The following is a 573,067-nucleotide window of genomic DNA, read 5'->3' on the forward strand; positions in this document are numbered from 1 at the left end:
GTAGAAGGAACAGGAAAGGCCATTTGGCTGTAGTGCACAGTACAAAGAAAGGGACTGTATGTTAAAATGAGGAAGGGTAGGACAGAGCCAGACTTGTAAATAAAGAGCTTTGAAACGTTCAATAACTGAGTCTATGTCTTACCCTAGAAGTAATAGGAAGCCACTGGAATTTACTGAGTAGAGAGTGTCATCAGACCTGTTATGCTTTAGGAAAATCACCTTGGTGTGGTTTGTATAAAGAAGGATGAATTAGAAAGAGAAATAATAATAATATTAATAATAATAATTGCTAGCATTTAGTTAGTGCTTTGAGGCTTACAAAGCATTTTACATATGTTATTTCATTTAGTTCTCATATCAACTCTGGGAGGTAGGTTCTATTACTATTTCCATTTTACAGTTGAGGAAACTGAGGCAAAAAGGCTTAAGTGACTTACCCCAGGGTCACACAGCTAACAAATGTCTGAGGCCACATCTTCCAGACTCCAAGTCCAGTACTCTGTCCACTATGGCACCACCTGCCTGGCTACCCACCTGAATGAGTCAGAGAGGCCAATTAGGAGGACACATTGAGACCCAGCAAGATGAGGGCCTAAATAAGCTGTAAAGTAGGAACCACATTTAACAACTGATTGGATATATAGGGGGAAGGAGAGTGAGGAATTGGAGATGGCAGACATCAGCCTGGGCACCATCAACCTCCCAGTAACCGGGCTCACAGCTTCAGGGATGAAAAGAACTCTCCTTGTTGCCTCCAGCCTTCTCCCATTTCATTGTTAGACTCTAGCACACTTTCTGTTTAAAACATCTTCAGCTCCTCATTAACAACTCGCCTGACAAATCCAATTTGTTGTCAGATCTCCTTGTTTCTAGGTTCATACAACGTCATGGTCATACCCTTCTCTCCTTTCATACAGCCAACACCCTGGTTCCGTACTGGCCTCCTGTTGACCCATGCCTGGGTCTTAATTGGGCTCCCTGCCTCAAGTGTCTCACCACTAATCCCTCCTTCCACTTAGCTGCCAAAATGATTTTCCTAATGTGTAAGTCTGACCATGTTACTCCCCTTAAACTTTAGGGGTTCTCTATTGCCTCCAGGGCCAAATATAAAATCCTCCTTTAAAGATGGAGAAGTGCATAGAGTACTGGGCCTGGAGTCAGGAAGACTCATCTCCCTGAGTTCAAATCCAGTCTCAGACACTTACTAGCTGGCAAGTCACTTCACCCTGTTTGCCTCAGTTTCCTCATCAGTCAAATGAGCTGAAGAAGGAAATGGCAAACCACTCCAGTATCTTTGCCAAGAGAACCCCAAATGGAGTAATGAAGAGTTGGACACAATGGAATGACAACAAAACCTACTTCCTTCCTACCTTTCTAGCTCTATTTCTATTCCCCTTCATATAACGTAGATCCAGCTACCTACTTACTATTTCCTATACATGACATTCCATTCTCTTAATTCTTTGCCTTCTCACTGACTCCCTGTGCCTGGAATGTTCCTCATATCTACCTCCTAGCTTCCCTGGCTTCCTCTAAGATTCAGGTCAAATCCCACCTTTTGTAGGACCTGGTTACTGACAGGGGTTGGGGAACCTGAACCCTCCAGGCCACATGTGGCCTTCTAGGTCCTTGGGTGTGACCTTTTGACTGAGTCCAAGTTTTATAGAACAAATCCTTTTATGAAGGGGATTTATTCTTCGAAGTTTGGGTTCACCCAAGGCCACACCCAAGGACCTAGAAGGCCACATGTGGTCTCGCAGCCAAAGGTTCCCCACCGATAACTAGTACACCTAGTACTCCCTCTTGAGATTACCTTCCGTTTATACACTGTGTCATTGTGTATGTATATAGTTATTTTGCAAGTTGTCTTGATCTCATTATATTGTGAGTGAAGAGACAATATGAGTATGATAAGTATTTAAAATGCTCATTGACCAACTTGGTACACTCAACAGAGATAAGGAAGTTTGGAATGTGGAGTGGATTTGGAGGTAAAAGAAATAATTGACTTCTGTTTTAGACATGTTGAGTTTAAGCTGCCTGTGGACATCCAATTGGAAATATCCAATAGGCAGGTAGTGAGAGAATGGGGACTGAAACTTAGGAGGGAAAGAATAGGGCTGGATATATCAGGTAACACCCCCGCCAAATAAAATTGCAGTCTTAAGCAAGCTTAAGACTGCACCTAAGACTTTTGGGACACAATGTGTAATACATTTGGGAGTCAATCTACATGGAGATAATTAAATCCATAACAACTGATGAAGTCACTAAGCGAGAGAATGTAGAAAGAAAAGATCTCAGAACTCAGCCTCGGGAAATACCTACAGTTAGTTATGAGGTGTGATGTCGATAATGTTCCTGAAAAGAACTCTAAGAAGAAGACAGGAGAACTGAAAGTCTGGCAGGAGAGGGATAATCACAGTGAAGTCAAGAAAGCTGAGAGGTTTGAGAAAAAAGCCATTAGATTTAGCAATTAAGGGATTGTTGGTGACTGTAGTTGAGTGGTGATGATAAAGTTCAATTTCTCCAGGTTAGCAACAGCCAGCCCAGTTTGGCTTTGAGAAACCAGAGGACCTGAGATGCTCTTATGGGATGATCAAGGAGCAGTCAAAAACGGTCTCCCTGGGGACACACATACTGAGCATCCATCTATTAGCCAGGGACAGGAGCTGAGCTCAGCTGGCCGCTCCAGAGGGCTTGGTTCTCCTTAAAACCAGGAGAAGGAAGTTTCCTTTGACTGGAGACCAGTTGTATTCCCCCAATCTGCCACTGACTGAGTTCATCACTTCAGGCAAGTCCCTTCACTATTATGGACCTCTATTTCTTACCCTGTATTGGATTATATGACTTCTAAAGTAAGGTAGGGTTCTTAACCTTTTTTTGTATCATGGACCCTTTGGCAATCACTGGTAAAGCCCATGGACCGTTTCTCAGAATAATGGTTTTTTAAATGCATAAAGTAAAATACATAGGTTTAAGGGACAGCTAGGTGGCGCAGTGTAAGAGCACCACCCTGGATTCAGGAGGACCAGAGTTCAAATCTGGCCTCAGACACATAACACTTACTAGCTGTGTGACCCTGGGCAAGTCACTTAATCCCTTTGCCTAGACAAAGAACAAAACAAAACAAAACATAGGTTTACAAAGGAAACCAATGATATTGAAATACAGTTATAAAATATATTTAAAAATAAGTTCATGGACTCCAGAGTAAGAACTCTGTAGGGAAGGGGCTCTGACAGCTTTAGGCCTGTGGATCTTATGACATTGATGCAGCAGAATTAGCATCATCTTTGAACCCTTGCCTACCAAGTGAGGAGTCAGGGATCAAGCTAGATTAGCCCATCAGGCAGTGAGAAGGAAGTAGGGCCTAATCTTTATCACTGGAACCTTCTAGGGTAAAACCTTCCAAGATGTTGACAGGTCAGGGGAGGCAAGCCAAGTCCTGGAAAGAAGAACCACGCTCAGGGAGCCCCTGACTAAAATTTTTACCTGGTGCAGGTGAGTTCCTGAATGCTCCAGGGCTTGGAAAGGCTAGTAGCAGCAGCTCCCACTTCTATAGTGTAAAGCACCATGAAAGTTTTGTATAGTTTCCAAAGTGTTTTCCTTACAGGCTACCCTGTGAGGTGATGTCAGTGAACCCATTCAGACAACAAGCATTTTACTTATTAAGCGCTTATTACATGCCAGATGGGGCAACTAGGTGGCAAAATGGATAGAGCATTTAGAATTTAGAGCATTGGAATCAGGAAGACTCTTCATTAAGTTCAAATCTGGCCTCAGACACTTACTAGCTGGGTGACCCTGGGCAAGTCATTTAATCCTGTTTGTCTCAGTTTCCTCATTTGTCAAATAAGCTGGAGAAGGAAATGGCAAAATCACTCCAGTATCTTTGCCAAGAAAGTCCCAAATGGGGTCACAGAGGGTTGGACGTGACTGAAAAACAAGTGAACAAAATGTGCTAGATATTCTGCTAAGTTCTAGGGACTAAAATAAGTACAAAAAATAGCCCGTGCCCTCAAGGAGTCTCCATTGTAGTGGAGGAGACAAATTTGAAAATCCCTAGGTACATACAAGAGAGATGGACTAGATGAAGGTAATTTAAAAGGTGGAAGAAGTCAGTAGCTGTAGGGCCCAGGAAGGGCCTCCTACAGAAGGTGGGGTTTGAGCTAAGCCTCAAAGGAAGCTGGGGAAACTAAGAGGTGGTGGTGAGGGAGCAGAACATTCCAGGCATGGGGGCAGGGGGCATCTGTTCAACATCTATTAATCCTGTTTTACAGATGAAAATGCTGAGGTTCAGAGAAAATTTTGTGCCATCCCCATGGTCACACAGTTAGGGAGTGAGGGTTTAAATCAATGTCCTTCCCTCTTTCCAATGTCATCCCACCCCCAAACTCCTCAGTCAGTGGGCCATACATGGAAAGATTTGTGACTGTCTCTTTACCTCTCCCTCCCCAGGCACTGCTAAGGATTGGGGGCAGGACTGAGGGTGGGAGTGGGGAGAGAGAGAGAGCTAAAGATCAAATACAATGAGATTGTGTGTGTAAAGTACTGTAAGAATTAAATAACACTATAGAAATGTCAACCATTTCATTATTATTAGAGAGAGGGATCTATAATAATATATACATATAATATAATAATATAATATAAAAGTATGCCTTTTCTAGGAAGACACTTGACATGACAGCTTCCCAACCCTGGCTAAAAAGCTGGGGAGTAATTACACTCACTACCAGAGCTTAGCTCCTCCTTTAGTTGGGAAGCTGCCTTCCTGATCATTCTCCATTCTTCTAATGCCTGGCTGATGCTCTGAAGGCTCCAGAGGATGAAGGAGCCAGTTGCCAAGGCTGAGTCCCCAAGGAAAGGGAGCAATTTCTGGTCCTCTCTCCCACCCCTTCACTTTATTCCTGGGCCCCAGCTTTGTCCCTGGGAAGGAAAGGGATAATGCCCACAAAGCACTTAATCTCCTGGCCAGAAAGCAGTAGAGAGCAAATTAGGCCCCACTCGTTTATCCCCTGCAATAGGGAAAAGCTGGAGGAGAGCCATCTTGGGGATTTAGGAAGCAAAGTTGGGAAGGGAAAGTAGGTCACTGGAGTTTTGAAACCACCAAGCATCCAAGTGAGAAGGCTCCCCCATTTCCGTCCAAGATAAGATTCCCCAGGGGCTCTGTGGGTAGCTAGGGGAGGACCCGCACCGGAGAGAAAAGTAGTTCTGGCTAGTAATTGCAGCAACATCCTGAACTAGTTTAATAGCTGTTGTAATAGCTCTTCAAAGTTTATAAGATACTTTATATCCATTATCTCATTTGCTCTTCACAACAGCTCTCTGTAGTAGAGATATTACAAGTATATTATCACCATTTTGTAAACAAGGGAACAGGAAGGCAGGATTCAAATGTAGGGTCTCTCTTGATGCCAGAGGCCTGAATTCTCTTCACTAGATCTTGGAACAGAAAGCAGTATTCAGGGTGGGGCCTCCCCTACACAGCCCCTCTTTTCAATTCTAGCCAATTTATTCACTGTCTCCATGCCTTCAGAGCATTAGGATCCTTGCTTGGGTGGTAAAGACATCAAGTTCTGTGGAAATGAGGTGAGGTCTGGATTCAAAGACTGTCAATGAAGGAGGCTAGTACAGAACTAGTTGGATAATGATTTTAGGCAGGCTGCCACTGACCTGTCAACATGACGACATGAGGAGGTCTCCAGGGGAGTATTACAGGGGTCTGTCTCTGGTGCTGGGTGGTAACATTTTTAAAAGTGACTTGCATAAATGTAGCATGTTCATCAAATTTATAGCTGGAAGGATCCAAAAATATCTTGAACAGACTAGAGGAATGGGGTGAGGCTAACAAGATGAAATTCGGTATGGATAAATGTAAAGCATTAAATTTGGGTACAAAAAGTTAATTTTGCCAGTAAGGCAAAGTTGGCGGTTGCTTTGAAAAAGACCTGGGGCAAGCCAGCTCAGTACTCGTCAGCAGCATGGCATGGCCGCCCCACAATTTCATGCCTCCTTGGGCTGCTTTAAGAGGGGACGTTATTTCTAGGAACAGAGAACTGTCCCACTTTACTCTGCCTTTATTGACTTTATCTGGAATATTTTGTTCAGCGTTGAATGTAAGGTTGAAGGACGTTGGTAACCCTGGAGAGGATCCAGAGGTAACTAGAATGGTGAAGAGCCCTGAGTCCATGTCCTATGAGAACCAATGTAAAGAACTGGGCACATCTGGTCTGGAAAAGAGAAGGTTCAAGGCGAACATGCTGGCGGTCAGTCCTCAAGGATTCGAAGGGATTTCATATGGAGGAGGGATTAGACTTAGTCTGTTTGGCCACAGGCCAGAACTAGAAGTCACATATGGAAGTTACTAAGGGGCAGATTTAGACTAGAAAAACTTCCTGACAGTTACAGCTGTTCAAAAGTAGAATAGCTTGGTTGCCTGGAGAGGTAATGGGTTCCACTCACCTTGGAATTGTTAAGACACAGCCTGGATGACTAGGCGTGGGATATGTTCCAGGGAGGATTTCTTTCATGTATGAGTTGGACTAAGTCTCCAAAGTCAGGGGGAGAGGGGATAGCCTCCTGGGGGGCCAAGGTATGACTCCAAAGAGTCATACCTTGCAATTGAAGGGTGGGAAAATAGGTTCCACTATAGGCAGTCAGTTGTGGGACTTATCTCAATGCCTGCCTTCACCCAACATTTTCCTAACTTCTGTCTTGTTTGGGTACTGCCCTTCTCAGGGTAGTCATAACTTACACAGACACAGACACAGACACACACACACACCCACACACACACCCTGCAACATTTACCTCCTGCTGCCAGATCTTGGCAGATTTTTGGCAGCTATCCTTTGGAGGCTGGGCTCTGTAGGTCTGCATCCATCTACCTTTTCATTTTAAAAGTGGGACAAAGTAAATTGCAAAGGGTGAATGGGCATGATTGGATTGTGGTCCATGGAAAGAAGTCTTATCACATTATCTTTTCCCCAAGACCTATCCATCTTCTGAATGTCTCTAAAGCAAAAAGGCCACCATCTTCCCATACAAACTAGTCACCCAGGTTTGGAACCGTAGTGTCATCCTCATCTCCTCACTTTCACTCACTCCACCTACTGAAGCAGTTACCACATCTTGCCATTTTACCCTCTATGGCATCTTTCACATCTCTCCCCTTTTCTCTGCTCTCACAGTCACTTACTTCCTGAGTTCAGGACCTCATCTCATCTTGACTATTGCAATGGCCTCACCACTGGTCCTCCTGCCTTGTGTATTTTTCTATTTTTTGTTTTCCTAAAGTATGCCTGGCTATATCACCCAATCCTACTCCTACTGGATAAACTCCAGTAGGGCTGCCTTTTAGCTCCAGGATCAAATATTAAACTCTTTCAATCTGGCCCCTTCCTATCTTTGTAGTCTTCTTACACTTTCCTCTCTATAAACTGTAGCTAAATGGGCCCATTTTCTTTTCCTCACACATGACACTTAATGTCCCAACTTCCTGGCTATTCCCCTCTGCCTGGTATGGTCTCCTTCACCTCTGCCTCAGGTCTCAGCTCACATTTCTTTGTATAGTATTTGGCATAGTGCCTGGCACAAAGTAAACATTTAATAAAATTTTATTGATTTATTGATTGATTACCAAAAAAAAAGGAAGAAAGAAAGAAATTTACCTGCTTGGCTAGCTACGTCATTGAAGTTAACTGAATGTTACAATTACTAACAATTTTCGTTTACAAGTTCATTCCTTTCCCCCAGGACATGTACACAGTAACTTTTCAGAAATAAGAAAACATATTCATTTCACATTGCTCTCAAATGCAAAAAAAAATTAATTGTTAGTAAATAAAATTTAAAATTTGTAAAAGATATTGTTTATTTCATCTTTATCTTTAATGTCTATTGTTATGTATATTTAAAATAATAGTAATATATCATTTCTAAATATATACATATTGAGTACATGCTCAAAAATTTCATCACTGATGGGGTATGTGATCAAAAAGTTTGGAGACTGGCATGGCTAGGTGGTGCAGTGGATAGAGCTTGGGCCTTGGAGTCAGGAGAACCTGAGTTCAAATCCAGCCTCAGACACTTGACACTTACTAGCTGTGTGACCCTGGGCAAGTCACTTAACCCTGATTGCCTCACCAAAAAGCAAAAAAAAAAAGTTTGGATACCAGTGGCTTGATGACCAACTCTCAAATTGTGTGATTCTGTGAAATCCCACATCTGACCCTTACTAGCCATGTGACTCAATGGGTTCCTCTCTCTGAACCTGTTTCCTTATTTATAAAATAGGGACCTCAAGGTGAAGGGTGAAATGAAATAATGTATGGAAAGTAGTTTGCAAAGTTTAATGTGCTATATAAATGAGTTACTTAATCTGATGATCTCATTCTCTTCCTCCATCTATCTAAATTTACACATCTTTTAAAGTTCTAATTGCTATTCCTTCCTCAATCACCCCTAGCTAAAAATGACCTCTCCACTTTCTGAACTCTGATAGCATTTAATATCCATACTGCCTACTACGCATTTAGAACGCCTGCATATCTACTCTTATCTATCTCAGGCTTCTTCTTCTTCTCAGAATCGCTGCCTCACCCCCCTCCCCATCCTCTCCTCCTTTGGTCCAACCTCAGAAGATAAGGTGGCCTCTCCTCCTTTTCACAAACCTCTAGAAAAACCTGACTTCTGGTCTTGCCTTCTCACTTCTTGGCTCTTTAAAATCTGTGTTCCAACTTGTATGAACTGATGAAGATGAAATGAGCAGAACCAGGAGAACAATTTATACCATTATCACAACATTGTAAAGACAACTTTAAAAGACTTTACTCTGCTCAATGCAATGACTAATCACAAGTCTAGACAATGCATGATGAAGTATACCACCAAATGACTACAGTAATCAATTGCCAAATCTTGTTGATCACAGCTCCTCAATATCTGTCTCATTTGTCCCCTTCTTGCCACTGGCTCAGCCACCAGCCCTTATCGTCACCTCTCACGTGGACTGCTAGAGTGTCTACCTGATGTCCCTGAGTCCGATCAATTCTTTCTACAATCCAGAAAGCTGCCAAATGGATATTCCTAACATTCAGCTCCTACTATGTCACTCCTCTGCTCAAGAAGGTAAATGGCAAACTATATGTGCTCTCTGGTGATAGCCATACAAGTCAAGCAGGTGAATAGAGCATCAAGCCTGGAGTCAGGAAGACCTGAGTTCAAATCTGACCTGACACTTACTAGCCATGTGACCCTGGGCAAGTAACTTAACCTGTTTGTCTTAATCCCCTAAAGAAGGAAATGGCAAACCACTCTGGTATCTTTGCCAAGAAGACTCCATGGGCAGCATTGGAGTACTGTCCACAGGTCACAAAGAGTCCGACATGACTGAACAACTGAACAGTATCAACAATACAAGGCAAATATCTCCAAAGAGGGAAAAGGCAGAGGGAAAGATCTCATGTGTATGAAAATATTTATTGTTGCCCCTTTTGAGATGGCAAAGACCTGGAAGCAAAATATGTGCCCGTCAATTGAGGAAAGGCTGAAGAAATTGTGGCATATGGATATAATTTTATTATACTATAAGAAATTACAAATATGAAAAATTTAGAGAAACCTGATAAGACTTGTAAGAACTGATGCAGAGCAAAATAAGAACTAACATTTGAAATTGGACGTTCAAATAAGAGGTTCTGGAGACATCTCAAACTGAGTATGTCTGACCCTGAACCTGTTACATTGGCTACCAAGCTAATCGCTTTTCCAAACTTCTCAATTTCTGTCCAGGGTCCAGAGTTCATGACCTTAACATTATCCTGGAGTTCACACTCTCTCATCCCATCTATCCAGTCAGCTGCCAAATCTTTGCCTTTCTATCTTTACAACATCTCTCACATCCAAACCCTTCACTGCACAGCCACCCCCTCAGTTCAGGCCTTCCCCATCTCTTACTTACTTAGATTATTGTACCAGACTCTTAATGGTTCTCCCTGCCGTCTCTCTTCACTGCAGTCCATCTTACACTTTGCGGCCAAAGTACTTTCCTTAAGTGCAAATTTGACCTCATGCTCCCCGTTCTCAATCAGCTCCGCTGTATTCTTGTTGCTTGTGGGACCAAACATGAACTTCTATTTGACTTTTGAAGCCGTTTACAACCTGGTCTACAACTTATCTTGTTATATCTCCACTCTTCCTCCCATACACCAAAACCCAGGCAAATGGGCTGCTTGTGTTTTTCACACACACACACACACACACACACACACACACACACACACACACACACGACACAGGTGCCTTTGCATTGGCCAGCCCCATGCCATCCTAACCTCTGCCTCATAGAGTTGCAGTTCAAACACGATGCCTTTCTTGGTATTGCCCTTGCTCCCAGACTACCTTCTATTTCACTACTAGTGCTAGTGTGCTCTCCCCTCTCTCTCTCTCAGAACCAAGCTGGCCACATCCATACCCCTCAGGGGTCCCTGAGGACTTTGGGATATTCTCTTCTTTAAAGCTCAAGCCCCACTGGCTATGTGGTCCCTATGGACTAGTGCCCCAGATCCATTTAACCACCTAACATATTAGCTTTTTTTTTTTGGTGAGGAAATCGGGGTTAAGTGACTTGCCCAGGGTCACATAACTAGTAAGTGTCCACCTAGCTGCCCCAACAAATTAGCTTTTACAAGGAGATACTTATTTACTTCGTAGTTAAAGCAAGAACAAAATTACAAACATTTCTTCCAGCACCTTGGACAGGTGTATACTTTCTCCTGTACCACTGGTCTTGGAGTGGGGGCGAAAGGCAGAGAGGAATACGCTCATAACTTATTTCAATTCCTCCATAGCATTGGTCCCTCCAAGTTCACGTCCAGATGGGGTATGACTGCCAGACAAGTCCTCATCTTAGCTTCCAGGGGCCTGGATCCAGAAGGTCACTCTCTGCTCCTTGAGGCATCAATGAGAGGTTGGCTGCAAAACCAAGTCTGGATTCTGTGACTCACTTCCCTGACCTTTCAAATTCCCAAGGTTGGAGACTCTACTCCCTTCCCCTAGAATGGAAAAGAACAAATGCAGAGGCAAAGGACTGAAGCCAGAGTCACATAGCTTCAGTGGGGAGAAATCCCCGACTTCTTCCCTTCAACATGGGCTCCCCATGAAGGAGTCAGAGAGGTAGCCAAAGCTAACTAGCCTTTCTTTAGATGTCCCCAGATGCAGCTACACAGCCAGTTGGAGAAAAACAAACTCCTTATCACGTGGTTCACAGAAGGGAACCAGGGACAGAATGCTAGAGAGGCTTCCTGGTCCCCCTTCCTAGTCCCCAAGGCACTTTCCTTCTCTGTATGTCATCCTAATTCTTCTGGAAGCAAGCTTCCCAGCTGTTTCATTGGGGAAGATACATCAGTTGAGCGACCTGAAGGGATCTATGTGCAATCTAGATTCTGGTTACACTTTGTTGTATTTATTTCTATTTATTCATTTGATATTTATGCAGCATATATATTTTATATGTACATGTCTCTCCTGTTAGGATGTAAGCTCTTGGCAATTATGGATTTTCATTCTTTGTGCTTATGTCCCCAGCATCTAACAGAGTGCCTGACACATAACGTGTAGTTAACAATTGCTACTGATTGACTGATAGATGAGAGAAAGCAATACTGAAAGACTTCAGAACTCTGATCAATGCACTGACCCACCATGATTTCAGAAGGAAAATGAAGCATTCTTCCTCTGCCTCTCAGGGGACAGATCAATGAGTCAGTAAGGATTTAAGTGTTTACTCATGTACTGTGCCAATCCGTGGGGATACAGAGAAAGGCAAAAACAGGGACCCTGCCCTCAATGAGCTCATGTTTTAATCTGGGGAGACAACATGCAAACAATTATGTTTGGAGAAGATAGATCCAGTGTAAGTGGAAGGCAACCTCAGAGGGAAGGGATTGGAAACAGGAGGGAAGACATGAGGAAAGGCTTCCTATAGAAGGCTGGCTTTGAGCTAAGTCTTGAAGGAAGTCACAGGAGCCAGGAAGCAGAGGTGAAGAGGACCAGCTTTCCAGGCATGAGTGATGAATGGACAGATAGAGCGAAGGCATTGAGGTGGGAGTGGTGTCCTATGTGAAACAGCAAAGAGGTCAGTGACTAGAGAGGTCAGAGTCTGGAAAGTGTGAGAAGACGAGAGAAGGAGCCAGGCTATGGAGAAAGAGCCTCAAATGTCAGATAGGAAAAAGGTTGTCATCTGGAGGCAAGGAACGAGACCTACATCAGGCATGGCCAATGAGTTCATGTATTTTGTTTAATTATATGTACTTGCTTCAAGGGAGGGGTTGTGTGTGGAGTGAGTTAAAGTCAGGTAGCAGAGACATAAAATAAAAAGAGTATCGATAAACTTTAAAATATACAGAGGAAAAATAAAAAGGGTCAGAGAAACAAGTCAATTTTGTTTAATATAACTTTTTTTTAAAGCAGTTGGGGTTAAGTGACTTGCCCAGGGTCACACAGCTAGTAAGTGTAAAGTGTTTGGTCTGAGTTCAGATTTGAACTCAGGTCCTCCTGACTTCAGGGTCAGTGCTCTATCCACTGCACCACCTAGCTGCCCCTATTTTTTTTTTAAGCCACACAAAAGAAGTTTCCCATCTCAGGTACAATCCTTTTTGTTTGTTTGTTTTCATGTATTTGCATAAGTTTGCTGCTGGTTAAGGTCATGATAAAAAAGAAAATATTCCAGAAAAAGCTAATAACCCACTCAACCTCCAATAAGAAGCTGTAGTGGTTCCCCAGGTCTTTCTGATAAAATAAAACATCTTCGTGCCATTGAAGGCTCTTTAATTCTGGTTCCAGACTCTCTTTCTAACCTGATGACATATTATTACTCCCCTCATCCACTCTGCATTCCAGCCAAAATGGCCCACTTGCTGCTCCATGGAATCTCCTGCCTCTGTGCCTTTGCCCAAGCTGTTCCTGATGCCTGGAATGCTTTTCCGACTCTTTTACCTCTTAGATCCCCTAGCTCCCTTCAGAGTTCAGCTCAAGTGCCACTTCCTTCAAGTGCCCTTTCATGATTACCCCATTTGTTAGTCCTACCCACTCCAAATAACCATGTATTTATACAATATATGCCCTGCATTTACTTATCTCTAATCATATTATTATATGAGGCAGCTAGATGGCTCAATAGATAGAGCACTGGTCCTGAAGTCAGGAAGACCCGAGTTCAAATTCGGCCTCAGACACTTACTAGCTGTGTGACCCTGGGCAAATTACTTAATCTTTGCCTTAATCCACTGTGGAAGGAAATGGCAAATTGCTCCAGTTATCTTTGCCAAGAAAATCTCATGGGCAGTATGATCATGAGATCAAGAAGAGCCAGACATGAATGAACAACGTAAACATGTATCCCCCTAAAATGTCATCTCTTTGAGGGCAGGGACTGTTTCATCTCCGCATTTGGATCTCCGATGCCTGGCACACAGTAGGTGCTTTTAAATGCTAGTTTGATTACAGAGATTCATAGAAACAGATTTGGAAGCAATCTCACACTCTTTCTAGTTCAACTCATGCCTGAAACAAGAATCCTTTTCCTACACCATCCCAAATGATCAGTTATCTGATCTCTTGTTTAAAAACACCCAGTTTTCAAGGATGGATTTGGGGTGTGATGGGGAGTGGAACCCAATGCTTTTTGAGGCAATGGATGTCCTATTCCACTTTGGGATAACTATTATTGTTAGAATGTTTTCGTTACATTACCCCTAAATCGGCCTTTCTGCAACCTCCACATAGTACTACTATTTCTGACCTCTGGGATCAGGCAAAACAAATTTAATTTGCCCTCTTGTATATGATACCCTTTCAAATACTCCAATCCAGTTATCCTGTCCCCTGCTCTAGGCTAAATGTCCCCAGTTTCTTCATATGATCTCCAGTAACTCCTGACCCCCTCTTTTCCCTTTCTACCATCCTACCTTTTTATTGTATGAGTGATGTCACATTGTCATTTTTTTATGTCATTTTGTTGGCCATTTACTTCCCTGAATGTAAGCTACTTTAGGGCAGGGACTGTTGTGTTTCTGTCTTTGAATCTCTAGCATTCAGCTTGTGCCTTGCACATAAGTGGTACTTACTAAAGCTTTTTAAATTAAATTTAAGGGTATTTTATGTTTTCCCCTCAGGGTTCTATGGAATATGATTATGCTACTTTCATTTCCCCAGGGAGACATAAGTTTCTATTAAAAAATTTTTAAAAAGTTTTAATTTCCAAAATCCTTTGTGGGTAGGAAGGAGGGAAAAGGGCCAGTTCCTTCATAAGAACTTCAAGAACTGGCTGAAAATTTCACATTCCCCTTTATCAGTGTTGGGGGAGTGCTCCACTACACCCCCATCCTTAACTGCTCCAGACCCAGGGAAGGAGGAAAAGTGGAGCAAAAGGTAAGGACCATTTCACCACCAAATCCCAATCTGTTTCCCTGATTGCTTCCCTGCTAATGAAAGTTTCACAGGCCCTTTCAGCCTCCACCTACTTGGTTCCCCACCTTGATCATAGAACCCAGAAGGAGTATGGTACCATGGAAAGGGCACTGGATCCCAGTTAGAATTCTGGATCTGGTGCTAAATATCTGTGTGATCTTGGGTGAGTCACTTAACCTCAGTTGCCTCATCTGTTAAATACGGGGTTAGGTTTAGATAACCTCTAAGGCCCCTTCCAACTCTACATGTATGGGACTATGGCTTAGAACTGGAAGAAACCTGAGCTCATTCAGCTCACCTCCTTCATTTTACAGATAAGGAAACTGAGGCCCTGAAGCCATATGACTCACTCTCAAAGTGATACAGCTAATACTTAGCAAAGCTAGGATTTGAACCCAGTATTACTGACCCCCATTTTCCCATTTTACCACCCTCTGCCTTTTTATTGTATGAATTATATCCTATGGTCATTTTTTTATGTTAGTTTGGACTAAGAGCCATTTACTTCATTGAATAAAGTTGTTTGGGTTTTTTTCTTTTAACCAGAGAAGTTAAATGCAGATGGATAAACCAAAGCCCCAAAATCTATCTACCTTCTGGAAAATGCTGAAACGCAAGAGCAGGAAACCTTGCCTAGACCTCACCTGGTCTGGTCACTGGCTTGCCACCAAAAAATAGTGACCGCCATAGAATACCTGAAGATTTCCTACCTCCCTCTATGGACCCAGAGCTACTAGGGTGTTGGCCCTCAACCTCAGGCTCAGCTGGTTCATATCATCTGGAAGCCCATGGGGGAGAGTTAGAGGTCTCAAGCCAAGCCTTCCTGAGATTTGCCTAAATGGGTAGCAGAAAAAGGGATGTGGTCAAATTAGTCTCCATTCCCTAAGCCCTCTGCCCTCCTGGTCTTTGTGTGATGGTGAGCAGGGCCTCTCAACTCTTGAATGATGGGGCCAGTCTGGAGTCTTGCAGAACAGGGCTTCCAATAGCACCAAATTAAAATTGGGATGGGTGAATATGTGACCCAACCAGGAGCCAACATACTGAGATGAGGGTCCCTACAGGAGCCTTCTATTAGGATCGAGGGCTCTTAAGTTCCTGTAGTCAAGTACGATGGATTCAAACTGATGACTCTGCTACTTATTATTACCTGTGACACCTTGGATGAGTCACTTATTGTCTCTAGGTCTCGATTTCTTTAAAAATTCGAGGGTTGGGCTAGATGATGTTAAGGTTTGCAAAGCACCTTATGTATATTCTCTCATTTGGTTCTCACAACAACCCTGAGAGGGAGGTGTTCTTTTTACCCCCATTATACAGATGAGGAAACTGAAGCTGAGAAAGGTCAAGTGACTTGCTCAGGGTCTCACACCTAGTAAGTGTCTGAACTCAGGTCTTGTTGACTCCAGCCTAGACCCACTATGCACTATGCCACTGAGCTTAGATCATTTCCAAGGTCTGTTCCAGGTCTGGTTTCTCCCAACATTCTTGTCTCCAGACCAGAAATGATTATGACAATGGCAGGCTAGGACCCTGTGGAAGTTAGAGCCACAATAGAATATTTAATGAATGGACAGGCTTCACCTCCCTAGCTTCTCAGACCTCAGAAAAATCGGATTTACAGTAGGAGCAAGGAGGCCCCTAGGAACGTTAGCTCCAGACTGCAGGGCTATCCGGCAGAGAGCAGAGGCAAGGATACCGTGGTACTGAAGCCAGAGGACCCCCAAAGTCTAGCAGGGCTGTGTATACTTGGTTATGTTCCCCTAGTATAGAGGCTCTAGAGAATGTCCACTCTTTTCTCTAGCTCAGGAAGTCAGTTCTCTAAAAACCATCTCAGCTAATGGACTATTGATAAATAATTAGCTTCTGTTGATTGCATTGATCTGGGTGGGCCCATCCTCATTAGCAGTTTCCCTGAGCATAGGCTGTTATTCCTGCCTTCTTTCTTCCACTTTCTTACCCAACAAGAAAAAGGAAATAGTTTAGAGGGACCAGATGTAATGTCAGGAAACAGTCCCTTCCCCTCCTTTGCTCTGGGGGCACACAAAGAGCACACAGCAAGTGGCTTCCACTGAATTGTACTCACACAACAGCCCTCATCCTCCTTAACAACCCTGGACCAGTTTATTTTGGGGGATGAGGGACATAGCCTCCCCCATCCTGCTCAGCCAAGCTTTTGTACTTCCTGGCTAGGTCTGAGGAAAGATTCATGAAATGGAGCCAGGGAAGTTCCCAGGGGACTCCTGTTTGTCAGTGGAAAATGCTGAGTTCACAGTCTTGGCCCTGGGGAGCTAGCTGTGGGCTATAGACACATTCCTGTCCATCCCTAATTTATCTTCAGTTTTTGTTGTCTTCCCCCACTCAGGACAGGGCAGAGCAAGGCTGAGGTCAGAACTGGACATATCAAGGCCCCTCCTTGCCATACTCCAGCTAGGTGGAGGGCCATGTTCCCTGCTTCGCATCTTTACTATAGTACCTGGCACTTCTCTAAGGAAAATGAGGTATGGAGCAGGTCAGGATCACACAGGGAGTAAGCCAGAGCTGCCATTCAAACCCAGGGTCTTTGCCTCCTTCCTCATGCCACTTAGCCTCTCCCTTCTCCTTAAACTCCAGACCTCAAGCTCTTGCCCTCCCTGTAGGCTGTATGTCACCCTCACAGCTTCATTCAGTCAAAGCAGTTCCAGGAGTAGAGGCCTTAGGGCATTCCTTGGAATCCTGCCCACAGGTACACTGGGCATCAAGTGCCCCTGGAAGGTGGTCATAGGCTGCATACCTCAGGTATCCTGGGCTAGACACATCTTTGAGCCAGACAGCCCCAGTCCTGGGTCAGACAGATGCCCCAGACAGGGCAGGGACCAGATAAGGCTAGGGACTGGAAGGAAACGACCTTTAGTACAAATATAGATCTTTTTTAATGAAACCAGAACAGACGGAGACTGGACAGACGGAGGGGTGTTAGAGGTGTGGGGCAGTGTCCAGTTCTGGTACAAGGCTCCCAGGGCTTTGTGGAGTTCAGGGATTCCTCAATAGAGGCAGGAACTCTGGGGAGAATGGGGCTTGGGGGACAAGAGGGCTTGTAAGCCCTTGCTTTGGAAAGGTCTCTGCAGCTGCCCCCCTGCAACTGGAGCCCCAGTTGGAGTTGTCCTTGGAAAGCTGAGGGGCTAAGGAGCCCCACAGAACTTGGGGATTCCTGCTTTCCCCACTAAGTGGATACCAAGGAGAGGGACATGGGACACAGGGATTCCCCTTCCCCCATGAGTGCTAGGAGCTTTGGAAGGTGTTCCTTCACACCCTTTCCTTGGATACAGGAAGGCAGGGAGAAAATGGGCAGCTCCTTTAGACCAGGACGACCCAGGGCCAAGTGGGGAAAAGGAAGGGCTGGACCCAAGGAAAGGAATTAGGTTTTTGTAGTCCCAGCCCCACCTTGGTGCTTTGCACACAGTAGGAGTTTAATCCAAACACTGGATTGAACTAGAATAGGTCTCAGGCTTCTCTCTGGGGTGGATTGTGAGGGCTAGGCTCTCTCCTTGAAGAGCTAAGCTAAGGGCCCCAGGATACAGGCAAGGGCCAGTGCTGCAGCCAACAGTGCTGGGGCTGGGGCAGGGGCAAGGGAGGCGGGAGATGAAGCCCCTTGCAGGGTTTCCTGGTTGGTCTCCTCACTGGCCACACCCCTGACGCTACTTGGGGGGAAGGGCTGAGAGCTACACAGGTCATGTAGGTTGCCTGGGTATTGGACCTTGCGGGATTCTTCCGTCAGTGACGCCCAGATGGCAGTTGCCTCTTGTGGGCAGTTGGCCAGGACCCCACTGGCACAGGTCTGAAAGTTTTCCCATGACCTGGAAGGAGATGAGGAGGATCAAGAGTAAGCCATGCCAGAAGGGCTGGGGGCGACAGTTACTATATTACACACTTGGCAGAGGGACAAACAGAAGTTAAGAGTCAGTTGGGGATGGGCGGAGGGGGAAGGGGTGAGGGTGGGGCTGAGGCTTGGGAATGGGGCAAGCACCTGAGGACAAAGTGAAGAATGGAGGATGGAGGTAGAGATGGAGTCAGCAGTGAGGGACCCTTGTCCAGAACCTTGGCTCTCACCTGCAGATGGATTCGAGTTCAGGGGGTGTGAGGTCAGCCCCCTTGTCAGTCTGCCCACTCTGGTCCATACTGTTCCCAAGGCTGATCAGACAGTCAGCAAAGCCCTTGTAAATAGTATCACATCTGTTAGGGGTGGCAGCAGTTCCAGGACCCGGGGCCAGGACTGTGGAAAGAGAAAGAAAAGACATTAAGCTGGGCACACACCCTTAACTCCTGGGGGAGACAACCCTGTTTACCAGAGCAACAGCTCGGCCCAAGGGATGCAACTCAGCTAGAGTCTGTGGCACTGTCACTGGTGACTTGCTGAGGGAAGTATTTTCACAAACCCCTGGGTCCCCCTCTCAATGCAACAAACACTTATTAATCACTTGCTATGTACCTTGTGCTGGGAGTGCTGGGATAGGTATGAAGATAAAATTGAGCAGCCTCTTCTTTTAAGGAGCTGACAAAGAAATGGTGAACCTTAGTGCAACATGTACACACATATACACACACACACATACACACACACACACACACACACACACAAGTAAAGCTCTGTGGAGGCAAAGCAGAGATACAACAAGCTGTAACAAAATTTTAGGGGGAAATCACTTTCAGTTGCAGGGTTCATGGGAACTTCACAGAGGCATCTCAACTGGCATCCAAAGGGAAAGGATTTCTGTAGGAGATGAGGTGGGAGTGGGTGTTAGGGAACTGGGGCAGCCTCCCACGAGGAGCCCCTAAAACCTACATGGGAGGCTGTGTAGACCATTCAGGCTGTGGGACTGAGGACTGCCTGGGAGAGTAAGAGGAAGGCCATTTCTTTGCTTCTCCACCTCTCAAGGTGGCAGACTCAGTTGATTTTCCAAATCAGGGGAGAGAGGGATGGCAAAAACAGTAGCAAGTCATCCTCCTGGCTCTTCTTACATCTGTTCCTGCTCCTTATACGAAGTCTGAGTTCTTCCCTCGCTAAGGGAACGTGGTCCTGAGGTCCAGATGGAGACTTAGGGGCAACTTCTGCCTAAGGAGTCAGTCTTCATCTGTTCCAGGGACACAGTTGTCCCACCCTTAGGCACCCATGCAATGGACTGGGACAGAACAGGATACCCCCTACATGGGCTGTCTCCAAGCAGGAGGTAGCCAGTTCCCCTTCTCCCAGCCTGAGTATTGATGACTTCTGGACAAAGAATATGGCCAAGGCTGGGAATAGAGAGAAGACCACAGCTTCCACAGAGGACCACAGACCTTATTCCTGAGCCCTTGTCTGAGCTCAGCCAGACCTCTCTCCCCCCTGCACTTCCTCCCACCCTTAATTTGGCCAGGATCATCTGGCTCGCTGGTTAGAGACTTAGGCTACAACTCTGCAGATCCCTCATTCCTGCCCTCTTCCATCAGAAAGGCTGGGTGGGGAAAAGACGGAGGACATTTCTTAAAGGGGATTGTCCAGCTGCACAGCAACCACTGAAGCTCCCCGGAGCGCAAGCTGGCTATACCCTTTTTTCTGAGTCTCCTAATCTAGAATATATTCCTGACCCTGCTCAGGAATACCATTACTGAACTCTTTGAGGCCACTGGGGGCTGAGCTGGGAAGGATCATCACGACCATCTGTGGCTAGGAATGGATGGAAGCCTGGGGTGCAGTTCACCACAAAACTTGCTTCCTGCCAAGCTTGGTCCCAGAGGAGAGATGAGGCCTACCTCCCTTATTGCTTTGCAGTAGCGGAAGACTGGGGGCCCTGAACATTGCATATACCATTGAGCTCCTTAATGTGCTGATTAGTTTTGAACTCTCTCCTTTACAAGGGAGAGATAACTGGGGCAGGGGAAAAGAGGGATATTTGCAAGTGAAGGTGATGCTAAAACGAAAGGTATTAATAACTATTAAAAAAAAAACTGCACTCCCTAACCCCTGGGGCTATTTCCTCCAACTCTATCCCTGTCCAAGCAACCATTCCGCAAAAGCTTCAATCCTCCCCTCTAACTCTCTTGTCTTCAGATTGCCAGTCAGTCTGAAGGGGGGAGGGGGAGAAGGGGGGGGAGGGAGAAACGTTGGAGAAAAGGTGAGGAAGTGTGCCTTTGGGCCTGGGTAATGGTAGTCAGGGAGGGTAGAGGCTCCTTCTGAACTAGAATGGCACCTTCCTCAATTCTAGGGCCCAGGCTCTAGACTGGGGAGCAGAGGGTGATGGTCATGGGTGGTGATGGAAGGTGTTGAAAACTGGTATAAGGCCGTGGCAAAAAAGGAGACCCAGGATCCCCAGGATCTCCTTCCCTCGAACACCTTTTAAGCAGTCCCTTCTCCCTGAGACATACCCCAATGAGATCCCTGAACTTTGGCAGGGAGGGGATAGGGCAGCGACTACCTGGGGAACTGTAAAGGCAGAGTCGGTGGGATACAAGGTCATGGGACCAGAGATGTAGAGCTGGAAGAAACTTCCAAAGAGGTTGTGACTTTCCCAACATCACAAGGTGGCATATTTGGGATTTAAATTCCATTCCAGCATTCTTTTCAAAATGTGACCAGGAAATTTTCTGGGCAGGGTATACGATTGGGGGGTGGGGAGTGCCCAGATCTATCTTATCCCACAGCCTCTCCTGCCTTCCCTCCAGAGATCATCGCCCTCCAGCCCCCTAAGGTCAAGTGGGGCACCAGGGGACAAGAAAGAGGGACCCCTTCCTCAGTGCTTCGGCTTGTAGTTCCCCAGAACTTACTGAGCTGCAGTAGCAGGAACCCCGGGAAGGTGAGTGGTCTCCAACAGCAGCGGCGGCGGCGGCGGCAACAGGAGCGCATCGTCCCAGGGCACGGCAGCGCCGGGAGCCCGCTCCCACCTCAGTCCCAGTGGCTCCAAAGCCCGAGTGCGGAGCCAGCGATCTGGGGCTGGGAAGGCACCACGGTCCCTCCCCTCCCTCTCGGAGCCCCGCCCCTCCTGCTCCTCCCCGCTCCACGCCCCCTTCCACCTGTCTTCTAGCCCGTCGCACCATCCCTCTGGGTCTCTGCTTCCGCTTGTCTATTTCCCAAAGTAACAGAATTGCAGACCCAGGCAGTCTCAGCACCACCCCATGGGATGTCAATACTGCTGCTCCACCGTGCTACAGGACCCATGAGTTGTCAATTGAGAAGGATCCCCAGCCCCATAGATATCAGTACTGTCTCCCACCTCTGGCCCCTCTCAAGGATGTCAATTCTGCTCCCCTCATCCCCCAGCCCCACAGGTGTCAATGTTGCCCCCACTCGATGTCAATTTTGCTCCCCTCACCCAGTTCCATGGATTATCAATGCTGCCCCCCTCTCCTACGGATGTCAATTCTGTTCCCCTCACTCCAGCCCCACAGATGTCAATGCGGTCTGAAAACCAATTCTGCCCCCCTCTGGCAAGACATCTATGCTGGTCCATCACTCCATCTCCACAAGGATGTCGATGTCTCCCCCCACACACATACCTTCCTCTCGTTCACAGAAAACTGGGAGCCTTAAATTAAGTGTGGGGAAGCTCATCGTGGGCATGACTGATTTGCCAGAAGATCGGGTGGCTGCCCCAGCACATTGGAAAATAGGGCAAAGGTACCCTGGGTTCCACCTTCCTGATAACTGGCAAGGGACCAGATACAAGAGGCTGGCCCCAGTTGTCTTAGGAAAAGATGTCTTCTAAACATCCCCATGTAAGTGTGCTAATGTTGCACTGGTCTACGTAAGGATCCAGCTGGGGTAGGGGGTAGTGTGGAGGACAAAGTGAAAGAAGACACAGCCCAAGAGAGTGGAGGGTAGAGACAGCACTGCACTAACTCTGGCTCTGGGACAGCTCCAGGTACCTGCATACCTTAGTTAGCTCTTAAAGAAGCCAGTCCCCCATCTTGGGAGATAACAGCCTGGGTTTGGCCTGCCCTGCCTAAAGGACAGCAGGGAGAGAAATACAGAACATTCTAGCAGAAGTTTTATCTAAAAAGCATTTAATTGAATTTTTGTTCAATGTTTCTCAAAAACAGAAAGATCCAAATTGGAGGTAAAAAGGAACGTGTAAAATTCAACTCAAGTTATAATAGCTGAATCCGGAAACATGCTCCCTAGTTGATGGAGCCGGGGCGGGGGGGGGGAGGGCATGCCCAGATCCCCAACCTCCCTAGTCAGAGCTGGAAGCCACAGCCCCTTAGGCCTGAGGAGCCAACCTGAGGGAAGAGCAAGGAGACCCCTTCTGCTCCAGAGGCATCACCAGAGCTGAACCCCCAAGGTCAGTCATGGTCCTCTGACAGAGGAGGCGCGAGGAGGGGTTGGCAAAGTTCTGGCTTTGGACTTTTCTTTATCACCAAGTTCCAAAGAAACTCAGTGTTCCCTCAGTCCCCAAGGCCTGACGTCATCATAGTTGAGTACTACAACCCCTCCTCCCTCCTCTGCTGGACCACCAAGGTGCCTGTGTCCACCTAGTTGAGCCCAGGGACAGCCAGGCCTTGTAGCATGATGGTGAGACGCCGGGCAGACTTGCTGAGTGAGTTGTGGGGCTCAGCCTGTACGAACTGGAACAGCTTCTGTCGCACCTGGGCCATGACTGAGCCCATATGGTCCCTGGTGATCGGGTCACTGTGGTCCAGGTGCATCACAGCTTCCTCCAAGTAGCTATGGGTGAAGAAGAGATGCTGGATTCACAGGTTAAGGAAGGCTCCCCTTGGCAGTGCCTGGCCTCTGGGATCCCATACATTCTAGGAGCTGTACGGTCCCTTCTGCTGGAAGCCCACAGGCATGTTAACCTTTGCTACAGATTCCCTAGTTTGTTCCTGGGGCAAGGTAAGGAGTCCAGTACACTCTGTTCCTGAGGCAGTGCCCAAACAGGGACCTGCCCTCCACCCCCCATCCTACTATTTTCACTGCTATATTTCCTGCTATATTCACTGACTGACCTGAATTTGAGCTCTGTGCGGGTTCCCAGGTCAGAGGAGAGCTGCTGGATGAGGGAAAGCAGGACAGGCTGGGACAGGGGACAAGGTGGCTGGCCAAACACCTGCTGTGGGTCCACAGTCTCACACACAAAGAGCACCAGGTTCAGGTCAGCTGCTGTCAGGGCCTGAGGAGGCAGGATGGATGGCAAGAAGAGATGAGGAGAAAAGTTTTGAGAGGAGACATGAGGGAAGATATTTGAGGGCAGAACACTGGAGTAGGAAAAAAGGGTCAGGGGGTACCTGGAGATGAGGGAGAACAGGGAGGTGGTGAAAGTGGCAGGTAAAGCAGTGAATGAAGAGGCAGAAGTGGGGAGGAGAGGAACTGAGGAAACAAGAGAGAAGAAAGAGGGAGGGCAGGGGACTGTGCACACACAGGACAGGATACAGGACCAGGAAAAGTGCTGAGGCCCTGAGCTTGCGCAGGTCTTCCTGCTCCCCCTGCTGGCAGACTGCAGCACAGTCCCCAGCCAGGAAAGTACCTGTTGGAAAGCCTGGTTGAGGTGGCCCTGCTGGAGCATCTGCAGGATGTGTGCCTGCTGGGCCTGGCAGTCAAGGTGGGCAGCTGGGATGGGTGTGCCAGCAGCAGAGCGCATTGCCTGCATGATGCTGGAAGTGACAGCTGCCTGCTGCTCCTTCATGGCCAGGCTCACCTCCCCCTTGATGATGCGCTGGACCTGGGAGAGGATTGACTCCTGCATGCTGGGAGAAGAGGAGGAAGGCTGAGGATGAAGGAAGACCCGGGCCACAAACAGTGACCCACAGGACGCCAGCGCGAACCACCTTTAACACTGTCCAGTCCAAATTTCAATTGCACAAAATTAAAAAATTTTTATATAAACAAAATCAATGGAACTAAAATTTGAAGGGAAAGTTAGGAAAAAAATCTTTGCAACAAGTTTCTCTGATGAAGGTCTATTTCCAAGATGTATAAAGAACAGATTCAGATTCAAATTTATAGTAAGAACCTTTTCCCAATGATAAAAGGTAAAAAGAAATAATATAAATAAGCAGTTTTTAGAGGAAGAAATCCAAACCATCAACAGCAATATGAAAAACTGCTCCAGTAACTGAGAGATTCCATCTCACACCCACCAGACTGTCAAAGATGATTAAAAGGAAATGACAAATGCTAGAGGGACTGTGGGAAAACAGGCATATTAACGAATGCAACGTTGACAAAAAGTTACTGAGCAATGCCTTTGACCCAGAGAGGTTAGGGTTACAATCCAAAGACATCAAAGAAAAAAGAAAAGGACCCATCTGTACAAAAATATTTATAGCAGCTCTTTCGGTGTGGCAAAGAACTGGAAAAAGAGCAGATGCCCCTCAAGTGGGGAGTGGCTGAACAAGCTGTGGTTAGATGGATGTGATGGAATACTACTGGGCTGTAAGAAACGACGAAGGGGATGTTCTCAGAGAAGACTGATGCTCGTATGAACTGATTTAGAGTGGAGTAAATGGAACCAAGAGAAAAATGTATAAAGTAACAAAAGCATCACAAAGACAACTCTCACAAACTTAAGACTTCTGGTCAATGAAATGGCCCAGCACAATTCCAGAGCATCCCTGAAGAACTATGCTAAAGAGGTGACACAGAAAGAAAATACCCTTTTGGACATGCTGAATGTAGTGCATTGTTTTGTTTGACTATACAGATTTGTTATAAGCATTTTGGGTTTTTGATTTTGTTTTTAAACTGAAGGCAGGAGAAAGGTGGGAGGGAAAGAAATTAAATGCTTGTTAACTGAAAAAAAAAAAGAGTTAAAAAACATTTAGCCTAAACCTCTCATTTTACAGGTAAGGGAAAGGGGGAGAGGGAATGAGCATTTATTAAGTGATTAATTTACTATGTACCAGGCACTGGGCTAATAAGCACTTTAACATTTTGTAGTTAAGGAAACTGAGGCAGCCAGGGATTAAGTGACTTGCCCAGGGTCATACAGGTAGTAGGCAGCTGAGGCCGCATTTGAACTTAAGTCTTCTCTACTCCAGGCCTAGGGCTCCATCCAGTGGGCCACCAGCTGCCTCTGGAAATCTAAAGAAACTTAAGGCCCAGAGAGGGAACGTGGCAAGTGCCCAAAATGACCCAGCTAGACTTCTCCAGAGTTGGTAGAGGAACAAATGCAAACTTTACTTCCTACCATGCACCACAGACCCCTGGCACTGGCCCCTCCCCTGGTGTCCACTTGCAGGCCCCCTCGGGCCCCATCCAGACCTGGCCATGCCTGTAGGTCACTGAATGACGCGACGTCAGAACCCCTTTTCTCTCTGTGCAGGCTCCTATTCCCGACTTACTTGCTTACGGCAATGTGGAGCTGGTGCTGGACCTCGGCCCGAACGCTGCTGCTCACGGTGGCTGCCATCTGCTCTGTGGCACTCTGCAAGGTGCCCACCAGACCTCGAAGCTGCGCCAGCACCGGCTCTCGAGCTTCCTGCTCTCTCGCCTTCCGACTCTTCATGTGGTTCTCTAACTGCTGCAGGTCTGAGGTTGGGGAGGACAAGAAGGACGGAGAGGGAGCTTGGTTATAACCAAGATGCTGGACTGTGAGGATGCAGATTTTGAATGGGGCTCTGTGGCTGAACAAGAAAGGATCCAGGGAGCTTCCCCTCAGAGCACAGGGCCAGGCTTGGGGGGGAAAGTGAGGACTCCACTCACATTCCTGGGTACCCAGCTTGAAGCTGTCATTGATCTGCTGAAACATGGCTTGGCAGCTCTTCTCAAAAGTGGGCAGCACAATGCTCTGGAAGGCCTCTCGATAGGCAGCCTGCATGGGTCCCTGTAGCGTATCCGCTGCTGCACGGGCGATCGTGTCGGTCAGGTTCTGGGGAAAGCAATGGAGAGCAGGCAGCAGCATGTGAATTCAGGAGCAGAAACAAGGCCCTGATCCCTACCTGCAGATCCACTCGAGGTTCTGAGAAGCCCTGGGACAGGCTCCACACCTTGGACTTGACCAGCTTGGTGACGTTCTCCTTAAGGGTGCCTTCTACCGCTGTCAGCTTGGCTGCCACGGTGCCACTGAGCTGGCTTGTCACGGGCTCCAAGCTTTTGGAGACACCTGTGGAAATTGCAAAGGGACAGACAGTATGGGCTGGAGTTCTTATGTAGGGACACTGGACTAAACTGGTAGGCTGGGCAGGGCTGCCAAGTTCTTTTGCTCCTGCACCTCCCTCTGTGACACCCACAAACACCACCGTACTCACACTGTGGAATCGTCTTCTTCATCTCTTCTCTAACCGTGCGCTCTAGCCGGCCTGCCACGGCTGAGGACAAGGCCTGAGACAGCTGCTGTGACAAGTGTTCCTGCAGCTGTCCACTGCGCTGCTGCCCCTCAGCCAGGGCCCGCTCTAACCGTCTCTCTGAATTGCTGGCTAAGGACCTCAGCGGGCCCCACAGAGGCCAAGCAACTTCCACTACCATCTCTCCACCTGTCTCCAGTAGAGACTGTAGAAGGGGCCCACAGGGTCTCCTAAAACATTCTAAGCAAGCATGACCTTTGGGCCCTTAGACATTTCCCAAATAACCTGAGGCTGCATGTAGTGCAAAGATTATTGTTCCCATTTTACAAAGGAGAACTGAGGCTCACAGAGTCAAAATGACTTGCCCTGAGTGTCCCAGCTGGGAGCCAAAGCTAAGTCTCCAGAGTGCACGTCCAAGTGCCATGACCACACTGGCAGTTCCTAGGTGATGCCGCTGACACAGCCCCTGCAAGTGTGCAGACAGACCCCCCTCCCACTGGCCCCAAAGCCCAGATCCGGCCCCAAGGATACGCTCGTGTTCTTGCCGAGACTCCAGGACTCTCTCCACATGGCCCATGATAGAGCTCTGCACCGCGTCCAGCTGGTCAGTCAGCCGCTGCAGCAGCTCAGCGTGACTCTGCCGCAGCTCAGCAAGCTCCCGCTGCTGCCCTCGAACCAGGGCCAACCACTCTTCGGGAGGTTCTACTGCCTGGCATGGGGACAGGCGTATTACCCTGGGCTGAGGGCACCAGGCCCTCCACCTCAGGCATGATTGGGATGTCTCCGAATCCAGCCCCACTTGGAAGACAGCCTTCTGAGACTTCCCAGGGGAGAGAGAAGAGTCTTGGCCTGAGGGGCTGCCCAGCCAAGCAGGGAAGGAGGAAAAAGGGTCTGGTGAGAGGAAGGCCTGGGGGAACTCTAAGCTCACCTGGTGTTCTACCAGCCAGGTGCCTGGCGCCAAGTCCCTGCAACAAGAAAAGAGTCTGATGAGACTTGATCACAGGGGACCTCCAGGAGATGGGTGGCTGGGAAAAGCAGGGAAGACAAGAGGCCAGGGCAATGAGTTGGGATTTGTGATCCCCTTGGGGCCCTACCTGCTGCCCTACGGCTCCACCTACCCATCATCCTTCTTGCCCTTTCTCTTCAGCTTGGGTGAGGCCCTGGGAGACCCCTTGGTTTTCCAGTCCTTCACTGGCAGTCGTGGGGCCGTTGCTTTGGCAACGAAGCCACCTGAGGTTGAGGCCAAGCTGGCCACCTCATCATCATGGTCACTGTTGGGGTGGGAGAAGGCAGTGAACACCTACCCACTTTTACAACTCCCTGCCCACACCACCCAACAGCCCCCACAGACAAGGTGGATATAGTAACCAAGGAGAAGGGTCAGGACACTTGCCAAACTGGCAGCCTTGGGGCCCAGGATGTGGCCCTGAAGCCCTGAGTCAGGTCACCGTGGGGAGGGGATGAGGGAGGGAAGGTTCCTGGGTGGTGAACAGAGACAAGGGTGGGAGCAGGGGTGGGGTGGGGAAGTGGCACCTCTGCTCAGCACTGGCATCCTGACTGTCCTGTTGCAGCAGATGGTAGGCATGTCGGTGATAGGAAGAGCCCTTGTGTTTCTCCTGAACATCATCCCTGGGACTGTGAGGGAAGTTGAGGGTGACGGAGGAGATATTGAAAAAAGCCAGAGAGCAAAGGGTCATCCCCACACCCCCTTCACAGGCCCCGTGCCAGGGCAGAAGCCCCCCACCCCACTTCCTAGGCCTGTGGAGTTTTCCTATTTGTGCTGGTGGGAGTCTGGGGGAGAAGGGCCAAGGCTAAGAATGCAGTCTCAGAAACGAGCATAGGGAGCGCCGTAGCTAGAGAAGAACAAGGAGAGGAAGAGGGAGGCAGGGCAGAGCAGCCTGCTCCACCTTGGCCTTTACCTGTCGGCCAGGCTGTTGCGGGTTTCCCGGGTGATATCGGGGGCGGCAGGCCAGGCCTTGCTGTCAGCAGCACTGGTCTCCTGGCTCAGCGCTGTCTCCAGCAGGGAAGGTGTGCTCCGCTTCTCGCCCTCCCCAGGACTCCCATCCAGGCTGTGCTGGGGGCCATGCTCGGGGCCGGGCCGGGGCCGGGGGGATAACAGGTGTAGGGCCGAGGCAGCAGATGCCATGCTGTCAGGCTCAAGGCCCTCTGGAGCAGTGGTGCCAAACCCTCGGGGGAGAGCCTCTGAGGCAATCTCAGGGATGTCCTGGGACAGGGCTGTGGAGGCTGAGGAGATGACGTCGGGGGAGCGGGCCCGGGTCGGAGAGGCCTGTGGCACCACCAGGGGCTCTACCTCCTGCAGCTCCAGGGATAGTGATGGGTTCCCTTGTGGGACCTGCCCAGAGAGCTCCCACTTAACCGCTGCCCATCTCCCTCCTAACCCCCAGTCATTCCACTTCCCAGAAGTGCTAACCCACCTGGCTGGGCCCCTTGGTAGCTAGTTTATCAGAGAGGCCTGGGATGAGGACGCTGTGGCCGCGGGGACTAGCCTGAAGGCTGCTGCTGCTGCTGCTCAGGGTCAGGCTGCTGTCCAGCTGCAGCTTGGGGCTCAGGGTCAGCTCCTCGGGTGGCCTGGGTTAGGGGAAGAAGGCCAATCTTGTAGAGAAGTCCTCTAACCCTGAATTCTGGATCTCTTAATGGCCCTCTGTGAGACCCGGATCCTTTGTCTTACCTGGGTATGGTTGTGTCTGTGGAGGAGGTGGTATTCAAGGATGTCACAGCTGTTAAAGAACCCCCACTGCTTCCTGGGGACACTGTGATCTACAGACACATGATATGAAGATGGTGGAGCAGTTGGCTTGAGAACCCACAGGCCAAGAAAGGTTCAGAGCTCTGTGCCATTGGACAAGTTACTCATCTTTCCCGGACCCAAGTCTCTTCATCCTTACAATGAAGGTAGCCCTGGAGCAGCCCCTCCCCCTGCCAAGGGGAGTACCTGCTGCAGAGAGGCGCTCGGAGTCATGAAGGCATCAGGAGTCATGAGCTTGGGCTTGGCCTCATTAGTCAGGCTGAGAAAGTCGGAAGGGACAGGCAGGTCAGCAATGCGCCGAAGGTCAGGCTGAGAGCCTTGGCCAGAACCCTGGCCAGAGGCCAGACTCTCTGAGTTCAGCTCTGGCAGGTGCTCGCCAAAACCTGAGGGAGGAAAGAGCACCCCTGACGCCTAACCCCTTCAGAGAAAGACAGACAGAAAACGAAGCTGGACTCCTTCCCCTTTTGCTCTAGCACAAGGAGTCCGAGCCCCACCACTCACCAAAGTCTTCTCGGGCCGAGTGGGAAGGGAGTGGGGCCACCACATCAGGGCTCTGTTGGGGTTGGAAGCGTATCTGGACATCCTGCAGGGCCCTGTCAGGGAAGGAGAGCTCAGTGCTCCTCTATGGGAGTCTCTGGGCTCACAGAGACCCCAGGGGCTGGGGCTCACAGTCCCTCAGCTGAGGCTGGCCCAAAGGTTTCTGGGGGGAGGGACTTACTTGGTGTGGACACAGAAGAGCTTGATAAGTACACCAGCTGCTGACTCTACTGCCCCAGCACCATGGGAGCCCTCTGTAAAGACAGCGACATGGCCTCAGGGCCAACCTCTTTTCCTCTCTCCCATTTCTGTGGCTCCCAGAGCCAATCCTGAGCAATTGGTTTGCCTTAGTGGGGGATGGGGTAATAGGTTAAATTAGTCTCACCTGTGCTCAAGCTATCACCCTCCTCCTCAGCTGGAAGAACCTCGGTGTGCCGAAGCCGGCAGCGACTCACAACCTGAATGCCAAAGCTCAGCACAGGGTGGGTGAGCAGGAACTCAGAGATGGAACTGAAGTAGGCCCTGCCCTCCTCCTGGTTCTGCAGCAGCTCCATCACATACAGTACCTGTGCATGGTACCCAAGGGATGGCTCAGACTATGTGTCCTGGGGAACCCAGACCTTCCCCCAGATTGATCCAATTTCAGAGAGAAGGCTCTCAGATGGAAACATCAGGAAGCTGCCTCTCTAGAGTTGCCATCCAACTCCTGGGTAACCCCTAACTTCCCCACCTATCTCCTACCTTTCTCTGCACATCACTGAGGATCAGGTATTCAGCTGAAAGGTCCAGGCAGGCCTTGAGGCTGGGAGGCACACTCACTGAGCTAAATATGTCTGGACAAAAGCTAAGGGGATACAGAGGGGACAGGCATTAGTGCCAAGAGAGGTCAGGGCCCACAGCCTCCAAAACTGCCCTTTCTGCCTGCCTCTGGCCCAGTCTCTCAGCCCTACCGCCCACTCACCGGATGGTCTGCAAGCAGGTCCATGACACCGTGCACCACATCTTCAGTTCCCGGTTTTGGTCAGCTCCGGTGATAAGGAACCTCCAGAAGGGGACTCTGCTTGGGGGCGGGGTGGGGGAGTGGGCAGGGGCTCTTGGGGCCTTATCTGCCATCACCCACCACCCTTCTCCACTGGCAACATCAACCTCTCCTTTGCTCCATAGGGCTCACTCTGTGACGACCCTCCCCCAAAGCGCCCAGGGCCCTTTTACTGCCACCCCCAACATTCCTGGCCTGAATCTTTTGGAGGGCCCAAAAGTAAAGGAAGAGGGAGGGGGCAGGCTCACTCAGGGTCTTGTTTCTTGTGGTTGTCACAGAACAGGAGGCAGGAGAGAGGCCTGCCATCATGAGGTTTCCATTCATGAAGACACCTGCGATGAAAATTGCGGGAAGGCGGTCCTGGTACGCAGGCTGTCACCAGCGTAACAGAGGTCCTACTTTCCAGACCAAGGGGTCAATACCGTCTCCGTCAACCCCAGTCCCCAGCCTGATGATGCTCTCATATTCTTCCACACCCAAACAACAAGTCCACTTCCAACTCCCCAACTTGCCTTACCTTGGTTCATCTTGGCCCTCTATATAGATCTGCCAGAACTTAACAAAGCCATCGTGACTTGCAGTGGCTAAAACAGTTCCATCAGGGGAGAGAGCTCCTTCACTCAGGCACTAGGAGGAAAAAGACCCAACCATTCAGCATCCAACCCCAGAGACCAAGAGGAGAAGGGGATAATCAACAGTTATCATCAACATGGATTCAGCATCATGCTGGGCACACAGCACCAGGAGATGCCCTACAGCATAGAAGAAAAATGTGCATTTCATGGATCATTTGTTAGGAGAGCATCTGGACACACACACATAGATATGCATACCTAACCAACAACAAATTCTAAGAGGAGAATGCCTGTGGCTAGGATGAGTAATTAGGGAGGTTCTTCCAAGGTGAGGCGCCATTTTCATATTCTCCTTAATGAGGTACAGATGATGTTTTCAAAGAGAGGCCACGAGCACAGCTAAAATCCAACACTTTTATTACTAACTTAAATGACATATGGATGAAGGCATGACTCTCAAATTTACTGAAGAAAAAAACTACAGCTCACACGCTGGACGACAGAGTCAGGATCCAAACTAATTTCTGCAGTCTCAAACGATGATCTGACTTTAACAAGATTAAATTTTAAAGGGGCACAGGTAGAAGACCGCACTTGCGCTTCAGGAATCAATCACACAGATATGGAAGACATGGCAAATAGTTCTCAGGGAAACAACTGGCTCAGCAGTGAGGAGTGGAGAGATCCCAAGTCCCATAAGCAAGTGTCTTGAAGGCAATGTAAGCATGCCCTTGAACACTGCCTGGCCAGAGCACTGAATTCTGGAAGGACACTAAGGGTAACTCCATTCTGAGTACAATGTCTGGCGCATGGCAAACACTTCAGTGCTTGCTGATCGACAGAATGAGCTCCTGCACAGGTACAAGTCATACCACGCGACTCTGGAAAATCTACGATCCTAAAGCGACCTGACATTTCTGGGCCACGTTCCGACATTTGGGTTTGTTGGTCTACCGATGTCGCCTCACGGCCCCCAGTTCTCACCGTACTATGGCCTTTCACCACGATGAAGCCTTCCTTGATGTGGCTGACATCCACAGGCCAGGAGCTGTTGTTAGCTCGGAGAATGTCCAGGTCCCACACCTCAGCCTAAGAAAAGGAAGAATGAGGGGAGCCCTCAGAGAAACAGGAAGCTACAAGCCTAGAAGCCTGAGGACAGCCACAACAGTCTATAGGTTGCTTCAGAGACTCCAAGACTAGTGGATAGAGCTCTGGCATTGGAGTCAGGAGGACCTGAGTTCAAATCCAGCCTCAAACACTTGACACTAGCTGTGTGACCCTGGGCAAGTCACTTAATCCCTCACCAAAAAGCAAAGCAAAACAACAACAACAACAAAACAAAGCAGAGACTCTAAGGCTGTCAGCCTGCTATGACAGAAAAGAGAGAGACAAGAAGGGAGAGGGCCATGGAGAAGGATAGGAAAAGGGAGAGGGAGAGACAAAGAATGAGGAGAGAAGAGGAAAAGGGAGAGACAGAAATCGGGAAAGAGAAAGACATGGGGAGGGAGGGAGAGACAGAGACAGAGAGACAAGACACTGACTCCGTACATAAGTACTAGCTCTCTGGCTTTGGAGTGACAGGGTGGGACAAGAAAGACTGCAGTCATCGGTCATTGAGACAAGTCCTAAAGTCCCCAAATCCAGCAGAAAAAATAAAAGGCCTAATTCTAATCATCTGGGTTTGCTGATACCTAAACAATGGAACTAGAAATAGGCAATCAGAGGCGCTTGGCTGCTGGGAATTCCTGAGAGGTTGCTGCTTTCGTCTTGCTGACAGGGCTTCCTCCTAGTCAGCAGGCCTTCACTCTCAACCCCCCCCCCCACTGCCCACTCCCCACCCCCCGCAGGCCCATGGGCCCTTCCCAGTTCTCGCCCCTTACCCTGTCTTCGTGCAGCAGGGCCAGGGTCTGGCTGCCCTCCTCACTGCTATCCTCATTCTCCTCTGGGATATACGGACACCAGATGATCCTTCGGAAGTGGTTCAATGGTGTGCCCTCTGAACGCTTAATGTTCACCACAATCTCCTCTCTGGAACAAAGCTAAGGGCCTGGCAGACGCCTGCCTCAGGATACAGGTTCCTGACTTTCCCTGCCCTAGCTCAGAGAAGCTCTGAGCCCCTGGTTGTTCTCACCCCCTTCAACACTGAGCCCAGCAGGCAGAACCCCGGGGGGGGGGAGCTCCCCAGAGAGCTACAGCATCTTATGTAAGAATGGCAGGAGCTTCCGTTCTGCCAAGCGCCCCCAGTCTGGGCTCCCTCAGCCACCTGAGACAAGTCCCAAGCAGACTGCCACCCACCCAAGGAAGGATACTGGATCTTGTTGCTCTCCATGGCCAGGCGCCACACAAAAAGGCTGCCCGACTCGTCCAGGCAGGCCAGCTGGGGGGAGTTGAGGTGAGCAAAGGCTAAGTCGGCCACACTTCCCGTGAAGCCCTTCAGCAGTGTGCGCTCCGCCGTGCTGACACTGATCACCCGTACCATGGCTGAGCCATTGCTGGCACCTACGGACATCAGAGGGCGTAACTCCTGGCCAGGCCCCACAAGCACCCTCCAATGCTCCCCTGGCACAGGGTCCAAAGATGAATGGCACCAGCCACAGCCCGATTCTAACCTCACTCTGTCTAATCTCCAACTCTGCAGGTCCCCAGCAAACACCCCGCGTGGTCTCGTGAACAGCCCCTATGCCATCCCTCTGATCCAACAACAGGGCTCTAGTCTGCCCCCTCAACAATGTTCCTCCGCCCCTGCCATCCCAGACAATTCCTCCACTGTGTCCTAAAAGGTCAGAGCTGGGACGGGCAGACAGAGCTTGGGGTGTTTCCTGCAGCCTAGCACTTTCCTCATATTCAGGAATCTTCTTCAGGCAAGCAACAGCATTACTTTCCAGGCAGGGAAAATCAGGGCCTCAGAGGGAGCTGCCTAGGGTTTGGGCCCAAGGAAAGGGTCCAAGTGTCCTGCCTCACTGCTGCCAGATCCCAGGAGGACCTGGCCACAAGAAGGCTGGGGAAAGTTCTTGCTAAGGAATTCTCTGGTCCCAAGACGCAGCAGCTCACCTCGGATGGCATATGCCAAGAAGGAATTAGACACAGCGATCAGGTTGCCATAATAGTATTTCTGTTCCCAGTCATACTTGGCCACTGGTTGGATTTTCACCTGAGATCAAGAGTGAAAAAGGTCCTGGGTCCTGAATAGCGACCTCCACAGAGTTCATTTTCAGGTCTCAGTCACTCCTACTCCCTCTTCTCCAAAAAGAGAACAGTGCCCTTCCCAGGCTCCAATCTTTGCCTCACTCCTCCTGTCTGCCTCTCCCTGGCCCCAAGGGGCTTGCAGGTTCCCAACATGTCCAGGGGGGTCAGAGGCAGGATGGAGGGGACAGAGGCTAACCAAGTCCTGGTGAGGCCTTGGCCTTTTGACACCCAAAGAGAGACAGGGAGGGAATGTGCTAGGGGTGACCCAAGGGGGGGCCCTTCAGAGAAGATGGGAGAGCTGGTAAGGATGGAAAAGAGAGACTGGTGACACCATCCCAGCAGTTCTTACAGGAGGCAGCCCAGTGACCTCTGACTGCTCCCAGCCCTCCTCCTCAGTCCTTCTGGGCCCAAATAACCCCGTTCCATACCTTGTTGCTCCCTCGAGCCTTGCTAGAGATGTTAGAATCGCTGCTAGCCACTATTTCTACCTCCTTTGCTGAAATCCCAATGCAAGTTGAGCTGTCATCTCCAGAGAGGCAGCTGGATGGAGAAAGACAAAGGAGAGGCCCCACAGCTCTGTCTCAGGCACCAAAACTCTACCAAAACTCACAACTGTGAAGGGGGCTGAGGGCTTCTACCAAGGAAGGCCAATCCACCTCACAGCTTTCCTCCCACCTCCAGGACCAGCTTCACTCAAACTGGCCTCAAGGACCGTCCTATCGTTCCCCCTTCCTCAGTGTGCCCTATATTCATTCACCACCCTACAGGAAGGGGGAGAGGGAATCAGAGTTGATATGTATCATCTATCCCACCATCCTCATTTTATAGCTGAGGACACGGTATGTGGACTTGGACAACACAATTAATGAGAGAGCAGCAACTATAAGCTAGATCTGATGCTCTAACTTACACTTCTACAGAAGTGCTTTAAAGGGTTACAAAGTACTTTTCCCAAAACAACCTTAGCTTAGGCAGTGCAAGTATTATTAACCCTATTTCAGAGAAGAGGTAAGAAGCTCAAAGCAGAGGGGTAATAACAGCACCCACCTCCCAGGGTTATCGTGAGAAATGAATGACATAACATTGGTAAAGCACTTAGCACAGTGCTTGGCACATAGTAAGCGATATAAAAATGTTAGCTATTATTAAGTTTCTAGCAAGCCATTAGGCATTCCGTAGTTGTATGGGACAGTGTGGGGTAGAAAAGGGAGTTAATCACTTTAGCTGACATATGAAGGCTCTACTAGACAAAGGCCAGCTCCCTGCCTGTCCAGCAAGCACTGGCCCAAACAGAGACAGTCCCCTTAAAAGGAGTTCTCTGTGAAAGAAAACAAATCCTGACAAATATCACTCTAGTCATGACTATCATGGCTAACAATGTCACCATTCCAGTAGAGACCACACTTAGGTCTTTATGCAAGCCAGATTTGGGAGGGGAAAGGTGGCTTAGATTTGGGTCCAGACTATACATATATTCTAGTTTGCACTAAATCCTAACATTCCTCTTAACTTTGTTGAAATATAAATGAAAATTTTAAACCAATGTTGGTGCTATATTTTGTGGATAAGTGAATTCCCAAAAAAGCCATAGTTCTAGATACAATTTAACTCTGTAATGAGGTTATCATGTATAGTATAGCTATCTGTGTCAGTCTCATAGTCATTTACTATCAGTTTCAGGAGGGAAAGAGATTGTTTCTTATCTAAGCTCTGTACACGCTAGAGTGCCTAACCCAGTGCTCTGGACACAGTATACGTTTAAGCAACGTTTTCTATGTTGTGCTCTGCAAAGCAAAGTCCGGGGCGGGCGGGGAAGCCCACTCCTGTCCTCTCCCACCAATTGCTCATCGCCTCAGGCACTTACATGACCTGCTTCTCCTCCAGGCTGGCCAAGGGTGCTACTCTGTGACTCGGCTTCGACAGTACAGTTCCATCACCAGAAGAAAGGGGGTCTGGCACCAGAAGTCCATTTAGATCTCCATTGTAGGAGCTGGATGTCCGCTGGCTCTCCGTGCCTGAGCCTAATGCCAGAGGAAAAGGAAGATCTCATCTCTTAACTGCATCTCCATCCCTCCCCCCGATGCTTTTGTTCATGCTGCTCCCCTCCACCCTCTAGTTCAACCCCATCACCCTGAAATGCCTTCTCCACGAAGCCTTCTCTCAGCCCCAAGTGATCTTCTGTCCTCTGAATCCCCAGGCACTTCTCCTCAGTCCCACCACTCACCTTCCTGCCTGGGGTTCTCATTCAGCTTTCTATGCAGCAATCTCTCCCTAAGGATTCTGTACACTCCTTGAGGGCAGGCAGGGACGATGTCTCATACCCAGGGTTACAAATGAGAGCATATGCTGAGAGATGTATAAGGTACAGCAGAGATTATCTAATCCAACCCTCTTATTGAGATGAGAAAAATGAATCTGCTCCTATGACTAATATTGATAAACTTAACCCTTCCCAGCAATACAAGGATCTAAGACATCTCCAGAGGCCTCATGATGGAAAATGCTATCCACATCCAAAGAGCTATGGAAGTTGAATTGCTATTTTTTTCTTCTCTTCTGTTGAGTTTTGTTTCCTCTTTCTGGTGGTTCCTCCTATTGGTTCTAATTTTGACTTACAACATCATTAACGTGAAAATGTTTAATAGGAATGTATACGTATAGCCTATATCAGATTGTACACCGTCTTGGGAAGGGTGGTGGGGAGGAAGGGGGAGAAAAATTTTAAACTCAAAAGCATATGGAAGTGATTGTTGATAAATCAAAATAAACTAATAAAAAATTTTTTAAAAATGAATCTGCTCAAGGTTACATGATTTGCCCGTGGTCACACAAGTTGTAAATAGTTGAGCTGAAATCTGAACCCAGGTTGTCTGACTCCAAATCCAGCACACAATTTTTACAATACGAGCCCCCCCCCCGCCCGGGAACATCTGTCTGACACATAGTAGGCACTCAGGAAATATTTATTTATGTCAGTTTAAAGAAGATAAGGCCCCTGCCAAAAAGACTATGACAAATGGCTACCATATTGGCTCCCTTGATACTTGGTGGCGTTAATAATATTGTGGTTTTACTTCTCTTTAAGGACCACCCTGGAGCTGAGCAGCTACGGGTCTGGGGGCCTGGCTTTCTCTGCAACTAGGTTACCTGTTGCTGTTTTCTCATATCACAACTCTCCCTCTTAACATGGAAAACAAAACAAGACCAGAACTCCCCAGCTCTCACGGAAATAGCATGAAAAAGGCTACCATGACTGAGATAGTTCAGGAGAAATGAACATGAAGAAACTGGGAATAAATGGAGAGAGGGAACAGGATGAGTTTCCCTGGGGAAACACACAGGATTCAGGGAAGAACTAAGTGAGTGAGCAGCTCAGTGGCTGGCTATGGAAGTACACATACATGCATGGAAACTCTTGGGTAATTTGCCATAGCCGTTTCCTAGACACTAACCATCTCTAACAGGCTCAGAGCCAAGTCAGGGACCCAGAGCGCCCAGGAGGCTTTAGGCACCTGTTCACTTCATTTCAAGGGATAGAAAAAAAGGAAGTAAATGTCACCTATTTTCATGAACAGAGAATAATCCTAACTAGAATATTGCTTAGAGTTTAACTGTAGAATGAAAGGAAAAAAAGTTTGCTCCAAAGACAAATACAGGAGCCCTGAAGAGAAAACTCCTTGGCAGGAGAGGAGATTCAAGGTGGCTACTTCTCATTTCTTCTGCAGCAGAAAAGATAAAGGGGTCCTGTAGGATTTTGTGGGGATTCAAGACGGGTTCCTCTGAAATCTTATTTGTAAATTTCTTTCATACGGTGGGAAGAAATGTTTACAGATGGGCCTGTTGTTCTAACAACTGGCTGCCTCACACACCCAAACACAAAAGTTGGTTCCTTCAACAGAAATTCCATCTACCCACTACAGATAGTACCCAGGATAAACAACAGCCTACAGAGATGCAGGGGAGCCAAATTTGGGCTCTACAAAACCACGACAGGTACCAGTAGTACCCTGTGAAAGCCAACCTACAACAGCTAGAAAAGCAAATCAAGCAAACTGAATGAGAGCAAGAGGGCTTCTGCCTGGTATTCTGCCAATCCTTCAAGTCTTGGATCCCACAGCAGAAAGGCAAAAAAACCTAACCAGCCAAGAGGCAAAGCCAAAACCAGCTGTGTCCGCAATGCCTCCAGTGCTACTCAGGAAGAGTAGAAGATACTTGAGACCCAAGCAGAGGCAGTCCTGTGTGTCTCCAGGGCTGCCTGTCCTCCCAATAAGGCAAGCAAGAAATGCTCAACAGGGATCACTGGAGGGTCTTAAGTGAGAAATGAGTATGTTAAGTTAGCTGGTAGAGGAAGTGGGAAGCCTAGTGCCTAAGGTCCTTGCCTTCTGAATAAAAGGGATTGTTAGGTCCGAAGATGATTTCTGCCTGTGCCACTCTAATCAGCTGGTCTGCAGAACCTGGAACAGTTTGCCCTTCCTGCTTTGGTCACCTCCTGATTAGAGCTCAAGACTAATCTGTAAAGCCTACCACCTCCCTTCCTCCTCTACCTGCCTCAGTTGGCCTACATGAAACACAGGAGCGTGCTGTCTGTGGCTCCACAGGAAGAGATGGACGTTCAAAGGGGATGGGAAGAGGACGGAGAGGGGAGAAAGGAGAGGAAAAACTCCAGCTCAGTCTACTTATCCATTTTTGGCTTCCCTGAACAGGCTGTCTTTTCAAAAAGAGAGAATGGGGGTGGAGATGGAATGGAATGGTAAATACTGCCTGCTAAGGACCACTAGGCCTTATGCTGCATAACCAGCTCACATCAGATGTTCATACACAAAGCGGGTGAAGGCTATGCACAGCTAGACGCTCCAACATAAGGATGAAGCAGTGTGGGCAAGAGCTGACCCTCAAGAAGCCCAAGGATTAAATGGATACAAGACAAACCTCTGAATAGCAGTGAGAAATGAAAAGGCAGCAAAGGAACAGACACTCCCCAAGCTCCAAGGGCATCTATGACTCAGGAATTGCAAACTACTCAAGAAAGGTTAACACTTCTCCTTTCGTCCAACCCCCCAGAGTGAATGAGAGGGTCCTTTCAATCCCTAGTCTTCTGCACAAAGTAGGGGTTTAATAAATGCTTTTTCATTCCATTCCATTCCCAGAGATGACATGATTGGGATCAATTCTATAAGGACGTTGAGGAAACTGGAAGAAAAAAACTAAGAGTTAGAGTGATAAGGCACCTTAAGAGAGCATCTAATCCAGTGTACTCATTTTTTACAAGTGAGAAACCCAGAAGCCCGATTTTACAGTTTATAATATAATAAGAATTCATAAGCACAAAGTGCTTTAATGTTGACAAAGGGCTTTTAATATGTTTGTATCAAATATCATTAATCCTCACAACTTTGGGAGGTAAATGGTTTGAGAATTAGCGTCTCCATTCTGCAGATGGGGAAACTCTGAAGGATGACAAGCAGGGATCTTAAGACAAGATTCCCAAGACACTCCTTCCAGCTCTCGTGGAGGGGGAGGGGGACAGCGGGGTGTATGGAAAGAACCCTGGAATCCCTCATCAGACGGGGGGGGGGGGCTCGCTCCTGGAACCTTTCTTTGTATCCCCAGCGCTGAACACCACGCCTGCCATACAGTGGGTGCTTAATCAAGGCTTACTGACCACGGCCTGAGAAGACCCGGCTTGGCATCCTGGCTGTTTCTCTTACTAGCGATGTGACCTTGGCCTCGTCACTTCGCTGCCGGAGGCCTCAGCTTCCTCGTTCGTAAAACGAGGGGCTGGGCTACATGGTCTCCAGGGTCCGGCCCGAGGTCCCGGCCTCGCCCCGCCCGGGGCAGGGGTCCCCGCCCCTCCCCCCGCAGCCCCCTCCTCCGCGCGTGCCCACTGACCTCCGGGCGGACGGTCCAGCTTCAGGATGTCCCGCAGATGCTGCGTGGCGTCCTCGATGTCGATGCTGGTGCAGGACGAGGCCATGGGGCCGGGTTGCGGGGCCTCGGCTCCGCGAGGGCGTCACCGTCACCGTCCTCTTCCTCTTCCTCCTCCTCCTCCTTCACGTCCTCCCCGCCGGGCCGGGCCGGACCGGGCCGCGGGACTGCCGCCACTCCTCCCCCACCTCCTCCCTCCTCCGCAGCTGCGGCGGCCGCCAAGGAGGCTTCGTCCGTTCGTCCGTTCGCCCGTTCGCCCGTTCGCTCGCTCGCTCGGCGTTCCCTCCGCCCCGCTAACCCCACCAACCGCCTCCACTTCCGGTCCGCCGAGGCTGAACTCCCCCCACCGCCCTCGGAGCCCGGGCCGCCCCACGAAGGTTCCGGGCTGCGCAGGTTCCGGCTCCGAGGCTGCGCTGCCTCGCGCTGCCCGCTCGGGGTCCTGGGGAAGCTGAAGGAGGCGCTTGCTTCGCCCTCACCCTGGGCGGTACAATTTTAACCAGTTCTATTTCAGAGGAGAAGGAGCAGCCTCAGTCAAGTTAAAATGACAGACCGTGGCATCGCTGAGCTAGAAGGGTCCTTAAAGGGGCCCAAGGACACCCAGCTTGTCCAGGGGAAACAACACTGCCCTCGGGTTTGAATCCTGGCTCTACTGACATGCCTCTGTGGTCTTGGGCAAGCCACTTCTTCTCTGGACCTCAGTTTCCTCATCTGTAGGATCAGGTGGTCTCTGAATCCTAAGACTCTATGGGGCCTTTGCCATGGCTTCTGGGACAGAAAACGATTCCTCAGCTCAACCACAGCAGTCCCATCTGTCTGCAGAAGTCTCATGAAGGCCGGGGGAAAGGATAGCCCTGGACCAAAGACATCAGATCCTCCAAATCGGAATGGTGTCTTTTAGAACAGTCCAATTCAGCAAGAAAGAGGAAAATCAAATTGCTTGAGGCCCATGAATGCAGGAAAAGATGTTCCTTGAAAAGAGCAGGATGAGGGGCAGCTAGGGGACGCAGCGGATAGAGCCCGGACCCTGGAGTCAGGAGGTCCTGATTTCAAATCCAATCTCAGACACTTAACACTAGCTGTGTTGACCCTGGGCAAGTCACTTAACCCCAGTTGCCTCTCTCTCTCTGTCTCTCTCTCTCTCTCTCTCTCTCTCTCTCTCCTCTCTCTCTCTCTCACACACACACACACACACACACACACACACACACATAACACAAATATTAAAAAAAGAAAAGGAAGAGCTGGCTGGAGAACACTGGATTTGGAATCAGAAACCCTAGGTCAAGCAATAATAGTGTTGCAAGTTTATTACCTCATAGTAGGTCTCAAAAAATGCTTATTTCCTTCCCTTTATATGGCACTATAAGGTTTACAAAGGACTTTCCTTCAACTCCTATAAGAGGTAGTACAAGGTTTTTTATACCTGAGGAAACCGAGTCTCTGAAGTGAAACTTTATACTTGCCAAGGGCCACGTGGATAACAGTAGGAGCCAGATCCTTTAGACTCACAATTCCAGTCCTCTTTGCATTAGAACATGCTGTTCATCATTCTAAAGGGCAAGGAGGCTGAAGTCACCTATTGCCCCTCCCCATATGAATACTAATGAGGTTGTCTTTCCGTCCATCTACGAAGGACCAAAAGGCAGACCAGACCTCATTGGCAGTCACAGGCTTGAGTGGAAAGACTTTAATAACCATCCACCTGATCTAATCTCTTATTTTACATAACCTGAGGAACAGAGGAGGGAAATGACTAGCCTGCCCATGGTCACACAAGGGGGAGAGCTAAATTGTAGGGATTGGTCTGGAATATAGAAGGTACAACCCAATCCCAGGTTCTACTAGATACGCTTTTTTCACGTGCCCAAGAAGCTTTACATTATCCAGTCTGGCATAAGCATGGGGGGGGTGAACCCAGAATAAACTCTGGAGTCAGGAGAATACAGGGCTTGGGACTTGGTTCTTTGGGAACGGTCTGAGCTTTACTAGAGAGAAAGCATTGTGCTGGGCATTTTGAGGATGGGCATCTGTCCCCAGCAGCACTGCAGTTCTTTGCTTCCTTCCTGAAAAGTGGGGTGGTCAACTAAAGTCATTCCCAAGTCTACTAAAATGACAAAGCCCTCTGAGTAAACCTGAGAAAGGAATCCAGAAAACTCAAAAGCAAAGAAAGATAAAGGACCACAAAAAAAGGCAAAAAAGGAGGTGGCGCAGTGGATAGAGCTCTGGCCTTGGAGTCAGGAGGACCTAAGTTCAAACCCAACCTCAGACACTTGTCACTAGCTGTGTGACCCTGGGCAAGTCACTTAACCCTGATTGCCAAAAAAAAAAAAGATAAAGGATCACTGAGCTCTTTGAACCCTGCATTATTACATACTGGTTACAGTACATGCCTGACAAAGGCGGCCACCAAGCAGGGGACTCCAGTCTCCAGAGTGGCCTGCCTGGAATGTAATTTCCTAGGGATAAGGACAGGCTCCTAGGTAAGCCCAGGTTTTGAAGTTCCATTGACATCTGTCATCCCAGGCTGAGATATTCCTCTGTCTTATCAAGTAAGATACAATTTTGTTTTGTTAAAAAAAAAAACCCAAACCAGCTTTTCATTGATTATACGTTTCAGGCACAAGTTGTGGCTGTCATATATAGTTTATATAGTGATTGTATCAGGTCAGTTCAAAGTAACCAAGCATCTGATTTATCTTCTCCGTCAAATAGTATCTACAGCCCCGAGCCCTTCAGAGGCATCTTTGTATCGAAGTATACAGCACATCTGTTCAGATGAGCAACATGCAAAAAGCCCACAACTCAAGAAACATGTCATCCTAGAAAAGATGACGGTCCTCAACAAAATACAGAGGGGAAATCATGTTATAGAAATGTACAGCTTAGTTTTCTATCACAGGCAGAAAGCAATTCTGGCCCCTGCAGCAATCCTGCAGGCACCAGGCATTTCAGGGCAGGGGTTACTGGAGCCTTCCAGAAAAGGCTACCCCCACCTCCCCAGAGCTGGGAATAGATCGAAGTAAGAGGAAGAAGCAAGGCAGTTGGTGTCACTGTACAAAAGACCCGCTCAACACTGATTTCCACCAGTGCTGCAACTGCTGGTGCATTGGGAACTAACTGCGTTAAGTTGAGCTTGAAAGGTCCTTCAAGAGGCAGCATGTGGTTGTGGCAAGATAACTCACTTGGCAGTTCTAGGCTAGGCTCTGCCACTGGCTATCTGTGCAGACTAACCTTAGCTAAGCAAACCACTTTGCCTCTGAAAAATGAGAGAACTGATCAAGATAACCTGAGGGTTTAACACTGTATAAAATGAGACACTAGTTCCAGTCCTGGGGTGCACAAAGGAATTGAGGTTGGCTCTGGTACCAAAAAATGGTCCCACCACCCCTGCTTGCCCTTTCACACTCCTAGTTTAGATCTACCACTTAAACATTTAGACTGTTTACCTATTTAGACTATTGTCTGGGAGGACTTGCTATAAAGACTAGCATTTAGAGAACAGAAGCACAAAGGGGCCTTCCTTTGTATCCTCCTATGGCTATCAACCTCTACCCCATCAGACTTAAGGATAATGGATTTAGGAGTGTCTGAGTCATGCAGTGGTGCAATGGGGGTGGAGGACAATTAATTGGAAACAACCCAGCAGAGGGCTGTGTGCGCATGTTGGTGTGTAGGAATTTCAGAAGTATAAAGTTGCTTTCTACATTCTTCCGTGGCTTCAAAACAAAGCTAGGTGCCCCCAAAGTAATCAAGCTTCTGTTGCCACCAGAAGGATATTTTAGGGACAGGCACACAACATTGGATAATAGGCCCAATGACATATGATTGTGTCTCACTGGAAGGGAGGAGAGGAAGGAGACAAGAGAGCAAATTACCCCAAGTTACCTTCCCCCCCTCCCCGCAGGCTCACCCCTGAGAGATTTCCTCTCCTAAATTGCTCCTGTGCTGGTCTTCCCAATACGTAGTCTAGGTATTGCAGTATCCTGGGTACACATGGACAGGGCTGACCAGCAAGGGAACAGGATCACAAGTAGCTTAGAAAAAAGAAAAACAGATCTCAACATGGGCTTTCTCCCTTCACCCAGCTCCAAATTAGAATGGAAAAGGAATTTTTAAAGAATTCCAGAGATAAGAAACAGACAGCATCTTTGTAAGCCATGCCCTGGCAATGTCAGTTCACCTCAGAGATCCCTGGAGGAGCAAAAGGAGATTTGTTGGCCTTTCATTCAGGCAGCAAACTAGGCCAGGCTGTTACTGCAGTCCACAAAGGAGACCCTGGCTGGCAAAAACCAAAGAGCTTTGTATGGAGGTGGAACTATATTCCCAGATTCACTACAGGAAAGAAGTGAAGCAGTCCTTTCTGCCCAGTAGGATCCCCCCAGAGGCCAAAGCTGGGACACCCCTTTCTGGGAGGATCAGCCCTTTGAGCAATAAATCTCATCCCTGTTCTTTCTGACCCTTTGGTCTTTCATGAATGCTGCCTCCATGGGTATATTCTAGGGAGAGAGAATTCAGTTGCTTCAAGAACCCACTTCTACAGAAGGGGAGAGCAGCCCTGGAGGAGGCATCCCCAACCTGTCCCTTTTAATCCAGAAGAGGAGCTATCTTCCCCAAAGATTCTCTTATACACCCAATGAGATCTGGTGATCAGTTAAAGCCAAAAAGAAACCATCAGAGTCCTTCCCAAAAGGCTCTGACAATTAGGACCCACTGGGCAGCCTGGCCACACATCAGCCCTCTTGGTACTAAGATCCGTGACCTTAGGAGGACAGTGCACAAAGACAAGAGCCCAGCTTGAAGGAGATGAAACATGTTGGAAACAGCGGGCAGATGTTGGAGAGGGAACGTTTGTGGGTGCAGCTGAGTATTCCTGAAGGCACAGGATAAAGGGAGAGACTTCTACTCCAACCAGGAACCCATTCTTCCTATGCCATACCGACACCCCAAACAAGGGTACACACTTTCCTCATCCCACTCCATGAGGAGTTCCAGGCCTTGGGGATAGGTGTTTCTGTCCTCCAAGAAGACAGAAGGAATTGTCCCTCAGAAATTCTCAGGCCCCAGTGCATCAGCAAGAGGCAAAGTGGAGGGAAGCCGAGTGCTACTAAGGTTTTCTCTTTGTAAATACTGTTCAGGGGAAAATTAAATAAGAGAAAAACAAAATTAGAGGATGACCTGTTGGATTGTTTATGCCCTAAACAGTCAACTAGTTAAACTAATCAAAACAATTTAAACTGTTAAGAAAATTTTCATGGTTTTATTGTATAATGAGGCGTTGAACATCTGAACAAATCAAGGTCGGGGCTGCACACGCAGCTGCTGCTTTCTCCTTCGTTTCTTTGGGTTACTAGAGCAACTTGTCAGTACATTTAAAAAAAAAAAGACAACCTTTTGCATTACTTAGTCTTTCTAAGGCATGCGCTGGTACAACACAAACTTCTCCTGTCAGATGCAGCTAGTCTAACATCCAAACATCATGCACAAGACGCTCAAACAGTGATGCCACTGCCCACCACGGTGTCCGCCCACCGCGGCCTTGCAGGCTTGTGTATGATATTTGGAGTGTTCTCAGGGGGCTGGGGAGAGGAAGTGTGAATAATATCAGGAAGAGGAGAGAGAAGGAAACAGCGTGGGTGCCTTGGGAAGAGGAGGCTCAGCCGAAGTTGTGCAGCGCTAGCCTGAACATGTCGTTGGTGCACACCCAAGCATCGTTGATGTTCTTTAATAGAAATATCTGGTGGAATCCCATGATGGGGTCTTCATCAGCCTGTGAGAAGAGAGGAAAGACACACCTTAGAACAATGTGGTAAGCGATGCAGGAAACAGAACCACCAGCTCTGGGCTTTGAGAACAAACATCAAAACCATGCCACGCTGCCTTCAGGCAATAGAAAGGTCGGTCAGTGGAAGTAGAGTCCAAAGATGGGCAGTGCTACTTCATACCTACATACCCGTGGTCAAGACACTTCAGTTTTCAAAGCTGTAAAACAAGAGCCTAGGACCCATTAAATAAGAAATTCAAGGCTCTGCTAAAAGGGGATACCCCACAATGCCAGTGCCCTGAACCTCTAGGATACTCCTCTGAGAGTCTGGGCCATTTAACAGCTGGCCTTCTGTTTCCCTGAGAGCACATTATCCACGACCAATACTGGTCCAGCCACCCTCGGAGGCAAGGTTGTCTGTGAGAATTAGAGACAGCTCCTAGAAAGGAGAGCTTTTCATTCAGACTTAGTCCAACTGCTGGCTCCAGCTAGAATCACTTAGAAAGAACATGCAGAGACTGTAAATCCCTGCAGGATCACGGAAGGGCCAGAAATTTACCAACCACTGGCCCTGAATCCAAAGTAGCCTATTCCCTAGGGCAGCATGGACTATTATTAGATACAGGGAACCACACCCCATGGAAAAGCAACACAGCAGCATCAGATTAGAAAACAAGAGGCCAGAAGCAACATGCACTGACTGGGCAGCTTGGGGTGTTCCCTCCAGCAGGGCTTCCTTCAACTGTGTTTGGGGAAACAGGTACCAACCCAACAGAGAGGCCTCTGGGGAGAAGATGAGCATGACCAGTGTAAAAGAATAGCCAAGAAACAGGTCCTTCACAGCCCTCTGGCAGCAAAGGCTAAAGGAAAGAAACTTGGATTTTCCAAATGGTACAAAGTGTGCCCTTTGTAAGGGGCCCCCTGACCCCTTATTCCTTTCAGGTGTCCTAAGGAGCATATGATCCATGTGTATTTCAAGCAACCCTAATAAAGTTCAGACAGTGCCTCCACACGTGTCTGCAGTGAAGCAGCAGGTTGTCTGCACAGGCACATCCCCTACTCCAACTCTCAGACATCAGGTTGTCCAGAGAGTAACCAGGCAGCTCAGAGCAGGCGCCCATGGGGACAGGATGGGAAGGAATAGTCATTCCATTTCTTGTTCGGCTCGGGGATGGAAGCAGCTCTCTGACCTAAAGGAGGGTGGCTTGTCACTGCCACTTGCTATCAGAGTGAAAAGCATAAAAGTCCACTGAGGTTCACCATGCTCAATAAGCAACTTTGTTTTAAGACTAGAGTTTGATTTGAGCCCAACAAAATGAGAAACAAATCACTTGAAGAAGCTGCTCAGGGAGATCTCTTGGGAGATGACTGGGAAGAAGGCTGATGAGAAAACCCTTTCCAGTTAAGAGAAAGGACAGAGCAGGGCAAGGCCTGGCCTGGAAAAAGAAGCCAAGCAGGAACTGAAGGACAAGCCATTGAAAAATGGTCAGACAGCTAGCCAGCAAGGTCCACGTCGATACACAAGAACACAGCTAAGCCCTCATCGGACCGAGGCAAGGCTTCGTCTGTTTCTTCTTCACGTTACCTACTCAAACTGAAGCACCCGCAGGGAAGCCAAATACTGATCATCTCACACTGAGGTATCACTGTTAAGGTTTATGAAGCATTTTCCTCACATTAGTCCTATGAGGTAGGGAGTGTAATTTTATCAGTCCTACTTTACAGATGAGAAAAGACAGAAAGAAGCCAAATAACTTGCCCAAAGTCAGAGACATGAAATAGGAGACACAAACTGGACTACAGCTTTCTGACATCAGATCCAGTGCTCTATGGGCTAGGCCACCTCTGTCTCAGCCACAGAGGTGCGACCCTCTCTTTCCCCAAGCTGTGCTGATACTTCTACACAAGAGAACTCTCCCAGTTCCTACTGGAAGAGCCTGTCTGCTCATGGCTCTGCTGTCCCTCGAGGTTTTCAGAGATGCTCAAGCAAGTCAACTCTGAGATTGGCTCCTAGGCAGTGCGACCTTCTTCAAGCGTCCACAGGTGGAATTCTACTTGGACTTCTTGGACATTCCTTTTCCTTCAAGATGGCCCTGATCTCACCTAAAGAACTATTCTGAGCAGTGGGAAACACACGAGTACTCAGGGACCCCACTAGAACAGGATGGGGAATATGTGATTAGAAACAGAATTTATGACGAAGTTCTGGGGATTTTAGCAGAACACAAACTTAGTGAGTCAATGGTGTGACATGGCAGCCACCCCCCCACCCCAGTCAATCTTAGATTGGACTGAGAAACCCAATATCCAGAATGAAGGAGTTAAGAGCCCCACTGTCCTCTGCCCTGATCACACCAGAGTCTGGACACCACATTTTAGGAAGGACAGTGACAAGCTGGAGAAAGTCTAGGAGAAGGCCCAGGATGTAGAGTCATTAGAGACAGTGAACTCTAAGGATTAGTTGCAGGGAACGGGGATGTTTAGCATCGAGAAGAGAAGGCTGGGGGGTGGGGTTGGGGGTGGAGAACAACAGCTGTCTTCAAGTATCCGAGGGGTTGTTTTCATGTGGAAAAGACACCAGAATTGCTCTCCTTGATCCCCAGGGGCAAAACTAGGAGCCGAGGGCAGCTGTGGCAGACAGGTCGATTTCTGCTCTAAGTAAAAGGGAAAACTTCCTCCCCAGGAGAGCTCTCCACAATTGGAATGGGCTGTCCCTAACCGGAGGTCTTCAAATGGCAGCTGGATGCCCACTTGGAGAGGACCCTGTAAAGGGGGATTTAGTATGAATCAGACAGAAGAGCCAGCGAGGTCCCTTCCAACTCTACACATGTGATTCTGAACGACACCACTCAAACCTAGATCCCCAATGCTCAGGGGGGATGTGGGTCTGCTCTACTCAGCCAAGACACCTAGGGCAGTTGTGAAGACAGAAGAGTAGAGAGGGAGACATGCCCCACAGCAAGCTTTAGAGAAAGTCTGATGAGATCCCCCCAAATGGCAGCTGCTCATTCTATGTACCTCTGAAGCAGGAAACAATGGAGGGCAGGAGACAGAATAACCCTTCTGCCTGTTATCCACAGGCAGCAGCAAGATGTAGTAGAAAGAGCGCTGGACTGGAGTCAGGAGAGACCTGGATTCGAATCCTGCCTCCGACACTTACTTGCGATGTGACTATGGGCAAGTCACTTAACCTCTCTGAGTCTCAGTTTCTTCATCTGTAAAATGGGGATAACAACACCTATAGTACCTATCTCACAGGGTTGTTGTGAAGATCAAATAAGATACTGTGCATAAAGTGCCTTAAAGGGCTATATAGGGCAGCTCCTATTATACAAGGTGGGAATTTCCCCCCTTTGGCCCCATAACTGAACATGAACAGTCCCGTCTGCTGTCAAGGTGGCCTGCTCACCTTTAGCTGCCCCACCACCATACTGAGTATACAGCTGTCAGGGGTGGGCTGGTGGTCCTGGGCTGTGATGCTGTGTTGGATTTTCTGAAATGGAAGGCTCTGAAAGAGAAAAAGAGGTGAACGTGAACTCCCAGCCAGGAATGTGGTCACCTTGGACCCCTGAGGTGGAAGGCAGAAGGAGACAGGGCTCGTACTTACAGACAATTTCTCCACGATGGCTGCTTTGCCTTGGAACTGCTGCCCTTCCCATGTAAGGCAAGATGCATCAATCTGAAAGGAAAAAAAGGTCAGAAAAATCTCATATTAGGGCCTGAGTGGGTGAGGGTCAAGGCCCCAGGACCAATGACTGAGGAAATGCAATCTCCCCACCACAACCTCTTTAAGACTTAGTCTAGGGGCAGTAAGGTGGTGCAGTGGATAGAGCACTGGCCCTGGAGTCAGGAGGACCTCAGTTCAAATCTAGCCTCAGACACTTACTGGCTATGTGACCCTGGGCAAGTTACTTAACCCCAGTTGCCTCACCAAAAAAAAAGACTTGGTCTAATTTTTCCTCTCCAATGGAATCACAAAGAAAGGTGAGCTGTACTCCCATGCACTGGCACCTCAGTCACTGCCTGGGAAAAGAAGGGACTGCCTTAGCAAAGCTCCCCAGCCAGCCTGAGCCTTCTGTCTGCCCCAAGCCCTCGTACCCACCAGCATTCTAGCCTGAGGCATCCCACCAGGCATCCCAACTCAATTACCCAGCAAGTTCTGAACATCATCTCAGGTCTACAGTGGTAGTCTTTTTTATCTGTCCATTTCACACTTCTTACTAACCCTTTCACAGGCAGGGGTCAAACCACTGGAAGAGAAAGCTGCCTGGAGCTTTTCTGTTCTTAAGCTTTTTCTAATTTCACCCAGATAACCATGTTTGGGGAGCACTCTGTACTGAACAAGGACAGACTCTGTACAATTATAAGAGCAATGGAAGACAAAATCCCCACAAATACTAACTTAATTACATAGTCTTATAAATATTTTGGTGCTTTGCCAATTTAGTTGTGACATATTCAATAGAATTTTTAAAAATCACAGGATCGGGGCAGCTAGGTGACATAGTGGATAGAGAGAGCACCAGTCCTGGAGTCAGAAGGACCTGAGCTCAAATCTGGCCTCAGATCACACGACACTTACTAGCTGTGTGACCCTGGGCAAGTCACTTAACCCCACTGCCTAGCGCCCTCACCCCCCCCCAAATCACAGGATCACAGACTTGGAACTAGACAGGACCCAGAGGCTCTCACTTCACCCCCTCCTTTTACATCTAGATGAAGAGCCTGGGCCAGAGCGGTTAAGTGCCTGGGAGTACGTGTCAGAACCTGGATGTGGACCCAGGTCCTGTGGCCACAAATCCAGGGCTCTTTCATGAAACTGCTGGTGTGACAGTCGGCACTGCCAAGCAGCTTGAATGTCATCAAGACCATAGTTGGGCCCGAGCTCTTTCCCTCAAGACCAACAATGGGTGTGCTACCCATTCCTAAGATTACTTTCTTCACAGGACCCTAGAGGAGTAACAAGCTTACCACAGAAACAATGTTATAATTGGTGCCAGGTTCTCAGACTACCCACAGAGAAGTTCATGGTGCCCCTGAAGTACATACACTACTACTACTACTAGTATTTCGTGTAACCACGGGAAAATTCATGAAGTTTTCCCCGGCAGAGTGCATAAGGGGTCTTGTTAGTTATATAGGGTAGATGCTCAATACATGTTTGTGGAATTGGGGACACAGAGAATACCCCTCTGCACCTGAAGCATCAGGGGGACTGGTAAAGAGGGTGAATCCTCGGTGTAAATGATTTGATCTCTCTTTTTAGTTACATAAGAATAGGAACTTCCTAGGTACCCCTTTACTTTTCCATTAGAGAGACCTCTCTCTAGATTAATTGCCCTGCAGCTGTTCTAAACTGTGTAACCAAGGGCAAATGAGGTTAGGGAACAGGGCTTTCTATTTAAATTGTGCATCCATCAAAGTGCAGAAGCAACTACAATTTCAAAATGTGAGAGGCCTTTCAAAAGGGGAGGGAGGAGATTAGGAGGCTAGAAAATAGTGTGAAAATATCTAATAAAAACAACTACAAGTCATTGAATCACACATTTGGAAGAGATATTAAGTCAATCCTCTCTTTTTATGGATGGAGAAAAAGGACCTCAAGGACTTTCTCAAAGTCACAGAGCTTTACTGAATAAGTGGCAATACCAAGATCAGAACCTGTGACCTCTTATATTCCCAATCCTGCAGCCTTTGGTAAAACTGATTAAAATACAATTTTACCTGCTTCACTGAACAGTCTGGAACTTGGGGCCAATGGCTAATGCAAGTCAACCAGCCCCACCCGCAGGAAAGCAGTCTTGTCCCATCCCCAATCATCCCACTCCCCTGGCACTTACATATATTGCTCCTAATTGGGTTCTGTCATTATCAAATAACTGGTAGTAATGTTGCACAAAGCTGGATCCAATCTGCTCCCAAATCGGCTTGTCTCCCATTCTGGATTCTCACCTAGCAGCAGAAACTGCAAAAGCAGCAAGACAGAGATAACATTGGTATCAACGGCCTGGCACAAGAGTTTGAAAAGCTCTTGACAGTGTCCTGTCCCACAGTCTTCTCTTCAGACAGCTGTTCCTACACTGGGTACAGAACAGCCTCTGATCAAAAATCCCGCTCCAGATCCAATACCAGGGTGGCCTCAGGATAGACCCTTCGGAAGCTTCTGCTAATCATACATGTGACTTTTTACACGAGTGAAAATATATACTTATGGAGCATTTGTTGGGGGATAATATTTTGGACTCGGTGGGTGGGAGGGAGTAAAGGCCACATAACCTGCCTTTGATGGTCTTACAATCTAGGGGGAACCCATTTGCTAGCAGGAGTACTCTGGGTAAAGGTTTCCTAGGATATCCTCATCAGGACTAGGTGCCATCTAGCCAACCTGCAAAGGTAGCTTCTAATATTTTAGTTATAGGATTGACTATCTCATACAGCAACCAGAGCCCTCTCTATTACGCCCCCAGGACTAACAAACTACATTCAAAGCCAGCCCACCGAAGGGCTGTGATTAGAAACAACCCTATTCACCAAACTAGCAGAGGCCCTGTGGCCTAGCCCCTTCCTGCTCTGAGAAAGCCTATGGTCATTTTTCAGGGAAAGATAGGTCAGAAGACACTCTGGCCAAGGCTATCAGGTCCCAAGGTCTCTAAAGGGGAAGCTGTCTCTTCTACCCTCACTTCCACAAGGAAGAACAAAAATCTCTAGGAACATTAACCAGAATGAAGTTCCCCTTACGGAGAAGCTGATAGCCAGAGGAGGAAGGGCCTATGCCTGCCTGCTCTGTAGTCTGGCATTCTGAGGCAAGTTTCCCTGTCAAATAGGCTATAGACCCTTCCTTGTAGTTCTGACATGAGTAACTTTCTTATCCTGTCATGCCTCATAGAGATAAGAGCATTATGTCAATGTCCCAACCCACAGTGGAACCTCAATCCTAATAGGCAGGCGAAGAGACAGGGAGCCCTAAGCCCACGCTGAGCCGCCATAATTGGTACCACTGGCAGCCAGAGCCATCAGGAGGCAAACACAATCAGGAAATCACAGGTATAAACAGCTGAGGGGTTAAAAGACAGGTGGGGGTGGGTGCTCAGTGGTCTCCATTTTCCCAACTAGCAAGCACACTTCCTCCCTAAATGGGAAAGAAGATGAAGAGAGGCTTTTTCTGTGAGCATCTATGTTTGGGGAAGGAAAAGGTCTGGATGCCTCTTTTCCACATTCATTTGCACACAAGTATGATTTCTAGGAGGAAGATCTCCTTTTATATAGCTGATGGATGGAGTCCCTGAAGCTGGGGCCAGGCGGGGCTGGGCTGGGAGAGCAAAGGGTGGATCTCCTTGGTGCCTGCCTGCCTTCCAAAACTTCAGGTGGATTCATTTCAGGCCCAGCCAGGGCTCAGGGCCTGGACCAGGGTGAGCCCAGGGTATTTAGCTTAGCCCTGGTCATCCCTGGGTACCAAGCCCTAGACCCAGCAACCACTTGATGTGAACTTCGAGTTGCTTGAGAAGAGATGGGTCCTTCCAGCTCCTGGACAAAGAAGGCAGAACACTTTCCTGCTCATAGGGTGCAAGGTTTGTTATTTCTCCATAAGCCAGCAAATTCCAAAAGCAGACGCCAGCTGCAGGGAGGGGAATGCCCCAAAGACTACCTGGCTTAGGGTTCTCTTCTGGGGAAGCACTGGCTGACACAGGGCAAGTTTCCTCCAAGTACTGAATGGAACAAGTGGGTGCGACACAAGAGGCCAAGCTGATCTTCCCCATGTACTGTCGTGCTGCTTGCTACAGAGGCCACAGGGGGGAGCTGGCTCCATTCCACAGGGAGGACATGGCGCTCACAGCAGACAAACAGGGGACTCAGGCTCCAAAGACTTACAGAGAATGGACTTTAAGAGACCATCTAGTCCAACCTCCTCATTTTACAGTTGTGGAAACTAAGGCACAGTCTTAAAATCACACTAGTAACAAACAGCCGAGTCCAGATTTCAGCCTAGATCTTTCCATTCCAGATGACTTTTCCCCTGAACCAGATCCTCAAATCTCCCCCGGCCCAAGTGGCTGAGGGTTAGTTAGGAGGACAGTTTTATTTTTAGCCAACATAAAAATACTTACCATGATGGCTCTTCTAAAAATAGAGCCTACATGCTTAGATGACTGATAAACCCATGTCTAGGAAGTCTAAAACGAGCTGCCATTGAAGGAGAACTGAAGCAGGAGTGGGTAAGCTTTGTTTTAGCTAACACAAGGTGAGCCTTAGCTCACTCACTGTTGAACAAGAAGGAAAAGGCTTAAGATTTATTCAACTGAATCCTATAGGCTGCTGACTGCCAAGCCCTATCTCCCCTGATCTGACCAGCTTTCAAAAACACTGAGTAGCAACACTGAGTGCCAGGCCACCCCTGGGCAGCTACAATGGAATCCCAAGCCACTGGGCAAACACTACGGACTGAAGTACATCATATTCAAAGTGGGCATGGCTCAACCTATACAGGCAGCCAGGCCTCCCAGGCCCAAAGGATAGAGAATGGGGGTCTTTCAAACTGTAAGTGACCGAGCTGCTTTCAAATCTCTTTCTCTCTCTCTCTCTTGTCTCCCGCCAATTCTGTTAACTGAAGGAGGGATAACCCTTTCAAGTTCATAAGAATTAGTTGGGAGGGACTTTAGGATTAATCTGGTTGCACCCCCTCATTTGACAGAAAAGAAGGCTGAGGCCCCAAGGGGCAAAGCCCCACTCTCAAGGTTCCATAAGCATTAAGAAGCCCGGCTTGGGTTCCATGCTAAGCATCCTGACCCTAGCTCCATGCTATTTCTGCACATATGCTGCACTGCCTCTCCTCAACCCCTTCTATTCTGGGCCGGAGAAGCTCCTCTGCTGAGGCTCCTTTCCAGCCTGCTTCTCCCCCCATTCCAGGTGCTACAGAAATGTTATTCCCCTCCCCCTCCCAGGCTAGTCCTCAGGCATCAAACCTGAGGCTGAAAAACTCCCTGAATGCCACTGAATCAGACTAAACTATAACTGGGAAATGTTCCAACAAAATAAATAAAAAATATAATGCAACACAGATCATGTTAATTTGTGGTTTTCTAAGTCAGTATGCAGCTGCAGAGATCTACTTCTGCTGGAATTTGACACCACTGGTCTAGTCTGCCTACTGAAGGATGTCAAAAACTCACCTTCATCTCCCCTAGTTTGCTCAAATTCATTCCTTTTGAGAACTCCATACTGAGGGAGGTCCCCAGAATACTGACACTGTACCCAGGGGCACAGCTCCTCATCTCTCTAATATGCATGAAATAATAAACATAAGCATATGACTTTCTGAAGAGTGTCTATGACACCAGATTACTGGCAGCATCTCAAAAAGGAGGACTACTTTTAAAAGTACAATTACTTGGAAAAAGAGGATGGAGGAAAACCCTAAGGCAATCCTTGATTCACCTTAGAACGCACTAAGTTGTGTGCAGAGCTTCGAGGTGACAGTCTGTACTAGAGCTCAGCTAAAGCTACATTGTGGGGTGGAGCTGGGCAGCGCCACCTGCATCACACTCAAAGAGGCCTTTTTTAAACATCACCTGAATTAGAGTCACCATGGAAATGTTCAGACAGTGAGGATCCCAGAGAAGAGCTGACAGAATAACAAGATGAATTGTAAAAGTGGAGAAAAGCCTACAAATCTAATAGGTAACAAAGTCCAGGAACAAATCGTGTATGTTAATCACGGCTTGATTGTTAATAGTTATTTAAACATAAAAAATCTTATTTAATACTTTTATAGGTATTTTTTAATATGAGACACTGAAGCACAATTACATCAATATGGAATGGGAATTACAGCTTCAAACTTTTCTAAAAAGGCCATATAATTGTCTACAGCCTCAAGTAGCACATGAACAGAACAAGCCTGCCATATATTTTAAAAGGGCCTGATCTTTCCAGAAGCTTCTCTACAGTTCAGAGAGAATAAACAAAACCCATATTTATTCTGACTAAAAGATCTTCCAAAGCATCACAGAAGTTTAGCTTCTGTTAGCAAAACCTGTTTTTGTCTCTTTAGGGATAAGGCACTTGTCAACAATCACTTATGGAGAGGAGAGGTAACAGGTCCAATCAATCCAAATGTCTATGTAAGTGTGAGACAGCCAAGACTTTACTTCTTCCTAAAAGTGCAATTATTTCAAGAAAATAAATTGGACAAGGAAGATCAACTTCCAAATGAGTATGAAAGGATGGAATGGCTCTTGCTGCTAATGGCACCCAGACAGTCCTCTTCAGAGCGCTCAGAAAGGAGTCGATCTCCTCAGAGCAAAGGCACAGAGGTCCCCTTTCACAAGGGCTATCAGCTCCCTTACTTAGACTGCATGAAGTGGTGACCTTCTCTGGTTAAAGGGGGTGGGGGGGTCGGGAAGCTTTCCCTATTAATATGCTTAGTCTGTAAAGAGTCCTAGGAACAATCAAAGAATAGAGTGAGATCTCAAATCCAAACCAACCAGCCAGAGACCTATATGTTTCATAACCTTTAAAAGACATGATCTCATCACTTCTTCAAACCTTCAAAGTCACAAAGTCTAGTCAAATTACACAGCTAAAAACCATGTCCAGCCCTTGATCTGATTGTCAGCGAGAGAAGAAAAAATAGGAAGGCGCTTAATCCAATTCCATTTGCCCAAATGATAGGCAGGATCTACAAAAACCGCAGAACTCAGTAAGATTAGAGGCTATGTTTAGCAGTGCAGCTAAGAACATACAGAAGCAAAACTCAGAATTAGGAGACAGGTCTTCCAAACCCAAAGTCCAAAGAAAACAGAAAAGCCAGGTCACTGGAAACATTCAGAATCAACCATGGACCTTTACTGAAGAAAGGCCCAGTATTCTATCACTCAAAAAGAATTTTAAAACTCTATGCTTATTGACTGACCTACTGACCATTAAGTCAGAGAACAAAAATCTGCCTGTCTAGGCCAAAAGGAGCCTTACAGTATCCATCAAGCTGCCAGAAGGGGCTGATGCCTTACCGGGCCTCCTGCAGGACAGCTTGTATTTCCCCACTTCCAGAAATAGCAACGAGCAAAATGATAAACAGACGTGAAAACTGATATAAACCTCATCTAGAGTATAGACTGAATGACAATCGATCAACCAACCAATTTTTAAAAAGCCTATTTTGAGCAATATTCTTAGTCCTGTAATCCCAAGGATGGAGAAATGTGTTAATACTAAAGACATCTACAGTGACCTGAGTCATGAGCTGCATGGCGTAGTCCAGCGCTTCCTAAATATATAGGGTCACTACCCACAGTTCAAGAAGCACTGAAGAGGTCGAGAGTGAAAAAAAGTTTAAGAAGCCCTGGTGTATACCAGAGTACTGGACTGTGTTTTAGGAAGATGCAGGTCGAATTTCTCCTTAGACCCTTAACACCTAAAAACCTCTTTAAATCTCAGTTTTCCTATCTGTAACATGAGATTAGATTTGATGATTTCTAAAGTCCTAAACTAGGTGGCAAAGTGGATAGAGCACCAGGCCTGGAGACAGGAAGACCTGAGTTCAAATCCAGCCAGCGACACTTAGTGGCTGCGTGACTCTTGACAAGTCACTTATCCCTCTTTACTTCAGTTCCTCATCTGTAAAATGAGCTGGAGAAGGAAATGGTAAACCACTCCAGTTATCTTTGCCATGAAAATCTCAAATAGGGTCACAAAGAATCAGACATGAATAAAATGACTCAATAAGATGCTTTCCAATTATTCTAAATCTAAAGATCCTATAACCCCCAATTCAGGAGATTTACACCTTACAATAATTTCACTTACAGTCTTCCCCTCAGATTTCACACAACCCTTTGTACCTTTCCTAAGCATTTATGCACTATTTTATATTATAGCGATTTCATAGGATTACATGATTTATAGATGGAAGGGGCATTTGAGAGTATTCAGTCCAACACCTTCTATTACAGATGAGGAAACTGGGCCCTAAAGAACTAAAATGACCTGCCCAAGGTAACAGAAATATCAACTAACAATGAATGGACCATAACCCCCCCCCATGTCTGCTTTCTCTTAAGCTTATATTTTCCTAGCACCCAGCAAAGTACTCTACTCAATCCTCAAAACTCAGCTTAAATCCCATCTTCTGCAAGAGGCCTTTGCAGGTCCCCCTACTAACCCCTACCTCAACTTGCTGAGATGACCTCCCACTGACTGTACATATGTATGTATGTACAGTCTCCCTCTCACATTAATCTGTGAGCTCCCTGAGGGCAGGAGGCCGGTGGGCACTTAATAAGTACCCATTAAATGCTTGAAGAGGCTTAATGTTGGTTAAACTGAGCACATTCAAAGCAAAGAAATCTGATTAAGGAATTGGACAGATGCAGCCTCCAGGGAGGACAACAGAATGCAATCTCATCAGCTAAAAGAGTCTTTTTCTCTTTCAAATAGGCACATTTGTCTAGTTGGGATACCCTTGGCTCAGCTGACACAAATGTTGATATTGTAGACAGAAAAAAATGTGGATGACCCTAGGACAGCCTGAGACTGAACTGCTAGAAGGCAGAAGCCATGTTCTAATCAGTAAATCCAGCACAACACTATTCACATAGGGACCCACTCAGGGAATTATATGGCCTAGAGTCAGAAAGGCTTTGGAAGACCACCTGTCTCCACTCTCACTTCACAGAGAAGAGGAGTGATCCAGAAGGGTGCAAGAACTTGTCCATGGCCACACAGCTAATAAATAGCAGCCCTAGAATTCAAACCCAAGCATGAAGTTCAAACTGAGAGTTCTTTCCACTGCACCCTTCCAACAATCCCACAGCCCTACAGTCAAAGAAGCTGTTCTCAGGAGGATATTTTAGTGGAAGGTTGGTTTGAAGGAAAAATGCTAAATGAAGGGAATAGTGCCTTCTTAGAGGCCAGGGCGCTAGGTCCAGTTTGGGGATGACAAGCTCATTTATCCGTAGTCCTAATCTTCTCCTGAGCCTGACTCTGTAGCAGGAAAACAATCTCACTTAACCAAACGGTTTTCACAGAGAGACAGGTGACTTTGTTCTCTATGTACTAGAGCCAGTGTCACCCCCCCATCCATATGATAGTAATTAATCAAAATGTATATAGAAAAAGAGAAAATAAAATTGCATCCCAAATTACACCCTGTCTATGATACACCCTACCACGAAAACCCAGGCTCTTAGTAAACTTGGTCAGATTGATGATGACTGTTGAGATGCTGCTGTTTCTTTATCCTAACCTGTAAAAGAAGATTCAAAGAAACACTTCCTCCACCATCCCTCGGCCTACAACAGAGTACCCATGGGCAGGCATCTGAAAGATGCAAGGCCACACAGCCCAAAGCCCTAGATAATGAATCATTTGATGATAACGATCATAAGTAGACAATTCCAATCATAAAAGGAATACTGATCCTTTCCCATTATTACACCTGGGCAAGAGCAGGAGGAAAAAGTACAAGGCCTGAATTAGGACATTTTATTTTGCATCTCTACCCCACCAGTGGGTGATTTTGGTCAGCTCAAATTTCTGGTGCTTCTAGTATTTACTTCCCTAATACTATTCAGAATTGAAACTTGATAAACCTATCCATCATTAAGAAGATCCTAGAAAGATATTTGAATTTAGGGCCATAAGGGCCCTTAGAGATCATCTAGTCCAATATTTCATCTTATAAAAAAGAAGACTGAGGCCTAGAGAAGTGCCTTGCTTGAAATGAAGCATAGCCAGAATGAGAAAGAACTCCCAGATGAGATCCTAGTAGAACGCTATGGATTTGAGCCTGTCGTTGTGGTTTCCAGAATGTGAGTGTGTGTGCTTACGCTCGCACGCACAAGTGAAGAACCACACTGCTAATGGACAAAGACCTAACACAGAACACAATATTAAGAGTTGGAAGGGTCCTTGGAGGTCTAGCCCACTTTCCCAACAGAGGAATCCTCTATACCACTGCTGTCAACCTGTGGACCACATACTGACTTAGAAAACCACAAATTAACATTATCTATGTTGTGTTTTTGTTAAATATTCCCCAATTACCTGGGAGTTCTGCCAGCCCCCTGCAGGTGGAGAGTCTGACATCTCTTCCCTACACAATATCCCTTACAGGTTATCTGGCCTATCTATTTGAACGGTCAGAGACAAGATGCTCACCACCTCGTGCGGCAACTCTTTCTATTCTTGTTCTGTTATCAGATTCTTCCTGGATCAGAGAATTACTGAGATGATATCCGCAATGAGACCACTGGGCTACCCCAGTAAAAACACACGGCAGAGATCCGAAACTCAATCCCTACATCAGACCAAGAAATGAAGAATCACAGAGATCCTCCCATTTCACTTCTACTGAACTGTCCCCTTTGCCCAGGAAGTCCAGCCTGGAGCCTCGGCGCTGTTTTACTCACTGACGTTGCTGATGGGCGGGGCTGGGGGACATAATCCCAAAGCCCAGCTGTTCAAGTGCTGCTTTGAGCCCAGGTTCCACTAGGACCAGGCATGCTTCCTCCCCACAGCAGTTATCGAGCTCATTCAGGGAGCTACAGTTAATTTCACATTAGAGAAGATAGGGAACTAGAAATTACAGCAGAAGGTGTAACAAACACACAAGTATAACCTGCAACTTTGTAACAGCTGGGTTCATTACAAGACCATGGGCAGGTCCTGTCTTCACTTACCGCTCTTATCGTTTTAGACATTTTCGGGCGTGTCTGACTCTTGGGGACCCCTTTTGGGGTTTTCTTGGTAAAGACACTGAAGAGATTTGCCCTTTAGTTCTCCAGCTCATTTTATAGATATAGAAACTGAGACAAAAGGGGGAAGTGACTTCCCCAGGGTCACACAGCTAAAAGTGTCCGAGGCCTGATGTGAACTCAGGAAGATGAGACTCCCTGACTCCAGGCCCGTTGCTCTACCCACTGTACCACCCAGCAGCCATTAAAAATGTAAAAGAAGCTAGAATGAGTCCCAGTAATCGATACCCAATGTGTAATAGACAATACAGACAATAAAAAATCACTTTCAAGGGCCGCTAGGCGGCACAGTGGATAGAGCACTGGCCCTGGAGTCAGAAGAACCTGAGTTCAAATCTGACCTCAGACACACGATACTCACTAGCTGTGTGACCCTGGGCAAGTCCCTTAACCTTGATTGCCTCAACCCCCCCCAAAAAAAATTATTTTTGTTTTAGAATGAATTGTTTATAGGAAAACCTCTACCTCTGCTGTGCTGAGGCTGGTAAAGTCTGCATTCCCAGGTCACCTGATGAGTGATCACGAAGGAAGGTAGCTCAGAAGCATTCTGGGATTGGAGGGAAGCTCAGCTGGGGTTATTTTGTGATCAGTCTTCCCATACAGTGCAGTTAAGTGTAGGTGATATAAAAACAAAATCCACGGGAATAATTTTTTTAAAAAGGGACAAAGATAATTCATACCATGGACAGGTAGTCTTATATGTTGGATCCTCAAAAGCTGCCTCTACTGGCCACCAGACACATGAGAATTATTGAGGCAAGCTTACTAACAGTGAGGGCTGCCCCAAAGTGAAACCAGCTGCTTCAGGACACACCGAGCTCCCGCCACTGGAGTTTTTCCCTCAAAGGCTGGATGACCCCTTATCATAGCAGGAATTCCAGGTCAAGTATGGACTGGGCTCAATGACCTCAGGGCAAAGGTTCTAGAGCTGGAAGAGACTTTGGCAATCACCTCGTTCAACCCCTTCATTTTAAGGATTTGGAAACTGAGGCCCAAAGAGCAGGAGTGACTTGCTGTAGGTCACACATGTGGTCAGTAGCCATGTTGGGAAATGCAGCTGAGCCCTGTCATTCTATTGAAGTCCTTGCTACTAGACCAAGCTGCAGATCCTTTCAAAATAGATAAGACAGAAAATCCAGTGTCCTCTGAATTTTTCTAGGGAAAAAGAGACAACAGAAATTCCAAATTTAATCCCTAACATAAACATAGAGAGAATCCCTAACTGCCCGAAGCTAAGGTCAAGCTCCTGCTTCTACCTGGTCTGCACATATCTAGAACCAGAATTTCCAAACCAGGGATTCTTACCCTTTTTTTGGGTCATGGACCTCTACTCAGATTAATGCTAAATTTCAGTTAGAGCTGTGTGAAAATAAAGATGCAGCTTTTTTTTTAGCCCACCCAAGTTCACAGAGACCCTGAAATATATCCGTGGATATAATTTGGTCTTTGGACGTCCATGGATCCTTGTTTAAAAACCCCTGCTCTAAAATGATTTGACTATTCAGTTTTAATCTTCACTCAATCTGCTTTTTCCAACACTCATTTCTTCTCCTTTCACATTAACTTCAGAAACCACAATTACAGCAGCAGTGTGACTCAGTAGGCCACTAAGAAGCTGAGAGTTCAATTCCTAAGCGGGTGAAGCTTAGTATTTGTCTACAAAGTGGGGCTCTCCCCACTGCACTAAGTCATAGAACACTCTACTAATCACTGGAGCCAGCCAGCCTGCAATCCCTGCTCAGTAACAAACAGGTCCTTGTGGAAACACTGAAGGGATAGGTGGGTATTCAGAAAGATAGAAACAGCAAAACCCAAGATTAGCCCAGAATAGGAGGAGAAAGAGATGAAAGGACAACAGGTAAGAGCCGGACAAAAAGCTAACCTTTCTAGTAGCAATGAAAAAGGAGTGGAGAGAAAACACAGCTGCAAATTTGAAAGTGGATGCCTAAACCTAATAAACCAGAAAAGAGAGATTAAAATGTCTTGATTTTTCTAACAATCGTAGCAATTTACAATGACTGAGACCTGCTCACGAAAAGGCCATGATTACAATCCACTTATTAGTCCTCCTCAGTCCCCTCAGGCCACCTCAAGTCTCCAACTAGCAACGGGATGCCCCCCAGAACTGAACACGGTACCTGCCACATTAATAACAGGCACTTAATAAACTCTTGGTGATCAGACTGAAAACAGAATCCCAGGCCCAGTCCTACTATACCACTAGAAATCAACACTTCAGGTTTAGAATACAGAGAATTTTGAAGGCAAAAGAGACTAGAAGCATAACCCAGAGCAATCTTGCCCCTTCACAGATGAGGAGCCTTGCCAGAGGGTCACACAGTAAGTCAGTGGTAGGGCAAGCACAAGAATCCAGATCTTCTGACTTCTCATCCACTTCCCTTCCACCACTGTCAGGCTATCTTTCTGATATTCATTTTTAACCTGGATGTCATCCTGGACAGGTCAGCCCCAAGTTTCATTTTTTTTTAACTACTGGAGAACAAGAACAGAGAAGAAATAAGAACACTTCTCTCTCCTACCTAAGCTGAAAAGAATGGATCCTGTGGTCTTTTCTTAGATTGATTCCATACACACCAACTTACAGCTCCGGAGCAAAGGCAGCATTCTTCCCCTGAGAGAAAACCTGGAACTAGCATCAATCTTCAGCCCATTCCCATTCCCCAGCCAATCAGACCAGAACTGATCACCAAATACTCACTGAGCACCTTCCTCCCCGCTGATAGCTGGGAAAGTCCATTTGAGGAAGGACTTCCTGCCTTGCTCTAACATGGAAAGAGACTGGAAAGGAAGCATGGTGGTAATAGGGGGAAGGGAATAAGCATTTATTAAGCACCTACTGTATGCCAGGCACAAATATTATCTCACTGAATCCTCACAACAACCCTGGAAAGTAGGTGCTATTATTATTATTATCTCCACTTTACAGCAGAGGAAATTGAGGCAGACAAAAGTTAAGCGACTCGCCCAGGGTCACAGAGCTAATGAGTATCTGAGACAGGATTTGAACTCAGGTCTTCTTGACTCCAGGCCCAGTACTCTCTCATTGCATCACCTACCTTACCTAATGGTAAGAAACTGCCCTACAAATTTTAGCCACAAAAGATTCCTAGGGAACACTAAAGATTTGAGACTTCAATTCCTAGATGCTTGACAAGAATTTTAACTCATTCTATCCCAAAGTCTGAATAAAATCATGTGGTCATTGTCATAAAATCTAGAGGGCCCTGGAATTTGGATATCATAGAATTAAGAGCTGGAAAGGATCCCTACAGACCATCTAGTTTCGTGGTTCTTAATCGGGAGTTCGTGAACTTTTAAATATTTTGATAATTTTATTTCTTTTTTTTTTTTTTAACAATCCTGTGTGTTTTATTTGATACATTTCAAAGCACTATTGTGAGAAGCGGTCTATAGGCTTCACCAGGCTGCCAAAGGCACGCAGGACACACACAAAGTTACGAAGCCCTGATCCAACCCAACTGTCATCGTACAGATGAGCAGACAGAGCAGAAGAGACTTACCCAAGTCACAGGCCAAGAAGCAGAGAAGGGATACCAACCTGGGTTCTCTGACTCTAAATCTTGTGTGCTTTTCACTGTACCACACTCCCCTGTTTATTCCTGAACAGGTTAAGTCCAAGCAAATTGCTCTGTGGACGTCCAAACATTCCAGATGGCTAGGTAAGGTAGCAGATAAAATATGGATGGTATGGCACATGGAGTCGGGAAGATCTGAATTCAAATTCTGCCTCTGACACTGACTAGCTGTGTGATGCTGGGCAAGTCACGTCTGTGTCTCAGTTTCCCCATCTGTAAAATGAGGATAATAATAGCATCTCCCTCCCAGGACTGTTGTGAGGGTCAAATCATCTAGCATATGTAAAGTGCTCTGTAGATGTTAAAAGTGTTAACAGTGTTAGCCATGACTATTACCTCCCTGGGGCTAGAAAGACTCAATAACCAATCAATGAAAAGGCTTAGTAACAAAAAAGTATTTCATCTGGTGACACACTGAGCAGAAAGTCTACCTTTAACTGGAAAGTTAAGGGGTAAACAGGGCTCATGAGAAGGCCTTATGTCCTGTAACATATCCCAAAGGGGATGACTGGGCAAGGGTCTGAGAAAACTGCTTTCGGGGCCAAGGAATCCTGCTAATGCTTACTCCTGCCATCTTCTGATTTCAGGAGTCCTACATCCAGGGCCTCCTCAACGGCTGCTGCATGTCCCACAAGTCAGCCTCTTTGGAGAACAAGCAGAATTGGCTGATGTTGCCTCCCCAGCCCAGGGAATGAGCCTAACTTGCTCTGTTGTTTAGAGAAGGGGGAATTGAGAAGTTAGGGATGAAAGGAAGTTCCCACTGAACTTCTAAGTTTCCTTTCTCAGTCTCCTGGCCTCAAGTATTGATTAGGCCACCCAACTCCTAAGTCAAACTTAAGCAGCAACAATCAGAGCTTTTTCAGACTTTTTGACACCTCTGGATTTTAGACCATTCTTCAAGGTGGTGAGGGGGAAAAAAGAATCATCATAATCACAGTAAAACTGTACTGGTTGGGATTGATACCAAGGAAAAACAATACATAAAACAAACACTAATGGAAACTTTCTTCTAAAGAATTCACAGCACTTCACACTGTCTCCTCAGGTAACACAACATCCCTATGGCCATTCTTATTAGCAAATGCATTAAACTGAGGCAGAAAAGTGGAATGACTTAGTCATACATGGATGAGCCATGTGGAATCAGCTCTAGCCCAACCAATCCTTTCCTCTAGACTGGCCTAGCCGGTACCAACACCACAAAAGACTTTCCATTAAGTGCTTATCTTTAGGGGTGGTGTTAATTTCAATCAGATCAACTTCAATCTATGCCAGAGGAATCATTTCATTACAAGAAGTAGAAATCAGTAGATTCTGTAATGTTAAAGAAATAGAATCATACAACAAAGAAGAATAAGGCAATGACTAAAGTCAGTCACTACATCAAGAGTGATGATGAACAAGGGTGGCCAGGATGAGCTCCTCAAGGCTGATCTTGTACATAAGGAAGCTCTCCATGACCAGAGTGACAAAGCCAACCAATCAATGAAAACCAGTGACCTCCTGTGAGTGTAAGGAACTTGTGGTACAATAGAGTCAGAGCTGGAAGGGACGATGCACATAAACTCATTTTGTAAATAAGGAAACTGAGCTCCAGAAGTGACTGCCCACAGCCAGTCACACAAATAGTTAGGCAGCAGTGCCTGAATTGGAAAACAGGTCCTCTATCTTTAAATACAGTGTTCTTCCTATAACATGGAAATCCTTCAAAAAAAATTAAGTGTAGAAACTACACTGGCTTCTAAAGCTACATGAGAGGTATGAGGCTATGTAAGAGATAATGATTAAATTAAAGGAGCTAAATATCTACAAGTGCTTATTATTATTACCTCCTGGTTTTACCTGAACTAAGTTGCCTCATAGGAATCCTTCACTACCGAACTCAGGGCTAACTACTCAGAAACAGATGAACAGTCAGGGTGTCCTAGCTGCTCGTATCAGAAAGACCTTGCTGGACTTTAGAATAACTAACCGCTGAAGTTTAGTCACCAATCCATCCACCTGGTCACAGTGGAGTAAGGGATGTAAAAGATCACTTTAACAGGCAGAGAAAGAGAGTGACACGTCCATGTGTTTTCAGTTAGTTTTTGCCCCATAAACCAGATATATACCAACTGGGAACAGGATTCTACAAGACTCTGAGGTGAAACTGACAATACTTAGTATCCAAATGTATAGAATTAGTGGGGGTTAGAGTCAGAGATCCTGTTCAGTCCCATAAGCATTTATTCAGCATCCATTATGTACGAGCAAGGCAGGGCAGCTAGGTGGTGAAATGAACAGAGCACCAGCCCTAGAGTTAGGAGATCTGAGTTCAAATTTGAACTCAGACACTTACTAGCTATGTGACTGTGGAGTCACTTAATTTTATTTGCCTCGGTTTCCTCATCTGTCAAATGAGCTAGAGAAGGAAATGGCAAACCACTGCAATATCTTTTTCAAGAAAACCCCAAAAGGGGTAACAAAGATCAGGACAAGACGGAAACCACTTAGCAACAACAGTTGAACAATGAGCAAGGTAATGTGCCAGACAGGCTCCACGGATTTTACCTCAAAATGAAAAATGGCGTTACCTGCAAAATTTTAAAAATGGGATACTGGCTAAATAGTAATGTTACAAGCAGGAATAGTGAAGTCAGAGGGAAAAGCAGACTGCAGTGGAAAGATAAAAGCAGCTGAGTTCTGGGAAGCTGGATCATGAATCAGGAGATCTAGATCCTAGCTCTACCCTGCTACTAACAAACCTTGGAGAAGTCCTATCAAGCTTCAGTTTCTGACTAAAATGAAAGGGGTCTCTAAATCTCTAAAATGCCTTTCAGGTTTAATTACTATGATTTAGCTTCAAATCCTGGCTCTGAACCCTAAACTGTATGACTTCACCTCTCTAGGGTCTATAAAATTTGGGAATTGGCCTAGAAGCTGTCTGAGGCTCCTTCCAGCTTTACAGCCTACAAACTCCCATAAAACCTGGGTTCAGATCTTGGCTCTAGTTCTCCACTAAATTTTGGAATCTGAGGAACTGGGCTTGAATCTCAGCTCTGACCTGTGTGACCTTGGGTCAAGTCTCGCTCTCTGGGCCTCAGTTTCCTCACCTGTAAAATGAGGGGATTGAATTAGAAGATGGTATCTTAGAATTAGGTGGTCTCTTCTGGCTGTTAGGCTCTGTAATTTAACACTGGGCTCCTGGGGTAACACTGGGTCCGAAGCCTGCAAACACACGCACACCATCAGAGGCAGAATTAAAGGGAAGCCCCCACCCCGTACCCATGACCCCGGCCCTACCCCCACCCCGCCTGGCCCGGCGGGAGAGACGTGCGGCCAGACCGCACGAGGGGGGGGTGCCGGCCGACGGAGGGCTCGGCTTGCTCGGAAGGTAAACGGGACCCCAGGCCGGGTCTCCCAAGGGCCCCCCTCCCAGCACCCGGACCCCGGCCGCCTCCGCCCAGGCCGCGTGACTTTTTTTCTTCTCCCCATGACCCACCCCTGGCCCCCGGGACCTCGGCCCCTCCCTGGGCCAGAGCGAGTCGGGCCTTTCTTGCAGCCCCAGAGTCTGAAGCGAGCGGCCAGCCGAGCCCCTGAGCACGGGGAGGGCGGGGGCCCCGCCAGGCCCGGCCAGCCCTGGACACAGGTCTCGAACTAGCGCTGGGGCAGGCGTGCGCCTACCCCGGCTAGAGGAGGCGGGCGGTTCCCTGGGGCCCAGCCTCGCGCGGCCGGACAATGCGTTGCACTCACCCGACTGGCTGGCACGATGGCAGCGGCGGCGGCGGCGGCGGTGGCGGCAACCGAGCGCGGTCCCGGACCGACTGTCCCCCCCCCACCCACCTTCCCTCTCCCGCCCCGAGCCTGCAGCACTCTGGGAAATGCAGTGCGGGCGCCCTAGACTTGAGCCGGAGGCTGCAAGAGCAGAACTACAACTCCCAGCACGCCGCGGAGCGCGGCCCGAACGCAGTCTCCCTACCCAGGAGAGGTGGGGAGGGAACCGGAAGAGACGGGGCCTAGCCCGACCCCGGAGCATTGTGGGCTAGCGGAGGACCTTGGGAACTTTCTGCCTTTGCGCTTTCCAGGAGTCCTATCCAAACTCTTCACCTCCCAGAGAGCTGGACAATTCTACGGCCGTGGCACCCCATCGTGTCAGAAACCTTCCTGGCCCTAGCCTCTCCAGGGGAAATCCAAATTCTAGCCCTTTCATGTTAAAGCTGGAAGGGGCCCTAGAGATGATTCCATTCAGGTCCCCCCATTTTACAGATGAGGAGACTGAGCTCTTAAAGAGGTTAATTTCTTCAAGTCATCCAGACAGTAAATAGCAGTTCCAACCCATTCCGCCCCGATTCCAAATCCCATATCCTATATATCTGAAATCCACTAACAAGTTCTGTAGTCAAACCCCTCCTGGAATCAGGTTCAGTGCTAGAGAGTTGTGTTTTTGGTTTTGTTTTTGGAAAAACATTAGGAAACTAGAAAGAACATAAAGGAGGGTGGCCTACATGGAGAATGGCTTTGAGATTATGCTGTGATGAGGGATTGAAGAAGAGAAAGACTGGATGAGAAGGTGGGGGCAGATACCATTTCCTCTCCTAAAATTTTATCTTATGCAGAAGAAAGCTTAGACTTAGTCTGTATGGCTCCTAAAGGGAGAACAAGAAGCAAAAACCGGAAGTTCCAGAGGCAGACTTCCCTATAAACACACACTTTCTAACAATTAGGGCTCCTTAGAACATAATCTGCTCTCTTGGGAAACGGAGGAAGGAAAAGGGAATAAGCATTTACATAGCACCTACTACATACTAGGCACCATGCTAAGGACTCTCTTTTACAAATATTATCTCACTGGGTCCTTACACAAACCCTGGAAACTGAGGTTAAGTGACTTGCCCAAGACCACACAGCTAGTGTATAAAGCCAGATTTGAATTCAGGTCTTCCTGACACCTGGCTCTATCCACTGTGTCACCTAGCTGCCTGGCAACTGATGAGTATTACTGAGATCTCTAGGCCAGCATTTGTTAACCTGGGATCCATACAGAGATTTCAGGAAGTCCATGAACTTATGTAGGGGGAAAACACTGAATCTATTTTCACTAATCTCTAAATGAAATTCAGCATTTCTTTCAATTATGATTTTAAAAAGTTATTTAGAGAAAGGGTCCATAGACTTCACCAGACTGCCAAAGGGACCCATCACACACAAAAAAATAAAGAATCCCTGCATTAGGAGAATGAAATAATAATTTGTGCTCCTATGTGAGTTAGGGTAGTTTGCAAATTGGAAATAAGTGAAGTCAGATGGTCACCACTTCCTAAAAAGCAAATAGGGACTTTTTCACTTTTGTAAACTAGTGTAACCAAACAGATTTAAGGAGTTTCCCTACAATCCAAACTAGGGGAGAAAATGAACATACAGATACCCAAAGGCAAGGACTAACACCAACTCATGAATAATGCTAGTTCTTTGTAAAAAGAATTCCCCATCTCAGTAAGTCAGAAAGAATGCAAAGGACAGCCTTCTTACTCGAGATAATAGGTAAAGCAGAGAACTTCTCCCATTTCCCCTCTGAGAATCAGTAATTTTTAGTGCTAGAAGGTATCTCAGAGATAATTTGATCTAAATTCCTAATGTTGGGGGAAGCTAGGTGGTGCAATGGATAGAGCACCAGCCCTGAAGTCAGGAGGACCTGAGTTCAAATCCGACCTCAGACCAAACACTTGACACTTACTAGCTGTGTGACCCTGGGCAAGTCACTTAATCCCAATTGCCTTAAAAAAAAATTCCTAATGTTACATACAATAGCACACATTCATAAATCACTTCAAATTTCACAAATGTTTTCCCCACAACTCTGTGAGGTAAATACAGTAATTCAAGTGTTATTACAGGTGATATTACAAGCTCAGAGGGAAGAGAGGATTTGCTCAAGGTCACTAAAGGCAGAGCAGAAACCAGAAAAACCCCAGATCTCCCTATTCTGAGCCCAGCATGCTTTCTACTTTACCTGCCTCCTACTTTCCCTTGGTAATATCAATGTCCACACAAGCTAGGTCTTGAGGTTATAGCTATATTAAGGTAACAGCTGTGGTGTTAATCTCCTTCCCTTGGTTCAAAGGAACAAGGAGTGGTCTTATCCAGTTTTCCAGTGAAGCCTGGGTGTAGGAGAGATGGCCAATCAAATCCCATCAGGGATACGTACATAAGGAAATGACCGGGAGAAGGAAGACCTTGTTTAAACTGGATGAGAATCTCCTACTCCTTTCCATCACCCATACAATTCTTTCCTCTCCAAATATGAGGACAGGATGACATCAGAGAGCTCAGGATTCTGTGGCACTAGACAGTTGGCTACTAGTAGTCCTTGGGTCCTGACCTCAGTTTTCTTCCCTCTACCACTCAGAGAAAAGGGCTGTTGGCAAAGGCAAAGCTAACAAGAAAAGAAGTGGGCAAGGACATCCATCGGTCTGTAGAGTCCGCAGAGGCTCAATCAGTTATTCCCTGCGCACTTCTCCCCTTCAGGAAGATGGGGTGCCAAGGCTTTTCACAGTCACAGAATATCAGAATTGGAAGGTACCTTGGAACATGAATATTGGAATAAAGAATGTTAGATTTGAAAAGAACTAGAAGGCAAGGCAGTATTTTTACTGCAAAGAGCTAGATCTGGAGCAAGAGTAGATGACGTGTTGTGATTTGCTTCTGCTCATTTTCTCTGGCTCAACCTGACCCACCATGAGGAGCTACTGAGGGCAAAATAGCACCCAAAGTCATCTTTAGAGCAGAAGCATCTCAAGGGCCTAGACAAAGCCAGTAGCAAAAGGAACCATAAAACCAGTCAAAGGAGCAGAGGCAGAAGACAGGCTTGTAATAGTTAGACACCCAGTTTGAACAGAAAACACCAGCAGCTCTTCCTACTTATCCATGGGGGTAGGAATGAGAAGTTGAGAGGTGGAGCCTCACAACCCACAGCAGAACAGAATAAAATGTGTCAAACAAGAGGATCAGTTCCCTTTGTCCACCTCCTACCCTGACTCCTTTCCCTCACCTCCCCCTCTATTACTCACCACAAAAAGGTAAAGGCCAACTAGTCTTAGAATAGATGGGAAGGTCCCACTGTGAGACTGATCCAGAAGATGAAGCCAAAGCCCCACAACATGAGCGGAAGGCAGTGCTTGCCACCTTTTAAGATGCAGAAAGGACCTCCAAGGTCTGCTCTGCTCCACGTCCCGGGCACACAATTACCCAGATTCTGCTTAGAGACCTCTAATGTTCTCTCCAGCCTGGGATCCCAAAGGAAAAGACAGACCTATAATGCGGAATGGGGCACAAACGTTTTGTTGTTTAAAATGAAAAAAATATACATTCAAAAACCAAAATGCTGGAATTCAGCCCATCAAAGGGCAAGAAGATCCCAAATTATCTTGCACTCTTCTTCCACTGAGTCACTGCTTGGCTATGTGGATAAATGATCCATAAACAGGTTTCCCAACTAGAACTGAAAGAGCTAAGATGATGAAAGGGCAGCAGGGAAACAAAAAGAGCCTAAGATGAGGTTTCAGAGTAGCTGCCACAGCTCAAGAGTCCTTTACGCAGGTTTCCATTCCATCCCTCACTGCTCCACCCAGTATTCCAAGTACCAAAGGCTGGACTCATTCTACAGGACACAATTAAAGAGCTGGAAGAGGCCTTGGAGGTCATCTACCCCATCCCCCTCATTTTAGGTGAGGAAACTTGAGACCAAAAGAGGAGAACCCATTTGCCCTAGGTCACATAGGTAGCAAGGAACAGAGATAGGATTCAAAACTAGGTCCTCCACAACAAAGGTATCAAACACAAAATGGTGCAGCAGGAACCAGATTAAAATGTAATTGGGAAATACTTAACAAAATAACATTAACATGTGGTTTTCTAAGTAAGGCTATAGTCTGCAGAAATCCTTCTGTACAGTTTAGTGGCCTTGTTTCTATTTGGGTTTGACTGCCCTGCTCTACAGTACACTGCCTGGATTAGAACCCCACTTATTTCTCTCCCAATCCAGTGCTTTTCTCACTACACCTGACACCATGCCCTTCATTCTACAGAGGTCAACATTTATATTTCAAGAGTCAAAATAACTAGAGTCCAAAACAAAAGGGATTTAACCCTCACCTAACTGTGACTTTCACAGGATCTCTTTCTCTTTTTAAAATTAGAAATGAGGGAAAGCATTCTTGGTTTCCTGTAAGTTTTTGCTTACCAACAACAAAGATATGAGACTTGGGACTCACATTCAGAATGACTTACTCCTAAGGGCTACCTCAGATTTGGCAAGGATCAAAGGGGATAAAAGGATGTGATAATATTTTGGAAAGACTGAGTTTTATAGAAATGCAAGGAATTTCTGAAAGCGAAAAGGCCTTGATTTGAACATTCCCTGCAATCTTGTCTGGGAGGCATGAAATGCAAGCATTAACCCATTTAATGGAAAAGAAAAATGACCTGATCACACATTTAGTGTCAGAGCTGAATTTGTACTGGATTTGCATTTAGAAGAACTGGATTTCACTCTCAGACAGGGAAAGAACTACAGCCAAGATCAGGACCACCAACCTGCCTGTCATAAAGGGCTGGAAGAAAGTACACAACCATTTTAGACTGGCTCTGCTGCCCAGCAGTTTCTCATTGAACAGAGAGCCAAAAACTCAATTCAAAGCCCTTTCAGATCTAGGCCTACAAGTCTTCAGCCTTGGCTTCATTTGATCTTTCCAGTGGACTCCAGGCTCTTCTCTGCTATAGAAGTACAAAGAGAGATTGTTTGAACAGCCCATAAATCTGTTAAGGGCTCAGTTTAGTGTATCCTTAGAGTATACCTCCTCACAAAAGACTCTGATGAATAAGCAAAGCCAGGAGTTTTGAGGATAAGCCACATTTAGGACCACAACTAGTAAAAGAAGTCACAACCCTGACAACTGATTAGCTGGTTATGTCACCTCCTAAGAACTCATATTTCTATAGCACTTCATGGTTTACAAACCACTTTCTTCACAACTTTGTGCAAATATTGCTAAACTGAGGTTCAAAGGGGAAGTAACTTGCACATAGCCACAAACCTAGTGTTAGGGCTGAAGTTTTTAACCCAAGACTGGCTGACTTCAAGTCCAGTGCTGTTTGCTCTATGGCAAGCATCCTTTCCTTCCTAACTTTTATCAAGATGCTTTTCCCTCTCCCTGGTGGAGCTCTGGTCTCAAATCCCCCAAGATCTAATAGGAATTTGGTTCCCAAAACCACCAACCCTCCCACTAGACCTTTGGCATCTATAGGAAATATTTAGGACTCTACTTTAGGGACTTTTGTGGACAGACTCATCTCTCTTTGAAAATAAGAACCCCCAAACCCAAATAAAAACCTTACATTTTAATTTGCTTTGCCAAACAGGACACAGTGAAAACTTTAGTCTAATTGTACAGAAAATATAATTATTTGTAACCAGTAGCAAACATATCACCAGGATGGTTTTTTTTTGGTTTGTTTTAAAAAAAAAAACCCAAGTCCCTGGCAAATTGGGTCTACCTCTGAAAGGTTGCCCAGTTCCCCCTCAAAGACAAACTGCCAGACAACAGAGAGAGGACATCCTGCTCACACCACCCAGGAAAAACTTAGTAGATCTGACTCCAGTTCATCACATCCCCCTATTGGAATCACAGTCCAAAACTGGGATAGGAAAAGGAAAAGCTGAAGGGTGGAGGGACAGGGGAAGGGGCAATAAGCATTAGATGCTTCTTGGGACCTGGGTCCCAATTCTGCCTTTATCATTACACAGAAAGGGACTGACTGTCTCTGATCAACTCCAAGATCTAACTGCCCGCATATGGTTCCCTGGAGCCTGCCTCCCCACCCATAACCCCAAGGATGAGTTCCAAATTGTGATCACTTTAAATCCCATGGTCATAAAAAGAGTTCCAAACAAAAACTGCGAACAAGTCCTAATCATACCAGCTGGCATGACAAATGCACAAAACTGAGGGGGCCCCAGCTACCCCAGGCCCCTGCCTCAAGAAGGTGTTTGGGCTAAGTACAGTAATGTCAGAGTCCGAGAATAAGAGGCAACAAGTGAGGGTGCCTGGGCTCGTTCGGTGTGCAGTCAAGGATGGTGGATGCCAGGCCAGGAGTCCAACTGCAGAGGAAGGGGGAGAGGGTGGGGTACCATCCAGGAGTCCAACTGTGTCAATGGCAGGGGCTACCCCCTACCCCCACCCCAGGCAGAGCTGGCGGGCAGGTGGTAACTCAGGAGTCCAGTACAGGGGGCAGGCAGGACACAGGAACCTTCCTCACATCCCATGCTTCTTGCGGATAACAGCCATGGCCAGCAGCCGGTCCTTCTCTCGGAGCTCCTCCCGAAGCTTGGCCTCTGTGAGCCGTAGGTGGCGGATGCTGCCTTTCATCTCCTTCATCTTAACCTCCATCAGGGCCAGGATATCGCGCTGCTCATTCAGCTTCCGCAGCAGCTCTTCCTCCGTGGTGCCTGAGGACAGCGAATAGGAGTGGTCCGAGCCCGTGTCGGGGAAGCCCTCCTCGCCCACGACCACCAGCCTGGGCCCCGAGGCAGCCGCGGGCACCGCGGGGACGCCGAGCTCTGGGGCGGCGGCCCCCTCCGCCGAGGCGAACTCCACCTGCACAGTCAGGTCGATGGGCTTCACGTCATCCCCGGCCGGGGGCTGCGGGGGCGCGGCGGCGGCGGCGGGGCCGCCCTCCACGGCCGCCTGCAGGGTGAGCAGCACGGCGGCCGAGGCGGACACCAGGGACGCCTGCGACGGGGCCGGAAGTGCGGCCGGCGGCTGCTGCTGGGGCTGGGGCGGCTGCTGCTGCAGCTGCTGCTGCTGTTGCTGCTGCTGCCTCCGTCGGGCGGCTGCCCCCGCCGCCCCGGCGCCGCCGGGCCGCCGAGCCTTGCGCTCGTTGACGCCGCGCAGCGGGAAGATGGTGGGGACGCGCACCGTGTAGGTCTTGCGGCCGCCCTGGAAGTGGACGCTGCACAGGCGGTGGCCGGCCGTGGGCTGGAAGGTAGAGAAGCAGCCGCTGACGCCGGCCCGGGACACGTTCTTGAGCCACTGGCGCCGCAGCTCCGCGTCCTTGGGGAAGGTGTAGAAGTGCAGCGCCTTGTCCCGGTGCGAGTTGTTGTAGCAGCCCGGCACGCAGCACGTGAAGCCCGGCATCGCGGCGGCCCCGGCCCGCCGACGGCCCCGGCCTCGGGCCTCGGCCGCCGCCGGACCGCTCGGAACCGAAAAGCTCGGAGGGCCTCGGCCGAGACCCCGGCCTCCGGCTCCGCCTCGGGGCCCGGCCTCACGCCCGGGCCTCGGGACCCCGGGACACCCACCGACGGGCGAGGCCTCGGCGCCCTACCGGACCCCCTACGCCCCCCACCGGCCGGGCGTCGGCGTCCCGCCCCGCCCCGAGCGGAGACGGGCGAGGCTAAGCCTCGCTCTCTCGCTCTCCCAGGGACGCTCCCCGACGGCCCCCGCGCCGTCCACCCGCCCACTGGCAGCCCCCGCAACCACCAGAGCCTGTCAGTCAGGCAGTCAGTCCCGGGGCCGAGAAGAAGAAGCGCCCGGGAAGTCGGACTACGCCCCCCACAATGCACCGCGCTGCACGCTTCCGCCGTTGGCCGCACTGCTTCCGGGTCAAGGCTGGAGGTAAGGTCAGAATGATTCGGCGCTCGTCCAGGAAAAACCATGCGCGTAGTGTTCTACCGGGGCGACGCTCTAGCTCTGGCGGGCGGAACAAGACATGTTTCTGGATGAACGAACTTAGAATTCCGCGCGGACCACCATGCTCCATTCGGAGAACTGCCTTTCCCATGATGCACAGCTTCCCGCGCACCCGCCCTCCCACTGCGGGGCAGGGGACTACAACTCTCGGCGTACAGTGCGCGCGGCTGCGGCCCCGCCTCTACCCTGGGGAGCGCATCCCTTAGTCAACAAGCCCACGCCTCGAGGTGGCGGGCCAGCTCCCCGCCGGGGGCTGGGCGGGAATGATTACCCGACCCCAGCCCGCCCCCTCTTCTGTAGGGCTTACAAACCATCCTGGGCAAAGTGAGGCCCAGAGGGAAGAGGCGACTCGCAGTCATCCACCCAACGAGCAACAAGCATTTATTAAGCTCCTGCTGTGTGCCAGGCACGGCAAGTTAGGGGTGGAGCCCAGGTGTTGGACCCTCCACCGGGTTCTGCCTTGTGGTCCAGGGCCAGCGCACCGCCCCTCCCCCACCTCCCTTGTCCGCATCCTTTTCTTCTCCATTTCCTGCCCTTTCACATCCTTCTCCGCCCCACCCCCACCCCAGCTGTGGCTCCCCGAAGCCTTCGGGCTATATCCTCAGCCTCCCACTCCCCTTTACCTTTCACTTTGATAATTTCTGGAAACCTCAATTAAGAGTCTGACTGGAGTGAGAGCCTTAGGCTAGGTCCACGTGATAAGACGCAGGAATTTAGCTAAATCCCCATCCTTGCCCTAATGAAGCCTGCAGTCTAGTAAACACAAAGAGATGATTATAATACATGATGATACAAGGTAACAATTTGAGAGGGGGCAAGGGGAAATGCGGCTTGAAGTCCAAAGGTCAAAGGTTATGCCACTGGTTCTGCCTCACATAGGTATGGTCAGACACAAAAGTTTACATAAATCATAGTCCTTGCCCAAATGGAGATTAAAGTCTATTTGAACACAAAGATAACTGCAATACAAGACAAGATTCCCGAGGAGCAGGACCAGGTGCTGCTTGAGGTCCAAAAGCCGAAAGTCATAATACTGGGTTGAATATACTTTCCGTCCTCTTCTCTGCTCACCTATAGGGGACAAGTTACGTAGCCTAGTTCTTTGAGTACCGTGGGAGGTTTGATTCTGGATTTTAAAAACTGTAAGAGATCTTGGATTGATTTTAATTGGTGTAATGCAATATTGACAACCAGCTAAAATGGGCCGTGAAGAAGGAGTCAGAAGAATGGAGAAAGTTAAAGACATTCTGGATGAGTAAAAGATATTCATCCAATTCTCTGTGATCTGTGGTCTTCATTCATTTAGTTGGATTTTTTTTTAACTGTAAGGAACTGCTCCTAGCACTACCAGGCTGGGACACTTGATCCTCTTCTCCACTAAAGGATCCCCCTCTCCTTTGAATTCCAGCATGCAATCAGTACAGGTTTCATTTCGGGGGGAACCTAGCCTCTAATGAAAGATTTAGGCTCCTATTTTTATTTATTTCGTTAAATATTTCTCAGTTACATGTAAAAAAATTTAATGCTCTTTTTTTAAATTTTGAGTTCCAAATTCTCTTCTTCCATACCCTCTCCCACCCCTTGAGAAGGCAAGCAATATATCAATTATACATGTGAAGTCATGGAAAACATTTCCATATTAGACATGTTGCAAAAGAAAATACACACACACAAGAAACCCAAGAAAAATAAAGTTAAAAATATGCCTAAATCTGCACTCAGTTCATCACTTCTCTCTCTGAAGATGGATGGCATTTTTAATCATGGCTCTTTGGAACTGTCTTGGATCAATCATTGTCTTGATCAGAGGCTCTTTCCCTTTTTTTTAATTAATTAAGTTTTAGGTTTCAACATTCACTTTTTAAAAATTTTTAATTGATTTATTTTGAAATGTCAACAATCACTTCCATAAGCTTTTGAGTTTTAAATTTTTCTTCCCCTCCCTTTCCACCTCCCTCCCCAAGACAGCACAGCAATCTAATATAGGCTATACATATACATTACTATTAAACATTTTCACAAAGGTGATATTGTAAGGAAGAATTAGAACTAATAGGAGAAAGCACCAGAAAGAGGAAACAAAACACAACAGAAGAAAAAAAATAGCAAATAGTATGCTTTGATCTGCATTCAAACTCCATAGTTCTTTCTTTGGATGTGGATAGCATTTTCCATCATGAGGCCTTTGGAGATGTCTTAGATCCTTGCATTGCTAAGAAGGGCTAAGTCTATCAAAGTTAGTCATTGTACAAGGTGGCTGTTACTGTGTACAACTTTCTCCTGGTTCTGTTCATTTCACTCAGCATCAGACCATACAAGTCTTTCTAGGTTTTTCTGAAGTCAGCCTGTTCATCATTTCTTATAGCACAACAGTATTCTGTTACATTCATATACCACTACTTATTCAGCCATTCCCCAATTGATGGGCATCCTCTCAATTTCCAGTTCTTTGCCACCACAAAAAGAGCAGCGATGAATATTTTTGTACTTGTGGCTCCATTTCCCATTTGTATGATCCCTTTGAGATAAAGCCCTAGAAGTGGAATTTCTGGGTCAAAGGGTATGCACATTTTTATAGCCCTTTGGGCATAGTTCCAAATTGCTGTCCAAAATGGTTGGATGGTTTCACAACTCCACTAACAATGCATTAGTGTTTCAATTCTCCCGCATCTTCTTCAACATTTATCATTTTCATGTTTTGTTATCAACATTCACTTTTATAAGATTTTGAGTTCTTAAATTTCCCCTTTCCCTCCTCTCCTTCCTTCCCCAGACAGTATGCAATCTGATATGGGCTATACATATACAATCATATTAAATGTATTTCCACATTAGTCACGTTGTGAAAGAAGAATAAGAACAAAAAGGAAAAACCACAAGAAAGAAAAAAAAAGAGAGAAAATAGTATGCTTTGATCTACATTCAGATTTTATGGTTCCTTCTCTAGATGTGGATAGCATTTTCCATCATGAGTCTTTTGAAATTGACTTAGACTGAAGAGGCTATATCAGCTTGCACAAAGTTTTGGGGAGAGGTGAGAAGAGGGAAGGGAAGAAAACTTAAAACTCAAAATGTTATAGAAGTGAATGTTAAAAACTAAAAATAAATTAATTATTTTAAAAAAAGGTTGTCTTAAATCATTGCATTGCTGAGAAGAGTTAAGTCTATCAGAAAGTTAGTCATCAAACAATGTTACTGTTACTGTGTACAATGTTCTCCTGGTTCTGCTCATTTCATTCAGCATAAATTCATGTAAGTCTTTCCAGGTTTTTATGAAGTCAGCCTGCTCATCGTTTCTTATGGCACAATAGTATTCCATTACATTCATATACCACAGGCATTCCTCAATTGATGGGCACCCTCTCAATTTCCAATTCTTTGCCACTACAAAAAAAGCTGCTATAAATATTTTTGTACATATGGGCCCTTTTCCCATTTTTGTGATCTCTTTGGGATATAGACCTAGTAGTGGTATTGCTGGATGAAAGGGTATACACAGTTTTATAGCCCTTTGGTCATAGTTCCAAATTGCTCTCCAGAATAGTTAGATCAGTGCACAACTCCAACAATGCATTAGTGTTCCAGTTTTCCCATTACTTCAGCATTTATCATTTTCCTGTTTTGTCATGTTAGAGGCTCTCCTTTTTAAAAACTTTTTTTTCCTATTAACAAAACTTTTTTCCCTTCTTCCCAATTAAAAAAGAAAAATAAATATCTTGTAACAAATATGTATAGTCAAGCAAAACAAATTGTCACATTGACTATATTTTAAAATGTATGCCTCATTCTGCATGTTCAGTTCATCACCTTTCATTCAGGAGGTGAATAGCAATGGTTTCTCACTGATCCTCTCTAGTCAGAGTTGGTCATTGCATTGATTATAGGACTCAAGTCTTTCAAAGTTATTTGCCTTATAATGTCATAGATTGTATAAATTTTTCTGGTTCTGCTCACTCCCCTGTGGATCACTTTGCACAAGTCTTCACAAGTGTCTCTGGAATGGCTTCTTTCATAATTTTTCCAACAATGGTATGGTTAGGCTTTTCCTCATGCTGTTAATCCAGACAAAACTTGCTTAAGGTTTAGGATTTGGCTCCTATTTAGGGAGCAGAAAAAGTACTCCATTTACAATGTATATCAGATATGGGACAGGTATTTCTTTCAAAACACATAACTGGAATCAGGAAGGGAAGCTTCATAGGCCCTGATTACACATTAATTAAACCAACAATCATTTATCACTTGTTTCACATTAATTAAATCAACAATAATTTCTTGTTTAATATGTGTCAGTAATATGATTGTTATCTAAATAGTTGCAAAGTGGAGATCTAGATAGCACAGATTCTTCAAAGATACAGACACAAAACAAAATAAGATTTAAACATAGTACCTGAAATCAAAAAGCTTATAGACTGACGAGTTCTGGAATGATTCTCTGAAAATTTTTAATATGGTGAGTCACAAAGCATGCCTCATAAGTTTATCATGAAAATGGTTTTCACAGAGGCAGAAGATTGTGTAGCCATAAGAAACAGGAAGCAGAGTGTGTGCCTGGTTTGGTCTTAGCCCCTTAAGATTTAGAGAAGAATCTAATACAGTTTTAGAAGAATCTTGATGAATCCAGTAGAGTTGTTGGGACCACCTCTGTCAGCCCTTCCAGAAGAGACTCCTTCAAGTTAAGTATTTTTTCCCCAAGTGTTTGTTTAGATTCTAAACCCAAATTTAAGGCCAATTCCTACAACACAAATTGCTTTTCTCTACCCCACCCCACCCCACCCCACAATTCCTTTGCACTGTGGGAACTACACATCACATCTCATGCATGCAACTTTCTTAATTTTCCACCCTTACAAAATCTCCCTTTCCCCCAATTAGTACTTTGTACCTCCCAAATAAAAGATTCTGTGGGGACTGTAAGAAAAATGAAGAATCTCATAGATACCACCTTCAGGGTGATTTCACTGGTCCCAAAAGTTGCTGCTGCTGCAGCTACTAGAACCACAGAAACAAACAATGTTTGTTAAATGGCTCTTGGAGATCATCTGCTCCCACTGGTCAGAGAGGTGAAGGGATCTACCTGTCCAGTGTCACTCAGCTAACTAAAACCCTGGTGGTCCCCAGACTCCTTCTCTAGCACACAATAGCCTGGCCCCTGAGCCAACTTTCTCCTCTGAAGAGAATCAAATACATTGGAGGGCTAGAAACTGTTTAATCAGTTAATTAACATTCAAACATAACTCTCAGAAGCCCCCTGGACAGCTTACCTCAAGGACTTTCACTTCAGAATTTGCTGAATTCTTCTCAAAGGGGCTAGACGGTAAGTTACAGTGAAAAGCTGTTCCAAGAGGTCTTGGATTCAAACTGTGCCTCTGATACTACCTGTGTGACCTTAGAACCTCTTGGGTCTCACTTTCTTCAACTGCAAAAAGAGGAGGGTTTAACTAAATGGCATCTGAAGTTCCAGTTGAAGTCTTACTCAGATCATTCTTACCTGATTAATCCATTTAGTTGTCCTGGTTCCTGGGTTATCCTTCCCTCCATCTAAATATCCTCTTAGTTGCCAAGGCATCACCCTAATTTAAGACCTCATTACCTCTGGCCTGGACTATTGTAATTGTCTCCTAATTGCACTTTTCAGGCTGTCCCTAAAACATTCCATTCTTCCACCTGATGCCAAAATAATCTTCCTAACATACAACTCTGACCATATCACTTCCCGGTTCAAAAACCTCAAGGTCTCCCTACTACCTTGAAGATAAGATATGAACTCTTCAGCTTGGCATTTAAAGCCTTTCACAATTTGCTTCCAACTTAATGTGGAAAGCAGACAAATGCTCTCTGGCTCCTTTTCAAAAGAATTAAGAAAATATTTTAAAATGATAAATTTTATATATTTAAATTATAAACTTTATAAGTGGTTAAGAATGAAAGCTAAGGTCCCTGACAATGGATTAAGGTATGTCAATGGAAAATATCTCAGTCTAATTAAAATCCATTGCCTAGCCCCATACCCTGAAAGGAATAGGGCAATGAGGAAAATAGGTGGTCCACAGTAAATAAAGTTCTGGGCCTGGAATCAGAAAGACCTTTGTTTGAACACTGCCTCAGTCACCTACTAGATGTGTGATCCTGGGCAAGTCTCAGGCTTAGTTTCCTCATCTGTAAAATGTATAAAAATAGCAGCTACTTCACAGAGTTGCTGTAAGGATCAGCAGATATAATGTATGTAAATTGCTTTGTGTCTAACCCCAATTTAAAAATAGAGTGTTCTAAGAAAGAGACAAACAAAATTAGGGTGCATGTGCCCATGTTTTAATTTCTCTCAAGCTGGCTTGACATACATTGCATGGGAGTTACTGTTCAGAACTAGCCCCCAAAGGGAGTCCAGAACTGGCTCAATTTGGGATTTGGGAGTACAGGGTTATATACCTTTTCAACAGGGGCTGATTTCAACCCACCATCATTCCAGACCACTCCCAGCCTTGGTCTGTCTAGGCAGAAAAATCTGTCTCTACCTAAGCCTGAGTAGGATAAAATCAATTCAGGCTTGGGTCCAGTTTGACCAGGATAAGAAGATTCAATGCAATCTCATGTCAGTAATATCCTTCTAAAGAACTTTGGAACAGAAGGCTGGGGGGAGTGGAGCTCTGAGTGTCCAAGATAGAAAAAAATCATTTTTCACATTCCCTTGATTCTAATGAGAGATGTAGCCTTCTCAATGAATCACTAACTGATACGTCAACACTTCATCAAGGGTTTGGGGGTAACAATGTGGAAGTGGGGAAAGGGGGGAGAAATTGGCGCAATGACAATTTGAAGGAGGCAGTCCCCTTAGTAAATAAGTAAACAATGAATAAATTATCCATGTTAAAGTTCAGTAGTCTTATCTCATACAGCTGTCTGTGTTCAGGACATCATCTGATGATGTTTCCTGATCTGAGTATTGTTTAAGCAGTCGCCAACAGACTGTCTTCTTTAAGACTCCTTATAGAGATCTTCTTTCTTTGTTAAAATCTCCTACAAAATTGACCTTAACACAATTTTAAATTACCTTGCCAGTAACCAGGTCAAATAATGAAAGTTAACTCAACCCTTATATCTCTATTATAAAATCAAAATTGGAATCTTGGCCAGTTGTCATGTTTAAGAAACTCAAATTTAAAAAAAAAGAAACAAAAATTAGAACCCAGTTTTTATACTTTGCATTAATTCATTATTCATTCCCCCATCAGAGGGATGAGATTCTACTAAGGAATTAGTAACAGACTCCAATACATACATAATACATCGAGTGATCAGTTTAAAACAGTACATATCAAGTAATAAAACAATTCCAACTTCTGGTCATATTCAAATAAATAACCCCTAATTAAAGTGGATTCTTCTTGTAAGGCATTTACAAGATAGACCACAAGCCATTCTTTTAACATTAATTAATTGTAACAAAACTGAGACAGGTGTGACATTAACTAAGTAACAGAATAATATCCTTTTTTTTTTTTGGCAGTTGGGGTTAAGTGACTTGCCCAGGGTCACACAGCTAGTAAGTGGCAAGTGCTTGGTCTGAGGCTGGATTTGAACTCAGGTCCTCCTGACTTCAGGGCCGGTGCTCTATCCACTGTACCACCTCGCTGCCCCTAGTAACAGAATAATGTCCTGGTTTCACGAGTCCTTGACCTAATTATCCCCATACTATTATGAGGAATTAAAGGACCCTAACTTATATAGGAATATATGTTAGTAACATGTCAAAGCTAAATACTTAGTTAGTTGTTTGGGCTAAAATTCTAGGCCAAACAGCTCAATTTTATATTGCATCTTATTACAATAACCTCAGATGTTCTGGTATAAATCTATTATTTAATATTGTGCTTATAAAAATGTTTAATAGAAGTTTGCCATAAAAGAGTAAAAGAATAACTATAGTAGGGGAATGATGTTCTCTAACTTCATGTTAATTCCAGGCAAAAGTGATGCAAATGGCCAACTGCATTGAGCCAGGCTTAAAGTCTGCCAGGTAAGATATTCATATTGGGGAAATTGACTCAGGAGAATCCTACATCAGCTCATTCGGAATAGTCATTCTCCCAGCCTTTCCCATGAAAACACCCTCTGCAGTTCATAGACCCCACAGGGGTCTCAATAGCATTCCCTGATAATGAGACGTAGAGTCAGACTCCGAATAACAATCAGTTAACAGTCCCAAAAGGTCTTAAATAGCAAGTCCCAATAATCAGAGTTTCAGATATGTGATTATAATCTCACATTGATTGGGAATATCTTTACGGTGAGACGTAAGTAGTTTGCACATAGTCTTACACATAGTCTAGTTCCTGACTAAATAACAACATAAAATCAAATTTCCCATTAAGATCATGTTACTACTCTAAGAGCCTTGCATCTCTGTTTCTAGAGGTTATTTAGCCTTCTCTAATCATACTTAATCTGAAAGGATGAGATACTTCAGAAATTGAATCTTATACATATGATAAATTCAAACACTAATTTTAACTCTTGGTTAGGCCATGGAATGAATTCAGATCTAAACAGCAAGATCTTTCCCACTTATACCTCATTACCTCCCACTGAGCTGCTGACCCTGGTTCTTGTTTCTCTGAAAGCATCCATTTGGGCCAGTCCAAGGACACAACAATCTAGGAATGAAACTCAAAATTCACAGTAGGTTTAGACATAATTGTCATTATTATCGAATTATTACTGCGACAAATTAGCTTGGAAATGGAAGTTTAGTAGGCCTTCTAAAAATCACACAAAAGATTTTGCAGAACATTTCTTCATAAAAGTATTTCCCTTGCTTAAAAACAGCTTACAATTTATCCTGTTACTATAACAAATTCTAAATTAATTACAAGGAGATTTTATAAAGTCCTTTTTTTGCATAATTACCAAGTTTCCTTTCACAAAAATATTTTTGTAAATACTTGATTTAAACAATAATTCCAAATAATTAATTGCAAATTAATTCCAAAAAATTCCAATTAACAATCTTATTTTTCGTAAGTGATAGCCAAATAATTTTAGCTGAAACTTCCCTTTAAATATGGACAAAACTTGAAAGTTGATGATTTCTCAAATTATAGTACATCAAAATATTACAACACAGGGTCAGATAGAATGACCTAATAGCTTCCTAACCCACTCATTTTTTTTCTTTTTCCCTGACAGTACAATTCTTAATCTAACATCTGAAATTGCTTTTCTAACAACATAAGTGATACGATTGTTACCAATTTATACAATATAAGGAAATTTAGAAATATGACAATACCCTAAACAGTTATCAGGCATTTAGACTTGAAACAAAACCCATTAATTACCAATTAGTTGACCTTAATTTAAGCAATTACATTTAAACACTTAACATTCAGATAGCATTTGTCCTACATCAAGTGGTGTGCCAAGCATTTTATGATCATGTGATCCTCACAACATCCCTGGGAAGTGGGTTCTATTATTAATCCCCTTACAGAATAGTAAACTGAGGTAAATAGAACTTTCTTGGGGCCATACAGTCAATACATTTCTTAATGCCAAATAACAATATCTTTTTGTGCTTAATCCTGACAGGAAGAGCACTCTCAGAGGCTATTCTTATTTCTTCAGGACAGATTTTTGATTTAAGTCCAATCAAATCTGGAGTTTTAATCCCTAATGATAACATTTAAATTTTTTTTAAAAGTCCAATACTCTTGGCCTTTTAAAAAGAAATATTATCCATAAATTCATACATTCCTTAAAAAGACATGTGGACTAGGAAATACATATAAAGTTTTAAGAACAGCTTGAAATCACCTCTTATCATCAGGTTAGCTAAAGGATTTGGCCCAGGCAAAGAGACCTAAGGAATTTGAATTAATGCTGACAGGGTGTGGTACCTCCAGGCAGGAACATCCAGAGCTTCCAGAGCCAACCCGATAATTAACTGAAAAGTACAAGGAAACAGTTTAAGATTTTATATAATAATCTCAAATTACAATAACCAGTATCTTTACCGTAGCCAATATTTATGTAACGTTAGATTTAATAAGGCCTTCCTACAGATTTATATTGAAAGGTGGGTAGACATAATTCCTCCTAACCTTCTATAACTTTATATATTAGTTTTTAAATCAAGCTACAAAATTTTCATTTTTAATCTTTCTATTTAAAATAAATCAAACTTCCTCACACCCTCTCAATATGCTTAAACCATCTGAAGCTGGCAGAAAGGCACCCAGAACAAACATCCAAGGATAGCACCCCCACCCCTTAGAGCACATGGGTTTGCTGCTGATCACCCCAGCCCCATCTATCCCCAAACCATTTTTTCTACCCTTCATATTTTTGCTCAAACCTTTATTTCTCTTTCCTAATCTTTCAAACTTGTTACTCAGACTACCTCCACTTTCCTTTACATTCCAAATTAAAATTTGTACTCATCTCAATTTTGTCCTGCTTCTCTGCACTGTTAGAATCTGGAGGGAGTTAACACCTAACAATTTACAAATCAAGAGAGCTGTTTTTCTGGCACACCCTTTACAAACAGCTTTTATAACGTTCATATATATTCTAAACAAATCACTGAAATCTAAAGTGATTGCTTAAAAGACAGAAAAACTCTTAATTTTGCAGTTTTGAACACATTGCTTTGATATCAGAAATATCAGATACATTGGCAGGAGGGGTGCGAAGACAGTTCTCTAGATTTAATTTAAACATAAAGTACAAACTTAAGCTTTGGGATCTAATTAAACCTGGATTCAAACTCTCATCATTCTCTCTCTCAGCTATCTTGGGCTGGCTGGTTTAGATTCTTATCAGTCTAAAAGGCTGCTTGCTGCTGGCTGATTTCACCTTCCACTAATTTCTGGTAAAGTCTCACTTTGCTTTTTAATTCCATTACTCATTATCTAACTTTATTCTGGTATCCCAGCTTGGCCACTGTTGGGACCCCCCCCCCCGAATAAAGCAAGTCTTAATCTCCCACTGAAAGCCTAAGGTGGGAGTTCTTTCCCAATGTTCTCTCTAATTATGGACCTTAGAAGTTCCTTAGAAGTTTTTCTGGCTGCATTTTAAATCTTTGAGCAAGAACATGAAACATGACAGTCATAGAGACACAGAGACACAGACAGAATGACAGGACAGTGCATGCACCGATCTAATTTTTTTGTTGGCTTTTTAGGCTTAGTTTATTTTTAAGATAAACCAATTTAGAGTCAGAATTAGACTTTGTCAAAATTTAAAGTTATCCTTTCATTCCACATCCTTCTAAAAGCAACCAATTCAGATTACAGTACAATTTATCACATGCCAATTTACCCTGACTGACCCATAGCCTAATGACAGAGGATATCCTTTCCTTTCAGGAAACTTGTCTTAAGGTCTCTGCCCCTAGAGTCACTTGGAGAAAAATGGACTGCAACCTAGGGGGAGTTGGGTAGATAAGGAGCAGGAATTTGAGGGATAAGACTCACCCACCCTTTAGGGCTGGACTTTAGGAGAAAGTCCTTTGAGTGCCCACTTCCAGTGCTGGGGGGGAAGGCCCCCCAAATCTCAGTCCAAATATGAGTCATGGCAGCATTTAATGTTGAACCCCAACTTAATAACAGTGTGTTCTAAGAAAGAGGCAAAGAAAATTAGGGTGCATGTGCCCATGTTTTAATTTCTCTCAAGCTGGCTTGACATGCATTGCATGGGAGTTACAGTCCAGAACTGGCTCGATTTGGGATTTGGGGGTACAGAGATATATACCTTTTCAACAGGGGCTGATATCAACCCACCATCATTCCAGACCACTTCCAGCCTTGGTCTATCCAGGAAGAAGAATCTGTCTCTACCCAAGCCTGAGTAGGATAAAATCAATTGAGGCTTGGGTCCAGTTAGACCAGGATAAGAAGATTCAATGCAATCTCATTATCAGTAATGTCTTTCTGAAGAACTTTGGAGCAGAAGGCTGGGGGGTGGAGCTCTGAATTTCCAAGATAGGAAAAAATCATTTTTCACATTTGCAAACCTTAAAACTATAAATAACTGTAAGCTATTGTTATTATCAGACTAAGAGGTCTCTTGAATTCACCTTAGACCAGATGGAAAGGAGAACCTTTGAAGGGATCTGAAGGTCAAAGAAAGACATAAGGATATTAGAAAAAGAATTCTCCTAAAAGTGATTATTATTCTTGTTGATGAAGTAAACTGTTAACTGAACTTTTACTTTACCCTGAGCCCTGGGACCTGAAGTGGAGCAAAGGAGTAGGCCATGAGATTTAAGGATATTTAAAGAGTCAGAAATTTGAGAGACCATCAACATTGATGTTGAAGTCCTTTGGTATATAAGGGCAGAAGAGGGTAGGCAAGGTGCTGAACTCTTTAAGAAAGGAGGGAGAATGACCTGGGGGTCCTGTAGTTAGCAGCCACCATAATTCAGATTAGGTGGATAGTGTTACTTCTGTGAATTTAAGAGGAGAAGAGAGATTCCTGAATGATAGTGGTAAGTGGACTTCAGAAAAACCTGGAAAGACTTATAAGAACTGATGCTGAGTGAAGTGAGTAGAAGCAGGAGAACATTGTACACAGTAACAGCAACATTGTATGATGACTGACTTTGATAGACTTAGCTCTTCTTAGCAATGCAATGATCTAAGACAGCTCTAAAAGACTTATGATGGAAAATGCTATCCACATCCAGAGATAAGAACTATGGAACTTGAATGCAGATTGAAACATACTATTTGCTCTCTCTTTTTTTGGTTTTGTTTTGTTTTGTTTCTTCTTTTTTGTGGTTCCTTCCATTCATTCTAATTTTTCTTTACAACATGACTAACGTGAAAATGTTTAATAAGAATGTTTATGCAGAGCGTATATCAGATTGCACGCCTTTTTGGGGGAAGGGAGAGAGGCAGAGAAAACTTAAAACTCAAAAGCTTATGGAAGGGACAGTTAGGTGTTGCAGTGGATAAAGCTCTGGCCTTAGAGACAGGAGGACTTGAATTCAAATCCGGCCTCAGACACTTGGCACTAGCTATGTGACCCTGGGCAAGTCACTTAATCTTGATTGTCTCACCAAAAAAAGAAAAAAGAAGCTTATGGAAGTGAATGTTGAAAACTAAAAATAAATTAATTAATTTAAAAATTAAGAAAAAAAGAACCTTCATAGTTCAGGTTAAATGTTGGGATAAAACGAGGAGCTCACAAATCATTCAATGTTTAACAAAGGAGGTATACATTGTCATAACATAGCAAGAAGGTTATGGTGGTACTTAGCTTCTCTGGTTATGTCCCCTCCTCTCCATTTAGAAACACAATCTGGTCAGTAGGTCATCTCAGGATATGATGTCTCTTGTGCTCTTAGGCGCCCAACAATTCTGAGAGGCCCAGATTCCATATGACTGAAATTTTTTAATGTCCCTAGATGACCAGGAAGCCAAATTAAGAAAGCTGAGGCCAATCAGATCCCTTGGGGAGATTCATTCTGTCACATGCCACCTCTTTATGGCCAGGTCCATTCTATCATATGACACCTCTTTATGACAAGCAGCTCTTCTGGAGGGATAGCATCAAACAACAATAGAAACATGGGCCACTAATCCACACATAAATATCCATTCAAGTTGCATATTAACATAGTTTTAAAATGTAATATTAATCTAAGTTTTATTGTGTTTTCATTCATTTTGTCAAATATTTCCCATTTACATTTTAATGTAGTTAGGGATGCACTTGAGAGTATTTTGGGGCCCTGGGAAAAAGGATTGGGGGGGGAAGGGGAAAAAAAAAAGAAAACAAAACAAAGTTGTGGAAAAGAGCAAAAGCCAATAATCTTAGGCCTTTCTTTTCCTCTTCAGGAGGACCAAGTCTCAAATCTTTTACTGAATAGTCCTCCTAGCATGGGCAGTATTTTTAAAATATGTATTTTTATTTTGTCAAATATTTTCCAATTACATGTAATAACTTTTTAACATTCTTTTTTAAAAATTTTGAGTTCTAAATTCTCCCTTTCCCCTTGCCTATACCCTACCCCTTCAGAAAGCAGTCAATATGACATTAGTTATATATGTGAAGTCATACAAAAGATATTTCCATATTAGCTGGAGCATGTATTAAGGGAAAAAAGGGGAACAGGAACAAAAGCGTCTAGGGGGTCATAAGCCTCTTGCATATATCCTGTCCCAGGATCTAAGTCAATAAAGAGGCTTTCCTTAAACCACAGCCACCCATGCAGTATTCCCTGGCCCACCTGCCAAAAGCTCCCCCTCCCTGAGGACTGATACAAAATCTTTTCTGTTTTAGAGACTCCTGTGTAGGGGGCTGCCTCCTTCTTGCACAGTGGCTAAATTGGGACTCTTCCTCATCCTCATCCAGTGACTTAGAATTACCACCAATACAACTAAGGGATTCCCTTTCTTCCAGGTAAATATATGCCCACTACAGCGTAGTAGGGAGTTAATAAATATTTCTTGAATTAGACAGGATGCAAAGAAATATGGTAACCCTAATGTGAAGGGATAAAGAATGGAAAAAGCAGATCTGCTTTTGTTGCTTTTGTCTTTATATCTCAGTGTTTGGAATGGTACCTCCAACATAAATATTTGCTGATTAATTAATTAAGCAAAACAACAATATACATACTGACTACAATGAAAATAATAATGTTGTTCAATTCCAGCAATAAAATCTAGGGAAATTTATAGGAAGGAAAAAAAGTTCAGCAAGGGAATTGTTAAAGGTAAATGCATTGTTAACTAGATTTTTACTGAGTCAGTCCCTCACCTGAGAAGGACAAAACAGCAGTCCAGAGATAAAGTGCCAGTAATCAGGTAGCCATTTTATTAATTAGTTTCATCATGAGGAACAGATTTGCAAATTTGGAATTCTCCCAATCAGAATTCTGCCTTGCTGAAATGAAGACAGAGGTTATATACATAAATCACAACTGGGAAGGGAAGGGGAAGGTGGAATACTAACAATCTTTACTTAGTGGGTCACAGGACCAGAGTTCGGTGACAGGAACAGGTTCTACAGTCTTTGATTTGCTTCACTTCAGGTATGCAGACAGAAGGATGTCAGTGATTGTGAGTCTTGTCAAGGTCTGATTGATCAGTTCAAGCTGCATTATGAATCTGACTCACAAGCTAGAAAAGGCAGCTCTTAAGAAAACTAAATTATTACTATTGTGCTATTAGAAATGATGAACAGGAAGACTTCGGAAAAACCTAGAAAGACTTGTATGGTCTGATGCTGAGTGAAGTGAGCAGAACCAGGAGAACATTGTACACAGTAACAGCCACCTTGTACAATGACTAACTTTGATAGACTTAGCTCTTCTCAACAATACAAGCATCTAAGACATCTCCAAAGGCCTCATGATGGAAAATGCTATCCACATCCAAAGAAAGAACTATGGAGTTTGAATGCAGATCAAAGCATACTATTTGCTATTTTTTTTCTTCTATTGTATTAGTTTCCTCTTTCTGGTGCTTCCTCCTATTAGTTCTAATTCTTCCTTATAATATCAGTTATGTGAAAATATATTTAATAGTAATGTATATGTATAGCCAATATGAGATTGCTGTGCTGTCTTGGGGAGGGAGGTGGGGAGGAGGGGAAGAAAAAATTTAAAACTCAAAAGCTTATGGAAGTGGTTATTGAAAATTCAAAATAAATTAATTAAACACCTATATTATTAGTATATTCATTATACATATCATATAGATTAATATGAAAATTATAAATTCCTTTCTTTTTTTAAATTTTTAGGCAATTGGGGCTAATTGACTTGCCCAGGTCACACAGCTCGTAAGTGTCAAGTGTTTGGTCTGAGGCCGGATTTAACCCAGGTCCTTCTGACTTCAGGGCCGGTGTTTATAAATTCCTTTCTCAATACATATGTACAATTATTGAAATTTTAAAACTATAAATAATATAAATGTATGGTTTCATATACCAATGTCTTTATTTTTGTTTGTATAAGAGAGAGATTGATTGATATTTACTTAATCAAATTACTTAAAGTAAGTGATCCAGTGACTGATCAGTCGGTTTTAATCACAGGATTTAGACTAAGAGTGAAAAGCCTTTTTTGCTAAAGTGAGAGGATGCCAGACAGGAAGTCTGTTCCAATTGGCTGGAAGATTTCTTCACATCCATGAATCAGGTATAAAAAGCATCTATTTAACTAGAATCCAAAATCCCAGAAAATGAAGTAAGCTTGGAGTTCTAGCTGAAGCTCCTGAGAAGGAACTTTGGGGGAAGGAAGGAGGGAGGAAAGGCCTTGGCTTTGGCCTTGCCAGGTAGCCTTCCCTTTTTGTCCCTGGTGGCTGGAGAAGGACTTTGGAAGCTTCTCTCCTGGGTGCTCTTCTCTTCTCCCTCTGTATTATTTTTTTGGCGATTCCATCAACTCTCCCGGATTCAGTTACCATCTCTGTGCTGATGATGTTCAAATCCACCTGTCCTGGCCCAGACTCTGCTGACCTCCAGTCTTGTATCTCAACTGTCATTTATACATCTCAAACTGGATGTCCAGTAGACATCTTCAACTCAACAGGTCCAAAACAGAGCTCAGTATCTTTCCCCCTAAACCCTCCCCTAGTCCTTCCCTATTATTGTAGAAGGCAGCAGCATCCTCCCAGTTGTTCAGATTTGCAACCTCTGAGTTGTCCTGGACTTTTCACTATCCCTCATTCCCTACCTCCAAGCTGTGGCCAAGGCCTGTTGAGATTTCCCCTTTGTAGCATCTCTCCAATACACTTCCTGCTCTCTTCCAACACTGCCCCCACCTTGGTGCAGGCCTTCATCACCTACACACGTGAGCTATTGCAATAATCTGCTGGCGGGTCTGCCTGTCTCATGTCTCTTCCCCACTCTAATCCATCCTCCATTCAGACAACAAAGTGACTTTCCTAAAACTAAGGTCAGACCATGTTATCCCACCTACTCAATAAACTCCCTGTGGCCTTCAGGATCAAATACAAAATGCTGTATTTGGCATTCAAAGCCCTTCATAACTTAGCCCTCTCCTACTTTTCCAGTCTTCTTACACCTTACTCCCCACCACATAGTCTTCAGTTCAGGGACCCTGGCCTCCTGGCTGTTCCACAGACACAAAGATGTACCCTCTCTTTACTCCATCACACAAAATTCCTTTTTTTAACATTCAGCAAGTCTTTCATGATCCCCCCAAATGCTAATGCCTTCTCTCCCCAGCTTCCTTGTATTCAACTACTTTGTATGTATTTATATTTATTCATTTTATATTTATGCTACATATATTTATGTATGTATTTGATGTCTCCTTTATTAGACTGTAAGCTATTTGTGAGTAGAAATTGCTTCATTTTTTGTACTTGCATCCTCAGTATCTGTCACACAGTAGACTTTTAATAAATGCTTGTTGGTTAATACTATGTGCAGGTGTTAAGTTAGGCATTAGGGATAGAGAGATAACATGAGAAACAGCCCCATCCTCAAAGAGATTATGTTCTACTGTGGAGGTGGTGATACAACATGATTATTTGAGGCTAGAGAAAGCACTGTCAACTGGGGGTGGGGGTGGGAATCTGAGCTGGTATCATGGGGTTGAGGTCTATAGGCTGAACCTTGAAGAAAACCAGGGATTATAATTAGTGAAGAAGAGTTTTCCAGGCCTGGAGAAAAGCCTATGAAAAGAGAAGAGCAAGTCAGTCAGTCTGGCTGGGAGTTCATGTGAAATAAGCCTGAAAATGTTGGGTCAAGGAAAATTCTGTACTCCTTGATGTAAAAACAAGCCCAGCAGGAAACTTTTTTAAAAAAATTAATTTGTGATTATTCTAATTTGAACCATTTTTCTGCTTAGAGAAATATCCAAACTGATAGGAGTTGCCTCATGTCTTTAGACATCTCTTTAACACAAGTAATTTTGAAGTCCCAATGTAAAGGATTCAGGTACAAGGAATATTTCACAATATGGTAAAATTTAGTTAAAGGCAAGGATGTTCTGGGGCCAGCTGGAACTGTTTCTCATTGTTGAATTCAGTATGAGCATTTACACCTTGGGAAATGGGCAAACAAAAATCAGGGCTTAATTTATTGCTTTTTGATTGTCTAGAGTAGACTTAAGAAAGTGTTGAGAAAATATCAATAATGCAGATTAAACCTTTTAATATTTTATATTTTTCCAAATTACATGTAAAACCAATTTTTAACATTCTTTTAAATTTTGAACTCTGAATTCTCTCCCTCTCCACCTTCTTACCCCCCTCATCCAGAAGGCAAGCAATTAGATATAGGTGATATATGCGTAGTCATGTAAAACATATGTCCATATTAGTCATGTTGTGAAAGAAAACACAGACCAAAAAAAAAAAAACCCAACCCAAAACCCAAGAAAAATAAAGTTTAAAAAAGTATGCTTCAATCTTCATTCAGACTCTATCAGTTCTTTCTCTGGAGGTAGATAGCATTTTTCATCATAAGTCCTTCAGAATTGTCTTGGATCATTGTATTGCTGAAAATAGCTAAGTCATTCATAGTTAATCATCATACAATATTGCTGTTACTGTGTACAATGTTCTCCTGGTTCTGCATTAGTTCATACAAATATTTCTAAGTTTTTCTGAAAGCAGCCTGCTCAGTATTTTTTATAGCGCAATAGTATTCCATCACAATCATATACCACAACTAACAAGCCATTCTCTAATTGATGGGTAGCCTCTCAATTTCCAATTCTTTGCCACCACAAAGAGCTGCTATAAACATTTTGTACATAGAGATCTTTTTCCTTTTTGTTTTTTATCTCTTTGGGATACAGACCCAGTGGTGGCATTGCTGGGTCAAAGGATATGCACAGTTTTATACCCCTTTGGGCATAGTTCCAAATTGCTCTACAGAATGGTTGAATCAGTTCACGGCTCCACATACAGTGGGTTAGTGTCTCAATTTTTCCACATCCCCTCCAACATTTGTTATTTTCCTTTTCTGTCATATTAGCCAATCTGAGAGGTGTGAGGTGGTACCTAAGAGTTGTTTTAATTTGCATATCTCTAATCTCATATAACTATAGATAGCTTCGATTACTTTGTCTGAAAACTATCATATCATTTTACTATTTGTCAATTGGGGAATGACTTGTACTCTTATAAATTTGAGAAATATATTTGAGAAATGAGGCTTTTATCAGAGCAACTTGCTGAAAAGTTCTTTTACAGTTATGTTTATTGTGTATTTTCCTCCATCCAATCTTTTCTCCTGTTTATCCTTCTCTCCTTTCACCCTGTCTGTGCTCAAAAGTGGTTTGCTTTTGACTACTGCCTCCCCCAATCTGTCCTCCCTTCTATCAGCACCACTCCTACCCACCTTATCTTATCCTGTTCCTCTATTACGTTCCTGTAGGGTAAGATAGATTTCTATACCCAATTGAATGTGTGTGTTATTCCCTTTTTGAGTCAATTCCAATGAGCATAAGATTCAAACACTTCTCCCCACCTCCACCATCTTCCCCTCCACTGTAAAAGCTCTTTCACGCCTCTTTTATATGAGATAATTTACCCTATTCTACTTCTCCCTTTCCCCTTCTCCCAGTGTATTCCTCTTTTTCAACCCTTAATTTTATTTTTTTTAGCTATCATCCCATCATATTCAACTCACACCCATGCCCTCTGTCTGTGTGTACTCCTTCTACCTACCTTAATAATGACAAAGTTCTTAGGAGTTACAAGTATCATCTTCCCGTGTAGGAATAAACAGTTTAACCTTATTGAATTCCTTATGGCTTCTCTTTCTTGTTTACCTCTTTGTGCTTCTCTTGAGTCTTATATTTGAAATTCAAATTTTGTATTTCAGTTCTGGTCTTTTCATCAGAAATGCTTAAAAGTTCTCAATTTCATTAAATATCCATTTTTCCCCTGAAAAATTATACTCAGTTTTTCTGGGTAGATGATTCTTGGTTGTAATCCAAGCTCCTTTGCCCTTAGGAATATTATATTCTAAGCTCTCTAATCCTTTAATGTAGAAGCTGTTAAATCTTGTGTTATTCTGACCGTGGTTCCATGATACTTCAATTGTTTCTTTCTGGCTGCTTGCAATATTTTCTCCTTGACTTAGGAGCTCTGGAATTTGGCTATAATATTCCCAGGAGTTTTCATTTTGGGATCTCTTTTAGGAGGTGATTGGTAGATTCTTTCAACTTCTCTTACTCTCTGGTTCTAGAATTTCAGGGCAGTTTTCTGTGATAATTTCTTGAAATATGATGTCTATGCTCTTTCTGTTGATCGTGGCTTTCAGGTACTCCAGTAATTCTAAAATTATCTCTCCTTTATCTATTTTCCAGGTTAGTTGTTTTCCCACTGAGCTATTTTACATTTTCTTCTATTTTTTCATTCTTTTGATTTTGTTCGTTTCTTGATGTCTCATAGAGTCAATAGCCTCCACTTGCCCAATTCTAATTTTTGAGGAAGTATTTTCTTTAGTGAGCTCTTGTGCCTCCTTTTCCATTTGGCCAATTCTAAGTTGTTCTTTTCTTTATTGGATTTTTTTCTTGCCTCTTTGACCATTTGGCCTATTCTGTTTTTTTAAGGTGTTATTTTCTTCAGTACTTTTTATGCCTCCTTTACCGAGCTGTTGATGCTTTTTTCATGATTTTCTTGTATCATTCTAATTCCTTTTCCTAATTTTTCCTCTACCTCTGTTATTTAATTTTTAAAATCCATTTTTAACTCTTCCAGGAATTATTTTTGGGCCTAAGATCAATTCACACTTTCTTTGAGGGTTTGGATGTAGCAGTTTTGACTTTGTTGTCTTCTTCTGTGTTTGTGTTTTGATCTTTCTTGTCACTATAGTAACTGTCTATGGTCAGGTTCTTTTTTTGTTGCTTGTTCATTTTTCTGGCTGATTTCTTAACTCTTAACTTTATGTTAAAAATTGGACTCTGCTCCTGGGGTGGAGGGGGCACTGTCCCAAGCTTCAGGTTTTTTGTGTAGCTGTTTTTGGCGCTAGTTCTGGGAGTCTGTAAGTTTTTAGTTCTTCCAAGGTGGTATGATCTAGGTAGAAGTGTGTTTACTGTTTTCCTGACCTGTGCTCTGGTCTGTGAATGACCACAAGTACTCTTTTCTGCTCTAGGATCCCTTGCTTTCCTGGGGTCCCAAGCTCTGGTGTACTAATGCTCCTCTTTACTCTGGGACTGTGACCTGAGACTGTGAGCCAGGACTATGCCCCAAAACTGAGTGTAGGCAATGCAATAGAGTCCTGCACCCAGTGCCAGGAAAGGAACCTCTGTAATCTCCTTCTGAGCAGTTGTCTGACCCTTTACCATCTGTGGGCTGAGAGCTGTTAAAGCCACCAATTTACCCCTCTAAGGCCTATGCTGGACTGTGCTCCAATCTCATCTCTGTGTGACAAGCCTTTCCTATTGACCTAAGTTATTTTGGTCTGGAAAACTGTTTTGCTCCATCTTTTTGTGGGTTCTGCTGCTCCAGAAATAATTTTAAGGCATTATTTTAAAGTTGTTTGGAGGGGAATTTGGGAGAGCTCATTTGAGTCTCTGCCTTTTTCTCCACCATCTTGGCTCCACCTCTAATACAGATTAAACTTAAAACGTGCGTTATGCATCTCGTCATTACACATTTACTAGTACATTCTTGTCTAGATCCCATTTGCTTCCATCTTTTCCAGTAGTTGGTCATTCCCCCACCCCTCTACTCTTCAAACTTTTTTTATCTACTGGACTCCTCACAGCTGAACTCTTAGAAAAAGCTATCTATACTCACTGCTTCCATTGCCTCTCATATTAACTCTCTTCTCAGACCTTTGCAATTTGGCTTTAAACTATATCACTCAACTAAAACTGCTCTCTCTAAAGTTATCAATGGTTTCTTAACTGTAAGATCTGATGATTTTTTTTAGTCCTCATCCTTCCAAACTATCTGCTTAATTTTAACACTGTTGACCACTTTGAAACTCTTTTCTTTCTGGGCTTTTGTGATACTCTCTTAGTTCTCCTCCTATTCATCTAATCAATTCTCAGTCTCGTTTGCTGATTTATCATCCAAATCATGCTACCTAACTGTGGGTTTTCACCAAGGCTCTAACTTAGGCCTCCTACACTTTTCTCTTTACACACTCTCTTTACCTCATCTGATCCTATATGTTATGTGTTTAATTATTACTTCTATTCTGATGACTCTTAGATGTATCTGTTTAGCCCCAGACTCTCCCTGGAGCTTCAATCCCATTTCCCCAACTGCCTGTTGGGTAGTTTAAACTGAATATCCCCAGAAATATCTCAAACTGAACACATCCAAAATAGAACTTATTATTTTTCCCCCAACACCCACCCCTCTTCTAAAGACCCGTATTTCTGTAGAAGATCTAACACTATACTTTGTTGTTATTGTTCAATCATGTCTGACTCTTTGTGACTCCTTTGGGGTTTTCTTGCAAAGAGACTGTAGTAGTTTGCCATTTCCTTCTCCAGCTCATTTGACAGATGAGGAAACTGAGGCAAACAGGGTTAAGTGAGTTGCCTAGAGTCACACTAGTGTCAGGTCAGATTTGATCTCAGAACAATGAGTTTTCCTGACTTCAGACCTAGTATCCTATCACTGTGCCACCTAGCTGCCCTATTCTTCTAGTCTCCTGTATTTATAACCTTGGCTTTATTTTTGATTCTTCACTCTTCCTCACCCCTCATATTCATTAAGTTATCAAATCTTGTCTTTTTTTTTTTTTACCTCTATCCCATATTTCACACCTGACTTCTCTCTACTCATACATCCTACCGCCTGAGTTCAGGTCTTCCATGCCTGATGACTGTATAGTAAGTGCTTAATAAATATTTAATGACTATTGATTGATTGATTCATTCTTGAATAGTGGACTTGAGGGAGACATGTAATGACATATCTTTGCTCACTGCTAGGCTTCACTCCCCTTTTCCTAAAGGGGTATAGTTCGACTGTCTTTGGGAGAGGTTATACCTTTCCTGGCATAGCTACGCCTGAGCGGGGAGGAATGAACTCTGTACTGCCACCACCACAGTGAAAGTGGAGGACGGTCCCTGCTGGCCCCATTCTGCTCCTCTTACAGTGGCAGCATCCTCATTAGGGTGTCCAGGGTGTTCTCTGCTTTCTATCTCCTTCTACTGACCCCTATGAATCAGATTTATGGTGGTCTCTTTCTTCCATGGGCCTTGTGTCCAAAGAAAGCCTCCCTGAGGCTTCCCCTTCATGCTTGCTCCAGGAACCAGAATTGCTAATTATGTCTCTGGAAAGGGATCCCAGGACACATATATTAAAAAACACAAACACAGTTCTCTATCCCTCTAAAAATCCTCTTTGGTGTCATCATTAAATCAGCAAGTATCAAGCAAATTCAGTTCAACCTGAGAGACTCTTTGTGGTTTTGTGGAAAGACGCTAGACCTGTGTTTGGGTTCACATCCTGGTAATAACCTGGGCCAACTAATTTCCCCTCTTTGGGCCTCAGTTTCCTCATCTGTAAAATAGGCAGTTGGACTAGATCTCTAAGATACCTTCCAATTTTATTTATGTAAGGGCTTGCTATAAAAGGTCACATTTTTACAGATATTTAAAGTTAACCAAGTATTTGACATTTATCTCATTTGAAACTCATGACAATTCTCTAGGGTAAGTATTGCAAATATTATCATTCTCATTTTATAGATGAAATCACAGAAGCACAGAAAGATGCAGTCACTTGCCCACAGTTGGGTGGTATAGTGAACAGAGTTTTGGGGCAGGAGTCAGGAAGACCTGTGTTCAAATCCAGCCTCAGACTCTTATTTGTTATGTGACCCTAGGGAAAATCATTTAACTTCTGCTTGCCTCAGTTTCTTCAACTGTAAGATGAGGATAATAATGGCACCTACATCCCAGGGTTGTTGTGAGGATCAAATGAGATCATATTTGTAAAGTGCTTAGCACAGTGCCTGGCACATAATAGGTGCTTAATAAATGCCTTCCACATACATTTGGCAAGTGGTGGAGACGTGACAAAGCTCTATTTTTCGATGACAAATCCAGAACTCCTCCCACTACAACACTGTGCAAATCTTGTGCTGTCCTGGTCACTGAGGGAGATGGGAAGATAAATAAGACAGTATACTAAGGAAAGCGTACACAAATAATAATGCAAAGCAGGCTAGGACAAGTGTATGGAAGATATGGGAAATGCTAGCAGAGTTGGAAGAGATCACTTATAGGAGGAGAGGAATTGATCAACTGATTAATCAGTAAACATTTATTAAGCGCTTACCATGTGCCAGGCACTGGGCTAAGGCTGGGAATACAAAAAGAGGCAAGAGACAGTTCCTCTTCTCAAGGAGCTTGCAATCTAATGAAACAACATGCAAGAGACAGAGAGGGAGAGGAAGAGAGAGAGAGACAGAAGATACATAGGAGACAATTCCTAGAGGAAAGAGCCCTGTACAGCGCAGAGCACCCAGAAACGCGGTGAGAAGAGGCAAGGATGCAGCGTCCCAGTTTCTCTCTCCTACACCTGCCACGAACCTCTGCCGCGCCCGCCCCAGCCGCCAGTCGCCCAGGCAGGCGGGGCCGCGGCTGAGAACTACATTTCCCGTGGGGCTGTGCAGCTGCGCTCGCGATATTTGGCTCAAATTTAAGGCGGGAGCGCTGGTGCGGGCTGCCGGCTCGGAGAGCGGGCGGCCCGGGACCTCCGTCCGGCTTCGCTGGTAAGCCCGCCCCAGCCCCCTCTCGCCCCCTCCTCCTGGGCTTTCTCCTGTCTCCCGTCTCCCAGCGATGGAGCAGCGGGCCGGCGGCCTGGGTTTGACCTGGACCCGCCTCATGCCCCGCGGGCTCCCTCTCCCGAGGTCTCGTGAACCCCAGCCCCGCTTCTCCACGGGCCTCCCCGGGACTGGGGGAGCACCTCCCTAAGCCCCCCATGCCGCCGCTCCACGGTCTCCCGGGGTACCCCCACCGGGCCTCCCCACGGGCCTGCCCCCTGAGGGGGCAGCTCCCCCAAGGGGGCCCTCTCGTCCCACCCCACGGGCTCCATTCCAAGAGGACCGTTGATCCCATCCACTGACTCCCTACCGGGCCCACGCCACCTGAGCCCCAGCCTGAGGGGTGGTACCTCCTCCCCAGGGGCCCCGGGGGCCCCCTCCCACCTGGCTCCATGGATTCCCTCTCCTTGCCACCGACCGTGCCCATGACTGTCACCCACCCAGAAGAGGCCCCTGCCCACGGCCTTCCCCATCCAGCCCTGGGGAGGGGGTGCCTGCTCCTCCTCTGCCCTCCACTCCCGGGTGTCTCCCACGTTCACACTCCGCCGGCCCCATCCCATTTCCTCCCCTTTAGGGCCCTCACCTGGGGTGCGGAACCCTTCCAGACCCTTTGACACCATTCTGCCCCAGGAGCTACTCGGAGGTACTAGCCCCTCCTCATCCTCCCAGTTCCTGCCCTCCCCCTCGGCCACTTCCTTGTACCCCTCCACCCAGCCACCATTTCTTCGTTCTGTCCTTGGGGCTCATCCTGGTACTTCCATACTCCTCGTTTATTTTCCTTTAAGGCTCCATGCCCACAAGATTCTCTGTTCTTTGTCCTCAACTTCCCACTCCCAATGAAGGAGGTTGTCTGAAGACACCCTGCCCCCCCCCCCAATTTGATCCATTCCAGGTGATCCCATCCAGGTGAACAACATGGCCTTCCTCTCTGAGAATGAAGGGACCACTAGGACCTTGCTTCATCATGTGCTGGAGACACAGCCTTTAAGCTCCCCAGTCTCATCTAATACTAGGCAAAGGTTGGTCTGTCATCCAAAGCCCAGGGTCAGGCAACATCCCTTAAACAACTTGTGGGTGTTGTGGCTTTGGGACTGGCTAAGTAAAGTCAGTCAGAAAGCACAGATGGTCCTACTGAACATTGTGAGGGATACATTTAAAAACAAAACAAAAATGGAAATCTTTCTGTATAATGACTGTGGGGGACTGGGCACAATTAGCTGTACTTGAGTGTAGTTTATAATTCACTGGGGGTTTCATGTGAAATTTAGGACAGGATGGTCTAATGGTTGTTGAGTCCTGTCCAACTCTTGGTGATCCCATTTGGGTTTTCCTTGGCAAAGATACTGGAGTGGTTTGCTATTTCTTTATCCAGTTCATTTTACAGATGAGGAAACTGACGCAAACAGGGTGAAGTGACTTTGCCCAGGGTCACACAGCTAGTAAATGTCTGAGGCCAGATTTGAACTCACAAAGATGAGTCTTCCTGACTCTAGGCCCAGTACTCTGTGCACTATGGCGCCACCTCCCCACGGGCTAATGAAAGAATGTCAGATTTGGACTGGGAGAGACCTATGATGAAATGCTGCTTCTGAAGGTGGCTCTAGTGATTACATTAATTGACTACCCCACTGTGGACCAGTTTCTTTTTCTATAATGTGGGCCTTTTACCTCCTTCTATGAGGCTGTTGGAAGGACCCATGGGACAATATACTGAAAACTCTTCAAAATTTTTAAGTGCTAGATAAATGTGGGTCGCCTAGTCTTCTGACCACCCTTTTATCTTATTTTCAAGGATATCTATCACAATTTGCCTGGCAAATCCATAGGAAAAAAGTTTTAGATCTAGAGGAGACCTTAGGAATTTCCTAGTCCAACCTTATTTTGCAGAGGAAAAAATTGAAGAACAGAGGCTTGAAATGATTTGTTGAAAGTCACAAGGCAGTATTCTAAAGCTTTTTCCGGGTTTGCTCTGCAAAGTTTAAAAAAAATATGTTAAGGGCCTGAACTTTAGCTTGAAAGATAAAGCATTTATTAAATACCTACTATGTGCTAGGCAGGCATGACAATACCCTCAAGGACCTTACATTCTAATTGGCGAAGACACATAAAGGAGAGCTAGGAGGGGAGGACTATGTATCCTGTTTCCTGGGTGTCCCGAAGGTGAGCCTCATTCCTCCTGAGATAAAGTGAAAGATCACCTATGAGAGCCCAGGACAGTTCCAGGGGTGGAGATATTTTTAAGAGTGTTTCTGACGCTATTCCTTTGGACATATGTAGAACTGGCCTAATTAGAACAAGACACCTCTAGTAACAGCGCTATTTCTGGGTCTCCTTAAATTACCTGTATGCTTTTTTAGCAAGAGAAGTCTTTCCACATCCATGGGCCATCCACGCCGAAACCTACGTGACCCTCCATCCCGAACACTTCTGAGTAAGCAAACAAAGGTAAACATTGCAGATTCCCTCATCACCTATTTGAAAGACCTGGAATGACTAGGGTAGGGGAGAGGTGTACTATGAAACCTGGAGGTCCTCTGGTCTGGAAATTGAGGATACAATTCCACCTTTCCTTTGTTGTTGTTGTTGTTTCAGTCACGTTTGACTCTTGGTGACCCCATTTGGGGTTTTCTTGGCAAAAATACTGGAGTAGTTTGCCATTTCCTTCTCCAGCTCATTTTACAGATGAGGAAACTGAGGCAAACATGGTTAAGTGACCTGCCCATGGTCACCCAGCTAGCAAGTGTCTGAGGCCAGTTTGAACTTAGGTTTTCCTCCAGGCAGCCACTTAGCTGCCCAAAGATGATGAGGACTTGGCCTGGGTAAGCAGATCCTTTGAGCCTATAAAAGTATTGTACTTGTAAGAACATGGGACTTGGAGGAAGAAGACCCCGTTTCGAATTTCTTCTCTGTCACTAGCTGTGAAGCTAGTGATAGTAGGTTTGGCTTTAAAATCTTTGAAGTGAGGATAATAATCCTTGCAATATCTACTTCATAAAGTTGTCTGGAAAGATTTTATAAACCTTAATGGTACAGAATTGTAAGTTGTCATTATTGGGGTTATATGAATGTTGGTTGTAGTCCAGCTCAAAATGGTATGAAGAAGGGTTTCTAAAAATTGGACCCATGGGTGACTGATTACTGGGTGGTACTGACCTCAGGCTTGTAGGGAATAGGTCTACTTAAAATAAGTACCTTGGTACTGACATGTTTGTCTGTTCCTCATATACCCTCTGTAGACTGTACCTGCTCAGCCGAAGGACACTGGAGCTGATGGTCAGCTCTTTGTTGAGCACTATGATTTCTTAGAAGAAGGCACACCCAGGATTCTGCTGAAGAAAATCCTGCAGACCGGTGAGCCACGGTCTGGGCATCCAGGTTTAAGGCAGCACTGCTGGAGCCCTGTGTCAGGAGTGGCCACACATGGATGTGTGGCCTCAGGGTGGTTCAAGCCTAGGTGTGGGCAGTCGACTCTTCAGTGAATGATGGCTGTTCTCTCTAGAGGTAGCTTGCTGCTCTCCAGAGCAGGACAACATGGGGTCAGAGGCTGCTGAAATAGAAGAGGTGGATTCCTCTTGACCCTCGCTGCCAGGACCTCCTTTTCATGCACGGGGGTCCCAGCCCCATCTTGTGCTCCCTTCCAACAAGTGTCCTTTTTGCAGCTTCAGAAGCCTCTGTCCTGGTACCCTCGCTGATGAATTCACAGGAGCCAGAACCTGTTGAGTTACAGGAGGAAAGCAAGTGGAACAGGTGTGAGGCATTTTGAGCATTAAAAGCTTCTAAGGAAGCCACAGGACCAAGGACACATAGCTGAAAGTTGGCCTGATTTCCTTTCAGTCTGGAGTTGCAGCTTCCTGAGCTGGAGCCCTCTGTGACTGTAGCTCCAGGGCTCCTGATGCATAACAGGAAGAAGCGTTGCCTTAGAGTGTCTGAGTTTGAACAGGAAGTGGACCAAGGACTTGCTGTTGCTTCAGGTGAGGTTTCCAGGTTCCTGACCCCTTTACTGGGACTCTTGTGGGGCCTGCCCACTGCTGACTGCTCTACTGAACTTTAAGAATACTTGGAACTGCCTGAGCAGCAGGTTTGAGGTGATACGGGGAGGAGAAGTCCACAGGGATTCAATTGTGCTTCTGCCCCATTTTCTTGCACTAATAATCAGGATTTCTTCTGTGTTTTTCTTGTTTTTGGACAAAAGATCTCACTGAAAGGCAGCCAGCTTCAGCCAACAAGTCCTCTGTGACCAGGTGCCTAAGAAAATATTTATATTACCATGACAGGGGGGTGGACAGAACCCAGAGACTGGAAGAGGGACAGATTATAGAACGTAGCAGGAAGCCATCCAGTAGCTACTGGAAGAGAAATCTTTCCAAGGAAATAGGCCATGGTAGTGGAACGTGCTTTGGGGGATGGATGTCTGACTCAGCAGGGACTCACAGCAAGCCTCCCTTCTGTCAGGTCCTTCAACCTGACCTTGGCCACAGTTAGGCCCCCTGAGTCTATAGAGAGGCCTGGCTTGGCCCGAAGGCCCCCAAACCGTAAGGCGATTGATGTGGAAGCATTTGAACAAAGACTGAAGGACATCCCATTGACTCCTCTCCCAGGTAAGGCCATCTAGCCCTGGGCTGTGTGAGGAGATGGTCTAGACTTTATCACAAAAATCCCAAGTATCCTGCCCTCTTTTCTCTTTTCCTCCCACTGTCACCGACTGGGCATTCTGGCTTACATGGCATTTCAGGATCCCCACTTTTTTCCTTTTAAAGTCTATTTTGATTTTCCCGAGCCATATAATTGATGTGAGAAGGAAGTGACTGAAGAGTTGGCTGTTCTTACCTCCCTTTTGGAAATTCCTATGAACAGCAGGGAAGGAGGCGTTGTAACAGTAATGAGCTTGAAGACTGCCAATTAAGAGTTAAAGATAAAATCAGAATCAAGTTAGGCAATGTCTAGTACATTGCTTATTCAAACAGTAGGACAGTTTCAAAGTTCCCTGCCCACCATAGTAGGCAGCTGCTTTGAGACATGGAGAAGGCAGCCTTGGCCCTCCTTCACTGCCAATTGTAGCTTGATCCCTGGGTAGAGAAGGAGCCCCCTCCTATGTGCTAACATTATGGCAGAGGTCACCCAGCCTTTCCCTTAGCCTTGACTGTGCAAGGTAGCTGAGAGAGCGGGCTGCCAGCTGATGAGGAGCAGAGAAGCTAAGGGATGAAGTGTCTGGCGTGAAGAGCCTCTGAGCCCTTGGGGCTTTTCCCTAAGAGATGGCTGAGTAGGGCTGACTGGGATTTGTGGCATTAGGTCTTCAGTGTGGTTAGCCAGCCCCAAGGGTGAGCTCCTGGGTCACAGACCTTACTTCAGTTCAGGAGCTCAGCCTTCTGAGGATCATCTCCTTTCCCTTTCTTTCCTTCATGTCTAGATCGTTGCACTTATCACAGGGCCACTCCTGTGGATGGGGATAGGTCCTTCCAGGCGAGTCCTGACTCCATAGGCCTCAGGAGAAGCTTGGCAAAGGGCCAGGAACTGAAGGCCGTGACCCAGCAAGCTAATCAAAGAATGGAGAAGGGTACAGGGGTCAGGGTAGGGCAGAGGGCTGTCATAGTCAGAGTTAGCCCACGTGCTTGGTGTCATGGGTAGCAAATTGGTGCTTTCTAGACATCCTAGGATGCAGTGGTGCTGGGTGTTACCTTAGTCACTGTATGACTATGTGCTTTTCCAGTCCAGGGATCTGGTTGGGGATTAGAGGTGGGGTAGGCCCTGAGGGATCAGGGTTATAGAAAACTCATCAATCTCTTTAATTTTCTTCTTTGATACCTAGGTCCTAGGAAACAAACTAAGTCTGGTACAAAAAGTCCAAGTCAAAACACTCCCCTCTCTACCAGCTCTCTGTCTGCTGGAACAAGAAGCAGACCTTGGACAGGGACATCAAGTCAAAACAGCTGCTTCTCTGCTCGCTCTTTACCTGCTAGAAGCAGCATCTCCAGGGAAGCCAGAGCAAAGTCAGGTGTGGCTCATCAGGTAGAGGAAGAAGAGGAGAGGCTGATGGATGAGGAGGCAAGAGAGTCTGAAGAGGACACAGAAATCCTCCAAAGTACCGGTAATGTCAGGGTTCAACTGAGACCAGGGTTCCAGAAACATACAATACTCCCAATCTTATTCTGTCATAGGGAGGGAAAGGCTATTTAGGTTTTTGCTGAAAGCCTATGGGTCCTTAGACTTATAAGCTGCTTAGCCCAGTTGAATGTGGGGAGTGTTGAAGGAAAAATTCCTTGGGATTAATGGTCAGTACATCATTCAGACATTCAAACACAGGGAAAGGGATTTTCCCAGCCACCTAGGGCTTTCACTGTGGAAACCCTGAGAACCATGCTGGTTTGTTGACCAGTGTTGACCAAGCCTTGCTAAGGGTCGGGAAGAGGCAGACTTTGAGGGGATAGGTGGTTTCTACCTGGCCAGTGGATGGCATCAGTCATTCTTGATTTCTTTGTTTTCAGTTGTCTCAGAACTTAGCATGAAGACACCAGAATTTCTCCGGGCCAAGCGATATCATTCTCTTTTACAGCCTACCTCCCCAGTACCTCCTAATACTAACACTACCCTGTAAGTATCTTGTATATTGCTCTGACACTCGCTGTCTTTTTTCCTTCATTATTCATCTGAGAGGGAACAAGGCCTTGGAAAAACTGATGCTCACCATTCCTAGTCTGTGGTTCAGTCTCAGTGCTAGTGGTATTTATACCTGTTTTCCTGCAGTTGTTCAGGGCCTCTGGCCTCTTGTCCTTTTCAGGGTTTCAGAGGCATAGAATGTCCCTGAAGCCCACCCTTTGTGTTTCTTTTGTATCTTACCTTAGTTAGACCGTACTTGGTCAGGTTTCTCTTGGGGCTTAGAGATATGAACTGCCTGGCCCTGTCAAGGGGAGGACGATGAGCTCTTCAGGTATTCAGGACTTTCCTCAACACAAGCCTGGTTCTGGATGTTAAGGGATTTTGTCCCTAAATGCCTAACATGTACAAAGCTGCCGTGTAAGATATACAAATGTGAACAGGAACTGCCCCTCAAGAAGGTTAGGGAAGTCTCAGAGGACAGAGAGATTAAAGGCTTTCTGGAGGAGGCCTGGACTTTAGCAGTTGGGAGATGGGAGAGGCAGTGAGTGGGTGGCCAGTTTTGAGTGGTCCAGCTTAGCTGAAACAGGGCTGTGTGTGTGGAAATTGTAAAAAATAAAGCTGGAGATGTAGGTTGGGGCCATCTCCTAAAGGACTGCCAGCTGACGAGCAGAGACATGGTGAGCATCTAGTTCCAAGTGGCCTGGGCCCTATTCAGTACTTATGCAACTTACCTGACAGCAATATTGTGATGAAAGTGCCTTAGAAATTTGAGCAGGGGATTAGGAGCCTGGGCTGGACCCTTGTGCTCTTGCCCTGCCAGGTTGGTGGAGCCATCTTGTTTGTGCTATTCCTGATTCCTAGGTTGCCCTCCAAGCTTACCCAGGCCAAACGTGCTCCCAAGCGCCGTGCCCCAGGCCCTAGGCAACCCCGTGATCCAGACAAAGTTGGCTTGAACAATTATTGCAAAGTCTTCAGCTTCTATGCCAAAACTCCCATGGAGAAGTCAGCCTCTGAGACCCTGATGAAGTGGTGAGCTGGTGTTGGCAATGGTCAGGGCTCTAGGTCACCTTTTTTTTTTTTCCTTTTCCCCACACCTGGGAATGGAGAATTCCATGTTTGTGGGTGTCCAGCTTACAGTGTAGGATACTGGGCTCTGACTTTGTGTTTTTTGGGCTCCTAACTCTTGCCTTACCCTCCCTCATTGTAGCCTGAACCAGTATTTCAGGACACTTTGTGATGACCTAGAGACCTTTGCTCACCATGCAGGCCGAAAAACTGTGTTGTTGGCTGACTTGGAGCTGTTGATGAGGCGGTGAGTAGGCCTGAACCTGAGTCTTTTCTGCCTATCACCCAACTTCAGGAATACCAGGGCTGGGATGGGGGTGGAGGACAGAGGTGGGGGAAGGGTTAGAAGGAGCCTCCTCCAGAGAGAGTCTGATGCTGAAATTTCAGGGGAATCCCTTAAGTATGATATGACCATTCTCTTCTCTTTCTCCTTCCACTTTCCCCACTCTAGGCAGGGCCTGGTGACTGATGATATTTCCCTCTATGTGCTTGTGGAGAGATACCTGCCCTTGGAGTACCGGAGGCTGCTCATCCCTTGTGCAGCCAGTGGCAATGCTGTCTTCCCTGCTGGATAGGGATGCTGCCGCCCCAGCTTCTCTAAGTAGAGAGGAGAGCAGGAGCCTGAGGCTGAGGCCTCCATGTAAGCCCTTTCCAGGAGTGGACTCTTTACGTGCTACTGTCGGTGTCAATAAAATGTGATAAAGCCACTTTAAAAAGATGGTGGTGTGGCTGAGTTGGGGGCCTAAAGCAAAAGCCAAACTTTCCCCTCCCCCCAGCCCCCCATGGGGTTCTCATTCTTTTTCAGTCCAGGCCACAGGCATGCAGTAGTCAGGGAGAATAATTAAGCAGCACAACTGTAGAAGCTCAGAACTCGGAGCTTAGTGGTCAGCCAGTCCAGCCTCTCTGCCGGCCTCTTGTCCATGGGCAGGCCTTCTACCTGGCCTCCCTGCCTCTACCATCATTCCTCTGCCCTAAAACCTTCAGGGGCTCCCTCTTGCATACATAAGAAATCACATCCTCTTGGTCCTGGTATCTCAAGTGCTCTGCCCTCTGGCTCAAACCCCAGCAAGCAGCTGTTTGGGTTTTTGATTGGGCATCCCCCATCTCTGTGTTCTTCCAGGTGATTCTGAGTGTTAAGGAGTGTGCTCTGTCCCCATCTCTCTGGGAACCTTCCTTTGCTCCACCATCCTTCTATCTACACATGGTGTATCCCCTAATAAATTGGGGAACTGTGAGGGTGGGGACTATGATTTCTGTTGCTGTTTCCCCAGCCAGGATCTAGGGCATGGCTCACAGTAATAAGGTGTATGTTGGATTGTTGACCCGAGTCAAGATGCAGACCCAGCTCTTTTAGACTTCAAGTCCAGGTCTCCAGGTACTTTTCTTGCTGATTCCCATGTTGGAAACTTGGTTTTCCTTGCAGTCACCCTTATTTCTTTCACCTCTCCTCCCTGTGCATGCCACACTCAGTCATAGAACGCACATTCTTACAAATGATATATTTGTTTTCAAAATTAAGGTATCTTTGCTTTTGTAATGGGGTGGAGAGAGGGAAGGGAAACAAGGCTATGGTGTGGAGTGGCTTTTGTCCCTTTGCCCCTTCTTCCATGGACAAAGGTAGGATTTTTATTTTGGTTGGCTGGGAGAGGGTCTAGGAAGCTGGCTCAAGCTCCCGAGGGCCCATTCGCTTGATGGCTCCAGCTCGTAAGTGGGTTAGCAGAACATCTTGTCGCTGGCTATGTTCTGGCTCCAATTCTGCTATAGGGGTCTGGAAGGCCTGGCTCAGGTAGTTGTCCAGAGTTTGCTCATCCAGAGAGGGGTCAATGGAAGTCAGGGCGTGGCGCAGCCGTTCTGGGGTTGTCTCAGCCGCCCTAGCCCCAAATAAACAGACCTCAGCAGTGCTTGCTTCTTCCCAGCCCTCACTGGATACTGACTGCACCATCAGATGGTAAAGGGAGGGAGCATATGGCATTTCCTGCTCCTCCCCCAAGGAGGAGAGAGCAGACCCAGGGGGCATGTTCTGTAGGGCCCAAGTCAGGTCTTAGTAACACACTCAGGTGCAGGAGTTCAAGTCACAGCCTTCAAAGAGCCTGGCTGGCCCAGTGGTATTTTACATACTGGACAAGGAGTGTCTCAGTGGTGAAGGCAACAGGGAGCACTGGACTTGAAATCAGAATTCAATAGGAAACATTTGTCAAACAGCCTGGGGAAAGCACTGCAAAGATCAAATGGGCCTTGCCCTCAGGGAGCTGACACTTTTTATCACAGCTACCACAGATGCGCTTTCAATAGAGTTTCTCATGGGATCCTCACAACAGCCCTGGGAGGTAGGTGCTAGTATCCCCATTTTTACAGAGGAGGAAACTAAGGCTGAACAAGGTTTGAGGCTTGTCCAGGGTCACACAGCTAAGTGTCTTAGGCAGGATGTGAATTTGAGTGTACCTGACCAAGTCCAGAACAGTATCTCTGGTGCAACCTAGTCAAATATAAAGTTGCAGGAGAGGGTGATTGGCCAAAGGAGATATCTGGACAAGGTACCAGAGGAAAATTTAAGAAAGTGGAGAACACAGGATTTCAGTCCTGGTTCTGGCTCTAGTGCAGTGACCACAGGAAAGTCACTTCTCTGAACCTGTTTCCTCATCTATAAAATGGAGACTCTATTTGTATTACATCACAGGAATGTTATGAGAAAAAGTCTGTAAACCCTAAAATGCTATATAGATGTGAACTGTTAGCTTGCTTTTCTGGATGAAGAGAAGCATAAAGGGAGCAGAGAAGTGTTGATTTGGGAATCGACAAGGGTATACTCACCTGTTGGGCCCAAGTTCTATCTCCAGGTCCAGCAGATAGGCCTTCTTCTCATTTTCGGCCTGTTCCCACAGTTTATGAATGAAGGGCCCTGAAGCACCCAATTCATCCTGGGAGAGGTCATAGACCCTAGTTAGGGCTCAGTGTAACACTTCTGGGTCTGGCTCTCTGCCAGCCGTGATAGGTGAGGGAATGCCGTAGACTGTAAGAAATCACTCATGGCTATGGAGAGGAACCCTTCCTCACAGTTACAAGACAGAAAGGAATACTTGTGGTCACAGGCCAGGAAAGGAGTAAACACAAAGGAGATAGGATTACAACCAAGAATCACCTACCCAGCAAAACTGAGTCTAATCCTTCAGGGGAAAAAATGGTCACCCCTTATCATACCACCTTGCAAGAACTGAAAATTTACAGGTCCCTACAAGTATCTCTGAAAACAGCTATACAAACCCCTGAAGCTTGGGACAATACATTCTCCACACTGGAAGCAGACTCTTACCTTAACAAAGAGTTTAAAACTCAAGTAATTGGCTGGGATCATGAGCAAGCAGCGCAAAAAGAGACAGACCATAGAATCTTACTTTGGTGAAAAAGATCAAAATATACAACCAGAAGAAGACAACAAAGTCAAAGCTCCTATATCCAAAGCCTCCAAGAAAAATATGAATCAGTTCCAGGCCTTGGAAGAGCTCAAAGGGATTTTGAGAAGCAAGTAAGGGAAGTAGAGGAAAAACTGAGAGTGATGCAAGAAAATCAAGAAAAACAAGTCAACAGCCTGCTAAAGGAGACCCAAAAAAAAATACTGAAGAAAATAACACTTTAAAAAATAGCCTAACCCAAATGGCAAAAAAGGTCCAAAAAGCCAACGAGGAGAAGAATGCCCTAAAAAGCAAAACTGGCCAAATGGAAAAGGAAGTCCAAAAGCTTACTGAAGAAAACACTTCCTTAAAAATTAGAATAGAGCAACTGGAAGATTGTGACTTTATGAGAAATCATGACACAGTAGAACAAATCCAAAAGAATGAAAAATTAGAAAACAATGTGAAATATCTCATTGGAAAAACAACTGACCTGGAAAATAGATCCAGGAGAGAGAATTTAAAAATTATTGGACTATCTGAAAGCATGATCAAAAAAAGAGCCCAGACATCATCTTTCAAGAAATTATCAAGGAAAACTGCCCTGATATATTAGAACCAGAGGGCAAAATAGAAATTGACAGAATCCACAGATCTCCTCCTGAAAGAGATCTCCAAAGGAAAACTCCTAGGAATATTGTAGCCAAATTCCAGAGTTCCCAGGTCAAGGAGAAAATATTACAAGCTGCCAGAAGGAAACAGTTCAAGTACTGTGGAAACACAATCAGGATAACACAAGATTTAGCAGCTTCTACATTAAAGGACCGCAGGGCATGGAATATAATATTCCGGAGGGCAAAGGAGATAGGATTACAACCAAGAATCACCTACCCAGCAAAACTGAGTATAATCCTTCAGGGGAAAAAATGGTCATTCAGTGAAATAGAGGACTTTCAAGCATTCTTGATGAAAAGACCAGAGCTGAATAGAAAATTTGACTTTCAAATACAGGACTCAAGTGGAACATGAAGAGGTAAACAGGAAAGAGAAATCATAAGAGACTTATTAAGATTGAACTGTTTACATTCCTGCATGGAAAGATGATATTTATAACTCATGAGACCTTTGTCAGTATTAGGGTAGTTGGAGGAAAAAAATTATATGTATGTGTATGTAGATAGATAGATAGGGCACAGGGTGAGTTGAAGATTAAGGGGTCATATCTGGAGAATAAAATTAAGGGATGAGAGAGGATTATACTCAGAGAAGAAGAAAGGGAGAGGTAGAATGGGGTAAATCATCTCACAAAAAAAAACAGACAAGAAAAGTCTCTTACAGTGGAGGGGAAACAGGGGAAGGTGAGAGGGAATGAGTGAATCTTATTCTCATAGGATTTGGCTTAAGGAGGGAATAACATACACATTCAATTGGGTATGGAAATCTGTCTTACCCTACAGGAAAATAGGGAGAAGGGGACAAGAGAGCAGGGGATGATAGAGAGGAGGGCAGATTGGGAAAGGGGTAATCAGAAGTAAATACTTCTGAGGAGGGACAGGGTCAAAAGAAAGAATAGAATAAATGGGAGGGCAGGATAGGATTAAGGGAAATAGAGTTAGTTTTTCACAACATGTCTGCTATGGAAGTGTTTTGCATAACTGCACATATACAACCTATATTGAGTTGCTTGCCTTTTCAATGAGGGTGGGTGGGGAGGGAGGAAGAGAGAAAATTTGAAACCTAAAGTTTTAAAAACATATGCTTAAAACAAATGTTTTCGCATGCTACTGGAAAATAAGAAATACAGGAAATGGGGTACAGAAGTCTATCCTGCCCTACAGGAAAGTAGAAGGGGAAGGGGATAAGAGAAGGAGAGAGAGATAGAAGAGAGGACAGATTAGGGGAGGGGATATTCAGAATGCATGCCATCTTGGGGTGGGAGGAGGGGGGAGATGGGGTAGAAATTTGGAATTCAAAAACTTGCGGGAGTGAATGTTGAAAGCTAAAAATAAATAAATTTATATTTTAAAAAAATCACTCATTCCACATTTGTAAGAAGGAATCCTAGATAGGGAGCTCAGGATGAGAGAGACTGGAATGAAGACTGATCCCTTCCCTTTAGGCTTGGAGGAAGGCTCCTAATGAACAAAAAGTCCTTCCTCAATGCTTAACCAAGCTTCGCCTTCTCCCGCCCCAGCCCCAGCACATCCATTTTGCTATTGTAGTTCAGGTTGCAAGATCAGCCCAGACACCCAAGTGACAAGGTTTTAAACCTGGTGGCATGGGGCTGAGCTTTCTGGGGATCTCCCTTGAAGCATGGGACACGGGGCAAAGGCAAAGGGCAGGCTATTGGTGTTACCTCAACAAACAAAAGTCGGTAGTGAATGTCACGGGGGATGCCCTCTAACTGGACCTTAGCCAACTCCAACAGCTCCTGAATCTGTTCATCTGTCTTGAGAGGGAAGGCATTCTTGAGCACCATGCTGCATAGTGAGAGAAGATACCAGGCAGTGGGAGAGGAACCAACCCGATAGCTAGTTTTAATACAACAGACACTTAGTAAGCACCATAGGATGATTGTATGCAGAGACCCTGGCCTAGGTGTCGGTGTTACAAAGAGGATGAAAGTCCTGCTGGCTCAAGGAGCCTAGGGTGACCAGGTCTTTCTGTTTTTATGGTCTCTTTCTTCCCCTTCCCTCAAGTCTGGCCATAGTTTTGGATGAAGGGTGGTGGGAGCTGCATGATAATGGCACATGGAGTGGGACTGTCCACGGTGATAGTGTGGTACTGATGGGCCAGATGTATTCTTGCTGCTTTGTCATGGACTTTTTTTTTAGTTCTTCTTTTGGTAATCCTAGGGAGAACTAGACTCAGGCCTTTCCTCTCCTCATTCACTGGGGCTTTTGTGAGACGAGGCAGAATCCCCAGGGGATTCTGAGAGCAGGTGGAGCACTACCATGTGGCCTGCCTCAATGCTTTCTCTTTCTGTTGGGCCCTCGAGCTCCAGCGGAACATCAACAAATCAAGCGACATCGTCAAGGAGCTAGTGTTAGGTACTGGGGATGCAAGGGTCCTGTCTTCCGTGAATCTGTCTCACGGGGCAGCTGTCCCTAAATCCTAATCCTGAGTACCCGGGCAGGGAGGACTTGGGTGGGAGGGGGACAGGAGGCTGCCAGGACCCTGGCCTTTCCAACCTGAACTGATCTGGGGTGAGGTTTCCCTCGTTTTGGCTGTCGCTGTTGGTCAACTCCTTCAGCAGATAGGACGCGAGCTCTCTCTGGCCAAGGTACACATTTTCGTCCGCCTGGGGAGAAAATCCTGGTCTGTGGCTCCAGAGATTGGAGTCATTCGTTCTGCTGCTGGCCTACAGGAGCCTACCCAGGTTTTAATGGGAAGAACAATCCCTCAGGGGCCTACAGGGCAAAGGAGAAAGGTAGGAAGGAGAGAAAAAAGGTGATAGTGCTGGTTGCCCAGGAGTGTCCAAGCCCCTTCCTCTGTGGGTGGAGATAGAGGAGATTTCAAAGAAGGAAATTCTGTGGTGGGCATTTCAGAGCCCAGAGGACCACAGGTCAGATCTGGAAGGTGTCTTAGAAGTCACTTAGGCCAGACTGCATCTTTTATAGTTGAGGAAACTGAAGGGAAGTGATTCGGGGCATAAGACAGGCCCTCTGAGAAAGGGGCTCTGATTCTGGACCCAGTGCTATGCCCACTGTGCCAAACCACATTCTGAAGATGAGATAACAGAAACCTAGGTTGAGTCAAGCCTTTACTTCAGAGAGTGCAACTCTGATGGGCCGACCATGTTCAAATGCAAAACGTATGTTTGCCAAAAAGCATTCACATGCTGGCTCACAAGGATACACACTCTCAAGGTCTCTCTTAAGAACTTTGGAATTAATTGTTTGATATGGAGACACTGGCACAGGACCACCCAGCATGGTGTGCCCACATCAGAGAGGGTGCTGTGCTCTATGAGCAAAGCAGAATTGAAGTAGTTCAAAAGAAATACGAAAGGCATAAATTTAGAGAATCCACCCCAAATATTCCCATGGACTATTTTACCCAACCTCTGGTAGAAAATTCTGAGCCCTTACTGGTCTGATCAGCCACAGTCAGATACACTGTAACTCAACACAACATAGTTAAGTGACACCATTTTTGGTCCTCTTCGAGAACGAAGGACCTAACCTAACCTAAGGTTGAGTCAAGACACTTGCCCAGCATCATCAATGGCTTTTGTCCAAGCTCATTAATTTCAAGATTAGGATGGGAACTCAGGTCTTTCTCTTGACTCCTCTTTATATCAGTGCCTTTTCTAGTCACATTACGGTGGTTTTAGATAATCTCTAAGATTCCTTCCAGGTCTGAAATGATGATTGCATTGATCTTATGCTCTTTTCCCTCTTCTGCTTGTTCCACTTCAGGCAAAGGGATTCTCTTTTGGCAACCTTTCTTTTTCTAGGGAGTAAGGGGTTAAGCTCACCTTTCCTGTGAGGACATCATGGAACTGCTTCATGACCTCACTGGAGTGAAAGAGTTTGACATTTTCAAAAATTGTGTAGGACCAGTCCATGGCAGAGGCATCCCCAAAGCGTTTTTTCAGGTAGTCAAGGAAAAACTGGGCCAAGGTGGACGTTTTCTCTTTCTGCAAGGAAATGGAGGGGTGAAGTTGGAGGTCAAGTGGTCAGGGAGCTGGTGGGATGGCCACCAAAGCCTGTTTCATCATGTGCCTTGGGAAAGCTGCTTATCTCATTGGGCCGCTTAAGAATTCTATCCTAAGGCCATAGGACTTTTCCTCTCATCTTAGATGAATTCCTTATACCATTTTCCAAAAAAGTCTATGTTTATCCTAGCCCCACCACCCTTGCCACTACTAGCCTCACAGAGCTTGTACAGGCCAGTTCCCTTTATCTCCCCATTCCCTGAGCTAGAAGAGTGGGGGCCCTTCTCACCCTCCCTCTCCCGTTTGACTCTGCTGAAGTATTAGCACCACCCACCCACTCTTCCTCCCACTGCTTGCCCTCCTGCCAACCCCAACCTCCTGCTCTTCGGCCATCCGCTCTTTCCAGACATCTTTGATAATGTCCACCACTTCCTTTTTGCTTAGCTTTTTGTTTCGGACAAACCCTCCGGACCGAAGGAACTCTGGGATGTCTTCAGTGGAGCCCTGGAAAAGGGGATATGTTCCTACCAACCATGGAATTCTGAGCCAACGTGCTTCTATTAATTCAATTTAAGTCATTTACTAAGCATCTACTGTGTGCTGACTCAAAGAGCTTGGGCCAGTTTTGACTAAGATTTGAAAGCCCTCCCTAAAGCCACAGGGTGTAAATGGGACTTCCAGAGAGACAAGATCAGGAGTTGCCCCTCCAAGAGCTTGGAGGGCAGGGGATACATGTGCTGGCCAATCCTAGGGAAAGGTCCTACCAGGCCTTGGAAGGTCTCCCTTTCTCGAAGAAGTCCTGAACCAATCTCTTCTAGTAGCACATCGACAAGCTGGTCACTGCTTTTCCCTTGAGACAAAAACTGCCAGCGTTCTTGTCCCCCAGATATCACGTCTGTGAGAGAAAAAGGGAAGAAGCTGGGGGCTGATGAACCAGGGACCAAGCAGATGCTAAGAGAGGGCTCTGAGAATCAGAATTCTAGGAGGTCACCTACTCAAGCCACAACCAAGCATGAATTCCATCCACAGTATCCCTAATGAGCACTCTTTCAGCCTCTGCTTAAAGACTTCCAGTGATGTAAACACTCACTGCCTCCTCAGGGAGCAAGCAGACTTGACCTTTGCATCATTAGGAAATTTTTTCCACTGCTCCTAGGTCTAAGCTCTTGGGTCAAACAACCCAAGTTTAATATTTCTCCACAATAGCCCTTCAGTACTGGGGGCCAGTTATCATGTCCCATCCCCTGCCACCAAGTCTTAGCTTTTCCATGCTAAACACATTTTGGGCCCCTTATGAATCTTTGTATAGTAGTCTTCCCCCATCATGCTGGTCACCCTGTTCTGAATGGGCTCCAGCTTACCCTACAAACACGGTGCCAGATGTCACTGACCAGGGCCCTAGACTCTGAAGACCCTCCCCCTCATTTTTTATATCATGCTTTTGTTATTGTAACCCAAGACTTGATCACTGCCATGGCCAACTGATGACCCAGGAGGTTCTACTCTGGAGGGTCTTCCTCCCCAATCCACCCAACCCTACACCAGAGGGGCAAGAGCTAATGTTGCAGCTTGGTCTTTGTTTTTTAGTGGGTTTTCCCTGGGTCTTGGCTCCAGCAATGCCCCTCTCCCCACCTGACGGCTACCTTCACACTTGGACCAGTCGGGCCTGGGAGTGGAGGTCCGTTGTATCTCCTGCAGATCTCTGGAGAATTCATCCCTATCCCTTACAATTGTCATGTGAACCTGTAGCAGCGTGTCATACTCCTTTCGTATCTCTTCAAAGTCACTTCTTAAGCTCTCCACCTGGAAGACAGGTCCAGCTCAGGTCAAACACTAGAGGCCCCTAAGGAAGTACCATGTGGTGGTATTGTGGAAAAAGTGCTTTTTGAGTCAGAGGACCTCTGGTTGAGTTGCTGCTTAGCTCCTTAGAACCTCTGTGACCTTGAGTAATAATAGTAACAAATAGCAATTACATAGTGCTTTAGGATTTTCAAAATGCTTTACAAATATCTCATTTTATCTTCACAACAACACTGAGAGATAGGTACTATTATTATCCCCATTTTACAGATAAGGAAACTGAAGGAAAGGTTAAATGACTTGACCATGGTCACAAAGCTGGTGAGTGTCTGAATCTAGGTTTGAACTTGGGTCTTTCTGACTGCAGGTCCAGTGCTCTATCGACCGACCACCTAGCTACCTCTGGCCTCAATTTCATGGTCGAAAGGTAAGGTATCAGCCTAGATCATAGTTAAGGTTCATAATAATGAACTCCCCCCTCCAACACTGGGCTGTGAGGGAACAGTGTCTCTCCCTAGTCAATCTCCCCATGATGTCCAGCTCTACAGTAGGGAAAACAGTCTCACCATTTCAAATAATTCCTTGTTTTTTTTCTCCTCCATTTCAAAATCCCTCCTGGGGACAACATCACCAAAATTCGCCTTCATTGTGTTGAGTTCCTTCTGAGTTCTGGTGAGGTCTTGACGAGCCATCTTCAAAGCCAGCGTTAACTTTACAGGGTCTTCTCCCCACACATCTTGAAAGATAATCAGCCCCATTAGTGCCCCAGGCTTACTTCTCTCCTGGTTCCAGCAAAAAAAAACCATCTAAGGCTCTTTCTTTCCTCTTGATGTATCCATCTGAGGTTGCTCCAGCCACTGGGTCTTTCAATTTAACTGAATCTCTAACTTTGTGCAAGGCTTTGCGCTAGGGTGTGAGGGGCAAATACAAGGAGAGATGGTAAACTGCACCTCAAACTACCCAAGAGTAGGGGAGATAAGCTATCATAATTAACTATAATGCAAATTAGAATGTGATAGGTGCATAAGAAAGGGACAAAGATGGAAGGATTCTTTTTGATTGGTCAGTGAGGGAAACATTAGAGATCATCTCACCCAATTTCCTTAAAGAGTTTGAGGCTTAGAGACCTTAAGTGATTTGCCCAGGGTCATACAGGTAGAAAGCCACAAAGTCAGGATTGGAACCTAGGTGAAGGGGCTCCCATCTATTGATCTTTCCTTTATGCTGCACTGCCTCAGGCAGAACCTGAGATGATCACAATAGCCCTTGCTTTGCCTTCTTATCTGTCCATCTTATGGAAGATTTGCAAGTTCAGATCTGACATTCCCTACCACTCTCTTTGACGTTATCGAGATCACCCACATTCCTCAGTCCTTACTACCACAGAAGAGTTTACAGAACCACTCCCCACCCATTCCTCCTTTTGTTTCTGACTACACCCAAAAAGGAAGCTCCTGAGGAGTTTTATCTACCTGGACACTGGGCAAGAGACATGTCCTCACGCTGATATCGAAGCTCATTAAGATCAGCAACAAGGATCCTTCTGGCATCTCGTTCATTAAGGAAATGAAGATATTCCTCTGCCAAGGTTTTCCGTAGCTTGGTCACCTGGAGGACAGACTAGCTCAGCTTGGACCATACTCGGGGGCAGCCACAAATTTTCTGATCTTACCTGGACCAGATGAAAAGCTAACAGGTCATGTTCTGCCTAGGAAGTTTTTAATGTAATGATGCTCCTGCTTACCAGATGTGTACAGCTGGAAGAACCAAGACATGTATGACCTTTGTGGGGACTTGGTAGAATCGATTCAGTTAGGACTGAGGAAGAGGAAGAAGCTGTTTCTAAGACCCAGGGGAGACAGGTGTTCACAGGGACAGAGTTGGAGCTCTGAGGGAACACATATTTCTCCTCTCGACCCATGGACTGTGATGTCTGCTAGTAGGGAGGTTTCAGTATATGCTTTCAGGTAGGGCTGGACACCACCAGTTAGATGTTTCCTAAGCAACAGAGTCCTCTTTGGACCCCCCTTGTCAGCAAGGAAAGAAATGATTTGGCAGACTCCAATCAGACCCACTTGAGTTTGCAGAGAGATCTTCTCTTCGTTCTTTTTGTCAATGAGCTTTAATAAATTAATTTTCTCTTTCTTCAACATTTTGATTTCATATCTCTCCTCTGCCCTGATAGCCAGGATTTTTTCATTGCAGTCTTCAGACACATTGACTAGCATGGCTTTCAGTGGCTCCAGAGACCGAATCTTCTCCCTAAAGTGAGCTGATCAAAGCCAGAGAATATGAGGAGTCCTTCAGTCCAGGGGTGTCTTGACTGAGGGGGGGTGGGGATATGGGGTAGTTCTCCAGGTCCTCTCTGACAAGTGATCTGGGTAAAAACCATTTCAAGAAGGACTGGACTGGTTGGTGGGGACTCTAGGAAACAGGTGTTTAAAAAATTATGGGATTAAAATCTAGTTCAACCCTGAATGGGATGTCCCAGTGAAGACTTCTCAGTGTAATTAAGGTAATGAGTTCAGAAGGTAGTGTGAGAAATGAACTCTCAGAAGTGAAGGTTCCTCAAAGGGTCAAATAATTCTTGATTATTACTTTCAAAATCCTCCCCCACTCAGACCCTGTTTTTAAGCACTTAACAGAAAGAATAAGCCCTGCCCCACCCCCAATCTGAGCATTTGTCCTTGGCTTTGAATTTCGTGCCTGGAATGTAAGCCCCACCTCCCGGTTAAGGGGATAGGAAGAAACTTTCAAGCTTAGAATGTAAGCCCACCCCCAGTTAAGGGGGTAAGGGATAGTGGTGGGTGGAGACTTGTTTTCATGGTGGGCAGAGATTTGCTTTTATAAGGCGGCCCCTGTTAGGTGGCCGGTCTCTCTCTCTCTCTCTCCACGTGTATGGGAGGAACAGACAGCCATCTCCTGAGATTGTAATAAAGGTAACCTTTGCTTTCTACTTTGAGAAGTCTCTGAGTTTAATTTGGGTTGGGGTCGCTGTCCCACACAACCCCATTTTATAGATTAGGAAGCAGATCCATAGAAATCCAGATCCAGTGACTTACCTAAGGCCACACAATTAGTTGCTTCATAACTGAGACATTATTTGAACCTGAGTTGTCTGACTCAATCCAGTGCTCCTTTCATGATAACACTTAGTTTACTTGACTAGAGTCTAAACACTCTCATATCTGAAGGCTGCAGGGCTAAGACAGCAACCTGACCAGACAAATCCAGAGCAATATTCCTGAGTTAGTATCCAGGCCAGGACTGGGTATCAAAAGCTTAGGGCTACAAAAAGCCATGAAACTGGGCATACCCTTTGTCCTAGCAATAGCATAACTAGGTCTGTATCCCAAAGAGATCAAAGGAAAAGGTCCTATATGTATGTACAAAAATATATATAGCAACTTTTTTTCTCTTTTTTTATTAATTTATTTTGATTTATCAACAATCACTTCCATAAGCTTTTGAGTTTTAAATTTTTCTCCCTCTCCCTCCCCATCTCCCTCCCCAAGACAGTACACAATCTGATACAGGCTCTACATATACATTCCTATTAAACATATTTTCACATTAGTCATGTTGTAAGGAAAAATTAGGACCAATAGGAGGGACCACAAGAAAGACGAAACAAAACAAAACAGAAGAAAAAAGTAGCAAATAGTATGCTTTGATCTGCATTCTGACTCCATAGTTCTTTCTTTCAGGACAGTACCTTCTCTGCAGTTTATAGTCTTAAGCAAGTTTTTTTTTAAACCTTTTTTTCCTGGTCATGGACCTTCCCGCCCCCCCCCCCCCCCCCGTCCCGCAATAATGTTTTTAAATGCATGAAATAAAATACACAGTACTACCAAGGAAAGCAATTATATTATAATACAGTTATCAAAACAGAAAAGTAAAACAAGTCCATGGACCCCAGGTTAAGAATCCCTGTCCTCCAGAGTTTCTTAGAATACTGAGAGATTAAGTGATTTGTGTAGGGTTACAGGGGCAATATGGGTCACAGGCAGGACTTGAACCCAGATCTTCTTGGTTCTGACAACAGTGCTTTATTGACTATGCCAAATTGCCTTTCTGTGAGGCACAGAATGAAGACTAACTCCCTCCCTTAAAGGTATTGGGAAAATTAATCTGTGAACCACTCTGAAGCTAAGAGGTGCCCCGGGTAGTTACAATGACCTGGTACCCACCCGATGAACCCCACTGTAGAGGCATCAGACTGACTGTTCAGCAGATTTGTGGTGATTTGGTTGTTAGGACTCTGCTAGTACTTGCGAAGGACCTTCCAAGAATTACAGAACCACAATGTTCAGAGGAACCTGGTCAGTTTACTATCAGAGGCAGCACCCACGTGCTCTCTCTCTTACTCATTTATGCACACACTCACACATGCTGGCTGGAGGGGTGGCACCCAAGGTCTTACCTAGTGTGACTTCATATGCATTCTTTATGGAAGACAACAGGGGCTTGTACGTTTTGAAGTCCTCTATAAAGAATTCAAAGATTTCTCTGTAAGGCTGGTGAAAAAAGGAGAGAAACAAACCATGGAGGGAAAGCCAAGGGAAGAAGCCCTTCTGCCCTATTTCTATCTCTCTGAAATGCCCTTTGTGGGCACTTAGTGGGTAGAAGACATGACTTCTTCCATCTTCATTTCCATTCCCTGGGGCCATATGGGATGATGAGAGGATAACAAATGACCAGATATCCGTGACAACCACAGCCACTGTCACTGCTTTTGACAAATACAAGCAAAGATGGGCTTACTTTTGCAATTCTGCTCTCTACAGGCCCCCACAGGTGGGGTTGTGGGTCAGGGTTCAGAACCTTACCTTCTGATTCCATGACCCCCTAATTCTGCCCTTACTTCTCTTGTCTTTCTATGTGCAGCACCTTCCTTCCCCTTCTCTCTGATGGGACAGGAGCGATACCTGTCTCTCAGCCTTTGATGCCTCTGTTCAAGCTTCACCCTACACTTGAGGATACCAGAGTTTTCTTCTGGCTCTGCCACCTTGGGCAAGGGGCTTGCCCTCTCTAAGTTTCCGCTGAGGAGGTTTGAATGGGATGGTCTCTACCATCTCTTCTAATTCTAACATCCCATGAGTCCCTAACTTCCTTTTGATTCCTCCTTCACACATGGCATTTCCTTGACTCTGTAAGATGCACGGATAATATTAGTGCCATAATCATATTTTTTAAAAGTCTGTGCTGGGTCAGTATTTCTCCTATGTGAGTTTGTGATCTGTGTCTGTCTGTCTTATCCATCTTTGACTGTAAGAAGGTAAAACGCAGGGATGTTACTCTATCAATATGTAGCTTAGCAGAGGGCAGACACATACATGACTGCTCATGTGAGGATGGCCCATATAGGTTAGTAGGGAGCCGATCCCGGAAACCTTAAGGGTGAGAACTGCTAACCTCTCAGTAAGGACTCAAGAGAAACACAGAATTCTTGAATTCTACACCTCAGAGTAGCAAAGAGTCCAAGTCCTTCATTTAACAGATCAGGAGACTGAGGCCCAGAGAGAGGAAGGGGCTTTCTTGAGGTCACACCGCTAGTGTCAACCCATGGCCTAAAAGTCATCTGTCTTTATGCCAAGACTCCTTGCTGTATGTTCATCTCAGTGGGTGGGCTGCATCTGATGAGACCTCTAAACAGCTGGGCTCCAAGCATAAGTCTGAGTGATTTCCTTTGGCACTGTTTCTCATATCTCTTACCTCCACTCATATTGATACTATCCCATTTATGGTCTCTCCACTTCTTGTCTAGACTAGCACAACAGCTTCCTAATTGGACTTCTGGACTCCAGTCTGTCTCCCTCTCCGGTCCATTCTCTACACAGCTGCCAAAGTGACATTCCTCAAGCAGAGGCCTTGTCCTATCACAGCCCTGCTCCAAAGAGGTCCAGTGGTTCCCTGGTGCTTTTCAGATCCAAACTCCTCTGCTTGGCATTTAAAGTCCTTCACAGTCTGGCTTCAGCCTTTATGTCCCTTCATGTACTCTAATATCCAGCCAAAAGGGCCAACTTGGGTCCTGAACTCAGTACTCCTCCTCCTTCCACCTCCAGGCCTTTTCTCAGTCTTCCTCCCATATGGAATGCGCTCTCTTCCTCTCAGAATCCTTTCTTCAAGGGTCCTGTGCCACACCCTAGGGGACACCTCTCCTGATCCCCCAATGCTGATCTACATTCTTCTGTTAGAGTACAAGCTCTCTGAGGGCAGGGATTGCTTTCTGTTGTTTAATTTTCGTATCTCCTGCGCCTAGCAGTACTACTGGACTGCACCTTCCTGGCCAGTCGTTTATAGACTTTTTCCTGGGGTCAACATCTGCTCTGACCTGAGGGTCTGACTTCAGTCTAACTCCCTTACTGGCCTTGTGCTGCACACAGGAGGGCTTGGGCACCTGCTTCTCAGCCCCAAGAAGCTTCCTGGTGAGGAGCTCCCTCCCACAGGGACCCCCTTCCCCAGGCCTGATGGAGCAGTCGCACCTGGAGCTTGAGCTCCTCAGAGTTGTCTTTCTTCATGTCCAGAAGAAGCAACTCTTTCCTCAGGTAGTTTTCGAGCTGTTCCAGGTATCGTGGCTTTGAAACGGTGAGCGCGGGCTTGTCTCTGGCCCTGTGGGAAACAGCACTGGGAAGGAGGTTGGCTCTTCATTGCAGACAGAAGCCTAGATTAGTTTACTTTTTGGGGATGGATATTTCTCATCTGCAGGGCAGTTCTCCCACCTCCCAGCACTCCCTGGCCCCCAAGCCCTCTGGACAGTCTGTAGCCCAGATGAAGCTCAGCTCTGTTCACGTGCAGAGTATTTAGAAACAACCACTTGAATGAAGCGGCCACAGTGCTACTCCAGGCATCCGGTAGGAAGAGAATACAAAGGCTGGGATCACCTTGGAAAAATTTGTCCTGCCACATGGGCCCCGTTTTGTACAGTGACAGCCATACCTGCCCTTCTAGAGAGCTCCAGATACAGAAAGAATTCAAGAACTGCAGCAGGCTGGCCTGATTGGAAAGGAGGAGCACACACATGTGTGTGCATGTGCATATGTGAATGTGTGAATACACATACGTGTGTGAGAGTTTATGTGTGTGAGCCTCTGTGTGCTCAAGCAGGCATGTGTACACATATATATGTGTGTGCCTGTTGAGTGTGGATGCGTGTGCGTGTGTGTGCTCGCTCCCACACGCTTACCCTGTTTTGTCGGTGGTTGAGCAGGGTTTGCGGTTCTGTAAGACAGCTTGTGCGCTGGCATTCGCAGGCCATGAGGAGAGACGGCCACCCATGGAAAAATGAAGCGGCTGAGAAACAGGTTCAAGAGAGACAGCTCGCTGTTTCCTGACCTCTGACTTCCCAGTCACTGACTTGGCTTGTATCTTGTGAGTCCGTGTCTGCTGGGTGCTGCCCTCCACCCTGGACTGTCAGCTCCCGTGAGCAGGGTCGGGTTCTGCTTAAGCCCAGTGCCTAGCACAGGGCACTACTTAATAAATGCCTATTGGCCAATGGACTGTGAGGAAGTCTGGTTTCGTGGAAATACTGGTGCATTCAGAGCCCTCACTCTCACTCTGCCTAGGTTGTGACTGTGCACGTGACCCCTAACCTCTGGGAGTGGGGACTGGCTAACAGAGATGCTGCCTGCACACAGCACGGGGAGCCCCCTCACTGTGCACTGGCTGCACCATTGGAAGCCCCACAGCTTCTGCATGTCACTCTCCCATCCCTGAGATGGAGGAGGGGAAGAGTTCAGTGGGTCCAGCTAGCTTGGGCACCCCAGCCTGTCAGCTACCTTGGGAGGATGCTGATAGGAAATGCCCACTCACCGGAGTTTTGCGGTGCTGAAAGATCTTACGTTTATAGAGAGTCTTGGCGTCTGGGAGAGGGCTGGATGTGGTGCGTACTGTAGGAAGAGTAGGATGGACTCTGAATGAGAAGAATGATGAGAGCCTGTCACTGGGAAGCGGATACCCCAGGGCTTTTGTAGAGGAGAAGTACAGAAGCATCAACGGGCTCCACTCCTTTCCCTTTCTTCACCCCAGTGGAGACCAATGGAGGAAAGGAAGTGTCCAGGGCACCTCCTCTATTCTTCCCTGGAAACCCTTTGCTCCTTTTCACCGGCACTTCCTAGCCTAGAGGTCTGCCTACCACAAGTACAATAGGACAAAGCGCTCACATCAGCCTGCTTTGTCATTTGTTTCCAAGTGTTTTGGCTGCCAAATAAAAAGAGCCAAAAAAATATACCAACTGGGTACTGTGGGAAGATGTGGTGGGGGTGATGAGGGGGCCTGTGGCAGGTAGAAAGGAGAAAAGTGGATCTTTCCTGAATTTCTTAAAGCCTCAGGCAGGTGAAGGATCATGAGGTGAGAGGTCTTGGAGCGGGATGGAACTTCAGAGGTTATTCTGCAGCAGAAAGAGCTTGGAGTCCCAGGATCTGTGTTTTGGTCCTGGGTCAGTTTCTCACTAGTCCTAAAGTCATGAATTTTGGTTCTCTCTTGGCATTAGATAAGTAGTTAGAGCGTCTCAGAGCATAACGCCTGGCACACAGCAAGTGCTTGATAAGTGTTTAGTGACAGAGGAGCAGCTAGGTGGCACAGTGGATAGAGCACCAGTCCTGAAGTCAGGAGGACCTGAGTTCAAATCTGGCCTCAGACACTTAGTAGCTATGTGACCCTGGGCAAGTCACTTAACCTTCAGTTGACTAAAAAAAAAAAAAGTTTAGTGACTGATGGAAGCAGAGCAGGACAAGTACTGGAGCCAGACATGTTAAGGAGGGCAGCAGATTATACTTGTGAAAGGAAAAGGAAAACACCCTGGCCTTGGGAGTTTGGAAAATCTAGGTTTGTGCCCTGGTTCTTTTCCTAAGTAACTGTGTGATTGTGATGACCTCCATCTCCTCATCTGTAAAAAGGGGATGATAATCCTTGTTCTGTCTACCTCACAGGGTTTGTCAGGAAAATGTAAAATGTAAAGCTTTTTTAAAAAAATGAATTGTTAATATTTGCAATAGCTAGAAATTTCCCCTCTAGAATCGTGTTCTCTTGCCTCACCAAGGTTCACCGAGGCCAGTGTAGAGCAGCCCCAAGTTTCTGCCATCCTAGAAAGGTCACATGCCTGGCCCCAACCACAGACTGTCATCTGTCTTTCCTGAGGACCAGCCGCAAAAAACATGCAGCCGCCCCTCACCCAGTGCGGCCTTTTCTCTTCGGAGACATTGGCAGAATAACAGAAAGTGCTAACGATCCCTCTCTATTAAGATCCCCTCAGCTATTAGCACTGTTAATGTGAGATGATCCTTGTCCAGATGGCCGAGACCAGATCATAATAAGACCACAGGTCTAGAGGTGGAAGGGACTTGGACCCCATTCAGTGCAGCCCTCTCATTTTACAGGTAAGGAAACTGAGGTCCACACAAGACAAAGGACTTGTCTGAGGCCACAGAGGCGCTAAACGATAGGGGCACCCCACAGAAGCCAAGCCTCTGAGCTGAGTTAGCGTTCTCTTCATCCAGTCATGCTCAGCTATTTTATGGGAGAAGTCTCTTGGCTCACTTCAGTTTTGTCATGCTTACTACAAGTGAAACTGGAAGACAAAAGGAAGCTGCAGCTTAACAGAAGGAAGGCTCACAGATTCTCACTGGAGAGCTAAATCAAGCCAGAGGGCCTGGTTTAGTCACACAGCCAGGGCCAACCCAAAACACCATTTCATGGGACCTCTGATTAGCTCATATGGCAGTACTCGTGATCAACCTTTACAAAACACAACACCGAGAAGTGGAGTGGCGGCTTGGCTTAGAGGATAGAGAGTGGGCCTCAGAGACTGCAAGATCTGGATTCAAGCCTGAGCTGAGTGGGCCTGGACAACTTATTTAACCTCTTAGTGCTCTAATAATAATAGCATTTCTAGAGCGCCTACTGTGTGCCAGGCACTTTACAAATATTATCTCATTTGATCCTCACAACAGCCTTAGGAGGTAGATGCTATTATTATCCCTGTTTTTACCACTGAGAAAACTGAGGCAGAAAGAGGTTAAGTCATTAGCCCATGCTAGATCTGAACTCAGGTCATCCTCACTTCAGGCCCCATGGTCAATCTACATATACTTTTTACAAATTTCTTTTTTTTATTATTAATTTATTTTGATTTGTCAACAATAACTTATATAAGTTTTTGAGTTTTAAATTTTTCTCTCCCTCTCTCCCCAAGACAGCACACAATCTGATACAGGCTATACATATGCATTCCTATTAAACTTATTAGTCATGTTGTAAGGAAGAATTAGAACCAATAGGAGGAACCACAAGAAAGAGAAAACAAAGCAAAACAGAAGGAAAAAAAATAGCAAATAGTATGCTTCCATCTGCATTCAAACTCCATAGTTCTTTCTTTGGATGTGGATAGCATTTTCCATCATGAGACCTTTGGAGATGTCTTAGATCCTTGCATTGCTGAGAAGGGCTAAGTCTATCAATATTAGTCATCGCACAACATGGCTGTTACTGTGTACAACGTTCTCCTGGTTCTGCTCACTTCACTCAGCATCAGACCATACAGGTCTTTCCAGGTTTTTCTGAAGTCCTCCTGCCCATCATTTCTTATAGCACAATAGTATTTCCATTACATTCATACACCACAGCTTGTTCAGCCACTCCCCAATTGATGGGCATTCCCTCAATTTCCAATTCTTTGCCACCACAAAAAGAGCTGCTATAAATATTTTTGTACATGTGGGTCCTTTTCCCATTTGTATGATCTCTTTGGGATATAGACCTAGAAGTGCTATTGTTGGGTCAAAGGGTATGCACAGTCTTATAGCCTGTTGGGCATAGTTCCAAATTGTTCTCCAAAATGGTTGTATCAGTTCACAAGTCCACCAACAATGCATTAGTGTTCCAATTTTCCCACCTCTTCTACAACATTTATCATTTTCCTGATTTGTCACGTTGGCCAGTCTGATAGGTGTGTTGTACAATTACATATACTTTTAACATTTGATGACTTTGTTACAAAAGGGGCATAAGGTACTTCAACAAAAAAGCAGACATAGGGGAGGATGGCAAAAGCAATTTTGGAAAATATGGCTCAGAGAGAGCAATGAGAGAGGCCAGAGATGTGCAGACAGCCTGAAGCCTAACCTGATGAAGAACCCAGTGTGTGGACTGCTAATGGGACAGGAAGCCAAGATGGAGGAATATAGGCAGCAACCCAGCTGAACTCTTCCAACATTTCCCTTGAAACAACTTTAAAATAATTTTTTTTTTTTGCTCTTTGGTGAGGCAATTGGGGTTAAGTGACTTGCCCAGGGTCACACAGCTAGTAAGTGTTAAGTGTCTGAGGCTGGATTTGAACTCAGGTCCTTCTGACTCCAAGGCCAGAGCTCTATTCGCTGTGCCACCTAGCTGCCCCCCTAAAATAATTTCTCAAATCAGATTTTGGGGCAGCACAGCCAGCAAGGTCAGGGTGAGTCATTTTTTCAAGCCTAAGACAACCTAGGAGGTCTCAAAGAGAGATTTCTGACACTGGAGTGGGAGCTGACCCAGAGTTTGGTGGGAGCACCAAGCAGCCGCCCTTGGAGGCAGCTGTGAAGGCTGTAGAGGCAGCAGCAGCTGCTTTGGGAGCCCTCAGCCCAGATGCAGCAACTAGTCAGACAGAGATTATAGGATGCCCTTTGCTGGCACTGGGTGCAGCCAGTGCTGACAGGCAGCTGATTGGCATATTGTGCATATGCAGTTTTGGGCTGCAGTTCCAGGACAGTCACAAGTGAGTAGGGTTCCTGGCTGCAGTTCTAAGGCAGAGGGGAGCTCTACCACTTGTGGCTGCAGGAGAGCAAGGTTTCTGGTCATAGTTCCAGGGCCAAGAGGAGCATTAGCACTGTGGCTGGAGGAAAGCAGAGGCCCTTCCTGGGTAAAGACCAGAACACAGACCAGGACAGCAGTGACCACTCCTTTCCCCAGATCACATCACCTTGGAAGCACTAAAAACCTGCAGATCCCCAGAACTAGCTCTGAAAACAGTAGTTCAAAAAAGCCTAAAGCTTGGCACACAGGGCCTCCCTATATCCAGGTGATCAGAGCTCAACTTTAACATAAATTTCAAAGCCAAGAAATAAGCTGGAAAAATGAGCAAACAAAAGAACTTGACCATCAAAATCTACTACAGTGGCAGAGAAGACCAAGACATACACTCTGGAAAAAACAACATGAAAACAGCTACAAGCAAAGCCTCAAATAAAAATGCTACTTGGCCCCAGTGTCAGCAAGAATTCCTGGAAGAGTAAAAGAAAGAGATAAGAGTGGTAGAGGGAGTTAATTAAAAAAAGTGATAGAGGAAAAATGGGGAAAGGAAATGAGAGTGATGTAAGAAAATTATGAAAAGGGAATGAACAGCTTGGTAAAAGAGGCACACAAATTCATTAGACAAAGGAACTACTAAAAAAGCAGAATAGACCAAATGGAAAAGGAGGTACAAAAATTCACTGAAGAAAATAATTTCTTAAAAATTAAAATTGGAAGCTAATGACTCTATGAGACATCAAGAAATAAAACAAAATCAAAAGAATGAAAAAAATAGAAGAAAATGTGAACTATCAGAAAAATAACTGACCTGGAAAACAGACTGAGGAAAGACAATTTAAGAATTATTGGACTGCCTGAAATCCATGATTAAAAAAAGAGCCTAGACATCATATTTCAAGAAATTATACAGGAGGGAGCAGCTAGGTGGCACAGCGAATAGAGCTCTGGCCTTGGAGTCAGGAGGATCTGAGTTCAAATCCAGCTTCAGACACCTAACACTCACTACCTGTGTGACTCTGGGCAAGTCACTTAACCCCAACTGCCTCACCAAACCCCTCCCCCCCAAAAAAAACAAAAAAAGAAATTATACAGGAAAACTGCCATGACATCTTAGATTCAGAGAGTAAAGCAGAAATTGAAAAAAAAAAAACTCCACCAATTACATCCTGAAAAAGATCCTCAAGAAAAAGATCCTAGGAATTCCAGAGCTCCCAGGTCAAGGAGAAAATATTGCAAGCAGCCAAAAAAAAAAAATTCACATATCATAAAGCCGCAGTCAGGATCACATAAGACTTAGTGGCTTCCAAGTTAAAGGATAAGACGGCTTGAAATAGGATATTCTGGAAGGCAAAGGAGTTAGAATCATCACCAAGAATCACCTACCCAGTAAAACTGAGTATAATCCTTCAAAGGAAAAAATGGCTATTTAATGAAATAGAAGATCTTTATGCATTCTTGATGAAAAGACCAGAGCTGAATAGAAAATCTGACATTCAAACACAAGACTCAAGAGAAGCATAAAAAGGTAAACAGGAAAGGGTAATCATAAGGGACTCAATGAAGTTAAACTGTGTATATTCCTATATGGGAAGATGATACATGTAACTCCTAAGAACTTTGTCATTAGGGCACTTAGAAGGAACCTACATAGACAGGGCATAAGTGTGAGTCAGTTATGTTGGGATGATTAAAAAAAATGAAGGGATGAAAAGGAGAGCTGCACTGGGAGAAGGTGAGAGAGGTAGAATGGGGAAAAGTTTCTCACCTAAAAGAGGCTTGCAAGGAAGAACTTTTATAGTGGAAGAGAAAATAGGGCTTTTATAGTGTAGGGGGAAATGGTGGCAGACAATGCTCGAACCTAACTCTCATCAGAATGGTTCAAAGAGTGAATAATATATATAACCATTCAGTTGGGTATAGAAATCTATCTTACCCAATAAGGAAATAAGAGGGGAAGGGGACTAGAGATGTGGGTCAGGGGAAGAGATGATAAAAGGGAGGGCAGATTTAGAGAGGCAGTGGTCTGAAGCAAAACAGACTTTTGAGGAGGGACAAGATAAAAAAAAGAAAGAGAACAACAGACAGAAGAAAATAGGATGGAGGGAAATACATAGTTAATAATCATAATGGAATATGAATGCGATGATCTCACCCATAAAATGAAAGCAGATAGCAGAATGGATTAGAAAAAAGCAACTAACAATATACTGTTTACAAGAGGCACACCTAAAATAGAAAGACACAGAGAGTTAATACAAAAGGCTAGAGCAGAATCTATTATGCTTCAGCTGAAGGAAAAAAAAAAAGGCAGGGGTAGCATCATGATTTCAGCAAAAGCAAAAATAGACCTAATTAAAAAAGAAAATCAGGGAAAATATGTTTTACTAAAAGGTACCATAAACAATGGAATAATAGAATTTTTTTTTACAGCAAGTTGATCTGATAAAGGCCTCATTTCTCAAATATATATGGAACTGAAACAAATTTATATATAAAAAAGGAGCCATTTTCCAATTGATATGAACAGGCAGCTTTCAGAAGAAGAAATCAAAGCTGCTTATAGTAATAAAAAATGCTTTAAATCTATTGACTAGAGAAATGCAAATTAAAGCAACTCTGAGGTACCACCTTACACCTATCAAATTGGCTATTATTACAGAAAAGGAAAATGATAAATGCTGAAGAGAGATATGGAAAAACAGGGACAGTAATGCACTGTTGGTGCAGTTGTGAACTGCCCCAACCATTCTGGAAAACAATTCAGAAGTAAGTTTGAAGGACTATAAAACTGCACATCTTGTGACCCAGCAATACCACTAGGTCTATATCCCAAAGAGATTTTTTTCCCCCTTGGCAAGAGAGGTTAAGTGACTTTCCCAGGGTCACACAACTAGTAAGTGTCAAATGTTTGATCTGAGGCCAGATTTGAACTCAGGTCCTCCTGACTTCAGGGCCGGTACTCTATTCACTGCACCACCTAGCTGCCCCTTCCCAAAGAGATTTTTAAAAAAGAGAAAAGAACCCAGTTGTACAAAAATATTTATAGCAGCTCTTTTTTTCTGGTGGCAAACAATCGGATTGTAAATTGAGGGGATATTCATCAATTTCGGAACGGTCGAACAGGTTGTGATTTATGATTATGATGGAGTAACTTACTGTGCTATAAGAAATGACGAAGGGGGCGGTTTCAGAAAAACCAGGGGTCTTAAAGACCTATGTGAATTGATGCAAAGTGAAGTGAGAAGAAGTGGGAGATCATTGCGCACAGTAATAGCAGCATTGTAATGATGATCAGAAAAACTTGACTGCTCTGATTGATACAGTGATCCACGACAATTCGAAATGACTTATGATGAAAAAATGCTGTCTCCAGAGAGAAACTGATGAACTCCACGTGCAAACTGAAGTATAATTTTCTTATTTTCTTATTTTTGCCTTTTTTTGGTGATATGGCTAATACAGAAATACGTTTTGCATCATTTTACATGTATAATTAATTTATATCATTTCGTTTGCCTTGTCAGTAGGAGGGGAAGAGGTGGGAGGGAGGGAGAGAATTTGGAACCCAAAATTTACAAAGGAAAAATGTTAAAGATAAATAAATGATAATTTTAAAAAAACTGTGTGGAGCCAAATGACTCAGTGCTTCTCTTGACAGTCATCCCTCTGAGGCTGAGTTCATGAGTTCTCTCTAAGGGGCAGATGGGACAGGGGCCAAGCTTTCAGGGAACCAATAAGAGCAGATGTCCTCTAGGTGGTGCTGTTCTCCCATATTCAGTGGCCTACCAAATGCCAACAGGGTTCCAGCCCCAGGGGTGGGTAGTTAGTGTCTGCTGGCCAAGGTCTTAGGGTTGTCTCCATTGGAGCCAGATTGTGTTGAAGCAATTCCATTTTGTTCCTACATCCCTCCATCTCTCCACCAGCCCCAGTGGAAAGGGGTTCTCTTCGGTTCCATTTCAAAATGGTTTAAAGAGAGTGGGGTCCCATTCTGGACTTGACTTGCCTTAGGGTAGAGGGTACAACTGTTCCCTTCCTATTAACAGCTGGTAACTTCTTACAGCACTCAGAATATCATCGAAAGGGGGGTACCATGAGAATGGGTCATGAGACTGCTTCTCAGCATTTCACACCCTTCTAGATGGATTTGAAGTTTCAGCCAAAATACAGGGGAATTCAGCTGGTACCAGTACAAATACCTATGGCCAGGTTTTTTTCCCCAATAAGAAATCCCAAGGATCTTGGGTAACAGAGGTTACACTTCGAGATAAGACCTTAGAAATAAACTCATTCTAGGCTCTTATTTTTCAACTTGCCCAAGTTCAAAGTAGTAGTATCAGAGGCAATATCTGAACACAGGACATACTCGATTCTCTTCAACTGATCTAGTATTTCTCTTCTTTGTACAAAGTTGTTGGCATAATATTTTTCCAATTAGACGGTGAGCTCCTTAATAAAAGAACATTGTAAAAAATTTTTTGGGATAGGCAATCTGAGTTAAGTGACTTGCCCAGGGTCACACAGCTAGTAAGTGTCAAGGGTCAGAGGCCAGAATTTGAACTCAGGTTCTCCTGACTCCAGGGCCAGTGCTCTATCCACTGCACCACCTAGCTGCCCCTATGAAGGAACATTGCTATAGTGTCTACTATGTGAAAGACACTTTACAAATATCTCATTTGATTCTCACAACAACCTTGGGATCTAACTGCTATTAGTATCCCCATTTTACAGTTAAGGACAATGGAGGCAAACAGAGGGTAAGTGATTTGCCCAAGGTCACACAGCTTGTCACATTTAATATCAAGTTTTCTTAAGTCTTGGCACAGGAGAGTGGGATGAGTATTTATTAACTCAACAACCATGTATTAGGAACTTATCATGCCCAAAGCCTTTCATCATTTATAGGGCCTGTGAAAACAATGGGAAAAATCCTATGTGAAGAAGCCCTGATTCAGGTACTCATCTTCATCATCAACTTTTACCTTCCAAGACCTCTTCATTCAACAGCTACAAAAATACAACTCCCCCTTTGCCAATAGCTGATATGAAAGATAACTTCATAGGTTTTATTTTGCAAATGAGGAACAGTGGCTGGCATTTGAATGTAGGCTGACTGCAAATCCCTTCTGTCTTACTTAATTCAATGAACGTAGGTATTCGTTCACAGGACATCCTAACTGTTTTTGTATCCTTATCGTCCTTTACCTCTTGGGGCCCTAGGGGCTGGGAGCAGTATCAGTTTCACTGATCTTGTGCAGTTCATGAACTTCCAGAAAGGCATCATTGAATTTTAGAACTGGGAAGGCCCTTGGAGATCATCTAGTCCAGCCTCTTAATTTTACAGATGAGGAAGCTGAAACCCAGAGAAAGGAAGTGACCTGCCTAAGGACATACAGATGAGTGGTGAGGGAGCTGAGATTGGCACTGAGGGGGAAGTGTGATAGGATGTGAGAAGCAGTGCAAAGGACGAGAGATTTAGAGTCAGAAAACCTTGCTCTCTTAACTGCCCAGCTGTGTGACTATGGACAAGACTGTTGACCATCCTGGGCCTTAATTTATTCCTTTGTAAAATGGAGAGTGTTGACTGTTTTGAGGCCTAAGGACCCCTCCAGTTTTAAACTGTGTTATCCTAAGTGCTATAGAAGCATGAGGTTTTTTATCATTGGTGAATCCCTCTACCTCATGTAACCTGTGTGATCTGGAGCAAATCCTTCTTTTCTCCAGGTCCCAATGTCCTTATCTGTTTTTAAGCTGAGAGGTCTATCCTTGGCTCATCACTTGTGTAACTTCCCTACTGTGGGCCTCATTTTTCTCCTCTGTAAAACAAGGGGTTGGACTAAATCTCCAAGGTCTCTTCTAGCTCTAAATCTTATGAGAGACACAGAATAGTAGAATAGAAAGAAAGAATTGGAGCTGGAGGGGCAGCTAGGTGGTGCAGTGGATAGAGTGTTGGCCCTGAAGTTAGGAGGACCTGAGTCCAAATCCAGCCTCTGACCAAAAACTTGACACTTACTAGCTGTGAGACCCTGGGCGAGTCACTTAACCCCAATTGCCTAAAACCAAAAAACAAATAAACAAACAAAAGAATTGGAGCTGGAGTCAGGCAACCTTGGATCTGAATCTGCCTCTGACACTTTACCAGTCCCTCTGTGTCCCAGGGTAAATCATTTCAGTTACCAAAGTCCCAGTTTTGTCATCTTGAAATATGAGGAGGGATAATACTGGTAGGGATTATAAATACTTTACAGGACTGTTGAGAGGAAGCCCTTTGTAAACCTTAAGACACCATGGAAATAGGAATTATTTCATGACTCCAAACTAACAGAGTGGTCGCTAGGTGTCAGTAATGGATAGAGTGTGTACTTGGAGTAAGGAAAACCAAAGTTCAAATCTTGGCCTCAGCCACTTTCTGTGCAATTCTGGGCAAGTCCCTTAACCTCGCTCAGCTTCAAGTCAAGTCAACAAGCATTTTTAAAGTGCCTACTCTGTGTCTGACACTATGCTAAGCACCGGGGTAGAAAGAAAGGCAATGCCAGTCCCTGCAAGGAGGCAGCTAGGTGGCCCAGTGGATAGAGAGATGGGTCTGAAGAGTAAGGAAGACCTGAGTTCAAATCTGTCCTCACATACTGTGTGACCTTGCACAAATTATTTAATCTGAGTTTCCTCAACTGTAAAAGGGGGATTATAGTAGTACCTGGCACATGGCAGGTGTTACAGAAATGCTAGCCATTATTATTTTTTATTTTTAATGTCCATTTCTTTGCTTTATTTATTTTTAACATTTATTTTTATAAATTTTGAATTCCAAATTCTCTCCCTCCCTCCAGCCCTTCCCCTACCCACTGAGAAGGCAAGCAATATATCAATTATACATGTGAAGTCATTCAAAACCAATTTCCATGTTAGCCATGTTGCAAAAAAAAAAGCAAGGAAAGTAAGGAAAATGAAAAATAAATAAAATAAAATGCTTCAATCTGCACTTAAGAGTTCATCGGTTCTCTTTCTGGAGGTGGATAAATGCTAGCTATTATTAAGAAGCTCACAGTCTAATGGGGCAGACAACATGCCAACAACTTTGTACAAAGAAAATATACACTAGATAGACTGGAGATAGTCTCAGAGGGAAGGCACTAGAAATAAGGAAGCCCCGACAAGCTTCTTGCAGAAGGTGGAACTTTTGAAACTTGAAGGAAGCCAGGAGATGGAGATGAGGAGGGATAGAGCCCCATACATAGGGGACATCCAGTGAAAACGCCGAGAGTAGGGAGACAAAGAGCAAAAAGTCCAGTGTCAATGGACAGCAGAGTCGGAGGATGGAGAAGAGGGAGGTAAGGTGCAGCTAGACTTTAAAGGTAAGAAAAGGCCAGGTTATAAAGGGATTTAAAAACCGAACCCAGGATTTCATAGTTGTTCTGGGTTTACCGAATCATTTATTGAATCAGAGTATGCCTCAGTTTCCTCATCTACAAAACGGAAATAAATACTAGCACCTCCCTCACAGGGTTGTGAGGACCAAATCATCTACCATGTACAAAGCACTTTGGAAACCTCAAGCGCTATGTAAACGCTAGTTATTATCATTTGCAATTATTATCCTAATAAACTTGGGCACTCTCACAGCGAGTGCCAGTCTCTCCAAGGCAGGGTACGAGCTTTGCCCGCCTGCAGCTGAGCCCAGCTTTCTCTTGGGTTCACCCAGACCAGTCTGGAGCTCTCCCGGAAGGAGAAAGCAAGAAGGGGGATCAAGCTTCTGCCCAAGCCATACCTTACTGTTGCTTGGGAGAAAGTAATATCGCTTGTCGGTCGAGGGAGGGCCATAGTCCCGGGGCCAGTCCCTCTCCTAGGTTATCAACCGTTCGCCCGCAACCCACAGCGGCTCACTCCAGGAGCCTCAGCCGGTATTTGTTTACAGTCTGTCGCCGTGGAAACGGTGCCTGGAGAAGACCCCCCGAGGACAGGGGTGGCCGCGATACTGCCTGAGTGGCGCCGCACGCAGCTAGGTCAGGCTCCCTGCCCCCGACTAGGAGCAGCTCTGGCCCCTTGTATCGGAGGTCTTGGAAGTAGAGACACATGTAATCGCCTGGAGAAAGTCACGTCCGCTTGGAGGAGACTTCCCTAGGACACTCACACAGGTGACAAATAGTAATTAGAGACAAACAAGTTAACACGCTCCAAGGCAACAGCATGACTGTGGCTTCGGGGGTGTGGCGAAGGCTGAGAGGCCAAGGCCGCTTTCCTCTAGGGAATTGTAGTTTTTGCCCTCCGAAAATCTCCGCTTGACAGGGTTCCAACTGAGGAGATACGGACTACCACTCCCAGCAAGCCGTGCGCGTCCGACCTACCGAGCGAACTTGGGCCGCCCCTGAGGCCGCCGGCACTGTGGGATATGTAGTCATTCCGACGGGAAGACACGCGTGTGGACGCGGAAGTGGAACTCAGTTTCCCTGCGGCCTCCCTGGGCTCGCAGCTTATTGGCTGGGCGCGGCGGATCTGGTGCTTGTCTCCCCCCGCCTCTCTGTGACACAATAGCGGCTCCCTCCAAGATGGCGGCAGCGGCGGCGGATCCGGGAGCGGGGAGCCCCCCAGCTGGCGAGTCTTGCGGCGGGGGCGGCAGCGGCGCTGGCGGGCTCCCCTCTCCCGGGGAGCAGGAGCTGACGCGGCGCCTGCAGCGCCTCTACCCGGCTGTCAACCAGCACGAGACGCCGCTGCCCCGCTCCTGGAGCCCCAAGGACAAGTACAACTACATCGGCCTCTCCCAGAGCAATCTCCGCGTCCACTACAAAGGTGCCGGGGTCGGGGCCGTGGGGGACGAGGGGGCCGCAGGGGGCAGCGGGGCCGGGCCCTCCTTGGACAGGGCTCGTGGGATCTAGAGAGAGCTTAGAGACCGCCTAGCGCACCGCCCCCTCCACCATCCCCCATTTCACAGGTGAGGAAACTGAGGCTCAGAGAGGGAAAGAGACTGGCCCAAGGTCACACGGCTCCCAGGTGCTAGAGCTAGGATTCGAACCCGGGCCTCGTGATTGCCCAATCCGGGAGTTTTGCCACCGCACCTCGCAGCGGAATCTCCTCCCTGCTGTCCGAGCCTCCGGCTGATATTTGGGGAGGGGAGTTGGGGGTGGGGATGGGGGGTGGGGGGAGGGAGTACAGTCCCTCTCCGCGCCCACCCCCCCCAGTTCCTGTCCTTCATCTCCATCCTCATTCCTTCCTTTTCAGGCCTTTGCATGATCCGAGAAGGCGTGTGTGTGTGTGTGTGTGTGTGTGTGTGTGTGTGTGTGTGTGTGTGTGTGTGTGTGTGTGTGTGTGTGTGTGTGTGTGTGTGTGTAAAAAAGTGTGTCCTGCCTTATAGCTTTGTCCCCTTATTTCATCACAAATAGACCTAGGCCATAGGGGTTTGGGGTTAGGGTTAGAGATCATCTACTCTTAACCCTTTCCTTTTTTGGGGGGAGGGGGAAGGGAAACTGAGGCCCAAGGAGTCCGACTGATTTGAGCTAAAACCTAAGCCTTTTACCTCCACGCTTAATGCTCTTTCCATCCTTCTTTTGTCTGTGTTCTCAGAATTCAGCCTCATTCAGTTTGGGGTCCCCCCACCCCCCACCTGTTTCCCTGGGGAAGGTTGTCCAGAGGGCTTACTGAAATCTCCAGGAGGCACAGCAGGTGTCCTCTATCTTCTGCCCGCACCTTACATAATGCACTGGGCCCTCCAGGTGCCCTGCAACACAAGGCTCTTAGCTTTCTGTAGTTCAGACTCTACCAAACCATTTGCCGTTTTCTAGTTTTCCTGATGTTAACCTATTGGTGGTGACCTCCCCCACTATAAGCCAGAGGCCTGTTGGCACAGCTTCCTGCTAGACTTGCTCAGGAAGCCCCTCATTTCTGTATTTAAGTGGAAATGTTTAAGTAAATAGAAGAGGACATCGATTCTCTCCCACCCCCACTTCCCAGGTGCCCCAAAGGTGGCTGCCATAATTTCCTGAGAGGCCTGACAAACACCATCTCCTTATCTTTAGAAGTCACATACTAGGGAACATTGTTACCTAGTTTTCAGCTGTATTGTTGCCAGAGTTTCTCGGTCAGTGTTGTTTCTGTCTCTCCAAGTCCTGGAAGAGGTGAGACAAAGTAAAACCTGCAGCCATAGCATATTCTGTAGGTCATTTACATAGTTACATGCAGGGCCATACTTTCAACTGATTGAATTGTCATCGAATTCCTCCTTTCGCTGTGTGAGAATTACTTGTGGTGTGTCCTTGTTTGGGCTCCACTGCAATAAATCACCGAATAGTAAGGAGGGAGGCTGCTGTTAGCAGTTCCTTTTCCTAAAGTTTCCCTACCCCTTTCTTTCAGGTCATGGCAAAAATCACAAAGATGCTGCATCAGTTCGTGCAACTCACCCCATACCTGCTGCCTGTGGCATTTATTATTTTGAAGTGAAGATTGTCAGTAAAGGTAGAGATGGGTAAGTCACCTCTCACTGTGTCTCAAAGATGAGCTTTCCTTGTCCATCAGGGTTGGAGGTCACCCAGTTGATGTTTGTGGGCCCTAGCTAAGGAGCCAACAGGTGGTAAGGTAATAATGTACGACTGGAAGAGGAGGCCCTTGTGAACTGACCTTGGCCTACTTGATTGTGGGTTTTCCGTTTAGCACTATTGTCTCATCCAGCAAACCCAGCTGAGAGAGAGGTCTTTGCTAGGCATGATGTAAGAGGGATGGAACCATAAGGGGATTGTCTGCTGCTCATTCTTTTGGATGAGAAGTTTACAAAACTGTCTCACATTCATGGATTGGGTTTTCCCGACTGTCACGTTGGAAATAAGCGAAGTCACTCCTCCGTCCTCTTTCCCCCTGCCATTAGGGCTCTTTCCACATTGAAGGCTGTTTCTTATAGCTTATAATCTGTTGCAGATTTCAAGGGGAGGGAGAAAATATATTTTGTAGCATTCACAAAGGCAGTAAGAGAAGACAAGAGACTGAGGAAGGACAAAGTAACTGTCTTTAAGTGCTTGGAGAGATGTCATATGTGGAGAGGGAGGGAGATTAGATTCATTTTCTTTGGTGCCAGAGGGTGGATCTTGAAGCAGTGGGTGGCAATGGTGGAGGGACACATTTTTGGTTCAGTTTAACTGAAAACTCCCCAACAGTTAGACCTGTTTCAAAATGGAATGAGCTGATGAGGAGGTGGTGAGCTCCCCAGTTGTTAGAGATGTCATGGAGGGGCTTTCTGTTCTCTCTGGATGACTTCTGAGGTGCCTTCCAACCGTGACACTGCATCTTTGACTTGTCTCTAGGGAAACAATGAGGATGAGTGTTGGCCTTGCACCTCAAGGTATTTTTAAGTGGAGTGACTTGAATCCCTGTCTGACTAGCTTTAGAGGGGCCTAATTCAAGTAAGTTGGAGTGAGGCCCACGAATTCAGGGTAATCCAAAACTAAATACACAGGAACTATCAAAGTCATTATAGGGGAGAAAGTTATTTTCTTTATTTCTTCCCTGCTCCCAACCCCATCTGCACCAACTGTCTTTCTCTAATGGCTGGAGACAGAGCAGGTGTTTAGTTGTGAAAGAACATGAAAGCAAATGTATTGGCAATCCTTCCCCAGTCAGCCTTAAGTCTGTGGTGGGAAATAGGCCATCCCTTGCTAATGATCTGAGCTCTGGGGTAACTTCTGCCATGCTTCAGCTCTCTTAGGGACATTCTTCCTGGGCCAGCATGCAGAGAGAGCTCTGCTAAGTGCTTTACTGGAGGGTGACCTGATCAGCAGGGCCATAGGCTGGCCTGCCTTTGTCCTCAGTAGGCTTTGTGAGCCCAGCTGGAAAGTCAGGCTGTGTCTCAGATTACGTAGGAGCTGGCATCTTTTTGTGGAAAGAGGTCTGGGTCAGGAGACGGGTTCAAATCCCAGGCCCAGCACTTAGTTACTGTGTGACCTTGTGCAAGTGACCTCATCTTTTTGAGCCTCAGTTTCCTCATCTGTAAAGTGGTGATGATGATACTTGTAATGGCCACCACACAGGGTGGCTGTGAAGAAAGCCCTTTGTTAACTTTAAAAGACCATAGAAATGGGAGCTATTATTACACAAAATAAAGGTTTAGCAGAGCTGTGGCGATTTGAACATGAATTTGCTGTGTGGGATCATCTTATTTCAGAGAGTCTAAAGAGAGTCAGGCATCCTCTTTCAGCTTCAGATCTCAGCTCTGTGTGTGTTTGTGTGTGTGTGTGTGTGTTTATGTATGTATGTATGTATATATGTGTGTATGTATGTGTAGTGCTGGTGGTGGTGACAGTGGTGGTGAATTTGGCTCTTGGACAACCTGAGGAGTGTGACTTTGACACAAAGGACCCAGATGAGCCAAGCCTAGATTGAGACTCAGCTGACAGCTCCCCAGTGGCCAGGGCCTCATAAACAACCCAGGTAGATGTGCTCTGAAGGAGAGCTGGTATGAGGCCTGGCACCTGGCAGGCCCTTCCCCCCCTTCCCCTGGCACATGGAACAGGTGGGCCAGTCTGGCCACAATTCAGGACTGAGGCTGTCACTAAGCAGGAATACTCTGGGCAGTCATATTCACCGTTCTGTTTTGACTTGGGACACACCTGTGAATCCTCATTTTGTATGGTGCTTGTCCATTCATTATCTCATTTGATCTTAGGACCACCTCAGTGAAATAGATGGGGCTAGTGGCATTATTCACATTCTACAAATGAGGAAACTAAGTCTTAGGGAGATTAAGTGATTGACCTCAGGTCACCCAGTACCTCACTATTGGGGTTCCATGACTCCTAGGCTAGATCACACAGTCTTGTGTGGGTATTCATCATAAGCATCCCTTCTAGCCTGCTAGTCCTCTCCTAGTCCAGTCATTGGCTCATCCCTTCCCCCAAACCATATGTAGAGATGCCTAGAACTGTCAAAACCACTTTAACTCAGCAGGTATCACAGTCATCCCTCCTACAGTTTTCCTTGTCAGGAATTGGGTGAGGAGGGGCTTGCCTGGGTTGTTGTTGCTTTGTTTTTTTGATGTACCAAAGTATTTTCATGCTCTGGTTTGCATATTTTTTTTTTAATTTTTAGGCATTTGGGGTTAAATGACTTGCCCAGGGTCACACAGTGTTTTGGTCTGAGGTCGGATTTGAGCTCGGGTCCTCCTGACTTCAGGGCTGGTGCTCTATCCACTGCACAGCCTAGCTGCCCTGGTAAACTCTTGAGCTCTAGAGGATTTAGATGAAAAATGCATATGTTTAGGGGATGTAGTTTTTCTGTCAGTGCTGTATTAGAGCTGGGCATTGGTCTTAACTTGTAACTCTTTTTTTTGGTGGTAACTTCTAATTTGCAAATTTGAGAATTGTCACTTTGAACAGCATGCTTATAAATATAATGTTCAAAAAAGTATTTCTGAATTTCAGTGTTGGGGTCACAGAGGAGTGTGGTAAATGCCATAGTGCTCAGATTTGTTTCCCGGTGCCTCTTGGTGGCAATGGGAATCTGGATTAAGAACTGGATCTTTGGTCATGTGACTAAGTAATCATCAGTGATCTGTTAGGAAGTACAGCCATACATTCTGTGGTAAATGCAAAGGCCTTAATTGGAAACCTGAGCTTAGTGTACAATTTAGGGCATTCTGATGGTGGTGGCCTTTGCTACCTTTGGCCTCATTACCATGAGATGATATTTAGTGGAGTCCAAGCGGAACAGACTGTGTTTTTGGGAAAAAGGCCATCTGACAAGAAAACATCAGACTTCTTTTGAGTGGTGTCAGGAGAAAGATGGCAGAGTACTTTTAACTGAGTTGAGGTTCATCTTGTTAGAAAGCCCCAGAGGCACCAAAATGGAGTTTCCTCTGAGATGAGCTGCATCCTGGGGATGGCAGCATGCAGCCCTGCTGGAGTCCATAGTCCTCGGTGATGACACACTGAGGGTGGGGCTGGCAAACAGATACTATAATATTACTCTCAAAATAGATCGTAACCTCATCCAGGCTGTGGCCTTCTGATGCATCATGTGTGGCCATACCTAAGCATGAGCCCTCTCTGAGGACCTCCTCCTTCCTTCCCCCACCCTTGGGCTCATGAACTCATCTCTCCTCTCATTGTTGTTTCAGTGTCTCAGTTCCTGGTATAGGACCTCTGAATGGGGTTTGGCCTTCTCTGCTGATGCTGACTCTGTGCACTCTGCCTGGAGAACAGTGACTTAATTTTACCCAGGCAGCAGAGCATTGTCAGAGGGGCTGTGTAAGCAGGAAGGCAGTTAACTTTGGATTGTGTGAAGTTTTTGAGGAATGAGAGGGAGTCTGATCTGCGACTTGCTTTAGCCAGGCCTCTCTAGTTCTGCCCTGAGGCCCAATGTAGTAAGGCTCTAGTTCCTTAGTTAACATAAAGTATCCCGCCCTAGCCTTTGAGTATCTGGTAGTTGAGGTATAGCTAGAGAATAGTAAGTAAGGGAGGCCCCCTCCAGGTAAAGATATTGTAAATTGCCTTAGTTCTCAGGCATCCTTTTGTCTGAACATCCTAGGGCTAGGTCACGATGTTGTCTAGCTTCACATGACCAAGAATCTCACACGTGCCAGAAGAAAGTGAATTCAAAATTTCTAACTGTACCTAGAGATCAGCTTGGTGAATTCAGACTTCATAAAACACAAACCTAGTTAGACGTTATATAATGGTGCTTAAAGACCTTTCTATGTAGATCTCTAGCATCTTCAACTTAGTGTAGTTGCCATGATGATTTCAGTTTCTTCCTGATTCTTACTGTACTGGCTTTGCTTTTCAGTACAGTTTATGGGGTTGTTGTTAACCTGCAAACCAGTGGAAGGGTTGAGTCTTAACCACCCCTGAATAAGTCACCCCTCCCCTAGGCCAGCCATAGGATCTGTAGCACTCTCACTGACTGCCCTTTGGCCTGACCTCTGGACTCTCAGGAGGGAGTTTTCAGGGCATTTAGGGAGGTTGTTTTGGGGCACATTGGCTGTAGTGGAATTTGGGGCATCCTGAAACTACCCTTTCTGCTTCATAGATGAATTGATGGTCTGTTTTGGGAGCTTAGAGGAAGGGAGGCTGGTAAGGTTCAGAATGATGTTCAGCCTCTCTTCTGGTATTACTTTGGTCCAGTGTGGGGACCCCAGATCCTGCTTATCATGCCCCTTCTCCCTTAGGTCATAGGTACTGCTGAGTGGTGGTGGTGGTGCAAACATTGAGCTCAGCCTTGCTGTGGCCTTTCTAATCCTCACAACACAAACCAGGTGCTTTCCTCCAGGGTGCAGAATTCCAGGGAGCTGTGGCTGTATTTTCTTTACTTGGAGGCTTCCCTGGGCCTCAGTCTTGCCACAGGAGGGTTTGCCAGAGCTTATCACATGAGTCTGAGGTTGCTGCCTCTGTTTTTACTCTCCAGTGGCCTTTCCAGTTCTTTGAAATGACCCTCTTCCCAAAGCAGTGCTGTGTGTTACAGATTAATGAGAGAGGTCTTGACAGTTATAGAGTAGATAGATGTTCAGGCATGTCCTGGAAAAGGCAAGAGGTCACAGCCCCAGCTTAAGGCAGGTTCGGCTCCTTTGCAGAGTCTCCATGTGCCAGGAACATTGCACCACCACCATCCTGAAGCCATTCGGGAGGAATCCAGGGCCCTGAGATCGGAGTGTGGATACCTTGAAGAGGGTAAGGAATAGTCGTTGGGGGAGGCATAAGAAAATAAGAAAATGTAAACCTGGGTAACACTGTGTCCAAATGGGAAGAATTACTACCTCCCAGCCTTTTCTGAAACTCTGTTTATAAAGTACAGGTAAAATCCCATTGTAATAGCTTAAGGGGGCTGTCTGTGGGTTTTTTTTTTTTTTTTTGCTAGGCAATGGGGTTAAGTGACTCGCCCAGAGTCACACAGCTAGTAAGTGATATGTGTCTGAGGCTGGATTTGAACTCAGGTCCTCCTGACTTCAGGGCTGGTGCTCTATCCACTGCGCCACCTAGCTGCCCCTATGTTGTTTTGATATAATGGAATTTAGTTATCATGGATCTATGGCTAAAAATTCCATCCTTGCTCTGTAGAACCTGACATGCTTAAGAGCTGGTGCCCTACAGAGACTCTCTGGTGAATTAGCTGGTGGTAGTGATGCTGTGAGCATGCACATGTGTGCATACATATGTACATATATCTGTCCTCCTCTTTTCATTTCTCATTCTCCATTTCATTTTCCTTCTCTTCCTACCTTCTCCCTTTTCTCATCCACTATCCTTTCTCATCCTACTCTCTCCACCTTTCCTTTTTTGTTATTCCCACCTCTTGCATGGTTTTTGTGGTATTGGGGTGAGTGACTGGAGAATTGTTTTGTTTAGGTATTTGAGGTGGGAGGAGTGAGAAGAGTTAAATTTAATTCAGCCAACATTTATTAAATGCCTTCACTGTGCAAGGTACTATATATAGCATTGAACATGAAAAAAGCACAATTACTGCCCTCAATGAAGTTATGGTCTAATAGGGGAATATAATTTGTATGCGATAAGTATAATAAAGGTAAAGTGTGATAGAATCAAAAGAGACCTGGACAGGATGTTCTAGGAAAATTTCAAGAGGAAAAGAATTCTTCGTGGAGGAAGTGGAACCTGAGCTGAGCCTTTACATAAAGAGAAGGGTTTTGATGGGTAGAAATGAGGAGGAATGGCTTGTGCCAATGAGCAGATGCTGGAGATGGCATCCTGGAGCTCTAGGAACCCAGTGTGTGAGGGGCAGAAATAAAACAAAGGTGGCAAGGTAGAATGGAGGCACTTTGTCCATCCCAGATGAAGGAATTTTAACTATTTTCGAAAGGCAATTGGGAGCTACTAAAGGTTTTGAGTGGTTAAGTCTTTTTTTGTATTAGGAAAATTTTTGAAGTGAAAAGGTAATGAATTCGCATCTTGATGGGATTGAAATTCAGCTCTCTTCTCTTTTGGACAGTACAAACGCAGTTCTAGAGAAGAGAAGAACTAGAGTTCTGTACAGTGACTAGAGGAGGCACCTGTATACACTAGAGAGTATCTGTTGTATAAAATTTGTTGCAATCAGACCAAAAAAAACCTTGCTTCCTGTAGGTTTTTGCTAGCATTTGGGAATATATTTTTAGATTATGACTTTGTTACAGTATTCATTGTAATGGGAGTTCCTATTGTGGGATTTTGGTGCTGGGAGGACAGTGGAATGGTGTGTTCCTTGTTAATTATGATTAAGGGTAGCCATGAGTGTCCCTATCCCCTTTTTTCTGAAGCATGTTTTACCCCTAGAGTCACCTCTGGGCTCTGTTTGGTCATCCCTTAGTGGTGAACCTTTGCAGCATGAAGTCATTCATTCCTGGGGTGGGGGTGGGGTGTTGTAGTAGGGAAATAGATGAAACAACTTGACTCTACCTGGTAGGGTTATGAGCAAAATTTCCTGGCCCAAATTATTGACTTGTTTCACAGTTCAAAGCCAAGGGGCTGCTTCTCCTGAAGTGTTTTGTATTTTTGGTCCCAGAGACTTTCCAGGTTTCTCTCTAATCTCTTGTTGCCTTCTGCTTCTTGGGTGGGAGGAGTGGCTAGCGCTTTTGGTGTCTGATAGAGTCAGAGGGTGTTTGGATTAGGGGGTGAGTACCCACTGAGAAGGGGGTATCTAGTCAAACCTCATTTATCAGTTGAGCAAACGGGGCTCTAGAGAAAAGGTGCTTCCTTCTGATATTGTTACTGACGGTGGTGGTGAGCCGGAGTAGCAAAACTTAAAGTGGCCCAGACCACGGTTTGAGTTATTGGAAACCTGCTCTTTTGGGTTCTTGTTACATTATGCCTCTCATTCTTGAAGTTGTGAAAGTATAGATCCTTCTCATGGGACAGCAGCACGGTAATGTGAGATATGCCATGGATGAAGTTCTCTTTTACATCCTGGAATCAGACTTCTCTTGCCTGTGGAACAACTAGTCAGTCATTTATAAGGAAAATCATCAGAAGGAACAAGTTCTAACATAACTCCTTCTAGGCCTCGTGTGTTTTGTTTGTGTACAATTGCACTATTCTTGGTTTAAAGATTTTATTCATGTGCAATGGGTTTGGTTCAGACAGCAGATCAGAACTCAGCTATCTTGTTTGCTTTCGTATGGGGCCGATCACACCAGCTGCCTGGTCCCAATTGAATAATCCCATGTGAAATAGAGCCATGTTTTTATCCATTTGATCATCACTAGTATTCATTGAGTGCTTACTGTCTGGTGCCACTGTATTGACTGAGGTGCTTTTGCAGATAGCAAGTGTGTCCCTTCAGTAGCTCTCTGGTGGTGGTGGGGGGATTGATTTGCCTTTTCCCTATGTTTTCTGCCTGTTTTTGCAAGTTACCCTGTCACTGATTCATCCAGCCCCTTGTTGGTACAGGAGATTGTGATATGTGCTAGAATAGCCACTGACAAGCACAATATGACACTTGGATGCTGGGCAGGTAATTTAACCTCTTAGGGCCTCTGTTTCTTCATCTGTAAAATGGGGATAAAATTGCCTCTACCTGACAGTGTTGTGGAAAGGAGCAGATGAGATAATAATGTATGTAAAGCTCTTTGCAGACCTTAAAGCTCCATAAAATGTCAGTTATCATCATCATCACCATCCTCATCTGTGCTTATGTGCTTTAGTTGAAGGATCATTGGGCATGGAGTCAGAAGATGTGGGTTCAGATCCCTTTTCTGCTTTTTATTATCCACATGAGTTTCAGCAAGTTATTTTCCTTCTTTGGGCTGATTTCTCATCTGTGAACTGACAGTTTCCATTTAGCTTTTAAGATGAGCGTGTTTGCTATCCCAGCCTGCACAGGCTGTTTGTCATAGCATGCTGTGTCTGTTGGGCCCTTGTGGGCAGATGTGGCAGAGGACACAGTATGTGCTTTGTCTGTGGAATCTACGTGTTCCGAAGGCAGTTGGCTTTCTGGGGCCCCACTTGGCCTTTCCATGGTGCCAGGGCCTGGCATCTGTGTGCTCCTTGTTGTGGCCTTCTTTGTCATCTTCTGGGAAGCATTTCTTGGATTAGTTTGAAGTGCTCACTCCTTCTAGGTTCTGTTTTCACTGAAGGATGATGTTCATTCATGAAGAGACCCTACTTAGAGACTCTTGTACCTGCCAAGTCCGGGGTAAACCTGTCTCTCTAGCCAGGGGCACAAACACAGGAGGAGTGCATGGTGCCCCTCTCCCCAGCTCAGGCCTTCGCCATCACTGCTAGCCAAGGTCTCCACAATCAGTTTCACTTCGGGGTTGCTTTTCAGCTTTTACTGGGGAAAGTTTACTGTGGAAAGGGCTTACTAGGAGGAGTTTTAAGCACATTCATGACTTCACTGAAACCAAGGGTCTTTCTTCATTCTCATTCTTCATTTGCTACTGAACTTGTCTGGGCAGGTCATTTTTTGTCTTGTGACCAAACTAAAGAAAGAAGTGAATCATGATTGTTTCCAGTACCTTCACCAGGGCTATGGCGTGAGGGATTCTTTCCTTGAGTTCTGAAGAAGTTGTGACACATTTGTGGAATACTAGACTCTTGAGAAAAGTTTCTCTGCCAAGAATGAAAGTCCCAAGATAGAAACTTGGTGGAGCTTGAGCTCTGTCTCCTTATACAGTGTGTCTCTAGCCCCCAGCAGCTGGAGGCTGTGGTGACTAGGCAAAGTGGTGAGTTTGTGGTCTGTCCAGGAGCAGGTTCAGCCTGAGTCATTCTGGTGTGCTCCTGGCTGCCACAGACAGACACACACACACACACACACACACACACACACACACACACATCCCTTGTCTGGTAGCATTTGAGGAATAGATTTGTTAGAAGTGAGAAAACTGCTTAAACAATCCCTAGCATCCTTCCAAAGAATACAGTGTAGGCTTTTGAACTGCCAATGTATTTATTTTTAACCAACAGCCAGAGAAGCCTCTGTTTATTCTGATTCAAGAACTTTTTTCTCCCCAACTTTTCTTTTTTATGTTTACCTGTTTTGCCATAGCTTGAATTTAAACTTGAAAGCATTGATGGGGAAGAAGAAAGCAGTCAGTCAGTTTCTGAAGATTTGATGGCATCATTCCTGGGTGATTTTAAAAAAATTATTTTTATTATTATCTCTGGTTTTCACATCACCTTCATTTCCAAATGTGTCCTTCCTTCCCCCATCTTTGTTGTAAGAAAGATTAAAAAAGAGAAAGCAAAACAGTTCAGCAAAATTAATCCACACTTGCATCCTATCTGAAAGCATGTGCAATGTTCCATACCCTAGCTCTTGTCTTGGTGACAAGGGGAGGGAGGTACATTTTTTCAGCTCTTCTCTGGGTCTGTGCTTGATCATGATAATTACACAGGTTCCCCCCCCCCCCCCGTTTACACTGTTACGGTTGTTGTGCATATTGTTTTCTTTTTATTTCACTCTGCATCAATTTATTCACACCTCCCTGTGCTCCTCTGAATTCTTCCTGTTCATCCTTTGTGGTGGTTCACTAACATTCCATTACATTGGCATACCTCAAACTTGGAGAGTGAATTTTCTTTAATCATTCCCTTCTTAAGGAAATCTAGGAATTGTAGCCCCTGAAATTCTGAGATTAAATTGGAGGTGAAGAGCTCATGGTTTTACTTTAGTTCGAGTAGTGTAAACATGAAACTTTTTGTTACTGTAATTTCAGGTTTTCTGTAACATAGATCAAAGAGCGCAAAACCATTTACTCATTTTCTTGGCTTCTCAGTGTAGGGTTTGTATTGATCTTGATGGCCAGCTGACCTGCTGTCTTCACGGTGACTTCAATTCTTAGACGAAAGTCTTGGTTTAATTTAAAAAAAGTTTTTTTTGCTGTTCTATAATTGATGAACATGATGAAACATAAATATTTCCATGTCTACAGAAGTAGAAAAAAAGCAAAATGTATATAAAATTGTGACTCTATTACATAGAGTGTGCATTGAAAAAAGGAATATAATAAATTTAGCTTGTTAGTTTCTTGAAGCAACCTACTTGTCTGTCTTGGAGATATGTGAGCAATCTCTGTATAGAAATGTTTGTTGTGTGTTGGGAGTACTTCCAGCTTTTTGATGTTGTACCCAGAACTTCCTGGCTCTTCAGCAGCATGTGTTTTGTCTTATTACTTCATAACCAATATTGGGTCTCATTTTTGCCCCTTGTTCTATCAGGGCCTCTTGGTTCATGACAGTTTTGCTTGATCTTGGCATATCCCCCCAACCAGTGCCAGATGAATCTCTAGGTTCTCCTCTTGACTGTTTTAGGCATCCTAAGGACAGGCAAGCTGATAGCTCCCTCAGTAGACCATCAAGGGAGCCAGCTAAGAGTGGAACTCTCTTAGAGCTAGTCCTCTTCCTCCTCCCACCCAGCACTATTTATCCTTGACTATCATTGGATCATAGTTTTTAGAACTAAATGAACCTTAGGGATTGTGTAGTCTAGTGGTGTCCAACTCAAATAGAAATGGATCCCTGCCCAAGCACAGTGACTTAGAAAACCACAGATTAACATTATCTAGGCTGTATGGTATTTTTGTTTATTTTGTGAAACATTTCCCAATTATACTTTTATCTGGTTTGGGCTGTACCCAGGAGTTAGGTGAAGGTGAGTTCAGAAATTGTCCCTCCCATCTTACAAAAATCCCCATCCCATTTTACAAATAAGAAAAACTGAATCTTACAGGTAAGTGAAGCTTCTTTTGTTGTTGTTCAGTTGTTTCCGTGTGTCTGACTCTTTGTGATTCCTTTTGGGGGTTTTCTTGGCGAAGATACTGGAGTGTTTGTCATTTCCTTACAGATGGGGAAACTAAGGCAAATAGGGGTAAGTGACTTGCCCAGGGTCATGTAGCTAGCAAGTATCTGAGGCCAGATTTAAATTAAGAGGACGAGTCTTTCTGACTCCAGGCCTGGAACTCTATCCAATGTGCCACTCAGCTGCCCCAGGCTTCTTTAAACTGAAGTTTGGATAGTGGATCTTGCCTAAGTCAATACAGACAGTAAATGGCAGTTTTAGGACTTAAGAAGTCTTGCACTCCCTGTCCAGTGCACGTTTCCTCCCAAACATCTTCACTTTCAAAGCAGGCTGTGGGATCTTACCTGTTTTTTCCTCAAATTACTGTGTACAGTATTTACTTATCCATGTACCTGTTGAATTTAAGCTGATCCTCTAACCCCAAATCCAGTGGTGTCTCACTATGCCCATGCTTTTATTGGGTGTTCTTATTTCCTTAACTTTTTTTCTCACTGTAGCCTTTGTAAGATCCTAGAGAGCTGGGCCAGATTAACCTAAAATTCTGTAGTACCTTACTTAGGTATATGGTTCTTGCTGTTTGTAGAGGGGACATAAAACATAGTTTCTGCCCTTCTAGAGGTTTTACTGTCTAGTTAGGGGATTCATGCATGAATGACAGATAGAAAATTTAATTCTAGCATATGAATTAGTGTCTTTTTGGAGAAGACATTTCAAGGCTGCATGGACTGCTTGAGAAACAGTAACGGGAACTGATTAATGGAGAAATGAAATGATGGAGGCCTGTGTTCTGCTGCTGGTTTTGTGACCTCAGACAAGGCATTAACATGTTAGTACCTCAAGAAAAGAATAATCTGAAAACCTACTGTCCCCATGAGGATATTGTGTTATATGCCTTTCTTCAGAGCCCATTCATGAAGGCAGTATTGCAGAACTGGAAGGGACCTTAGAACACAAACTGCCTGAGATTGATGGAGTCCTCAGGTCCGGCTCTCCAATTCCTTATAGAGACAAGAAGCTAATGAGACTGATCAGGGAAAGCAGTGGTAGCTTCCTATGTGGGTGACCTGTGACGCCATACCAGCCAGTCAGCGTGCGGATCGTTCTCTTTTCCTGAGGAGTACTGGGAGGAGCACATGGTCATTAGAGAACTTGCCGGGCCTGAGAGCTTGGGGATAGAGTATAATTTTGACTTTCAACACTTGTGTTGAATATTGAGGCTGTGTGTGGTAATGGACAGAACACAAAAATCTGTTGTCAAGAGGAGCAGCCTTTAGAATCTTAGGCCTGCTTCTTACTAGCCACGTGACATTGGGGAAGTCATAACCTCTCTGGATCTTAGCTTTCTCTTCTATAAAATAAGGAGGTTGGATTAGTTCTCTCAAGTTCTTCCCAGCTTCAGACCCAGGGATCCTGTGCTGGCCCTAAAAACCACTCTGTGGCACTTGGAGCCTTAGTGCAGTTAGGTGCCGGTTTATTTACCTGACAACGAAGAGGGGTGAGATGCAGGCAGCCCAGCAGAAGGAAGTTGACACCTACACCTATGAGCCTTCCCAGTCCCCTGGTTTCAGTTACACATGGAGCAGTTCAAAACAGGAGTCCAGGTGACTTAGCAACATGAAGTTAGAAGTCACTTTAGCCTTTGTGTTTGGATCCAAGATGAATAAAAACTTTATGAAAACTCCAAATACCAGTGGTTACAGTAATAGCCCTTGTCAGTAGCTCCAGGCGACCTAAGGAAGAGGTTTGCCTAGCAGAGAGGGCTATCTGGTAGAATAATCCATGAAGCTTATTTCTCTGTTATTAGCACGAACAGACTTTGAATCTTGCGTAATATGTATGTGCTCAGCATTTCCCTGAGGAAAGTAGAAAGTTTGTAAAGGTCTGTCTTCTTTTGGAAACTCTTACAATAGAGTCCGTATTTCCTTCAGTTGAGGGCATCTTTTGGCAGATCTGTTTGGAGCACAGAGGCTTTAGCATGAGTGTGACTTTTAGTCACCCAACTTTAGCCGATATTAAACAAGTCAGAATTTTAGAGAGCTCTCTGAAGTGAAAAAGAGGACCTATATTGTTTCCTTTTTCATTAAGAATACTGAGTGGGATGGAAGAAATGGATTGAAAATGAAAGCCTCATTTTCAAGGTTCTAAGTGGGTGATGTGGAGATGCACAGAATCCCTTCTTGCCCAGCCTTCCGTTGTTGATTCTGTTGGCCTCTTGTCTGGGTAACAGGATGAGTATAAAGAGAACTTCCTTGAGGATCTTTTCCACACTAACTGCTCTCTCTTCCACCTGCTGTGGTCCTGTAGGACTTATGCTTAAGTTCCAGAAAATTAATTTTTAATATACTTCTGCTAGTATCTTTAATCATAAAATAGTAGGATTCCTGCTTTTTGATTCTGAGTCTTTGATGAAGATGGAGAATGCCTGTGTGATTTTTGTAGATTTAGGGAACTCCTGGTGAAGAACTCCCTCTACTTAGCTGCACCAATATATATATATATAGAGATTTACCTAGGGCAGGGATGGGGAACCTTCGGGCCTGAAGGTGACATGTGGCTCTGTAGGTCCTGAAGTGTGACCTTTTGAGTGAATCCAAACTTCTTGAAGTTTGACTGAAATTTGAACATCTTGAAGTTTGGATTCTGTCGAAGGGCCTCACTTGAGGACCTAGAGGGCCACATGTGGCCTCGAGGCCCGCAGGTTCCCCACTCCTGCCCTAGGGTGTTGAGATTAAGTGACTTGCTCAGTATTTTATTGCCAGTATGTGTCAAAGGCTAGATTTGAATCCAGAGCTCCTTGACTTTCCTTCATTGTGGCTTTCAGAATGCTTTGTATCAACTAATTGTTGATGGTGATTGTTACTACTCCTGTTTTTTGTTTTGAAATTTTTTGTTCTAAGGAACGGTTCCCTGGGGGGTAGGGGGTGGGGTGAAGGGATAAAATGGGAGATGAGGGGATAGAAAAACAAAAGATGTGAATGAATGAAAGTCTAAATTTTAAAAATGCTTTGGATCAAGTAGGGGAGGCAGTTATTGATGACCCCAGTAACAATCTTGGACAAATTACTTAACTTCTATGGACCTTAGTTTCTTCATCTATAAAATTAATCATTGATAAACATTTATTAAATGCCTACTATGTGTCAGGCACTCTGCTGGAGATTAAAAAAAAACTAGCAAAAGACAGTTCCTGCCCTCAAGGAGTTCACAATCACAAACAAATATGTGTAAAACAAGCTATACACAGATAAATTGAAAATAATAACATAGGGAAGGCACTAGGTTAGGAGGTGGGAAAGGCTTCCTGTAGAAGATGGAATTTTGTTGGGACTGAAGGGAACATAGGGAGGTTAGGAGTCAGTGGAAGAGGCTTGGAGGACAGCCATGTCTAGAGCCAAGAAAATGTCTGGAGCTGAGACATGGAGAAACAGCCTTGTATAAGAAGGATCCCAGAGATTGTTGTCCCTGGATCAAAGTGTATGTGTAGGGTAGGTAGTAAGGTTATGACAGGCTTTGAATGCCAAAAGGAGGCAATAGAAGTAAGGTCCCTTGTAGATCTAAATCTTGTGATTTCTGTGATCTCTGTAATCCTTATGTCTTCTCCAAAGGCTGTTGTTCCAGGTTACTGAGGGAATCCGTCACCTAGCACAGTGCTTTGTACGTAGGTGTTCAGTGAATATTTGTTGATAATGAAGAATCATGCATGGCAACTGCACTTTTTTGCATTGGAGCCTTCATCCATGTTTTTTTAAAATTTATTTAAATTTATTTAAATTTTTTTTATAAACATAAATTTATTTATTTTTAGTTTGCAACATTCACTTCCACAAATTTTTGAGTTCCAAATTTTTGCCCCATCTCACCCCTCCCCCCACCCCAAGATGGCATGCCTTCTGAATATCCCTTCTCCTAGTCTGTCCTTTCTTCTATCTCTATCCCCCTTCCCCTTCTATTTTCCTGTAGGGCAGGATAGACTTCTATACCCCATCTCCTGTATTTCTTATTTCCTAGTAGCATGTGAAAACATTTTTTTTAAACGTATGTTTTTAAAACTTTAGGTTTCAAATTTTCTCTCTTCCTCCCTCCCCACCCACCCTCATTGAAAAGGCAAACAACTCAATATAGGTTATACATGTGCATTATGCAAAACACTTCCATAGTAGACATGTTGCCTTCATCCATGTTTTGAAAAGCACCTAATTTATTTCAAACTTTTTTCTTTTGACACCATGAAGACTGAAGGGTTTCTCTTATTTGGTACATTAGTAAATTTGTATCTAGGTAGCATGACTTAACTTGGGGAGTTGTTGGGGGGTGGCTAAAGAGAGTTTCTGCTGGAGCCCTCATGAATGAATGAGATCACCAAACAATCTGTCTGTGACCATTCTGCTCAGACAAAGAAATAGGTCTATAGTCCTTTCCTTCCCAAGGAACAGCTATGGGCAGCACAGAGAAAGCTATCTGGTGGATTCTCTGGTAGAGCAGTTTATCTGCTTTTAGCGGGAACAGAGAGACTGGAGAAACATTTGTGTTACCATTTTTCTTGGAGGGGGGAAAAGGTTCATACCAAAACCTAATAGGAAATCTGCCAGCATTAGCAGCTTCCCCTTGTAACCTGGCAATTGGTTGGCAATGTTTACATCTCTTATTTGAGTGAGGCATGGCCCAGTTAGGTGTTGCAGCATCTGCATATTCTGTAGACTTTAAGAAACCAATTCTGCAGTCCAAGGACTGCTATAGAAAATAAGCATACTTGTCTTTCTACAGTAGGGAATACTCCGAATTCTGTTTATCTTTCTTTAACTTTCTGCATTTGTTAAATTCAGTGTCATGTTGTCAGAATTGCTTGTCAGACCTTGTTTGGTTTTTGACTTTTTGTTTGTTTGTTCGTTTACTTATGCTGAGTAAGGTCATAGTACTTTTTAGTCCCTGGGTCATATCCTGGCTCCGAATGAGACTCTGGCTCTTGGAGCAGCTGGGACAGCTTAGGGAGACCTCCTTCACCCCCAGATCTTGGTTCTTAGGAGGCATCCATCCTCTGAGTGCCAAACAATTCACTCACAGCACAATTTGCCTTTCAGAAGAGGAGCCACGTTCACTTTAATGTCTTGTCCAGTGTTATCATCTATCTCACCTGTAATTAACCAGCCATTCTCTAAAACAGCATGCTAATCTAGTGCCCCTTGCAGACTTCCTTTGAATTGATTGGTGAGAGAGTTGCATTGATATCTCATTTATCTGGCGTTGTTGAGCAGTGAAGTGTTCCTACAGAAGTGAATTTTACAAATAACTCAAGCTTATTCCTTTGAGTGCCAAATCTTTTTAAAATTTTAACTATTTTGAATGGAGATCTCTCTAAAATGTATTGCATACACCTCTACTTCCTTTTTAAAAAGTTTTTTGATACCTTTTACATACTAGTAATTTTCTAATAGATTTTCTCAGATCCTTCATTTGTTAACAATGAAAAACAGTTAAACAAAACCAAACCAATAATACATTTGAATCTGAGAGCATAGGTGTTGGCCTCTTTACCGAGAGGAGAAAGGTGTGTTTTATCATTTGTCCTTCTGAAATAAAATTGGTTATAGTCTTTAATCTGAGACTAGCTGCCTCTTAGTATAGTTTTCATTTATATTATTGTAGTTTTTGTGTATATCTTTCTTTAGTTTCTGCTGTCTTAAGCAATATAATGAATGTCATTTAATTTTTTCCTAATGACTTAGCATCATCATGAACAGTATTTATCATTATGTACTGTAATGCAAGGCTTCCCATGCTACCCATCCCCTCCCTCCATCCCCTTCAAATGGCCTCAGACTTAGGTTCTTTTTACATTCTTCCTTCTCAGTCTATCAGCAATCGTTTTAGACTGTGGGCAGTGAACCTGCATCTAGCAGTGTCCTCTCCTCACACCTCTAACTTGCTTCCAATCCGTTATACGCTATGAAACTAAACAACTACACTGGTTAGAATTATTTGTAAAGCAAGATTAAATAACCTGAGTGAGAATCTGAAGGTCTTACTGAGTCTGTGGCCTTTGTGATACAGGGTCAGCATGTAGGAAAATGCTCAGAGGCCTGTTTTTATTTTTGACAATGGTGTTGATATTGTCACCATTTGGATGCCTTTTTGGCTTTCTTTTTAGTGTTGACTGTGTTTTGAATGGTTGAGATTTGCTGGTGTATGACTTGGTGAATCCATTATTTCCTTGTCTGCTTGTCTAAAGGACTAATGATATATGTGTATGTATAATGTATACATACACACACAGACATATATATATATATATATATATATATATATATATACATCTATTATATATACATAGAAGTATGTATATGTGTACATGTATACTTATCCATATATACATGTGCATATATACGTGTGTGAGAGAGATATGCTCTAGGAATGCTGTATGAGGAAGTTTTAACTGTAAAATTTAGCTGGAAGTAGTTTAGTGTTCAGCCTTTGACAGAAACACAATCTCAGGGTTGAAAGGAATAGTCGACCATCTAGTCCATTCCATCCATACCTGAATCAACCAGTCAACATTCACATTTTAAGGCACTGTTCTAGATGCTGGGGATACAGATATGATATAGAACTCTCCTGGCAAGCATTTTCTCTTGCTCAGTGAGCTCCACAGGCAGCATTGTTGGGGTTCTTGTGGAGAGAGAGAAAGAAGGCTAGACTTTGGGGGCCTGGCCCTGCCACTTACTAGCTTTGTGACTTTTCACAAATCATTTAACCTTTTGCCGTCTTTTAGCTTGGATGTTTCTTGAGGGTCACGACTACAGATTTTGTCAGTTTTTCATACCTAATGTTTAGCACATAGTAGATGCTTCATGAACATTTTTAATTTTTGAAGAACCTCTTTGAACTTCATTCTTTCATCTGTAAAATGAATAGTTACACTACCTACCTCACAGGTTATTTTGAGGTTCAAATGAGATCAAGTTTGTAAAATGCTTGTTAAATCTTACTTGGAGAAGACTATGTCCAAAGCATTCATTATCCTTGGGGCAAACTGAACTTGGCTAGGTTGATCCTCAGAGGAAGGACATATGCAATCTGTCCCATACTCAGAGCCCTTTCAGCCACAGCTTGTGTTCTTATGGAAGTCTTTGTGAACCCCTGGTTGCCTCTGTGCCACAATGACTTAATAGAGAGGTACTTAATAGAGTGGGGTGATTCAGTAGGGAGATAATTCATTTACAAATGTAGTTGTGTTCTTCTGGAACTTTTCTCAAAAGAAAGTCAGAACCTTGGTGTAACAGTGAAACTTAGCTGTGTTTTCTAGGTCTTTGGAACTGTTGCTTAGTAAGCCTAAAATTCTGTGAATCAACAAGCCATGTGATAGTGTGCTAAGGTGGGTGCTACTCTGAAGGACTATTATATCTGAAAGGGAAAGGGACACAGTTGTATTATCCTCATTAAGCCTTTGCAAAAATGTCAGCAGTGTCTCCCCATCAAGCTGAATGCTGTATATAGTGAGTGGGCCCATGAGGGAGGATCACCTTGCTCTTAGAGCCTTCTGAAGGGCCCTAGAGGGTATTGGAAGGTTTATCTAAACCTCAGGCTGTTGAATGTACGGAACAGTAGGGATGCCAGAGAGCCTGTAATAACCATGTCAGAGGCTGTGAGGGTTGTGGAAAAAGCATGATCGTGTGATCGATCGATATCCAGTTAGGTTATGTCCTTATTTTTCTGTGTCAAATCTGGGTCACTTCTGCAGAGTCACTTTCCTGTGGGACTCAGTCCTCTGTATTGCGGTGCCAGTAAGTACAATACCACTTCTTATTGGCTTTCCTTTTTGTCAGCTCCCGGGAGCTACCTTTGCTGGCATTTAAAAATGAAGATTAGTTGTCGATTACTTGAAATCTGTTAGCCCTGAAAATGGAGCTTGATGTTTCCAGTTTGATAGATCGCCTTAGCTCCTTCCACTGCTTAAAGATACTTTCCATTTGAAAATTAGAATTCAGACTCCCCAAAAGCCTTGATGCTTTAACCATTTTCTCTAGTTTGTTGCTCTTTCCGTTCTCCTTCCTCTCTTCCCCCAAGAAGCTTTCAGGAGGGGGAAGGATAATTGTATGCTAACCAACATTATTTTTTTTTTAAGGTACATGGGAATAGGACTCTCAGCCCAAGGTGTCAACATGAACAGACTGCCTGGTGAGTCACTAGTCGAAAGAACGTTTGTTCTGCTCTCTAGATCTATTATGGGAAGGGAATCCTCTGAGTATCAAGTCATGATAGGATTCCTGTCTATCTATGGGCTGTAATCTAGAATGTGGTTGGAGGGAAAATGGCAAATTGGAGATGCACTCGTTGGTTTGTGATGTTATTTTGGGGACCAGCCAATGATCTGGAATTTTTGATCTTTGCGGGATTCAGTTCCAAAAATGAATTTGCGTTTGCTTTGTATTAGTGGAATTTGAACTGTTGATGGTTTCAGCCAAGTGACCTGGGCCTTTTTCCAGTGTGATACGCCTCAGTAACCAAAAATTCCCATTGGCTTTTATTAACTAGACTGGGGCTTGGTACATGGACCTTCAGTAGGTATGTTGCCAATTCCACAGTGTTTAAGATCAAAGTCTTTAAGTTACTTGAATACGTGGAACTGAATTGTTGGGGTTTTTCAGTACATGACGGCATTAACAAGTAGGCTACAGGGCACCGAGGCAACTACTGTCAACAGCATCAAATCGGGCAGGGTTTGGGTCTTTGTCCTTTCAGCAGTTTGGAAAAACCTAGGTGGTTTGTTATAAATACTGACGTACTTTTAAAGGTAGAGGCAGCTAGGTAGAGAAGGGGATAGAGTCAGGAAGACTCATCTCCCTGAATTCAAAACTGGCCTCAAAGACTTCCTAGCTGTGTGATCCTGGGCAAGTCATTTAACTCTGTTTGCCTCAGTTTCCTCATCTGTAAAATGAGCTGGAGAAGGAAATGGCAAACCACTGTCTTTTCCATGAAAACCCCAAGTGGGGTCACAAAGACTGGCAAATGACTGAGCAACAATAACCACACTTTGAAAGATGGGGGATTACCTTGATGTGGATAAAGAATACAGCTATTCCACACCTGAGATAGCTTCTGCACCAGAATAATTCATCCTTTGGTGTCCACATGTCTGGTGCTGAACTTCTCCCCATATAGTGAGCTGGGCTGTGCCTACGATGACACATACGTGGTAAGAGCTGGCTCCAATTTTGAAGGCCCAGGCCGAGCTGTAAAGAACCCAGGGTCACCTGTATAATGATGAAGCATTGAAGAAGGACTGTGATGGAAACTGTCATAAATAATAAGCAATGTTAAGCATAGCTAGAGAAAAAATACATATCTGTATATGTTTAAAGCTAGGGAAAAATAATTAGCTACAAGACTAGTCTGGCAACTGAGCAATCAGGATCCAAATGTATGTAGTGGAGCAGATGGCAGACTGATATCTTTTCTTCTAATGCAGCTCTGTAGCTTTTCCACTTGCAAAGATGAAAGTGAAAAGTCTGAGACTTTTCTGACTAAGGGAGTGTTAGACCACAATTGTTGCTTGAGTTACCTGTCCATCTTCTGATGGATGGAAGTAAGCAGGGCTTGAAGTAGACGTGGGAGGAGGAGTTAAGCAAAATAACATATGAAAAGTGAGGCATGAAAAGAAGAAGAATTCTCTTAAAATGATATAACCCTAAATTTCAAAGAATAAAGATCCTGAGTTGTTATAGTAAGTGGAAGGCATGATGTGAAAAGATCCCCCCAAAAGAGAAACCCCCAAACTGCTCTTAAACTGCTTGGCAAAAATCACCTAAAAATTGATGGTATTACTCTGTAGCATGTAGACACTCCAGTAGGAAGAACAGAAAAAGAATTTCTTAGAAGGGTGTGTGTGTGTGTACACAAGCGTCTTTCTTTGAAATAAAATCAACCTCTGACTATGTAGCCTTTTCTCTCTCCAAGGCTGGTATTCCTCGTTGCAGTGGTTGTAGACCTCCTTGGAACAAACTGCTAGAGAGCAGGCTAGGGGATTGGCTCTTCTGCTTATTGCTGTGATCTCATGCCCAGCTCTTGCTTTCTTTAAGGTGAGGGGCTTGGTTCCAGCTTCTTTCCATCTCTTTGTACTCCCATGACTTTTTCAGCCTCTTGGTCTGTCCCTGTCTCTTGCCTCTGTCTCTGTCTGTCTGTCTTTTTCCCTTACATTGGCTGGGCCATGGTAAGACAGACATAGAGTTTTCTCCATAGAACCAGAGACCTCTCTGTTTTACATCCTTTCCCATGTACTGACATTTATCCCAGGCAGCTTATTGCAATCAAAGTGAGGCTAATTAGAACTCACTAAAATTTAAGCACCTGCCCCAAGAGCAGCCTGCTGTCACGTGGAAAGAAGGCTGGCGTCAGTGTCAGGAGGCCTGCAATGGAGTCCTGCTTTGACTCTGGCTGGGCAAGTCACTTTATTGCTGTAATTTCCCTATCCTACCTCTGACTCACAGGGGCTGTGAGGAAAGAGCTTTGTAAACATTAAAATGCAATAAAGATGTGAGCTGTGCTTATGGGGATCACGAGCAATGGTAGGTGTTAGGTGATGGAGTCCAGCTAGTGGCACGTGACTCAGAGAAACACACAATCATAGATTTAGAACCACACAGGACCTCAGAGAGCATCTAGACCAGCTTTTTTGCTTTTGTTGCAATAGGACCTTTGAGCATGGAAGTTTTAAAAATCTTCAGTAACCTTCTCTGGGTACTGTCATTAGCTGTCCACTGTGCCTGAGGCTCTCTTCACTCTCCATCTCCTGGCTTTCCCAGCTTCTTCCAAGTCTCAGCTAAAGGCCCGCCTCCTGCAAGAGCCTGTCCTAGTCTTCTTTAACCTTGATGCTGTCTCCCTGAGAGTACCCTGAATTTGTCTTTTTATAATATATATTTGCCTTTCTTTTCTAAGGTATTCTTAAGGCTTAGCACAGTGTTGGGCACCTAGTAAGTGATTAATTAATGCTTGTTGAATTAAAACAGTCTGTGACCGGATTTGTTCTACAGACTCACAGCCCGGCCTGGGGGTGCCCTTCTTTGTCTTGTGGATCCTTTCAAGTGGGGTTCCTAGGCCTCTTGTTCCTGTTCCACCCAGTGAATTTCCTGGAAATGTTTGATGCCTCTTTTTCACGTCCCACTTATGCTTTCCTTGACTTCTGTACTGACTAAGCGGTGGGGATGAAGAGATTGCTTAAGGTTTGTAGAAAAAAAATAACCTCTCTACCATGATAATGGAATGGCAACTTAACTACTAAGAGAAATGAACTCTTAACGAGTAGGAGGAACTCCTGGCAGCCTGTCCTGTGGCATCGTAGCTCTCGGGGCTTCTTTGGCTATTTACATAGCGCTGCTTTAATAGTGTGCTCCTATACCTACATTGGCATTAATTGGTTGTTTCTTATAGAATAGACTTTTTCCTTGTTCCTTTTGCTGCCTCTTGGATAATTCCAATTTCCTGTTTGATTGTTTGTGTCTTGATTGTAGTAGCCAGTCTTGATCATTATAACAACCAGTAAAACAGATAATGAAACATGCCTGCCTCCTTCTTCTGGAGCTTACAGAACTTTGGGTCTGCGACTGGTTGTTTTTCCTCTTCTTTTTTCTGTTGTTTGTATAATGGGGAGCTCAGTGAGGGGAAAGGGTGTTTTTAGAAAGGCCTGTGATATAAAAACAAAAGACATCCAGAAAATTTGTTATTGTTTTATTGTAAGCTCCTCAAGGGCAGGAATGTGTAGTTTTTCATCTTTGTCGTTCCAGGCACTTGATGTGTGTGGAATTGAATAGCAAAGATAGATGAATCTTAAGTGCTTCCTCTATATTAGGTACTGTCCTAGGTGCCAGAAATGCAAATTTGAAGAAACAGTGAGTCCTTGCTCAAAATGAGCTTACAAACAAATGTGGAAAGGAAAGGGGGAAGAATAAAACATGTCTACAGAAATATCTAATATGCTGGAGAACAAAGACTAGAGTCCTTTCCCAGAAGGGCTCCATGTAGGTCGTGGCCCCTCGGTGGAGCCTGAAGGAGGAGGAAGATTCCGAATCCTACTGCTGCTATTGTAGCATTAGCAACTCATATGTTTGAAGGCCTTTGCTGTTCCAAGCACGGGGGAAGGTGGGTGCAAATGTGTGAACATAGGAAGTAGCAGGCAGGTGAAGTTCAGGACCAGCTGGCGGGCCAGTTTGGCGGCAGTGTGAAAGGCTAGTTATGTGAAGTAAGGCTGGAGAAGTGGGCTGGAGCCAGCTTTTGGAAAGTCTTCTTGTCTTTTGCCTAGCATCATAAGCCCCCATGCAGTGTTTGAACTTGAAATGAATTTTTCTTCAATAAATTAATGTGCAGTAGAACAGCCTTTTGCAAATAGGTTTCCTTTATCCTAACTTTGCAGTGTCTTCCTTTGTGATTCAGGATAAGTTGTATCATCTTGTGCCTCTGTTTCTTCATTTTTAAAGTGGGGGTGTTTATTCATCAGGGCTAGGCTGAGGCTGTTAATGTTTGTCAAATGCTTTGAAATTATCCTTTTGAAGTTGCCACATTGGAATAGTACTGGATGTAGTCTGGTGTGAAGCAAAAATATTAGGCCAGTTACTACCAGTTAAGGTTTGTAGGGAATGAAGGGTATGAGAGTGAGGAGGGAAAGGCATTTTGAAACACCTTTATGTTATATTATTATAACATATTGCATTTCCCTTGTGTCATCAGGAAATTTGACTTCCCTTTGCTTTTCCCACTGACTGTTGGCTTTCCAGGTCATGATCTAAGGGATCATTTCATTCAGATCTAGAAAGATGCTTCTAGATAATCCAGTCCCATTCCCTCATTTTACAGATAAGGAAAGTGAGGCCCCAAAAGGTTAAATTAGATGTTTAAAGTCACACAACTAGCAAGTATCAGCTGGAATTTGAGTCTGGCCCATGCCTCTAAATCAGTGGTCTTTGTGCTACACCACTCTCTACTCAGTTATTTATTTATTTTTGTAGATGAGAAGGGAAGAAGGTACTACAGGTAAAAGGTGGTTCTCATCATTTTTTATTTACTGACTCATAGCAGGTGGAAGCCAGTCGGGGGCCCCTCAAACCAACCTGAGCCACTATCACTTGAGAAAGGCCTAAAACCTGGGTCGGCCAATCGGGAGAAAGATGTTTTTTGGCCCATTCTGAGCTTATCCAACCATAATGCTTTTCGTGCTCTGGCAAAACAGACCTGCTTCTCTTTGCTCTCTGAGTGAACCCAAGCTCTCCTTCTGGGTTTTGCTGGTTGGAAACATTCTTCTGCCAAGGACCAGGCGCCTTGAATCGGACACTATCTTGAATAATGGGACTTCTCTTATCTTGTTATTTTAGGGACACTGTTATGTTATGTCCTGTTATGACATATATGTTTTGTGAATCTGTCCTATTAAGAAATTCCGTTCTCATATTGTGGTTAACACATATGGAGACTATAATTTTGGCTGATACGGGCATTCTGAGGCAGAAAGGGAGGGAGAAAGAAACCCTTCTTTGCTCTAAGGATACAAAGTCCTCTTCTACTGTCTTTTCTTTGAGCTCATTCTTATGACTCTCATGCATGGACGTATACATATGTGTAGCATTGAGAGAAATAAACCTGCACATGTAGCCTGATTTCATTTGTCTTTCTTAGAGCAAACTCTAAAGGTTGACACAGGCTTCCTTTCTCTACATAGTATCCTCCTTTCCCTAGCTCTTAAAGATTAAAAATGGAAAATAGGAATCAGATTTCATCTAGATAAGAGTTTATTCTTTGAGGATACCAAGATAAAGAATTAGCTTTCCTAATTAGTAGTCAGAGCAGCTCCCTCAGCCGCCGAGAACCACTTTACAGTGCAGCGGTCCCGCACAGGTAAGCTCGCCTGTTAGGGTGTCAGCACAGTTTCCTTTGGAGACACCGTTTCCTTGCTGCTTTGTTCTGTGGAGGACACAGTAGCCTTCCTGACCCGCCGCGAGCTGCTCAGCAGCAGGCCCGTGGTTTAGTGTCAATGGCAAGTTTACTAACAAATTACATTGATACTGAACAAGGCACTTGATCTCCTGGTCTGCAGGACACGTACCATGTTCTGTACTTTTGTGAGTTTAAATGATCATTTTGGAACATGAAATCAAAATGCTCAAGAATAACAGTGGGACTTGTAAACCCTGGCCAGGGCCTAAGCTCATTTTTGGTCAGCGTTTACCTAAAGCCCTCTTCCATCTCTCCTCGTGGCAGGGCCTGACCCTCAGTTCTCTGACAGTTGAACGCAGAGATCTTAGAGGACCTAACCAGCTGTGAAGGCTTGAGGTACAAGCAGGTGATACATTTCTGGCTGTTGGCCTGATGAAGTCTTTTTTTTGTTTTTTGTTTTTTTGTTTTTGTTTTTGCTAGGCAGTGGTGTTAGGTGACTTGCCCAGGGTCACACAGCTAGTATATGTTATGTGTCTGAGGCCGGATTTGAAGTCAGGTCCTCCTGAATCCAGGGCTGGTGCTCTATCTGCTGTGCCACCTAGCTGCCCCTGGCTTGATGAAGTTTGGAGAGTCTTGTCACCAGGTTGTTTGTGGGATGATGGCTTTTGGCTATAGATGTCTCCAAGGTGATACACTAAACTGTAAAAGAGTCTAGTCTATGTTGGTGGGAGACGGTGATGGTATCCACATGTTGATAAAATCACAGATCCTTGAGTTTCTCTCCTAACTGCCTAGTATTTAAGTTGTATTTCTCTAAATTGGTTAGATCAGTGGTTCTTAGCCTGAGTCTGTGATTTCAAAGGAAGCTGTGAACTTGAATAGGAAAATAATTAAATGTTTATTTTCACTAACCTCTAACTGAAACTGAGAATTTCCTTCTGTTATTTAAAGACATATTTCTGAGAAGGGGTCCAGAGGCTTCCCTGGACTCCTGTGACACACACAAAAGGTTTAAATAGAATCTAATCCACTGACTTTTTACTTGGTAGCTATTAAGTTTGGGTAGATGATGGTGAAGAAGACCATCTAAATCCTCAAAAGATGGTATAATAGGATTGTAAGATTTAGAGCTTGAGAGGACCTTAGAGATCATCTGACCGAATTCCCTCATTTTCAAGCGAGGAAATCCAAAGAGATGTCCAGTGATTTGCTCGGGGTCACACGGAGAGCAAGTGGTAGAGCTGGTATTTGAACCAGAGTTTTCTGACTTCTTCTGCTGTAGCTCATAGCCTTCTCCTAACCTTAATGCTTGCTGATTTCAGTCTTTGCTTTAGATTAGTTTCTGGAGTGTTTTTCTCTTGGTTGAAGAGATCCAGAATCATTTTCTCTCATAAGGCATTGAGAACTGCACACTCCCACGAGGTGGGCCATTACCACTTGGTGTTTCTGTTTCTGTGGGTTAGGCTTTTGTTCAGATACACATGTCCACCTCTGATGGGAGTATTTACTTGAAATGTTCTTTGCCTTCTGTAGCTGTAGTGGACATTGTACGGGATCAGGAGTTCTAAATTTCCAGGAATAGGCAGGAGAGCTGCCCTTCCTCAACTTTTTTCCCTTCTGAAATATCATTTGAATCTTTAGCTTTGTGTCAAACAGAAGAGTGAAAACTGTGGGTAGGAAGTCAGAAAATTAGAAATGCATGAGAGGGTATTTCCATAGCATCAGAAATGTTGTGGCACAGTGCCTTGAACACATAGTAGGCCTTTAATTAATATTTGTTGTAATTTGGTAAATATTTTAAGTTGGTATTTTAATTTAGATTTTAATTTTAAGGTTCAATTAGCAGTTTCCTGTGGAATATTTACCTCTGTAACTTTCATAATTTTGTGTTGCTTTTGTCACGTTTTTGGATCAATCTTTTTTTGATGCCAACTATTAACAGTCTTTTTTCCACAGGAATCCCTGGGTTGTTAGAATTGGAAGGGACCTAAAAGGTCATTTCACAGTTTAGTAAACGGAGGCCTAGAGAATGGAAGTGATTTGCCCAACAGTTAGTAAATGGAGCAGGTCTGGGATTCAAACACAGGTTTCCTAACTCTGAATCCAGTGCTTTGTCAGCATCCTTGTTTGGGTACATTTGCTTTTCTTTCCTCTGGGTCGACATACTTAAAATACATTTTCCAGTCCTCATATTAAGAAGGCATTGAACATATTTGCCTCAGGGGAGAGGGAAGGAATTGGAATTAAGAAAAGTGAGGTAGTGAAGAACTTTGAAAAAGAGGACCCTGCTAGTAGACAATTATTCGTGGTATAATGTCCTATGGTCAAAGAACATATGGGGAAGCTAGAACTGTGGTATCACCCAGAGGGGAGTGATACTATAAGTGTTGCAGTGGACAGACATCTGTTTCTGTGGACTCTTGTACATGGGGACCAAACCCATTAGCTCAACTGGCTTCAGCTTCTTCACAGGAACCGAGGCCTCAGGTATACTTTGTCACCTTTGGGGTAGACAGAGGAAGGTCTTTCTCCATTCCCCATCAGAAAACATGATAGGAACCAGGGATGTTCAGAGTTTGGGAAGAATAGTGGGCAGTCAGGATCCCTGAGCATTCATTGACTTTTCAGGTTTACAGGCTCCTGGGTAAGTGGATATTTCCATATCTGGTTTGACTCTGCCTGTACTTCTTTGGGTGTATTTTTAACATTTGTTCCTTGCACTTGATAAATATTTGATAGTCAAAACTGTCATGTATTGTGAAATTTGTATACTTTCTTTAGAGTGGGCATTGAGGTAAATGTGCTTTGAGAGCTCAATTCAGAGTAGGACCTTTTGTCAGTATTGGTTCAGACTTGCAGTTTCATCTGAATTCTTCCCAGCCAAGTTGTTATCTTGTTCCTTCAGTTTTCTTAGCCCTTTGTCTGGCTCTCTCAATTGCCTCCCGTCACATTCATCCTGTATTTACTTGCCTCGTTACCAGTCCTATCCTCCAACAGCATGAAGCTCCTCAGGGGTGAGAATGCCACTTTTACCTTTGTGTCCCCAGCACCCAGCCCAATGAGAGCAGTCCAATGATGATATTTGTTTAATTGAATGTGAGTAATTTATTTTGATGGCTCAAGAAGGCAGGTGATGAGGAAAGCATGAACCTGGCAGAGGGTTTGGTTTTGGCTTTTTGCCTCTGTTCAGAATTGGGGGGGGCCTATCTGAATGGACGAGTTAGTTTTTGTGCTGGGGCAGGGAAGGTAGCGAGGAGTTAGTTCATGATGGAATCAGTGGTGGCCAGCTAGTGAGTCTCTTCTTCCCAATACCTGCTTACTGTGTGTGTCTCACATTTTGGGTTAAAGAGAGGCTGGCAAATTCTGGTCACTGTCTGATCTTTTGCCTAATCAGGGTTGTCTGATTTTTTCAAAAATGCCCTCCACCTTGCACTAGTGACCATCCTGGAGCCAGCAGCAGGCTTCTGGTGGCCAATGGAGCAGCATTGACATTTGATGAATGATTCTGTCAGTCATTGATGTTGAGGAAGCATAGAATGTAGGGTGTGGTCAGGGAACTTGCTTCAAATCTAGGCTGTCACACAACTTCTTAAAGCCTTAGTGTTCTCCATTTAAAAATGGGGATAATAATATTTATATCCTGACCTCAGGGTGGTTGTGAATCAAGCATTTTGAAACGTTGAAGTGCTGTATAGATATAAACTATCATTATGTAGTAATTATATTTACTGAGGTCTTAATTTTGCAACTGAGTATAAGGGGAGTGGAGATTGTCTCACTTACCCAAACCCATTAGCACACCTACCCAGCACATGGTAGGTGTTTAATAAATGTATGTTCAGTTTCAAGATTGCAACTCTGCCAGTCTTTCTAGGTTCCCTTAGTTTTCAAGCTATCTTTACCCAAGTCTCATCTCCGGTTGAATGTCTGCATTGATGGTAGCCCCCTGTTCACCTTAAAGCCTGGATATTTAGCTCAGACTTTTATTTTTTCAGTCTGCTAGTCTGGAGATGAAACTAAACCCAAGGCCCAGAGATAGTATGAAGGCACCTGTTTGGTAATTCATGTACTTATTGCCTCCATTTCTTCTTTCAGCTCTTTGCCATCTGGTAACCAGTTACCATGATCTCTTAGTTGCCAAATCTGATGTCCTTTCCTTAACCGTCATCCTTCTTGACCTCTCCATAGCATTTGACCCCGTTGATCCATCTTTCCTCCTGGATGGTCTCTCTTCTCTGGATCTTCATGACACTTCTGTGTTTTGGTTCTCCTCTTTTTTGGACCACTTCTCAGGCTCTTTGGTTAGATCTTCATGGATATGCCCCTTCATTGTGGATGACATACCCCAAGGTTCTCTCTTGGACTCTCTATTCTCAGGAGCTCCTGTGGCTTGAATGTCATCTTTGTGCAGATGACATCTGGATCAATTTATCCACCCTCGTATCCTTTCTGGTTCCAGGATTGCTTCACTAACTGCACAGCTTCACCAACATGTTCGACATTTTGGAAGGGATGTCTGTAGGCAGCCCAAGCTCAGCATGTCTAAAACAGCTCATTTTCTTTCTCCCCGAACCTACTTCTGAGTTGTCTTGTTTTTGTTTTCTAGAGGGCACCACCATCCTTGTGGTCTCCATATGGGTTCACAACTCCTCACTTTCCTTCCCACATGTCCAGTGTTGTAGAGCCTCGTCTGTTATATCTCCACAGCATCTCTTGCATATGTTCCTGTCTCTCCATTCACATAGCCACTGCTCTAGTTCTGCCCCTTGTAACCTCCTGCCTTCACTGTTGCAATATCTTGGGCTCCCAACTTCATATCTCTTCCCCTCTGCAAACCATTCTCTACTAAGCTTCTGAAATGATATTCATAAGTGCTTTTGTACAAGCCCCACCATGGGATTTCCATGAATAGCTCTCAGTTACCTACAGAATCAAATACAGAATCCTCTCATTTAAAGCCCTACCTTTTCTAGCCTTATTCTGTATTCCTCCTGTATGACATTTCATTTCCCATTTCTGTGCCTTTTCACAGGTTGCCCTTATGACTAGTTTCCTTCAAAGCACAACTCAAATGCCCCTCTTGAGAGGAGGTATCCCCTTGTCTCCCTAGCTTCTGGTGCCTTCTCCCTCAAACTAGCTCAGATTTATTTTACGTAACTTTATTTGTATACCCGTTGTGCATATTGTCTCCTCTGTGGAATGTAAGCTCTTTGAAGGTGGGGGCTGTTCCATTTTTATGTTTATAGCCTCCTCCCCCTCCCCTGCCCCAGCTCAAACAGTGGCTGGTATACCACAGACTCTTAACAAGTGTTTGTTGATTGATTGGATGCCCTTTTACTCCAGTGTGAATTCTGGGCTATGCTTGTAGAACAACCCCTGTGTGAAGGGAGAATGTGATTAGTGATGGTTCATCCCAGTTCCTGGAGAGGCTAGACATCTAGGTCTGAATGACCCTGCCTGAGAAAGTGTGCCAGGGAAACCTCAGGCGTCAATGTGTTCACAGCTCCCCCTCCCCAAAGCATTCCCTGTTCTCCATGGGGTTATTGAGGGATCTCTGGTTGTTTAACTATCCCTTATGGTGGCTACAGATTAAGAAGGTGGAATCCATAGCCGCTTCTAAAGGGGAGAGCTGGGCTGGAACAAGTGTAGAGCCACTGGCCTTGCATTTCTTACAAATACTGATAGTCGTCTCTGCTACCTTTCTGGAAAGACAGCTAGAAAGGATCAGCTGTGGTGCTTGTCTTGGTTTCTTTGCCAGATGATGAATGATGCTTGATTCTGTTTCGAAGATAACACTTTCTGTGTTCCTGGGAAACTACCAGCCCGTGTTTTTTCTTGAGATGTTTGTTTTCTCCAGGGCTCAAACTGGTAGCACTGTATGATGACTTGATGTACCCAAGTGCTTCTGGAGAGCCAGGATGGTCCTTTAAGACATTCCGAAGCAGATTTTCTGGTATTTGTGTCACTTACAGTAACATTGCCAAGCCTAGAGGCTGATTCATCTGTTGTGGAACTGAGTGTTACATCAAAGTCGCCCCAAAAGTATATAAGCTGCTTGAGAGCAGGGACTGCTTCATTTTGGTGTTTGTATCTCATGTGCCTGACTCAGTGCTGCCTAGCATTAGCAGTACTTACCACATACTTGTGGATTGATTGACCTCGGGGATTTTCCCAGAGTTTTCTCTCCCCTTTTGGAGACTGAGTGTTTTGGCTTGAAGGAAGGAATGTTTGTGATTTTGGTGTTCTTTGACTTTTGCTCTTTACAGAGAAGATTGGGTAATGTCTGTTTTTAAAAAAAAAAACAAACAACTTACCTTCTCATTGGAAGTCAGGTTTTATTATGGACTAATACCTTGGGGGTGTGTGTGTATGTGTGTGTGTGTGTGTGTGTGTGTGTGTGTGTGTGTGTGTGTGTGTGTGTGTGTGTGTGTGTGTACTGCTGAGGTTCTGGAGAATGAGGCTATAAAATCCAAGTAGCAAATCAGAGGAGGGCTTGAGGTTCATTCATTCATTCAACCGTCTCTTGGTCTACTATTTGAACTAGGGATAATGGAGAATGCTAAAAACGTGCTTTCCACTTTCAATAAACGTACATGGCTGCTGGGAGACAGGATGAAGATGGGAAGTGGCTACACATGAGCAAAGGGTGGTAGCACTCTATAAGGCTGTACATATAAACTTGGCTGGATTTCTGATCTCAGCAGTGTGGGCAGTTTCTCTGCCAGTGCAGGCAGCAAACTACTTGTACCTTCTAGTCCTGTCCATAAGGTCTCCTTAGAGGATCTACTGTGTACAAATGAAAAGACAGCCATGATGTTAAATAGGATTGCATTGAAGAAGTGCTTTAAACTAAGCCTTGTTATAGTAAGATAGAGATTTTTAAATAGCTGGGGAAGGTCATGAACATAGCACTGAAACAAGCAGAGGACGGTTGGGAGATGGTTAAGACGTGTATCTGACTAGAGCAGAGGCATGCGGGGGGGGGGGGGAAGAGCAGGGTGGAAGATAATTTGGGACTAAAAGCTGGCTGAGGAGCTTTGAGCCATGACGTTGAGCCTTTCCTTGAACCTCTTAGGTTGGTTATTATTTAGAGACAGTGGCCTGGGCCTGCATGTGTATTTATTACACGTTGTGTCTCTAGTTGAGGTGGGGGGGGCCAGGGTGATATGGAACATTTCAGTTTATTCCAGGGGGTTCTTAACTTTTTCTGTGTCATGGCCACCTTGGGTAGTTTGGTGATACCTGTGGGCCTATTCTCAGAATGTTTTTAAATGCATAAGATGAAATAAATGCAGGGTGAACAAAAGGCTTAGGGGGGTTTTAAGCTTTAATAACTGAAGAAGTATAAAGGCTACAAACTTACAAAAAACATTGGAAGAGTTATTTAAAATTTTCAGATATTGATATATTTCATTACATTCAGCATAACCACTGTCCTGTGCTACAGGGTATAGTAGCTAATTCTTGAACTTTGTACAAACTTTCATCAGCTGTTTCTTTGTGACTAAAAGGATTGTATTTGTGATCTTGGCCTTAAGGTCGTTCAAAGAATGAGGTTTTGATGCATTCATGACAGTTTTGATGCTACCCTACGAAAAGAAGTTTAATGGAGATAGATTGGAGACCAAGGTGGCGATCTCTGATGGTCTGAGAAAGTCTCATCCAGAAAGTGTCACACATGCAATATGTAATGACAAAGTGACCCATCTTGTTAAAATTATGATAGAAAATTTATTATTCAAAATTCAAAAAACTAAATAAGTACACAAGAAATTTAAATAAACTTTCACATTATGTTTTTTGTAAACTTGTAGCCTTTGTACTTTTGAAGTTATTAAAGCTTAAAACTGTACTAACACCTTGTAGGATCACAAAATAAATAAATTATATTGAAATACAGATACTAAAATAATTTTTTAAAGAATTATTCACAGATCCCAGGATAAGAACCTTGGTTTACTTGAATGTGGGAATCTTTGTTTTTGATCAGCCTAGGTAATTCTGGCTTGATTATAAAGTCAGCAAAAAGACATCAGCTGCATTCTTGAATTTCTTGAGGTACCTAGTAGACATTAAAAGTGATTTGCCTGTGCTTACATAGCTGGTGAATTTGGGAGTCAGAATTTGAACCCAGTTTGAAGCCTCATATTCTCATCCCTATTACTTGGTGACTGTATTTGTTTATTCTTTGAAAACATGGTGGTCTTGAAAAGTCAAGACAAAGCTCATGTTAGCCTCCTTGAATGTTTACAGCTGGGGTTTTTGTCTCTTCTGTTGAAATCTCTGCCTTTACTCTGGGATCCTGCTCTTTGTTCTTGTGTATTGTTTCCATCACCTCAAAACAGAAGACAAGACCTTTCTAGAAGCAATCACTGCAGCAAAGGAGCAGTGGAGAAAGAAAACCCCTGTCACCTTGCTCTGAGGGCAGCCCCTTCATGCTTTGTGGCATCTGTGTGCCTTCTGATGCTTGGGTATCCCTGAAAAATCACAGAAATCCTTTGAGATCAAATCATTTGCTTTGTCCATGGAGAAAAAATAATCCCTTCAGGCCATGGGTGTCATAGTATCACTAAAGACGCTGCTGCTGCTGCTAATGATGATGATGATGCCAGTGTTGACAGGAGAATCTGAGCGAAGCAGTCATTTTTGAACTTGTTTTAGAAGAAAAGGTTCCTTTGGGGTGGCCCTGGTTAATAATTCACTCTGCTCATCCTAGTGAGCACTTAGTCCTGTCTTCTCAGAGAGCCAAGAGAAGGCATCCCTAAGAAGTGAAGGATCTGCACAGTGTAACTAGAAGGCAACATTTTCCACAGTTCTTGGGACATTGATGCAGGTATAATTGATAACAGCAGATAATGGATGGCAAAAATGGTACATGGAAACTTATCACTGATGGAGCAGTAACTTTGAGCTCTCAGTATGTGGAGACAGCCTAATTTAAGTATGCATGGTCATAGTATTTAGAGTTAGGGGGGACCTGAGAAATAATCTAGTTGTACCAAAACTCATAATTGTAGGGGAACTCTGAGGTCATCTAGTTCAACTCAGTCTCCTCTGTCTGACATTCCTGACAGGTGCTCACCCAGTTTCTACCTGTGGGAGAACTTACCACATGCTGAGGCAGCTCATTACACTTTGGGACAGGTATAATTATTAGGAAGTTTTAACTTACATAAAGCTGGAAACCTTTGTCATTGTAGCTTCCGCCTAAGTACTCCTAAGTTTCACCCTTTAGCAGCAAATAGAACAAGTATAACTCCTCTCTATATGACAGCCCTTCACCAAGTACTTATTCTGTCTCCCCCAAACCTAAGTCTTCTCTTGTTATCTTTATGAATGCTACTGAAGTCCGACTTTTCTCCCTCCCCTTGAATTTGTGGTAAAGAGAAGGATGAGCTTGGGGGTAGGGGAGGAGAGTAACCTAGTGGACTTCTAGATTTCCAGCCCAAACTACTGTAGTTGGAAAAGGCAAATTCATTAATCCGAGACAGTTTTTCAACTTCCCAAACAAAAGAATAAGTAGCCTACAATCCCTGTGTTGTTACTTCACACTTATTTCATCATTCCTCTTAGTTGGGCTTGAATGCTTAGACAGTAGTAAAATAAATGGAATGCTCACAACAAATTAGGCATAGTATAGTTTCTAGGCAGAGTTTGGCCACCTCATTTTACAGATGAGGAAACTGAGACCCAGACAAGGATAGTGACTTGCTTGCCAAAGGTTACCAAGGAGGAAATAGAATCAGGATTTTAAGCAGGTCGTCTGACTACAAATCCAGTACTCTCCTTTCCAGCACAGTGCCTGGTATAGTGATAGACACTTAATAACTGCTTGTTGCCTTCCCCATGCAGCCTGTCTTAGAAGACCCAGGCATTTGCCAGAGAAAGATGGCTGGAAAAAACCTGACATTTTTATCACAGAACCTTTCAGGTTTCTGGTAGAACACATCCTGTGATAAAAGCAGCTTGATAAAGGTGGTTCAGGGTGTGTGCCCCCTTTGTGCTTCACGGGGGCATGGAATACTCTTTGAGATCGTTGGGTAAAAGCAGCCTTGCTGACTGATAACTGTCGAAGGCTTCCCAAGCAGGATTTTTGGTCATCCCAGTTCGCCATGCGCTTTTTTTGTAGCGGAGGGTAGGTAGAGAGGTGTTATTGTTGGCTTCTCAGAATATCTTTAAGACTCTGCCTTGTTTGTCTAGTTATTTTTGATGATAATCTTGTTTTAATATCACTAGGATTTCTAAATATATTACTTCCCACTAAGTGAACTGTTCTTTTTATCAGAGATTTAAAAAGAAAAAGAACAGTTTAGTAAAACTAACCAACACATAAACTGTATCTGACAGTGTACACAGCATTCCACATCCATTAGCTGTCCACCTCTGCAAAGAAGAAAGAGAGATGATTTTCTCAATTTTTCTCCAGTAACCATGCTTTTAAAAAGATTTTATTGATTTTTTTTTCCTTTTAGAAAATAATTTTTCTTGGTATTTTTTGGTTTTATATCATCCTCACTTCCCAGTGATTCACCCTTGCCCCATAAATATCCTCTATTCTATCTTTTCTTAAAAAAAATTATTTTAGTAATTTTTTGGATACAGTTTGAGTTCTGTGTTGTCTCCCTCCCTCTCTCCCATCCCATTTTAGAGAAGGCCAATATTTGGTATAGTTTTATATGTGTAACCATACAATTCTTTTTTTGGAGGTGGATAGCATTTTTCTTCTTAAGTTCTTTGTAGTTGATTTGAATGTTCATGTTACTAAGAATACTTAGGCACTCTCTCCAAACAGTATTGCTGTTAGTGGATGCAGCGTTCTCTTGCTTTTGCTCATTTCAATATGCAGTATTTTCTCACAAGTCTTTCCATGTTTTTCTAAGATGAACCTGCTCATCATTTCTTATAGCACAGTAATATTCTATCACAAGCATATGCCACAACTTATTTGGCCATTCCCCAATTGATAGGCATCCCTTCAATTTCCAGTTCTTTTGCCACCAAAAACAGGACTGCTATAAGTATTTTAGAACAAAAAGATTCTTTTCTTTTTTCTCTGATCACCTTGGGAGACAGACCTAATAGTGGTATTGCTGGGTTAAAGGGTATATGTATACAGTTTTATAACTCTTTGGGCATAATTTCATATTGCTCTCTAAAATGGTTAGATCAGTTCACAATTCCACCAACAATGTATTAGCATCTTAATTTTTCCACATCCCCTCCAACATTTGTCATTTCCCCCTTCTATTATTTTAGCCAATCTGATAGGTGTGAGATGGTACTTCAGAACTGTTTTAATTTGCAAGTAGATCCAGTACATAGAGATCCACTGACTTGTCCAGAGTTACACAGAGTTTGAAGTTATACGTAATAGAGTTCGCATTAGATTGCACCTTGCCTTTTCAGATTTTGCTATTTCTCTCTGGTTATATGGGACAAGTCAGCGCATAAAGGCCAACTTTGTGCTTGGTGAGTGGTCTGTGATACTGGAGATATATGTTGCTTTGATTTCATAAGTATGGAAACTTCCTTTATTGATTATGGTCATTTTTATCTTCTAATTTTATATAATTCCTGTCCATATTCTCCTATATAAATCCTTTACAAAGTGTCCAGTGAATGCCATAAAAAAACTTCCTTGGTCTGTTAATTTTTCATTCTCGCTATATGACTGCCCTGTCTTCTTTTCTCATCATGCATGTTCTATGTGTTGTCTTTTGCCTTACTTCTCCTACTTGTATTATTCTTTTTTTATCATTCTTGAAAAATCTTTAAGAATCACATGTAATTTCTTTGTTTTTTAAAATATTCTTTTTTTATTTTGAGCTCCAAATTCTCCCTTCTAGCCTTTGCCCCACCCATTGAGAAGGCAGGCAATGATATCCATTTTACATGTGAAGTCATGTAAAACATTTTCATATTAGCCATTTTGCAAAAGAAAGAAAGAAAAGGAATGTCATTCAGTTTCAGTAAATATTTAAGAAATAAAAATTTGAACTGGATCTGAGTGTTTAAAGGAAAGGAGAGGACATTGACCTGTTGCCAGAGTTGTGAACTTTGTTGACACCATTTTCTGTATTTCCTGACAAGTTGTGCTGGATTGGCAGGATCTCCTAGTCCTAGATTGTACCAGAAGAGGTGCCATATGTATCATGTGGATGTAGGGTACAAACAGAAGTGACTTCAGTCATTTCATCTTACCCTTGAGACAGAAGTTTAAGCTGGTCCTCTTGTGAGACTTTGACCTTTCCAGATGTTTGGAATAGGAGTGTAATATTGTGGGATGTCCTCTAAGTGTGGAACTAAGAAACAGGTGGCATGGTGATTGGGTGTGGCCCAGAACTGTGAACAACATAGTAATTGACTAAAGGGTATGGAAGCAAGACTGGATGAAATTCAGGTGAGTGTACCAGTTATCCCCACCTACATGTGAGTTGTTGAGAAAGGCCCAGGTGAGCAGGATCCCTACATCCCTCTAGGTTGCTGGGGAAGCACTTGTGGTGATGAGTAAAGTGGTATAAACTGGCTGCCTGTCAGGTGAGGGGAGCAATGGATGACTTGGTGTACTCTGACATTAGAGAAGATGGAGGGTTCTTTGAGATGACCAATATCAGAGGTAGAGGTGGACTCTGGGCTCGTGAGTCAGTTACCCATTGCTGACAAGGAGATTGTTTTAATGGAGACTTGTCCCCATTTTCTGTATGTTCAGCTTCTCCTAGTGCTCACCCTAAGGACTTTGCCAGTGAATTATTGTAGAGCTACCAGTAGGAATACTGCAAACAGCTCAGGTTTGGAGATCCAGGATTCTTCTGCCACCTGAGCTTAGGACTTCAACTTTTTGGTTTTACGGCAATGGGGAAAATACCTTTGTAAGAAACTAGACCATCCACTTGGAAGTTGTAGCAGCTTTTCTTGGAACAGATTGAGTTAACGTAAGTAAAAAAGAAAAACAGATCTAATGAGGAGCAGGTTTATTTCACGTGTGGCATTCTCAACTGGATTTTGTTAGGGAAATAACCAGATACTGTCATGAGCTGTAAGCAAAAACCACATATTTGTCTGCAGGTAGCTTGCTCTGGTTGTATGCTTTGGCCTGGTATCAGGTTTGAGAAATAACCTGGTTGTATAAATCAAGCCCTGTAGGAGAGATTCGGGTGTTGAGGATGGTCAGTGTGGAATTAGTGCATTGTCCTCAGCCTCTGGTTCTGCAAACTATTGGGAGCCCACTCTGGGTGTCTTATTAGTAGGTGTCCTACCTGGGGTGAGCATCATCAGCTAGTTGTCCCTGGGACATCTGTCTAATCACATTGAGTGGGGTCCAATGGGGTGATGCTTTTTTTGGGTGGAGAGTTTTCTGAAGCCAGCTGATATTTGATTTCCACATCAACTTTGGGAAGAGGACAGGCAGATACATTAGATCAGTGTGGGACATGAGGCCTTTGACAGTTGTTTGTGCCAGGTTTTGACCCAGGCCAAGTTGCATGAGACCGCACCAGAAGCCGAAGACTATTTTTGCATCAAGATTGAGGGTAGCAGGGTTATACAACTGCCCTTCTCACCTTCCTACTCTATAGGACAGGGCTATATGAATGAAAGGCATATTATGAAAGTATGAAAGCAATTATACTTGGTGAAATTACATATTGAAGGATCAGCAGAAATAGTTTTTTATATTCCAGTTAATCTTCAGCTACTTGATACTCTCTTAAAAATGATGTATTTTACTTTCAAAAAGACAACAGAAGCTATGACAAGCATCACCATTAATCTCTTTTTACCTTATCGATGTGGCTGAGACTAAAGCAGTTTGGGAGACTCTTACTTTTCCCCAGAGAATTGAAGGCAGCAGTGTGTATAGAGAAAAGAACACAGGATTTCAAGTCAGAGAATCTGGTTTCCAGTTCCAGCTCTGTTCTTTGTTAGTTATGTGACCCTGGGCAATCCACTTCTCCTCTGGGATTCCTTGTACTCATTTGAAAAATGAGAGAATTGGACCAGATGGATCTCTAAAGTCCCTTCTTGCTCGAAGCCTTATGATCCCATGATTCTAGTACAGTTAAGTAAGAAGATCATGGCTTCTCAGCTCTTTGGGGGCTGAAAGGCATCTGCCTCTGGCAGTCCAATGAAGATTGGATTGTCTTCTTACTTCAGTTCGTGTAAGCTCTGTAGAGAATTTATAGTAAGCTATAAGAATAACTCCAGCAGCCCTCGCTTCTAAGTCCTCAAGGATCTTGTGGATGATCCCTTTCCAGGACAGAGTATAAGAACTGTGTATTAACCCCTCTTACGTGATGGAGGCATGTAGTGGCTCCTGTCTTTGTAGACTTTTCTCTTGCAGTTGGAAGGCCCTTCCATGAAGTTTGGAAAGCTTGCCTTTCCTCATCATTGGTGGTGCTTTTTTCTTTTTTTTTTTTCTTTAACGTCCTAGCTTAAACTCTCAGCTCTGCCATGCAACTCTTTTCTAGAGGCTCTGCGGGCCTTTATATAGTAGGGTTACTCTGATATTAGCCTACAGAGTGTTTCACTTAGCTAAGACATACAGGTATACAAATAGAAATCTAAAATTCTAAATTCACTTAAAAATGAAAAAACAATATACTTATATTAATATGGCCTTCATTTCATATATACTAGAGTTCAGTGATTAATATCTTTGAATTAATATCATGGAATAGGGATAACTTCTAATTATGTTATGTCACAAGATTATATCTTCATGCGACCTTTTGAGAAAAGTTTCAGAAGTAAATCAAAACAGACCATTCACTATTCCAACTCGTTTTCTTACCAACATTCTGAATATTTGGTATTACGGCCAGTCCTAAATATAGACTATAAAAGAGTAGGTTACACTTGAGTAGTTATCATTTATCTTCCTTCTGTCACACAAAGTCTAATGCATTTCTGGGCTGTAGCTGAATCATTCAAGGAATCCATTTGCTGATGAGTTTTTCAACAAGACTTTGAGTAAAATGTTATTGAGGATCTTTTGTGAGTGAAGTACTTTTCCATGAAATCCTACCAGTTAAGTGATGGAAATCACTCACTTTAGCTGGGCCCGTGGCAGGGGGGCCCCCCTTTTCTTCCTGGCTGTTCCTGCTAGCCACCTTGACACTCTCTCGTACTTTCTAGCTCTAAAATTATGTTTCTTCTGAAAGGCATAGAATTTTTTGTCCCCACAGTTTCTGGCATATAGTAAATATTTGTGTAATTGTTTTTTGGCAATGGTTGATGTTTTCATACATGTTTGCAAAGTTATATTACTGATATCATTTGTTGAATTGGAGCTGACTTATTCACTAAAACAGTATTTTTTAACTTTCTTTTGCATCCTTGACCCTTCTGGCATTCTGGTGGAGCCCATGTACCCTTTCTCAGAATGTTTTTAAATACACAAAATAAAATACGTGGAATTACAAGGGAAATCAATTATATTAAAATATAATTATCTGAATATGTATTTTTTAAGATTAATTAATTTTGAATTATCAACAATTACTTCCATAAAGCTTCTGAGTTTTAAAATTTTCTCCCCTTCCCTCCCTACCTCCCCCCCCAAGACAGCACACAATCTGATATAGGCTATACATATACATTCCTATTAAACATATTTTCACATTAGTGATGTTGTAAGGAAGAATTAGAACCAAAAGGAGGAACCACAAGAAAGAGGAAACAAAACACAACTGAAGAAAAAAAATAGCAAATAGTATGCTTCTATCTGTATTCAGACTTCATAGTTCTTTCTTCTTTGTGGATAGCATTTTCCATCGTGAGTCTTTTGGAGTTGTCTTAGATCCTTGCAATGTTGAGAAGAGCCAAGCCTATCAAAGTCAGTCATCACACAGTGTGGCTGTTACTGTGTACAATATTCTCCTAGTTCTGCTCACTGCACTCAGCATCAGATCATACAAGTCTTTTCAGGTTTTTCTGAAGTCAGCCTGTTCATCATTTCTTATAGCACAATAGCATTCCATTACATTCATATGTCACAACTTGTTCAGCCTGAATATGTATTTTTTAAACACCAAGTTCATGGACCCCCAGGTTAAGAATTCCTAAAAAATCAAAATGTACCAAATATCTATTAACATAATATAACTCCATGAGATAACGAGAAGTATTAAAACAAAGTCAAAAGCTGAAAAAATAGAAGAGCATGTGGGGTATCTCAGCAAAAACAACTGACCTTGTTGAAATTATAATTTAAGAATCATTAGACTACTTATTTCAAGAAATCTTAAAAGAAAACTGCCCAGATCTCTTAGAACAAGAGAATAATATAAAAATTGAAAGAATCTATTGGTCATCACCTAAAAGAAACTTCAAAATGAAAATTCCAAGAAATCTTAAAGCCAAAATCCAGACCTCCCAGGTCAAAGAAAGAATACTGCAAGCAGCCAGGGAGACAGAATGCAAGGACTGAGGAGGTGCTACAGTCAGGATCATATAAGAGTTAGCATCCACTCCTGTAATGGAGTGGAGAGCTTGGAATATGGTATTCCTGAAGGCAAAACTGAGTTTAACTTCCTGAGGAAAAAATACACCTTTAACAAAATAGGAGATTTCTAAGCATTCCTGGTGAAAAGACCAGAGCTGAGTAGAACATTTGACATTCAAATACAAGAATTAAGAGAAGGTTAAAAAGGTAAACATTAGCCAGCAATATTAAGGGTCTAAACAAGGTTAAATTGTTTACATTCTTATATGGAGAAGTGATATATTTATAGTCACTTAGAACTCTGGTTATCGTCAGAGGTCATAGAGTCTAATTAGATAAGGCCTGGGAGTGGTTCTTATTATGTCTTTATGATCTTAAAAGAATAGTGGAAAGAGAGGGGAAGAGGAATATAAAGGAGAGGCAGGGAAGGGAGAGGAAGAATGAGGAAAATTATCTCCACATAAATGGAATGGTTAGTAGAAGTCTGTACAACCAGAAGAAGGAATTAGGAGAGATCACACAACTCACTTAAATTGGTCATAGGAGGGGGAAAATACACATTTACACACAAAGTTGGGTACAAAAATAGATTTCACCCAGTAGGAAATTGGGAGGGGAAAGAGGAAGGGATTAAATGCAAGAACAGATTTTGGGAAGGATTAGTAAGAAACGCCTAAATGCTCTTCAAAACAGAAGAAAAAAATATAAGACAATAGAATGGAAGGAAATATACAAATAACAAATATAACTGTGAATGTGAATGGAATGAGCTCGTCCATAAAATAGAAGATAGCAGAATGGATTAGAAACCAGAACCCAATAATATGTTATTTACAAGAAACATGCTTGAAACAGAAAGATACACGTAGTTAAAATAAGGGGCTGAAACAGATTCTATTATTTTTTGGCTGAAGTAAAAAAGTCAGGGGTATCAATCATATTCTCAGACAAAAATAGACTTAATTAAAGAGATAAATAGGGAAACTACCTTTTGCTGAAAGGTACCATAGACAGTTGGATGGCACAAGGGATAGAATGCTGGGCCTGAAGTCAGGAACACTCATCTTCCTGAGTTCAAATTTGGCCTCAGATGCTTACTAGCTGTATGACCCTGGGCAAGTCACTTACCCTGTTTGTTAATCCTGTTTGCTTCAGTTTCTCATCTGTAAAATGAGCTGGAGAAGGAAATGGCAAATCACTCCAGTATCTTTTGCCAAGAAAATCTCAAAATGAGATCACAAAGAGTCAATCATGACTGAAACAATGCAACAAGAAAACATAAAAACAATAACAAACACAAAAAAGCAGAAATGTTAAATGCATCTTTTACCAACCATGGTGCAATAAAAAAATAAATTCCATACAGAGCTTTTGAAGCAAAAAAAAAAATAGTTACTTGAAAACTAAGTAACTTAATCCTGAGGAGTGAGTGGGTCAGAGGACAAATCAGAAACAATGAACAGTTTCGTTAAAGATAATGACAACAATGAGACAACATATCACAATTTTGAGGATTCAGCCAAATTAGGCTGAACATTTGACAATTAGGGGAAATTTTATATCTTTAAATGCTTTTGTTGTGGTGGGCAGGTGTGTGTTAGAGGGTCTTCTTAAAAGAATTCCTAGACTCAGATCATCTCCAAACCAGTCAGGGCATTTATTGATGATTTTGCTCTCAGCAAGTGGGCTGGGCTCCTTAGAGGAACTAGCTAGCAGCTAGAAGAGCAAGACAGAGATTTTTATAGAGTAAAAGACACAGTTACATAACAGAACACATGAATATGCATTTTAGAATATATGAATATTAAAGTAGAGGAGGGGTCCTCACCTTGTGGAACTGTGCATGTGGCTACCCGTGATTCATACAGAAAAGCCCACTTGAGGGGGTATTAATGTGTGATAATGATGTTATAATGAGCCTGTCTACGTCATAAGTTCACCTAAAGGACAGTCTTTGCCATTATTGCACAGGTTGGGGAAAGCCTCTTTTGTGGTTTAATGGTCAAGCATCCTTCTTGGCATCCTGTTGGTGCTGCTTTCTGATTGGCTGGCTATTGTGGGTCCTGTCTGAGACCAGGTAGATGATGTGGTTGAGAGCATGGGCACACCTGCTATTCTGGTGAGGAAGTGAAGCATATGAGGAAGTTGGGATGTTGGGTCTGGGGACAGTGGCTAGCTAGCACCAGTGGCTAGGATTCCATCACTTTCATCAGTAAAAGAAAGTGAAGATTGATGAATTAGGCATACAACTAAAAAAAACCTAGAGGGGCAGCTAGGTGGCACAGTGAATAGAGGACTGGTCCTGGAGTCAGGAGGACCTGAGTTCAAATCCGGCCTCAGTCACATAACACTCACTAGCTTGTGTGACTCTAGGCAAGTCACTTAACCCCAACTGCCTCACAACCCCCCCCAAAACCCAAAACCAAAACAACAACCTAGAAAACCAACAAATTTAAAAGTCCTAATTAGTCACTAAAAAGAGATTACTAAAATTGAAAGAAAAAGCCCATTGAATTAATAAATAAGGTCAGCAGCTGTTTTATTAATAAAATAAAATAGTTAAGCCATTAGCTAACTTGATTTTTTAAAAAAGGAAACCAAATTATCAGTATGAAAAATGAAAAAAGTAAATGTATTACCAATGAAGAAATAAAAATAATTGTTAGGAGCTATTTCTCCCAATGATATGGCAATAAAACTATCTAAATGAAATGGAAAAATAGTTACAAAAATAAAATTAACCAGATTAACAGAACAGGAAATAGTATGCTTAAATAACCCAGTCTTAGAAAAAGAAACTAAAGCCATAAATGAACTCCCAAACAGATTAAGAGAAAGGGGGAATATTTAACATCAGATTGCCTCTGTTTTCTAAATTAATCGAGAGGCAAGGTACTTAACTGAAAAAAAAAGGGGGGGGAAAGCAGGTGTGGAAGGCTTGAAGAGAAAAGAGGTTTGGAATAGCTTTTGTGGGATGTGAGTTAGGGAGTCATAGAGGAATTAAAGAAATGGCTTGTTTCAGTAAGGTTCCACTTAAAGTTATAACATGAATTTATAATGTACCAAGAGAAACCAGTGTCATAAAAAAAACCTGGAGAGGAAGACGGTGGTCATCAAGAGGGTCAAATGCTGCAGAGAGGTCAAGAAGGATGAGGCTTGATAAAAGGTCATTAGATTTAGTTATTAAGAGGTCATTGACAACTTTGGAGAAAGCAATTTCAGTTGAGTGGTGTGGTCTGTAGCTAAACTGCAGAGGGTTTAGAAAAAGGCTTAAGGACAGGAAATGGAGGCATTGACTTTTTCATGTAGTTTAGCTGAGAAGGGGAGGAGAGATAGAGGATGATACTTCCATGGAAGGGTAAAATCAAGTGAGGGTTTTTTAAAGATGGGGGATATATGGACTTGTTTTTGGATAGCTAGGAAGGAACCAGTTCATAGGAATAAACTGATGATGATAATGAGAGGAGAGAGAGAGAGAACACGAGTGCAAGCAGTATGTTGGAGACAGTGGGAAGGGATGGAATCAAAGATGAATGTAGAAGGTGTTGGCCTTGAAAAAGGAAAATGGCCACTTCATTATTAGAGCCTGGAGGGAAGGAGGAGATAGTATGGTGGAGGATGAAGTCTGAGGTATATGAGATGAGAAGACGACATTCTAGGTGAATGATCTCAGTTTGTTCAGGGAAGTATCAGGCAAGATTCTCAAATGAGATGATGAGGGAAGCCTGTAATGAAGGCTGAACAAAGGGAAAGGGAGCATACATTTATTAAGCATGCCAGCCATGTGCCAGGCACTATGCTAAGCACTTTATAGATATTATCCCATTTGATCCTCAGAACAACGTGCCTGTGAGGTAAACACTGTTATTCCCATGAGAGGCTTGAGGACAGATGCAGATGTTGGGAACAGCCACTAAAATGTGTAGCATAGAGAATTATTGATTGGAGAGGAGTAAAAGGATTGCCATTCTAAAGTAAGGGCCCATTCGAATTTAGATAATCTAAATTTGTAGTGAACTCAGTCAGTATGGTTTCTTGGCTTCTCAGCTCTGTTGGATAGCAGGAGAATAGGAGCCAGGGAGGCAGGTGGTGAGAGTAATTCAGGTATGAGATTTGGCAAGGCATGATTGGTGATAGGACAAGGGGCAAAGGATTCAAGAGTAGAGGCTGTTGTAGAATTAAACTGGTTCATCAGAGGGGTTGAGATGGGTAAGGTAGTAAAGTGTATAAACTACTGAGGAGCGGTGGAGGGATTAAAGGTCACAGGGAGGATGAAATACAGGGAAGGAGTCATAAGGCATAGAGAATTATGGAATGATAAAAGATTATGATCAGATAAAAGAATTTCAGAGTTCATGACTCTGGGGGGAGAATTCATGAATGATGGCAAGATTGAGGGCATGACCATCTCTGTGTAGCTCAGGGCAGGTGGAGGAGTAGGTCATGAGAGTTGAATAGATTGAGCAACTGGCAAGTTTTGGTGTTTGATAGGGTATCATTATAGATGTTGAAGTCCCCTAGTATAAGGGTAGGAGTTTTTGAAGAAATAAAAATTTTTTCAAAACCTATCTAAGAGTTTTCTAACATCCTTTGCCAAACTCCAGATTCCCATTACCCATCTGCCTGATGGTTAACCTTCAAGATGACAAGAGTTTGTAGCAGGTCCTCTCCTGTCACAGATCCTATCTGTTTGGGAAGGAGGAGTCTGGAAAGGAGTCAAAGTGACAGAGCCACTTGCTATTTGAAAATTCATGGATATTATTTAGTGCTTTTTTTTTATCCACTGCCTGCCCTAGACACTTTAGGAGAGAAAAGAAGAACTCTTTCTTGAGGAGCTTAGAGGCTCTGTGGGGAGACCAGACTAAACCTAGTTGAATAAAATTGGTAGACACTGTTGCCAGGATCCCAGGGGTGATTGCATGGTACACACCTTAAAAGTCCAATGGGAGTTCAGAGAAGTGAACGCCATTGTGGGAAGACATCTTGGAGGATTTGGATTATGGGTGAGCCGAGGCGAGAGGGCTGAACAGAGGCATAGAATTGAGACAGTAAACGTGCTAGAGTGTGAGTTTATTAGGGGACAGAATGGGGCAGTGAGGAGACAAACACGACTGAAGAGAAGCAGTAGGAAGGAGATGAGGCAGGCTGGGTACACGCTGTGGAAGGACTTTACTGTTGGGCTGAAGAAAGCGTCCCCCATTGATAAGAGATAGGCCTTGGGGAAATAGGGCGTCCTTGACTTTTAGCCACTCTTTGCAGTTGAACAAACTTTGTAAAAGTCTTTGCAATGTGTAAAGCACTAGGAATACAAATATGAAAAAGAACAGCTCCTGCCCTTCTGGAAGGTGGAGGGAGAATTGTTCATGTCTCATCACCTTCTCTGTGGCCTAGGCCCTACTGTCGAAAGCAGTGGTGCTCAGAATGTTTGTCTCCCTCTTTGCATCTTTGTTGCAGTACAGTCTAGCACTCCGAGCTGTGGTTTGTTTGCTACACACAGTTAGTGAGTTTTGTGTATCCTGAACAACAAAGTGTCATGAATTTCTTGAAAATAAAAGTGTGTCTGTTTCCACTGGACTCTAAATATAAAGTGGCTGTAATCATCTAATAGGGTTACTGTTTTGAGAATGTGTACCTTAAACACGCTCCACCTGTGCTGTGCTCATCACTGACACATACTCACATGTGTCCATAGCTGCTGTGCTCTGTAAACTCCCATTGTAATTATCCCTCATTATGAAGGGTAATAATGTCCTGTTTCTGTAGCACCTTTCATCCCATGATCTCACAACATTTTACGGGGATTTATTAAGGAAGCCTCACACTCTTTGGGTAAATGAGGAAGAGTTTAGAGAAAAAAGTTTATATTCATTTTCCCTGGTGTATATACTATCCTCATTTATCCTCAGCTACCTGATGGAATGTTTCTTTTGAAAAATACAAGCAGATGCACTCTTAGATTTTTCAAGAAAATTTTCCTTTTATTTAATGGCAGCTGAGCAGACCATACAGCAAGCTAAGTCAGAGAGTGAATTTCAGTGATGGCTTATGTAGTTGCCTCTTAGATAATAAAAAAGTATCATGGTTTAGGAAAGAGTTGACCAGTGAGCAGCATTTGGGGGTGGAGGCTATTTAGTGGGGTACCTTAGGAGGAGGTCCAGAAGAAGAAATATTCTGACTTGGAAGTACCCTTCTACTTGAAGCACCCTTCTCCTTAAAGCCCATTCATGAGATTTTAAGATGCAGAGTCCCAGGGCTTTTGTTCTAAGCTTGGAATTAGAGCTTATATTTGACCTCTGGTGTGAATAAATGAAAATGCACTTACTGCATTGGAAAGTTTTGAGCCATGTGCTGGGGGCACAAGACAGCCCTTGCTCTCAAGGAGCCCACATTCTGTTAGGGGAGACAGCACAAAGAAGACATGCTAGCTGCAAGTCATAGGGAAAGACCCAGTAATCTTGAGGTACAGAGGCAAAGAAGATGGTCATACCTTATTTTTATTGTCATATCCATCGATAAAACTGTATTTCTTGATGATGTTGAATCATCTGACAGTGTCAAGGACTTAGGTGATAGGTGAGATGTTCTGCCTTTTCTTGATCATAAGTATCTCCAGCCTCTTCAGTGGCAGTTCCCATCATTACAGAAACAAATAATTAGATGCTTTCTGGCTCAGGTGTTGGGCACTATAATCCGGAACTTAAGCAGAGAACATTTTGCCTAAGAGGGGCTTAAACATTTATGAAAATGCCTCCTCACTTTAATACGTATGTTTTGGGGAAAGCATATAACTTCTTAGTAACATATTTTTTTTTATTGCTGTAGAGTCACTTAACATATTAGTGAAATGTGTACTCATGTCTATCCCAAAGTAACCATGAATTTTTCTCTAGTACCTCTTGGCTAATCGGTAGGTAGGTTCTTTTTTTTTTTTTTAATCAACAATCACTTCCATATGCTTTTCAGTTTAAAATTTTTCTCCCTCTTCCTCCCCACCACCCTCCCCAAGACGGCACACAATCTGATATAGGCTATACATATGCATTCCTATTAAACGTATTTTCACATTAGTGATGTTGTAAGAATTAGAACCAATAGGAGGAACCACCAGAAAGAAGAAACAAAACTCAACAGACGAAAAAAAAATAGCAAATAGTATGCTTCAATCTGCATTCAAACTTCATAGTTCTTTCTTTGGATATGGATAGCATTTTCCATCACGAGGCCTTTGGAGATGTCTTAGATCCTTGAATTACTGGGAAGGGTTAAGTTTATCAACATTAGTCATCACACAACGTGGCTGTCATTGTGTACAACATTCTCTTGGTTCTGCTCACTTCACTCAGCATCAGACCATACAAGCCTTTCCAGGTTTTTCTGAAGTCAGCCTGTTCATCATTTCTTATAGCACAATAGTATTCCATTACATTCGTATACCACAACTTGTTCAGCCATTCCTTAATTGATGGGCATCCTTTCAATTTCCAATTCTTTGCTACCACAAAAGGATCTGCCTATAAATATTTTCGTACATGTAGGTCCTTTTCCCATTTATATGATCTCTTTGGGATATAGGGTAGGTTCTTTCTTAAAGGATTGTTTCCTTCAGCAGTCAGTGGTTTGCTTCTTTTCCTCTATGGAAACAGGACACTAGTGGTGATATGAATGAAACGTCTGATAAGTAAAGTTTCTGGGTAGTTAATAATTTATTAATTAGGTTAGCAAATAATAAATTGGTGGTCAGTGGTTTCTCTTAGTAGGAAGAGAAGCTTGTTTTCTGCTCAGATTTCTTGCAGTTTTCTCTGTTCAGTAATAGCCAGAACTTCAAACTTGGAAGAGACCTTGGAGGTGATTTAGTCCAACCCATACCTGAATAGGAATCTTTCCTCTATGATCCCCTGACATGTTTTCATGTAGATCTCAAGCAATAGATAGCACTACTACCTTCTAAGAAATGGATGAGTGAGTGGATAAATATTTTTAAAAATTGAATCGCTTACTATATGTGAAGCATTGAGGATGCAGCTGTGTATGTATATATGTTTGGGGCAGCTAGCTGTAACCTATTCTTTAAGTCAATCTGAAATCTGACCCATTGTAACTTCTACCTATTTCTCCCAATTCTGCTTTCTGGGACCAAGCAAAACAAGTTTAATCCCTCTACTCCATGATAGCCCTTTAAATATTTGATTATAGTTATAATCTCCAGCTTTCTTTTTTCTAAGCTAAACATTGTGTGTTTCTTAAACCATCTGATCAAATGAGAGAATGGTTTTTAATTGCCTTGCGGCCTGTGAGCTTTTATCTTTATCTGTATGTATTCTAGCTTGCTTGTGTCTTTCCAAAAATGTGGTGCCCACAACTGAATACAGTCCTTCAGATGTTGTCTGATCAAAGCAGAGGAGAGTATCATGCACTTAGTTCTCGATGCTGTGTCTCTATTAATGTGACCTAAGGTTACATCAATAGGCAAAATCCTATCAATAGTTTGCCCCAGAGGTGGGGAACCTGTGGCCTCTATCCCCTTGGGTGCAGCCTTTTGATTGAGTCCAAATTTTACAGAACAAATCCTTTTATTAAGGGAATTTGTTCTGTGAAGTTTGGATTCAGTCAGAGGGCTGCACTTGAGGTACAAAGGGCCACGTGTGGCCACCCCTGGTTTAGGCCTTGTTAGGTAGATGTAGTGAATAGTCAGGAAGATCTGGGTTCCAGGCCCATCTGTGACATATTCTCTGCGTTTCTGGGTATACCATTTAACCTTCCAGTGCCCAGTATCTCGGACTACATGGTAAAGAGAAGGGCCTGCTGAGTTTCATTGGTATGGGAAGTTCCTCACCAGGAGCTGCCATATCATACCATTGACTTAGATCAGTATTAGGAGTTTGCAATGTTCCAGTGCTTTTGGAACAGTAAGCCAAATTCTGTGAAGAATTTCAGCTGTCTTTCCTGCTATGTCAGTGTTAAGGAAAACTGAGCTTGCTTATTTCATCATCTCTCTTGCTCCTGTCAAGAATTCTCTTGTCTTCCAGTCATGGAGGACTCTGGATTATTTTTGTCTTCTTTGTTGACAGTCATAACAACTCTTGGATCTTTTGTGACAGTTGAAGACATTAAAGTGTCTAATATTTTATCATGGATGTTTTATTTTTAAAATCAATTATAGGTTCCTTTGCACAGAACAAGAGACCTGTGCTGAAGTTTTTACTTCCTTGGTGCTCAATGTCTAGCAACACACATGCTTGTAGGACTGTATTTGCTTCCTCTTACTTTCACGCTGTGGTTTTTCACACTCAAGAGATTTTTCTAGTTAACCTCCAGGCAAGTCCTGTGCCCGCAGCCTCTACAGATTCCAGTTAATTCCTCTTTGTCTCTAGCGGGTAGGTTAAAGTTTTGAATTTAGGAGCTTTTCAGGATGTTGATGAATACTTTGAAAATGGACGATGATAATGGAAAGTAGAGAAGGCAGAATTTAACACTTTTATCCTTTTTTCAGAGAGAATGATGGAGTAGAAAGATTAGAACAAAAATGGCTGATAAAGTCAAAACCCAAAATAAATAAGAAGGGTAGTAAGAGTTCACCTAGCTGCCCGTGATAAGTTTGAGTCACTGATCCATAAAAAATAAATCCCAGCCTATTGAAAACTAGAAAGGCAGGTATGATGGCGTAGCTACTGTCAATCAGGATCTTTGAAAGGTTATGAAGAATAGGGATGTGGTCCCAGAACTGGAGAAGGGAACATGTCCTATTGAAAGAAAGGGGGTAGAGTTAGAGTTTGGGTGTGAGGGAGTCTGAGAGAATGGAATACGAAAAGACCAGTGAGTATGACTTTGATTCTTGGCAAAATTCTAGAAGATATTATTAAAAGGTTGGTTTGTGAACATCTAGAAAAGAAAATAGTGATCACAGAAAAGCAAATGGGTTCACCAAGAACAGGTTATGCCAGACCAATTTTATTTCCTTTTTTTTTTTTAAAGGCAGTTGGGGTTAAGGGACTTGCCCAGGGTCACACAGCTAGTAAGTGTCAAGTGTTTTGGTCTGAGGCCTTATTTGAACTCGGGTCCTCCTGACTTCAGGGCCGGTGCTCTGTCCATTGCACCACCTAGCTGCCCCGTTTATTTCCTTTTTTTTGACAAAGTTATTTGATGGTAGTTCCAGGGAATGATGTAGATACCTGGAGTTTAGTAAAACACTTGGCAGAGTCTCTCATGATGTCCTTATGGGGAGATGCGGAATAATTAGGACACATTTAAAAATATTAACACACATACAAAATCAATTTTTAAAACACCATATGGTCTGAAAGGCATAAAACAACTTGTGACTTGTCATAACACGAAGAAATCTTCTTTGACCACAACGATGGTGGGGTTCCGATGTGAATAGGATAGATCTTTTGTAAAGTCAGAATCTACCTGACACTCAAAAGAGGCACTTCCGTGTATGTTGGGGACTAGGGTGTCTTAGTATGGCGACACTGGGTATACAGACATTAACGTTGTAAATCCTGTGCCAGATTAGGCCACCAGCAAAGCCTGTGGATGAATCTTGGTTATTGTCACTCCACGATATCTGGCTTAAAACAAACAAACAAAAAAGCCACTGTGATGCACTTGGAAGATCTCTTTGGATGGAATTATGACATCCTTCTAAGAGATGTAGCTAGGCCATCTTCACTTTCCTACCACTGAAGTGATAATCTATGGGCAAATAACTGATAGTTCCATTTGAGATTTTTTTCCTTTAGGCAAAGAACTTTATGACAGTTGCATTTGGGAAAGTATTTCTTAAGTTTATTTTGTATAACCACTGTTGTATTTGCCTTTTCTGAGTTTTTGCCCTGCTCTTATTTTTCTCAGGAGAAATGGTTGGAAGGTATCATACTCCATTTTCTTCTTTCCTTCAGAGTAATTGATGCATAAATCCTACATGATTCTGACTAGAATTCTGTGGTATGTGATCTGTGTGTAACCACATGTAGTTTTTTATTTCATTGATCTTTATTCTCTGGACCTTGCCAGTCACATTGGTGGTAGGGGTGTGTGTGTGTGTCTGTTTATTATGTCTAGTGTTTCTTTGTGGTGATGACCTTTGGATTCTTTCAAGTTACATTTTGTTCTCTGATTTTAGTGCTGTGAAATTTTCTTTTATCATTTCTTGAAAAATGGTATCTTAAGAGATTTGCTTTTTCATTCATCCCCTTTTGAAAATCCAGCAATTCTTAGATTCTCTCTCTGGTTTTCTAGGTGAGTTTTTTCCCTAATATGTATCTCATTTATTCTTCCAATTTTTCGTGTCTTTTGACTGCTGTAATGTTTCTTATTTCGTTAAATTTTTGGCTTGTTTCATGTATTCTTTTAAAAATAGATTTTTTAAATATCTTTTGTTTTTATGCTATTTAATTTCTCCTGTTTTCCCCTTCTCCCCTTCCCAGAAAGCCATATCCTAAAACAACAAAAATTTAAAAAGGAAAAAGGAAAAAAAAAACCTAAAACCAAGTTAGCACATTAAAAAAAAATTGGTATGTTACCCAAAATGGGCATGCCCAGACATGCTCAGGTTGCATCTGTTACGTGCACTGTATATATACTCCCAACTTCAGAAAAAGAACAGGGAGAGGCTCACATCTCTTTTTGGGGGCCAAGATTGGCCATTACAATTTTACAGCTTTCAGTTTTGATTGTTGGATTTTTTGGTGGTTCTTTTCCATTTCCATTGTTGGAGTCATTGTGTATATTGTTTTCTTGCCTCTGCTTACTTTTTGGTGACATCAGCTCATTAACCGTGCTTCTTGGTACTCATCATATTTCATTTTCTAAAACACAGCAATATTCCATTATATTCATATTCCAGAATTTGTCCATCTGATCCCCAGTTGATGGACATCTACTTTGTTTTCGGTTCTTGGCAACCACAAAAAGTGCTGCTGCAAACATTTTGAAGTGGTATGGAACTTTTCTTTCTGTCAGTTACCTCCTTGGAATATATACTTAGTAATAGAATTTCTGGGTCATAGGGCAGGGGCATTTAGTCACTTAATTTGCATAATTCTTTTTGCTTTCCAGAACAAATTCATTAATGTTCTTGTTTTTCCATAACCCTTGCAAACACTGGCTAGTCTTCTCATTTGTCAGTCAGTTGGGTGTGAGGTATAACCTCAGGTTGCTTTGATTTGTATTTCTCTTGTTATTAGTTATTTGGAGGATTCTTTCTATTAGTTGCTAATAATTTGTAATTCTTTTGAGGCTTGTTTTTTCCTATGCTTTGATTACTTATTGGAGAATGGCTTTTTTGGTCTTCTGTATTTCTCTTAGTTGTCTTTTAGGTAGCAGACAGTTCTAGAAAGGCTAGCAATAGCAGTATGACAGCCGAAACCTATGAAAGGCATGAAACTAGGCAAAAAGAAGACAAAACTATCCTTATTTGTCAATGACATGGTTTACTTAGAAAATCTTAGGGAATCAGCCAAGAAACTTACTGAGACAATAGCTGCAATATAGTAGCAGTTTACGAAATCAACCCACAAAAATCAACATTTACATAAAATAGTAACAAAGTTCTATAGGAAACAATAGAAAGAGAATTCCTATTCAGAATAACTACAAAATTCCTAAAATATCTGGGAATCAGCCTACCAAAGTACATTCGATTATTGTATAGATACAGTTACAAAAAGCTAAGTAACGACTTCAGTAGCAGGAGCAGAGTAGTCAGTGCTCATGGCTGGTCTATGCCAATATAATAAAAATAATAATAGTGATAACATTAATTTACACATTTAGCGCTATCCCCATGAGACTACCAAAGGGCTACCAACCTCTTCACCTCTTTTCCCCATTGTTTAGATTTTAGTATCCTCTGATAATAGCATTGCTTCTTTTTCTCTCCCAGCTTGTTGACCTTAGTCATAGCTCTTAAGTACCCATTATCTTCCGAGAAGGCACTAACCATTCCATTGTGGCCCCTTCCCCCAAGCCGGTGCTAATTGTCACTTCTCATGCTTTCTTTTTCCTCTCATTTCTCTTAGCCCTGCCACTGATAGCAGCACCAAAAGGCCTGGTGTTAGGCCACATCTTTGAAAGCTCCAGTCTTCTATGTCTTCCATTCTCCTTTCCCTTCCTTTTTTATGTTCTCCAACCAAGTGCACAGGGACATCAGAGAGTACTCGTGAGGCCGTTTAGACCCACCTTTTATCCAGGGCAGGCCAGGGACTCATCCTTGAGCAACACCAAGCTTTAAAAAGCACTTTCTTTGCAACAAGCCTTTGAGATCAGTGGTACAAACATTTTCTGCTGATTTTACAGGACTGGAAGTTTAGGGAGATTAGGGAGAAGAAAATGTCTCCTATCTGGTCACCCAGCTAGTTGAGTATCAAGTTAGAAATTTGATCCCAGGTTTCTAGACTCGAGGTCCAGCTTCCTTTTTCCTATGTGATGCTGCCTTTTTATGATAGCCCACATTTTGTCTTTCCGACTTATTGGTCCTTCTTTTGTCTAGACTGTCACACTGCTCTCTGACCTTTTGTTAAGCTTCCATCCTGTGTAATTTTTGGTCTAGCCTCTGGAGACTAAGCACGAAAAGCATTGACTGGTTTCCCTTCTTCCTCACCCATCCCTTACCTAGATGATGGCAATTTCCAGCCACCCTATGATCCTGTTGTCTCCCATGTTTGAATAGGATTCAGAAGGAAGGAGAGGAGGTGGTGCAGTGGATGGAGCATTGGCCCTGAAGTCTGGAGGACCTGAGTTCAAATTTGGCCTCTGACCAAACACTTGACACGTAGTAGCTGTGTGACCCAGGGGAAGTCGCTTCACCCCAATTGCCTTAAAAAAATAAAAAAGAACAAGGAAGAAGGAGAGCTGGAACAGTAGTCTCTGCCCAAAGCAGTGAATGCTGTTCATGACATTCAAGGAAAGAAAGTGTTACAGCAATCTACATGTTACACCAATCAAATAAGCCCTCTAGGAACTGTTTTAAAACCAGAAAGGAGAAACAAAGGTCCCACATGTACCAAAATATTCAGAGCATCACTTTTGGTGGGAGCGAAAAACCAGAAACAAAATGAGTGACCCTATTCAGTCAGTTATGAGTAATTGTAAAGTGCCTACTATCTAGCCAAGTACTGTGCTAGGCACCGGGGGCACAGAGACAAAAGTGGAGCAGCTCCCGACCTCAGGGAGCTTATGATATAGAGAGGGAAGGCTACACGAACAGGTGGAGGTGCATATAAAATGCATTAGCAACTGGGGGATCAAGATAGGTTTCGTGGGGCCATGAGGTGGCGCAGTGGATAGAGCACCAGCCCTGAAGTCAGGAGGACCTGAGTTCAAATCCGGCCTCAGACCAAACACTTGACACTTAATAGCTGTGTGACCCTGGGCAAGTCACTTAACCACAATTGCCTAAAAAAAACAAAACAAAGCAAGATAGGTTTCATGTAGAAAGTAGCTCTTGATCCGAGTTTTCGTGAAGCTAAAGATTTCAGAGGTGAAGATGAACAAAGAATGTTTTCCAGTTCTTGGGTGAGTTATTATAAAGACATGCATACATATGGGAAATATAGTACTGTGTGTGAGTTAACAATAAGGGCAGTGTGACTGGACTGTTGAGTGTCTGATGTTTAGAAAGGTTGGTAGGGGCTGGGTCATGAAGGGCTTTAACTGTGAGGTAGAGGAGTTTGTATTTGATCCTGTCTTATAGTAGTAGTGAACCACTGAGTTTACTGAGTAGCAAAGTGACATTAATACCTATTTTCTTGAAGTATAACAGCTATATGAGGGATGTATTGAAGTCAGGGAGAGACTTGAGGCAGGGAGGCCATTTTGGAAGTGATTACAATAGTCTAGACAAAAGATATTAAGGATTTTAATTAGGGTGATTCTCTGTAAATGAAGAGAAAGAGATTGATTTTGGGGGTAGTAAGATTTGGCCAAGTAATCAGATATATTGTGGGGAAGTAGATTGAGAAGTTGAAGATGACACTACGGTTGGGAACCTGGGTAACTTGAAAGATGATGGTGCCTTTGACAGAAGTGAGGACATTTAAAAGCTGAGTGGATTTTGGTGAAAAACTGAGTTATTGTAGTCCTGTTGAGTTAGAGGTATTTCTGGGTCCTCTAGTTTAAACTATCTAGTGTATAGTAGGTGGTTTGTGACTCGGGCTCAGGGCAGAAGCAAGGTCTGATTAGATAGCTTTTCTTAGAGTTAGAACTCCAGAGCCAGAAGAGGCCCCAGAGATCATTTAGGCCAGTCTCTTAAGTTTTTCAAATGAGGAAACTGAGAGAGGTTAAACAGCTTGTCCTAACTCAGATGAGAGTGGCAGAGCTAAAATTCCTACTGATGTCCTATGTTCATGTCCAGGTTCAGATTCAAAGGTTAGGGGTCTTCCTACTGTACCATGGTATTGGTCATGTTGGGAGATGATGAGGTGGGTCACTGAGAGTGTCGAGAGGAAAAAGAGGCCCCGAGAGAGCAAGAAGGAGAGAGGATGGTTAATAACAATGATCATTGATAACTCATGTTTAGAGCACTTTAACATTTGCAGAGTGCCTTACATGTGTTGCTGCTTCTGGCCTTCTCAGCAGCCCTGTGAGTTAAGTGCTGTTGTTAGAGGCCAAGGCTTGGCCAGGGTCACCCTACTAGGGGGTATGTGAGGAGAGACTTGAACCCAGATTGGCTTGATTTTATCGACTATACCACACTGCCCATTAGTGTCAAATGCTGCAGGGAGGCCAGCGAATGAACAGTGGAGTGAAAATGCATTTATTAAGTGCCTTGGCTGTCCTTGACCTCACCGAGCCTGCACTGCAGTCAAGGAGTACAACCAAGAGTAGTCAAAGATGGGTTCCTGGGTTTTGAAAGTTAGAGAATGGTCAGTAGAATCCTAAGTAGAGTAGGTTCCAGAACCGAAAAGTTGATAGGGCTTAGTGCAGGAAGGAGGGGGTGTGTGTGTGTGTTGTGGGTGTGTGTGTGGCACATGCTCTTGTACATGTGCGTGTATGTGCACTGTGGAAAAGCCTGGTGAAAAGGCATCTGGGAAAGCAAGTGAAGGATGGAAGTCCTTCAGGACATGGTGTGTTTCTGGTGCACAGAGATGAGTAAGAGGTGAGAGGAGGTCAGGGAGTAAAGACAAGGATGAGTATTGGGGAAAAAATCAAAAAGCTCAGTGCTATCTTTGGAGACAAGTCTTAGTGGAGTGATGAACTCAGAAGCCAGATTGCAAAGAGTTCAGAAATGAGAGAAAAAGAAGGCAATGAAGGGGATAGCATAGTCAAGAGAGAGGTTTTTTTTAAGTATGGGAGACTTGGGAGTGTCTTTTGGAGGCTGGAAGGAACCTATAGATATAGACTGCGGGGCAACTGCTGTAGAATAGTGATAGCAAACTGGGAGCCTAGAACGACTAGAATTAGGGAGGGGGGAGGGGAAAGATATTACAACAATATAAATAAAAAGGTAGGTAGGTATAAGCATTTATTAAGTACCTATTATGTGCCAGGCACTCTTAAGTGCTTTATAATTGTTTTCTTATGTTATCCTTACAACATCCCTGGAAGTGCTGTCATTATTCCTATTTGACAGATGAGGAAACTGAGGCAGAGTTGAGTGACTTGCACAGGGTTACACAGCTACTAAGTATCTGAGGCTGGATTTGAACTCAGGTCTTCCTGACTCCAGACCCAGTGCTCCATCCACTATGCCACTTAGCTGCCTCTTAAAAAAAATCATCTCAAAGAATTCTAAGTGATTGAAAAACCAGTGAAGGTTCCATAAAGTAGTTTATGAAGCTTTCTTTCCTCTTCTCTGCAAGGGAAGGGGCCCACTGTGAGAAAAAATTGTGTATATTATCACATGTGGCCGCTGTATTGGACTTTTTAGTTGATTGTTTTTCTCTGTCACAAGGGGATGGTTTATTCTGGAGGGAGCTGAAATGATTGATATAAAGACAAAAGGCTTCAATAAAATGTCTTTTAAAAAAGAAAGGGGTGGCCTTCTGGAATAGAACAAGAGAATTTGTTGTATTTTCATTGTGACTTTTTTCTGCAAGAGCCTGCTGTCAGCCCTGCACTTTTCAGTGCTGGGGGAGATGTAAGACTTGACAAAACATCGGTTTTTTCTCCTTGCCTTCGCTGAGCTCAGAGTTGATGAGGGGGACAAGACACAGGCATGTGTTATGCCTGCACATCGCTTGTATCCATCTACCCTTTTCTGCTCCCATGATCACCACCTTAGTTCATTACCTCACCACCTTTTGCCTACAACAGCTTTTTAATATAGCAACAACAATAATGATAGCACCTACTCACAGTACTGAGCACAAATGTGTGTCCACACAGCCCAGACTCCACAGCTCCACTTTGGACTGGCAAACTGTATGTACAAATAAGATCTCATGTGAGCCTGACAACAACCCATTTTACAGTTGAGGCAGACAGAGGTTCAGTGCAGCTAATGAATGTCAGCAGTCCTTTTTGAACTCAGGTCTTTTGACTCCAGGCCCAGTGCCCTATCCACTGAACCACCTAGCTGTTTTTAATTGATCTCCCGGCTTCCAGTATGTTCCTTCTCTAATCCATCATCAACGACATTTCCAAAGAGTTCTCTGGATTCCACTCCTGACTTTCTGTCATATCTCAGCAGTCTTCTTATTCTGGAAGTTCAGTCTGCCTGAGCCTTCTTCATCCGGGAACAGTAACTATGCCCTTGGCCTTCTCAAACTGGAAATATACTCTACCTTGCAGCCCCTTTCTCTAATTGGTTACTTCCTCCTAGAACTTCCATTTGAAGGAAAGTGCCCAGGCCAGGCATGTCTTCCTCTCCTTCTGGGCTCTGCCCCTGACTCCCTGGACTTTCTCCACCTTTGGGGGAAAAGGAGACCTCCCTGTCTCCCCATCCTCCCTTTTTGGCTTCCTTTTTTGTGATGTCTTCCCCCATTAGAAAGTAAGCTCTTTGAGGAGAGGAACTGTCTCTTTGTGTTATATTCCTACACATTTTATCCTATGCTTGATTATAGTAAGCACTTAAATGCTTGATTCTGTGACCCCCAAACCTAGCTCTCTTTCTGTTAAAGCATTTGAGTTGTACTGTACAGGATAATTAGCAGAGTGAGAAGGGCATGCATTCTTAGCATAGAACAGGCATAGGATAGGATGTGAACAAAAAGTCCAGCTTGGGGCAAGTGCTGGGAAGGTTTGGAGGCTGGTTGTGAAGGGAGCCAGGATACCATATTAGAAATGGCTTTGAATGCCAAAGGCATTGAAGCTTTTGTCAGTGGGAAGCTACTTGAAGGCCTTTGAGTGATCTAAAAGCCCTTTTAAGGATTATTCTGGCAGGTTGTATGTTTAAGCAGCAAATTTTCTGTCCCAGGAGAGTGGGTATTATATGCAGCAAAGAAAGTCCCTAATAGTATTTACTTTTTTTTTAAATTTTCTCAACTTAATCAGTCCTCCCCAAAAGAAGATTCCAAAATGACTGGATCGGGTGACCTCTCAGGTACCTCTCATCTATCACTTTTAAGATCCTGTTCATTTACTGACTGATGAGCAGCTAAATGTGTTTCTAGAAAGAGGACATTAGAAGAGGCAGGAAAAGAAGATATGGTCTCTCTAGCTTCTTTTGGGGGGGGGGAGGGAGGGTCAGGCAATTGGGGTTAAGTGACTTGCCCAGGGTCACACAGCTAGTGCGTGTTATGTGTCTGAGGCGGATTTGAAATCAGGTCCTCCTGACTTAAGGACCGGTGCTCTATCCATTGTGCCAACTAGCTGCCCCCCCTAATCTGGCTTCTTAAGGAGGGGAACTCCAAATGATCCCTTTCCTAGGGACCTGCCTAAGTTGCTCAGGAATCAGCAGCCCCACCTGTTCCTGTATGTAGCTGGGAGGAGTTCCCAAACTGACTAAGTAGTTAGGCCTGACTTGCCTGGTGTGTGTTCCTTGCTTGGGTCATCATTAAGTATTTGGGTGGGTTGGTGGGAAGAAGAGGGGAGGGCCTTATCTGGGAATGTAAATGTCATTAGGGGCCTGGTGCCTTAGTGGCCATTGTCCTCACCTTGCTGCAGCATTTGGGAGTGAAGTCTCAGAGGAGTTTCCAGTAAAGTTGTTTTTTATAATGAATTCCCCTTCTTTCCATTGTATATGGGGTACTAGATTAGGTAACTTAAGGTCAAACCTGAGAGCTTGTGCCTTTGGGATGTGAAGAGAAAAGGAAGCAGTACTTGCCTTGCCCTTAAGGACATTTCAATAGGTTTCACTGCAGATGGATGCTTTTAACCTCTACTGGGCCCTTAACTTTGTGATTCTGACACATTTTCATGTTATATACCTTCCTTTTCTCCTCTAGCCTCCAACTCTACCCTGCCTGTCCTCCTTTCTCAACCAGATGAAGTTGCCTCCTACTGTATTTAGAAAATTGAAGCCATCTGATATGTTCACTCTTTATCTACCTCTCAGAACCTTCTTGTGTTTCTTCCCATTTTCCTTCCCTCTGGTCTCAGAGTATTGCTCCGTCCACCACCCCTTTTTCTCTGTTTTTCCACTCACATTTATATAATGCTGTAGGACAAGTATAATGCTTTATAAGCTTCATGTCTCTTGACTCACCCATGATCCCACAGCCAGTGTCATAACTAGAATTCAAACCAGATCTGTTGACTCCAGATCCAGTGCTCTGTCTACTTTATGACATTGCCTCTAAAGACTTATAAAGCATTTGAAACAGGTCAGTGGATGAAGGGTAAATCCAAAGGTGCAGTTCTTAAATAAAAGTTTGCAGTGTTTTAGATGACTGAATAATAAACCTGTTAGCTTTAGTCTGACTCCACTCAAACAGATGGCATGGGAACAGAGACCTAAGACTTAGCACAAAGCTTTGCAGATAATTGATGCTTGATAAATGTTGTCAAATTGAATTTTCATAACATACTTTATTATTTTTTTCCCCATTTAGTAAGCGAGTATGTGTGTTGTCACTAGAAGTGAATGTGACTTGTTAGTGAGTGTGCATGCTGAGATATCCTAGTAATGAGCTTGTTTTTATAAATGGAAAATTAGCCTGTCACATATTTGATCAATAGCATTCATAATCTTGATGCTTGGCCACCTAATAAACATATCATCCTTGAAATGGGAATTAAAATGCTTGCCTTCAAAGTGCTGTTTGGGTGAGATGAAAAGTTGATGTCAATTTGATATTCATCAGAATGCTAATAATAACTTTGAGCTTATATATAGCACTTTTATTCCAAAACACTGAACCTTTCTTAGTGATGCCTCATTTATCCTCAGTACTGCCCTGTAAGGGAAGGAGGAGGCAAGAATTATTCTTTCTGTTTTATAGATGGCAGCATCGGAGGTCCAGAGCAAGAGGAGGTGAGTTGTTCTTGCTCACTGGCGTATTTATGGCATAACTGGAGCTAAAAGCAGGCTTCCTTCTTGTCCATCCCTGGATAGTGCTTTTCCCCCAATGTTTTATAGCTCTTATTATTTCTCCTAAAATGACTTTGAATGAATGAATGAAAAATTATTTATTAAGTACTTACTGTATGCCAAGGCATCATGTTAAGTACTAGGGATACAAAGACAAAAGTGAGATTCTTCTTCATCTTAAGGAGTTTATTCTAGTAGGAAAAAAGTATTTATTTAAATGAATTTAGCTATTGAAAAATCTAAAACCTTAAAACTAGAGTTCTAAGAAAGTACGAAATTATGTAAAGCCCTATCAGGTAGAGAACTTTTGAAATGAGATTCTGAACCTCAATGACCCCTACAATCCTTCTATGGGAACGGGAGGGAAACACCTTGCCCCTAAAACAATTTAATCTACATTGGTGGGATCATCCCTCAATCCACTGGCAAACCAGAATGACTTTTGTTTTTTTATTTTTTTTTAAGGCAGTTGGGGTTAAGTGACTTGCCCAGGGTCACACAGCTAGTAAGTGTCAAGTGTTTGGTCTGAGGCTGGATTTGAACTCAGGTACTCCTGACTTCAGAGCCAGTGCTCTATCCACTGTACCACCTAGCTGCCCTGACTTTTGTTTCTTTAGAGATGAATTTCAGCAAGCCAAGCTCTCAATGTATTTATCTAGTCTTAAGCTTACTGAAGATGGGCTGAGGTCTTTAACGTCTTCCCCTCACAAGGGGCAGTTGATGTGAAAAGCTGAATTTCTGAAACATCTCATGATGAAATGGAAGAAGCAGTGGACTAAGATTCATTCTTGTCCTAGTTCAGTTAAAGAAGGCCTTTTTTTCTCCTTCAGAATTGATTCGTGTCCTAGTTCAGGCACTAGATGGTTTTATTTAATTGAATTTTGTATTTTTTTAATCAGTAAAACCTTGCCTTTTGTTCTCACTTCTACAGCCCCACTTAGGAGGAAAAACCAAAAAAAAACCTTGTTATAAATATGTATAGTTAAGTAAAACAAATTTCTATGTTGGCCACGACTCAAAAAAAAAAGTATGTGTCCTTCATTTCTTTAACAGGAGTAAGCATGATTCATCTTGAGTCCTCTGGAATTGTGGTTGGTCATTACACTGATCAGAGTTCCTAGCCTTACCTAGTTGTTTGCCTTTACAATATTGTCATCACGTAAATTGTCCTCCACTCTGTATCAGTTCATATGTGTCTTTCTAGGGTTCTTTGAAACATTCCCCTCACAGTTTCTTACAACACAATAGTATTTCATCACATTCATATATTATAACTTATTCAGCCATGCCCCAATTGATGTACATCCTTTCAATTTCCCATTCGTTGCTTCTGCAAAAAGAGCTATTATAAATATTTTTGTACATCCTTAGAGTTTGTTTTATTTAATGCTAATCTTTCCTTTAATTTACCATCTCTTTTATTTGCCCTTAGAATATAGTCAGTTTGTTTTTGCTTGGTCTCTTATGATTGCTTGCTTATGTTTATGTGAGTCAGTTGTTTTTGCCATGAGATGTACATTGGCTTCTATTTTTCAGTCTTTTGTATTCTTGTCTCATGAAGTCATTAACTTCTGTTTAATCCATTTTAATCTTGAGGAAGTTTGTTGATTAGACAAGGTTTTATATTTAATATCTCTTGAGCAAGGCTGTTAATTTTCTTTCTTCCATAGCTCTCATTTATTTTTAGTTCTTTCCTCTAGAGCTCTCTTTTATTTATAAGATTTTAAACTCTTTAAAAAAAAAACAAACTCCTACCTCATCTCTCCTAGGAACTTCTAGTTCCTTTTGTTCCCAAGCTGTTTTTTTTTGTCTCTTTGTTTGTTTGTTTGTTTTGTTTTTTGAGGCTTTGCTTGTAGATGTTTTGGAGTCATTTTTTTCTTCTGAGTTTGTGTCTTCAGCATTCTTGCCTCCATAAAATCTTTCATTATGGGATTCTTTTTTTGTGTACTCATTCTTCCAGCCTTTTTCCTGACTAAATGCTTTATGTTAGGGCCAGGTTTTTCCCATTTCTCAAGGGGAAGATCTGGTTGTTCCTGATGCTTGGGGGTATAGAGTGTTGTTTTTTTCTAGGCTCTCAGGAACATCTCAGACTGAACACCTGCAAGCTTTCAGTGTTCCAAAAGTGGTCTCAGCAAGGGCAAGTCTGATTTCTACTTTCCTTTTTTAATGATTCTCTTGCATCACTACATTTGTTTTCCCAATTTTTCTTTTACTTCTCTTATTTGATTTTTAAAATTATTTTGGAGCTCTTCCAGGAACTCTTTTTTTGGGGCCTGACACCAATTCACATTTTTCTTTGAGGCTTTGCATGTTGCCATGCTTGTAGCTGTTCTCTCTGAGCTTGTGTTTTTAATCTTCCCTTCACCATAGTAACTTTTGTAACTGTGATCAGATTTTTTTTTTTGCTAATCTTCCCAGCCTGTGTCTTGAACTTTAACTTTATGTTAAAGTTGGGCTGTGTTCCTGGGGTGGAGGGGACACTGTTCTAAGCGTCCAAGTTTTTTATGCTGCTGTTTTCAGAGCTGATTCTGGGAACCTGTAAGTTTTCAGTTTTTTCAAGGTGGTATGATGATCCAAGAGAGGTGTGGTCACTGCTCTCCTGGCCTGTGCTTTGACCTGTGACATGGAAAACACCATTAACTACCAACCCATGAGCCTACTTTCCTACTTATACAAAATCTTTTTGAGAGTCATCTCATAATGTATCAAAGGCATCCTCAATGAAGGAAATAGTAGGGAACAAACAAGCTTTTTCAACAGTGCTTTATTATCATTTCACAGTTAACTGAAAGATATAAGATCCCCATTGTTTATTGACTACAAAAAACCAATTTGATTCAGTAGAACAAATGGTCACCTTATAGATTCTTATACAACAAGGTGTCTCCCAACCATACAGCAATATCATCCAGCATTTATTGGAAGATGTAACAACAGAAATAACCCTGTTTGGTGACTCTCCAATAGAAAATAAAGTAGGTGATAAAACAGGGAGATGTTTTCTTGCCAAAGGCAAGACTTTGGCTGGGTTTAGGAAGGATTTCTCTATGGATGTTAGGGCCTCCATATGATTCTGCTGAGGAAAATTAAACATTGATTTGGTATTTTATATTTGATTTCACTCTGTAGTTGATTTTATTTCTAACTCTATTCTGTATTTAATATAACAACTTAAGCCCTTTTTTCTGTCTGTGAGTGAAGAAGCTCAATAATTCAAAAGTTCAGTCTTCTCTAAAGTTATATGCAAAAGTTTAGTTTTCCTATTGATCACTTTTAAAAAGAAAAACTCTGAGCTAAGTTGAGGGGTTCAGTGCTGTCATAAATATTTAAAGTCAAAGGGAATTGTTCTCTCAGCACCACCTACAAATCAGTTTTTGCTAAGGAAATTTGTTATCACTCATATTCAGCTCTGGAAAAACTCCATGACATCTGTATGCTATCATTGAAGGTCTGAAAGCTGACCTGGTACATTTCCACAAGATATACAGGCCATCTTTGCCCATCCTTGCCCAATTAAAAATGTCTTATCTCCTTTTTGGGAGCCAGGGAGTCTGTTCTCCCTGGTCCATTCTCAGTGGCCTCAGGATGCAGATGGGTCCCATAAATCAATGGGCATTGGTTCCATGTGAGTGCTAGCCCACTTTTCTTAATGTAACCAATCATATCCCTACCTCCATGATACTGTCTACTCTATAGCCAATTGTATCATTTTCCTCACCTACACTTTCTTTTTTTGTTCAATGTGTGTAAAAAGGAGCTGTCCCTCCATTGGGGTCTTTGGCCTGAGGCAGCAAGTTGGCCCACTTTATTAACAGGTTTGCCAGAAAATGTGCCTCAGTTTTTACCTTTGTTGAATTTCATTCACAACACTGTTTATGAATGACATTGTATTGATTCATCAAGACTTGGAATTGTTGAGATTTGGAGTTTGTTTTGCCATTTACGTAGGAAAGAAATACGAAATAGAGGAAGAATGCTTGTTTCACAGATTGAAACATGCATCTGAATGGACACTGTATTGAACTTGTCCAACAGTGTACAGTGCGTATACGTAGAACAGACAATACAGATGAACAGTGAGCGAGGCCCAGAGTTGAAAAAGAGGAGTGTGGATTGGATTGCTTTCTGGAAACTACAAAGCTTCTTTACTGACCCCTAAGCTTCCTATGAAAGTAAATGTCCATCTTTCCAAAACTAACATTTTACCAGGTTGCTATATTACAACAAAATGCTGAACACTGTTTCCTCTGAAGAACTAATAATCACACAAAGAGACAGGCTCATAATAGGTGGCGACATATAACCAGCAAGGGACTCCAAAGAGCAGGAGTGAAGAACATCATCAAGGAATCGTGTGGTAGGAAAAGAAGGTGGGCTGGTCACGTAGCAAGAGTGAGGGATGACAGGTAGAGAGTTAAGAGACCTCAGCCTCCAGTATGTTGGGGGAACTCCTGTGGCAGACTTTTGTGAGGACATGCACAGGAGTTGTGGAGAGTTGCACAAGGTGCAGAAATAGATGGGTTGTCATATTTTATTGGAGGGAACTCCTGGAGAGATGAGATCACAGATCTGGCTCAGTATAAGTATTGTTTTGAGTCTTTTGCTCTTTGTCTGCAATCACATTAACTATTGAAGCTTTCTAACCATTTCTTTCTAAGAATATGATGAGTTCTAGTGTATTTGTGAGGGCTGAGATTGGACATTTGTAAGGGCAGTACACAATGGTAGCTGTCTTATTAGTCAATCAGGATCCCTTCCAAGCCGTTCCAGCAGTACGTCACTATCAGCAATACTTTGCAGTATTTAATGAAATTCTGATACTCTATCCCTAAAAGCTCAAGAGTTAGCAGAATAAACATTCTCTTGGCAGTGAACCATTTAGGTTGGCTTCTAACTTGGAAAATCAATAATAAGTTATAATCAAGGGCTAGAAAGGAGTTGTTTTAAGGAAAAAACATCTCCAGTACTTGTCACTGCTGGTTCTTTATCATATCGATGTCTTTTGTTGATAATCATATTTATTCATTCAGCAATATTTATTAAGCTGCTATTTGTGCAAGGCATTATGGGAGATACAAAGAAGAAGACACAGTTCTGCCTTACTGAAATTAGTTCATTTGCTCATTCTTTGGCAAACATTTAAAAAGTTCCTGCTTCATTCAGACAGACCGAACTGGGTGCTCCAGAAGGTAAACTATCCAAATTAAGATGCGAAGGGATAAGACCACCTACACAGATGACTGTAATAGACAGTGCTTACATACTTAGGTTCCTGAGTGACTAGGTCACTGGTATCTGTGTAGCTTGTGGCCCTTCTACAACTGCCCATCTTGTTTAGCTTGTCCATATCTTTTGCTGTTTGCTGTGAGGATCTGCCACTCCTGCTGAAAGTTGTCATCCCTTTCCCTGGACATTACAAGAATACCAGGAGAGCACTAGCTCTCTGCTTCTCATTTATTACCTTACCATGGGACCCACTTTCCTTTCATGTGATTATTTCTCTAATGACATCTTTTACTTTTGTTTTTGTTGAAGTTTCTCATTGGTTATGTATTGCAGCCTACTCACACCCACCTTGTCTCACTCATTGCCCTGTGTGAATTTCATTTTTACTTTGTAGGAGACTTGTGTTGCACATCTTGCTAGACACACAACAACACAATGGTAGTGTATATTGGTAATAAAAACATGTGCCTTTGTTTCCAGGAGAAGCTTGGGGTCACTAAAAGCTTTGTCAGGCATTGTGATAAGTGCTAGGGTTACAAATATGAAAAAAGGACAATCCCTCCTCAACGACCATACAATCTAATTGGGGAAGATAGCACACAAAAAGAATCAGAAAGTGGGGTGGGGTGGGGTAGGATTGTGGGACCTGGTGGAAAAGTCAAAGAGTGGTTAAGCCAGGAGAACAATGAAGAGATGGCTGAGCTGAGCTCCCTCCTTAAATGGAGTTTTTGGGAGTTCTAGGCTCCACTGTCTAATCACAGGGATAGAGGACTCTGATAAGATGGAGTCCCAAGGCTGATGGGATCTTGCAGGACAATGAGATTTTCCCAGTAAAGAGCTTCCTGGGGCTTGACAGAGAAATCAGGGAGGTTCCAGAGTACAACCAGATGAGTCATGTTAAAAAAGTGACTATGAAGTCCATACCTTTTGACTCAGAAACCCCACTGTTAGGTAGATATACTCCAAGACAGAAAGAATGGTCTAATTTATAACAAAATATTCATAGCATAATCTCAATTGGGCCCTCATTGTAGCAAGACAATCCTTTTATGCTTCCCTAATTAATACTCTATCCCACTCACCACAGTAGCTTTTCCAAATCTTTTCATCTCTTTGAAAACTTTCCATGGCTCGCCTTCTCCCTACCCTTTCAGGTGGGAACCAAGAAAGTTGAAGCCATTCCCTGAGAGCCTCCTCTTCTCCCCTCTTCCTCATCTTCCAGATACCTTCCTCTACTATCTTCTTCCCTCCAATCTCACACAAAGGGGAAACCCTTCTTGACAAAGAGAAACTTTCTGACTGCACATGTGGTCCCATTCCATCCTGTCTTCTGCATCAGATTGTTCTTTCTACCACTGTCACTCTTATAGTCATCTTTAGTCGCTCCCTGTCTACTCTCCCTGTCTACTCTCTGTTTTCTTGCTGCCTACAAACACTCCCATGGCTCCCCTGTCCTCAGTAAACCCTCACTTGATCCCTCGATCCTCACTGTCTGTGGTCCCATCTCTCTCCTCCCTTTTGTGACTAAACTCCTTGAGAAGGCCGTCTATGATTGGTGCCTCTCTGTCCTTTCACTGTCTTCTTAAGTCTCCGAAGACTTCATCATTCAAATAAATTGCCCTCTCCAAAGTTACCAATGATTTCTTAATGAATCTAATAGCCCTTTCTCAATCCTCATGCTTCTTGACTTCTCTTCAGCCTCTGACACTGTAAGTCAGTCACTTTTCCTTGTGCTCTCTTCTGTAGGTTTTTATGACTACTCTTTCCTGGATCTCCTTCTACCTGAGCATTCCTCAAGCTCTTTTGATGCATTTTGATCAAGATCTTGCCCACTAACTGTGGGTGTCCCCCAGAGCTCTGTCTAGAGTCCTCTTGTCTCTATGTGGTATTTCCCTTGATGATCTCATCAGCCCCAAAGATTCAGTTATCTTTATGCTGATGATTCACAGATCTACTTGTCCAGCCCTAACCTCTCTCCTGTCTTCCAGTCTTACATCTCCAACTGCCTATTAGACATCTTGAACTGGATGTCTTATAGATTTCTAAAATTCAACATGCCTAAAACTGAATTCATTATCTTTACTCCTTCTCTTTCTCCCTAAAATCCCCCATCCCCCACCAATTTTCCTCTTATTGTCAAGGTTACTACCATCCTTCAAGTCTTCCAGGCTCACAACCTAAGTGTCATCCTAGATTATTCATTCTCTTTCACCCCATTCTGTAGCTATGGCCTGTCAGTTCTGCCTTCACAACATTTCTCCTATGTGCCTTCTTCTCTCCTTGGCCACTGCCACTCTCCACTGCCGACTTGGTCCAGGTCTTCATTACTGGACTCCTAGACCATTGGAAAACATAATCAGCCTTGTTTCACAGAAAGATTAATTTAGCAACTTTGTGGAAAAGAGGATTGAAGATAAGGGATACTAGAAGCAGGGAGACCACTTAGGAAGCTACAGTAGTTTAGGTGAAAGGTGTGAGTGGAGAAAAGGGGATGGAGGCAAAAAAATGTTGTGGATATAGACCCGACAAGATGGCAAGAAACTGGATGTGTGGGATGCGAGAGTGAGGAGTCATGATGAGCTTAGAGTTTATGAACTTTGGTGACTGGGAAGATGGTGGCACCCTCGAGAGAAACAGGTTAGGTAAGAGGAAGAGGTGGGTTGAAGAAAAGATAAATGAGTTCTATTTTGGACATATTGAGTTTAAAATGCTTATAGGACACTCAGGAAGATAGCTTTTGGTGATATGTAGAGTTTTGGGGACAGATTAGTGTCCTCTTCATAGGTTTGGAAGTCATCTCTATGAGGATGACAGCTAAACCTAAGAGAACTGATGAGATCACTAAGAGAGAGAAGAGGACGCAGGACAGAGGTCTAGGGGGTGGCCTCATTAATTGGGCAGGAAATAGATGGATCCAACGAAAGAGTGGTCACACAGGTAGAGAGGAGAACCAAGAAATTGGTGGTGTGGAAGCCACTAGTATGAGAAGGCCACAGGTATCTGAAAGACAGAATTACAAATCCCTAAATTAGGCATCATTTCCTAATATGTGAGCCCATATTAGAGCTGACGTTCTGGCAACAACCCAACCATTTGGAGTCCTGGTCCTCTCAGTTTCCCCCTTTTGGCTATGATTCCTTCCCCAAACATGAAGATGCGCTGGGGAGAACCCCACTGAATTACTGGCATTGATAACACTTATCTCTCATGATAGGCAGCACCAAGAACCATAACACCATAAACTTATCGGCTTTTTGTAAATTGCTTTCTGGGGAAATTCAGACCCTGGGAATACTGACAAATTGCCCAAGGGACATGCATTTGCTTTTGGAATGTGAGTTTTGAGGTTTTTCAGCTTGGCATCTCTGCCAGGGCTGCCAGAAGCTAATCTTAGCAGAGACAATCTTAAAACAACTATTCCTAGGAAGAGCCCTTCTGACTGTATGGGGAAGGCCTGCTCTGGGTTCATACTGAACATGTCTTTTAGAACTATCATTCAGATATGTATTCCTGTAATCCTAAGTGGCTACAACCTTTTCCATGTCTCAGACAGGTAAGAGGAAACCCAGGAAAGAAAAGCTAGGGAGAAGAGAAAATACAAAGAAAAGTGATTAATTAACAGTGTTAGAGGCTGGTGAGAGGGCAAGAAGGATGAGGATTGAGAAAGAGCCATTAGATTTGTTGATTTAGAGATCATTGCTAGCTTTAGTAGGGGCAGTTTCATTTGAATGATGAGGTCAGAAGCCAGACTTCAGAGACTTAAGAAGAGAGTAAGAGGGGGTACCAGTTATCATCGGCCTTCTCAAGGAGTTTAGCCCCCCAAAAAGAGAGAGATAGAACCATAGGTAGTGAGGACGGAGGATCGAGTGAATGAAGGAATGAATAAATGAAGCTTTTGTTAAGCACTTACTGTATGCAAGGCACCTCTTACTCTCAAGGAGCTCATAGTCTAATGAGAGAGACAACACATAGGTTTCAGCTACAAATCAGATGGAAAGGTCCCATATTCCTTAGAGTGCACCAGCAAAGCAAATGTTAACCTCACCTTGATAGTGTAATTTCCACTGGTAAAATCATATCAGTTCCTGATGTTGAACCATTGACAATATCAAGGACTTTGATGGCAAAAACTTTCTCTTCTGAGTCTTCAGTAGCAATGACTGTACTATCTGTAGGAGCAGTGGCCTGGATGCATTGGTATTCCAAATGCTCTTGGGTTCAGGGTACCACCTTGTCTCCATTAGGGTCTGAGGGGAGACAGTGGTGGTGGTTTGACTTGTCTGGCACATATTGCCTCCTCTCTCTCCCTAAGGATTTCTTTCTCCCTCAGCTAGGCTAGTTTTACCTGCCTGGTGGAGTGGCAGTTGGAGAAAGCCAATCCCTTCTCAACAGGAACTTTGTGTGTGTGTGTGTGTGTGTGTGTGTGTGTGTGTGTGAGAGAGAGAGAGAGAGAGAGAGAGAGAGAGAGAGAGAGAGAGAGAGAGAGAGAGAGAGTGTGTGTGTGTGTGTGTGTGACAGAGAGAGACAGAGACAGAGAATGTGCATGTCAGGAAGTTTCTGAGTTGACTCAAGTGAATCACTCTAGACTTCATTTCTAGGGCATAACTATAAATTATGACACCTGCGATTAGTGAGATGATGAACTATTTCCCTTGGTTACTTTTGATCCTCAGTCCATGTGACTTCATTGTTGTGGAGCAAGGAAGAAAGCTGGTATTGCCAGAAAATTCCAAGCCAAGTGGGCGGTGCCCTTCTCATCTCCCTGCCTTGGGATTTGCCTTGTTTTCTACTGTCATTAAGGACCAGGAGCTAGTAAACATGGTGTCAGATTCACTTATTGGATGCTTTTCTGGTGTGACCTTACACTGTTTCTGATTGGTCCCCTTTGAAGAGGGGACAGGTTTGTCCCCCTTAAAAGATAAAGGCTCATTCGACAGTGCGCCCTCTAGATCCTTTTTTCTTATGTTGTGACTTTCCTGGGCAGCTTGGCTCTCTCACCACACTCAGCCATATAACACAATGATAACAAGGACAACTCACTGCTGGAATGCTTTCTACTTTCCAAAGCAAAAAAAACCTGTGAGTTAGGTAGGTTAGAAGTAATATTTTCCTCCATTTTAGAGGTGAGGAAATGGAAACATCTTGAAGAGCCTTGGCCAGGAACAGAGGCAGCAAGTACCAACATAGCTGGAAATTGAGCTTAGCTCAATGAGCACCCACTTTGTTTTCTGTTACAGAAAGAAATGCTGCCACCAGTACTGTTGTATATACAGGACCTTCCCCTGTCTTTTCTGAGTCCAAGTGTGTGTACTTTTGTGACTCCAAGTATCATTTCACATTTTTTTTTATTCTAGTCCTGTGTATTTTACACTACAGCATGCTGTCCCTGCTCCCTTACCTCTTCATGTAATTTTTACAGGGATTTTAGCTTAGAGCCAGTTGCCTTTAGAGTCAATTGTTTTCTCATCTCCCTATTTTCATTTGCAATATTCCATTTCAGTAGATAGGTATATTAATTACTTCTGTTAAAAGTGGTCCTTGGAGCCCCTGTTGTGGGCCTTGAGACAAGCTGATGACTGAGTTTATTGCAGTTTTGGCTCTATGTGAATGGAAAGGCTGATCCCATAAAGGTACAAACCTGGTCTCGGATTACAGGGAGCCATTTGGTCCCTAGGATTTGAAGATGGGAGGAAGACACGAAAGTAGCATATTAGGATCTCCAGTGGGAATAATTTAAGATTTGAATAAAATTATGGGCCTCTTCATTACTGGCTAAACAGTGATAGTCTAGGATCCAAAGTGATCCAGGGAAGACTCTCAGAGGTAGTAGCCTCTCTGAACACCAAATCGCTGTAGATTATACCCATTGTAAATTCCAGCCTTCCCCATTGTAAGTTTCCCTATCTCATTATAGTGTGATATAGAAAAAATTTAGGAGACTTACTTTCTGGATAATTAATAATTTTATTAATTATGGCTAGTGCATAATTAATAAGAGGATGGTCATTTGGCCATCTCTCATGAACCAAAGATGAATCATGGCAGCCTATTGATGCTTGCCTTTGGAAGAGTGGATGTTCCCACCAGATGGCCATCAACTCTGATTGATTAACAGTTAATGAGAAGAATGAAAATATAATGAGAGGTGGACCTGGGCAGGGGCGGGGAAATATGCCTTTGATTTGTGTCACTCTTACTCCCAAATTATCCTCAGTCCCAGGGGAATCTAGACAAAAGATCCTCCCCCCCCCCAAGCCTGAGTATAACACAATGGGCCAGAATTCACTTACACTAAAATCTCTTTACCTTTTGATCAGATCTAAACTTTCCTTGTTGGTTGGGATCTGAAATTGATTGAGGAGAATGTTAATCCAGTCTCATTATCAGCAATGTCCTTCAGATGCTGGCTGAATAACCTACAAGGGGCTGATTTCTGAATGAGGAAATAGGAAGGGAAATACCTTAGTCCTAATTTAATAATTGGTTATTAATAGAAGAGAGAAATAATCGTTTTTCTCAGAATTATCCTCCCTGCATGGGGAGGTTTTTTGGTGGGACCCCCTCCCACCACTGAATTGAAATTTCTTCTTTTCTTTTCCCTTTTCATTCTCTCCCTTTGCTACCTCATCTGTTCTCCTATATACCCTTTTCCTGAGAGACTACAGGATTTATTTTACCTTCATTATTTACCATCACTTCGGTAGGATACATTACACATTCCCTTCTTTCTTCTCCTCTACCCTTTTATTTGCCCTGGCATTCTGCAGGTTAGTTACAAAAAACAGACAAAAACACTGATTCACTTTATAGGGGTGATGCCATGAGGTTTAGTCCATGGTGTTATGGAGCTATTTCTCCTCTCTTTTCAATTCTTCCATTTAAGTTTCTCTTTTCAGAAGGAAACTTTTTAATGGTGCCTCTGTTGTTATTTTGTTATTGTTGTTGTTTTTAAACCTTGTGTCTCTTAATTTTGGGGGGAGTGTCTCTGCTTTGCCTCACAGTGGCAAATTCATTTTTCATCAGCCTGTGCCCCAGCTAACTTCTGGGAGGGTAGAATTGGCCTCAGTTAAATGCCGGTGCCCTTTTCCTCAGACCTGGTGGAGCTCTGCACCTTTCCCAGTTCCCTCTGTTCCTGAGTTTGCTGGCTGAGCATTTCGGCTACTGCATGGCTTCTAGCCATGCTCCCACCCCCAGCAGAGCAAGCTTGCCACTTTTCCTCCAGCTCAGCCTTGAGGAGCAGGATGGGCAGGGTGGGCAGAGTTGAGTTCTGTTGGGAGTCAGGTGTGAGTGATGGACAGAGATGAGTCCAAGAGGATTAGCCTTCTCTGCTGTTAGTCTTTTGAAGGGCTGTGTTATTAGTGTCTTAGTGTCTTAGACCATGGAAACAGCTGCAATTACTCTACCTCTCATACATAATTCTTATTTTGGAGAAATTTAAGAGAAAATGTCCAGGCCTCTATCTTGTTGGTTGCATGACCAGCAAACTCCACTTCCATTATTTATTGAAACCTTCTGTGTGGGAATTCAAAAAAGTATGACAATTCCTGCCTTCTAGAAACTCAGAATCTAAATGTGGAGGCAGTGGTTAAACACTTGGAAAGTTAACAGTAGAGTTAAATTACACATATATCACAAGGAAGTACATGATTAATGGGGGCAGTTAGGGAGTGCAGAGTCGGGAGACCTGAATTCAAATATGATCTCAAACACTTACCAGCTGTGTGACGTTGGGCAAGTCACTTCATGTTTGCCTCAGTTTCCTCGGCTGTAAAATGGCAACAGTAATAGCACCTACCTTGCAGGATTATTGTGAGGATCAATTGAGATAATATTTGTAAAACACTTAGCACAGTGCCTGGCACATAGTAGGCACTATGTAAATTCTTATTCTCTTTCCTTTCTAGTTACCAGGTGAATATTATAGACAGATATGAATCTAGTTAATATAGAGATAACATTTGTTATTCTCGAGATCTTTAAAAATCACGATATGGAACCAGTTTGGTGGTGTAGTGGGTAGAGTGCTGAACCTAGAGGCTTTCAGAGTTGGTTATCTTTACATTGTGTTGTTGTATAAATTGTTCTCCTGGCCAGTCTCACTTTACTCTGTATCAGTTTAAATAATTCTTCCCAAGTTTTTCTGAGATCTTCATTTGTTTTTTTTTTCTTAGGATCATTTCCATTACATTTCCCAGTTGATGGGCACCCCCTTAGCTTCCAATTCTTTGCCACTATAAAAAGAGCTGCTATAAATATTTTTGTACATATGGGTCCTTTTCCTCTTTCTTCTCTTTAGGGGCTTAGTAAGTGGTATCTGTGAGTCAAAGGACATGGACAGTTTAATGATTCAGGGTCACTGTTCCTAATTGCTTTCCAGAATGGCTAGAGCTAGACCAACACCCAGTTGCACCAACAGTGACTTGCCATCACAGTTTTCTGACTATTGTCAATTTCCTTTTTTTTGCCGTCTTTGCCAATCTGATGAGTATGAGGTGGGATTTCAGTTTCTTTATTTTATTAGTGTTTTGGAATATTCGTTTATGTGTTGATTGATAGTATATATTTCTTCCTTTCATAATAGTCTGTTCATATCTTTGGACCATTCTTCTGTTGGAAAATGACTTTTTTTTAAAAAATTACATGTAAACAAAAATGTTTAACATTTATTTTTAGTAATTTTGAGATCCAAATTCTCTCCCTTCCTTTCCTTTCCCCTCCTTGAGAAGGCAAGCAGTTTGATATAGATTGTAAATGTGTAGTCATGCAAAACATTTCCATATTAGCCATGTTGCAAAAGAAAACAAGAATAATAAGGAAAGTTTAAAAGTATGCTTCACTCTGCATTCAGACTCTATCAGTTCTTTCTCTGGAGGTGGATAGCATTTTCTGTCATAAGTTCTTCAAAATTGTCTTGGATCATTGTGTTGCTGAGAATAGTGAAGTCTTTCTCAGTTGATCATTGTATAATATTGCTCTTACTGTGTACAGTGTTCTCCTGGTTCTGCTCACTTCACTCAGCATCAGACCATACAAGTCTTTCCAGGTTTTTCTGAAGTCTGCCTGTTCCTCATTTCTTATGGAACAATAGTATTCCATTACAGTTATATACCACAACTTGTTCAGCCATTCCCCTCAGTTTCCAATTCTTTGTCACCACAAAAAGAGCTGCTATGAATATTTTTGTACATAAAGGTCCTTTTCCTTTTTCTTGGATTTCTTTGAGATACAAACCTAGTAGTAGTATTGCTGGGTCAAAGGATATGCACCGTTTTATAGCCCTTTGGACATAGTTCCAATTTTTTCCCCCGGAAGTGGCATTGTTATGAATTTGAGTCCATTTCTCATATAACTTGACTATAACTTTATCAGAAACTCTTCCTGCAAAAAAATTTTTTCCTCAGTAAACTGTTTCCCTTCTAATTTTAACTCCATTGATTTTGTTTGTGTAAGAACTTTTAAATCTTATGTAATAAATTTTTTGGTCTCCTGTGTCCCTTGTTTGATCATGAACTTCCCCTATCCATAATTGAGATGATATTTTCATCCTTCATCATTTTGCAAATTTTTATATCTAAGTCATTCATCCATTTGAAACTTATCTTTGTATATTATGTGAGATGTTGGTCTTTTCTAACTTCTGAAATACTGCTTTCCATTTTCCCAGCAGTTTTTATTAAAAAGTGAATCCTTCCCCTGAAGTTGAGTGTTTGGGTTTTATCAAACACTTTGCTTCTCTATGTTGTGTAAACCTTTCTGTTCCATCAATCATCCTCTATTTTTTAACTAGGACCAATAATTTGGATGATATATAATTTGAGACCTGCCATTTCCTGTCTTCCTTCCCACTTGTTTTTTCATTATTTCTCTTGAGATTCATTAATTTCATAGTTGTTTTTCTAGCTCTATTATAGGGGTTTTAAAACTGAGTTCCATAAAATTGTTTTTAAAATATATTTTGATAACTGCATTTCAGTATAGTTTTCTTGTGTAGTTCTTTGTATTTTTTTAACATATCATTTAGAGGAGGGGTCTGTATAGGCTTCACCAGGTTATTGAAGGGATCCATGACCAAAAAAAGGTTAAAAGATATCTATTCTAGATCTTTAATCCCATGATAGCTGACCTGTCTACTAGGTGCCACTCTGCTTGAGTGTTGTTCTCCCTGCTGTGTGGGCCCCCACCCCCTCTCCACACATACACATATTTTGTCAGAGTCTCTGGTTCATGTGAAGTAACCTTCCTAAAAGGCTATAGGTGATGCAATGAATTGAATGCTGAGCCTGAAGTCAAGAAGACCTGAGTTCAAATATGCCTATAGACACTTATTAGCTGTATGGCCCTAGGCAAGTCACTTAACTTCTGTTTGCTTCAGTTTTCTTATTGGGAACATGGCGGGTAATAAAAATAGCACCTCTTTCCCAGGGTGATTATGAGGATCAAATAAAATAATAATTGCAAGTCTGGCACATTGTAAGCACTACATAAATGTTAGTAGTGGTAGTTGTTGTTTTTATTATTATTATTTTCCCTCTCTAGCAGAAAGCATTCAGCCTTTGAGTGACTAGACCACACCCTACCCAGGCAGTACTTGGTTTTGGGATTTAATTTAGGGAATGAAATGGAATATTATTAGAACTATGAAATCTCTGGTCTGCACATAGCTCTCAAGCCCTACTCCATGGGTAGACTCCTCTTTCTCAAGTTATGATTCTCTTCTAATCCATTGACCTTGGAAGCTTAACACATTTTGATACATATGATCACATACTTGGAATCAGAAACTCTTCCATGCTGCTGAACTGTGAAAGTTTCATCGGCTGGCTGGTAGTCTGGAGTGCCTCTGCAGCAGCAGCTACATCCCTGTACAGACTTCATTTTCTACATTGGTATAAAGTGAGGGTGAGACTAGATAAGCCCTTCCAGATCTAGACCCTGCAGTCTTATCATTATAAAGGTATATTTCAGATTATTATCCTCAAGGTAACTAATTGGTGGACTTCTGTGTCCTAATCTGAAAAATGAGGAAGGGCAGCTGGATTGATCCCTTATAAATCTTATAAACCTTATAAATCTTTGACTCTGTGATTGCTATCAGACCACTTGTTTTGGAAACCCCAGGTAAAGCCAGTGAATCACAGACTATCAGAGCTTTAAAAGGGATCTCAGAGATAATGTACTTCAACTTTCTCATCTCTAAAGTTAGGAAGCTCAGCCATGGTGAGGGGGAAGTGACTTGCCCAAGGTCACAGAGCCCCTTAATGGCAGAGATGAAATGAGAACCAATTTCTTTGTCTCCAGTTCCTCGTCTTTTTCCTAGACCTCACAGCTGATTCTGCTCTTTTAACCTACAGTGAGGTGAGCCCCAAACATGTTGTGAGTATTTGGTCTTTGGCCTCCTTTCCTGCTGTTAGACTGGCATCAATTCCCCCTGGTTTTCAGGAATCTGGCAGGCAGGAATGCTCTTCTCTCTTTGTTTTTGCAGCAAAAAAAATTTACGCTCTTTCCTTGACCTCAAATGTTTTCTTATGTTCATTAGTGTAGACCATGTCCTCACTAACTTGTTTGATATGCAGGTATCCCTTCTATATCACAGGGGTTAGGGACGTGGTGCCGTCCCCATCCCCATCTGGAAAATCCATACAAAATTTTTGGGCCCTCCCTTTGTACCAGATAAGAAGTCTGAATTATTATGGTATTAAAAGATAAAATATGTTGATGTTATATAATACTGTACATATATTTTATGCATTTCTGAGTTTCTAAACTTTTTCTGTGTCATCTGCTGGCCTTTGCATGTTGTCTCTGGCTTCCGCAAAACTCCCCCAAAATTCCCATTTAATTTCTTATGTCGACCTGCGATGGGGAAAGTTGTAATGTGGAAGGGGATAACTGTCCCTGTCTGTTGCTGACTTCTCACTATCAGTGGGTCTCTTGCACACCAGGGTGGTGCTCCGGCATGGCTAGCACAGGGAATCACAGGTTCAAAGTCAGGCCTGAGCCTTCCTTTTTTGGTTTACATTTTATTGATAACCTTTTGTTTTTACATCTCAGTTATTTCCCATTACTCTCGTCCACTCACCATTTTATCCTTCCTCTTAATAACCTCCAACAAAACAAAACAAAGCAAGGCAAAACTGGTTGACAGACAGGCATCATCTCCCAATCTGCGTTGTTGTTGTTAAATCCCTTTCCTCTCTGTGAGGAGGGGGAAGGTATGTACTTTATCCTCCTCTGACAGAACTAAGAGCGGTCCTTATAATCAGTCAGAGCTTGGCGGCATTTTAGTGTTCTCATTCACGTCACCGTTGCTAGTTTATATATCCATTCACATCAAAGGTAACAAAACTCCTGAGTGCAGCCTAAAGCAGAATAAAATGTAATTGGGAAATGTGTAACAAAATAAATAAGAATACACTTAAACATAAATAATGTTACTTTGTGGTTTCCAAAATCCATATATGACCAACAGGATTATTTCTATTTAAGTTTGACACCACTGATTTATGTGATTGTGGCTAGTGTCTAGATTGTTCTCTTGATCCCACTTCAGTGTGCATCAGGTCATATAGTTTCCTGTATCTGTCAGTCAGCCGACCGGCATTTGTGAGGCTCTGTGGTAGTGCCCAGGACGGGAAGACAAAATGAAGCAATCTCTGTCCTCTCAGAGGAAACGTGTATGTAAATAAGTACTAATGAATGAATGAATGAAGGGAGAAAGCATTTATTAAGTGGCTGCCATGTGCCACGCACTGGTATACAGTTAACAAAAGCAAAGAGAGGCCCTGCCTTCAAGGAACTTATCTTTATGGGGGGACACAACACACCCTAAGAGGTTTGACGGCCAGAGAGGGCAGCTAGTCCAGACCTTGACAGGGTGGTGAGTGAGGCCAGAGGAGGCTGGCTTGATGTGCTCCTTCTAGAGTCAGTGGCAGAAGGGATTTGATTGTGGTTCCGAGTATAACAGGAGTGAAATACAATTGCTGTCCTAGTGACGACTACTTTGGTATGACCTAGCCTGGTTGTTAAGGCAGACCTTGGCTGGGGAACACAAGACATCTTGCTCAGCTGGCATATTGGACTCTGAGGCTTTTATTTTTCTTGAGCACACAGTGGCTACAGCTCTAATCACTTTCATCTTAGGTCAGTCATATCATAGAATATTACTGCTAGGAGAGGCCTTTGGCCAAGGAATACCAGAACAAAAGGCAAAGACATTTGCCCATGATGACACAGCTTGTTAGTGGCAGCATTGGGACTGGAGTCAAGTCTACTGGTTTCCTTCCAGCCCAGGGCTGTTTTTACTAAACACTAAGTGCCCTTTGAGTCCTGGTGTAGTAAGGACCTGCTCCCTTACATATTTCCTAAGGAAAGACTTCCTTACACCAAACACTAACGTTTCTCTGTCTTATAAACAGCCTTTAACCTGAGCAGCAGTCCAATCAAGCCCTGCTTGTTATATGCAGCTTCCTTGCAAGCTCACATGGCCTGCTGACACCTCAACAGAACCTGCAGACCTTGTTTCTTAAGAGCCCAGGAAAGACAAAGGAACCAAGCTAGTGGGCCACTAATGTTGGAGGGCAGAAGTGAAGTGGCCTGAGAACACTTTATGACTCAGACTCATGGCTGACATCATACCATTCAGAAAATCTCCCTGAGTAGGTAGTGGAAAAACACAAGCTCCCAGTCCACCTGGCTGAGGAAAGAGTCTTGGTGGGGCGTGTATGTGGAAAGAGTCAGCCTTAGGGAAATGAGAACTGAAAGCAGTCTGTGGGCCATTCATCTCAGGAAGCAGATTGTACTAGGGCAGACTCTTAATCAATTAGCAGTAACCCTCTGGATTCCTGAAGTCCCTATTTCCCTTATGTGTGTCAGTCTGTAATCTCATGGTCCACATCAAGTCCCCAAATTGGAGGATCTGAAGGTGGAGTGCTGTAGCTGGGTAAGGACGTTGGTGCAGATGAACATTGTCCATGGCTAGGAATCAAAGAATCACTCTAGACTTTGGAAAATATTCCTCCTACCCTCTAGCTCCTTCTCCATATTCCTCCTTTTAACTACAAACCTCATACACTACAAAGGGCTGGCTTCTCATTAGGAGACCAAGGTATTTAAAAACTCTGTAATGCTCTTTTCCTCTTAAGGACAGTGAATTAGCTTAGAGAGGATACATGCTCACATTCTATTTACAAGCAAAAGCTGTTTAGGGTTGAAAGCCAGCAGTGCTGTGAGGATGATCAGAAGGGTTTTCCCAGATGCAGTCTTTGAAGTGGGTTTGAAGTTGCACTTCTGCATCCGCATGGGTTGTTCTGAATGTTGGCAGTCAGTCGACAAACATTTATGAAAGAGTCTACTGTGTGCCAGATCTTAATATGTGCTTGAGGGCGCAGAAGAACAGGAGCCTGATGAAGTCCTTGCTGCCAGTGCCCTCTTTCCTGTTTTCACTTCTGTCTGGAAGTCACCCCCACCCCCTTCCCCCATCCCCAGCCCCACCCATGAGGGAGGGAGCTCAGAGCACCAGTTCCACCACAACTCTGGATCATGGCTGAGTCCCTCTAGACTCACTTTCTCAGCCTCTCTCTCCACCCTTACCTGCGGCAGGACATTGCCACTCACTTGCTTGGATGATCAGGGAGTCACCAGTTAAAATCCTTCTGATAAGATGGAGGACCACTAGGCTCCCTTACCATCCATCCTGCTGTTAAGCCCTTTGGACCTCGGGAATTTCCATCTGACCTGCCAATGTACCCTAAGGACTTCTTGACCTTTCCACCTGTCATGCAGCCAAAGCCGCGTATGTATTGGATTCCCCAATGAGAATGTGAACTCCTTGAGAGCAGGAAATGCCTCACTTTTCTTTTTGCCATTCATTCATTGGTATACCTATACACACACACACACACAGTAAATGCAAGACAATTTCTTTTGGTGAGGAGATGCTAGCAGCTTTGGAGGGATCAGGAAAGGTCTCAAGAGGTGGCACTTGAGCTGAGTGTTGTTTTTTTTTTTTTGTGAGGCAGTCGGGGTTAGCTTACTTGCCTAAGGTCACACAGCTAGTATCATGTGTCTGAGGCTGGATTTGAGCTCAGGTCCTTCTGACTTCAGGTCCGGTGCTCTGTCCACTGTGCCTCCTAGCCGCCCCTTGAGCTGAGTTTTGATGAAGGCTGGTGGGGAATACCTAGGAAATATCTAACCTTACATAAGCTGGTGGCTTGGATTATAATATTCGAGAAGCTCACTATCTCTGTCATGGACTGACAGACAACATATTTCCATACTGCAACTATGGACCTCAAAACAACCTGGAGAACTCAATCAGTAAGCTGTACTGGGACTGAACTACTGTTACCCACAATTGCCTAGACTTAATATTAAACCATAAAAATACATAAGATTGGGTTTTCAGTCTCTATTTGCCATTTTTGGTGGGTATACTACTCAGCTCTATACTGTTTTGTTTTTGAAGAATTTTGTCCCAGAATGATTTCATTTGAAATGTTGACTAGTAGTTTTCCTTATAGTTAGGGGATCCTTTACACCATCTAGTCCATAGGTCCCAACCAATATTTCACAGCCACAGGATTTGAGTTGTGTAGGTCCACAGTGAGATCCCAGCGCCCACACAGGCGTACCATCACATTGCCAAACCATTCTAATTGTGAGGGGCTCTTCCCTCGTGTCCAGTCAAAGGTGTCCTCTTTGTAACTTATTTACATTTACAGTTGCTTCTGCCCTTGGGTCCAAGTAGAACAAGCCTTTTTTTCACATGACAGCCCTTTAAATACTTGAAGACGGACATAATTTCCCCACTGAGTCTTCTCCAGTCTAAACATACCTGGTTCTTTTAACTTATTTTGGAGGCTCTTTGGCCTCAAAGTTACCAGCACTCTCTCCAGTTTATCAGTGAGCTTAAACTGTAGTAGCCAGACCTGAACACTGTATTCCAGATGTAGGCTAACCAAGGCCAAGGACGAAGGGACTGTTGCCTTCTCAGTCCTCGAATTGAGTACAAGGCCATTTTTACTTCATTGTGTTGCCCAGGCATTCTGCACTGGGGTCATTAAAAGGGACACAATCTTAGCTGTATCTGTTAATGCAACCTGTGCTCCCATCTGCTGTTTTGGCTGCCATATCACATTGAGCTTGCAGTCCACTAAAATCCCTAGATCTTTTTCAGATGAATTGCTGCCTACCCATGCTTCCCCAGCCAGCCTCATATTAATGTCTTTATACCAGTGTAATGTGTGATGATTCCAGGGAGAAGCAAGGAATCACTCAGCTTCAGTTGCCCTTGTGGGAGTAGCCCCTCAGCTCGTCAGCATTTCTTTTTCTGTTATCCCTGGGACTTGAGCCTCATCCTGTTTCCCCTAACCCTGGACTTATAGCTTCATGAACTCCTTCCCCCAGTCCTGGTTCCTCCCTACTTCAGTACGTGTGCCTGGCAAAGACTTGTTTACAAACCAGAACAGCCTGTCCCAGAGATGTTTCCCAGGGCTGGGTAATTCCTTACTGAGAACTCAGACCCCATAGCTTTACATTGAGGCAATGTTTGTACTTTTGGCTCTTGGGTCACTGCATGCGTGCTTTGGGATGTGGATTGTGGGATTGACTGTGGAATTTCCCCGGCTGTTTCTTAGAGGAAGCTGCCTCCCTTTCTTCCAGGCAGTCAGGCACCCTTCCCAAATGAAATGAGCTAGAACAAAGGTTGTGGGGAGGTGTGGGGGAGTAGGGACTTCATTTGGAGAGCTTTGTTTCTCTCCTGCAGTGTAAAGGGAGAGTTTAGGGAAGACCAGACCCTAGACTTGGCCCCTACAGGCTCCAGGACCTCTAACAGCCAGGGGCCACCTTTTCCCACCAGCTAAGCCTTGATAAGAGCTCCCCTGACAAGAGATTAGCTTTATTCAGGGCTCCTGTTTATCCTTCTGCTATCCAGTCTTTTTTTTTTTCTCCTCGTACAGGTCTAGACCAGAACTAGTCAGGTAGCCTTTTAATAGCCTTTGGTAAAACCCTGACCTCTTTTCTTCTGTCCTGACTGGGCTAGGGGTGTGCATCATGAGGATACCAGTCACCTGTTAGTCACCATTTCGTTAAGTGCAGAGAAAAAATCGTTGGCCTCCAACTCACAGTCAGGAAGGGTAGTACAACCCTGTCTGGGCAGACAGGTTACAGCCTCTTCATGTGCTGAAAAAAATTGACTCATGGATCTTACTCATTTATCACTAGGCTTATATTTATAAACTTAACATTCAACAAATAGCAGCAAAGAAACCAAATATGGAGTTAATCACCAAATAAAACCCTCAAATTTAAACTATTACTGTTTTGAATTTTTAAAGTAAGTGGGAAAAAAATGAAACTGAATGGTCTGTAATGATAGTGTCTAAGCTTGCCTCCAGAGAACATGAAAAAAATGCACTTCCTTGCCTTCTTGGAAGAGATGGAGGACTATGGGTATGGAACATTGCATATACATCAGACCCAGTGATGTGTTGTTTAGTTTTGCTGAAACACTTCCCCTCCTTTTTTATTCTGTTACAAAGCATAGCTCTAGTGGAAGAGGTTAGGAAATGGATGTGATATAAAAACAAATTTTATCAATAAAAATTTTTTTAAAAAGAAAAATGAAATATAGAAAAAACCTCTTGACACCCTGTCTTCTGGGTGTTCTCATGATGTTTGTATGGGTACAGCTCTGTCTCTAGGAAAGGCAGCATGGTATCATGTATGTAGTGCTGTACTTGGGAGTCAGGAAGACCTGGGTTCAGATCCTGCTTCTGACTTTAGCTGTGTGAACATGGTTTCACTTAACCTGTCTGAGCCTCAGTTACTTTATCTTTAAAATGGGGTTTGTGGTAGCTGTTTTACAGAGTTAGGTTGAGGCTGAAGTGATTATGTATTTAAAACACTTACACTACTTCAATGTCAGCTGTTCTTCTTGTACCTTTTAAGATAACAAATTGTACATCTCTCCCCTGTAGTAGAAGGAAAACTTGAGAGCTGAGAATCTTATGAGGTGCCTTACACATAGTAGGCACCCATATGCTTGTTGAAATAATGTACATTTTCACAGCATTAGAGCAGTAACAGTATTTTTCTCCATGTTCCCTTACAAATCTTTCTGTGTACTTATAAAGATCTGTTGCTTTTGTTGCTATATTTTTAAAAAATAGGATTGTAGTCAGCGTATATGCTTGGATCGTTTAGTTGACCTTGCTTTGAATCATCTTGCATTGGACTTTAAATATTTCTTTGTATTCTTCATAGTTGTCATTTTTTTAATCATCTTTAGCACACCTGAGGTTGCTGAACCCTGCCCTTGTCTTTTAGCCCCTTAAAAACAGGTGTGGGGACTTTCCTGCTTTTCTCTGTATTGTCGGTGCTTAACGATGTTCAGCCCATAGTATCCACTTAAGTGTTTTTGTCCTTCACGTATTCATGCCTAAAACAGAGCATATGCCCCCCTCAGCCCAGCCCCTTTCCTAGTCTTCCTTGCTGCCATCTTTCCATTTGCAGGTTTACTGATTTGGCTCCCTATCTTGCTGCGTTTCTACCACTATGATGTCTCTCATTTGTTCCCTTTTCACCATTCTGTGCAGTTACCACTGGAGTTAAGGCCCTCATCACTTCTCATCTGGACCATTGCAGTAGCTGAATAATTGGCCTTCCTGCCTCCATTCTCTTCCCCCCTCCAGTCCATTCTGTACACAGCTGCCAAAGTGACCATATTATTTCTCAACCAATAAACTCCAGTGGCTCCTTGTTGCCTTGAGGATGAAATATAAATTCAGTTTAGCACCCTTCAAATTGGGCTCCACTCTGCCTTTCTAGCCTCGTTATACAATCTTCTCCTTCCTGCTTCGGATAGTCTGGTAGTCAGATTGGCTTCTGTTGTTCCTCACACATAATGTTGCTTCTCTTGTCTCTGTGCTTCTGACGCCCTTCCCACGACTGGAATGCACTCTCTGCCTCCCTCTGCCTTGTAGAATCCCTTTCTGCCTTCCAGACTCTTCTACATGAAGACTTTTTTGATTCTATCAACACTGCCAGTGCCTTCTTCCTCTAAAATGATTTAGATTTATTTTGTGTTTATTCTCTATGTATGTATGTATTTGTGGTCACTTGATAGGAAGTTTCTTAAGAACAGAGATTGTCCTGTGTTTCTGTCTTTATCTCTCCAATGCTAGGATTTAGGTATGTAATACATTCTTTTTGGTTGATTATTAGGATCACTGTATTTAGGGCTATAAAGAGCCTAGAAGTCATCTAGTCCAACTCCTTAGTTTTAGCCCTGAAAAGCACGGTGGGACAGGTTTGAGCAGGGAGGAGAAGAGTAAAGAGTAAAGGATCAGCTCTGCTAGGACAAGGCAAAGGAAAGAACATTGAAGTGACAGGACATCAGTTTCTCCTTTATAAAAGAAAAGGTCCAGAGGTCATTGGCTTGTGTGCCAAGACTGGCCCCAGACTTAAACTCAGGAATCTTGGGGTGGCAATCTCTTTGCTGAAATTTTGACTTTTTGTGTCCTCTGAAGGAAATTGAGTTCTAGCTTTTTCTTCCCCTCCTAGTTTACAAATTCACCTCCAAGTTTGATCTGTCTTGTCTGCCTCTTGTTTTCAACCTTCCTGAAAACTGATCTGAATGCTTGCATTCTTAAAGAGGTAACTATAACTAATCCTACTCCTTTTTATATTTATCAGCTAGATTAACAGAGTAAGATGTGGAAGAAATGAGTTCTTTCTTATCCTGGGTGACTTTTTCTCTTTATAGCCTTTCATAACTGACTGTCTTCATTAGCTCATAGATCTGGAACTGGCCAGGACCGTAGAGGACATCTAATTCAGTACTCTACTTAGAGGCTCAGCGACTTTGCCCAGGCCACACAGACAGGAAGTAGGAAAGCTGGAATTGGAACCCAAGTTCTTCAGCTCTGACTAGTCCGTGGTGGTTGGCATGTTGTGTCCTCCATCAGACTGTGAGCCCAAGATCGGAGACTGACTGTCTTTGGCTTTTCTTTTTTATCCTCAGTGCTTGGCACATAGTGGGCTCTTAAATTCCATCTCGCCCCCCCCACCCCCCACCCCCTTTCCTTTGTAACAAAAAACCGTAGCTAAGCAGAACAAACCAGCCCCCTGGCCACAGCTAGCCCTGCAGGCCTCATTCCACACCTGGAGTTCAACATGCCAGCCAAGAGCAGGAAAGTGTATTTCACTTTCAATCAGCTGGAGTCAAGATGCCTTCAGGATTGTTTTCCCTTACATTTTGAGATCATTGTGTAAATTGTTTTCTCGGTTTGGCTTATTTCACTCTGTACCAGTACAAACAAGTGGGAAGTGACTTTTCAGAGGCCACATAGGGAATACTAGATGATCTTTAAGTTCTCTTCCACTTCCAGCATTTTACATAACTAAAACTTCTGTTTTCATAAACCCAGACTAAGGAAGAGCCTGGGTCTGGGTGAAGGCCATTTGACCATAAACAGATGGTGAAGATTCTCTGTAAAATTAAAAAAAAAAGTAGCTACATTTTGTATTTCATTTCACATGGAATTAATTATAGAAACTGTTAATTTGCCTTACTTGGCATCTAGTATCTTATTCCCTGGAGTGTTCTTCCCCTAGTTAGCATTACTTGAATTCTAGTCAGGGGGCTTATGTACTTCTTCCTTCCTTGGTCTGGACCCTAATACAAATAAATGACATGAGATGTGGAAGCAGGAATTTGATCCTTCCAGAAAACACTGCTTTGGAGGAAGTAGAAGCTTTTCTATATGGAGAGCTTGTGTACAACATCATTGATTTAGAATTGGATGGAACCTCAGAGATTTGATTTAACACTTTTACACTTTGATTTTACAGATGAGAGAACTGTGACTGAGCTAGACTAAGTGACTTGTGCAGGGTTACCTAGTTAGTGTGTAACAAAGTCGGAATTTGAACCCATGCCCTCTAATCCCTAATATAGTACTGAGGTATCAACCAAAAACATTGCTTTGTCACATAGTACTCACTGCCTCGTTGACTCAGAACACTTAGAGTGGTTTTCTTTGCCCATAGAACAACACCGTGGCGTTGGAGGTCCTTCATCCAATTGTTATAACCTTATGTCCTTTGTCTCCCCAAGAAACTCAACTCTAGGAAAACTAGTCTCTTCAAGTTTCCATTTCTGTGCTCTCTTCCCTGCCTCTCATCATTGCCCCGTCTTTGCTAATTTATTGTTTTTTGTTGTTGTTCAGTCGTTTTAGTGGTGCCTAACTCTTCATGACCTCATTTGGGATTTTCTTGGGAAAGATACTGGAAGATTTTGTCATTTCCTTTTATAGCTCATTTTACAGATGAGGAAACTGAGGCAAACAGGGTTAATTAAGTGACTTGCTCAGAATAAGTGTCTGAGGCCAGATTTGAACTTGGGAAGATAGTCTTCCTGACTCCAGGCCTAGCGTTCTCTCCACTGCACCACCTAGCTGCCCTCTTTGCTTATTTATTTTCTACTTATTCTTCAAGACCCTGCTCGTTCTACCTCTTATCTAGTCAATTTAATCTGCATTAATTTCTTTGCACAACCTTTATATGTGTCTTTCATTTGGCACTTAACATATACAGCCTTTTTTTTTTTTTTTGAGATAGCTCCCAACTAGATAGGGAGCAGAGACTGTAATTTCTCTCTCTGCCTAGAACCTCGCATTGTGCCTGACATGCACTCAACAGATACCTCTTGCCGGTGGAGCTGTGCTGCCGTGAGCAGAGCCTATGGCTTATCTCTAGCTGATGATGGTGTTGTAGGAGTGCCAGCGAAGTGGTAGTTTAGTAGAAAGGACACAGGATTGAGCGTCAGAAGAGCATAGCTAGAATCCCACCATAATCACTCAGTGGCAATGTCACCTTGGGGATATTGGGAAAGTCGAGTAACTTCTGTGAACCTCAGGTTCCTTATCTTTAAAATGAAGTAATACTAAATGATCTATAGAGCTCATTCTGTCTCTAAATCTTATAGTCCTGTTTCTGGCTCAGTACTGACAAACCAAAACCTTTGCCTGGCATTCAAGGCCTGGAATAGACTGGCTCTGGCATTTGTTTTGTTGTGGTGGTGGTGGTTTTTTGTTTTGTTGTATTTTTTTTTAATCCGGTCATCTCTTCTACTATAGTCTGATTGATCTAGTCATTTTCCCCTTTTCTTATTTCTATACCTATTTCTTTGCTCATATGATTTTCTTTATGTATAATTTACTTCTTTTCTCCTCCTTATTCTTCAAGATTGAGCTCCAGTACCATGTCTGTTAAGTCTTCCCCAGTTATTCCAGCTCACATTGGTCTCCCCTTCTCTGAGTTCCAGTATCACTCACTTTGTCATTTAATCACATCCTGCCATGTGTTGTTGCTTAACTATTTGTGTGTGTGTGTGTGTGTGTGTGTGTGTGTGTGTGTGTGTGTGATGTTGTCAGTTGGGCAGAACTTTTTGGAGGACATAAACTAGGCTTCATTTGTATCTCCCTGATTCCACTCCCAGTGTGTAGCATAGCACTCTACCTAGTAGGTGTTCTTTAAAATCCTTTTGAGGTAATGAAGTGAACCACAGAGCCCTGTGATGAGGTACGCAGAGTGGTAAGTTTGGAAAGAGAAGGAAGCCCAAGCCCCTTTTGTGATTTATTTCTCTGTAGCTTTCCTCCGATGCATCTTGGACCCCACTTCTCCTTCCTTGTTCTCTTTATTCAGTTGATATTATTTTCTGCTCCCACAGGTTGGGACAAGCATTCCTATGGTTATCATGGTGACGATGGACATTCATTCTGTTCTTCTGGAACTGGGCAACCTTATGGCCCCACCTTTACTACTGGAGATGTGATTGGCTGCTGCGTCAACCTCATCAACAACACTTGCTTCTATACAAAGAATGGACACAGCTTAGGTAAGTGAATGAGGGACTTAGGTAAGTGAATTGGGTAAGGGCAGCTGTTCCTGGCCTCAGACTTGGACTAACTGAGACGTCACACCCCACCTGAATGGTGGCAAAGTACAGAGCTTCTTGCTGGGATAGCATGGGAATAATGTGTTAGGCACAACATCTCTTCTCCCTTTTAGTTGTGTGTTTGTAATTTTCATTTTTCCAAATTTTGAGTTCCAAATTCTCTTCCTCCCTCCAGCTCCTCCCTCACCTGTTGAGAGAAAGAGAGCAGGCGATATAATACATCCGTTTTCTATGTGAAGTCATGTAAAGCACAATTCCATATTAGACATATTGTACCCCCACCCCATCCCCACCCCCCACCCCCAAAGAAAGGTAAGAAAAAGAAATTGAAAAAAGTGTGCTTATTCTACACTCAGAGTTCATCATTTCTCTCTCTGGAGGCGGATAGCATTTTTCATCATGAGACCTTTGAAAGTATCATGGATCATTGTATTGATCAGAGTAACTAAGTCTTTCACAGTTGATTATTGTACAGTATTGCTGTTACTATGTACAGTGTTCTCCTGGTTCTGCTCATTTCACTTTACATCAGTTCATATAAATCTTTCCAGGTTTTTCTGACACCATCCTGCTCTTTATTTCTTATAGCACAGTAGTATTCCATCACAATTATATGCCACAACTTGTTTAGCCATTCTCCAGTTGATGGGCATTCCCTCAATTTCTAATTCTTTGTCACCACAAAAAGTGCTGCTATAAATATTTTTGTGCATATAGGTCCTTTTCCTTTTTTTGTTCTTTTCACGTCTTTGGGTTACAGATCTATCAGTGGTATTTCTGGGTCAAAGGGTGTGCACACTTTTATAGGCGTTTGAGTATCATTCCAAGTTGTTTTACAGAATGGCTGAACCAGTTCACAACTCCACAAACAGTGCATCAGTGTCCCTATTTTTCCATAGCCCCTTCAGCATTCATCATTTTCTTTTTCTATCACATTAGCCAATCTGATAAGTATGAGGGTGATACCTTAGAGTTGTTTTAATTTGCATTTCTCTAATCAGTAGTGATTTAGAGCATTTTTTCATACAACTATTAATAGCTTTGATTTCTTCTTCTGGAAACTGCTTGTTCATATCCTTTGACCTTTTATCAATTGGGGAATGGCTCTTATTTTTATAAATTTGCCTCATTTCCTTATATATTTGAGAAATTAGGCTTTTATCAGATAAACTTTGGGTACCACATCTTTAACATAGCTCTAAAGGTTCACATTGATTAAACTGGTCCCTTGGAACATTTTGGTGATGGAACAGCCACTTCACCTCGTAGGGATGACTTTTCTGCCCTGGTGGGAGACCACAAAGCCCATTACAAGGGTTGATTCCTGCCTTTCAGGAGCAGAAGTTCAGAACCTTTGAAAAAATATGCTGAGCTCTGTGGGGACAAGAGCAGTTTGTATTACTACATGTATCTATCATCTTGTGTTCAACCCTCCTCCCTGCTGGGTGTCTGGGATGTTGGAATTTGGAGGTAAAGGGAACATGGCATTGAGAGAATGCCTTTGGGGAAGAGCTACCTATCTATTCAGACCTAGACTAGAAGGAGATACCTCTTTGGTTTTAGAGGTATGAGAAAATGGTGATGGGGTTGAGATGATGGGGAGGAGAGAACTTGGGCTCACACTCTTCTTTAAACTGCCTCCTGGAGCAATAGACAAGGGCAGTGTTTCTCATGAAATGGGTTCCAAGTGGCAGCTTCAGTGTAGCACAGCCAAGGGTAGTGAATAACTCCTGGCTACTTAGAGTTTCAGATATATTGTTTTCCATTTTATGAGTTTCTGGGGAAAGAGGGAAGATGCTAGCGTCTAACTAGAAAAGTATCTGAATCCTTAAGAACTTAGTAGACTTTTTATTCTAGGGAGGACTATCATCTGAAAGGAAATCAAGTGGGTTGCCAGGTATGGGAAGAAATGAACTCAACATGGCAGAGCCCTTCAGTGGCATTGACCTTGTCGTGTCACACTGCCCTATTAGGAAGAACCTTGCCTCTAAGGCTGCCTTGTAAAGACTGAAAGCTGTAGTTGTAAACCTACAGTGGTCGAGAGGGTGGTGCTTTTTGATTTAGGACGTGGAGCATGAAGAGGCATTCATTGCTCTGGAGTCTAAGCGCTGAACAAAGGGGGCTGCTCAGTAGGACTGGTACAGAAACCCACTGTTGTTGCCTCTGCACACAGCTGGGGAGTATCTCGGCTGTCATCTGTAGCGTAGAAGTGGGGCTGTTGAGCTGGGAATTCCAGCATGTAAGCACCTTTCAGATGCCTGTGGCATCAGAACCTTCTCAATAATGCTTCCCCAAAGGATGCCTGCTACATTCCTCACATCACAGAGTTCACATGGGCTGTTTTTACCAGGAACGCAGGTACAGACATTCTCTCCTAAGGAGATCTTTATAATCTAGTATCCTGGGAGCATTTGAGAGACAAAAAGTTTGAATTCTCAAGGTAATGTTTGAATTTGGAGTAAGATCCTGTCTGTAGGTATTAGGGCCTCCAAAGGCCTAAATTTTGAGTGCCAGAGGTGGTCTGACTCCTGGGGCTTTAGCAGAAATCTCATTGTAGGACATACCACTGGAAGGCCCCTTGATAGCATCTGGTCTAACACCTTCGTTATATTGAGAAGGAAAATGAGCTTGAGGGAATGTTAAATAACTTGTCCAAAGTCATGCAAGTAGCAGAGCCAGAATTCAAATCTAGTCCTTGGTTTTAGATCCAATACTCTTCCTACCCAGTATCAGAGATACTGGGCTTTTAGAAATGTCCCAGATAGAGGGTATCCATTATGACCTGTAAGAAACAGGGACGATATTTACCCTGAGACCAGGGCCCTACCCCATGAGAAATCTCATAGGGCCCTGCCCTCTTATCTTCTTTACTCCATCTCCAGGACTTCTTTAGAAGCTTGCTTGAGGCTTTCCTGGGAAACAGTTAACGCATTTCCCTTTGTTATTGTAAAAGAGAAATACCACTCCTGAATTCTACTACTTCAGAAGTTTTCTTTTAGGTTCGGTCTCAGCAGAATCCACTAGAGCCCTTTATCTCTCCTGATTAAATTCTTTTGTGCATTTTGGACACATGTAAGGGAAGTACTAGACAGTTACCAAGAAATTTGGGTAGTAACATTCTATGCCTTAGCAGGTAATCTTCCTTCCTCTTGTATCCTTCATATCACTGACTGGAAGCTTAGTCTGACATGATCATATATTTAGAATCGGAAAAGTCCTTAAAAGTCACCTAGTCCAATCTCGCAAAGAAGATGAGTGACTTATTTGCCCAAGGGAGTAGGTAGCAAAGCAAGGAGCTAAGCCTAGGTCTTCTGACTCCAGATTGACAGTATTTTCCACTGCACTCTTATCCTAAGACAGAGAAAACCTTGATGGACCCTTATCTGTGCTGCCCAGTACCCTTACCAGAGGGTGTCTGCCTTGGAAATATCAAAAAATGTTAGCTTTCTTCATTAAGCCAGGCAATCCCTGGGGCTGCCAGTCTCTTCTGCTTTCGAGGGGAAGCATCACATGAGGATTATTGAAAGGCAAACCTGGAATTGGGAAGAAGCTATTATCCTCCCCCTGTTACCTCCATGGTTGCTCTTCTTCCCAAGGTCCAAGTCCATAGCAGTTCACAGATTTTTGAGAACAAAGGCCTGGACTCTTTCTCCCTGGGTTCTGAGCCCTGCCACTGTAGTCATCTGGGCTTCGTCATCTTTTCATCTCTACTGAGAAGAAAGTCTTCCATGTCCCCTGCTTGGTCCTGGCAGACACAAAATGTCTTACTAGAAGGTGATTGAAGTCATCAGAACGTTTAAGTGTCCCCTCCTCTATCTGGTTAATGGGAGGGTTGACCACATACACATATCATTCACATACGCCAGACATGTTTCCACATGAAAATCCCCCTTTCTCTCAGGCTATAGTACCTTCTCCATCTCCAATATACCCTTAAATGACATGTGTAGTTGGACTGGCCCCACTGTAGGCCAGTTTCCTGGGCAGTGTAGGAAGACTTTTAGGCATAGGGTTTTAACTGTGGCTCAAGAACACACAGTATGGGGCCTCTAGTTAGGCAAAACATATTTTAGAAGTAGAAATAGAAATTGTTTTCTGTGAATAAACCTTGAAAATTCTTGTGCATGTGATTAGTGTGTTGTCATTCTCCTCATCCCTCCACCAATGAGCCCTTCCTTGTCTTTCTGTGTCCTTTATACACACACAGCTGGTTCTGAGCGGAGCCCTAGGTGGACATTAACAGGAGCAGCTCCCAACTTTGGGAAGCAGGAGGAATTAGAGAGAAACCTTTGCTTTGTATGTTTTCAGCTTTTCTCCTGAAATATTTAAACATGAGACCAGATATTCTATTGGAATTAAGACACAAGTACTTGTGCATGTATGTACTCCCTAGGAGAACTTCTCGGTGACTCTTCAGGTCACCAAACCATAGTTGTTGCTGTAACAATGTAGTACCTTGCATCTAGTCTGTCCCTTTTCTGATTAAATGATCTATCCAGCTGGGAGTAGTGTACAGTTTTATAGAACATTAGCACTGCAGTGGTCGTGAGGAAAGGGAGGCCCTTGTGGGCAGTCATGAAGCCGGAAGTGGGAGAAGGAATAGTTGGGGCAGAGACTCTCCAAGGGAAAGCAATCCAAGAGGCATAGAAGTCCAGATTTCTTAGAGTACGGTCAGAAATTCTTTCAGTGAGGAAAAAAGAGGGAGGTATCAAAAGAAACCAATGTTTTTTAAGTGGTGACCTTTTGATGCGCTTCTTGAGAAAAGACCAAAGGAGAGACACATACCCAAAGACCATTGTGAATTTGTGAGAATAGGCCTGGGAAGCCAGAGCCCAGAATAACTTAGGGAAGTTAACAGCGTAAATGGCTTTGTATAAGTGAAGATTGCTCCAGGTGGATAGGGGCCATGCAAGCACCTAGCTGCTTTAAGTGAGGTTGTTTCTAAGGCTGGAAAAATTACATCCCAGAGATAATCATTCTTGAAGATTGAACTGCTGCTGATAACCTGATAAATCATGACAGTAGGAAAGGTGCCAAAGATCTCACTTCTTAAAAGGAAGAGAGAACAGTTTTCAGAAACTCCATGTTCTTGAGTTTGACATCCCATTGAAGTTCTCCAGTAATTATGAGCAGATTGCTTATGAGCATTTAGAAAGAGAAGCAGTGAGTGATCGCTAGATCCCTGCATGGATCCATTCAGAAAAGCTGGGCCAAGCGAAGCTCATTTCCTTTTTGGGTAAGATTACCAGACCCGTCTGGGGACAGCAGGAAATAATCTTAAAGACAGCCTTCTCCGGCTGCAACTAGAGAGCACGTTTGTAGGCGCTATTTCAGCCCCTTTCCTGATGCTACAAGGAGAGGAACTGTAAGGAGGAAATCATTTCTATAGAGTAATCAAGGCCTTTAATATCAGTGTCTTCTGATGAAAAGCACATCCACAGAATAGAAAGGACCTGGGCAAAGCATGCGCATTATTCCTTGAATTAATATGGCCTACATGCCTGGATGATATCTGCCATTATCAGGGGATGTCCTATTTCACTGTTCACAAGAAGATGGGAGTAAGCTAGCTGGGTATTGGTAAATTTGGCATTAAACAGCTAGTCATTAAAATTCTCTGGCTTAACTGTAATTCCAGAGTACTGAGGATAAAGCATGTTACCCACCTTCTAACAAAGAGGTAGTGGACTCAAGGTGTTGAATGAAACATACATTTTTGGACATGGTTGTTGTGAAAATTTGTTTTGTTTAACTATACATATTTGTTGCAAGGGTTTTATTTTCAAAGTAGAAGGAAAGGTGGAAGGAGACTGAGCCTAGGAATAGGCTTTCTTACTGCTACCACCACCCCAATAATGAGAAGAGAACAGAAGGAAGGCCAGAAGGAGTAACAGATAAAGCAGGACAGCTTTGAAAATTATGTATGGAGTTTATTCTGTGCTTTTAAAAAGCAAGTTCTACATAATAGAGATTCAAAACTTCATATATATTTCACTTCTGTAATATATATATAAATGCTCATTTTATTTGGTGTTAAGCTTAGAATAAAAAGAAGAAAAGCTAAAGACTGGAGAAGGCATCCCTGAGAAGACAGTTTAGTATAGTTATCGTATTAAAACATCTCTTCCTTTTCCCCCCTTCCTCCCATCTCCAAGATTTCATCCCTACTGCCTCTGAGGCCATTTTCTCCCATTGAAAGCCACTTAGTATTCCTTATGGAGAAGGGCCTACAAGACTCAGTTGTTGGGTATTTTCCTGATAGAGAGGCAATGGACATTAGACCATTGCATTGATACTAACCTTGAGTGACTTCCTGCAGGGCCTAGCATTGTTCTAGTTGGTGGCCTCTTACAGATGTCAATGAATAAGGTGGGATGTACTTCATCTGCTCATTTCTTTCTCAAAGCTAACCAATAGTCTGAGAAATGGTGACTTTGAAAAGTCTCAACCTCACTGTCCCTTCAAGTTTCTCTGATCAGAGATGTAAGCTTGAAAGGCAGCCGATTAATATGAGGCCTAGTCTATGATTAGGAAGGAGAACTAACGCTACCCCACCTTCTCATAAACCCAACATCCCTGGTCACTCTTGAGGTTGCAAGAACATTTTAACGTTTGAATTTTCCTATTTGATTAGGTCTTTGCTGAGGATAGATGGGATTTCCAAGTAGTTGCTGGTAGATGGAGGAATTAAATGCTTCTTCACCTTTTAAGTGGCAAAGCAGACCATAAGGAACATGAATATTTACATATTTGGGGAGGACCAGGTTAAGGAGGATGGCTATAAAAATAGAGATTACTGAGCCCTAACCCATTCTCAATTTTCCGGACTTGGAAATGGCCTCCGACTTCAACATTGGTATATTTATTGTTAGGTCTTCAGATTCTCAGTCATCTGTCTTATTGATTTTCAAGGTTTTTTTCTCCCTGACATTTAGGCAAAAAAGTACAATCAGAAATTTCTAAAACAGTTAGAAGCCGTGTTGTGCTCTTCAAGGCAGTGCCAGACTGGCTGGCTTACGTCCTTTGTACTGATAGGTTGATCTGCTCCTTGCCTTTATAAACGTACCATATCATAGGCCTATCACTCTGATCTTCTTCCTGCTCCTGCCTCCACCCTGTAGCACTTCTGGGTGGTTGGCCAAGTTCTGTGTTTGCTTTCCACTCCTGCATTTGCACTGAGAGAATATTCCACACGTCAACCGGACCTGGAGGCTGCTTCCCACCCATATAGCCTAGGGGCGTCTCTGAAGCCGAGGATTTCTAAGGTAGTGCCTTGGGGACCTCATTCCCAGCCTATGTAAGAACTATCTGCAGAGCAGTGGAAGTTTCTGTCTTAGACCACAAGTCATAGGAAATCCTAGGGTTTAAAGCTGAATAACAGAATCTCAAGAGTTGAAAGGAACCCCGAAGGGCAGCCAGTTCATAACTGAGCAGGAATAGCCAGCAAGGGTCCTGCTCTCCACCTCTGGGGGCAATACATTCTACTCTAAACAACTTTCAATTCAAGAAGCCTTTTCTCACGTCAAGCCTAACTTTGCCTATTGCTCCAAAAGAAACAGTAGAAATAAAATTGTGGAAAAAAGGTTGCAAAACCTGCTTCCTCAAAATCCTTATCAAAAAATAGCAGTAAGAAGCAGCACAAAGCAGCAAAGCCACCTGAAAACTGCCAAAAATTCAAAGAAATAAGCAAACTGCAGAAGAGTTCCAACACAATGAAAATAATACAATGAAATAAAAACAGCACTAATTACATACCTTTGACCCAGCAATCCCATTATAGGCCTCTCTCCAAAGTGATCAAATAAGGAGGAAAAGGACATATATATATATATATACACACACACATATATATATATTTATATTTATATGAAAACATTTCTAGCACCCCTTTTGTGGTAACAACTGGGAACTAAGAAAGTGCCCATCAGCTGGGGAAGGGCAGAACAAAGGATGGTATATAGAGTGGAATGCTGTTGCCCCATGAGAAAAGATGCAAGGGATGGTTTCTCCTGGGAAGACTTGTATGAGCTGCTGTTGAATGAAGTGAGCCAAATCAGAGCAGAGATTGTAGACCATAGCAATGATGTACAGAAAAACAGCTTGGAGAATCTTAAAAACTCTCAGCGACATGATGAACATTCACAATTCCAGAGGACTGATGATAAGCATGCTGCCCTCCTAACAACAGAGAGGGAATGGACTCAGGGTGCAGGAGACATATTTTTGGACGTGACCAGTGTAGGTTTTTGATTGCTTCACTGCATATTTGTTACGAAGGTTTACTTCTCTTTTCAATTTGGGTCCATGCGCAGACACACACAAAGACCAGAAGGAATCACTGGTGAACAGGAGAGCTCTGATAGTTACATGATAAATTTATTATATGCTTACAAAGAAGAATAAGCTCCATTTTATAGAGTTTCATGTACAATCTCAATCTATGGTACATATAAAAACACTCATTTTACCTGGAGTTTGTTAAGTTCTGAATTTGAAAAAAAAAACAGTAAAAAGAAATTGAGAAAAGCAGTAGTTAATATGGTAGCTGTCATCCAGTTTGACCTCTCCTCATTTTACACGTGAGAAAATAAATGTCCAGAGAAGGAAGGTGACTTCCCCCTATCTTACCCACTTAAGTATCTTGTAGCTTTAAAACTGATGAAGAAAACAACAGGCTTGCAGCAATGTGTTGTTATGGACAGGGCACCTGGCTAGGTGCCAGGAAGCCTGAATCTGAGTTCTCTGTCTGCTGCTAACTACCTCTGTGACCTCGCCTTCTGGAGCCTTAGCTTTCTGATCTCTAAAGTGAGGGATTTGGTCACTGTGATCTCTAAGTCCCTTCCAGCTCTGCAGTTCTGAAATTATTAAGATATCACAAAACCAGTGCATGGGTAGTTTTATCTCCTCCTCACTCATTCCCACTTCCACCACCAGGCCCTCACCTTGAATGTTGCAGTAGTCTCCTGTGAGGCCTTCCTGCTTCTTCTTTCTCCTTTGTCACATCTGTCTGTCACACTGTGCCAAACATCTTTTCTGTGCATAGACCTGATCATGGCTCTCCTGTTTAAAACTCTTTAAAGACTACTTATTGCCTACTGAATAAATGTCCTATTCTTTGTTTGATCATTTATACCCTCCACATGCTTACTCTACCTTTACAACATTATCTTATGCTATTTCTTTTTTTCTTTTTTAAAATTTATTTTTAGTTTTCAACATTCATTTTTATAAGATTTTGAGTTCCAAATTTATCCCCCCTCCCCAAGATGACATGCGCTCTGATATGGGCTATACATATGCAATCATATTAAACGTATTTCTACATTAGTCATGTTTTATGAATCTTATGCTATTTTTTTTAGCCAAATGGTATTATTTACCATCTTCCATACATTTGCAGCTAGGTGGGCTCAGTACATAGAGCATTGGGACTTGAGTTAGGAAGGCCTGAATTCAAATCCCACCTCAGACATTTAGTAGCTGTGTGATCCTGGATAAGTCACTTGACCTCTGTTTGCCTCATTTTCCTCAACTGTAAAATGGGGATAATAATAGCACTTAACCTCTCAGTATTGTGAGGAACAAAGAAGATGATATTTGCAAAGCACAGCACGGTGCCTGGCACATAATAGGCACTTAATAAATACTCATTCCCTTTCCTTCTTCTCATTCCCCTGTGTTTTCCTGCTTCTATTCCTGATGTCTAGAATATCCTCTTCTAATTCTGCTGATTGAATTCTTCCTTAGTGTTTGAAACTCGCCTCAAATGCCATCTCCAGGAAGTCTTCCTCAATCTTCTCTTCCCCTGGATTTGGTCATCACCTTTATACTCTTCCCCCCACCAAAACTTTTCACTTCTCATGCATTTTTATATTATATTATTTTGTAATTACTTGCTTATTGTGATACTTCTTACTAATCTGTGAGTTTCATGAGACAATGAACTGTTTCTTATCTAAACTTTGTATTTCCTCCAGCATTGCTGAGCTCAAGGCTTTAGACATGCTGGTGTCTTAATGGTTAAGTTATTCATTTGAAATGGGAGACATCCACTGGGATCCTCCTTCTATTAAAATTCTAGCCCTGACCTGCTGTGTTCAGTCTTCAAAATGTAAAGTGAAGGATTTGGGAACTTCTGTTCCAGACTTGAATTTGAGCTATCTGGCAAAGTAGAATTGGCAGGAGTCTTTAAAGAAAATTGCCGTATCATTTTAAGAGTTTATAATATTAATAGCTGATGTTTAAGAAGTACTTTGTGATTTACAAAATACTTTAAATGCGTTATCTCAGTGCATTCTAATAATAGCCCTATTTTAGCCCTTTTACAGATGAGAAAACTGAGGTTCAGTAATTAAGTGATGTACTAATTTACCTACAGTCATACAACTAAGTTATAGCTCAGAATCAAACTGCTAGTCAGCCATGTACTCTAGACTTGAAATGGGGAAATGGTTCAAGGGAAATGGGGGTTGGGAGAGGTCTGAAAAATGAAGTTTTGACTGTATAATCACTTACCTGATCCCAATAAGGAAGAAAGGGAAGGAAGCATCTTTAAAAAAAAAACCCAATGTGCACTGGGAGCTCTCTGATGAGGTCACATTAAAAAAGGATAAACACAAAAGATCTAAGACACAAGACCAGGGCTGATAGAAGTGGGTAATGAATTTATAAGTAGTCTTTGGAAACCTAGAGCCTAGAATGACTTGAGGCTTTTGAAAAAATGCCAAGCACTATACAAAGGCCCTTAAAAACTGTGTTTGATGCAAGAACAAAAAAGGAATTAAGCTGGTCCTCAGGAGTAGATACTGTACTGTAGGCAGATGTCAGAGAGGAACAACTTAACTCTTGCTTCTGGCTTCTCTGGCAGTGTTTTTCCAACTAGAAATGATAGGACGTTGGGAGTTAAAGCTCCAGACAGGTAGATTGGAGAGCACTTAGCTACTTTAAAAAAAAAATCCCCCCAATTACAGGTAAAAACAATTTTTAACATTCTTTTTATTTAAGTTTTGAGCTCTAAATTCTCTCTCTCCCTTCCTTCCCTCCCTCCTTCCTGAAATGGTAAACAATCTGATATAGGCTATGTATGTGTAGTCATGTAAAACATTTCCATATTAGTCATTTTATGCAAGAAAACTCAAAAAAAAGAAAGAAATTGAAAAATAGCATGCTTTGGTCTGTCTGTATTCAGACAACAAAAGTTCTTTTTCTGGAGGTGGATAACATTTTTCATCATGAGTCCTTTGGGATTGTCTTGGATCATTGTGTCGCTAAGAATAGCTAAGTCATTCACAGTTCTTCATCATAACAATATTGCTCTTACTGTGTAGAATTATTCTTCTGGTTCTGCTCACTTCGATTTGTATCAGTTCATATAAGTCTTTCCAGTTTTTTTCTGAAACCATCCTGCTTGTCATTTCTTATAGCACATTAATATTCCCTTGCAGTCATATACCACAACTTATTCAGCTATTCTTCAGTTGATGGGCATTCCCTCAGTTTCCAGTTCTTAGCTACCACAAAAAAAGCTGATAGGTTCTTTTTCCTTTTTCAGCCTTTTTGGGACAAGATCTAGTAATTGTGTTGCTGAATCAAAGGGTATACACAGTTTTATAGCTCTTTGGGCATAGTTCCAAAATGCTGTCCAGAATGGTGGGATCAGTTCACAACTCCACTAATAGCACTTAGCTACTTTAAATGAGTTCAAGAGTGTTTACCCAGTAGGATTATAGCCCAGGATATCGGGAAGAAAAGACTGTGGAGACATGATAGCTAAACTACTGCTGTCAGTAATCCCTGAGGAGTTGTGGAAACTGGACGAAGTGTCCATGAACTGAAGATGGGCAAATATGAGCCTCGTTTTCAAAGAGATCAAGTTCAAAAATGACATAACCAGTGAGTTTGGCATTGTTGTCTTGACAGACAGCATTGTAGCATCACGTTGTTTATAAACACTTTGAGGGACATAGGGAACCCACAGTTACAGCAGTTCTGTAGCGCCTCCTCATGTGTCCCCGCCTGCTGGACATCTTTATCAGCTGCCTAAATGCAGAAGACAGGGCAGAGAGGGAGAGCTGATGTGCCGGATGACAAAATCAGAATGCAGAAAGATTCTGAAAGCCTAGAGTTAAGAGCCCAGACTAACAAGCTCAGATTTAATAAGGGTGAATACCAAGTGCTATGTTTTGATTTTTTAAAAATTTTTTATTAATTTATTTTGATTTATCAACAATCATTTCCATATGCTTTTGAGTTTTAAATTTTTTCCCCCTCCCTCCCCATCTCTCTCCGCAAGATGGCACATAATCTGATAATAGGCTTTACATATGCATTCCTATTAAACATATTTTCACATTAGTTATATTGTAAGGAAGAATTAGGACCAATAGGAAGAACCACAAGAAAGAGGAAACAAAACAAAACAGAAGAAGAAAAAATAGCAAATAGTATCCTTTGATCTGCGTTCAAACTCCATAGTTCTTTCTTTGGATATGGATAGCATTTTCCATCATGAGACCTTTGGAGATGTCTTAGATCCTTGCATTACTGAGAAGGGCTAAGTCTGTCAACATTAGTCATTGCATAACATGGCCGTTAATGTGTACGACGTTCTCCTGGTTCTGCTCACTTCACTCAGCATCAGACCATACAAGTCTTTCCAGGTTTTTCTGAAGTCTGCCTGCTCATCATTTCTTATAGCACAATAGTATTCCATTACATTCATATACCACAACTTATTCAGCCATTCCCCAATTGACGGGCATCCCCTCAATTTCCAATTTTTTGCCACCACAAAAAGAGCTGCTATAAATATTTTTGTACATGTGGGTCCTGTGTTTTGATTTTTTAAAAAGTCACCTGCACAAGCACGTAGGATCAGTCAGTGACCAAACACTTATCTAGGGCTGTGCCGAGCACTGGAGGTACAAAACAATCCCTACCTTCACAGAGCTTTCATTCTAATTCTAGTGAAATTGGACAATTCTAAAGTCAAATAAAAGCATATCTCAAACATATCTGGAGGAGAAGGAAGCCGCCTATGGCTTGGGGAAAGAACTGAGAGGAGCCTCCTGCAGAAGGGGGCATTTGAGCTGAGTCCTGAAGGACAGCAAGAAAACGAAGAGACACAGGTCAGATGGGAGTGAATTCCAGGCATGGGAGATAAATGACCAGCATGATGTCATGAGGCAGGAGGAGCAGAAAGTAGCTCAGTAGTAGATTGGGATTGTGGGATCACCAAGTGGGTGGAGGGAAGAAAGTGTAAGAAAACTGGGGCACTAGGAAGTGGCCACACCAAACAGGATTTATGTTGGATCTTAAAGGTAATAGGGAGCTACTGCCGTTCCTACTGAGTGTGTAGAGGGCGGATTGAGGGGTGGATGAGGTAGAAGATAAGATCAGCACACCTCCACTTGAGGAAAATCATTTTGGCAGCTGAGTAGAGGATGGTTTGGAGTAAGGAGGACTAGAGGTGGTTGCTGAGTCATTTCAGTCACGTCCAACTCTTTGTTGGGTCATATCCAGCTCATTGGAGGTTTTCTTGGCAGAGATACTGGAGTGGTTTGCCAGTTCCTTCTCCAGCTCATTTTACAGATGAGAAAACTGAGGCAAACAGGGTTAAGTGATTTGCCTAGAGTCACACAACTAATAAGTCTCTAAGGCTGAATTTGAACTCAGGTCTTCTTAACTCCAGGACTGGAGTTCTCTATCCATTGCATCACCTAGCTGCCCTTAGAAAGCTATTGCAATTAGATACTTTCAGAGTATCCTAGTGTGTTCAGCATCCTGTGAATGGTATCGTAGAAGAAAGCAATGGTCTGTGGAGTTTTCAGTGTTGTATCTTAAATGAGAAATCCTTCTAAGCACAATCAAATGTCCATCTCTCTAGAAGAGAGGGATTAGATCAGGCCTGACTAGCTTATGATGACAAGAACGCCACCCCTTGGGAAAGGGGTTACACAGTATATGAAGCTATGATGGTCTTCCCCCATTAAAAAAAAAAGTTCACTTTTCTTTAATGAATTGATAATACCAAAAAAAATGAAAAATGCTTTTATTATATAGTTCAGGGGAAAGGTGATAAAGGCCTGATTAGGGTAGAAGTTGAATGAGAGAGGGTGTGCAAACAGAAACAGTGAGATTTGGCCACTGATGGGATGGATTTGGGGGATAAGAAATTGAGGAGTCTTGAGGGTCTGGGAGAATTGGTAACAGTGATAAGGAAGTTTGGAAGAGGAGGGGAGAGTTGGGGGAAAGAATAATTAGTTTTTATAAACATTTTGAGTTTGAGATACCTGTAAGACATTGGATGTTTGGACAGAATGTCCAAAAAGCTCTTGGTGACTTGGTGTTGTAGTTTAGGAGGGAGATTAGGCTTGAATGTATATATGATAGTGTTACTTACCTCACGGGGTTGAGTTGTTATGGAGAATGCATTGTGTAAACATTAAAGCACAGTAACAAATTAGAGTTCTTTCTGTTATTACTATTACAAGTTCAGACAAACATCTCATGCTTAATTAGTCCTCACTTCCCCCCACACAACCCCTACCCTACATTTCTGTATGTGCTGGCTCCAAATGGGTTCCCAGGAATTTTGATAGGCTCACAAATCTGCTAAGGGTGAAGACATGCTAATTGAGACCAAACCACAAGGATCCCAACTAAAATTTATCATCTAGACATATTCTTTTTGTCCATGCCAGTATCAAGACCAAAGCGTTTTAAACTGAAGCATATATAATTTTGGTTAGCTTTAAGAAAAACCTTCTGACTGACATCAACTAATACAGAATCTTAGCTAAGTGGCACAGTGCATAGAATGCCAGGCCTCAAGTCAGAAAGACCTGAGCTCAAATCTAGCCTCAGACACTTAGCTGTGTGACCCTGAGCAAGTCACTTAACCCTGTTTGCTTCATTTTCCTCCCCTGTAAAATGAGCTGGAGAAAGAAATGGCAAACCACTCAGTGTCCTTGCCAAGAAAACTCCAAATTGGGTCACAAAGAGTTGGACACAATTGAAACGAATGAATAACAACAAAATAAGGAGAACAGTATACAAATATAAAGGGATTTAAGATTTTCTGTGGTTTGTCTCCAACCTGCCTTTTGTAGCTTATTTCATATTTTTCCTCTTATGACTGGTTTTTCCATCTTTGCCCTCCTGGATTTGCCCTCCTAGACCTTCCCACAGACTTGGAATACCCTTCTTTCTCATCCTTGCCTGTTGGATTCTCAATCTTTCTTATAGATGCCACCTCGTCTGTGTCATCTTCCCTGATTTCCATAGCCTCCTGCCATCATCCCCTCTACCCTACCCTGTTGGCATGTTCTCTCTCCTGTCACTCTCTCCATTTTACCTATTTGCTTACATTTCCTGGGCCTCCTTAGGGACACAGGCTGTTTTCATTTTTGCAAACAGGACCTTGAACAATACCAGGCACTTAATAACTGCTTGTTGGATTTAGGGTTAATAAGGAGAAATAAAGGGAAGCAGAGATTCTCTCGAGTATCTGAAAAACAAGATGGAGAAAGACTTGAACAGGAAAGATTCCTGTTCCCTCCCAAACTACTAGTATGAGGACCCCATTTTAGAATTCCCCTTTCCCCCCTCCATCTTTTTTACTAATTACAGATACACAGTAGTGTGTGTGTGTGTGTGTGTGTGTGTGTGTGTGTGTGTGTGTGTGTGTGTGTGTGTGTACCTCAGGTCAGTGTCTCCTCCTTCCCTCAAGCTTCTGTTTAATGATTCTCATTCCTTCCTTGCAGGTATAGCTTTTACAGACCTCCCGGTAAGTACCAACCTTTCTTTGTTTTCTGACAAATGGTATGGGAGGAGGGGGGGATTCACACCTGCAGGTAGAGAGGGCCGGTGATTTGAGGTCGAAATGCTGTCTGTTCACCCAGCCTCTTATGTTGCTGTGCCATGGGGCAGATCTCCATCATGCTGTGAAACATAGAGTTACCTCTGTCAAACACAGGGGTTCTGAAACATTGGCTGTTCCAACGTACATCTGCTTTGTTTTTAGTAAGCCTCATGGAGTGCAGAGCCACTTACAAAGGTGAGCAAGGGCTTGTCTGGAGGGATATGTAGCTGCTTACCACTAAATAGTGCTAAATTCCCTGTGTTTTACTGTCTATCAGACTGGTTTAGGGTAAGGTACAGCTTGTCCAGAAGAGGGGAAAAAGTCCTGAATACTACCATTCCTCTAACTCCCCCCCACCTCCCAAGACTTTCCACCATTTGGCAACTTCTTCAGTAACTGCTTTTCAATACCTCCGTAGGAAAGTTCAGCCTGAAGTCTATTAGTTATTTATACCTTCATGTCAGTGGATTTATCACAGCATGTAGCCAAGGTCAGCCTCAGTGAAAGAGCCAGTGGTTGCCCGCATTTCAGAGAGAAAGGTTGGAGATCACAAGTACCTGGAAGGGCTTGAGTTCTGCTGTACCAAGCTTGGCATAGGAGGCACACTCTGACCTTCCATGTTCATTATTCTTAACTTTTGTTTAAGGAAATAGGACAGAAAGGAAAAGGGGAGTAGTTCAGAGGGATATGCAGTCTCAGGTATACTAGGGCTTTGACAGAAGCACTGGTCTTTCTCTCCTCTTTGAGGGGGTGAGTGATATCTATGTTCTGCCTCACCTCCTAGATACTGTCCCTGCCAAAGACAGTCGTTACCAATCAAAATTTTTTTTTGCATAAAAGTTCCTGGCCAACTCTGAGTTTGTTGGAATGGTAGAAAGAGGTATTGGGAGAAATAATCACTAGCAGAAGTCAGATTTACCAATTTGTACCCACTCCTCCTCCTTTATTGTTACCTTCCATATTCCTACTTTCCCCCACCAGCAAGAATATCCAGACCTCTTTCCCTCCTCCTCATCCCAACTCACTAGCTTGCTGAAAACCTCTTGCCCGCTAGATAGTAAATTCTTCTGAGTGGCTTTGGACTCAATTATTCAAAAAATGTCATTGATCCCTACTGTGTACTAATACTAAGGTGGGGACAAGGAGCTTAGGATGGAGTGAAGGAGATAAGACAAGACTATCAAATAACAAAGTAGAAAGTGATAAAGTCCCATATGGTCATTCTAAGTATTGTTGAGTGTTGAGCAAAGCATTGTGAACCAGATTCATTCCAACTTGGCAAGAGAAGAAGGAGGTCAGAGAAGAGAAAATCTTCTTATTTCATGGAAGAGATGTAGGCACAGCTGAAAAGATGAGAGTCATGGCTGAAAGCGGGGCTTCATCCTGAATGGTGAGGCAGGAAAGGTTTCATAGAGGTGTGAGGGTCTAGCATGGAGAGACAGAAAGGGGTTTGTGGTCAGAGGGCATTTCAGGTTTGGACATCTTGGAATAATCCCAGGAATAAGAATGCAGAAGACAGAGCCACACTAGAGTAGAGCTGAAGTGGAATACACGTGATAGGAACTGAGAAGTCTGTATACATTTGTTAGCATCACATAAGTAATGGTGAGAGACAGGGTGCACGGAAAGGCTGTCAACCAAGAGCTGAAGAAATGGGAGCATGGAGTAGAGGCTAGCAGGGAAGCTTGGGAAAGGATTATGTAAACCGGTGGGATGGTCAAATGAACTTGGTGAAATGGTGGTCTGGAAACAACAGAGAGGAGCAAGGAAGATTGAGACTCCTTCGAGTTGAGAGAACAGGGGATGCAAGAGCCTTGGCTGCAGGAAGGCGGGACCTTGACAGTATGGCTGGGGCTTACTTCTCCTGCCTTATTTACAACTACTTCACTCTAAACAAAATTGTCATTGTAATCCACTGGGAACAGAGAATAAATTTTGCCTTTCTTGTGTGTTTCCCCCTCCCCCCAGCAATAGGCTTCAGTAAATATTTGTTGATTGCCAAATATTCTCCAGAAGTAGGTAGTTTGAGAAGGAAAAGAAATTGGATTACCAATGAGTTGGATTAGGTAGCTTTCCTTTCTTTTGGTGAATGCTTCTGTCAGGGCTCTTGGGAAAGGATCCCTCTGTTCTTCTAGGAAGCAACAAGGGAGTTGACTTGACTAACCTACTAATGATAAGACAGAAGCCAAAAAAGGAACTTACTTTTTCTTTGTCTCTAGCATTGAACTAAGCCTTCCTGGATCCTACTACTTGTTTAAACAGATTGCACTGTGGCTGTCGTTGCTATGACCTTCAAAGACCCCGCCCCTCAGCCTCAGTTTGATTTATGAAGTTGCTCTGTTCTCCTGAGTCCCATTGGAACTGCCTGGCTAGTTGGCATAGAAACCATCATGCTGTTTGTAAAAAGAATATTGATTTTAGGTGAAGAATGAGCAGGGAAGAAGTCTTAGGAAGGGAGGAGAGCTCACTGCTTTCACCTTGGTTGTCCCCAAAAGAGCGTGTTTATTTTCATTCTCCCATATCTCTTCCCTAGTTTCTTAAGTTTCATCCATCAGTAAGATGCCAGGATGTTAAGAGCTGATCCAGCTCCCTCAATTTAAAAATGAGAAACCCACGGCCCAAGGAAGTAAAGGGAATTGCTCAAGGCCAGACAGTTATTATTAGTAGCCTAGCAGAGATTGTTTTACTTTTTTCTTTTAATTTTACTTTTTTTATTATTACTTGCTTTTCACTGTTGGTTTACTGCCTTGTGAGTGGAGACAGCCCATTCATTCCAGGGTCTTCTTAAGTCAAATTGGCACACATTCCTTCAGTTTTGGTAAAGAGGCTATCATGGAGGTGACAGAAGAATAGAAGGCACTGGGTGTGTGCGATTTGCAATCTGATAGGGAGTGGCAGGAAGCAAACAATGCCTAATAGATGTTAGACTAGAGAATTTGTGTAAGATAAATAGAATTCAGTGTTGTGATGTATGGTCCCAATGACAAGTGCCATAGGGGTTCATAGGCTGGAAAGAGCGCTGTGGACTTGTTGTACTTGAAAGTTTCATGGGGCTTGTAGATTCTGAGATGGGCCTTGATGGAAGCAGTAGAATTAGATTGATAAAGAAGAAGGAGAGGGGCATCTAAGAGCACCGGCCCTAGAGTCAGGAGGACCTGAGTTCAAATCCGGCCCCAGACACTTGACACTAGCTGTGACCCTGGACAAGTCACTTAACCCCATTGCCTAGCCAAAAAAAAAAAAAGAAAGAGAAAGGCATTTTTCCTGGAGTCAGTAACAAGAAGAAAAGCACAGTCTAAGAGTGAACACAGTTTGGAGAAATTAAGTAGGTCTGGCTATAGCAGCAAATTCTCATGAGGAGAAATGTCACAAATTTTGAGAAAGTAGAGATGGCCCTTGACAAAGGCCCTTTAATGCCTAGCTAAGGAGTTTGGGCTTCATCTGATAGACAGTAAGGAGGTATTGAAAGTTTTTGAGCTGATAAAAGGTTTGTTTTGGGGCAGCTAGGTGGCGCAGTGGATAAAGCTTTGGCCTTGGATTCAGGAGGACAGGACACTTACTAGCTGTGTAACCCTGGGCAAGTCACTTGACCCCAATTGCCTCAAAAAAAAAAAGGTTTGTTTTAAGAAGACTAGTCTGACTAAAATCTTTCAAAAAGATTAGAGGGGAGAGAATTTGGAGGCTATTGTAGTGATCTTGGTGTGAAGTGATTTGGCTCAGTAAAGATGCTCTATAAGCGAATGGAAACAGGAATGACTCTCAGGTGGGTCATCTGAGCCATAAATGCAGATTTTCTAGACATCAGCATAGGGATGGAAACTGTCACTGTGGATAGCATCTTAAGACTGGGTCTTGGAGGTGGACCCCATTTATCAGACAGGAGATTCTCAAATCCCAGAATAGCAAGGAGATGGTTGAATAAGTAAGACTGGGTTGAGCACCGATAGACATTCTCACTTCTTTTCCCAATCAGTCTGGAGTTTAGATGTGGGGTAAGAATGTGCTGCTATTCAACTTTTCCTCTTTTTCTTCTCATCCTCCACCTCCCATACCTTCTAGGGACTCTTTCATCCAGTGGGATCCTCCGAGCTAACTTGGGGATCCAGTGTGCTTGAGATCCCTGAGAAGTTAGGGCTAGGAGAGGGGCTCATGATTCTGAGTGTTCACTTCCTTCTCTGGCTAAATTATGCTTTCCTTTCCCCCTTCATGGCATCATAGAATCTAGAGTGCAAAGAAACCATTCTAATCGTCTAGTCCAATCCCTTCATTTTACATGTGAGGAAACTGAGGCCTAGAGAAGAGGTTATTGCTGTTGGCTTTCTGATTTGTGGCACTTTATTGAGTGCTGGTCAGCATGACCAGCTGGTCTTATTAGGCCAATACAGCTCCCTGGAGTTTTCCCCATCCGGGAGAGTCTTAGCATGCTGGAGTGAGAGGAAGGACTAATGCCAGAGAGAATCTGGACTAGAGTCCAATAGGTCTCCCCCATGGACCTTCTCCCTTGGAGCTCTTTCCCTCTCCTTGTTGTCCTAGTGAGGTGACTAAGCACTTCAGGAAGTAGGGCTTAAGTACCTCATGTGTTCTAGGTGTAGCCCACCCCATCCTGCCTTCAGGCTGGTCACCCCAAGGCAACCCAAAGGCTCTCCTGAAATGAACTGTCTTCTTCTAGCTCCATGGCTCAGTTAAGACACCTTCCGCCACTCCCCCCTCCCCCGGTCACTAATCCACCCCAACCCACCTAACCCCATTCCTGGTAGTATTGGCCTGCTTTGTTCTCCCACGAGGCTAATTTTCTAACCAATGTTTCTTTTTCTTTCCAGGCCAACTTATACCCCACAGTGGGCTTGCAGACTCCTGGGGAGATCGTAGACGCCAACTTTGGGCAGCAACCCTTTGTGTTTGACATTGAGGACTACATGAGGGAATGGAGAGCAAAGATTCAGGGAACCATTAAGCGTTTTCCCATCGGTGACAGGCTTGGGGAGTGGCAAGCCATGCTGCAGAAGTGAGTTCCCTGATCCTTTTGTGGCCCCAGCCAGCTGCTCCCATATCATCCCTACCAAGCCCCCATCCCCAAACCTCCTCATCTCTGTTTTCATCACCACAACTTAAGGGGCAGTGCCTCTTGGGCTCTTAAGATTCTAGCTTTCAGTTGGTTTGGTCTCAAGGACAAAACTTGGGCCTACCACCATCCTGGGCTTTCTTTTACTTTGGCCAAGCTGTTTGCTCCTAGAATCCCCAGGTAATGGCTCAAATTATGAAGGAGCTTTGGGCTGAATTTGGCCCAAAGGGGGCCCCTGTTGGTATTTGGATCCTGTTTGTGGTAGGGGTTGAGGAGAGGAGAAAGGATGTTCTGGTGCTGTCTTTGGCTTCTTTCTCCTGTAAGACTCTGTGAAGCCCCAACCTGCATCTGAAGACTATCTGTCTGAGACCGGATCTTTCTAGCATCTAGCAAAATAGTAAAAGAGACTTTGTTCTTATTGTACATTAGAAATCTAGCCAATGTCGGGGCACAGCAGGCTCTGGCCCAGGCTGCCTAGTTAGCTGTGTCATACCTTTAACTGACCCTTAAAGTCTTTGGAGCAGTAATTGTGATTGGATGATGAAGCTTTAGGGGAAGGCACATGATCTCAGCTTGATTCGGAGCTCCACTCTCTGTTTTAGAGAGTGATTTTGGCAAAGTCACTTCCCTCTTCTGCGCCACATTTTCTCCCCATGTGCATGTTCATCCTAACTTCTCCAGTCTTTTACCATTCCTACAGGTTAGGCTAAGAAGGAAAGGGTTTAGTTGTCCTAGTCAGTGACTTGAGTCTTCACATTCAATAGCTATGTGAACTCATTGTCTCCGGGTTTTGTGGCAGAAGTGGAGGGCCTCACCCTAGGGCCTTAGAGGGGACGATGCCAGCAGCGAACTCCTGAGCCCTGTTTGACTTCACATTTAAAAAAGCAGCTGAAGGTTCTTTTGATCTCCTTGGGGTATTATGGCAGCCTCCAGTAGCTGATAAGCAGCTATTATCATCTAGAGCTCCCCCTTTTGTTTGAAGCTGCTGAAGGTGTTGCATGAGCCTGGTGAGTGGACCTAGATCTGACCAGGGACTGGGGATAAAGTCCCCACTGGTCAGAGTCCCCTGTGCTTGTTCCTTTTCTCTTGGCTCTGACACTCACTGCCTCTCTAGGTGACTGTGTAGAGAGCTTCACCCCTCAACTTCTGCCAAAGGAATGTAATAATACTTGGGTTAACTCCCTCACAGGGTGGTTGTGGGGAAAGGACCTTGTAAACCTCCAAGCTCTGTAAAAATGAAAGCATTTTTTTCCCCATTTAAAAAAATTGTATTAATTTATTTTTAGTTTTCGACATTCACTTCCATAAGCTTTTGAGTTTTAAATTTTCTCCCCCTCTCTTCCCACCTCCCTCCTCAAGACAGCATGCAAGCTGATATAGGCTCTACATATACATTCCTACTAAACATATTTTCACATTAGTGATGTTGTAAGGAAGTATTAGAACCAAAAGGAAGAACCACAAGAAAGAGAAAACAAAACAGAAGAGGAAAAAAAAGAGTATGTTTTGATCTGCATTCCAACTCCATAGTTTTTTCTCTGGATATAGATAGCATTTTCCATCATGAGACTTTTGGAGATGTCTTAGATCCTTGAATTTGCTGAGAAGAGCTAAGTCTGTCAAAGTTAGTCATCACACAACATGGCTGTTACTGTGTATAAAGTTCTGGTTCTGCTCACTTCACTCAGCATCAGTTCATACAAGTCTTCCCAGATTTTTTTGAAGTCTGCTTGCTCATCATTTCTTCTTTTTTTTTTCCTTCTCATCATTTCTTATAGCACAATGGTATTCCATTACATTCATATACCACAGCTTGTTCAGCCATTCTCCAATTGATGGGCATTCCCTCAATTTCCAATTCTTTACTACCACGGAAAGAACTGCTATAAATATTTTTGTACATGTGGGTCCTTTTCCCATTTTTACGATCTCTTTGGGATACAGCCCTAGAAGTGCTATTGCTGGGTTAAAGGGTATGTACATTTTTATAGCCCTTTGGGCATAGTTCCAAATTGCTCTCCAAAATGGTTGGATCAGTTCACAACTCCACCAACAATAATACATTATTGTTCCAATTTTCCCACATCTTCTCCAGCATTTATCATTGTCCTGTTTTGTCATGTTGGCCAATCTGATAGGTGTGAGGTGGTACCTCAGAGTTGTTTTGATTTGTAATTTTCTAATCAATAGTGATTTAGAGCATTGTTTCATATGACTATAGGGAGCTTTAATTTCTTCATCTAAAAACTGCCTGTTCTTATCCTTTGACCATTTATCAATTGGAGAATGACATGTATTCTTGTAAATTTGACTCAGTTCTCTATATGTTTTAGAAATGAGGCCCTTATTAGAGACACTGGTTGTAAAAATTCTTTCCCAGTTTTCTGCTTCCCTCCTAATCTTGGTTGCATTGGCTTTGTTTGTGCAAAAACTTTTCAATTTAATGTAATCAAAATTATCCATTTTGCATTTCATAATGTAAATGAGAGCGTTTTTGTTCCCTTCCAAACAGTGATGTTCGTTAGAGAAGATGGACTCATTCTTGGTGTTGAGGAGAGGAGGCTGAGCCTTAGAAAAACCTCCTTGTGTCCTGAGAGTTCAGATGTGAGGGGCATCAGGCCATCTCCTGTCCTGCCTTGTTTTGCTGGGTGGGGAATTCAGTAGCCTGTGTGCCCACACATACACACCCACACCCACCCACACAACTCAATCCCTTGATAAATGCTTTGCCCGCAGGGTTGTCTGAGTGGAATCCAAGGACTCATTTGTTTTAATAGAGAGAAACATGAAAATAAAGAAAACCCAATTACTGAACCTGTAGTCTTCTGTCTGCCGTTTGCCTTTGGCAATAAGTCTGTTTCTGCACAGAGTGAACATGGTTATTCCAAGCCACACTGAACTAGCTCCCTCAACCCAAAAGTCACTAATAAAATGTTTCCATATAAAGTGTTTGGCTGCTGGATTTCTGGAAGCCAGCTTGAGTAGGGAAAACTGAGTAAAGGTGCTGTCATTTGAAGGGAGTCGATCTGTAAGAAAGGAGCCGGTATATACTCATAAACAGAGACATATGCTCATGGGCACAGGCCTGCATAAGAATGCCCACAAACTTACACATGCCTGCACTTGGAGAACCAGAGACTCTTAGAGGGAGGTCATCAGATCCAGTGTCCCTCCCAGTACAGGAGTCTGGGTCCTCCCACTCTGCTTCTCTGCCAGCTGTCATCCAGCCTGTGTTTGAATCTTTCTAGTGATGAGGAACTCACGACCTAACAAAGCATCCAGTGTCAGTCCTGATTGTTAAAAAGTTCTCTTTGTTATGCTGAGTTGAATAATAAGAGTTGTAGTTCCCATTTCTGTAGTACTTTAAGATTTATAAGGCATGTTCCTTATAACGACCTAATTCACAAGTACTATTATTCTCATTTTGCCCATGAGCTTCTGTGTCCTTGGTCACAGAGCTAATAGGTTTCAGAGTTAGGATTCAGACTCATGTCTGCTGACTCCAGGTCCAGCTCTCTCTCCATTACACCTCACAGTCTCTTATCCTTTATAAGGTCCACGTATTGGTCGTCATTCTGCCCTTTTCCACATAACATTCCTTTAAATTCTTGAACTCATTCTAATACTTTACACACATCGGTATGAATAGAAAGGCCTACAGAGGTATATCTGAGTGCTCGCACAGATATAGCGTACATATGCATATTTGCACATGTGTGAGGCATATATGTAGCCCTGTTTGGCTTTTCACAGCCCCTCTGGAGGTGAAGCAGACTTGGGAATGTAGCTTCTCACTGAGTCGCCTTTTGAAGCTGTTCATCTCACCCAACTTTCTTCTCTCCTGTAGGTTTAGTGATTGGTCTTAGAAGATCTAGCTTGAACTCTCCTTCCCACAGCTCTTGCTCAGTGACAAGCAGAGTAGATGGTTTCTCAGATAGGGGCAGAGCCAGCATTTCTGAAGGTTTAATACAGCCTAATGAGAGTGATGTGTCTGCAAGAAATCAGCACAGCCAGCCTGGCCCATTATGGGGCAGTGAGAGGAAAGATTCTAGTATCTCCTGAAAAAATGCTTGCACTGCAGTCTTTCTCAAGCTAAAGTATAGCAAGGCTGCTTCTCAGTGCCATTTCAGGAAGTACACAGCAAAGAAATTAGCGCTCTTTCTGGTTGCTGATGTCCCTGAGGTTCCTCAAGGAAGCTGCTCCTAGAGCAGTTTCTTAGCTTTGTAAGTGTGCCTGAGAAGATGGTACTAATGAGCACCAGGCAGTGCATCCACCATGATTAGCCGCCTGCCTCATCTCAGACTCTGGCCATCCTCTCCCTTCCAGCACCTATTGTTGCCAAACCCAGTGGTTTGGATGGAGAACGGTCATAGAGTGTTAGAACTAGAAGGAGCCTTGGAAGCAGGCAGATATAGGCTGAAGAACCTTAAAGGTCATCTCACAGAGGAGGAGCCTAGCTTAGGAAGGTGAAGGTCTTGCCCCAGGTCTCGGGGAGCAAGGAGGAGGCCCAGGATCTTGGGCTCCATACCCACTTCCCTGACTTGCATTTGCTTCTGTTCTAGTCCAAAGATTCTTATCCTTTTTTGTGTCGCACATTCCTCTGGCTGGCTGGTGAAGCCTAGGGACCCCATCTCAGAATACTGTTTTTAAATTGACAAAATAAAATATGTAGGATTGTAAAGGAAGCCAATTATATTGAAATACAGTTATTAAAAGTTTCTTAAAAATAAGCTTAGAACCTGGGTCAGAAACTCTTGATCTAGTCCTACCCTCATTTTATAGAGAAGAATGGGGCTCCAGTAGCTGAGCTCGGATTTGAACCCAGGTCTCCTGACTGGTAGCCCAGGGTTCTTTTCTTCTTCATGAGCTGAATTAAAGTGCTTGGGTCCTTTTTCAGTACACCAGTAACAGCTGTATGTCCAGAGCCTCCATCATGGGTTCATTTTGGGGGAAGCTTGAATGAGGAGCACAGTTCAAAAAAATGGTATTTCCAGTCACATCCTATTTTGCAGAGTTCCTTTTTTGAATGTCCCTATTTTTCTGTCTTTTTTAGCATGGTCTCTTCCTACCTGGTGCATCATGGGTATTGTGCTACTGCTACAGCTTTTGCCCGTATGACAGAAACCACGATTCAGGAAGAACAGGCTTCTATCAAGAACAGACAAAGTAAGACCAAGCCTCCTTCTTCAGCCTCCCGCCCTCCTCCCCACTGCTCTGTGTTCTCCCCACCTGAGACCTTCTTTTTCTCCTCGGGTTCACTGATGCTAGCCTTAGCCTGATTGGGAGGCCATCAGAACCCTGAAGCTCAAAGCTTTGTTCCTCCTCTTGGTGGGGCCTCTGCTGGGGGGGGGGGGCAGCTCAATGGAGCTGCTCAGCCCACCAGCTCTAACCATCCCCTTTTCCTTGACCAGGAGGTCTTTAGAGACCTTCTGCTCCAGCCTAGCCATTCTCTTTAGCCAGGTGCTATGGGACTGATTCTTTTCTTGATGAGGACAAAGCTCACTTTATCCATCACGCTGGTTGCTGGCCTAGGACACAGAGCCTTGGCAAGCTTAGGTTCAGAGCCTGCTCTGTGAACTTGAGTCCCATTGAGCTTCGTTGTCTCAGTCGGATCACTGTGACATCTGAGTCACCAGCTTCTTTCTTAGAGGCCTTCCATCCTCACTTTATCAAGCAGCTGTTCATGTTGGTGCTGGAAGAAAGGGCTGCAGGTCTCAGGCCTGTTTAAGGGCCTGTTGCTCAGCAGCCTGAGAGAGGGCAGTGCCTTCCTCTCTTCGACCTCCCTGCCTTCCATGGGGCCCAAGGAGGGTCCTGGCTGGCCAGCCCTAAAAGACCCACCAAGAGCTCAGAGTTGGCAGGGCCCTGTTCTTCCCTATATTGCTGGTCATAGCAAAATGTTCCAGTTATACAGTCAGTCTAGAGGATCGACCATAGAAAATGAATGTTAGAAAGGTGAAGAACTCCCACGTGGCCCTGCCGATGTATTTTCGTTTTTCTCAGGTTCCCCCTGACAGAGGAAAGAAAGGAAAAAGAGAAAATAGTGTGGGTGGGCGGTTGTCTCTATACTTGTCTCTGAACCTGTTGGTATTTGTATATATATCTGTGTTTGTGTCTCCCAGAAAAGCAAACACTCAACCAGATAGGCAGTCCCAACATGGGACCTGCACCTGAGAAAGACTGAACCAGAGATAGCTTTCGTGCAGGCAGATAAAAAATAGAGTCAAGAATGAAATGTAGCAGTGCAAAGACTGAGAAAATCAGAGATTTGGGGATAAGAGAGAGGGAAGGGGGGCAGACACAACCCCCCAAACTTGTGGAGAGAAGTGTGGTAGTCAGAGAATGCCCCACTACCACACCCTGAGACTTGTGGTCCGTGGGTTTAAATGATTTGAATAATTACAATCATTTGAATGATTTGAATAATTACAGTAGCAGTTTGCATGTCTCCAGTCTCTAAGATTTACAGAGCACTGCTCTCACAACCATCAGTGCAGTAGGTGATGGGAGAATTCTGTCTCCATTTTACAGATGAGGAAAATGAGGCATGGGTGACTGGTCTGTAACCACACTTGTAATGAATGTCTGAACTGGGCTTCATAAAATCATGACTCTGGGGCTGGGGGATCTTGGGACTCCTCTGTCCAGTTCTACTCTAGAACCTAGCGAGGTGAATTATGCCTTCTGCCTATGGTAGAGTTGAGATTAGCACCAAGATACAGTGGATTCCTTTGTCCTGGTTCCCCTACTTTGCCCTTAGGTCCTGAGGAGCCTCCCATGACCATTTCCTGATTTCTCAGAGTCTGGAGTGCTTTCAGCACAGTGAAAGTACTCCCCAAGAACAGGCACCAAAGCCTGCTTTCCTGCCTTTTCACTGAGACTTAGCTTCTAGTTTTTTCTCATCTACCCTTAAAAATTCCTGAGTGCCCTTTCACAATGCAGAAAAGGCCAGAGGATAGGAACAGACAGACAGGGTCAGAAGAGAAAATTTGAACTTCTAACAATCACTTGAAAAAATGCTCAACCTCAGGAAGTGCAGAGATGTCAGTTAAAACAGCCTTGAGATGCCACTTCACCCCTTAAATGAGCAAAAATAATGAAAAGCAGCGAAACAGCTGGCCAGAGTTGCAGAGAACAGCTATTCTCATTCTTTGGGGCAGAATTAGAAACATGTAAGATCTTTGTGGAGTGCAGTCTAGCAGTATATACTAGAAGATGCAAAACCCATAATTCCATGCAGGAATGTACCCTTCAAGAATGACTGAAAACAGGGCAGCTCAGTGGCACAGTGGAGAGCACCGGCCCTGAAGTCAGGAGGACCTGAGTTCAAATCTGGCCTCAGACACATAGCCCTCACTATCTGTGTGACTCTGGGCAAGTCACTTAACCCCAATTGCCTCACTTAAAAAAAAAATGACCAAGAACAAAAAAACACTATCTGTTGAAACAATGTGAAATTTCAACACTAGGAAAGTGGTCAAATTATGGTACAGTAACTTAAGGGATTACTCTAGTGGAAACTTGAGATCAGTAAGTTAGGAGAATACAAAAGAAATATGGAAAGACCCTATTTGCATGAAACAATGCTTCATGAAAAAACAGCCCCAAAAGCCCAAATGTTCTACAGATATAAAGAGTTAAAAGGGAATGAGAATGAATCCTGATGGGGACTTAGAGGGAGAGATGGAAAAGTTAGGATATCTTAGGCATTGGAATGAAGGAGTTTAAATGTAAAAAGTTACTATGCAATATTGATGTTAAAAGTTTAATTTTTAATAATTTAATATTGAAAGAAACAAAGATTCCTTGGCCATTTGCAGAATGAGGGGGAATTCACAGCAGAATTCTACCTCAGTGAATTTGCCCCAGTCCCTTCTGGCTTCATAGCAGGCTGGTCCTGCTGCCTGGCTTCCTGTGGCTTCACCATCTTGCCCAGCTTTCTTCATGCTGCAGATCAGTGGGCTGGACAGCACTGACATGGCATTGAACATCTTCTCACCAGAGCCTAAGTCCTTGGTGGCCAGGCTGCTGGAATCTGCCAACCAGTCTTCCTCACACCAGGCTCTTTTCCTTTCTAATTAATCTCTTCCTCCCCCACTATGAAGTCAAAGCAGTGTTGGAAGAAGCACCAGATATCTGCCATCAGAAGACGTGGGTTCAGAACCTGGCTCTGCGTGTCCTCGGGGACAGAGCACTAGACTTGGAGTCACAAGATTTGGGCTTTAATCCTGTCCTGTGTGACCCTGCTCTCTGGGCCCCCATATTCCTTATCTGTAAAAGGAGGGAATTGGACTTAGCAGCCCCTGGAGTCCTTTGCCCTCCGAATTGATGATCTCATGGTGGAACTGTGGGCAAGTGATTTCTCCTCTGTGTCCTCCTGTGTGACCTGAGAAGCTCATACTGGGTGATTGCCAAGGTCCCTTCCAGATCTTCTCACTCCTCCAGTTAGTAGACTTCCCTGGCTCCCCACTGAGTGTTGAGTAAAATAAGAAATCCTGGCACATAGGGCCAGTCAGGGTTGGCTTCAGACCTTCTGGCTCTGTCATCTTCTCTTCCTCTGCACAGACTCTACATTTCTGTGAGACGGGCCTCCACATCCTGTGGGTTTGTCCTGACAGGCCTGTCTGTCTCTCGCTTGTGCCTCTGCTTCCTCCACCCTCTACCCTGCACCAGGTTTCTTTCGTCTTTGCCTCTTGAAATCCCTCCTTTTCTTCATGGCCCAGTGAGATGCAGACACTCCCTAAGTGTCTCTGTCTCTCTCTGTCTCTCTTCTCTCTCTCTCTCTCTCTCTCTCTCTCTCTCTTCTCTCTCTCTCTCTCTCCCTCTCTCTCCCTCACTCCTTCCTCAGATTTCTTCTACTTTGCCTCTGTCTTTCCTTTACTCTTGGTCTCCCTTAGATCTTTATTATTTGGGATCTCTATCTCTTCCCTGTGCCTTAGATCATAAACTTCCTGAAGGCAGGGGCAGGATTTGTGCCATGTCTTTATATCTCCAGTACCAGGCATAAGACCTTGCCCATTTGCAGATTCTTTAATTAGTGGTTGTTGAATTAGTTTCTTAAGCACTGAGAAATGCTCAGTGGTCAGGGTACTGAAATGTATTTCTCTTTTGCCATTGGAGTCCTGACTGCTACGTTCTTCCCTCTAGGAATACAAAAGCTTATGCTGGCAGGCCGAGTGGGAGAGGCCATCGAGGCCACCCAGCAGCTCTACCCTGGTCTCCTGGAGCACAACCCCAACCTGCTCTTCATGTTGAAGTAAGTTGGCAGCCCCCGTGCAGTCTGAGGTGTCTGGCCCTCCTGTTGGCTGTAGCTCTGACAGATACTTATGGAACAGACCATAGTATTTACTTAAAGCATTTTCCCTCTGCTCCTTCTCTGACTCGCCCCCTCCCCCCAGGTGCCGGCAGTTTGTGGAGATGGTGAACGGAACAGACAGTGAGGTTCGCTGTTTCAGTGCTCGAAGCCCCAAATCCCAAGACAGCTACCCAGGGTCCCCCAGCCTCAGCCCTAGACATGGACCCAGCAATTCCCATCTGCACAGCACTGGTAAGCCCCTGCTTCTGACGTCTGTGCTAGAGGGCACGATGAAAAGCAAGAATGAATCTTTTGTCAGAAACTCTTGGCCCAGATTTGGACCTGATCCCTTTTTTAGGAGTGTTGCTGACTCCAGCCAGACTCCACCACTCCATAGTTGTGTGAGCCTGGGCAAACCCTGAACCTTTCTGAACCTTGTTTTCCTTATGAGGATAATGACACTTGAACTACCTACTTCACAAAATTGGTTTGAAAAAAATCTCTTCATAAATCCTAAAACACTAGAGAAATCTGAACTGTTGCCATTCTTGCTCGTATGGGACTGTTCTTTAGGCTTCTGGGTGAAGACTGTGACTAATTATCTCCCAGGACCAGGCCCTGTTAGAGACCTGTCTCTGATTACTGGGGTCCTTGATGGCTTGCTGATCCAAAGTACAATGTAGGAAGGCAGACGTCGAGTGTACAAGAGTGCCTGGGTTGGGTATAGACGTGAAACGGAGCATGGATACTCTTGGGGAGGTAGGAGAACAGGTTTGGAGAAGGATTTTAAAAGCAGAGGCTGATGAGGCTAGTTTCCTGCATGCTCCCTGGAGCGACTTTTAGAAGAAGGGAGGGATTGCAGAATTCCTTGACCAGGGATGGAGCTAGATGTATCTGCTTTACATGAAGTCTTGGCAGGGATGCTGCTGGACAGGAAATGCCTGAGCAGCAGTGATGTTACTGGTTTTATTGGAGCCCTAAACCTAGAAAAAAGTCTCTGTCCCACTGCGTGAGGTTCCCTTCCAAGGAAGATTCCACTAGGGAAGCCTCAGTTCTCAGAGCACCTGGAGTGAAGACAACTTGCCAACATATGTCCAAGAGTAAGACCCAAGTGTCTCTCACAGTGCTGTCCAGTCTCTTGTGCTGTGGCACTGAGGAAATCAGTATTCCACAGGTTTTAGCACCCTGGCAAGGAGGTCTCTGGGGACCCTCTCTCTCTCTGTGTCTCTTTCTGGGCGCATGCTCCCGTGCCGGCAGGGAGGGGAATCACTCGGTCGCATTGCCACTCTCTTGCCGCCCATCCAGCCTTTGACTCTGTTCTCTTGGCTTTCAGGAGCAGAAAGCCCAAGCTGTAGCAACGGGGTCACATCCACCAAAAGCAAACAGAGTCACAGTAAATACCCAGCCCTGAGCTCCTCCTCGTCGTCGTCGTCCTCCTCCTCCCCTTCGTCAGTCAACTACTCTGAGTCCAACTCCACAGACTCCACCAAATCCCAGCAGCACAGTAGTACAAGTAACCAAGAGACCAGGTACCACATTTCCCTGCTTTGTTCTCGGGCAGGCCCCAGCTCAGCAGCGGTGCCCACCTGAGGGCCTTGCCCCTGGCAGTGCCACCCTGTCCTCCTCTTCTCCCCTCATCCCCACCATCCCTGCACAGTCAGTCCCCCTCACTCCCTAGGAGCGATCAGAGCCTAAGCTTTGAGCCCTTCGGTCAGCTTTGTTGATGCTTTCCTCTCTCCCAGACAAGGCTCTGCCTTAAGTCATTTACCTCCAGGCCTCAGGAATTCTCCTACCCTTGGGCCCATGGGGAGCAGCAAGCTCTCTTATTCCTTTCAGCTCTCTCCACTACCCACCATATACTGTTGACAATTCCATTGTATGATGCAGGAGAATGTTCCTTTTAGCTTATAGGGCCTTTCTGGGCTCCGTGGTTAATGCTGCTGAAAGGGACAGGACTCTTAGGATGACCAAATACACAAGAACACTGATCACTTGGGACCACTGCTTGGCTGGGCTAGACTAGATCTGAGCTAGAGGTGGGGAGAAGACAGCCCCAGGCAATTCCTTGGGTTCAGTGGCCTGTGAATGAGGCTGTGGAATAGAATCAATGCCAACTTAGCTTAGACCTCTGTAAGGCCCAGCCCCATGTCCAGGGCAGGTACTAATATAAACAAGGTGCTCTAGTCATTATGATGCTGGAACTGGTGTCTCTCCACTTACCCATCAGAGACTCAAGGTTTCTCTGTCCTGGTTAAGCCTTTTCTCCCTGCTGTCACCAACATGGCCACTTCTACCAAAGCTGACAAAGGCCCTGAGGTCCACCTGGAGTAGCCAGAGGACTGGAGAGGACCTCTTAGGGGTCCTGTAGGATTCAGCTTAAGAGGAATTCCATCTTCATGCTTTAGTGCATGGAGACTCAGGGAGAAAAGGACACTTAAGGAAAGAAGAAGGAATCAGAAAATGGTCATTCTAAGGGGATGGAGAGAAAAATTGCGGTTAGGTGCCAGCTTCAAAGGATGCCAGAGGGAGTTAGGGTTTCATGAAAAGAACATTGACTTTGGAGTCACAAAGACCTGAATTCAAATACTCACTCTACTATTTAATATCTTTCTAACCTTCTCCTATATGGCCCTGTTTCCTCCTCAGCAGAAATGAAGGCATTTGAGTAGGTGATCTCCAAGATCCCTTCTGGCTCTAAATCATATGATTCTGTAGGCCTCTGATTATAGAAGGAGGATTAGCCATTGGTTGATGTGAGGATGGGGATGGAAGGAGAGAAGAGAGAATTGGGAGAGCAGAGTGGTAGGAGATGGAGAAATTAGGCCCCAGCCCATCATGGTATACTGGGCAAGTTGGTTTGAATTGAAATTAAATTAAAGTGATAGGCGGAGATGATTGTCCAATCTTGAAAGTGAAGACTACCTGGAAAGCTGCCTGACTTACCACAGGAGCTCAGGGCTGGGCTTCAGGAGGGCAGCTCTGTGGGGAACCCCAGCCACGTCCAAGCATCTTTTCTTTCCTGACCTGTCTTGGCCAACGTCCTTTCCTCCCTCTTTCTCAGTGACAGCGAGATGGAGATGGAAGCAGAACATTATCCCAATGGAGTGCCAGAGAGCTCGTCCACCCGGATCATGAATGGTGCCTACAAACACGAAGACATCCTGCAGACAGATGAATCTAGTGTGGGTAAGGCCTTCCCAGGAGGACAGTAGCCTGTCCCTTCTCTATGATAGCCCAGAAATAAACTCTGGGGAGGTGGCTTTCACCATGTGATTCTCAGCCTACAGTGTTGGGGACTGAAGCCCTGACGACCGCTGGAGCTTGGACTGAACGAGTGAGGGCTGGTGGGAATTTGAGAAGCCCACTGGTCTTGAGAAGCCTCTGGTCTACCCCTGGCCAGGTCTTCTTTAACAGTGCAGGGGCATAGATAACCTATGTCAGATTGCTTACCATCTCAGGGAGGAGAAGAATTTGGAAGATTTTTAAAAATGAATGTTAAAAATTTTTTTATGTAATTGGGAGAAAAAAAATTCCTAAAAAAAACCACAAACAAAACCAGCAACAGTGCAGGGGGCTGACTCCCTGTATTCCTCCCAGTGAAGTTGTACATTGGAGTATTTCAAGAGCTGAATGAATGTCTAGATTTATTTTCAGGCCTAGTATGTCATTTGGGGCTTGAGTGAGATCATAGTTTAGTAGTCAGAGGATGCAGAAGATGTCTGACAGAGCATGCTAAGTCAAAATAGGTGGTTAGATCTAAGGTGGTCTTCCCAAAACTGTGCCAGCTGGCTTCTCCAGCTTCCTGAAGTCTGGCCATGTAGACAGACCCAGCCACAGCTCATCCAGAAGCAGCCTTAGCCTTAGGTCATCCAGGGGCCCCCCCATCACACAGCTGTTACCTTTTTTGACTGCCACCGTCTTTCCTTAAAGCCCTGTGATGGGAAGACAGTGTACTAGGCAACCCCTGGGATTCCTGCTAGCCTGTCATTAATGTATGTTTTATGTGTCCTCTCCCTCTCGGCACAGAAGATGGGCATCCTCGGCGACAGCTCTGTGGAGGCAACCAGGCTGCCACAGAGAGAATTATCTTGTTTGGCCGGGAGCTGCAGACCCTCAGTGAGCAGCTGTGCCGGGAGTATGGCAAGAATCTGGCCCATAAAGAGATGCTGCAGGTAACTCCAGGATGGCCTTGGGGCCTGAGGGCTAAGGGACTGGGTAGCACTTGGGTATGACATTCCCCCCTCATCTGTTCCTGAATGAAGCCTGTAGGAAAGGCCCCGTCCCAGTGACAGGCCCTGGCCAAGGGTGAGACATTTCTCAAGAGAGCAGAAGCACAGAGGCCTTTGGTCACATGGTAGAGCCAGGCCCCAGCCCTGAGTTAAGTGGGTGACAGGATTGGCTTGGTATACAGTTTCCAGTAGGACTGATTTGGTAGCCCCACACGGGGGGAGGGACTTCTGTGTCTGAGGGAGAGAAGGGGCAGCAGCAGCTTGTTATGTTGGGAGTAGCCCCTTCAGGGGATTCGAGGATCCTACTTCATGTTTCAGCCCCAACAAAACAGTCACCTCCTCTGCAGTTCAGCTCCAGAAACTCCCGCTGCAGGAGAAGCCCCTGAGCTCCTTTCCAGCTGCTGCCCGGGGCTCCAGGAATAAGGCCAGGCCAGCAATCTCAGGGGGTTGGGCTGGGAGCCTTCACGAAGAGGACAGCTTTTTACTCTGCCTGAAGGGGAGCTCCTCGGAGACGGGGAGGAAAGCAGGTCTGTTGGAGCTTGTAGGCTCGGCCCCAGCGCTCCCCAGCACTCCAGCTGAGGAGGTGGAGGGGGGCTTTGGGAGGGGAGGGCCTCAAGGGAAGGGCCCCTCCTATCTCACCACTTCTTCCATCTGCTTTCTTCCATCCAGGACGCATTCAGCTTATTAGCATACTCCGACCCATGGAACTGCCCTGTTGGTCAGCAACTAGACCCTATCCAGAGGGAGCCTGTGTGTGCAGCTCTCAATAGTGCTATTTTAGGTAGGAAAAGAGCCCCAGGCAAGATTCTGCTGTTTCCATGACTGGGAGTCAGGGGAGTCTAAGCTCCCCAGCTTCCCCAGGGAGCTTTCACTGCCGCAGGCTTAGACAGAACCTGGGCAAGATGATGAAGGAAACTTTCCTCCCTCCTCTCTTGAATCTGATCAAAGATAAGGTTTGGTGTCTTTTAAAGGGGTTGATGTTGGGCTCAGACCCACTGGGACATAAAGAGATCATACAGGATTGTTGGCCGCCTGCAAGCCATATACTAGGCACTTGAGGGCCTTTTAGGGCTCAGGAAGGATGTGGTTCCCTGTTCTTAAGGAGTTCACTCTCTGGCATCTACCAGATTGGGAATGGAGAAACTCAGTAGATCCATGTCAGTGGGGAATTCCCTTCCCCTCCCTCCTCTCTCACCCCTCCTTTAGCCACCTTCACCCTCAAGGCTCCTGCCTGCCTTCCCCCCTTTAGGATATTTGGGCCTGGGGACTCCCCTTTCCCTCTGGAGGATCATTAGACCCTAGTCTTCATTATGTCCTTTCTGGGATAGTCAGGTCACTAATTATGCCCAAATTCTACCAAGGTTTGTTCCATGGACTAGTCCCTAATCCCAGCCATGGACCGAATCCCAATTCCTACTCAACCCTAACACCAGGCTGACTCTAACCCTGGTCGTAGATGGACCCATAACTTTGAAATGAGCTTCAGCCTTCACAGACTGGGCCCCTGACTCTGGGCTCTGACTGACTGCCTGCTCCTGGCCACAGACTGACCTTTGGGTTTGTTCCCTAACCCAAGACACAAAGACCCTCAAATCTGACCTCAGACTGACTCCCCACTCTGACAATAGATTTGTGCCTCACCCTAGACACAGACCCTAATACTCTGGATTGAATCCTAACCCGAAACTGACTCCGTAACTGTGGTCATAGATTGAACCATAACCTTGGCCACAGACTGACCCTTTCCCCAACTCTATTTATAGGTGGAGTGTCTTAACCATCACCACAGATTGCAACCTTTACCCTAGTCTCAGACTGTATCTAAGCCTAGACACAGATTGAGCTCCCTAACCTGGACAGAGCCTGACATTCTCTTCCTCCATCTCTCCCACCAGAATAATCATCTAACTCTTGCCTTAGTTTGAGTTTTAACTCTGAGCGATGATTGACCTATAGCCCTAGCCTAATACCCTAGCCCTGGCCATGGATTGATGTCTTCATGCTGATCATGGTCTGACCCTTTCTCCCTAGCCCTGCCCTGATTTCTAATTAGAGACTGTGTTAACCTTAACCCTCAATATAGGTTGGCCTCTAACCCCAGCCATGGACCAAGGCCCTGACTTTGATCCCATACAGACCCCTTCTTCCACCTTAACCCAACTCCCTAACCCTGACCACAGACCAGCCCCTAACTCAGATTATACATTAATCTTTAACAGTAGGCACCCCTAAGCTTAGCCACATAGAGATTCCAGTCAAGGCCACACAGGTCAGCTCCCTGACTCTCACCATAGGCTATATCCCTCTCACTGAGCTCTTACAAGTATGTGCCCTTGGTCACAAAGAGAACTGGACAAGAGCTCGCATGCAGCCACTCTCCTTCTGACCCCAAATTAGGTTCTTTGAGGCATTTTCCTCTGCTCTGAGTTTCCTGTATTTCTCTATACAGACTTTGCTGTAGATGTGGGAACCAAACCTAATTCAGCACCCAATTCTCCCAAATCTGACTGTAGGGTATATGCTGGTCTTATGCAGTGATGCTGAGAGCTGAGGCCTTTGAGAGAATAATCTGGTCTTCTCTTTTTCCCCTGCAGAATCTCAAAACCTGCCAAAGCAGCCCCCACTGATGCTCGCCTTGGGCCAAGCATCCGAGTGTCTTCGGCTTATGGCCCGAGTTGGCCTAGGCTCCTGTTCATTTGCCAGAGTTGATGACTATTTGCACTAGCCACCTGAGTAAGAGGGGAGCACCATCCCACCAAGCTGCCCTAACCTGGCCCCTGGGCTCAATCTGGCCTTCTCCATGCTGCCCCTCCTCACCCTGGGCTAGCCCAAGGACTCAGGGCTAGCCTTATCCTCTCATTATCATCATGGCCCCTTCTCACACATCTGTCTCAGAGACCTGGAAGCTGCTGGCAGAGTTAGATCTTCCTCTCCCCGCCCCCCCCATCCTTCCTTTTCCATTCCTTTTCTCCATCCTCTCAACCTCCCCTTGACTCTTTTTTCCATCATGTGCAGCAACAGCAGGGACAACACACACAGTATTTGGCTGGTTACCCTAATGTAGCACCTTCACTCTTAGGGACATTGTTGGGGGGAGGCAGAGGGAGTTGGTTGCTTTTGGTTTTTTATCTATATTTTTTCTGACTGAGCCACCAGTATTTATCTCTGGAGAGTTTGTGCTGAGCTGGTTTCTGCTAATTTAGTGATGATAAAGCTCATCCAAGTTGGTGATAGCTTATTATTTTCTTAAGTAAAAAAAAATGAGATTATATATAAATATATATATATAAACAAACACAGTATTTATCGTAGTGCTAGTTGTCTGGACACTTTGGGGAGAGGCAGTCCAGACAGTGTATGTTTTTAGGGGGAGGGGGAGGTCCCACTCACTAAAAAGAAACCATCTCTGTCACCTCAAACAAGTTGTTCATTTCCTTCTACCATATCCCCAGCTGAACTTCCAAACCATAAAGTCAGTTGAAGAAAACACAGTAGGAACTTTGTTGTGTTGGATATGGCCAGAGATAGGGAAGAAGAGAGAGACCAGGAGCCAGGGGAGATTGGTCATCAGATCATGCAGTTCAGAGTGAGACACAGTGAGAACAGTTTATCTGTTCCAACACCCTCGTTTTACAGATGAGCAAACAGTCCCTGAAAGAGAATGGGACCTGCCTGAGGTCACATAACAAATAGTAGCTCCAAGGCTAACCTTGGTCTTGTGGCTCTAAGTCTAAGCTGCCCTGTCCACCATGACAGGTCACCTCTCTGAAAGTGTCAGAAGGAGGATGCCTGCGAGAAGGGGGAGGAACAGTCCTTCAGTTCAGGCAGAGACAGCCAGGTAGAACTGGGCACTGGGACTAGAGATGTCCCATTTTGATTGTTGAGGCCAGTGAGACCCTCCCATCCCCTTATAAGGATGTAGTTAGAATAACCCAATGTGGGGAAGGGGTAGAAACTTAGAGAAGTAGTCAGACCTTTTCTGAGAAAGGGCTCAGAGCTCTGTCGGGTATTGATGTTCCAGGCTTCAAGGCACTGCTGATTCAGAGAGCAATAAATTGTAGTCTTAATTCCATCTTTTTAAGGGGCAGCAGCCATCTTGGGTCAGTTGTTGGTTTGCTTTTTCCTTTTTTTTCCCCTTTGAAGTGTTTATTTTGAAGTCTTGAATTTTTTTATGGCTATTCTTGGCAAAATGAGACTTTGAGGAACATGGTCCTTTTTGCAGAACCATTGTCTGGTCTATATGAGGTGGAGTCACTGAATTCTGGGGGAGTATGGATGTCATGTTCAGCAGTTTAGCACAGGGCCTTTGTTCTGTTCCAGAGGCCAATAGTAAGTAAGTAGTGCAGAGGATTCCCACCTGTAGGGATAATATTCAGCCTTTGATTCCAGGAGTTCAGAGCATACCTGCCCCTGAAGTTTGTCTCCAGTCAGTAGAAGGGTTGTCTGCATTTAAAACACTGGAAGAAAAGAAAAAGGTTATTCTTACTGAGCTCCTAAAGGCCTGAGACACGAGCTGGCCATATGCCAAGGCTCCCCTGGGAAGACTAGAGAGGATGATTTTTCAGGTGGAAGAGACCTTTCCATTTGTCGAACGAGAAGAAACCTGTGCCTAGAAAGGAGCCGTGATTTGTCCAAGTTCTGTTGCCTTCCTGAATGAGAGCTTTCTCCTGGGTCAGGGAGGACAGCCGTTCAGCATCAGGAATTAGGTGTTTCAGGGTTTCTGGATGGAGAGGAAGATGACCACATTCTCAAGCATCAGAACCTATGGAGCTACCAGTGCCAGGTGATCAGCCACTCCTCCCATCTCAGAGAGCTCTCTGTGGAAAGACTATCAGCATGCTTCTGGGGCACTTGGCTTTAAGTCCTGGCCCCCTTTCTAGCTACCCTCCTTAGGGCAGGGAGGGTCTCAGCTGCAGAAGCTTCTGTTCCCATCTATGCTGCCATTTCCTTTCTCATCTCTAGCTCTGCCGTGGTCTTCTGATGAACTCTGGTGACCTTTTGGTGTGGGCTCTGAACAGGATCAGATTGGTCAGTCATCCTAGTGTAGATATAGAGAGGAAGAGACCCAACGAGTCATCCAGTACACCCTCGCCACACCAGGACTGGAAACCAGGTTCTCTGATTCCACATCTAGGATTCTTTCTACCTTGCCCCAATTGGAGAAAGACAGGCAGTGTTGTAGAATGGAAAGAGCTCTGAATTTGGAGTCAGAGGAACTGAGTTCTGTACTGTTTACCACCTGGGAAACCATGGACAAGTCACCTGTCTTCTCCAAGACTCAGTTTCTTCATCTGTAAAATGAAAAAATTGAACTAAATGATCTCTAAGGTGCCTCCAGATCTAACGTCTGTGATTCTATGAGAATGTGAATTATGACTTTTTGATTTAGTAGTGATCAGCAGGAGTGAGTAGGAATTACTAGCTAGCAGAAAAGGAAGACTTCTCATACCCCTCTGGGTTGTCTTAGTGAGTGTGGTAGGGCTTGTCTACACATTCCCAGTTCTCGTACCATCTCTTCATTCGTTTCTGAAGTGAAAGCTACCATCACCTCAAAGTGACCCAGTTCTCAGACCCAGATTACCCTGCTGATTTCTGTTGCTCTTCAGTATCTTTGGAATTTATGGTAAACATCTGAATGTCCAAAATGGGATTAGGGCTCCCCCTGGGTCCTTGTGCAGTCTTTAAGAGGGAGTGCCGAGTTGAGTGGGAATCTGTTTTGAGTGCTTGAAGACAGCAGCAGAAACATTTTCTAGAAACTGGTTAAGATTCACCAGCTTAGTATTTCCTAGGCTTGTCTCTTGCTCGTCACAAATTTTGTCAGTTGGAAATGCAGCCTGTGCCCCGTAAGCATCAGGTTGACATGTCAACCAAGGAAGAAGAGAAGAGAGCAGCTTCAGAACCTGTCAGATCAGTTCTGGGCTTTAAGTTTTAGACCCAGGAATAGATTTCTGGAGATTTGTAGCCAAATGGTATCCATAGGAACCCTGTAGTAATTGGAGAAGCATAAGAGAGGAAGCTGGACTTATGTGTACTTTTGTCTTGTTAGGGTGAGGGAAACAGTGATGTGGAGGTGAGGATAGGAAGCCAGCTTGAATGGGGGTTGTCTAAATGAATGGAAGAAATGATATTCAGGGTATTAGCTAGGGCAGAGCAAGATATATCCAGGAAATCCAGCCTGCCTCCCACTATGGCCTCAGTCCTGGGCTCAGTCCAAAGAGCCAGTGAGCCCTAGAGGATGCGGTTAGGGAAGAACAGGAATTAGCTTCCCCAGTTTATGTATGAAAAAGTTTAGGTCCCAAGAAGCTTAGATGTAGCCAGTCATCTAGTAAGAGGGTTAAAATTCAAACATAGAATTTCTTATTCTAGGCTACCGGAACTGCTCAGTCCCTAGGACTGGGAGAACAGTCTATAATATTTGGCATGTAACAGGTATTGGGTTTAATTCCTAGATTCCTTAGAGATCATCTAATCCAATTGTCTAATTTTACAGTTGAAGAAGCCAAGTCCCTGAAAGATGATTTGAGCAAAGTCACAGTAGCAGATCTGAGATCTGAACTTTGGCCTCCTTACCCTTGTCCAGTGTTTTTTTCACTATACCATACTACCTCCTAATGTAATTGAATTTTCCAGTGAGAGACACCTTCCTGAGACAGAATGCAGGCTGTGGTGGCCAGTGTATAGTGAGTGGTCTTGGAACTGAATGCCCCAAAGAGACACTGATCTGGTAATAATAGTTGACAATGAAAAAAATAGAGAAACTGTCACTCACTGTCAAAAGATTGTCTCTTTATCATAGTGCTGGTCATTTCCTGCTTGTCCGAGGAAACTCTCAGGAGGTCAGAATAGTTCTGGAACCACCTAGGAGCATCAGGCCTCTTCCAGAGCAGATTAAGAGAGGCCCAAACCTGATAGCTCCTCACAGCTTTAAAGGTAGGCCAAGATTTTTTTTTAACATTTTTTGCCCCCCCCCCTTTTTTTTTAAAGAGTAAGAATGATACATAACTGGAGGAGGGAGAAGGAGGAGAACTCATTTTTCTAAGTGCCTTGATGTCTCAAAAGGACATCAGGGAGGCCAGGCTACACTACCTCCTCCTCCCAGGGACTTTCCATGCCCACGTGTGTATCTATGGTAGAAATAACTGCTTTTTGAAAGTCAGTGGTATCTGACTTCCAGTGCCCCAGAGTTGAGGCTGCTGGGCTGCTTTTTTAATTGGGTACCAGCTGGGTTCAGGAAGTAGAGTGGGTTCTTAGAGCTAGAAAGGACCTCAGAAATCATCCAGAGCTTGCCCTTTCATTGAAAACGTTGAAACCCAACAACACGCAGCTTGTGACAAGCAAAGCCAGGAGGGGTAGGATGCAGGCTCACTCCTAAGCCAGTTCTCTCTCTACTCTCTCTTGGCACCAGTAGTGAGACAGTATCACAAACTATGGCTGGAAAGAGAGGGAGTCATCACACCCCGCAGGTATCATAAGATGCCACAGATGGGTAAGGTCCTGCTGATTTGGGTGAATGGCCAAGTTTTGACATTTGATGGAAAAGGCTGTCCTGCAGGTCAGTGAAGACCCCAGGAGAGTTAGCATAGCAGGAGAAGGGGATATTCTCCATTGGCCACTCCCTCTACAAGGTTTCCTCTTTGTTTTCTGTGCCTTATCTGAATATTTCAGCTGACTCCAAGTTGTTTACATTTCTTGTCCTTCCCCAGGGAGGGGGCACCTTCAGTCCCAGGTGGATCATCTGCACCTCTTGAAATTTGTAGGTAACCAGCACCAAGGTCCTATGGGCCCTCTGTCTTCAGGGGAATTGTCCATGCCATCTCTGACCATGTCCAGGGGACTCTTAAGCTGCAGGAGGCCATAGAGCTCTTGAATACTGAGGTTGAATCAGGTTTTCTGTGGTTCCTCAAAAGCTGCTAAAGGGAGATCCAAACCCTTTCCCTCCTCCAGGAAGCTAACATAAGAGGCAGGCCCCTTCCTTCCTTTCTTCCAGGCTTTCCTCACCTTCCCTAGAGGTGTGGTCAGGAAGGTCATTTCTAGGAGAGGCGCCCTGTTGGGCACTCTTTGGGACAGCCGTCAACTGAGAGAGCCTTTCTGAGACCTTGCGATGCCGTGATCCAGGAAACAAGCAAGCAGGCAGATTCACAGAAACCAGCTCACAGGCCCAGGCCCTCCCTAGCTCCTGCTGTGTTGACCCTTTCAGTCCCAGCCCTGGGTTCCTGGAAATGGGGTCAGAGGTTCTAAGTTTGGAGCAGTATAAGGATAGAAAGCAGGGAGTGGTTCCCCAGAATAGCAGGAAGTAAACCCTGGGGGCATTCCCTTTACCCCATCCTTGACTTTGGAAGCTCTGGCTTTCTTTTTGTGGATGGGGAAAGAGAATTCAAGAGCCCTTCCTGTCCACTCTACCCCCAGCCATGCCCATTGGTCTCTGGTGGACTTATTCTCCAGATCTTCCAGTGGGTGGGCGTATTTGGTTGTGCATGCTGTTCTGGGGACAGGGAATCCCCCTGTTCCCTCCCTTGGAGATGGAGGAAGAGCAGAGTCTGCTATCTCGGGACACTGACACACCTGGGTCAAGCACAAAGTAAGACAGAGACTATTAAAATGGAGAGTTGTCTTTTGGACGCTCAAACCTCAGGTATGAAGAGCTACATCTGAGCATGAAACCAGAGAAAAATGTGTAGTTTGCCAGCACCATCAGCAGAACTTCCGTCAGCCCCTGCTCACTCCTGATTGACACAGAGATGGCGACTCCGACCCTCAGCTTTCTAGGCCTCCTCCTCATTAAAAAGAGCGTTTCCTCTTTATGAATAACGTCACCAAAATGGATGTGATCAGAGTTGTGCACACTGGGTCTGCCTCTGCTTTGTATTTGTGAGTTGAGTTACCTGGCACTAGCATGAAGCCTTGAAGAAGGGGTGGGAGGAGGGAGGGGGGGACATTTTAACTAAGGAAAAAAAAACCTATTCAAATGTACTCAAGATATGATAAAGATGAAACTTTCTGTTGTATTTTGACAGAATTATTTTTATTAAAATATACATCCATGTGTAACTTTGTGTGTCAACCTCTGCTTTTGTTGGTCTTTGTTGAGTCATTTGTTTCTTTTTTTTTTCCTTCTTTTTTAGGCAGTTGGGGTTAAGTGACTTGCCCAGGGTCACACAGCTAGTAAGTGTCAAGTGTTTGGTCTGAGGCTGGATTTGAACTCAGGTCTTCTGACTTCAGGGCTGGTGCTCTATCCACTGCGCCATCTAGCTGCCTGGCTCATTCGTTTCTTAACAGAACCATTTAAGCCCCAGGCCTTATTTCCCTTCCCCTCTGTTCAACTTTGCTGATCCTTTGCCTTCCTGGCTTCTCCTATTACAGAGAAATAACCTCTTCCTCCCCTCAGTCCCAAAGGAGATTTCTAGATTATTAGGTCCTTCTACTTCAAAGACACCACCAGTGATCTGCAGAGGGGGAAGATTCTGCAGGACAGCAGCAACACAAAGGAGCTGGGGCTGTGAGAACTTGACTTGCTTGCACATGTCAAATGTTTCTTATGTCGTCGCCTGCCAGGATTTCAATTTTAAAAGACAAAATGGCACTCAGACCATGGATCTTGAACTATGTTATAACACTGCTGTCATCAAAACCACTGAGTGCTGGTTAAAAAAAAACAGAAGAGAAGCTTGAAGGAACAGACTAGACGAAGAATCGGGAATAACTCAATTTCCCAGCCAGTGTTTGAGAAACCTGAAAATATAAATTACATAGGAAAGAACTCCCTGTTTGACCAAAATTTTTAGGAAAATGAAAAGGTGTCCGACAGATTTAGATCAACATATCATACCATTTTCCACAATAAATTCAAAATAGATACATGACAGGAATAGTAAAGGTCATACCATGAAAAAAATTATACATCTTTTGTAGCTGTAGGTGGAGGAAAATCTTAACCAAAGAACAGAGGTAATTACAAAAATAATAAAACATGGCTTTGATTATGTGAAATTAAAAAGCTTTTGCATGAACAAAGTGCAAATATAGGATAGGAACGTAAGTGGCTTAGTGGTTAAAAAAATCCTACAATTTTGTATCAAATATTTCTGAAGGATCTGCTAGCCAAAATATGTGAACAACTAAGAAACAGATCTCCCCATCGGTAAGTGGTCAAAGGATAGAAATAAACAAAAGAAATGCAAATTATTAGCCATATGAAAGAATGCTCTATTCTTTCTAGTAATAACAGAAATAAATCAAAACAACACGGAGGTTTCACTTCTCTCCTAGCAAGTTGGCAAATGTGATGAACAGTGGGAATAGGCGGTGCTGGAGCAACTATATAAATGCATTGTTGGTGAAGCTGTATGTCTGGTATGACATCACTATTTGAAGTATTGCCAATATGTGAATTTCTGCTTCTAACAAGGGGACAAAATGATGAACAAGCCCATGTGTGGGATTGGACCTCATTTCCAAAGCAAAAGGAACCAAGTGTAGTATCTTGGTAAAAAAAAAAATTGACTAAAATACTCATCCCTTTAGACACAGATTCTACTAATAGCCATGCCCATGTGTGCCAGAATATTCAAAACTGTGCTTTTCGTGGTGGCAAATAATTGGCAACAATGTAGGTGCCCATCATTTGGGGAATAGCTAAATATGGTCAGTGGATGTAATGCGGTATTACTAAATAAGCCAAAGGAAACTAAATGAACATTTCAGAGCATCGTGTGAAGAAATGAACTGAAGCAGAGTGAAGTAAGCAGTACCAAGAAAATTTACATGACTACAATATAAATAGAAAAAAACAAACCTGAATGAAATGTGATTATAATGACCCAGCTTGGCCTCAAAAAAGAAAAAAGATGAGAAAATACACTTGGTAGAGATGGAAAACAATGTGTAGAATAGGGATCAGCAAACTTCCATAAAGGGCCAGACAGTAAACATTTTAGGTTTTTTGAGCCAAGAAAAATCAAAGATAGTTTGTAAGTACTTATATAACAGGATAAAACAAATTTCTGGAAATTTTTTTACCAAATTTTAAAATATAATTAATAATTGGGTGCAGTTTTTTTGTAATCTAGTCTACAAGTGAGAAGAATGAAATTCTTATTTTGGCATAATATTTCACAGTTAACTGGGGTTCAGAGTTAGTGTTCCCTATTATCAAGTGGTCATCTGTTAATGTTTAATCTAGAATGAGACTTTGCATATTTCATCATTTTCTTGCAGACAAGTATGACAAATGCCAATATTAATCCACAAGCATATGATTTTAATTGAGCACGTTAACCACTTGGAAAGCATTTATAGAATTCTATTTCTTCTCTTGATAGTTGCCTTTTAGCATATCATTATGTTGCAGATGAATCACTTCCAATTGAAGATTAGGTAGAAGTTCCTCAGTTGCAGTTAATGGATTTTGAAATAGAAATTTCTTTCTCATTCATATCAAGGTCTGAAAAATGCTATTGGAATTGTAGTTTGAGCTCAAAATTTGTATAGAAATGGAGATCTCTAATTTTTGGCATTACTAGAAATGTTTAAAGCATCTTGACATACTTGGGATTCAAACAACATTAGTTGTCATTGAAGTGACTTCACCACAGTAGAAGTTTCACATACAAGTCCTGGTTTGCTTTACAGTTTTAGGTTGAATTCATTAAGAAACATCAACTGCAGCAGAAGCTAATTTCTAAAGCCATCCACACTGTTCGTTAATTTCTTTCTAAAACTTTTTTTCTCTTTGCCATTTTTGATATGATGGGTATGCACTGATGTTTAAAAAAAAAAAAGATGTTGAGTTGTGGCCGTGCACATGGCACTGGAAACTGTCCACCTCACTGATTTGTACCAAGCAGCAGTGCCAAGCTATGAGGCTGCCATATGGGTGTTTGTTGCATCTACTCGGCTCTGTCATGGACAATACATAACTGAATGAGCTTGGCTGTGTCCAAATAAATATTTATTTGAAAATACAAAACTATCCTTAGTTCGAGGGTTGTATAAAAACAGATGTGCCAGATTTGGCCTGCTGGCCATAGTTTGCCAGCCCCTAGTATAGAACTTTGCATGTTCTGTCAGGTTTAGTTGATGTGTGGTTAATTTTGCAAAACTACTTTCTCTTTTTTTTCTTTGTTGCAAGAGATGGTTTGTTGTGTGAGGAAGGAAGGACATATTTGGAAATCAAAATGATATAAAACAAAATTAAATTACTCTTGTCTCATAAAAATAGTAATAATGTCTTGTAACCCTTTCTACTTGGATTTTGAGGTAATTGTTTTCTTGAAAATATAGTATCATTATTATAACTTTTGTGAGAAATCTTACTATACAGGTTTTGATCTCACCCACCTTCTTTAAGATTATAGTAACTTCTGCTACTTCTGACAGTTGACATCGGCACTGAAGCTGCCCACCATGAGACAATAGTTGCCTCCCATGGTTACCGAGTTTGGCCCATCCTTAGGTTCCTTCTAAGACACTGCCCAGCAAGAAGGCTCTAATGAAGATAACAACAACCTATGTATCTATTGCCAGTGATTCGATTCAATGTGTCAAAGTTTGATCAAGCTGTCCAAAAAACTAATTATGAGTTCAAACAGACTGTCCACAAGTTCTGTCACTACTACCCTGGCAAAGCCATGCTCGTTATGGCTTCAAAGCCAGATCAAAGGTGACACTCAGATAATAAGCCACATCAGAAGCCAGAGCAAGCCAGCCTTAAATTGCCCTACTAAAGAGCATTGCTGCGTGCTATCCACGGACATAATGGGAATTGACCAAACCCAAGGACTCATCACAGACCCAAGAGTAACATCAGAGGCAGTCATGTTCCAAATCTCTCTGTCATTTTGGGACAGAGCCAGCTGCCTGTCTTTCAGTAAGCCCTATTTGAATAACTAAGTTATGCACTGGGATCTCTCTCTTTTTTTAGTGTACTATTATTAATTCTTACACCATAACCATCCATATAGAAGCCATTTGTTTCTAAATGTTAAAGAAAGAGCAGGAGATACTGATCGCCTCTCAGAAATTAGCTCCTCAAACCTAAAACATACCAAAAAGCATATTTGTCAGCTAAGATAAATAAGATTCCTCTTTCCATATTCCTTAAATATATAATCTAAAACTATTGTCTCCATTTCCTGCACATTCTTTCACTTCTCAACCCCTGCCATCTGGCCTCTAGCCCTGCCCCTAAGATTACCTATACATTTGCCTTATCCAGTGGCATTTTCTGTCCTGATAGGTCAAATTCTTTTTAGTATTTGACACTGTTGATCATTTCCTACTGCCTTTGTACAAGCACATCCAATTTTTTCCCATCCTTAAAAAACCCTACCCTCTCTTTAAGCTACCATCCAGTTTCTCTATTTTCGTAGCCAAACTCCTAGATGAAGTCATCTATGCTCTTGCCTCTACTTTCTTTCCTTTCATTTGCTTCTCAACCCTCTGTGATCTGACTTTTGGCCTCGTTACTTAACTGAGATGACTGTCTTCCAAATTACCAATGACTTGTTAATTACCCAATGGCTTTTTCTCTGACCTGTCTTCAGTATTTGACACTGTTGAACACCCTCTTTGTTGGGTTTTAATGACACTGCTCTTTTTTGGTTCTGCTACCTGTCTGACCTCTCTTTCTTCATTCTTTTGCTGGTTTATCATCTATCTCATGCTCTCCAACAAAATATATGCTCCAAGGTTCCATCCTGCATCCCCTTCTACTCTCCCAATACCAGCAGTTCTTAACCTTTTTTGTGCCATGGACTCCCTTTGGCAGTCTGGTAAAACCAGTAGATTCTTCCAAAAAATGTTTCTAAAATAAAATTAGAAGCTTAGAAAACCAATTACATTGAAATGTAGTTATCATCAAATATTTCTAAAAACAAGTTCATGCTAGGTTCAGAAGCCCTGCTCTAGAATGTCTCTTTTGGTGACCTCATCAGCTCCCATTAGTTTAATTATCATCTCTAAGCAGATGGCTCCAATCTGTATAGTTAACACTAGTCTCTCTCCTGAGCTCCAGGATATTTCAAACTGCATGTCCCATAGGGCTCTCAAACTCAAAATGACCAAAACAGAACTCATTTCCCCTCCCTCCTCAAACCTACCCCTCCTGTAAACTTCCCTGTTTCTACAGAAGACACCACCATACTTCCAGGTCACCGTGATTTGGATCTTGGGTGTTATTTGCTATTCCTCCCTTTCCCTTATCCCACATAGCCACTCTAGTTGCCAAACCCAGTTGCCAAAATTTATCATATTGGTAGGTAGGTGGTTCGGTGAATTAGAGCTCTGGACCTGGAGTCAGGAAGACCTGATTCAAATTCAGCCTTAGAAACCTACTAGCTGTGTGACCTTAGGCAAATAACCTCTGCCTCCCTCAGTTTCCTTATCTGTAAAATGGGGATAACATGAGCAACTACTTCAAGGGTGGTTGTGAAGATCAAATGAGGTAATATTTGTAAAGTGTATTGTAAACCTTAAAACTATATAAATACTATAATTATTTCTGACTCAACAACATCTCTCCTGTCCACCCCCTTCTCCATAATCACATAACCACTATTCTAGTTCAGGCCCTCATCACCTCCTGTATATTGCAATAGCCTCCTCACAAGTTTCTCTACTTCGAGACCCTCTCAGCTCCAATCCATCCATTCCTTGACCTATAAAGTGATTTTCCTAAAGAGCAGGTCTGAGGGGCACCTAGGTGGTACAGTGGATAGAGCACTGGCCTTGGAGTCAGGAAGACCTGAGTTTGAAGTCAGCCTCAGACACTAGCTGTGTGTCCCTGGGCAAGTCACTTAACTCCAACTGCCTCCCCACCACCACCAAAAAATTAAGAAATAAAAATAAAGAACAGGTCTGACCATGTCACGTCTCACTCCGTGGTTCTCACAGGGAGTGCCTTGGTACATCTAGCATGCTGGGAGCTTTGCCATGTGTGCAGCAAGATTCTCCACGCCCCGAGACTCTGACATTCCTGAGCTTCCACCGCAGGCTTCAGTTTGGTGACTGCTCTCTCTGGCTGAACTTCTGGAAGGTCGCAATAGCAGCTTTATCCATGGCAGCACAAAGCAGTTTCCTCTGCTGGAGATGAAAAGAAAGATGTTTCATTTTTTTTGTTTGTTTGTTTTCTTCAGTGAGGCAATTGGGGTTAAGTGACTTGCCCAGAGTCATAGAGCTAGGAAGTATTATGTATCTGAGGCTGGATTTGAACTCAGGTCCTCCTGACTTCAGGGCCAGTGCTGTATCCACTGTGCCACCTAGCTGCCCCAAAAGAAGACATTTCAAAGAAAGGTGGAGGGATCATAAGGCTCAGGCAGTGGGCCTGGCAGCCAGACTGCCCAAGGACCCTTCACTGTTGCCAATTTAAATGTTAAATATGTGAAAAAAAAGTTTGAGAAGCATTGCCTTAATTCTCACTCTAATCCATCTGTAGGTACAAGCCTAGCTATGGCCCTCCTCTATTCTGAATACCAGTAGCTCCCTATTACTTCTAGGATCAAATAGAAAGTGTTTAGCTTTACCACCTGGCCCCAATCTAACTTCAACCTTGCATATTACTTTCCTTCCTGAACTCTTACGTCTAGCTATATAGGCTTTCTGAGGGATTTTGGTAGTGCAGTGGCTGCAGTACTGGCCCTTGAGTCAGGAAGACCTGAGTTCAAATCTAGCTTCAGACACCTACTAGCTTTATGGTGGTGGGCAAATCATTTAACCTCTGTTAGCTTCAGTTTTCTTATCTGTAAAATGGGGATAACAACAGTACCTACTTCTCAAGGTTGTTGTGAGGGTCAAGTGATAGAATATTTGTAAAGTGCTTAGCACAGGGCCTGTCACATAGCAGGCACTTAATAAATCTTCCTGCCTTGCTTCTCTCCTTCTTGCTGTTCCTCACACATAACACTCCCTTTTCTGTCTCAGTGCCTTTGCACTTGCTGCCCCTCAGGTTAAATGCACTCCCTCCTCCCTCCCTCTGTAAGACTGCCTTGTTTCTTTGCACATTCAGCTCACATGCCATCTTCTAGACTAAGTTTCCTCTGATCTCCCCAGCTATGGTGCCCCCTCCTCACTAAGTAGTATTTATTCAGCATATGCTTAGACATTTATATCCCTTGATGGAATGTAGGCTCCTTGAGGGCAGGGACTTTTACTTTGGTGCTTAATAAATGCTTGTTGATTTAATGATTACTCCTCAACATTACAGTCATTCAGATATTTGAAGATAACTGTCCTGATCTCCCTAAGTTCTTCTCTAGGCTAATCATCCCCAGTTCATTCAACTAATCCTCATATGGCATGACCTCAAAGCCCTTCACCATCCTTGTCAACCTCCTTTGGACACAATAAAGCTTACCATGTTGTAAAGGGCCATCATTATAGATGAGTTCATAGATGAATTCATCTTCTCTTCAAAACCTTCCCAACAACCACATTTCTGTCAATAGTACCACTATCATTCTGCCATGCTTCTTCCTGGTCTAGGAGTCTGAATGAATGAATGAACATTTATTAAACACTTAATACATACAAAGCACTGTGCTAAGTCCTGGGGATATAAACAGAAAAGTCAGATAGTCCCTCCTCTCAAGGAATTTAGATGCTAATGGGTCAAGATAATGTATGTGAGGTTCCAGCTGCAAATCAGATGGAAATGTCTATTGGTCCTTAGGTAAAGCAGCAAAATAGATGGTATGTCATTTCTGGTGACAAAATCACATCAGTTTCCAATACTGAATGATTTGACAGTGCCAAAGACTTTGGTGGGTCTTCAGAAGCTGTGGTTATAGCATCAGCAGAAGTAGTTACCAGGTTTCAATTTCACAAGTATTGCTCCCTGGGATAATTAGTGGCCGTGGAGGTTGGGCTAAGTGACCTTGGGGATGTTACCATTCCTAGTGCTCTTGGGTTTATCTTCTTATTGGTTACAGTTGGTCAGGGGTTAGTGTCACTGCTGTTGAGGAAGGTAGGCCCTTTCTCCACAGGGATCAGTCCATTTGTTAATGGCAACAGAGGCCAGTTTGGAAGCAGGATTGGTGGTTTGGGAAGCACTGCTGTTCCCAGGACTCTTTGGTTCAGCGTCCTGAGCTATCTCCCTTTGAAATCATTCAAAATCCATTAAACTAAGCTTTTACTCTTCCCTTTAAAAGGAGGTGACTCAATGCTAAGGGGAAAGAAAGACAAAAATCATCGAACCAACCCCACCACATTCAGTCTTGCTAATAGAAGCTCCCAAGATAATTTACATGGATTAGAAACATCATGGAAATTGAAAGGAATTTTCTTACTCTAGCTCAAAGTATAGAATGAATTCAAGAACTGGAAGAAAAGGAGCAAAAAAAGGGCAAAATTATAGCTCTAGGAAGGGTTTCTTAACCTGGGGTCCATGAACTTAAAAGATGTATATGTATATATAAAAGAAAACATTTCATTTTTATATATATATATATATATATATATATATATATATATATATTATATATATATATACACACACACACATATGTATATATAATGTTTTCCTTTATAGAGATGGACAATGGGGGCGTCCTTGAACTCCTGGGGGATAACCTCTTCTTGTCATATAACCCCAATATTTCAGTCAGCTTTTGTATGAGCAGTGGACCCTCTGCCTTGTAAATCTCAATTACAATAGAATCAGCATTGGGCACTTTGCCACATGAGGGGAGTCTAATGGCATTCAAAACTTCTTCTTCACTTGGAAGTTTGATTAAGAGGGATTGACTTCAACCTGAGGTAGACAGTCAATGGCTTCAACATTGATTGATGACAGTCTTTTGAGAACACTCTGAAAGTGTTCAGCCCCTTTCCAGGATCATGCAGTTATCACTGATCAGTGTGGCTCCATTAGCACTAAGTAGCTGAGATGCACCAAAGGTCTTTGGCCCATAAATAGCCTTCAGGGCATTGTAGAAGGTCTTTGGATTATTGCTATCAGCTTAAAATTGAATTTCATCTGCCTTCTTACTGACTGTAGAGTGTTCAGGGAGGACTTGTATCTCTGTGTGAGGGCTCCTGAGCCTGCCACTGGTTGCCACCTGGCACCAACTCAAGAAGCTACATACAGCATGTGCAACAGCCACACCTCAATAAAACCATCTTGGCAGATGGGCTAAACCAGGTTGAGGGAAACCAGCAGGGCTCAAATTTATCAGTGAATTAGGGGGGTGCCTACCCTAAGCATGTGATTACTTTTCTTGACAGAATGGGCAGATATGAATAATGAAGGCAGAGAAGCAGATGCTATGGAACACTTAGAGGTTGGTTAGACATGGAAGATGCCAAGGTCATCTGCCATATACCAAGCCATCGCCCCTTGTCTTGACTTTTGTGTTGCCACTGGACTCTTATGATTCTGGGAGAGAGGGTGAGGCTGATGACTTCTTGTAACTCTGCTTCACTTAAATACAATTTACACACGAGTCAAAAGATATCACCCATACCTTTTTATTATTTTATCATTTTACTATGCTATAATTTTACCATTTTACCTGTGGCAACCAGCTGGTGATGAAGCAGCAGGTGTGGATACACTGGGAGCTGTAGTCACAACCCTGCACACAGGAGGCCCAGGCCATAGGGTCATCTTCTCACTGGACTGAAGCAGCAGTGGGATTTGGCAGCCCCCTGGGTGTCTGAGCAGCCTTTTTGGGTATTATACTGCTCATCTCCTGGTGTGAGGAAGGGGCTGGAAAAAGTGCCCTAAAAATCGTCTCCTTACCCAACTCTGGCTTGTTTACCACAGCAGGTGGGGATCTTACCCTGTGATTAAAATATAAAAAAAAAAATTATAGAAAAACTATGGGTACATGGAATGTGCATATGCTAATGGACAACACAAAATCCAGTAGACCAGAGAGATGAACAGCTTTGGTTGGGAGAGAACTCAGCAGGCATCACATCCAAATAGCAGCCCTGAGTGAAACAAGACTGACAAATGAATGCCAGCTTACCACAGTTGGTGCTGGATACACTGTTTTTTTGAGTGGCTGCAGTGAAGGGGAGCACTGGGAAGCTGTTGTGGGTTTCACAATCAAATCTAATCAGTCAGCAAGCTTGTATGCCTCCCAAAGGAGTGAATGACAGGCTTATGACAATGCGATTGTCACTTGTAGAAAGCACTACCATCATCAGTGCATATGCTCCCACCATGATGAACCTTGGTCAGGTCAACGAAAATTTTTTATAAAGAGCTAGAGACCCTCATCATCAATGTGCCAAAAAAGGACAAGCTTGTAATGTTGGGTATCTTTAATGCCAGGGTTGGTACAGATTATGAGACAGGGCAGGGAGTCCTTGGAAATGGAGTTAAATGGAGTCAGAAACAGCTACAGCAAGGGTTACTTAATACTGAAGACGTGTGTCTCATGATCTCATCATCAACACTGTCTTCCATTTACCTAAACACAATAAAACTTTTTGGATGCATCCTAGAAGCAAAAATTGGCATCTAGTAGACTACATGTGGTGCAGAGAACTGAACTACCAGAATCTTGAGTAGGTGATAAATACAGGATGGATGAACCTCAAAGGAGAAGCTACTTAGTGATGGTGGTAGGAAAGCCTGGAAATGAACGCAATAGCTAGCATCTGTATAGGGCTCTTGGCTCCGCAAAGCACTTCGACAGATGTTTACATTTTACAAGAGAGGAAACTGAGGCAGGCAGAGGTTAAGTGACTTGTCCAGGATTACGGAGGTTCTGAGACCAGATTTTAACTTGGCTCTTATCTGATTCCAGTCCTGCCTCTACCTTCCGAACACACACAGACCGCCCAGCCCGGGTGGGAGGCTCAGCTGCTCCACCCCTACCCCCGTCCCTCACCTAGTCCAGCCCGGCCCCAAGGGAAAAGAAAGGATCCAGGCACCAGCTTCAGCACCAACGCATCCCCCGCTGGCCTGTGAGACGGGAGAGCCACTGCGGGCCGCCAGGGGGCGCCCTCGCACAGACGCCAGGCCTAGGGGCCGAGCCCGCCGAGGAAGCTCAGCGGCCGGAGGATGGGCAGTAGGAGCCGCCCTCGGGGCAGCCGCAGGTCTCCGGGCGTGGGCCATCGGCGGTTTCCTCGGCAACTCTAGAGTACCGCCCCACCCGAGCCTCCCGGACTACGCCTGGGGTGCTCTTTTCACCGCCGCCAGCAGGGGGTCGGGAGCAAAAGAGCCAGCGCCGGGTACCAGTACTGAGGGGCCGCGGAGGGAGAGTACGGGCCCTTTAAGAGCTGAGCGACGTGGGGGCGGGGCCGCCCCGCCTCCCGCGGGCAGGCATGCGCAGGAGCGCTTCCCCGCGGCGCGGTCCCGGTCCCTCTCTGCCCCCGCCCCTTTCTGAGCCCTGGGTTCCTTAGAAACGGCCGCAGTCCCGGCCACGCGCGAGGCCGCCGCCGTCTCCCGGCGCGCCCCCCCGCCCTCGCCCTCGCCCGCTCCCGCCCCGTCCCGTCTGGTCCCGCAGCTCGCGTCCCCGCGCGCCGAGCTCCCGGCTGCCGTCGGGCCCCGCATGGGGCCGTCCCTGGCCCCAGGGCCCCCGGCGTGGCCTGAGGAGGGGGTGCTGGGAGGCTCGGGCCGCACCTCCGCGGGCCCCGCGCGCCAGGTGAGAGCGGGGAGCGGCGGCCTCGGCTGGGGAGGGCCGTTGGGGGAAGGGGCGGTTACCTAGGAGATGGAAGGGGCGGGGCCGCGGACGCGTGGACCGCCAGCCTCCCGGCCTCAGTTTCCCGCTCTGTAAAACCAGGGGCTTGGGCTTGGTCACGGCCGTGAGCCTTTCCAGTTCTGCATCCTGGCACCTTGCCCGAGGCCCCGGGGATAAGAGCCGTTCCCACCCCCTGGTTTTACGAACGGGGAAACTGAGGATTCAAAGAGGGGAAGCCGCGGCTGGCCCGGCCTCGGTCCGGGGGCAGTGACAGAATCCGCATTCAAACCCAGGACTCGCAGCTTCGTGTTCTGCCCCTCCGCTGCCTTCTGTTGTGCTTTGGCCTCCTTCTCGGCTCCCCCAAGCTGTAGGTTTTGGGGGGCGAACCCCTGTGCGGGCCCCCCCCCATCCTCCAGGCATCCTTGACCGCCGGGTGTTCGGTCTGTGGTTAAATGCTTTGAGTGATCGGAAGCTGATGAAGGACCGAGGCTGCCGCCCTTTGTTGAATGCCTCTGATTGTGATCAAGTTATTTGCTATGTTCGGATGAGGAAGGGAGGGAGGGAGGGAGAAGGAGAGGAGAGGAGGGAAGAAAGGAGGGAGAAAGGAAGGAGAGGAAGGAAAGAAAGGATGGAAGAGAGGGAGGAAGAAAAGAGAAGGAAGAAAAGAGAAAGGGAGAGGAAGGGAGGAAGAAAAGGGAGGGAGGAAAGAAAGGAGGAAGGAAGGGAGAAAGGGAGGGGGAAAAGGGAGGGAGAGAAGAAGGAAGGAAAGAAAGGATGGAAGAGAGGGAGGAAGTAAAGAAAGAAGGGAGAGGAGAAAGGGAAAGGGAGGAAGGGAAGAAGAAAAGGGAGGGAGGAAAGAAAGGAGGAAGGAAGGGAGAAAGGGAGAGAAAGAAGGGAGGCAGAGAGGAAGGAAGGAAAGGATGGAAGAGAGGGAGAAAGAAAAAGAGAAGGAAGGAAAGAGAAAGGGAGAGGAAGGGAGGAAGAAAAGGGAGGGAGGAAAGAAAGGAGGAAGGAAGGGAGAAAGGGAGGGGGAAAAGGGAGGCAGAGAGGAAGGAAGGAAAGAAAGGATGGAAGAGAGGAGAGAAAGGGAAAAGAAGGGAGGAGAGAAAGATGGGAGGAAAGAAAGAAAAGAGAGAGGGAAGAAAAAAGGAGGAAGGAGTGGAAGGAGGAAAAAAGGAAGGGAGGAAGGAAGAGAGGGAAGGAAAAAAGTAATCATTTATTAAGTGCCTCCTATGTGCCTGGCACCATGCTAAGACTTTACAAACATTCTGTCAATTTGATTCTCACAACAACCCTGGAAGAGTAACAGCAGCTCTAGTTTGCATGGCACTTTGAGAGGTATGAAAAGCACTTGGCTCACAACAGCTGGGTAAGGTACATGATGCAAGTAGGATCACTATTTTACAGACAAGGAAACAGATTGAGATTTAAGTGACTTGTCTGTGGTCCCATTGCTAATAATCTTCTGAGCCCAGCTCTCCAGAGTCCATGAGACTGCTGTTCTAAAGGCTGTTCCCATCACACTACATACTTTCTGACTATTAAGAGCCCTTTGGAGATCCAAGCACAGCAGGAGGGTTGCTGCAGGGAACCTCCTAGAACCCTCCCAACCAGGTTGGTGTGGTGGGAAGAACAACTGCATCTGAAATCAGAAGTTCTTGGCTCAGTTCCTACTTAGGCTCTTTGGCCTTTGCTTCTTTGATATGGCCTACATGACTCCTAAGGCCCCTGCTAGCTCTAATGGTGTGTGACCTGAGTGATTACCATACTTACATTAGAAAGACATGGTTGTGGAACAGACCATGAAAAATGGGGCAAGTGGGCAGAAAAATCAAGTAATGACAGCTTCTTATTTGTGGGCAACAGGGATTTCCATGAATAGAATTGTCTGTCAGATTTTGATTCACAGGATACTGTGATGCATTGAATGTAGAATGTTAGGGTTGGAAAAGGACCTCGGAGATCATAGAGTTTGGTCTTGTCATTTTACAGTGGAGGAAACAGCTTGTCCAAAGGTACAAATTAGTCTACAAGTGTTTGTGATCATCAGTGGAACCTCCACCTTTTAACTCCTTGTCAAGTAAACCTTCTACTTCACTTCCTTCCTAATTCTACTAAGAAGGGGAAGTTGAAATTGGAGCTTTAGATCCCTCAAGGAAGTGTCTCATTATGTTGGGAAAAGCCTGGGATTTGGAGTTGGAAGAACTGTGTTTGAATGTTGTCACCTTACTTGTCTGGACCTAGAAAAGAGGAAGTTGGACTCATTGATACCAGAGGTCCCTTTCAGCTCTAAACTCCTGCTTTATCAAAATGTCAGAAGCAGCTCTCAGAGGAATTATTAATCCTTCAGCATCTCAAGGGTCTGAGGTTTTTTATCAGTATGAGAAACAAAGATAGGATTTTGAAATAGAGGACACTTGCCAAAAAAAAATAGAGAAATGAATCCAGAACCTCATGAGTGTAGTTTTCCCTTTTTAAAAAATGCAATTTGATGTAACTTTTGAATAATTCCACACAAATAAACAGGGATTTTTCATGGATTAAAATGTCAAAATCCCGCTTTACATAAGAAATACCTGACAACTTGGAAGAATCTTATTAAATATGTTTCATTAGTTAGCGCTTAATCCTTACCTCCTTATGTTTTAGACTTATTTTTGCCTTTTAAAAGGGAGCAGGTGGACCTAGAGAGACAAATGAAAGATGATATCCCCATATCAAAGCAACGTCACAAGTCACAGCTGGTGGTGTCCAAAGAACTGCAGATTAGTCATCCTGTACCCATCACAAAATATAAATACATACACATGATGTGCAAGTAAAGTGCTTAAAAAATTAAGGGCCAGGTTAAATATGCTGCTGCTTTTTGGTCTGGACTTATGATTTCCTCATTGTAAGGCAGAGAATTACCTCTACTCTTGCAGACTAGTCACTGCTTAGCAATTTAGAATCTTGAGTTGCCACACAACCAACATGGCTCAGAGGCAGGAGAGAGGAAGCTAAGGGAGAAATTTAAAGAAGCTTAAAGAAAAACAGGGATAGTTCAAATTATGAAGTATCTAAAATCCACCATTCCTATGGTACCATACCTATAGTGTGAGGTGTGCTTATAAGGAAAACAAATGCTCCTTGGCAGGACTGCAGAAGGAATAATTATCCTGGCTTTGCTAACCAGTGTTTGGCCTAAAGGATGGTCACAGGGGGCTCTCTCGGAGCTTGCTATAAGTTAGATGAAGTCAGCACCTGTCATTGGTTTCAGTACTTCATTGTGTAGGGAACATAGACTTAAATAGCTTATATTACAGCTAACATGTAGGCCCCTCCAGTGCTTCACCTGTTTCCAACCTTAATGTTTATGCTCTAGCTGGGAGATATAGAGATTTTGGCCTTGTTAAAGTAGGACTGCAATGAACTTGGCTGAAATTAATAAGACCATCATCACCTCTCTTTTGGGAAAATTTGACATAGATTTTTTGGAAATAGTATTTTATTTTTTCCCCCAATTACATGTAAGGGGCAGCTAGGTGGCACAGTGGATAGAGCACCGGCCCTGAAGTCAGGAGGACATCAGTTCAAATCCGGCCTCAGACCAAACACTTGACATTTACTAGCTGTGTGACCCTGGGCAAGTCACTTAACCCCAATTGCCTTAAAAAAAATACAACCCCCCCCAAAGCCAATTATATGTAAAGATAGTTTTTAGCATTCATTTTTTATAAAATTTTGAGTTCCAGATTTTTTTGCCCTTTCTCCCTCCCTTCCATCTCCCCTTCCCAAGATGGTAAGCAATCTGATATAGATTATATGTGTGCAGTCATGTAAACATATGTCCATATTAGTCATGTTGTGAAAGAAGAAACAACAAAAGGGAAAAGCCATGAAAAAACAAAAAAAAGTGAAAATAGTATCCTTTGATTTGCATTCAGATTCCATAGTTTTTTCTCTGGATGTGAATGGCATTTTCCATTATAAGTCTTTTGGAATTGTCTTGAATCATTGTATTACTGAGAAGAGCTAAGCTGATTCACAGCTGATCATTGTATAATGTGGCTGTTACTGTGTACAGCATTCTCCTGGTTCTGATCACTTCACTCAGCATCAGTCCATACAAGTCTTTCCAGTTTTTTTTTGAAGTCTGCCTGCTCATCATTTCTTATAGCACAATAGTATTCCATTATATTCATATACCACAACTTGTTCAGCCATTCCCAATTGATGGGCATCCCCTCCATTTCCAATTCTTTGCTACCACTTAAAGAGCTGCTATAAATATTTTTGTGCATGTGGGTCTTTTCCCCTTTTTTATGATCTCTTTGGGATACAGATCTGTTAGTGGTATTGCTGGGTCAAAGGGTATGCACAATTTGATTGCCCCTTGGGCATAGTTTTGACATGGATTTTTAATGCTACCTATTGCTTTATCTTGTAGAAGAGAATAGGTGTTATATATCTCACTTGACTCATTATTGATTAGAACTTGTAGCCTTTATTCATTTTAAGAGGAAGCTAACAGTGACTATTTTATAATCATTAGTCCTATATCATGAGATAATTATCAGAAGAGACCTGAGAAATGACCTCATCCAATCGCATCATATGGAGATGAGGAAAATGAAGTTTAGAGGGTGACTTGCCCAAGGTCACACAGATTAGCGTAGAACTGAAACTAGAATTTAGGTCTTGTTATTCCTTATATTCTTTCCATTCCCCTCTGTCACACTGCTTTAGTTTTATAATTATTGGAATGATCCATTCATTAATGGTAAAGGAATATTAAGAAAATGTAATTTTTTTTGGATACTTCTCTAGATCTGTGGTCTCATTAACATGGGCAACTCTTTGCAATAATCCACATCACATTAAATCTGAGGAGACTTCCTCTGGACCTCTGGATATTGCATGAGTATCAGCAAAACACACGTAGTTATCTAGGTCCTTGGGTGCAACCTTTTGACTGAGTCCAAATTTTGCAGAACAAATCCTTTTAGAAGGTGATTTGTTCTGTGAAGTTTGGATTCAGGCAAAGGGCCGCACTTGAGGACCTAGAGGGCCCTTGAGGCCGAAGGTTCTCCACCCCTAGAAGTACAGAATGACACTTTGCTCTTCAGAATAAATAATGTAGAAGATTTCTTTACTTGGGACTGTAAAAATTTTCTCTAGTTGTCATGCCAGTAGTACCTTTGACAGACAGTTATATAACATTTCATACTATTCTGGGACAGTGAGGGCAAGTAATCAAGCTTAAACTATAATAAAGTCATTGACTGTGTTTGACAAGAAAGACTACAAGGAAATGAGGAAGCAGAGAACTTGTAATATTATTAACAGAGAATTTGTAGAGTAAATCAATATCTTCGTTATCAACTTTCACTGAACACATTTCCTAGTTTCAAGATAACAGGGGAAGTGGAACTGGTTTACTGCAGATCACCTGATCTTGGAAGTTGTAATGCAGAAGTCAGGAAACAAAAGAACTGAATAAACATTTGAACCTATTGCACCTGAATTATTCTGATGTCTTTAAAGTTGCACATATCATTGTAGGGAGTCTAACTCAATAATTAGTGTATTTTATATAGTAAGTATTTAACATATGTTAATATATGTTGAATATGAGAGTTGCAATGGGAAAAAGTGTTTTAGAGAATATTATTGTTAGAATATAGTATGTCAGTACTTCAGTGGATCCATGATTTCATCTTCGGGCATGCCCCATGATTTAGTCTAATCAGTAAGCATTTGTTAAGATCTTGTCACGTCTAAGGTACAGTGCCGGGCACTAGAGATGCAAAGACAAAACGATCAAAACCCATCAATGCCCATTTGTCCTGTGCTCTTGTCTACAGGCAGCAGCCTGTAGACCTTCCCCTAAGTCTTTTTCTGTTTTGTAGACATCAGTGGTATTATGTGGTTGGAAATCATGGAATGCCATGATCTCGTAAGGGTAGGAGATTTTGCAGGCGACCCACATAGCAATGGAAAGACACGTTATGGGTATAAGTAAGTTATAGCTCACTACCAATTATAATGTGTGCAAAAAAATGGCATAAAGGAAAGCAAGGCCACATATGACGTGGTTAAGTAGTTAGTGTTGCCCTAATGTTATCGATATATTTTTAAAATACAACATAATGACAGAAAACACTCTTTCTGGCCTGTAAAAGTAGTTCTGTCTCACACATACCATTTTGTCTCACTGTCTTGCCTCCTTGGCCTAGTGCGATCTGGGACAAAAAGCTAATTAATTCCTATATAGACTACAGGAATGTTCAAGGAAATGTTCTGATAAATGTGGTCAGTAATGTTGATTCAAAGAGCTGGGGACAGCGAAGGATTAGCAAATTCCTCCTTGCCTCGTATTCTCCATCACTGACCTTCCGTGTTCTACCTTACCTCGCAGTGAACATATGCAGAAATAGCGGGGCAGCTAGGTGGCGCGGTGGATAGAGCACGGACCCTGAGTTCAAATGCGGCCTCAGACCAAGCACTTGACACTTACTAGCTGTGTGACCCTGGGCAAGTCACTTCACCCCAGTTGCCTAAAAGCAAAACAACAACAACAACAACAGAAACAGGACAGCAGTGTTGGCATTCAGAATGCTGACGACATCCTCCAGAGCAGGGTGAGGGCGTCACTGTGGATAGGACAAAATGGCCGCTTTAGACTGAGAATCCTGAACATGTGGAGCATCGCGAGAGAAGAATGAAATGTATTAAATCCCTACATTATAGCGCCTAACATTGATTTCAGCGTTAGTTGAGAATGAGTTCAAACCAGTCACATTACAAAGCCTTTGCTCATAGGTAAAGAAGAAAGTTTGTGGTAAAGTTGTAAGTGGCAAGGAAAGAAGCAAACGTTTATTAAGCACCTACTGTATGTGCCAGGCACTGTGTTAAACACTTTAGACTAAAGTGTCTTATTTGATCCTCACAACAGCCCTGGCATGTAGGTGCTGTTATTATCCCCATTTTACAGTTGGGGTAACTGAGGCAGACAGTGGTTCAGTGACTTAGGGTTACAGTCAGCAAGTGTCTAAGACTGGATTTGAACTCAGGTCTTCATGACTGCTGCCCAGCACTTTAACCTGCATCAAGAACACGATTTAGAGTCAGAGGACCTGGATTAGAATTTTGTTCACTCTGTGACTTTTCATAAGTTATTTAACTCTGAATCCCCATCTGTTAAAGGAAGGGGTTGGATTAAATGACTGCCAAGATTCCTTCTCTCTCTCTGAATCTTATCATCTTGAATTTTTCAGCAAGGTGGATTGATGTCATATAAAAAAATAAACACAAGGAATTGTAGTAGCAAGGAATGAAATAGTCGTACTTTGTTTAAAGATAGAAAATTCCTCATCTAGGACCTGTTTTTTCACGGTATCTGCCCAGAGAAGATGACTTGTAGGTCCTAGCTCTTTGTCCCTGTCATCAGTAGTTCTCACGTCGGTCTTGTGACAGGATGCCACCGAGTCTGTGACCTAAATAGTGCCCGCTGGACTGCTGTGATCAGCCCTGGCAGATTAATCCCAGCATGTCCAAAGCCATTTATAGGGAGGGCTTTCTCCAACTCACACCCTACTGTGGAGCATTAGAAATAAAAGCCACAAAACACATGACCTAAGTCATTTCCTGGTGTTGAAGTCATGCTTCTACTGGGACCACCATCAAGTAAGTGGGAAAGGAAAAGGCAGCTCCATGAACTTTGCTGTTGTTTTTTTTAATAGTTTTTTATTATTCATAGCTTCTGGTTCTTACAATATCATTAGTTATCCCTCCCCCTTCCAGAGAGCCATCCCATAATCAGATTTTTCAGAGAGGAAAAAAAATCAGTCAACTGATCAAAATATTGAAAAAAATCAAAAAACATGTGCAATGTGTGACATGTCTGGACCTCCCATCTCCATGAAGGTCTGGGTTGGGGGTGTCCTCTCATATTTCTCCATTCAAGTCCTGCTTGAGCTTTATAATTTTGTTACATTCACTTCTGATTTTTCTGCACAGGGTAATTATTTTTTCCCCTCTTCTCCTGAAAATACAGTATTTTGTCTTTTCAGGTGCTTTACTTACCAGTTCCCACTGGCTCTCTTCCCCTCACCTCTGATCCCCTCCTCTCATTTGTTACCCCTTTCCCTTTGGAGATTTGTTTATTGGTGCCTTTTTCTCTTTCCTGCTTTTATCTGTTGCATAATTCCCCTCCCCTCCACCTTTTCCCCCCCTTAGTCAGATAGATTCCTGTCCTCCCCTTCAACTAATCCTGTTTACTAGTTTTTAAATTTCATTTTTTGCACCCCTTTCCAAAAATTATTTCTCTCACTCTCTTCATTATCTATCCTCTCCATCTCCTCTGAATCTTCATTGTCTGATTCATGACCCCTGTAATTATCTGGTTTTTCTCTTTTCTCTGTATTCCTTATACAATCAAGGCTTCCACAATATCCAGTCTCGGCTGTCTCCTCCAGGTGGTTTCTGCCACTGCCTTGTACAGCTTGCCCCATTAATTCCCCATTTCCATTGTGTCTCACTTCCTGAACAGTGACAGTTATTGCAGGTTATCAGAGAACATGCTGTGCCATGGTAGGGCCTTACGTACCACATCCTTGATTATGTAGCCCACCACTGATCTTTACCCTTCTTTAGTTACCTTTTTTATCCCATTTGCCTCAAAATCTTCCTGGGGCCATGTTCTCCCAATCCCCTGTAAAGGTTGCTTCCTGGATTTCCAACTCCGCCCCTCCCTAGGTGGGACAAGTAGACTTTTCAAGTATCAAATCCCTGAGGCCAAATGTAGCACAAGGTCCCTATCTCCCTTCACAGACTGTCTCTTCACCCATAGCAGCAATCTTCCTGGAAACCCCTCCCATCGCCAAGGCAAAGCCTCCTTCCTTTCCTCCTTTTTCTGTCCTTTCCTCCTCTTCCACATCCACTTCCCTGTAGGCTTTTCTTTTTCTGAGACAACGGGGTGGGGGGGGTGTCACCTTCCCCTCATTTCCTTCCCCTGATTTGACCTTGGTGTATCATATATTCTTTATCACTTTGTTCTCCTCACCTCTTTCATGTAGCCTTCCATGTTGTGATGTAGGCCACAAAACGTTGATTTACCTGTAGGCACAGTGTTGCTCAGTTCTGTTCATAATGCCTCTGTCTGCCTCTTTACTGTTACCTCTACCAGATTTCCACCTTCACCCCTGTCTCCTTGTGAACATTTAGAAAGAGGTCTCTTCCTGGTCTCTCTTCTGTTGTTGCTGTTCTCCTTGGCTGCAACATGTATTTATTCCGCATTTCTGTAGTTCAGGGTGTTTGAGAAGCAAAAAACCTCTTCAGTTCTGATTTTCTTTCTAACAGTGTTTAATACTCTTCCTTATTATTGGCCTTTCATCTTTTTTCGTTCCCAGTTATGCTCAGATTTGCAGGGTGGGTCAGTTTGGGCTGCATTCTGATCTCCATTGCTCATGCTTCCATTCCCTCCTACATTTTCTAGTGGGTGCAGAACAGTCCTGTATTTTTTAAAATTTCTTTCCTTTATGTTCGAAGGTCTTTCTCCCAATCAGTTGCAGAGCTTGTTTTTTAATTAAATTGTTAAATTTAACCACTATGTGTCTTGAGGTTTGCAGCCTTGGGTTTTTTTCTGGAGGTGAATTGTGAATTCTGCGCTCCCAAAGTGATCCAGGGCAAAGTCTGATTGCTTTTCCCCTTGCCTGAGCTCTGCAAGTTCATGCCATGGGGCTGGGCCAGAGCAACAGTAAACAGTTGCTGGACTCAGCCCCTATCAACTACCCGGGTAGGTTCAGTGACAAAACTGCAGGCTCTCCTGTGGTCTGGGTTCCTGCCCTGGTTATTCCTCTGCAGGCTTCAGGCTGGGCTGGAAGCTGGAGCTGAGCCCTTGCTCAGTCCTGGGTCTGAGCCACATTGCTGCTGCTAGCTTCTGAACTTGCTTCTTGCGAGTGTAGGCCCTCACCTTTCCGTACACCAGAAGGCCAAACCTGGGTGCAGGTCCCTTCCTCGGCCTACCCTGGGACTCCTGCCAGATGTCATCCATTCCAGTCACAGTACCCTGGTAAGGTCTGGACCCTCCTCTTGCCCTGGTGTGCAGCCTCTCCCGAGGCAGTGGAGTGCACCACTGGGTGTTTACTCCTAGCCAGGCCCTTTTGGAGGCTGGGACAGACCAGACCTCTCTGCCTGTCTCCCAGTGCAAACCTGGACTGGAAAAAATGATTCACTCTGACTTTTTCTTGGATTTCTCCTTCAGGATTTGATCTGGTGTGTTTTCTAGATCTGTTTGGAGGTAATAAAATGACAGCAGTTTTTTCAGGAAAATTAAAGGGTTATAGCATGGAGTTCGAAGATAGGGAAGAAGATCCAGTATGGAAGTAGCCTGGCCGTGGCGGGGCAAGAGTTCAAACTGAGGTGGTTGCAGTAAGAATGTAAAGGAAGGCATGAATTGATGCAAGAGATTCAATCAAGGATATGAAGGAATACCAGAGAGGACTTGACTTTTTAACCCACCATGCCTCCTGATTCTGAAGGCTAGTATTTTACGAGGAGAAAATAAGGACACGTAAGCTAACCTTGCACTTCAGTTACAAAGTGTGGTAACATCAGTTACCACATCAGTTGTTACTAACTCCATTAGAGTCTCACCTGTTGCTCTCCTTGGCCTTCTTGATGCTTGGAGAAAAGCATAAGAACAGGAACAGCAGCAACAACAGCATTCACAGAATGCTTTCAGGTGTGCAAAGTTCTTTAGGGCTATTGCATTTGATCTTTGCCACAGCCCTAGGAGGCAGGTGTTACTGTTATCATCACTGTTTGCAGATGAGGAAACTGAAGCAGGCTGAGGTGAAGTAGCCCAAGGTCACTCAGTGGGTAGGACTGAGATTGCATTTGAATTCTTCTGTCTTCTGACTGCACATCTGGCACTTTATCCACAGGGCTCCTCTGCAAGCAGATCTTTGTCAACACTGTGCACTCGGAATATATACCAACAGGCCTGTGCATTTTGGTAATACTATGACATAAAACTAGTCCATTAGGTGGGCAGAACCATTCAAAAGCCTAAAACTTATATCTAACAGTACATATCTATTACAGATTTCATAGATTCAAAGCATATTGTAAATATGGGAAATTGAAACACACACATCTGTGTGAATAACATCAGTCCTGTTAAAACAAGATGTGAGCCTAAAATAGAGAAAAAACTTAGAAGAAAAAAATAATTTCCTCATGCCAAATGAGTCTGTGCAGGAACCAGGATTTGCTTTGGTTTCCCAGGCCAAACACAGCACTGGAGGTCAGTTCTACTTCCTTTTGGGTATTAGCCATTTTTAAAGCTGAAAATAATCTTTGCCTTAAAACTTTCCCATAGAATCACCTCAGCCTCGTGCTCTGTTTTTCCCTCCCTTTAGGGATTTACTAGAAACTAGGCATGGGGGAAAAAATCTTAAAGCCAAGCAATTCTTTGCTTTATCAACATGTAAAAAATCTTTTTTTCTTGTCAGTCTCTGAATGATTATCTCGATAAGAAGGGGAGGGAAGGAGGGAAGGGAGCAGAAGCTTGTTTTCCCCTATCTTATTGGGAGAGCAGTAGGGGGCAGATGGCTAGCACAGGGCCTGAGTTCTCTGCTACCTTCTTCTCTGAGATTTCAGAGAAGCAGTAGCTCCCTGGGTGGTTTGGCTTGATTGTTAACTCTTCTGGAGGGCTATTCTTTTTACCAGCCTGGCTTCATATTAACTCAGTTCATAAAACTCTTTGGATTATTTTATATGCTAGTAAATATAACACTTTAGGCATTATATTTCATTGCAAATGTTTTTTTATTCCCAGATCATAGAAATGTGCTATTAGGGCTTTAAAAGTTTTAAGATACTGTTGTTGATTTACTCGGGAAATTGTCCCATTGTGCCAGAGTCTTGTTTCTTAAACAAATTGCTTTGGGCTTCTCTTTGACTATAACTGGGTAGGCACCTTGGGCTTGCCAGCACAGGAAAGTGACTAGTGCTTGGTTTTATGGACAGTAAATCTAAGAACCTTTTTGAGGTTTTGAAAGCGTATGCTGTTTGCTAGAATTTGGAAAGAATTTCATCCCAGCTGAGCAGCAAGGAAATAAAACTATAGGTTTTATATATAGGATTTGGAGCTGAAAAGGACTATAGAGGTCACATAGTCCAACCCATCATTTTAGAAATACAAAAACAGGCTTAGAGTGGGGGAATAACTTGGGTTCCACAGCTAGCAAGTAGCAGCTTTGGGATTTTAGCCCAGATCTTCTGTCCTGTATGCTTTCCATTACATGTTATAATTCTTCAAATCTACCTCACTTCTTTAGGGTCATCATTGATTAAAAAAAAAATTAGAATTTATTGAGTGCCTGCTGTTCTTAACCAAAAGTTGGGATACATGCATGGTCTGACAAAAGATACTCTTTCTTTCCAAGCCTTGTTAAAAATACACTTTCCTTTAAAAGTTAGGACTGTCTCATAGAATACAAGATAGGTATACATGTGTGTATATAAACACACACACAAACACATCTCTGACTTCCTCCTCCATTTGTTTCTTTACCTCAGACCGCTGGTTCTCACAGTTTGCATTCTGAAGCATCAGCGTATTCTCAGGGTTGTCTTGTTTGAGACAAGGTTTAGCTGCTACTTCTTGCATCTAATTTCTTGAAAACTGTATCTTTCCACTCTATAACTAGGTCATCTGTAATTACTCAGTCCTCAAACAAGTCCTCAAATGGATGAGCCACGAAAGACAAGTCAGCATTATTTGAAAGTGCAGCTTCCAACGCTAGAGTGAATTCTGGTCGATGGAAGAGTGCGTGGATGAGCTGAGAGAAAAGCTCTAGCAGGGAACAGGTGAAAAGAGGCCGGGGTCTGCTTAATGGCCACAGACAAACTGACTAGGAAGATCCAGTATTTCAGTTCAAATAATGTCCTGGCAGGAAGAAGAGCAGCTGTTAATCTGTTTCAGTCAAATAGTGAGCAGCACATCAAGCTCGGCATGTGAAGTAGTGAAATGGTGCTGCCGCATCCTCTTTGGTTATCCTGTTGAGACAGGAGTGACTTTTGTACTTGGGTCACCTCAGACAAACTTGTGTCAGTACTGAACTGGATTTAGCATCTTTTCCTTTTAAAGCAAGGGTCATTATTGACAACCTGCCTTTCTCTTCCACTTCTAATTTGCTTACATAAAACTAATGCCATAAAAAGAGAGGATGTATTTTCTGGCTTGATGTATTCAAGTATGAGCTTCAGTAAATCAATCAGAAAAGACTTTACTCAGTACTGCTGATTATTTTCATTAGTTTGACAAGATATTCCCAAAACCAGTCATTCAGACAGTAGGAATATTATTTGACAGCTGTAAAGATACCTACTTGTTTCGTCTACTAATTTGTCATTGATTTGATCGATGATCTTAATTGCTGTATGTCACTGTCTTTTGTTGTATTCTTTATTGGCCCAGTGAGGGTACTGTCCTTCCTGCTAGGAATATACTTCTCTCCCAACATCTCAAGAAGTTTTATAAAAACAGTTAACATGTACTGCCACAGTTGGATTATTTCTACTATTCAGATAGGGTAGAAATAAGCTTTCTTTGCAGGTCATGTTGCAGTCTGTCACTTAGATGGGCTCCCTGCCTCTACGTTACAAATCAGTTTAGTGTTTATTAAATTACAGAATCATAGCATTTTAGAGCTAGGGGTACATCTAATTAACTCTGAAGGACTGAAGGCCCAGAAAGGTCAGATGACTTGTAGAAGGTCACATAGCTAGGCTTCCTGGACTAGAGTACTCTAGTCCACCATATGACTCTGCCTGAATTTGAGGTTGACTTCTTTCTTAAAAAAAAAAAAACAAACAACAAAAACTGGTGCCCCTGTAGTTTGTAACTATTCTGAGTAAATGTGCTTATGTATGTAAATCATGATTCTTAATGGCCAGTTCAACTTAAATATGAAGCATAAAATGTCAGCATTAAAGATGTAGGTTACCTAAAGGGCCATGGAGAAAGGCATGAGGGCCATCAGACAGACGGTAATCGATTACTAATAAAGAGCTCTTTGGGCCATCATCAGAGGGCTTATGACTGGGAAAGAATGGTGACACAGCAGAAGTAGGAGACAATCAGTGGAAAGGCCAAGTGCCCTTAGGGCTCTAAAGGAAGGTGCCCATTCATGTTAGCTGGTTAACCTTTGGAGGATTTATAGAGAGGACACTGGTGGATGGTAGGTCTAGCTAACAGATCTGTTGAAACATTTAAGTATGGGAGCAGTTTGATCCTTGCCTGTATCTGTGTGTCTGGTCCTTTAGAGTATGTGAGTACCTAAAATAATGCCTTTGCATTTTCCAGAGAAATGAAGTTCTCCCTTTAGGTACCAGTGGTTTTATTCAAACTATTTTTTAAAAAAATGTTGACCTGTGAGGCAACTACTGTGCTATGTCTACACAAAACAGCATTGAGAGGGAGATTTTCCTGGCTATTGATGTTGGGTTTTTATTCACAATGAAGCCCATTCTGTAGCTGGCCTTCGTTGATGTGCTTCTGGTGCCCCCCCCCCCCTCCCCTGCTGCCCGTCCTCGCCTCCTTTGGTTGACCTTATAATACAGTAAGTGCTTTGATGGGTTTCCTAGCCACAACTTGTTTATTAAACTCACTGTGGTAAAAGGCAGTGAAGAGGTTCATTGGGACACGCATTGCAGTCTGGGGACAAAGTCTGTGCACGTAAAACACCTACACTTAGAACTAAAAGGGTGGGCAAGCATGAAATGTCCTTTCCCATGGAAGCAGGTGCTGTGGATTGTCAGGCCTTCTTCACATCTGGAAAATCATTTTTTAAATTCAACAAGCATTTATTAAGGCCCTAGAAAGTCTTTCTGTGTCTACATCATTCTTGTGCCTGTGATGATTATTTCCCCAACTTGATTGAAAGGTTCTTTTCACAAATCACTTACCTTCTGTAGGCCTCAGTTTCCATCCTCTGTAAAATGAAGGGTTTGGATTTTCTTTCAGGCCTCTCCAAACTCAAATTTTGTAAATCCGTGTCTTAATTCTGTACATCCTCATTGGACCTTGTTCATGATAGGTGCTCGTTAAATGTTTATGGATTAGACTAGTCTGCTGTGTCCCATCAGAAAAGCAGTAATTATGGTAACTTTTTAATGACAAAGTCACGAATGCTAGTGTATCAAATAGATGCCATCTCTGTTGCACAAAAGCTAGGATGTAGGTGTGTTAAAGATTCAAAAAACCTATTCAGAGTTTAAAAATCTATCTTTTCTGCTCATGGGAGTCAGTTTTTACTCAGAATCTTACACTTAGTAGAAACATCTGTAAGAGAATGAAAAATGTTACTTGATCATGAAGTGATTCTTTAGAACCTTTTAAAAAACTCACCTCATTTTAATTTCTTCTAATCAACCAAACAATTAAAAAAAACCCTCTGCTCAAACTTTATCTTCAAGTTGAGGCTTTGAGAAAAGATAATCATGAGCCTTCATTGGCTTCCTGTGGCATTAGATACGATAAAGTTGGAACTATGCTCACATTTAAGGCCCACCACAGTGCAGTTCCAGTTTGCCTTTCCAGATTTATTTTCCACCAGTCTCCTTCATGCCTTCTAGGTTCTAGCCAAAATGATGTAGCATCTGTTCCTCAATTTCATACTGAAACTTCAGTGCATTCCAACAGGTCATGGTTGGAATGTACTCCCTCATCTCTGCTGGATGAAATCCTTCCCTTTCTCTAAGATGTAACTCAGCTGCTACCTCCTCAACGAAGCCTTCTTTGATCCCCCAAGAGAAAGTCAGATTTTCTAGAGCATTTTGTTTGTCCTTAATCCCATCATATAATTAATTCCATGTATTTTGTTTAAGTGTATACATGTCACATCTCTTCCATGAATTCTCAGCACCAACCATGGAGCCTTATAATTAGAAAGTAATCAAATGGTTACTGAATTGAATTTAGTATTTTAATTTGATTCTTCGTTTGAAAACTTTGTTTACATAATCAGTGAAATGTATGTCACATCGTACCTATTAATTTCATTTGAGGTCAAGGGATAGAAGGGGGAGGGGTTCCTGACCAGTGCCTTGTGAAAAGGACTGTCAGTTTATTTGAAGGTACAGAAATGAGGAGGGGGGATGGAAACAAGGCTTTGTAGACGTTTGATTCTATGACTACTGCTCCACATTGTATTCCGAACCTGTTGGAATTGTAGTCCTCTTCTTCACCTACATCTTCAGGCACATGTAAATGGCAGCTTCTTTAAGTTAAGAAATACTGTTAGGTTTCTAGTATGTGCAATAACACTGTGTTAGTCTGAGGGAGAGAAAGCTTAGCTAAAACAAGGTCCTTAGCCTCATGGAGCTCTTCCTGCCCAGAAGGGGCGTAAGAGATAAACACAGATAACTATAATATACACTATTACATGATAAGTAAATTAGAGAAGTGCTTCTATGATGGAGGAGTATGAAGTCACACTGGATTACAGGCCACTAAACTCCTGTTTTTGTACTGTGGGGGAGCTAAGAATGATTTTTACATTATTAAATACAATTAAACATTTAAAAATGTAAAAATCATTCATAGCTCACTGACTTAGAAAAACCAGGCCACCAGTTGGAACTCTCTGCTGACCTCCAAAACCGAATTTATTATCTTTCTCCTTCTACTCTCCCCCTCACCCTCCCTCTCCCGCCTCTTTCCCTATTACTGCAAAGGGTAACACCATCCTCCCAGGTCCTCAGGCTCACAAACTAAGAGTTAACCTAGACTTGTCACTGTCCCTCAGCCCCCATACCCAAGCTGTTGCTAAGGCCTGTCGATTTCACCTCTGCAACATCTGTCCAATACGCCTCCTTCTCTCCTCTGACACTGTCACCCCCTGGTAAAATTCCTTGACCCTTCGTGCCTGGACTGTTGCCCTAGTCTGGTGGCAGGGTCTGCCTGCCTCAAGTCTCTCCACTCCAGTCTATCATCCTTCATTCAGCCACTAAAGTGATTTTCCTAAAGGGCAGGTCAAACTATATCAACCCCCTATTCAGTGACCTTCAGTGGCCCCTTATTGCCTCTGTGATCAAATACAAAGCACTATGGTTGGCATTCAAAGCCCTTCGTAACCTAGCCCCTTCTCATCATTGCAGTTTTCTTACACCTTCCTCTCTATAGTCTTCAATCCAGTGACACTGACCTTGTGGCTGTTCTGCAAACAAGACACTCCATCTCTTGGCGCTGGGCATTTTCTCTGGCTGCCCCACACATGCCTGTAATGCCCTCCCTCCTCCACCCTGACTACGGACTTCCTTGGCTTTCTTGAAGTCCCAAGTAAAAAGGCATTTTCTGTAGGAAACCTTCCCCAACTCCTCTTAATTCCAGGACCTCATATTTATTTGTTTGCCTGTTGTCTCCCCCATGAGATTGTAAGCTCTTTGAGGGCAAGGACTGTGTTTTGCCTCTTTTTTGCATCCCCAGTGCTTGGCTCAGTGCCTGGCATGTAGTAGGTGTTTAACAAATATTTATTGATTGATTTGGCTGGGGCCTAGTTTGCCAACTCTTTAACTAGAAACATCAGAGATGCTTTCCTGGAGGATATGACATTTGAGTTGTATTTTAAAGGAGTTCACTGATTAAAGGGAGAGGGAGGAAATTCCAAGTTTTAGAAACAGTCTGGTAAAGGTATGGAGGCAAGAAAGCTTACTGCTTTCCTTGTGTTATTAGAAATGAATAAAAAGTAGCCAAGAATTTTTTTTCTGCAAAGCCTCTTGATCTTTAGAGGTATAGGGGCACAAAAGCAGTTCTTCACACATTCAGTATTCCACAAACATTTACTAACTGAGAAGCATCGTATTTCTACAAACTCATTTACAAAACAAAAATATCTAATTTCTTTAGGTTATTTATGTTCACATTGAAAAATTAAAATAGAACTGCAAAGGCCAAACTCTGAATAATAATTGCCTACCAACTGACATGCCATATATTCTTTTACCTTTTTTTAGGACATAAACACAAATGAATTATTTATTTCTGTGCTCTTATTTTGGGCTGCAGTCAAAATTCTATTTTAGATGATCAGTTGTGAGCCTTATGATAATTGTGTTTCCCGTCCCCTGAATATAGCCTATAACCTATGTGCTCACTTTGGGCAGTGCCACAAGTTTACGGTAAAGATTGGGTTTTTTTCTTCTTTGGGTCTATCTTTTTTATGCATTTACTGAAGGCTCCCTTCCAAAAATCTAGGACACAGAGAATAAAAAATGGGAAAGAGCTGGTGTCCCATCCAACCCATTCAACCGTGAAGGCTGTATTTTATTTTATTTTTTTGCTGTTGTTGTTTAATAGGTTCTTTGTGACCCCATTTGGGGTTTTCTTGGCCAAGATACTAGAACAGACTGCCATTTCCTTCTCTGGCTCATTTTAAAGTTGAGGAAACTGAGGCAAATAGGCTGAAGTGACTTGCCCAGGGTCATACAGCTAGGAAGTGTCTGAGGCTGCATTTGAACTCGGGTCCTCCTGACTCTAGAGCTGGCTCTCTATCTGTTGTGCCAAGGTCACTGCTAGATGGTCTTCATTTTCTATAGATTGCTCAGGTTCAGTGCTTCATGAAAAATGTTCTTATAGCTTCCTTAGATTATTTTTGTTATGTCTTGTTCTGTTTAAATAAAAGAAGTTAGGGGGCAGCTAGGTGGCGCAATGGATAGAGCACCGGCCCTGGGTTCAGGAGGGCCTGAGTTCAAATCCGACCTCAGACACATAACACTTACTAGCAATGTGACCCTGGGCAAGTCACTTAACCCCATTGCCTAGCCAAAAATGAATGAATGAATGAATGAATGAATAAATAAAAGAAATTGGCCATCAGTATATGCCTTCTTTACTAGGCTAAGAATTCTACTTGCTTATTTCATATATGCTTTGTTCTGTAAACTAATTGTCCATCTCTCCTGGAATTTTTGCCATTCCTTACATTTAACAGTTCTTCTCCTATCTCTGGTTCTGCATAGACTTCCTCCTGTGCAGAGATGCAGTTTCTTTTCATCTTCACACCTTAGAATACCTGGCTTCCTTCCAAGCTCAGTGTCACCTTTTCCATGAGCCCCTTCCTGATCCCTCCAGCTGCTAGTACCTCTTGATCTTTTGTATAGGAATGCTCACCCCTCCCCCCCGCCCGGTAGAATGGAAGGGTCTGGCGGGGCAGTTTCATTTTTGTCTTCACTTCCCTAGCATCTGACTCAGTGTCTGATATGCGTACAGCAAGCTAATAAGTGCTTGTTGATTGATTGTCGTTACATTTGTCTTTCTGAGATTAGATAACATTAATTTTTGGAGAGTCAGAAAGAAAAACAGGAAAAATTAACATAAAACGCTGACTTGCATTTCAGCATTCTTCAAAACATTTCATATGTGTATCAGTTAAAATTCAGCTAAATGGGCTTATTGTGGCCTCTAGGTAGGTACCTTATGGACGAATGAAATGAAGATTTGCTTAGACAAAAGGAAAATAAAATTCGTGGAGTTAGGGATGCACTCAGCACCAAGGGAGCCAGACAGGAAATGCCACCTCAGTGGTATGGCAGTGAGGAGACTCTCTTGCAGGGCATGTTGTCATGGCAAATGGTCTAGAGACCTTATCTTCCTGATTCTGAGTGATGAGGTAGATTTGAAAAGGGACTCGATACAGTGAAAACATCTCTAGAATAGTTCCTTTGTGCCAAATCAGAACAGATAAGCATGTTTGTTAGTCTCATAGAAAGCATTTGCTGCAGAGAAAGTTTGTTGTTTGGACTTTCCTGGATCCCTGATCATTCTGCTTGTAGCACAGACACAGTCTTTCTGTCTTCCTGGCCTGTCTCGTGAAATGTTTTTCTGTGGCTTCTGTCTTCCTGTGCACATATTTCAGATCTGTTAAACTGTACACAATGCTAAGCACAAAGTAGGCTTTTAGTAAATCTTGTCGGTAAGGACAAAGTTTTCTGAAAAGTTAGTTAATGTGAGGGTATTAGGTGAAATTTGTTTCTTCAGTCATGGAGAATTGAGGCAACCATAGTGTAGAGTCAACAGCATTGGATTTTGACCCAGAGGACCTGGGTTATATCTCCCGACTCTCCTGCTTTATTAGCTGTGTGCTATGGGTAGAGTCCCTTCACCTCTGGACTTTGGTGTTCTTATCTGTAGAGCAAGGACTTGGACTGAGTTTTCAGTGCTGTGATCCTGTAGGAGGCTGGATCTGGCTGGATCTTTTTTTTTTTCAATATAAATTTATTTATTTTTAGTTTTCAACATTCACTTCCACAAGTTTTTGAGTTCCAAATTTTCGCCCCATCTCACCCCTCCCTCCACCCCAAGATGGCATGCATTCTGAATATCCCTTCCCCTAGTCTGTCCTCTCTTCTATCTCTTCCCCCTTCTCTTATCCCCTTCCCCTTCTATTTTCCTGTAGGGCACGATAGACTTCTATACCCCATCTCCTGTATTTCTTATTTCCCAGTAGCATGTGAAAACATTTTTTTAAACATATGTTTTTAAAACTTTAGGTTTCAAATTTTCTCTCTCTCCTCCCCACCCACCCTCATTGAAAAGGCAAACAACTCAATATAGGTTATACATGTGCAGTTATGCAAAACACTTCCATAGTAGACATGTGAAAAACTAACTCTATTTCCCTTAATCCTATCCTGCCCTCCCATTTATTCTATTCTTTCTTTTGACCCTGTCCCTCCTCAGAAGTATTTCCTTCTGATTACCCCTTTCCCAATCTGCCCTCCTCTCTATCATCCCCCTGCTCTCTTGTCCCCTTCTCCTATTTTCCTGTAGGGTAAGACAGATTTCCATACCCAATTGAATGTGTATGTTATTCCCTCCTTAAGCCAAATCCTATGAGAATAAGATTCACTCATTCCCTCTCACCTTCCCCTGTTTCCCCTCCACTGTAAGAGACTTTCTTTTCTTTTTTTTTGTGAGATAATTTACCCCATTCTACCTCTCCCTTTCTTCTTCTCCGAGTATCATCCTCTTCATCCCTTAATTTTATTCTCCAGATATGACCCCTTAATCTTCAACTCACCCTGTGCCCTCTATCTATCTACATATACATACATATAATTTTTTTCCTCCAACTACCCTAATACTGACAAAGGTCTCATGAGTTATAAATATCATCTTTCCATGCAGGAATGTAAACAGTTCAATCTTAATAAGTCTCTTATGATTTCTCTTTCCTGTTTACCTCTTCATGTTCCACTTGAGTCCTGTATTTGAAAGTCAAATTTTCTATTCAGCTCTGGTCTTTTCATCAAGAATGCTTGAAAGTCCTCTATTTCACTGAATGACCATTTTTTCCCCTGAAGGATTATACTCAGTTTTGCTGGGTAGGTGATTCTTGGTTGTAATCCTATCTCCTTTGCCCTCCAGAATATTATATTCCATGCCCTGTGGTCCTTTAATGTAGAAGCTGCTAAATCTTGTGTTATCCTGATTGTGTTTCCACAGTACTTGAACTGTTTCCTTCTGGCAGCTTGTAATATTTTCTCCTTGACCTGGGAACTCTGGAATTTGGCTACAATATTCCTAGGAGTTTTCCTTTGGGGATCTCTTTCAGGAGGAGATCTGTGGATTCTTTCAATTTCTATTTTGCCCTCTGGTTCTAATATATCAGGGCAGTTTTCCTTGATAATTTCTTGAAAGTGATGTCTAGGCTCTTTTTTTTGATCATGGCCTTCAGATAGTCCAATAATTTTTAAATTCTCTCTCCTGGATCTATTTTCCAGGTCAGTTGTTTTTCCAATGAGATATTTCACATTGTTTTCTAATTTTTCATTCTTTTGGATTTGTTTTACAGTGTCTTGATTTCTCATAAAGTCACTATCTTCCAATTGCTCTATTCTAATTTTTAAGGAAGTATTTTCTTCAGTAATCTTTTGGACTTCCTTTTCCATTTGGCCAATTTTTCTTTTTAGGGCATTTTTCTCCTCATTGGCTTTTTGGACCTCTTTTGCCATTTGGGTTAGGCTATTTTTTAAGGTGTTATTTTCTTCAGTATTTTTTTGGGTCTCCTTTAGCAAGCTGTTGACTTGTTTTTCATGATTTTCTTGCATCACTCTCATTTCTCTTCCCAGTTTTTCCTCTACTTCCCTTACTTGCTTCTCAAAATCCCTTTTGAGCTCTTCCAAGGCCTGGGACTGATTCATATTTTTCTTGGAGGCTTTGGATGTAGGAGCTTTGACTTTGTTGTCTTCTTCTGGTTGTATATTTTGATCTTCTTTTTCACCAAAGTAAGATAATATAGTCTGACTCTTTTTGCGCTGCTTGCTCATGATCCCGGCCAATTACTTGAGTTTTAAACTCTTTGTTAAGGTAAGAGTCTGCTTCCAATGTGGAGAATGTACTGTCCCAAGCTTCAGGGGTTTGTACAACTGTTTTCAGAGATACTTGTAGGGACCTGTAAATTTTCAGTTCTTCCAAGGTGGTATGATAAGGGGTGAGGTGTTTACTCCTTTCCTGGCCTGTGACCACAAGTATTCATTTCTGTCCTGTAACTGTGAGGAGGGGTTCCTCTCCACAGCCACTACAAGCTCCACCAGGCCAGTGCCCCTCCTCACCCCAGGACCACCGCCCAGAACTGTGACCTAGATCCAAGCACAAGGCAAAGCAAGAGATTCCTGCCTCAGCACTGGCAAAGAGATCCCTGCAATCCCTCTCTGATCAGCCTCTGTATTTCCCCTCAGTCTGTGGGCCGGAATCTTGGGAAGCAGCTGCCCCCTGCCCCCCCCAGCCACGCTCTTGGGGAACGGAGCTGAAACCCCACCTTCCTGTCTCAGCACCGACAGAAACAGACTTTTCCCACTGACCGTCTAAGTTTTCTTTGGCATTGGTGGATTGAGGAGTCTGGAAATCTCCACAGCTGCCTTTGATTCAGTCCTCTGAGGCCTGCTCCAGGTTCGCTGCGGCCTGCATGCCCACGCTGCGCTGAGCTGCGCTCCTAGCCCAGCACGATGTCTTGGGCTGGAAGTTTGTTTCACTCTGTCTTTTTGTGGGTTCTGCTGCTTCACAATTTGTTTAGAGCCATTTTTTATGAATATTTGGAGAGGTTTGGGGGAGAGCTCAGGCAAGTCACTGCTTTCACTCCGCCATCTGGGCTCTGCGCGCCCTCCCCCCCCAATCTGGCTGGATCTTCTGAGCTCCTTTTGCAGATCTCTATTTTATAGGTGAGAAAGCGAAAGTCCAGAGAGACTGACTTACATAAGGTCACGTGGCTAAGTCGGTGCCAGAGAGAGGACCAGGACTCCAGGTTCCTCCTGACGCTGTGTCCGTTGTTCTGTCCATTACACAGTGTGGGGGGCTCAAAACTCCCTAGAACTGGCCATTCTTAATGTCAGTTGGTATTGCTCATTTTGACTTTCATGTCTCTCAAGCTGTGCTTATTAGAGATTTGAGTAATTGATGATTTGTGTATTTTCCTTTTCTTTCTCTTTTCTCCTCCTGCCCTGATTTGAACCTACTGAATGCTGCTTTTTGAATACACCAATGCAATGTTGCAAGGTCAGGGTCTCCTCTTTATCAGTGAGGTGAGCACCACACTTTCCACAAGTCATTCATCTCTGAACCTCCACTTTCTGAGCTTAATAATACACTACTTACATTACAAGGATTTTTGGAATGATCAAATGTTGTTGTTCATTCAGTCACATACGACTCTTTGTGACCTTACGGACCATACTGTCCATGGGGTTTTCTTGGCAAAGATACTGGAGGAGTTTGCCATTTCCTTCTCCAGTGGATTAAGGCAAACAACAGTTAAATGACTTGCCCAGGGTCATGAGCTAGTAAGAGGCTGGATTTGAATTCAGGTCTTCCTGACTCTAGATCCAGTGCTCTATCCACTGAACCACGATCAAATAATCATGGATATGAAGTGCTTTGTAACCTTAAAACACTATGTTGAATGTCAGTAGTAGTAGTAGTAGTAGTAGTAGTAGTGGTAGTAGAGGCCTGTGACCTTTGTGTGACCCTTCAGGCATCCCATTGTGTGGGCATCCCAGATCAGGTTACATATTGCCTTCAGAAGGCAATATGTAACTCTAGCAATCATCCAGAGAGAGAGCGCACTCCCTGCTTTGCCCACCAGCCAGCACTCTTTGTGGGTCATTGGCTGGTCTTCTCATCAGTTCTTGGGTGTCCCCTCTGGTCACCAAGGTACATCTTTCTGCATGTGCTGAGGCAGCGCGCCCCCCCCCCCCATTGCTGCCACACAGCTGCAAGCAGTGGCATTGAGTAAGTTAAACTGTGCTTGTATTCAGAATTTGGCTAGGGGGTGATAATAACAGTAATAAGGAAGGAAAAGCATTTATTAAGCAGCTGCTGTGTGCCAGGCACTGTGCTAGGTGTACTGCAAACACCATCTCATGTGATCCTTACAACAGCTGTGGGAGGTAACTGCTGCTATCATCTCCATTTTACAGAGGAGGAAACTAAGGCAGACAGAAGGGACTTGCCCAGGGTTATACACCTACTAAGTGTCTGAGGCAGGCTATGAACTCAGGCCTTCTGACTCCAGGCCCAACGTTCTATCCGGGTGTCCCACCTAGCTGCTTTTGTAATATGACTTAAATATCAAAGTAGGAAATCTCTGGCTCTAGCCTCTGCTCCCACATCTTGAATCATTCTCTCCCCACCTTTCTCTCTGAATGACCCCCTCCCCCCCCACATTCACCATACACTGTGACCACATAGTTTATTGACCATAGCACCAATGAAAGGAAAAATGTTAAGTACTCCTACTTGGAGCCTTCTGTCTTTAATCATCTTGCCAGTCTCTTCCCCCTCCCCCTCCTAGTTCTTCAGGTGTAACTAGGGAATTCTCAAACCATATTTGCCATAAGGGAGGTGGAGTATTTTTCTGGTACTGCAGCTCCAGGCCACAGAGTACAAACAAGGGAAGGGGAGGGGGGAATATGGGTCCCACAAACATATACAGAGCTGCCTGTCTCATTCAGGAATGAGTGTCCTGGTATTTCTGTTTTGGAATGTTGTCTCGAGCTTACTGTTTGTCTCTGGCTAAGTCTAAAGAAATTGGCTTCAAAGGAAGGAAAATGACTAATGTGTATACTACTCTCCCAGACTATTCCTGTCAATGAACATACCCATTTTCCTTTAAGTGGTAGTCCCATTGAAGGGAACCGGTGGTGGCAGGTAGGGTGCGGTGCTTCTATCCCTTTGGTGTGTCTGATGCTTCTTAAGGGGTCAGGGTTTGACAGACCTGACTGATGGAGGTAGAACCCAGCTCTAGGTCTGCAGGGCTCAGATAGGTTCAGGTGTGCCAGGGACGTAGACAGAGCATTTCTGTTTCTTTTCCAGAAGGAAATCCTGGGCAATGGATTAGCCATGCTAAGAGGTTTTCATGGGCAGTTCTGGCTTGACTGCACCATTCATAGTTCCCTAGATAATACCTCAGACTCAGTGGCACACCCAGGGAAATGACTGACTAGTCTCCAAATGCCATTTATTTACAGAGGTTTGGCTCAGTCTGCACTTTCAGTTCTCTGTTTGGACTCCTTCCCTTCAAAGTTCATTTGTTCTTATGGCATCAGCCAACTCCTAGATCAGTTCTTAAACTGAAGGAACTTAAGGACGTGGAGCCCTTTGGCAGTCTGGTGAAGTCTATGCTCCCTTTCTGAGAATGATATTTTTATATTTATGAAATAAAATACACAGGATTACAAAGAAAACTAATTGTACTGAAATATAATTATCAAAGTATTTTAAAAACAAGTTTACACACGCAAGATTAAGAGCCCCTATCCTAAATACCGATGACTCCCAAAACCTACGTGGGTTGTTTAAAAAGTAATTTTACAAGGTGTTTTTTAGATTAAAAAAAAAATTTTTAATAAAAATAAAAAATAAAAAACAAAACATTACCAACATTTTAGAACCTATTAATAGATTCTAAGATTTTGAGTAGGATAGGATTGATAGTCTGATCAGGTCAGTTCTAGAGCCTAGTTTATATCACTGGCTTCCTGGGATTTCCTTTTCATTCCTGAAACTGTGCTTTTGCATGCTGGTTTGCGGTCAGCTGAGCACATTATCTACATGAATAAGCTAGCCATGAATTTGGGCCTGAGCGGGGTACTATTTCATCCACAGTGGGCGCTTGGGAGGCTTCTGAGCACAAGCAGCATCATGAAAGAGAGTCTTAGAGAAAACAGTGCTTTTGGGAGCTGAGAAAATGACTTATGGTCATTTCCTTTCCCCCAAAGGATTCCACAGTGTTCCTGTTGGTACTGCAGAAAGACTAGTGGTGTATCACACCAAATTCTAATTCCTTGCTCACGAGCAAAATTTGCTTTTTATCAGACCTGTGGTTTCACTGGTATAGGGAACCCCTGGTAAAGAAAGCCAAAGCTTGGAAGCACCTGCTCTGCTACTTAGAGCCGTAGAGTTGCATGGGACACTAAGTGATTAAGTGCCCAGGGTCAGAGGCAGGATTTGAACCCAGATCTTTCTGATTCCAAGGCCAATTCACCATATACAACACCATGCTGCCTCTCCAATGTATTATTTGATATTCTACCCACTCCTACACACAAATGCCATTTTGAAGGTATTTCCAATATTTATGAATGGGTATAAATGGTATCCTCCAAATGTAAAAGTTTTAGATATAGCATATAGAACTGAGATTACAGATTGAGCAAGCTAACCCCCTTCATTTTACAGATGAAGACACTGAGGTCCAGAGAGACTCTCTTATCCCTTGTTAGTGCCAAACTAAAATCTCCATTAGAGAGGGAGCCCTACCTTCATGAGCACCCCTTTTATGTTTAAAAGAAGGGTGGGAATTAGATGATCTCCAGGTTGTTCCTGCTCCCTCAAGCAGTCCCTCAATTTGAAGATGAGGAACTTGCCTACAATCTCCCAGCTGATAGATTATGGAATTGCAACTTAACTAGACAGTCAACAAATGTTTCTTCTCTGTGTGACCTTTGGACAAAGCCCTTTCACTTTTATGGCCCCTAGTTCTCTTTTCTGATAAAATGAGTTGATATTTAAGGTGTGTTCAAACTCTTAATTTTAGAATTCCTTTTAACCCAGGTTTTCTAACACTAAGCGCTTCCTGTGATACCACCCTGCCCCTTCCACTTTGTGGATTGAGCATCAAAGGTTTAATGAGTTAGATTGATAGAAGGTATCCTGCCATTCTAGGAAGAATGGAATCCATAAGTCCCAATTCCTAATCAGGACCATTCTGACACAGAGAAGGTGCCTAATAAATGCTTGCTGGCTTGATTTAGGGTTGGTTATGTTGCCTCTAATCAGTGCCCATCTGTAAAGTAGCAATTGTCCAATCAGGTAGGTTCGATAGGAGAGGTGAGAGGAAGTGAGTCAGTGTGTGTTCCTTGTGAAGCCAGTAGAGCCAGGGAGGGGCCTGCCCTCTGTCAACATTATTTTCCGCCTTTTCACTAAATGCTAAAGAGGAATGGATGGGAGCGTTTCCAAACAAGGGTTACTAGGTGACTATTCTCAAATACTTTACTGTTTTTGTAACAACAAGGAACCATATCTAACTCCAAAAGTGTAAGACATAGCACAGCCTGTCACCCCACCAAATGGCCATGCTTAGAAATAAGAGAGGAATCAAAATGGATCATTTAGCAGTTCCATATATTTTCTATATTCTTTTTTGTTTTTCTAAACTAATAGTACAGGTGATTCCACCAAAGCAATTGTTTGCCCTTTCTTCCTGGCCAAGCAGCCTGAACAAGTTCCATCTAAGCTTGTGCCAAGGTGGGAGAGAAGTGCTGTGATGGGAGCAGAAAGAACCCATGGTCAGCCAGTGTTTATTGAGCCCCTTCGAAGTGCCAGGCTTAGTGTTGGTACTGGAAGTACCAATGCAAAATGAGGAAGTTTCTGCTCTTGGAGAATGCTATCTGCAGCTCAGTGAGTGGCCCAGAGAATGCAGCTTGGGGCCTGGAGTGGGAGCCTGGGCAATAAATGCTAGTGATGATTATCGTGTTCACAGAGAAGTAATTATGAGATACTTATAAAAAGAAGTACAAAGTAATTTCAGCGGGCCCTTAAAGAAAAGCTTCTTGAAGGAACTCTAACTGAACCAAACCTTGAAGGGAGCTAAGCGTTCCTGGGGCAGAGGTGAAGAAGGCAAGCATTTCCAGCCTGGGAGACAGCCTGTGCAAGGATGTGGAGACGACAGCAGGCAGGGCAGCTTGGCTTAAGGGTAGAGCTCCCGAGGGGGATGTGCAGTCTCACCTACCACGGACCAGACACTGTGCTAAGGAAGCTAGTGGAGGAGACAGCATACAAACAGCTAGGTACGATTAAGCTGTGTGCGAGTAAACTGGAGACAGTTGACATAGAAAAAGTACTAGAATTAAGAGGGCTCAGGAAAGGCTTTTTGTGGAAGATGGGATTTTAACAGAGGCTTGAGGGAAGCCGTGAGATGGAGATAAGGAAAAGTGAGATGGAGATAAGGAAAAGAATTCCAGACGCAGATTATGAAAGGCTTTAAACACCAGAGGGTTTTGTATTTGATTCTGGAGGCAGAGAGCCACTGAAACTCCTTAAACAGGGGAGTGATGTCACACTTGCATTGGAGGAAGATAAATTGGACAGTTATATGGGAGTGGGCCTAAAGAGGAGAGAGGTGGGATTCAGGAAAACCAGCGAGGATACTGCAGTAGTCCATATGAGAGATGGTAGGGTAATTGTGTGAGGAGATCAAGCATTCTGACCCTTTTTATGTATCATGGCCCCTTCGGCAGTCTTGTCAGGCCTATAGACACTTTCTCAGAATAATATTTTTAAATGTATGAACTACATAGGAATACAAAAGAAACCAATTATATTGAATACAGTTATCAAATATTATTGATAGTAGGAATAGAAATTGGACTTCATTGTTACATGCAACTTTCAGATAAAGGAACTCCCTTTTCCATTGCAGGTAAGGACCTCCTCTGCAACATGTAGTTTTTTAAAAAATTGTTAATTTTTAACATTAATTTTTAAAAAAAAAAATTTTAGTTCTGAACTCTCTTTCCTGCCCTTTTCCCCACTGAGAAGGCAAGAAATGTGATATCAATTATACATGTGAAATCATGCAAACATATTTCCGTGTTAGTCATGGGCAACATATGTAGTCTTAGAGGGTTGCTCAGAGGACTGAGAGGTTAAATGACTGGCCCAGGGGTCATATAGTTCAGTTTGTGTCAGAGGCAGTAGATGAATGAGTCTTTCCATCTCCAAGGTCAGCTCTCTGTCCACTGCATTTATCAGTTGGGGAATGGCTCTTATTTTTATTCTCTGTATGTTTGAGAAATTAGGCCTTTATCAGAAGGACCAGAAAAATACTTTATTTTAATTGTATGTGGTGAAGGAAGAAGTCAGGTGTACGTAATGGTGGAAGCAGGCCTGGGGCACTGTGTCTAGAACTGGGCAACATCTTTCTTATAGGTAAATCAATATGCTTTATGCATCTGAATTACAAAATGGGAGGATGAGTGGAAGGAGGGAAGAGAAGAAGAGGAGAGAAATTAATGTGTTATGGTCCCCCAGTTAAACTGAGGGCTAGCAATGAAGTTAGGGTGGCTTTTGTGGTTTTCAGGAAGGGAAATACCTGCAGGGTAGAGGGTGAGGAGTGCATAATGATGGAAAAGGTGGGAAAAGAGAGAAGCTTTTTAGTGGTGGAAGGAGGTTCTCTTGATGAATGTTCTATGATTGAAGAGAGATGTTCTGTGAAGGGAGATGGGAGCCCTTCCTTCCACACATCCTCCCTTTTTGTAATTTAGATGCACAAAGCATATTGATTTACCTATAGTGAGAATGTTGCCCTGTTCTATACCCGGTGCCCCAGGATTGCCTCCACCATTACGTACACTTCACTTTCGCCTTCACCCCATACAATTAAAACAAAGTCTTTTTCTGGTCCCTCTGATAAAGGCTTCATTTCCCAAACATAAAGAGAATAAAAATAAGAGCCATTCTCCGATTGATAAATGGTCAAAAGATACGAACAGTTTTCAGATGAAGTAATCAAAGCTACCTATAGCTGTATGAAAAAATGCTCTAACTCACTATTGATTGGAAAAATGCAAATTAAAACAATTCTGAGGTACTACCTCATATCTATTAGATTGGCTAATAGGACAGAAAAGGAAAATGACAAATGTTGGAGGGGATGTGGGGAAAATGAGGCAGTAATGCACTGTTGGTGGAGTTGTGAACTGATTCAACCATTCTGTAGAGCAGTTTGGAACTATAAAAGGGCTATAAAACCATGTATACCCTTTGACTTAGCAATACCACTACTAGGTTCTATATCCCCAAGGAGATAAAAAACAGAAACGAAAAGAACCTACTTGTACAAAAATATTTATAGCACCTCTTCTAGTAGTGAAGAATTGAAAATTGAGGGGATGCACATCAGCTGGGGAATGGCTGAACAAATTACGTGATGTGATTATGATGGAATACTGCTATGCTATAAGAAATGATGAGCAGGATGCACTCAGAAAAACCTGGAAAGACTTACATGAGCTGATACAAAGTAAAATGTCCTGGGTACCCAGTAGCAGCAGCAGTGTGTGGTGATCAGCTGTGAATCAGCTTAGCTCTTCTCAGCAATCCAGTGACCCAAGACAATTCAGAAGGACTTATGATGAAAAATGCTCTCCATCCCCGGAGAAAGAAGTGATGATGTCTGAATACAGACTGAAGCATACTATTTTAACTTTCTTTTTCCTGAGGGTTTTTTTTTGTCTTGTTTTCTTTCACAAATGTGGAAATGTTTTACATGTCTACATAAGTGTAACCTATATCAAATTGCTTGCCTTCTCAATGAGGGGTGGTGGGGAGGAAGGAAGGGAGAGAATTTGTAACTCAGAGTTTTAAAAATGAATATTAAAATTTGTTTTTACATGTAACTTGGGAAAAAGAAAATACTAAATAAATTTTTTTTTTAATAGCAAAAAACTCCATTAAGAATTACTGTTTTCTGCTGAAATATGGAATGAGAAAAGTCATGAAAAGGGGAAAGTGTAGAGTTATAGGGTTCAACTCTGAGAAGCCAAAAACAGCATCCAGTGACAGACTCTTGGATTTAGAAGGGATCTGAGAGGCAGTGTGATACAGTAGAAAGAATATTGGAGTTGAAGTCAGGGGGCTTGGGTTCAAATTTTGAATCTGTCATTTATTACTTGGGAGACTTTGGGCTAATCACTTAAACTCTGTGAGCTTCCTAGCTTTGTCTGTAAAATGAGGGGACTGCACTCTGACAGCCCTTCTACCTCTAATGTTATTAATGTTGGGCTCTCTAAAATATACTTGATAATGATCCTCTAGCTTTCGCTTGCAGATCTCTAGGGATGGTGACCTCACTACCTCCTGTGGACAGTGCTAATTTTTAGAAAGTTGTTAAATTATACCTTTCTGTAACTTCTAGTCTGATTCTGCCCTCTAATTTTGCCTTTAAGGATAATACCTTAATACTTAATAACAATCCTTTTTCTGGGCTATCATGTTCATAGATGTTTAACAACTACAAAATCGAGTTAACATTTTGCTTATCCATTGATTAGATGATCCTTAATATTCAGTTTCCTAGAATACCTATAAAGTCACCAAAAAAAGGCTTTTAGGGAAAAGATCAAATAAGGGAGATAGGACCACCCAGAAATGCCATAATGGTAATGGATAAGAGAAGGCAGAACTATTCATTTTTAAAATTTTGCTTCTGACTCTGCCAAGAGAAATAACAGAACAAAATGGTTAATAGAGTTGAAACCTAACATGAGTAAGGATGTAGTAAGAGAGTACCTGGCAGGTGTGAATTCAAGCCAACCAGACATCACGAGCATTCCTGAGTGCCTACTGTGTGCCAGGTCTGTGCTAAGCACTGTGGACACTGATGGACACAGTGCTGAACCACTGCCTGTGATCTTTGAGAGATTATGGTGAACAGGAGAGGCGTGATAGGACTGGAAAGGTAAAATGTCCTGATACTCAAAAAGAGAGGAGAGTGAAATCTGCAAATAGTAAGCTGGTATACTTAGCTTCAGTTTCTAGAAAAATATAGCCATTGTAGATCACTTAAAAATGTTATTTTTTTTTTTTACATTTTACATTCTGAGTTGTCTCCCTCCCAACCCCAAAGGCTAACATTTGATATGCCTATATATGTGGAGCCATCCAATACATACTTCCATATATCACTTCTTTCTCTGAAGGTGGATAGCATTTTCATTCTTAAGTCCTTCATAGTTTATTTTAATTATCATATAATTCAGGAAAGCTTAATCATTCCCAATTTTTCTTCGAACAATATTGCTATTACTGTATCCAAAGTTCTCTTGGCTCTGCATTATTTCATGCAAATCTTTCCATGCTTTTCTAAACCCAACCTGCTCATCATTTCTTACAGCAGAGTAGTATTCCCTCACAATCATATACCACAACTTATTCAGCCATTCTCCAGTTGATAGGTATCCCCTCACTTTCTAGTTCTTTGCCACCACAAAGAAAGCTGCTATAAATATTTTAGGATGTATGTGTTTCAGCTACAAAGGACCTATAAAGAAAGATGCTCTCTACCTCCGGAGAAAGAACTGGTATATGGAACCATGTATTTTATAGTTTCACATGTATATCTGTGTCAGATGTTGGCTGGCTCTAGTGTGGGGTTGAGAAGGAAGGAGGGAGGAAAACAGCTTGGAACTCAAATGTAATAAAAAAAAATTAAATTAAAAAAAAGAACATATAGGTACTTTTCCTTTTTTCCCCTGGTCACCTAATAATGGTATTGCTGGGTCAAAGGGCATACACACTTTTATAACTCTTTGGGCGTGATTCCAGTTTGCTCTCCAGAATGGTTGGATCAGTTCACAGTTCTATCAACAGTGTATTAGTGTCCCAATTTTTCCACATCCCCTCCAATATTTGTCATTTTCTCCTGTCATTTTAGCCAATCCAATAGGTATGAGATGATAACCTCAGAGTTGTTTTAATTTGTATTTCTCTAATCAATAATGATTTAGAGCATTTTTTCATATAACTATATATAGCTTTGATTTCTTTTTCCAAAAACTGCCTATTCATATCCTTTGACCATTTATTAATTGAGGAATGCTTCATATCCTTATAAATTTGACTCAGTTCTGTATATATTTGAAATATGAGGCTTTTATTGGAGAAACTGACTATATAAATTTTTCCCCTAATTTTCTGCTTTCCTGTAGAGCACATTTTTTTTAGAGCACATTTTAAAAGGTATTATTTGTGGTGGTTTAACAAAGGAAGTCGTGGCATTGATCAAGTTCAGCATGGCTTTGTCAACAATAGGTCATTTCAGGCCAGTATTTTCTTTTATGACTGGGTTACTAGACTGGTAGAGACTGGATTAAACCAAGAATGCAGATTGGGTCGACATTAGGAAGACTGTAAAGATAATAGACTATGTTGATAACAAAACTAATAAAATCATATTACATCAATAGATACACAAAGAGCATTTGACAAGTACATTTATTTATGTTAAAGACACTAGAAAGCTTAGAAATAAATGGATTTTTCCTTAATATATTAAAAATATCTATTAAAGCCCAAGAATTAGTATTATTTGAAATGGAGTCCCTGATTAGAACAGCAGTGGGGAAAAAACACTACTTAGCGGTATGGAAAATAGTAAATACAAGAATTACAGAAGAAAAGTTTTACAGCCTTGGTGTCATCCTTGCCCTCTCACTCTTGCTTACCACACACATCTTAAATCAGTTGCCAAATCTTGTAGTTTTATACCTTTACAACATCTTCTGCTTTATTTGTATCTCTCCTTTCTCTCTACCCATGGTCATCATTACCTCTTATTTGGGCTATTGCAGTAGCCTTCTAACTGGTGTCTTTTCTGTCCCTACTGCAGTCCATCCTCCCCTGAGCTGCTAAGGTTGCTTTTCTAATGCATTGGTCTCATTTAATTAGCTCCCTGCTCATTGAGCACCACTGGTTCCTTGTTACTTCCAAGATCAAATATAAGCTCTTTTGTTTGACATGTAGAGCTCTTCTGATCCTGGGCCCTTCATAAGAAGCCTCTATTCTCCTTACACGTCATTCTCCATCACAGACTTCCTGATGTAGCGATACTGGCCCACTTAAACACTCCTCTTGATTCTGTGCCTGGATGCAAGTGGTCTCCCTGGCCTTGAATGTTCTGTCTCCCTTTTCTCCCCCTCCTGTCCACCCTGGCTTCCTTCAGGACTCAGCTCAAATCCAGTCAAGCTTAAAGAGACCCTTCCCTAAGAAATCACTATTTAACAAAAACTGCTGGGAAAACTGGAAAAATGTATGGCAAAAACTGGGCATAGACCAACGTCTTACACCCCGTATCAAGATAAATCAAAATGGGTATAGGATTTAGATATAAAGACTGATACTGTAAGCAGAGTAGAAGAGCCAAGAATAGTTTACCTTTCAGATCTATGGAGAAGGGAAGAATTTATGACCAAACAAGAGATAGAGAACATTATGAAATGCAAAATGGATAATTTTGATTACATTAAATTCAAAAGTTTTTGCACAAACAAAGCCAAGGCATCCAAGATTAGGAGGGAAGCAGAAAACTGGGAAAGAGTTTTTACAACCAGTGTCTCTGATAAAAGCCTTATTTACAAAATGTATAGAGAACTCAGTCAAATTTATAAGAATACAAGTCATTCCTCAGTTGACAAATGGTCAAAGGATATGAACAGGCAGTTTTCAGAGGAAGAAACTGTAGCTATCTATAGTCATATGAAAAAATGTTCTAAGTCACTGTTGATTAGAGAAATGCAAATCAAAATGACTCTAAGGTACCACATCACACCTATCAGATTGGCTAACATGACAAAACAGGAGAATGATAAATGTTAGAGAAGATGTGGGAAAATTGGAACACTAATGCATTGTTGATAGAGTTGTGAACTGTTCCAGTCATTTTGGAGAGCAATTTGGAACTATGCTCAAAGGGCTATAAAATTGTGCATACCCTTTGACCCAACAATACCACTTATAGGTCTATATCCCAAAGAGATCATAAAAATGGGAAAAGGACCCACATGTACAAAAATGTTTATAGCAGCTCTTTTTGTGGTGGCCAAGAATTGGAAATTGGGGGGATGCCTATCAATTGGGGAATGGCTGAATAAGTTGTGATATATGAATGTAATGGAATATGTGCCATAAGAAATGATGAGCAGGCAGACTTCAGAAAAACCTGGAAAGACTTGCATGGACTGAGGCTGAGTGAAATGAGCAGAACCAGGAGAACGTTGTACACAATAATAGCCACACTGTGCGATGACTGACTTTGATAGACTTGGCTGTTCTCAGCAATGCAAGAATCTAAGACAGCTCCAAAAGACTCACGATAGAAATTGCTCTCCACACCCAGAGAAAGAACTATGGAGTCGGATTGCAGATGGAAGCAGACTATTTGCTCTCCCTTTCCTTTGTTGTTTTGTTTTATTGCTTCATTCTTTTGGTCCTCCCATTTGTTCTAATTGTTCTTTACAGCATGACTAATGGGAAGATACACTTAATATGAATGTATAAGTAGAACCTGTATCAGATTGCATGCCATCTTGGGGAAGGGGAGAGGAGTGGGAGGGGGAGAAAATTTAAAACTCAAAATCTTATGGAAGTGAATGCTGAGAACTAAAAATAAATTAATTAATTATCAAGGGGGAAAAAAAGAGGCCCTTCCTAGTCCCCTAGCTGCTAATGCTCTGCCCTTTCAAATTGCCTTCCATCTCCTCTGTATCTGTCTTGTATGTACCTAATTATTTATGTTGTCTCTCCATTAGCATGTGAGCTTTTTAAAGATAGGTGCCACATGTTTGCCCTTCTTTGTATCCACCTGGCACAGTGCCAGGTATATAAATAATAGCACCAACTAGGATCTGTGAGTGTTTTAAAGTTTGCAGATGTTCTCAAATCAACCTTGGGATCCAGGTACTATTATTATCCCTCATTTTACAAATGAGGAAACTGAGGCAGGCAGATGTTAAATGACTTGTCCAAGGTCACACAGTAAGTTTGAGACCAGATTTGAACCCAGGCCTTCCTGACTCCAAGTCCACGGTTTTGTCCACCGCCTCCTTGCTGCCTGTGGTAAACACTTAATAAATTTTTTGTTGCTTGACTGATTATAGTGGTGAGAATTGTAGACTGAATCCCATCTGAGATGCTTACTGTATGTGTGACTGGGGCAAGTCACTTTACCTGTTAGAGCCTTAGTTTCCATATGTGTAAAACCGGAGGGTGTAATTGAGATGGTCTCTAAATGACCTTCTAGGTCTAAATCCTATGATAATAACATTGATTCCAAATGAATCAGAAAGTAGCTGCTGAATATTGTCTTTTCTACTAATAACGAGGTGTAACATTCTTGCTGTTTTAGGAGCCATCCTTGATCGGCGAGCGTGAGGAGTGAGGCCCTAGTAAAGAGATGAATTGGTGAAGCCAGGATGAAGCTGCTACCGGGCGTCGGAGTGTTTGGGACTGGCAGCTCTGCTCGGGTTCTGGTCCCGTTGCTGAGAGCTGAAGGCTTCACCATTGAGGCACTGTGGGGCAAGACTGAAGAGGAGGCAAAGCAGCTTGCTGAAGAGATGAGCATTTCTTTCTACACCAGCCGGACAGACGATGTATTGCTGCACCAGGACGTGGATCTGGTTTGCATCAACATCCCCCCTCCACTCACTCGACAGATAGCTGTGAAAGCTCTAGGTACAGTGAGGTTTATCTGTCAGGCCACCAAAAAAGGCATAGATTGATTTTAATTATTTCTTTTTCAGTGCTTGAAACATTACCAGACACCTTAACGGGTATATGTACAGATTGTCAACCAGCATGCCCTAGTTTCCTTCTCAATCCAAAATCTTCAGTAGTAGTAACTGGTGTTTACACAGCTCTTCAAGGCTTACAAACCACTTTCCTAAACATAACCTTGGATAGTACTAGTATTGTTTATCCCTGTTTTATAGATGAGGAAGCTGAGATTCACAGAAATTAAGTAATGAGGACATAAAGCTGGATTTTAAAGCTGAGTCTCCTTACTACAGTTCAGCTTATTTTCCCCTCCCTTTCAGTCAGTGTGAAAATGTAAGTGAGCCAGTGATCTAGAACATATCCCCCTGGGGTGTATCAGGATGATATAAGAACTTCAGCTGCACTTCTGCCTTTTAGAAGGGTGCCATTGCTTGAAGTAAGTACGTTTGTCTTGCCACTAAAGTCCTGGGCTGGAAAATGTTCATGAGAAAACATTCCCCCTCAATAAGGCTGTGCCCTATAGGTTAGATAATCTGTATTCTCTGTGACTTCGTGGAGCCTCAGAGCTAGAAATGACCTTAGGGTTAATTTAGTCCTAATATCACATCACCTAGGAAGTGGCAATGCTGGGGGTAGATATGAGATCTAAAAGGGATCTCAGAAGCCGCTCCTGGGATTTACTTTTTGAAATAATGCTCTGTTTTATTTTCTGGTTTGAATTCTCTCCCTCCCAACCTCTTCTTCCCTCTCCACTCTCCTCCTTCATTGAGAAACAGGAATAACAAAGCACATTACAGAAGCCAATAGGCACCATTTGCCATGTCCAGAAAAAGCCCCCCAAAACCACGAGCCTCAGTCTGAACCCCTCACCTCCCTATTTGGAGTAGGTAGCATGTTTCATCACACTCATAAAGGTCAGATAGTGCAGGAAGAGACCTTGATGAACATCTAGTCCAACCTTCTCATTTTGCAGTTGGGAAAACTGGAGCCTACAGAGATCATTACATGACCAAGGTAGAGCCAGGATTTGAACCTGGAACCCTTGACCCCAAAGCCAGTTCTCTTTTTGTGCTGCCTCAATACTAGAGCTACTGTCTTCTGATTCCGAGGCTCCTGTTGTTTCCATGTAGATTGGCTAAAAACAAGTGTAAGTCACAAAGATCTCCAGTTATTGACAGTGCAGTTTGTAATGCAAAAGGCAGTTTAAGCAAAGGCTGATCCAAGGACCCTTTTAACCCAGTGTGTTATGTACTTACTATGTGCCTTTCATTGTGCTAAGGACTGGGACAGTTTTTGTGGTTGTAGTTGTTCAGTCACATCTGACTCTTCATGGTCCCATTTGGGGTTTTCTTGGCAAAGATACTGGGGTGGTTTGCCATTTCCTTCTCCAGCTCATTTTACAGATGAGAAACTGAGGCAAACAGGGTTAAGTGATTTGCCCAGGGTCACACTGCTAGTTAAGTATCTAGGGCTGGATTTGAACTCAAGAGGATCAGTCTTCCTGATTCCAAGCCCTATCCAGGCTGTAACCACTATCCACCTAGGTGCCTAAGGACTGGGGCAAAGGAAAGGTGAAAACATGGTCTTTGTCCTTGAGGAGCTCACATTCTAATAGGGAAGACAAAATGCAGATAACTGTATAGATATCATGTATGTAGTCTATCTCAACTTTGAGATTCTGTGCAACTATGCCTTTAGCGGTTTTGTTGTCCCGCTTCTGATTTCTGCTCCATATTGCTGAATTCAGTGGCCTGATGGCTGGTGGTCATTATCATAGTTGGCACATATGTATTTCCATTTCTATATCCTGAAGCACCGTAGACACTATTGCTCAGTGTTAGTAAATACCATTGTTTAACAAAGATGTTATTATAAGCAAATTTCACTGTTTTATGTCCTGAGGACACAAAATCCCCAGCAGACTCTGGGAGAATGGCCTTGCCAGTTCATTGATGTCTTACTTTCAACCTCTAAAACAGATCAGAGACACAGTGATATTCTATCATACATTGATCTGGGGCCTGCAGAACTTTTTAAAATTGCTTCCTAAAGTTCCTGTAATAAGAAATAAAGTTAAATCAGTACCTATTGTGTATCTGCTGTGAGTAAGGCCCATGAGGCAGGCACTTGGGGGATGTACAATGAAGTAAAAAAACCAGTCCCTATCTCAAGGAGTTTGCCATCTCATTGGAGGGAACCAAGGAACAAAAGGCATGAAAACTGAAGTGATACTATAGTAGAGCTGTCAATGCATTAGTTAACTTTTCTTGAATTGTTTATTTCTCTCTTTTTTTTTAAATCTTTGTTATAAAGAATGACACTGGGAGAAGAGGCAAAATATTTGGAAATAAAGGTGATCTCAAAACAAAAGATCAGTAAAAATAAGATTTAAAAAGGTAGAAGGGATGTCCTGAGGTAGTATGTTATTGTCAAATTTTATAGATAGTGACTACTTAGATTCAAAAATTTTCTTTTACAAATTTCTAAGACTCTCAGAATTTAATTTTCAGAACATTCTGAAGATGACACTCCTGTCCTACAAGCTAATGTTGCCTTTATTCTGGGTGCTATTCCTGTTTGTTTGGGGTTTTTTTTGCTTTTAGGCAATTGGGGTTAAGTGACTTGCCCAGGGTCACACAGCTAGTAAGTGTCAAGTGTTTGGTCTGAGGCCAGATTTGAACTGAGGTCCTCCTGACTTCAGGGCCGATGCTAGCCCCTTCTGGGTGCTATTTCTAAGCATCCAGGGACTAAAAGAGTAAAGTCACAAGGTAGTGGCGCTTACGTATGGGGTCCTCTGCTTGGCTCTGGGAATATGAAGATGAAAAACAACAGGGAACTCGAAGATGTGGTCATCTGGGAAGCTAGGGAAGTTAGAGGTGTAGTGCAGTGTGTAGAGGAATCAAAACAAAGTACTCTAGGAAAAGGTTTTTGTCCGGAGGAGAAGATTCCCCTGAGGGGGTCGGGACAACGTCGTTGTGGAGGGGGCACCTGAGCTGAGACATGAAGGAAAAGGAAGCTCCGGAGTCAGTCTGTGCTCCTGCGTGCACTTGAATTGAGAAAACACACACACACACACACACACACACACACACACAAAACCATGTCACTGAGGTGGGAGGTGGCAGGTCAAGATAGGAACTAACTGACCCAATTTGGTTAGAGCCACAGGGTGTGAAGGGCAGTAGTATGAAACAAGGCCAGAGAGGGAGGTGGAAACCAGATGGAGGAGCCTCAGATGCCAGAATGTGGAGCCGATAGTTTGTCCTGTATGTCATAGGGAGCCACTGTACCTGGTGACTTCAGTAGGCCAGGTGAGTTTACAAAGTAGCAGTAGGATTAAGAATCAGAGGACCTGAGTTTGAAGTAAGACTCTGCTGCTTGGTGTGGTCTTGAGCAAGTCACTTCCCTTCTGAGCCTCAGTTTCCTCATATGTAGAATGGGGAGATTTAACCAGCGTTTCTTGAAATGTGGGTTGCAACCCACAGTTTAAGAAGTGCTGAAGGGGTTGTGAGTGGAAAAAGTTTAAGAAGCCCTGGACTAGACAATAAAGTCTGTAATTCTTTCTACCTCTAACAATAAAATAATTTGTTGACATGGCTAATTTTATTTCACATTGTTTAAGTGCAGTCTAGCACAGATGAAGTCAGTAGTTCAATCAGAGACACAGCTCAAGAGCTTCCCATTTTCCTGGCCGCCTTTTAGGACTATAGTGACTGTGGCACTGTGCTAGGTGACAGAATTCCCCAGTAATCTTTGGTCAGGTGCCTTCTGTTCTTGGTGTGTAAGAATTCTGCAATTTTGGCCCATTTAGGTAAACAGGAAGTAGGAAAAAAGAACAAAGGTATCTGAGAGCTTATATAGTAGTTCTATGTATTTTTTTTCCTTCTCCAAAAAAATCTTCTCTCAGGAAGTGAATGTACTAGAAACCACTTTCAGAATATGCTTTGTACCTTAGTGACCTGGCTACTAATACTAGTTAACTCTAGTCTGTGACTGTAAGGTTTTTTCAGTGTTTCTTTCAGTTTATCTTGACCTAGTCAGCTTAGCTGTGGTCAGACAGCCCAGGTAAATTAGTTTTAAAAATTTCATCCACAGTATTGCCATAGCAGTAGTCTGGTGGACCAAGCACTAGACTGGTCTAGGGGTCAGAAGACTGTGTCTCTATGCTTTCTGCTCTGTCACAAGCATGGCAAGTCACCCACTGTAGGTCTCAAGTTCTTTGCATATAAAATGAACATAACAATAATTGTCCCTCCCTAATTAACCAGGCTGTTGTTAAAGAGAAAGGAGTTAATAGATGACTGAACTTTGAACTCTTTGGAAGGAAGGCACCAGTGTCATCATAAAATAGAACAGCTGTCTTCTGCTCTGCCAAGCTAGACTGGTCTGGAAATCAGATAACCAGCGTTTTGAGTTTGGGCTCTGACCCATACTAGCAGTGTGGCCCTGGGCAAGTCAGGTCACTTATCTGAGCCCCAGTTTCCTAAACTATAAAGTGGTTAGTAGTAACATCTCTTAAAGCAGTGAGGAGCAGTGGAGGTTAAAGTAGGTTCAAGAAAGCTTACCAAGAGAGCCAGCTTAGTTGAGTCATCCCCAGGGCCTTCGGGGATGGACATGGAAAGAGGACTACAAATGGGAGAAAAATGGAAAAGATGTTCAAAATGCATCTACATGGACTTTTTTCCATCAAGGCCAATAGAACCTCCATACTTGGATCCTGACATCACTGTCCCTGAATCACTTACAGAGGTGTTAGAAATGACAAGAAAGATAATACAGGTGGGGAAAACAGCTTAGGTGCACAATGAGAACAGTCTGTTATTATCCCCATTTTACGGATGAGGAAACAGGCCCACACAGGATCACATGGCTAGTACACATCTGAGACAAGGATTTGAACTCAGCTCTTCCTGACTACATTTCTGTATAGAGGAAATACATTTGTAAACACACCGAGGAACCGATCTCCATGATATCTGGAGGGGAGAACCTTAATAACTGTTGATCTCAATGCCTGCTCTCCCCTCTACACAAAGTCTTTATGAGTCATCTCTGTAAGACTTGAGGGAGTCCTCAAGGGGGGTGTCAGTATATTCATGAATGAATCACATCTTTGCTGTCTCACAGAGAATGATAGTCCCATTGTACTCACAGTGTGCTGAAATGCCACCTTACAGGCTCTTTTGTGATGCACTAAATGTTATTCCCTACTGTAATGGAGGAAATACTGCACAGAATTCAGACTGAGGGATTTGTCTTCACTATCCATAGGGAATTCTTATTTCTTGTGGATAGTGAGGTCCTCCACATACTTCTACTTGTGGATGACATTATGTTGATTGCTTTAAATTCCAAGACTTTGTAGCCTCTTGAAATAGGTCTGTGATCACTGAAAAAGAGTTTGGCCTATCCATACACAAAGGAAAGATCAAGAAAGATCAAGTGGATGAAGAATGTTTATTGCACAGATTTCACCATGCATTTTGAATGGACACTCTATAGAGCTTATCCAACAATATGTATGCTTAGGACAAACAGTAAGACATATATCTGGGCCCACATACAAAAAAGAGAAGGAAAGTGGACTGTGTTGTGTTTTTTTTTAGGAAATTACAAAGCACTTTTCCTGAAACTAAGCTTTCCGTGATAGCAAAGGCCCACCTTTTTCAGGACAAACATTTTACCAGTGTTGCTATATGGCAACTAGGAAACCACTGCTTCCAAAAAAGTAAAGATATGTACCACACAGAGGGAACTGGAAAGGCTCGTGCTAGCTATGAGCAGGCTGCAACACAGAACCAATGAAGAAGTTCAAAGAAAAACAATAGATGTTCTCCAAGGTTTGGTCCTAGGCCTCCTCTTCTCCTCTAGTATTCTCTCTTGGTAAAGTCATCAGTTTGCTTGGGTTTAACTATCATCTTTATGATCCTAGACTCCCAGATATATATATCTACCCCTTTTCTCTCCACCGAGCTTCAGTTCTGCATTACTAATTGCCTGTGGGACTTTTTTTTTCCCAAAGAGGATGCCCTGGAGACATCTTAAACTTGATGTGTCTAAAACTAAAATTATTTTAAAAACCATTATTAAAACCGCCATCATTCCAGTGTTTCATGCTTCTCATCTTGGTGTTATTGTCACTTTCTCACTCTATTTAAGCGCTCGGCATGCTTCTTGACACATTGTTGTTATTCTCATTCAGTCATGCTCGACCCTTTGTGACCCCCTGAACCATAGCATAGCTCTCTTCTGTGCTCCACTATCTCCCAAAGTCTGTCCAAGCTTATGTTCATTCCTTCCAGGACACTACCCATCTCATCCTCTGCTTTCCCCTTCTCTTTTTGCCTTCAATCTTTCCCAACATCAGTCTTTTCTGATGAGTCTTGTCTTCTCATTATGTGGCCAGAGTATTTCAGCTTCATTATTTGTCCCTCCAATTAAATATTCTGAATTAATTTATTTCAATATTGACTGATTTCATCTCCTTGCTGTCCAAAACACTCTCAAAAGTTTTCTCCAAGGGCAGCTAGGTGGCACAGTGGATAGAGCACCGGCCTTGGATTCAGGAGGACCTGAGTTCAAATTCGGCCTCAGACACATAACACTTACTAGCTGTGTGACCCTGGGCAAGTCACTTAACCCCATTGCCTAACCCCCCCCCAAAAAAAAAGTCTTCTCCAGCGTCACAATTTGAAAACATGGATTCTGTGGCACTCAACTTTCCTTCTAATCCCACTCTCACAGCCATACGGGAAAAACCATAGCTTTGATTCTAAGCACCTTTGTCAGTATGCATTGTTAGTATGCTATCCAAATTTGCCATAGCTTTCTTTCCAAGGAGCAAGCGTCTTTTAATTTTATGGTTGCAGTTGCCATCTGCAGTGATCTTTGAGCCCAAGAATGTAAAATCTGACACTGTTTCTGTTCCTTCTCTTTGCTAGGAAGTGAGGGGACCAGTTGCCGTGATCTTAGCTTTTTTAATGTTAAGCTTAAAGCCAGCTTTTACATTCTCCTCTTTCACTCTCATCAAGAGGCTCCTTAATTCTTCAGTTCCTGCCATTAGAGTGGTATCATTTGCATATCTGAGATTGTTGATATTTCTCCTGGGAACCTTAATTCCAGCTTTTGATTTGTCCAACCTGGCATTTTGCATGATGTACTTCAAATATAAGTTAAAATAAATAAGGTAATGATATACAGCCTTGTCATATTCACTTGTTCCATGTTCAGTTCTAACTGTTGCTTCTTGACCTGAATATATATCTCCTCAGGAGACACTAGTAAGATGATCTGGTACTCCCATTTCTTTGAGGACTTGCCACATTTTGTTTCGATCCACACAGTCAAAGGCTTTAGTGTGGTCAGTGAAGCAGAAGTAGATGTTTTTCTAGAACTCCCTGGCTTTTGCCATTATCCAGCAAATGTTGGCAATTTGGTCTCTAGTTCCTCTCCCTCTTTGAAAACCAGCCCACACTTCTGGTAATTCTCAGTTCACATATTGCTGAAGCCTTACTTGCAGAATCATAAGCATAACCTTGCTGATGTGTAAAATGAATGCAATTATTCGGTAATTTGAACATTCTCTGGCATCACCCTTCTTTAGGATTGGAGTAGTATAAACTGATTTTTTTTCTAATCCTGTGGCCACTGTTGAGTTTTCCAAATTTGCTGGCTTCCTGAGTGCAACACTATATATGTGTCTTCTTTTAGGATTTTAAATAGCTCGGCTGGAGTTCTGTCACCTCCACTAGCCTTATTATTAGCAATGCTTCCTAAGGCCTAATTGATTTCATTCTCCAGGGTGTGTGGCTCTAGATCAGTAACCATACTATCGTGGTTATTGGTGACATTAAGATCTTTCTTGTATAGTTCTGTATATTCTCGCCACTTCTTTATCTTTTCTATTTCTCTTAAATTCCTACTGTTTTTGTCTTTTATCATGCCCATTTTTGCATGAAATATTCCCTTAATATCTCTGATTTTTTTGAAGAGAGCTCTTTTCTTTCCTATTCTATTGTTTTCTTCTATTTCTTTGCATTATTCATTGAAGAAAACCTTATCTCTCCTTGCTATTCTCTGGAACTCTTTCAGTTTAGGTATATCTTTCCCTTTCTCCTTTCCCTTTCCTTCTTTCCTCAGCTATTTGTAAAGCTCCATGAGATAACCATTTTGCTTTTCTGCTCTTCTTTTTCTTTGGGATGTTTTTTTGTTGCTGCTTCCTGTACAATATTGCAAACTTCTTTACATAGTTCTTTAGATACTCTGTCTACCAAATCTAATTCCTTAACTATATTCGTAACTTCCACTTCATATTCATAAGGGATGTTATTTTGGTCATACCTATACAATCTGAGGTATTTCCCTATTTTTTTCAATTTAAGTCTGAAATTTATAATAAGAAGCTCATGATTTGAGCCACAGTCAGCACCAGGTCTTGTTTTAACTGACTGTGTAGAGCTTCTCTCCATCTTTGGCTGCAAAGTACATAATCTGATTTCTGTATTGACCATAATGGTGAAGTCTATATGTAGAGTCACCTTTTGGGTTGTTGAAAAAGAGTGTTTGCTAGGACTAGCAAGTTACCTTGACAAAATTATTAGTCTCTGCCCTGCTTCATTTTATACTACAGGGCCATACTCATCTGTTATCCCAATTATCCTTTGATTTCTGACTTTAGCATTCCAATCCCTTATGATGAATGTAACATTTTTTGTGTGTGTTACTTCTAGAAGATGTAGGTCTTCATAGAACTGATCAACTTTGGCCTCTGTAGCATCAGTAGTCAGTTTGCCTTGGCTGGAAATGTATCATTCTGTCATTTTTGAGACTATATCCCTCTGCTGCTTTTCTCCCTCTTTCACTGACGATGAGGGCTACTCCAATTTCTCCTAAGGAATTCTTGCCCACAGTAGTGTATGTAATGATCACTTGAATTAAATTCCCTCATTCCTGTCTATGTAAATTCACTGACACCCAAGGTGTCAGTGTTTAATCTTTCCATCTCCTGTTTGACCATATCCAGCTTACCTTGGTTCATAGATCCAACATTCCAGGTTCCTATGCAATATTGATCTTTACAGCATCAGACTTCCTTTCATCACCAGACACATCAGCAGCTGAGCTTTCTTTTGGTTTTGGCCCAGCTGCTTCATTCTTTCTGGAGCTTCTTGTAGTTGTCCTCTGCTGTTCCCCTGTGGCATATTGGAGGCCTTCTGACCTGAGGAGGTCATCTTCCAGTGTTAAGTCTTTTAACATTTTGATACTGTCTGTGGGTTTTTTTTGGCAAAGATACTGGAGTAGTTTGCCATTTTCTTCTCCCAGTACACAGTAGGTGCTTAATAAATGCTTGTTCTTCCACCTCCCCCTGTATCCAGTCAGTTGCCAAATCTTACTGTTTCTGCCTTCACAACGTGTCCTACATCTGCCTCTTTTTTCCAGACATACAGCTACTGCAACAGTCTTTTAATTTTTGTTAGACTCAGTTCTCTTACCACTCCCATCAACTCTACACATTGCTGCCAAAGTGATTTTCCTTAAGGGCAGATGATCACATCCTACTCAAGCACATGGAGTGGCTTCCTGTTACCTTTAGGATAAACTCCCTTGTTTAGCTTCTAAATTCCTGTGCAACCTAGTCTAAGACACAATCTATCTTTCTAGACTTATTGGACATTACTCCTCCACTTGAGCACTTTACTGTTTAGCCAAACTGGCCTTCTCTCTGTTTTTTACATGAAACACATCTCCCATCTCCTTCAATAAATAAGTATTTATTAAGCACCTACTATGTTCCAGGCACTGTGTTAAGCACTAGGATACAAAAATTGGCAAAAGGCAAGGCCCTGCCCATGAGGAGCTCACAGTCTAATGAGAGAGACAGCATGCAAACAAATATATATGAAGTAAGCTATGCACGGGATAAATAGGAAATAATTAAGAGAGAAGACTTGAGTAACAGAGAAGACTTCCTATAAAAGATGGGACTTAAAGGAAGCCAAGGAAGGCAATAAGCAGACTTGAGGAGAGAAGCATTCCAGACAGGACAAGCCTCCATGTAAAGGGGGCACCTCTTTGACAGAGACAGGGGAAAGGAGGAGAGAATGGGAGATGATGTCAAGGGGTTTTGAGATGAAGACAAGAGGGAGCTCCCATCCAATAGCCTTGGGTGAAGTTCTCATCTGATAAAGAGTGATGAAGGGAAGTTTGAGAGGGAAAGAGAAGGCTTAGTATAGCTTCTGTGAGAACTGATATAAGGAATCAGAAAAAGATAAAAAAATACTGCCTTGATGCAATGAGGGTTCTGTTGATGTTGGATAACATGAATTTGTAATGTATCCAGTTGGCTAGTGAATAGGAGAGAAGGAAGCAGAAGGTGGAGTAATCCAGGGTTGAGATTTGGCAAGAAGGGAGCAGCAATAGGACAGACTGGGCAAAGGATTTGAGAGCAGATGACAGCATAAGGTTGGAATGGCTAACTATTGATTGAAGTTGGAGAGTGAAGAAAGTAAAGTCACACTGGTGGAGGTCTTCATTCTAGTGCTAATTCCGTGAATGGAGGTCTCCATGAAGGCAAACAACAGATGTAGGAAAGATAGAGCCTAGGGATAGGTGGGGTAATAGGAGGTTATGGTCAATTAGAGAAATGGAAAACTTATGGATGATGTTGAGATGTAGTGTGTGCTCATCTTATGTGGCTAAGGTGGTCATGAAAGTGGTCATGAGGCTTAATGAGGTTGAGGGGACATCTACATTGCTATTAGAGTCCTGTGGTATAAGGCAAGGAGGAGTTGGGCAGCAGAGGGACATGGCAAGAAAGGTCCTGAACTCCGTGAGAAAGGAGAAAGAAGGACGACAGCTAACATAATTTTAATTGGGTGGGAAATTGCCTTTGAGTGGACTTCAAAAAAGGAAAGTTTACTTTATGAAAGAGATAAAGAGAAAGTCTGGCAGTAATGATGGGCAGCGAGAAGCATTGCAGCTTCTCTAGGACCAGTGTGAAGGGGCTAATACATGCCTAGTGTTAACTAAGGTAAATCAACATACAACCCCACATCCCACCTTTGAGAAATGTACAGTGTGAAATGCTGTAATCTCAGGAATTGTATTAATTGTAATAATTCTTATTTTTAAAATACTGTGCTCAAAATTGTCTTCTGTTAACAGGAGAAAACAGCTGCTTCTCCAGATTATTTTCCTTTTGTGAATTAAGATGACTTTATCATCATCATCAGCCCACTGAGTAGAAGGAGACTAAACCTGATATTCTGGGTTTGGAATCTAAATATTGACAAACCCATTTTTGTGAGATAAAATAATAGAGAATTTCAAACAGCTTAGACTGCCAGGCAAGCTAGCAATTGCCACTCGACTCAACCTAAAACAAATCAGAAACAGAGGTCAAAAGAAATTGCATAAACTCTGCCTCTTGTCTGAGAGGAGGGGGAGAATAAGGGATAAGGAGGAATGCTGGTTATTGGCCAATAGACAGACAGGGGCAGCGACAAAAAAGGGTCACGACTATCTTTGATCGGCAGAGGCAGGGGCAGGAACGAAATTATTTTTGACTGGAAGCAATGACAGCAACAGTCATAAAGGGGGTAAAGATTCCTTCCCTTATTATGAAGACGACTGTTTAAAAAGAAAGGAGTTGCAAAGAAGAGAAACAATATTTTTTAGGTTTTCACAAAAACAAAAAATATTCCAGAAAGAATCATAGCTTTTGCAAAAATTAAGGGCTAAAAAGAAATAGGAAAAGGAGGATGAAATAGTAGAATCAGAAGTTTAAAACTGAAACCTTTATATGCTGCCTAGTCAACACCTCCCCTATTTTACTAGTGAGGAAACAGATCCAGCGAGATACAGCTGTTGTCCAGGGCCACAGAGAGTCTGGACTTGAACCCATGGCCTCTGACTGCTGCTGCTGCTACAGAGATTCCTCTTCCTTCTTTGGAGCATGCTTCCCTTTCTCTGCAGCAGCAATGGAGGGAGGCGTCTGCCCCAGAGACTAAAAGAAAGGAATCCCACTGCTGCATTGGTCTCCCGTCATGTAGGGGATGTTCACAGATCAAAGGTTTATACCTTGGAGATGGCTGGGCTCATCTCCTTATTCAGCCATCAGTCTTCAGTAGCCAACTTCGAATTATTATTGTAGCATACAAGTCTTCTTTCACTAACCCTAAAATAAGAAGACACAGCAGTCGTACCAAGAAGAGAGAACAAAAGCAGAGCAATTGGCTCCCTTTCTCACAGCCTCTTGGAAGCCATATGCATCATGTGAAAGTAATGCTAATCAAAGTCGCAGTCTCCAGACATGCAGAATCCTGGGATGTATAGGTAGCAGGGAGGTACTTTAAAGACCATCTCAGTCAACCCTCCCCTTTTGGAGATATAAGGAGACTGGTTGGGGAAAAGGGACAGGGCTTGTGTGAGGTCATAGGCTGGGGAGAGAGCGTCTGGGATTTCTTTATGAAGCGCCTCCTAAGTGCCATTCACTGTTTTTTTTATTTGTTGGAGATCTCAAGAACGGCAAAAACACAGTTCCCTTCCCTCAGGTAGTTCACAATCTAATGGAGACAAGAGACAAATAATTATGTACATACAAGATATAGAAGTGTGTGTGTGTTACATATACCTGTACACACACACACATACACATACACACAGAGTCAGTTCTCTTTATTTGTTGTAGTTATGTTCCATAGTCACCGTGAGCACTGAATTAACGAATAGGGAACCATTGCTCCAAGGGGAAACACAGGGTTAGGCTTTTTTGAGACTCTGGGCATAGCCTTTACTGTAACACTTTCTGGAGCTCTCATGTACAGATCAGTCGGTTCCTTTTTCTGGATGGCCATATTGTTGATAAGTTGACATTGAATTCACAGCCAACAGCACTATGGCTCATGCTTGAAGGAAGCTTATCTAATACATGTATTTTCTCTGCAAGTCACTTCACAACCTTCTTAGGCTTAGAAATACTAGATAGCATTTCAACATTATACTTGAGGGCCATTTTAAACAGTGAAATCACCAACAAAACAACAACAGCACAAAAATGCAAAAACTCCGGCCCTCAATATAGATCGAAAAGGACACTTGCTTATAGGAGGAGAGCTGGAACAAGGCCAAGCCTTATTTGACCTCAGCTGGAAACGTGCATGTCAGGCGACTCACATTTTTCATCATGCTGCAAATAACTGCTGGTGCACCATGAGTAGTGATTTGGGGGTTACAATTAAATTTTAGTGAGTAGGCAATTTTACAAATATGCAGTCTGTGAAGAATGAGGATTGGTCGTATATGTTTATATATATATATATATATATATACATATACATATATATATGTATGTATGTATATATATATATATGTTTATATATATATATACATATACATATATATGTATGTATGTATATATGTATGTATGTATGTATGTATATATATGTATGTATGTATATATATACATATACATATATGTATGTATATATGTATGTATGTGTATGTATATATATATGTATGTATGTATGTGTATGTATATATATATATATATATATATGTCTGTGTGGTGTAAATAAATGGAAGGAGACCTGAAAGGGCCTCCTGTTCAAGGAGGGACTCAAAACTTTTGGGCTCTTGGCTTTCTGGATAGAGGAGGTCTGCCACAGCCATTGTCTTCTTTGAACTTAATGATCTCTTTCAGATAGCACTTCTGCATGACTGCTTCTATAGCTTGTAGGCTTGGTTTTGGTTTTGTTTTGTTTTTAATTTTTAAAACAGCCTTAGGGAGATCAAAAGTTTGAAGGGCTTTTAATGGGGATTTTTTAGCTCACTGCTGTTAAGAATACCCTTTTTTACAGTGCTAAGTATAGTAATAATCTGCCATATGGTCAGAACTAGTGCAAACAGCAGATCCTGGAGTGAAGTTCTAATGCCCCTCTTCCACCTGGACTGGACTGGGTAGGAAGATAGTCAAAATGTGTGGTGCTCACAATGGAGGAACAGTGAAAAAGCTGCCCAGTACAAAGAGGCATCTAGTTTGGGTCATGCTTCCAGTGGGAGCTCCTTAAAGGATCAGAACTGTTTTCCCTAGATGTCCTTGTGAATGGCATACAGCAGACCTGTACAACTTGTAAACTTCTTCAGGCCACGGATAGGTTAGACTAGAGACAGACTGACAATCATATGACAAGCAGGAGAGTACACAGTGGCAACCCTACATTTTTCCAGGGCCTCCCTAAATCCTTGTGGCTGTGTGTTGTGCAGGCTTGGTATACAGTGTAGTGGAAAGAGCTTTGGGCTAGGAGTTCAGCAGCCTCAGTTCTAAGCCTGGCTTGACTGCCAATTCACTTTGTAACTTTGAGCAAGTCCTTCTCCAAAGGTCAGTTGGAGGGTCATTTAAAATGAGGTAAAATCTCCCTTCTTTGCAGAGGTGACAGGGCGATCTCAGTTGTATATTATATGTGCTGTCAGACAAGGTTGGTGTCTTGGTCAATTTGTTTAGTTTTTTCTTCTTCTGTAATTTTTGTTCAAGGAATGGCTCAATGGGTAAGGGATGTGTTCAGAAATAAGGCTGATAACAGAATTTGCCGAATGGAAAAGGAAGTACAAAAGCTCAGTGAAGAAAATAATTCCTTAAAAATTAGAATTGATCAGGGAAAGCTAGGTGGCACAATGGATAGAGCTTCAGCCTTGGAGTTAGGAGGACCTGAGTTCAAATCTGGCCTCAGACACATGACGCTTACTAGCTGTGTGACCCTGGGCAAGTCACTTAACCCCGATTGCCTCACCAAAAGGCAAAAAATAAAATAAAATAAAAAAATTAGAATTGATCAAGTAGAACCTAATGACTCTGGGGCAATCAAGATACAATAAAACAAAATTAAAAACAAGTTTAAAAAAATAGAAGAAAATCTTAAATTTCTCATTGGAAAAACAACTGACCTAGAAAATGGATCCTGAAGAGATAATATAAGAATTACTGGACTACCTGAAAGCCATGGGAAAAAAAAAAAAACTTGGACAACACCTTTCAAGAAATTATCAAAGAAAACTGCCCTGATATATTAGAACCAGAGGGCAAAACAGAAATTGAAAAGATCAACTGATTACCCCCTGACAGTGATTCCAAAATGAAGACTCCCAGGAACATTATAGCCGAATTCCAGAGCTCACAGATCAAGGAGAAAGTATCGTAAGCAGCCAAAAAGAAACAATTCAAGTATCATAAAGCTACAGTCAGGATTACACAGGATTTGGCAGCTTCCACATTAAAAAACCAGAGGGCTTGGAATATGATATACAGGAAGGCAAAGGAGTTAGATTACAACCAAGAATCACCTACTCAGCAAAATTGAGTATAATCTTTCAGGGAAAAAATTAACATTTAATGAAATAGTACACTTTCAAGCATTTTTAAAAATTCAGAGCTGAATAAAAAATTTGACCTCCAAATACAAGACTCAAGGGAAACAAGAAAGATAAAACATAAGGTATTTGATAAGGTTAAACTATTTATATTTCTATATGGCAAGATAACATTTGCAACTCTTAACAACTGAGCATTTAGAAGACAGAAGGTATAGATATAAGATGACTTTGATGGGGTGGTACCCCCCCCCCAAAAAAAAAAAGGAGTGAGAAAGAAAATTGCACTGGAAGAAGAAGGAGGGTGAGATTTATGTGGGATAATTTACCCCATTCAATCTTTTCAATTATCCCTCATAAAAGTGTCATGAAAAAGCTATTATAATGGAGGGGGAGATGGGGGTGGGTGGGCAAAACTTTAACCTTACTCTCATCAAAATTGGCTCAAAGAGGGAATTACATACACACTCAGTTGGATATAGAAATCTGTTTTACCCTATAAGGAAGTAAAAATGGATGGGGATTATGGGAGGGGGAGGGGGACTGATAAAAATCTCCAATTAAACACCAAACTGGAAATCCTGAGAATCAATGGAGCTTAATAAAATTGAAACTAAGAAAACCATTGAACTAATAAATAAAACTAGAAGCTGGTTTTATGAAAAAAAAAATAAAATGGATAAACCATTGGTTAATTTGATTTAAAAAAGGAAAGAAGAAAACCAAATTATTAGTATCAAAAACAAAAAGGTGAGCTCACCACTAATGAAGAGGAAATTAAGACAATTGTTAGGAGCTATTTTGCCTAATTATATGCCAATAAATTTGACAATCTAAATAAAATGGATGAATATCTAAAAAATTACCCAGATTAACAGAAGAAGAAATAAAATACTTAAATAACCCAATCTTAGAAAAAGAAATTGAACAAGCCATCAATGAACTTCCTAAGAAGAAAATTCCTAGGACCAGATGGATTCACAAGCAAATTCTACCAAACATTTAAAGAACAATACTATATAATCTCAATACTATATAAACTATTTGGAAAAATAGATGAAGAAGGAGTCCTACCAAATTCCTTTTATGACACAAATATGGTGCTGATACCCAAACCAGGAAAAGCCAAAACAGAGAAAGAAAATTATAGACTAATTTCCCTAATGAATATTGATGTGAAATTTTTAAATAAAATGCTAGCAAAGAGATTACAGTAATATATCTCAATGATCATACACTATGACCAGGTGGGATTTATGCCAGGAATTCAGAGCTGGTTCAATATTAGGAAAACTGTTAGCATAATTGACCATATCAATAACAAAACCAACAGAAATCATAAGATTATCTCAGTAGATGCAGAAAAAGCCTTTGACAAAATACAGCACCCATTCCTATTAAAAACACTAGAGAGCACAGGAATAAATGGAGCTTACTTTGAAATGGTAAGTAGTATTTATCTAAAATCATCAGCAAGCATTATCTGTAATGGGGATAAGCTAGAAGCCTTCCTAGTAAAATCAGGGATGAAGCAAGGATGCCCATTATCACCTCTATTATTTAATGTTATACGAGAAATGTTAGCTATAGCAATAAGAGAAGAAAAATAAATTACAATAGGCAATGAGGAAACAAAACTGTCACTCTTTGCAGATGATATGAGGTTCTACTTAGAAAATCCTTGAGAATCAAATTAAAAAACCACTTGAAATTACTAACAACTTCAGCAAAGTTTGCAGGATACAAAATAAACCTACATAAATCATCAGCATTTCTATATAAGACCCAGCAGCAGGAGATAGGGAAATTCCATTTAAAATAACTGTAGACAGTATAAAATACCTGGGAGTCTACCTGCCAAGACAAACCCAGGAATGGTATGAACACAACTATAAAACACTTTTTACACAAATAAAGTCATCTAAACAATTGGGAAAATGTTAATTGTTCATGGATAGGCTCAGCCAATATAATAAAAATGACAATTCTACCTAAATTAATCTATTTATTTAGTGTCATACCAAACTGTCAAAAATTATTTAAGGAGCTAGAAAAAAATAATAACAAAATTCATCTGGAAAAACAAAAGCTCAAGGATATCAAGGGAATCAGTGGAAAAAAAAGTATGAAAGAAGGTGGTCTAAAAGTACCAGATCTCAAACTGTATCATAAAGTGGCAATTTTCAAAATAATAGGGTACTGGCTAAGAAATAGAGTGGTAGATCAGTAGAATAGATTAGTTACAAATTACATTACAGTAAATGGCCATAGTACTCTATCTAGCATATGATAAACCCAAAGATTAAGCTTTTGGGACAAAAACTCATTATTTGACCAAAACTGCTAGGAAAACTGGAAAACAGTGTGACAGAAACTAGACCAATATCTCACACTGTATACCAAGATAAGGTCAAAATGGTACATGATTTATACATAAACAAATTAAGAGAGCATAGAATAGGGGTAGCTAGGTGGCACAGTGGATGGAACACTGGCGCTAGAGTCAGGAGAACCTGAGTCCAAATATGGCCTTGGACAATTGACCCTAGGCAAGTCACTTAACCCCAGTTGCCTTGCCAAAAAAAAAAAAGTGATAAGCAGGATGACATCAGAAAAACCTGGAAAGACTTACATGAACTGATGCAGAATGAAGTAAATAGAACCAGGAACATTATACCCAGTAACAGCAATATTGTTCAGTGAAGAGCTGTGAATGACTTAGCTATTCTCAGCAATACAATGATCCAAGACAATCCCAAAGGCCTAATGATGAAGCATACTGTCTGCCTCCAGAGAAAGAACTAATATTGATTGAATACAGACTGAAGCATATTTTTCACTTTTTTTTTTGTTCAAGTCTTCTTGTACAAAATTACTAACATGGAAATGTTTTACATAATTAGACATGTATGGCCTATATCTGAGTAATTACTGTCTGAAGAAAGGAAGGAGAGAGGAGGGAGGGAGAGAGGAATAGAATTTGGAACTCAAAACTTTAAATAAAAATGTTAAAAATTTTTAAAAAAGAAAGAAGGGTGATGTAAACCAAAAAGCATCAATAAAATTTTAAATGATTATGTTAGATCTGAGGATTAGTTGAAGGACTGGGAATGTTTAACCTGGAAAAGAGAACACGTGTCTGCTATCTTCAAGTATCTGAAGGCTGGTCTTATGGAGGAGGAATCAGATTTGTTCTGCTTGGTCCAGAGAACAGAACAAAAAAGCAGATTTAGACTTGGTATAAGAAAAAAATTCTTCACAGTTGGAGCTAAGAGTAGGAAGGGATCCCTCAAAAAGTCATGGGATCCCCATCACTGCAGCTCTTAGGAAGTTGAACCACCATTTGTCCTAGATGTCATAGGGTAGGTTACACTAGGTAACTTTCAAAGTGCTTTCCAGACATGGGATTCTGGGATTCTGAGTGATCAGATGATAGCTGTTACCTTCTAGTTCTAAAGGTCTGCACCTTAGAGATTCAGATGCTAATGATGCAAAGGGATGATCACCAAAACGTACAGTTTGGTTTAAAAGTAGCAAACCCTAGTAGAAAAACACTCAAAAAAACGCCAAAATTTGGAACTACAGAGAATATGAAAATATTCTAAGAAAAATTTTACTTTCACACAAATCTGAAAATCTCAAAGCTGAAATGGACTCCTCCCACATAAAATTGAATTAACATCAGCTTAGTCATATTCCCACCCGACACATACCCACACACACCAACAGTTATTCATTTTGAGGCTGCCTTTCCTTAGGACAGGATCTTGAAAACCTTTTCCTGTTACTGTTCTCTTGTCAGAATCTTCATCTGCCAGTTGCAGCCCTTTCCTTTGGAGGATTTGTGGCCTTCCTGCTTGCTGCATGCAGCTGAATGATAAGTGGGTTAAGACCTTTATTTTGTGCGTGTTTATGTCTTTACTAACAGGCAGTTCATTTTTATTTGTTTGGTTTGAAATCAGTGGGTGCCTGGTTGCTTTTCCCCCAGAAGACTGAGCCTGAATACAGCTTGCCTGACCATGGAGATCTGAACTGTTCCTCAGTCCCAGAGGGGGCCTTCCTTCTCTCCACCAAGCTCTTAGCATAGTACCTCCAGTGCCTGGTACATAGTAAGAGTTTAATAAATGCTTGTTGACTGACTTAACACCTCCATCTTTAAATTTAATCTGAAGCATTTCCACTTAGAACCTCCTTGACATTCATCTGGGAGGTTAGCTTTTAGGCCATTGCCCTTCTCCCTTTTGAGATACAGAGTTGGAAAGCTTTCACTTTGACCTCCATTAATATAATATTCTAGGAACTACTTTCCCTTCCCCCCCTTAGCAAACATAGCAGGATGGACGCATCAGAAATAGTGTCCTACTTCAAAACAGTCACCTCAAAGGGCTGTAGACATCATTCAGCTCAGTTACTCGCTTTCCTCATCAGACTCAGCTCTGAAATGGACTGATTGTTCAGAAAACTAAATCCATCCTCAAGCAGTTAAGATTTGCCACTGCTGAGAATATTCAAAAGAATATGCCCTGGGTTCTGAAGAACTTCCCAAAGAAGAATTCCAAAAATGTTTTTAATGATGATGATGATGATGGTGGTGGTGGTGGTGGTAGTGATGGAGGTTACGGCGGCTATCAGCTTGGAGAGAAGGAGGAGAAGAATTCCTGCTTGGAGCATCTGTCCAGTTCCCCTGCTTTGGAGGCTTCTAATAGTGCACTTAGGCACCTGCAGGGAATTCCTCCTTATAGTCAGCAGAGTAATTATAACAGCTTACATTTTCAGAATGCTTTATGATTTGCAAAAATCTTTCATCACAAGGTCCCCAAAAGGTAGGTATTGCAAGTATTGATCTTTCCATTCTAAAGATAAGGAAATTGAGGCTTAGAGACATTAAGTGATTTGCCTGTAGTCACACTGTGTCACAGTAATTGAACCCAGGTCTTCCTGACTCCAAGTCAATGTTATATCTACTATGCAATTCTGCTCCGCTACCTTAATATTTTCCTTGCTCACTTTGCAAGAAATGGAAAGTCCACGTACTGAAAATAGCCCATAGAATCTAAGTTGGAAGAGATCTTTGGAGGACAATCCAACTTGTACCTGAACAGAAATATACCATGAGACCATCCCTAACAAGTGGTCGACCATTCAGCATCTGCTTGAAGAGCTCCAGTGATGGGAAACTCACTGCCTGCCAAGATAGCCCATTTCACTTTTATACAGGGCTCAGGAAGGGTTTACTTAATGTTGAATTGAATTTTGCCTCTCTGCTGCTTCCACCAACCCCGTTCTCTTTAGTATCTTTTCCTTTCATGAATGCTGCCAATCCCATCCAGAAGAGTCCTACCCAAGTGCTAGAGTGGGAGTTATATTGCAGGTTGGTGATTTAGTAAGGTCTTATGTCATTACTGCAGCTATCATAATATGACAGCTTAAAAAGTCCAGTGTCAGGCTATTTTAAGAGAAAAATGTGTTTAAGAGAAGAATAAGGAGGCAATAGTTTGACCACATACCCTATTCTACATTTTAGGAGAAATATCGATAAGCTGAAGATTGGCTAGACAATTGGACAGCCAGGGTGGGGAGGGGGGACCTACAGGTCATCCCGTGTGAGAAATAGTTGAATGAACCAGAGATGGTTAGCCCAAAAAAGAGAAGTGGGAAATCTAACTTTCTTCAAGCATTTGAAGACAGTGCTGTGGATGAGGGATTAGATTTGTGCTTCTTGAACCCCAGAGCTAGAAGTAGGAGAAATGGCTGGAAGTTTTAGTGAGGTATATTTTAGGCTTGATGTGTTGAGGGGCAGATTATTTACATTTAGAACTCTCCAAAAGTGGAATGGGCTGTTTCAATAGACCAGAGGCCACCAGGCGAAAGTTGAATGGCTCCTTATGAAGTGTGTTGTTTGGGTACAAGTTTTACTAGATAGTCATTGCTGTCCCATTCCAACTCTGGAATGCTGTGATATAGCTTATCGGACCATCTCATGAACTTTATATTTGTGCTGCAAATATTTTATAAGTACTTGTTTCCCCTATTAGAATGCAAGTTCATTTGGAATAGAGATTGTTTCATTCTTTGTTCTTATGGCCCAGTAAGTAGCACAGTAGCTGACACGTAATAGGTGGGTACTTAATAAATATTTGTTAATTGATCTGATTTGAGAAAGCCCAATTCTGAAATGGGAAAAGATCCGCCAAATAGTCAAGGGGGATGGAAGACCAAGAAGCTCACCGTGTCTGGAGGCTTTTAAAAATGAAGATGGAAAGGAGAATAGCATGTTTTTAGAGACCCGATTACGAACTCCTCAGATCACTTGGTAATCCTTGTGAGTTTTCATCTGGGGTTTGAGGAGCTATGATTCAACTAGGAAACAGCTGGGAAAGTTATGGAATTTTTACAGGGCTTAAGCAGCCCCGGGCTTTGGTAACTTAAAGTGGAGGCACAGAATATACTGAAATGTAAATAGGCAGAGGGCAGGCTTAGGCCTTTGTCTGTCCCACCTTGTTTCTTTTACCCTTCTCCCCTTTGAAAGCAACCATAAAATTAAAGACAAGCCACTGACATTCGTAGCTCCTTTTAATGGACCCATTATGGATCTAAGAGATTCGAATTTTAGGCATACTTTTACTTGCAGGTTGTAATATCCAATAGGCCATGTTGCTTCACAAGTTTAGTATCAGCTGTGTAAAGTAATATTTTTCTAGAATGAGTTTTAGGAGGTAGGTGGCAACATGGCATAATGGAAAATATTCACATACTCTATATATTTCATTCCTGATTATAAACATGCTGTCTCCCCCATTACAGTGTAAGCTACTTTCAGGAAGGACTCTTTTTGCCTTTTTTTATTCCCAAAGTAAGTGATTGATCCCCTGATACATGATAACCATTTAATATGGAGCTTTAAATTCCCATGAACCTTAGGTACCCCCAGTTTTAGTCTTGGGGATTTGGTAAACAAATTTGTGTCATGTTTATAATATCCTTTAACAAATTTTAGACTTTTATCATATATCCTCTGGGATACATATATACATGTACATGTGTGTGTTCATATATTTATATTTGTGTAGTGCATGGCACATAGTAGGCACTTAAAAATGCTTGTTTCCTTCCTTTTTCTAGGTTTCTTTCATACTAAAGTTTGGACCATTCTATTTACCCTTGATCATTCTAGTTTAATTCAGCAGACATTTATTTAAATGGCTACCAGGTGCACTAGGGTTATAAATAGAAAAACAAAACAATCCTTATTCTTAAGGAGCTTATATTGTACTGGGTTTTTACAACATATACATAGATAATTAAGTACAAAGTAATTAGAAGAGTGAGGGGGCATTAACAGTTGGAAAGATGGAAGGAAAATTTCATTGAGGAGGAAACAATGGAGAGATTCTTTTAGAGGCAGAAATGAGGGAGTGAATTACAGTGAGGGGACAAGGCTTGTGCAAATGGAGGGAAACAGGAGATGGTCTGTCAAGATTTAGAAAACAGTTAATAGTACACTTTGGCTGGAAGGTAGAGTGTGTGAAGGAGAGTCTTTCTACAGGTAAAAGTTGGATTAGTTGACTGCCGAGGTCTTTTCCAATTCTTAAATTCCATAATTCTGTGAGTAATGTGAAGCAAGTCTGAAAAGGTAGGTTGTAATCAGATTATGGAGGTCCTTAAATACCAGTTTGAGGAGTTTATATTTCATCACAGAGGTAATAGAGAGTCATGGAAGGGTTTTAGGCAGAGGGGTGACATGGTCAGACCTGTGGTTAGGAAGATTGTTTTGGTATCTCTGTGGGTGATGGATTAGAAATGGAAGAGAGTAAAAGCAGGGAGACCAATGTGAAGGCTATTAGATTAGTAACACATTTGAGAGACCAGAGGACCAGAGCTCTTGTGGTAATTATGAGTACAAAGAAGGGAATGAATTCCTGTAAGAGATGTTGCAGAGGGAGAATTGACAAGATTTGGTGCTTGATTGAGTATAAGGGATGAGAGAGAAAGAAAACTCAAGGACTGAAAATTTGAGTGATTAGAAGAAAGTTTTTGCTTTCAACAGAAATAGAGAACTTTGAAGGAAGGGCACCCTTGAGGGAAGGGGATGACTATGAGTTATATTTTGAACATGCTGAGTTTTAGGTGCCAGTGGCATATACAGGAGGTAATGCTGAGCAAGCAGTTGGCAATGCCGGGCTGGAGTTCAGCAGAAAGATACGAGCAAGATAAATACATAGAGTTACCTGCATAAAGGTGGTATTTAAATCTATGGGAGCTGACACCACCCAGCGAGGAGAAAGTGTATATAGAAAAAAAAAAAAGACCAAGCACAGAGCCTTGAGGAACACCTCTGTGTAGGGAGTGAGACATGGATAATGAACCAGAAAAGGAGATTGAAAAGGAGCAGCCTCATAGGCTTATAGGTGACACAAAGGCTGTTGGAGGAGGAGATGTTCAACAGTGTCAAAAGTTTCAGAGATGTCAAGAAGAGACTAAGAAAAGTCAGTTGTATATAAATGACAGTTAAGAGATCATTAGTAATCAAAAAACCATTGAACTACTAAAGCTTGGAGCTAGTTTTGTGGGGGAGAAATCAATAAAATAAATAAACCATTGGTTAATTTGATTTTTAAAAAAGAAGAAAACCAAATTGCCAGTGTCAAAAATGAAAACCGTGAATGTACCACCAATGAAGATGAAATTAAAGCAATAACTATGAGTTATTTTGCCAAATCATATTGCCAATAAGACTGATAATCTAAATGAAATTGGATGAATATTTATAAAAATATAAATTGCCCAGATTAGCATGAGGAAATAAAATACTTAAATAATCCTATCTTAGGGGAAAAAGAAAATTGAACAAGCCATACATGAGCTCCCTAAGAAAAAATCCCTAGGACCAGATGGATTTACAAGTAATTCCACCAAACATTTAAGGAACAATCAATCCCAATACTATATAAACTATTTGAAAAAATAGGTAAACAAGGAGTCCTACCAAATTCCTTTTATAACACAAATATGGTTTTGATATCTAAATCAGAGAGAGCAAAAACAGAGAGAGAAAACTGTAGGCCAATTTCTCAAAAATTTTAAATAAAATACTAGCAAGGAGATTATAGCAATATGTGACAAAGATCAATACACTATGACCAGGTGTGGGATGTATGCTAGGAGTGAAGGCCTGGTTCAATATTAGGAAAACTATAAGCATAACATATCAATAACATAAACATACCCATATGACCATATCAGTAACAAAAACAACAAAAATCATATAATTATTTCAATAGATGCAGAAAAAGCTTTTGACAAAATACAACACCCATTCCTACTAAAAACACTAGAATGTATAAATTAAGCCTTTCTTAAGTAAGTAATATCTTTCTAAAACCATGAGCAAGTATTAATTGTAATAGGGATTAGGTAGGGGGCAGCTAGGTAGAATACCAGCCCTGGAGTTAGGAGGACCTCAGTTCAAATCTGGTCTCAGACCAGACACTTGACATTTGTTAGCTGTGTGAACCTGGGCAAGTCACTTAACCCAGTTACCTTGAAATAAATAAATAAATGGGGTTTTTTTGGGGAAAGATCAGGAGTGAAGCAAGGATGTCCGTTATTACCACTACTATTCAATATTATACTAGACGTGCTAGCTATAGAAATAAGAGAAGAGGAAAAAATAAAGATAGGCCATGACAAAACAAAACTATCACTCTTTGCAGATAAAATGACATATAGTTAAAGAACAATTAACAACTTTAGCAAAGTTGCAAGATATAAGATAAACCCACATAAATCATCAGCATTTCTGTATATTACCAACAAAACCCAGCAGGAAGAGATAGAAAGAGAAATTCCATTTAAAATAACTGTCAAGACAAACCCAGGGACTATATGAACGCAATTACAAAACGCTTTTCACATAAAGACGGATCTAAACAACTAGAGAAATATTCATTGTTTAAGGGTAGGTTGATCCAATGTAATAAAAATTACAGTTCTATCTAAACTAATTTACTTACTCAGCATCATACCAGTCAAACTGCCAAAGAATTATTTTATAGAGCTAGAAAATATAATAGAGGCAGCTAGATGGCTTAGTGGAATAGAACACTGGGCCTTGCGTCAGGGAAACTTGAGTTCAAATTCAGCCTGAGATGCTTACTAGCTGGGCAAGTCACTTAACCTCCATTTGCCTTAATCCGCTGGAGAAGGAAATGGCAAACCACTCAGTATCTTTGCCAAGAAAACTCCACTGACATGCTATGGTCCCTGGGTCATGAAAGGTTAGACACGATTGAACTACTCAACAACAACAGAAAAAATAATAACAAAATTCATCTAGAAGAACAAAAGTGTAAGAATAACAAGGGAATCTGTGAGAAAAAGAACATGAAGGAAGGCAGCCTAGCAGGACCAGATTTCAAACTATATTGCGAAGTGGTAATCATCAAAACAGTCTGGCATTGACTAAGAGTAGAGTGGTGGATCAGTGAAATAGATTAGGTATACAATACACCATAGTAAAGGACTGTAGTAATCTAGTATTTGGTAAACCCAAAGATCCAAGCTTTGAGGATAAGAACACACCATTTAACAAAACTGTCTATACCAAGATAAGGTCAAAATGGCAAGGTGATTTAGAATGAAAGGTAATATCATAAGCAATTTAGGGGAGCATGGAAATTTTAGATCTATCTAAGTCAGATCTATGGATAAGGGAAGAGTTTATGACCAGACAGGAGATAGAGAGGATCATAGGAAGTAAAATGGCTAATTTTGATTATACCAAATTAAAAAGTTTTTGCACAAACAAAACCAAGGCCAAAATTAAAAGGAAAGCAGGAAATCAGGGTGGGGGTGGGAGGGTGGTGGGATGGGATTTACAGAAAGTTTATCTAATAAAGGCCTAATTTCTTAACTATATAGAGAATTTTATAAAAATATGATCCATTCCCCAATTGATAAATGGTTAAATGATATAAACAGGCAGTTTTGGGAAGAAATCAAAGCCATCAATAATAACATGAAAAAGTACTCCAATCACTATTGGTTACTGTTTTTTCTGTTCAGTCATTTGCAGTCATGTCCAACTCTGACCCCATTTGGGGTTCTCTTGGAATAGATACTAGAGTGTTTTGCCATTTCCTTCTCCAGCTCATTTTACAGATGAGGAAACTGGGGCAAACAGGGTTAACTGATTTGCCTGGGGTCGCACAGCTAGTAAATGTCTGAGGCCAGATTTAAACTCAGGAAGATGAAACTTCCTGACTCCTGGCCTGGCACTATATTCACTCCACCACATAGCTGCCCTCAATAGCTGCACTACTGAATAGACAAATGCAATTGAAACAACTCTGAGGTATCATCTGATACCTATCAGATTGGCTTATGTGACAGAAAAGGGAAATGATCCATGCTGGAAGGGATGTGGAAAAATAGGGTCACTAATGCCTTGTTGGTGGGATTCTGGAGAACAATTTGGAACTATTCCCAAAGGGCTATAAAACTCTGCATGCCCTTTGACCCAGCAATACCACTACTAGGGCTCAAAGAAAAGGGAAAAGGACCTACACGGACAATATTTATAGCAGCTCTTTCTGTGGTGGCAAAGAATTGGAAATTGAGAGGATGCCCATCAATTAGGGAATGGCTGAACAAGTTGAAGTATATGATTGTGATGGAATACTGGTGTGCTATAAGAAATAATGAGCAGGAGGACTTCAGAAAAAGCTGGGAAGTGAGCAGAATCATTGTGTCATATAGGAAATCAGAACGGTTTTCCTGGCAGTTCCCAAATTATCTATTCAGGTTTCCTGTTCTGTCTTGTCCTCAGGTATTGGAAAGAATGTGATCTGTGAAAAAGCAGCAACCTCTGTGGATGCCTTCAGGATGGTGACAGCGGCACGCTACTACCCCAAACTCATGAGTCTTGTGGGGAATGTCCTTCGATTCCTGCCTGCCTTTATTCAGATGAAGCAGCTGATTGAAGAGCATTACATTGGCAATGTGATGATCTGTGATGTGCGTGTATACTGGGGCAGCCTGCTTAGCCAGAAGTACAACTGGATCTGTGATGAGCACATGGGGGGCGGTGGTCTGCACACAGTGGGCACCTATATTGTTGACCTCTTAACCCACCTAACTGGGAGGAAGGCTGAGAAAGTCCATGGTTTTCTGAAGACATTTGTGAAACAGAATGCCGAGATCAGTGGGATCCGGCATGTCACCAGTGATGACTTCTGCTTTTTCCAGATGCTTATGAGTGGGGGTGTTTGTAGCACAGTAACTCTCAACTTCAACATGCCAGGCTCCTTTGTGCACGAAGTCATGATTGTGGGATCTGCTGGTCGCCTCATAGCCCGAGGACCTGACCTCTACGGACAGAAGAGCACCTCGCTCCAGGAGGAACAGTTGCTCACAGACTCTTTGATGATCAACGCAGGGCTTCTAGAAAAGGGATTTAAAGACATTCCCTTACTGTACCTGAAAGGCATGGCATACATGGTGCAGGCTCTACGCCAGTCATTTCAGGAACAAGATGACCATCGCACCTGGGATTATAAGCCAGTCTCCATGGCAGCCTCGTTTGAGGACGGGCTTTACATGCAGAGTGTGGTTGATGCCATAAAGAAATCCAGCAGGTCTGGGGAGTGGGAGACTGTGGAAGTCATGACTAAGGAGCCAGATGCCAATCAGAACCTCTGTGAGGCACTACAAAGAAATAATGTATGAGCTGGCTGCTGGCCATTTGGGATGATGGTGTAGGGTAAGGCTGGACCCCAGCCTTCTTTGTGCAAGACACATGAGTTTGTATTTAATAAGTCAGGTTCTCATATGCCTGGGCAAAAACCTGAGGTAACCATGGGGAAAAGGCAGAGTGACTTCTCCTCAGACTCATTTGGAGGTTTAGAGCTTTCATTGTTGTTGGATCAGATTGTTAGCAAAACTTGAATTTCCCTTTGCACTTGCAGAAAAGGACAGAGCTGTCACCCGTGACGTCATGGGTGTGAGAAGAAATCAGGCCTGCTTGTTCACTCCTTGTAATAGGATGGGAAAGCATACACTGCGGAGCCAGATCTGCTACCCCGGCCTCCTGGGAAATTACTTTAGGGATCGAGACCTGGTCTCTCTCCTCTTCCCCTTCCTGGGCAAGGGTACCTCCGTCAGGGCCACGGGGCTTATCTCTGGCTCTCTTCCCTGACCTCCCTTACTTTGTTCACAGAGGGGCAGGGTGCAGAGAAAGGACTCTTCTCTCTGTTGATTTATAGGCTCAGGCCTTCTAACTGAAAGATAAGATGGGGAACATGGGACCACCTTCCCACACACTACCCAGAGTCTAATGCTGGAAGAGAAGGGGAAAGTCCCTGTTTAGGGAACTCCCTCTTGGAGGTAACTAAACTCTAAAGCAAATGTTAGGTGAGTATTTCAACCATAAAAACAAAGAGAAGAAAGCGAGGATTAAAACACCTGGAAAAAATCTAAAATAAATTAATCAGAAGATCTGATATTCCGAATTGTTTGTGGGGTAGGAGAGGGAAGAAATTTTATGGAAATTACAAAGACTTGTTTAAGGAGACTGAAGTTTTCATTTACTTGTGGGCTCTGCAGTGATTTCCATGAAACAGGCATAGAGCTAACTGATTTTTGGACAAACTCATCATTTGGACAACTGACCCATACATCTGGGCCCCTTTCTCTGCCTCTGACCTTCTAGCTTCCATCCTGCCCTCTGCCAGCCCCTCCCCACCATAGGTCCTATCTTTGGTGTTTCCTGAAGGGCTGGCTTCTCTCTCAGGGAAAAAACAACACAAAACATACAGAAATGTAGATGGTGCTTATGGCTTCCTGAGGTCATGTGTAGTTTCAGGAAGACTAGGCGATACAAGGCTTCTCAGGAAACTCAGAGCTGAGGAGACAGAGGAAAAGTGATGACTGCCACAGAAATGCGCATGCAGCCCCTAGGATAAAGAAGGGGCACCAGCAGAAGAGAAGCATCTGGGGGCTAGGGGGTGGGCAGTCAGGCCTCCCAGGTTTGGGTGGAAAACACACTGCAGGGACTAAATCAGGAGGTAACTACATTCTTATTAAATGTGTTTTGTGTATACATAAGGATGCTCTAGAATCTGTTCTTTTCAGCCTTCCATTGTGTTCACATAAAGCATCAATTTCATGGTTCCATGAAATGAATCTTTTGGGAAAAACAAAAGGCATCACCCTGCTTATTTGTGTGAAGCTTCTCTTTCTTAACCAAGAGGCCCCCAGCCCTGATAGCTAAGGTCCCTTTCAGCTTTAAAATTAGGTGGCCTTGATTCTAATGATCTCACTTGTCCTCAACCAGATCCCCAGAAAAGCTATCTAAAGAGGATAAGACTTGAGCCCTCAACCACTTTCCGTTCATTGGCGCTCTCTTCTCCCCCTCCCCAAAAGGAAACGAAGATTCAATGAAAGCTTCATCACATTTGTTATACTCTAGAGATATCACAGAGCTTGCAGTCCAGTATTATCATCTTATCCTTCATTCCTTCCTTCCTTTGTTTATTCTTTTATTCAGTAGCATTATTAAGAATCTGTGGCATGCTGAGCACTAAGCTAGGGGCTGGTAGAGATACAGTCCTTAAGTAAGCTCTACCTTCATGGAGTTCATAGTCTAATCGAAGAGATAAGATACAATCACAGAGAGCTGGTCGGCAGTATTACATCTGTCCTGTGTGCGGGGAGATGCTGCTTGGTGGGGCTTCTGGAGAACCTTCCTCAGTGTGCCTGATGTTAGAGTCACAGCCTGAGGAATGGAAATTTTTATTTCCATCACTGGTGTCTCTCCTCTCCTTGATTTATTGTCTCCTTTGCCTGGGCCAACAGATGAACTGGGACTCTGGGCGTTTGTAAATCTGGTCTTGGGCCGGGGGCCAGCTGTCTCAATGGTGACAAGCCTCAAACACAACTATAGGGGGTTTGGAAAGGACCCCTTCTGTAGCCTTTCCTTCTCAGTCGTGTGCAAGACATTGTCCTAAGTGCCAGCCATAGGGCTACAAAAATGAGTTTTTATTCTCCTGGAAATACAAGGATCATCCCAGTAATGGAGCAGGAAAAGAGGCATAAAGAGGGACAATGACAAATCTCCAAAAGACATGTCTGTGATTTGGGAGTGCATGTAGACATGCTCAGACACGAGGGGGTCAGTCTGGTAAAGTAGAAAGTGTCCTGGATCTGCTACTTACTGTGGGACCTCGGGAAAGAAAATGAATTAACTTTCCTCAGCCTTGGGAGTAGCCCAGATAATCTCTAAAGTCTGGGGACACAAAGTCAGAAACAGGACAATTCCTGCTCTCAGGGGCTTCTATTCTACTGGGAAGATAGAATATTGGGGAGGGAATATTAACAACATCTGCATCTGAGCTGGGCCTGAGAGGCCGAGATAAGAAGGGGGTCACATACAAGCCAAGGACAGAGGGAGAAGATGAGGGAGCAATTCATAATCTAGTTTGGCTTGAGGCATGGTGTTGAAGAGGACTATTATATATTAAAATTAAACAGATATGGGGAGCACCTCCTTTCTCCCTCAAGGGACCCCAGATTCCAGGTACTCAGTGGTCCTTACTCCTCAAATTATAGCTTACTGACCCTCCCTGGTGTGTAGACCTTACTCTAATCAGGCAGAGGACATAATTCAAAGTTAAGTAATTTACTGAAATGGCATGTAAGAACGAGAAATATCTTCACCTAGTCATATACCTAGGGTGCAAGCTCCCACAAATAGGCAGTGTCAGTAGGAAGAGTGAGCACATAGAGTTGTCAAGTAGATGGGCACACACATAGGAAATATAATGGCCAAGCCAGTGGTCACTCATGGTACCAAGGGTGTTCCTAATGACATTCTTGTAATGTTCTTGGGCTATTCTTCTTGGGAATGGCCCTGAGGACCTCTGGGCCTGCTCCTGGGCTGAAACATGACTCCACTGTTTGGATGTGGCCTCTACATTTATCAGGCTTAGCTGACATCCAAGCCTTGGGTACCGTTATGCATTTTTGGAAAGAACTGGAACCACATTTTAGGTTTAGCAACAAACGGCTCTGGAGCCTGCCAGTTCCAGGCACCACCAAAGGTTCCCAAAATGGGCAGTACCACCCCCGGGGGGGGCAGTAGTAGCCTTGGATCAGTTGGGGGGCATTGAATAGAAATAAGGGGGCAGTGGAAGTGTAAGGAAAGAAGAAAAGAGAATTTTGAAAAACCATTCATACATGTTTCATCTGTTGTGTGACAGAGTTAAAGGCATAATGATTACATTATTTCCCAAATAAACACACAAAATGCAAGTTATAGCCCATCAGTGGTCAAGTCCACTGACAGGTCTTAACCAGCAAGTATTGGCAGGTGAGCATGCTGTGTATTGTTGGGAAGTCCAGCATGCGTTGGCAGGAATATGTTCATGTGATGACTCGTTTACAATATAATACTTTATGGCTGCATGACACAATATTGCATCATCAAAATTTCAATGCAGGAAAAAACCACAAATTCACAATAAATTATTAAATTTAAGATGTGTCATTTAAAATATATATAATATTTTTTTGAAATGACTCCAAAAAAACCCAAAACTTGAAGGGTTAAAGAAAGTATTTTTCCAGGGAGGGGGTGTGCTGAGTAAATTTTTTTAAAGGGGGAAATAGGCCAAATAAATTTGGGAACCTTTGATTCCAGACTGTACTCAACAACTATTCTTCCTTTGGTCTTATGCTATTTCAGCAAGATATCATAGAAGGGAGAAAGAGAAATTCCCTTCCCTCCCATACCTGGAGGTGCCTTATAAGGGAAAAGGTGTAGCTCATCCTCAAGAGAGAGAACCTCTCCTCCAACTCCTCTGTTGAATTGCTCTGCTTTTAAACTCTCCAAGGAGACCGTCTTCCCCTAAAGCCCAATCCCAGTGGTAACTGAGCTGCTCAAAAGTTTTTGAACAGAGGAATGACTAACATGATCACACAGCCTTAAAGAAGGTTATTTTGAGGGCAGCTGGGTGGTGCAGTGGATAGAGCTCTGGCCTTGGAGTCAGGGGTACCTGAGTTCAAATCCGGCCTCAGACACTTGACACTTACTAACTGTGTGATCCTGGGCAAGTCACTTAACCCTGATTGCCTCACCAAAAAAAAAGTTATTTTGGCAGCTATAGGGAAAATAGGTTGGAGAGAGAGACTGGAAGCAGGGAGACTCATTTGGATAGTATTTGAAAAGTGTTGGGAGGAGGGGGCAGCTAAGTGGAAGTGGATAGAGCACCGGCTTTGGAGTCAGGAGGTCCTGAGTACAAATCCAGCCTCAGACGCTTACTAGCTATGTGACACTGGGCGAGCCGCTTAACCCTGATTGCCTCCAAAAAGAAAGAAAGACGTGTTCGGGTGAATGAAGAGGAGAAGATGTGGAGATAAGAGTTGGTAACTGCTTGGATAGGGGGGTATGAACCTTTGGCTTATCCATGTTAGGGATGGAATCCACTGTCATTATTTAGGATTTGACCTTTTGCATCTTGGTAACCTTGAATCTGAAGTACTGTGTGCTATACCAAGGTCTGGCTACATTAGGAGAACTTTGTAGCTGGGCCCAAGGCAGGGAAGCGGATGACTGAGCTGCTTGAAAGCAGAGACTCTTTGACCTTTCTGTATATCCCCTGTGATTGGACTAGTGCCTGGCACTTGGTAGGTGCTTAATAAATGTTTATTGGCTCACTAATCTAAGGTATTCTATTCCTCGTCATTGACACTCTGAATTGTTTCCCTAAAAGGTTTTAATAAATGCACAGGTCAATCAGTTAGCAAGCATTTATTATGTGTTTATAATGTGCTAAGCACAATGTTTAATTCTGAAGACACAAATGGGCAGCTAGCATTTATCAAGTGTCTACCTGTGCCAAGTCACAGCCAAGCAATGGGCTAAGTTCTGGGGACACAAAGAAAGGCAAAAAGCAAACATCCCTACTCTCCAGGAGCCGTCTAATGAGAGAGACAACAATTAGGTATGAACAAGATAATACACAGGGCAAATTGGGGGATAGTCTCAGAGAGAAGGCACCAAGATTAAAGGAGGACTGAGAAAGACTTCTTGTAGAAGGCAGGGCTTTAGCTGAGACCTGAAGGAAGGAAGCCAGGGAGCCCAGAAGGGAGAGAAATGGTGAAGAGTGTTCCAGGCAAGAGAGAGAGCCACCGAAAACATTTGGATTATGAAGAAGAATGTCATGTGCGAGCAGCAGAAGGGAGGGTGGTGTCACTGGATCACAGGCTCTGTGGAGGGGGAGTAAGGGATAAGAAGACTGGAGACTGGGGGTAAGGATCAGGAAGGGCTGCAAAAGCCAAACAGTGGGCTTTATATTTGATCCTGGAGTAGGAAGTCCATGGAGTTGATTAAATGGAGGGGTGATATGGTCAGACCCATGGTTTAGGAAGATTAGTTTCACAGCTGAAAGGAATGAAGGATGGACTGGAGTGAGGAGAAAGGAGGCAGGGAGATGAACCAGAAAGCTATTGAAATAGTCCTGATTGAGGTGATGAGGGCTTGTACTTGGTGGTGGGAGCATCAGAAGAGAGAAGGGGTTATACAGAAGAGAGTTTTCTCTTTTTTTTTGTTTGTTTTGTTTTGGCTTTTTTTTAGGCAATTGGGGTTAAGTGACTTGCCCAGGCTCACACAGCTAGTAAGCGTCAAGTGTTTGGTTGGAGGTCGGATTTGAACTCCGGTCTTCTGGACTCCAGGGCCGCTGCTTTATCCACTGGACCACCTCGCTGCCCCTACAAGAGAGTTTTCAAAGGTGGAAACAAGAAAACTTGACCATCGATTGGATATGAAATTGAGAAAGACATCCAGGTTCCAAGCCTGGGAATCTGAGAGGTTAGTGGTATATGCCACAGTAATAGGAAAGTTATTAAAAAGGGAGGATTTGGGAGGAAAGATAATGAGTTCAGTTTTGGACATGTTGAGTTTAAAATGTCTATAAGACATCCAGTTCTAGATGTCTAAAAGGCAATTGGAGAGGTGAGACTGGAGGTCAGGAGAAAGGTTAGGGCTGGGCTAGTAGATCTGAGAGCCATCTGCATAGAGATGACCATTGAAACAATGGGAGTGGATGAGATCACCAAGTAAAATGGCATAGAGAGAAGAAAAGAAGGCCTCGTGCAGAACCTTGGGGACCCACTATTAGAGTATGACATGGATAAAGTTCCAGCAAAGTAGACTGAGGAGTGGTCAGAGAAGTAGGAAGAGACTAGCAAGGAGGAAAGGATGGTTGACAGTATGAAAGGCTGCAGAGGGGTCAAAAAGGATGAAAGTCGAGAAAAGACCATTAGATTTGGCAATTAAGAGATTATTGGTAATTTTGGAGAAAACAATTTTGGTCCAAAGCCAGACTGCAAAGAGTTGAGAGAGAGGGGTAAGGAAGTGGAGACATATCTGCTGTTGGTCTTCTCAAGAAGTTTAGCCACAAAAGGGAGGCAAAAACCATTCTCTTCAAGCACTTCCCATTCTAATGGGGAAACTTCATGCAAACAACTACAATGCAAGATACAATACTGTGTAAATCAGAAGTAAGCAGTAATAATGAAAAGAATTCACATAGTAGAGCTTCCTAACTTGGGAGATTTTTTGAGAGGGAATACCCTCCCTCTGAGTGTTTTAGAGACAGAATCCTGAAAAGCAGGCAGTGGATCAGATCTAGGATATTCTATTTTATCAAATCCTTCTCTGGATTTTGCTGCAAATTCTTTATATGTCACAGTAGCCAGTCCCTGGCACATAGCATTTAAATGCTTGTTGATTGTTTTGCAAAGGGTGAAAGAAGAGGGTTTCCAGACAACTTGAGGCCTGAGATCTGATGTACAAGTAAGGATACAATGACGACACAGATTTTGAGCCTGGGTGACTGGAAGATTGGTAGTGCCCTTGATAGTAATAAGAAAGTTGGGAAGAGAAGATTTGGAGGGAAAGATAGTCAATTCTGTTTTGAACATGTTGTTTGAGATGTCTGAAGGACATTTTGAGGTGCCCAATAGGCAGTTGGTGATAAGAGACTGAATGTTAGGACTAGCTAGGTAGAACTGGGATTCTGCAGAGATGATCATTGAACTCATGGGAGGTGATGAAATCACCAAGTGAGAATAACTCTTTTATTCAAGCTGAGAGGCTATCCATCCTTTCCAAACCAGAGTAGGAGGTTGCCTGCTGATTTGTGCAGAGACTGTAGTACCCGAAACCTTGTCTGGTCCAAACTCTTCATTTTACAGATAAAGAAACTGAGTCAGAGAGGCTAGGGCAATTTGACCAAGGTCACATAACTAGCAATCGGCAGAGCTGGTATTCCAGCTCAAACCCTCTACCTTTAAACCCAATGCTCTTTACACTGCAATATTGCCTTAAGCCCAGATTCAACATTTGCAAATAGATTGAATGGGGTTTTTTTTAGTGCCTTTTCTACCTAATCTGTGCTTCTTTACCTTCAACCCAATTTCACCCACATCTATGTTCTGTCTACATTATTCAGATCATCTGTTTCTACCTAGTTCTCCTAAAGGACTTTAAAACTCATCCTTGCTCAGCTTCCTAGGACGTGTTTAACAATGGAAAATCCAGCTTCCTCCTCATCTATAAAATGAAGGGGGTGGACTCAATTAGCTTTGGGTTCCTTCCCTAAATCCTATGACCCTAAGAACACCTTCTTTTACAAAATAAGAAGCAGCAGGAGTCAGAGAGGTTAAGCTCAGAGAGAGAAGTCATTTGCCAAGGGGCTCGCAGGTGGCCACAAGGGAAGGAAGCCTAGGTTCTGATTGTCCCAATCCAGTGTTCTTTGGAGTACACCACATGGTAGGAGAAGGCATCTCTATCTGCCATTGGAGAAGAGGCCTTTAATACTCCTGCAGGAAATACAGGAAGTAAAACTGATTGTGCTTTTTGCCTTCAGCTTTAATTTTCTGGGGAAAATACCTAATTTGGCCAAAACATGAGGAATGCCACAGGGTGTTAGCTCTCCAGACACAAAGAATAGTGGGAATCAGATTAGCTTCCGTGGTCTTGGACCTTGTCACAGAGTGACCCCTACTGGAGAAAGGTGCAGTTACACTATTGTGCAGGAGGATTTTTTTCAAACGTCTTGAGGATCCGTGCTTGAAAAATGCATTTTATTGATGCCTTTTGTACTGATATCACAGTATCAGTCTCTAGATTGAACTTTCCCTTACAACAATTAAGCAAAACCATACAAACCTTGTTTGATGTGTATGTAATATTCTATCCTAATAATCCCCCACCTCTCTGTGGTGAGAGAGGAGGTATGTTTCAATCTTTTCAATGTCTGTTTAACGTATCTTCTCTGAGACCATTTTTTTTTCATTTCTCATTCAGCTTCCTTTTAGTGATTTTTACATTACATTGTGTAATTTTTTCTCTTAGTTTGGCTTACTCCATCAATTTATAGTCTTCCCAAATATTAGGACATATTTCTCACTTCTTACTGTACAGTAATATTCCATTATACTCATATACCATAGCTTTTTTCTTCATTATCCAAATAATGGTGCTCACTTTGTTTCCAGTTCTTTGCTATTACAAAGAGAGCTGCTATGAATATTTTGGCATATATTGTACCTGTCTTTAATTGTTTCTGTCTTTAATTTCCTTGGGATTTATGTGAAATCTTGCAGTTGCTAAGTCAGAGGGTACAGGCAGTTTGGTCATTTTTCCTGCACAGTTCAGAAATAGTTGAAATCTAGAATTGCTGAACCATTTCATATCTGCACTGATGGTGCATCAATATATCTGTCTTCCCACAGCCCTCCAACTTTAACTGTTCCTACATTTTCCTGTCTTTATCCATTTGGGCAGTGTGAAGTAAAACCTCGGAGTTGTTTTAATATACAATTATTGCTAGTAATTTTGAGCATATTTCCAGGTGATAATTTATAATTTGTAATACGTTTGAAAACTTTTTGTATTACTTAAGCCATTTATCTTTTGGGGAATTTATTTTTTTTAAGGCAAAACTTTTCATGTCAATCAAATATAGATTAGTTGAGAACAAGTGGTTTTCTCCCCTCTGAAATGGTCCCCAAAGGAGATTTTTTTTTTCAGCCAAAGACAAGGTTTATTAAAGATCCGCCATATTGGCCAGAGTCTTAAGGAATCTGGGCACCAGTGAGCTATTGGCTAGATTATAAGAATCCGAGCCAAGGTTTTTCTTTTTTAAACTACAATGACCTCAGTGATGTCAGGAGTCTGAACTTCCTCACTTCTGTGAGGACAGACCATGGCATAACTTTACCTGAGTATGACCATAGAACTGAAAGAAACCTTGCAGAACATCTGATTGAATGCCTTCCTTTCCTAAGAAAATGAGTAGCAGAGCTGACATTGGATTATAGATCTTGCTGCAATTCAAGTGTTCTTTCCATTACAACAGACTGCAACTTTCTCCTCTCCAGAGGGAATTTATTCCAGAAGAATATAAGATAAAGGACGCCGAACTGAACCCAGTACTGGTTCTATCTGGACCTCAGTTTCTTCCTTTGTGAAGTGATGTATAATACTAGATAAGGTTTTTAGGGTTTTTTGTTTTGCTTTTGTTTTTAATTCTCTGGAATGGAATTCTGACTCTCCTGGGGACAGCAAACGATACTTAAGCATGTGACGCTCATGGCTCAGGCACTACAGTTGTTATTTGGTCCATTTAACAGGTGAGGTAAGGGCAGCCAGGTGGCACAGTGGATAGAGCCTGGGCCTAGAGTCAGGAAGACTCATCTTCCTGAGTTCAAATCTGGCCTCAGACACTTACTTGTTCTGCAAACCTAGGTGAGTCACTTAACCCTATTTGCTTCAGTTTCCTCATTTGTCAAATGAGCTGGAGAAGGAACTGGCAAACCACTCCAGTATCTTTGCCCAGAAAACCCCAAATGGGGTCACAATGGGGTCAAATATTGGACTGGAAAGTAACTAAACAACAATCACACAGGGAGAGGGTCTTTTTTTCTGTTTTGTTTCTTTGATTAAGCCATACAAGAAAGGAATCCCTATAACAAGCCCAATAAATAGCCATCTAGCCCCTTCTCAAAGATCTCGAAGAAAGGAGAATCTACTGCTTTTCTAGGCAGCCCATTTCACTTCTAGACAGCTCTAGTTAGTGGGAACGGGTTTTTTTTTCCCTTTATTCTTCTGATCTAGCCTTAACTGATCACAAGTAATCACAAGTGATCACAAATTTCCCAATAGATAAGTGACTAAATAATGTAAGGGGCCTCATTACAACTTGTACTGATTCTATTGCTGTAGTTCTGCCTTTGGGGGCCAAATGGAACAAGTCTAAGATCCAGAGTGGATCCCACCCTGAGGCCATATCCCTAGGATGTCCATGACCTACCTGAACTGATTCAGCAATAATGAAAAAAAATCCCACCTGGTCATACCCTCCCCATCCCACCGCTCCTGCATCCCCTCAAAATACAAGTCCTTCCCCAGTCCATTTCTACTGCCCACTCTCCTTCCCATTCCCTTTAACCCTCTAATACTACCCACCCTTCTATGGGGCTCTCTTTGATTCATCCTCCCTCATAGCTAACAAACACATCTTTTCCTTTTATACTCCTTTCATCTTCTGGCCTCCACGGAGACCTGGCTTCTTCCTGACAGAGGCTAGCCTCACTGGCCACCTTTTTCAGCAATAGTTGAACTTGCACTCATTCCTTTCTACCACCACCCTCCTTCACTGGTTGAGGCGGAGGAGTTAGAATTCTCCTCATTCCCCATTGCCACTTCCAGGCTCTCCCTCTACTTCTTTCTCTCAGTAACTTCTCTTCCTCTGAGGTTCGCCAAATCTATATCCAAGACACTATTAAAATTCTGGTAGCTGTTGTCTACCAACCATCAGGATACTCCTTTTCTTCCTCCCCCCAGATCCCAAACCTTCATGTCTTCCAAACATTTCTATTACTGTGGAAAATACCACCATCCTACCCAGGTGTCCTCTATAACTCCTCCTTCCCGCCCACCCTCATATCTCATATGTTGTCAAGGCTTGTAGATTTTACCTGCAGTCGTCTCTCACGTATACCTCCTTCTCGCCAATGACACTGAACCCACCCTGGGGCAGGCCTTCATCAACGCCCACCTGGACACTGCAGTCACCTGCTGCTGGGTCTGCTTCCTCAAGTCTCCTCCCACTCTAGTCCATTTTCTACTCAGCTGTCACAATGAGCTTCTGACTATTTTCCTCTCCTACTGAATGAGCTCCAGGGTTTTTCTGTCATGTCCGGGACCAGATATAAAATCCTCCAGCACTCAGAGCTCTCCATAACCCGCCTCCCATCTTTCCTGTCTTCTCATGCTTTACACCCCTCCCCACAGTCTGAGATCCGGTGACACTGGACTCCTTGTTGCTCTTTGCTCTGTCTCCCACTGTCGTTGTCATGACTGCCCTCGTGCCTGGAATGCTCTCCCTCTTCATCTCTGCTTCCTGGCTTCCCTGACTCCCTTCAAGTCCCAGCTACAATCCCACTTTCTACTGGAAGCCTTTTCCAATTTCCCTTAATGCTAGTGGTTTTGTTTGATTTATCCTGTATATAGTTTGTTTGTACATAATTGCCTGCATTTTGTCTCCATTAGACTGTAAGCTCCATGAGGACAGGGCCTATCTTTTGCCTTTTTTTGTATTTCCAGCACTTAGTATGAGGCCTATTACATTGGTTGTTGTTCAGTCTTTCCAATCATGTCTGACTCTTTGTGACACCATTTGGGGTTTTCTTGGCAAAAATACTGTCCCGGCACAAAATAGGTACTTAATGTTTATTAACTGACTGACTGATTGAGGACCGGAGATGTAAGACAATTTGCTTAAGTTTCCACAGCTAGTAAAGGGGGGAGCTGAGACTGGACCCTAGATCTAGCGACCTGAAGAGACAGATAATAAAATCAGATGAATTCAGAACTGGTTGGATTCAAAGAACAGTTATTGGCTCATTGTCACCACGGCAGGACTCCTGCAGGGATGTGTTCTTGTCACTGGCTGTTCAGCAACTTCTGAATGGATAAAGGCCTATTTGGATAAAGCCTTATCAAATTTTCAGATAATGTGAAGTTGGGAGGGTAACAAACACTGGAAGACAGTGTCAGGATCCAAAAGAGTCTTGATAGGCCAGAACATTTGGTCAAATCTATTAAGATGAAATTCAATAAGGAGGAATGAAAATCTTACACTTAGGTGCAAAAGAAAAATCTACTTCATAAGTCTAAATGGGGCAAGTTACTTGGAATTGTGTGCAGTTCTGGACTTAGTGGTTTTAAAAGGACACTGATAAGCTGGATGGTGTCCAGAGAAAGGAAAGCAAGATGGAGCCATGTCTTCAGAGGATTAACTGAAGGAATTGGGTGTTTAACCTTGAGAATGGAAGATGCAGGGAAGAGGAACTGGGCTTATTCTGTTTGGTCCCAGAAGGCAGAAGCAGGACAATACAGTAGGTGGAAGTGGTTAAGAGGCTATTTGGTCACTTATCTGTTGAGAAGTTTGTGATTGATTTAGACTGGATCAGAAAAACAAAGCAACACTTCCTACCAGTTGGAGCTGTCCAGCAGTGAAATTGCCTGCCTGGAGAAGTGGTAGGGCCCCCCTTTTTGGAGGTCTTCAGACAAAGACTAGAAGTTTGTTGTAGGGCATTCCTTATGGGTTAGGCAAGATGGCCACTGAGGTCCCTTCCAGTTATCAAAGAGTCCCATGGCCAGATTCCAAGTTCGGTGCTTTCCCTCCTCCAGAGCTCAGTGAAGGAGCAGGTCTTGTTGACCAGGAATCCTAATTAATACAGTTTTATTGTTCTGTACCATACAGTGCATGGAAGGCCAGCCTTGGACTTGAGAAGACCTGGGTTCATGACCTTACTCTGACACACTAGCTGTGTGACCATGTGCAAGGTATTCATTAACTTGTCAGTCCAACACTCTTCAATTATAGATGAGTATCCAATCTCCATGAAGTGTGGAAGATTCCATATTAGGATTTCCCCATGATGAAATCACAAAAGAATATTGCTCTGACAACTTCTCCTTGGAGAAGCCAAACTGATTCACCCTATAGTACATCAGGAAGGGAGAAGGGGGAACCACCGTCTAGAAGAAAGAGTTCCTGGTAACACAACCAGCTTCCCGCTGCTGACTGGCCTAACCCCCAAAGAGCAGGAGCAATGTGGTAGAACAATTACAACAACAATAATAGCTCATATTTACAAAGCACTTTAAGGTTGACAAACCACATTCTCATTTGATTTCACAACCCTGGAAAGTGTGTACTATTATTATCTTCTCCTTTTGACAGATGAGGAAACCAATGCCCAACATAATTAAGTGACTCATTCAAGGTCTCACTAATAAATACCAGGCAAAATTCAAGCCCAGCTTTCCCACTCCAAAGTCCAGGATTCCTACTTTTACATGAAGGTGAGCTTGGGCTTAGGAAAACCTGGATTTAAATCAGGCACTCCCCAGCTTTAACATTAGCATAGTACTTGCCTTGCCTATAAAGGTGTTGGAAAGAAATTGCTTTGTAACCTTTAAAGCACTATAGAAGTGAACTATCATAATTAAATCCAAAGGTGCTCTGTGCACACACAACCAGGATCTAAACAACGCCTTCCTTTTACTCTTAAACTTCAATTTTCTTTGTAAAATGTGTCCAAAGGGAGAAGATTTAACCCTCAGGTAGCTCCTTGTTTCCCCTGGTTCTCCTCAGTGAAGTCAATCCCACAGGCAATAAAAATGCCAAAGGCCAAAAACTGCTAAAAATGTTTATTGCCAGCAAAGCTAAGAAAGCTTTCATCCAGTGATACCACCAAATGGAGAAAGTGGCATAAGGGTATTTAGGTAGAGACATGATAAAGCCCCTTGGATCCTTCTGGCCAATAAGTTTCTCAGCAGAGTGACCCTCTTCAGCCCCCATTGTGAGCTGAGCCACTCGGCCACAGCACTAGCATGAGCAAGACAGGCCGCTGAGGTTCTGTCACTTATACTGGGGGGAAAGTGGAGGAACGAGGTGAGCTGCACACACGCTCAGCATCTTAGCGATATCCACCTGCGTCGATTTGTCCACCTCAGCCTTCAGCTGGCTGCCTGGAGTAAAGCTCAGAATGGGCACAGGCTCCTCTCCTCCCTCCTCTGCAAAGGAAGCCAGCCCAAGAGAGGGAGGGAATGGGAGCATGTGGAAGAGGGTCTTGGTTTGGCTCTCACCCCAACCCTGGCTCTGGACAGAAGTGGAATTCGGTGTCTGGGGCCAGGAACATTGTCAGAGCCATTCCCCAGCAGTCATCAAGGTAATGAGAAAATGGACCTGTGCTTAGCCTGGGTGAGGCTGGGAGCACTGAGTCCAGTAGGGGAAGACCATGGCTTGACTCAGAGCAACACTGACCTCCCAGGGGTGAGGTCTGTGGCTTCTCGACTCCTGCCTCCTCTGGGCCTCCTGATGCCTCGTCTGGGACCACGCCCAGCTCCACTTCGACCTCGGCTTCTCCCTCCCCAGCCTGGTTCAGCTCAGGGTTGCTGTAGTTGATGTACTGATATAATGGCCTCAGGCGCTGAGCTTTCCCTGCAGGTGACCATAAGTGCAGCCTCTGAGCCATTGATGGCACCCTGTGTGGACCCTTGCCCCCATCTCCTTGGGGAATCAAGAGAAGGGGCTGGGGGTTCTTGGAGAGAAGACCCAGAGCAAAGGCTTCAGGGAATGCTAGCTCAGACAGTGAGAGTGCGGGCCAGGTCCTGAGAGCCACAGAAGCTCTGTGCCCACCACCAAACGCCACTCACTCTCCAGCCCCAGGGCTTCTGCTGGGGTGGGGACCACAGCAGCAGTGGCCAAAGGGGGCGGCACCCCAAGGCTTTTGCGTTTCTTGGCCTTCTTGTGCTGTTTGGCTGTTGGGGAGGGTTCTCCCTGCGCTCCATCAGAGTCTTCCTTTCTCAACGGCGGCCTTCTCAAATCAGTATGCTGCAGCTGCAGCTCAGCCTCCACCCTGGGATGGACATGGGGAGAGAAGGAATAGGGCAGTACTGGAGAGAAGCAAAGCCTAGCCTTAGGGCTCCCACCGCAAACACCAACCCCACCCGGGGCACCAGGGGTAGGAGTAGGGGTGCAGCTGGGCCTATCTCCAGCCTCTCTCCCTTGAAATTCCTTTTAACCACAGAGGGAAGGAGGACCAAGGTTGCCTTTGCCTTCTCTCTTGTCAACCCTTCCAGGCCCAATTTACCTCGGGATATGGAACTCTATGGCCACATTCAGCCACATTACAATCTACCAAGTCTTTCCTTTTCTTCCTCCCAACCAAATCCTCCTGACCCTCCCTTCCTTCCTCCTTACTGACTATTCCCCACTAATCCCTCCTCTTTGCTGCCAACCTCACATCCCACTCTTAAGGCTCCGTGACAACTTTCCCGACTTCCAGCCCCTCCCACCCGCACCCCCAGGCTTCATGCCTGCCCCGCCCTCCTCAGCAGGGTCGGCTCCTGCCCAGCGACCCTCGTCCGGGCCATGCCCAGAGCCTGGGGGAGCTGGGGCTCCGCCAGGCTCCCCACGTGGCAGGCAGGCAGGCGATGTTTCGGTAGAGGAGTCAGGGCAGCCTCGGAGGAGCTGCTGGGAACCCGGCCCTCGCCCCCTCACTTGGCCGGCTTCCTCTTGAGCCCTTGGCTGGCCCGCAGGGGCAGGACCGGCGGCCGGGGGCGGGGACCCCGCGGCTCCAACTGCTCCTCATCCTTTGCCAGTCCCTCCTCCAGCTCCGGCTCGGGTTCTGGCTCCGGCTCCAGCTCGGGCTCCGGCTCGGGCTCCAGTCCCGACCCAGCCTGGTGCTCTTCCCCCTGGGGGTCACCGAGGTCTCGGGCTGGGGCGGGTGGCAACCAGCCCCTCATCCTGTCGCCAGCCCCGGGCCGTTAACTGGGACTAGTGGAGCCCTGGCGGGCAACCCAGTCTACTCCTCTCGCCCGGGGGACCGCCTCCCGCCCGGAAGCTGCTTGCTAAAGGGTCCCGCTCCCCTCCCCCTTATTCCTTAGCTGCCTCAGCCGGCGATCCCCGACTGTCACCTTCCCCATACTCAGAGACCCCAAGCCAGTCTCACTCTCGCCCCGCTTACTCCCGCTTTGCCTTTCACGCTGAACTCCCACTCCCACCCACCGCAGTCACCTCTGCGCCCGGGCTCCCCGGGCTCTCTGGGGCCTCTCCAAGCTGCGCTGACCCTGCCTGGTGTCCCGGTCGCCTCCCGAGCCCTGCCATGGCCATAACCGCAGGGAAGAGAGAGGGAGGTCCTCTTCCCTTGGAATCCCGGGACTCGACCTCTAGTCCTTCGCTCGCGGGGTGGGGAGAGTGTTAGGGCGGACACTCTAATTGAAGGTAATCGTGGGCAATGGAGGGCCTCTACGTACCTGGTTATTAGGGTTATTGACAATCTGATTGACATTGTGGATGCTGATGGAAAGAAACCCACGAGAACCTGTTCCTCCATCCCAAAGCCCCAGGCCCACTGCCCTTCAGCATCAGGCTCCCCCACTCAGATAATGAACAAATTCATTCATTCATTCTTCCAACAAACATGTATTGAGGCCTTTGCTGGGGCATGCAGCTGATATTTTAAAAAAGAAATTAGTTTGTCCTTGCCTTCAGGGAGCTTTCACTCTCCTAAGAGCTAGCTCCTTTACAAACATCTCATTTTGTTCTCACAACCCTGGGAGGAAGGTGCTACTATCCCTGTTTTATGGGTGCAGCTAAGTGACTAGTCTAGGTTCACAGGCTCTGAAGTGCCTGAGGCCAGGTTTGAATTTAGGTTTTCCTCACTCTAGGTGGAGGGCTCTAGCCAGCGCACCAGGAGGTACAATAGCAGAAAACACATCTATACTACTTGGCTTGGCTCTTCATCACTTACCATAGATTCACGTCTCATCTCTATGCTTATGACTCTCAGATCTATTTGTCCAGCCTTAACCTTTCTGTTGACTTCCGGTATCCCATCTCCACCCTCCATTCCATCCATCTGGAACTAGATGTCTCACAATCACCTTAAACTCAACATGTCACAAACTGAACTCCTTCCCCATCCCACCTCCTTCCTGCACCAACCCTCCCCTCTTCCTAAGCTCCTTCTTACTGTGGAGGCAACACCATCCTGCTAGGCCCCCAGGCCTCACTCTCACTCCCCATGTCCAGCCAGCTGCCAAGTCCTCTGGCTATTTCGCCTTTGCAGCATCTCTTCTCTGCTACCCCCTTCTCTCCTGCTCCCAGCCTGTTTCAGGCTCTGGTCAACTTATACCTAAACTACTCCAACAGATTTCCAGTCAGTCTCTCTGCCTCACAAGGCCAGCCCATCCTCCACTTAGCTTTCAAATTGCTTTTCCTAAATCACAGGTCTGACCTTTTGAGGCCCCCCTGCTTGACAAAAGGCAGTGGTTCCCTGTTGCCTCCAGGATCAAATATGAAATCCACTGTTTACCTTTTAAAGCCCTTCAGAACCTGGCACCTTTATACCTTCCTAGTCTTCTTACACTTCAGTTCCCTCCACGAACTCTGAGATCCAGTGACACTGACCTCTTTGCTGTTCTTCACACTAGATACTCCATCTCCTGACTCCAGGCATTTTCACTGACTGGCTGCCCTCCCCCCCCCCACCATGCCTGGAACTCTTTCTCTTCTCATCTCCACCTCCTAACTCCCCCGATTTTCCTCCAGTCTCAGCTAAAATTAGTCTCTTTTCTCAAGAAGCCTTTCCTTAGCCCTCTCAATGCCTCTGAGAGCATCTGCAGGTCATCCGGTGTGTATCTTGTTTGTACAACGTTGTTTGCATACTGTCTCCCCATTAAACTGTGAGGTCTTTGAGAGCTGGGCCTTTTTCCTTTCTTTGTAAGTCCATAGCTTAGCCCAGAGTCTGACACAAGCTTACTAAGTGCTAGTTGACTTGACTTTGTACACAAATAACCATAACACAAAAGGTATAATGAGTAAATGCACCAGAGAGGTAGGAACAAAGCCTTTACTGGAGGAAGGGCCTTGGTTTCTAGATGGAGTTTAGGAAAGCTGCCTGGAGGAAATGGCCTTTCAGGTGGGCTTTGGAGGGCTTGGTGGTGAAGTAAGAAGAACCAGTGGACCTTGGTGAAAACTGTGATTGGGACACTTGCCCCTCTGGTGCTGCTGCACCGCCAGCCAGCATGGCTGATCCCTCTGGTCCAAAATGCCCTCCTTTCTTCAGGCTGCTGAGGAAGGCCCAGCTTCCTTCTAAGCTCAGTCTCAACACCACTGCCTACAAGAAACCTAACCTGCTACTTCCCTCTCCCTCTGGAAATTACTTTGACTCTACTTCTATTAATATTTAATTTTCTATATACTTGCTGCCATAAAGAAGGGGAAAAAAGAGTGTAAACTCCTTGAAGACAGGGAAAGACCTATTTCCTTTTCTGCCTTTATAACTGGGGCCTAAGCCAGGGTGCCCCCCCCAGAATCCCTTACCTGTTCTCCAGTTATAATTTAACCCAGGGCCAAAGGAAGGGTAATTTGGGGAGGAGGGTAGATGAGAGACTGACACTGCTGCTGAGGATGGTCCCCATCCCTCCTCAGAAATCTGTCTCTGATGGTGGAGATTTTTCCACCTTTCAGAGAGTTCCAGGGAAGTTTACACTTTTGGGGACGCAGGAGGCTGGGGAAGGGGGGTTATGGAGGTCAGGAGAAAGGACAGAGCATTGACAAAGCAGCAGACTGGTGTATTACATCAAGTGCTTTCTCCTTTTCCCCTTAACCCCTGGGACTCAAACATCCTTCCTCATCATTTCTTTGATACAGTGACACTGGCCCTCTGGCTGTTCCATGAACTAGTCACTCCATCTCTTGGCTCTAAGCATTCTCTCTGGCTGTCCCCCATGCCTGGAACACTCTCTTCAGCTTACACGCTCTTTCAGTCCCATCTAAAATCTCATCTTTTACTGGAAGCCTTACCCAACTTCCTCCCTTCCCTTTGTTAATTCCTATTTATCCTCTATATAGTTTGCTTTCTATACATATTTGCATGTTGTTCTCCCCCCCATTAGATTGTAAGCTCTGTGAGGGCAGGGACCATCTTTTGCTTCTTTTTGTATCCCTACTGCTTAACATAGGATCTGATATACGGAAGGAATGTTTACTGATTAATCATTTCATCAGAGAGCAGAACATTTCTGAAAGGTGGGATGGGAGCCAGAGCCATGCATCATGTCATGCCCCAGTTTCATTGAGAACCCAGGTCAGCAAAGGCTGCTCTTCGTCCAACTCTTTAGGCCAATCCAGCTTGGACAGCTAGCACATGCACAAAGAAACCATGTTTACGCATGGGCCAAGAGCTGGCAGGACCCCTGGGCTTGTGCCTGGGGTAATGTACCACCTGGTGGTCAAAATCCTACATTACACTTCCTTGCTGGTTTATGGCAAAGTAATGGTGTCTTCTAGGCTGACAGAAGGCCAGATGTGGGCTGCTATTGCTATTGTAACACATCACATGTTACCTTAGACACCAACCCAGTGCACAATGTCCAGCCAGCACCAATGTCACATCCGCGGATCCTTGGATAGCGTTTGGAACATTGCAAACATAAGGACAGACCGTATCTATGATTTCATTGGTACGGGGAAATTCCAGATAAAGAAACTTCCTTTATGAGTTCTGGTCAGCACTTTCTGGCAGCTTAGTCATAGAGAATTGTGCCTCTCAGAGAGGTTAAGTGACTTGCCCAGGGTCACACAGCCAGTCTGTGTCAACAGCAGGACACGGTCCCAGGTACTGCCTCTCTCTAAGTAGGCATTTAATAAATGCTTGTTGAAGGTCGAATCCTCCTGTGACCTTGAGCAAGTGACTCCTCCATCCTGGGCCTCAGTTTCCTTGTCTGTAAAAATGAGAGGGTTGGGCTAGACCAGAGCATGGCTAAAGCCCCTTCTAGCTGAGAGGTCAGGTCACTTCAGGATTGCGGGAACTATTGAAAGCCAGGCCAACAAGTCTGGTGTCTATCCTTCAGGCAATGAGTAGCTTCTGACGGTTTTTGGATAGGTAATAGGATCAGAAGAGAGCTTTATGAAGATTAATTTGGCAAGAGTGTGAAGAAGGCAGTGCAATCAGAGAGAGAACACTGAATGTGGAATCAGGCACCTGGGTTTGAATCCCTACTCTCCCTGTAACTAGCTGCATTACTTTGAGCAAATCTCAACCTCTGGGAGCTTTTGTTTCCTCACCCCTAAAGTGAATATTTAGACCGAAAGACATTTAAGACCCCTACCAGCTCTAAAAGGCTCTGAGAATCCCCATTTTATACATAAGAAAAAATAATAATAAACCACATTTATATAGCAGTTTAAGGTAGGTGTTGCCCCCCAGATTGTTGTGAGGATCAATGAGATAACAATGTGAAGCATCTCCCAAAACTCAAAATAGCATTCAATCAATAAACAAACACTTAGTAAGCACCTACTGTGTGCCAGGTATGACGATAAGTGCTAAGAATATAAATAAAGGCAAAAAAATAGTCCCTGCTCTCATGGAGCTCAAGGCATGCAAACAGCTCCGTACACACAAGGGGCAGACAGGATGAATAGGGACTTCTCAGGAGAGCCAAGGCACAAGAATTTAGGGAACATGGCAAAGGTGAGTGTTAAGCTGGCACTTGAAGGAAGCCAGGGAGGCCAGGACGTGGGAATGAGGAAGGAGGGCATTCATTCCAGGGGTGGAAGAGGGGCAGTGACTAAAACTCATGGAGCTGAGAGATTGAGCTGAGCAACAGGAAGAGGACTTGAGGGGGGATAAGGTGTAAGAAACCTGGAAAAGTCAGAGCGACGGGGCCTGGGTTATGAAGAGCTTCAAATACCAAACAGGATTCTCGTATTAGAGTGATAATGGGAGTGATAGGCAGCCCCTGGAGTTTACTGAGTAAGGGAGTGACATGGTTAGACCCCAACGGTCAGAAGAGTTGCTTTGGAGATTGAATGGAGGATGGAGTGGAATGGGGACTTGAAGCAGCAGACCCACCAGCAGGCTACTGAAATAATCCAGGCATGAGGTGGTACAGGCCCGTACAAGGGTGTTGGAAGTATCAGGCCTTGGCATCTTATTTCGAGGTAAAAGATAGTAAGGAGTCAGGAAGACACTTAGATTTCGAGCCCGAAGGACAAGGAGGATGGTGGTAATAGTAATAGTAGGGATAGAAGGGATGGCATTTAGTAACAGTAATGGAGAAGTTTGGAATCATGGAGGTTGTGGAGAAAAGATGATACATTCAGTCTTGGACATGTTGAGTGTAAGATGTCTGCGGGTCGTCCAGTTTGAGATGTCGGAAAAGCAGTTGGAGATGTGACACTGGAGATCAGTAGGGAGTTTAGGGTTGGATTCACAAATTTCAGAATTGTCAGCATAGAGATGATAATTAAATCCATGGGAACTGATGAGATCACCAAGTGAAATAGTAAACAGAGATAAGAGAAAGCCAGAACAGAACCTGGGTCCTGCAGGAGACTCTCATGCTTAGCAGATGCAACCTGAATGAAGGTCTAGCAAAGGAGAAAGCTTAGACAGATATGCGGAAGGAAAACCAGCAGATATTATTACTGTGTGGAAACAAGAGAGAAAAGAATGTCAAAGAGAAGTTGGTGACCAAAGGTGTCAAAGGCTGCAGAGAGATCAAGAAGAATGAGGACTGAGAAAAGGCCATTCCAGGGGTGGGGAACCTGCAGCCTGGAGGCCAATGTGCCCTTTTAGGTCCTTGGGTGCGGCCTTTTGGCTGAGTCCAAGCTTTGCAGAACAAATCCTTTTAGTAAGGATCATTTGGAGAGGGCAGTTTCAGTGGAACGATGAGGTCTCGAGCCAGTTTGCAGAGAGTTAAAAAGTGAAAGAAGATAAAGCTGAAGCATGTATTGTAGGTGGCCTTCTTAAGGAGTTTGGGCCACAAAAGGCAGAAGAGATTTGGGATGACAGTGAGAATAAATGGATCAACAGAGGGGTTTTTAATGATGGGAGAGACATGGGTATGTGTGTAGGCAACAAGGAAGCAGCCAGTGGAAGAGGGAGATTGAAGGTAAGTGAGAGGATGGGGATTATAGCGGGGAAGACACAGGCTGTTGTGGGATCATCTGTGCAGGCCAAGGGGTTGGCCTGAACAAGAAGTACCTCCTCATCATGGGAGACAGGGTGGAGGAGATAATGGCAGAATGCATCTGAGTGATGTGAATTCAGAAAGCTGGGGTGGAGGGGGAGGGAGCTTACAGTAAACGGCCTCCATTTTTTCAGTAAAATACGAGATTCTCAAGGTCCTCAGCTGAAAGAGGGTGGGAAGGGAGCCATGGGAGGTTTGAGGAGGGATGAAAAGGCTTGGAGGAGCCACTGTGGTGCATGGGATAGTGAGTTGATAAGGGAGGTATAAAGGATTGCCTAGCAGCAGTGAGGGCCCAGTAGAGGTGATACAACATATATTTATAGTGGACCCCTTCAGAATGGTTGCATGATTTTCTCCACCTTGCTCATCAGTATGTGGAGCAGAGGCAACAGATGGTGGAAGAAATCCAAGACAAACACTTGGCAGGGTGTTTATATCCTCATCGATATAATGAGGAGGCAAGAGATTCAAGAGAAGAGGACAGTATAGAGTTGAACTGGTTCACCCATGGGGCCAAGATGGGAAAAAGAGGAGAGAGTGTGGTTAACAGAGGGGGGAGGGGTAGACTAGGAGAGAACTGAGGGGTCCATCCACAGTACAGATGAAGAACCAGGTTGGGTAATGAAAGGCAGAGGGAGAGGGAGAATCTAGTAGACTATGGTCAGATGAAGGAATTTCTGAGTTCACAAATGTGGAGATGGTGCTTTTATGGATGATGGCAAGATCAAACGTAGGACTGCAGGTGGAGGCGGGATGGAGGAGCAAGTTATGGGAAACCAGTGAAGTGATGACCTGGGGAAGCTGGGGTGTTTAAGGAAGGATGTTGAAGTCCTCTGGTATAAAAGCAGGAGCTAGGGAGGAAAGACTGTGATCCGGGAACTGGATTCACCGAGGGAGGAAGATTTGGAGATCCGTAGACAACAGCTACCAGGATTTTTATTGGGTGGCAGATTTGAATTTCATGAACCTTAAAGGAGGAGAGGTTTCTGAGTGATGGTGGCACCCAGAAACAAGCAGAAGGAACGAGCAAGGAGCATTCCAACCTCCCGCATCAACTGGTAAGCCAAGGGAAATGCCAGGGGAGTGAGGGAAAGTGCAGCCAGTGCCGGAAAGGATGACCACAGAGGCCTCTGCAAGAGCCAGAAGAAGGGAAGAGCAAGCACGGAAAAAACACAAAGATCAAGTCATCATCAAGTGTTACCTGCTTCTTCATCTACAAGAGCACAGCCGGCTGGAGCTAGCGGGGGTCTTAAAGGTCATTTAGTCCAGACATTCATTTTGCAGATGAGGAAACTGAGTCCCACTGGTAAAAAAAAAAAAAGACTTGCCCAGAGTAACCCATTGAGTAAATGTCTGTGACGGGGTTTGGTCTGAGCTCTTCCTCACTCCAGGTCCAGCTCTCCATACCCTGTGCCACCTGGCTGAAGTGACAGGCGTTGGGAGCCCCAAACTTATTAAACTGGCAAATATTATAAAAGACTAGAAACAGCCAGGCCTGGAGTCAGACAACTCACCTTTCTGAGTTCAAATCCAGCCTCAGACACTCATTAGCTGTGTGACCCTAGGCACATAGTTTCCTCATTTGTAGAATGAGCTGGAGAAGGAAATGGCAAACCACTCCACCACCTTTGCTATGAAAGCCCCAAATGGGGTCACAGAGAGTCAGATACAACTGAACAATAAGAAAAGAAACAGTAAATATTGGAGGGATTGATGAAAGAGAGGTACACTAATAAATTCTTGAAGGAGCTTGAATTGGTTTGAATATTTGGGGAAAAAATTGGAACTATGTGAGAAATGTCACTAAACTGTTCAGATGATTTGATTGTGGTAGCCCAGGAGCTTGGGAACAGAAAGAAAGGCCTCAAATACACAAAATATTCAGAGGAACTTATTTTTTTGTGTGGTAACAAAAAAAAACCCCTAGAAAACTGTGGGTGGCCATTGATTAGGGAAATGACCTAACAAATTGTAGTTTATTAAATGTAATAGAATACTATTGTGTTATGAGAAATGATCAATAGGAGGTATTCAGGGAAGGCTGGGAAAACGTGCATGAACTGAATGAATAAGAGGACCCTGGACCCAGAGCTGGAAGATGTCTGAAGGACCAACTATTCCAACCTGCTCATTTTACACCTGGCTCTGATGAAGTAAATATAACTGGGGCACCTGGGTACAATGTGGTTGCTGGTTTGCTTTGTTTGAATGTTTTTGTTTGTACAAGACACAACTCAGGGTTGGGGAGGAGAATACTGGAAGATGGCTGTGGTCTAAAAACACATGTGCTATCACTAGGCAATCACAGTGTCAGGAGACTTATGTGAAAACCAGGTTTATTGCAAGAGAAACGAATAGGCATGTGGGACCCAAAGAGTTCACAGGCCTCACAGAAGTTTGAATATTTATGATAGCATAACCAAAAGAGGAAAAAACAGGAAGGGGCGTGGGATGGAGGGAGAAAGTGCAGTAACCCCTCCCAAAGGGAGGCAAAAGCTGCATTCTTTTCCCTTGGGGGAGAACCAATAGACTGAAGATCAGAAGGTTCACTTATCTGCAAAGGATCCCAGCTGCTTAAGCATTTCCCAGCCTGGCACAGACTGGCTGGCACCTGTCTTGCCTCCCAAGGACACAAAGGGGATCCAGTTTGGGGTGCAAACAGCAAATTATGTCAGCTGGGGGGCAGGGGAGCACTTCGTCCTTGACATATTCAGGGCCTCATACACGTGCTGAGTCCAGTGTCTCTGGAAAATATGGCAACTCAAAAAGACAAGATCAGGGGATGCTTAACGGCCCCAACACTACAGAGGCAGGTTTTATGCTGGCCAAAAATATGTATCACTAAAACAATGGGAGTTTTGCCACTGTGGTGTTTTTTTGTTTTGTTTTGTTTTTGCTTTTGTTTTTTTAATTGGCACAAGAAAGGCCTAGGTGAGTGGAGAAAAATGGTCTTAAAAATTGGTCCTGAAGCTTACCTTTTGTTCTGGTTCAAACTAATTTTCATGCTGAACCAGAAAGGATTTTGGGAATGTCTAACTTTAAGTGAGATAGTTGCCTGGAACAGAGGGTGATAATCTCCTAAACAAAGGGCTCATCCTCAGTGCCAGTGACCAGCACTTTCATCCCACTGAAGCCACAAATACTCCTTGATCGTTGTAATCACAGTTGTTGGCCCTTCCTGATCCAGAATTCTGAAATTCTACTCTTAGGCCTCTTATCCTCTCTTAGACACAGCTAGGTGGCACCACAGTGATGAGACCGCTGGACATGGAGTCAAGAAGACCTGAGTTCAAATCCTACCTCAGACTCTTACTAGCTGTGTGACCATGGGCAAGCCACTTCACCTCTTCCTCAGCTTTCTTATGTGGAAAATGGGGATGATAACAGTCCCTACCTCTAGAGTTGTGAGGATCACAGGAGATAATATTTGTAAGGCACTTGGAAAAGTATCTGGCACATAAGAGACGCACTTCTTTCCCTTCCCCTTATCCTATCATCTCTGCCTATGCTTCATTCCTCCTAAATATATATATATATATATATATATTTTCCCCTCATTGAGACCTGTAGTCACTCTACCCTTTCCTTTATTCCCAGTACATCAACCCTGTTCTGGCTTCCTTAGCGTTAACCAGCCCAGCCTTACAACACTCGTCCTATGCCACACATACTTTTCCAAATCCCATTCTTAGCCCAGGGCCCTTTGCCCCTCTTGAGGGTAGAAGGAAGAATTAAAAAGAGTCATCAGCCTGCTTTTATCAAGGAGAGTTTCCAGCCTCGGTACCTCAGCAGACAGGAGCTGAAATGACTACCACAGTCAGGGTGGAGGTGGCAGGAAAGAATGTGTACAACAGGACCAGTGACACAGCCTCAGCTGCACATCTGCGGTTACCACAAGACCCAGACCACAAAGATATCCCTGGACAAGTTGGAGGCGGGAGGTGACGTCACCAGACCAGTCTCGCCAGACCGGCTAGAGGCATGAGTTGTCCCTTACCCAGGTTTGTGCCCTGGAGCAACCTCCCACGAGTGCCAGCCACACCTGTTGTTTATATTTGTATCTCTCATGTGCAATTGCGATCCCTACGTGTGCCCACTCTAACCACCTGGCAGTGTGTGCGTCTGTGGGGCAATGGACGCCAGGTCTATGGGGGGAGGGGAGTGTTCTGTTGACATTTCATTACTTACTGTCACAATATTTTGGAGATGTCCTGTTTTCCAGAACTAAGCCCAGCAAGCAGCTGTGTCCTGAGCTTGGCATAACAATAATCCTTTGTGCTCAGGATGATCTCACCCTCTGGCAAAGTGTATTGCACCAGGTTTTACTCGGCCATCCATTACATGTTCACAGTCCCTGTTCTTCATCACTGCCAGGTACTGCAATCCTGTTCCCATCATAGAACTCTGCTTCTGTGCTCCGAAGTGTGGGCACGACCCCAAGACAATGACTTCCCACAGGACCTGTGGGAACAGTAACTCAGTACCTAAAAATGATTATGTCATGGTCCACCCCAGGATATATATATAAGACCCGCCTTTAGTCCAGCATGTTAAGATGTCTTCTTTTTTTTGGGGGGGGCAGCTTTCGTAGCATTTTCCTCACTCTGAAATTAATTAAACTTCTGTTTTGCGTCCAGACTCTCTGGTCCCTAGCCTACTCTGTTTGTTCAGCTCCAGCCAGGTTAGAGGCCGATTTGGTCCGGTTGAGATTACTGTACCCTTTCATTAAGCATGCCTTTGCTTTGAACTAATTGTGTCCTAGAACTGATGAGGGAAAAAGTAAATGCATTAGTGTGGATTCAAGAACTATGGTTTTAAGTGGATATGGACCTGTGGAATATATTAAACATGGAGTAGCTATCATGGGGTGTCCCTAATGCCATCAGTATCAATAATCGATAAAACCTAAAAGTAAAAAAAGTGCTGAGAATTAACTAAGTAGCCAACAAATAGTGACTCCCTTGTGTGACTTTGGGCAAGCCACTTCCCCTCTCTGGGCCTCAGTTTCCCCATCTATAGGGGACAGCTTGGTGTTACAATGGACAAGAGTGTTAGGCCTGGAGTTAGGGAAACCTGAATTCAAATCTAGCCTTAGACACTAAGTGGCTGGGTGACCTTGAGCAAGTCAGTTTGCCTCAGTTTCCTCATCTGTAAAATGGGGATGATAATAACAGCACATACCTTGCAAGGTCATTGTCCAGATCAAATGAGATAATAACTAGCACCGTGCCTGGCCCATTTTTGTTGTTCTTGTTCAGTCGTTCAGGCTTCCTGACCTCATGGTTCATGGTTGGCCCTACGTAATTGTTAGCTATTATTATTATAGAAGGGGAGAAGGGTAGTGGGCCAGAAGCTCTCTAAATCCTTTGAACTACAAATCCCAGAATGCACCGTTCTCCAAGGATTTTTTTTTTCCCCCCCCCACCTCCCCAAACAGGAAGCTGGTGTTGCTGAGCGACACCAACTCCCGCTTGGGCCCTGGAGCTGCAAAAGCCTGGGACTTGGATGGTGACTTGGTGGTGCGAGGGCGGGTGCTTGTGATCCCGAAGGAGAGATGGGGGCGGTGGGGGGGGCCTAAGTGTAGGACTGGCCCGGGGCTCGCCAGGGAGGGCGGGGCGGCGTGGGGGAGGGGGCAGCTGGGCGAGGAGAGGTCCAGACCTTCTGCGGGGGCGGGGCGGCATGGGGGAGGGGTCAGTGGGGCGAGAAGAGGTCCAGACCTTCTACGGTGGGCGGGGCGGCATGAGGGAGGGGTGAGGGAGGATGGGGGAGGGGTGGGGGGAGGTCCCGACCGTCTGCTGGGGGGAGGGGTTGACATTAGAACCAGGCTCTAACCCTGACCCCTGTTCTTCTCTAGTGGCCGAAGCCCACGCCATGTGCGAAGGCCCCTCCAAGATTTCTGGCCCCATCCCCCCTGACCCCACCCTGTTCCCCAACTACTACAAGCGCCCAGGCACAGGTAAGCAGCCGCAGCAGGACCCCAGGGTGCGCTGCTTGGTGGAATGGGGTAGTGAGTCAGGCACACCTGGTGGCAGGCATGCCCAACACCCCCATCATTGGCCGGAAAGGTCAGTGGCTTTGGACTGATAGAGCTTCCGTTCTGTCCCTGAAGCTGAAGTTGGCTAAATAGCTGAGCTGAGCTTTATTTGTAAAGTGTATGATATTTTGCAGCATGGCTAATATAGAAGTATATATAATTTGTATCAAATTGCTTGCCTTCTCAAAGAGAGGGGATGGGGAGCGAGGGAGAGAATTTGGAACTCAAAATTAAAGCAAATTTTTAATTGTTTTTACATGTAATTGAATAAAATAAAGTGGATAATAACAATGTAGATGAGATCGTGTAAAATCATGATTTTTATGCCCCTGTTTCACAGGTGGTTGCAAGCAAAGTACTTTCTAGCCCTCAAAGAGCTATACCTGTGAGTTCTGATTAGTCTAGCACCTCCCCTCTCTTGCTTCCTTCCAGCCCGGAGCCTTGAAGGAAGTTCTCTGAAGCTAGGCCTGGAGCCTCCCTGGCAGGGTGCCCCCCTGGACCAGCCTGCCCCTCGAATTCGACCTGCATCCCAGCAGAGTCTGGTGGGCGTTCTCCTGCAGCTCCAGGAGATCTCACTGGGCAGGGAGCCCTTGCCCAAGAGTAAGTGCTAAGAGCAGCAGCCTGAGTCGGCTGGCACCAAGGGAGTTTCCCTTCACCCACTGCCACTTACCTCAGGCCTTGGGAAATGGGATGGGAAGCCAGGAAGACCAGGCCCTCAGATGGAGACAATAACAGGCCCATCCCCCAGGCTAGAGCCAGAAAAGACACTAGACTAGGAAGTTAGGACATGGGGGCTGTGGCCAACTGTATAACTTTGGGCAAATCCCTCCATGCTTTAGTGGCCTCAGGGGCCCAGCATAGTGAGAGGCGGTATGTTTGGTGTCACAGGACACGGGCATTTTCCATTGCCAGCCATTTGATGTTGGACAAGGCACATGGTGGGGCCTCAGCTTCCTTTTCTATAAAAAGAGAGGTTTGGACCCGATGATGTCCAGCCTTCCTTCCAGCTTATAGGAACTTATGAAGTTGCCGGGGGTTCAGGCCTCTGTGCCCTGGAGCAGGCCTGGCAGTGTCTCCCTGATCCCCAGGGAAAGACCTGAAAGACCATGAGAAGGAGAACGTGAGGCGGATCCGTGAGATCCAGAAGCGATGCCAGGAACGGGAGAGGGGACGAGACCCCAGCCGGCCAAAGCCTCTCAAGGCCCTGTGGCGATCGCCCAAGTATGACAAAGTAGAGTCCCAGCTGAAAGTCAAGCTGCAGGTACCTCAAGCCCCCAGACCCTGCCTGGCCAGCATCTGACCTTTTTTGCCTCGCTGGCTGGGCTGAGGGCCAAGGGCTGCAGAGGGCTTGGCTTCAGAGCCTGCCTGCCTGAGTCCCTCTGCTTCTCCCAGGAGCCATGCCCTACCTCTGGACCAGAGTTGCCGGCATTCCTGCGAGCATATTCCCGCTGTGGACCTGGGGTGCAGCCTCGTCGTGTGGCTTCTGCAGGCCTGGCTTTGCCCAGTACTGATGGGTCCCAGACACCAGGCCCTGATGCCAAGGTGATAACATCTACTGGGAATGCTGGGGTTGGGGAGAAGGAAATAGCAGTATGGCGCAGTATGGCCCAGTATGGGAAAAAGGGCTCCCTAAGTGTTCTAGGCCGTCCTTCTCCCTCCACTCCTTCCTGCTGCAGCCCCAAGAATCCTACCATCCATCCTGCTCCTCTGCCCTGTAGGGGCAGGCTCCAGCTGTGGATTTCATCACCCATAATGCCCGTACAGCCAAAGTTGCTCCTGGCGGCGTTCACGCTCCCTCCAGAGTCTGGCTGCGGTACAGGAGCGGCAGCGGCGAGCCCAGGAGGAGTACAATGCCAGGCAGAAGGGCCAGGTGCCTCACTAGTAGGTCCTCACTTGTCTCTTCTCTGTGCCCTGTGCCCTCTAGCCCCAAGAGGGATCTCTTCAGCCTTCGTCAGGAGGGAGGCCAGAGAGCAGATCCAATGTCCACTTAGGGAGGCAGAGCCTCATCCTTTGCTCCACTTTCATGAATGGCTGAGGGAGGTGATTGGGTCTGGTCTGGGCATTTGGCCAGCCACTCACTCTGCCCTTTGGTAGCCTGGTGGAACGTAAAGATGTGTGGTGCCGGGAAGCTGAAGAGCGCAGGCGGAAGCAGCCTGACCCTGACATACCCCCAGGTCATACCATGATGCCTGAGAGCCAGCGCCTGGATACTTTGAACTCCCTTCTGCAGAGTGAGTGTCCAGGCCAATTAGGGGGACTAAGCAGGGCTCTAGGGAGGGGGTGAGGAAACAGATTGGAGCTGTCAAGCCTCCTCAGTTCTTGCCAGTGTGATTCCTTGCTGATTGCAGTCTTGCTAAGCAGCATCCATGTACAGTGTCATACACAGAGTAGTTGGTGCCTGAGAAATGTTTGCTGAGTTATATTGAATCCCGGGGTCCAAGCTACCGAGGAAGGGAGCTAGAACCCTGTGCCCCTAGGCCTTTCCTTCCTTAGGCCAACAAGAACTGCTCCGAGAGCTGGTGCTGCTGCCTTCCAGAGCAGACTCCCTTCGAGCCCAGAACCACAAGGCTGAGCTGGAGAAGAAGCTTTCCCAGGTGGAGGAGGCCCTCAAGATCTTCTCCCGATCCAAAGTCTTTATCAAGATGGATTCCTGAGCTCTTCCCCTCTGGCCCACTGGAGACCCCTCTGCTCCTTCCAAGGAGAGCAGTGCCTTGAGGCCTCCTGGGCAGGAGCTATCTGGCTGCTGGAAGGGAAACTATTGGCACTTGTGGCCCTGGCCCAAGGAAACCCCCCCCCGCAACAGGGGCAGCAGAAGGAACAGGCCCAGGGAGCTATTAAGAATATTTTCCTGTTTTAAAATTAAACCTTTTTTGACGTGAGCAGTGACCCCAAATTACTCCTGACGCCTTCCTAAGCTGACTCCCATCTTTCTCATGCTTCTCTAGAAATGCCAAGCTAAGTGATCATGGAGGCATAGAGATGGGGCTCAGCCATATCAGGCAGCTTGGGGTGGTGGGGGGTGACAGGAGAACAGCTATTTTTGCTAGACCCAAAGCTCCCATACCTCAAAGCTAGACCAAAGCTCAGGATCCTTGCCAGCTGTGGGGACCCATGCTCACAGAGAACAGCCTAAGGGAGTCACAGGCCCCTTTCTGACCTTCCATCCTAGTCTCAGCACTCAGGCTTTAGGTGAGCCTCTCATGGAGGTCCAAAGCCTGAGGGCTGGAAGGAGGAGCTGGCAAGACCATGACATTTGGGGCAGTGCAGGTTACAAGACATCCTGACTCCTTCCCCTTCCTCTCCCTGAGCCAGTGGTGGCCCCTTCGGGCAGAGCCCACTCAGGGCATTCCTGATTTGGCAGGGAAGTGATCCAACCCCCCCCCCCCAAAGTGCTTTCCCTAGTAGCAGAGAAGGGCCAGGGTTTTCTAAAAAAGCTTTACTATTTCATAGATGGGGAGGGGCAAGCGAGCAAAGGCACTGCCTCGGCTCCTGAAAAGGCAGCTCCCCAGCTGGCTGCCAAGGGGAGTAGGGCAGGGAAGACAACTCTCTCCCGGAAGGAGACAGCAGGGGCACCGAGGTCAGGAGCTGTTCTCCCATGTCCCATTGGTCCAAGCAGAGGCTGGGAAGACAGTGGCCCTCAGGGTCCAGCTGGCCAAATCCCAGACTATAGGGTGCTGCCACTGCCATCTTCTCTTAGACTGCCCCCCCGGGCAGGGCTGGCCCCGTCCTGACTGTCCAGTGACTGTAAAGATCCTCGAGAGCCAGGCAGTGAGCGACTGGGGCGCAAGTCCCATTGGGAGGGGGCCAGAGGCACTCCATTAGGGCAAGGAGAGAGGTAGCCAGGCAACCTATGGCTCTCAATGACCAGGTCACTGTCCTCATCGCTGTCTGGCTCAGGAGCTTCCGCAGGAGGGAGGGAGGCAGCAGGCTGAGCGCCTGGAGGTCGGCCCGCCCCGGCCCGCACCACGTTGTTGCGTTGGTTGGCAGGCTTGACGGTGACGATGAGGTTGTGGCTGTTGGCCACCATCATGTCTGTCACCTGGTCCAGTGACTTGCCAGCCACATCAATGCCATTGACCTCAAGGATTTCATCACTGACTGCCAGGAGCCCGGTGCTCTCCGCCAGGCCTCCGCGGACCAGGCGGGAGATGAAGATGCCAGGCACCTTCTCCAGGCCCTGGGGTGCCACGCGGACACTGACGCCATCTCTGATGTAGAAGCCCAGTGGGCGGTCTGAGCCGTGTTTGTGTAGCTTCACACGCCGGTGGCTCTCGGGCAGCAGGTCCACATCGATGACAGAGGAGATCTGGCGGAAGTCCTGGGGAAGGCTGATGAGTAGTGGGGGGCGGGTCCGATGAGGGGCTGCAGGTCGGAGGAGCAGCCCCTTCTTCCGGCGTTGCAATGAGTTGGAGGTGAAGGCCATGCCCGTGGGATCCGCTTCTGCTGTGGGATGGAGCAGAGCTCAGTATTGTTCACTGGGCAGCCCAGCCCTCCCACACCTCAAGCTAGTTGGCTGTCAGGTTAGCTTTTAACTAACTAGCTGTGCTCCAGGGTCCCCAAGCCATCCTAGTCCCCACCTCTAGGCCTCTACAGGATATGGGGGGGGCAGCTAGGTGGTGCAGTGGATAGAGCACTGGCCCTGGAGTCAGGAGTACCTGAGTTCAAATCCAACCTCAGATCAAACACTTGACACTTACTAGCTGTGTGACCCTGGGCAAGTCACTTAACCCCAACTGCCTAAAAAAAATAAAGAAAAAAGAATATGGGAGCCCTTGGCTGGGCCCTAGGGAGGATATCCTGTCTGCCCCATGGTGGGGAGAGAGCCAGCTGGGGCCCATACACTCTCTTCCCCTCCCCCACACAGCATATTGCCTACCTAGTTTTGCCTAGCTCTTCTCTCAGACACAGCAGTTGCCTCGAAGACCCAGGAGTCAAGCAGGAGCAGCAGCAGAAATAGTCAATAAAACCCTACTGGGGGATAATAGGACCCCAGCACTGTGGTGGGTGCAGTATAAAGAGCCCTGGATTTGGAGTCAGGTTCAAATCCTGGTTCTGCTACTCCTTACCTGTGTGACCTTTGACAAGTCCCTTCCCTTCTCTGAGCCTCAGTTTTCTTTATCTGTATAATGACATAGTTGGTCCAGATGATGCATAAGGCTCTTCACATGTTCAAACCCAAGGAGCTCGAGTGCAGGTGGGGAAGAGTACCTAGTTGCCAGGTCACCTCGACCTACCCTGACCTTAGTTTCCCCATCAGCCCCATGTGCAGCCTTAAAGTCTTCTTCCCGGTCATCCTAGTCCCATCTCTGCTGAGCTTGAAGCGCTCCACCCCCCCACCCCCACCCCGTGACAGATTGTGTGTAGTGACCCCCACCGCAGGCCTCTCACCCCTCTTCTGCACGAGCAGGCGGAGGGGCGGGTGCGTGCTCGCCAGCGCCCGATGTAGGTTGTCATCGTTGGTGAGGGGCAGCAGATCCCCGTGCACATCCGTGTAGCCCAGCAGCACGTCCAGGCCCGGGATCTGGTGCACGGCTCGAAGCAGCCTGGAGAACTCCTGGAAGCCTCCCACCGAGGCTCGGGGTAGGGCAAAGCGCCGGAACTCAGCATCGAACTGAGGGGGTGAGGGATAGGGAATGAGTCAGGCTGCTGCCAGTCCTTGACCGGGGCCTGAGCCATCTTGATGGGCAGAACCTCCATCGGCCCCAATAGGCGCTCACACAGACACAGACACAGACACACAGACACAGACACACACACACACACACACACACACACACACACACACCACACACCCGCGAGCGCACACGGAGGCAATGATGGATCCATCCAACCCAACAGCCTGTATCCCCTCCCCTGGGAGGGGACCTTGAGAGCTGGGGGGGGGGGGTCAGGGGCTTATGGGTAAGCTCGGGAGAGAAGGCGAGCCGCGAGGTGCTGATTTAGGCAAGGGGTGGACGCGTAACGAGTCGGGGACAGTGGGGTGCTGAATGCAGGGGACAGCTCCAGGACTCAGCCGCAGCCGCAGGAAGCCCGGGCATAGGGCCTCTCTGCACCCCAGCCCCCCACTCCGAGGGGCTAGCTCTGCGTGCGGGGCAGGGAGCCGAGAGCAGAGCCAGCCCCCCACCCGCCCCTAGACTCAGGCCCACGATGCCCGTCTGGGCATCAGGCGGAGGGAAAGCCGGAGATGGGAGGACAAGGAGCGCAGAGCCGCGGGAGGAGGTTCAGGGATGGAGAAAGGGAGCCAGGACCCAGGCAGGGCGGGGGGCGAGGGGCACGGGGCCGGGGCCCTTACTTTGCTCTTCACCTCGATGATGCTGTCGGGGCTCCGCGCCGGGGTCCGCTGAGGCTTGGCCATAGCTGGGCCGGGGCCGGGCCGGGCCGGGGCTGAGGCCGAAGCGGCGCAGGTGCACAGCCCGGCCCCTCCCCGGCTCCCCCCCGCCCGCGCCCTGCAGCAGTGCCCGCCCCGCCCCCTCTCCGTTCTTCCCTCCCCGCTCCCCTCCCTCTCCGTCCGCGCTGTCCGAGAGCCGCTGGCCCCGAAGGCTGCGGGGGGTAGTGGCGGGGGGAGGGGTGGTGGTGGCGGGCGGGGAGGTGGGTACCGACCATGACGTCATCTGTATGGGGGAGGGGGAGGTCTTCGAACGCCCTAGCGGATGGAACGCGGAGACAACGTTCCCTAGGTAACTGGGGGCGGGAGGGGGAGAAGGACAGGCGACCCACGGTCCGCGCGGACGTGCTCGCGCGTGGGTTTGTGCCCGTGCTCTCCGCACCCCCTCCCTCCCAGGCCCCGCAGGGTTCCCCGCGTCCCTGTCATTACTCGCCGCTTCCCCTCCCGAGCCGCGGGCCCCGCTTCCTCCCCGGTGCAGAGTCGGGGGGAGGTGGGGCAGGGAAGGACATCGTGGCCAGGACACAAATCCCCGAGACCTGACGCCTGGATCCCCGATCCAAGAATTCGGCACCCCCCCCCCAGCAAAGGCACGTACGGGAGACCCGAGGGACCCTGGACAGACCTCCCCATCCCTGACCCCCTCTAAGATAAGCCCCGTTGTCTCCTGTATTCTTTCATCCAAAAAACTGATTAAATACCTACTCTAGGCTTGGGAGCCCTTTGGGCGCTTACATCCCCCCAGGGAGTACAGAGTGAGGTGGGCAGATGGATGGGCGCTAGACTTAATCTCGAGAGACCCCGGTTTCAACCCTGCCCGACAATCCTGCTAGCTGTGGGCAAGTCATTTTCTCTGAGACAGTTTCCACATCTATGAAATGGGCACAATACTTGAACTACCTACCTCACAGGGTAGTGAGGAAGGTAAATCTTAAAGAGCTAACATTAAGGCACAAAGATAGCTAAATAAACAAAATTACCTCCTAATTAGGGAGGTGCAAAACAAAGTTGTTTATGTGGTCCAAGAAGGGTGTCATTACCAACAGAGGGATGGGGAAAAAGCTTCATGATGAAGGAAGTGGCATCTAAGTCGGTTGGAGGATGGTTCTCCAAAGAGAAGAACTCCCTAGAGCTGCTTCCTCTACATTGTGTTACCTTAGGCAAATCATTGATCCTTTCCTTATCTGTAAAATGGGATGAGTGGATGGACTAGATAATATCGGGGGTCCATTCCAGTTCTGTATCTATGATCTTAACAAATGGGGCTGCATTCTCTCTCTCTCTCTCTCTCTCTCTCTCTCTCTCTCTCTCTCTCTCTCTCTCTCTCTCTCTCTCTCTCTCTCTCTCTCTCTCTCTCTCTCTCTCTCTCTCTCTTTCTCTCCATTGACCCAATCTTTTCCTCAAAATAGGGCTGCCTTTCAGTCCTCTACAGGTTAGGTTGCAGGGAATTTCTTTAGCCAGAGTTGCCAGCAGAGAGGACGGTGAAACTCAGTTATCCTGGTAGGTAGGGACCATGCCTTATAGTTGTGTCATGCCAATTTCATCCCCAGGGCTGGTCATTTCTAGCTGTGACTAACTGCTCACTTCTCTAGAAACTGCTTCATGTAAATAGGGGTTTCATGGTATATTTTTGATGCTAACAGTATTTCCCCTCTAAAATATGAAATCACACATGTATTAAGATGCTTATTATTCAGGGAGATAAAAACAGGCTTTATTTTGCTCCATAATTTTCCCAGGGGGTTCCATACCTCCCCAGCAGTCCCTCAGCCAAATGTTTATGGCTTCTGTCAGACATCAAGCACAAAAAAAGGCCAGAGAAGTCTGGGAAAATGCTGCTGTAAGTTATGAGGCAGACTTTTAAAATGCTCTGTAATGGGCAGTGAGGTGGTGCAGTGGATAGAGCATCTGGCCATGGATTCGGGAGGACCTGAGTTCAAATTTCGCCTCAGACACATAACACTTACTAGCTGTGTGACTCTGGGCAAGTCACTTAACCTCATTGCCTAGCCAAAGACACAAAAATGTCTTTTAAAAACAGCGTTTCTATATCCACAGGAGGACTGTCCCCTTCAAAATATTTGGGAAATTGGTTATAGAACTGGAAGACATCTCTGAGAAATTCCTTCTTTTGATAGATGGAGAAATGGGCTTAAAGAGAGGAAATTGCCCTGGGTTGCACAGCATAAGTTGCATAAATAGAAAAGCCGGCATTTGAACTGGAGCCTTCTGACTCCAAAGAATAATATTATCAGCCAACATTTATATAGCACTTACTGTATGCCAGGGGCTTTGCAATTATTATCCCAACTGATCCTCACGACTCTGGGAAGGAGGTGCTATTATTATTCCCATTTTATAGATGAGGAAACTGAGACAAACAGGGTTGAGTGACTTGCCCAGGGCCACACAGCTAGGAAGTGTCAGAGGCCCGATTTAAACTCTGGTCTTCCTGACTTCAGGCCTGGCACTGTATCCACTGCCATCACCTAGCTGCTCATTAGTAGGTGTGTGAGGCCTCGTTTGAACTCCTCTTCTCAACTCCAGGGCCAGTACTCTGTGCACCATGGCGCCACCTAGCTGCAAATGAACGGTTCCTTACAGTATACTTCATGGGGAAGAGGGCAAGGGGCCATTGCTCTCCTGCCCTGCCCCCCCAAGATGCCACTGATAAATTGCAAAACTCTTCTCTGTGCTATCCTTTGGAGCCTGTGGCACATTATCCTCAGCAGTGGTAAACCTAATTTTGAAGGAAATAATCCTAAACCAATACAATTCAATACATTTCTTAAGGGGGCAGATTGACCACCTCATCCCAGGTCTTCTGACTTCCAGGCTAGTGATGATTTCACTAGTGCTGTTAGTTTTGTTTTGTTTTTGCTTTTTGGTGAGGCAATTGGGGTTAAGTGACCAGTCCAAGGTCACACAGCTAGTAAGTGTCAAGTGTCTGAGGTTGAATTTGAACTCAGATCCTCCTGACTCCAAGACTGGAGCTCTATGCACTGTGCTACCTAGCTGCCCCTGTTAGTTTGTTTTTTTTTTAAACAAAAAATCGGTCACACTTAAGGTGCTCAGTTAATAATAAGATTTGTAATAATAATAGCTGGCATTTATACAGTTTTAAGCTTTTCAAAGCACTTTATATATTATCTTATTTAATCAATTCTTTCATGCAAAGAGCATTTCTTTAGTAGTTTACTGTGTAGTGGTGGCTACCTGGCAGTGGAGAAGTTACAAATGGAAGTAAGAAATATGTGATGTCTCACTTACCTTGGGCCACAGTGTGAATCTAGCTTCAGTGGGCAGGGGTGCTCCCTCCAGGTCATCTCAGCCCCTTGCTGAACCCAGGTGTGTCCTATGTCCTCCCAGACCCCTTTAACCTTGTATACCCCAGGTCCGAGAGCCCTTTACTGCTCCATGAGGAAGGAAAGGAAGCAGAGTACACCAAAACTCAGGAAACCACCACCCCCTTGGACATAGAAAGGAGGTAGCATTCCTCCTTCCTTGGAGAGAAAGCACTTGGATTAGAACTCTGGAGCTGCATTCAAATCCCAGCTGTGAGTATGTGTGTGTATATATGGTGTATGTCTATACACAGACACACATACACACATGTGTATATATGTGTGCATATGTACAATATACATACACATGTGTATATGTACATGCATGCACACACATATATATATATATACACACACACATATACATATTGGAATAGTTTGCCATTTCCTTCTCCAGCTCATTTTACAGATGAGGAAACTGAGTTAAACAGGATTAAGTGACTTGCCCAGGGTCATACAGCTGGTAGTGTCTGAGGCCAGATATGAACTAACTCTAGGTATAGCACTTTATTCACTTCACCATTTAGCTGCCCCATCCCAAAGAGATCAAAGAAAAGGGAAAAGGATCTATTTATATAAACATATTTCTAGTGGTGGTAAAAATGAGTGCCCGAGCCCCTCTGCCTTCACCTCCAGCCCCAGTCTGTCTCCAGGCTCTAGCCCGAGGAACAGATTCCGGATCCAGGACTGCAGGACAGGCTTCCACAACCAAATCAGGCCTCCAGAGCCCAGGGCAGAGGCTAGGGATGGCCAATCTCTCATTAATAAATGTATTGAATTGTATTGGTTTAGGATGATTTCCAAAAATCAAGTCCACCTCCAAAATTAGGTTTGCCACTGTGCCACAGGCTCCAAAGGATGGTAAAATACATCTATTTCTTTGTGGTGGTAAGAAATTGGAAGTTGAGGACATGCCCATCAATTGGGGAATGGATGAACAAGTCATGGTATATGATTGTGATGGAATACTATGTGCTCTAAGAAATGACAAGCAGGATTGTTTGCAAAAAACCTGGGAAGACTTATATGAACTGACGCAAAGTGAAGTGAGCAGAACCAGGAGAACATCAGACACAGTAGCAGCCATATTGAATGATCAACCCTGAATGACCTAGCTATTCTCAGCAATACAATGAAGCAAGACAATTCAGAAGAACTTGTGCTGAAAAATAATGTCCACCTCCAGAGAAAGAACTGATGAAGTCTGAATGCAGATGAAGCATGCTTTTTTAAAACTTTTTTTGCATCTGTTTTGCAACATGACAAATATGGAAATATATTTTGCACGACTGCACACATGTAATCTATATTGAATTGCTTGCCTTCTCAAAGGAGGAGGGGAGGGAAGGGAGAGAATCTGTAACTCAAAAATTTTTTTTTAAAAGTTAAAAATTGTTTTTATGTGTAATTGGAAAAATTAAAATATAAAAAAAAAACACTACAGAAATCAGTCAGTAAACATATATTAACTGCCTTCCATGTGCCAGGCTCTGTGCTAAGCTCTGGGGAAATAGACAAAAGACAGTTCCTGTCCTCATGAAGCTTACAATCTGATGGAGAGGACAACATACAAATATATGCAAACTATATGGCGGATAAATGGATAATTAACAGAGGAAAAGCAGTGGAATTAAGAGGGGTTAGGGAAAGCTTCCTGTAGAAGGTGGGATTTTAGTGGGGACTTAAGGAAAGCCAGGGAGGTCAGGAATCAGGGCCGAGGAAGAACATTCCGGGCACCGGCCGGAGAGAATGCCCACCAAGAACAGTCAGGAGTCACTGGATGGAAGAAAACGTGCAGGGGAGGAAGAAGGCCGGAAACGTAGGAGGGGGTGGGTTAGGAAGGGCTTTGAATGACAGCGCTTTGTATTCGCTCCTGGGTGCAATAGGAGGCGACTGGAGGTTATTGAGTGGGGGGTCGCGTGATCAGACCTGCACTTTGGTGGGTGGAGGATGGACTGGATAGGGGAGAGACCCACCAGCAGTTACCACAGTAGTCCAGGGGTGGCTGATGAGGGCCTGCACTAGAGTGGGGACAATGTCAGAGGACAGAAGGGGGCCGCTACAGAGATGACGTTGAGGGGAAATGGGAGCTGCACAGACATTAAGACACAGCCGCGAGAGGACCGCGCGAGCTCCTACGGACACAGGCCTGACGCCGCGCACGCGCGCACGCGCACACACGGAGCGCCCGAGCATCAGGGGGCGGGGCCGAAGGCAGGACTTCGTCTGAGATTAGCACTTCCCCGCCCAGACTAGCGGTTTCCTCTTCCGGAGACAGGGGTCAATCAGGGAGGCGGGAAATAGCGCGCATCCGTCGCCTCTGCCCCGGGCTTGGGCGGCCCGATTTGGCGGCCATGGCGATGTCGTGGAAGCCTGTCCTGCAGCCCTGGATCCGGGAGCTGCTCCTCGGGCTGGAGCCTGGAGAGAGCTCCGGTCTGGAGGAGAAGGGAGAGGGGCTTGGGCAGCTGCTGGAGGTAAAGAGGGTGCAGAGAGGGGCGTGGCGGCCCCAAGGGTGTAGCCTAGGGTTAAAGAGGAAAGGGTGTGGTTAGAAGATAGGGGGAGAGGCGGAGCCATTGGGCGGGGGGGGGGGGCGCGGCCGCGGCCAATAGGGCGAGCGATGTTAGAAGAGAAAGCGGTATTGGGTGGCTCGGTTAGAGCCACTGGGTAAGGGGTGTGGCCTTGGGGTAAGGGAGGTGGAGTCACGTCTTGGGGGCGTGGCCGTCGAGGGCTAAGAAGAAGTCATTGGATAAGGGATGTGGTTTTGGGCGAGGGGGTGGTATCACATATTGGGGCGTGGCCATGCCTGCTCTTGAAAGGGGCTCTTTGGGCTAGGGATGTAGTCATGGGGCCAGGGGGTGGGATCATCCGTTGGGGGCAGGGCCATGGTGACCCACGGTGATCTCTGCAGGTGATTGAGGAAGCAGAGCCTGGAGGGAGCCTGGAGCTGCCTGATGGAGCGGCCGCTGCCATCCTGCTGGTGACCGACGGGACCCACAGTGTGCATTGCCTGGTGACCCCCGAGGCCCTGAGCATGGCAGCCTGGTGAGGGGCCCTGGCTGGATCTCAGGTTCCCTCGTGGGGCTGGAGGGACGGAGTATGGGGGGAAGGGTCGATGGAGGTTGTGTGAGGGGGTATTGGGGAAGGGGTGGTCTGATGTGGGAACTCCTGCAGGGAAGAGAAGCACTTTGGTTTTAGGAGGGCAGTGGGCCGGCTGCTGCTGCTGCAGGACTTCAGAGTGTCGGTTCAAAAGGTGGCTGAGACTTCCATGGTGAGTGGGGGACAGGGGACTTCTCTGGGCACGGGGTGGCAGCTGGTGGGGGAGGAGTGGTCAGAAGGCTTCAGCTCTACCTGACTTTCTTCTCCAACCTGCTCAGGGGAATGGGGAGTTCTACCTGTGGGTACATCGCTTCATCCTGCTGCCCACGGAGCTCCCCAGGGAGGGAGTGACAAGCTGGTGAGAGGGTCCCTCCTTTCCTTTTCAGAGTCCCCTGTGCCTCCCAGACCCCTTTCTTATACTGACCATTTTTTCATCTCCTCTCTCCCCTGTATTGATTTCCTTCATTGATACCTTCCCTCCTTTTTCAAGGAACTCCTGATCTCAGTCTGGCCTCTGCTTGAAGACACTTTTGGGGTGGGTGGAGCTCCCCCCTCCGTTCATGGCTTAGTGGGTCTATAATCCTTATTCCTCTTCCTCAAGACCATCTTCCCCAATCAAACCTCTGTCCCATCCCTGTCTTGTGCCTCAGGGCCCTAATCTTCCCTTCTCCTCCTAGTTTCTCTGTTCCCTACACTGACCCTCATTGCCCAGGGGAGAAGGGGAATCCCCAGTAACTGTCTTCATTGTCACTTTAGTAACTGGGACCCAGCTGTTCGAAGAAAACTTAAGGAGTATAAAAAGTGAGTATGTGCTTGGAAGAGAAGGGGGTGGGAGCAGTGGGGAGGTGGGAAGAGCTATAAGGGAGACTTTGGGACCCAGGAGTGGCTCTTAAGCTACAAGAAAGCTTTGTGGGGGCCTGGGGTCCTAGGGCCCACTAAGGCCCAGCTCTCTGCTCTGTCCCTACAGGCACCATGAAAGGGAGAGGACTCCCCCTAACATAGGTACCCCTGGGAGTCCTGGTGGGGATGGGGATGGACTGAAGGAAGAAGGGAGATATTTGTTTTCACTCCCTCACTCAGATCCATCCTCCCCCAGATCGAAGTTCTACATTGTCCCAGTTGCTGGAAGAGATGTGTGAAGACCGACGGAGCTTACTAAGCTGTCAGGCCCAGAGCTGCCTGGAGCTGGGAGGTTCCCAGGGGGGTTCTCTGCCCCTTACTCGATGGGAAGCCTCTCGAAGGAGGGCCCAGGTTTGGAGAGGGTTGGGGGCTTGAGAGAGAGAGTTTGTGAGTGTATGAGAGTGTGTGTGCATCACTTAACGATGCCCTGGCCCAGTGGGAGGAGGGGGTGGTGAGCAGCTCAGCAGTAAAGGAGGCGAATGTCATGAGATGTAGAGCTGTAAGGGATTGTAGAGATCATTTCTAGTCCAGTCTCATTTATAGAGGAGAAGAGAGTTGGCTCCTGGAAAGTCAGTTTTCCAAGTTTCAAAGCCAAGTCGCATGTTCCTTTCCTGTCCCCCACAGGGAGAAGCTGTGTTCAGTATTCCAGGCCTGAGGCTGCATATTAGTGAAGAAGAGGAGGACACCCTTCAGAACCTGAGGGCAGGTCAGGGATCCCTATGGGGAAGTGGGAGAATGCACTGGTTTGGAGGCCCTCGGATCTGTGAGTGGAGACCAGAGTGGCTCACTGTGTGTTTTCCTCCTGCCCCAGTGTCTGAAAACAGCCCTGAGCTTCAGAGTTTAGAGAGGACCCCAGCAGACCCCTGGCAATTACTTCCTGCCCTGTCCTTGACACAATCCTCTTCCTCTTCTTCTTCCTATGTAGGTAGGTGAGGAGCAGGGGTGAGGTGGGAAGGGTCCCAGAGCAATCTGACTGGAGCCAAAGGACAGAGGTGGGGCAGCACTGCTTGGCCTGAAACACTCTGCCTTCACCTCCTCTCCCAGAGCTTAGTGATGTCTCTGGCTTCCTTCCCTCTCTTCTGTCATTGCCAGAGGCCCTGGACTGTTTGCCCTTCTCGACTGAGGGAAGCCCAAGTCACCTAAAGGATAACTTCACCAACAACCGGGAATCCCCTTCTTCCGGGTGCAGGGAGCCCATCGACCTGTCAACTCTGCTCTTTCAGAGCAGTGGGTCCTCTTGTATCCAAACTTCCTGCCCCCAGGAACCACCACAGGACGAGCTCCCTCCAGCTCTTCCCTCTTCCTCCCAGGCAGCAGCCAGTATATCTAGGGACAAGTGGGAAACCCCCCAGCATCAGTGGCCATCAGCAGCCCCTTGGAGCCCTGTTGAGGACTAGGGCTAGGGCTAGGGCCAGGGGAAGCAAGGACAGACCAGGAAACAGGAGGGCCAGCCTGGAGTTCGTGAGCAAGAGGGCCAAGGGTACCCTCTGGGTTCCAGAGAGTGCTCCGTCAGGCAGCTCCAGCCCAGGAGAAGGCCCAGCCTCAGCCAGGGTGAGAGGGGGGAACAGGGGGGAGGTGGTGGATGGAGGGGGCCGGGGGGGGGGAGAAGAGAGAAAAGGATGATCCTCTGTACTGGAGGGAATTGGGGAGGGAACAGGCTTTGGACTGGTTGACTTTAATTTGAAGGTGGTGTCTCCCCCCACCTTCTTCCTTTTTCCCCATAGGTCCCTCCAGAGAGACACCTGGATGGCTCACCTTTCCAGTACAAGTACCCAGAGCCCTGTGTCCGCCTCTGCTCCCAGGTTGTAGCTACCAGGTTAGTGTCTACCAGCCTTCCCTGTTTGCCTTCCGCTGGAGGGGCTCCTGTCCTAGCCTGTCACCCCTAAGCCTAGTCTCTGTCCCCTCCCCCACAGACTCTGCCCATCACTCCTGGACTGGGCCAGACAAGTACTAATGGAGAGCGACCTGGTGGAGGTGTGAGAGCTCAGAGATGCCGCAGATGCTTGTCTGCACTCTCATCCTTGCCTTGGGGGCCAGAGTTAATAAAAAGCAGAACTGCAGTCCTCATCTCTTCCTTTTGGTGCAGAGGAAGTACCTTGGGCGGGGTGGGAGGAGAAGGTGATCAGTTCCCCCATCCTCACCTCAGTGAGGGCACAGCTAGGATGAGGTTTGAGTTTTTTAATAAAATAATCTCATGCGGCCGAAGGTGTGAGGGTGGAGGATTAGGTCAGGGGCTGGGGGTGGCAGGGGCTTGGCTGCCCACTCTTTGGTCTGTGGCTGGGGAAGGGGTAGTCGAGGGGATGGACTCCAGGCCGGCAGGCACCTCTGGGGGCAGCTCGTCTGGTGGCAGCAGCAGCTGGGGCTCTGGGCTCATGGCTGACCCTGTAGGTGGAGGCACACAGCATGCTTGAGGCTTAGCCCCAGCGCTGCTGATCCCCCCATCTCTAGCCCTTTGGCCTCAGTTTCTCCACTTCATGCTTCCCTCCCGCCCCCAGTCCCTGCCTCTTTACCCAGACTCGGTGATGATGAGGGGTCTTCAACCCGGGGACGACGTTTGAGGACAGGAGAGCGATGTAGCCGCAGGGGCAGGTCTCTGATGGGAGATGTGGCTGCTGGGTTGAAGAAGAGAGGTTCTGGGTAACTCCTGGAGTTGGGGGGGTGATCCCAGCCCATCCCTTCTCTGTCCCCAGCACCTTGCGTGTCCCTTCATTTCTGTCTCTTCCCCCTGTCTCCTCCTTCATGTTCTTGTGCTCGGGAACCTGTGCTCACCTGCTGGGGCCTGGAGCTGTTCCTCGTGCACAGATACAGCTCTTCGGGTGGCCAAGACAGCTCGGGGCTTCAGGTGATTGTCTGGAGGTTGTGGTGAGGAGCAAATGAGATACACAAAGGGCTTCGAAGACCTTCAGCTGCTACCTAAACTCTGTCATCATTGTCATTACATGGCTCTTCTGTGACACACCAGGCTCTTTCTCTACACTGGCTTCTTGAAACGAAACTGGCCTCTCCCCATTGCCATGATCACCACACTACCTGAGGCTCTCATCTAGACTAGGTTGCAATGGGCGGTCTCCCTCTCCAAATCAGGCAGATTGCCAGGGAAGTTAGTTGTTTTAACCGATCACCCTTATGAGTAAGTCACTTTCTCAGAATTTTCAGTGGTTCTCCATCTCCCACAGCATCATTTCTACCCCTGGAGAGCCTGGTGTCCGAGGCTTTCCACAGTGGAGCCTCTCTGAGGCCTCTTGTCCATCCAGCTGACCCTGCCATCATCTCCAGCCACGTGCCCTATTTCTAGCTGGCCTGGCACATATCACTCCTATCTGGAATCTCCATCTGTCCAGTTCCTACTCATCCATCCATGACAGCTCATCTCTTGAGCTCCGTAAGCCTTGAAAATGCTTTCCTACTCACCATCACTCCAAGAGAGACCCTGTTTATTTTCCCCCATCTTATAGCTAGAACTGAGACTGAAAGGTGCCTGAGTGTAAGGTTCACCTCCTCTCTGAGGCCTCCTGGATTCACTTCATCTCAGTGATCTCTGTATTTGATCTGTCCTGTGATAGAACAGGGTGAACGTATCCTGGCATGTATCATTCTCCAAATGGATTATTAAATGTCCAACACCTGGCTTCTCACTGGACTATGACCCTGAGGTGGGCAGAGACCCTCTGGGTCCCCTAGCCTGGGTGGCTGTTGTGAAAAGAGGTTTTGAGCTAGGGATGTCCCCTAGCCATACCTTCACTCCTGGTCAGGGTAGTGCCCTGGGTGAGCTGGCAATTCCCAGCATTGCTGGCTCTTCGGGGGGACAGCCGAGGGGATGGGATGGGACTGGGACAGGGGCTTGGGAAGCTGGGCTCAGGTTGAAGAAGGTTAGGGGAGGGTGTCCGGGGTCCTGGTCGGTCCCAGCCCTTCCCTCTGAGCTCTGCATTCAGCTGCCGGCCCAGGGCCTTCCAGGCCACAGGCTCAGGCCCCCGGCCTCCTGGTCCTGGACGGCATGATGAGTCTGAGCAGAGAGAGTATATGGGGGGCCGAAGTCAGAAATGACCTGAACTCTCAGCCAATCATGCCTTCCCACCCGAACACCAAACTTTCAGACAGACCTGGCACCTCCCCTGACCTCTGGTCCCGGGTAGAATGGGGCTATGTATTCATCAAAGGTCCCATACGGTGGGAAGGTGGTTTGGATAGGGATGTGGAAAGATAACCTGTGCATTCTCCAGAGAGGTTCACCCATCACCACCTACCTGCAGACACTGAGTGTGTTCTGGACTTGAGGGAGAGGGGCGGTGACTCAGTGGAGCTGTCCATGATGTCTCCTGGAAAATGAGGGGTTGGGCAGCCGAAGCTCTGTGGTCATCTTCTAGCCTATGTCCCAGGGCGCCACCCCTCCTTCATTAGCCCGTTTCTGCCACCCTGCTGTGGGGGTGGGGGTAAGGAGGGAAGACTGCTGGCCAAATGGGGAAGAGGGGCTTTGACCCAAAAAAGAGGCACTCCCACACCCTCCTACTCCAAAAGCAGAGGCCCCACTCACCATCCGAGCCGGCCTTCTTTATCTCCCCATCTTTGCTCTGGGGGAGAATGGAGATAGTAAGTCAAAGAGTTCCCCTCTTCTGCCCTCCTCCCAGTCACTCAAAGGGCCACTTTTACCCTCAACACAACACTCCCCAGGGTGGCGAGTTCCCCATAGCCCCCGTCCTCTGATGAGGTGTCACGGTATTTCACACTTCCCACCTGGGTCAGTGCTGTCTTGCACAGCCCAGGGAAGCTCCCAGGTTACCCCACGGGCTCTTCCTCTCACCTGCTTCCTCTTGCTGTCACCTCCACCACCCCTTCCCACACCAATTCGCTGCAGCATGACGTGCACTCGCTGCTCGAAGGATGGAGGCATCTCTGTGTCTCCTCGCTCCAATGGTCGGCGCTGTGGGGAGTTGGGAGGAGTCAGGGAAGCTCGAGAACTAGGGGGGCAGCTCCCTTCCTCAGCTCTAGTGCAAAGCTCCCACCCCACACCCAGGAAGGGCCCCAGTTTGGGGAAAAAAGGATGCTTCACCAGGAAGGTGAAGATGGGAACCGTGTATCTAGCTTTGCGGGTGGAGAAAGGGTAGCCAGAGAGGGGGCCTTCACCTTCTCCTGCCGCCCACCGAGGGCCTCTTCCTCATCTGCAGAAAGCAGGATCATAGAATGAGCTTTGCCTTCTCTCGCGTAACGAGGCCGACTCCTACGGGCGGGATCTGGGGAGCAGCTGGGCACTCCCTCCAAACTCCCTTCGACTCCAGGTTCCTCTGCTCGGCCAGGCCGGCTGGGTGGACGCAGAAGGTCACTGAATGCGGCTTTTCGGGTTCGGGGAGGAGCTCCAGGACTGGTGTCAGGCTCAGCCCTAGACCCCCGAGTTGACCGTGGCTTTTTGAAGGCAAAAAGGGTGCCCAGCTTTTTCCGGAGTGTTCGGGAGCTGACAGGGGTCCCAGGTTCAGGGACTGCATCCTGAGGGGACCACCTATAGGGACAGAGTCAAGTAGAATGGAGTGGGATCATAGGAGAGAGCTCCCAGTGTCCCTCAAGATTAATCTTAAGAGCAAGAGAGCTGACTGGTCCACGTGGGGTCCCTTCCAATCCTGATCACTCCCACGCCTGACTACTTCTAGACCGGCCACTTGGCTCAGCACTGCCAGCCTTGGTAACTCCGGACCTGGTCAGATGGAGCTCCAGCTACTCTTGGCTTGGTCATTCCCGTGCCTGCCTAGACATTCCTCACCTGGCTGCTCCTGGTTCTGGTCATTCCCAGGCATGGTCCCTTCCGATGCTAATTACTCTTAGCTATTTACTCTCAATCATGGTAATTTCTAGCTCTAGAAACTTCCAGCTGTAGTTAGTTACTCCCAGGTCTGGCTAATTCCAGCCTCAATGCCAGGCACATAGTAGGTGCTTAATAAACGTGTTTATTGACTGACTGACATTCCTGGCTATTCCTACAAATGGCCACTTCCAAACTGCCATTACTTCTGGCCTCAAGCACTCATTGCTATCAGTCAATACGCATTTATTAATCACCTGCCACTTGAGGCACTGTGCAAAATGATGGAGATTCGAAGAAAGATAAGAAACAAGGAGATCAATGTCACTGGATCAAAGAATGGGGGTGAGGAAAGAGACTGCAAAGGTTGGAAGGAGCCAGATTATGAAAGGTTTTAAAAACTGAACAGATTGTAGATTTGATCCCGGAGGTGACAGGCAGCCCCTGAAGCCAACTGAGTAGGGAATGGAATGACACAGTCAGACTTTGACTAGAGCAGGTTGTTCAATCCCAGATGAGGTGACAACTAACCAAGGTCATTTCCAGCTGTAATCGCTCCCCATCCTGGCTGAAGGTACCTCTAGGTACTCCCAGCCCCAAGCATTTCCAGCCCTGCAAACTCTCATGCCTGGCTGCTCACAGTCATGGTCCTTTCTAGCCAGTCATTTCTGATCCCCCTTCTCTCTCATCTGGTCATTCTCATCCCTGATTGCTCCCCATTCCTGGGTCACTTACAGTCTCTCTTGGTGTATCAGTCTCTTGGAGAAGAACTCATCGACACCTTCATCCACCCGGGCATTCAGCCTGTTCTCCTCCTCAGGCACAGCGGGAGGCACCTGGGGGCACAGGGCACCTCAGGAACTCATATAAGGCTCCTTCCCTCCCAGGCCAAATTCCTGGGCCAGGAAACCTGGAGCAGAAGCAGGTAGAGCCCCTGGCAGGGAGTGGCATGGCTAGTGCCCACCTTTCCCATATCCTGGGGACCCTGGAGTCCTGGTTCCTAGTTCCAATCTCCTTCTCTAGTCTTGGGTAGGGCAGGGCTATGCACTCATCCCAGGTGCCAAGGGGGTAGGGTGGGGTGGGGTGGGAAGATGGTTAAGAGAGGGGCCATGAGAGATGTCCATAGTCACCTACATCACAAACAATCATAAACACAGTCGAACAAAAGAAGGCAGTCACGTACATGCACAGGCACATTTGTCACTCACACACACACACACACACACACACACACACACACACACACAGCCACATAAAGTTAGTCCTAGTCATACTTTCACATACACCATCACATTCATGCCACCATTCACACACACCCACAGAGACAATCACACGCAATCAAAGGTACATTCATACTCATACAGTCTCCCACGATTTCTACCTCCCCAGCACCCAGCTGGAAAGTCAGCCTTTGCTCTGATCACCTTCCTGCAGTGTGTTTTCCCTTCCATCCCTCCAGCTCCACCCCCCCCCTTCTCTTCTCCTGCTGCGTCAGACTAGCTGGGGAGACTTCAGCCTTCTCTTTCTACCACTTTCTCCTTTCTTTTCTTTGCTGCAGAGCCCCCCTACTCAGCACTATTATATGGCTGACCCACGTGGTGGCTAAAGATCCCCCAGTTACTCAGCAGCCCAAGTCTTCTCCCCACCTTTTCAATTCTTCTTGGCCCCAACATCCAGCCTCCCCCTTAACTCCCAGAGCTCAGGACCAGGCATGTGGGGGAGGGAGGGAAAAAGCAGGCAGCAGAGGGCAGGAACTACAGGGCATGGGGACCTTGGAGAGGGAAAGATGAGAGATCCTGTCCTTGTCAGTGCCCATGGGCCTAGCTGCCTAGCTGTGGGGTAGGAATCAGTCTCACCCTTTTTCTCACATCTGAGGCCCTATGTAGACCCAAAACTGGAGACTATAGCAGGGTCACAGGGTCACAGGGATATAGTGGTTTCTGGCAGTGTTTGGGTAGAGGCAGGGAATTGGAGTAGGAAGGAGGCTTGGATAGGAAGCTCAGGGCCCTAGAGGCAGTTTCAAAGAAGCAAGTAGGCCCAAGGCTGGGCCTCCCTCACACCTCAAACTCCTACCCACACAGTAATCTGTTTTGCGGTTTTTGTTGTTTTTTGGGGGGTGATTTCCTAGATTTCAGACCTCTGGTTCTCAGGCTCTGTTCTTTTTCTACTGTCCATACCTAATATTCAGGCCTAGTATCCTAGCATCCATTGGCTCCAGAGATGAGTAGGAGGCAGACAGAGCCTCTAGCATCTTCGGGTTGGCCAGCTCACTTGTCCTGTCTTATTAGACTCCTCTCCTTCCTCCTTTCTCCCCCTCTCCTCCCTGCCTAGGGTGAGCAGCCAGGCCTTAGAAGTGTGGCCAGGCTCCCTCATGTACACATCTCACTGTCTCCAGGAACACTTTCTCAGGTACCCCAATTCCTTTCTTGCTCACTAGGCCCTCCTCCCTGTATACAGGAGGTCAGGCCACCCCCATGAGTTATAGCTCCTGCCCCCTGCTTCCTGCCTTCTTACTTCCCCCCTACCTTCGTGGCCTTGAGCTGTGTTACTGTGGGAAGATGAGGGGGAGGCTAGATGTTGAGCCCAAGAGGAGTTGGGGAGGGGTCTGGGAAAAGGAAGAGGGAGTGATTAGGGATCTTCATCCAGGTAGGTCAGCCTTGCAAGGATGCTAGGGGAGGCTGGAGTGGGTGTCAGAACCAGGATGTAGCAACTTAGGGCACCTAAAACAGAAACCTTTTTCAGACCCTTCACTGGTCTCCAACTCTACCGCCTTCAAATACACACACATAAACGTGCACATACATGCATGTCCCCTGCCAGGAACATAGAGAAGACAGTCAAACACATGGTTCCCCAAGGGTACATACAACCCCAGCCTCACACAGTCACACCCACACCCACACAACTGACACACACCCAGGCAGATTCAGAAACACACTATGGACAGATAGGCTGAGGTACACGGAATCCCTCACACAGCCTTCTTCCACTTACACACATGCAGTCACACATACAGCTGCCCTCCATAGCCTTAGACATATGTACACATATGTGCCCACACATATGGTGACACATACACTCTCCCAGTCAGTCGTACATAGCTCCATACACTTACTTGCTTGCACACTGCCTCCCACAAAGTCACAGCCTATTTTACATACAGTCATGCACATAGAAATATTTTGCACACACAGATAAAAGCCGCCTTCCCCCATCCTCACCAGCAACTCCCCTTCCCGGCTAATTAACCAGCCAGTTCCTCGATGGCCCTGTCATCACAACAATCCTGAGGGCCCCCCACTCCACATACTTCTCCGGGTAGGGTGTTGTCAGAGGGCAGGTTGGGCTTGCCAGACAGAAGAGGAGGAAACACCCCCCCCGGGGGGAGGGGAGGCCGTGGCAGCGCCAGGGGCATCCTGCACTCCCGACCTTCCCCCTCCCCCCCGCACCAATCTCTGGGCCGGGCAGCGCCAGGGGCATCCTGCATCTCTCCCCCGCATCCCTGGGCTGTGAAGCACCGGGAGCATCCTGTCCGCTCCTTCCCACCAACCCAACCCTCGCATCCCCTGGGCCGCAGGGCCGGGCTCACCTGGACCTTGCTGGGCGGTTGGTGGTGACGGCGGCAGGGCCTTGGCCGGGCCCGAGTGGGGTGGTCCAGCGGCTGGCTGGCAAGCGGCAGGTCCATGTAGAGCACAGGGACTGCGGGGAGCGGGGTCGGGACCGGGCCAGGCTGGGACGAGACTGGGGCGCTGCTGCTAAGTGACGGCCCCGCCCGCTGCCCGCCGGGTTCTGCATCCTCTCCCTGAGCCGCCAGCTCGGGCTCCGGCTCCGGCTCCGACTCCGGCTCTGGCTCCAGCTCCGGCTCCTCCGAGGGACCTGCGGGGAGGGGGCGGGGGAGAGAGGACTGAGGGCAGTAAGGGAGTGTGTGTGAGGTGGGGGCGGGGGGGGCGGGGAACCCCGCCCAGGGCGGAGGGAGAGGCACCTCCCCCTTTCAGCCCCTCTCCTCCCAGTCGGCCCGAGGGCGCTGTCCTGGGTGCTGAAGAAGCTCAGGCCTTGGCCCCCGTAAGGGATGGAGCCGCCACTCCCTGAGTAGGAGAAGAGTTAGGAGGGGTGGACCTGATCCTGGATACTGGGCTGGATCAGTAGCCCCCAGCCCGGAGACAGGGCAGAACCACCAAAGGGCACGACTCGGCATACCCACCATGACACCCCCTCCCCCAACTCAGCATTCTCAGAGAAGGATTTGAGCAGGTAGATGAGGCTGAGATCAGGTCTTAACTGGATACCCCCTCCCTACCAAATTCTCCCCCTCGCCAGTCACCCAGTCATTCCTAGTGCTAGAGCCTTTGACGTCTAGCTGATCAATAGTGGGGGAAGGAGGCCTGAACTGGCACTGATATCCTCTGGGTTCTCTCCCACAGCTGTTTTGCTCATGACTCAGGGGTCTTGGAGGAAAAGGTCCCCAGGGACTAAGTATGCGGGTCTGAGCAGTACTCATTCGGCAATAGGCACAAAACTCTCTGCCAGGCTTGCCCTGAGGATAGGTAGTCTCTGGAAAAACCCTTTCCTACTTCATTCCCCTGCAAGGACACTGAGAGCCAGAGGGTCAGGGGCCCAGGCCTTACTTCGGACAGCAGGGGTAGGCCGGATGCTCTGATTGTGTTTATTTCTTCTCCACTGGGCCACCTTGTCCTGGGGGTGGGGAAGGAGAAGGACAGGACCAGGCCTCAACCCATCTGCCTCAGAACAGAAGGTCTCTGGGGGAGGAGGTGGGCAGAAGGTCTGGAGGCTCAGTTCATGCCTCCCTGAAGAATGGAGCAATTCTAAGAAAAGAATTCTGAGAGGCTCAGAATCCATAGTTAAGTCAGGGTCTGACAGACTCTTAGAATGGGAAGGGACCCGTTCAGATCCTGCAGTCCAGGGGTTCTTAAATTGTAGTTTGTGGATTTGTTTTAAAGAATATTTTGATAACTATATTTCAGTAGAATTGGTTTCTTTGCAATCTTCTGTATTTTATTTTGTGCATTTAAAAACAAGATTTTAAGAAGGGGCTTTATCAGACTGCTACCAAAGGGGGCCATGGCACAAGAAGGGTTAAGATTCCCAGAGCTGGTCCAACACTCTCATTTGACAGATGGGGCAAACAAAGTCAGGAGGTAGATGCTATTTTCAGGATAGTCACTGTGCTCTGGAAGCAGGGGGAGCTCTGTGCCTAAAATCTTGTATAAGTGGGTGGAAAGCAGGGACACGGGCTGGTAGAGGAAAAAGTTTAAGTCACTTGGACATCCTGCTGGCTGGCCTAGAGGAGGCTTCCCTCCTCCAGGAGACCCAGGGCACAGCTGTAGTAAGTGGCAAAATAGGGCCTTGAACCTGGGCCTCCTCTTGTCACTTTTGGAGCATAGAGACTTGGAAGTCAGATTGTCTTGAGAATTCAGAAAATTTAGGAATTCACCAGTGGGAATTTGAGGGACTGGGAACTAGTCTTGTGATTTTAGATAACTGCTCATGCAAGATGAACTGAGGGGTGGGGTATGGGGCATGTCCTCCTCTCCTTGGAGAATTCAGACCCTTAGGAGTCCTACCTTGCTGGTGGGGAAGAGGAGCTAGTATGAGAAGCCACCTACCTCCCCCAGGGTAGAGAGGCCTTCTATCTCCCCCTCTCCAGGACTTCTGTCTCCCCTATGTAGTAGAATCCCACTCTTCCTGGCCCCTGCTTCAGCACAGTCTGTGAGAAGTGGGGAAGGGGGTGCTTCTGGTGTGTGCTGGGACAAGCTTTCCACCTAAAACCAGGAAGATGGTGCCCTGAAGTGGCTCCCCCAAACCAGGGAACAGGACAGAAGTGGTTATCACTTCTTAGGTTCTGGTGGGCAGTTGCATTCTGCCAATGTCCACTCTTCAAGGGGACACTGCTCAATGGAAAGAAGGACAAGGGAAGGAGCGGAGACATTTGGCTCCATGTAGATCTCACATAGTGTCCCCACATGATAAATGTGATCAGAGGGATGAGAGGGAGACCTGTGTAGACTGGACATCAGCCCGAAGCCTCTCTTTCTTTGTTAGCCTCCTCACCACCAGTTCCTTCTCCTCCTGAGGCTCCCTCCCCTTACCCTAGGCTCACCAATCGGTTCTGGGCAGCACTCAGGTCCTCTACTACCTGGGCAATGATTCGCTCTGCAGCAGCTGCTGTGATAGACAGTCGGATCTCACTGGCAAAAGTGAGAAAGAGACTTGAAGAGCAGGGTCAAGGACATGGACTAGACCTCCGCCGGTACATTGCTCCCTCCTCCCGCTCCCTTCCTTTGTCTTCCCTCCCCAGAATCCCGGGGGCAGAAGGCTACTTGAGTTTGCTGAAGGCATCATTGAGAAGCTGCTCCAAGAGTAGGCTGAGGCCCAGGTGGTCCTGCCGGCTGACCTGGCCCGAGATAGCACTACTCAGCTGCTCCCGTCGGCCAGCCTTCTGCATCACCCTCGGGCACAGGTTCTGAACTGTGTCCAGCGTGGCTTGCACAAAAGACTGAGGCACAGGCAGAAAGGTAGAAGGCATGGAGGTGAGAGGCGCGTGAATCAACAGGGAATTAGGGTCAGAGGATATGAAAAGTGGGGAAACCAGTTGGTTTTGAAGGCATGGGCATTTTTAGAGCACATAGGGAAGCTTTAAACATTCAACTTCACAGTGGGAGCGATAAGGTACACTCTATCGACTCAACTCTTGCCTTAAATTAGGGACATCCCTCATTTCTCACTTCATTCTCTCAGGACTCGGCAGCCTGTGGTGAAAGCCACTGACTTGAGAAAGGTACTAAGCCATCTCTTCACCATTACTATCTTTCCACAAATATGATGGAGATGAGACTAGGCCTTAAGCAGCAGTCTGGGAAGACCTGTGCTCAGGTGGATAAGTAGGCTCATTATTTTGCTCTGGGGGTAGGGGAAGCCCTTATGTGAATGGGTGGAAGGTCAGGGCCTGGGCCGGCAGAGGGGAAAGGGGAGGTCACCTGGATCTCCTGGTGACAGGCCTGGCCCACCTCCTCCAGGAGGACCTCTAGTTTCTGCTGCAGCTGGCTGTTGTGATATGGGGAGTTTCCAGCCTCATATAGCACAGGCAGGATCTAGAGTGAAGGTGACAAGGAGGAACCAGGGTCTGTGGAGGAAGGCTGGCTCCAGCCCACCACCCCAGCCTAGACTCTGATACTCTGGATTAGGTATGAAGTGGCCTCAGTCAATACCTTTAGTGATGCGGTTGGAATAGGATCAGGGGAACTGTCAGGCAGACACATAGACAGACAGGTAGATGGCACAGTGGTTAGGGCATTGTACTTAAGGTCAAGAAGACATGAATTCAAATCCTACACCAGACTCTTACTAGCTCTTTGTCTCTGGCTAAGTCACTTAAAGCTCTCTTGGTCTCAGTTTCTTCATGTGTAAATAACAGCCCCTACCTCATGGTATTGTTTTGAGGGTCAAACAAGTTAACATGTGAAGTGCTCTGCAAATCTTCAATTGATGTATCAATACTAATACTACCACTACTAACAACAACAATTATTATTATTATTATTAGATAAGAGAGGGGTTGCTGCTAGGCTGTCATCAAATGGACCCACAGTAGCTTGAAGCATGCATTGGATACCAGAGGGGTTGGCGTGGGTGAACTCACACTGATGGAAAAATTAGCATCACGGATAGCTTCCTCAGCCTGGCGCAGGGCAGCCTCACCCCGAGGGCTGGGCCAGCAGCCCAGCAGCTCCATGTGCTCCTGCACTGTCAGGCACATTTCATTCACCATCTGGGAGTGGGGGAAGACACGTCTCTGACACCTGCTCCCTGAGCCCCCCAAATCTTCACTTACCCCCAAGGACCTGGGCAGCCTGACCCTGGGTGACCCTTTTGTTTCTGAGAGTCACGAGAAGGGTTGGAGGCAATAGGGTAGGAGTGGCAGGGGCCTTTCTGTTCTCTCTGCCCCAGGACACCAAGGTCCAGACTGACCCATCCATTCTGAGCCCAGCCTAGCTCAGCCTAGCCCCTTTCCATGGCACAGGAGAGACCCCAGGGAAGGGAACACAGGGCCAGGCCTGACCTGTTCAGAAGATCGGGTGACAATTCCCTGCTGCAGGCGGAAGGCGTGGTCAGGGAGGGTTCTGTGTGTGTGATTATTCCTCAAGAGATAGGCCTGGATCTGGGGGAAGGAGGTAGGGGTGTCCCAGAGGGCCTGAGGCCCCTGCTTCTCCTATGCCACCTTCCAGTCTGTGCCCCCTCACACAGCCCCACCCTTTCTCTTCTCCTCCCCCATCCCCAGTCCAGACCTGGTGTATCGCAGCAGAGGTTCGCTCTGGGTTGCTTCGGTAGGCCTGGGTCAGGTCACTCAGAGGCAGGGGCATGTTTTTCAGGGTGTGGTTCCCCTCGAGGGCATGAGCCACATCCAGGAACCCTTGAGCTGTGGTGTTGTTTCGGTCCCAGATCACAGTCCTAGGGGACCAGAGTTGGAGGTAGCAATGGGCCACATAGAGACATCTCCATTGGCCTCGGCCTGACTCCCTCCTGTCCCCTCTGCTCTATCTTCTCCTCTTGCTGCCCTGCCTCTGCCCCTCCCATCCCTGTCCTTTGCTTTTTCTGTCTCTCTTTCTTCTAGTCTTTTTTTTTTTTGTGGCAGTAGGGGTTAAGTGACCTTCCCAGGATCACACAGCAAGTAAGTGTCAAGTGTTTGGTCTGAGTCTGAATTTGAACTCAGGTCCAGTACTCTATCCTCTGCGCCACCTAGCTGCCCCTTCTTCTAGTGTTAAGTGACTCTTGTCTTCCTTTCCGTATCTGTGTTTGTGACCCTACTCTGACCCTTGCCCCTCTTGAGCCCACCCCCCCCACCCCTCTCACCTGAGCTGGGTGTTGATCTGCAGGGCCTTAGCCAACATCTTGGCACCTGTGTCCCCCATGGCATTGCCACTGATGTCCAATGACGTCAGGCTAGGGTTGCTGCCCAGGGCATTCAGCAGAACACTGGTGCCCAGTTTCAGCCTTGACTCGGCCACAGAGAGAGACTGTAGGGGCTGGGTTTGTGGGAATGGGTGGGGGTCATTGACAGAGGTGGGTGAGGTCACCAGAAGATACCAGTAGCAGGGGCCTCACAGTACTCTTAGGACACTGACTTTAAACCTCTTACAATGCACCCCTTAATTACTTCTGCCCCTTCCCTTCATACTCACACAGTCATCGTCCTGGGTGAGCTGGACAATTCGGTGTAGCACATCTCCAAGGGACTCCCTGTGAAGGGAAAATAGGGTGGGTGGAAGTCCCTAAGCTTATCAGAGCAAATACTGGGAAGATGATGGAGGACATATGCTGCAGGTGTGGGCTTCATGTGTGTTTGTGGGTAGGTTGTGGCTCCTTAAACTGAATCAGAGGTCACTGGCTACTTAATTGGGCCCCATCCCGTGAGGAAGGAACAGAAGTAAATGACAGTGCTATGGTGTCAGGCTGTGGAAGTATAACATTTGTGAACTGTCAGATGGGATTCTTCTTCTTTTTAAACAGGTGATATGAACCCAATCTTTGTTACTGCCTTCTTTGTTCTTGAGTGGGGAGGGAAGTGATTTTGTTCACTTAGTCTACATGGGCATATTGGCAGAGCACCTGAAAGCCTACCGTGCTATTAAGAAAGAAAATTTCCTGACTGGCTGAAGGAGGACCGACAGAGTCCTTTGGGCTCAAGACTGTTGTGTGGATCTCTATTATGGATGGAGGAAGGCTCCAGAGGCCACATCATGGGTCATGCTAGGCCTGGAGAACTGTGGTTACATCTTAGATTAGAAAGCTTAAGTCCTGTTAAATCTGGGAGTAGGTAGATTTCTTATCAACATGTTGAAAAATCTAGGCTTTTTGCATTTTTTCTGATTTTATAATCTTTTTTCCCTTAAAAATAAACCCTACTACTTCTTTTTTTTTTTTTTAAGACAATTGGGGTTAAGTGACTTGCCCAGGGTCACACAGCTAGGAAGTGTCAAGTGTTTGGTCTGAGTCCGCATTTGAACTCAGGCCCTCCTGACTTCAGGGCCGGTGCTCTGTCCATTGCACCACCTGGTTACCCCCCCCCCACTACCTTTTTTATCTTCTGGATCTGCGACCTCTAAACTACAAGAGACACAGTAGGTAGGACAGAGAACTGGGAAAGACATCCAGTCACATGATAGTGGTAGAGGAAAGGAGTCAGAGAGTCTAGATCTCTAAACCAGGGAGTTAAGTAGTCTAGGTCACTAGGAAGGTCCAGGCTTCTAGTGGGGGACACATTTTTTAAAACAGTGAAAGCTCTGAATATTGGCTTGAAATGACAGAACTGGTCAGTTGTGACTCTAAGTCAGTGAGGTTTAAGGGTCAAGACTGAATCCTGTATGAGGGTGTGGGATTGGGGGAGTGCACCTCACTTTGATTTGATGTTGAAGTTCTTCCCCAGAGCCACATGTCGGATGGACTTGCTCCTCCCAATGGCCAACACCAAGGTTACCATGTCTGTGTCAAAACCTAGGGAACAGGAAATCACAGCTCAGCTGAGGGGGGCTGGGGAGAGACAAGGAGGGGGGGCCACGTGCCATCCTTTCCTCCCATGCTAATGTAATTCTGAGTTCCCGAGCTGGGAAGGCTCTTTCCCTGGGGCAGTCAGAGAGGCAGCTGTTTCAACATTTCCCTCTCATCCCAGACAAAGATCAATCTCTCTGCCAGTGGACTGGGTGTAGGGGGTAGGGGGATGGGTTTAGGACGCTCCGGGCTCAAAGCCTGCAGGGTAGTTGTGGGGCAGGGCGTGCCCCTCCCCCAAAGGCCCTAGGCCCTGCGGTAAATAAAGGGTCACTTCCCCACCTCAACAATCCTTACCATTGTCAGACAAATCCAGGGCCCTCACTGAATTGATGTCAAAGATGAGGTCTTGAATCACTTGAGCACCAGCTGAACGAAGCTGTGTTTTTTTTTTTTTTTGCGGGAGGAGAGGGGGCATACAGAGCACTGTCAGGGTCTCTTTTCCATTCCTCAGACTTGCCCAAGCCTGAAGACGCTGAGGATTTTCCATACCCTTACCTCACTTCCCCAGTCACCCAGCAAGCAAAGCTGTAACTAGCATGAGATGAACGGGGCTTTGCCCCAGTGTCTTAACATGGTGTTCGTGGGGGGGAGGGGGTATTCTTCCCTGAATTGACAACTACTCCTGTGCCCCACCTAGATACTCTTTGGAGGTGCCATCTTCAGGGTCCTGTTGCCTTGAAACCTCTCTCCTGGGGCCTGTCGTTTCCCCTAACCCCCTTGGGCATGGGAGCTGGTATTCTGGGGTATAGCTTGTCTCCTCCAGATAAACTGGACCCCAAAAGTGAGAACGTTCTCTCTGCCAAATGCATCGCTACGTCCAGCTTACCTGAATTTCCCACAGGAAGTTTTAGCTAGATATGGCCTCACCAGCAGTTCAAAGGCAGGAATAGCCCATATGCAGGAGACAACCATAGCATCCTGGCCTCCCAGCTTAATGATCTCTGGGTTAGGGGGACAGGGACACTGAGTAGGGCTTAGGGCCAGGGGCCTCACCTCACACGTGTTGAGGTCCAAGTAGATGTCGCTGAGTTGAGTATTGAGAGCCAGGCCTTGAAGAAGACTCCTATGGAAACAGGGGAGTAGTCCTGAGCATAGCACGAGGATTATCATCCCCATTTTACAGATGGGAAAACTGAGGCTCAAGGAAGGGGAGTGACTTGCTTAGTATGTGTTACAGCCAGGTTTGATCCCAGGTTGGCTGACCTTAAGTCTACTCTTTTGCTATATGCCAAGAAGTAGTGTGCTGCAGTGGAAAGAGAGCCCAGGGTTTGGAGTCAGAGGACCTGAGTTCAAATCTGTCTTTGTTACTTACTACCTCTGTGCCCTTGGGCAAAATCACTTCCCCTACCTAGGCTTCAGTGAGGGGGTGGGATCAGATGACCTCTCAGGTCCCTTCCAACTCGAAATCCATGATGCTAGGATCCTTTTGGCCTTAGCTGCACCCCACCAGGAGCCACCAAACATGTCCATCCCTCATGTCCAGAATAGGCTGAGCCCTGTCTTGGAGGGCTGGACCTCTGCCCTCTGCCTCAGGACTGAGAGGTAAAGGGAACAGTGTTCTTTACTCACCTGAGAGCCTCTGAAGGCAACTTGGTCCCTGCCAAAGCCACATGGTGAAGTGACCTCGCCTGGCTGAAGAATGACTGCAGCGAGGAGGGCACTGCCCGGCTCCTTCTGGGGGAGGAGTGGAAAGAAGGGAGGGAGGTGGGGATCTAGGACAGGTCTACTCTCCTGCCTAACTTGCCCACTCTGTGGCCCTTCCCATAAGCTGTGGATAGTAACTAGTCCTACCCTGTTTCTTGACTGACTCAGGGACAGCCCCAGTCAGCCCTCCCTCCCAGTCTGGTCTGCTAGGAGAGCTGAACTAAGCTGAGATGTCAGATAGCCCCCTCCTTCCTCCACAATACATCCCCAAATTAAGATGGGCCCTGCCATTCCTGGGGCTCTACAGGGGAGCCTAGGTGGGAGGGCTCCTCTTACGTGTGGGAGAAGATGTTGTTGGAAGCGTTGAGATGAACAAGGTTGGCACAGCAACCTCGAGACAGCGCCCGGAACAGCTGGGAGGGGAAAGAAGAATGCCAGGTGGTCAAAGAACAACAGAGGCCACTACTTGCAGACCCCCTGCAATGGCAGGATCCGAATCCAGCTTCCTCAGCCCCTCTGTGTCCAGCACTATCTACCTCTGAGGGGCTGCTGTTCAGAGCTCCCTTCATGATGTCCAGTTCCACCTCCCCACCCCTCACCCTCCAGGGTTCTTCCAGCAGTATCTACTGGGTTTTTTTTTGGTTAGGCAATTGGGGTTAAGTGACTTGCCCAGGGCCACACAGCTAGTGTCAAGTGTCTGAGGCCAGATTCGAACTCAGGTCCTCCTGACTCCAAGGCTGGAGCTCTATCCCTTCCAGCAGTATCTAAAGGCATACTTCTCCAGCCTGCTCTCCCTCCCCAACACAGTGAGTGACCCAGGGCCCTTTCCTTACAATGTCCAGGGCACTGTCAGTCCCGGAGAGGTTTAGGTGGGTCACAGCATTGGGATGACTCAGGAAACTGTAGAGACCCTGGGAGGACACAATTCTTCAGTGGGGACCCCCCAGATCTTCTTTCTGATCCCCCTCCCCACAATGGCTTTGATAGACCGGTCCAGTAGAAAAGACCATGAAGAAACCTTAACTCTAGCCCTAGTCCTGCCTTTGGGTGGTCACTTTCCTTCTTCAGGACTCAGTTTCTTCATTTGTAGAAATGGGGGAATGTGAATGGCTCCTCCAAGTTTCCTTAAGTTCTAAACATTCTATAAAATTTAAGACCTAGGCTGTGACCCCCCTGCCCATGTTTCCATGAGATCAGGGCTTGGGGTGCAGAATTTTAAGCTTAGCAGGTAGGATTACTCACCCCTTCATCCTCTGTTATCCCCAGAGCCCCAGGATTCCCAGAGAGGTCCAAGTGGGTTAGGGAGGAAGCAAAGACAGAGTTGGTGAGTAGGGCCTGGCCCAGGGTACTCATCCCTGGAAGAGGAGACAAGAGGAAAAGGGGTGGGGGTGAGGGGAGGTCAGGAGGTGGGATTCATCTCCATCCCCACTGCCCTACCCCCTCTGGCCCAGGAGGGGCTCTCTCCCCTCATGTGCTCCCCCGCCCCCCTCAGTGCAGGCCACACCCCCACCTCTGGCTGTCAGCCCTGTCCGGGAAAGGTTGAGTCTTGTCAGAGCTCGAGGACGCTTTTCCAAGTGGCGGCTGAGCGCTGTCACTCCTGGGAATTGGAGGGAGAGAGGGAAGACTGTGGATCCTTTGAGGGGGACTGGAGGGGAGAGGGATGAATGTCTATTTAAACACCCACCCAGAGCTGTACTGGTATCTTTGATCTGCCAGTGCCCCGGGCAGGAGAGGCCAGGCTGCTGGGGGCACATCATTCAGCTTAGGGATGCCCCTATCCTCTCCCAGGGCTGGACTGCGAGCTCCCTAGGGGACAGGGACTGCTCTCACATTACCTAAACTCTGTGTCTCCCCCACTGTGTAGTATGGTGGGTCAGTAGTCAGTAAACAAGCATTTATTAAATGCTTACAATGTGCCAGGCATTGTGCTAAGCACTGGGGATACAAGAAAGGCAAAAACGAGGTGCCTGCCTTCCAAAAGCTTACACTCTGAAGAGAGAGATAACATGCAAATGAACAAGTTATATCCAGAAACCTGGGAAAGGCATCTTGGAGGGAAAACACTAGCAGGGGTGAGGTGGGGGTGGGGTCACAGGGCCCTCTATCCAGCACAGCTGTCCAAGGCATGTTGGTTGAATGTGTTGGAGGCCCATAAGAGGCAGAGAGGTGGTACCTTCCCCATTTACCTCCTAAGACCCTGGGTCCCCCAACGAGGCGAGTCGGAGCCAGGAGAGGGCATGGATGGTAAGGGTCAAAGGAGGGTATGGGGAAGAGGGGAGGAACCGGGACTGGTTTTTGGGGAACTGGGAAGCGAGGCCAATGGCAAGGACCACTAGAGGGTGGATATGAGGTCGGGGTGAAGACAGGCGCTGGAGAGGGGTCTTAGAAGGGGGGGGCCGGGCTGGTACCTCGGTCCTCCAACGGGTTCCCTGCCAGGCTGAGCGCACTGAGGGCCGAACGGGGATGCTCCGCCAGGGACTGAGCCAAGCGCTGCGCAAAGTCCCTGGGAGGGCGAGACGGGGGTGCTGGGACTCCCAGTCTTGCCCAGCTTGGGTCCCAGTCCTCACTGCTCGCCCCGTTGCCCCCTCCTTCCCTCTCCCCAGCTTCCCCACCTTCTCACCCCTTCAGACCGCAGTTGTCCAGAACCAGCTCTTCCAGCCGGGACGACTTGCTCAGCATGTAGAGGATCTGCTCAGACACCTCCAGGCTCTGGGGAGGGGGAGAGCGGAGGAAGCCGTAGCGGGGGGGGGGGGGAGGAGAAGAGAAGGGGGAAAGGCGTCATGTTCAGAGACCCTTCTAATAGTCCCGACATCGTGCCATCAATCACTTTATGTAAACCCCCTCCCCCCCATTTCCACTGCACTTAGGACAGTGCCTAGCACACAGTATGAGCTTAATAAATGATTTATTCCTCTCCTCGTTCTGTTCCCCTCCTTCCACTCCCGCTCCCTCCTCACCAGCTTGAGGTCAGAGCAGGAGAGGCGGCTGAACCAGAGGTTGTAGGACAAGGCAGCTACACTTATGGCCACATCCCTGGGGAGGGGGGTGGGGGGAAGTCCAGTCAGTGCTGAGCTCTGAGACGAGACAAAACCTTAACTCCCCCACCCCTGCAGTCACAGGAGAGGCAGAGGAAAGTTCAGCTGTCCTAGCTCGTCCCACCTGGCTTTCACAACTACCACCTTACCTACCCTTGGGGAAGCAGGCCCAAAGATGGGAGGGTTGTAGGAAAAGCAATGGATTTGGAGCCATGCCATTTCCCTCCCAGCTCATTTTACAGATGAGGAAACTGAGGCAAACTGGGTTAAGTGACTTGCCCAGGTTCACACAGTTAGTAAGTGTCTAAGGCAGGATTTGAACTCAGGAACAGCAGTCTTCATGATTCCAGGCCCCACTCCCACCCTCCTCCCCTATCCACTACAATCACCGAGCTTGCCCTTGGAGCCAAAAGATCTGCATTCAAATCTCAGCCCTGCTACTTACAACCTGTATAACCTCGGGCAAAGTCATTTTCCTGCTCTAGGTCTCAGTTTCCTCATCTGTAGAAGGAGGACTGGACAGTCGTTAAGGTCCCTTCTGAATCTAAATCTCATAATAGTAAGAAGGCAAGTGGAGCTCAGTTCCTCTTCTACTTTTGACTTCTCCTCAGCTTCCTCCCTTTTAAGCGTGTGGCCCGCTCACCGGCTGTGCAGATGACTGAAATCTCTTAGGCTGAAGTTCCGACAGTCTTGGCTGTGGTAGATATTGTCCACATCCTGGGCTCAGTAAGTACACAGGGTCACCTCCAGGGTATGGCTAGTGCCTCCTGGGGTAGGGGGTGGGAGGATCCATTCCCCTTTCCCCCCTCCCCTCCTCCCAACTCTCACTGACTCCTGGAGGATTGAACTTCATCCTTGCCCCCCACGATACCAAACTTCCCACAAATCATCACACCCCCTCCCCCACGGCCCATGTGGAAATTATTAGACTCTAAACACCGTAAAGACAGGGGCAGTGTCTTAGCTACACTTTGTGCCTTGCCTAGGCATCTGTACACAGTAGGTACCCAATAAACATTTTTTGGGCCGCTGTCTCACCCATTGGATCTCCTCCCGGAATGGGAACCCATTATAGTCACACAGAGCTGCATAGGTCTCAGAGAATCCTCCTAGAGTCAGACAGGGATAATGACCATGTTGGGGGTATGGAGGGATACAGGAGACAAGTACCAGAGAGAGACAGGGAAGGAGGGACAGAGGCTCAGCACAGGACAGTGGTCAAGGCTGGGCAAAAGTCTCTGTGTTCTATGTCCACATGACACTCTACTTCCACCTCTCATCTAACACACTTAGTCAGTTTAATAAATTTAAGAATTTATTAAGATCCTAATATGTTGAAAACCTTGTCTTTGTTGTCAGGAATGTAAAAAAAAAATAAGATAAAAAGGCCAAAGTTTTTGACTTCATGTAGTTGACAATCTAATAGATTAAAAGGTACTTTATAAATATTTGTTGAAGGCTCAGGTTTGGAGAGATCTGATTCCCTTTTTTCCCTAAGGCAGAAAGGGAGGGAAGGGAAGGGAAGAAAGGAGCAGGGAGAAGAGGGGTCCTAAGATCTGAATTTATATTCCAACTCACCACTTGATAGCTGAATAACTCTGGGCAAATCACTTCCCTGGGCAAATCTGGCTCTTAATTTCCCTGTTTTAAAATGGTGGTAACATTCGTTCTACCTAACCTCAGACAGCTGGCAGGAATTTTGTTGTTCAGTAGTTTCCGACTCTCCGTGACCCCATTTGGGATTTTCTTAGCAAAGATTCTGCAGTGATTTGCCATTTCCTTCAACAGCCCATTTTACAGATGAGGAAACTGAGGCAAAAAGGTGCAGTAACTTGCTCAGGGTCACACAGCTGATAAGTGTTAGAGGCCAGATTTGAACTCAGGAAGATGAATCTTCCTGCTTCCAAGCCTGGGGCTCTCTATCCATTGCACCACATAGCTGCCTTTGCAGTGAGGAAAGCGCTTTATAAACCTGGAAGCATTGAAGAACTGAGCACTAATATTGGGACTTGTAAAAGTCAGCCCAGAGTCCTTGCTCCTCCCCAACCTCCTTACCACAGGGACCAAGGCTGCCTAGTGTCACCTCCTCCAGGGAGCTACTTCGTTTCTCCAGTCGGGCCAGCAGGGCTGAGGGAGACTTCCGGAACAGCTTCCTGAGGGGTGGGAGAGGGAAGCAAGAAACAGACCACTACCCCTACATTGGAGAGAGAAGCCCCTGCCTGGAGGGTTTTCTCTACCTAGTGTGGGTCCCCAGCTCCAGCAGGGTGGGGGTGGAGATAAGGGGAAAGGAGAGGGGAAATCCCTCCAGCCCTGCTCCCAGAAGGGCCTCACCTGGGTGAAGTCTCCGGGAAGACTTTCCGGATGGACATAGCCATGTGTAAGGCCAACTGCTCCAGGGCCCCAAGAGCAGGAAGTTTCATCGTCAGCTTGGGCAGCAGTTCCAGCTCGATTATCACCTGATGGTCAGAAAAGCTGCTGCTCTCCCCCTCTGACAAATGGGTCAAAGGAAATGAACTGGCAGCTCACAAAGGAAGAAACCCAGGCTATCAATAGCTGGTTAAAAAAGTGCTCCAAATCTCCCTCAATGTTTAGAGAAAGACAAAAGAACTCTGAAATTCTACCTCAGCAATCAGATCGACAAAGCCGACCAAACTAGAAAACGACAATTTTTGGAGTAGCTGTTGGAAACCAGGCACGTTGATACACTCATTCAATCAGAGAATTGGTCCAGTCGCTTGGGAAAGTGAATTGCAACGATGCCCCAAAAGTCACTAAACTGTGCATATCCTTTGACCCAGCAATGCCACTGCTAGGCCTCTATGCCAATGAGGTCCAGGAAATAAGATAAAGGAACCATGTGTACAAAAATATTTACAGTAGCTCTTTTCATGGTGGCAATGGACTGGAAACTAATTGGGGCAGGGGGGTGTCCATCAGTTGTGGAATGGTTGAACAAATTACAGTATATGAATATAACAGGGTTATATTACTATGGGTAACCCGAGCTTCTCTGGGCAGGCCCAGTTCTAACATGGAGATACCCTGGAGGGGCCTTTTGAGTGTGCCTAGTTTGCCCAACATGGAACCCACTGCATCCCCTACCACTTGGGTGAAGGTAGCCTCCTGTGATTGGCTATCTCCATCTTTAAAACAGGAGAGGTTATGCCAATCACTGTGCTGCTTTTTTCTGCCATGCTTTACTGTTTTTTTTTTCCAGAATAAAAACTCTGCTAACTGAACCAGTAAGAGGGAAACAATCTAGAGGCCCCTCAAGGGCAGCTCCACGATAGATCTGGACAAGTCCAGAGAAGCCCGGGTTACGCATAGTAAGAAATGATGAAAAGGATGTGTTCAGAAATAGAAAGTGATGCAGAGGACCAGGAGAACAATTTCTACATCAACTACGGTATAAAGAGAAACACTCTTAAAAGACTTAGGAACCACAATCAGTGCAATAACCCAGAAGGATTTCAGACGACCATGATGAAGCATGCTACTCACCTCCAGACAGAATAGGGATGGAATCAGGGTGCAGAATGGGACTTAGAATTTTGGTCTGGGACAGTGTGGGGATTGGTTTTGCTTGACTATATATATTTGCTACAAAGGTTTTCTCTTTTTTTTTTGTAGGAGGGGAAAGGGAGAAAATGTTTTGTTAATTGGAAAAAATAAATTTAAAAGCTGGCTGGGAAGAGGGCTGGAAGAGAATTGTCTCCCAAGTTGGCAGCAGCCTAGCCAGGGCATCATGGTTGGGGTGTCCTGGAGGCAGACCCTCACCTGGGGGGGGATCTCCTGAAGAACCATCTCCTTCACTTCCAGGTAACTGAATGTGCAGTCCACCTATGGGGAGGCGGGGGGATACCGGCTTAGCTCAGCTCGAACCCCTTGTCCTCCCAGGGGTTTCCTGCCCAGGCTGAGCACACTGATGGTCTAACGGAGATGCTCCACCAGGGAGGAACTGAGTCAACAAGCCCACTGCCTCCTAGGATACAACATAAATGCCTTAGGCTAGTCATCCTCACGGCCATCCCCAAGCTCAGAGCTCAGGGCTCAGGCTAGCCAGCCCCTGCACACAGAGCAGAGCAGCCGCAGGAATGAATCACTCATCTTAGTGATACACAAAGTGGGGACTTAGCCTTTGTTCAGTGAACACTTGTTTCTGGAAATCCCCTGTTAACTTTGCCTGTCCCAGAGCCTGCGGGACGGAAACCTAGAGTTTGGGAAAGCCTCGAGTTTGGAGGTTGGGGCTGGTGAAGATTTGGTGGGGGAACTCACCCGAAGCGGGAGGGAGGTGTGAAGTAAGTAGGCTCTCCAGGGTAGCAGTGCCTGAGGGCAGTGAGGCAGAAAAAAAAAAAGGGACAAAATCCATCTGTAGCCACCTGGAGGTGTAGGCCTCATGGCCAGAGCACCCCAGGCTCCAAGATCAGTCCCCAGTCAATGCTTCCTCATCCATCCACCTTCCCCTCACTTGGCTCAATCCAAGTGTACCCCCTTCTCCCCACTTCTCCCCTCCCTGCATAGCCACCCCCACCCAAACCTTTTCCACAAGCCCTACCAGCACCCGCTCTCTCTCTTCATGTCCTTCTCTCTCATACATCTGGATAATCAGCAGCAGTTTGACTTCCTTTGGCCACAGAAACCTGGTGATCTCATCTGTGGGACCAGCCTTAGATGTCTGGTCTCCTCTTGGCCTCCCACTGAGGTCACTACAGGCCACCCTAGCCCAGGCCTCCAGGGGTCACCGCAGTCTAGGCTCCGCCCAACCGGGGGCAGGGGTTGCAGGGAGGGGAAGAGTACCAGGGCTCCCCGATTCTGGGGTCTCTGAGGGGTGGAGGCTGAGCTCGAGGATCCTTTGGATTGGGGGAGGAGAGAATTCAGGGTGCCTTGAGCCTTGTCATGAGAGGGGGTGCAGGGGAAGACCTGTCACATGGTCCTCACCCTGATCTCGGAGGCCATCCTGCTAGGACTCCAGCCTGTGGGGAAAAGGGAGAACTCACCCTGCAGCTCATAGGAGATGCCCTCAGGGGGCTGGGCCATTTGTAGGGGATGAGCTTGGGACCCTGCACAGCCAGGACTGGTGCCAGCTAGCAACGGAGCGAGTGAGCAGCAGCACAGGAAGCCCTTGTCTTCCCCTGACCCCTCACCACCTGTTCCTCCTTCCGCAGAAGGTGAGAGCTGCTTCCTGCTCTCCACCCTCAGCGGTGACAGCCCCATGCGACTCTAGGCTCCCCGGGGTTCCCAGTCAGCCCTCCCCTGCCACAACTGTTGTAGAGGAAAAAAACAAAAGCTAGCGTCAAAAAGGCCTGGTTCAAATCCTCACTGTGCTAATGATTAATTACGTAACTGTTCTGGGACTTAATTTCCTTATCTGTAAAATGAGTGGGTTGGACTAGATCAAGAGTTCTTAACTTAGGGCTTGTGAACTTGTTTTACTATCTATTTTGACAATTGTGTTATTTTAATATAACATATTGAATATTATATTGATATGTAATATACACAATAATATATTTCAATGTTTTATTCTACTCATTTAAAAACATTATTCTGAGAAGAGATTCATCAGCTTCACCAGACTTCCAGAGGGGTCCATCATACCCCAAAAGGTTAAGGACCCCTGGATTCGGTGACCAATAGATTCTTTCCAGCTCCCAATTTGGGACAGGGAAGAGCCCATGTGGCTATGGCCCAGTGTGACCTGACCGCTGGAGTCAGAACCTGTGGGGACTCCCAGAACAGAGATAGTTGTCCAGGTTAGGATCATCTCTCTATCAGTCAGGAGGCTGCATGATTCTCTTCTCCTGAACAGCCAGAAGGAATAGAGGTGCTCCTAAAACGGGAGCCCGGTCCTTCCTCAACATCCCTTTGGCTCCCCAGAGCTGTAGTTTTCATTGAGAACACCAGAGGGTGCTGTCCACCCGTTGATCAACCTCTAAAGAACCTCCTTGGGTCGATGCATCCTTCTCTCCTCCTCCAGATGAGGGAAGGCAGAGTGTGCGTGTAGATTGGTTGGGGCCTGAGGGAAAGGGGAGGGTCTAAACTGGGCTGGGAATACCGAGTTTAGCCTTGGCCACACAGAGCAAGAGCAGCAACTCCTCCTTGCTGCCCTCGATGGGGTCTCCCTCTCCTTTAGTACTCTCACCTCTTCATTTGTAAGCTGAGGGCAGGGACTGGATCATTTTTCATCTTTGGGTATCTCACCTTCACTTCCTCCACTCCAACCCTAACTGCCACCCCAGTTCAGGACAATATCTCATCTCCCCATGGCTATCATAACACCCTGATTTGTCTTCCTGTTGCCAGTCTTTCCTTTCTCCGGTCTGTCCGTCACACAGTTGCTTCAGGAAGTTTCCTAGTGGCTCCCTAGTGCCTACCAAATAAATAGAAGCTCATGATCCTGGCATTCAAGGCTCTCCGTCATCTGGCTCCATTTTACCTTTCCAACCTTTTCTTACGATACTCCTTTTCCAGTAGTTTACCTTTTTCATTTCAGCTCACTAATTCTCAGTGGAATTATTGAGATAGCTTCCGGCTCCTCTTCCTGCATCGTCTCTTCCAGATTCAGTTTATTCTTTATGCAGTTGCCAAAAATAATTTTCCTAGGGTGCAGATCTGCCCATGTCAATGCCCTTGCTCTAAACTTCAGAACTACCTATTGCCTTTAGGATGAAATACAAGCTCCTTAGCCTGGAATGTAAGTTCCTCTGTGATTGGTTTCTAATCAACTCTGTTCCCCACTCCTACCATTTCCCTACTATCTCCCCCCCCCAACTTTTCTGGCTTCATTTTATACATCTTAAGCTCCTTGAAGGACTATTTAATTTTTGTATCTTCAGTGCCTTGGGGGAGGAAAGGGAATAAGCATTTATAGAGCACCTACTATGCACCAGGCACTGTGCTAAGTGCTTTTGACAAACATTATCTCATTTAATCCTCACAATAACCTGGCAAGGCAGATGCTATTACTATCTCCACTTAGGAAACTTGAGGCAGAAAGAGGTTAAGTGACTTGCCCAGGGTCACACAACTAGTAAGTGTCTAGGGTTGGACTTGAAATCAGGTCTTCCTGACTCAGGTTGTCCAACTCCCTATGCACTGCGCCTCACATACATTAAACACTTAAGATAATGATTATTTCCATTCTTATACTCTCCTTGACTTACTTTCTCATGCCTCTATGGTGTGCATACAGGTCTGTCCCTCATACTTGAAAAATAATTCATCTTTGCCTCCTCAAATCCTTCTCTACTCAGCTGAAGTACTAGCACCTACCTCCATGAAACATTCCCCAATCCCCAGTATTCTTGTCCCTCAAATTTTCCTGCAGCACCTACAGGTCTGTAGTCTCTCCTTGACCCCTGTTAGAGTCAGCCTTGAGTCTGCATACCTACTATATATTCCACCACCTCCCTTTTCCATAGCCCTAAAGAGATTGCTGTATATTGTAGTGGAGAGCGATCGACTTGGAATCAGAAAGACTTAGGGTTGAATCCCACCTTTGACTCTAGTTGTTGGAAACTGGGCAAGTCCGTTTGCCAATTTCGGCCCAATAATGAGGATTACTTAGGATGAGCTCTGACCTTGAACAGAAGAAACTTTTCCTTGTGTATCAGTTGAATGCTGGATTACATTACACAGCTTTCATTGTTCTCATTGGTTGTGTTTTTAATTCTATGGCTTAAAAAAAGTCATTACCGCAAAGAAACAAGTGGAAGTCATAGCTTTTAAAGAGCACACTTCAATGGCTGCTAGAGACATTGCAATGTCTATTGGTGTGACAAAGTCAAGAGGTTTTTTTTTCTATTGAAATTATGAAATTTTATTACCAAAATTGACTCAACTTGATTGATCTAAGAAGATTTTCACATAAGTAGATTTACAAAAGGCTGTTAAGTCTCTGACCTAGCCACAGGTATGTAGCAGGGACCAATGGGGGCCTCGTTTGACATTTTCATTAAGTAGCTGGAACAAAGTCTAGTGCTTTGTGGATCATTCAAGCCTACTGTGACTGGAGCGATTGTATCAAAATGCGAAAGAAAGTGTGGTCAAAGATGGAAAAAACAAACAAATCCAAAATGATGCCAAGTACTGACAAGCTATTGGCAGCTGGTGGGATTGTTACTGATTCCTCCACAGTGCAGTGCAGCTGAAGTTGATGGGAAAGTGAGAAGACCCGTTTTAAAAAACAACTGACTTAAGGAGGAAAAAAATACTTGTCATGGACTAGACAATACAAAGACTAGAGTATTGAAGATTGGAAAAAGGTCATTTTAAACTTTTTTTTCATTCAAGGCTATACCAAAATCACTGCCAGAATTAGTCCAGGGGTGCCCCTACAAATCAACAAGCATTAATTAAGTGCCTATTATTATGACAGGCACTGTGCTAAGCACTAGGGATATAAAGGCAAAAACAGTACCTGCCCTCAAGGAGCTCACAATCTAATTGTGGGGAGACAACATGCAAAATGTACAAACAAGAGAGAAGTACAAATATATGTATATATAGTAAAAAAACCCTATATACATACATATGTACATATCCAGAAAACTGAATTGGATGTGAAGAGAGCTTTTGCAAAAATAATCACATTTGGCAAGTCCTAATGAGTGCATGTTGAGGGGATGTATGCAGAAGGTGGGAATTTTAGCTGAGCTTTAGAGAAACCAGGGAAGTAAGACTAAAACATCTACCCCCCCAAAATGTTTTTTTTAAACTTCTAATAAGCCTAGAGGTTTTATCTCCACTGAGGGAGTAATAAAACCTGATATATTGCTATACTGAGAAGCATAATTGTTCTGGAATTATAGAAATTCCCAAATGAAGAGGGAATACTGCTACATGGCATTGTACCATGCTACACATCATGAAATATTAAGAAAATTTCCCAAGACATGGAGCTAGACATGCTTCATTGGCTGGAGAACCCAATTGACTTAAGCCCCACTGAAAGCCTATGATCAAGGCTAGATTTGGGAAAAAATTAATAATAAGGACTGTTCAAAGGTACACAATGTCCAACGTGGCAAATGTGGTTTCCTTATGAAGGATCAAAGAATATGCATCAAAATCTCATGAAGTTAATGCCAAATAGTGTAAACCACGTGACTGGAGCAAAAGCACATACTGTATATTAAGTTCCTTTTTCAGATGTAAAATTTGTAAGGTTTATTATAGGTCACAAATTGAATCACTTTACTTTGTCCTAATTAATTCACACACCAGTATAGTACCTACTCCTCAGTGTTATGAGGCCTAAATGAGAGGATTCACGCATTTTGCAAAGTACTTTGCAGACTTTAAAGCAACACACACACACACACACACACACACACACACACACATTACTTCTCAGTTATGCTCTTTGGGGGCAGGGCTATCTTTTTCCATGAGCATTTCTGTCTTGTGAAGCTTAAATGTTTATAGGACTGAATTCCTGACAAACAACTGTATCACCTGTTTTTCTGCTCACCCATAGGTAGAATGGCTTCTTACCCTCTTCATCACTTGAAGCCCTTTCTTTCCTTCCTCCAATGCCCAATTCATATGCAATCTCTTCCAAATAATCAATCAATAAACATTTATTAAGCACCTACTAAGTGCCAGGCACAGTGCTAAGCACTGGGGATACAAAAAGAGACAAAAGAGAGTCCCTGCCCTCCAGGAGCTCACAATCTTATAGGGGAGACAATATGCAAACAAATATATACAAACAAGCTATATACAGGATAAATAGGAAATCATTAGCAAAGGGAAGGCACTAGAATTAAGAGGGTTGGGAAAGGCTTCCTATAAAAGATGGGGACTTTATAGTTGGGACTTAAAGGAAGCTAGAGAAGGCAGCAGGTGGGTTTAAGGAGGGAGAACATTCCAGGCTTGGGGAAGACCTAGAGAAAATACTCAGATGTGAGAGATGGAGTGTCTTGTTTGTGGAACTGCCAGGAGGATGTCCCTGGATCAGAGTACGTGACTGGTACTAAGGTGTCAACTGGCAAGGAAAGAGTGGGATAGATTATGAAGAGCTTTGAATACCAAACAGAACATTTTGAATTTGATCTTGGATGTGACAGGGAGCCAGTAGAGTTTGAGTGGGAGGAAGGGGTGGCGGTGACATGGTTGGACCTGCATTTTAGAAAAATCACTTTAGCGGCTGAATGAAGGATGTACTGGATTGGGGAGACTTGGGGCAGTCACCAAAGCCACCAACTGGCTTTGACAATTACCCATGTGTGAGGTGATGAGGCCCTGCACCAGTGTGGTGGCAGGGTCAGAGAAGAGAAGGGGGCTTGGGGCGTATACAAGGAACGATGAGAAGGTTGTGGCAACAGCTTGGATATGGTGAGGGTGAGAGTGAAGAATCCAAGGATGACTCCTGGGAAAGATTGGAGTCTAAAAGACTTCCTTATTACTCATCTGCTTCTCCTCCAACTGAAGTGACTTCATTATGCAGCACCTGGATCTTGGCAGTTATTTCACTGCCTCAAAACAGTAGCTTATGGATAAACATTCAAGCTCCTCCTATGTGAAAAGTGCTGTGCTAGCCACTGGATCAAAGACTGGAAATCCCTGCCCGCAAAGAACATTCCACTGGGGCAAAACAGCAAGTACATATAAAGGTACAAACAGAATATATACATGATACTCTTGGGTGGAAAGGCACTAAACTGGGGATAATCTGGAAAGGATTCCTATAGGGTAGCAGCATTTGAGCTGACCAGGAATTCTAAGACACAGAAGTGAGGAGTGCATTCCAAGTACGGGGGAATAAGACCATGGTACACATTCTGTAAAGAGGAGAAACGTGTAAATAGGCAGGGGTTGTATTTAGAGTCAGATTGTGAAGGACTTTTGATAAGTTTATATTTGATATTAGTAATGGAAGTCTCCAGAATTTGAGTAGGGCAGTGATATGGTCACACCTGCACTTCAAAGTGAATTGCAAATTCAATGAGGGAAGAGTCCTAGTGTCCAGCACCGGCCCTTGCAGAAAGGTGTAGAACATAATATCTCTCAAAGGGGATTATTTGCCTTGACTGGAGGGAGGCGAGGTTCACCTATTAGTCCCAGATAGCTAACTGAAACCATCCCCATCGGTCCAAAGCCTTTTGGGGGTCAAAAGCACTTCGTGTTGGACTTGGACTTGGCCCGAAACGTTCAGTCTTCCAGGGCTCAGAATGACTGACCACTTAAAATGAGATAATCAATACCTGTTGGTTTGACCTCTTCCAGGAGACAAAGACATACTTTAAACAAGGAGAGCACAATGCAAAAGAGCTGCCAGATTATGTCAACACTGAGTGATCTACGGCTGCCAGTGCCAGCTACAGGAAAAGGAAAGAGGACAATGCTTTTCTTCGGCACCCACTTCTCCTTCCAACCCCCTCTGGCTAACCTCCGATCCCTGGCCTACCACACCTTTCTCTCAATCAAAACTTCCCACTCTTGTGGCTCAGACCTCCAGGGCCTTCCCTTCCTTTTTATAGGTAAGAATTTGATTGGGAGTAGGTCACAAAGTTGATGGATGACAGTGCTTTAATGCTACCCTTCGCAGAATTTCTCTATTTTAACTGGAAATAGCTTAACTGATTTTGAAATTGCAGGCAATTTGGGAAGCCCAGTGGGGCAACATTTCTGGCAAAGAGAGCCTTCAAAATGTATCAGCTGCTCTACTCATAGGATTTAGAGTCGGAAGGCACACATCTGGTCTAATGCCCTCCCTCATTTTACATATGAGGAAATTCAGGTCTTTCTGAGAAGCAAGCAGTGTGTCCCAGGTCAGCTCAACAGGAAAGCTGACTTTTGAACCTGTTTTTGGATAACAAATCCATTTCCACCACACAACAGAGCTACATTTATGCCCATTATGGAGATGGAAGGCCAGCTTGCCACGTGGCAAAGATCACCATAGGAAGAGGTACCCAAGGAAGACTTAACTAGGGCCATCAGAGAACACCCCAAAACCAGATGCACATAAAGAAGACAGGATGATAGAGGCTGAAGCAACAGCCTGAATGGACAAGTACTGAGATGAAAATGGTTGGTAATTCGAACAAGTAAATGGGCAGAGTACATAGATCAGAGCGCCATGAAGATGAGATTGATCCTAGAGGCAAGAGGCATTATTTTTTGAGCAGGGGAGTGACACAAAGAAAACTTTGAGGAGAAAATGGATACAGAATAAGAGCACAGATCAATGGAGGCATCATTGGGCTGGAAATCAGAAGATCTGGGTTCTAGGTTCAGTGTTGCCACTAACTGGCTACCAGAACGTGGTCAATTCATCAGGGAGGGGGTGGAATCAGAAGATCTGAGGCAGGAGCAAAAATGGCAACACCTCTAATGTAGGGAAGACAAACATGTATCCATAGATTCCAAAGTGAATTGTTGGTTGTATGATCAGAGGCAAGTAAAAACTACTAATCCATTTTTATCTGTAAAATGGTGATAATACCTCAAGATAACTAAAAAGCCAGCTATGTTGTTGTCCAGTAACGTCTAACTCTTGGTGGCCCCACTTTGGGTTTTTTCTTGGCAAAGATACTGGAGTGGTTTGCCATTTCTTTCTCCAGCTCATTTTACAGATGAGGAACTGAAGCAAACAGGGTTAAGTGACTTGTCCAGGGTCCCACAGCTAGTAAGTGGCTGAGGCCAGATTTGAACTCAGGAAGGTGAGACTTCCTGACTCCAAGCCCAGCACTCTATCCACTGTGCCACTTAGCTGCCACAAGTGGTTGTGGGAGGAAACATTTAATTAATTACTCAAATACAGTAGTTAAAAGTTTATAACCAGTTATCATAAGCCCCCAAGAGAGGGATTAAAGATGATGGGCATAAGAAGCAAAAAAAACCTTTCAGCAGAGGGGCAAAGTTTTAGCATCCATTTAAGAAATTTGGTTATTAGGCAAAGTGTCTACCAAGGCTGCTCAAAAAATGCTTCCACAAGGTGATGACTAGATTAGAAACAGATTGTCTCTTGCCAATTCTCTAGCCCAATCATTTCCCTATGCATCCTTCTGATTCTTCATCTGCAAATCAATCATTTTTGCCCTAGCAACATAATAGGCAGCAATGTACTTTCCATTGCATTACATTGTAGGGACAGGAATAAGTCCTGGGTTTCTAGTCTCATAATTGGCCAAGTTACACCCACTCCGTCCGTGCCTTAACTTTCTCCTTGGTAAAATAAAGTGATGTAAAGTCTGCAGGGAATTTCATCACTCTATAGAGTGCACGAGAACAGTGAGCCCAGAGAAGACAAGAGTCTTCAGGAAGGAGAGCCCAGACTGCAGTTATGCAAGAACACCACTCCTTGCATATTAATTCTAGAGGGCAGGACAATGATCAATGGGTACATGTTACATGAAGAGGGAGAGCTATTAATTCACAATAAGAAATCAACTTTCTAACAATCAGATCAGTCTGGCAGTGGCTGTCTGGCTAAACAGTGAGCTTTTATTCACTGAAGATACTCAAGCTAAGGCTGGTTGACAACGCATTTTCTTCTTCCATATTTCTTTTCTCGGAAGTCTTAGTTAAAGCAGTAGAAAAATGTGAAGGAACCTTTTTGCTGAAAATAAGGATGAATAAATTTAAGATAAATGTTAATGGAAGAACTAGGGCTTGCTGATCCATTTCCTCCCACTAAGAAAATAGCAAAGGCAGGGTCAGGAAGTGAGATGAAGAGTATCCATTATTTTCATCTTTTTCATGATTTTTCAAACAGGTCAGAATTCACTTGGCACCTACAACCTCAAGAATGGATGAAAGTGAATTAGAAGGTTAAGAGACAGGTCAGTTTCATCACCCCCCTCCCCCAACAGACACTGCTGGTGGCCCCAGTGAGGAAGAAAAAGTAGGAGTGAAAGTTTTTGTCAATAAAGACCAATTACCTCCCACGGCACAGCCTCTAAACCAAGGCTCCCCATCACCGTTCCACTGGTCACGGAAACGTGGTTATACATAAGTGGATATGGGTGAAAGATCCACAAAAATGGAATTCCTACAAAGCTGCTGAGAGGATGGTGGCTGAAGCAGAAGAAACTTCATGGCTGTAATGAAGAACAATGTCAGCTGAAAAGGGGAGAGAGACCGTGGAATACCAAGCTATTGAGATAGAAGTGCTCTAATGGTTTTGGCTTTTGCTCTGGTAGAAGTGGGGAATCTGACTGAGTCCCGGAGGCTCTGGAAATAAATAACATACCTAGTTAACAAATGTCGACCTTGTGAGTCATATGGGAAGGAACAGGTTGACTGCTACCTGGAGTGAGGTTAAAAGTACAGTACAAACCACTGTCTTACAAAACAAAAGGAACTCAGCTAATGGGGCAGAGATATCTGGCAGGAAGACCATACAGACCCAAAGTTCAACAAGGAAAGGAAGTGCTTCAATTTTTTTCTAGTAGTTACGGCCAAGAAAGGGGGCTAGTCATTTTGTACACAAGAAAACTGACACATCATATGAAAGAGCTGGTACAGTGGGAAGAACACTGGACCTGGAGTTGACCTAAGTTCCAGACCTAGCCCTTCTGCCCTGCATGGACAAGAGCCTATTTAACTTGAGCCTCAGGCCACTCCTGCAAAATGGATAATATGTAAAATAAGGTGCGTCACCGACAGATTTAGGACCGAAATGTCAATGAAGGTTCCCCACTTCTCCTGAGAACAGAGAACTGTTGGGACCTAACCCATTAAGATCAGATACTCCAAATCAGAAAGAAATCATCTCAATTATGAGACTGAAGGTAAAGGAGCCTCACATTAAGTGCCTTTGTGCTTAAACTGAGAAAGTCACAAGAAAGATTTGAAGGGGAAAGCACTAATGTCAAGAGATAACAAATGACCTACCTGGAGTTAGTCTGACTGCCATGCAGAGAAAAAAAAAAGAAAAGCAAAGGAAACATACAAGGAAAGTATCATGGTGCCCACAAGGGATAGCACAGAATGGCTGATAAAGCATGAATGGGGCCAGGCACAGCAATAAGCAGAACCTTGAGTGGGAAAGCTTGGATGCTGAACAAGAGAATGAATTTGGACTGGAATCCTACCTGACAAACTCTTAACCACTTCTTCGGGACTAGACTGTTTTTCAAGTTAAGCCTGACAGCGGGTCTCCTGACCCTTATGTGATATGAAAACCACAGGCAGGGGAGGAATAAGGCTAAGTGATGCAGACAACCTGGCTCTTAGTGAATCTTTGCAACAAGGCTGAGGAACCACATTTAGGGACTGACAGATGACACTAATTAGGATGACTGAGATCAAGACTGCTGAGAAGCTACAAGTTTGAAACATGGGATTAAACTTCTAAAAATGACAAGTACATCCAGGGAAAAATAAAGAGACTCAGTGGGAGGAAGAAGTGATGTGAGCTTTTTAAAAGCAGAGACTGTCTCTCCCCACGTTCTGCACAGATCAGGGTACACTGTGGGCGCTTGGGAAATGTTAAACACCACACAATACAGAAAACACAACAGAGTGACAGCGGGTCCTAGGAAGGGAACTGGAAGTGGTGCCCGACATCCTCACTTCCCTCCTCCTCAAATGCCTGATGAATTAAAGAATAATAGACATCTCCCCCACTAGAATGTGCCCAGATTATACCCACATTCAAGTTCATAGCACCTCATTATCAGGCATAAGACAACAGGACGAGGCAAACAGAAATGTTTATGTAACACACATTTTATCTACAGCTATGAGAATGGAGGGGCTTGCTTGTGCAGCTTGGCTTGGCAATGATTTTCAAAGATTCTGAACAAGGCATTAATGATATTAGCTAAAGTTTGAAAATCAGATACAAAGGAAAAAAGGAATTCTCCCTGTTACATTAGGCAGAGGTCTAATTCAGAAGAATGATAAAGGCAAAGACATTAACCATCAAAAGTTCTCCCACAGAAAGGTAGCTGCAGCTCTCGTTGGAGATGACCCTGTTAAGAAGGCTGGTGCTAAGCGCTGAAGCCAATGGCAGAAGGACAACTTGTCACTCATTGATGGAACTATCCTGAGACATCTCACTGTAGCCCGCTCTACTGTCTCACTGATGCCAGATTGTGCTATGACCACCTCTACTTCCTGATTCTCAATGGATTTAAGATTCCTATCTTCTGGTGGCTTGGATTCTTAACTACATACAGGGCTCTTCCATCCCCAAGTTTTATGACTCCTTTGAAAGAGTGGGTGTTAGGAACAAAGAGAGAATAAGAGCTGCGATGGTAATACAGACAGAAATGCTTCTTGGGATTCCACATTTCAGACCTGGAGAGAATTCATTAACATGAACACATTCTTCTCCCCCAGCAAACTTCACAGGAATCCAGCATGTGGCATGTCCCTCAAAATCCAAGGCATTTTGTGGGCTCTTTTCCATATGCTGGAGCAGGCCCTGACTTCCCAGGAACACGGCATGCCATCTGAGGGCAGAGAAGAAAACAAAAGCCTGGCAGCTTTGCCAGTGGCAGCTGGAGAACAGCTTGAAATAAGTCTGGGGATGACAAAACCCTATCAAGCCAGGAACTGAGTTCTTACACAGCTCAAACGAAACTAGCTGTCTAGAGCACATGTTAATCCATTATTATTTATTAGCTGTACAGCAGTATAATTCACCTTCCCAGCTTTCAAACCCCCATTACATATTTTATTACAGTTCTCATGTTGGCCTTCTAAAATAATGAAAAATATCACACAGTACAGCGAAGTACAAAAATGCATCAACCTAGAGTCTGATAGCTATACTCATAGCCTTCCTTAAAAGCGATACATAGAAGAAAAATTTGTTTGAAATCAGCAAGACTCTATAAAAAGCTTACATTTTTAACATGACAGTCCATATACAAGCATCATTTGTTTTGAAAGTTGTGTTTGTTTCACATTATTGTTTCTTTTTAAGATCCAAAATTTAAATTACTGACCTAGAGAAATTTCCTGGCCCAGGTTTTTCAAGGGCTACCATGACCCACTTAAAACCGCTGTTTTTGCCTTAACAGAGGATTTGTAAAACACAAAAATACAGCTAAAAAACAGAGCAAAGAAAATGTAGAGATGTGAAATCATAACAGTTAATTATACAAGGTTCCAATGCCAGTTCCATGTGCTTGGAATAAAAAACGTTCCACGTGGACTCCCATTATCCAGCAAGCAATAGTCTGGGTACCTTCTTCTACGTGATTGTGATCCATTAATTTTTTTTCCAACATTTACATACTATTGAGTCTGTTGTAACTTAATTTGTAAGTTAATTAAAATGCTGGGCTTCTTAAACTGCACTTCTTTCCAACCTCTCAATTAATGGAAAAGATTAAAATGTAAAAAAAAAAAAAAACCAAAAACAAAACAAAAACAAAAAAACAAAAACAAAAACCAGGTATTTACAAGCTTGACCATAACAGATGCTTTGCTAAGAAAGCAGCAAAGTGTTCAGCACAGAAATCAATCATAGCATGCCATATTACTGGTGTGCAGCTAACTCCAAGCCATAGGGAGTCAGGGAAAAAGCAAAAATAAAAATGGTTTAAAAGTCTAGGGCCCTCCCAAGTCTGCATTTACAATTAAAAACTCTTCTAGGAAGGGGGCGTAGAACTTTGGGAAACCTTGGTGGCAATTCCGGAGTGGTTTACCATAAGGGCTTCAGTGAAGGGCTTCAATGTTTCCATTTCCATCTATCAAAACTGGTTACATGTAAACATGGTCTTTGGACCATCACTGCAATGTTGATCTCAAATTTCATCGCCAACCCCCTCAAGGACTCAGTGTGTATTCTAACGTTCCATGATCTGCAATGCTAACATCAAACAGCAAGTTCTAGTTAAATCACATTTTCTACCATAATCTTTGAAGTTTAAGTTCCCAGTATGTTTGGTAAAATGGTCTAAAATGATGCATTTCCCAAAGCCAAGAAAACAAAGGAAAAAGAAAAAAGTAAGATTGAGCCGTTTAAACACAGCCCAGGCCAGTTCAGTCGGCAGAGCCTTCCTCCATCACCGGTCCATCATGCTCAGAATCATCTCTGGAGTGAGATCTCCATTGGGAGCTTCCACCACAGCTGACTGGGGCTCTTCTTCTTCACCTTCTACTGTTTCTGCATCAGGCTCTTTTTTGACTTCCACTATAATGTTTTCAATTGCACCAGTGTTCTGGTCTTCAACCTGAATGATTGCTGTAGCTAATGGGGAGAACAGGGAGAAACAAAAAACAAATGTCAAAATCCCCTTCCATTCCTTTCTCTTGTTAAATATAATCACAGAATTGGCCTCTTCTTGAACTCGTATCCCTGGAAAAAAAAAACAACTCAAGGGAGTAGGCTCTCACTACTTCAGGAGGTGGCCCTTCAGGCTTTAGGAGGGGTCTGATGGACAGAAAGTTGTTTTTTCACACTGAGTCTATATCTGGCCCCCACTGATTCTTCATTCTGTTCTGTGAGGCCAAGCAAAACAGCCCTACATACAAGAGTCCTTCAAATACCTCCAGAGGTCTTGTGTTCCCACCCAAGCCTCTTCTTTTCCAGCTAAATATCCCCAGTTCCTTTAACTCCAATAGATTCTTAGATGGCAACGTTTCCAACCTCTTTATACTAAGGTCCCTGGTTAGGATGGAGTAAAAACAACAACAACAAAAAACAGTGGAGTAAAAATGCCCTGACAGCACGGTACAGAAAGGGCCAGTGTAAGACTACAATGTCCAGAGTGGCTCTGTACCATGTCAATTCTAAATACACGTGGATGTAGAGAGAACACAGAGAACATGCCCTAGTTAGTAAAAAAAGGCTCCACATGGACTTCTTCCACTATTCAGCAAACAGAAGTTGGCTACCTCATTCTACTCGAATGTGACCCATCACTCTTTCTTTCTAACACTTACACACTAGTGAATATTGGTATCTCTGGAAACAAACTGTTATACTCCAGGAAGCAGCAAAGAATGGAACCTCACTATCTGCTTAATTAAAATGCTTCTCTTCAGCAAGTCCCAGGCTAAATCAATCAATAAGTATTTATTAATACAGAGCAGATGGAAAGAGAATCTGGACAGGGGCTGGCACTGTGGTTTCAGTGACACAGAGAAATTCCCAGATGAGGAAAGTCCCTCTACCAATGCAGGCTGGCACCTTCTTTGCAACTTTAAGAGTCTTCAGAGAATTGCTTAGGACCCTGAGAAATTGAGTGACTTGTACCCAGGGTTGCATAAAGCCAGTCCATGTCAAAGGTGGGACCTAAGGCCAAGGCTTCTAGGCTCTGAGGCCAGCTGTCCATTTACAATGCCACAGCTGCCTTGATAAAAGAAAAATACAAAGAAAAAAATATTTAAGTACAAGATCCTTTGGGAGAGAGGGCAGCAAGAAGGTAGGGTGAGGGCTGGCAGAAGAAGGAGGATAAGGGAAAGTAAAATGCTGATAACCACCCACAAACACTTTCCCTGAATGTTAAAATTCTTAGTTTGCTTTGGCAACCAAGTCTGTTTCATAGCTGGCAATGGAGGTGAAGCCACTTGAAAGAAAATTCCACCTACTGAGGCAGGACTAAAAATCTGTTTTCCTGGCTTCCCATGTTATACAGAGCAGCTGCTACAGCCTTCTTAGAACCCCCTAAAGCACAAGCTTTTATTCATATTTTACAGGGAGAGATGGGGTAGTTCTGTTTTACAATTAACCACCTACTTCACCACTACCACCCAAGAGACAAGAGGAAAAATTCACTCACAATAAGGGTTCAAATATAGGCTAGATAATCACAACGTAGAGACAGTCTAAGATGCTAACAGGTCCATTTATAGGCTAAATGCTTTCAGCTGCCTTCCCACTCAGAGTTGGTGCACAGAGAACATTCTTGTGTACGGAAGGTGAAGGTGAGGAGGTGGTAAAGGCAGTGACCTTAAGTACAAATTATACCTTCTATTTCCCTGAAAAATTGATTCCTGTGGCTTAAAAGAGATTTTCAAGTAATTAAAAGAAGGCTAGAGAAATTAAAATGATGGAAACAGATGAGTGATGCCTGCTTTAAGTTCTCTACCATTCCATTTGCTGCATACTTTTATGAATGTAAAGAGGAGCTGGGGCTCTCACAAAAATCCAGGCATTACCCCTGAAACCATTTCAGAGCACAATTTTACATGGAAGACTGGCTCCCCTTAAGAAAATTTCAGAAATATCAGAAGGAAAAAAAAGGGGAGGGGCTGGGGGGGGGAAGAGAAGAGTTGTTTATTCCCTATGTCTTCAAAGGAATCACAGTAATAACTTCTCTGGCTAACTTAAGTGGTTCTTAGCTCCATTTTGCATGCATGGTTATTTCCAAAGACTCTATGTATACACATATACATGGAAATGGTCATCTAAATAGATGTATAGACTTAGAACCTATACATCCTTCTAGCTTGAACCCTACATGTTAAGCTAAGACCATGCCTCCTCCTGCCCACCTCTCCAACATTTTACTATCAAACTCTCGTGACAGAGAAAGATCCTACGCAGAGTGGCAATGTGATCTGGTTTGTCTCGACTTAATTCCCATCCATGTAACAGCACAAAATGTTCTTCTTCACAACAGGAGGATGGGATTAAAAGCTGTCTAGAAGCGGGGGCGTCATTTTTATGGTAAATGGGTTTAAAAAGCAAAGCAAGCCCCCAAGGAACTGCTGCCACACAGGGTGGTGGCCAGTCTGTGAGTCTAAGGAATATCCCAGCCCCTGAGTCAGGGGCATTAACTCACGCTGGGCTTGCTTGGGCTGGCTGGCCTTGCCCGGTGGCCTCCCTCTTCGCTTTTTGGCCGGCGGTGGGGCTGGAGTCACAGGCTGAACTTCTGGTTCGGCTTCAATTTCAACAGCAGTTTCTTCCTCATCCTCATTGTCATCCAGATCTGGTTCAGCATTTTCTTCTTGCAAAATTGTACGGTGCAGAAGGGGGAGGGGATTGGAAGAGTGAGAAAGTGGAAAAAATACTTATATGAATTATCTTTCCACTACTGGAAAAATCCTTTGGGGTGTGTGTATGTATAACACTCTTGTTGGGTTTTTGTTAATATCATCAAGGCAGACTCATGTGTACCTGAACCTGCAAATTTTAATTCTATGTTGCTAAAATTTTATAATGCCAGATGGAAGAGAGATACAAGGTCCAAACCCAGAAAAGCATGCGATCAAAGTACCACTAGTTTCCAGACTTGTCTGATCTCATAAAACTGGAGAGCTGGAAAGGGACCTTAGAGAATGTTTAGTTCAACCCATTCATGGTACGGCTAATGGACGACAGTGAGCCGGCTTTCTAAAAAGCTACAAGAGGTAAGATGGATACCAGCAACTGAAGACAATGGTGGCCACTTTCTTGAATCAAGGGGACAATGTTACTTGGATGGGACAATTCACATATACAGTCTGAATTTCCCCACACAAATTTCTTTAAAAACAAAATTTTAAAAATCCCTTAAAATAACTAGAAAACACTCGCATGGCTCTCATACAGCCTATTCATCACACATGTAATTAATATGGGGCAGTGGACATGTTTGTACCCCAATCTGAACACTTCACACGTGGTGCTGGAGCAAAGTCACTCTTCTCAGTATGGTCATAACCGGTAACAGCAGCACCACATCACATGAACTAGTCCATGTGGTGGAGCGCTATCTGGCCTGTGCTGGGACAGGGGCAGGCAAAGCTCTCACCACTATCGGAGGACTCCTCTTTTTTGGAGCGCATCTTTCTTTTCCTCCCACGCTTGCCCTTCTTGGTTTCACCTCCATTTTCTCCGTCGATGCCATCTAGACCAGTACAATTGTCAGCGTGCCTCGCCATCGTGTTCTAAACAGAAGGCAGAAACCCAGCGTTTGACTAATGCAACAGGCCGCAGAGCAGGATCTCCACACTTTTTTTTAAACAAGATGCAAAGAGTCAGAACGGTCTCCTTAACTTCATAGAGAAGGGGGAGACAAGAGGCGTGAAGACGCCCCAGATGAGGCCCTAACATTTACTCACTGCGTCCCACTGTGGATGAATCTAATCTGTGAAATGAAGAGAACACTCGGACTGCCCACCTCACAGGCTGGTTTGGCTAAAAGTAGAGTGTGAACCTCAAAGTACTACAGAAAGATTGGCTTGGATCATTTATAAAAAGAACTTGAGGCATTTCACATTAAGGATGTAGGTACACAAGTTCTAAGTAAATCCAACTGATAAGAGTCTACTAATGTCAAGTAGGGAAGAATTCACCATTAGAGGAAATGCATTAGAAAAGGAAGACGACACTTACCCGGCGTGTAAATGTTTTACCGCACTTGGAACAGACAAAAGCAGCAGGGACAAAGTTGGGGTCATGATAGCGTTTGAAATGCATGTCCAGAAGCTGTTTCTGGCGAAAGGTCTTGTCGCAGTGACTACAGGCATAGGGCTTCTCTCCAGTGTGCGTTCGTTTGTGCATTATCATGTGCCGCTCCTGAGAATGAGAAAATGGTCTCAGAAAGTACCGCCTGCTAGTAAATTAAAGTATCTAACAGACCTCTTGAATTTAAGTCTCAACACCCACTGAGCATTTTTAGTTAACACTGAGGAAATAAAGGAGATTTTTTAAGGTATGTTCTTCAGTTTTCAAAACTGAATTAAAAAGCCCCTGAGGACACACACAAAGATTCTTCACTGTACTAGCAGTCATCTGAATAATACAAAATTCCAACTCAACTCAAAATTCCTGTCACATAACATTCCAGTTTTCCATTTCCCTTCCCCCCAAACTCCTATCCCTTTTTCAACTTTTCTAAAGTTTTTTTCCAATTCTGTACTTGTTTCCACATAACTTGTTTAAGCCCTATAAAGTGGCCAAAGACTGCATTTTGACACATCTTATCTCCTCCTATGTAACACAAATAGGACCATTATATACACATGAGCAAGAGAGGCAGTAAATGCTTTCTCACCCTCCTGGGAACCCATCAAAGAGTACCTGTCTGCATGCATAGTCGCACTGGTCACACTTGAAACGCTTCTCATTTTTGTGGGATTTTTGATGCTGAATTAGGGCATACCGCTCATGAAACACAGCATCACAATAACGACATTTCTTGCCCTGCTCGATGTAGGAATGCTGCTTTCGCAAATGGACACCTGAAAGAATAACAGTATATACTTTGATGCATAAAACAAAAAGCAAATGAATGAACACTATTCTAGTGAATATTTAATCCCTACGCTAAAGGCATTTCTCTAGCTAGCTGACTTTAACCCACATTTATAGAATAACAGCCCACATATGTTGTGCTTTAAGATTCACAAAGCACTTTCCTCACAACAAGTGTATGAACAAGTATTATCTTCTACTTACCGAGTGAGTGAACTGAGATTCAGACAAAAGAAGCCTCCTACCAGACAAATCCTCCAGAGAAACCAGGCTGTTTGAGAACCATTTCCCTCAAACCTCATTTAACACTCCATTTTTTATCTTTCTAAGGCATCCCTCATATAACTATATATTATAATGGCATATTTTGTTTCTCCCTAACTAGATTATAAACTTGAGAGCCCATACCTTACCTAAACTTCGCATCTCCTTAATACCTACCACAGTGCTCTACTGAAGTAATTCATCAAATGGTATTTGTTGATGAACTGTATTCAGGGGTAAAACTTTTTAGCTTGAGTGCTACTTTCCGTGGTCTGTAAGAGCTGGAATTTTGGCCTAGCTCATCCCATTGCATCACACTATCTCTTGTGCTTTGTTTTACTGGTAAGATTTTCTTTTTTGAGTGTACTTTCAATTAATTGTTATAGGATGTAAGCAATTTGAAGGCAGACAGGGATCAAAGCTTACATTTCTTTCTTCTACAATGTCCAAACAAGATGCCTCATAAATTATCCAAGTATCTGTTTATTACGTTTTTTGTTTTTGTTTTTTTTTTTAAAAAAAGATAACTTATTGAACTAAAATGCCATGTGGTACCAATCACAGCCTTGAGCTCGAGTCAGTATTAGTTCTTGGGTTGAGAGTCTTACCCTGGATCAATCTCTGTAGGCCTGTTTCTTATCTGTAAATGGGGCTAAATAACACGTGTACTCCATAACCTCATACGCTTGTGAGGATCAAGTGAGATGATGTATGTTAATGTTATTTCTAGCTTAAAAGTTCTAGATCATTATTAAAGTTCCTCTCCAATACCACAATTCTACGTAATCATATTACTGCTTTTTCTTTAGCACGGTGTCAGTTTAGATTTCAGCTCCAATTTTTCAGTCTTCATTAGCAAGATCATTTATTTTATGAGCAAAAAAGAAGTCTACATTCAAAAAAGGCCTATGTTATATCAAGAGAAGACAGGTTCATTCTCTACCTCAATTAAAGGATATGTGAAAATACTAAATTGGATAGCATCTAAGAAAGAATTTTGGATTAATTCTATAAAACTCTATTTACCACAAACTCTAGTAAGGAAACTATTTACTCTATACAAGCTCCTGTCTGAACAACATGTATTAAGTATAAGCATCACCACCTTCCTTAACAGTCAGCAAAATTTTCAATTATGAAGAATATACTGACATAATATGCCAGGACAAGGCTTATAACAAGGGCTGAATTCAGTTGTGACAAATATTTCACTTCCTAACAGGACCTGACTCTTAACTAGGAAATAGTCTGATGAAAATGTATTTTTTCTTCTTTTTCTATGCCCAACTCTGGCCATGTCACTCTTCTGCACAGAAATCTTAAAGGGTTTCCTTACCTCCAGAGTCAAATTTAAACTCCTGTCCAGCACTTCATGCTTTCCATAACCTGGCAGCAACTGCTCTCTTTGACCCAATTTAATATTATTCCTGTCTGTCCCTGCACTAAATGTCAGTTTCCTCTGAGTTCCTTTGTTGGAATTTCTCCCCATCCTTTAAACCCCTAACTCAAATGACAATTCCTCCAGAAGCACCAGCCTGTGTGAGAACCCTCAAATCTCAGTGAATACTTTGCTTTGTATTTTTCTAAGGCATCCTTCATAGAACTGCATATTATAATTGCATGTTTGTTATTCTCTAACTGGATTATACATTTGAGAGCCCATACCTTACCTATACTTTGCATCTCCCTAATACCTACCACAAGTGCCCTGTTGAAGTAATTCATCAAATGGTATTTGCTGGTGAATTGTATTCAGGGGTTAAAACCTTCTAGCCTGAATGCTACTCTTCTTGAAGAAACAACAGAAACAGCAACAAAGCAATTACTTTCAGTAAAACCCAGGCATATGCACAAATGCTAGTTTGTAGCTTTGGGTCAGGTCAGTTGGCTCATCCTGATTCTACTGATAATTATTCTAATACTCATGTTTTCACATACTCCTCAGGGAGGACTTCTGATTAATAAGCGGCTGTAACCACTTACCCAAATCACTTTTTCTGGCTATGACAGTGTCACAATGTGGACAGTGAAATTTGGCCACATTCTCTGTGTGCTTCTGTAAGATGTGCATTTTCATTGTGCCACTCTGGGTAAAGCGAGCATGACAAATATAACATTCATACGGCTTTTCACCTTAAAAGGAAACAATTTAACATGTTTGTTATATCACTCTGATTGTAAATTAAGATGAGTATAATCAAAATTTCATAAACCACAAAACAATGAAGAAAATCTATTTGGGCAACTACTGTCTAGATTTGTACCAGTCTTCCCAAGAATCTTAAGATTGTATTAGAACTCTTAGATCAACTGGCAGGTAGCAATATTCTTTTACTTTGTTTCTAGCAAATGTTAGGAGAATTTAAAATCTTCTGTTCTCTGACTTTAGGAGTATATGATACCAGTGCTTATTAGAGAGGAAAAGGAAGATGAGAAAGATGACAGCCTAGAAGTCTTCCATAAATTAGTAAATTGATTAAAAAACCCAACTAGAGATACACAGACCTCATCTTTTTTTTATTTTTAGGCAATTGGGGTTAAATGACTCGCCCAGGGTCACACAGCTAGTAAGTGTCAAGTGTTTGGTCTTGAGGCTGAATTTGAACTCAGGTCCTCCTGACTTCAGGGCTGGTGCTCTATCCACTGTGCCACCTAGCTGCCCCAGACCTCATCTTTCAAACAAGAATTCCATCTGGTGAGTTCAGCTATCCTCTACAAAGTCCTAGGATGATGACTCACTGAAGGGTTACATGAGCAGAATAAAAGGTTTGCCAGGTTTTTCCATACTGCAAAGGCTTTAAGCATAACAACAGTGGCAGATTGCTTTCCAAGGACCAGATTCTTCATTGTTAGTAAACTGATCACTTGTGGATGAATCCTTTGGCCATGGTAGCACATAAATCAAAGAAAACATAAAATAGTTTTCAATCCCAGGTGACCAATTCCTGCTTCTGCAGTGAAAGGAGTAAGAGAGTGGCAGGGTGGCGTCAAGAGTGTTTAAGAATCAAGATACAGGCCATCTATAAACACTAATCTGGCACGTTGGTAAAGAAGAGATTTTTGTTCAATGACCAAAGAGCAAATATAGCATGGGGGAATTTAAGCACATCAATCTCAGCCTTCTTGCTTTAAAGGTAATCAGAAGTTAAAAGAAGTTATGGCTCAAGGGAAGAATGTCTCAAGTTCTCCCTGGAGAGGCAAACAAAGTAGCTGCCCGAGGTTGGTTTTATCTTGAGCCCAAAGGCAATAAGAAACATGATTTCATGGGATATCTGGTTGTCTGCTGCTACAGTGCTCACAGTAGTTATCTGCAAAAAGACTATTAAATAAATGCAATGGATAAGTCAGTATCTGTCACAGAGGATGAAGAGGAAAAGAAAATTATTAAGAATTGCTAAGACTCTCTAAATTAAAACATAAATTTGATACTTGCTGACTCTAATGCAAAGGTGGATATAGACAAGGCTGGTGAAAATTATGTTGGAAAATGCATGTCTAGAATAAAAGAATACAAGAAGTCTAAGACTTACTGACCACACAGAAGCCTCACAGCTATATATCATGAAGACTTTCTTTTAAACTTCTTTAATTAATTTATTTTCAGTTTTCAACATTCACTTCCACAAGATTTTGGGTTCCAAATTTTCTCCCCAACTCTCCCCTCCCCCCACCCCAAGATGGCATGCACTCTAAATACTCCCTCCCCTTATCCCCTTTCCCTTCTATTTTCCTGTAGGGGAAGATAGATTTCTGTACTCCCTTGCCTGTATATCACATAAATACTTTCTTCAAGAATTGGAAGGCAGCAGACACGGTTAGCACAGACTAGCATTCCCCTTCCCTCCTAAGTGACCATATTTTGAGAGACAGAGAATCATTACTAATGGAGGTATCATTCCTGAACTTGTAGTCTGTGTATAATCAAAACAAAGAACCAGATTAATAAAAAGCTAGAAGAATAAAAATAATGACAGGATGTATAACACATGGACACCGGAAGGATACTGATGACAATGATTCAATGAGGGACTGTTGCTCTTGTATGGTTGGTCAAGCCAAAATCTTTTCAAATGATGGATCTTATCTAGGGCTCCGTTCTGGGCCTTGACGTAAGCAGTACAACGTCATCCCCATAAAGGACCATCTGGAAGAACCCATCCTCTAGGAGGAATCCTTCCTTCATCTTGGACTCTTTATTAGATCTCCTCTATGACAATGGCAAATACCTCTGGGGGACCATACATTTCCCTGTCCGGCACTTTGCATGATATTAATGACCACAAGGTTATCAAGGCCCAACTTTTGAATACTAATATTTTAACAATGTTGCTGAATGGTTAAAAGTCATGGAACACTACAGTCTCCAAAGAAGTAAAAATAAGTACCATTCGGAGAAGTGTGGTGAGTAGGAGGAGGTTTTAGCACTTAATAAGTAACTAAAAAGGATAACTGAAGTAAAAGATATCTGAGAAAGGAATGAGTGAAAAAGATGATAAGGGGGTCACTTGGCAAACTTGAAGGATAACCCACCATGTGTCCACCAGAATCCTAGAAACATCAGGAAGAAACAAGTCCACAAACACACAGGGTGGACTGGCTGTGGCTAACTCATGGGGAATATCTGGAGCAGAATTACACAGGATGGGCAGGCAATCTGAATGGGATGTGATCTGCCTTGTTGCTGAGTGACCCAGATGATGAGAACATAGGTCAATCTGAATTTTAAAAATACCGAAACTAGACATTGGCACACATATTCATCACATGGTAGTTGTCCATTTGGCAACAAGTGGGTCAAGACTTCCCAGACAGATGATCAAGTGAAACAAACCTAACACCTGACAAAAAGCAGTTTATTAGTCCAGTCATAAAGGCAGCATACCGGAATGGGTTCTCATGTGTCTTTTCAGCTTGTATGTGTCCCTGCTGGCGTAACTGCACAAGCTACACTGGAATGGACGCTCTCCAGTGTGAGAGCGAATGTGACGTTTCAACTTGCTGACCTGCAACAAAAGAGCACCAAGTTATCAACCTTCTCAGATACAAATCGCAACTTCATCGGTGCTTGAGCACAAAAACCTGGTTTAAGGACATTAACTTGATCCCAGGTCAACCTTGTGCCCTCTCCACTTTCTTAAGAACTCATTTATTTCCATTGTTTCAATGCCCGCCTAGGTAGGGCTAACCCTCCATACTGCACTGCCAATCCCTCCTATGCTTCTTGCTGCCTCCAATTCCTATCTTCCCCCTCACTAATACAGTCATTTTCAAGTACAGACCTGGTCATTTGATTCTCCTACTGAGAACGTCTTCTAATAGCTTTACGTTTTAAAGAGCAAAAAGGTTGGATTCCTTACTTGACTTACTCCGTTTCTGGTGTATCCCTGCTATTATCAAGCAAACCCTAGCAATGGCAGTATCTTCTGCCTTATCCCCCATGCTTCACCTGCTTGCACCTCCAAAATCTTATCGATGTTAGCCATCTTCTTGGCCAACTAACCTACTTCTCTGCAGTCATATTATGGGTCCTTTCAAGCACTTTAAAAAATATACCTAAGAAGGATCTAAGACATCTCCAAAGGTCTCATGATGGAAAATGCTATCCATATCCAAAGAAATAACTATGGAGCTTGAATGCAGATCGAAGCATTCTATCTGCTGTTATTTTTCTTCTGTTTTGTTTTGTTTCCTCTTTCTGGTGGTTCCTCCTATTGGTTCTAATTCCTCCTTACAACATCACTAATGTGAAAATATGCTTAATTTTAATATTAATATAGTATGTTTACTAGGAATGTATATGTACAACCTATATCAGATTGTGTGCTACCTTGGGGAGGGAGGGGGAGAAAAATTTAAAACTCAAAAGCTTATGGAAGTGATTGTTGATAAATCAAAATAAATTTTAAAAAATTATGCCTAAGGAATGACCCCCACCAAAAGTTTCCCAACAAATTACATCTGGTTCCAAATGCTCTAGCAACTCCTTGGCATTCAGATATTTCTAAATGGCAATAATAAGGTTTATTTATCTAGTGTTATGAGGTCTCACAAATGCTTTCCTTCTTTCAACTTTGTAAGATGTATCATTTGAATGATCATCCCACTTTATAAATGAAAAAAGGGAGGTCCAGTAACTCCCTAAAGTCACACCAGGACACCCACAGAGCTGGAATGGGAACTGAACCTAGGCCTTCTGGCTCCAAGCTCAGGGCTTCAGACTCAATATACATCACGCTGGCTCTCCTGGATAGCTAGAATTGTGCTTATTTGTGCTCACATTACTATCATTCATCTGCCCTATCTCCATCACTAGACTAACAAACTTCAAAGCAGGTGTCATGGTGGCTCTGCTCCTTTAGTAGCCCCAACTATGACTTTACACACAACAGCTGAACATTAATTAGTTAAGGAACTGCATTCTCATCCACTGCAGCTAAATTGTACCACGAGGTAAAAACAATTGGTGTGGTAGGAAAGATTCAGAATTCATTTTACAGCCCTCTCCACCCTACCCCTACCAGTGACTACTCTTGGTGTTTATATACAATCAAGAATTAATTATTGCAAATCCTAATCTAACTGTTCAACATAAGAAACTTAGTTTCAATGCTGGCATTGAAGAGATCTGTTCAAAAGAAGACTGAAAAATGCAACCTTTACCTCAACACTAGCATAATCACACATGGAACACTTGAAGGGTTTCTCATGGGTATGTTTATAGCGTCGATGCCGCACTAATTCTCCACTGGTTACAAAGGCCATGTCGCAGTCGGGGCACTTATGAGGACGAGTACCTAAAAGGAAAGTACACAACAAACAAACCTTAGGAGATCCCCAATCAAGCCAACTCTGGTTTCCTAAGCACCATCACTTATTAAGAACCCACTACTGATAGAACACTGTGCTAGGCCTCGGGGGAGATCTACTGTTTAGAATAAGACATAGCCCCTGTCCTTGAGGAATTCAGTCTAGCAGCAGCACAGAGAGCTGTAATATACAATGCATGATAAAGACATGAAAAATGTTACAAGGCAAGAGTACTATTATGAGGCCTGAGTTGTTCATGACTGAGGTAGGGGAAGCCTTTATGGAGTTGATGACATGGGCTGGGCTTCCACAGAAGGTAACTAATCTCACAGACCTAAAGCTGGAAGGGGCTTCAGAGGCCTCAAGTCTGACACCTTCATTCTACAGATGGAAGGGGAAAGGACTTTTCCAAGGTCATACAAGTCATGAGCATCTGTGCTCCCCCCTTGGTACCACACTGACTCCCTTCATCTTTAAAAGATGAGGACTCCAATAGGCTAGAGAAGACCAGTGACGCCATTACCAGATCAAAGCATTTGTAAAGTGCTTTGTAAACCTTAAAACTACAGTGTAGTTCTGGACTGGTGCTACCATGGAGAATTGCCATTGTGGGCCAAGCCACGGGGGCCATGGTGGGCTAAGCCGTGGATGAGTGTGATGGCATCAAGACACAGCTGACCCAGTACCCCCGATTCAACTCCTTATAGCCTTGCCAAATGAGAGAAGAATGATTTATGGGAATTCCTCTTGAACCTACATATGACAAAAACCTCAATTAATGAGAGTGATTAGGTTTTAAATTTCACTTCCTGGCTCACTAATTGGTTTTAATCCTCACTGTCAAACAATTCCACTGTCTTCAGAGCCTGTCCTGGCTTTGCAGGTTCAGTACCTTAAATAAATGAGTTGTATTTGCTGAGGCAGGATCATCCCTGAGAACAGCCATGAACAATGCTTAGGAGAAAGATCTGCCGGAAATCTGAGGAATGCAGGACCTCATGCCTGTTGGGGCTGAGGATGGCATCAAGTTCTGAACTTTAAAAAGCTGCTTGTTTTCTAGTGATCTGCGTCTTCTACCACAAAAACAACATCTGGCAGGTTTCTAGTTGATTACAGTTTGTCCATAGGATTCAACAGTTTTAAAGTAGCACAGACTTTCCATGGGCTAAAGAGACAGGGCAGGAGCTACCGGTTATTCTCTTTTTAAGATCTAGTCAACAGTTGCACACCCTCCTGAGCTTCTGGATGATTCGACAGACTTGCTGCTACTTAGCTTACTTCTTCTAGATTCAAGAGTACTAATTTTGAAATCTGCCACATTGCAGGCATTGGCAGCTAGGTGGCTCAGTGGCATCTGCAGCCAGCTAGGTCTGCAGTCAGGATCTGGCCTTGGACAATTCCTAGCTGTGAGATCCTGACCATGCCTGCCCCAGCTTCCTCATCTGTAAAATGGGGTCCTGTCCAGGGTTTCTGTGAAGATCAAATGAGATATGTGTAAAACTGCTTTAGCATAATGACCCTGGACATGGGGAATCACCTCCCTGAAGTTCTCTTTCCCACTCTGTAAAAGAAGACGGCTGGACTAAATAGCCTACGTAATTTCTTCCAGCTCTAAATCCTACATCCAAGGATGGATGAGGCATTACCTGGACACAGAGGTGACCCTTGGTGCCAGAAGGGATAGCACCAATGGGATGGCCTTCCTGGGATCATGGCTCTAGAGCCTGAAGCAACCTTGGAGAAGAGCCCATCTAGTCTAATCAGGGATCTTAGGTGAACTGCCCATGGTCACACAAATAGTGTCAGGAGAAGGATTTGTACCCAAGTTCTGAGAGATCAGGGTCAGCGCCTCTAACGTAACGTTTTATTGACCTCTTATAAGGGAAATACTTGATAAACCTTAGGAGGTCTACAACAAGGTAAATATATTGCATCCAATGTTTTGCTGATTTATAGAAGCATGATGGAATTGAAGTCCCAAGACTGCTGAGGGAATGCACAGTCCAGATTTCCACATTAACTACAAGAGCCCTTTCCTGGCTCTTCATCTTACCATTAAGTTGAAGGAGGAGGACGTAAGCCTACACTTCTCCTACCTCCAAGTCCGGGCTCTTCTCATGCTCTGCCTGGCCTCCATCCACCCAAGAAGACTACCCAAAACAGTCATCTACAAGAAATTCCTTCTAACGTATTGTCTATACACCCAACACCCACCACCCACCACTTTCTGTTCTTAAAAGGAGGCCTCTTTGTAGCACCCCCCTCCATTCCTTTCTCCTAAAGCACCTGTGTGAGTATTTAGGTGGTTCCTCAGCAAGGTGACTGTGCGGAAAGCTCTGCCACAGAGATGGCACTTATGTGGTCTTTCATCCGTATGACTTTTCATGTGTCGATCCAAATTTGAACGTCGTGGACACGTATAACTGCAAAGCTCACACTGGAATGTCTTTTTCACACCTGTATAGAAAGAAAGGATTTTAGCCAAAGCTTTACTGACCCTGGATTGTCCCAGGGATTTCTAGATTAACTCACCTGTGGATTTCTAAATTTCATTTGCCCTTCTAGGTAAATCTTAGCTGAATTTCTACCTTTAAGCTCACTGCTGTTATAGCCACACATTAAAACCCAAAGTATTTAATGTGGGAAAAAAAACCCAGAACTTACTTTCAGACTGGTTAATAAGAGTTCTACCGACAACAAATCAAAACTAGATTGACCTGTACACAATGTTGTTTACCTTCTATTCCACCTCAAACAAAAAGCTCCGAAGGTCAACAACGGAAAAAATTCATCTTACCTTTCTTTTTTATTTTTGTTGGCTTTGGAGGCTTCATGTTACCAACAACCTTCTCTGCGTTGACCTCTGATAATAAACCCTCTTGTTGCTCTTCCTCAAAGTCATACACAGAAACATCCACATCTTTGCCCTCCTCTGTGTAACGAAGTTTGCTCTTTTTGGTTTTTTTTGTCTTTTTGGCAGGTGGCTGATAGTCTGGGTCTTTCTGCCAATTGGGATCTTCCTGGGGCTGCAGCTCCCCTTGCTCTAATGTTTCAACCTCACCATTGGCACCTACTTTTACCACCTGGAAACCTTCAGGCAAAGGTAACGTGTGACAAATCATGGGCTCGCCTTCAGGCAGGCCTTCTTTAGAGACCTCATTTTCATAAGCCCCCTGCAGTTCTTCTACAGAAGTGGTGGCCACAGGCACCGTTACTGGTACAGGGACCTGAACAAGCTGAAGTTCCCCAAGGTTTATAGGTTGTTCTTCCATATTAACAACTTGAAGTGTTATTATTTGCGTGTCATCCACAGTGGCATCAGCTTCCTGAGGTACGGTACCCTCCATGACTTCAGTCTTCATCTGAAGTAGGGTAGGATCCAGCTGCTCCATCATGACCATCTGGACACTGCTGTTTACCTCCTGAACCACTTCATTCCCATCCGCCTGGGTCTGTGATATATGGCAAGTATCCTCATCCTGGCCCCCTTCCCGGCGTCTCTGATACGTTTTTCTCTCTTTTCCTTTGATGAAGGTTTCAGACTCCTCCATGATTGCTTCAACCGCCTCACCTTCCATTTTCCTTCCCTTTATTAAAAAAACCCCAACATATAATGATTAAAAAAAGAAAGTAGACTGCCTTCAGTCAGCTCAAGGACAAATGAGAAATGTAGCACAAATGAGAGAACTTAAGCAATGAGAGAAATTGTATTTTGTTCTCCCTTATAAAAAGCACTTATATAAACTGTCTATTAGTGATTTTTTAAAGTTTTAATTGATTATAGTTTTTAACTAAAAGGCATTTCTAAAAAATACCAGCCTCTCTACACTAGGAAGTGAACAATTATCACCACCACCAAAAATAGCCAAAAATACATATGATAATATACGTAACATTTTGTTCTAGTAGTGGGGGGAAATACAAACACAAAAAACAGAAACAAATGTAAAGCACAGTTCCAGGAATATTATACTTCAGGCTCCAATTGGTTTGTGGCATAAAGGGCATATTGGGTTAAATCCTCTATGGAGGATTTATAGAAGGGCATGGGCAAAATTATTGCATTGGATGAGGTGATATAGACAGGTAGCAATTAGAGCATATTTGGAGTAATCATGTATTCCCTCAAATGTTACAGATTATCAATCCTTTTAGCTCATGTATACAATTCCTTCTTATACCTTTATTAAGATCTATGGAAGAGTTTCTCCTATGTTACTGTAATTTTTCTATAATTTCATCCTTTCTACAATATATTTTGTTTTCTAAAGATATGTAATTCTTCAAAATTAATGATCACTAAAATAACTTTACATATATAATATATATAATAGTAAATCAGAAAAGAATGGATAGTCAGTCTACCAACACATTATGTATCAGGAATTTTAAAGATTTTGTGATTTGTGAATCTGCTAACAAACGAGGTAATAATCCCCTACTATGTCCACAAGGATCACAGATTTTTGAGCTGGAAGGGATCTTAGAGATTATATCAAGTCTAACTTTCTTGTTTTACAGATAAGGAAACAGCTCCAGAATAAGTGACAGCCCAGAGTCACACAGCTAGCAAGTATCAGATACGGACTTCAAAAGAAAGTCTTCCCTCTCTTTCTTCAAGTATCTGGTTAGTTTAGAGTCTCTTCTCTCCTTATTCAAGCAAATAATTAGGCCACATCCCTTCACCTAAACTGATGTTTTTTAAGATCTTTCTTTAGAGGAAAAAAATGTTTCAGGTGTAATTTCAGTTACAACATTGTATTTCCACAAACCTTATATATAGATCAAAAGAACATTTACTTTGACAAGGCACTGAAAGGCTGTGGGGTGCACACAGCAGGTCTCAGAGGTAGGAAGATCCATGCCCAAGCCCTGCTTCTGACACATACTGGGTGTAACCCAGGCATCTCTCCAGGACCACAAGTTGGAGAGCAAATACTAATCTGCTCCTTACCAGAAGCTCCTGACACCCATAAAATAACATATAAGTCTAGTTTAAAAAATATATTGATTTGTGAAAACTTTCGTAAATAGCTAACTACAAAAAAAAAGTCACAATCCCAAAAATCAGTGGTTGGGTGCACCTATGTGCTAAAAAATTATTTCATCTGTGGATATAACAAGCAACAAGCTTATATAAAAAGCTAAATGGAATTTGTTTATAACTATCCTCTTCACTTGGGGATTTCTAATACAGATGGCTCTACCACTAGTAAAACTTCTATTTCCTTATTGTTTGTGTTGTATTCTATTGCTATCAAGTGAAAAAAGGAAGAATTTTTGTGCTGTTTAAAAACTATTCTAATGTGAAAAACTGATGTTTGCCTCAGGCCTGGAACCCAATCTCTTCTACAGAGCACTCAGAACCCTCTCATCCTAATCTAACCCCACACTATTTCTCCAAACTTACTTTCTACTGCTTCCCAAAATACCATATTTCCAGTCCAGTCGACCTGGTTTTTCTCATTATCTTCTGTATAAACCAAGACCAGACAGATTTCACTGATGGCTGTGGTTTTTTTTCCCCTTCTGCCCTTATGTCTTTTGACTCTGCTGGTTTAAGTCCTCCTGATCCTTCAATGTCCAGCTCAAGCCCATTATCTTACAGGAAGCCTTTTTAAATCTCTCTTTGAACTCTCCTTCTTCGTTAAACTCCTACTGCATTTATCTTCTAAACCACCCAATTTAATACATAATTATTTTCTAATTGTCCCATATTATCCTCTCAGCTGGACTGCAGGGTCCATGTAATGCATGCCTCTTTTGTGTCACCTATACTTAGGTTGGTCTTACATATTATATACAGGCTGACTACTTTTTACACTGTCTTTTTTCAAGAAGCTCCTTTTTTCCCAATTAAAAGAGAAAAATGAAAACAAAAGACAGATTAAAATAAGATTATGGTCACCAGATATGTTGAATTTAAAGACAAACTTATAAAGAATGGATTTCTGAAAAGAACGCTTTAGTAATATTGCCATATGAGTCTACAGAAAAATATTCTAGTTTCCTCAAGTACAATCAGGTAAACAAACTTTCTGCTCCCATTTGGTATCCCATGCCTACTGTTCTCCTCCCACCCCCCAATTTAATTTGTCCTTCCTAATCTGGCATTTCTGGTACCTGCTGTCCTACCCCATTCATTCCCTTTGGTCAGTAGCCAGAAGCTGCAAACAGCACTGATTAAATGACCCACCCTTCCCCCCCAGCTCCCTCTCCTTTTGGAAGAAAATGAGACATTCTAAAACTAACCCAGAGAGAAGAATCAACCCCAATTTTCTAAGACCTCAGGGAAAAGGATTTTACAAACCTTCCTCAGTAACCCGTTCCAACATTTAATTCATTGTTAGGAAAATTCTTCAAAAATACTTTGAGACTGCAATTTTACCCATTCCTTCTTATTCTGGCTTTATCGTAGATAGAGACAAAGCATATCTATCAAGAAAGACAGAAAAACAGCCAAAAGTGAAATTTTTGTATGGTGTTATTCTCAGGCAAGTATACTTAAATATCCACCCCATCAGGAAAAAAAAAAGTTTAGTTTTAGTTGAAATAAGCAAAAAAGTTAATCTTGGCAAATGACTTAAGACAAAACACTGTAGAACATAAAACTACAACTGAACAATACTCTGAAGTGGAGTCACAGATGCCATAAATCTAGAACTGGAGAAGCCTCCAAAGTTACCCAATCCAACCTCATTAATTTCCAGATGAAGAAATTGAGGGCAAAGTGAAGTATCTTGCCCAAAGTCACACAGGGAAAAAGAGCCAGAGGTGAATTTGAAGCCAGGTCCTCTGATAAAAGAAGCAGTGTTTCCTCTACTATACCATGCTGTGAGTCTATAGGAAGGTGAAGAATAAAAGTCAGACCTTCTTTCCCTCAAGAACGAAGATTACATAAGTACTCTCACATAGGCTGTAATCGTGTCATTTATCAGTATTTCATGAGGCATCTAGGGCTAGTGATAAAGCAATGGACTTGCTGAGAGGCAGACTAGTTTGAATCCTGCTTTAGACATTTTCACTACTCAGTCTGTTTCTTCATCTGTAAAATGTGAATAGCATCTACTTCACAGGGTTATTGTGATAACAAAATGAGATAATATAAGCAGAGCACTCTGTAAGCCTTTAAATTATTGTTAGCTCTTCAATCATATATGTCATATATTTAAAAACACAAAAATTACTTAAAAGGGATGATGAATTAGTAAGAAGCAACAGAGATGCTTCTTAACCAGAAGAAAACAAGTTCAGAAGGAGACAAAGAAAATTTTGTTACTACCTTTTAAATTTAATATTTTTTTAAAAACAAAATATACATAACAGAAGTTCAGTTTCATAAACAAGCCTCCTTTTTGTTCTTTGTATATTAGAAATGCTTGGATTTTACATAATTAAGTCCATAATTTAAAAAACAAAAAGAAAGAAAGAAATGCCTCGGGCAAAATTTCAAATCTGTTGGAAACCCTGGGCCTTGGTTCCCTGATTTGCAAAATCCCAAGACTATAGAACCAGAGCTAGAAAGCCCCTCAGATCATCTAGTCCAAACACTTCATTTTACAGATGAAGAAACTGAGGATTATAGTAAATTGAGCTCCTTGCCTAAGGCCAGCTAGATAGTAAGCAGCAAAGGCAGGATTTGAACCCAGGTCTTATGAGCTAATAAAAGACCATCTTCTTTCTATGTGGCTGCCTTGTGACAGGAAACAAGAGCCTGCCTAGCAAAAGGCCACTAGTTATAAGACCTGGGTTCAAATCCAGTACCTGCTGTAGTAAATTAGTACACATGAGACCAAGGCCCTCAGCCTCTCTGGGGCTCAGCTGCTTCAAAAGAAGAGTCTTTGCTATACAGCCGAAGTTCCTATGACTAGCTGTCCTCTTTAGCTTTAACATTCTTTGACTCAAATTTCAAACCACCAAGAAGGCACAGAGACTCCTTTGATAAAAACAGCAACATTAACCTTCTGCTGGAAACAATCACAGCCAGCCGATGTCGCTGACACACAGATACAACTAGTGGAGACACTTCAAGGTTAGTATGAGAGCTCATGTTTGCTCTGCTTTTACTAATTCCTTATGGTACCTTTCTCTAGAGAACTAAGAATACTTTGGCCTTCACTGAAAGAACCTCTCCCTGTCATGCGCCTGAGGGATGGCTACGAAAAAACATCTCCTGGATATGAATGTCATAATTCTGTATTATACAAAGTTCTTTAACATGTTTCCATTCAATTACTAGCAGCTGTGTAGGAATACAGGCAGATCTGGGGACTATTTGATGGTTCCTACTTAAAAAAAAAAATCAAATTTCTCTTTGCTACCTAATCTCTTTATTGTCATCCTAAGAATTAAGGAAAACACTTCTTCCAGTGCCTAAAGCTAATTCTAAAGGAAGATATGTGACTGCCTGACAATTCAGTTCCAGAGTAAGGTGGAAAGGTCTCACCCACTTCACTGGAGAAAACAGTAGACATTCTTTAGGGGTGAGGGGGAATTCAACATTCATTACATGCTTATGTTCAGTACACTGTATTAGGCACTAAAGAGAATAAAATATGGAGCTAATCTCAAGGAGTTTTCTAATTACATAAAACTAGAATTCAGGTGTCGTAAATTCTAATCCTATTGCTCTTGCTAAATTTTCTACAGCACCTTAGATAACAAATATTCCAGTCAAAAGTAGGGGAGATGAAAAGACTAAAACTCAAATCTTAGAGAACACAAAACACTGAAAAAAAATTTTGTCTTTAGCCACTGACAAAATACAGCATTAAAAGCTGTGATAACAGGTTACCTATTAGAGGTGTTTATACACCATAAACTGAATCCCAAAGTAGCCACAGATTCCTAATCTACACTGAAAAATGATCAGAACAATACACAAATCAGAACTGGATTATCCTGCCAAAACATAGCACCCTCTCACTGTGAAAAATATTTGGCTTAAAAAAGTCTAAAATCAGCATTCTACTTGAGAAAGTCAATTCTTTTGCCACAGAAATTCAGCAGGTGTGACCTGGGCCTAGCGGCTTTAAGCAGCAGCTTAAATTTTGTAGTGAATGGGTAATGGGGCACATGAGGCCATTCACATGTCTTTTGCCCCTTTTCTCATGATTTCTCTTCTGTTGAGTCCAACTCAGATATTTCTTCTTTTCTGGCCCTTTACCTGATCTTTTCTTTGAGTAATATTTGCCAAGACAACAGCCAAGCACCAGAATACCTTACTGGGTTAGAAGATCCAAGAATAAGGTATAGCAGGTACTACCAGACCTGATGCTGGCAGTGGCAGGGGAAGTCAAAGGATTTGGCTTACCTCTGGATTTCAGCTTAAAGCTTAATGCTATAAAGATGCTAAGGAATAGGATACTACAGGATCACAAATCTTAAGTTGGCACAGATCTTAGAGATCAACTAGTCTACCCCCACCTTGGTTTACAGATGAAGACATGAAGGTACCAATAAGCTATACAACTTGCCCAACGTGAGAAATATGAGGGCTGGAACACAAACTTAGGTCTTCTGATTCCCATATCTGGTGCCCTTTCCACTATACTACACTGACTTCAAAAGGCAGCATGAAGCTGTTTTCCTACCAATTCAGGATTAGCTTTAAATCTTGAATACTTGAATGTCATTTTATACTAATGTGTCTTCCAAAACCTCAAAACCCATGTCAACTAATATAGGATGATAGCCTTGACTTTGTTTTAAACCACATCCAAACAGAATACAGAAATTAAAGATTTCTATTTCTTTCTACAAACTATGGGAACCAGCTAATGATCTATATGCCTGCCTGCCACAGGGAGATGGGTTTCCATTCTGCATCTCTGCCTTTGCACACCCATGGCACTTGCTAAACAGTTAACTCCTTGCCTCAGAAGCACCTCTTTTCTCCTTGCTACTTAGGTCCCCTGGTCACTATCTATAGAAAAGTTTACAACCTCCTGCCTGCCCCTCTCTAAAATGAGCCAAACTCTCAAACTTCTATTTAGCTTTTAAAGATCTTCAGTCTTTTTTTTTAACATCTTGCTTCACCCTCCATGAGCTGTATGGCCTAGTGACATTGACTTCCTGGTTCTTCCTCAGAACAAAACACTCCATCTCCTGATGACATGTTCACTGGCTGTCTCTCCCCAGGCCTTAAATGTTCTCCTTTATTTCCACCTCTTGCCTTTCCTGGCTTTCTTTGAGTCTTAACTAAAATCCTACCTTTTGTAAGATTTTCTCACTCTTCCTGGATGTTAGTGCCTTCTCTCTGAGATGACCGCCAATTTATCCCCATACACATCTCTCGTTTGTCCGTAGCTGTTTGCATGCTGTTTCCCAGTTAGATTGCTTGGCTCTCCCAGCCCTTAGCACAGTGTCCGGCACATAGTAATAATACTTGTTGACTTTACCAAACTTTTTGACACTGGAAATAAAACTGCAGTCTAATGACTGAAGCAAACAGAAAAGCATGCATGTTAATGTACTCAGCTCTAAAATTATGATTGCCTTGCTGGCCAAGCAGAATTTCTTCTTAACAATGACACTGCATTTAAATGACTGGTAAACATGTTGTATTAACTTACATGGGAAGATACAATGTAATGTTCAGAAATATGTATATTCAATATTTTCCCATTCATAAGACACTGTAAATATTTAAAAAATGAAGTTTTTCTATACTCAGTTCTATATTTTCCTTTTATCTGGTAGATTCACCTGGCTACCGTGTCTTTTTTTTTTTTTTTGCTAGGCAATGGGGTTAAGTGACTTGCCCAGGATCACACAACTAGTAAGTGTTATGTGTCTGAGGCTGGATTTGAACTCATGCTCCTGAATTCAGGGCCGATGCTCTATCCACGGCGCCACCTAGCTGCTTCTGTTACCATGTCTTTTTGCAATTCAATCAGCTTTTCCTTCATGAGCTTAATGATCTTGTTTTATTGTCTTCTCTTTTTCTTTGTGCATATATGTATTTTTAGATGTTTTCTATATGCAGACTGTTGGATTCTGTTTTCTTCTCCAATCTGCATTCCCTATTTTAGAGGATTGCTTAATCTAGTCGTGCTAATACTAAGTTTGCATTTCCCCTCATTTTTTGGTATTGATTTTTATCTCCTTCTAAGTTTTTGCTTTGCTGATATAATTAAACACTGTTTATACTCCAACAGTTAATGAAGTACTGAGTGATACCTAGGCTGTTAAGAACTGTACTAGGAAGTGTGAAAAGGACATACAAAAGAGGGAAAAACAGTGCCTGCCTTCAAGGAACTTATATTCTAAGTGAAAACATATAGGTCAATAAATATAACATAATGGGGGGGGAGAGGGAAGGAGGGGGGGGAGAGAGAGAGAGAGAGAGAGAGAGAGGAGAGAGAGAGAGAGAGAGAGAGAGAGAGAGAGAGGGAGAGAGGGAGAGAGAGAGAGAGATCGCGAGCGAGCACTAATAAAGCAAACAACTTATCTGCCTCTATCTCACATGCATTCATTTTGGCATGTGTTGGTTTTGTATCCTCAAATTATACCAAATGCCTGGTTAGCAAGAATCATCTTATTTCTATGTTTCTACAAAAACTGAGCACAGTATTAGCCACATAAACAGCATCCAGGCAACATTAGTTGACTGATTTAGCCAATGCAGCTTAAGTCAATGCTAGCTATGGTTCAGATATCACCCATGACACAGACACCTGGGTGCTGGAAGAGTAGCAGATGGAAAACAAGACTGAGATGAGTGACTTTTCTTCTTTGGGCCTCAGTTTCCTTATCTGTAAGAGAAGCTATTGATCTAGATGATCTCTAACATTTCTAGTGCTCCTAAGGATCGGTAAGTCTGGATTTAATACATTTTTGTCTTTTGAAAATATAATGATCTGATTTCACTAAATCAAAACATTTATCCTAAAAGGTATAACAATTTTGCCAAATTTTAAAATCAGCTTTAAAATTATGCATTCATAAAGATGCTAAAAAGATTTAGTCATAAAGATATGGTTGGTAGCTGAGCTAGTTAATTAAAAACTGATGGGGGCAGCTGGGTGGCGCAGTGGATAGAGCACCGGCCCTGAAGTCAGGAGTACCTGAGTTCAAATCCAGCCTCAGACACATAACACTCACTAGCTGTGTGACTCTGGGCAAGTCACTTAACCCCAATTGCCTCACTAAATAAATACATAGGGTAAAAAAATTTTTTTTTTTTAAATTTAAAAACTGATGCAGAGGCAGCTAGGTGGCACAGTGGATAGAGCACCGGCCTTGGAGTCAGGAGGACCCAAGTTCAAATCTGGCCTCAGACCAAACACTTGACACTAACTGTGTGACCCTAGACAAGTCACTTAACCCGAACTGCCTCAAAGCAAAACAAAAACAAACCAACAAAAACAAACCTGATGCATTTTATTCTGACAGACAATTCTCAACAAACTCCTAAAGAAGTAATAGCTCTCTCTACTAAATTTATTCATTTTTTTTAAAGGAGTGTGTTACAACTAACAATATAGCTCTAACCTAACTTGTATTTGATTAGTGTTTTGTTCTCTCTTAACAATGAATTTACATTGTTGCAGTTGCTATTTACATTGTTCCTTTAGCACTACCCCTTTGCACTATTTCATTGTCTTCTCATGCTTCTTTGAATTGTTCATATTTTAGACTTATGTAAATATCAGGCTAACACCCAAAGGAAAACTACTGTCTCCATTTCAGATTTTTTTTGGCGGGTGGGGTAGGGAGGAGGAGGAGATAGGTAAGGAAAGAGGGAAACAGACATGATGAAATAGCTCTACACATATAAGATATTGGAAGAACAAGAACTTTTAGTGATCTGCTTTATTAAGCAGAAAGCCATAGTCCTTTTATTTAATACATGATTTGCACTTGTGAAGTCCAAATGACCTGCTAAAATTTCACAGCTTGTTTTCTAAAGAGGCTTATAAAAATACTTACTGGAGAGCTTCTTTCTCCCCCCACTCTTCCAAAGGGTAGCAAGCCTGAGTTAACAGTGGACTCCTAAGAAAAGAACCATTGAAAGAGCCTAATATGCATCCCAAACAACCTCATACACGTCCAGCATCACCTTTTTGGCAAAGGAAGTGGAAGGAGAATCCATAATCCTAGGATCATAGGATTTAGTGTGGAAGAGACCTAAAGATCATTCTGTCCAACACCCTCATTTTAAAGAAATGTTTAGTGGGCTAAGGATATTTAACCTCACAACAGAGTGAGAACTATGCAGTAGGCATTTAAATGCCTATTGGCTCTATTTCCCATTATAGAAAAAAGGACAAGCCAAAAAGCATCTATTCATCTCCTAAGAACCAAAAGCTCTTCCTGGATATAGTCTAAATGCCTGAATGTCAATGTTAGAATGGCATAAAAGAAAGGGAATGAGAAGTTTTCAAATCTTTTAGAATGAAAGCTAAGCTAAATGAGAAAAATTACTTTTCTTGTATTTTAAAAAAGACATCATCACCTTATAGAAAACATAAATGCTACTGTATTATATTATTATGCTATCATAGCATATGACATTAAACACCAGAGAAGAGCTGGACGGAGGAGCTGGCTCAAACTGGGGTGGGAAGAGTATTAGTGGCCATGGTAATGGGTCCTAGCAAGAACTGACCAGAAAACAGCATCTATTCATAGCCTCCTCTTCTCGCACTCTCTTTTAAAAATAAAGGGGAGGGGGGAGGGAAGAAAAATCAAGGTATTGCATGACTAAAAGTGATATGACATTTTCATACAAAGGCATGGCATAGTCTAGAAGTGTCAACAAACAATCATTAAACCAAGTGGCTAAGTAGTGAATGACAAACATTCTAGATGGAAGTGTGTGACCAAGTGATGATATAATTTATTACTGAGATTTGGATTTATAGATCTAGTCACAACCAACTCCTGAACGTTAAGAGGAAATATCCACTCATTCAACAACTATTTATTGCACCCTTTGTATGTTCAAGGTGTAAACTCATCTGGAGAGCCTAAACTTTGGATGGATACAACTAACTTCTGAATATTCCTAGAAACTCCACTGGATTAGGTGCAACCCTAGTTCTCAATTCGTTTGAGGATTACATGAAGAGAATACTGGCTTCTTCCTTACTTCCTTCTGAGTAGAGAGAACAATAGCTCCTTCCTAATCACACATTCCTGGAACAGGGTGCTATGATGGAAAGTAGCTGAAAACCCCATTTTCTTTGGAATCTAATGTGTAGCCAAGTTTTGATAATTTAGAATGATGGGGGAGGGCCATCATTTTAGAATACTATCATCTAATCTGCTTAAGAATATACCCTATTAGAGTTTGTTGTGAACAGTTTATAAGAGAAAAGGTAAAAATGCATCCATTAACACTCGGGAAATATATATTACCTTGAAGATTTTGCTTGTAGCCCTCCTGTCAAAAACTAGTAACCAGTAATTAAACATACAAATCGTAGCTACTGGTATGGTGGCCATAAGATTTTACATGTCCCCATTATTATCTGAAGAATAAACTGAAATTTTTTACATCTATAAAATAAACTGAAAGCCAGGCTCAGATTAAAATGACCAAGACTCTTAGAAGAACAGCATTGGGAAAGGACAAACACTCTTATGCTCAGTCTACCATTACCAAGAAGTCCTCAAGTCAAGATCCCAACCTTTTTTTTTACACACCATCCAAGCCAAACAAGGCCTGTGGGAGTCACCGGCAAGCTCCGGGCATAACTTGAGATAAGAAACAGTGGTGTACAGCATTATTGTGTAGCCGGGACGGGCTGAGAGTCATATGTGAATAGATGGCTTGACATACTAGCTTTGTGATTGTGAGCCCTTAGGCCTTTCCTCATCTGCAAAATGGCGGGAAATTATCTTTATCATGGAAAAAGAGACAGAAAAAACACATATGGCAAAGTGGCACTAATAACTGCCCAAATTCCCACCCTTATGATGGGTGGGAGTCCTTATGATATCAAATCTTACATAATGCACCCACATAAGTAGTTTACTATATAGTACAGGGAAAAGAATACTGATTTAAGTCAGAGGACCTGAGTTTGTAAAGCTTACTACCTGTGTGACCTTGGCCAAATCACATCACCTTAATGGGCCTCAATTTTTTACACCTATAAAATGCAAGGGCTGGACCAGCCAGGCTGCCTCTCAGGTCCCTTCTAGCTCTAAATCCATGTTCTTCCATAGCAGGCTCATGACTTCTGTCCAGGGAAGGTGTGAGAATATGTGTATATGTGTGTATGTGTATGTATATAGAGATAAAAACAAAATAGAGATACATATCTCTATCTCAATATTAAGAGTGAAGCTATCATTAAAACAAATGAAACACCTGGCATACGACAGATGCTTAATGCTGGCTGACTATTGAGATAGGCTGATTTGGTGGAATTTCATTTCCTATCACTAGAACAGAACAAGAAATAGTTGGTATTTTGAAAACCACCAGCAACGACCAGCATGGTCATACCTGTAATCCTTGCTACTAGGGGAAGCTGAGGCTGGCGGATCCAAGTTCTTAGGTGCAACAGGGCTAAGGCACTGACATGGTGGGCCCCTGGGGAGTGGCAGACCAACAGGCCGCCTAAGGAAGGGCAAACTGGTTGTGGCTTCAGTACGAGATTGGGCCTACAAGTGGAAGCTGCATTTCTAGCCTAGGTGCGAAGGAAGACCCAGTCTCAAAAAACCAATGAAATAATGTCAGAAAACAAATTAAACTGGACAACCAAACAGAAGAACGGAAGGGAAGCCCAGAGAAGAAGTCGAGCCCTGATAACTAGGGAACAAATGGATCTAAAACCAAAGTGGCAATATGACAATGGTTTTGAGTAGAACCACTTCACTGAAATAATCAGAGGAATCAAAGGAATACAAAAAAAGTAACCGTTTAACAAATATGGTAGAAAAGCATAGAGTGTGCAACTTGTACATATATAAAAATAAGGGGAAGTATCTACACCAAAGACCAAATTTATCCTGACAAGGGACAAAATTCAGACAAACCAGTCTCAATACTTTATAGTTACAACGTTAGCTACAAAGAAAAATTTGGGAATATTAATTAAAAAAAGCTTTCCCCTTGTTTTTTCACTACCACCAATTTGCTTTAAATGCTTATCAGGTTAAATGCCTCTAATTAATCCTAAGGGATAAGAGAACAGGTAAATCTCACTGTTTCATGGTTTAAAAAAAAAGGCAGAAAAATTGGACTTGCTAGATTCCTGAGATGTTCTGTAAACTGTGATCCTGTTTTAATGGGAAACTGCTGTCAATTCTAATGAAAACTGCAGCCTTAAAGCCAATTAAGGTTATAATCATTTTTGACAGGGCAGCTATGTAAGAAGACCTGCCGTATAAAAGACATAAAATATAGTTAATTGTATTATTGCTCATAGGAGTCTGTCTAATCACATTTTTAAGGCCTCAAAATCAAATAAAACTCTGAGAGTTGACTAGATTACTCCTAACCTATGTTCTATCATGTGTTGCATTTACTGGACACATATGATAAATTTGTAATCCAACATAGCTACTAAATATTGGTTGCCAATCCATGATGTAAATCATTCTGGGAACAATTTGGAGACTATTAAATCCTAGGATAGGATACCCTTTCTATCCAAACTGGCACAAAGGTAGTCTGAAATTTGTCAGTTTGTTGAAGTGACAGCTCACAGACTTTTTCATATTTTAGAAGGTGCCACCAGCATGCAAAATGAGAACCATTAAAACCCAAATTTAGTGAATACAGGATCCAAGAATACTTCACGTAATCTGAAAATAGCAAATGAACTTTCTTCCTTCAAAAAACAAATAGAAGAAGGAAAAATTTATTACTTCTTCAAATAATTCTTTCAACATACATTTATTAAGCCCCTATTATATTGGGATCAGCTGTTTCATTTATAACTTTTTACTGTTCTTTGTAAGTGAAACTTTTTTCTTACTATGTACAAATCAAATCAACACACATTTGTTAAAGATGACTATGTGCCAGCTACTTTGCTAAGTGCTGGATACAGGTAAAAAAAATGTACAATGCCTATCTGGAGGAAGATACAAGAAAAAATAAGTGTGAAGGAAGATCTTAAGATAAACACTCTTGGCAGGGCAGGAACTGATGGCCTCCCCCGCAACCCCATACTGGGATTTTAAAGGGAAACTGCTAAACATCTAATATACAGAATGAGGAATTCCAAGAAACAAAGGAAGATTTACATGGACTGATGCAGAGGGAAATAAGCAGATGCAGAAGAATACACAGACTTTTTAAAAACTGTGTAAGTGAAAAGAGAACTAAAAGGAAACCAAAACCAAAGGCTCCTGGGAAAAGATTAATTAGTTATCTCTGAAAATATCTCTCCTTTTGGTAAAGAAGTAGGGGGCTTCTGACCATGAGAGAAGGTTGTATACATTGTCAGATGTGGTCCCTATTATCAGTTGTTTTGCTTAACTCTTTTCCTTTGTTATGAGAAGGTTCAGTTTTTCTGGGTCAAGGTGAAGTGTTATATGTGAATATTTGGCAATGGCACAAAAAGAAATGAAGCATCCAAGTTGGGCCTTTCAGAGCTAAATTTTCTAACCCAATTAATATTAAAGCAACTAAGCATCAGTCTTTTGGGAGAAGCTTTAAGTGTAAAGACAATAAGGATCTAATTTTAGTGTGAAAATTGACTAAGTTTAAATGCAAAATTTAAGATACCCAATAGTATCTTACTTACTTACAGTATCTACTTAACCACTTAATGTATGAAATATTGATCCACCTCTTTTGCCTTTCAAATTTCAAGTAACCAAAGCATATGAGGCACAATGGGGTAAGACTCAAAGCAACTAAAACAGTAAAATCAAATCTACATAAAGTTCATAGTCAAGCTGCTCAGGTTTACTCTTAGTTTATGCATAATTCTAAAAAAATTTCAGTTTGTAGATCTTGAACTCATTATGTCCCAAACTTAACTTTTCATCCTCCCCAGACCCTGCTCCTCTATCTTGACTTCCCTTTTTCTGTTAAATGGCATCAATCTTCTCCCACTCACCCATGCACAAAACCCTGGCAGTCACTCTTTCTGTCATACCCCTCCCATCTAGTCACTAAATCCAGCTGATTCTACCTCTATTATGGCAATGTTCTCATCTCCTCTCTCATTCTTATCAACTTCCTGGTCCAAGCCTTCATTCTCTTTCACTAGGACTAGTCTGTTCATTTCTAGATACCACCTCCTTAAAATCCAAAAGCTGTAACTCCTTATCCAGGGATAGGTAGGCGGCACAGTGGATAGAACACTGTGCTGGGAGTCAGGAAGACCTGAATTCAAATGCAGCCTCAGATACCACCTGTGTAAACCTGGGCAAGTTAGTTGTCTCATCTTTAAAATGAGGGTTAACCTACTTCCCAGGGTTCTTGTAAGGCTAAATAAGATAGTATTTGTAAAAGGGCTTAGCAAATTTGCCTGGCACATAGTAGGCACTATATAAATGCTTTTCCCTTCCCCTTTCCCCCACCCTCCCTTAACCAATAAGTCTAACCTCTCTAACCTTTCCAGTTTCCTCCCATTACTCATTCCCAATATTTCACCCCAACCAGTCAGGACTGTCACTATACCCCAAACACACCCCTGCACTTTCCTGTCTTGATGTGTTTGCTCACAAAATACATTATGTCTGGAATGCCCCAACCCTTGCCTCTGTTGACACAGGACTCATTCTTCAAGATCTAGCTCAAATGCTACATGAAAGCCTTTCCCAGGTACGCAAGGGACTGGGTTGAAGTTCTGTATAACTCTTTATTGATCATCAGTTCTTCTGACCCCTGTAACTCTATGGAGTGGGCATTAGAAGTATTATCCCCATTTTACAGGTGAAGAAACAGAGGCTATATGCTCTACCCCTTCTCCTCAACTGCCCCACTCAGTAAGAAGAGGTTAACCCTTTGCATAACTGGGTAGTCTTTGAAGTAAAAGATGAAGTTCTGTCTTACCACACAGCAATTCTAACTCAGAACGAGTCAGTCAGCAAGCATTTATTAAGTACCTATTGTATACTGGACACTGTGCTAAATGCTTGGGATAGAAAGACAAAAGCAGATAGGAGCAAAAATTTGGAAAACTATGTCAAAAAAAATTACATATGTGCAGGATAAATTGGAGATAACCAATAGAAGGAAAGCTTCCTATAGAATTTACCAGGCATATGAAAGAAGACAGGAAAAGCCTGAGGTGGAAAAAAAAAGAATTCCAGGAACAGGAGATAGCTAGTGAAAAATGCATGGAGGCAGGAGATGGAGCATTTTGTGCAAAGAATAGATCTTGGGCATAATCCTATGTTTCACTTATTTCCTCTCCCTACCATTCCTAATTTCCCCCTTTATTAAATGCTCCCAACTTGTTCAGAGAAAGAGGACTTGTTTAAGCAAATATTTTATTTTTTTTATTAATTTATTTTGATTTATCAACAATCACTTCCATAAGCTTTTGAGTTTTAAAATTTTTTTCCCCTCCCTCCCCAAGACAGCACACAATCTGGTACAGGCTATATATATACACATTCCTATTAAAAATATTTTCACATTATTGATGTTGTAAGGAAGAACCAATAGGAGAGAGCTGGGTAGAGCTCAGGGTTACATACCTCTGAGCCAGAGGTGAGGCTCAAACCCCGTCTTCCTGGTCTATTATATGTCATGTTTATTGCCTTTTCAGTAACCTGAATAATAGATTATAATAGAACCAATAGGAGGAATCACAAGAAAGAGAAAACGAACAAAAACCAGATGAAAAAAATAGCAAATAGTATGCTTCTATCTGCATTCAAACTCCACAGTTCTTTCTTTGGATGTGGATAGCATTTTCCATCATGAGACCTTTGGAGATGTCTCAGATCCTTGTATAAACAAATATTTTTGTGTTTTTTGTCTGCCACTTGCAACTGGCCTCTCATTTGTTCAGAGCTCACATACAAAACCCTCAAAGAAACCTTCACAACTCCACAAATGGCTGAAGCATGTAAAAGGGTGTCTGTTTCCCTGAGGTATCTGTACTACTACTACTGTAAAAGAATGCAAGGAGATCATAAATTCCTGAGTTTGAAGGAACCATCAGTTTCATTTCACAAATGAGTAAACTTATGTCAAGTTAAATGACTTCAAGGTAACAAGTATAAAAAGGCAGTAATTGTTTAAAAAACAAAACAAAACCCTCTTAATCCCTTTAAATAGCATTTAAAAGTTTACAAGATTGTGCAGCATTATTATACTACAGATTAGGAAGCTGAAGGCCTGGGAAGTTAAACAGCTTGCCCTGATTACAGGGCTGGTGTGAAAAAGGACTCAGTTCCCAGCCTTTTTTGGTCAGGCTTTGTGGGGGTGGGGTAGACCACCTGGTCCAGACTCAATTTCTGGCTCTATCACCTCTATGGTCTTGGGTAAATCACACCTTTCTGGAGCCTCAGTTTTCTCATCTGTAAATGAGAGGGATGACTTCTGAATTACCCTTTCAGCTCCAAATTTATGATCCTATACCTTGGAATCCCGTGGTTTAAATTAAAAACAAACAAAACTACACACACAGCCTTTGGCAGAACTGCCATCAGCCTCTCCTACTACCTGACTAATAGGGATGGGGATTGCACCTGTGATTCCCTCTGGGCTGAGCCAATGCAGGTTGGCACCCTTTCTGCATCTCTCAGTCTCACAGAGAGCTGAGTGGAGCTCAGGGTTACACACCTCTGAGCCAGAGGTGAGCCTCAAACCCTGTCTTCCTGGTCTATTATATGCCATGTTTGTTGCCTTTTCAGTAACCTGAACAATAGGTTCCTGAAGTCCAAGCCTCCACTCACAAGGCTGGCTCATCTAGTAGAATTTCTCTTGAATAGCTTATTAGCATGCATTCTCTAGCCACATTTTCAATAGGACCTTCAGGACACAAGTAGCTACCCAATTCTAGCCTACGTGGTTTCTCTTTAATCCAACAAGGGACCAAAATTTCAGTCTGAAAAGCAAATAGCTGTAGAGAGAATTTCAGAACTATACTTCTTACCCCAACCCGCCCAATAACCACTGGGGAGATTAATAAAAAATTATAATACATAATATAAATAATAATATGAACAAATGTATAAATAAATTAAAATGTTTTATCATATAACTCAAAAAGTAGCAAATCTGTTAATATTAACATATTTACTCTTACTTGGAAAACAGTCTAACTTAAGTCCTAGGCTCTAAGATTCATCATGGGACCAGGGATTGCCTTTTTTTTTTTTTTTAAATAATTTATTTATTTACGGACTGCTAGGTGGCACAGTGGATAGAGCTCCAGCCTTGGAGTCGGGAGGACCTGAGTTCAAACCTGGCCTCAGACACTTGACACTTACTAGCTGTGTGACCCTGGGCAAGTCACTTAACCAGAATTGCCTCACCAAAAAAAGGCAAAAAAAAAAAATCCTTTTTAGTTTTCAACTGGACCAGAGATTTCTTGAAGGCTTTGTTGAAGACTATGTTGGAGAAGCCCAAATTCTAGCAGGTTCTACCAAACTGGAAAGGGTATAAGTGGGATGACAGGCTGACATTAGATGACAAATGGCACCATCAACTGCAGGCCTTGGTTCCTAAGCATGCAACTTGGGCACATCTCTCTGCCTGTTGCTTGGCTTAACAGAGAAAGGTTTGTTTAAACCTTTGCTGAACTTTTTGGTCACTTTAAGTCATTGAATTTCAGAGCTGGAAGCCACCCAGTCCAAAAGAGAATGCTTCTCATAACAAACCCAACACCCAGCTTTTGCCTGAAGATTCCCAGCAAAGAGGATTCATTATATACTGGGTCAGCCCATTCCACATTGAGCCCAAATTTGTCTCTCTGTAACTTTCATCCATTACACTTGCCAAACAGAAAAGGTTTGATACTTTTTTCCATGACAGTATTTAAGGTTAAAGACAGCTATTAGCTTCCACTAACCATGCAGAAGGGCTGTACAACTGTAATGTTAGAAACAAGACCCAAACCCATGAATTCAAAAAGGATGTCAAGTATTTAAGTAAACTGTGACATGAATACTCCTTTCAATAACTCCTAAGAGAAAAAGCTCTTATGATTCAAGAAAAGAATTTCACAAGTGGGTCACCACCACGATTTTAAGAGTTAAAGTTACAATACATCCAAATCTGGGAAAGGACAAAAAGAAAAAAGGAAACCACCTATATTACATCCATCTCTGAGATCAAGAAATGAAAACATTTACCTTTCCGTGCCTGCAAAGTCAGCTTGTAGAAAGGGAACAGTATCCAGGTTTCTTGACTCCAAGTCCTCGATGATTGGTTCACTACAACATCTTGACCCTCTGATGAAGATCAACATTCATTCTAAAAGAATAAAGTGCAAATTATTGTTCAACACAACAAAGAAGTGTCTGTAATGTTTTATCAATGGTAACATAGGTCTTTCACGGTTATTTGTCAACAACATATTTAATCCTAGCCACAAAATCAAATAGCTAAAATATTAACCTTATATATACTGTGCTAAATATAGAGATATCTTTAGTAAAAAATTTGAAATATCATGGGCTGACCATTCCTGAGTTATGCATTAATGTAGTCAGGATAGTTTCAGCCAAAATACTGTTAAGAAGCTATATCCCTGAATTTACATTAGGAAAAGAAAGTATCAGGGCAGATAGGTGGTGCAGCAGATAGAGCTCTGGCCTTGGAGTCAGAAGGACCCGTGTTTAAATCCAGCCTCAGATACTGGACACATACTAGCTGTGTGACCCTGGTCAAGTCACTTAACTCCACTGACTAGTAAAAAACAAAAAACAAAGTATCTAAAGAAACTGTCATGTAAATTCCAAAAGACTTATGATGGAAGAAAATGCTAGCCACATCCACAGAAAGAACTATGGGGTCTGAATGCAGATTGAAGCATGTTATTTTCACTTTTTTTCCCCCAATTACTCTTTCGCAACATGACTAATGCGGAAAGATGTTTAATATTGTCCATGTATAGCCTCTATCAGATTGCTTGCTGTCTTGGGGACGGAAGGGAGGGAGGAAAAAAAATTTGGAACTCAAAACTTATAAAAGTGAACGCTGAAAACTATCTTTACATGTAATTGAAAAAAAAAACACTATTAAGTGGGAGGGAAAAGAAACTATCATGTAAAGATAAACATATATCACAAATTACCAAAACCCCACAAAACTAGGCTGACATAGCACTAATTAAAGTAGAAAAGGGAAAAACTCAGTTGAGAGTAGATTTAACAATGTAGGTATTAAAAGGATAATTCATTTAGCCAGAATGAGGAGGATCATTTTCCAATTTCTTCATGCCTTCCCTGCCCACGCCATCCCCGGGACCTTGGAATTCTTGCCCCTGGGTGCTGAGTTCTGAGGGAATAAACTTTCATTTCACGGTAACCCTCTGTACTGCCCTGAATTTCTAGCTCCCTTTTATGTGTTGTCTTCCTTCACTGTAAGTTAAGCTTCAAGGCAGCGGACACTCTTGCTTGTTATTTGCATCTTTCACACTTAGCTTAGTGCCTGGCATGTAATTATTTAATAAATGCTTTTATTATTTTTTAAAATTATTTTTATTTGATGAAAAACATGAAGAACAGATTCTTACAAATGTTTGTACCAAAACTGAAAAAACCCTGAAGTTATAGGTGACTGAAGAAAAGCCTGTCTCTGGGCTCTGTACTGTGTCCTCTACATGATATTCAATGAAATCATCCAGTTAATCCCTAGAAAGACAGCAAGCCAGGTTATGAAGAAGGCATCACCATCAAGTAGTGATTTCTGAAAATCAAATTAATACTTCATGGAGCTATTGTGACAATCAAATAAAATCATGTGCTGCAAAAGCACAACATAAATGAGTTATACAAATTTGAAAGAGTCACCATGGGAAGCAATACACTGATTCCAAGAAAACTGTCATCGCCCATTACTCTCTTTAAATCTTCCAAAGCCTATGGCAGATTCTTTCTAATATCATTAACTGTCACAAAATGTTTTTCCTTTGAGGCTAAATTTAACTTTTAGAAGCAACCAAAAAGTTTATCAAAGCCTAGCATGGGAAAGAATTCTGCTCAACATGATTTTGGTTCAAAACAAACAAAAACCAACTAAATGAATAAGATAACACCCAACAAGACCGCAACCATAAAATAAGTCTTTTTTAAAAAAATAGCTTGTAAACAATTACAATGGCATTCCAAACATATTTGGGGGCATTAACAATAGCCTCATGTGAATACTGAATAAGCATTCAGTCTCCTCCATCTAACAGGTCAACATTTATTTGGATGGATAAGCTCTGGTCTGGTTTTGTTGTTGCTTTTTAAAGTCTTATGACTTTCCATTATCTTTACAGATCCAATTTCCTAATAAAAGCAGGGGAAAATTACTGGCACTGTGCCTAGCATAGTGAAAGCTCTTGAAGAGGAAGACAAGGATAATAGTCATAAGATAAAAGGACCAAAGAACTAAGTAGTCTCAAGATTAGGACACTGTACGAGAAGTAACAGGTTTTTTTCTGGCCTTACCACAAAATTTAACTTGATTCTTTTAAATTTACTTTTTTTCATTAACAAACACTAATTTTCTCCTTCCATCTCTCCCAAATAAAACAAATGAACTCTTGTTACCTTATTCTGCACTCTGAGTCTATCACCAAGGTCGGGAGGTAGGAAGCACTGCCTACTTCATCAGTCCTCTGGAATTCTGATTGGTTTTTGGATGGACAGAACTATGTCTTTCAAAGTTGTTTGTCTTGATAATATTGTTATCATATAAAATGGACTAGTTTTTTTCCCACTTCACTCTGAATCCATTCATAACAAAATTTCTCAGATTCCTTTGAAACTACATTTTATCACTCATAGGGCACAACACTATTCCAACACATTTATATACTGTAACTTGTTTATCTATTCCCCAAATGATGGAAATGCTCTTAGTTTCTAGCTCTTTGCCATTCCAAAAAGGCTACTGTAAGTTATGTGCATATACGGGTTTTTTGTTGTTGTTTTTTAATCTCTTTGGAGGTGTCAGTCCGCCTAGTAGTGGTATTGCTGGGCCAAAGGGTATGCACAATTTAGTGACCTTTGGGGCAAAGTTCCAAATTGTTTTCTAGAATGATTAAACCAATTCAAAGCTCTAGTCAGTCAATAAACATTTATTAAGCACCTACTGTGTGCCAGGCAGTATTAAGCACTAGGGATACAAACAGGCAAAAAAAACAGTTCTAGCCCTGAAGGAGCACATAACCGAATGGTGGAGATAAACAAATTTGTATTTACAAGAGGGGACGTAATTAAAAGAGGAATTAAGAGGGGCTGAGAAAAGCTTTCTGAAAATGACTTGAAGGAAGCCAGAGAAATCAGTAGGTAGAGATAAGGAAGGAGAACATTCCAGGTAGGGGGGACAGCCAGAAGGCCAGCTTCACTGGACTGAAGAGTACCCAGTGGGGAGTAAGGTATAAGAAGACCAGGAAGATGTGTGTGGGGTAGGGGGGGAGTTGATTCCCTAGGTCATAAAGGGCTTTGAATGCCAAATAGAGGAGTTTGTTTTTGATGAGATAATTGTAAAGCACTTAACACAGTGCCAGGCACATAGTAAATATTAGCTATTATTATTATTATCATCCTGGAGGTAAGGAGCCATTAGAGCTTACCGAGCAGACAGGTAACAAGGTCAGGCCTGCACTTCAGGAAAATCACTTTGTGGCTGAATGGAGGATAGACTGAAGTGGGGAGAGACTTAAGGCAGACTCACCACCAAGCCTATTGCAACGATCCAGGTGTGAGGTGAAGAGGGTCTGCACCAAGGTGGGGGAAGTGTCAGAGAAGAGAAGCCGGTGTATTGGAGAGATGTTGCAAAATTGAAATTGATAGCTTTGGCAACAGCTGGGATATGGTGGGTGAGAGATAATGTGGAGTCCAGGATGAGGACCTGAGAGACTTGGGAGGATGGCCTAGCCCTCAATAGTTCCAACAATAATGGATTAATGTGTTTTTTTTTCTCTTGCCACCTCCCTCAATATTTGTTGTTTTCCTTTTTTGTAACCTTTGCCAAACTGATGGGTGTAAGATAGAACCTCAGTGCTGATTAATTTGTACCTCTCTAATTACTGATTTACAGAATTTTAAAAACATGGTTTGTAGCTTGGATTTCTTCCTCTAAGAACTATGTTTTTGACCACTTACCAATCGGGGGATGGCTCTTATTCTTATAAGTTTGAAACAATTCTTTATGGATCATAGAATCAAGATCTTTATTGAAAAAAACTTGCTGGAAAGTTACTCTTCATATTTCAGCTGCATTGATATTGTTTGCGGAAAAGCTTTTAAAAATTTTACGTAAAAAAGTTTCCATTTTCCCTTCTATGATTCTATCTATCCTTTGTCCAGTCATAAACTCTTCACCTGTCCACAGATGTGAAAGGAATTTCGTAGCTCCTATTCATATTTTCTTCCTTATTCCTCTCATGTGTTTATGTAACCTCTGATATTTATTCATTGGAGATATTGGTCTAACCTTAATTTCATTCTTTAACCTATCTGTTCCTCTATTTAATAATACCTGCTGCCAAAAGCTCCTTCAAGAGGATACTGGGGTTAAAGAAAAATGTTTCAATAGAAGGGATAATGCAAAGCATATGAAGCAAGAAAAGGATACCAGACTAAACCAGACCTCATTATTATTTCCAACAACAAAATCATACCAATGACTGAATGTAGTTTTCAGTATGTCTATCTTTACAAAATGAAATAGGAGTGCTGAGGAGTATAAGTACATATAAGTCAAGAAGGAAGTGTTGCAGAGAAGTTTGTGATCCTAATGTGGTAGCAGAGAGAACTCCAAGATTCAGTCCTCCTGCACCTGGACTAAGCTTTAGGCAGAGCACTTTTATCATTAATCTTCATTAGATGAAGAACACATTTTTCTTTCTAAGGATGTCTCAAATTTCACCCTTTTTGCCCTCTCTGCAGCACATGATGCTGCCCATCACGCTCCTTCTGGATACTCTCTGCTCTATGAGTTTCTGCAATACTGCTCTCTCTCCTAGTCTTCCCACTACCTGATTGCTCGGTTTCCTTTTCTAATTCTTCATCCATGTCTCACCCACTAACTGTGGGTGTCTCCCAAGGCACTGTCCTGGGATCTCTTTCCTCTCTATACTAGTCCACTTGGGGTTCAATTATCATCTTTATGCAAACAGACCCAGATCTATATGTATATCCAGTCCTAGTGTCTCTGCTAACTGCAGTCATGCATATACACAACTGTGACTTGAAATTCTCCATCTCAAGATGTCCACAAGAGAACTCATTATCTTTTCTTGGAAACCCTCCCCTTTTCCTAACTTTCCTATTCCTGTAACCCCCCCAATCTCACAGTCACCCCCCTTCTGTGTCATCCTCAACTCTCTCTCTTTTTTTTTTTTTAGTGAGGCAATTGGGGTTAAGTGACTTGCCCAGAGTCACACAGCTAGGAAGTATTATGTGTCTGAGGCCGAATTTGAACTCAGGTCCTCCTGACTCCAGGGCTGGTGCTCTATCCACTGCGCCACCTAGCTGCCCCTTCAACTCTTAATCTGTTGTCAAGTCTTGTTTCTATTTTCACACCTCAAAGTACTTTCCTTTGTACTCACACAGTCACTTCTCATTTGGACCCTTGCAATAGTCTCCCCACTTATCTTTCCCCACTCTCCATCATCCCCCAGTCGGTGGCCACGGTAATTTTTATGAAGTATTGGTCTGACCACCTCATTTCATCGTCCCCATTACTTCCAGCATCAAATACAAAGCCCTGTTCCACACTCAAAGCTCTTCACAGACTCAACCCTTCCTAGTTTTCTTGCAGCCAGCTCTCGTCCATGTGTAGGCCCACCTTCACTTCCTCCAACAAGGCAACCTTTCTCCTGCCTCTGTCCGCTGGTAGCTGCCCAGACCTGGAATGCTTCCCTTGTTCCCCACTTCAGCCTCTTGGCTTCCCTGGCTTTCTTTAAAACACAGTACCAAGTATCCCCATCAGTAGGAGGCCCTTCTGGTGCCCAGCTAGTGCCTTCCTCACTCAGGTTATCTTCCGTCTACTCTGTATATGTCTCATTTCAGATGTAATGGGTTATCTACATGTTATCTAACACACTAGGATAAATGCTTCTTGAGGGGAGGATGTTTTTGTTTTCCTTTGAACCCCTAGAACTTAATACAGTGCTTGGCACATAGTAAATGCTTAATGTTTGCTGATTAACTGAATTGAGGCCCATTTTCTTCAAAAGTTTTTAGCTCTACATAAAATTGTCATTTTCTACTAATTAAAAACTGGATAGCACTATAATGTGTTGCTAGGGCAATTCAAAAAAAGATGTAAAAAGGGCAGCTAGGTGGCACAGTGAAAAGAGCAGAGGCCCTGGAGTCAGGAGGACCTGAGTTCAAATCTAGCCTCAGACACATAACATTTACTAGCTGTGTGACTCTGGGCAAGTCACTTAACCCCAATTGCCTGCCCCCCCCAAGTACATAAAAAAGGAGAAAAGGACCCCAAACTCCAAAAACCCAGGGCTTGAATGAGAGCCCAGAGGACACAATCCTTATCTTAGCCACCTAGGTGATTCACAAGAGTGCTGGGCCTGGAGTCAGGAAGACCTGAATTCAAATATAGCCTCAGACACACTAGCTAACCATGGGCAAGTCACTTCACCTGTCTGCCTCGGTTTCCTCAACTGTAGAATGGGAATAATTACAACATCTACATGGCAGGGTTGTTAGGAGTTTCAAATGGTATATTTGTTAAGTGTCTGGCACAGGGCCTGGCACATATTCAGGTACCATACAATGCTTATTCCCTTCCCCTAAAATGGCCAGCACTGAAAAATTAAAATTAAGTCCAAAGATTTGAACCAAGACAAGAAATCTCTTCTCAGGACCCCTACCAAGGGCAGGAGACGTTAAGGGAAAAGAAAAGTGGACTGTACAGAAATTTTAAAATAATATCAATGAACAAGTCTATAAGTGCTTTGAATTTACAACTCATTCACCCAGAACCTTTATAACTAATCCATTTCACTATAATATACAGAATTATTGATATATTGGTCATTCTTACCCCTTGAGTACATTACAGGTTTTCTGAAGGCAGAGATGACATTCTAATCTAAACTTAGTATCTCCTAATACAATACTCTACACACTCTAAAAGTCTCTCCTGGGTTATCAGAGCAAGTATTTTCATTCTAATGATGGAGAGAAAGGTGAAGAGCTAGTACACAGAAGCATCTGGAACATAGGCTGTGGGGGTTTTTTTTGTTTGTTTTGGCATTGCTGAACTCATCAAGTCTTTAAATTATGAACAAAGAATATAAAACTAAGATGTTTTAAAACAGTTATATGCTTTAATTTCATACTATACCTAGTTAACAAACAGAGGAGATGACAGAAAAGGGGAAGAGAGGTTAAATAAACAGTAACAGAAAGAAAAATATACACACACTGTAAATGGAAGGATTCGATTTAACTAGAAGAAAACTGAAGCTATCACTTCAGCAATGTCTCCTAAAATCTCATTTAGTAGATGAAATGTAAACTATTAACTGCTCATTATTCATTCAGAAACTTTGCAGTGAATGGGACACAGCAGCTTAAGTGAGACATTCTCTGGAAGAGTGACAAAAGCAGTTCATTACCTTGAAGAACCGATGAAATCAAACTGAAAATCAGGGAGAGATTCTTGCACTTCTGATGCATGACATAAGAATGCTGGGAAAAGGGCCAAGACAAAAGTGGAGGATAAAATCCTCCACTTTGTATTTGCCATTGCAGGGTTTCCATTAAATAGAATGCAAAGGGAGAGCAGAAGAACCCTGTATTCCCTTTGAGATAAGTAGTAGTTCTGAGAAACACAGAATCAATCTAAATTCTTTCAAGCTAATTTAGAGATCAAACAGTAGTTAAGATTTAAGGTGACAGTGCAGTGAACACTGTAAATCATTATTTGCTACAAAACTGTGGTTGGCCACAATCATCACTTTGCAAACTAAAAATTATTCTATAAAATGCCTAAGTATGGGAATAGAAAAATCATTGGAGATATGGTTACTAGTCTCTCAGAGTGACTCACTTTCCTAGGGGAAGCTGCTTAACCTCTCTCTCTGTGAAGCTTACTTCCTGATTGTATGTAAGGACACTACACCACCAACTTCATACATAGGACTGTCCTAAGGAAAGGACCATAACCCTACTACCCCCACTTTAGTTACTTTCTCTTACTCCCTCTCTCTCCCTACAACCAACCTAACTGCCTGACCATACAAGTGTTTATAAATTAAATACACAGGCTTAAAAAAATTACACATGGAACTATTTTTAAATCAACTTTAAGCTGGAAGAATATGAATTTTTCCAGTTAGTCATAATTAAGTTATAAATACTTTATAAAAGTTTTGAGTTAATAAAAACTGCCCAAATGTGTTTTTATCTTTAAAAGGGGTTAATTTGTCTTGAACAATCTAGGTTCCAAACACATATCACTAGCGACTGTTCTGCTTAGTCTTCACTTCCTCTGAGGTTGAAGGAAAATGAAAACGAAAAAATGAAAATCTTTCTAAAGATAATGTTCCACTCAAGTAGTGAAAAAGCAATAGACAGAAAAATAAGTTTACATGGAAGAGAAAATTAGTTGTTATGGCAGGGTAGAAGAGGGTGAAGATCTGAGTTTGAATTTCACTTGTGACATCTACTAACTGTGATCTCTAAGAAACGGAGGCTCAGAAAATTACTTGTATAATGGGGATAATACTGGTGTTACTTCAGGAAACTGTCAGGAAAGCTCATCATACAAGTGAGTTATTATTACTAGGATGGTGCTAGTAATTTCGAACTGAGCCATCCCAATTTTAGACATCAAGATCGAATATTTAAAAATATACATAGGAATAAACACACACACTAGAAGTCTAAATGCCAAGGAAAGGAGACCAGTTAAAATGTCTTATGTCACCAAATGCCTGTAATTACTGTTACATGCTTAAGAAGAATTCAAAATTCCAGCCCCTTCCAACATATGCTGATCTAGCCCAAAGGGTAAAACTTGGGCACAAGAATTCTTAGCAGAAGCAACAAAACACCTTAAGACTTCAAAGATGCTTGCCCAGTGACAATATGTTGTCAATGGCACACCGAAGACGGCATAACACGTTTTTTGTGCAAGAATCAGAGGAAAAGCCCGTGCAAACTCCTCATACAAGATGACTCTCTGAATTGGGCCACTTCCCGGAAACAAGTAAAGTAGTTCAAGGAAATTGAAACAAGTAAGACGTCTGCCTAAGTTGGTCTGGCCCTGGAGCCGCTTCCGCACAGGCAGGGGCTTCACTCGGGTTTTCTGGTGTCAGGGCAGCTCTAACTACGAATTTGAAGGATCCTTGTGCACGAAGCAGGAGCCGAGGAATCGAGAGCCCTGGGGGGGCTGGGGGGAGGGTGCACAGGGGGACGGACCGACGTGTCATTGGTGTAGGGCACTGCTCCGCCGGACAATCGGCGGGCACGGGGCACGGGGCTCGGTGCGGGCCCGGGGCCAGGTCTTCCAAACGCAGCCCGCCCAAGCGGCCCCACATGGCTCGGGGGCCCGCCCGCGGGGCCGCGGGGGCGCGGGGCCGGGGCAGCACTTGCTTCCCGCGGGGCCGCGTGTGTGCGGGGCGTGTGAGTGTGTGTGTGCGTGTGGCAGCCTTGCTCAGCCAGAGTGCAGAGGGAGCTCTCTCCAGCTCTCGGGGTCTCTTCTCTCAGCAGCAGCAGCAGCAGCGCCGCCTCTGCCACTCTGGACCACACAGAGACTACGGCGGGCGACGAGGCGGCGGCGGCCGGGCGGCGCGGGCACACGGTCGCCCGCGGCCCCCGGGGGCTGGCTGCCGGCCTCCCGCCGGGGCTGCGGGGCCCCGCGCCGCCCCGAGCGAGAGGCGAGCCACGGAGCGCCGGCGGCGAGGAGGCGGCCAGGCTGCGGAGCGGGACAGGCGGGGACGGCGGCGGCGGGGCTCGGACGCCCAGGAGGTTCCAGGGACGCGGGGGCGGCGGGGACGGCGCCGGGGCTGGGGGAAGGACGGAGCGAGAGGAGGCCCTGGGCGCGCGCGGGCGGGCAGGGAGAGCGGTCGCGGCCGGCCCGGGGCCTCCGGGCGGGCCGAGACAAAGGAAGGAAAATGGAGTCGGGGCCTTCGGGGCTCGGCCCCGCCCGGCCCTGGCCCCGGGCCTCGGGCCCCGCCGAGGCGGCGATGGCGGCGGCGGCAATGGCGGCAGGGAAATGGCGGCGGCCGGCGCCGCAGCAGGGACGATAGAGGGAGACAAACACCCCCCGGCGGCGGCGGCTGGTGCCGGGGCTGCAGCCAGCGCCAACCGGAGCGGCCCCATCGTGACACCTAGAGGCGGCCCGCGAAACCTCCCTGCAAACCCCGCGTTTCCCCCCTTACCTCCGCGCCGCGCCGCGCCACACCCCCCCGCGGCGCCCGCTCCTTCGCCTGCCCGGCCCGCTCCGGCCGTCCCGGCCGCCGTCCGGCCCGCTCCGGCCTCCCAGCCGCCAGCCGCCGCCACCGCCGCTCGGAAACAGGCAGCTCCGCGCACGGTTTAATCGCTCCACAGCCTCGGACACAAAATGGCGGCGGCGCGGCGCAGTGCGCCTGCGTCGGGGCTGCCGGTACTGCTGGAGCTGATAAGGGAAGCGGGGAGGGGAGGGGGGGGGAAAGAGAGAAGAGCAGGCCGGGCGGCGGGGGGAGAAGGAGGGAGGGTGACGGGCAGGGGAAGGGAGGAGGGGGGAGTAAAGGTGAGAAGAGGGAGGAGTGGCGCGGGGTATCATGGGAGGCGGCCTTAGGGCGCCAAGTTTCAAATGCCGGCGCGATGGCGTCATGGGGCACGCCGCGCGTCACGCGCCCGCCGGGCTCTGGGCCTCAGACCCCGGCGTGGTGCGCGGGTTTCCGCGAGCGTAGAGTCATCCGGGTCATCGCGTCCCTGCCCCCTGCGTCTCTTTCCCCGCCCGACGACGGGGCGGGGCGGAGCGGAGCGGGAACGCAAGCTGGGGGCTTTAGGCTCCTTGTCCCCCTGGGACCGGCCCGGCGCGGGAGGGAGCGGCGCGTCTGACGCTTCTGGCGGCCGCAGCTTCCCTCTACCTGGGGAACCCCGGCCTGAGCCTATTAAGAGAACCCCTCTCCCCCACCGAACCCGTCTGGCCCCGGGTCGTTCCAAAGCCCCCTCCCCCACCCCCGCTTAGCAGGTGAGTAACCGCACCCCCAGCGGAGTGAAGACCTCGCCCCAGGGGACCCCTACCCAAGTGTCACCTACCCCCTACTGTCAACTCCGGGGGCTCCCTCTTGCGCCCAGGGTCAGCCATCCCATGGGCATTGAGAGCCCTTCCCAGACTGGCCCCTCCTTACCTTCCTGGTGGTCTTTGGCTCACCTTCGCCCGGCCTCACTGTTCCTCCATCTCCCAGCTCCGTGCCTTTGCTCTAGCCCAGAGGTGGAGAGCCTGCGGCCTTTTGACTGAGTCCAAATTTTACAGAACAAATCCCCTTAATAAATGGAGTTGTTCTGTGAAGTTTGGATTCAAAGGGCCACGTGTGGCCTCAAGGCCGAAGGTTCCCCACCCCTGCACTAAGCCTCCTCTTGGTTCCTGGAGAATGCTGCCCCTCCTCACCTCACCAGCTGCCTTGGAGACTCGCCTCGGATCCCACCCTCTTCGAGAGGCCTTGTCCTGTCCCTTGAACTTTCTTCCCCCCAGCTAATGCCTCTGTTCTGAAATTAATTTCATTTTACATTGTATATGTCTTAGATGTGCATATTTCTTATATTGACTCTTCCTTGTAGGAATGAATGTGAACTCCTTGAGGGAAGGGACCCTGTTCTTAGCCCAGTCCTTTGCACTTAGTAAGCACTTAAAAATGCTTTTTGACTGGCTGACTGACCAAAACTCAGGGCAGAAAAAAACTTTCTCTCTCTCTCTCTCATATCTCAGGTCTCTCCTCACTTCATTCAACAAACATTCAGAGCGCCTTGTGAGGGAAGATACAAAGTTCAGAGAAGGCAAGGTACCTGCCCTCAAGGAATTTACCAACAAGACAGCCAAGACTGGTAGCTGTCCCACAATAATAGTGAGCAAGTTCCCTTGAGAGGTACAAAACAAGTATGTTAGGTGAGGTGCAAGGAGGAAGTTTGGAGAAGGTTTCCTGGAGGATGTGAGATAATAAATAGTCTTAAGTAAATATTTATTAAGCACCAGCTAGGTACTGTGCAAAGTGCAGGGAATACAGATGAAAAAAACCGGTCTCAGCCTTCAAGGAGCTTGCAGTCCAAATGAGGCAGAGAACATACAAAAGGATGTTGAGGGGGGAAGGGGCAGGGCAGTCAAAGATACCTGATGGGAGAAATCCAGAAAGTTCCCCAGTAGTTCAGCCCCCTAATAAAGATGTTTTGAGCTGGGCTGCCTCATTAAATGGAGGTTTTGGAGTTCTAGGCTACCTTCCAATCAGAGGGACAGAGGGTGGTGGTTAGGTGAAATCCCAAGATCTTATAGGATGATGAGGTTTTTCCCAATAATGAACTTCCTGGGGCATGATACAGATTTCCCAGCTAGGGAGAAATGATATTTGAATTAGCCTTTGAAGGATTGGAGCTGTAGGTAGTAATTTAGCTAGTGTATAGAGAGAGCAGATGTCCAGGCAAACCTGAGCAAAAGCCCCCATTGACAGGAAAGCACAGTGCATTTCATCTAGCCCCTAAAATGTGTTAGAGGGAAGAGGATTGGGCTTCACTCCAGGATGTACACCTCAGGCGGTGAAGGATCAGAAAGGCCAGACTCAGGGCTTGCCTTTTACATAATTCCTCCTGACATGATTACATCAGTGCTAGATCTCATCGCTGTTAGTATTTTCTCTACCCCTTATTGACTAAAGCTCCTTTGGCCACAGCCTGTCCTGTGTGACCCTGGTGCAAGACTTCACATACATTCTCTTTTGAGAATCATCTAACACATTGGAGGATTTTCTCTGTCTTTTTTTATCTATTGAAAGTATCTGGGCAGCTAGGTTGTTCAGTGGATAGAGCACTGGCACTGGAGTCAGGAGGACCTGAGTTCAAATGTGGCCTCAGACACTTACTAGCTTGTAACCCTGGGCAAGTCACTTAACCCCTATTGCCTCTACCCAACCACCCCAAAGTAGCAGTTCAGTTGTTACTCCATGACTGGCTCACCTTTTCTCCCTGTGACTTTCATGTAAGTCACAGCTTGTATTTTAGAATATTACCAAAAATGACTTTATGCCTCTCACAGCAGCATATATGTATGTATTGGGTGCTTTTATGAATATTTCCTGTCTCTCTTTTAATTGAAAGTTGAATACAGAGTTCATGTAGGCCCCTTGGGTCTAGTAGGGGATGCACCTGCACATTGTGGGCTCCAAGCAGGCTGTAAATAACAGCTGACTTATAACTGACTGAAAAATCACTCTGTCAAGAGATGCCACAATTAAGAGCTATTTGGTTCCCTTTAGCAGGACAGGGATAGAGTTCTCCTCACTATTGTAAGCTGCTTCCACTGGTTGGATTTAGGTACTTACTGGAGCTCACTCAGTTAAATTTAATTCAGCAAATGTTTATTAGGAGCAAGACAATATTGTGCGCAAATTGCCAGTTTTAAGAAAGTATCCATGGGGCTGGTGGAGGGGAACCATTCCACATTTCCCACAATTCCCTTACAGGTCCCAGCCATAGTGATCAAAAATGCTTCTACAAAAGGACTGGCAAAAACATGCCAAGGGGACCTGTGATCCAAAGCTTTTAAAATACTCAGTAACTTCTGTGTAGGTGTCAGAAATCTTTGTCAAGACCTAAAAGTTGCGAATGGACCTTAGAGATCTAGTCCAATTCCCTCATTCCACACGTGTGCAGACAGGCTCAGGGAAATGAAGGGACTTGCCGAAAGTCATACAGCTACTAAGAGCAGAGTGGGATTCATACCCAGGATCTCTTGAATCCGAATCTGGTATTCTTTCCAACACAAGGACACTACCAGACAAAAACAAGTTAGCCCTGAGTCATTTGGTTTCTGGTTTTCCTTGACCTGATGAGCCAAGCTACCTGTTCATTTCCAAAAATTGTGAAATTGCCTTCAAACCAAATTAATTCACTTCTAAAACTTCTTTTCCCTTAAATTCCCTGTTTCTTGAACTTCTCTTTGTAGGTAAGTTGCAGGAAAACTTTGTAAAGCTGTTTTGAGTGAGCAGAAAAATGGCAATTGAGCAACCATGAAGTTGGGAAAAAATGATTAAAACTCTGCTTACGGGATAGGTTCTGGCCTTTGTCCAGAACTTATCCAGAAGTCTGTCAAAATACTGAATGTTATCAGAGAGAGACCCTTTGACCAAATACCTGGAATACCTTAGGTGCCTGTGGAGAAAGACAACTAGGAGGAGATCGGAGAAGACAAACTAAAAACAATTTGAATGCTTCAGTATGGAAAGAAGACCTTTGAAAGAAAAACTTCAAACAGAATCTTGGTCTTGCTTAGAATCAGTTTTAATGAGCAGTTCTGTTCCTCCTTAAGTACCCTCCAAGTATAGATTTAGTTCTTTTTGCTTTACCACAGTAAAGCTCATTTGCTTGTTCTCTATCCACCCCAAAAGGCCTTAGATTGCATTGAATTCACTTCTCTGTATAAGTGGGACAGGGCTTAAAATTCTAGGATATTCTGAATTACAATCTGGGGACTCTCTTGGTGGCTGAGGAGGTAGTTAGGTGATCTGTATATAAAAGGAAACATTTGCATAGTATGTAATTACTTTGTAGTTACTAAACTCCTTATTCCTTCTTGGCAATACAAGCTGGAAATATAAATTCCTTATACACAGTTTTGGGCCGGTCTTGTGGTTTCATTTGTGTTGATGTTGATCTATAACTCGTTTGTAACTTAGAGATTGAGAAGCCTGGCCTCCGGCAGGACATCAGCTGATACCCCCCCCTCCCATGTTTCAGAAGCACAGCTTCGAACTCAAGACTGGCCTGTCCGTTTGACCATACTGGGTCTAAGGAAAAGAGATTAAGATAAATCCATGAATAAGAGATGCCTAAGGAGTTATTAAGAGAAGGGTGAAGCTTTTAAGTTATAGGTCCCCAAACCTTTAAGGTGGATCTTAGGAAAAGGCACTCTTACTTACACCCCTCCCTGTGTCTGCTTTCAGAAGTGGTACTAGTCTGCATGGACCACACATCTTTACCATTTATATTTTGTATCTTCTGACCATAACTAGATGTTAGTATCTACTTTGTGTTTTCTGACAAACGGGAGGGAGGAGTTTTTTGATTCTAGATCCTAGAGATGCAGCTTTTACTAAACACTTTCCTGGTAGGCAAACTGGGCCCAGCCATTGCTGCACCTCTACTTTAATCTGCCTTTCTCCACTTTCTTTGAGTATGAGGAAGAATTCTTCACAAGGCCTGAAGCAACTGCTGGCGGAGTAGACCAAGCAGAGTCCAATATGAGGAACATTGTGATAGAGTGGACAGAGTACTGGACTTGGAGGCAGAAAGACTTGGGTTCTGATCTTACCTTAGGTACTTAGTAGCTGTGTGGCCTTAGGCAGGTACCTTATTCTTTTTCACCATTATTTCCTCTTTGCCAACCATTTGCTTCCCACAGGGTAGTCAGGCCACCCAGTTAAAGCAGCAAGGTGCTCTGGGAAAGACAGAAAGCAGAATGTTCTAGAAGTCACCACTGAGCGACCACCATATCGCCTCAGGCTGTGATGGAGACAGCCCAGAACCCTGAGCCCAAAAGCCTTGGGAATTGTCCAGTGCCCTCAGCCATCATTCTGGGAAACCACTAACCTGTGGAGAGGATTTGCAGGGGCTGCAGCCACAGCTCCAGAAGACCCAGAAAAGAAGGTTCTTGCTACCAAAGTCCTTGGCTCTGTCAAATCATTCAGCATCAGAAATGGATGTCGTTTTATTAATGGAAATGACAGCAAAGAAGAGGCATTAACATCTGCTTTGCTGCTGTACTCTAAGTACTATGGGATTCCACCTGACTTAGACCTGAAACCTTCCATATATTATGATAATAATAATAGCTAATAATAATTTATGTGGGCTGCTAGGAGGTACAGTGGGTAGAATGCTGGGCCTGGAGTTAGGAAATCCTGAGTTCCAATCTGGCCTCATATACTCACTAGCTGAATGACCCTCGGCAAGTCACTTCACCCTGTTTGCCTCACTTTCCTCATCTGCAAAATGAGCCTGAGAAGGCAATGGCAAACTGCTCCAGTGCCTTTGCCAAGGAAAACCCCAAATGGAGTCGCGCAAAGTTGGACACAAACAACTACAAAGCATTTGTGTAGGACTGGCCGGTTATGTGCCAGGCATATGCCAAGTATTTTACAAATACTATTTAATCCTAACAACAACCCTGGGAGGGGGTGTGCTACTGTTATCCCCATTTTGCAGTTAAGGAAACTGAGGCATACAGGTTAAGTGAGTTGCCCAAGGTCACAGAATTTGAACTGGGTCTTGACTCTGGGCCCAACACTCTATCCACTTAGTTCCTCCCATTAGAATGTGAGCTCCTTGAGAGCTGGGGACTGTCTCATCTTTCTGTTTGTCTCCAGATTTGCACATAGTAAGTGATTGATTCAGACATTCCTTTTTAAGGTGAAGGGGATGGGCTTGATGACCTCTAAGGGCCCTTCCTGCTTTATGGCTATGATGCTAAGTGCTCTGATCCTCAGAGAGCCTGCTTTGAGATCTCACTGAGGCATGAAGATTCTGGGAATGTCTGTAGTTGCTTGTAAACTGTGGCAAGTCCTAGTGAGCTGAAGTAACTACTGAGTAAGTCCAAGGCCTTGGACTGTTTGAAGAATAACCTCATTGAGTTGAGAGAGACTCCTTATTGAGTGAAGCTTGACCCTTAGATGATTACTATTTTTTAACCATAGCCTCGGATGAAAACAGTCTCTCTCAAAGTATTGCACTGTAGTAGTGTTGGGGGTGTGGTGTGGTAGGGTGTGGTCTTCAGTCAACAAGCTTTTCTGTGTGCTAAGTACTGTATTAAGGACCAGAGATGGAATTGTTCTTGCAGTTGAAAAGCTTGTATTTTGTCACAGGAGAGAGCTGCCTGTTGGAAGTATTGAAACCAAGACCTGATAATCTAAGCCTTGTAAATCAGAAAACTCCTAGCAGTAGCTGCCAAATTCAGTCTTTTTTTTTTCCTCCGGAACATTCTGAAGGTCCTCTTGGGACCACTGGTATTCTCTACTCATTTACCTCTTTCCTCTGCTCAGGCTAAAATAACTTTTCTCGCTTATTTCATTTGATCCTTACAAGAATCCTATAAGGTGAGCAGAACAGATTATTCCCATTTTACAAGGGAGTATACTGAGAATACTGGTCTTTAATATTGACTATATAAACTTTATGGGAGGCGGGGAGTGCTCTGCTTGCAGTAGACACTTAGTAAATGTTGGAGGAAAGACCTAAAACCACACTGTTACTTAGTGGCAAAGACTAGCTTAGGACTACGAGTATGTAGTGCAGTGAGTGTAAATCAGGAGAGACCTGGGTTCATATGTCATCACTGACACTCAGTAACTAGGTGAACTCAGAAAAGTCATGCAGTGCTCTGAGCCTTGCTTCAGTTTCCTCAGGTAAAAAATAAAAGATGATAGTACCGATGTTACTTACCTCATAGGGTTGTTGTGAGGCTCAAATGGTATCATTCCTCATTTCTCACCACACCACTTTGGGACTTGTCAGACTTTCTACGATGCCCCAGGAAGCTCATTATTGGGAAAACCTCATCAGCCTTGGGCCTCCACCTCATCCTCACTCTCTGATTGTAGGGTGGATCCATGAACTCCAAAACCTCCCTTTAAGGAGGGAGCCCAGCTCAGTACATCTTTCTTAGGGGGCTGAACTACTCTGAGATGTCTCTAAATTAACTACCTGGGCTGTCTCTCACTCCCTCCTTTTCAGTTTCTTTTTGTTGTCTTTTCCCATTAGATTGAAAGCTTCTTGAGAGTAGGGACTGTTTTCTTTATTTGTAACCCCAGCACTTAGCACAGTGCCTGGCATAAGATAGGCACTTCATGAATGTGGATTGACTTTATACTTTATACTCCAGTTGTGGAGACTGGAGATCGAATATCATGTAAGTGCCAAACAGGAGTTTCTATTTTAACTTAAAGATAATAGGGAGCCATAGAAACTTCTTGAGCAGATAATGATGTGGTCTGATCTGAACTTTTTGGGTAGCTGTATGAGGAAGGGTGGATTGGAGAGGGGAGGAACTGAATGCAGGGAGATAAGTTAGGAGGCTAGTATAGGAGTTTGGGTGAGGGCCTAAACTAGAGTGGTTATGATTTATGTAGGGAAGAAGGGATGGTTGTGAGAAATGTTTCTAATCAACATCTATTATGTGCATCTCTCTATTGTTACCACCATCTGTTACCACCATCATCGTGGTACAGACCCTCATCACTTCTTTGGACCTTTGCAAATGGTCTGATAACTGGTCCCCCATTCAAGTCTTTTCTCACTCCAACCTATCCCTTCACTCAAAACCAAAGTGAATTTCCTAAAGCTTAGGTCTGATCATGTAACCTCCTCTACTGGTAAGCTCTAGTGATTTCCTTCAGGACCAAATGTAAAATCTCTTGTATTTAAAACCCTTTACAACCTAGACCCTTTCAACTTCTCAATCTTTTTGCATTGACTTCCCTCTGTGAGTTCTAAGAAACTATATTTACAACTTGCCTGGAAGGCTTTCCTTCCTCGTCTCCCAAGCTTTCCTTCCTCATCTCCCAATTCCTGACTTCTGGTTTTCCAATTTCTGGTTTCCTTCAAGACTTAGCTCTGCTGTCCCCTTCACCATTCCTGTTTCCCTCTCAGCCTTCGCTCTGATACTACACTCTACTTACAGTGTATAAATGCTGTTTGTGTGTGTCGTCTGCCCTGTTAGCACGTGAGCTCCTTGAGGGCAGAGGCAGTGTCTTTGCCTTTCTTAGTATCCCCAGAACTTGGCACAGTGTCCGGCACATAATAGATACTTAATACATGTTGTGTTGACTGACCAAAGGACTGACAAGAGTAGTCAAGTGATTGTATATGGGACAGGGGTGAAAGTGAGGAGTTGAGTATACCTCCCTCCTGAGCTGTGGACCTGTGTGACTAGCAGAATGGCGGTATCCCCGTTAGAAATGGAGAAGTTAGGAAGAAGGATGGTTTGGGGGGAAAGATAGTTCTATTTTGGACATGGTGATTTTGGTTCGTCTCTGGGGCATCCAGGTAGAGGTGTCAGGAAAAAAACAACAGGCATATACTGAGTACCTGCTATCTGCTAGGACTGTGCCAGATGTTTTACAAGTATCTCATCTGATCCTCACCACAATCCGAGGAGGTGCTGTTCTGTTTTCCAGTTGAAGAAATTGAGGTTGATAGAGGTTAAGTGACTTGCCCAGGGTCACACAGCTAGTAAATATGAGGATTGAATTCAGGTCTTCCTCACTTCAGAGATGCAGGACTTGATTTCAGAAGAGAGATGGGTACTGGTTTGTAGATTTAGAGGTTATTTACCTAGAGACAAATGTTGAATCCATGGGAGTTATTGAGATCACAGAAAAAGAATATAAAGAGAGGGGAGGATGGTGAATCTACTAAAGGAGACTGAGAAAGCTCACACTGACAGAAACATGAAGTAATTCCACAGAAACCCAAGTAAGAGAGAGTATTTTGAAGATGGGAGGGGTTAGCAGCATGAAGTGTTGCAGAGAGGTCAAGAAGGATAAGGACTGAGGAAAGGCCATTGAATTTGTCAACAAAAAGATCGTTGGTGACCTTGCAAGAAGTTTCCCTTGAATGTTGAGGTTAGAAGCCATTTGGCAAAGGTTTAAGAAAAATGGTGAGTAAGAAAATAGAGACAAGAATATTTACAGAAATGTAAATTGACCAGATAAACAGCAGGAGATACAATACTTAAGTAACCCTATCTTGGAAAAAGAAATTGAACAAGCCAAAAATGAATTCCCAGAGGGGGAAAAAGAAACAAACCCAAGACTAGTTGGACCTACTAGCAAATTCTACCAAACATTTAGAGTAATTCTAATTAATTTACTATGTAAATTGAAAAAAATAAGAAAAGGTCCTACTAAAATTCTACTGTGACACAAAAGCAGTCTTGATGCCAAAACTAGGAAGAATCAAAACAGAATGAAAACTGTAGACCAATATTGCTAATGAATATTGATCAAAAATTTTTAAATGTTACCAAGGAGACTATCAACATATCACAAAATTATATACTATAACCAGGCTGGATTTATACTAGGAATGAAGGGCTGGTTCAGTATTAAGAAAACTACAAATGTAATTGACTATATTAATAACAAAGATCATACAATTATCTCAAATGCAGCAAAAGCTTTTCCATCCCTGTTAAAAACACTAGAAAGCATAGGAATAAGCAGAGCTTTCTTTAAAAAGATATGTGGTAATTATCAAAAACTAAGAGCCAGCATTATTTTAATGGGAATAAGCTAGAGACCTTTCCAATAAAATCAGGAGTAAAGCAAGGCTATCCATTCTCACCGTTACTAATCAACATATTGCTAGAAATGCTTGCTATCACAAGACAAGGAAAAGAAGTTGAAGGCATAGGCAAGAAAGAAAGAAAATTACTTTTTGCAGATAATAGGATAGATAGTTTACTTAGAAAACAGAATCAACTGAAAAACTAATTGAAACATTAGTTTCTTTAAACTTCTTTAAAAAATTATAACAAGCAAAGTTGCAGGATATAAAACTCTCACTAATCACCATTTCTGACTATGACCAATAAAATCCAGAAAGAAGAAAGAGAAAATTTCAAAAAAGGAAAAAAAGAAAATTTCCATTTAAGCGAACTACAGATAGTTTAAAACTTTCAGGAGACAGTGTGCCAAGGTGCACTTGGGAACTATGTGAACACAGTTACAAAACAACATCAATTGTTCATGGTTGGCTGAACCAATAAAATTTAAAAAAAATGCTGCCTGAATTTACTCATTAAGTGCAATGCCAATCAAACTACTAAAAGATTATAGAGCTAGGGGAAAGTAGTAAAATTCATCTGGAGGAATAAAAGATCAGGGATGTCAAGGGAATTAATTTTTTTTAAGTGGCAGCAAAGGGACCTAGCAGTACCAGATCTTAAATTATACCACAAAGCTATAGTTATTGAAACCATTTAATACTGAGTGAGAAATAGAAATGTTGGTCTTTGGGACAGATTAGAGGAACACTATACAGATGCAGAGAAGCACGGCACGCTGGCATGTGATAAGCCTACAGATCCCAACTTTGGAGGCAAGAACTGTTCAACAAAAACTGTTGGGAAGACTAGAGAGCAGTCTGACAGAAACTAGGCATAAACCAATATCGCACACTGGATACCAAGACAAACCCAAAACGTATGTGATTTAGATGTAGTAACGGGAGAAGCATGGAAGAAATTCCCTGTTGGATCTATGAAAGGGGGTAGAGTTCATGACCAAGTAAGTGCTAGAGAGGTTCGCAGGAGGTAAAATGGACAGTTTTTATTAATAAACTTGGAAAGGTTTTGTATAAAGCCAACACAGCAAAAATTAGAAGAGAAGTAGGAAACTGGCGACAGGTGAGGGGTGGGGTACAATCTTTTCAGCAGTTTTTCTGATACAGGTCTTATTTCTGAGATATATAGAGAATAAACTGATATGAATAAGAGCTATTACGCATATCAAAATTACATGAACAGATAGTTTTCAGAAGAAGAAATTCGAGCCTTCCTCACCTCCAAAAAATTTGGACCTGATTTTTTAAAATTGAGTTCCAAATTCTCTCCTTCCTGCCCCTCCCTCCATCATTGAGACAGCAAGCAACATATCAGTTATACATGCGAAGTCATGTAAAACATTTCCATATTGTCCATAAACTACATATGCATAAATAACAATATGCATGCATAAAAAAGTTTAAAAGATATATTTCAATCTGCATTCAGTTAGTCAGTTCTCTTTCTGGAGGTGGATAGCGTTACTCATCATGGGTCCTTTGGAATTGTCTTGAATCATTTTCCTTATCAGAGTAGCTTTCACAGCCATCCTTACAATACTGCTGTTACTGTGTACAGTGTTCTGGTTCTGTTCACTTCGTTCTACATCAGTCCATATGAGTCTTCCCAGGTTTTTCTGAAACTGTACTACTCATCATTTCTTTCATCACAAAAGAATTCCATCACAGTCACCACAGTTTGAGTCATTCCCCAATCCATTGACACACCCTTAATTTCTAATTCTTTGTCACCACAAAAAGTAACCTTTCCCATTTTCGTTGATCTTCCCTTTGGACACAGACCTAGCAGTGGCATTATTGGTCAAAGATATGCAGATTTTTATAGCCTTTTGGGTATAGTTCCAAATTGTTCTCCAGAATGGTCAGACCAGTTCACAACTCTACCAACAGTGCTTTAGTGTCTTTATTTTTCCACATCCCCTCCAGCGTTGATCATTTTCCTTTTCTGTGTGTTAGACAATCTGAGAGGTGTGAGGTGTACCTCAGAGTTGTTTTACATTTCTCTAATCAACAGTGATTTGAGCATTTTTTCATGTGACTATTGATAGCCTAGATTTCTTCTGAAAACTGCTTGTTCATGTCCTTTGGCCATTTATTAATTGGGGAATGGCTTTTGTTTTTATAAATCTGGCTCTGTTCCCTATATAGTTGAGATATGAGGTTTTATCAGAGAAACTTGGCTATTAAAAAATCCCCCCCTTCCCAGTTTCTTGCTTTCCTTCTAATTTTGACTACATTGGTTTTGTTTATGCAAAACCTTTTTAATTTCATCTAACCAAAATTATCCATTTTACTTCCTGTGATCCTCTCTGTCTCTTGTTTGACCATAAACTCATCCTTTATCCATAGAAGAAATCTGAGCTTTTGATAGCATACTTTAAAAAATGTTTTAATGCAAATTAGGGACTGGGAGATGCAAATTAAAACAACTCTGAAGTATCATCTTACATCCATCAGATTGGTAAAGTTGACAAAAAAATGGAAATGACAAATTTATAAGAATACAAATCATTCCCCAATTGATAAATGGTCAAAGGATATGAACAGGCAGTTCTCAGGTGAAGAAATTGAAGCCATCTATAGTCATACGAAAAAATGTTCTAAATCACTATTGATTAGAGAAATGCAAATCAAAACAACTCTGAGGCACCACATCACACCTATCAGATTGGCTAACATGACAAAACAAGAAAATGATAAATGTTGGAGAAGATGGGAAAACTGGAACACTAATACATTGTTGGTGGAGTTGTGAACTGATCTAACCATACTGGAAAGCAATTTGGAACTATGCCCAAAGGGCTATAAAAACGTGCATACCCTTTGACCCAGCAATAGCACTTCTAGGGCTATATCCCAAAGAGATCTTACAAATGGGAAAAGGACCCACATGTACAAAAATGTTTATAGCAGCTCTTTTTGTGGTGGCAAAGAATTGGAAATTGAGAGGATGCCCATCAATTGGAGAATGGCTGAACAAGCTGTGGTATATGAATGTAATGGAATACCATTGTGCTATAAGAAATGATGAACAGGCTGACTTCAGAAAAACCTGGGAAGACTTATATAGTCTGATGCAGTGTGAAGTAAGCAGAACCAGGAGAACGTTGTACACAATAACAACCACGTTGTGCGATGACTAATATTGATAAACTTAACGCTTCCCAGCAATACAAGGATCTAAGACATCTCCAAAGGCTTTGTGATGGAAAATGCTATCCACATCCAAAGAAAGAACTATGGAGTTGGAATGCAGATCGAAGCATACTATTTGCTATTTTATTTTCTTCTGTTGAGTTTTGTTTCCTCTTTCTGGTGGTTCCTCCTATTGGTCCTAATTCTTACTTACAACATCACTAATGTGAAAATATGTTTAATAGGAGTGTTTGTGTATAGCCTATATCAGATTGTGTGCTGTGGTGGGAAGAGGGAGAAAAATTTTAAACTCAAAAGCATGTGGAAGTGATTGTTGATAAATCAAAATAAATTAATAAAAAGTGGAAATGACAAATGCTTATGAGACTGGGAAAACAGGAATATCGATGCACTATTAATGGAGCAGTGAACTGGTCTAGCCATTCTGAAAAGACATTTGGAATTATGCCCCCTAAACTATTGAACAGTGTATAACCCTTTCCCTCTGCAATACCACTAGTATGTCTGTAACCTAAAGAGATCAAAGAAATAAGTCAGAAATAATTGAAATTAAAATAATTGAATTTTTAAAAATTTTAAACAGAGGTAAGAAGTGTAGACAAAATATATACAGAAATATTCATAGTGGCTCTTTTTGTGGTGGCAAAGAATTGGAAATCAAGGAGTGTCCATCAGTTGGAGGGTAACTGAACAAGTTATGGTATATGGATACCACGGAATAGTAGTGTGCTATAAGAAATGATGAACAGGATGGTTTCAGAAAAACCTGGAAAGACTTATGTGAACTCATGAAAAGTGAAGTGAGCTGAGCCAGGAGAACATTGTACACAATAAAGGCAGTGTTATAAGGATGATTAACTGTGAAAGACTTAGCCATTTTGATTAAGATGATGATCCAAAACAATTCCAGAGGACCCATGATGAAAAATGCTATCCACCTTCAGAGAAAGAGCTGATAAACTCCAAATGTAGATTGAACATACTTTTTTTTTTAACTTTATTTTTCATCTCTGTTTTGCAGCATGGCCGATGTGGAGATGTTTTGCATAACTTCATATGTATAACTGATATCAAATTGCTTGCCATCTCAAGGAGGGGGGAGATGAAGGAAGGAAAAAATTTGTAACTCAGTTTTTGAAAATGAATGTTAAAATTTTTTTAACATGTAATTGGGGGATATTTAATGGAATTAACATATATTTTAAAAAGGGGATGGTTTCAGAAAAACCTGAGGAGATTCATATAAACTAATTCAAAGTAAAGTGAGCAGAACCAGGGGAACAATGTATACTTTAACAACATTAGAAAGATAAGCAACTTTGAAAGACTTCAGAACTCTGATCAACACGATGACCAGCCACAATCCCAGAGGACTCCTAATGGAGCACGCTGTTCACTTCCAGGCAGGGAAGTGGTAGACTCAGTTCAAATTATGGCATTTTTGAAAAACATGGCTAATGCAGATACTTGTTTTGCTTGACTATACACATGGATTTGATTTTTCTTGCCTTTTCAGTGGGGGGAGGGAGAGAAGTTAGACCTGAAGATAAAATAATTGAATTTTTTTTTTTAATTGGAGGCAATAAGTGTAGGTGACTACTGGTTTAATGGGGGAAAGAGATATAGAATGGTAACTTGATAGCCCATTTTGGGGAAAAGATAATGAGGAAAGTTTTGAAAACATCAAAAATAAAAGGACATTATCAGAGTAGTTTGAAATGCAGAATGGAAGAGCTGGAAATGTAGAATTGTGAGGCATTGAAAAGATGGCAAAGTCATGAGAGTTGATGAAGTTCTTTGGGAATGGGTAGAGAGAAGAACTATAGGCCAATAGTAATTTACTGTTACTATTATTGAGTATTTAAGAGTACCCAGTAAATGGGCATGAAGATATAAAAGATGCTAATATTTAGATGGAGCTATCAGGTTTACAAAGCTTTCCTCACAACTTTTCAGGTTAGTTAAATGCAATGATCTTTATTCTATAGATGAGGAAACAGAGGCATAGCAAGATGAAATCAGGTGCCCGAGGTCACATAGCTGGTGGGTGTCAGAGCCAGGCCTTGAACTGGTCTTTGACTTTAGACCGTCATTCTCTTCAAGGCAGTTGGGAGGCAGGAAGAGGACCAGGGTGGTGCAGTGTCACAGAAACCAAGGGAGGATAGAGTTTCAAGAAGTAGGTCACCTCTAGGATGTTGCAAAAAGGATAAATAGGGCAAGGACTGAAATAAAGCATTTGGATGTGATTCTTCATCTGCAGGATGAGGGGATTGCACTAGCTGGCAGTCCTCTGGTCTGCCTAGGGAGGAGGTCATGGTGATCTTATGATTGACTCTGCCTGCTACTAAAAATGTAAGAAAAAATTTTGGAAGTCATCTAGCCCCATGCCTTTCTTTTATGGGAGAGGAAATTTTGAGGCCTCAAGATTTAGTGACTCGTCTGGCCACATGGTGAGTGACAGAACTAGAAGCTGAGTGTTAGACTCCTAATGCCCAGTCCCTCTTCTCTGCCTGGCAACAGTGCCTGTCCCGGTGCTGGCCTCCACACTTTCATTTTCCTCATTCCTGTACCCCATGCATTGACTGACCCACTGAGGTTTCCACTCAATTTTCCTTTTGGCATTATTGCTCCTCAGGCAGACATACTCCTCCTGAAATGACCCCATCTCCGTGTTCTTCTCTGGCAGTGACTTCTTCCTGGAAAAGCCGTGTTTTCTTGAGGGGGTCCATGAAGTCCTGGCAGAAGGCTCCCTGAGCAATCAGACTCCTTCACCAGTGACAAGCCTGGGTCCTTGCTTTATGTACTTTTTTCCCCCCTCTCTCAGATAGACTCAAGCAAACAGTGACCTTAGAGGACCCAGGCTTGTTTCTGGGTTAATATATCAGACCAATCATTTTTCTTTTTCAGCCATGGATCTTGCAAGGTGCAACCTTCATTCCTAGGCCACTGAGGGAACAATTTGCGTTCCTAATGGCTGATATTTATAGAGTTTTGTCATTTACAAAGCACTTTGCGTGCACACTGTCTAGAGCTGGGTTGGGAGTCAGAAAGCCCTGAGTTCAGATACAGATACCAGCTGGATGACCTTGTCCTCTGCCTCAGTTTCCTCATCTGTAAAATGGGGATAATAATATAGCAAAGTACGAAAAGAGCCCTCTTTCACACACCCCAGAAACATCTGGGGACTGATTTGAAAACAGAGACAGGAAATAAAAAAAGGTAAATGATCCCTGTCTATCTACTCTCCCTTTAACTCCTCCAGAAGAGGTGAGACTAGGTCCTGGAAGACCAGCTCCCAGGATTGTTGTGAGGATGAAATGAGATAGTAATTGTAAAGCACTCAATACAGTGCCTGGCACATAGTTAAGTGCTGCATGAAGGTTAGGTGCTGGTATTATCACTGTTTGATTCCAAGAAGGTATATAGTCTCTGTCCGGTTTGGGTCCTGAGATTGCTTACCTAGCTGTTTATCCAGCTGTCACAGCTATTTGGAGCCCTTCTGACCCCACCCTCTGTCCTAGGTGGGTAAACTGCTGTTTGTTGTATTTGTTTAAAGATGGCCAATATCTTGGAGTGGGTTTGCCTGTCTTCTCCAGCTTATGTTACACATGAGGAAACTGAGGCAAACAGGGTAAAGTGACTTGCCCAGGGTCACACAACTAGTAAGTGTTCTGAGGCCGGATTTGAATTCAGGTCTGTCTTGCTAACTGCAGGCCCAGCACTCTATGCGCTGCACTTCCAGGGTCTAGAGCTGCTGTTCCAGGACCTGTCTCTCCCTCCTTATATACACCTCCTGGCTTCCCTCAAAGGTGGCCTTTCCAGTGCTCCCAGCTGCTCAGTCCCTCTCCTCTGAGATCATCTTCCACATACTCTGCATATATCTTATGCATATGTAGATATTGTTGCCGTTAGACTGTGAGATCCTTGTGAGGGCAGAGCCTACTTTTTTTATTCTTTGTGTCCTCAGTGCATAGCACACTGTGGTGGCATATAATAAACACTTAATCAATGCATGTTGATTGATTGATCTGGCTGGATGTGGAAGTGGCAAACTCATTGGACCAGTGGCCATGGCTTTTATTCACCCTGCTGACTTCGGGCAGCATAAGAGCCATCCACGAGACTCCTCTTTAGGAGTTTCGTTGGGAGAGAGGGAAGGGCATTCTGTATCTTTCCTTTCTGGGCATGAATTGGCTTTCCTCTCAGAGATTCTGGGTGGAATCAGAGGACTGTCCCCTTGATTAGTCTGCTATGGTGGGGACACGTTTAAACATTAGGTCACATTTTTCTTCCAGGTCCATTTGGCTTAGCTGTCACCAGTCTTATTAGCTGGTGACTGGAACTTGATTTGATACCTGATCTCAGGGGCCAGGGGTGCAGAGGTGAGTGTGAGAGGATGAGCCGGAGCTCTTTGGTGGGACCCCCACAGGGCAACACCGAAAAGGCAGGTGGGAGGCTAGGAAGAGCATTTTATTAACTTTCAGAACTCTGGCCAGAGGCCAATTGTGACCTCAGAGCCCAGAGAGGTGTGCCTGTGTCAGCAGAGGTGATGAACCATGTGTGCAGAACTAGGATTAAATTTTTAGAGATAGGCAATGTGTTGATTTGTTTTATTCAACTGTAGTTGTTACAAGAGAGGGATCTGTTGGGATCTGTGGAAAGTTGTAGTCATGTAAAAAAATACAGTAAAATTTTTAAAAAAGAAAAAAATGTTAACAACAATAACAGCTAACATTTATATAGCACTTGTGTGCCAGGCACTGTGCTAAGCCCTTCACATTTATTTAGACCCGTACAACCACCTTATTGATAACAAAACCTTACTGAACTACTGTTTTAGGGATATAGACACTTTTGCTGCCCTTTAGGGTTTTACTGGAGTGAAGCAGAAAATATTCCCATGAGCCTAGGGATGTAGGAATGTGGATCTGCAGTCCAGAGCTTTCAGTGCCTGTGTTTTTGTTGAATTGCCCCTTAGCGTAACTAACACCCACTGTGGTCAGAGCAGCCCTGGCCCCTATGGGGAATGAGACATTTTATGTGCTTTGGGATTATCCTATCTGTTCACATTTTAGCACAATTATTGAATTCACCACTCCCGAGTTTATTTGTCTCTCATGCCTCATTGCCCGTGCTCATTTACATTTACTGCTGCTGTGCTTCTTCCTCCCACATATACATAAATAAAGTCTAACTTTCTCTTGTTCCCAGTTACCCTTGCTCCTAACTGTTCAGACCTACTTTTAACCTTCTTTGCTCCAATGCCGTCCTGGTTCTTCCACAGCATTTGTGGGCAACTAGGAGGTGCAGCAGGTAGACAGGTGGACTTGGAATCAAGGAGACCTGAGTTCAAATCCAGCCTCACACACTAACTGTGTGACCCTGGGAAAGTCATTTAACCTCTGCCTGCCTCCGTTTCCTCATCTGTAAAAGGGAGTTGATAATAGCACCTCCCTTCCAGGGTTATTGTGAGAATCAAATGAAATAATATTTATAAAGTATTTTGCAAACCTTAAATCTCTATAAATGCTAGTTTTATTACTGTGAATTTTGAACTGGAAGAGACCTCAGAAATCATCTAGTCCAGCACCTACTTCACTTCCACTAGTTTATGCATTCGGTAAGTGACTTGCCCAAAGTCACAGGGTGGCAATCAGCAGAGACAAGATTTGAGTCAAGATCCTCTGACTTCAAATCTGATGCTCTTTTCTTGACTTTTACCCTCTTCCCTACCCCCATCCTTCAAGCCTCTTCAGTGAATGCCTTTCCCATATTTCCTGTGCTTTGCCAAGACCCCCTGGTGAGGGGGAGAAGGATTGGGTAGGATTCTGCCAGAGTCTTACCCCACCCCAGGTATTTCTCTTTAGAGATGCTGGGAGCCAGAGGTCCCAGGAAAAGAGTTCTGGCTTACACAAGTGGTGATGCCTTGGTTTTGAATTGGTATGCTAGAGTAGCCAGAGATGGTCCCTTCTTCCTCCTGTTTCCTAGGCCCTCCCCCTTAGTGATCCTGGCTCTACCCTGATACTTCCATTGACCCCAGACTCCAGGTCTCCTTGCTAGGAGCTTCTGGACTGAGGGACAAACCCTAATGTTGGGCCGGCAGATCCCAGCTGGTGGTCCCTCAAGATTTATTCTGTCTCTGTCCTGAGAAGTTTCTGGGGAGGTTCCACTTCATACCATCATGGTTTCAAAGGTTTATTCTTCTTTTAAGGTGCTTCTTGTTATTACCCACATCCATTTTTCTCTACCCTCCCCCACTTCTTCCCCAGTCAGCCACCACAAGCCTGCTCGGTTATACACACATAGACTTTCCATGGCCCCTGAGGGTCCTAATGAGAGAAAACTCCTCATAGGTATAGGCAAAAAACTTGAATGTCCCAGCCACCACAGACTTCACATTGGCTCCTCCCGTGCCCTCATTTTCCTGCCTCAGCTAGACTCGTTGAGCCCAGGGACCACTCTTGCATCCTGACCACAGGTGTTTCCTGTGAAAGTTCCTGTTGGCTTGTTACTCTATTCAACTTCCCCAGCAGGTGGTTAAGGGCCAAAGCCAGCCCCCCACCCCCTTCACTCCCTCCAACTTATCCACCACAATTCTTTTGGGGGTGGAGAGGATCAGGATGTACTGGGGGGGTCCCCATGAGGGACATTATCACACAAAGAGGTTACCATGATGATGGGTCTGAAGTAGAAGGGGTGTTAACTCTGGAAACAAGTTTATAGTATACACACAGACCTGAAAGCAGACACAGTAAGCATGTGTATATTTGCTATTAGTACATACAGATTTTTCAGCCCCTCCTTCATTGTAAAGGCAGGGGAGGGGATGTCTTAATGACATGTAAAAGAAGGGAGAAGAATGGAATGCACTGGGTAGAGTATGTAAGGGAACCCCCTCCCCAAATGTCTTCCTTCTTTCCACATGACACATGGGTACACCTAAGACAAATACAGGAGTAAGATATGGAATGGTTTGGGAAAGGGTGTAAGGAGGAATCGTGGTTTGAGCTCTGGGGTCTGAGGGCTCATCAGGCTGTTATTTCCCAGGCCTTCCTACGCGCTGCTGAGTCTTTGATGTGAACTGGCACCTTCCCCTTCTCCCCTGCCTCTGCAGCCTCAGCTACGTCCCCCTCCAGCCCGATTTCTGTAACTCCAGGTCTCTATGGAGCTCTCACCTCCCCACTCCTATTACCAGGCCATCCTTCTCCAAACCTCCCTTTGTAACCCTTTCAGGGCCTCCACTGGACTGGAGTTGGCTGCTCTAGATTAGTGAATACCTGGGGTGCCACTTCACCGAGTACTTTGGTAACATAAAAAGAGTGAATTACAGAGACACTGCAGTTCAAGGTTCATCATAGGATCCCTGCTCCTATGAGAACCTAACTTTAAGCTCTTTATTGGTTATTTTAAAAAATCTTTTTGCGATCATTGCTCTTTATCTTGCCCCAGCCTGAAGTGCTGTGATCACTCATGAGCCTGACTCCAATACTAATCCGTACAGAAGATCAAGCTGGACTGGTCTGCTTCTCTTCAGCAGTCTAGTGGCCTTCTGCTCTTGGGGTAGGGGAATTCTATTTGTGGGCCACCATCCCTGGCCTTGAGGCTCTTTAGAAGGCACTTACGTTCCCTACTGTCCCCCTTCCCTCACACATCTCTGACACTCTTGGTCCTTTGGTCCTCTCAGGTGACGGTATTCATGGGACCCATGGAAACTGGAGCTGGAACAGACATCAGCTTGTCCAGCCTCAACGTTTTGCAGCAAAAACTGAGACCCAGAGGAATAAAAGCAGTTACTTAAGGTCACAGAGTAAGGATTTGAACCCAGGTCCTATGACTTGAAATAAAGTATGTTTCTACTATACAGCCTTCTCTTATTTCCATTTCCCCATAGTCCTGATCTTTGGCTTCCCCCACTCTCCCCATCAGTCCCCCTCATACTCATGGCTCCTTCTCTTAGTGAGAAGGGAAATCCTAATGAGACTCCTAGGTTCGGGCCCTACTCACCTGATCCTCACCCTCCTTGCCAGGCCCTTCCCTTGCACTGAAGTCTCCTCATCTCTGCCTGGCTCAGACACAGACTTTGGCGCCCTCTGGAGGAGGTCCAGCTCTTCTAACCAAACCGGTTCAGTCTGTCCTAGCTTGCTTCAGTATCCAGACCCACTTTAGCTTTTTTTTTTTTTCCTTTTCCAGATTTTGGTTTCTTGGGGCTTTCCTTTATCTTTTGGTCTCTACTTCGCCCTTTCCCTCCCACCCCCACCCCCACCACTTCCAGTATATTCCCCATCCTCTCAAGAGTCCTCTGGCTCCTGGGATCCATCCTTGTCCAGGGTCCTGAGCTCCTAGTATTGGCCACACTAAGGGACCTGGAAGCTCAGGCCTGGTCTCCAAACTAGTTCAAAGGCAAATTGCAAACAAAATTAAAGACCCATAGTCTGTGACCACCCTTCCCACTAGCTTGCTGGGCTGGGGGAAGGAAGAGAGCTCAGATCTCCATGCTTGTTTATACAATTATTTTGTGCCTGCTTCTTGGTACGTTATACTTCTAGAGGCATCAAGTTCTACAGGAAGCAGCCCTAGATGTGGAGTCAAAGGATTCCTGGTCAGACAAGATGATCTTTGCTAGCTTACATAATCTGGGTTCACGTTCCTCCTCTGGCAATTACTAGCTGTGTGATCTTGGGCAAAATTAGTCTCAGAGCCTGCAATACCTGCCTCAAAGGTTTTGTGTGTGTGTGTGTGTGATGCTTTGTAAATGTTACTGTGAGCTCTTATTGGGTACACATTCTTCTGCTTATATCAACACACTTTTTGGTGCATAGGCAGAAATACACACCAGGGTCCCCAGGGAAACAGTGACAATAGTATGGGTGAAGTAAAAGACACAGATTCTCCAAGTCTCCTCTCTTCCTTGATGAGTTTAGAGTTGGAGGATAGGCAAGACAGGGTGCTCCACAATGGTGGTGCTGCCCAGCATAGGAAAGAGATTTTGCCTTTTATTTTCTGCAAAACTCTAAATAAAATACAAAATCAGACATGAAGGGGAGAGGCGGGGTGACCAGGGATTAGAAGGGATCCCAGACACCGTGTGGTGAGGGAAGCCTGATGGAGGCTGGGGAGGCACTTGACTGCAGGTGGCGGTCTCTGCTAGGGGTAGCAGAAGAATATATTAAAGAGATTTATATTTATAGGAATCTGTAGGATGGGAGGGAACCCTGGAGCCTGGGTCCTGACACCCAGCCTACCCCTGCCAATGTCAGTTGGGCCCATCAGGTTGGGGGCTCCCAGGGCAGGGCCAGCCCTGAAAGGTGGTAGTAGGGGGAGGGGCTTGAGGGAATAGGCAGTGACTCCCGAGTCCCCTGTGTTCCTGGGACAGAGAGCAGATAGGGAGCTCAGAATGCGGTGCTGGCCATGCTTCCTGGCCCGAAGATCCGGGGCAGAGCTTCCAGAGACTCTTCCAGCCGTCGGTGAGCTGACTGCCCATCCTCCCCTAGAAAAGGCACAGTAGGCCAGGGTCAAGTAACGTCCTCTTGCCCAGCAGTCCTTCCCCGTCCGGGTTTGCCTTTCCTTCCCACTCGCCTCGTGTGACCACCTCCCTTCCCCCCGTCTCTGCCTCCAGGACTTGGTCATGAAGAGCAGCTCAGAACCATAACACACTCACCACACTGCAGGAGGCTCTGCCGGGCAGCTTCCCTCACAGCCTCCTTGTCTGTTTGGCACAGATACACCAGTGGTTCAATGCCCTCTGGAGCCTGTTTGGAGAAAGGACAAAGCGTGAAATGTTAAAAGAGCTGAAACAATCATGGGAACGGGACCCAGGCAGGCGTAGGCATTGAGGACAGAGAAGGTCGCAAAACAGATAGGATCAAAGCAATGGGGAAAGGACAAGGGTGGGGGGTGGGGAGTAGAAGCCTAGCAAGGAGGCAGTGGAATGGTCACAGAGGAGTGGAGTGGTCAATACAGTATGGGGACTTTGGAGGGGGGAGAGCAGGAAGTCTGGAGGGACATTACCTTGAGACAGCCCAGAGCCACGCACCCTGCCACCCGTGTCTGCATATCCTCATCCTCTAGCTGTTCCAAAAAACAAAGCAGGGCCTGGGGGTAGAAGGAGAAAGGGCAGAATGAGCCCCCTGTGCCCACTGTGTTAAGCCCAGGCCCTTTGGTCCGTCCCTGACCTTCTTCCGGAAGTCCGAGCCCAGGGCTAAACTTCGAAGCTGGGTGCTGACAGCAGCCATCACTTTGCTGTTACCGTGGATGAGAAGGGAGCTAAGGGCCCGGAGCCCATCCCGGTGGAGCCGCCCCTCAGGGGCCAGTCTCAGTGCCCGGAGCACCACGGCCTGGTCGTCTGAATTCAGGTTCTTCACGATCAACACTGACAGAAAGGTAGGAAGGATGGGGAGGGAAGGGAGAGGTAGGCTAGGATGATATTGACAAAAGGGGGTCTGCTTCCTGCCCCACCCCATCACAACTGTGAAGGGAAGATAGGAGCCCACCAGCACAGGTACAGCTAGCAGTCACCTCAGTGACAACAATGAGGACTGTGTGTGTGTGTGTCTCCAACAACGACGACTCACCCTCTTCGGCTGTCTCTGTGACATAAGCCTCCATGGAGGGGCTATTCAAGGCCTCGATGTGGCTCCAGAACTGGAAGATTGTGAGCTGCTCCCCAGGCCCCGGCCGAGGCCTCCGGGGCAGCCTCTGTCCCATAGCGTCCTCCAGGAGCTTAACACACACTGGGAAAGGAGACAGGAAGGACGGGGTACTCAAGAGGGATGTCATGGAAGCCTCTGGATGTGCCCAGGTGAAGGTGTGCCTCAGCCGCCCCAGCCACGCTGCAGATTCCTGACCAGACCCATCCCGGAGTGCTCGATCCCTTGTCTGACCTGCAGCAGCCCTGACTCTCTCTACCCCTCATCCAAACACGTAAGCTGCCTGGTATCAGAGCAAGAACTCTGTGATTCGTAGGAGATCTGGGCTCGAGTACCAGATCTGTCACCCACTCCCTGGGTGAACTCGGCGAGTCACAAGGCCTCTCAGGGGCTGAGTTTGGTCCTCTAATAAAATGGGGAAGCTGGCAAAGGTGGCCTCTTCTGTTCCTTCCAGCTCCAGATCTTTGTGCCTGACATGCCGCGCCATCTCCACACGCACTCGCTGGGCTTGGCCAGTATGCCATACATTTTGGGTGCGTCTCAGTTAATTCTCCGCCTTGAACACGGTACGCGCTAAGGACATGTTTGTGAGGGGGTTGTGCGAGGGCTTGGCTAGCACGTGGGGAAGACGGGGACTGTCACTCACCAGTCTCGGCCAGGCCTGGCTGGCGCAGCGAGAGGCGGGCTCCATACTGGCTGCAGAAGGTGAAGAGGATGCGCTCCACAGGACAAACCAAGAGGCTGCCTCCCTCAGTGCACAGGTCCCAGAAAGGCAGGAAGCCCGGCCGGGGAACAGAGAACTGCAGCACTGGTGGGGGAGGGGCGTGGGGGGAAACAGTCAGGGGGACCAGGAGGGCCGATGAGGGGCTGCAGCGGGTAGGTGAATGGAGGGCTTGTTGGGCGGGGTGGAGAGTGGGGGCAGGTCTCGGGGGGGGGGGACACGACGACAAAAGGCAGAATTCTGGAGAAAGGACAGACGCAGATTTCCCGATTTTGCTCCAGGGTGGAAGGGAGTGGGTACCTTTACCTTCCTGAGCAGAGGTGGCCTTGCCCACTTGCCCCCCACAAAGTTGGCACACCACCTCCAGCACCAGGGCCTCCCGAAGCAGCCGCTCCAATGCTGATGCTTCCTGGCATCGTAGGGGCCCAAAGGTGCCTAGTTTCTGAAGAGCAGAGACCAGCCAGGGCCACCTCAGACACAGGGAGTAGGAGTTCTACTCATCCCCTATTCAGGGTTGGGGGTGGTGGGTAGCACAGGGGACCTAGAAATATGGTGTGGAGCCCAGGGACTGCAACTCCCAGCATGCAAAGGGCAGGTGTGTCCATCTGAGGTTAAAAAAAATGCTGGTGGAGATTACAAGCGTGCAACGGGGTAATGGAGGCTAAAGGTCCTAGTGTGCTAGACTCTTGGGGTCAGTAATGGGTTAATGTATTGGAGGGGAGGGCTGCTGGCCTCACCAGCAAGAGGTGGCCACAGTGCTGTAGGTGCAAGACCAGGGCTGTGTCCAGGGCAGGGCAGCCAGTGCTGAGGGGGCCAGGCGTAGAGGAGTCCAGGGCATCCTCAGACACACCACTAACCCCAGCCTCAGACCCAGGCCCTGGGCTGCTCAACATCCTGCAGGAGAGACCTGAGTGGTGAGCACCTGCTATCCAGATCATCAGAGGCAGAGTATCACCCTCACTGTGCCCAGTGTACATTTATTGAGATGTATACCCATCCTCAGCCCCCTCTCCCACCTCTAGATACAGACAGGATGGATAGCTGGTGTAGAACAGCACATGAATCATCACATGGAGGATGACTTCACATACACATACATGGCTGCGATAACTGGACTTCCTGGATTGTGGAGACCTCTGAGCAGGGGCCACCATGGGTTGTAGTGATGGGAGTGTATTTGAGTGGGGATGAAATGGATCTCAGGGAGGGCAGAGAGTAAATGTAGTCAGAGGGGCAGAAGACTGGTGCTGGCATTTTGAGTATTGGGAAGAGAGGTCACCAGGTTGGCAATGGGAAGGCCGTCGGTGAAGTGACCGTCTGACAGAGCACCAAAGGAAGGGACAGGGGCTCTGGCGGGAGGACAGAGGTGCTGAGGCTTTGGGCTGGAGCAGCGGCGAGGGGAGAAGGGGCAAAACTCGGTCAGTGAGGTGGACAGTACGAAAGCTGCTCCGAGGGAGTTCATCAAGGGACCAAAGCCTCCGCCTATGTTGGGCTGAGGGAGTGAGGGCCGAAGGGGAGAGATGAAGATGATGAGGCCAGTTTCCAGCCATGGGTGAGTGAGGAGATGATGGGGGGGCATGTCCAGAGAGCAGGTCCAAAATGAGACTGAGGGAGAGAGGCAGAGCTAGAGGTAGACAGATCAGGGGTACTGGGAGGGGGTGTCCTGAAGACTCTAAGGAAGACACTTGAAGGCGGGGTGGGGGCAACGACCCAGGAAGGGGGTAACTGGGGAAAATGGAAACACAGGGGAGAGCTGGAGAGAAAGGTTAGATACAGGTCCCCTTCCCAGTAAATCCTAACTGTCCTCCCCTCAGCTCCCCCTCCACTTTCACTCTTCTGTGTTCTTAATCTCTCAACGGTCCCTCCCTCACCTGTACCCCAGCCCCTTCTTCACCTGTCCTCAGGCCCGTCATCCTCATCTTCATCATCATTGAGGAAGCTAAAGCTCTCCAGTGCATGCTCCACAGTGAGGCTGAGGCTGGATGCCCGGCTTCGGGACATGCCTTGTCTCTGCTGCAGAAATGGTAGAGGAGGGGGTGATGGATCATTCTTTCCTCCTTCTTTCCCTTCCTGTCCTCCCCATGTCCATTCCCTCTCACCATAAGTAGACTCTCGAGCCGAGTCACCTCCTGCTCCAGTCCTTGCAGCTCTGGAAATTGGCCCCGATAGTCATCCAGGGGCAGAGCTCAAGGCCCCCAGGGCTTCTTCCAGCCCTGTGTCCCTCAGCCCTGCTCCCTGCTCCAGCAGCCCCTTCTGAGGAAGAACTTTGGCCTCTGTTAGGGAAATACCAGCTGCCTCCTGGACTGGAACCTGGGGCACCACAGGGGGACTGGGGGCATGGTCTGTGAGGGGTGACTGTGTGGGGGTGGGATCTGTATGTGACGAGGCAGGGTATGAATGGGGGTAAGATGAATCTGAGTGTCGGGATGCAGGGTCTGAGTGCAGTAGGGTTGGGGCTGGGGAAGGAGAAACATGGTCTGTGAGTTCAGGACTGGTAAGTGGGAACACAGGGGCAAGGTCTGAGTGTGAGGGGGAAGAGTCTGGGTGGATACAGCCATGGTCAGAGTGCAAGGTTTCAGGCGCTGGATGGGAGGCGATGGAGTCTGGGCAAGAGGATATGGGATCTGAGGTGGGGGGGAGGGGGCCTAGTTGGGTAATATCAGACTCAGACGGTCTTGGATGTGAGGGAAAGGACTTCAGATTTAAAGTGACTGGTTCTGAGGGTGAGGGGGTAAGGCCTTCATGCAAAGTGGTCTGGTCTAAACAAGAGAGGGTGGGGCTTGGGTTGAAGGGGTCTGGATGTGCCTCTAGAACAGGGAGTGGGGTAGTGTCAGTAGAGTCTAGGTGTACAGAGGAGGTGAGGCCCTGGGCACGGCTCTCTGAGGCCACAGATTCATTGGTAGCCTCAAGCACAGCATCTACACTGGCCTCACTGATATGGCTCAGAGTTCGGCTATAGGGGATGTGCCCATTGGCCAAGACTGGGGCTTTGGCCCCCTCCTCCTCCAGGGCCTCCCCTGAGGGATGGGGAATCTCTGGTCGAGAGAAGGCAATGTGGATCGGGGGAGCCTCGGGTTGTTGCACCAGGGGCCGAGAGGGTGGGGTGAGGCGGGCAGCCCCTGACAGCTGGGGGCTGGAGGAGTCATCTGAAGATTCTGAGGACAGAGACCAAGCCGTTCCGTTCTCTAGCTCCTCCTGACGACGGAGCATGTTCTGGCAGGGAGAAGCAGGGGCAAGAGGCATGTAAGAAAGAGAAGAGACAGGACCCGATCAGAGCCCCCCCAATTCATTCATGGAGCTTCACACCATTCCTTCCAATCAGACTCTATTGCCTAGGGTTGGGTCAGAGGAGAAAAGAGGGCAAGACTCCTGGGGTCTTGAGGTGATACCCCCACCGAAGACAGTGACGTGGACAGCATGGTCTGAGGCGCTGAGCAATCTTGCCCAGTGGGCCACTCCTTGGGGCAGTCTCGGAAGGGAGCTGACGGGGTGACCCTCACCTGGGGAGCTTAAGGATCACTCACATAGAAAGCCTGTTCCCGCAGTGAAGGGGTATCTGGAGGACTCTGGCTATAGGTGGAAAAGCGTTTGCTGACAGTAGAGGTCTTGGTGACCGTGGACGCCGCTGAAGGTTGGTCATCCTTGTCGAAGGGACTGAAGGGGAAAGTCAGGGTGTTGCTAGAGACAGTAACAATTGCCGCTCCCCTATCGGACAAAAGGCCCTTTCTTTTCTTTTGTCAAATGGCAGCCCCTTCCCAGGCACTAACCTCCAAGTGACCTCAAGGCTGAGTTTGATAGTGCCCAGGTCATTGATATCCACAGCGACAACCTGAGGCAGAGCAGCAAACAGGTCTTTGGTCTCACAAGAGACACTGCCCACAACCACATGGTTCGCCAAGCTCTTTAGTTCTGTGACCTGTGGGGCAGGCCAGGGGGACAGTCAGTAGTGGGGAGAGCCACAGACGAGAGCTTGTGTCTACCCAGAAGGACTGTGGTTGGGAATGGAAAGGGCTAGGACTCTGGGAGAAAGGAAACCATAGTCACCTTGATGGAGAGGAACTCTGTGAGCAGTGGCAGGAAGACCATGTCCTCGCTGTCCCAGACTTGCTTCCCACTGCTTTCGATTCGTCCACGTAGCTTCCAGCGCTGACGCCCATATTTCATATAGATCTGAGGAGGAGGGACAATGGACAACTTCATCCCCAACCCTCCACCTGACAGAGAAGTGATAGCGACTACCAGAGACAAGGATGGTGCCCTGTAAGTCACTTCCCCGAGAGACAGAAGATCCACTGGTAAAAACAACTTCATGCCTAATACCTTCCTCCCACCCCACCCACCTCATTCACCGTTCCCACAGTACCTCGTATTGGTCCCCAACACACAGCCGGGCAAAACCAGCTAGCCCTGAAAAGAGAATTGGAGAGAGTCTGAGAGCTTTCAAGTTTCCCTCCCTCTTTTGGGGCTCCTTATGTCCTCCTTATATCTTTTCACTAAGCTAGGCTGTAACCTTCCCCACCATTTACACACACCTTTCATTTTGAGGTGGAATTCACCTAATTGTCCTTCAAGTTCACTTTCCAGCAAACACATGCTCTGGGGACAGGAAAGGAGAGAGGATCAAAAATCGTCATCCCTCCCCAGGCCTCCTCAAAAGTCTTACAAAGGAGCTTTGCCCTACTCCTACTCCACATGCCAATCAGCCTTCTCACCTCTGTGTATTCCCGGTGCCCACGAGTAGCCTCAGCCAGGCTGTCCCTGGCCTCCCGACTCCCAGGAGTCCCTGAAGTATAAGCCCGAACCATGTTGTGTGCTCCATCCCGTAACCGCCGCTGGATGCAATATCCGTCATACAGCTCATCAATCTGGAGGAGAGGACCAAGAAGGGATCAGAGGAGGGTGGAGATGAGTGAGAAGCATCCAACCAGGCAGCCCCCGAGGACTGAGCAACTTCACCTTCATTGGTTCTGTAATCTGGGAATCTCCAAGAGCCACCCCTTCCACCCCAAGGAGAAAAGCACCAGCCCTGGCATTTTAGCTCAATGTCTCAATCTTTCCCTTGCCTTTCCCCTACCAATCCCCATCACAGTTCTATGCCTCTCACCTTGCTGACATGGAACTCTAGGCGCCGGAGGAAACGCTCGATAGATTTCACTTGCTGTGGAAAAAAAGATTTTGGTGAGAAAAGGGCTGGTTGGCATGTGGGGGAGGGGAGGAAGGGGCTGCTTCTTTCTGTTCCCTCTCCCCAACCTTCTGATCTCTCATACCCTGACTTATTCTCTCAGTCAGCCCCCAACTTCTGTCTCAGATTCACTTACCTTGTCCAACTCATAGAGAAAGCCCTGTATGGGGAAAAAAAATTAAGGTAAGATAAGAGATGGGGGTCCTGGATAGCAGGGGTGTGCAGAATGAAGCACCTATTGCCCTATTGTTGGGGTCACCTTATATGTGGATAAAGGAAAGAGGGGGACAGAAACCTATTGGACTTAGCTGGATATGTGAAGCACCCTCTCTAGTTCCCCTCCCTGGAAATGGCTGTGAGAAGAGGAAGGGCAAAGGGAAGGGTTGGGGACGTGCTGGAGTTCCAATCCCCTGGCAAGAACCTGTTGTTAAGTGTTCAGTGTGAGCATTTACTCCTCAGAAAGATGGGCATGCTACACATCAGGGCATGACATATTGTTTTGCTGATTGTCTAGACTTGAGGAAGTGATGGAGAAAATCTTAATAATGCATATTAAATTTAAAAGTGTCTGCTTATACTCCCACTCCCTCCCCCAAGCCCCCCAGCCAGGTGCTAAACATTTACCCACACACTGCTGGCTTAGCTCCTTCTTATCCCATCATTCTTTATTCCCTAACCTATATTCAAGATTCTGAAGGGCTCTGAGGGTTGGGGGAATGTTGTGAAGTGACCCTTTGTGAACTGAGCTTTTCATTTAAATTACAGTGTTCTGTGTCATTAATGCCAGAGAGGCCCCTTTCACCACTCTGTAAGACCTGTGATGGACGGGTATAGGGGAGGGCTTGGGGAGACAGGGAATGCCATGCCTTAGGAACACCTGGCCACTTCTGAGTCAAGAAGTGCCCTAGGAAGGGATGGGACTGAGAGAGGGCCAAGAAGAGAGCCAAGGATGGGCCAGGATGGAAAAAAAGGCACAGAAATGGAAGAGACAGTCCCAAGGCTGGAAGGTGGAACTTTGCTAAGAGCACAAGTTTGATCTGCTTTGTGGGACAAGAATAACATTGGTGGCTTGGGGTGGGCTTACAAAGCCAGTCCTTGGATTCAAACCACATCAGAACTGCAAGGAACCTTAGAACCCCTGAGATCTTACAGAGGAGCAAACAGGACCAGAAAGAAGCATCTTCTAAGAATTTCCACATAGTCAGTGGCAAAGCCAAGCCCAGAATCTGGGTCTCTTGAATCTTAGTCCAAGATGCTTTCCGCTATTCTAAACTCTCTTTTACAACTTTAGGTACTTTCTACCTTTTAGTTTTCTTTCATTAAATTCTTTCCTTTAACCTATAGCAATAGCAGGAGAACTTTTGAGTACCTGGGTGAAGAAGGGAGCGGGGAGACCAAACAGATTAGATGAAGGAATAAGTCCTGGAAGAATTCAATTAAATTTCACCAACTTTGATTAAGCAATGGATGGAGTGCTGGGCTTAGACTCAGGAAGACTCCTCTTCCTGAGCTCAAATCTGGCCTCAGACATGTACTAGCTGTGTGATCCTGGGCTAGTCACGTCACCCTGTTTGCCTCAGTTCCCTCATCTGCAAAATGATCTGGAAAAGGAAATGGCCAACCACTCCAGTGTTTCTGCCAAGAATCCCCCAAAAATGGGGTTACAATGATAGGATACGACTGAATGACAATGTTCAGGGCACAGCTCCAGGATGTTGAGTATATGAAACCAAAAATTACACAGCCCCACCCTTCAAGGGGCATACAAAATTAGGGGGATGCAATATGTATAGAGATAAATATGTCAGGGCAGGTAGGTGGTGCAGTGGATAGAGCACCGGCCCTGGAGTCAGAAGGACCTGAGTTCAAATCCGACCTCAGACACATGATACTAGCTGTGTGACCCTAGGCAAGTAATTTAACCCTGACTGCCTCACAAAAAAAAAAGAAGAAGAAGAAGAAGAAGATAAATATGTCAATGGTTGTTTAGGGAAGGAAAGAATACTAATAATTGGAGGAAAAGAAAGGTTGGTTCACAGAGAAGTTAGTGGCAGTGCCTAAGTAAGGCTCTGAAAGAATACAAAGGTTATGACAAGGGATGAGGAGGAGGAGGCTGTGCCTTCCAAGCATGGTAGAAGGCCTATATGTATGAATGCATGGACATGGAATGCTGAATTTGGGGGAGAGCTACTTGTCCCACTAGGCTGGAATGCAGAGGGTGTGAATTGGAGTAATGTGAAATAAAACTCAACCTGACTGGAAATCGATTTAAGCTAGATTGAGAGTTCTGTATTTGCTATGGTGACAGGAGGCCATTGGAGGAAGTTCAAGGTCACTCCTGGGTTTTGGAAGATTGTTTTGGCAGAAATGTGGAAGAGAGATAGGAGAGGAAAGAGTCTGGATACAGAGAGACCATTTAGAAGGCTATTACCAATAGTTCAAACTTTTGGAATCAGGAAAGAGTCCAAAAATGTCCTAGGTGTACTGTGGGATCACATGAGTGGCCTCTCCTGAGCCATCTTGGGCAATGGCAGGGAGAGATCCCTCCCAAGTGACAGTAACCAGGAATCAGCCCACCCACAATCCAATACAGAGAGATTGCTTTTTCTCCCCCAAGCTCTCCCCAAGGGCTCTTTTCAACTCATGCTAGTGGTCTAAAGGAAAGGAAAGGTCCCAAATCACTCACCAGCCTAGAGTTTCTCTTGGATTCTCTGATTTGAACTTGGAGTTTCTCCTGTTCTAACTGATGCACCTCCAGATAGGCCCTGGGAAGGAGTATGAAAATGTTTAGGTTCTCCCCAGGCAGATTCACACATACTCATTCAAGCAGTATTCCCAGGCAAATTCACACATTTCTTCTCAAAGAGGAAACCAAGACACAGCTTGGTCTGTCTGTATATGGCCTTCAGTCTTGGGGGTGGGGGGGCTGGTGTGGTGTAGGTAGGGGCAGGATTCCAGGTCATCGCTGGGGAAGACAGCGGGGTAGGTAGGATTCTTGGTATAACAGTACATGTGTGGTATAACCTATATCAAACTGCTTACCATCTGGCAGGGAGGAAGGAGGGAGAAAAATCTGGAACTCAAAATCTTATTAAAAATGAATGTTAAATGTTGTTAAAAATTGTCTTTATATGTAATTGGGGAAAAAATACTATAAAAAAGAGTATATGTGTGGGAAAGGGGGTTTGGGGAATAGTAGGGGGTTGGACCTAAAATTTCTGTGGATGGGGGGGGTTCCCCAGGATTATGATGGGAGAGAGTCCTGTAGGTCATTTGGGGACTGGCCTAGAAAGAAAGGAAGAGTATCCTTACGTTAGACCCCTCTTCAGGGCTTCATACACCTGGTCCAGCCGCTCTGGCTGAGGCACCTTTGGAGGTGGGTGTGCCATGGAAAACATTCTGGAGACTCGGACGATGGCAGGTGTTTTTCGGGGAGCCACAGGGGGGCTGAAGGCTGTTAGGCTCCTGGAGAGAGGAAGCAGTTCAGAATGAGGACAGGAAGAGTCCACAAATTCACTGGCACCATATGTCTTCCACCTCTTACATCCCTTCTCCACATATCCCATTCTTATCAGCTGCCCACTCTAGACCCTCTCCACCCTCGGTTGTCCCCTCAGTACCTGCCCCCCCCGGTCTTGGCCACTCAAGACCCCTGCGAAGGACTGGCTCCTACTGATCCTGGCGCTGAGAATGCGACGTTGGGGCCGAACAGACAGCGACATCATCGAGTGAGTCCGAGATGGGCTCCCTGATGGGAAGAGGAAGGACATAAGAGGAGGAGGAGGCAGATGAATTTCCCAACCCTCAGGGAGCAAAGGACCAAGCTTGAAGTTCAGCAAGAACATCGTCCTGGGAGTGGGAATCCCAGAGTCTCCCCCAGCTCTTCCCTGAAGCTGGGGTCAGGGCAGAGACAGGACAGAAATGGAGCAGAGGGCTCTAGAACTGAACCCAGGGCTCCAGACTTCTAACCCCTGACCGTCACAACTTGGTCCAGTTGGCTAAGCTTTAAAGGACAGGGTGAGAAGGGGATCCTGCCCCCCTTTTATCCAGTCCTTCTGTCTCTGTGACAACAGCTTTCCACTCCCTCCCCCTTCACTGTAGGATTACAGATGTAATCCGATCAGGGAAGATGAGGAGAGGAGGAGGGAGAAGTCCTGGCTGGACCCCTAAATGCCAATCCTAGGGCGCCTTTCTTGCTCACTGCCCTGGGGCTAACTATTCCAAACAGGGCAGTCCCTGGGGTGGGAAAAGGGAGAGAAGACAGCTTCCCTTAGACACCATCTCTCAGCAGGGATGTTCCCAGTCAAAACATGAGGTAATGAGAGAACAGAGGTAATCACAGGGCTTGCAAGGCAGGTGGAGTGCAGACTCTGCTTGGCAGCTACCGGGATCTCCTTCCTGCAGCCCTTCCAACTTCCCAAATAACAATCCCATCCCCTCATAGCTTCCACCTTCTGCCTCCAAAGCCTAGGTCAGAGAGCCTTCTCTGCCCCAGGGCCCTGGCCCAGCTCCAGAGACACCCACAAGGGGAAGGGATTAGGAAAGATGACTTGGATAGGTGAAGACTGGGGGGGAGGGCAGGGGAGGTCAAGGTAGAGGAGGGGAGGGGATGGAGAAAAACCTTGGCAAAAGTGCATGGCAGAATCACAGCTGGCTGGACCTGGGACTGACTCAGCCAGAGCTGGCCCTCCCACCATTATCTCTGGGAGATTCCCTCCCTAAGCTACACGGGCCACCCCCCCCCAACCCCAACACATACACAGAGACACTGACACATCAAGCCTGGCCCTGGGAGGGGGCAGGAAAGGGAAGGAACATATTCTGAAGAATGGAAGGAAGCGAGTGTTTACCCCAGAGACACGAGTGGGCGGGGCTGCCCCTTCTGGCCTCCTCAGCCCTCCATTTCCAGCCCCCCTCCCCTCACTTAAACTATTTACCCTTCCCTATGATCCCAAGGCTTGGAAGGGGAGGGAAAAGTGAAGGGTCCAAAACGTGGGTGCTGTGGCCTAACTTTGCACTTAAGGCCCCTGGGGGCTGGGCAGGGGTGGGGGGCAGACAGGCGGAGCTTCTCAGGCCCTCCCAGTAGAGGTGGGGGAAGAGAGGAGAGGCCCTGAGGGTCAGAGTCCCTCAAACCTTAAAGGCCTACAGAAATGTAAGCTATTAATTATTAGTAGTGATAATAATGATGACAGCCACGAGTCGGGACCAGGATGGGGCACAGGGCAGAACGGGAGGTAGGAGGTAGCCAGACCCGAGCGGCGTTGAACCTGCTTCCCCGAAACCAGCCTGACCTCTCCCTGATCCCGGGCCACGGGGTAGCACATACACACCTACACAATCTGTCATTCTGTGCCTGCTCCCAAACCCACTCTACCGCCCCCAAATCAGAGCCCAGATGCTTGGGTCTGGGGAGACTCTGGAGGAGCCCGGGAGCTGCCAGCAGGATTGATAAATAGATGTGGCCACCCAAGGGGGCAAGGACGCTCCTCAGCTACCTCTGTTCCCCTCCTTCTGGGTTCTGCCTGATCCCCTAAGTCAGTCTGGAGGAGTCCCAGGTTTTAAAGTCCAGAGCACAGCAGGGGATTCCCGGATGGGGGGGAGGGGAGGGAAGGGGAGAAACGTTGGAAGGAGGGGTCTCGGGCTCTGGGGGTTATGACGGGAAAAGCCCCGCCCCTGCCGGTCTTCCTGAGTTCCAAGAAGGGAAACCAAGTCACGACTAGACTACTGCCCTCTCTATATTCCTATTCTGTCCACCCAGGTCTTCCAGCCCTAGAAACCCAGAGTTGAGCACCCCGCATCCCTGCCAGTCCTCCCTAGGAGGCGAGGGGGGAGGGGGGCGGTTACCTCTCTTTCTCGAGTTCATGGTGGGTGGGGGTGGCTCCACTACACCGGACCTCAACCGGCCCCGTGAAGCTGACCTGCTCGGGCCTAATCAGCCCTGGTGCACCGGTCCCGCCTGGCTGGGCTCTGCTCGGGCTCCCGCAGCAGCTGAGGCTGAGCCTCGCTCTCCAGCTCCTCCCCTCGGCCCTGGCCCGGTCCCCCCGCCCAGTTCCTGCTGTTTAGCGCCTGACTCAGAGTCCCTCCGGCAGGCAGGCAGAGGGGTACTGGGCGGGACTGGGGTGGGCTCCGAGGACCCCTCTTCAGTACTGACCCGGGGTGAGGGTGGGCCCCTTAAACTCTCCCCCCCCCCCGCCGCCCCCTTCAGGGTGTCGTTAGACTGGGTGAGCCTGCTAATGCAAGAAAAGGGAGTGGACACACACTTATCCCTGCCCCCAAGATCTTCCCCAGGGGCCCAGGGCCCAGATTAGGGATATGCAAGATCTGTGGCCACTTACTGCACAACAAACCAGGAGCTCTAAGGGAGATGCATTTGCCTTTCTCTGCTGCACATAGGGGCCGCCTGCCATAGCGGATAGCAATCTGGCCACAGAACCAGGAAGACCTAGGTTCCAATCCCACCTCAGACCTTACAGGCTGTCTGACCTTAGGCTAACTTCTCCAGGCAATTCTCTTAAGTCAAACTTGTTGAGAGTTGGACTACTGGACTGGTTGAGGGAGTTTTCTCACAGGGCACTCTTTACACCAATGAATTAAGTTCAGGGGGGGAAAAGTGCATCTACATTTTAATACTAGAAAATTGTTCCTAAACTTTCTGTTCACCTGGCTGGCTGAACCTCAGTTTCCTCATCTATAAATTGAAGAGACTGGATTAGATGATCTCTCCAGTCCCTTCCAGCTCTGACATCCTATGTCTAGATTTTGTTCCTTATTTGTAATAAGTTGTTACATGTGGTCAGTGAAGGCTCAAAGTTTACAGGTGGACAGTTACACCTTTCCCAGGCTGAAAATGCCTTGTTCAGGTCTGGCTGGGAATCCTGCCCCACCTCCAAGCCCAAGCCTGGGACCGGACCACTCAGGCTGATTCCAAATAAGTGAGTAAATGGAGGTCGGGGAGATTAAATGAATGGACCAAAGTTACACACAGCAAGCTTCAGAGGTGGGATCTGAACCCAAGCCTTTCCCATGGAGTTCTGACGCTCCCCAGCTTGTTTCTCCTTCTAGGGGAGTGAGATCAGGAAGGTCCTTTGAGTCAAACACCCTTTTCTGTGTGCTCCCCTCAAACCAGGGACATCTCCAGTAGGGGCTCACTTCTTTGCCCCTTCCCCTTCCCTCTTTGTTATCCAGGGGAAACTGGGTTAAAATGAACAGCCACAATGGTGTGGAAAGAGCAGTGCACAGGAAGTCAGGATTCCTGGGTTCTGTGGCTGACACTAACCATCTGGGTGACTTTGAGCCTGTCACTTCCCTTCCCTAGCTAGGCCTCGGTCTTTTTTTTTATCTGTAAAATGGAAGAGTTAGATAAGATGATCTCTAAGGTTCCTTTGAGCCATAGCTTTCTATGATAAAGAGAAGTCTTGGATGGGGGAAGGACCTTGCCTTGGTGATTAGGGAGGATGGGGTTTCTATTTGTGCACTTCAGGGCTTTAATACTCCTGGTACATTTTTTGAGCCCCTTCCTGGGCTAGTTTCCTCTTAGTCATTGGAGGATGCACTTTCTGAAGCAATCTCAAGAAGCCAACATTTCCTAAAGGGTATGCCCCTCTGCACAGAGGAAGAAACTGAGGCACTGGGGACTGAAAGCTAAGGCCGGACCCACAGAAACAGATGGGGTAGAGGGATGTGACTGGGGTGAGAGTGTGCAGAAAGGCCTGGGCTATTTGCCCAAATAAACCTGAAAGGAAAGAACAGCTAAGGTGGAAAACCTCTGCTACATGATCCCTTGGAGGGGTGGGAGTGGGCTGGGCTGCTGGGACTGTGGGAATAGTGGGAGGTAGGACCCTGGAGACACCGGCAGAGGTGTCAGCATCTTCTGTAGCATCTTCCAGTTTACAGAGCTCTTTCCTCAGAATGCTGGAAGTAGGAGAGACTAGTATTATTCCCCTCATAAAGAGGAAGTACCTGACAGCCAGAAGGGCCAAATGATTGGGATGGCTTATAGGGGACATGCTCTGATAGCTTACTTCATCTACTTCAAGAAAATCAAATAGAGAGGGGGATTAGGCCTGTGCTGCTTGGCCCCAGTGGCCAGAATTAGGTGCAGTGGGTAAAAGTTGAAGTGGTAGAGGAAACTTCGAAATTATTTAAACATTGGCATTAACTGCTTCTGGAGATAGCAGGTCCCTCCTTACTAAAGAACTACAAGAAGAAGTAGGACGATCACGTGTCTGATACGATCTAGAGAATATTCTTACTCAGCTGGGGCTGAGCACAGTGCCAGGAGGCACATAGTAGGTGCTTCATAAATGTTTATTGATTGATTGAAGTGCCTGCTATGTGCCAGGCACTGAGCTAAGCACTAAGGAAAAGATAAAAAGGAAGGCAAAGGGCAGTCTTTGATCTCAAGGAGATCACAAGGTTCCTTCCAATTCTGGCAAAATTCTTTGACCTTGACTATGATCAGGAAGCTAGTAAGTCTGGGAACTGGGATATGACCTCTAGTTTCATAGAGAAGGGGAAGGGAATAAGCATTTATATAGTCCCTACTACTTGCCAGAAACTGTGCTAACTTTAGCCTCACAACATCCCTTCAAGGTAGGTACTATTATCCCCATTTTATGGTTGAGGAAACTGAGGCAGACTGAAGTTAAGTGACTTGCCCAGGATCACACAGCTAGGAAATGTCTGAGGCCAGATTTGAACCCACCTCTTCCTGATTCCATGGACCACACACAGTACCATAAATTAGCCTCCATAGACCTTTAGATTAGGCAGCGACTCTAGAGACAGTCTGGGTTATTTTCTATTGGAATACCTTAATCCATGTGGCCATACGTGGCCTCCAGGCTGCAGGTTTCCCACCCCTGCTAATCTGCTATTATCTGTGTAAAACAGATCTACAACAAAAAACAGATAAAAGCAAGTCTCTTAGCCTCTCTGGACCTCAGTTTACCCATCCATAAAGTGGATTAAGTGACCTCTGATGTACCACTCTCATTTAAACACCCTAGTTCATATCTACAGAGGATCAGAGATAAGGAAGTGATTTGTCCAATGTCTCATAACTAGTCAGTGGCAAAACCAGGTCTAGAACCCAGGCCTCTTGTAGACATTAACTGACCCCCAACTCCCATTCCATGGCATCCAAGATGTCATTCAGACCCAAAGCCAAGTTAAATGCCTGAGTCTGAGATTGGATGGGGATGGGGAGGGGCCAAAATGGAGGAACAGAAGACTGGGTAAAAGTGAGGCACGCTAACAATGAGGACTAGACTTAGGATTTCAAATGTATTGGTCATTCGCAGATAAGAAAATTGGTGATGCAATGGATAAAGCGCTGTTCCCTGGAGTCAGGAAGACCTGAGTTCAAATTTGGCCTCAAACACTCTGTAACCTTTGTCTTCATATTTCCTCAAATTGCAGCATCCTCAACTGTAAAATGGGGCTAATAGCACTTACCTTTTTGGGTTGCCGTGAGGATCAAGGGAGATATTAATTGTAAAAGGCTTAGCACAGTGCCTGGCTCATAGTAAGTGTTTAGTAAATACTTATTCCCTTCCCTTCCCCCAATCTAGATAAGATACCCCTTCTTTGCAGCCCACAGAGTCTGCAACCTAGAGTCAGAGAAAGTTGCTTGGGGGCACAGAGAGTGATTTGCTCAGTCACCCAGCCATTATGTAAGTGTCAGAGGCTGGATCTGAACTCAGGACCGGCTGGCTCAGAGACCGGCTGTCTTATTCACTACTACTTCCCAATGCCACAGGAACCAGATTAAAATATGATTGAGAAATAGTTAACAAAATCACTAAAAAGACAATAAAACACAGATAATATACCATATTTAAAACTAAGGCAACGTGGGGTTGCAGGAATCCTTATATACAGAAGAGCAGCCCTGGTTCTATCTGAGTTTGACACCACCGGCCTATACCATAGGGCTTCTCAGAGGAAAGGCAATAATAGTAAAATAGCAGTGACAGCTTATGTTTATATATCACCAAAAGAGCTTCACACCTGATATTTCATTTGACAATCCCTTCTTCTTTGGGATGGGCAATTAAGGCAGTATTGTCCCCATTTTACAGAAGAGAAAACTGAGGCCCAGAGAAATGACTCAGTGGCAGGCCCATGACTTCTGATTCAGATTTCCTGACTCCCATAGGGCAGCTAGGTGGCGCAGTGGATAGAGCACTGGTCCTGTACTTAGGAGGACCTGAGGTCAAATTTGGCCTCAGACACAAAACACTCACTAACTGTGTGACCCTGGGCAAGTCATTTAACCCCATTGCCTCGCAAAAAACAAAAAACTAAAAAAACAAAAACACATGTCCTGACTCCCAAGTCTATCATTCTTTCCTTTGCCCTTTCTACCATGCTACCTCTAAGGATACCTGAGCTGTAAAGCAAAAGAATAGGTGAATGAGCCCTGAGTCTTAGAAAGCCCTGTGGCTCACAAGTCTATGAGGGGTCTGGCTTGCCTAGCTGCCTTTAGGTCCCAAATAAAATTGCATCTTGTACAGGAAGCCTTTTCTAATCCCTCTTCATCTAATGCCTTTCCTCTGTTAGTTATTTCCTATTTAACCTGTGCATAGCTTGCTTTCAGTAAATTATTTCCTATTTAACCTGTACATAGCTTGCTTTGAATAAATTGGTTTGCATGTGGTCTCCCCCATTAGATTGTAAGCTCCTCGAGGCCCAAAGGTCTTTTGCCTCCTTTTGGGTCCCAAGAGCTTAGCTCCTTTCATTGTGGTTCAGTCATTTCAGCCGTGTCAGTCTCTTCGTGACCCCATTTAGGCTTTTCTTGACAAAGTGGTTTGCCATTTCCTTCTCCAGCTCATTTTACAGATGAGGAAGCGGAAGCAAACAGGGTGAAGTGAATTGCCCAGGGTCACATAGCTAATAAGTGTCTGAGGCCAGATTTGAACTCAGGAAAATGAGCACGTAGTAGGTACTTAATAAATATTTATTGACTGCTTCTAAATCACAATCCAGGCAAAGCAGTGGCATTCTTTCCCTCCTAATCTCAACATATTCTTCTTTAAAAAAGATTTTACTCCTGGTCCCCAAAAAAGGGGAACCATGTGTGTCCCCCTCAAAGGAGGAACTAAAAACGTCTCCTTTCCAAAGCTCTTGTGGCAGCCCTGCCTTTCATACAGTCTAGGCTAATAGTTATCACCATATATATATTTTAATTCCAGTTTCATCTGGGGGGTCCACAGTGTGATTCCTCCGGCACCATCTCTGACAAGCTCTAGCTATGTGACCAAATTCACTTAAGCTCTGAGTCTCAGTTTCCTAATTGGGAAAGAGGTGGTAACAATACTCCCTCCCTGGACAATTGCAATAGCCTCTTAGTTGGCCTCCCTGCCTCAAATCTCTTTCTCTTCCCAGCCATCCTCCACCCAGCTGTCAAAGTAACATTCTTTTTTTTTTTCTTCAAAGTGACATTCTTAAAGCGCAGGTCTGCTCACGTCACTCCAACTTCAGTGGCTCCCTCTATCACCTAGGATCAAATCCACACTCCCCCGTTTGGCATTTAAAGTCCTTCACACACTGGCCCCAGCCTCCTTTCCAGGCTTCATTACACATCACCGCCCTTCATACACTCTGTGGTTCAGCCAGGCTGACCTTCTTCCTGTTCCTCACATAAGACATTCCATCCCCTCCCTCTTTGCTATCTCCCACACCTAGCACCCACTCCTTCCTCACCTCTGCATCTTAAATTCCCTAGTCTCCTTTAAAGGTCACCTGAAGTGACAGATGCTATGAGTCCTCTGCTGATTCCCTCAGATACAAACGCCTTCACCCAAATAATCACCATGTATTTATCTTCTATATACTTACATCTTTCTAAGGTTTGACCATGTCACCTCCATCTATCCACTGATTCCCTGTCACCTCCAAAATCACCAAAGCCAGACTCTATAGCCTGGCCTCTTCTTGCACCTTGCTTCTCTCCAAATATCTTTGAGGCCCTGACACTGGCTTCCTTACTGTTCTTCACACTTGCTACTCCATCTCTCACCTCTGGACATTTTCTCCCATGCCTGGAAACACTCCTTTCCTCATCTCAACCTACTAGCTTTCTTCAAGACCCAACTAAATTTCTATCTTCTTTAAGAAATCTTTGTCCTTCCAACATGACAAAACAGGAAAATGATAAATGTTGGAGAAGATGTGGGAAAATTGGAACACTAATACATTGTTGGTGGAGTCGTGAAATGATCCAACCATTTTGGAGAACAATTTGGAACTATGCCCAAAGGGCTACAAAAATGTGCATACCCTTTGATGCAGCAATAGCACTTCTAGGGCTATATCCCAAAGAGATCATACAAATGGGAAAAGGACCCACATGTACAAAAATACATAGCAGCTCTTTTTGTGGTGGCAAAGAATTGGAAATTGAGAGGATGCCCATCAAGTGGGGAATGGCTGAGCAAGCTGTGGTATATGAATGTAGTACAATACTATTGTGCTATAAGAAATGATGAACAGGCTGACTTCAGAAAAACCTGGAAAGACTTATATGGTCTGATGCTGAGTGAAGTGAGCAGAACCAAGAGGACTTTGTACACAATAACAGCCACGTTATCCGATGACTAATATTGTTAAACTGAACCCTTCTCAGCATTACAAGGATCTAAGACATCTCCAGAGGCCTCGGGATGGAAAATGCTGTCCACATCCAAAGAAAGAACTATGGAAATCGAATCGCTATCACTTATTTTTACCTTCTTTTGAGTTTTGTTTCATCTTTCTGATGGTTCCTTCTATTGGTTTTAATTTTTACTTACAACTTTATTAATGTGAAAATAGGAATGTAAAGGTAAAGCCTATATCAGATTGTGCGCCCTCTTGGGGAGGGTGGTGGGGAGAAAAATTTTCAACTCAAAAGCATATGGAAGTAATTGTTGATAAATCAAAATAAATTAATAAAATTTTTTTAAAAAAAGAAATCTTTGTCCTTATTCCTTAATCTTAGTGTCTTCCCTGTAAGACTATCTCCTAGAAAATTTATCCTTTATAAAACTTGTTTGGAAAAAAAAAGCTTGTTTGCATAGTTTGTATTAGAATGTGAGCTCCTTGAGAGCAGACACACCCCCCTCCTTTGTATTCCCAGAACCTAGCATAGTGCCTGACACTTGTTTGTTGACCTGACCTTAATGTGCCATATGAATACTACCTATTATTATTGTTGTTGTTGTTATAAGCCCTATAGACACGTGGATCTATTTTTACACCTGGCAGAGGGGGCAGGAGCCAAGGGTAGGCTACCAACTGGCATAGTGGAAAAAGCACTTATCCTTCATCCGGACCACCTCGATTCCTGTACCAGTCCTGTACCCCTGACCTCTCAGCCATTTCCCAACCTCTCAGTTTTTCACATCTATAAATTGCAATTGATGCTACCTACCTATAGGGGTAGGCATAACATACATTACGAGGTTTGATTTTTTTTTCAACCTGACTGATGATTTCATTGGTGTATCGGGGAGCTCCCAGGGGGGAAATTCCCGGTTCTAAAATAGATCCACAGGTAATTATTATGCAACCTAAAGTTTTATAGAGTTGCCTGGGTGCTCTAGAAATTTAATGATTTGCCCAGGGTCTCTCGGCCGGTATGTATCAAAAGCAGACTTGAACCTTGACGTTCCACACAGAGGCCAGACCTTTAGCCCACTGCCTTTCTTTGTGAGGAAACCTTAACTTTTTTTTTTTAATCTTTGCTATTCTTATTAAGAGTAGTCTGGGCAAGAATGTCTTGCCGAGGGCACAAGCAGGAAGAGAGCTTCTAAACTCCTGGGTCCTATTCGCAGTTCATCTCCAGCCTCTTTCTCCAGGAGCCGTTCTCGGACCCACGTCCCTACTACCTTTCTGTCTCAGCATTGGGAAGGTGACAGTTTCAGGAACCCAAGCCCGAGGGCTTCCCTCTCATCCCTTCCCAGGCTGGCAAGGGGCCCACGCTGCGGCCACTGCACGCGCTGAGCCAGAAGCCCTGCCACCTGCCGCCCGTCCCCTGCGCTAGGGCCGAGCAGCCAGCTGGCATGGCCGCCCGCCCACACCCGAAACCCTGATCCCCTCTCCAGAAAGTCCCCAACCTCAGGGCGGGCCTGGAGGGAGCCCCTCCCTGGGAGGGGCGGGGGACAGGATGTAAACAGTAGCCAGAAGGACACGGGGTGGGTGACTGGATGGGGATGCCAGGCGGCGCTCTTGGGTGTCCGCGTGGCTCCTAGACCAGCGCGGCAATCCCCCAGGGTGGGCCCCCCCCCCGGATCCTCATGGGTTAAACCTCCTCGGCCTATCCAGGGCCTAGCCAACCCCTTTGTCCCAGAGCCCCGCCCCCGAGCCCCCTCCCCCTCATTCCCCATGACAACAGCCCCAAACCCTTCAGCTGACGCACAGCCCGAGTTGGAGCCTCCGACTCCTCCTCAGCCCCCCTCTCTTCCCCCAAGCAGGGCGCTCAGGCTGAGGGTCTGCCAATCTAGGGGAGGACAGCCTCCTCACTCCTCCCTATCCAAGGAGGTCCCGTGTAGGCGATCAGTGCTGACCCGGGAGAGGCCAGAGGTCCGGGAGAGAGATTGCATAGCCAGGCTCACAAGAGCTAATTCCCACCAGACCAGCAGCACCCTCAACCTTAACAAACAGAACCAGAGTCATCTTAGGTTGCTTTGGTGCCTTGGCATGGGGTGGGGTGGGGTACAAGGAGAGGAGGCAGGCAGGCTGAAGGTGGCTTTGCCCTCACCATATGGGCCTCAATTTTTTTTGAACTGCCACCCTCTCCAGCCATCACCCCATGCACCCGGTCAGTTGCACATCCTGGTCAGGCCCCTCCCTCCCAAGGGTCAGCTGGTCACATTCCCAAGGCTGTAGGCTCACTGAGTACTTGGGGGCGGAGGCGGAGGGACCCTGTGGCTCACCCCATTAGGCGGCAGGGAGGGAGTGTGGGAGGGATCTTGTCTCCCCTCCTTAGGGGCCGAGCTTGAGAAACTATATGAGCCCCCCCTTCCAGCCAGCAAGAGGAGGGGCGCCTGCAAAGGAGTGACTCATCCTGGGACCCCTCCTGCCTTCGTCAGCTTTTCCATCTGGCCAGAGAGCCACTTCTCACAGGGCTGGACTTGGGTGCTGAAGCCTCGGGGATTAGGCGCAAACACTATGTATAACTACCTCACTGAGCCCAAAAAGTTTTGGGGGCTGCATCTCCCCTCAGCAGCTGCTTTAGTTCCTTTGAACCCTTTAGCTCCAGACCTCTTACTTAACCTGAGGTATAACCCGGCTCCCTATTCCCTTCTAACCGAAGCAGAGATACTGAGCAGATGGATAGACTCCCATAGGAGCACTGTGGGGCTGGGGCACAGCAAATAGAGGTGGAATGTTTCCTCAATTTAATCTCCAGCTCTGGCCTGGATCTGTTCTAGCAGAGAGGGTCAGACTGGTAGTACTGGCCTTTCGTTCATCCCCAGAGTTCAAGAGAAGGAGCCCTGCTACTTTCTGAGGTTAAAAACAACTAAACAAACAAGCAAACAAAAAACCTAGGGGGCTCAGTGGCAGCTATGCAATCAGGAAGAGAGACTGCAAGAGACTGACTGATGATATTCCAAGCTAAGGTTGTCCTTGAGCAGCCCCTCTCTCCCATAAACTTAAACCACATCTGTTTTGTTCTCCACAGACTGAAATAACTACATACACACGAGTAACTAAAGGCACTGGGACCTGTAGACCGATACAGTCACCAAAATATAAATTCACACAAACACGTGAGGAGTGAGGGGGAAGGGAGTCTTTTCCTAAAGCTTTCAGAGCAAACATATAAACTATTGCTGATGCAGACAATGTGGCTGGGGGGGTCAGGAGGATGGGCAAAAACAGGATAGGGGGGAGGGTTCTAGAACACCATTCACTTCTTCCCCAAAGCCTTATCCTGCTAAAGACCTCCAGCTTGGATTCTATTTGGGCCTCCTGGGCTGAGCCCCCTCAATTTGCTAAAAACCTGAGTGGAGAGTGATGTCAGAGTCAAGTAATCAGGAAAAGTCTCTGAGACCCCAAACTCTCTCCTCCCATTCCAACTGCCCTCCCACAAAGAACACTAACTGCAATTGAGTTGGTGCCTTCCTCAGTTTCCCCATCATTGCCTCATCTACTTGCCCCTCATCGTGCTTCTACCAGAACTCGCCTATCTCCCCCCAGAAGCAATAATTTCTGCCTCCCTTATCTCTTTCCCCATCAAGCCCCTTTCTGGTCTTTGCTTTCTTTAGTTCCTCCTTCTGTCTCTTCCCTTTCCAAATTGCTTCCTGTGTGGCTCAGCCTTCCCAACCCCCTGTCTCTGTCTCCCCTACTCCCTTCTATCTCCCTCCCTCCCCCCAATCTCCAGGTCTCTGCCTCCCACACGCCCAGAAGCAGCTGCTTCGACAAGCGGCAGCGGGTGGGGGCGGCTGCGAAGACAGAATGGGGGCCACCAGCTCTCACCAAGGCAGAGCCTTTGTAGGGCTCAGATCCCCCCTCACCCTAGACAGGGGAAGGAGGCTGGGCTCAAGGAACAACCGGCTAGCCTGAGATCTGGGGCACTCGAAAATGGGTCCCCCACCCCCACTCCGGCTGCTGGACTGGAGGGGCACGGAGCTGTGCTTCTGGTTGGGGTGGGGGAGATGGCCTGGGCCTGAAGGTTCTGGGTTTCGTGGGGTGCCAGAGGAGTCCCGTTAGCCGCCTGACCCGGGTGCCCAGGAACGCCAAGGGGAGGGATTCTGGAGTGCCCGGGGCCCAGGCAGCCGGCCCTGGGTGGGGTGGGGAGGCCAGGACCAGGCTGCAGACCCAGGTCCCAGGCTCCCGGGCACAGCTTTCTCGGGTACTGGGGCTGAAGGCTGCCGATGGCGCGGATCGCAGGCCCTGGCGCTGGAGACCCCTGTGGCAAGGCCCAAGTCGGACAGGGGGACGTGGGGAGAAGGACGGACAGACAGAGAGGTTTGGGGGACAGATAACACTACCCAGACCCGCGTTAACCTCTGCGGCGCTGGGGGAGCAGGCGTGGGCGGGACCTGCCGGACCTGCCGGACCGGAGCCCCCCTCCCCCTCTTCAGGCCCAGCCAGTAACCCTCTGCAACGCCCTGCAACCCTCTGCCCCAGACCCTGGTCCGGGCAGGGCCCGGGGCGTCCCCACTCACATGGCTCCACCGCTCTGGGCTGCGCTGGGCCCGCCTGCCTTGCCGCTCTGATCTGCCCGCCCGGCCCGGGCCTCCTCCTCTGCCGCCGTCGCTGCCGCTGAAGCCGGCGCCGGCCCCTCCCTCTTCCCTCCAGCCTCCCCCTCCCCCGTTTCCCCTCCCCCTATCCCCCGCTCCTCCCCGGGCCCTGCTCGGCCCGGCCCTGCGCTGCGGCACCGCCCCCCAGCTCTGTTCCTCAGCTCGCACTGCTTTCTCTCCCCCCACCCCAACACCCCCTTCCACCCTGGGTAATGAGAGGAGCAGCAGCCCTCGGAGCCCCTCCAATCCACCCATTCCCGGGTCAGGGATAGGTGCCTAATCTACCCTCCTCACTCAGAGTCAGGCCCCTCTGGACCCCAGAATAGTGGAAAGCCAGCCCCCTCCCATACTCTGAAATCAGAGAAAGGGAGAGAATCAGCGCCTCCCAGACCCTGGAATGAGGGGCAAACCAGTCCCTTCCCCAAGGCATTGGTATTTATGGGAGACTTCCCAATAGGGAGTAGTGTTTGCAAGACCCACCAGCTGTGCACCAGAGACATCCCGCTGCCCCAGATCTATCCAAACAGCCATCCCCTCTGGGGTCTTCTAGGGGCATGTGCTTTTTTTCTAAACTGATCCCAGCTGGGTTTGTGGACTTGGTGGAACTCTCCCTACCTTGGATTTCCAGGAATGAGGGAACAGGGAGGGATTCTCCTTAGTACTCAATCTGACAGTAGGGTGGGGTTGACACACAACTCAAGGATTTAGCCACCTCATCATGAGGCATTGTCTAGTGAAGAGTGCTGGTCTCTGCCACTTACTATCTGGGTGATCTTGAACAAATAACTTAACCTCTCTGGGCCTCAGTTGCCTGGTTTGTAAAATGAAAGGTTTGGACTAGATGACCCATCAGGTCCTTTCAAATTCTAAATCTGTGACCCTGAATTCTGCCACACACACTTGGGGAGGGAGGAGGGGGGGTTGGGGAGGTGACTCCCTCCCAACCTTTGACTTAGCCATCTATTATCTTAAGACTGTTCCCCATCTCTGTCCCAATTTCCTTCCTTCCTTCCTTCCTTCCTTCCTTCCTTCCTTCCTTCCTTCCTTCCTTCCTTCCTTCTCCTCTCCTTCTTCCTCCTCCTCCCTCCTCCTTCCTTCTTCTTTCCTTCCTTCTTCTCCCTCCTCTCTCTCTCTCTCTCTCTCTCTCTCTCTCTCTCTCCCCCTCCCTCCCTCCCTCCCTCCCTCCTCTCTCTCTTTCTTTCTTTCCTCTCTCTGGCCCATTCTGGTTTGTCTTCTCTCTGCCCTCCAGTCTCTCTCCCTTTCTATTCCTAACCAACCATTTTGTCACAATAAATTCCACTTCAAGCCTCAGGAAGAGGAAAGACAAGGCCCTAGGCTATTTCTCAGGCTCAGAGCCTTTGCTGGCCTTAGGGTCGTGGATGGGGTCAGGTCCAAAATTCTGGAGTTGAGTGAGCTTCCTTCCTAGCCTCCAGGCCAGTTCTGCCCTGGACTCAGCTCCCGCAAGATCCAGATATGCCCTAACCTCCAGAATGTCCTTTGCTCAACCTCAGTTTCCTAATCTGTAGAATTGCAGAACGAGAAGGAACAGACAGGTTGGGCTGTACAAGCAGATTCCTGCCTGGGGAGGGGGGGGCTAAAGTGTGACCCTAGTACCTCTGTGTCCTGTCCCGTCCCCCCCCCCCAGCTTGTGGCCTCAGGCCAAACTTAACCCGTGACGCCTGGAAGGGGGTGGGGGCACGTGAGTTTTAAAGCTATCCCTCCCTCCCGTCCTATTTATAGAGAGCTTTCCCCAAGAGAGCCTTAGCGGACGGAGTCTGCTCTCTCACTACCGTCCCAACCCTTGCTCTGCGCAGGCGCACAGGCAGACCGTTTTTGTGCTGAGCCCGTCAAAACGCCAAGTGTGTAATACTGTCATGGAATTAGCGATCATTAGGGCTAGAAGAGTCTAATTTCCATCTAGTGCAACTCTTTTATTTTAGAGATAGAGAAACTAAGTCCCAGTTAAGTTAATATTAACCCGCAGTCAAGCTGGTAGTAAGGTGGAGAGCTGGGGTATGATTCTGGGGTATGATGAATACAGGGTCTTCTGACAGCTAGTGCTCCCGATGCAGTGTTCTTGCCACTGAACCATCCCACCTCAAAAATAATTTAATTCCGGAATTCTTGACTTGGATTTAATGGGTAGATTTCAGGGGATTCTGTAAATTTGGCAGGGAAAAATACATTTTTATTTCCATATAATTGGTTTCCTTTGTAATCCTACATATTTTGTTTTAGAATTTAAAAATTTAGAATGTTATTCTGAGAAGGGGCCCAGTCATTCAAAAAGCATTTATTAAGTGCCTACTATGTACCGGGCACCTTGCTAAGCACTTCTCTGCACTGAATGAATGGATGAAGCATTTATTAAGCACTTACTATGTGCCAGGCACTGTGTTAAGCCCTGGGATTATATATCTATTTATCTACATCTATATGTATATCTATATATCTATATGTATATGTATATCTATGTCTATCTATATAAATAAAAGAGTAAGCCAGTCCCTGCTCTCAAGAAGCTCACATTCTAAAGAGGAAGACAGCACACGTGATTTCAGCTTGCAAGTCAGATGAAAAAGTCCCAGTGTCCTTAGGGTACCCTGGCAAAGCAGATGTTAATGCCTCTTCTGTAATGTCATTTCCACTTCCTGATGTTGAACATTTGACAGAGCCAAGGACTTTGGTGGCAAGAATCCTCCTTTCTGGGTCTTGAGGATTTGAGGCTGCAGCCCCGGAAGGAGCAGCTGTCAGGCTGCATCTCCCCACGGGTTGCTTCCTAGGATTATGGCTGTGGCCACTGGGCTGGATACATTTGCTATTCCACTGACTCTTGGGTCCACGCTCCTGAGCTGTCTCCATCAGGATCTTATGGAAGATGGTGGTCAAGGTGATAAGGGTGATTTGTCTTGCCTGGAACATGTTTCCTCCTGTTTCTCCTTGGGGTGTCTTGTTGCTTCGGTTCACCTGGCTTGCCTGCCCTGGGAGTGGCATTTGGCTGGCAGTTGGGAATGGCTGGCACCTTCTCCAGAGGAGTTGCTTCTCTGGATGATGTCTGTGAGGGCTGGGCTTGGCTGGAAGCCAAAAGGGTCCATGACACAAAGAAGGTTAAGAACACCTAATTTAATCCGACCCTTTAAAGTTTTTTATTGTAATTTTTAAAATTCTGAACTTAAATAGCTCTAAAATCAGGAAGTTGGATTTGATGACCTCTGAGCTTACCTCAAGCCCTGAATATATGACCTATGACCAATTAAAATTGGGACTTCCACATTCACAATAGAACTGAACCAAATGAATTTTTGAGAATTTGAGAACATGAATCACTATGACATATAGCTTGCTTTTTCAAATATAAAACAAATTCAGAATGTAACTTTCAAAGCTGTTCTGCTTGTATGTGATTCTTTCTGGCCTTCCTTCTCTCTTCTGCATACAACTCTTCATTTTATTGATGGAAAGAGTAGAGCCCAGGAAGGAGAAGGGACTTGCTTAAAAACAAGCCTAGCTAACATCAGAGTCAGAACTAAAATAGTCAACAAGCATTTATCAAGCCCTTACACTGTGCCTGCCAAGTACCGTGCTAAAGGCTAGAGATATGAGGAAAGGCAAAACAGACCCTGTTCTCAAAGCACCCTGAGTGTAATGCAGAGAGGCCCACATGCAAACAATAATCTGGTACAAACCAGATATATACAAGGCAAGTTGGAGATAATCAAAGAGGAAAGGCATTGGAATGGAGGTGGACTGAGAAAGCTTTCTTGAAGAAGGTGAGATTTCATGCAGTGGATAGAGCACCAGCCTTGAAGTCAGGAGGACCTGAGTTCAAATCCGACCTCAGACCAAACACTTGACACGTGCTAGCTGTGTGACTCTGGGCAAGTCACTTAACCCCAATCACCTAAAATAAAAAAAAAAAAGGTGAGATTTCAGGTGGGTCTTGAAGGAAGCCAGGGAAGTACCAGGAGGCTGGGATGATAACAGAAAGAATTCTAGGGTTGAGGACAGCCAGTGAAAATAGAATTGGGAAATGGAGTTTTGTGTGAGAAGAGACCAATGGCTTTGGATCACAGAGTATGTTGAAAGGAGGAAGATGGAAGGAAGCTGGAAAGGTAGAAATGATCCAGGTTATGAGGGATTTTGAAAGCCAGAGGATTTTATATTTGATCTTGGAGGTGACAGGGAATCACTGGAGCTGACTGGAATGGGGGGTGGGGTGTATGTGTGACACAGTCAGACTTGTACTTTTTTTTAACGTAAACATAGCCTAATTTATTGACAGAAAGAGCATTAAGGACTCAGTGGAATCAAGAAAAATTTCATGGACATGATACTTTAGCTGAACCTTGAAGGAATATAAGGATTTATACAGGCAGAGGTGAGGGTGGAGTATATTTCAGGCATGGGGAAACAAGCCTGGTGAATTCATGGCAGTGGAAGATGTAAAGTTGAGTTTTGGAGAAACAAGTCAAGTCCAGGAGATATTATTAAATGCCTACTGAATGCCAGACACTGGCATTGGGAGATATAAAAAAAGCAATAAGAACATAAAACAAACAAAAAATATCACATTCTCTTGTCTCAAGAAGCTCCTGGTCTAATAGTGGAGAGAATATGCAAATAAACTATGCAGAAACAAGTTGTAAGACCTGTACTTTTAAGAAGATCAATTTGACAGCCATGGGGAGGATGGATTGGAGTGGGGAGAGACTTGAGGTAGGTAGACCCACTACCAGGCTACAGTAATAATCCAGGTGGAAGGTGATGAAGCCTGCATGGGAGTGCTGGTGATGTCAAAGGAGAGAGGCAGGCAGGAGAGATGCTATGGATGTAGGAGCAACCAGACTTAGCAACTGATGGTTGGGGAGAGGGGAGAGTGAGGAGGTAAGGATAACTCATAGTTGCAACCCTGGGTGGCTGGGAGAATCCAGGTCATCTGACTTCCAACTGCTCATCTTCATAGGTCCAGTGAGAACATTCAAACACGTTCCCAAACAGCCAGTGTAACTTCAGAGGTAGGCATAGCTCCCCTACACAGCTCAGGAGAGGCTGAGGGGTCTGCCTGGGAGATGGGGGGTGGAAGAGGCTGGCCAATTTATATGGACCTTTGGAAGCAAGGTGATGTCTCTGCTTTTTAGTATGCTTCCAGATTTGCCATAGCTTTCTTTCCAAGGAGCAAGCATCTTTTAAATTTCATGGCTATAGTCACTGTCTGCAGTGATCTTTGAACCTAAGAATATAAAATCTGACACTGCCCTGGGTTCAAATCCTGTCCCTGACACATGTAAGCTGCACGACCTTAACTTCTCAGTGTTCTAGGTAACTCTGTAAGACTTTAACTCTCAAAGAAGGTGTAGACCTCTACTTGTAGAGAGAATCCCCTGTCAGTAAAACCATTAGTGCCTATCCCCTACCCCTATTCCCAGTACCTGGCACACAGTAAATGCATGCTGGAATTGATGGAGGGCATCATTGCCCATCACCCAGAGACTGCTGGCATCCATTCCCAAGCCTTGTTAATGACACTCTGACCATTACCCCATTGGGGTCAGAGAGACCTGATACCCACTGACCTTACCAACATCCTAAGCTGAGGAGCCCTACCCACTGTACATAATATAGTGAAAATCAGCCAGGACAGGAAGTCAGGAGATCTGGGTTCTAGTCCCAGATCTACTGAGTTTTCTCTTACTACAGCTATTCAATCAGATAGATAGAGAGAGGTCTACTGGGTGACTTTTGGCATTTCCTTTCCCTTCTCCAACATCAGTTTCTTCCTCTGTAAAGGGTGGATTAGATAAGTCCTAACATCCCTTCCAGTTCTAATATTCCATGTTCTATGAAACTCAGTGATGAGTTGGTCAGGCCCCTTCCCTATTGCCAGCCTAGATCCTATAGACTGAAAGTTGGAAGCAACCTTATAGATAATCTTGTCCAATCTCTTCATTCAACAGATGAGAAAATTAGCTCGGAGAGGTTAAATTAATTGCCCAAGGGAGTATGGCTCAGAAGCAGCAGACCCAGGATTTGAAACTCGGTCCCCTGACTGTAAAGATGTTTTCATTAGAACCAGTACTTCTTTTGAGGGGTTTAGTCAACTTCATCTAATCACTTGCATATATAAAGAACAAATTGGTTCCCCTTCTCTCCACAATTGGGCCCTGGGGGAATTTTTTCCCTTCTCAGCCTCCTCCCTTCCTTTTGGAATTGGGGATATTATTGCTTACCCTCTCCTTGAATACTTATCTGGGAGTCCCACTCTCCACCCAGAATCCTTTGCTGGTTCCTCTCAAAGGTCCCTGTCTTCCCTAGGTGTGGAGCTTCCCTCTCGCTACTCGGGCTGTTTTTGCAGTGAGAACGGACCCTCCATGTAAATTGGTCAGATGGCCCTGGTGTGATTTAGCCCCACAGGGTCCCCAAAGCATATGCTTCCCAAAACAACGCATGAAATGCACACCATTGGAATTGCCAACAGATTTAACAATAGTGCGAGCTTTGTCTTGAGAAGACACACCAACTTCTGGAACTAGTCAAATAAACATGGAGCTCCTCCAGTACTCTTTTATTAGCCCAGATTCACTTCTCTGATTATCGGGCTGTCAAGCTAGAACTAAACAATTCAAGTTAAAAAACAAATAATAAGTGTCCACTATGTACAAAGTACTGTGCCAGGCAATGAGGTCCATAAATCTTGACTTGGGAGGATGTGACACACAGGAAGTATGAATAAAGATCCCAGAGGAGCCTGGGGGTCAATGTGAGGGTAACCAAGCCACAGGGGAAGGAACACGTGGTAGGACATCCAAAGATGGGGTATGAGGGGAGGGAGGGAGAGGAAGGGCCACACACCAAGAACCAACTATGCCTGGCTCACTGTCCGTGTGTGAAAGAGTTGTGATATAAGAATAAGAGCATGGGGCTTGAAGTGAGAGTTCTAGAGTTCTATTACAACTTACTAATTGTGTGACTTTGAGCAAATGATTTCTACTTTCCAGGCCTCAGTTTCCCCATCTTTAAAAAGAAGGTATTGAACTAGACACTTGACAGCTAAGGTCTCTTCCAGCTCCAAATGGTATGATCCTATGTGAATCTGCATATTTCTATACCTTTGTGTTTACATATGTACACTTTACGTATGCGTTCCATGCAGAGTTTTTGTATGTCATATTTAGCCATTAAGAGATGGTTGGTACCTTTGAAGAATGCAGTTTCTTCTTAAAGGTATGTTTCCATATGTGTATCAATGTGTGTGACACAGCACAGTGCCCAGAGATAAATCACTGATGGGGGCTCAGTGAAGTTGTCCAGTAGCAGAGAGGGATCTTTTCCAATCTCTATGTGACCTTCCTTTTCCCACATCCTTAGTGGAGGGTGTGTGTGTGTGTGTGTGTGTGTGTGTGTGTGTGTGTTTTGGAGGTGGAGAGAGTAGTCCCCCATTTCAAGTTGGGAGGTGGAAGAGGAAAGCATCCTGGGTGTACACTAGGTCTCTACTCCCTATCCTATGAGTTCCTAGTGATTGAATGAACAATGCGATGTGGTGGAAAGAGGTTTGAATTGGAACTGGGTTCTAATCGTATCTGGGAAGTTAGCTAAAATGACCTGGGCAAGTCACTTCAACTGCTTTGCTCCTCCTACTCATGAGCCAATGAACATAGCTGGAAGAGATGCCACAACTTTGTGACATCCAACCTCAACTGGGCCCAATCGGGCCCTCACTGCAGCAAGGCAGCCCTTTTATTCTTTCCTAATTGCTCCTCTCTCTCTCTCTCTCTCTCTCTCTCTCTCTCTCTCTCTCTCTCTCTCTCTCTCTTCCTCTTTCTCTCTCTCTTTCTTCCTCCCTCTATCCGCAGAAATGGTTCCAAACCTTCTCTTCCCCACCTTTCACCTCCTTCCTTTCTCTTATCCATAGCCCTCACCTTTTACTTTACTGGGAAAAAAATCAACGTGTGCTCCATCCTCATCTAAAACCCCTTTGACATTCTCTCCCATTCTCTCCTCATGCCTTCGTTGATGACTAAGACTTAGCCCTTCTCCCGACTGAGGCCAGTCCCTCTACATGTACACTTGATCCCATCCCTTTCCACCTTCTCTATCAGATTTCATCTCTAATCATTCCCCACTCTTTCTTCCAACCTTTCACTACCAACTGGTCCTTCCTTCTTGCTTTTAATCATGCCCAAGTCTCCCCAAACCTTAAAAAAAGTCACCAGACCCTACCAACTCCTCAAGTTATTGTCACATCTCTCTCCTCCCTCTCTCAGTCAAGCTCCTTTTTTAAAAAAAAGTTGTCTATACACACTGTCTCTACTTTCTCTCTTCTCTCACTCCTCAGCCTTTTATAGTCTGGCTTCTTATCTATCACTCAAAACTGAAACTAATTCCTTCAAAGGTACCAATGATCTCTTAATGTCTAAACCCAACGATTTTTTTTCTCAGTCCTAATACTTCTCAGCCTACCTGCTGCATTTGACACCATTTGATCACCCTGTCTTTGTTTTTTTTGTGAAACTGTCCTGTATCTACTATTCTGAAAGTTCCTTTTTAGTCTCTTTTTGGGGGCTTATAACTTCCATCACATTCACCCCTAATTGTGGGTGATTCCCAAGGTTCTGTCCTAGGCCCACTTCTCTTCCTCTTCTATAATCTCCCCCTTGGTAGTCATCTCATCAAATCCTGTAGGTTTCATCTTTATGCAGATAATTTCTAGATTCATACACAACCAAGAATGTGCTGAAGCCAGCTCATACTGGCTTTTGAAAGCCGAATGTTAAATTTGCAGTGTGAGCATTTATACCTCAGAAATTGGCAAATGCTACAAATTAGAGCTTGATTTATTGTTTTGTTGGTTGTCTAGACTTAAGAAAGTGATGCAGATGCCATACCAATCAAACTACCCCAAAATTATTTTATAGAGCTAGAAAAAATAATAACAAGATTCATCCAGAAGAACAAAAGATCCAGAATATCAAGAAAACTAATGAAAAGAAATGCTAGTGAAGGTGACCTAGAATCCAGATCTTAAATTGTATTATAAATAAATCAATAAATCAGCGGTCATCAAAACTGCTTGGTACTGGCTAAGAAATAGAATGGTGGATCAGTGGAATAGGTTAAGTATGCAAGACACAGTAGTCAATGACTATAGTAATCTGTTCTTTGATAAACCCAAAGACCCCAGCTTCTGGGATAAGAACTCACTATTTGACAAAACTGCCTGGGAAAACTGGAAAAGAGGATGGCAGAAACTAGGTATAGACCAACATATTACACCATATACCACAATAAAGTCAAAATGGGTACATGATTTAGATATAAAGGCTGATACTATAAGCAAACTGAGATAGCAAGGAATAGTTTACCAGTCAGATTTATAGAGAACAGAAGAATTTATGACCAAACAAGAGATAGAGGACATTATTAAATGCAAAATGGATAATTTTGATTACATTAAATTGAAAAGTTTTTGCATAAACACAGCCAGTGCAACAGATTAGGAAGGAAGCAGAAAACTGGGAAAGAATTTTTACAACCAGTTCTCTGATGGCCTCATTTCTAAAATATATAGAGAACTAAGTCAAATTTATAAGAATACAAGTCATTCCCAATTGATAAATGGTCAAAGGATATGAACAGCAGTTTCAGATGAAGAAATTAAAGCTATCTATAGTCATATAAAAATGCCCTAAATCACTATTGATTAGAGAAATGCAAATCAAAATAACTCTGAGGTATTACATCACACCTATCAGATTGGCTAACATGACAAAACAGGAAAATGGTAAATGTTGGAGAAGATGTGGGAAAATTGGAACACTAATACATTGTTGGCGGAGTTGTGAACTGATTCAACCATTTTGGAGAACAATTTGGAACTATGCCCAAAGGGCTATAAAAATGTGCATACTCTTTGACCCAGCAATAGCACTTTTAGGGCCTGTATCCCAAAGAGATCATAAAAAATGGAAAAGGACCCATATGTACAAAAATATTTATAGCAGCTCTTTCTGTGATGACAAAGAATTGGAAATTGAGGTGATGCCCATCAATTGGGGAATGACTGAACAAGTTGTGGTACATGAATGTAATGGAATACTATTGTGCTATAAGACATGATGAGCAAGCAGACTTCAGAAAAACTTGGAAAGATTTGTATGGATTGGTGCTGAGTGAAGTGAGCAGAACCAGAAGACATTGTATACAGTAACAGCCATGTTGTGTGATAACTAACTTTGATAGACTCAGCTCTTCTCAGCAATGCGAGGATCTAAGACATCTCCAAAAGTCTCATGATGGAAAATGCTGTCCACATCCAGAGAGAGAACTATGGAGTTTGAATGCAGATAGAAGCATATTATTTGCTCTTTTTTTCCTTCTATTTTGCTTTGTCTCCTCTTTCTTGTGGTTCCTCCTATTGGTTCTAATTCTTCCTTACAACGTGACTAATGTGAAAATATGTTTGGTAGGAATGTATATGTAGAGCCTATTATCAGATTGCATGCAGGCAGGGAGAGAGGGGGAGAAAATTTAAAATTCAAAAGCTTATGGAAGTGAATGTTGAAAACTAAAAATAAATAAATTTTTTAAAAAACCAAGTGATCCAGAAAGTGTTAACAATGTAGTTAAATTTAAAAGGGTGTCATGCATATATTTCTTTTTTTTTTCCACCAGAGAGCTGGTTATTAAATATTTACCAACATACTGCTGTATATATCCACTGCAAGTCTCTCTTCTGATCTTCGGTCCCTCTTACCAATTGCCAATTGGATGTTTCAAGCTGGATGTCCTGAAGACATCTTCAATTCAACATGTCAAAAACTGAACTCATTTTCTTCCTCCCTAAACCCTCCCCTCTTCCAAAAGTCCTTATTTCTGCTGAAGGCATCACCATCCTTTAGTCTTGGCATTAACCTGTATTCCATCTTCTCCCTCACCCCATATATCTGATTGACAAACTTCTCTGTTTCTATCTTCTCAGCGTCCACCCACATACACAACTACTACCATGGTTCAAGCTCTCATCAATTCTCAATAAGATTATTGTAAGGGCCTCCTCATTGTGTCCCCATCTCAAGTCTTTCCTCACTCTAGTCCTTGCTACATTCTGCTCCCAAAGTAATTTTCCTTAAATGCAAATCTGACCACATAACTCTGATACTCAACCAACTTGATGGCTTTCTATAGCCTCTGGGATAAAAATATCAACTCTGCTTAGCTTTTCGGTTTTTGTTTTTTTATTTTTGGTGAAGCAATTGGGGTTAAGTGACTCGCCCAGGGTCACACAGCTAGTAAGTGTCAAGTGTCTAAGCCCAGATTTGAACTCAGGTCCTCCTGGCTCCAAGGCTGGAGTGCTATTCATTGGGCCACCTAGCTGCCCCCTCTGCCTAGCTTTTAAAGCTCTTCTCCACCTAGCCCGCACCCTTCTTTCTTGTCTCATTGGCTATTACTCTCCCTCCCATATTTTTCTGGATAAAGCCAAATCAATCTTCTCTCTGCTCTTCATACATGATATTCCACCTTGGGTCTTCATGCTTTTGCCCTGGCTGTCCATGCCTGGAATGCAGGGCCTCATTACCTCATAGTGCCCCTCTCTTCCTTTAAGATGTAGTGAAAACACTATATTTTGCAGGAATCTTGTTCTGAGCCTTCCAAATGCTAGTGCTACCTTATATTTAACGACAGTACTTTGTATGCATTTATATTTTTAAACTTTATTTATGCCATCTATCTATCTATCTATATATCTGTATCTCTCTCTCTCTCTCTCTTTCTATATATATATATATATATATGTATATATATTGCCATCTATATTTTTATATAGCATTGTGGTCTGTCCTCATTGGAACATAAGCTCATTGCAGATGGGGGTTGTTTCTTTTTCTTTCTTTTTTTTTTTTTTTACATTTTCACATTAGTCATGTTGTAAAGAAGAATTAGAACCAATGGAAGAAACCGTGACAAAAAAAGAAACAAAAATAAAAGAGAGAACAAATAATGTGCTTCGATCTGCATTCAGACTCCATAGTTCTTTTTCTGGATGTGGACAGTGTTTTCCATTATGAGTCTTTTGGAGCTGATGGATTGTTTCGTTCTTTACATTCATCACCTAGCCCAGTGCCCGGCACATAGTAAGCACTTACAACATACTATTTCATTGATTGATTTCTGATCCTCAGTCTCTTCATCATCAGTCTATAAACACTTATTAAACTCTTACCATGTGCTAGGGGCTGTGATAGGCTCTAGAAATACAAAGAGAAAGCCTTTAATCCCTGCCCTCATGATATTGGGGAAAATAACAGGCATGCACGTAAGTAGGGTGGGAGGGGAAGGAGACAAGCATTTATATAGTGCCCATGATATGACAGACATTGTGCTAAGCACTTTACAGACATACAATGTACATAAAATAAATATGAGGTAATTTTTAGAGGGAGTCAAGAGCAACTTGGTGGCGGGCTCAGAAAAGCCTCATGTAGGAGGTAATGTTTAAGCTGAGTATCTAGGGATATTAAAGTGGAGATGAGGAGAGACTGCATTCCAGGCATGGAGTGGGGGTGGAGGTTAGGGGGCAGGGAGGGGAGGGGCAGAGATGCAAGATGGAATGTTTTTATGTGGAGGGCAGAAGGGCCCTTCATAGCAAGGCAAGTTTGACTGGACCATAGAGTGCTTGAAGAAGAGTAATGTGTAATCCGCCTAGAAAGGTGGACTGGAGTCAGACTGTGAATCTGTAAAGCAAATCAGTAATAATCCTTGTACTTCCCACAGAAAAGTGTTTGTAAACTTTAGATTGTTATTAAAACGTCAGTGATTATTACTGAGGGGGCAGAGGTCAGACCAGCTCCTAAGACACTATCTTTCCCTCCCTCCACCCCCAGGGCTTTCCCTACCTCTCAGGACTAAGGGGCAGGAGAGGTCCAGATGCTCCATTCCTCAGGAGTCTCAGGGCTAAGGCTGGTCAGTTTCCTCATCATAAAATCAGGGGGTAGATTAAATAGAGCACCCAGCCTGAAGTCAAGAAGATGGGTCTTCCTGAGTTCAAATCTAGCTTCAGACACTACCTGTGTGACTCTGGGCAAGTCACTTAACCCTGTTTGCCTTAGTTTCCTCATCCATAAGATGGTCTGGAGAAGGAAATGGCAAACTATTCCAGTATCTTGGCCAAGAAAACCCCAAATGGAGTCACGAAGTGTCAGGTATGATTGAAATGACTGAATAACAAAAACAAGGTTAGATGACCCATCTTTCCAGCTCTAAATGTATGAACCTCTGATCCTGGAACACCCTAGGACCTCCTCTCATCTCACCACTTGATGGTGTCAAAAGCCCTATACTATCCTGGAAGTTGAGCAATCTGGAGTTTGGTAGAGAAGTGGAAGGTGGATATTCCTTAGTGTGGGGGTCAGCTTGGAGAGCTATACCTGTCAAAATTGCCATCCTCTTTGAAGGGAGGCAAGGTCAGTGGAAACAATGTTATGTTTCCAAGGTTTAGCTTGGCAAAGCAGAGTTCTGGCCTTGGTGTCAGGCCTGGGTTTGAATTCTGGCTGTGTCACTAACTATCTATGTGGCCTTTAGAAAAATCTCTCTGGACCTCAATTTCCTCATCCACAAAATGAAGGGGTCAGGTGAGATAACCTCGAAAGTCACTTCTTGCTCTAAATCTCATGACCATTCCTGCGGCCTCCAGCTTTGGTCAGGAATGGAGGGAGGGCAGGTTCCCAGTCATTCCTGGAATGTGCATTTCTGGGCCTTTGAGCTCAGTGGTGTTTACCTAGGGCCTCAGGCCTTGGCATCTTGCCTACCCCTCTTCACAACCTTCCTCTCCACCAGGGATCTGCTTACTGGGGCAGGGACAGGACTTCCAAAGGCTCTCTTTCTAGCTCTACTTCCTGGCCCGCTGGAAGAGCTATCCTCACACTGTGTGGGAGGTGTGGTCTGCAAGACCCTTTGGGTCTGATCCCTAAATTCGACTTACCCTGACGCTTTGGGAACGGAGGGAGGTGGGGCTGGGGTTCAGAAACTGAAGGGTTGGTCTGGGCCAAGACTAAGGGTGGAGCTGACTTGGAGTCATCAGTCATTGTAGCTTGGGTGTGGTGAACCCCTTGTCCAGTCTGTCCTTCCTTCCTGGACACCTCCACCCCCACAATGTGAAAAGGGTGGAGGCGTATGGAAGCTGTGACCCTGAGAAGGGATGAACTTCTATTTTTGGATACCAAGGCAATTATTGGTACTATGTAGTCCTAGTCTCGTCACTCCTGCCTAGAGTGAATTATTGGAGCTTTTTAGACCCAGCTTCTTCCTTCTATAGAAAGGGAGTTACCTTGTAGACCTAAGGACTCTCTCACAAAAGGAATCATTGGTGCTATGTAGACCCATTCCCCTCCTTCTGAAGATGGACTATTGGTACTTTGTAGAGCTAGCTCTTTCCCTGACTCTTAAAATAAGTTTTTGGTACTGTGCCAACCTAGATTTTCCCTCCTTAGCAAAATGATCTAGTCCCCTCTCAAAGCAAATGTAACCAATGTAAGTACCAGAACTGGGCCCAAGGGGCTGGGACACTTTGTCCATTCCTTTAACCAATGAAAGGCCCCCTTGCTTGGACCCTTGCAGGTCAATTCTAGGGAAGCCTGGCTTCTAATGAGGCTGCTTTTTCTCATACTCTTTAGTTCATTAAACCTTCACTCCTGAGCCCTGGGGACAAATTACTTATTGTTAGATGTTGGCTCGCATTTGGGGCCTCCCCAAAAGTGGGAGTAAAAAACATATTTTTTTACAATGCGAATCAGGTATGGGACAGGAATTTATTTCCTACACACAAAAGAAATGCTAACAAACACAAAGTAAAGAGAACTCAGCAGCTTAACTTATAACTACTCTCAGGCTTTCTCAGGAGGCTAATATTTAAACCTTTTCAACATGGAAAGAGGTTAACAAGACTGCTGATTAGAGATCTGACTTTTCACTTTGACTCCATACTATCTAAACAATTGCCTGCTAAAGTGAGCCGTGTTTGGGCCAGTTTTTTGGTAGTGGTCATCATTTCCAAGAACGCTGGTAGAGTCCCTGAGGACTCTTCCCCCTAACCAACATTCAGCTCTCACCAAAAATATCCACAACTTCTTGAACTCACAAGATCATCTTAATGTCTGGACATCTTCATCTCAGGGTAGATATGTCTTTATCTGAGATCGGTAAAAAACCCAACACAAAAGCCAAAATGGCAACCAGGAACCCAGTTCTCCTGTACCAGCAGCTAGATGAACAAGCCATGGCGTTGAAGGTGAATAAGGGCTAGCTTACTGAAAGACTTGGAGTTGTGAGATCTCATGTGGTAAGTTAAAGGAAGAGATTGAGCTAGAAGCTGTCTCTCTTTTTAATTGACTTGGGGCTATCCACCTAAACTTTCCCCTTCCCCACCTCTCTTGATCTGCCCACCACTTGTATTGTGCTTTCTGGAATGCTTCATAATTTAAGAAACTTCCTTTCAAATTCAACCTCTTTCTTTCTTACTCCTTTTGTCTTCAGCCCTCAGTGAGTCACAGCTCCCTCTTGAATACATTTCTTCCCTCCACACCATTTCTAGTACTAGTTATTCTTTCTTTTATATCCACTGATTCGCTGATCCTGGTAGAGGAATCTCAATACTCGTTGTTCCCCATTGCCACTTCCAGACTCCTCTTCTACCGTCTTCACTAAAGAACCTCTCTTTCTTTGAGATTCATACTATCCAAATTTAGCATCCAGTCCAAAGCCTGGCAGTTGCCATCTGGTGATCCCTGGTCATTTTCCTTCTTTCCTCAATGAGTTCAGTGTTTGGCTCACAATCTTTTTCTTCTACCCAGCTTCTGCCCTTAAAAGTACTAGGGGACTTCCACATGCATATTGATACCTCCTCAAACGCCATTGTCTCCCAGTTTCTCAATAAATTCGATGTTCATGGCTTACTCCTCCATTCTAATTGAGTCACACAGGAATGATCACACCTCTGGTTTTGCCATTACTGAGTGCTCCAAGGAAAAACCCCTTCAGCACATGCCTTTGATCCCTTTCCCCCAGGCTTCTCAGCAAATTACCCCCACTAACAGACTCACATGTTTTTTCTTTTTAATCCCTCCCTATCTACTAGCTCTTTTCCTAGTTTCCCCAAAATTTCCCCATCTTTAAAAATATTTCTACTAGATCTTACCATCCTTGATATGTTATAGTCTGTATCTCTCCTTCTCTTTGTGGCCAAACTCCTTGAGAAAGCCATCTACATTTAGTGTCTCTACTTCCTTTCCTCTCATTCTTTTCTAGAATCTCTAAAGTCTGGCTTGTGATCTCATTGTTCAGTTAAAACTGCCCTCTCTAAAGTTACCAGTGATCTTTTAATTGCCAATCTAATGGGTTTTTTTTTTCCAACTGTGATCTTCTTTGAACTTTGAACTGTTGATCACCTTCTGCATACTCTCTTCTCTAGGTTTTTGTGACACTTCTATCTCGTTCTCCAATTTTTATTAAAAGATATACTCTTTCTCAGTCTCCCCTTTGCTGACTTCTCATCAATGTCATGCCCTCTAACCACAGATTCTTTCCTAGGCCCACTTCTCTTTTTACTCTATACTATCTCACTTGGTGATTTCATCAGCTCCCATAGATTCAAGTATCATCTCTACACACATGATTCTCAGAGCCATCTATTCAGCCTTAGCCTATCTCCAGAGTCATGCATCTCCAGCTGCCTCTAGGACATCTCAAACTGGATGTCCCGCTGGCATTTGCAACTTAGTATATCCCGAACAGAACTCATTATCTTTCTCCCCAACCCTCTCTTTTCTGAATTTCCCTATCACTGCTGAGCACCTTCTGTCACTCAGGTTCACAACTTTAGTGGCATCTTCAACTCTTTACTCTCATTCACTCCACATATTCAATCCTGGCTGATTCAGAATGTCTGACCACGAGCAGATGAAGCTGGATTGAAATGGTTTCCCTAGCTTTAGTTAGTTCTCTGTGCTGGATTTGGTACCATGCACGTGTTTCATTGCTCTGTTTTGTTTTGTTTTTAATTCTATGGTTGTAGAGAATGGATGTTGCAATAGGAGAACATGAAAAAATTCTAAGTCTTAAAGAGCACACTTTAGTCAATGATTATTAGAGATATTGTAGCTGTTTTTGGTGTAGGGAAGTTAAAAGCTTCGAGGAACATTCAACATCACAATGGTTGAATTAAAGCACCAAGGAAAGGTATGATCAAAGATGAAAAATAATGCCCAAAATGGACAAATTATTTCTTTGGTATGGACTAATTAACAATCAGGAAATAAACAAAGACCTTCAGAGGGATCTGGCGGTGGGAGAAGTTGTTACTGATTCCTTTGTAGTGGAGCTCGGTTTCTTAAAGTTGAAGAGTACTGAGAAGACCAGGTTTTCTTTTGTCTTTTTATATGTCCAGTGCTTAACATAGAACCTGGCACATGGGCACTTAGTAAATGTTTACTGACTCTATTTTGTTTCTGAAGAAAAAACCCAGTTGTCATGGGTAAGAAAATACAGAAACTTGAATACTGAAGATTGGAAAAAGGTAATTTTTGTTGATGAAAGTTTTATCATTCAAGGATATGCTGAAACTGTCATCAGAAGAAATCCAGGTAAACGTACGTGTTCTGGGCCTCTTTATCTGTAAAATATCTTCCCTAAAACAAGTTTGGAGGATTTTTTATTTCTAGTAGATCTCAAAGTCCTATCCCTATTGAGGTAGTGATGAATTCTGAAAAAAATACATTGAAATACCAAGGAGCAGAATTGTTTTGGAATTACAGACATTCCCAAGTAGAGACAGAATGCCACAACACGACCTTGCATCATCCCATACCTCACAAAGGTTAAAAAAATCTCAGCAATGAAAAGAAACGTACTTCGGTAGTGTGGGTATTTGCCTGATTTAAACATCATTGAAAGCCTGTGGGCCAGACTTAGGAGCCAAGATGGCGGAGTGGTAGAAGGCAATGCAGTGAGCTCCTCTGCTCTGTAGACTCCTAACAGTTTTAGAAAGTGAACCAGACTGAATTCTGATAGAGAAATTCAGAAAAAGTCACAATGAGTCCTTTGTCCAGTCCATGTTGGCATAGTGAGAAAGATAGACAGAGAGATCTGAAGGCACTGGGCATGGGTCTAGCTAGGAGCACTCACCATGTAGAACACACCAACACCCAGGGAAAGGCTAGGCTCTGCACCAGGGCAGGAAGATGTCTTAGATCCTAATAGGGGCACCCCTAGCCCCACACCAGGGCCAATTGGCAGTTTTCTTGCCCACTACTTAGTCCTAGGTCACAGATTCTGGCTGGAGAGAATAGGGGATCTAGGTAGGGCAGTGACATTCCCTGGCAGGGAAGCCCTGGGCAAAGTAGAGAGAAAAGAAGTTTAAAAAAAATCATCATCAGCAGCAGCTTCATGGCTCAGGCCCCAGGTCCAAAGCAGGATCCCACTTTCAAAATCTAGCCCAGTCTGCAGAGAAGTAAATAGAGTAGAAATCCCAGGTCAATGAGGAGTTTGCAATTCTGATGCTCTAAGCTAATCGAGCTTTCCAATGGGCTGATAGGAGTGGAGACCAGCAGCGGTCAGTTCTTGCTCAGACCCAAACCCAGGTATGTAACTTGCAGAAGTCAGACCAGAGGGGCAGCAATTACATTTGTCCTGGATCAGACCAGTTTGGGAACACTGAAAGCTTACAGGTTCCCAGCCCATCCCTGAGATTCTAGAATAACACAACACTCAATACCCCAAGAAACCTGCCCAGACTTTCCCTCCAGAGCCCAGCCCTAACATCAAGTCTGAAGTCAGGAAAAAGGCTAGAAGAATGGGCAAACAGAAAAAAGAACTCTAACATCATGAGCTAGTTATTATGGTAGCATGGGAACCCAGGACACAAGCACAGGCGAGGACAACTCAAACACATCTACAAGCTTTGCTTTAGAGAAAAACACAGCTTGGGCACAAACCCAACTATGATTCCTGGAACAGATGAAGGAAGAGTTAAAAAAAAAGTTTTTTTTTTGTTTTGTTAAATTGAAAGAGAAATGAGAGCTATAGAAGAAAGAATTAGAAAGTGCATTAACTGCTTGTCACGAGAGGTGGAAATCCTTGTCAAAGCAACAAAGTCCCTGAAAATTTAAGTGGGTCAAATAGAAGCTCACAAGCTCTGGTGTGCTAGGGCTTCTCCACCCCCCAGGACCAGTTGTCTGACTCCCTTACCGTGTGTCGGCTGAGAATTACAGAAGCAGGTCCTGACTCAGTTGCCCCCAAATTCTGCTGCTGGTTTTCCCGGCCCTGGACCACACTACACTTTCACCCTGGTGGGACAGAACTTTCCTGCTGGACTTCTAAGTTGTCTTGAGCTAGAAAATTATTTCACCCTGTCCTTTTGTGGGTTCTGTCACTCCAGAATTTGTTTTGAGGCATTACTAAAAGTTATTTGGAGAGGAAGCTTGGAGAGCTCTGGTGAGTCCCAGCCTTTTTCTCCGCCATCTTGGCTCTGCCCCCAAAGATTGAAGTGACTTGAAGAGATGATCTAGCCTGAAGAAGACTGAAGAGCTCACTTTCTCCTGCTCTCGTGAACTCCCCTCATGCAGGCTGCAGTTCTTGATCTCTGCCAGGAAAGAGAATGTCCCATGCCAGTGGACTTTGGGACTTGGGTTGTATTCAACTATACATGTTTGTAGCAGGGGTTTTGTTTTTCTTCTGGGAAGAGGAAGGGAAATGGGAGGGAAGGAAGGCTGATCTTTGAAAATAAAATAAAATTTAATTTAAAAAAATCCTGTGGGTTGTAATCAAGGCTAGATTTGAAAAACTGGATTGTTAAACATGACTATTATGGAAATATTTTCACATGACTATACATGCGTAACATATATCAAATTGCTTGCTTTCTCAGTGAGGGGGATGGGGAAGGAGGGAGAGAATTTGGAACTCCAAATTTTAAAAACAAATGTTAAAAATTATTTTTACATGTAATTGGTAAAAACAAAATACCAAATAAGTAATTTTTAAAAAATGGATTATTAAAAGTATGCTTAATATCTATTGTGATAAGTGTGATTTCATGATGAAGAATTAAAAAAAAGGTGTCAAAATCTTATAAATTCAGTGCCAAATAATGTAAAGTGATTGTAGCTAAAAGAGGATACATTGCAAATTAGAAGTTTTTTTTTTTAACATGCAAAAAGTTGGAAGTGTCATTGTGGAAATTAATAAACTTGCTTATCTTCCTCTATCCCTGTTAATTTGCATACCGCTGTAGGATCCTAGTTCTGGAGCTAGAAGGGAACTCATCTAGTCCAATCCTCCCATATTACAGATGAGAAAACTGAGGCCTAGAGAAGCAAGAATTAAATAAATGTTTACTAGAGCCAGGCACATACCAGAGAAGTTAAGAGCCTGCACTCACTCAGGTAGTAGATGCCACAGCAGGATTTGAATCCAGGTCTCAAAAACAGAGCCAGACTCTGCCCTTCTCCTGTTGCCAAATGGCTTGTCGAGACTCAGTGCTTGGGCCTGGGCTCCTGCCTCATCACTTCCCCATCCTGCTCCTCACCCTGATGACATGGGACACAATGACCAGTCCCCTGCTTAATCCTGTTGGGGCTGTTTCTCCACTTTGAGGTCAGTTTTCTCCCCCCCTCCACCACTAAAGGTCATTCAACAGCTCTTTGTGACCAGTTATTGGGGGCAGTGGTGGTGCTGATGTGTTCAGTGATCTTGAACCCTGGATTTAGAGCTAAAAAAGGAACTGGGAATCAATTCAATTCGACAGCATTTACTAAGTACTTAGGTGCTAGGTTAGGTTACCTTAGACAGTCCTGAGGCACAATACCTCCAGCTCCCACCCTCCGCTCATTTTACAGATGAGAAAACAGAGGCCTGGGAAGGTTAAATGACTTGCCCTATATGATACAGCTGGTAAGCAACAGAACCAGGATTCAAAGTCAGATACTCTGACTCCAGATCCAGCGTACCTCATTCCCTGATGTACTGCACAGCCTTCCAACGTTGGTTGTGGTGTGTGTTTGTTAGTTAGCTTATGTGAGTGTTAAAATACTTGGATCAGTGTGCATATCAGTGTTAGTAGTAGGACAATGCCTGTATTTATATACATGTACAAGTTTTGAGAACAATATCTCCATGAGATATAAATTAATAATAACAATAATAATGTCTAGCGTTTATACAATGCTTTAAGGTTTGTAAAATGCTTTATAAATATTATCTCATTTTATCCTTATCAACATCCTGGGAAATAGGTACTATTTTTTCCTATTTTACAGTTTAGGAAATTAAGGCAGACAGCAGTTAAGTGACTTGTCCAGGGTCACACAGCTAGAAAGTACCTGAGTCTGGATTTGAGCTCAAGCCTTCCTGACTTCTGACTCTATCTACTGCACCACCTCACATCTATAGTTGCCTCTCTAATCCTCATAGGTCATGGGTAGAAGAATTTTTCTAGTTTTTAAGTCATTTGCATTATTCATAGAACAAAATGTCCTTTCTTCCATCCTTCTACATGGTGTGCCATGGAGGTCTGCCTACTTTAGCTCCTCTCGGAAGGTGGTGTCTTGCCTCCAAGTATGTCAGTGTGCATGTGTGTGCATATCATTGCATACATGGGTATTTCAACGTATACATGTGTGAAAAGCTTGTTTCACCACACGCCTGGTGTCATAGCTGTGTGGAACAGATGTCCCTCAAAGGGACTGGGAAAGGAGAACCCTTTACTCTATGGCTGATCTTTTGCATCTTTATCTTACTCCAGATCTTCCTCTTTCTAGTTCCCCGGCAACATATGGAGGTCCTCAGGCCTAGGAGGCTGCACCATTTTGGGTAATAAAGACCTGAGGCCATGAAAACAGAGAAGGGGAGAGGGGAGGCACTTCATAGGATCGTGGGATTTAGAGCTAGAAAGGACCTACCCAATCTATCAATCAACAAGTGTTTTATGTGCCAGGCACTGGGGATGTGAAGATGAAAATGAAAGTCCTTGATCTCTATATTCTACCAGAATCAAATCAAGTGAGGATCAAATGAGATAATCTTTGTAAAGTGCTTTGCAAATAAATGCTTGCAATTATTATTAATAAATGTAAGGCCATACCAGATGAAAGGCACTTGCTGGTTGGAGGACGGAAAGGAGGATAGCTGGATTCAGAGGAAAGATAATGAGTTCCACTTCGGACCTGTTGAGTTTGAGATGTCTCTGCAGCATCCTGCTCAAGAGATGTCTGAGAGAGGTGGTGATGGGGATTGTAGACAGAAGGAGTCTGTTTTATAGATTGGGGAGTCATCTGCATATAGGTGATGATTAAACCAGTGGGAGCTGATGAGGTGTTCAAGAGAGATTATCCCCAAGACCAGGTCGTGTAGACCAACAGTTTTATTTTACAAAGGCCGAAACTGACAGGGAAGGGACAGAAAGGGATTTGCCCAAATCAGGCAGCTTGTAAGTGCACATTAGGTAGCAACTGTCTACAAACCCAATGCCTTCAGGACAGTGTCTCTCACTGATTTGGTTCTTGTAGAGATGAGCCCTTCCTGTTAAAAGGATGGAAACCTGGGTGGAGGGGGGGAAGGCAGCAAAAACATTACCTCAGCGGACTCCCACATGACACCATCGCTCAATAATAACTTTTCCCAACAAACATTGGATTTCATGTTGGCCTTTGGCGCCATCGTGTGGTCAACATTCTGCATGACACCTGCGAGCTTCAGAAGAGAGGGTTTTTGATGGGAGGGGAAGAAGGGCTGTAATGATTTAAAGGAGACAAGTGAGTACCATATACAACTGTGTCAAACACTTCACAAGTATTATCTCACTTGATTCTCATAACCACCCTGGGAGGTAGGTGCTACTATTATTTCCACTTTACAATTGAGGGATCTGAGGGAAACAGAGGTGAAGTGACATGCCTATGGTCACACGGCAGTTAAGTGTCTAAACTCTGGTCTTTCTGACTCCTGTCCCAGGGCTCTCTCCACTGAGTCCCCTGGCTACCACTGGGGGGAAGGAGCCTCGAAAACACAAATGTCAGAGCTGGACGGGACGTCAGTATTTAGAATGCTGGGTGGGAAGGAACTTAAGAGCACTGATCATTATTGCTGAGAGGACCTTAGGTCATAGAACATTAGAGAGGTGAAGTGGACATAAGAAAGAGCAGAGAACACAGAGCGTCAGAGTTGGTTTCTGCCTTCGAGATCCTCTAGCCCTCATTTTATAGATGTGCAAACTCAGAGAGTAAATTGTTTGCCCAAGATCACAAAGGCAGTGAATAGCAGAGTGAAGGATTTAAACCTGGGTTCTCTGATTCTGAATCTAGTCATATTGCCACTATGACAAGTTGGACCACAGCTCAGTTAAGCGCTGACCTGTGAATACTGACTGAAAGTTACCAGTTGCTGAAGCCAGCAACTCCATTTCCTCGGCATGGGGAAAGTGTTCCTTCTCTCTTTTAATAAAAATTTTCTTTAAAAAATTAACAAACATCTATCCTCTCTCCCTCACATCTCCACCTCCTTACTAGGAAAGGAAAAACAAAAACAAAACTGCAACAAATACACATAGTCAAGCAAAACAAATCCCCATATTAGCCATGTCCAAAACAGCATGTCTCACCGGGCATATTTAATCTATCATCCCTGTGTTAGGAGGTAGGTAGAATTCTAAGTCATCAGTCCTCTAGAATCATGGCTTATCATTGCATGGATTAGAATTCTTAAATCTTTCAAAATAGTTTGTCTTCCAAAAGATTTTGTCATAGTACAAATAGTTCAGGGGCAGCTAGGTGACACAGTGAATAAAGTGCTGGACCTGCAGTCAGGAAGACTCAACTTCCCCGGGCTCAAATCCGGCCTGAGACAATTACTAGCTGTGTGACCCTGGGCAAGTCACTTAACCTTGTTTGCCTCAGTTTCCTCATCTGTAAAATGAGCTGCAGAAGAAAAATGCAAAGCACTCCAGGGTCTTTGCCAAGAAAACCCCAAATGGGGTCATGAAGAGTCAGATACAGAACTGAACATACAAATGGTTCTCCTGGTTCTGCTCACTTCGTCCTGTATCAAAGCGTGGTTGATGTAGTCCTCCTACCCTTTCCTCATTTATAAAGACTTCTATTTGTATCCCCCACTCCACTATGTGAGAAACTTCCCCCTCTCATTCTTTTCTTTTTCTTCCCCAGTAGATCCTCTTCTACCTGTACCAGTTCTTTTTCTTTTTCCTTTTAAGATCATCAAAATGGGGGGAGCTAGGTGATGCAGTGGATAGAGCTCTGGCCTTGGAGTCAGGAGGACCTGAGTTCAAATCCAATCTCAGACACTTGACACTTACTAGCTGTGTTAAGTCACTTAACTCCTATTGCTTCATCAAAAAGCAAAAAAAACCCCAAAAAACAAAAACCACATCAGAACAAAAAATAATTCCTAGGCTCTCCATCTTATCTGATCCCCTCTATGACCCATGCTGACATTTTGGTTTTCAGGGGATGCTTGTATTCCCCCCTCCCCTCCAGAATGTAAACATTTCATCCTTATGAAGTCTTTTCTGATTACTCATTTATATTTACTCCAGAGGTCTTTGAGGTAGTTCTGATCTGTATTCTGGTTCCTGAGTAGAGATCTGGGATTCACTACCACATAATAATCAGGACCTCAGTAGGTTAGATTAATTCTGGTCCCCCTGGGCATCTAGGATCCCCCTAGGACCTCTATTCCTGATCCTAGTTTTGAAGGAAGGAAGAACTATGACCTGGAGGCAAGAAGGCAGGCCTTTCCAGTGCTCCAATCACAGTCCCAAAGGAGGGGAAATTTGGGACTCAAAACTGGGGAGATCTGGGACTCAGCCCTAGTGAGATTTGGGATTCAATTCTTAAGTAGGTTGCCTCAGTTCTAATTATCTCCAGAGGAGAGACCACCAGTGACTCACTAAAGGCAAGACAGAGGGCCTACCAGGGTCACTCTGACATGAAGGGCAGGAGGTCTGGGACTTGACCCTTAGGTGAGGAGCAAGTTCTGGGAATGGTCCCAGAGGAAATGCAACTTGTGACTCATTGTTGTTTGTCCTTGATTTTCTTTTCTTTTCTTTTTTTAAAATACTTTATTTTTTAATTTTTATTTTTCAACAATCACTTCCATAAGCTTTTGAATTTTAAATTTTATTTCCCTCTCTCCCCAAGAAAGTGTGTAATCTGATATAGGCTCTATATATACATTCCTATTAAACATATTTTCACATTAGTTATGTTGTAAAGAAGAATTAGAACCAATAGGAGGAACCACAAGAAAGAAGAAACAAAACAAAACAGAAGGAAAAAAGAGCGAATAGTATGCTTCGATCGGCATTCAAACTCCATAGATCTTTCTTTGGATGTGGATAGCATTTTCCATCCCGAGTGTTTTGGTGTTGTCTTAGATCCTTGCGTTGCTGAGAAGAGCTAAGTCTATCAAAGTTAGTCATCTACAACATGGCTGTTACTATGTACAATGTTCTCCTGGTTCTGCTCACTTCACTCAGCATCAGTCCATACAAGTCTTTCCAGGTTTTTCTGAAGTCTCCTTGCTCATCATTTCTTTAGCACAATAGTGTTCCATTACATTCATATACCACAACTTATTCAGCCATTCCCCAATTGATGAGCATCCCCTCAATTTCCAATTCTTTGCCAACACAGAAAGAGCTACTATAAACATTTTTGTAGAGGTGGGTCCTTTCCCCGTTTTTGTGATCTCTTTGGGATACAGCCCTAGAAGTGCTACTGTTGGGTGAAAGGGTATGAACATTTTTATAGCCCTTTGGGCATAGTTCCAAATTGTTCTCCAAAATGGTTGAGTCAGTTCACAACTCCACCAAGAATGTATTAGTGTTCCAATTTTCCCACATCTTCTCCTACATTTGTCATTTTTCTGTTTTGTCATGTCAGCCAATCTGATAAGTGTAATTTGGTATTTCAAAATTATTTTGATTTGCATTTCTCTAACCAATTGTGACTTAGAGCATTTTTTCATATGACTATTAGATAGCTTTAATTTCTTCATCTGAAAACTGCCTGTTCATATCAGCATTTAGATATATTACCAATAAGACCTAGCAAAAGAAGATAGAAAAAGTAATTCAATTTAAAATAACTATAAAAGATATAAAATATTTAGGAGTTGACCTAATAAGGTACAAATAGGAATTGAATTAATACAACAACAAAACATTGTTTATGGAAATAAAGACAGATCTAAATAATAAGAGAAATATCAATTGCTCAGGGATAGGCTAAACCAATATACTGAAAGTGACAATGCTACCTAAATTAGTTTATTCAGTGCCATACCAATTAAACTACAAAAGAATGCTTTTATAAAACTAGAAAAATATAAAATTTATCTTGAGGCACAGCAAGTCAAGAGTCTCAAGGGAAATAATAATAAAAAAAAGTGGACAGGAAGGAGACCTAGCAGTATTAGATCTCAAACTATACAACAAAGCAGTAAGTACCAAATTTGGTTCTGGTTAAAAACATAGATAGATCAATGTAACAGATCAGGTACCCAATATACCGAAGCAAACAAACTGAGTAGCTTAATGTTCCACAAACCCAAAGACCCTACCTACTAGGGTAAGGACTATCTGAAAACAAATGCTGGCAGAACTGGTTATCAGTCTGATAGAAATTAGGTTTAGACCAGTACCTTACACTACGTACCAAGATAAGCTCTACATGACCTAGAAATTAAAGGTCACATCATATATGAATTAGAGAAAGAGGAGGGAAATTACTTTCAGATCTATGGATGTGAAAGAATTCATGACTAAAGGAATACAGAGAATCACAGAAACTAAAATGTATAAAATTAAAACTTTTTTTGCACAAACAGATCCAAGAAAGCTAAAATTAGAAGGGAAATAGTTAACTGGGAAAACATCTTTGCATCAAGTTTCTCTGACAAGGATCTCATTTTCAAGACATAAAAGGCACTGATTCAAAATGTTAAGACTAAGCCATTCTCCAATAGATAAATGATCAAAGGATATGAACAGGCAGCTCTCAAAGGAAGAAATCCAAGCTATCAATAGAATTATGAAAAAAATGATCCAAATGACTAATAATTAGAGAAATGCAATTTTTTTAAAAAATAAGTTTTTACCTCTATCTTGTTTCTTATATCATCATTTCCTCTCTTTCCCTCAGAGACTCATCTCATATAACAACACTTTTTTGGGGGGGAGGGAGGTGAGGCAATTGAGGTTAAGTGACTTGCAGGGTCACACAGCTAGTAAGTGTCAAGTCTCTGGTCTGAGACTGAATTTGAAATCAGGTCCTCCTGACTCCAGGACTGGTGCTCTATCCACTGTGCCACCTAGCTGCCCCATCAACACATTTTTTAAAGAAGAAAAAAATCAGCATAACTGATTGATACATTGAAAAAGTCTGAAAGCATGTGTAATGTGTATTATCTGTGGACCTCCCACCTCCACAGAGGGCTGGGATTGTCCTTTTGTATCTCTTCATTTGAGTCCTGGTTGAGCTTTATAATTTTGTTAATTCACTTTTGATTTTTTGGTGTGTAGTCATTCTTTCCATTTATATCATAGTTATTATGTATATTGTTTTCTTGGCTCTACTTACTTCATTCTACTTCAATTCATGTAGGTCTTTTCATGCTCCTCTATATTCATTACACACATCATTTCTTATACCACAGTAATATTCCATTATGTTTATAAACCACAGTTTGTTTAACCATTTCCCAATTGATGTTTTCAGTTCTTAGCTATCTTAAAAGTCATTGCTATAAATATTTTGTTTCTTCTTATCAGTGATTACCTTTGGGTATAAGCCCAGTAATGGAATCTCTGGTTCAAAGGGTATGGACATTTTAGTCTCTTTACTTGCATAATTCCAAACTGCTGTTCAAAATGGTTATACCATTTCATAGCTTTACGAACATTGTATGTATGCTTATCATTCCACTGTCCTTCCAGCACTAGTCATTTTTGCCAATTTGCAGGGTGTGAGGTAAAACCTCAGGGTTGTTTTGATGTTCGTTTCTCTTATTATTAACACTTTGGAGAATTCTTTTATGTGGTTGTGAATACTTTGTAGTTTTTTTGAGAACCTTTCATATCTTTTGACCATTTATTTATTTGGGAATGGCTATTAATCTTACATACTTATTTTAAAAATTTTAATATTTTATGTTTTCCAATTACATGTAAAAATTTTTTACCTTTTTTTTTTTTGTGAGGCAATGAGGGTTAAGTGGATTGCTCAGAGTCATACAGCTAGTGAGTATTATGTGAGTTCATATTTGAACTCAGGTCCTCCTGACTCCAGGGCCGGTGCTTTATTCACTGTGCCACCTAGCTGCCCCACCCCCCCTGCCTTTTTTTTTTTTTACAATTTTAAAATCTAAATTCTTTCCCACACTTACTCCTCCCTCCCACCCCTGCCTGGGGATCTCATTGAGAAGGCAAGCAACTTGATAAAGGTTATACATGTGCAGTCATACAAAACATTTCCATATTAGTCATGTTGAGAAAGAAAACACAGACCAAAAACAAAGCAAAACAAAACACACCAACCTAAGAAAAATTAAAAACGTTGGAAAAAACCCCCCAACAACAATATACTTCAATCTGCATTCAGGTTCCATTTCTTCTTTCTCGGGAGGTGGATAGCGTTTTTCATCACAGGTCCTTCAGAATTGTCTTATTTGTATTGTTTGTTGTTGAGAATAGCTAAGTCATTCATAGCTGATCATTGTGCAATATTGTTGCTGCTGGTTCTGCTCATTTCACTTTGTATCAATTCATGTAAATCTTTCCGGGTTTTTCTGAAGTTTGCCCACTCATTTTTTTTATAGCACAGTAGTATTCCATCACAATCATATACTGTGGTATATACTTGTTCAACCATTTCCCAATTGATAGACATCCCCTCAGTTTCCAATTCTTGGCTACCGCAAAATGAGCTGCTATAAATATTTTTGTTTATGTAGGTCCTTTTCATTTTTAAAATATTAATTAATTTATTTTTAGTTTTCAACATTCACTTCCACAAGATTTTGAGTTCCAAATTTTCTCCCCATCTCATCCCTCCCCCAACCCCAAAACAGTATGCATTCTGAACACCTTTTCCCCTAATCTGCCCTCCCTTCTATCTTCCCCACCCCCTTCTCTTAATCCCTCATGTTCTCCATTCTCACCTCTGCATTACAGAGGTATCCAAGGAGAAGGATAATTTTAACGATGATTGTAAAAGTGACCTTAGTCTATTTTGCTAGTCTTTTACAGAGGCACAGGCAGAGAGACAATGCATTTTCTGAGTGATATCTTTTATGCTGCTTTTTGCACATAAATCATTTGGTGATATGCTGCAGCTATTTATTTACGTCCTCAATGGTCCACTGTAATTTTAATTTTTCAGAGAATTTGATGTTCTATGAGTTGAAGTCACATAGCATCACAAGAATAAAGGTGCTAAGCACTGGCCAGAAGGACCTGAGTCAGAAGGACCTGAATTCAAATCTGGCCTCAGACACATAACACTCACTAGCTGTGTGACTGTGGGCAAGTCACTTACCCCCATTGCCTAGCTTTCAAAAAAAAAAGAATAAAGGTGCTAATTTTTTTATATATACACACGTGTGCCAAGGAGCAGCTTGGAGAAAGGCTTAAGGTGAACCCTGGATTTGCACTCAAGCACCATTCCTGGGTTTAGAAAGACTAGGATATCAGGTAACAGCCTAACACTGTCCTTTCAGGTCCTCAGAGCCTGTGACTAGGGATGGAAACATTGGGACTTCAAACAAAGGCTTAGTTCCACTCCAAAAAGGCCCCAGTCACCAGCCTGAATTTGAAAATGAGTAGAGTTATGGTCACTAGGCCTGACACAAATACCAAGTAGCCACCATCTATTAATTTAATCTAATTCTTGGGAGACAGATCTTTGCCACAAATTCCTTGCCACAGCATTTGTAGTTCTTGAGGATTTTGAGAAGGAGACACTTGCTGTAGTGGAAAAAGCACTGAATTTAGGGTCATAGGACCTGGGTTCCAATACTGGCTGTGCTACCCACTGCCTATGTAACCTTAAATTCAGTGGTTATCAATTTTCTCATCTGTAAAATAAGGATATTTGACCAGATAGCCTTTGAAGTCCCTTCCAGTTCCAAATCTGTAATCCTACGACTGGCCTTAACACCTAGAAACCTGAAAGGACCCAACCAAGTAGGATTTATCCAGGACTCTGATTCCCTGATTCATAGTTGCTAACTCCCAGGGCAAAACTTCATCTTCCCCTGCAACCTTTGCCCATTTTTGTCCCCATCCATCTCAGTCCTGTTACTCCACAGCATTCCTTTCCTCACCTGCCCTCCTGATTCATTAGGTCCTTTCTTTTCAACCTTTCCGTATTCTCATGCTTATGGAAACCCGACTCCATCCAGAAAATATAACAATCCTGGATGCCTTCTCTGGTGCTGGCTGCTTCTTCCCTCATGTCTCCTGACACACTGAGTCAGGAGGAGATGACGTACTTTTTACTCCCCACTGTCACTTTCAAATTCTCCCTCTGCTATAACAGAAGCCTTTTCCCCTTTGAGGTTTGCTACCTCCATCTATACCATCTGTTCCAGATCTTTGTTGTTCTGATTTACTGACCTCCAGGATGCTTTCCTTCCTTTCCCTGGCTTATAGTCATTCTTGCCAATCCAATTTTTTCTTGCTTGCTTAAGGAATTTTTAAAAAAATTAATTTTCCAATGAACAAAAATTTATTTTCTCTTTTCCTACTTCTCCCCATCTTGGGAAAAATGAAAATTAAAACCCTTGTGACAAATCTGCACAGTCGTGCAGAGCAAATTCTTGCACCTTCTCACTTTGGAAGTTTCCTTTATCCCTGTGGCCTTCTTACCCTGGAACATATCTTTACCCCTTCCATTTCCTTTCCCATTGGGAGGTCCCTCCCAGAACCTCAATTCTGAGGAAGGGCCCAGATTGGCCATCTTTTTTGTTCTTGCTTCAGACTCTCTGGACTTCACCATCCTACCCCTTCACAGGTATCTATCTTTTCTCTCTTTCTTGCTTTTCAGTTCCTTTTCATGTGTTTTCTTTCTCCATTAGAATGTAAGCTTCTTGAGGACAGGTCTTTCTTTTTGCCTGTATTTATATCTCCAGCTCTTAGCATAAAGCCTGGCACATAATAAGCACTTAATAAATTCTAATGGACTTGAGCTGACTTCACCCCCTCTGTCAGGAGGTGCGTAGCGGGCTTCATCATGGAATCATCATGGAATCTTTGGAATCATGATTGGTCATTGAGTTGATTGAAGTTCCCATGTCTTTCAAAGTTTGTTTTTACACTTTTATTGTTATTGTATACATTATTCCCTGGTTCTGCTCACTTCCCTCAGCTCCATTTTATAGAAATATCCCCAGGTTTCCCTGAAACTATCCCCTATATTTCTTATAGCACAATAGTACTCTATTACATTCATATACTATAATTTGTTCAGCTGTTATCCAGTTGATGGGCATCCCCTTAATTTCCATCTCTTTGCCACCACAAAAAGATCTGCTATAGACATTTTTGTGCATATGGGTAATTTACCTCTTTCTTTGATCTCTCTGAGGTATAACTCTAGCAGTGGCAGTTGGGGATTTCAATATACATGTGGAGATCTCCTCAAACTCCCTGGCCTCTCAGTTCATCATTCTCAAATCCCGTGATTTATACCTTCACAGTACCTCAGTTACTCACAAAGGTGTTCATACCTTAAATTTTGTTATCACTCATAAGTTTGCCATTTTTAACTCTAAAGTTTTGAACTCTAAAATTCTCTTTAGTCATGACACATGAGACACAAAGAATCAATCCAACAAGATCAAGAGAATAAAAAAAAGAAAATATAAAATACTTCATTGGAAAAACAACTGACCTAGAAATAGATCCAAGAGAAATAATTCAAGAATCAGTGGGGCTACTTGAAAGCCATAATCAAAAGGAGGACCTAGACATCATACTTCAAGAAACTATCAAAGAAAACTGCCCTGATATCCTAAAACCCGAGGCTAAAATAGATATTGAAGGAATCCACCGAGTACCTCTGAAAAGAGATCTCAAAATGAAAATTTTCAGGAATGTTACAGCAACCAAATTTCAGAACTCCTAGGTCAAGGAAAAATATTGCAAGCAGCCAGAAAGAAACAACTCAAATACTGGGGAACTTCAGTCAAGATTACACAGGACTTAGCAGCTGTAACATTAAAGGATCAGAGGTCATGGAATCTAACATTCCTGAAGGCGAACAAGCTAGGACTACAACCAAGAAAGAATCATCTACCTGGTAAATTAAGCATAATACCTCAAGGGAAAATACGGTCATTCAGTGAAATAGAAGGCTTTCAAGCTTTCCTGAGGAAAATACCAAACCTGAACAAAATATCTGATTTTCAATATCAAGACACAAGAGAAGCACAAAAAAGTAAAAAGAAAAGAGGAAACATAAAGGATACAATAGGGCTAAACTGTTAATATCCCTACAAGGGAAGGTGATACTTGTAATTCTTAAGAACTGTATCACTAATAGTGAATTTAGAAGGAGTGTACATCGAGAGCATGGGTATAAGGTGAATTTGAGGGGATGACAAGAAAAATTAATTAAGGGGTGAGAAAGAAGATTGCACTGGGAGCAGAAGGAAGGGAGAGTTAGGATGGAGTAAACTATCACACATGAAGAGGTGCGAAAGACCTATTACAGTGAAGGGGAAGATGGGAGGGTGAGCGATGGGCATTGCTTGAACCTCACTCTCATTAGTATTGGTTCAAAGAGGGAATAACATGAAGCTGGCCTCAGACACTTGATACTTCCTAGCTGTGTGACCCTGGAAAGTCATTTAACCCCAATTGCTTGACCAAAAAGCAAAAAAAAAAAAAGCAAAAAAAGGGGTGTGTGTGGAATAACATGCATAATCAGCTGGTTATAGAAATTTATCCTATCCTACAGGAAAGTAGAAGAGGAGGTTAAGTAAAGGGAGGGAATGACAGAAGGGAGGGCAAATCGAGGGAGGTGGTGGTCAAGGGCAAAACATTGTTGACGAGGGAAAGGGTGAAAGGAGTGGGAGGACAAACAGAAGGAAAAATAGAATGGAGGGAAATATACAATTAGAAATCATAAATGTGAATGCGAATGGAATGAACTCTCCCAGTGGAAAGGGAATCCTCTTTGCAGTTCCAAGGCAGAGAAGAGTGCTTGTATCGGATATGGCTTAAGGCGGGAATAACACATACACTCAATTGGGTATGTAAATCTATCTTACCCTACAAGAAAATAAGTGGGAAGGGGATAATGGGGGGGGTGGGAAATAATAGATTGGAGGAGAAGGTAATCAGAAGCAAACACTTTTGAGAAGGGACAGGATCAAAGGAGAGAATAGAATAAACGGGGAGGGGGGAGGATAAGATGAAGGGAAATACAGTTAATTTTTCACAACATGACTACCAGGGAAGTGTTTTGCATGACTATACATGTATAACCTGTATCGAGTTGTTTGCCTTCTCAATGAGGGTGGGTGTGGAGGGAGAAAGGGAGAGAATTTGGAACACAAAATTTTAAAAACAAATGTTAAATATTGTTTTTACATGCAACTGGGAAATAAGATATATAGGCAATGGGGTATAGAAATCTATTCTGCCCTACAGGAAAATAGAAGGGGAAGGGGATAAGAGAAGGGGGGGAGATAGAAGAGGGGGAAGATCAGGGAAGAGGTATTCAGAATGCACACCATCTTGGGATGGGGGGAGGGAAGAGATGAGGAGAAAATTTGGAACTCAAAATCTTGTGGAAGTGAATGTTGAAAACTAAAAATAAATGAATGAATCAAAAAAAGAAAAAAGAAAATATTTTACTACATAACCTTGTTTCTTGTCCTTGGCAAGCTAAACAACCTCTACCCAAGAGGTTGGGCAGATTTTTAAAAAATTAATTTATTTATTTTTAGTTTTCAACATTCACTTCCACAAGATTTTGAGTTCCAAATTTTCTCCTCATCTCGTCCTGTCATAGTCAACTCACACCCATGTGCTATGTCTGTATATACTTCTTCTAACTGCCCTAATAATGATAGAATTTTTAGGAGTTACATGTATCATTTTCCCATCTAGGAATGTAAATAATTTAACTCTGTTGAATCCCTTTTGATTATTCTTTCATGCTTACCTTTTTATGCTTCTCTTGAATCTTGTATTTGAAAATAAAATTTTCTACTTAGTTCTGGTCTTTTCATCAGGAATACTTGAAAACCCTCTATTTCATTAAATATCAACTTTTTTCTCCTAAAGAATCATACTCAGTTGTTCTGGGTAGGTGATTGTAATTCTAGCTACTTTGTCCTCCAGAATATCGGCTAAATCTTATGTTATCCTGACAACAGTTCCATGATATGTGAATTGTTTCTTTCTGGTTGCTTGAAGTATTTTCTTCTTAACCTGGGAGCTCTGGGAGTTGGCTATAATATTCCTGGGAGTTTTCATTTTGAGATCTCTTTCAGGAGGTGATCTTTTAGGGCAGCTAGGTGGTTCAGTGGATAGAGCACCAGCCTTGGATTCAGGATGACTTGAGTTCAAATCTGGACTCAGACACATAACACTTACTAGCTGTGTGACCCTGGGCAAGTCACTTAACCCCATTGCCTAGGCCCCCCCCCAAAAAAAAATAGAGGAAGAGAGCTTTCAAATTCTATTTTACCCTCTGGTTCTAGAACATCAGGGTAGTTTTCCTTAATAATTTCTTGTAATATGATATCTAGGCTTTTTTTTTTTGTCATGGCCTTCAGATAGTCCAATAATTCTATATGTGTATTTTTTTTTTTTGCTTTTTGGTGAGGCAATCGGGATCAAGTGACTTGCCCAGGGTCACACAGTTAGTAAGTATCATGCGTCTGAGGCTGGATTTGAACTCAGGTCTTTGTGACTCAAGGCCAGAGCTCTATCCACTGTACCACCTAGTTGCCTCAATTCTAATAATTCTTAAATTATCTCTCTTCAATTTATTTTATATGAGATAGTTCACATTTTCTTCTGTTTTATTTTATTTTTTCTTGATGCCTTATGGAGTTACTAGCATTCACTCCTCAATTCTAATTTTTAAGGAATTTTTTTCTTCAGTGACCTTTTGTACTTCCTTTTCCATTTTTTTCATCAGTGAATTTTTATACATCTTTTTCAATTTTTTGTGCTTCCTTTAGCAAGTTGTTAACTCTTCTTTTCATGATTCTCTTGCATCACTCTCATTTCTTTTCCCAAATTTTCCTCTACCTCTCTTATTTAATTTTTCGCATCCTTTTTGAGCTTATCCAATAAATCTTTTTTGGCATGAGACTAATTCACTTTTTTTCTTTGAGGCTTTGCATATAGCTATTTTGACACTGTTGTCCTCTTTTGAGATTGTGTTTTGATCTTCCCTGTCATTTTAGTGACTTTCTACAGTCAAGTTCTTTTTTTGTTGCTTGCTCATTTTTTCCAGACTATTTCTTGACTTATAACTTTATGCTAAAATTGGACTCTGCCTGAGAGTGAAGGAACTGTCTGCAGCTTCAGGTTTTTTGTTCTGTTGTTTTTAGAGCTAGTTCTGGGGATCTAGTGTACTAGTGCTCCTCCTTGCCCTGGAACTGTGACTAGGATCCCCATGTAGGCAATGCCACAGAGCACTGCACCTAGTATCAACTAAGGGTCCTCTGTAATCTCCTCCCTACCAGTTGTCCAACACCCTTACTAACTGTGGGCTGGGAGCTCTGGAAGTCACTACTGCAGATTCAGTTGTCCCTAAAGCCTAGTGCTGGCTTGCCCTGGGTGTGGCTGCTGCTGGCTGCTTTACACAGGATGGGAATGGGGGAGAAGGCTGGGGCCTCACTGCTAGCTTTTACCAGGTTGAGGGGCCTCGATGCTGGCCTGCCAGGCATAATATGCACTGCATTGCACTCTTTTCTTACCCCAGTGAGATAGAGCTTTCCTGCCAACCTGCTAAGTTGTCTTGGGTTAGAATATTATTTCACCCAGTCCTCCTGCTGGTCTTGCTGCTCCAGAATTAATTTTGAGGCATTATTTTAAAGTCGTTTGGAGTGGAATTTGGGAGAGGTCAGGTGAGTCTGCCTTTACTCTGCCATCTTGGCCTGATATGCTTATTGTTTATATATCTTGGATACCAAACCCTTGTCAGAGAAATTCAATGTTAATATTTTCCCCATTTGACCACTTTCCTTATCCTAGATGCATTGATTTTGTCTGTGAAGAAGCTTTTCAATTTCAAGTAAAGTTATCTATTTTATCTTTGGTAATTGCCTCTGCTTCTTATTTGGTTGGGGATATATTCCCTATCCATAGTTTGTTAAAGGTATATAATCTGCTTCTCTTCTAATATTTTTATAGTCTGTTCTATTGACCTGTTTTTTAACCAATATAAATGGTCTTGATAACTGCTGCTTTATAATATAGTTTGAGGTCTGGAAGCGTTATTCCCTGGTCTTCTCTACTTCTTTTCATCATTTCCCTTGATATTCTAGAATCTAGATCTTTTGTTTTTTCAAATGAATTTTGTAATTTTATCAAGTTCGATAAATTGTCTGCTGAGTAATTTTATTGATAAAGATTTAAACGTGTAAATTAACTTTGGTAGCATTGTCATTTTTTATTATATTGACATGGCCTAGCCATGAGCATTGAATATATCTCCAGCTATTTAAGTTGTACTTAACTCCTTTTTTTAAAAAAAAATTATTTTTAGTTTTCAATATTCACTTCCATAAGATTTTGAGTTCTAAATTTTCTCCCCCTCCCTCCCCTCTCCCCTCCCCATGATAGCATCAATCTGATATAGCTATACATTTACATTCATATTAAACATATTTTCCCATTCATCATGTTGTAAAGGAAGAATTAGAACTAATGGGAGAAACCATGAGAAAGAAGAAACGGCATCAACAGAAACAAAAAGAGAGCCAACAGTATGCTTCAATCAGCATTCAGACTCCCTAGTGCTTTTTCTGGATGTGGATGGCATTGTCCATCATGACTCTTTTGGAGTTGTCTTAGATCCTTGCAATTGCTGAGAAATCCAAGTCTATCAAAGTCAGTCATCGCACAATGTTGCTGTTACTGTGTACAATGTTCTCATGGTTCTGCTCACTTCACCCAGCATCAGTTCATGTAAGTCTTTCCAGGTTTTTCTGAAGTCCACCTGCTCATTATTTCTTATGGAACAATAGTATTCCATCACATTCATAGACTGCAACTTGTTCAGCCATTCCCCATTGATGGACATCCTCTCAGCTTCCAATTCTTGGCCACCACAAAAAGAGCTAATATAAATATTTTTGTATGTGTGGGTTCTTTTTCCATTTTTATAATTTTTTTGGGATACAGATGTAGAAGTGATATTGCTGGGTCGAAAGGTATACTTTATTTCTTTAAGGCATATTTTGCAATTCAAATCTTGTGTGTTCTTTGTTAGGTCCATCCCCAGATGTTTTATGCATTTTGTAGTTATCTGGAAGGGGATTCCTCCATTATTGGCTTTTGCTATAATTATATAGAAATGTAGTTGATTTTCAAGTCAGCTCTGAGTTTCCATCTCTCACTCCTCCCCTTCCCTCAGAACAACAGAGTTGACAAAAATGAGAAATGACAAATGTTGGAACAGCTGTGGGAAAGCAGCACATGGATGTAGTGTTGATGGAGCTGTGAATTGGTTCAGCCATTCTGGAAAGCAATTTGGACTGATGCTCAAGAAGACATTAAACTGCATGTCCTTTGACCTGGCAATACTTCTACTAGTTCTGTATCCCAAAGATATCAAAGAAAGAAGAAAAAGACACACACGCAAAAGGATATACTTCATTTCCCACTAGGCTGTACTCCTCTGGATTTCTCCATCATACTCCAGAAATTTTTCATCTTGGAAGATCACTTCAGCCCTGGAACACACACTTGACGTTTATATATTACAAGGGTTTTACATATCTTTCTCTCCCCCCCTCCCCAACCCTGCTATTAGGATGGGGAAATGGAAGGGAATTTTTAAAAAACACTTGGAAATTGAAAAAATAAAAATATGACTTCAAAAAAATACTGGAATTCATCACATTGCTGCACTAACATTCAGCAACTGGGACTTGGAAGTTGTTAAGGTGAAGAGGAAGGTGAAATTCTGGAGCAGTAAAGGGGAGACAGTCATGGGTGTAGTGGGGAGCTTCCAACGAAGGGAGAGGCAGGAGAGCACTTAGCCCCTGGTGGTCAAGGGAGGGAATGCCAGGAGGTAGAAAGCACTGGAAATTATAATGATTCATATTTCTCTAGCACTCTAAGATGTACAAAGGACAATAACTGTGAGGTAAAGAGTACTGTATTGTCCATTTTACAGATGAGGAAGGTGAGGCAGAGGCAAATGATTTACTCAGAGTCAGACTCAATACATGTGATAAAGGTAGAACATGACCTGTGGTCTCTTGATTCCAAATCCGCTGTATTCTCTCTCTCTCTCTCTCTCTCTCTCTCTCTCTCTCTCTCTCTCTCTCTCTCCTCTCTCTCTCTCTTCTCTTTCTTTCTTCCTTTCTTTTTTAGTAACAAGAATAAAAAAAATAAACATTTTTTGGTAGTTTCCTCATCACAAAAGAGGTGCGATAGGATAAAGGCAGCCTTTTGACCTTTCTACCTGTGGAAGAAGGACTATCTATAGTCAAGGGTATGCTGGATCCAGGTCCACCTGGTTGGAGAACAGATTGTTAAATTTCCAGTGTGAGCATTTACACTTCAGAAATCACCAATTTTATCAATCAGGGCTTGATTTATGGCTTTGTTGGTTGCCTAGACCAGAGATGTCACATATACAGCCAGAAGGCTGCCTATGGTCTGTAATACTTTCAAGTGAGGCCAGAACCAGATTACAATATAATTGGGAAATACTTAACAAAATAAATAAAAATTTAATAAAACATAGATAACATGACATTTTCAGACTAAGTCAACATGTGGCCCATAGGGTCCTTAGGTATAGATTAGTGGACTTAGTTTCCATTTGAATTTGATGCCACTGCTCTAGACTCAAGAAGGTGCTAGAGAAAACATTAATCATGAAGATGAAACTTACAAGTGTGTCCCCCCTTTTGGAGAGCCAGTTGTTAAACATTTACCAGCACGCCCCTGTGTGTCGGAGAAGGAGGACGTCCAGTCTGTCCTTGGTGTGAATATGGGGTAAGGATATTTCATATTCTTTCCATAATACAATGGGATGGGAAGAGTGTTGGACCATCTTTCCTTTTCCCAGCCCAACTCCTAGCAAAAGCTATTTATTCTCATGGACCACACACCCTTACCTCTCACTACTCACCTCATCGCTTAGCCAAAACTACTTTCTCCCAAAGTTGCCAATGCTGTGTCTAAGCAGTTGTAATTGTTATCAGCCTATTAGATTTCTCCTCTGTTGCTAACTATTTTTTTTTTTGGCATGCCTGGAGAAATCGCTGTGAATCTTTTCTTTCTGCTCTGGGAAATTGTTAATACAAATCAATAATTCTGCTTTGAAAATGAGTTTCCATTCAGAAATCTCTCTCTCCCTTCCAGGGCATTCCTAATTGCCATCCTTCTTCCACTTCCAGTCCTCCACCCTCCATCACCAGGTTGTATCCAAGCATTCATAAGCGCATACTTTTAAACAGTTAACCATGGTTTTTAATAGCATAGAGATTAAAAGCAAACTTAGACAAAGAAAACTTCCAAAGACTTGGAGGCTTTTCCCATTTCTGATAGACAACAAGGCTACTTTTTCTTTCTTTTTTAAAAAACTTTTTTTTATTAATTTATTTTGATTTATCAACAATCACTTCCATATGCTTTTGAGTTTAAAATTTTTCTCCCCCTTCCTCCCCACCACCCTCCCCAAGTCGGCACCCAATCTGATATAGGCTATACATATACATTACTATTAAACATATTTTCACATTAGTGATATTGTAAGTAAGAATTAGAACCAATAGGAGGAAGCACCAGAAAGAGGAAACAAAACTCAACAGAAGAGGAAAAAAAATAGCAAACAGTATGCTTCGATCTGCATTCAGACTCCATAGTTCTTTCTTTGGATGTGGATAGCATTTCCCATCATGAGGCCTTTGGAGATGTCTTAGATCCTTGTATTGCTGGAAAGGGTTAAGTCTATCGATATTAGTCATTGCACAATGTGGCTGTTATTGTGTACAACGTTCTCTTGGTTCTGCTCACTTCACTTGGTATCAGACCATACGCTACTTTCTCTTTCTAAGAGCAATGGAAAAGCAGAAAGGGGTGGAAAGTGTGCTTTGCCCTTGAATTCCTCACCACCAGGCATACATTGATTCAATGGGCAGCTGGTGGTACAATGGATAAAAGGCTGGAGCTGAAAAACTTGAGTTCCCACCTCAGACATTCACTGTGTGACCCTGGGCACGTCACTTAACCGCTGCCTGCCTCAGTTTCCTTATCTATAAAATGGGCACAAGGAAAGCACCTACCTCCCAGAATTGTCGTGAAGATCAAATGAGGTTATATTTGTAAAGCACTTAGCATAGTGTCTTCCACATAGGAGGTGCTTAATAGATGTTAGCTACTATTATTATTATTATTTTTATTTGTAAAGCACTACATATGTGTTAGCTATTATCACTATTATTTTTTTTAGGCAGTTGAGGTTAAATGACTTGCCCAGGGTCACACAGCTAGTAAGTGTCAAGTGTTTGGTCTGAGGTCAGATTTGAATTCAGGTCCTACTAACTTCAGGGCCGGTGTTCTATCCACTGTGCCACCTAGCTGTCCTGCTGTTATTATTATTAATTATATTTGTAAAGGACAATGCTTGGCATGGAATAAGCAGTTTATAAATAGTAGCTATTAGAATGTTGCCTTCTTCTGCAGCCTGTCAGAGTCCTGCCTGCTTCTGCTCAGAATACCTCTAGAAGTTCCTGCTCCTTGGTCGCTGGCCTCTTAAACCATCTGTGCTCTGTTCCTCTCAGTATGGTTCCCCAAAATCTCCACCTTTCCTGCTGCCCTCCCTCCAACTGTGTGCTATGATCAAAGCCATTTTGGGGTATGTATGTGAGTGTTTTTGTGAGGTTCTGTCACTTTTCCAAAAATCACCCTGCTTCAGGAATACCTGCAGAACCAAGTCCCTGCCTTATCTCTTTTATCTCCTGGGGCTTGTCTACTTCTTGAAAGAGTATTCAAACTCTTCTAAATGTTTAATGCCAATCAAACTGTTAAAAAGTAAAAGGAACACCCTTGGGTTGTAAAGATAGCAAGGAAAAGACTGCCTTTTGGATTTGCAATGATCTTGGGGTTGCTGCTTTCTGACCAGGCTGACTTCAAATAGAGCTGGTTCTATGCCTAAAAGAAAGAAAATCTGGGAGCCCTTGTGATATTGTGTGGGACAGCGACCCCAACCCAAATTAAACTCAGAGACTTCTCAAAGTGGAAAGCAAAGGTTACCTTAATTACAATCTCTCCAGATGGCCACTATCCCTTACCCCCTTAACTGGGGGTGGGCTAACAGTCTAAGCTTGAAAGTTTTTTCCTATCCCCTTAACTGGGAGGTGGGGCTTACATTCCAGGCTCAAAATTCAAAGCCAAGGACAAAGGGCTCAGGTTGGGGGTGGGGCAGGGCTTATTCTTTCTGTTAAGTGCTTAAAAACAGGGTCTGAGTGGGGGAGGATTTTGAAAGTAGTAATCAAGAATTATTTGACCCTTTGAGGAACCTTCACTTCTGAGGGTTCATTTCTCACACTACCTTCTGAGCTCATTACCTTAATTACGCTGAGAAATCTTCGCTGGGACATCCCATTCAATATTAACATCCTGCTCTCCTGCTGTACTTTCTATCTTGGCTTTCTGAAAAGTCCTTTTTAAAAAAATTTTTGATGGGTTTGAGCAGCCCTGCTCTGGCCTTTCCCGGAGGAGAGGCAGAGGAGTAGATGTATGGATTTGGAGTCAACAGATTTGTGTTTCAATCCTGGTTATACTATATTTGTGCACATTTGGGATACATGACGTCCAGGATGAGAGAATCTGATAGACCTCTTGTCTTCTTTCATGGTCAGACTACATGTGGAGGACTAACTTCTGTTCTGGGGCCACATTTTATGAGAAGCACGGATAAATTCCCTTTATTAGTGTGTAACTTGGTTTCTCCCAGGAGGACCAGGCTAAAAGAAATTATAGAGATGGTATAAACTGGAAGATGTGTACAGGTATAGATTTCTCAGAGTTCTCTTCTTTTCTCTTTAGAACCACATTTAAAAGGAATGTTGTTTGTTTGATTTTTTTTCCCTCCGCATGGGTTGGGATGGAGAATGAAGGAGAGGAGTCCTTTGAGGAGTTCACGTTCTTCCTCATGTGTTGCTGGGAGTGGAGTAGGCTGGCCCAGTGGCTTTGAGCACGGGAAAGCAAAGCACAAATGGAAACTTCTTTGCTAAGTTGCCAAGGAGTGAGGGCACACAAGAGTGGAGGCTTGCTACTCATCACATCAGAACTGACTAGGGACAGTCTGAGGAAGCAGAGAGCAGCCCAGCCCAGCCATGTTATGCATTGGGATGAGACCAGCAGCTGCCATCGAGTGAGAGCAAGCAGAACACCAGTCCAATGTTCCTCCTACTGTTTCCTCAGATGGTAAGGAACCCCTGCTACTTTTAAGCCTGCCCAATTCTTTTCCTTTTCATTCCCCTCAAATTGTCTGGGAGGAAGGGTGGGGAAGGAAGGAAAAAAAAGTCAACCCAAGCTTCAAGATTGTAGCCTGCTATTTGAAGCATTGTTTTTATTGTTTATTTGAGTGTTCTTATGTTATCTGATTGTGTTAATAAATCAGATGACCATTAATAGTGAACTGTGGTAGTTTGGTCTCAAAGAAGACAGATAGGAAGACCTCTCCTTTTACTCCTTTGCAGAGGAACACCATCAGGTTTTAAAAAAATATGTTAATTGGTTTTGCTTAATTTTTTTTCTTTTCCTCATTAAATCAAATTCTTTGTTATAAAGAATGGTTTTAAAGGAAGAGAAAGGATATAAGAGGAAACTGAGGTGACAAAAGATATCAATGAAAACCTATTGAAGAAGAGTGAATTTCTGAAACTTATGAGTTGGGAGCTGTTATTGAGGAAGTGAAGCCAGGACACTGGAAATGGGAGCTCATGCGAGAGAGAGGGGCTTTAATTTTTTTTTTAATAATGTTGAGTATATTCCACAGTATGTTTTCTAGACTTCTAATGAACCGGGGGCCAGGCCAGTCACTGAGTAGCCAAGAAGGCTTTAAAAATGAGGGATGGGGAGAAGTGAACTATTCAGGGATAACTGGCATGCCATTGGGTAGTCAAACATTATACTATAGACCTCTTGTGATCTCGTAGGTTCTGGGGGTCTCAAATATCCTCCTCCCTTTACTGCCCCCACCCCTCAGTTCTCATAGACATCAAATCCTTCTAACACTTTGGATCCCCACTCCCCTTCCTCCATGGAACCCTAATCTGAAAAATCAACCTCCAGGTTCCTTTATAAACCAAGACTGACACAGACTCTACTGCCTTCAGAAGCTAGAAAATGGGATTATAGGATTATAGGGTCTAGACTGAGATGGGAATTTAGGCATCACATAGTCTAAACATTTTATAAATTGAGGGAACTGAGTCCCAGTAAGTTTTCTGAAGGGTAATTACACCCATCTCTTTGATCTGTGGAAAGTTATAAAGTATAGTGAAAACAATACTAGAGTCATAGGATTTAGAACTGGGAGGGATTGTGGAGATAGTGTAGTCCAAGGCCATGATGGCAGTAGATTGAGCTTTCTTTTTTTTTTTCCTGGCTAGGCAATGGGATTAAGTGACTTGCCCAGGGTCACACAGCTGGTAAGTGTTATGTGTCTGAAGCTGTATTTGAACTCAGGTCCTCCTGAATCCAAGGCCAGTGCTCTATCCACTGCGCCACCTAGCTGTCCCTGGATTGAACTTCTTTCGCTTCATCTCTGCCTCCCACTAATCAAAGAAGAAACCAACACTGCAATAGTCAGATGAGTAAAGGGGAGCTAGGTTTTTTCTTGTGCTGTGCTCTAGGGAAGCAAAGGGAGGACAGGTGCTGTGGGCCGAATTTTAGTAGACCAACCGACTCTAGTCTCATTCACTTGCATCTTTTCCTGCTTTCTTGCCCACTGCATCACTCTATAAGGTCACAGCATTGCTTGCTTTCCCTGCTTTCTGTCACAGACACAGGGCCGGGGACTACTTGATGGCTTGGCAGGAGAATTAGGGGAACTAACATGGATCCAAGTCCTCCTTTTCTTCCATCTTGTCTTCAGGATTTCTCTGTATCTCAGTTGTGCATCTTGGTGGGAAGGAAATTCCTTCCAAAATCAAAAGCCCTGGAAACTAGGAAATTGGATAATGCAGACCTCATAGCCCTCTGGTTCCACCAAATCTCTGTGATAAAATCACTGGGGCTAAATTAATTTTAAATTAAATAAATTAAATAAAATTTAGGAGTTTAAGGTGATTTCTCTTTAGCAGATGAGCAATTTGGTTGCTGAAAAGACAATCAAAACAGACAGAATCTACTTGTAAAGAAAAACAGGTTCTTGGGGGGCAGCTAGGTGGTACAGTGGATAGAGTACTAGCCCTGGATTCAGGACACATAACTGTCTGTGTGACCCTGGGCCAGTCACTTAACCCCATTGCCTAACCCCCCCCAAAAAAAAAAGAAACACAAGTTCTCAGGCAAAATCTGAATGAGAACCACACAATTTTAGGAAGATTAAATAGATAGAGAACTGCCCCTCCAAGGAACGTACAAAGAGATCTGTTTGGGGGCAGAAAAATGAGTGAGACTGCAAGGCCCTGTGATCTGTCATTCAGCTGCATGTAACTATTTTTAGAGTTTGGAAGATTATAACTCATAAAATCTTTAAACAACTGTTTGGGGACTATCAGAAGTTTAAATAATTACTATTGGTTTTATACATGATAGAAAGGTAGATCTCATAAGTTTTAAAGGGAAAGATGAGTCACTGACCACAAGGAGGCTTTGATCTGAGGCACTGAGGGGTTGGGAGTCATGAAAAAGTCAACTCTGAAGGGTCTGATGTAAGAAGCCAAAAGAAGAAGCAGCTGACAAGAAGGCTTCAGTGAACGTGTTAAGAATCCACAGATTGGAAGAGGTACTGCTTTGCAGAGTGATCAATGACAAAAGACGGAGCAATTGCTGAGAAGCTCTTTAGAGGAGACAGAACTCTGGGGCAGTTTTGAGCTATTGTCGTTCTAAACCCATCAATGGCTTCAGAAAGGTGAATCCTGGCAGAAGTTCCTAGTTCTCTTTCTTGCCCTTTCTGGTTTGAGAGGGACAAACAGAGGGGAAAAGACATGATTCGCATCTGCTTTGCCATGGAAAGCTTGGAGCTAATCAGACAAAGCAGAACCAGAAAGCCAACCTGAGGAACTATGTGTTATTGTGCCTTAAGAAAATTGCTTGTCACTACAATAATGTAACAATTTCTTCATTTTTTGTAACGGGTGGGTGTGCATCAAAACAACTTGTTTCTGCTTCTTTAGCTCAAGAGTAGAAGAGCGGGTTTCCCCAAGAAGAAAGTGATGAGTCAAAGAAGTGGAGCAGTTAGCAGAAAAGTGATCTGGTGCAGTTCAGGTTGCTCCTGATGGGATCAAGGACATCCAAGACTGTTGTCCACAGTTGAGAGTTACCCTGACCACATGAGTTTTCCCTGCCTGTATGCCCCCCTCATAAGTATGTGCCACTTTCTTTCATGGGACCTTGTGTGCTAGTAGAAGAATGTGCCCTTTGTCTATGGGTGGATTGTGATGTTTTGATTATTACTGAATTTGCCTTATTTTGAGTAACTCTGAGATAATCATTATTCTTGTGTTTTTGAGTCATAGTAATGTGGTGGTGGTTCCTCTCTGGTAACCCAGATCTTCTAGTTTGAGGATGGCATGGCAATGGTTGTTGTCCTTCCTTCTTGAAGAGAGCTCAAGTGACATCACTGTATTAGAGTCCAGTTACACTGTGTCCGGCTGTGGCTGATCAGACCAACCTGAGCTCAGAATGTTCTACCACAGGTCAGGCACAAATAGTCCATGTGAACATCTGAGGTGGGTTCTCTAAATTTGCACATCTCAAGTTTCTTTTGATCTGCTTCAATTCTGCTTTGCTTATGGTGCACAGCACCTTTTCTGATCTGGGCATGCCATGCTGAGTGGTCCTGTCCCAGTGTCTCCCATGTCACACAATCAATTCCAAAGTTCTTTTTTTTCCTTTTAATATAAATTTATTTATTTTTATTTTTCAATATTCACTTCCACAAGGTTTTGAGTTCCAAATTTCTCACCCCTCCCCCCACCCCAAGATGGCATGCATTCTGAATACCCTTCCCCTGGTCTGCCTTCTCTTCTATCTCTCCCCCCTCCCTTCTCTTATCCCCTTCCCCTTCTATTTTCCTGTAGAGCAGGATAGACTTCTGTACCCCATTTCCTGTATTTCTTATTTCCCAGTTGCATGTGAAAACATTTTTTAAAAACATGTGTTTTTAAAACTTTGAGTTCCAAATTTTCTCCCTTCCTCCCTCCCCACCACCCTCATTGAAAAGGCAAGCAACTCAATATAGGTTGTACATGTGCAGTTATGCAAAACACTTCCTTAGTAGACATGTTGTGAAAAACTAACTCTATTTCCCTTAATCCTATCCTGCCCTCCCATTTATTCTATTCTTTCTTTTGACCCTGTCCCTCCTCAGAAGTATTTGCTTCTGATTACCCTCTTTCCCAATCTGCCCTCCTCTCTATCACCCCCCTGCTCTCTTGTCCCCTTCTCCCCCTATTTTCCTGTAGGGTAAGACAGATTTCCATACCCAATTGAATGTGTATGTTATTCTCTCCTTAAGCCAAATCCTATGAGAATAAGATTCCCTCATTCCTCTCACCTTCCCCTGTTTCCCCTCCACTGTGAGAGACTTTTCTTTTCTGTTTTTTTTGTGAGATAATTTACCCCATTCTACCTCTCCCTTTCTTCTCCGAGTATCATCCTCTCTCATCCCTTAATTTTATTCTCCAGATATGACCCCTTAATCTTCAACTCACCCTGTGCCCTCTATCTATCTATATATACATACATACATTTTTTTCCTTCAACTACCCTAATACTGACAAAGTTCTCATGAGTTACAAATATCATCTTTCCATGCAGGAATGTAAACAGTTCAATCTTAATAAGTCTCTTATGATTTCTCTTTCCTGTTTACCTCTTCATGTTCCACTGGAGTTCTGTATTTGAAAGTCAAATTTTCTGTTTAGCTCTGGTCTTTTCATCAGGAATGCTTGAAAGTCCTCTATTTCACTGAATGACCATTTTTTCCCCTGAAGGATTATACTCAGTTTTGCTGGGTAGGTGATTCTTGGTTGTAATCCTATCTCCTTTGCCCTCCAGAATATTATATTCCATGCCCTGTGGTCCTTTAATGTAGAAGCTGCTAAATCTTGTGTTATCCTGATTGTGTTTCCACAGTACTTGAATTGTTTCCTTCTGGCAGCTTGTAATATTTTCTCCTTGACCTGGGAACTCTGGAATTTGGCTACAATATTCCTAGGAGTTTTCCTTTGGGGATCTCTTTCAGGAGGAGATCTGTGGATTCTTTCAATTTCTATTTTGCCCTCTGGTTCTACTATATCAGGGCAGTTTTCCTTGATAATTTCTTGAAAGATGATGTCTAGGCTCTTTTTTTGATCATGGCTTTCAGATAGTCCAATAATTTTTAAATTCTCTCTCCTGGATCTATTTTCCAGGTCAGTTGTTTTTCCAATGAGATATTTCACATTGTTTTCTAATTTTTCATTCTTTTGGATTTGTTTTACAGTGTCTTGATTTCTCATAAAGTCACTAGCTTCCAATTGCTCTATTCTAATTTTTAAGGAAGTATTTTCTTCAGTAATCTTTTGGACTTCCTTTTCCATTTGGCCAATTTTTCTTTTTAGGGCATTTTTCTCCTCATTGGCTTTTTGGACCTCTTTTGCCATTTGGGTTAGGCTATTTTTTAAGGTGTTATTTTCTTCAGTATTTTTTTGGGTCTCCTTTAGCAAGCTGTTGACTTGTTTTTCATGATTTTCTTGCATCACTTTCATTTCTCTTCCCAGTTTTTCCTCTACTTCCCTTACTTGCTTCTCAAAATCCCTTTTGAGCTCTTCCAAGGCCTGGGACTGATTCATATTTTTCTTGGAGGCTTTGGATGTAGGAGCTTTGACTTTGTTGTTTCTTCTGGTTGTATATTTTGATCTTCTTTTTCACCAAAGTAAGATAATATAGTCTGACTCTTTTTGCGCTGCTTGCTCATGATCCCGGCCAATTACTTGAGTTTTAAACTCTTTGTTAAGGTAAGAGTCTGCTTCCAATGTGGAGAATGTACTGTCCCAAGCTTCAGGGGTTTGTGTAGCTGTTTTCAGAGATACTTGTAGGGACCTGTAAATTTTCAGTTCTTCCAAGGTGGTATGATAAGGGGCGAGGTGTTTACTCCTTTCCTGGCCTGTGACCACAAGTATCCTTTCTGTCCGTAACTGTGAGGAGGGGTTTCTCTCCACAGCCACTACAAGCTCCACCGCGCCAGCGTTCCTCCTCACCCCAGCACTGCTCCCCAGAACTGTGACCCAGATCCACACATGGGCAAAGCAAGAGATTCCTGCCTCAGCACTGGCAAAGAGATCCCTGCAGTCCCTCTCTGATCAGCCACTGGATTCCCCCTCAGTCTGTGGGCTAGAAGCTCGGGAAGCAGCTGCCCCCCCCCCCCACCCGGCCACGCTCTTGGGGAATGGAGCTGAAACCCCGCCTTCCTCTCTGACCACGGACAGAAACAGACTTTTCCCTCTGACCTTCTAAATTGTCTTTGGCAT

General features: G+C 44.1%; 15 protein-coding genes and 1 long non-coding RNA gene across 38 annotated transcripts; 6 read left to right on the plus strand and 10 right to left on the minus strand.

Moving 5' to 3' along the window:
- Window positions 1-17,363: 17,363 nt before the first annotated feature.
- On the minus strand, window positions 17,364-21,416 carry NRN1L (neuritin 1 like). Its single transcript, XM_020989307.2, has 3 exons — window positions 21,256-21,416; window positions 18,565-18,727; window positions 17,364-18,311 (listed from the first exon to the last, which is right to left on the minus strand). Exons 1-3 carry the CDS (start codon window positions 21,332-21,334, stop codon window positions 18,011-18,013), a joined length of 543 nt encoding a protein of 180 aa, XP_020844966.1. The 5' UTR covers window positions 21,335-21,416; the 3' UTR covers window positions 17,364-18,010.
- A 1,058-nt stretch (window positions 21,417-22,474) lies between these two features.
- Window positions 22,475-41,016, minus strand: EDC4 (enhancer of mRNA decapping 4). Of its 3 annotated transcripts, none has more exons than XM_020989308.2 (29): window positions 40,703-41,016; window positions 36,678-36,834; window positions 35,242-35,353; window positions 34,679-34,778; window positions 33,937-34,126; window positions 33,508-33,655; window positions 32,612-32,716; window positions 31,570-31,679; window positions 31,301-31,384; window positions 30,975-31,073; window positions 30,755-30,857; window positions 30,399-30,579; window positions 30,195-30,267; window positions 29,978-30,069; window positions 29,663-29,859; window positions 29,399-29,487; window positions 29,145-29,298; window positions 28,629-29,062; window positions 28,243-28,344; window positions 27,828-27,980; window positions 27,638-27,674; window positions 27,241-27,418; window positions 26,674-26,829; window positions 26,413-26,528; window positions 26,129-26,294; window positions 25,768-25,954; window positions 23,952-24,171; window positions 23,434-23,597; window positions 22,475-23,152 (listed from the first exon to the last, which is right to left on the minus strand). In XM_020989308.2, exons 1-29 carry the CDS (start codon window positions 40,785-40,787, stop codon window positions 22,960-22,962), a joined length of 4,185 nt encoding a protein of 1,394 aa, XP_020844967.1. In that variant the 5' UTR covers window positions 40,788-41,016; the 3' UTR covers window positions 22,475-22,959. The 3 variants fall into 3 exon arrangements, with proteins under 3 accessions (XP_020844967.1, XP_020844968.1, XP_020844969.1); XM_020989309.2 differs by having other exon boundaries at window positions 30,975-31,070; window positions 40,703-41,015; XM_020989310.2 differs by having other exon boundaries at window positions 28,629-29,023; window positions 40,703-41,015.
- A 4,964-nt stretch (window positions 41,017-45,980) lies between these two features.
- Window positions 45,981-68,710, minus strand: NUTF2 (nuclear transport factor 2). Of its 3 annotated transcripts, XM_020989311.2 has the most exons (6): window positions 68,599-68,710; window positions 67,959-68,073; window positions 52,340-52,464; window positions 50,107-50,178; window positions 49,909-50,007; window positions 45,981-46,505 (listed from the first exon to the last, which is right to left on the minus strand). In XM_020989311.2, the coding sequence occupies exons 3-6, from the start codon at window positions 52,436-52,438 to the stop codon at window positions 46,392-46,394; spliced, it is 384 nt and encodes a 127-aa protein (XP_020844970.1). In that variant the 5' UTR covers window positions 52,439-52,464; window positions 67,959-68,073; window positions 68,599-68,710; the 3' UTR covers window positions 45,981-46,391. The 3 variants fall into 3 exon arrangements, with proteins under 3 accessions (XP_020844970.1, XP_020844971.1, XP_078005543.1); XM_020989312.2 differs by lacking the exon at window positions 67,959-68,073 and having other exon boundaries at window positions 68,599-68,706; XM_078149417.1 differs by lacking the exons at window positions 67,959-68,073; window positions 68,599-68,710 and adding an exon at window positions 64,830-65,079.
- Window positions 68,711-74,226: 5,516 nt separating this feature from the next.
- Window positions 74,227-76,127, minus strand: THAP11 (THAP domain containing 11). The gene has a single exon (XM_020989313.2). The coding sequence runs from the start codon at window positions 76,035-76,037 to the stop codon at window positions 75,156-75,158; it is 882 nt and encodes a 293-aa protein (XP_020844972.1). The 5' UTR covers window positions 76,038-76,127; the 3' UTR covers window positions 74,227-75,155.
- A 25,043-nt stretch (window positions 76,128-101,170) lies between these two features.
- Window positions 101,171-109,693, plus strand: CENPT (centromere protein T). Of its 4 annotated transcripts, none has more exons than XM_020989324.2 (15): window positions 101,183-101,267; window positions 101,893-101,961; window positions 102,211-102,337; window positions 103,676-103,763; window positions 104,555-104,669; window positions 104,978-105,065; window positions 105,153-105,289; window positions 105,511-105,559; window positions 105,771-105,916; window positions 106,726-106,872; window positions 107,125-107,403; window positions 107,801-107,906; window positions 108,774-108,941; window positions 109,120-109,224; window positions 109,429-109,693. In XM_020989324.2, exons 3-15 carry the CDS (start codon window positions 102,234-102,236, stop codon window positions 109,550-109,552), a joined length of 1,656 nt encoding a protein of 551 aa, XP_020844983.1. In that variant the 5' UTR covers window positions 101,183-101,267; window positions 101,893-101,961; window positions 102,211-102,233; the 3' UTR covers window positions 109,553-109,693. The 4 variants fall into 4 exon arrangements, with proteins under 4 accessions (XP_020844984.1, XP_078005544.1, XP_020844983.1 ...); XM_020989326.2 differs by lacking the exon at window positions 101,183-101,267 and adding an exon at window positions 101,335-101,405; XM_020989325.2 differs by lacking the exon at window positions 101,893-101,961 and having other exon boundaries at window positions 101,171-101,267.
- Window positions 109,694-110,556: 863 nt separating this feature from the next.
- On the minus strand, window positions 110,557-138,958 carry TSNAXIP1 (translin associated factor X interacting protein 1). The gene is made up of 16 exons (XM_020989317.2): window positions 138,370-138,958; window positions 126,639-126,738; window positions 126,013-126,119; window positions 125,312-125,438; window positions 123,250-123,343; window positions 120,902-121,098; window positions 120,299-120,434; window positions 119,393-119,562; window positions 118,670-118,829; window positions 117,791-117,921; window positions 117,402-117,530; window positions 116,847-117,008; window positions 115,558-115,667; window positions 114,723-114,846; window positions 111,789-111,895; window positions 110,557-110,848 (listed from the first exon to the last, which is right to left on the minus strand). The coding sequence occupies exons 1-16, from the start codon at window positions 138,420-138,422 to the stop codon at window positions 110,629-110,631; spliced, it is 2,127 nt and encodes a 708-aa protein (XP_020844976.1). The 5' UTR covers window positions 138,423-138,958; the 3' UTR covers window positions 110,557-110,628.
- Window positions 138,959-139,116: 158 nt separating this feature from the next.
- Window positions 139,117-274,750, plus strand: RANBP10 (RAN binding protein 10). Of its 5 annotated transcripts, none has more exons than XM_020989323.2 (14): window positions 139,117-139,388; window positions 140,946-141,057; window positions 160,426-160,478; window positions 231,030-231,197; window positions 247,022-247,044; window positions 251,940-252,124; window positions 257,235-257,347; window positions 261,326-261,434; window positions 261,577-261,725; window positions 262,807-263,002; window positions 264,535-264,659; window positions 265,500-265,645; window positions 266,372-266,483; window positions 268,297-274,750. In XM_020989323.2, the coding sequence occupies exons 1-14, from the start codon at window positions 139,148-139,150 to the stop codon at window positions 268,425-268,427; spliced, it is 1,863 nt and encodes a 620-aa protein (XP_020844982.1). In that variant the 5' UTR covers window positions 139,117-139,147; the 3' UTR covers window positions 268,428-274,750. The 5 variants fall into 5 exon arrangements, 3 of the variants coding, with proteins under 3 accessions (XP_020844982.1, XP_020844979.1, XP_020844981.1); XR_002325092.2 differs by lacking the exon at window positions 268,297-274,750 and adding an exon at window positions 266,021-266,229 and having other exon boundaries at window positions 139,118-139,388; window positions 266,372-266,457; XR_002325093.2 differs by lacking the exon at window positions 268,297-274,750 and adding an exon at window positions 266,050-266,229 and having other exon boundaries at window positions 139,119-139,388; window positions 266,372-266,457.
- An 11,277-nt stretch (window positions 274,751-286,027) lies between these two features.
- On the plus strand, window positions 286,028-382,544 carry ENKD1 (enkurin domain containing 1). The gene is given in 10 exon segments (XM_020989330.2): window positions 286,028-286,293; window positions 322,779-323,104; window positions 379,486-379,587; window positions 380,098-380,265; window positions 380,754-380,926; window positions 381,058-381,207; window positions 381,384-381,441; window positions 381,444-381,546; window positions 381,760-381,896; window positions 382,159-382,544. Coding segments are annotated over 9 exon segments (1,311 nt in total). The 5' UTR covers window positions 286,028-286,293; window positions 322,779-322,845; the 3' UTR covers window positions 382,320-382,544.
- On the plus strand, window positions 342,310-356,225 carry LOC144455777 (glucose-fructose oxidoreductase domain-containing protein 2-like). The gene is made up of 2 exons (XM_078149421.1): window positions 342,310-342,390; window positions 350,337-356,225. The coding sequence occupies exons 1-2, from the start codon at window positions 342,384-342,386 to the stop codon at window positions 351,233-351,235; spliced, it is 906 nt and encodes a 301-aa protein (XP_078005547.1). The 5' UTR covers window positions 342,310-342,383; the 3' UTR covers window positions 351,236-356,225.
- CUNH16orf86 (chromosome unknown C16orf86 homolog) lies at window positions 365,280-368,356 on the minus strand. 2 transcript variants are annotated; one of them, XM_020989332.2, is made up of 5 exons: window positions 367,666-368,356; window positions 367,150-367,343; window positions 366,303-366,505; window positions 365,911-366,087; window positions 365,280-365,660 (listed from the first exon to the last, which is right to left on the minus strand). In XM_020989332.2, the coding sequence occupies exons 1-5, from the start codon at window positions 367,759-367,761 to the stop codon at window positions 365,506-365,508; spliced, it is 825 nt and encodes a 274-aa protein (XP_020844991.1). In that variant the 5' UTR covers window positions 367,762-368,356; the 3' UTR covers window positions 365,280-365,505. The 2 variants fall into 2 exon arrangements, with proteins under 2 accessions (XP_020844991.1, XP_020844992.2); XM_020989333.2 differs by lacking the exon at window positions 367,666-368,356 and having other exon boundaries at window positions 365,280-365,615; window positions 367,150-367,532.
- A 542-nt stretch (window positions 382,545-383,086) lies between the features above and the next one.
- Window positions 383,087-386,105, minus strand: PARD6A (par-6 family cell polarity regulator alpha). Of its 3 annotated transcripts, none has more exons than XM_078149420.1 (3): window positions 385,970-386,105; window positions 385,054-385,276; window positions 383,087-384,108 (listed from the first exon to the last, which is right to left on the minus strand). In XM_078149420.1, the coding sequence occupies exons 1-3, from the start codon at window positions 386,018-386,020 to the stop codon at window positions 383,330-383,332; spliced, it is 1,053 nt and encodes a 350-aa protein (XP_078005546.1). In that variant the 5' UTR covers window positions 386,021-386,105; the 3' UTR covers window positions 383,087-383,329. The 3 variants fall into 3 exon arrangements, with proteins under 3 accessions (XP_078005546.1, XP_078005545.1, XP_020844988.2); XM_078149419.1 differs by having other exon boundaries at window positions 383,087-384,105; window positions 385,958-386,105; XM_020989329.2 differs by having other exon boundaries at window positions 385,958-386,105.
- Window positions 386,106-391,650: 5,545 nt separating this feature from the next.
- On the plus strand, window positions 391,651-395,447 carry ACD (ACD shelterin complex subunit and telomerase recruitment factor). Its single transcript, XM_078149423.1, is given in 13 exon segments — window positions 391,651-391,865; window positions 392,300-392,433; window positions 392,563-392,659; window positions 392,766-392,845; window positions 393,244-393,288; window positions 393,455-393,489; window positions 393,584-393,738; window positions 394,012-394,093; window positions 394,199-394,312; window positions 394,480-394,733; window positions 394,735-394,938; window positions 395,112-395,203; window positions 395,301-395,447. Coding segments are annotated over 13 exon segments (1,479 nt in total). The 5' UTR covers window positions 391,651-391,745; the 3' UTR covers window positions 395,368-395,447.
- Window positions 395,448-395,550: 103 nt separating this feature from the next.
- On the minus strand, window positions 395,551-419,563 carry CARMIL2 (capping protein regulator and myosin 1 linker 2). 4 transcript variants are annotated; one of them, XM_020989335.2, is made up of 39 exons: window positions 419,415-419,560; window positions 418,973-419,070; window positions 418,693-418,743; window positions 418,195-418,257; window positions 416,749-416,873; window positions 416,473-416,570; window positions 415,456-415,526; window positions 415,061-415,134; window positions 414,340-414,415; window positions 414,003-414,091; window positions 413,791-413,885; window positions 412,893-412,979; window positions 412,625-412,737; window positions 412,216-412,293; window positions 411,719-411,795; window positions 411,308-411,412; window positions 410,732-410,801; window positions 410,033-410,114; window positions 409,588-409,684; window positions 408,373-408,430; window positions 408,044-408,216; window positions 407,479-407,641; window positions 407,253-407,351; window positions 406,833-406,961; window positions 406,171-406,284; window positions 405,514-405,689; window positions 405,294-405,381; window positions 404,800-404,955; window positions 403,801-403,867; window positions 402,765-403,051; window positions 399,911-400,011; window positions 398,509-398,878; window positions 398,186-398,305; window positions 397,919-397,955; window positions 397,632-397,703; window positions 397,124-397,390; window positions 396,157-396,237; window positions 395,898-395,996; window positions 395,551-395,769 (listed from the first exon to the last, which is right to left on the minus strand). In XM_020989335.2, the coding sequence occupies exons 1-39, from the start codon at window positions 419,452-419,454 to the stop codon at window positions 395,615-395,617; spliced, it is 4,401 nt and encodes a 1,466-aa protein (XP_020844994.1). In that variant the 5' UTR covers window positions 419,455-419,560; the 3' UTR covers window positions 395,551-395,614. The 4 variants fall into 4 exon arrangements, with proteins under 4 accessions (XP_020844994.1, XP_020844993.1, XP_078005548.1 ...); XM_020989334.2 differs by having other exon boundaries at window positions 395,898-395,999; window positions 419,415-419,559; XM_078149422.1 differs by lacking the exon at window positions 418,195-418,257 and having other exon boundaries at window positions 395,898-395,999; window positions 419,415-419,559.
- An 11,413-nt stretch (window positions 419,564-430,976) lies between these two features.
- CTCF (CCCTC-binding factor) lies at window positions 430,977-477,115 on the minus strand. Of its 3 annotated transcripts, XM_020989340.2 has the most exons (13): window positions 477,028-477,115; window positions 466,808-466,928; window positions 450,891-451,015; window positions 447,378-448,167; window positions 446,867-447,037; window positions 444,434-444,567; window positions 442,656-442,776; window positions 439,757-439,906; window positions 437,336-437,496; window positions 436,649-436,831; window positions 436,065-436,200; window positions 435,114-435,278; window positions 430,977-432,574 (listed from the first exon to the last, which is right to left on the minus strand). In XM_020989340.2, the coding sequence occupies exons 4-13, from the start codon at window positions 448,156-448,158 to the stop codon at window positions 432,390-432,392; spliced, it is 2,187 nt and encodes a 728-aa protein (XP_020844999.1). In that variant the 5' UTR covers window positions 448,159-448,167; window positions 450,891-451,015; window positions 466,808-466,928; window positions 477,028-477,115; the 3' UTR covers window positions 430,977-432,389. The 3 variants fall into 3 exon arrangements, with proteins under 3 accessions (XP_020844999.1, XP_020845001.1, XP_020844998.1); XM_020989342.2 differs by lacking the exon at window positions 450,891-451,015 and having other exon boundaries at window positions 435,114-435,275; XM_020989339.2 differs by lacking the exon at window positions 450,891-451,015.
- Window positions 477,116-477,374: 259 nt separating this feature from the next.
- LOC110210407 (uncharacterized) lies at window positions 477,375-481,451 on the plus strand. 4 transcript variants are annotated; one of them, XR_013484526.1, is made up of 3 exons: window positions 477,375-478,474; window positions 478,563-478,719; window positions 480,786-481,451. It is a non-coding gene; the product is annotated as an uncharacterized LOC110210407 (long non-coding RNA). The 4 variants fall into 4 exon arrangements; XR_013484527.1 differs by having other exon boundaries at window positions 480,988-481,451; XR_013484525.1 differs by having other exon boundaries at window positions 478,563-478,698.
- Window positions 481,452-499,306: 17,855 nt separating this feature from the next.
- RIPOR1 (RHO family interacting cell polarization regulator 1) lies at window positions 499,307-524,147 on the minus strand. Its single transcript, XM_020989338.2, is given in 23 exon segments — window positions 499,307-499,820; window positions 499,992-500,082; window positions 500,342-500,425; window positions 500,506-500,702; window positions 500,905-501,063; window positions 501,626-501,787; window positions 502,007-502,142; window positions 502,438-502,594; window positions 503,595-503,713; window positions 503,800-503,877; window positions 503,879-504,913; window positions 505,225-505,354; window positions 505,468-505,616; window positions 505,745-505,870; window positions 506,064-506,107; window positions 506,233-506,296; window positions 506,413-506,565; window positions 506,805-506,858; window positions 507,019-507,042; window positions 509,569-509,647; window positions 510,195-510,350; window positions 510,507-510,630; window positions 524,039-524,147. Coding segments are annotated over 22 exon segments (3,396 nt in total). The 5' UTR covers window positions 510,608-510,630; window positions 524,039-524,147; the 3' UTR covers window positions 499,307-499,722.
- Window positions 524,148-573,067: the final 48,920 nt, after the last annotated feature.

The sequence above is a fragment of the Phascolarctos cinereus genome, unplaced genomic scaffold, assembly GCF_003287225.1.
Source record: "Phascolarctos cinereus isolate Bilbo 61053 unplaced genomic scaffold, phaCin_HiC Scaffold_2;HRSCAF=192, whole genome shotgun sequence".
In the NCBI taxonomy this organism is placed as follows: Eukaryota; Metazoa; Chordata; class Mammalia; order Diprotodontia; family Phascolarctidae; genus Phascolarctos; species Phascolarctos cinereus.

Excerpts from the sequence above, each read along its gene's own strand:
- CUNH16orf86 (XM_020989332.2), bottom strand. The coding sequence starts at position 367,761 with ATGGCCATGGCAGGGCTCGGGAGGCGACCGGGACACCAGGCAGGGTCA. Across the intron at positions 366,506-367,149 it reads CTCAAGAGGAAGCCGGCCAA|GGTGGAGGCTGAGCTGCAGC; the intron begins GTGAGGGGGCGA and ends TGTCCATCCCAG. Across the intron at positions 366,088-366,302 it reads AGAAGCCCTGGGGCTGGAGA|GGAAAGCTCAGCGCCTGAGG; the intron begins GTGAGTGGCGTT and ends GGTCACCTGCAG.
- NRN1L (XM_020989307.2), bottom strand. The coding sequence starts at position 21,334 with ATGCGCTCCTGTTGCCGCCGCCGCCGCCGCTGCTGTTGGAGACCACTC. Across the intron at positions 18,728-21,255 it reads GTTCCTGCTACTGCAGCTCA|TCCTGGCCCCGGGTCCTGGA; the intron begins GTAAGTTCTGGG and ends CTCTTTCCACAG. Across the intron at positions 18,312-18,564 it reads GAACTCGAATCCATCTGCAG|GTCATGGGAAAACTTTCAGA; the intron begins GTGAGAGCCAAG and ends ATCTCCTTCCAG.
- CARMIL2 (XM_020989334.2), bottom strand. The coding sequence starts at position 419,454 with ATGGCCCAGCCCCCTGAGGGCATCTCCTATGAGCTGCAGG. Across the intron at positions 411,413-411,718 it reads AACAACATCTTCTCCCACAC|AAGGAGCCGGGCAGTGCCCT; the intron begins GTAAGAGGAGCC and ends CTCCTCCCCCAG. Across the intron at positions 403,052-403,800 it reads GCCTACCCCTGCTGTCCGAA|GTCCCTCGGAGGAGCCGGAG; the intron begins GTAAGGCCTGGG and ends CCCTCCCCGCAG.
- RANBP10 (XM_020989323.2), top strand. The coding sequence starts at position 139,148 with ATGGCGGCAGCGGCGGCGGATCCGGGAGCGGGGAGCCCCCCAGCTGGC. Across the intron at positions 141,058-160,425 it reads GTCAGTAAAGGTAGAGATGG|GTACATGGGAATAGGACTCT; the intron begins GTAAGTCACCTC and ends TTTTTTTTTAAG. Across the intron at positions 264,660-265,499 it reads GACAGATGAATCTAGTGTGG|AAGATGGGCATCCTCGGCGA; the intron begins GTAAGGCCTTCC and ends CTCTCGGCACAG.
- CENPT (XM_020989325.2), top strand. The coding sequence starts at position 102,234 with ATGGCCTTCCTCTCTGAGAATGAAGGGACCACTAGGACCTTGCTTCAT. Across the intron at positions 105,917-106,725 it reads CCCATTGACTCCTCTCCCAG|ATCGTTGCACTTATCACAGG; the intron begins GTAAGGCCATCT and ends CTTCATGTCTAG. Across the intron at positions 108,942-109,119 it reads TCTGAGACCCTGATGAAGTG|CCTGAACCAGTATTTCAGGA; the intron begins GTGAGCTGGTGT and ends CCCTCATTGTAG.
- PARD6A (XM_020989329.2), bottom strand. The coding sequence starts at position 386,020 with ATGGCCAAGCCTCAGCGGACCCCGGCGCGGAGCCCCGACAGCATCATC. Across the intron at positions 385,277-385,957 it reads TCATCGAGGTGAAGAGCAAA|TTCGATGCTGAGTTCCGGCG; the intron begins GTAAGGGCCCCG and ends TCACCCCCTCAG. Across the intron at positions 384,109-385,053 it reads CCTGCTCGTGCAGAAGAGGG|CAGAAGCGGATCCCACGGGC; the intron begins GTGAGAGGCCTG and ends TCCATCCCACAG.
- NUTF2 (XM_020989311.2), bottom strand. The coding sequence starts at position 52,438 with ATGGGAGACAAGCCGATTTGGGAGCAGATTGGATCCAGCTTTGTGCAA. Across the intron at positions 50,179-52,339 it reads CCCAATTAGGAGCAATATAT|ATTGATGCATCTTGCCTTAC; the intron begins GTAAGTGCCAGG and ends TTTTCCTTTCAG. Across the intron at positions 46,506-49,908 it reads TGGTGGTGGGGCAGCTAAAG|GCTGATGAAGACCCCATCAT; the intron begins GTGAGCAGGCCA and ends CTCTTCTCACAG.
- TSNAXIP1 (XM_020989317.2), bottom strand. The coding sequence starts at position 138,422 with ATGGCCCTCCCTCGACCGACAAGCGATATTACTTTCTCCCAAGCAACA. Across the intron at positions 121,099-123,249 it reads TGCATATGAAGTCACACTAG|CTCACTTTAGGGAGAAGATT; the intron begins GTAAGACCTTGG and ends GGCTTTGATCAG. Across the intron at positions 110,849-111,788 it reads ATAGAACTTGGGCCCAACAG|GGCGGCTGAGACAACCCCAG; the intron begins GTGAGTATACCC and ends ATTTGGGGCTAG.
- EDC4 (XM_020989308.2), bottom strand. The coding sequence starts at position 40,787 with ATGGCCTCGTCCTGCACCAGCATCGACATCGAGGACGCCACGCAGCAT. Across the intron at positions 35,354-36,677 it reads CTGGAGGAGAAGCAGGTCAT|CTGCCTCTCTGGAGATGACA; the intron begins GTAAGTGCCTGA and ends TTCTCCATCCAG. Across the intron at positions 24,172-25,767 it reads CTCCACATTGCCGTAAGCAA|CATGCAGGAGTCAATCCTCT; the intron begins GTAAGTCGGGAA and ends CTCTTCTCCCAG.
- THAP11 (XM_020989313.2), bottom strand. The coding sequence starts at position 76,037 with ATGCCGGGCTTCACGTGCTGCGTGCCGGGCTGCTACAACAACTCGCAC.
- CTCF (XM_020989339.2), bottom strand. The coding sequence starts at position 448,158 with ATGGAAGGTGAGGCGGTTGAAGCAATCATGGAGGAGTCTGAAACCTTC. Across the intron at positions 444,568-446,866 it reads CCACCTAAATACTCACACAG|GTACTCGTCCTCATAAGTGC; the intron begins GTGCTTTAGGAG and ends CTTTCCTTTTAG. Across the intron at positions 435,279-436,064 it reads AGAGGAGTCCTCCGATAGTG|AAGAAAATGCTGAACCAGAT; the intron begins GTGAGAGCTTTG and ends CAATTTTGCAAG.